The following is a 576,716-nucleotide window of genomic DNA, read 5'->3' on the forward strand; positions in this document are numbered from 1 at the left end:
CACTAGAATTACCAAAGCCTACAAGAAAACTCATAGATCCGTTAAATCCCTTCGCACCTCTCCGTCAGCATCTTTTGTCTGGTAAATGTGTCAATAAGTAGCAAGCAGCCTGCTATCACATCCCCCCAACGCCACACAAACTTTTCTCAGCTCAAGTCTGTTTACCTGCGTGTCAGTTGCTTAGAGTTGTTTAGACTAGAGTAAATACTATATCATTATTTGGAACACATACACTTCATGTGTGTTCCATGTCTACAACAATCTATGAAAAACACATAGTTAAAACAGAAACGTTTTTCATGTTTTAGTAATAATTGACAAAATGTAGACATGAAGTGTATAATGTATGAAGCCTGAAGTCCAAATATCAAATAAACACTTTCACAAAAGGTTCAAGTATAACAAAACAAGTGCTCTTTTATTCAAGAATATAACTGCAGAAAAAGAACCCGTGTTAGAGTGCAACATTGACACGTCCTGTGCGATGTGCATTCTTTCTCCGATGTAGAACCCTCATCATCATCTGAGTTCACCTCTGCTATAACGCGTCTTTATGTGAAAACAGCAGTGTCCAATTGGGGGGAGAGGGAACATAATTGGGAGAATAAATCTGAATTAAAAAAAAACAAAGCTAACCTTTACAAGTACCATACATTTACACCGGTTGTTACAGACTCAAATCAAATGTATGTTTTCACTCTAAAATAGTAAGAATAAGAGCAGTTCACTTCTCAAAACGGAGTCATACGGGATCGAACCCATGACCCTTAGATTACTAGTCAGCAGTTCTTACCGTTACACCACCAAAGCAGTCAGATTAAGGATGTCTCAATGTCGCACCCTAACGCAGGTTCTTTTTCTGCAGGTATATTCTTGAATAAAAGCGCACTTGTTTTGTTATACTTGTACATTTTATGAAAGTGTTTATTTGATATTTGGACTTCAGGCTTCACACATTATACGCTTCATGTCTACATTTTGTCAATTATTATTAAAACATGAAAAACGTTTCTGTTTTAACAATATATTTACATAGATTGTTGTAGACACAGAACACACGTGAAATGCATGTTTTCCAAATAACAACATAGTATTTACTCTAGTCTATACAACTCTAAACAACTGACACGCAGGTAAACAGGCTTGAGCTGAGAAAACTTTGTGCGGCAGTGGGGGGATGTGATAGTAGGCTGCTTGCTACTTATTGACATATTTACCAGACAAAAGACGCTGACGGAGAGGTGCGAAGAGATTTAAGGTGGAACTGATCTACGAGTTTTTTCGTAGGCTTTGGTAATTCTACTGTTAAAAAGGGTAAATGGGTACCTGCTAGAGACATCCAACAGATCAGCTTCTTACCCCCAGATGCTATAGGAAAGGGCAAATAAATAAAGACATTTCTTGACATTAAATACCATTAAGGAAAACAACATAAAACAGAAAGAACAAACAGGTGAAATTATAAATAATACAAGGTCTGTTTAATAAGCAAAATAAATGATATAACGATAACTCAAAGGAATTCAAAAAGTGTTTAGACTTTTTATAACATTTTTATAAAGACAAAGAGGTTCAAACAAGTGGCAATATCTGGTATTTAAATGAGTTTTCTTAGACATACACTTTTAATTCATAATGGTTTCTTTTCTCATCATAGCCTAGTTTCGGCCAAATACAGACAGGCACACAAAATGTAAGTGACCAGAAGACAAATGATTTCCTTGATGTCCCTTTTGGGTCTTGTTACTTGACACAGTTTGGTAAGCAGACAGACCAGGAACAAAGTTTGAATGAAACAGCCAAGTGCAGGAGTAACGTTTGGTGTTAGGCCGAGACCTTCCCTGTTTGTTTGAGACTGAAACCTCCACCTGCGAAACGTGGGGCGTCTGTCCGCTGTGGTTGAATCACAGGTTGACCCATCTGTGCCAAGTTTCTTTCTTTCTCCCTGCAGAAATACAATGAAAAGGAAAGAGCTTAGTGCCACTTTTCACACCCAGAATGAACACTGTGGTTGCTTGAATTCTAAATGAAAGATCTACATCAGGATAGTCATTGGTTACACTAATGTCCAGAGCGCTGGTTTTTGAAAGGATTGATTTGTTCATTTCAATAACATACAGTGCCATTGTGCTTCACAGTAATGTTGGTCTGTTGCTTTTTTGCCCCTTATCTTCTAGTAGTGTATCTAAAGCTCCAGAACTAATTACTGTATATTCTTAAGTTGAATTCTCACTGTCTGTCCAGATGGCACCAGTCTATACTAAATATAAAAACTGCAAAGCCTACAAATGACAAACTGGTTTTTATTTGGACATTTATGTTTTAAACATAAAATCCAATGACTGCTGCCTCAGACCATCAGAAACACTTATCTGTGCAGTGTTTGCAGGTTCTCTGCATAGGCTTCTATTTGCATCCCATTAGCATGTTAAGTTAAGTAACATTACATTTGAGATAAAGGGGATTATAAGAGAAGGACTCAAACAGAAAATATCACTATGGTACTATATATATCAGACCCACGAACATCTTTACCATTAGTCCTTCATGCAATAGCAGAATGTCAAAAGATATCTGGACTCAAAATCAATTTGAATAAAAGCTTTTTCCAGTGAACTCTCTGGCACAGAATACTAGACTGGACATCTATTCATTTATTTTATCACAACAGTTTAAAAATCTAGGAGTAAACATCACAAGTAAATATAAAGATCTTTTTCAACACAATTTTGCTATCAGCATGGAAAAAGTCAAAGAAGATGTGAACAGATGGTCTACTCTCCATCTCACATTAGCAGGGAGAATCAATATTGTCAAGATGGACATCCTTCCCAAGCTTCTATTTCTATTTTAGTGCATCTCAATTTACATTAGCAGATTATTCATTAAGAAACTAGACTCAAACTTTAAGAAACTGGACTCAAAAGCTTGGATAAGGAAACCCAACGTTAATAAAGAAAGTGAGGAGTTGGGAACATGTTGAGACACTGAACAATGACATGGCAGTACAAGAGACTCATGCAGGAGAATGTGGACAATTGTTTTTGAGAAGACTGATCCTCCTGATCACAAAGAAGGTGTAGCAAATGAATGCAGGCACACATTATTATAGGCCATACCTACAGTAGAGGACATTGACAGTCATCCTGTTGTCTATACTGTGGTTGGCTGGTGCCCTGCCCGGGATTTGTTCCTGCCTTGTGCCCTGTGTTGGCTGGGATTGGTTCAAGCAGACCCCCGTGACCCTGTGTTAGGATATAGTAGGTTGGATGATGACTGACTGACTGTTGTCTATATTTTGAGCTCACCTTTTCTTTATAATATCAACGTTGCCAAGGAAAACACAGGAATCAGTTCTGGATGGACAAGAGAGCTTAAAGTGCATCAGTATTGCCTGACTTGGACTTTGATGTGTGCAGCATTAATGCAACTCATTAAAGATATCTTGTGACTCTGTGATTACAAAATAAGGCTTCAGTGGAGAACACCACTGGACAAATAGTACACAATATCAAAATGTCCATGAAAAAAACCTCAGTTAACACAAGTTCCATAATCTATGTGACTGATATACAGTCATATGCTCACAATGCCCCAAACAAATGTATTTTTGCTAACATTCATTCATTGGCTACCATGATTCTTCACATCCTGTCAATGTTGTCAAGAGGGTCTGGGGGAGGTAAACAATTAGGAAACATCATCAGGTGAACTAAATGATTGGTGTATGTGGATGTCTGAACCCAAGTTCAGATTTGCTTCAACAAGCAGAAGGTTAGTTCAATGGTGCAGCTTCACAAATAGCCAATGAAAAACCCAGAAATATGGCATTGTGGCTTAATGACCAACAAATGAGAGGAGAGTTGGGTCATTAATTCACAAGACTTATCCTGTTTGAAGACTCTCCTCAGACATTCACGAAGGATGCATATCTGACATATGGATTATGAGGCAAGTAAGTTAAGATTTTTTTATGGATGTTTTGATATTCTTTGGTCCCTATAGAAGCCTCTTGTATCAGAAAGTTTTCATCTCCATTTTCATTAAAACGTAAGATAAAAAATTTTTCGTGGCCATCACTACAAAAAAAGGTCGTAAGAAACAGCGAAAAAGAGTTGTCATTATTGGGTGTAGTGCTCCTTTAATGATTTAATATAAGTTTCTCAAACCTACATAATTCAATTCTGGGTCATGGGAAGTTGGAGTCTATCTCAACACCAGTGGATGCAAAGGAGGAAGAACCAAGCCGGGAAAGGGCACCAGTCCATCACCACACCTAATTGTACTTGCACATATGATGCCAATTTATAATCACCAACTTGCCTAACCTGCACATCCATGGGATGAAGAAGAGTATTTGGTGGAAAACCAATGGAGACACGAGCAACATGCAGTTTTACTCAACAACCAGGCACAGGATTTAAACCCACAATGCTAGGTCATCTGTAAAACAGCAATATTATCCACCACACCACAGTACTAAATGAACAGTGAACTCCAAAACAGAGGAGAAATACAGTTTTCTTTAGACAGTAGTGCATTCTTGTTCACAAGACAGTTTTTTAACAATGTCTCACCTTTCCTGCTGTTCTTTGCGTTTTTGTGTGAGGTACTTCTTCTTGACATTTTGAAGTTCAAGAGCGAGTCTCTCAATCTCGTATTTGTAATCCTCTGTCTGAGACTCATACATGTTGAGCTCTGAAGATAAAGCCTAAGAAATCATTAATGCAAAATGCAGACTGTTACTATTCTTGCCTTATAGGTTTAAAGGGGTTTATGGGATGTAAGGGTGATACTTTAACCTTTTTAAATGGCAGATTTCAGGAACAGTAAGGGTGAATTAAGATATACATACAGAATATTTCTGTGGTTTTTACATGTGAGAAAGTGGATAACCTCCCAGCAGTAACAGGGACTACTAAGGAGGCATTTAATGATTTAGAAATTGTAAAGGGAGAAGTACGGCTTAGATTAAAAGGACAAAATCCAAGAAATCACCAGAACCAGATAACATTTATAACATTTAAGGAGAGTAGTAACATATAGTAGCATATACTGAATAAAGCCTTGAAACATATTTTTGAAAGTTACTGGAAATTCCAAAGGACTGGAAAATAAAATAAATATTATTCCAATGTATATAAAATGTGATCAGGCAGATCCAAGTAAATATCGCCTAGTAAGCTTAATGTTCATCACAGGTAAATTAATGGACACCAATATTAAGAACAAGATTGAGCAACACTTGGCAAGAACAACAGTTTTCGGGAACAGTCAGCATGGGTTCAGATGAGGAAGTTCATGTTTTACTAACTAATTCTATTAGGAGCCAACAAAAGGTCACACTCAGAGTGGTGCATTTGAAATTATTTATCTTGATTTTCAAAAAGCATATGATAAGGTCACACATGAAAAGTTGGGCATCGAACTAAAAAAGGCCGTAGTTCAGGGTGTTTTGTGTAAATGGCTGCAGAATTGGCTAAAACACAGGAAGCAGTTTTTGTCACCAGGCTACAAACAAGACATAACAGTGCTTATCCAGACAGGAGCAACTAGGCTGATTCCAGGACTGCATGGAATGAGTTATGTGGAAAGAATAAAGGAGTTGAACCTTTTCGGTTTAAGCAAAAGGAGATTAAGGTGTGACAGCACTGAAGTGTTTAAGATTATTAAAAAAGGAATTAGTACAGTGTATCTATCCTGTTATTTTAAAATAAGTTCATCAAGAACATGGGGGCAAGTAAGGCTAAATTTCACAAAAACATTAGGAAGATTTGTTTTTTTTTCACACAGTGAATCACAAACACTTAAAATAAATTATCAAGTAGTATGAAAGACAGTAGGAGTTTAGGGGCATTCACAACCTAACTTGATGTTATTTTGGAGGAATTACATGGATAGGATTGGAGAGCTTTGATGAGCTGAATGGCCAGTTTTTGTTAAATATTTTCTAATGTTCTAAAGTTCTAACAACACATAAAAGCATGGGATCACTATTGTCACATGTAAAGAGTACTCACATCAGCTTCAGTGTGTGCTAGATGTTATGAAGCAGCACTTGTGTATGACTTTTAGGTTCATGTTAGCAAAGCAAGAAGAAAACAGTTAAATCAAGTTGTTCAATCCCTCTGTCAATTCATTTTCGGAACCCTGTTATTTGCATTATACCAAGACAGCACTGCGCGCTGGACTGGATACAAATCCATTGTTGGGCACAGGCACATTCCCATGCAGGGTCAATTTAGAGATAACATAGTGCCCTGAGAAAACCCACACAGACAAGCGTCAAATGAATAGACTGAGCTGGGCATCCAACTGAGATCTCTGAAACTATAACACAGCACTAGTAACTACTGCACTGCCATGGCGTTTAAGACTTTCAAGTCTCTCCAGTCTTTTAAATGGTGAGGGTCAGGATCTACCACTTATTAAGATTATATTGGAGACTTTTGGACCACTTTGTTGTATATGGAAATCTGTATTTATTTTTAGCGTTCTTTAAGTTGTAGTTTGCTGATGTCATGAAATGTTACATTGCACTTCCATAAATATATATATATATATATATATATATATATATATATATATATATATATATATATATATATATATATATATATATATATATATGGTACAATTTTGCCCTCAAACCAAAATTTCACTGACTACTTGGTATACCAGTGCCAAGTCCCAAAAATGCTTTCTAGTAGGGCTTCAATAAATAAAGTTTTCCAAAGGGGTATCAGAGGGGTACAAAATTTCACATACTATGGTTCAATGGTGTGGATTTGCATACTGGACAAACACAGCAACACACATTCAGGTTTATGTATTAGATACAGATACACAATAAGAATAATAAGAGAAGATGCTGACCTTAAGCTGTTTAGTCTTTTCTCTCAGTGTTTGCTGATAAATCTGTAGTTGTTCTGCGGCTTCAGGGCCAGGCTGGCGAGCCAAAATATGTTTCAACTCAATATACAATTTCTCTTTTTCCTACAAAGACACAAACAAACTATTAATATTGTGCATAAAATCAAAGTACTTAGGCAGATCCTATCCATCCTTTTCAGTGTAGCTTTACAAGTGGCTTGCTGAGATATCATTGTCTAGAATTCTGCAGCTCTGCCCCACACAGTCCTTCTTAAAGGATCATTAACACGCTACAGAGTTCTTAAAGCATGTCACTGTCCAAAATGCTTTAAATAAAATAATGTCTGTCTATTTTAGATTAATTTCCCAGGAACATCTACCCTAAAGAATTACATAGGACATTTTTACACTTCAATACTTAGCCTATCTAAACATGTGGAAGAGCTCCTAAAACTCTACTTGTAAAAGTCAATATGAAGAAGCAATCTGAATGACATTTCAAGTCTGTATAACTTCTCAAGTGCTTTGTTTCCCTTTTTTCATATCATAACTCTTCATTACTTTATAACCATGAACACATTTTAGGATTGCCAATTCCACAGACTATCAATACATTTAGTAACAAATAAAAATATAAAAGTGTTTTGCAATGTTATTCACCTTGAAATGTGCCTTAAAACATACAATACTTTTGTTAGTAGTTAGTACTAAAATACATACAGTAAATACAATAAGCAACACAGAAAACTCACAACTCCTTCTATCAAGTGGCGCAGTGTATCAGCTCATGAGTTGATTTACCTGTAATAGAAGCTCTTTTTCCACCACTTCCTCGGTTTTTGCAATCAGTCTTTTCTGCAAGGTGTGAATCTTTTGAATCAGCTCAAAGGTACTTGGGTCACTGGCCTGTGGAATGAAAGTTCTTTAAGAGTGTTGTTAAAAATAAGCAATGGCAAAAGTATGATAGGATTCAAATAGTGATGTGCAAATGGTTTGTGGCCGGTGGCACTTCTGCGCCAATCAAACATTTATAAGGAAACACAATACAATATGTTGTAATCATATCTGTCTATATGCCTGCCTACATGAAGCAACTCATCTCTCAAGTCGACTGATTTGTTAAAATTTGGTGTACTTATTCTTGAAAGACATTTGTTAGGAAAGTTCAGGTTTCACTGAGATCTTGAGTAGTAGGGTGTTGAACCATGTTAACCATCATGGATGCAATGGGAAGTCAAGCAAAATGACCCCTTTTATTGGCTAACAGGTTTACAAACTTCCTAAAGAAGAAGAAAAGGACCACTGTAAGGTGTTCACCTATAGCCATAACCACATTCACTTCCCCCGGCATCACAGGGTTACAGTTATTATGGATCCTCAGCGATAATATGAGATTATAAAGATCCAAGTGAAAAATAAGAAGAAACGAAGACAAATATTTGAAAACAATTTAAGCAAAACATAGCATGAAATGTTCTCTGCTGGCTGAGGAACTTGACATTACATGCTCAAGAATCAATTCTTCCCAGATCACACACAGAGAGATTTTTAAGTATTTGAAAACGGCTCTTGGGAAGCAACTAGTAGAAATTAGCATACTCGCAGGTAGAAAACTGCACACACCTCTTAAAAGTGATCAGAATAAAATATGTGTTTTTGGTAATCTTAAAAAATGTACTACAATGAATTAGATAAGCGAGATAAACTCTGGATAGATAGATAGATAGATAGATAGATATGGACGGATATGTAGTATTTATAGCCTAGATAGGATGGATAGAAATGTTTCTATGAATAGAATGTGTACTGTACCTCTAGTTTTCTCCATCTGTGCACATTCATTGGATTTTCCAGCTCTTCTTCTAAAGCTCTGCACCTAGTTCGCTCCTTCAGTAGTTCCTTCTGCATGTGGTAGACTTCCCGCCTGATCAAACATACCAAGTATATGAACCAGTCATTCTAACAGTTTTAAGCAATCCAGGTCTACAGTATATCTAATGGAATATTGGCATGCTGACAGAACTGGCTCCAAATTTTCATGATTCTATGATAGTATGTTTTTAATTCCCTTTCATGTATTTCATTTCTTGTTTCACTTTTATCGCAGTGTTACTTTGATTTTTTGTTCTTCTCCATTTATTTTTCAGCAAGGACACTGCTAGGTTATTTGCAGTTGTCTTGGTCATTACCAGGTATGTGACTTGCTTATGCTATTTATGTCATTATCATGCCATGGCCAAAATACATGGTGGCACACAGCCATCAGCATCCTAACTTTAAATGAGAGAGAAATTACTTGCAATTTTGGGTGGGGCATTTTGGACTTTGACTTTTTGGCTTTTGTTTTGTTTTTGTCTCCCTGGTGATTAATTCCTGCAGTCCCAACAGCCTTTCTTTGATGTTTTCCCTGACCTCTTTTCATCTCATGGTTCTTTTAGGTTTTTGCCCTGTGAAGGACAAACCTTTTTTCCACGAAAGGCAAAATATTTGTGATTCTATATTGTAATCAGTGAATCCAGAATAAAAGGTTGCTGTTTACATTCCTTCATCGTTCTTTTCCTATCCTGCTTCTGTATCACAGTGTCTAATATATCTGCATTCATAAATTCTCCATCCTCTAGATCCATGTCAGGCTAATGACAAATTTCAAACATATGCATGTGGGGTACCATTTTAGACCATTTCAAGGTCAGTGATTATTAATATAATATTATTTTTGTATTTTGATCCTTTACTAGGGGCGGCACGGTGGCGCAGTGGGTAGCGCTGCTGCCTCGCAGTTAGGAGACCAGGGTTCGCTTCCCAGGTCCTCCCTGCGTGGAGTTTGCATGTTCTCCCCTTGTCTGCATGGGTTTCCTCTGGGTACTCCGGTTTCCTCCCACAGTCCAAAGACATGCAGGTTAGGTGCACTGGCGATTTTAAATTGTCCCAAGTGTGTGCTTGGTGTGTGTGCGTGCCCTGCAGTGGGCTGGCGCCCTACCCGGGGTTTGTTTCCTGCCTTGCGCCCTGTGCTGGCTGGGATTGACTCCAGCAGACCCCTGTGACCCTGCAGTTAGGATATAGCAGGTTGGATAATGGATGGATTCTTTACTAGTGATCTAGCCCTCTACAGGGTGAAACATATCCATTACAATCGAGAATATTTAGACTTTAAATATTTAAACTGAAACACATATTAAATATATATAATATTTAAGATATTTGACAGAATTATTCTTGTTTATTATGTACTTCTAACTCATTTAGTAAACCAATACATTTCTTATGAACACCCTGAGTTAGGACATTCATGCTAATTCAGACTTTTTCCCTCTAGGATGATCAAGCGTATTAATCTTTTTAAAAACAAATAAAAAATACTGTGTTGCTTCTTGAATGTCTGATTAATATGAACTGTTGCTGTATTCCTAATAGTACAGTTTCCTTTTTTACTTCTTGAATGTAGCTCATTCATTTTTTGTCCACTCCTTCACGCTATAATGTTTGATTTCCACCAGCTGTCCTACTTATCATGCTAACCAACTCCTGACCCTAAAATCTTTTCTTTCCAGCTGGTTTAAGTTCTGGCGTTTGTGTCTATCGGAGGACTCTAAAAGAATGCTTCATTTACAGCCTTTTTTTCATATGTTACTTATTCCATGTGATTTGTAGTGATAGCAAAAAAAAAGTTTAATTTCATGTTTTCATGGAGAATGGAGGTAGCAAACCTTCTGATAGAATTGCAGCCTATTAGGATGAATGCTGGACCATAGCAAAACAATACAAAAACTTCCATGAAAAAAAACTTTACATTATTCAGGTCATATAATCCACACTTCAAGTCATCTGATCGTATGCTCACAATGGACAAAATGGATGCATTTTTTGCTAAAATGTTGTAAAATAAATATTTTCAAATAATCAGACCAGTGCACGCAGAGGCAACATGTCCACATGGAAGCAAACATTTGAACTGAAAATCCACCTCTCCAACTCATTCATTGGCCAAGAATCCTTTCTTTCCTGATGTTGCATTTAGAACAAATCTCTCTATTATATAAAATAATCCTGGGAAGAGACAAGACTTTTTCAGTGAAATAATTTCATGTCCTGTGAGACGAGACTTTGTGCCAAGAGATTTAACCATGACCAGGCCAGAAATAAAAGACAAAGAGTGGATGACAAAGTAGAACGTCGTAAAGAGGTTCAAAAACGCTGGCACGATACACATGCAGAGCAGTTTAGAGATAATGAAAGTACTAATATTCGAAAGTCTCAAAAAATGAGAGTAAAGATCGCATTAGCGCAAACAAACAGAAATTATTACTCGGTGAAATTATGGAACAGCAAAAAAGAGATCGAATATATGGACATAAGTGATATGACAGAAGTATGCAGATATTTAAACTTTAAGTTGGAGACTTGTGGATTGTCTAATTCGTGTTGCCATCAGGGAAAAGTAGTGTTTCTTCCCAATGAAGAGGCGTATCCGTGAGAATTAAAAGATTTGTTGTTTGGTGAAAGTGAAATCCACATACGCGAGTGCCAGAGACGCGAAGTGGCTGGCGCATAGCAGAGGCTGTGATGTTGGCGAGCGAAGTGAGCAGAGGGCAAAGCCCCCTAGTTATAATAAGAATCAGGTTCACTCATACCCATAGCTGCAGACTTTGGGTTTGGGGTGGTGGTCAGGATTCATTCCCTCCCAAATATATTTAATGATAGTTCCAACTGATTGACCATTACATGGAATTATGATGTATTTACTTTTTCATCCTCCCCTCTGAAATAAATTTATTGTTATGCCCCTGCTCTTACCTCAGGTCTTCCACATTGGCCACTGTTTTAGTCAAGATTCCTTTCTCACGCCTCAACTTTTTGATCTCCAACTTGAGTAGACGGAGGTCTTCCACTCTTTGATTGTACTGAATCTCTCCCTTGTTGAGGAGGGACTGTTGAATCTTAATCTTTTCATATAGAAGAGCCAGCTCATCGTTGCGTCGCACTAGCTGGGTTCCAAGGATATCTCGCTCACCGATTACCTGCAATTAGAGAGGTTAGGAGCAGGCACTGATACAGCATGTTGCCACATCCACCAAGTGACAAACCACCTCAAAATCCCAGATTAGGACCCGAGTGTAGCCATGCAACAGATGACCTTCTTAACACCACACTAGTTCAGATGGAATGAAACAGTGTGAGGTTTTTTATGGTGGCTGGAGTGCCAATCCTGCCACCAACCCCCAGGTTTTTCCCTGCAGGTTGGACCTGCAGTGAGAATACATTTTATTCTTAAGAACATTAGTTAGATGGAGGAATTATTTATTATTAATCATAAAAAACATAACCAATTACATCAATAATTCAAGAGGTGCTTAATTACAAAAACAAAACAAGAACTAGTTAGATATAACCCTGTTGGATAATCTACAAGGTATTTGTAGGGGCCCTCTATCCTAGAGCATTGCAGTGGCTTTCATTCCGTTCTTAATATGTGCTTTTAACTGAAATTCATTTAATGAAATAATCTGTACCAGTATGTTTACAATATCAACTCTCCTTCCACAATATCAAAAATTACCAAGAGTTCTTTATTCAGTGGCATTCCTGTTTAACTACCAATTAACACTGAGGTTTTAATGAGAGGGAGGCTAGAATTGCCTGTAGGTACTAACTTAGGACCCATCCAGGTCTGTCCATCCAAGTTTTGAATTCACTTAGTTCAAGGCAGCTTTGTAAGGAGGACACTGTCCTGGCAGCACCTGGTTTAAGATAAGATCCTGTGCTAAAGGGAGTGCCTGGAATATATCATAAACAATTAATCATGTACAATGCTTGAGGATGCCACTGCATTTAAGACTAAAGGCAGGAAGAACTTATGCCGCAAGAATCTAAAACATACTAATGAGTAAAAGAGTTCAATGACTTCTATTTTAATATGTTTTTGTTTCATGATGCTGGAGAATGGTGATGTGTTGCCTGTTGGATGGACATGCAAGTAAGGATTTCACTGTACTCTGAGCACATGATACTACTACCACTAATACTACTGCTACTACTAATATTACTACTGCTTTAAATGAAGTATTGAAGTATAGTTCTATCAGTTTAACCAAATGAGCCCGACTGAGTGAATGACCTATTTATCAAATGCGTTATGTTTTTAGGCATATACCTACGGGGCCAATTTAGAGCTGCTCTATATACCTCTGAGATAGGAGAGGAAACCAGAATACAAGATACAAAACTGTGAACTTAAGAGAACAATGCAGCCTTCACATAAATGGTGACCAGACCAGAACTTTTTGTTTCAGCCAAGTTTAATCCAGATCAAGTTTGCATTGGTCAGATCCTAATCTAGTAGTAGGACTGGGGAAAAGGTACAAGACATTTCTGGGATACCAGTACAATATAGTGTAAGTCCTGCTATTTATCATTAATATCAGAACTCAGTTGAAGATTTTTCTCAGTATGAATGATTAAAATATGTTTAAGTGCATTTGTATTGTCTTCTTATTTTTGGAAAAAAACTGTGAAATGAGAAAGGAGGACAAATAGATTGCTAGATTTATTCTTTGCCGACTCTCTTTTAGTGAAAGTAAAAACCAATCTGTAATAGTGTGATGGAATTCAAAACCTTTAAGATTTTTAATTTTTAGGTGAACTATCTCAGAAAATACTTAAACATAAAACATGATAAAAGACAAACTGCACAGTAATCTGCACTAAAGTAGTTGAAATGGATTTGGCCCTGTGCTCCACACATTCAAACAGCAGAGAAAGTAGCGACAGATTATCTTAAAAAAACACATTACAAGACAAATGAGCTTTTAAGAGCGTTTAAATGCGCAATTGTGTGCATCTTACTTCTTTGGAATGGAATTTTTCATTACTTCCATCAATCACCCAAAGTTCGATTTAATATAATGTTTGTGTTTTTTCCAAGGAATAGTACCCAAGCAATTTAAACAACCTTTGATAAGAAGAACCAAGAAGCAATTCTAGAAGTCATACAGAACTTTAACTTCACAACATATTTTTTAAGGCTACATCCACTAATATCATTTCATTTTCTGGTTTAGATGGAGGGGGTGTCACATACACAGTACCTCTCAAGCTCTGCACATTTTTGGAACATGATATGCCCTTTAGCCACCTTCATAAGTAATTTGAATCTATTTATCATTGTCTTTGGCATAGCACACAATAAATCCAATTGTGCTCTAAATGCCCCTCATTTAACCCACCGACTACTACCATAAAATAAGTTCAGCATTTCATAACTGGTCCTTCTTTCTATTGTTTGCATTAAACCTTAAAATGTATTATCTTCTTAAATGAAATGCTACCATGGCTGTCCGTTTATCTGTCAAGGATTTTAAATCACCTGTAGCTCGCAAACTGTTTGACCTATTAACCTGAAATGTGGTACACATATACTACGTGATGTTTATTGTCTGCTTTTGGGGCGATGATTTTTATTACTCTTTTTATTTTTATTTTATTTTATTGTAGAATCAACTCTCGGCAGCAGACAGCAGGGAAGCCGTGCGGCGCATGCGTACTGGCGCCATTCTCATCCATACCACCTTCACCGTCACTTCCCCTACCTCTCCATATCTCAAATCATTCTTATGGCAGATTGAAGACTTAAATGCCAGCTTAAGTGAAAAATTAAGAAAAACGTACTAAGTAACTGACTTAATCAGTTTTAACTCAAAAAGATGCCGACAAAAGAAGAAGAAGCGGGCCGCTAGAGTGGAGAAAGCAAGAACTGCTCAGGAAGCAGCAAGCTCATCATCCTCTAAGCAAACGAATGCTAAACATACACAGAAAGAGGATGAAAACTATAAGTCAAGTGCATTCACTGCACGTTATTGTGCAGTCCACCGTTACTGGTACTATATAATATCAAAACAAAGGAGATGTTTGTGCTCCACTAATCAAAAGGCTCTTCACACATGGTTCATTTGTAAGTTTGTTTTTTTTGGTGTAAATGCTTCAACCAAGTACAATCCCTGTTAAACCTATTAAAATAAACATCTTGTTGATGTGTCATCAGTACATTTGGAAGGGAAAATTGTACCATTCATTTTTCATGGAGATGTATCAGACTTTTGTGGTTCCTAACTAATGAATTGAAAGAGTTTAAAAATCTTTTATGGTAAGATGATGTTCAAGTATACAGCGTCTCCATGGGGCTTCTACATGGTTTCTTTTGCTGCTGAATAGCTCATTCCGTATTGCCGGCTTGGGCTCAATCTGTCTTCTTTAGTGGGTCCTTATCAACAGACCAACAAAACTTTATAAAAAAATGTCTGTTACCCCGGCTCACTCTGCAGAAGCTATTCCCTCAACTCCAAGAAAATTTTAATTGCGTTATTTTGCAAAAGAGCTGTAGTAACTCAAACCATGATTGTAAAGTGATGCAGTACATCTATGAAATAACAAAGATATTGCTGTCTTGCCACCTCCATCATCATGCATGCACATGCTTTTGTGTTTTAGTGACAGCTAGTGAGACAGAGAGAGATTCAGCATGTTCATGGCATGCAGTCAAGAGTCAAACTGACATTATAGCATTATATTAGATTATTTAGTGCAGTGTTTCCCAAACTCAGTCCTGGGGACCCCCTGTGGCTGCAGGTTTTTGTTCCAAGCAGCTTCTGTTTTTAATTGAACTCCTGGGCTAATTAAGTGAACTGATATTTCCCAAGTTCTATGTTTAGGGAACAATATACAAATTAGAAAACTAAGTTTGCTAAAAAAAATATTAAAATGTACCAAGCAGTTATATAGGAATAATGTATTTTTTTCTTTTTAACAGTATTTTCATCTTGATTTTCATTCTATTTTTCTAGGTGTTCTAATTGTTTAATGAATCCATTATTTACTAATTAGTGGGTCTGACTCTAAAGTAGTTGCAGCCTTTGATTATTCAGTGTTGTTTGCCTGGGTGTCTGATTTGCTCATTTTAAATTGTCATTATTAAGATACAACGATGGGGGAAAAACTGCACAGAGAAAGGGCAAAGTATAATTAAATCAACAAAAGAGAGTTAAGCATTTAAATCTATAGTAAAAGTAGAAATATTTCTAAATGTCCTTTAAATATAAAAATCATGCTGCTGTGCTTTTCTGAATGTCGAATAAAAGAAAAATAATATCAGCTAATTAAATGAGCTCAGTGTTATCAGGTGTTATTACTGATTAGGAATGTGGTTGGAACAAAAACCTGCAGCCACAGTGGGCCCCCAGGACCAAGTTTGGGAAACACTGATTTAGTGCACTTGTTTCTAGCCTCACACCAGGGGCAAAGTGGTGTCTACTAGCCTGGTCAGGGTCTATATGGAGTTTGAATGCTCTCTCCTTGTGTGTTTAGGCTGACTGGTATGAGTAAAAGTGCATAATTGCAGAAGATTACCTGTTTAATGACTGAAAACTGGTAATGTATTATGAATCATTCTTAATTGGCAGTAAGTTTGCATCCCTATTATTTGCCCAGAGAGTTTGGAAACGTCATTGTTGTTATTGTTTACATCCCCCCTCGGGCAAACGTGGAGACAGCGAGTGACATCATCCATTCTGCTGTTGCTAAACTACAAATGCAGCACCCCGAGGCGCTTGTGCTAATCGCTGGTGACTTTAACCATGTGACGCTGGACAAAACATTACCTGCCTTCTCCTAGTATGTGGACTGTAACACCCGGGGAAATAGGACTATTGACTTACTGTATGCAAACATTAAAGACGCATACAGCGCCACCCCGCTGCCTACACTTGGGAAAGCAGATCATAACCTGGTTCTGCTTCAGCGTCACTACAAACAAAGAGTGAGGGAGCTACCTACAACCACACGCTCATTCAGGAAGTGGTCCCCTGAGGCAGAGCAGGCTTTGAGAGACTGCTTTGGAACTATGGACTGGGATATCCTGCAGGGAAAACATAGTGAGAACATTGAGGAGGTTGTTGACTGCACTACTGACTACATCAACTTCTGTATGGACATTGTAGGTCCAGGAAGAACAGTACGCTACTATGCTAACAACAAGCCATGGATTACAAGTGACATCAAGGGCCTTTTGAACCAGAAGAAAAGGGCTTTTAAAGGCGGTGATCAGCATGAGCTCAAGCGCGTGCAGAAGGAACTCCGAGTCCAGCTCAGGGCAGCGAAGGAGGAGTACAGGAGAAAGCTGGAGCAGAAGTTGCAGAATAACAGCATGAAGGAAGTGTGGGATGGGATGAAGATCATCACTGACTGCAGCTCAAAGCGGGGTGCCTCCATGAAGAGAGACGTGAAGAGAGCAAACCAGATGAACAACTTCTTTAACAGGTTTGACCACCCTAACCCACTCTCACCTTGGAGTACTACACCCTCCACCCATCCTTCTGCTAATACCAGCATAGGAGAGACATCCCCACCCCACAGCAGCGCAGGTGAGAAGAGAGCTGAGGAGACTTCGTGCCAGCAAAGCAGCGGGTCCAGATGGAGTATCGCCACAACTGCTGAAGGTCTGTGTGCTGGAGCTGGGGAGTCCTCTACAGCGCATCTTCAACCTGGGCTTGGAACAGGGGAGAGTCCAGAGGCTTTGGAAATCATCTTGTATCACCCCAGTCCCAAAGGTATCACGTCCTAGTGAGCTGAACGTCTTCCGGCCTATCGCTCTGACATCACATGTGATGAAGACCATGGAGCGGCTGCTGCTTCACCACCTGAGGCCACAGGTATGCCACGCCCTCGGCCCTCTGCAGTTCGCATACCAGGAGAAGGTGGGAGCAGAGGATGCCATCACCTATATGCTACACCCTCTGTCACTTGGACAGAGGCAGTGGTGCTGTAAGAATTATGTTTCTAGACTTCTCTAGCGCCTTCAACACCATCCAACCTCTGCTCCTTAGGGACAATCTGACAGAGATGGGAGTAGATTCATACCTAGTGGCATGGATCGTGGACTATCTTACAAACAGACCTCAGTAGGTGCGTCTCAGGAACTGCACGTCTGACATTGTGGTCAGCAACACAGGAGCGCTGCAGGGGACTGTACTTTCTCCGGTCCTGTTCAGCCTATATACATCGGACTTCCAATATAACTCGGAGTGCTGCCATGTGCAAAAGTTTGCTGACAACACTGCTATCGTGGGCTGCATCAGGAGTGGGCAGGAGGAGGAGTATAGGAACCTCATCAAGGACTTTGTTAAATGGTGTGACTCAAACCATCTACGTACACCTGAACACCAGCAAAACCAAGGAGCTGGTGGTGGATTTTAGGAGGCCCAGGCCCCTCCTGGACCCTGTGATCATCAGAGGTGACTGTGTGCAGAGGGTACAGACCTATAAATACCTGGGAGTGCAGCTGGATGATAAATTGGACTGGACTGCCAATACTGATTCTCTGTGCAAGAGAGGACAGAGCCGACTATACTTCCTTAGAAGAATGGCGTCCTTCAACATCTGCAATAAGATGCTGCAGATTTTCTATCAGACAGTTGTGGTGAGCGCACTCTTATATGCGGTGGTGTGCTGGGGAGGCAGTATTAAGAAGAAGGACGCCTCACGCCTGGACAAACTGGTGAGGAAAGCAAGCTCTATTGTAGGCATGGAGCTGGACAGTTTGACATCTGTGGCAGAGCAACGGGCACTCAGCAGGCTCCTATCAATTATGGAGAATCCACTGCATCCACTAAACAGTGTCATCTACAGACAGAGGAGCAGCCTCAGCGACAGAGTGCTGTCACTGTCCTGCTCCACTGACAGACTGAGGAAATCGTTCCTCTCCCAAACTATGCGACTCTTCAGTTCCACCCGGGGGGGTAAACCTTAACATTATTCAAAGTTATTGTCTGTTTTTACCTGCATTTTTATTATTCTTTAATTTAATATTGTTTTTTGTATCGGTATTCTGCTGCCGGAGTATGTGAATTTCCCTTTGGGATTAATAAAGTATCTATCTGTCTCTATCTATCTAATTACCAGCATACAACCATTCCTATATGTGGTTTGGAGTTACTGTATTAACATCCACCCAGTTTAGGGCCACAGGGATGTGATGATTCCAGGTACAAGCAGACAATACCTTTGCAAAATATCATACATTAATATTGATGTGAAATAACACAATCATATTTGTGAAATAATGCAATTATTACAAAATGACAGAATACTTTTGTAAAATAGTTTTGAGTGGCCAGAATAAACTACCTCATTATTCTGTATGTTAGATGAAAGCAGATTTAAAAAGTGAGCATTAAAAATATATAGTATACTAGCAAAATACCCACGCTTCGCAGCGGAGAAGTAGTGTGTTAAAGAAGTTATGAAAAAGAAAAGGAAACATTTTAAAAATAATGTAACATAATTGTCAATGAAATTGTCGTTGGCTTATTTTAGTTTTGAGAGTGAATTTAATGATTGTAAATGTTGTATATGAGAAATGCACATTTTTAGGATGTAAGGATCTCTTTGTAAACGACGTTTGCAGTTCTGCCCTCGGGTTGTAAAATGACCACGCTGTCTGCTGAACTTACTCTTGAGCATGCAACGTACAGTTGGCCATGTGAGAAGCAATCTTGTGTCAAGTCAATGGCGACCTTTTTTAGAGTCTGGTCCTGTGACTTATTTACTGTCATAGCGAAGCAGACTGTTACTGGAAATTGGAGGCTTTTGAATTGGAATCAGTATGGGTGAGTTTAGAGGTAGCTTGAAAGAAGAATGAGCAGTCCTTCTACCCTTGAAGCAGTGGAGTAAACCAGAAGGGAGCAGTGAGCACGACGAACAGTTGAGGAAAGTAAAGAAGCGAGTGAGGAGGCACATGAGCGCGGGATGTCGTTAATGTATATAGGCAGGGAGCCAACCGCGTGGTAGGTGCATGGACAGCGGCCGTGCGGAATAGGGAAGGGGGATCGGGGGCAGCCCTTGTGCGTCTCTGCCATGAAATAAATCCTCTGTTAACGGAAATAAGGAATGAAACTGCCAAAAGGAGAGGTCAGTTTCGGAAGTTCCTTCGGTATAATGGTGAGAACCGCCAAAAAGAAGACGTTATTTTTGAAAGTTCGTTACGGGGCACAGCGCGAAATGAAACATACTTAATGTTTGTAAGTACAATGTAAAGGATGAGCATATGAAATGTGGGCTTCCTACGTATATTAGAAGTTGCAGAAATAGTGAGGAAGGGTTTCCCTTATCTATATATACAGTTTAGGGGGTACACCCGTTCCCCCCCTTGGGTGTTGCAATAGGACATGAAACATACCTAACTTTTGTAAGTACACTTTAAGGAATGAGCACGTCAAATTTCAGCTTCCCACTTATATGGAAAGTGGGAGAATTAGTGGTGAGTCAGTGAGGGCTTTGCCTTTTATATGTATAGGTACATTTTCAGTGATAATTTGTTCAGATTACTACACAGCAAATCCTGTCGAAAAGTCTTCCCATTTACAAGTCACCATCAACATACACACACCTGAGAGTTTTCCTAGAATTAGGTGGGCACCTTGGAATGCACATACTACTGACCAATATATTAAATATGTATTTGATATAGCAAAAGCACCCACTGAGTTCATCACTAATGTTAACCTTCATTTCTCACCAATAAGTCAAAATATCTGCATGTTCACCTTTGCCACATTTCACTTAATATAGGACTTGTGAAACTATAATTCACATTCAATTACAAATTGTAATTCAGATTCACTTACAAATTGCAATGAAAAGGTATATAATTTTAGATTCAAACCATAAATTACATGGTACAAATTACAAAATCACTAAGTTTTCACACATCACAAAAAAATCTAATTCTACCTTTGATGATAAAATGAAAAAAAAGATGTCCTCGCATAAGGTAATCTTGCCCTAAGTACCATGCTCTTGAAAATGGAATACTCTACATCTTACCTGCTCCAGTTCCTTTCTCTGTTTGAGTCTTTCAGCATCAGCATCACTGATGATCTTTAACAGTTTTCTCTCTTCTGCTTCTTGATTATCAATATATTGCTTTGTCTCTTGAGCCTGCTGTTTCATCTTTTGAAGTTCGGCCTACAATGGAAATCTCAGAAGTTAAGATTTAAAATGTCTTAAAGGAGCTTGTGTGAAAATCAAAACTGAGAAAGAGCCTAACCAGACCCTTTTGCCTCTTGCAAGATGACTTTCTTGTGCTCCACGAGCAGAACAAACTCCAGGCTTAAATCTCAGAGGCGGGATACTTTATAGGAAAACAGCAGTAACATTGGTGGTAAATGCAGACAGATAAAAGTGAAGGGAGTCTGGTATACTGTAAAGTTGAAAACTTGCAAATGCTTCCTTTATTTAAAGTTTCTAGCAGCATTTACTCTCTAACACTAAATAGTCTGGTGGTAATTTAAAGAAAATAAGCAATCTGTTTTTGTCTTTTGTATCTTCTTTTGCTTCTTATTTAATAATTATATTTAATATCACCAGGGTACCTCTGCATAATCAAAATTTTACCTTAATATCTTCGTTTGTCTGTCCAGGATTTTAAATCACCTGTACCTTGCAAACCGTTTGAACTATTGACCTGACATTTGGTACTCATATACTACATGACATCTACTATCTGCTTTCAGGGTGATGATTGACCTCCAAGGTTATTCCTCTTTTTATTTTTATTTTATTTTATTGTAGAATCAGCTCTCAGCAGCGGGCAGCAGGGCGGCTGTGCAGCATATGCGTACGGGCGGCGTTCTCATTCCCTACCCCCTTCGCCATCACTTCCCCTACCTTTTCATATCTTAAATCATTCTTGAGGCAGATTGAAGACTTAAGTGCAAGCTTAAGTGAAAAATTAAAGAAAACATACTAAGTAATTGTAAATGCTGTTTAGAAAGCTTTTGCTCATAATGCTAAAGTGTATTAAACAACATGTAACAGTAAAAGTGACAGCTTTTCAAACAGTATCCATTTACGGTAGTGACCTTATCAATTGTTTTTAGCCATATCTGGCCCTTGTGTAAGTTTTCTCTGGCCCTGGCTAACACCTCCTGCAGTGGTATTCTATTGGGGTGTACCTCCAGAAGGATAATCTAAGGCGGGTGGGTGCAGTCGAATGAGGAGCCACCAGAAGGCACTATAGCCGGTTGGCACCAGCACTTCACAGATCAATTCCACAATACGGCAGCAGCTATGCCTAAGGTAAGGGTTAAAACTTACTCACTGTGTTTCAGTATGGAGTCAGGAGACGAGTTTGCTGAAGAATCCACATTATCCACAATCGAAGCTTTTGTAAAAAGAAACTCCAATTAGAAATTACCTTGAGTGCTTCTTTCTCCTTTTCAACCCGCTGATGTTCAGAAAGTTCTTTCATAAGAGCTGCCTCCTTTCCATTGATTTCCTCTTTCAACTGATCAATTTGGTGATTCATAATTTTTAATTTCCTTTTCATTTCTGTAATTTCATCCTTTTCAAAAAACACATGGACAAGATCTACATTTTACAATTACGAAATTGAAAGGCATTTTCAGTAAGTAGTATTTGTTATGAAGACCATAAATACAATATTTAATAATAAAATATTTCCACTTACATGGCACTTCTAGCAAGACAAAACTTTAGTATTATGAAGCAAACAAAGTATAAATAACCACAATAATAAAGCAGTACAGAATTATGTGAATTGACTTTGAAAAACATGAATGCACCTTTTTACGGAGCGAGGTGCTGTTTTGCTGCACTGCTCCTCTGCATTCTACCTAACATTATATTTGAGGCCCATTTTCCTATCTCGTTTATTTTAAAAGCCAGGACAGTGTTTTTATCTGTAATGCTTTTTGAACAGCAATAACTACCTAATTTTTACATCAAAAGTTCCCCACATATATTTTAATGGGATTAAAGATTTTCTTTAGTAAAAATTGTTTTGCAACATTTACCATTATATATACGAAGAACATTCAAAAGGTTTCCGCACTTTTTTTTTTAACTCTATTTTTTTAAGAATTTCAAAAACAAATGACATCACTTTTCTACATAGTCACCATCCATTGCGATTCAATTTTCCCAGCATCGTACCAACTTTTTAATGCCCAATTACTACTCCTCATGCCTTCATTGGTTCCAACGAAAATATAAAAGTGCAGAAACGTTTTGAACATCCCTCGTATATTCTGGATTAATGTAAATGTGATGTTTACAGTTATAACACCACATTTAAATAGAATTAAACAGTTTCAGAAGACAATCTTTATATTTTAATGTGTAACCATCTTGGATATAAAGCTAATTCAAATTTATAAAGCTAATTCAAATTTATATTTAGAATGTCACCCACCTTTGGGAAATGTTTGCTAACAGCAAAAATGTAAAGGCTTTTCTAGAGGTAAGCACATTAACTGGCTTTTTCATGAAATTTAAAATGTCTGTTGATATTCACTTTTATCACTGCCTTTTACAATGAATATGAATGAAGCGACATGGGAACTCCTTGCAAAAACTACCCATCAGGGTCTTGACTACCATACTAAGACCCACAGGTTTACAGAGTTGTACAGTTAATATCCATTATACAGAAGTGCTGTCAGATTCATGTTAAAAATGAATGCCATAGTGAAAAATGGAGTTACCTGTGCTTCAATAAGGTTCTTGCTATACAAATTCCTGTCTGATCTCACAGCCTCGTACAAGTTCTGCTGTTGTTTAAGCTTCGTCTCCACTTCGGCAATTTTCTTTTTGTAATCGAAGATCTGAATTTCACGTACTTTAATATCTTCCATGTGTTGAAGGACCTGTCAATACAGCATAAACCATCTGGATCTGTATTTTGTACCTAAATGTACACCTTCAATTTCCACATTGTCTTGAAAAGTTTCATTTTCTAGTCTTTAAGATATTAAGATTCTTTACCATGACTTCAGTCTTCACCCTACAACTGTGTTGAAAAAAACCTAAATACCTGAACATCACGGTTAGAGATTCAGCATTTTTAATTAAAGGGAAAATCAAGCCAGGATTTCTGGGAGACAGTAGACTATAATTCTATGAGTAGAGGAGTACTGATTAAGCATTTTTTTGGACATTAAGGGGGAGCTTTATTAAACTAAATGTGTATATGGAATATCACTATCTTGTGCGAAGTTGTTATCTCCCACCTGGTAATGTGAGATCCAACTAGGTTATTTAGCACTATTCTGCAGGTCCTCCAGTTGTAATACTGCAAAGGAGCCTAAAGTACAGCGTATAAAATTGTCTGCTTGAAGATCTACTGAATTCAAGCCATATGAAAAAACATTCAACCGTCATTAAATTTGTTTAATTCAGTTCAGAATTACAGAGGTCAGAGCATATCCTGGCTCCTGGACACCAGGGCTTCAATCCTGGCTCAGTCACTTTTCGAAGGATTTTCTTGTCATGTCTGTTTAGATTTTTCTCATAGTTAGTCTGGTTTTCCTCCCAAATCTAAAATCATCCACACAAGTCTGTTCTCTCGTTCCTCATGACATAAAATTATGTTTAAAAATAAGCTTAATAAAAAATAAATAAAACAAGCTTTACTACATTTACTTATTTGGCTAAGGCCTTTATCCATTTATAATACAATTAGTTACATTCCTTTTGATTTTCCAGTTGGAGCACAGGCAGCTCAAGTGGCGCACTCATTGCCATACAGTGTCAGTGGTGGGATTGGAAGGAACACCGAGCCTTAACCACTACACTACACTACAGATTTAAAAACATACAAAAAATCATAACATATAGGGATCTGACAAAGTAAAAGAGCCTTTTGTCTAAATAGGATTTTGGGCCACCAAAAGTCACCAGATTCAGTGCATCTTGACAGGCTTTACTAGCATCTGCAACAGAACCAGATGGCTGGGACATTCCATTATTTGTTGATTTTATTATTGTGGTGCAAAACCGTGACTGTGGGATTTTTATTATTTAACGGTTTCCAACTGATTACTTAAATTGGTCTACTTTTATGCCAAAGTATGTATGTATGTATGTATGTATGTATGTATGTTAGGGCCTTATTACTGGTCTAATGTATTTTCACATAAAATAACCATGCATTTTATGCAAAGAGGCACAATCCTGGGATCTGCCTTCCTTTGTGGGGGTTTCCCCTGCTCCCACCATGATCATATGTTTTTTTTTAGATTCTTTGCCCTTCCCAAAGACATTTTCATTAGGTACAAGAAGTAGCTGGATACTGCTAGTGAATTCAAGAAACTGATTACTCACAGCCTTGTAAAAGGCAGATTGATATAATGAGTAATATGATTTGTGTTTGTGTGTAATAAAGTGAACATAAATGAAAAGAAAAATACATCCTGCACCAATGTAATGTATGTCCCTGTCTGGCAATTGATGCTTCCAGGACTAGCTCCACAACAATGAACTGGACTCAACAAGCAGGAATTTGGATGAATGGAATATTTTTAATTTGCAATTTGTTACTTTAGGACTGCACAAAATTTTCAATGTTTTATTAGTTGCATAATATTCTAAATTCAATTCAACCCCCACCCATGAGAAAGAGAAGAAAATTTTAAGAGTAGAAAAGAGGGGAGAGAATCCTTTTACCCAATATAAATAAAGTACTTATTCTAAAATGTTATTGATTAGATCCTGCCAAGTTTTAAAAAAGTTTTGCACAGATCCTCTAAGTGAGAATTTGATTTTTTCCAATTTCTAATAGTATATAACATCAGTTACCCACAGACTTAAAAGAGGAGAGTTAGGATTCTTCCAGTTGAGCAAGACAAGTCTACGTGCCAATAGTGTAGTGAAGGCGATCACAGTTCGTTTGTCCTTCTCCACTATACGCCCATCTGGGAGCCCACCAAACACAGTTGTTAATGGATTAGGAGGGATTGTGACAACAAAACTGTCTGAAAGGCATTTAAAGATTTTGGTCCAGAATGATGTTAATTTGGTGCACGCCCAAAACATGTGACCCAGTGAGGCTGAACTTGACTGCAACTTTTGCAGGTTGGATCTTGCCCTGAAAACATTTTGAACAATTTTAAATGAGATAGATGAGCTAAATAATAGATTTTAAGTTGAATAATTGAATGTTAAACTAAACCTATTGAGAAGACACATTGTTATTGAGTTCTTCACATTAAATATATATAAAGTGCTTATTTATCCATCTTATTTTCTTTTTGATAATTTACACTTAACAAAATAAATTGTTCTCCTCTTGATTAGTGATGGTCGGCAGCTCAGCCCGGCCAGGATGCCCACAGAATGGAACAATGGGGGAAGGCAACCTCTTTGGGACACTACTTCCCCCAAGAAGCTAGATGGCAGCTTCCCTGCAGCATTGTGGTGCCCCGGATTCCCACAGGGCACCATGGGATCTGTAGTTTGACTTCACAGCCCTGCTTGGTATGGTGGGTGCTGCCAGGAGACGCTGCAGTAGGACCTGGGGACTCATACTTTTTACATAGCCCAGAAGTAATATTGAGTCAAAGGGACAGAAGCCTAGAAGTACTTCTGGGCTGACAGAAAACTCAAGTTCTCCATCTGACCCGGAAGTGCTGGAAAGTCATGTGGACGGAAGAACAGAAGCACTTCCAGGCCGGACACTATTGAAAGGGGAGGAAGTGGACAACGCTTTCTGGGAGGTGTGGAGGAGAGAGAATTGTGATTATTATTTTTGATTTACTTGTGTTTATTGTGGCTGTGATGCTTGGAGCCACTGAAAAGGAAGAAAAACGAATTAAAATACTTCTGAGTGCTTTTACCCTGTGTCCTGAGTGTCTGTCTGTTGGGCTTAAAGGGGCAACAGTGACCCCTAGCGTCTTACAGTACCTTAATACCTGTTATGCTAATAAAATGTGTTCATGCGGTGAATTCAGAAATATTTAAATGGCAATAACACAGGTAGAATAATTTCTAAGCTATACAAAGAAGTGACGACTCAAAAACTCTTTTAAAGGTCTACCCATGGGTAGAAATGACACAATCACCAACACACCATCAGGGAGAGCTTGTAGTCGTTATGCTCTGTTTATTTCTTAACACTAAATCTCCAAGTGAGGTCTGTTTTAGCATTTTATTTTGGCAATAACACGTCATTTGCTTTTACAGCAAACAAAGTTTCTGAGTTCCCATACTAATTATCTAAGGGTATAAAGAGCTTCAGTGGTAGAAGGTAATAGCAAAGCCTTTTAGTCCATATTTAAAGCAAAATGGTAAATATTTACTACCTTTTGTATGCATATAAAACTTTACATGGTGATAATCTGCCAAACGTGTGCTCACATTATCAGGGCAGTTTTTGAGCAATGTGTACGGTATTTCTGTTAAAGGAATGCATGCAGGTTTAGGTAAGCCACCAAGCCAACCCACTGAAGCCATAGACCAGGGGTGGGCAAACTACGGCCCGCGGGCCAAATCCAGCCCATTGGTCTTTTTAATCCGGCCCACCGAAGATTGGTACAAAATTGCCCAAATCAAATCATATCATAATTATGACTGCATTCATTTGACCTTTTCCTGTAATGCCTGGCGTTCCACCAGGTGGCACATTAGGCACAGTGATACATTGACTTGATTTTGCGGAGCCCGGGTTACTCTCTGTTATTACTCTGCTACTGCTCTGAACCCATCTGCAACAATGAGTGGGCCAAAGAAAAGAAAAGTAGACACTAAGTGCCGAGTGTTTAATAAGGAATGGACAACTAAATACTTTTTCACTGTAGTCCGGTCAAAGGCTGTATGTCTTATTTGCCAAGAAACTGTTGCGGTTTTAAAGGAATACAACATCAGCCGTCACTTTTCCGCCAAGCATGCTAATTACGCTAACAACCAGTCAACACAAGAACGGACCGCTACCGCTCAGAGGTTGGCAGCTAGTTTGCAGGCTCAGCAAAACACCTTTATCCGACAAACTGCCATCCAAGAATCAAGCACGAAGGCAAGTTATGTGCTGGCATTCAAATTAGCAAAGACCAGCAAGCCTTTCTCCAAAGGGGAGTTTCTCAAAGAGTGCATGGTAGAGACAGCAGGTATCTTGTGTCCTGAGAGCAAGAACAAATTTGAAAAAATTAGCTTATCATGCAGGACAGTGACTCGCCGTGTTGAGCTAATTGATGAACAATTAGCTAGCAAGTTAAACAAAAAAGCGGAGTCATTTACATTATGTTCCTTGGCACTGGATGAAAGTAATGACATAAAGGACACCGCTCAGCTTTTAATTTTTATCAGAGGGATTAATGACAATTTTGAGATAACAGAGGAGTTTTTGGCCATGGAATCCCTAAAGGGGAAAACGAGGGGAGAGGACTTGTATAACAGCGTGTCGGGGGTCATAAATAGGCACAAGCTACCTTGGAGTACGCTCGCCAACGTTACCACAGATGGATCGCCAAATCTGACTGGAAAAGACGTTGGGTTGCTCAAAAGAATCCAGGAAAGGGTGAAGGAGGACAACCCTGAGCAGGAGGTAATTTTCTTATACTGTCTAATCCACTAGGAAGCACTGTGTAAATCCGTATTGCAGCTTGACTACGTAGTGAATCCAGTTGTAAAACTCATTAACTTTATTCGAGTGAGGGGACTTCAGCATCGTCAGTTTATTAAGTTTCTTGAAGAAATTGACGCTGATCACCAGGACTTGCTTTACCACTCCAATGTCCGCTGGTTAAGTTTGGGGAAAGTATGTCGACGAGTGTGGGAGCTGAAACAGGAGATTATCTCATTTTTGGAGCTACTTGAGAAAGCTGACGATTTTCCTGAGCTGAGTGACACAGATTAGCTTTGTGATTTAGCTTTTACTGTGGACATACTGACACACATGAATGAGCTGAACGTGAAGCTACCAGGGAAATACCAGTTTGTGCATGAAATGTACGCAAACGTTAGAGCCTTCAAAACCAAGCTAGCTTTATTCTCACAGCAAATGTCAAACAACTCATTCGCTCATTTCCCCACACTGGCTACGCTGAAAGAGGCCCCTCGACCAATGTGACACCATCTTAAAGGAGAAGTTCAACTCTCTTAAACTGGATGAGTTTTATGCTTCATTAAGCGCAGCCAAATTTCCAAACATCCAGAAGATGGCACAGAGGATGCTGGTGTTGTTTGGCTCTACGTATGTGGGTGAACAGACTTTTAGTGTGATGAACACCAACAAAGCACCCCACAGATCCCAGTTGAGCGATGAACACCTCAGATCTGTTCTGAGAATTGCCACAACAAAATTAACACCACACTTCAATGCACTGGCAAAAAAGGGTGATCAACAACACTGTTCCCACTAAAAGTGAATGTAAATATTAACACTGTAAAGCCTTTTTTATGTTTATGTTTGATATGTATGCATCTAATGCTGGCCCAGCCCATCTGTCAAATTTTAAAAGTCAATGTGGCCCCTGAGCCAAAAAGTTTGCCCACCCCTGCCATAGACAGATGGCACCCCACCCCCAGGCCACCATATGGAGCCCTCCCTGTAGCATGGAGGTGCCCTGAATGCCAGCAGGGAATCATGGACAATGGAGTTTTCCTTCACAGCCCTGCTGGATACTGTGGGGGCCACCAGAGGACGCTGCAGGGAGGCTCAAGGACATGTATTATTCGTATAACCTGGAAGTACTTCCCTGTCACGAGGACAGAAGAAATAAAGTACTTCCGGGTTGAAGAAAATGAGGAGTTTTTACCTGACCCGGAAGTGCTGGATAATCACATGGACTGAGGGCTCAGAAGCACTTCCAGGTCATGAACTATAAAAGACTGTGAAAGATCCCAGATGGAGGAGCTGAGTCGGGAGTAAGGGTGGCAACGCGTCTGGGAGTGGAGGATTGATTATTGTAGTGATTATTAATTTGTATATGAGTATTGTGGAGTGGAGCGTGCTTGGTGCACATTATTGTCCTAATAAAATAAGTTATTGGACTTTTATCTGGTGTCTGGCATCTGATCAGAGTGTTCAAGGGAGCGATAGTGCCCCCTAACTGTCACACAGTTTTTAAGAAATAATGAAAAAGAATGAAATAAAAAATAAGAAAATTAAAAAATTAGAATCTATAAGAATATTAAATTCATCTAAATGACAGGTGAGTTTGGTTACATAAGGTAGGGAAAAATACTCCCCCACCTGGATATTTATTGAACATAATTATGAGATTTCAAGCAAGTGCTTTAGATGTAACATTAAGTGCATTTACTTCTGAACTACTATGAATCTGTTCAGAAGACACTGCTGCAATGTTGTGAATATATTGCCAAATCAATGCAGCGTTTTGTAATGTCCTTCTAAAGGTGTTTCACTTAAAAAGATATGTTAGTGCAAAAAGAATAAAAATTGTCTGTACGTGAAAATGTTGGCCAGGTGACTCCAATATAACTATTTACTTCTTTCACAAAAAAAAGAAAAAAAGAACTTTCAGTTACAAGAACGAGTAACAAAAGTATCCCCTACTAACTCAACTGGAGACGAAAAAAGAAAGCAAGAAAACTTATATTCAGGGTCTGAGTAAGACAAGGTAAGACAAGTTTTAATTTGAGAATGACAGATTTGAAATCATTTAAAACTGAAAAACGGGCAAAAAAACTTAATTGCACCAGAAATGCATGCAGCCAGATAATATAAACATAAGACGTTGCCTTACTTTCTGGGTAAGCTCACTGGCTTCATTGATGTAGCGGTCTCTCTCTTTCTCCAGCTGGTAAATGATCTTTCTTTGTTTCTGGGCTTCATCCTTATAATTTTGAATTTCCTGATCCAGATTTTTCTTTGCTTGTTCATGGAGTTTGACCAGATTTATTTGCTTCTGAGTAGCACTGACAGCCTTTATCTCACTCTGTAAAAAGTAACAAACAACATAGTTCACGAGGATGTTGGTATGTATAAGCTAAACATATATCAATGTTACCATCTTTAACAATAACCTTTGTTAAAATTCAGGATGAATATAAAATTTTTATCCTGAAAATCTTTCCAACAAGAAATTCCAAATCTGGTTTTTTATTACAAAAAAAAGCCAAATCTATTCATTTTAAAGGCAATAACTGGGTTTGTTAAGTGTTACCTGATATACAAGCCTTTCCCAATGAAAATGCCAAATCATTAAATGAAAACTCCATGTGTATTAGCAACATGGAAGTAAAAAAACATAAATTATGTTCTGGTTGTGTTATTACTCTGACTGCTGGTTGTCAGTTCTCATGTGTAATTGAAAAGAGGTTATCCTGCCTACTGCACTTATTCTATTCTTTACAGAACTTTCTGTGGGGTTGTCATGGTGGATGATCTTGTTCCATATCTTTCTATCCTCTACATCTTGCTCTGTTACACCATCACCCGCAAGTCCCCTCTCATCACATCCATAAACCTTCTCTTAGGCCTTCCTCTTTTCGTCTTGCCTGGCAGCTCTATTCTTATTATCCTTCTCCCAATATACCCAGCATCTCTCCTCTGCACATGTCCAAATTAGCGCAATCTCCCCTCTCTGACTTTGTCTCCAAACCATCCAACCTATGCTGACCCTCTAATGTGCTCGTTCCTAATCCTGTCCATCCTCGTCACACCCACTACAAATCTCAGAATCTTTAACTCTGCTACCTCCAGCTCTGTCTCCTGCTTTCTGGTCAGTGGCACCGTCTCCAACCCATATAACATAGCTGGTCTCACTACTGTCCTGTAGACCTTCCCTTTCACTCTTGCTGATACCCGTCTGTCACAAATTACTCCTGGCACTCTTCTCCACCCACTCCACCCTGCCTGCACTCTCTTTTTCACCTCTCTTCCACAATCCCCATTACTCTGTACTGTTGAGCCCAAGTATTTAAACTCATCCACCTTCGCCAACTCTACTCCCTGCATCCTCACCATTCCACTGACCTCCCTCTCATTTACACACATGCATTCTGTCTTGTTCCTACTGACCTTCATTCCTCTCCTCTCTACAGCATATCTCCACCTCTCCAGGGTCTCCTCAACCTACTCCCTACTCTCGCTACAGATCACAATGTCATTAGCCAACACCATAGTCCATCATAGGGACTCCTATCTAATCTTGTCTGTCAACCTGTCCAAACTTTTCAAAATTGAAACTTTAATTAAATTTATTTCTATATAGTGAATTCCCATTGACAAGTTTAGAACACTGCTCACATTATCACAGTTTAACTCTTCTTCATAGGACAAACCAGCTTGGGAGCAAACTGGAAATCAAAAGGAAAGGGGTTAGTGTAGAGAACTCCAGTTGCCTCATATACTGCTGTGTTTTATTTGCAGGTAGACAACAAAACTAGATCGGGGGGACACAACCAATAGGAATGACAGGCTGACTCAGGGAGAAGGTGCAAGGAGTTCAGAGGAAAAATGACAGTTGTATTCTGCTGCAGATTTTTATGAAGAAACTTTGTCAAAAGTTGTGCAATGTTTTTTAACCAAAAATTAAATCAATTTGTCATCAAGCCTAAAAGTAGTTTCAAAATCAAAGTAAAAAAAATAGTCTGACCCGGAAAATCAATAAAGAAAAATGAACCAGAGTTATAATCAAGGTTTCTATCCACAGACTTAGATAACCAAGAAGTTGTTAAAGTGATCTACAGTATGTATCCTCTAACTTGTGATATCATGGGTTGCAACATTCAGTTGCTCTGCATAGCAATGAGGCTAGCAACAGTACACCAACCAAGCCCAAAGAGGAGCACCCATGGAAAAACAAAATGCCATTGTTTAAAATGAGGTTAAAATATTTAACATCTTTGAATAAGAGTTTTTTCATAAAATTGTTATTACAATAAGCAAACTTCAAAACCTGTAAATGAATCAAAATGCCCAAGAGAAAATTGAAAAACAAATCTGCAATAAATTTATAACTAAAGCAAATCATGACAAGTTCAGTGATATGACACTAGAGTGGTATTTAAGAAGACCATAAAAAGTAAGTGCAGTTCACCTATAATAACTGCTCTGCCTGAGAGCCACTTCAGGTGAAATATTAATACTATAGAGGTCTGCAGAAAGGGAACTGGAAAATTGGAAAAAAAGTGCTCGGAAAACTCAAGGAATAAGAATATCTCCAATGTTTGTATTGAAACATAAACAACAGGGTATTGTGCCCTGGTTTTCTAAGAGTGTGCCCACCAAACCCCCTGACCCCGAGATCACAACATTTATAAAACCTCTGCAGGTTAATCCCCCCACACCTCTACCTGTTCTGAAGTGTATGCACAACACATTTCTTTTAACTTAAGTGACTAAGATGTTAACCTCATTAGGTCCATATTAAAAATATTGAAATACACAATTTGGAATATAGCATTCACCTTCTTTAAAATGTCCCTCTCCCTGATAAGATCTTCTACGGCTTTCTTATCAATTTCTGCTTGTTTCTTAAATACTTCCAACTCTAGAAAAAAACAACGCAATAGATTACTGTAAGTGTGTGCAACAATAGACATAATTTTTAAAAAGCCTAATAGTGAAAAAGGTGTTTAGCTTTGGCTTCAGATTCATCATAAGTATTTACTCAGAAATTATCTCGGTTAAAAATGACACATGCATCCTTTATGTTTAAAGTAAGATTCTGCTGACTTGGATTACATTGATAAAACATCTATTCTGTTAATATGAAGTCCTATTTTATTTTTTCCCATGGTGAAACTGAAAATTGCGATTGAGAAAACCAACTGCTTGTTTTTGTTTTGGGGGGGTTGGGGGTGGTGGTTTTACAATAGATTACCATGCTGATTGATGCATAAAAGAAGACAGAAACTCTGAGTGGGTGGTTTGGCATAGAGGGTGCCACTAGAGTTAAAGGTCTTAATTGGAAAGAAAGTCCCTGTGATTTTGGATGCAGTTGCTTCAGGGGTTCTTTGGGCAAGTTTATACTTCACGTTCAGAACGTGTATGCACACGCATCAAGGCTGCCACGTGTTCCTAGCATTCATTTGATGCGTCTTCTGAGCACGTCCTCAGAAATTAACATGATGTGTGTGCGAGTTGCAGTACCAGCAAAACACCAGGTGGCACACTGTGTTCAAGTTGGAACGTGACGTCAGAGTCTCTGTTTACTATCAACATGTGACAGCAATCCGTTTTGGAGAGCCTACAGGATCAATGTGCTTGCTTCGATGTTTGCTGAATGGTTTGATGTGGTGAAGCAAATCATCAAATTTAAATGTTGACATACAAATACACTCGTTGTAGGTTTCTTCATCAATACATTTTAAAAGTCTCACATACCGTCTTCTGTGCCATCTTATTTTTTTCTTTGCACCTTCACAACAGCATCAGAATGTACGGAAGCATGTTTGAGCCACAGAGAAAAAAATTAGGGACACAGTGAAGGAAAAACGTCTATTTCATGATTAAAGTGGAAATTTTGACTTTAATCTTGAAATTTCCACTTTAATCTTGTAGTTTATTTTGTCATTAAAGTAGAATGTCATAAATGTCATCTTATAACCAACCCACTTGTTAATCAGTGCGCACTTCTGGGCTTCTTTCATTGGCAGGCAGCAATTGCCACACACAACACATTAAATTTATTATATCACTTTCATCAGGAAATGTGTTAAAGCAAGTATGTTACATTTACAAATAAATCATTAACTTCATTTAAATAATGAATACTGTTAATAATTACACATGTGGGGGCGGCACAGTGGCGCTGCTGCCTCAAAGGAAGTCACGTCCCTGGTGTTCCCTACCTGGATTTTGCATGCTTTCCTGGTGGGTTTCCACAGTGTGTTCCTGTTTCCTTCCAAAGACATGAAGGTTTGGGTATTTGGTGATGCTAAAATGACGCTTGAGTATGTGTCTGTTTGTATTCACCTTGCAATGAGCTGATGCCCCGTCCAGGTATTTTTTCTGCCTTGTGCCCAATGCTTGCTGGAATAGGCGTGACCCTGGATTGATGGATGTAATCATTAAACATCCATCCTTTCCAGAGATATTGTGGCAAGGTCTCCTGAATTTAATAGATGTTTGGGCAATTCACAACACAGCGAAGCTGAACATTGTTTCCTCACTGTGAAGATATCTCGTACGGCCACCTGGTGGAATCCACCAGATTTTCATAAAGTAAGCGCGCGAGTATAAACAGTACACCACTCGCACAGAAGTAGTGTCTGCAGGTGCATGCGTCGCATCATGTTAAGTATAAACTCGGCCTTATGGTAAAATTAACCTCCAACTCAAATTTTTGGTTGTAGTGATAACTTGGGCCACAGAAAGATTGCATCATATTATAGTTCTTAAGTTTAGTTAGAGAAAAGCCAAGCAAAATGACACCTTTTATTGGCTAACTAAAAAGTTAGTTAGGAAACCTTCACCCCCATACATGTTGTGTGTAAGGAAGTTAAACTGTCTCCACTGAAAATACCAGTAAATAAGATCCTTGCCTCTCTCCAGTCCGGTTATCTGGTTTTTCAAAGTGTCCCTCTGTTGCTCAACTTCAGTCTTTTGGTCCTCCATCTGCCGTAACTTCTTCTGGATTCCTTCTCGCAATTTTGTTAATTTACTAATCTCTTGGCGCATGTGATTTACCTCATCTTCTTTCATCTTTAAACAAATACAGATATCAGATTATTTTTACAAGTAATTCATATGGAAAATATTGTGAAATGATATTAGTTTACCAAGAAAAACCCAAGAGTAACTGCAGTATATCTTGTGGAGGGCCTGGGACTTGGCTGGGACTGCAGCTATATACAGTACACTGTACAGAATGGGAATGGGCCATAACTCACCCTAGAAGAGGTCGTACTGGCGTAGTTTACCAGATCAACACCCTTGTTTACAGAGGAAGCCCTGGGTAACAGAAGGACAGTGGGGACTCTGTAAATTGAACAGTCCTTCAGAACAATAAGTGGCAGCAAGGAAAACACATTATGGCATATATGGGTGCCTGTTATCTGATAATGGGAAGGTGATATTGGGCTGCTTTGCCCTTGCAAAGACACCTGGGTCCTCTAGAAGGGGTCCTGGGAGGATAGTCCCAGGGTCCCAAGGCCTAACTGTAATCATGAAAGTCATTTCCCATGTAGTGCTAGAGGCCATTTCTAGCCAAGCCCTAAAAAAACCCTTCTGGCCAAGGTGCAAAATGCAGGGGGTTCTGGGAGAGTCTGAAATCAAAATGATAGAGAAATCCCTGAAAATGTTTAAAAATATGTTATGGTGTCATAAATCATTTAGCAGCCATTACAAGATGTATGAGAAATTGTGATAGCAGTGGGAAGAAAGCTCTTGACAGGCAGTGCAGAAGGAAAATGTCCATAGGCTCGGTGTGGCAGCAAGCTGAGAAGAAACATACGTTCTTTGACAGACCTCAAGGGGATTCGAGAAAGATGGAAGAGACTTTCAGGCTCACATGGACACTCATATTGAACACCAGAAGCTCCATACTCATCCCCTCAATGTAAAGTCTTCTTTCTTTCTTTCTTTCCTTCTTTTTTCTTTCTTTCTTTCTTTCTTTCTCTCTTTCTTTCTTTCTTTCTTTCTTTCACTTACCTTAAGCTCAAGGGACCGTTGCTGATTTTCTTGTGTTAGTTGTTCAACAGTCAGAACATTTTGTTCATTTTCTTGAGCAATTTTTGCATTTCGAACTTGTAACTGTTCATAATCTTTTGTAGCTCTTTCATTCAGAATCTGCAAGGTAAAAATAAAAATAGTGTCAAACTGAAAATTACAATGTTTACAAAAATAATTTCATTTTAATAAAGTAGATGCCTCTTCCTAATTCACAAGACATTCAAGGTCAAAATCAGATTTCAATTGTATGCAGTGTACTGAACGTCTTGTTCGCTGAATGAATGACATTTTTGTTTAAAATTCTTAAGCATTTGTCCGACCCACCTTCTGCTCTCGCAACTGCTGCTCCAGCTTTGCCAAGTCATCCTTACTCCTCTGGTTGTGTTGATTCAGCCCTTTGATCTCTGCCTGCTTGGCATCCAGTTCAACCTGCAGCTGCTTCATTTCTTTTTCCAGTTTCTCCTTTCTCCGTGTTTCCCGTGCACACTCATTTTGCCTCATTTGGATATCCTGTTGGAGCTAAGGGTGGAAAAAAGGTTTTCAAGTAACACATTTATGTTTAAATGAAGCCAACGACCTGAAGTAAATGTAATGTTGAAATATAAAAAACAGTCAGATGCAGAGATAAGAAATACTATTTATATAGCCCCTTTTAGGTTGGGTTACTGTCTAATTTGATACTGCTGATGATGAGCTTCATCCCCCCTACATCCCTAAATAATATTAAGCTGGTTAGATAATAGATATTGACAGGGAATTTACCTTTGGGTTATAAGGCAACAGTTCTTACCTCTACTCCATTCAAGAACATGTGTAAACTCCCTGTCGATTGACATTTGAGCTTGAGTTTTTAACTCATTGATAGCCACATGTAAATCAATTTTTTTTTCCTTTGCTTATATTCTTGAATAAAAGTGCAAGTGTTTATTTGATATTTGGACAAAAATCTTCACACATTATACACTTTTCGTCATTATTAGTATAACATGGAAAAAGTTTCTGCTTAGGGATGTGTTCAGCATTTCTTGCATTTCCTTTCATCCTACACTTATTAAGATCTTTGTAGACACGAAACACACATGAAATGCATGTATTCCAAATAACAATATACTGTATTATTTACCCTATACAACTCCAGGCACAACACATGCAGATAAGGAGCCTTGGCGTGAGCTGGGAGAACTTTTTGCCCACGAACTGAGCTCCGTCAAGGCGGGGGATGGGACAGCAGGCTGCTTGCTACTTGTGTTGATCGACACATTTACAAAACAAAAGACGCTAATGGTAGAGGTGTGAAGGGATTTAAGGGGGGCCAGGATTACGAGTTTTTTCGTAGGCTTCAGGAATTCTAGTGTTAATGAGAACAGCATGAACTGACTGAATCAGGAGATTAATGTGATAAGATTCCACCGTTTATAACTCCAAGATCTTGCTAAAGATGACACTGGATTAAAATGAAAATGTGTCTACCAAAACTATCTATTTTGTTTTGTTTTATATGTTAAGTTTTGTTTTTCAGTAAATAAAATGCATGCTCATAATTGCACTAAACAAAATAAATGTATATGGCAATGGTTGCATTTATCCAGCCTTGCCTTGCTTATGGTAATGGAGAAAGTGAGCTTCCATGTCTTTTGATCTAACTGGGAGCTTTTCACCCAGCATAACCCTCTGTACTGCCAGTGATGAACAAATAAGAGCAGAAATAATGGGAATGGAATGGACATGTATATGTACAAGGAAATCATCGTCCAAAATAAGCAGGCATCTAAGATACTGAAGCCCAAATATTAATCAATAGTCATAGTTGAAATAATAAGCAAGATTCTGACTCCTTAAAAAGATCAGCACTTAGTAAAAACAGAACAAAGATTTGTTTTTGAATCCAGAAACCTGGATGCTACAGTGCATTGTCATCTTAAAAAGGAAGTTGTCTGTGACATCACACACTTCTGGTCGTGTGTTAGCAACTGCCTAAGCAACTGTAATTATGTGGCTGAGGCCATGAAAAAACACAAAATACTAATAAAAATTTTGAAAAAACTAATAACATATTCACAGAAAATCATAAAATACATATAAAATAAAATTCTGTATATATAAAAACTTCTGAACGAAACACTGAAAAATAATTAAATAAAGAGTTTGTCGTGGAAATTGCAAGAGTAAGGGTAGATGTTTCTTTGGGTTTCTTGCAATTAATGGGAATGCTAGACTAGAATACATAAGATTTTCATTGAGAAGTGTTGCTACTGCCTGCTATTTATTAGGGCGGATGCTGACTGGATGTACTACAATGACTTGAAATGTACACTGAGCATTCTGTGAATCATGTCTGTGTAACCCTGTGTGTCACAGACGCTGCTAGTTTAAAAACTGGTTTGTAATTTCTCCCGGATCCTTGTGAATAATGTGATGATGTTTGGCTGGACCTGGTTTGATGAAGTCCAGGAACTGAACTATCACGTGAGCCAGGGCTCCACTCCTGAACTTTAACATTAACATCAAATTCGATGGACTGCTAAAAACTTACACTTTATTAATTAGTGAACTGCATAAATCATGGCTTTCTTTTAAATATGCCAAGGAAGTTTTTATATGTATTTTATGCTTGCTTGCTTCACTGAGAGCAGTTTGGGACATGGCAGTGTAGCAACTAACTAAATTTCACTTGCCTATTCGGATCTTTTCTTTTACAGTTACATAAAAACACACTTTAGGTTTGTGTTGAAAAAGTATTCCCATATTTCAGTTAATAACTTTATAATAGCCAGTATAATAAATGTGCAAAGCAAAACACAGTGAGATGAATGAAACAGTGCATGAAATATTCATAACAGAAGAAGCACTGTAGTCAGAAAACAGAACATTGTAACCTGTATTGTGTTATCACTACGGAATATTCCATAAAAAGAATATATTCAATGTAAATGTATAAAGCTATAACAATGTGTTTCAAATAACGGGTTTTGTATTTTTGGGACTTGGTGAAGAGAAAGGCAATATTTCAATTATCCAACACATTTTTAATATAAAGTTCTTTTTTATCTCCATATATTAATAGTTATTTTACCACTCAAACAATAGCTTTGCTTGGCATTTTGAATTTGTATATACTGTATATATATATATATATATATATATATATATATATATATACAGTAATCCCTCGCTACATCGCGCTTCGATTTTCGCGGCTTCACTCTATCGCGGATTTTATATGTAAGCATATCTAAATATATAACGCAGATTTTTCGCTGCTTCGCAGGTTTCTGCGGACAATGGGTCTTTTTACTTCTGGTACATGCTTCCTCAGTTGGTCTGCCCAGTTGATTTCATACAAGGGACGCTATTGGCGGATGACTGAGAAGCTACCTAATCAGAGCACACAGTTAAAGTTCCTGTGTGCTGATTGGCTCAGCGACGGAGTGCTGCATTAACCAGGAAGTCTCATCTCACTCATTCAGCATTAACGTGCTCCTGCTACTGCTTCAGGGGCCGTGTCCAAGCGCCAACAGAAGATGCAAATGATTGCAGAAAAGGTAAAAGTTTTGGATATGTTGAAGGATGGGAACAGCTATACCGCTGCAGGACACCATTACGGCATGAGTTCACGATTCTTTTTATTTAAAAAGGAGGAAAAGCATATAAGATCTACAGCCGCAGTGTACTTTAACCAGGGCGCAAAACGAGTTGCAAGTGGACGTGATAAGGCAGTAGTCTGGATGGAATCTGCTTTAGGGATTTGGATTGAAGACTGCCAGAAGAAGAACAACGGCAGTGCTACACAGTCGCCTGAAGAGGCTCCTTTAGAAGAGCTGTAACGCTCTCCTTTGTTGTGCAGTAAAATTAAACTCATCGTTATCGGACAAGTCGTCGTGTCATTGTTGGTGAGTAACCATAATTAATTATCTACGTACAGTACTTATTACATGTTCATAGTTTAGTGTCACTGTACACACATTTTACTGTATACAATTTTTCTTGCATTGTACGTATTTATTGCTGGTGGCCTGTCTGTCGTAATGGCTGTAACATATGTGATATCGGAGACGCTCGATATCTTTAAAATAATATTTAAGTTTTACTGTATATAAACTGTGTTTACATACATAATTTCAACGAATCTTACCTAATATCTAAGAGAATACAAAGGGTTTATGCTGTATAATTGTGCGGGAAATGTTTATAATAGTGTGGGAGAGTTTATAAGGGCTTAAAATATATAAAAAGAACCATATGAACATATGGTTTCTACTTCGCGGATTTTCACCTTTCGCGGGGGGTTCTGGTACGCAACCCCCAAGATGGAGGAGGGATTACTGTATATATATGATATATACACTGGATCTGGGGGAGCAGCCATGGGATGCACTCTACATCCCCCGGAACACGTGGTGGCAGCCCTCCTGAGTTACATCGGGGCCACAGATGTGGGACTTCAAGACTCAGACCTGTTGGGCTACGTGGCCACCACCCAGAGGAGCTGCTCAGCTTAACAAGCCTCTGTGGGCTGGAATGCAGCCCTCCCGGAAGTGCTCCAGGTGGTAATTGGCCTGATTAGGCTGCACTTCCGGGAGGGCTACAAAAAGAGCCTGCAGCCACTACTCTAGGGCCAGAGTCGGGAGGTGGCTGACGAAGCTAGACGGGAGGAGTGGTGGTGCCAGAAAGGTGTTTTGTGTTGCCTTAAAGTGCTTTTGGGACTGTGTATTGCCTGTGCGGTTCATGGGGAAGACATGCCCCACAGGTGAAGAAAAATAAAACTTCTTAGTGTTTTACACTTGCCTCAGTGTGAGTCTGTGTTGGGTCGGGTGCTATATAGCATCCATATCACATTATATATATATAGAAGCGAAGGTCTGTGATACAGTTTGCATATTTACAGCAAGAAATCCACAAAGGGAGAAAATGAGTCACGTATCTTAAAATAGTCTTTTATTCCTGAGCTTTCGACAACCTACCAGGTGTCATCATCAGAGGAAAATGATTAAACATTCACAAATTAAAGGCATTATATAGCAAATGAGAAAGGGGGGGGTGTAAGAGGGGTTGATTAGAAAGGTGGGGTTTGGAGGGTATTGATCTTAAAGTCTTTTTTTATTACTTGGATGTGCTTTTTTAATAAGCCTGCATATGCTGGATTCATGCCCAAGTGTCTGTTGATGGAGTTTTTGTTTGATAGCCATGACTCAGCCAGCTCTCTGGCACTCTTAGTATTTGCCTTGAAACTTACTTGCATCGTGTCCCAGTTAAATGTGTGTCCAGTTGAATTGGCATGCGCATATATCAGAAAACGTTAGTCCTTCTTTCTGACAGTATTGTGATGTTCTTTTATGTGTGTTGTGTGTGTCTTAGATGTTTGTCCCACGTATACAGCTGGGTATGCACTGAATAGTACGCTGTATACTGCGTTTCGTGTCTCAGACGCAGATTTCTTGCTTTTTTTGAGGCTTTCCCAGTTTATGCGCTACTTTAATGCCTGATCTGGCGAGGATACGCACTTTGGTTTCTGTTACGCCGCGGTGATAAGTAGAATGGGACATCGGGTTGGTGCCACTTGTTTGCTGAAGTTTGGTTTTTGGTTCTGTGTAACCATTGTTTGAATGATGTTTTGGAGTAGCCATTTAATGGAAACAGATGCAACAGATGTCTTTCATTCTTTTTTGATTTTTTTTGGACTCTTTTGATTTGAGACAGCTCGTTAATCAGCCAACACATAAAGCAGGTCATACGTTAGACTTAGTAATTACTAAAGGACTAAAAGTTGATATAAAGCATGTCATTGATACGGGTCTATCAGACCATTTTCTTCTACTTTTTAATATAGAAATAACGATAGAAAACACTCATGAGAAGCATATTGTTAAAAAACGCTTCTTTGACTCATCAGCAGCTTTAAAACTTACAAACATTCTAAGCAATCAGTCCGTTTATAGTGCCAACTATAATAGCGAGGATAATGTAAATAGTGAGGTGGAAATATTTAATACTTAGGTGAGAGCTGCTGTTGACATAGTTGCACCTGAAAAAATTCTCTAGCATTGTTATACCATGGAAGACCCAAAGAGTGTCTGATTTAAAGAGAACATGCCGTAGAGCTGGGCGTAAATGGAGGAAGACTAAACTAACTATCCACTATGAAATATTAAAAGTTAAAATAACAGAATACAATAACGTCTTGAGAGGCGCTGCTATTTCTCTAAGATTATAAATAACAATGCTAGTAATCCCAGAGTGTTATTTTCGACAATTGATCATCTGTTAAACCCAGGTAACTCAATGGAATGCCTCCTAAGTACTTCCAGTAAAACCTGTGAGGCTATCGCTGTATTTTTCAATCAAAAAATTAATGATATTAGAAATAACATAGTATATCTCCCCAACATTAAGGATCCTCCTAAACCCCAGTATTCCGTTATAAACAAATTAAACTCTTTCACTAGGATAGATTTACCTGATTTACATAAAATAATTTCTCAAATGAAACCCTCCACCTGTGCCCTTGACCCAATACCCAACAAATTTTTTCAAAGAAGTATCAGGCATGCTAATTGATAATGTTCTTGACATAGTAAATTCGTCATTAGATATGGGGATCTTCCCAGACTGTCTTAAGACTGCGGTAGTTAAACCCCTACTTAAGAAAAATAATCTTGACCCCTCTGCTCTTGAAAATTATAGACCCATCTCTAACCTGCCTTTCTTAAGTAAAATTCTAGAGAAGGCAGTCATTATGCAGTTAAATGAGCACCTCAATAAACATGCTATTCTTGATAAATTTCAGTCAGGTTTTAGAACAAATCACAGCACAGAAACTGCACTCGTTAAAGTAGTAAATGATTTGCGGGTAAATGCAGACAGAGGCCATTTATCTGTTCTCATCCTCTTAAATCTGAGTGCCACATTTGACACCATTGATCATAATATTCTTAGAAATCGCCTTAGTCAATGGGGGGGCCTCTCTGGCAGCATCTTAAATTGGTTTGAATCCTACCTGGCAGGGAGAAAATTCTTTGTTAGTTGTGGTAATTATAATTCAAAGACACGTGATATCCTATATGGTGTTCCACAAGGCTCTATCCTGGGTCTGCTGCTCTTCTCAATCTACATGCTTTCATTAGGTCAGATTATCTCAGGGCACAACGTGAGCTACCACAGCTATGCTGATGACACACAGCTGTATTTATCAATTGCACCTGATGACCCCGAATCTCTTGATTCACTAACACAATGTCTAACTTGTATCTCAGAATGGATGAATAGTAACTTTCTCAAATTAAATAAAGAGAAAACCAAAATCTTAGTGATTGGCAATAATGGATACAATGAGGCTATTAGAAATAAACTGGATGCATTAGGATTAAAAGTCAAAACGGAGGTAAAAAGCTTAGGGGTAACTGTTGACTGTAATCTAAATTTTAAATCGCATATTAATCAGATCACTAGGACAGCATTTTTTCACTTAAGAAACATAGCAAAAGTTATCATTGAAAGATGCAGAGAAATTAGTTCACGCGTTTGTTTTCAGTCGACTAGATAACTGTAACGCACTCCTCTCAGGACTACCCAAAAAAGACATAAATTGTTTGCAACTAGTGCAGAACGCAGCTGCTAGAATCCTAACCAGGAAAAGAAAATCCGAGCACATCTCTCCAGTTTTGATGTCACTACACTGGTTACCTGTGTCATTCAGGATTGACTTTAGAATTCTGCTTATGGTTTATAAAGCCTTAAATAATCTCACCCCATCTTATATATCGGAATGTCTGACACCTTATATTCCAAATCGCAACCTCAGATCCTCAACTGAGTGTCTCCTTAGAATTCCAAGAGCAAAACTTAAAAGAAGTGGTGAGGTGTTCTTCTGCTGTTATGCACCTAAAATCTGGAATAGCCTGCCAACAGGAATTCGCCAGGCTAATACAGTAGAGCACTTTAAAAAAACTGCTGAAAACACATTACTTTAACTTGGCCTTCTCATAACTTCACTGTAATTTAAATCCTGATACTCTGTATATCCAATTCATTATAATAAATATTCATGGTGGCTCTAAAATCTGTACTAACCCCTACTCTCTCTTCTGTTTCCTTTTCCGGTGTCCTTTTGGTGGTGGCGCATCTACTCAAAGCACCGTGATGTTCCAACAGTGATGGATGGATTAAAAGCCAGACGTCTGCATGACCATCAGCATCAAGTGACTCCGTGAGAACCCTAACTACAAAGAGGACTATTTCATTTATGGTAGGTAGAATGCCCAGAGGGGACTGGGCGGTCTCGTGGCCTGGAACCCCTACAGATTTTATTTTTTTCTCCAGCTTTCTGGAGTTTTTTTTTTGTTTTTTCTGTCCACCCTGGCCATCGAACCTTACTCCTTTTCTATGTTAACTAATGTTGTCTTATTTTAATTTCTTATTTTGTCTTTTATTTTTCTTTTCTTCATTATGTAAAGCACTTTTAGCTATTTTTTGTATGAAAATGTGCTATATAAATAAATGTTGTTGTTGTTTTAGTTTCCTTTCGTATTGCTTTGTGTGTATATCATTTTGAACATTGCATATATTTAAAAAATACCTCTATCCAAAGTTATTTTTAAGTTTATAAAACAATTCTTTCTCTAGGTTGATTTAGCACCCTACAATGAGTAAGTAATGGAACCAGACCTGCAACCTTGTGGTGTTTCAAGTGCGCTGATACTGTATAAGTATATTATATCAATGAGCTGTGAGAGGTTCCCTATGTGTCTCAAGTACACAGATAAACATATATGTGGTCGAAGGAGCAGGATAGTAGCTTCACCTATGTGTCATACTGAGTACAACATTTTGTAAGTCAGGGTTTGTAATGTGTAGAAACATATTGCTCCCGCTCACTAGATTTTGACCGTCTAAGTGACCATCTAGTTCACCTAAATAGTAGACAAGGCCCCGACACTGTAAATACACTTTTAGTCACATATTTTTACAATAATCTTTTTATTTTTACTATTAAAACAGTGGTGTACTTTCAGGAAAGTTCTACATGGCATAAACTGGATTTGAAAATAAGATTTCAGGTAAATTTAAATTATTATAAAAAGTGCAGTACCTGTGCTATGGTTTCATTGGCTTCATCTTTCTGTGCTTCAATTTGTTGCTGCTGCACTGCGCTTTTCGTTAAATTTTCCCGTAAACTCACAACTTCACTTAGCAGTTCATCTCTTTCTTTTGTGAGGTCTTCCTTGATCTTCAATAAATCATTTACACTTCAAAATGAAAAAGGAAATATTGTTGCTGCAATATTCACAAATTAATTTCAATTTTTTTTTATTCTCACTTATATTTATTATTTTTATACATATTTTTTGAATATGTGTACCATTTGTTAATAATACTTTCTGTGTTTTTGTCTATTCCAATTATTTATGCAACAGGCCAATTGTTTGAAAAGAAACAGTCTTGAATGCTTTTAAGTTATATTTAATCAAATAAAAATACAGTGAAAAATCAAAAAGTCTATATACCCATATCAAAATAATAACGTTTGTTGTTTGTTGAATCAAAGGCAAATCAAGTGATACCTTTTTTTACCCCCCAGTAAGATTCTTTAACTGATAAAATATACAGTACTAGCTGTGTAAGCCTGTGCTGTAAAAACCCCGGGGTCCTAGAAACTATTGAAATCGTCAGAAAAAAAAATTGAAATGTAGAGATGTCAGGTAATTGAAAGGAATTACTCTGGGCATCTCTCTCCTAGGAGGATTCGCTTTGCCGACATGCTCGCATCACTTCTGCATTAGCGGCAGGAGGAAAAGTATCAGCTAAGCGACTTTGTCTTTTTTTGGAGGTTTCATTTTGCAGACATGCTGGCCTTGCTTGTGTATCCTCGGAGGTGGACCCTTACCCTGACTCCACCTTTCACTTCCGAGCCGGACATACACACACACTTCCACGTGTAGACGTTTATATATAAGAAGTGTAAAAGGTAAATAAATCATTTTGGAAATAACGATTAAAATATTCTTTGCCTTATTGGCATAAGTGTGCATGTCCTTATGTAAGTAACTAATACTTGATGTAAAGACTTTGCTTTGCATCTCTGTTTGTTAGTCGTTTGTATAAAATTTAAAGTAATACAATATTTATAAACCGTTACAAATCCTCCTCTATTCTATTTCTTTTCTTAGTATCTTGATGTGGCACATGTGAAGACTTCAGAAAAATGCAAATTTAGAGCATTTCCTATTTCACTGTCTGTATTTTTTAATTCCCTTTACTATTCCTGATGTGCCTAACCTCCTCCTTGACTGCTCTTTCACTACTAAAATACTGAAAAAATCTCTTTGGGTCATCTTTCACTTCATCTGCTATATTCAGATAAGGGGAAACTTTTCACCTTAGTCAACTGTATAAATGTAACCTGGTAAGCCACAACTTCCATTTTATGTTCAAATTTCATTTGGAGAGAAGAGATACACATTGAATATTTTTAGTTTGTTCATTTTCTTTTGCAGACCAGCAACAGCAACAGCAGCAGCAACAGCAACCATGTGTTTTTCCAAAAACTCCAATTGAAAACCCATGTGAATGCACTAAACTGGGAAGGTGAAATATCACAACTGGTAGCTCTGCATAGCTGGATAGCATGAGAATGCAGCAGCAGAGTAAGTCAGAGACTTGAACTAAACCAGCAGCCTTGTGGTTTAAAAACTAGTAACTTTATTCTATTCTGAGAAATGTACTGTATGAGGTAACAGTAATTTCAAAATGTTCTATTTGTGTAAATCTAATGTGATCTGTTAGGTTATTGTATAAAGGTAAAGTAAGTGTGTGCTGGTTAACTTGGTTCTCTGTGCTGTGGGATATTCCAATAAAGAAGGGTGTCCTGTTTTGTATCCCATGTGACAGGCTGCATTATTGAACACAAATGTTACAACAGTACCATCCTCTTGCCAATTTTATGGTACCCATGACATAACACATGGCAGGAGTGAAAGCTACCTCCACCAGATGGTCAAGGAAATTTAATTTTGTCATACGTGTGCGCTTGGGAGGCAGTATAAGGGCTCTGGTGATGGTAGTTACCTGCCAAACCTGGGGTTGTCTACTTCTTGTTTGACACTGTATAAGAAAGCCCAATAAGGCTTCACAGTCTTGGTTTTAGCATTATTCTGAGTTTAAAGAGATGATTAATATTCTAGATTCACTATATAAACCTCCTCTACATTTTGCAATCATTCCCAAAATATTAATTATTAGATATTAAGCTCTGAAAGAAAACAATGAAATATTTGCTATTGTGGTGGACAGCCAGGATGCCCTTATAATGGAAGGTACGGGGGTGAGAGCCAGGGCCGGATTTTCCTATAGGCTAACTAGGCTTCAGCCTAGGGCCTCAAGATTAAGAGGGGCCTACATTCAAATTGTTAGCAAAATTAAAATTACACTATTCTAAAAACAGTGAACACTAAAACACTGAACCGAAAATAAGGAGAAATTCTACGCATATGACTAATAAACAAACATAAAAATGTATTGGTTAATCACAGTAATGATGTATTTTATTATCTCTCATGTAATTTACAAACTTAAAAATGGAAGGTGAAAGGACCTCATAAGTGGAATAGCCTAGGGCCTCTTTTCATATAAATCCGGCCCTGGTGAGAGCATATCCAGACCATTACTTCCCCTGGAGCAATGGAAGGCAACCTCCCTAGTGTACAGCAGTGCCACGAGTTTGAAGCATGGAAGCTCAATCCTGCTGGGGCCTGCGGCCACCTCCAGGGGGTGCCTAAAGAACTGCTGAGTCCTTGTTTGCAGCACTACACCCAGAAGTTCTGCCGGAAGTAGGTCAACGAGCACCTGGAGCACTTCCAGATGCCTTATAAAAGGAGCCAGCAGCCACTACTCCGGGAGCCAGAGTCAGGTGGGAGAAGACGAAGCTTGCCAGGAGGAGTGGAGAAAAACAGAGAAAGAAGAAGAAAAGTATTTGGTGCTGGACTGTGTTTCGTGTCTTTGTGACTGTGCTGTACCGGTGGGAAACAGGGGAAGGCATTTCCCACGGGAAAACAAAGACAAAATAAAAGCGTGTGTTTGCACTTGTGTCCTGCATATGTCTGTGTTGGGTTTAGGTGGCAGTGATAAATGAGATATACCTAATCTGGACATCTGACATTGCTCTCTGAAAACTATTAATCCATGTATCTGCCTTTGAAGTTTGTTCAGAACGTACAAAAGGTTAACATTTGTCATCTCTTTAATTGATTTATAAAGTCTGCTATTATAGTGTTCAATGTTTGAGGTGCTTTATAAAATGCCTCTTTGATGCCAGAATACACTTTGACTCCCACTACCTCCGAAATGAATAAGTGGATTATGAAAATGATTCAATAAAATCACTTAAAATGGCATCTAAATATATAATCTTTCCCCTTCAAGGTAAGACAGCAATGGCATCAGTTCACAAGAAACTCCTTGAAGGATCATACAAGAACAACACCAGACCAATACTGACCTGTGCTCTTGGCCTATGGATAAGCCAGTCCCCTGCTCGATTTGTTTAGACAGATTGGCAATCTCTTGTTTTAAGGTCTGGATGGTGTCTTTAGACTTCTGCTCTTTTTCATGAGCTGAATCAACCATTTTCCAAGCTTTTTCTATCTCCTATAGAAATTGATGCATATTAGATTGGATATCATCACTCTTTCAGTTTACATTTTAAGCACATATGTAACATTTAAGGCACATGGCAGGAAAGAATAAATAATATGCTTGTAACCTGAAACCTACTTCTCTCAGTCCATAGCCCCTTGCCGGATATCCCCATGGCCCCTGTTTCACATTGCTCTTAGTCGCTATACTGCTCTCTTTCATCCTTTCTTTTCCATGTCTTCTTTTCCACAAGCCCTTCTCCTCACTGTCTGGGCCAACTTTATGAGTATAAGGTACTCTTCAATATTTTCTATATTCTTCCACTGTTTATATGACATATTAATTTATCATCTGACTTTGCACTTGAGTCCCTCAAACTTGAGCCCCACCAGACTGCCGTGTTTTTCCCCTCTTAATGTGCTCTACTGTCACCACCAACTTAATGATCTTTTTCTTGGACTCCCTGTAACTAATTTAAGGCTTCTCTTATTAAACATATATTATGTCTTCCTGTCTTCTCATGTCCTGATGTCTGGAATGGCTGAACCCAAGAGTTGAATCTCTTTGACTTGCTTAATATTGTTTTGTTCACTATGAAATACTTTGAATCCAAATTATCACAAATGATTTTTTAATATAAATACAATGCAAATGAAATAAAAAATACCTTTTTAAGTGAAGCAATCGTGGTTTGATCTTCTTGGGATAACTTCATTGCTGTAGCTACTTTGGCAGAATTGGACACTATTTCGGCATTTAATTCCCTGCATTTTGCCATGAGCCTTTTTTCACTCTCATGGGACTTTTTTAGGGCCTTGTGAAGTTTCTCATATTCTGCCCTAAATTTCTCCAAATTCTTGTCTCCCACAAGTTCATTGAGAACCTCTTGAAATTCCCTTTCAAGGACATCATATGCATTTTCATCAGCTGCTGATTTCTCTGCTTTTTCCTATTAAAGGGAAAAAATATACAGAAATACACATTTGCAATGATAAATTTAGCAAAGTATATTAGATTTCAAAGAATTCTAATTGTAAACCCCTTAGTAAGATGGTCTACAAACTTCACACCGCGTTAGTTTTTGTACCAGACAATTAATTATTGCAAGACTCATAAAATCAATTGAGGAATTACTGTGGTTAATTAGACTCATTAGACCATAGCAACATAAGAACTTTGACAAATGAGAGAAGACCATTCTGTGTTTGCCCTGTAGAATTAGAAATAAACTTTAGTGGGCGATTTGCTTTCAGCTATCCCAGTGCTCGAAATTGTTTAAACAGGAAGGAGCCATGCATTGCTGTCAAAGCATTAGACTCATAGTACTAGTATAACTAGAAGTGTGTACCCTAAATGGCTTCTAATTATTTTAATACAAATAACAAGAAACAGTAGACACTGGTGCAAATGACAATATATTCTAATTCTGTGTGTCAAACAACTGCTTTTATGGTAGGAACTTATTCTTAAACTTGTTATCGGTAAACACTGCTCAAACATTAGGAAGTTTTTCTTTACACAGAGTACCACAGACACTTGGAATAAGCTACAAAGTAGTGTGGTAGACAGTAACACTTTAGGGACTTTCAAAACTCGACTTGATGTTTTTTTTAGAAGTGTTAAGTTGATAGGACTGGCGAGCTTTGTTGGGCTGAATGGCCTGTTCTTCTCTAGATTGTTCTAATGTTCTAATGGTCAGTCGACTCATGTATATCACTCTTTACTGACTAAAGGCTCAAAGCACTAACACATTTTACAAAAATGTTTGCTCTGAGGGTTTTGATGGAAAAGTATAGAGAAGACCAGAAGGAGTTGCACTGAATCTTTGAGGACCTGGACAAAGCATATGGCAGGGTACCTCGAGAGGAGTTGTGGTACTGTATGAGGAAATCGGGAGTGGCCGAGAAGTACAATAAGAGTTGTACAGGTTATGTACGAGGGACATAAGACAGTGGTGAGATCTGCGGTAGGAGTGACAAATGCAATCAACGTGGAGGTGGGATTACATCAGGGATCGGTTCTGAGCCTTTTCTTATTTGCAATGGTGATGGACAGGTTGACAGACGAGATTACACAGGAGTCCCCGTGGACTATGATGTTTGCTGATGAGATTGTGATCTGTAGCGATAGTAGGGAGCAGGTTGAGGAGACCCTGGAGAGGTGCAGATATGCTCTAGAGAGGAGAGGAATGAAGTTCAGTAGGAACAAGACAGAATACATGTGTGTAAATAAGAGGGAGGTCAGTGGACTGGTGAGGATGCAGGTAGTAGAGTTGGCAAAGGTGGACGAGTTTAAATACTTGGGTTCAACAGTACAGAGTAACAGGGATTGTGGAAGAGAGGTGAAAAAGAGAGTACAGGCAGGGTGGAGTGGGTGGAGAAGAGTGTCAGGAGTAATTTGTGACACACGGGTATCAGCAAGAGTGTAAGGGAAGGTCTATAGGATGGTAGTGAGACCAGCTATGTTATATGGGTTAGAGATGGTGGCACTGACCAAAAAACAGGAGACAGAGCTGGAGGTAGCAGAGTTAAAGATGCTAAGATTTGCATTGAGTGTGATGAGGATGGATAGGATTAGAAATGAGTACATTAGAGGGTCAGGTCATGTTGGACAGTTGGGAGACAAAGTCAGAGAGGCGAGATTGCGTTGGTTTGGACATGTGTAGAGGAGAGATGCTGGGTATATTCAGAGAAGGATGTTAAGGATAGAGCTGCCAGGGATGAGAAAAAGAGGAAGGCCTAAGCGAATGTTTATGGATGTGGTGAGAGAGGACATGCAGGTGATGGGTGTAATAGAACAAGATGTAGATGACAGGAAGATAAGGAACAAGATGATCTACTGTGCCAACCTGTAACGGGAGCAGCTGAAAGAAAAAGATGACCATAAGGCACAAAAACTTATAACATAGATCAACAACGTAAAAAAAACAGTAAAATAGAAAATAAGACTTAAAGTTTAAAAATAAACAAAACAATTTTAATGTGACTATTTGATATGGAAAGAATTAAAATATTACAATATTGAAAACAAAAGAATATAAAACGAAAATTCCAATGACAGCATTCCTGGAAAAAATAAAGTTCCTTGGGGATGAGGTGGTGTCTATGGTCATGTACAACAGGAATGTCAAAATTTGGATAACACAGGCTAACAATTCCTCACTATTAAATAATAAAATTGATATTAAAATGGATAATACAGTCGTAGCCAAATGTTTTGAGAATGACACAAGTATTGGTTTTCATAAAGGTTGCTATTTCAGTGTTTTTAGATCTTTTCGTCAGATGTTTCTATGGTATACTTAAGTATAATTACACGCATTTCATAAGTTTCAAAGGCTTTTATTGACATTCACATTAAGTTTATGCAAAGAGTCAATATTTGCAGTGTTGGCCCAGAAACTCCCCAGACCTTAATCCCATTGAGAACTTGTGGTCAGTCCTCAAGAGGCGGGTGGACAAACAAAAACTGACAAATTCTGACAAACTCCAAGCATTGATTATGCAAGAATGGACTGCCATCAGTCAGAATTTGGCCCAGCATGCTGGGAAGAATTGCAGAGGTCTTGAAAAAGAAGGGCCAACACTGCAAATATTGAGTCTTTGTATAAACGTAATGTAATTGTCAATGAAAGCCTTTGAAACATATGAAATGCTTGTAATTATACTTCAGTATACCAAAAAAACATCTGACAAAAAGATTTCAAAACACTGAAGCAGCAAACTTCGTGAAAACCAAAACTTGTGTCATTCTCCAAACTTTTGGCCACGACTGTACATATTACACAGTAAGAGCATGAAAAGAAAAAGGAGTGTGAATCTTAAGAAATAACATGAACTTCTGGATTCCGATCCTGCTGTTGGTCATCATCTACTTGTAATGTTCTTGCACTCCCTTTGTTCAGGTCAGTACTCTGCATGTTCCACAGTTTCTGTTCCACATCCCAAAGACAAACACCTTAGGTTATCAGGTAAGGCCACCCTGACCTGGTGTGAGCAAGTGAATGTATGTCTGTATGTGCATATGTGTGCCAGAGTTTGCTGGGATGGTCTGGCATCCTGTCTATGTGGTGGTGGTGTGCCTTCTCAGGATATGATCTTGCCCAAGAAACTCTTAATTAGGCCGATCAGGCAGTGAATGAATGCAAAAGATGCATCTTAAAGCTTAAGTGTTCCTTATCTGTTCCTGTGAGTAATGAGTACAAACATTTGCTAAAGTCCTTTGGGAAAATTGATCAAATTCTGTTTTGGCGTTTGTTCAGCCGAGAGTGAGAATGTGTTCACTTAGGTTAGAAGTCTAGTTACAAGCAGGATGAAACTTGTTCTCATGTAAACCAGTAACCATAGTGGCTGTCAGAACAAACATTGTCCCAATATACAGCAATTTTTAGTGCTTCATTGCTTTGCTTGTTTTGTTCACTTTGTCAAATTGTTCATGTTTTACTAATATTTTTCACTTTAAAAGGTACTGTGTAAAGAAAATTTGAATTTAGCAAATGATTAAAAAAGTTGTTTTATTTACTGCTTCGTCCAATTAATAGCCACAGGTTGCTGGAGCCTACTCTATATTGCAGAACTGTACACAAGTCAGGACCCAACATGGAAGGGCCATCAGCTCATTACATTGCCCACTCACATACCAGCAGCGACCCTTAGAGCCGGTTTAGACATGCCAATTAACCTAACCTGCATGCCTATGGGAAAGTGGAAAAACTCACTTTCACAAGCAGACACAGGAGCAACATGTCAACTCCACACAGACACTGTACGGGTGTGGGGTTCAATCTCAGAACAATGACCACTGTGTCACCTTGGTGAACAATAAGGTGGTCTTTCTTATTAATCAATAAAGTGCCTGCTCCAAAGTATAACGGCATTTCCTATTTGTTTTTAACCAGTATTTTGAATATTGTTTTGCATAATCTGACAAAACCTCATAAAACTGCATAGCCTGTAAGGTTCAGATAAACAAACTGTGGATCAATCATTTCACAGCACTGCCCTGTTAGTAGCAATGGTTTAGTACTACAACCCAAACTTGTCTTAAAATTCAATGCAAACACCAGGGAACAAATAACGGAAATAGATATACAGCATTATGGTATCCCTGTAAGAATATAAAAACACTATACAGTATTTCACTGCATAAACATTATGACTTTTTTAAAGATAATAACTCAGTATTAAGTCAGAATGTAGGTCTTTCATGTACACAATACTGTAAATAAAGATGCTTTAATACAGGGGTTTTCAAACTCAGTCCTGGGGACCCATTGTGGCAGAGGCCATTTGTTCCAAACAGATTCACAATCAGTGCTAATAATTGATCTCATTTAATTAGCTGGTCTTTTTTTCTCTTATTCTACATTTATAAAAGCAGAATAGTACAATTTTTCAATATCTTTAAATGTTTAACTTATTCTTTTCTATTATTGTGACTGTTTTCTGTGTAGCTTGTGTAGTCTTTTGTTGTATCCTAATAATGACAATTACAATGAAGCAGAACAAACACCTGGGAAGACAGCACTGAACAATGAAAAGCTGCAACCACTTTAGCATCACACCCACTAGTTAGTAAATAATGGATTAAATAACCAGAAAACCTGGAAAAGAATCATGAAAATCAGGATGAAAATATTGTTAAAAGTAAAAAAAAATACATTTCCCATATAACTGCTTAGTACATTTTAATAAAAAATTACCAGACGTAGTTGTGTAATTTTTACATTAAATCCAAAACACAGAAACTGGGTAGTAACTGATCTCCTTATTAGGCTAGCAGTCCAATTAGAAACAGAAGATGGTTGGAACAAAAGCCTGCCGCCACAGTGGGTCCCCAGGAACAAGACTGAGGACCACTGCTCTAATATAGCGTACAGTAACGGCCAGTGTATATATGAATAGGACCTGTCAGGGTGGAGCTTGAAAATGGCCGTCCAAAGCCTTGTCAGTACATTCCAGATCGTTCTTAAAGCTTTGTTAAAAGTCTTCACACGCACTACTAGATCGTCCAAATAGACAAGTCATTAAGGCATATGACCCAATACTCTGTCCATCAACCTTTCAAAAGTGTCTGTTGCTTTGCAGATTCTCAAGGGCATGACCTGGAAATACCACAAGTCCTTGTCAGTTGTAAAAGCTTTCTTCTCCCTTGTCTCGGATGCCAGTGCCACCATCCAGCATCCACTCTTTAAATCCAGGCAGAACCTGCTGAACTCAGATGGTTAAATAATACCTGCCTCTCGTATTTTCATTATGATGTTGTTTGCAGCCAAGACTGTTGTCGAATGGGGGTGTAGTGCACATATGTATCAGATGCTGCACTAAGTGCATGTGGCCAACTTCTTGTGCTGAAATAGCAAAATGGTCTCTGAATTCTTTCAGGAGCTCCTAAATTTCATGCTACTGAATAACAGTCAGTCCTTTATTCCTTTTCTACACTTTGTGAATGGCCTTCAGGTCTACACTTGCTCTGTCAATATGACTAGAAATGGATGTTGGGTTTGGCTACAACATCTGGGTAGTTGGTCACCACAGCTCAACGGCTTTAAAGTCATTCCATTCTGGAACATCAAAGTCCACTTTTGTAGGTCAAATTGGACTCCAGTCATCTCCATGAAGTCCAAAATCTGGATACAGGAGTCTATAATCCTGGCCACACAGAGTACAGCAAAGACCACCAACACAAATAGCTACATGGGTCCATCCCAGCATTCCAATAGTCTTGCCTGTGGCTGTTGTTAAAGCAACCCCATGCCCCCTTACTGTCTTTTTCCTGGCAGCCAGTCCAGTGTAACAATTATGGCAGTTGAACCTAAACCCCAAAACTACCCAGTAAGGCCCCATCCAGGAACTATCCAAAATGGGCAGCATCATTTCATCCATTTAGGTCCATAGACCAAAACCTGATGGCCCTTTTCGATCATAATGACTCTCCTGATGAGCCCCTGTTACATAGAAGTGATCCCTGGAGAAAGCGTGGGCAGCTTCCATGTTACTCTGCAATCTGCAGCATATTCAGGGCCTGACGCTTCAGTCTGTGTATCATAGGGTAGCCCAAATGCAAGTTTTGTGTGAATCCTTCATTCTCTTCCTAACATCACCAAGTAGTCTTACAACCTGCACGGTAGATCATCAAACTAATGGGAATTGTCGGCATTTCATTGGAGTTTACTGTAATTTTTCACAATAAAATGCTGTAATAATAAAATGTATTGTGTAATCATCGCAGGCTAAGCCATCTTCTGTGATAAGACAGCAAATCACTGTAAAACTGTGTTGGGACTGGTCGACTTTGCATTGAGGGACATTTTTAGTTTGTGCATTTTCATAGCATTTCACTTATTTGTGTGGTAAGAAGACAGTTACAAATGAAATCCTGCCTGCAGGGACACTGATGAGACTTGTATGATACCATACAAACATTACAAAGTTTTCATTCACACAGAGAACCAGTGACACAAGGAATAAGAGACCAAGTAATGAGGTGGACAGGAGAAAGAGTTTAGGAACTTTCAAAACTCTACTTGATGTAAATTTCGAGGAAAATAAGTGAATACAATGTAAAAAAAAATCCTGCAAGAATACATTACATTAAGTATGTATTTTTACAGTCCAAAATCTGCAATACTGTAATGTAAACAATTAAAACAATTATTTTAAATAATTAAATACACATGCTTAATTTTTAGCAGTGTTTATCAATTAATTATTTCATGGTGCAAGACTACTTTTATGAGTAACTGTATTGCTGTAAAGTCACGGAAAACTAAATTTGCATATTTACATAAGTAACGCCCCCATTGCAGCAACACTGTAAATTGTTCCAGATAATTCCCTCACCTTTGTACTGAGGAAAGAAAAACTTAAAGATGGCTAACAAACTTACTTCTCTGTGTGCTGAAGGATATTTTTGTGGATATAGAAGATGATTATTGGTGTTTTTTTTCTTTCATTTTTTATTTGATAATCCAGAGAACCTGCAGCATTCCCTCATCACAAAAGCAAGTGTTCCTTTTCCACCAGACACCAAGAAATAGTTTTAATAAATACTGATGTTGTATCAATTTATAAAATTGACAGTCTGTATGTCTAACAGCAACATGAGTGGTAACCTAATTGCTAATCATTTAACTATTACGTTACAGATTTTGCTGTCTTTTGACTAAAATTGATTTAGTAAACTTACAGTAAATTACTGGATACTAAATTGCAGAACTACTACAGTTAACATGTTTAAAAAACCAGGAAATTGCTGTAATTCAACAGCAGTACACTGCTACATTACATTAGGTCTGTGGTCCAGTGTAGGACATGTAGGGTTGAGGAGGCCAGACGAATCATGAACGATAATTGCAGTTATTTTTTAGACTCGCAGCTGTACTGCTACATATTTACATCATATCCTATATATATATATATATATATATATATATATATATATATATATATATATATATATATATATACACACAATATATATATATATATATACACACACATATTTATTTATTTATTGCATATTATATCACAGGGGTGAGTATGATGTGTGATTTTGCTCAGATTGCCACGCTGCAGTTTGTGCAGGAGACACATGCAGGCTTAAGTTCTGAGCACACACGCGTTACCCTTCCGCTCATGCTGATTACTGAGAATCTGTTTGACAACAAGAGTGGCTATCTGACGTGTAAAAAAGGAAAATATTGTATACAGTACAAAATATACAACCTGAAATAACCTCAAGCTAAATCTGAAACAGTGCACTAATGAAATTGTACAGGGTATTTCTGTGTTTTAACGATGGACCACATGCAAGAGAGAGCCCTCTAAACCCACTTAACCAGGTCAGGAGGCAGCTGCAGCCTACCCCAGTGAAGAACTGAAACAGGCAGGAACAACCTCAGCACACGCCATTCATCACAAGGAAAACACACACACGGCCCGATTTACTGTAGGTCTTTGGACTGTGGGGGAGCCTGGTGCAAACCCAGATGGGCCCACGTGCAATCACTCTGAAGACAGCACCCATTCTCGCAAAATAGTTTTCTGTGTTTTCATAATACAATACGACATAATAATGTATGTATAATTTGTGTGAACGCAGTGATTACAGCTGCTGCCTCACAGATCCTCCGTGGTGGGTTCGTATCACGGTCATATATATCTGAGTGGAGTTCACACGTTTTCCTCATTACTACGGGTGTTTTCCTCCTTTGCTCTGTCTGTAACAATACATGCCGAAAATTCCCGTTAGTTACGGCAGCTTTAAATAGCTACTTAATTGGAAGTCATAACTTTTTACTCGTCGATTTTCATTTTTTAAACTTTCTGTTCGGCTACGAAGTGAGGAGCTCATTTGACTCGTTTAAAATTAAAAATGCTGTTGTCAACGCAGCAGTTTGTGAAATTGTTATGAATTTGTCCATATGTAATGATTTTCTTTATTTATTAAAATAATTAAAAATGTAAGAACGAAATCTATTTGTGTTACAAAACCTAACAACCTGAATCGGTATTTTATGTGCATAGTTTTATCTTGAATTTTAGGAGATCTGTGAAAAGAGTTTCAACAATATTCCACCATCAAGAAAAGTACAATTAAATACAGGTATTAGTTAAATTCTGCAAATCTCACATTCCACAAACACATAAACGGGAAAGCATGGGCCCGTTGGAAACATACAGCGCCGCTTTGGCCATTCTAGAACTTACTTTTGACATTTTTAACAGATTTCGAATAGCTTACCTCTGTCATTTTGCCCCTTCTCTTTTTCTTAATTTACTTAAGAAACTCGAAAGACGCACTTTAATACGGAATTATAGTTGCCCCAGTCGGGCTCGCTGTTGCCTTGAGCTCCGGGAAACAAAAGGCGCGTCTTTCCGGTATCCTAGCGACCACGCACCTTCTCATTTTCCAGCTCGACGTCACGTGTCATTCGCCTGCGCAGATCTTCCAAGCGGTGCGCAGTTCCGTTTGCTCATTGGTCTGTTTCCAGAAAGAAGCCAATCACGTTTAAATGAGGACTGCGCGTCAAGAACGCTCCACAGATTCATGTTAAGCAAAGCGCACAAAGCAGCGATTAAAAATCTTGCAAGTGTATCTTTTCATATGCAGTCTAAATGTTTGCACAAATGTTATTCTCATTTTTAATATTTTCTTTTAAAGAATGCGACCTTCTTAGTACAGTCTTGTATAGTCGTTAGAGCCTTTTATTACATGACTTGTTATATTAAAGTAATTATTATTTTAATATGCTCATCAGGGATAAAAATGCATATGCCGATAAATTAAGAATTTGTCCGGTGTTTTTTGAACGCTGCACACGGTAATTACATCCTATCCTGGTAGAAAATAACTTCCTTAATCACTGCGCCACCACGTATCTCACGGGTGTAGTAAATCGCGCTGTTAATAACAGGCAGAATTGTGTAACAAGATGTAAACATGTTAATTTGTATAATGCTACTCACTAGGAATTATGTGGATGTGATAATGAGTAAGTTCATACTCTGCCTAGGGTCCTCATTTAAGATTAGCCTAGTAATCTATGTATAATTGTTATTTTATATGTAATGCATTAGAATAGTTGAAGATAAGAGAAATTTGTTGCAGGGTTTAAACTTTATTTCATTTTTCCAAATTACATGTTTTTCTTTATAAATATGGAAGGTATAATACAAACTCTTGCAAGTACCTTTTCCAGGGAATTTAGCCACAAACCAGCCCTGCAAACTAATCTATTTATGATAGAAATAATATTGCATATATCTGTAAAGAAGCACAGCACAAGTACCATTGTTAAGTTAACAACTGCTCTGATACCCGTCTAAGATGGATTTAAATCTAAGTAATCAATGTGGACCTTGGCACTAACATTTGCAGTGCACCATGCACAGATAGATAGATAGATAGATAGATAGATAGATAGATAGATAGATAGATAGATAGATAGATAGATAGATAGATAGATAGATAGATAGATAGATAGATAGATAGATAGATAGATAGATAGATAGATAGATAGATAGATAGATAGATACTTTATTAATCCCAATGGGAAATTCACAATTTTCACAACAGTGCCGGTGCCAGGTTATTTTGTGCCCTAGGCCAAGCTTATTAATGCACCAACTGACTGTTCGGCAGCTAATACATACAGCTGGGTTCCACCCCTTATGATCTGCGCCCTTGGTGAATACCTAATTCACCTCAATCATGATGCCGGCCCTGACCTTACAATGCATATGTCTCTGTTATATGTCATTTAGTATGGGATTCATAAAAGCCATGTTAATGTTTGTGATGTGCCATCTATTGGAATGACAAATGCAAAGCATTTAATTACTAAAAATGTTTGTGATACATCATCATTTGGAATGACAGAGACGTGGCCCCTGGATGGGCACATAGACACACAGACAGTTATTCGTTTATTAAGATGGATTATATTTAAGTCACTCTTAAAAGTGTATATGTGAAAACATTGTTTTTATATACCATATCTATCTATAGTGTACTGTGCACTCCAAATGGTAATTGAACCCTGGTGGTTTTGCTGTGAAGACATAAATAGCAAAGTGATGAGGACAGCATAGAAGTGGAAAAAAAAACAAATACCTTTGATTTCAGGTTCACCCCCAATTAAAGACCTGATGATGGTTTGGTTATCTGTTGTAGGCCTGAAGACCCTGCAGTCCTATAGCACTCATCCCAAAGAAACCCATAGGCTGACACCACTAACAATCTTCCACCCCATTCCACTGCTCTACCTAAATATCTGAAGCCAAAAAACTTACCATTATAGTCCGGATTAATGAAAAGAAGATTTACTCTTATTTACTTAAAAATATAAAACATTAAGATTGCAAAAGTGTACCTGTGAAATACGGTAGCAATACAGTACATTACCCAGACAACTACAAGTTCGCAGTCTTGCCACATAACGTGTCCAACAACTGATGGTAGATGTGGGGATCACTTTAATCCGACCACTGACCTGGCCATCTTGTTTTTCTTTTCTGTCTCCTCCCACCAAGGATGATCCGATCCCAGCCGCTGGACTGACCAATGAGGAGGACTATCTGCTCCTGAACTGAAGAAGGCAGCCCAGGCAGGACAAATGATAACATCACTGCTTGTTTGCTGTGTCTGTGTGTATTGAAGTGTTAGCTCCCGTTTCAATTAGTACCTTGACTGTTCCTGTTTAGAATAGAATAAAGCTGGTTTTCCTGAAGCCCTGGACTCAGCTTCATCATTTGGGTACAAGACAGTGACTCATGTGTCACAATAGGCTGTATATGTATGTATGTGTGTACAGTGTGTGTATATATATATATATATATATATATATATATATATATATATATATATATATATATATATATATATATATATATATATATATATATATATATATATATATGGTGAACCACCACGGGGCGCTCCAGCCACCCCGGCCCCAGCACAGGCAGACGTGAGGCACAAGTATACCACAACAAACAGTTTATTTACAAGTGGGGAATCGCTTTCCCTCGCTCTGCACAGCACCACAGTATAAAGCACCAATACAAATAAATACAGTCCCCCTCTTTTCTGCACTCCTCCACGAGCAAGCTTCAGCCCTCTTCCTCCCGACTCTGGCCTCGAATGAAGACGGCAAACATTCCTCAGGGATTTTGGTCCATATTGACATGATACCATCAAACAGTTGCTGCAGATTTGTCAGCTGCACATCCATGATGTGAATCTCCCATTCCACGACATCCCAAAGGTGCTCTGTTGGATTGAGATCTGGTGAATGTGGAGTCCATTTGAATACAGTGAACTCATTGTCATGTTCAGGGAACCAGTTGGAGATGATTTGAGCTTTGTGATATGGCATGTTATCCTGCTGGAAGCAGACATCAGAAGATGGGTACACAGTGGTCATAAAGGGATGGCCATGATAAGCCGGTCAGGCTGTGGCATTTAAACAATGCTCAGTTGGTACTAAGGGGACCAAAGTGTGCCAAGAAAATATCCCCCAAACCACTACACTACCACCAGCAGCTTAAACCATTGATACAAGGTTGGATGGAGCCATGCTTTCATGTTGTTGATACCAAATTTCTGACACAACATCTGAATGTCAAGGCAGAAATCAAGACTCCTCAGACAAGGCAACATTTTTCCATTCTTCTATTGTCCAAATTTTGGTGAGCCCCTTGTAAATTATAGACTCAGTTGCCTGTTCTTAGCTGACAGGAGTAGCACCCAGTGTGGTTTCCTGCTGCAGTACCCGATATACTTCAAGTTTCGCCATGTTGTGAGTTCAGAGATGCTCTTCTGCATACCTCAGTTGTAACAAGTGGTTATTTATGAATATCTGAAGCCAAAAAACTTACCGTTATAGCCCAGATTAATGAAAAGAAGATTTACTCTTATTTACTTAAAAATATGCGGTAACATTCTACAATGTTATTGACTGTTGTATCTGCCTCACTCTCTCCACCTTGCACTTTTTAACTTGCACTGTGTTTTTATCACTCTTTAATTAATATTGTTTTTATCAGTATGCTGCTGCTGAAGTATGTGAATTTCCCCTTGGGGATTAATAAAGTATCTATCTATCTATCTATCTATCTATCTATCTATCTATCTATCTATCTATCTATCTATCTATCTATCTATCTATCTATCTATCTATCTATCTATCTATCTATCTAATTGAGTTACTGTTGCCTTTCTGTCACTTCGAACCAGTCTGTCCATTCTCCTCTGACCTCTGGCATCAGCAAGGCACTTTCGCCCAGACAACTGCCACTCACTGGATCTTCTCCCTTTTTTGGACCATTCTCTGTAAACCCTAGTGATGGTTGTGTGTGAAAATCCCAGTAGATTAGCAGTTTCTGAAATACTCAGACCAGTCCATCTGGCACTAACAACCACACCAAGTTCTCAGTCACTTAAATCATCTTTCTTCCCCATTCTGATGCTCAGAAGTGTATAGGTGAGTTTAAGGTGAGTTTATATATATATATATATATTAAATATATTGGGCTGGGAATCCATTAAAAAATTAATTAATCGCATAATTGTATGGAATTAATCACCTCTAACATTAAAACATGCAATCATAAAATAAATACATAATTCATGAAGTAAATATACACTGAATCACAATATTAATGTAGAATCAACACAAAGGAATTTTTAAAAATTTAATTGCGCAGTTTTAACTTAAACAATGACCTGAACCCTGACCTTTCAACAAAATACTACTTGAGCAACTCCAACCTGAATCTGAATGCCTTCCTAATAGGCAAGTTGAAAAAAAGGCAATACGAAAACAAGGCCAATTTATTAATTCTCAAATTGGTATGGCATATGAGACACCGATGTGTCAAAGTAAAATTAAATGATCGAAATGACTGTAGACGACTTTGAATGCACTGCTAATGGCGGAATTAATTGAAATAATAAGCATCTCTTAAATAGGAATACATTAAAACTTGTGTTAAAACTCCAAAATGCCATCCTCAATTGTTCATTACCAATGTGTGCAATGAGAACTACCCAGGTGTGCTGTATAGGACCACCTGTATGAGCAGGCAAAGGACAGCTAGAAAATGTGTCCAAAGTGTTCACTAAGTCCTGTGTCTGCGAACGCCAACCTCCAAGATGCTGGCGTCTCTGATAGTTCTACCCCTTTGGATAGTTTAGCACGTGTATTGATTTAATGCTTTTGTGGCTGGTAGAATAGTGGTGTGCCTTGGTATTTTTTGGGTTACAAAAATGTGTCACCACAGAAAAAACTGTTGGAAACACTGCTCTACCTACACTTTTGCTCACTGGCACGCTAAAAAGAGACCTCTGTAGCTGCTATCATGCTTAAAAATTGACACCCTGCATTACTTGAATGGTTATGTTGCATTCTTTGGAGATACTGCAAACTGGAATAATGAGTAGAGATACTCATTACACTTCTGTTTCATAGACTTTTGTCATTATACAGGGTGGTACATAAAGATCTCCCACATTTCGAGGCTGTAGCAGGTGTAGAGAGGTGTGGGGTAGGTCTCATTCGGTAGATTAGGCTCTACTGTTTTCAGTACCCATCATGAGAGTCACCGGTGAACATCAGGGCTTTGTTCTTCAAGAGTATTATGAAAACAACTGTTCTGTGATAGAGATGCAGAGAGCATTCCGTACACACTTTGCACTCGGTCGAAGTGCATCTGCTACCAGATCGGAAAACGATTTTGCTATGGAGTCCACACTGAAAAGAAAAACACCTGGCAAAGGGGACCATTAGAACACCAGAAAATGTGGAAGCACTAAGAGCATCCATTCAGCAATCTCCAAGGTGGTCCGCTCGTAAGCATGCCATGGCACTGGGAATATCAAGTCAGAGTTTGAGGTGGATTTTGCATGCTGATTTAAAACTGCATCCTTACAAAATGATGTTGGCTCAAGGGTTAAGTGAGAGAGATCATGCCAACCGCAGAGCCCTAAGTGCAGAAATTCTTGAACAGGTTCCCGCTGCAGCTGTTCTTCTGAGTAGTGTTGAGGCTCACTTCCATATCAGTGGAGCCATAAACAAGCAGAATTTTCGCTACTGGGCTGAACATAATTCTCATGAACACAAACGACCGCTCCACTCTCCTTGTGTATCTGTTTGGTGTACAATTGCCGACTTTGGTGTGATCAGCCCTTACTTTTTGAGGAAGGTGGTGCAACAGTAACTGTGACCTTCGACCGGTACGTTGAAATGTGAAAACAGAACATGTGTGGTTTCAACAAGACGGGGCCACAGATCACATAGCACGACGTTTGCTCGGAGTGTTGAGGGAAATGTTTCCTGGGTATTTGTTCTCTTTAAGGGGAGAGGTGGGTTGGCCAGCACGGTCACCAGATTTAAGCTCATGTGACTTTTTCCTTTGGGGATACCTAAAAGAAAAGATTTTCAAACATCGTCGTCGACCACTTGAGGATTTGAAGAAAAAGATCAGACAGGAAATCTATGCCATTCCGCCTAAGATGACTGGGAGAGCAATGGAGAACTTCCAGGAATGTCCTCAGCAATTTATTGCCAACGACGGCCACCATTTGTCTGATATGATTTTTAAAACCTATTTAAACAAAACTGTTTTTTATGTACTTTTCAGAAATATATACAATTTTTGCACCTACAGTATGTCAGTGTACATCAGTGGTCTCAAACTCCGGTCCTGGAGGGCCACAGTGGCTGTACCTATTCACTCTAACCCTTTTATTAATTAATGACCTGTTTTTGCTGCTAATTAACATCTTTTGAATTAATTTTAATTGACTTGTTCTTGAAGACTCAGACCCCTTAATAATTTTGTTTCCTTAACTGGCTGCCATACAATAATGAGATACAAAATGAGCCAAAACACGAACAGCAAACTGTGCCCATCATAGAATACCTGAAAATAAAGAAAGATGAAGGTCTGAGGAATGTCAATCTGCTCAGGTCCACAAAACATTTGAATAGAGCTCTTAGAAAAGAGAAAATCAACAATTTCAGAAATGCATGCTAATGCACAATGAGAGCAGCAACAAGCCATGGAATTAAAGAATGGGTTTAATTAACAACAAGACTCGGCACCTAATTAAGCAACTGGTTGGAGTGAAATTGGTTGGAGTTTGAGACCCTGACTCAGTTGGTCTTCTGCTGGCTCACTCATTTCACGTTTCATTTCTGTTTGGGGGCCATTTAAGGAAAGAAATGAAGCAATTTAGAGGAGTGATGAAGAAATTCAGGGAAATAAATCTTAAAAAACAAGTCAATTAAAATGAAAGGAAAAGGAGTTAATTAGCAGCAAAACTGGTCACCAATTAAGAAAAGGGTTAGAATAAAATTCTGCAGCCACTGCAGCCCTCAAGGACTGGAGTTTGAGACCACAGGTATACATAAATCAAGGAAATGAATACCATTACCACGTACTGACATTGACATTGACATGGCATTGTAAAATGTCTCACTTTCAATATATGATATGTTTTCTAGGTTCTATTGTGAATAAAATTTGGGTTTATGAGATTTGCAAATCACTGCATTCTGTTTTTATTTACATTTTACACAGCATCAAAACGTTTTTGGAATTGGGGATGTAGAAAAGTGCAAAGTGTAACTTGCGGTCAAAACGAACATCGATTATAAATACAAGAAGAGAGACATTGTTATACAGGAAGCAACCTCTGAGAAGGTTTATGTTGACACCACATTTCCATCACTTAAGCAAAGTGCAGAAGTGGTTAAAAAGACAAATACAATGTTAGGTCATATTGTTAAAACTGTGGATTATAAATCAAGGAACATCAGATTATATAATGGACTAGGATCCATCTGGAGTGTTGTGTGCAACTCTAGTCACCACGCTACTAAAATGACATAGCAGCACTTGAAGCTGTGCACAGGAGAGCAATCAAGTGCATTGCAGGGATTAAGAACATGTCCTACTCCAAAAGACTCAGGGAATTCACCTGTTTAGTCTTGAGTAGATGAGACAGTCTTCTTCTTCTTTTTTCGGCTGCTCCCATTAGGGATCGCCACAGCAGATCATCTTTTTTCATATCTTTCTGTCCTCTACATCTTGCTCTGTTACACCCATCACCTGCATGTCCTCTCTCACCACATCCATAAACATTCTCTCAGGCCTTCCTCTTTTTCTCTTGCCTGGCAGCTCTATCTTTAACATCCTTCTCCCAATATACCCAGCATCTCTCCTCTGCACATGTCCAAACCAATGCAATCTCGCCTCTCTGACTTTGTCTCCCAACCGTTCAACCTGAACTGACCCTCTAAAGTACTTGTTCCTAATCCTGTCCATCCTCATCACACCCAATGCAAATCTTAGCATTTTTAACTCTGCCACCTCCAGCTCTGTCTCCTGCTTTCTGGTCAGTGCCACCGTCTCCAACCCATATAACATAGCTGGTCTCACTACCGTCCTGAAGACCTTCCCTTTCACTCTTGCTGATACCCGTCTGTCACAAATTACTCCTGACACTCTTCTCCACCCATTCCACCCTGCCTGCACTCTCTTTTTCACCTCTCTTCCACAATCCCCATTACTCTGTACTGTTGATCCCAAGTATTTAAACTCATCCACCTTCGCCAACTCTACTCCCTGCATCCTCACCAGTCCACTGACCTCCCTCTTATTTACACACATCTATTCTGTCTTGTTCCTACTGACCTTTATTCCTCTCCTCTCTAGAGCATATCTCCACCTCTCCAGGGTCTCCTCAACCTGCTCCCTACTATCGCTACAGATCACAATTTCATCAGCAAACATCATAGCCCATGTGGACTCCGGTCTAATCTCGTCTGTCAACCTGTCCATCACCATTGCAAATAAGAAAGGGCTCAGAGCCTGTCACAAATTACTCCTGACACTCTTCTCCACCCTCTCCACCCTGCCTGCACTTTATTTCTCACCTCTCTTCCACAATCTCTGTTACTCTGTACTATTAATTCCAAGTATTTAAACTCATCCACCTTCGCCAACTCTACTCCCTGCATCCTCACCATTCCACTGCAGTGTGGAGACCTAATCCAGATCATCAAATTTCTCAAACACCTGATAAAGTAAATCCAGCAATATTCATTCAACTTAATGATGAATCATGTACGCCAGTGGAATTTAAGGGGAAGTGCATTTAGCACTTCTTTTCACAAAGAGTGGTAGGACTTTGGAACAGACTACTGACACACAGAGTTGAAGCAGATACCTTAACAACCTGTAAGAAGGATCTGGATGATTTTTGGGAGAGCTCAGGTATTAGCTAAAAAAATGAGCCTAATGGACTGAATAGTCTCCTCTCATTTGTCAAATTTCTTATGTTCTTAAATTTCGGGGGCCAAACTGCTCCTTGTTGTCTCGTTGCCTGCTTTTGATGTGACACCATTATTGTCTCAAACTTCTATTGCTTTTCTTTCTCTGCTACTGTTTGTCTTTAAGTCATATTACACTTAATCTCTTGGTCAAGCTTAGTGGTATAACATTTCCTTTTTCATTATACCTTACAAATGAGTAGTGAGTACCGTGTACATCAGCCAGGAAACGGAGCAGATTTCATTGTGTTTCTACTGATGGATAAAACAGTTTGAACATTGTGTATTATTTCAATGCTTCCCAGCACGTCTTTATTTCAGAGTTCTGCCATGTCAGAAACATAGGTGTGTATGTAATAGGAAAACGTCTCAGCCCAACCAAAATTAAGGCCCATTCAAGTACATTTCATTTTGTTCTTACATGGCTTCCTCCTCAAAATGCTACACACATTGTCAAAGTTAACCAGTGTGCTCACTTTACTAAAATGGCTAGGTAATACCAAGGGAATAAATATTACAAAAAATGAAGAAATAAATTACCAGAAGTACAACTTTTGGAATAAAAAGCATAGATAACTAGACATACCTTGTATACTGTCTGCTGTATATACAACATCTAACTGCCATGGAAGAAGGACAGGCATCCTAGCCAGGATGGAGGTTGACTTCTTGCCCTGCCAGAAGTCCATAATGGAAATACGGTGGGAACAGAGACTTAATCCTGCTGGAATGCCTGACATCCTTCATTCCAAGTGGGACAGAAAATTAATAGATGGGCTGGGTGAACCTGGGTGCTGGGAGCAGTTCATTCCCCCACACGGCAGGAGACAGTGCTCCTCAGGGCTGAACCCAGTTAGGTCACCTGCAGGGTGGCCTAGGGATTGGAGTCCATAAATGCAACCCTGTTGGTGCCCTTGGATGCTGCCAGAGGACGCTGCCACAGGAGGACTGCCCTTGTTTCCATATGACCTGGAAGTGCTCCAGATGACCTTTGTCATGACACTTAAAGCAGTCCTAGGTCCCTGACAGGATGGAAGGAGGAAGAGAATCTTTTTTTATACTTGTGTGTTTGGACTGCTGCTTAATTGGAAAAGTGTTGGTTACAAATAAAAACCTTTTACTTGAACCCAGAATTGTGTTGGGTGACATTGTGTCTGTGGTTTGAGGCTCAGTGTTGCCCTCTTGTGGTTACAAAGGATAAGTCCATAATTACCCGCACTTTCGTGACTATTTTATTTGGGATGGCGGTACAGGTGTGTCTGTGTCACAATTGTAAAGTTCCTACTTTGATTCTCTTTGGTTTGTCAGAATCAGAATCAGAATCATGTTATGAACTTGATCAATTTTGTTGTTGGTAGTGGACATGGACAGGCATTCTGCTCCTTCTTTGTGCCTCACACTTGTCCAGCCATTTTTAAATTTCTCAATCCATTTGTAAAACACTCTGCTATGGTAAAACCCTGTCTCCGTACTGTACAGTAAGGCTTCAGCCCAGAAAAATAAGATCACTGCTCACTGCTCTTCTATGATGCCAAAGCAGATTGGAGTAATATGTAATTTACTTTTTAAGATTGAGAAACTCATTTTGAGATACCTTAAAATAATTTCCTTTACATTTTAAGATATCTGCTATTAATTTTGAGATATCTCAAATGCATTTCAAGTTTTTTTCAAATAGATTTTCAGTTATCTCAAAATAACTGCATGTATATTTCATGACATCTCAAATGAATTTCTAGATATTTTAAATTGATCCTGCATGCATTTCACAATATCTCATAATTACCTCCTGTAAAATTGCCTATTCTTTCAAAGGGACTTCCTGTTTGTTATAAGATATTTTGAAATGTGTTTGAGATATCTGAAAATACACAGGAAACTGTTTTGCGATATCTGGAAATGTATTTGAGATATCTTGAAATACTTTCTAAGATATCTCAAGTGAAGCAGAGACCTATTTTAAGATATCATGAAATTAATTTGAGATATCTAAAAATGAATTTTAAAATATCAATGCTTTTTAAGATATCTTAATTATATTTGGAGATATTGTATCTTAAAATAAGTCTCTACTCATTTTAAGATATCTCAAATTCATTTTCAGATATCTGAAATACATTTTCAAATATTTCAAAACAACTTCCTGCACATTTTAAGATATTCTGAATAACTTAAAAATAACTTTCTGCACATTTCAAAATATGTCAAATAGATTTTTTGTCCATTGAAAGAATAGGACATTTTACAGGAAGTGATTATGAGATATCGTGAAAGGTAGTTGAGGTACCTTGCAGGAAGTTATTTTAAGATATCTGAAAATGTATTTGAGATATCTTAAATTGCCAGGGGATGTATTTTAAGATATCTCAAAATGCACAGGAACAGATTTCAAGATATCTCCAATTTCTTTTAAGATCTCTCGAAATGCATTTCAAATATATCAAAATGTACAGCATATCATTTCAAGATATTTTGAAATCTATTTGAGATATCACAAAATTAATTTCCAGGTATCTTAAAATGTATATATATATATATGTCTAAATGTTAATTTGGCTTGCCATAGAACAGCCATGTTTACTCCTTAGAAAACAACAAGAGGAGCTGACTGATTAAGGTGGAAATGTCACCACTGTGATCACAGACACGCCGTGTTTCCTACCGTGAGAGGGAAAGCTGTTCAGCTAACAGAAAGAGAATTATCACCAAGGTGAGGATAATTACTAATTTACTCTCATAATGGCACATATTGATACTGTATATTTATACCTGTTACATTGTGTCAAAGATTAGAATTTAAAATAATTTAAAGAGTGAAAAATGTCTAAAGTGGGACGGGACTCGCCCTCATCCATCTGACCATCAGTCATGGTTTTCAGTTGTGTCCATTTTGAGAACAAAGTGTTGCAAATGGAGAGCAAAGTCAGCTATTTTGGTGTATTTTACTTGTGTTATTTATTTCAGTGCTACATATTGGAATAAATAACCTCCTGAAGGTGATGAATTTAAAAAGTAGAGGTGCAGATTTTTGAGAAAATTTACCTCCTGGAGCTCGTCCAACTGACCCCCGGCCCATCCTTAACTAAAAGGTATGATTTATACCATACATTATGGTGTATTAAAGTATCTATCTATCTATCTATCTATCTATCTATCTATCTATCTATCTATCTATCTATCTATCTATCTATCTATCTATCTATCTATCTATCTATCTATCTATCTATCTATCTATCTATTCAACATGTATATGACTTTGTTTAAGATTCTGTGTGGAAGTCATCTAAATAAACCTGAAAGACATTTGTTTAGCCTTGCGCCGTGTTGGCTGGGATTGGCTCCAGCAGACCCCCGCGACCCTGTAGTTAGGATATAGCGGGTTGGATAATGGATGGATGGAGACATTTGTTTAATATGCTTTTCAAAGAATAAAGAAACCAATTCTATGTTCTAATGTGTTTTGGATGTGCCGTCACTAGAGGGAGCCATAATGTCACCTAATGGAGTTGTTGGCTGCATTCACTTGCACAGAACCTTAAAGAATTTTAGGTGTGTATTTCAATGTAACATGTCATGGTAATTATTATATGTACGTTAGAATTTGTGTTACTCCTGGGTTCAAATGCCATATCTGGTCAATTTCTTTGTGGAGTCTGCATGCTCTCAAAATGTCTACAGTGCAGTGGTCCACTTCCAAAGGCTGGTTACAGCACCAATCAACCCCACCCCCTAAGGTTCTGGCCCTTATGCTCAGAGCTAAGCTCAACTAAATTATACTTTTTTGTTAAAGTGTTTTTGTTACTTTTGATAAGATTCAGTCAAAAAGCTTAATTTACTGTAAGTGTCCTTCTAAAACATTGCAAATATGTGAGGAAATTCATTGTCAGTGTTCTCTGTCCACATGTCTAAAAAAAGAGGATGCCCATCACCCTGTACATATGGATGTGATGAAATTACTTACTTACTCATTCATGCTGTCACAGTACCTCTCCGCAGCTATCAGAGGTGCCACTTCACAGATCCAACATGCTGGGTTGTAATTCCATTTCCAGCAGTTGTCTGTGTGGAGTTTACTCTGCTGCAAGAGCCCATACACGAACCAGCAACAGCGAGCACAAAGCACCCATCCTGTGCCGTGTTCACTGGTGCCCTGTGTCTTCTAGGGTTGAATATAAAATTCTACTAATAACCTACAAAACTTTAAATGGCCTTGTACCAGACTATGTCAGTGACCTTCTCCATCACTGTGCTCCTGTTTGCCTACTAAGGTCCTCTGATTCTGGCAATCTTGTGCCTCACATTAACCTACACTCTATGGGTGACATGGCCTTTAGCTGTATAGCACCCAGACTTTGGAACGACCTCCTTAAATTAATGAGATCAGCTGACTCAATTTATTCTTAAAAAAAAAACCAACTTAAAACTTTATCTATTCAGGAAGGCTTTTAACTTAACCTAACATTCTGCCCCCTCTTTCAGTTTACCTCTCAGTCCAGATGCTCAGGATAATTTGAGTGTGTGTTATATCATAAATTATGTTATTTGTTCAGGCTTTTCTTTTAGGATTGAATTTAGTATATTACTCTGGTTACTGTCTCCTTTATGGCGGCACGGTGGCGCAGTGGGTAGCGCTGCTGCCTCGCAGTTGGGAGACCTGAGGACCTGGGTTCGCTTCCTGGGTCCTCCCTGCGTGGAGTTTGCATGTTCTCCCCATGTCTGTGTGGGTTTCCTCCGGGCACTCCGGTTTCGTCCCACAGTCCAAAGACATGCGGATTGGCGATTCTAAATTGGCCCTAGTGTATGCTTGGTGTGTGAATGTGTTTGTGTGTGTCCTGCGGTTGGTTGGCACCCTTCCCGGGATTAGTTCCTGCCTTGTGCCCTGTGTTGGCTGGGATTGGCTCCAGCAGACCCCTGTGTTCGGATTCAGCGGGTTGGAAAATGGATGGATGGATGGATGGATGTCTCCTTTATTTAAGGAATTATTGTTCTATGCAGCAATATCTGTACCCAAAGTTACATATACCCTGCTGTTTAAATAAGGGCCTTGAGCGTGGGAAAGGTGCAATATAAATAAAATGAAAAAGGCGCAATATAAATAAAATGAATTATTATTATTATTATTATTATTATTATTATTATTATTATTATTATTATTATGTGGCTGCATGTACTTTCCTGCAGGTACTTCGCATTTCTTGCATGTTAGGTCAATGGGCCATTTCAAGCTGGCCCTGAATGTGAGTGTAGGGAGTGTGTGCATGGGCCCTGTCCAGGGATGGAGCCTGTCTTTTGCCCAATGTGGCCGCTGACCTGAATTAAACAAGGCTTGAGTTTGTCGTGTTACCTTACAGCATCCATGTTACTGCATTGTCCCTATGCACTGTTCATTTCATTAGTAATGAAGCCCAGAAAATGCCATCAGTGGAAGTTTTGTTTTGTTTGTTATTTCCAGTGGAAAGAGGGGACCTGGGAGGAGAAACAGTTTGTCAATTACCTAACACTGTGTTTAGAATAAACATATGGAGATCATACAAACTCCACAAAGCACTAGCTTCTGTGCCTACCTAAATTTTACAAAGCACTTTTATTATACATTGCAAAAAGATGCCTAACATCTCTCCTCATTTTAAAAAGTGAGGACATCTACTTAAATGCAAAATGATTAATGTGTATTGGGATTAACAAGATAATAATTACACAAACTATGACGTAGCTATAGTACCATTGACATTAGTCTACATATATGGTGAGTATACTGTAAAAACAAGCAGGCTTCACGACACATGTATACTAGCTGGTCCTGTATTCTAGTGCCACATGATGGCTCCCTCACTCTGTTCAGAGATTTTTGAGCACTCCATCTATTTGCAGTCCGTTTTAACCTCAGCCAGTCTCACTTCAACACATTAACTGTACAAATCTGCTCATAATTCTGTCATACTCCATATCACTGTTACTGTGTTTGTGTGTTACATCACATCCTCTCGTCTGTCTCCCTTCATTTCAGCATTCCATAGATGGACTTTGAAAGGGGCAACATAGCGTGTGTCAGTTAACAAGACAAGAATGCTGCACACACAATTGCAAATACAGAATGAAGGCTCGTAATCTAACATAAAATGACATGACCTGATATAACATGACATTCTCAAAGCAAGGGGGTAGCAGGGGGCTGAAGCCCATGCTGGTAGTTTCAGGTTGGAGTTCCCATCTATAGCGGGACCCACTCGCCATCACACAAACCAGGCCAATTTAGACTTAACAATTTGTTTAAAATGTAGGAGGAAAATCAAGGGGAATTCTAATAATTTCAGAATCACAATTCAAAAAAGGAAGGTGCACAAAACATTGTTTTACCCACAGTCTTGGGTAGGGAGAGTCCTGTCATGGTGGCATTTAAAGCGTTGTGTCAATGATGTCAGATGCCGTGATGTTTGAGATCACAACCCCTGGATACTGGGAGCAGTGTCCTGATGCCCATATAAAAAACAATATATTATCACAGTAGTGCTAAATAATAACAAAAATAAAACACACTTTGCCTCGGAGGAAGAAAAGGCTAAAGACACAGCCAGAAATACCCCTTGACTTTCAATACCCAGAAATTCACACATGGATTTCATACACATGAATGTATTAAACTTATAATTCAGTTTTAATTTTTTTAGACTCCTGACAGTGGAAAATGAAGATTAATACAAGAAGCTCAGCAATATGGCAGGACCTAGGAGTGGGTTCAAGGAGCTGCTCTGGTGGTCTGGGCATGCAGTGAGAATGGCCCATTTAGACACCTCCATTAGATATGCACAAAATGCAAGGAGATGATCTGGGAGAAGACCCAGGACACTGAAGGGATTAAATATCTCCTGTAAAACTTTCCTAGCTGCTAATGCAGCAGCAGTTCAAAAGAAAAGTCACCATTGTGTGGAGTAATACATGTGCTTTTATATTTGTATATGTGTTTTTCAGCTAATAGCCTTTGGAATAAAAAAGTATCTTTCTATCTACACGTATGAGTTTGGCATACAGATTAAGGGCTCTGGTGCTGGTAGTTACCTTCCAATCCAGGGTTTGGCACTGTGCTCTAATGCCTTCTCTCTTCATCTGTTTGCAGAACAAAAGATTGACAGCCATCCCACCTCTGATGTCGCTTCTGTTTTTCACCCTTCTGGACCCGCCCTTTCCTGCCTGGAACCCATATGACCAGTAGTTCAGCCATCTTTGAATCAGTTCCCTATTGGACTCTTGTCTAAAAAGATGTTGACACTCTCTTTATAAAAACTTTTTTTTTTTGTTTTTACATTTCCATTATATGGCTTTTTCTGTGTCTGCTTCTTGTTTTACACTGTGTAGGAAATCCCAATAAGGCTTCACAACCTTTGTTCTAGTAATATTCTAGTTTTAAAGAGATCACAGAAGGTGATTTTCTGACCACAAGAAGGTGATTTTCTGGTATAATCCATGATCAGTATTCTACACCCAGTATATAAACCCCCTGTACATTTTCATAATCATTACCAAAATATTAATCATTAGAAATTAGGATCCAAAAGAAATCAATGACATATTTGCTATAAACTATCATAAATGAGATTTACCTAATCTAGTCATGTGACACTGCTCTCTCAAAAACATTAATCCATGGATCTGTCTTTGAAGTTTATTCAGAACAAACAGCAGTTGAATCTGTTCTACATCAAACTCCCATTTGAAAAGACTTTAACCTTTTCTTTGTAAAAAGATTGTTCTTTTTTGTATTTTTAGTATATGGGGTCAGCTATCTATTATATATGGTCTTATCTATCTATCTATCTATCTATCTATCTATCTATCTATCTATCTATCTATCTATCTATCTATCTATCTATCTAGATTAAGAAACGGCCAGGAGCTGAACCTGGCCAGGATGCTCCGGATATGGAAGGATGGGGGGAAGGCAGCTTTGTTAGGGCACTGCCTCCCCCAAGACGCTAGAGGGCAGCTCCTTTAGTTTACAGCAGTACCCTGGATTTCCACAGGGCACCCTGGGACTTGGAGTTCTGTAGCTCAGCCCTGTTGGGTACCATTGATACCGCCAGGGGGTGCTGTGAAAATACAGGAGCCATGGGAGACAAGGTTTTTGCCCAACCCAGAAATGCTGGCAGGCCACGTGCAAGGAAGCCCAGAAGTACTTCCGGGTTGGCCAATATAAAAAGGACAATCTCAAACCTATACCTATAAAGGACTCTAAACATATACAAATCTTATTGTGTGATATCATCTACTGTTAAATTTTGCTCCATACTTCTAAAATTTTTATTTTTATACTGTATTGAGGATTTATTCTGTTCTGTGTATTGTATTGACCCCCTTCTTTTGACACCCACTGTACGCCCAACCTACCTGGAAAGGAGTCTCTCTTTGAACTGCCTTTCCTGAGGTTTCTTCCATTTTTTCCCTACAAGGGTTTTTTTGGTAGTTTTTCCTTGTCTTCATAGAGAGTCAAGGCTGGGGGGCTGTCAAGAGGCAGGGCCTGTTAAAGCCCATTGCGGCACTTCCTGTGTGATTTTGGGCTGTACAAAAATAAATTGTATTGTATTGTATTGTATTGTATTGTATTGTAAACCCAATCAATGAGCCAGAGTCGGGTGGAAGATGAACAAAGCTTGCTGGGAGGTGTGGAGGAGAAAAGAAAAGAAAGAACAAGAGAATAATTCTGGGCAGTGTTGCTTATTTATTGGTGGCTGTGTTGGTGGAGAGCACTGTAAAGAATTTAAAAAGAATAAAACAAGTCTTGGTGCTTTTAACTTGTGTCCTCAATGTCTGTCTGTTGGGTTTGAAGAGCAACGGTGCCCTCTAGTGTTCACACTATCTATCTCTATATATAATCTTCATTTGGATCTTGATCTTTGTTTCTCCGCGAATGAATTAGAAGAAGAAGCACTAGATGGCAGTAGAGAGACAGCTAAAACAGGTATTGCATTAAGAATCTCCTCCAGGCTTATAGTACTGAAGACTGTAGTACTCCAGTCACACCTCAAAACACAGACATTCAAATTAAACAAATTGTTGTGCTTTAAATGAACTAATCTTTATATATAATCTTCATTTGGAACTTGATCTTTGTTTGTCCGCGAATTCATGTTCCCCTGACACTGCCTTGGTTGTTACTTTTCTTTACAAACACTGTTGATACCACTCTTTGTGTTTAGATCTGCCGTTGACATCTTCTTCGTTGTCGAGACTGTGGTTTTTTGTGTTTCTATCGACCATCGTTGGCAGCACTTCGTCCAAATTGAATGTTCACCCACTTCTTGGAGTCGGCAGTCAGAGTATATAAGTCGGACACACTTCTGTGATTTTCCATCAGTCGGCGTTTGGAGTTCAAGAAAGAAGCATTGGTTGTTCCTTACTCTTTGGATTGCCACAAAGCAACCTGCGAGATTGAAGGAAGGTTGAGAAGAGATCGTGAGAGGAAACGACAGCGTCGTGTGAACGGAGAGAAGCAGAAATGCTCCTACACCACCACATAATTACTATTTGGACAGTGATTCTGAGTAGGCCGTTCCTATCAAATCAATGTCCAAGGGTTTTGTTTTGTAATTTTGTTTCCCTTATAAAAAATCATAATGCTGTGTGACGAAGGGCCCAGTTCACGACTGGCAGCCGCGTTTAAACAGGGAGCCCTTCACAGACAACTTTAACACGCGCAACGTAGTTGGGCGCACATGGCTAGTTTATTATATAGTGTTTTATCTATCATCTATTAAATAGTTCCTTATCTATCTATCTATCTATCTATCTATCTATCTATCTATCTATCTATCTATCTATCTATCTATCTATCTATCTATCAGGGCAGGGGCAGCTATAGCACTTAGAGAGTATGGCCTGCAGGGGGTGCATCAGCTCCCCAAACCCAACACAGAAAGACACAGGACACAAGTGCTACCCACCTGGTCAGCACAGTACAAAAGCACAATAAAATAGCACACAGTAATGCTATTTCGTCTTTATTCTTCTCTTTTTCTTTCATTCTCTCTCTGTTTCTTCCTCTCTCTCTCTTCCTTGTCCACTCCTTCTCCAGTGAGCTTCATCCTCCACCTCCTGAATCTGGCTCCTGGGGCACTGGTAGCAGGCTCCTTTAATCGTGCACCCAGGAGTACTTCTGATGGCCTAATAGTATGGTCCAGAAGCACTTCCAGGTAAGGTGGAAGCCTGAAAAAGTAGGGTTCTTCAGTCCCTGCTGCACCCACTGGTGGCACCCACAGAAACATGCAACCCAGCACTCCATGGGAGATAATGCCATGTGCAAGTCCCTTCCCCTGGTACTTGGCATTCTGGACAGGTAAAGGTCCTGGGCATCTGCCACAAGCATTAAACAGTTCTTAGTCTGAATGAAGGGTAGGTCGTGGAGTTGGGGGGGGGGGGGGGGGGGATATTGTTTTGAGGGAGTGGTGGACATGACTTAATTTTTACCCAATATGGATCTTTTTATTTGTCTCCAGTCTGGGAAGAGACAAGTTAACTTCCATAATGTTTATCATTAATGAGCTTTTGAGATTAAAGAACCTCACTAATAAACTGAAGAAATAATCTAAACAATCAAAAGCATAATAGATAGGATTATTAGGAAAACTCCCAGCTGTTTTTTGGTGGTCTCTTGGTTTGGTGCTGAGTTGTTTACATTCAATCAATATAGTGAGTTTTAAAATGGGAAATTAAATCTTATTGGAGGTAGGAATCCTAGTAAATGGCTGATGCTCTTTGAGTTTATAGCCGAGAAAGTCACCTCCTTACAGGAGACTCACAAACAGAAGATAAACTAGGGGGAGAGGGACAGGGACTCTTTCTGTGGTAATGGTACAAATGTCAGTGCTGAGATGGCGGCTTTGTTTTATAGTGCATTTCAAATGGAGGGTTACATATTCAAGAGCTAATGAAAGGGAGGCTGCTGAAAGTAAAGACAAAATATATGGATGTTAGTTCAATTGTATTAATGTACAGTATATAATGTAATGATGGGAAGGAGAAAGTTGATTTCTCATATAAATTATTGTGAGATGTTTTAATTCAGTATAACCCTGAGGAAATGGTGGTAGTGGGCGGTGATTTTACTTGTAGCCTTGGACAGAAATAACAGCCTGGGGTCGCACCCTCAGTCAGCATGGGAATGGGGAAGGTTAGTGGGCGAGATGGGGTTGGTGGATGTGTGGAGGAGTAAACATGGAGCCAGCTGGCAGTATACATGGGGAAAGATAAGTAGTGAGATTCTTTCACTGGCAAAACTTGATAGATTTTATACCTTTAAGTACTTCTTGGGCTTATTAAAAGAGTGCAGAATTGTTTCCACTGAGCTTTCAGCCTAGTGGTTTATACTCCTTTATTAAATACTTATGGACCACGTAGATGACTGGCATTTTAAGGTGCTCCTCCCAAAGGACCAGTGATTTAAAGAGATATTTACTTATTTTTGGAGAGGTTGGAGTTGTTCAAAGAAGAAGTTTACCAGATCCAAGTGTGGCATTTGGGGGTAGCAAGTGTGGACATAAGGTGGCCCTGCTTTTGAAATCTGTGTGTCACGTTCAAGCGGATTTGTCAAGTTATATTCTCCAGTATATATATATTTGAGATGCTTCTAAGAGGAACCCTTTCTAAAATCCCTCTTCAAGGTCAAATTCTGTACATGTACGTCTTTGAAAACATTCCATAGTCTGAATATTAATGCACAAAATCATGTATCGCTAATTATAACCGGCTGACATGACATCAACGTGAGTTATGACTATGACATCCTGCATATCGAGACTCAAGAGTATACTTGCAATTTGGGTGCTTTTCTAGAAGAGGCCCTGCTAATTTCCATATGACACCACATCGCAATTCGCACTGCTGTGGTATTGTCATGAATTATGAATTGCACTTTTTTAATAAATTATATTATTATATTTATATTAAAGTCTGCATGTTATCTTGCCAAAATTTAGCTGTGTGCAAGGTTATATAGTCTACACATACTAGTAACAGCATTTGATGTAACCTTCCCCGCATGGGGTTGGTCAGCCCTAGGCCCCGCACACCCCTAAGGCCACCTCTGACCAGATTACAACTGTAGTGGGAGATGGAGAAGAAGCACATCTGCTTGCTGTGTCAGCATTATACCAGAAATGTCACTAGGTTATTACATTTTGAAATGACCCAATTGGAAGGTGAAATGTCTCAGATAGAGCAGAGACTGTTTTAAAGGTACATAAATGGGGCCCTCATACTTACTAGAGGGAAAAACTCAATAAGCTATAATGAGGTCTTGGTTTCAGCAGTTAGCTCAAATGGATGTATCAACACAGCACATTTTCAGTCTTCAGAAAAAGAATTCTCAAGGTAAGATCTCACAATGTGTAAGGAAGAAGAGACACAGGAGCTGGACGATAATAAGAACAGGGGTCCGTGAGTTTAATGAAAATCTGTTTTCTACTGAAAGATGTAGGATTGATGATGGCCTACAGTCCTTTTAAAAGGACTTACCACAGCATTCTGAAGAAGATGCCACAGAGTCGAACAAAGAGTTTACTATATCAGAAATCACAAATGCAGTGACGGAGCTTAACAATGGAAAGGCTCATGGAGTTGATGACATTTCAAATGAATTTATTTGAATGAAAATAAAGGAGATCAAGGGGTAATTTTGTTATCTATGGGTAATACAGTTATGCTTCCCATATTAAAATATAGCATTTACCTTAGAAGTAGCATGAAGAGTTAAGCAAGCCAGGGTGTGTGAGCAACAAGGAGATAGAATGTTCTAGGTGATGATGAAAGAAAGTGGCAGCTGTAGGACTTGACAGTTGTCACGTACACAGTTTCCATCAAAGAATAAGAGCTGAACTTAAGAAGTATTGAGAAGGACAAAGAATGTAGTGGAATACCCACAGTTTCAGGAAAACAGCTCAACAAGATCTGTGTGAAAGTGAAACATCAAAGTCATCTGAGAGCATTGAAGGACAACACACCCTGGATGAAGAAGATTCTTCAATTACACCACCAACTTAGAGGGTGATATATAAACCACCATTGGCAGGTTGGGTGGGGAATCTGAAGTGGAGGATGTTGCATGGTATAGCGGTGGTTAACTCCTTCTTATCAATTATTTACTGTTTTATCTTTTGTGAAAGGCTCGGATCTTTTTTTAGGGTGATGCAAAGGCTGACTAAGGGCCTGGGGGAGGCTTATAATGGGATGGCATTTGTGTTTGGAGTAAAGAGCGTGAAAAGAACAAGCGTAAATCTGGTTAACTTTATTTTAGGACAGGCAAAACTGGGAATTTAGACAACCTGGAAAAGTAAAATTAAGTGATCAGGCACTACAGATTCCACTGCATTATTTAAAATGATATGTGAGAGTAAGATAGTAATGGATTTGAATTTTTATAAATCTACTGAATACATTGTACTGTTCCAGGATAAGTGATATGTAAATAATGTACTGTGTAAACCTGAAAATGATGAACTGCGATTTGCATTCTTATTTTGTCACTAGCAGGATATTAATGATCAGAAATAAACAGAGTATTGTATGGAATGAGTGACATTACAGTAAGTAAGAAGTGACTGAATGAGAGCGTTAAGAAGTCCTGACTGTGGAAGTGTTAATAATGTAAATATTTTTTTAAACTGTGCTTTGTCAACAGTTGGATTTTGTGGTTTTAATGAATTACATAATGAATTTAATAAAGTTTTTTTTAATCTATCTATCTATCTATCTATCTATCTATCTATCTATCTATCTATCTATCTATCTATCTATCTATCTATCTATCTATCTATCTCCTATCAATTATGGAGAATCCACTGCATCCACTTAAGTATCTATCTATCTATCTATCTATCTATCTATCTATCTATCTATCTATCTATCTATCTATCTATCTATCTATCTATCTATCTATCTATCTATCTATCTATCTATCTATCTCCTATCAATTATGGAGAATCCACTGCATCCACTTAAGTATCTATCTATCTATCTATCTATCTATCTATCTATCTATCTATCTATCTATCTATCTATCTATCTATCTGTCTATCTATCTATCTATCTATCTATCTATCTATCTATCTATCTATCTGTCTATCTATCTATTATATACTGTGTCACACAAGTGCACATGGGAGGCAGATAGAAGGACCAAAAGAAGGTAATTCCACAGCAGGCCAGGAGGGTGGCATGTAGCAGTATCCCTTTCTCTTTTATCCCTGCAGACCAAACACAGGACATTCGGGCCCGATGATGTCACTTCCAGTTCTGGACCCGATGACATCACTTCCCCTGCCTTGCCTTAAAACCCAGCCAACTTACTTCTGTGAATCAGTTCTGTTATGGACTCAAACTGTACACTGCTGTACCTTCAATTTTCACTTGTTGCTGCCTTTATTCAAGTATACGGATTGCTGCCCCAAACCTTTTTGACATGTCAAGACATATCATCTATTATATAGTGCCTTATCTATCTATCTATCTATCTATCTATCTATCTATCTATCTATCTATCTATCTATCTATCTATCTATCTATCTATCTATCTAGTTTCAGGAGTCTGGGTTTAAATCTCAGGCCAATCACTGCCTGCGTGGAGTCCATACAGTATGTCCCCCTGTGTCTCCAGATGCTTCAGTTTTCCTCCAGAATGCATGGATATTAGGCAGATTGGTGACTCTAAAATTTCCCTGGGTGTTCACAGTAGTGCATTGGTTATCTTTTCAGGTTTCTGCCTTACATGCCTGCCTGAGCCAATTTAAAATGAATGGATAGGTCATGATAGATAAAATAAATCTTCATTTGTACAGTCATTCTGGTGCAAGACTTCTAGTTTTAGTAAAATAGCATAAACAGATATAAGAGAAGATGTTGCAACAATGAAAGAGAGAGAAACTTAAATTCCAATTGATACTGAACCTGACAAAATTAAGCCATGGTGGTTAGTGATCCTGTGGAAAAAGTCATAGACTTTACTTGCTAGGGCCCACCATGCCAACTTTGATGGGTGAAATTGAAAATTTTCATTTTCATTGCATATTTCACGTTATGTGTAGTGTCACTGAAATAAATAAATGAAGGAATAATTACATATATACTTAAAGAAATAACCAATAAAACATATATTTTAGGAAACATTTAATTATTTATGCTCACTTACTATACTATACAATTTTCTAAGTCTGCTTAATCCTGAGCAACGTTGAAGGAAGCCGGTATTGTGTATTTACCGTATATACTCTGTTATAAGTTGGGTCTTGAAATCCAAAAAATCAATCATAAAATCAGACCCTGACTTATATGCCCGTTCAAAAATGCAACACTTAATTTTTTTTTTTACATCTTCTTGCCTCCTTCAATCTCTCATCAGTTTCTCATATGCATCGAATTTTGTTGCAGCAGCGCAGTTACCAATTTCTTTCGCTACTTCAACAAAGTTTAATTTAAAACCAGCTTCATATTTTCTTCTCATCAAACACTCCATCACAGATAAGGGATGCTCTTACGATAAAGGTGTATGAGGGTGTGAGATACAAAAAATACAAATCAGTGCAAACGTTGCTTTGGAATAGTTCAGGTATTACCGTGTGGTCACGTAGGCACAATACAGACAGAGAGAGGTTAGGAGCGCCCACTGATACACAGCGCATTGCCGCACCCACATAGAAAAAAAAGGCCGTGTGCTCCGTGGTTCCTCTCTCAGGTGGGTGTTAGCATATCATAAGCCCTCGTACCAATAGTGTGAGTTTTCTGCATTCGACTTATATGACCGACATTATAAAATACCAAAAATTATACTTTAAAATCAAGTCCCGACTTATCCACGGGAGAACTTATCCGCGAGTATATACAGTATTTATTTATTGTCACATTTCAGATGTTTTTAGATGTGTCCAAAATATTCCTCCATATTTATGCAGAGTCTTCTCATTATTTTCACAAAGTTCTGACACTACCTTTAACTGTATGGCCATTTTCTATTATTCTAATCTTACAATGTCACAGGTCACACAGCGCAGCCACATGGCATCAGAGTGACCAGACATACAAAATGCTGGTGCCTTTGAAGGCCAAAAACACAAAATGGCAGTGTGAATGCAATTAAATACATAAAATGCAAACACTCATGAAAAAGTAATCATACAAAATGGCGGAAGTGTAAAAGTTGAAAAAATGAATGAACAAATGAAAAATCATTTACATAGTGAAGTCCTGAGCTCTGTAAAGGACCTGTTGATGGCACACGCTGCTGACAACATTCTATAACGTAAATGATTAATTGATTGACTGACTGACTGACTGCCATTTAGAAATTCCGGTCACCGCTGTTATGGTCACGCCATGTCTTTAGTCACTAGACAGAAGCCCAATGACAGGATGAGTGTTTATCAGTCCATGTAACTGGATTAATTTATTAGAACTGATTCAGTGATTGATCCCAATGTTCATACTATTACAAGCAGTTTAGTGTATTAAAGTATAAATGGCAACACTTTAATTCTAAGTACTGCTATTTAAACAGCTTCTTCAATGAAACACACAACTTTATGGTGTAACCTTAACTACGTATGAAAATGCATCAAATTTAAGGAAATAAACAACAGACAGCAACATATTTTATTAAATAATTCATTTATGAGTGTAAGCCTATTCCAAAATAACACATATTCATCCTTAGACATTTTTCACCTAGAACTTCAGCATGTTCCTTAGCCTTGATACAAATGCACATGAGGGTTGCCATTGCTTATGAAATGGCTGGTAACACACCTACTGAAATCTGCATTACTTTATGTAGGTCAGTAAAAGTCCAGTCTTATGAAGTGATGAACATCAATAACTCCGTTTTGAATGGACTGGTAAAGTTACGATTTGTTTGATTCTTGGGGCTGTCAAACGGTAATGGACTGTGACATCAGCACAACCCTATGGAGGAATATTTCTGACAAAATCAAATGTATGTGCCACTTTACATTCATGATATGCTCTGTAAAGTAGGATGTTACACGATTTGGACGTTCTGTGAACACCGTTTTACATAGGCCTACAGTACTTAGCAAAGCTACATGGGATACTGTAGTGCGCCTGTTTTGACTAAAAACAGAGAGATAATGCTGCAACGCTCTAGAGATGCATGATACGTGAAATAGGGTGGTGCTGCATAGGAGTCAATGTATGTGCTGTTATACTGTAAACTTTTTATTTGTAAGTAGAAAATGTTCATATTAAAATAACGATGGGAATTACTGGGCAGCAAACATACAAGCCGTAAAAACCTGGACACAAATAAATGCACATACACAGGCTTGGTCCGCAATAGAAGTAAAATCCTGTAGTACTTCTTTATATTCCCTGCTCTGCTCTCCAATAAATGAAAGTTATCGCAAATATACTAATAACTCAATTGTGCTTTACTCACTCAGAATATGGAACCAAATTAGGAAGCATTTTAAGATGGAAAATCTTTTATCAGTGGCACCTCTGCAAGAGAACCACCTCTTTCAACCTTCGCAAGTATATCCAGTTTTTAATACCTGGAAAAGTTTTGGGATTAAAATGCTCAGAGATCTTTATATAGACAACATATTTACATCTTTTGAACAATTACGTTCAAAATTTAACCTCCCAGCTACACATTTCTTTTACTATCTTCAAATTAGAAATTTTGTTAAACAGAAATTGCCCGATTTCCCCCACCTTGCACCCTCCACAATGCTGGAAAAAATACTGCTCAATTCCGAGGAAACAAACACTATTTCCGCAATATATAAAATCTTATTAGAGTCCCTACCTTTCAAAGATCCAAGAGGACATTGGGAAGAAGATCTCTTAATCAATATATCAGAAAAGGAGTGGAAGGTAGCAAAGCAGAGAATTCACTCGAGTTCCATATGCGCAAAGCATAGAATTATTCAACTAAAAATTATATACCGAGCTCATCTGTCTCGCTTAAAACTGTCCAAAATGTTTCCAGGCCAGGATCCAACCTGCGAGCGCTGCAACCAAGCTCCTGCCTCACTGGGTCACATGTTCTGGGCCTGCACCAAACTAACATCATTTTAGACAAAAATTTTTAAGTGCCTCTCAGACAGCCTTAGTATCACAATCCCTCCTATCCCACTAACAGCTGTGTTTGGTGTCCTTCCAGATGGACTGGAATTGGAGAAGGACAAGCAAACGGTGATTGCATTCACTACACTCTTGGCACGCAGACTTATTTTGTTAAATTGGAAGAATCCTAATTCTCCTCTTATAAGTCAGTGGGAAACCGATGTTTTATATTATTTGAAATTGGAAAAAATCTAATTTTCAGTTAGAGGATCTGTACAACATTTTTTCAAAACATGGCAGGATTTAATCAATATTATTTTAGAATAAGAGAAATAACTATTATTGCATTTAACTCCCTTCTCCATCTCTTATTTACATAGATATTTACTTCTGCCTTTATTTTTTTTAATGTTGCCTTATTAAAAAGCCTAAAGCAATTTTCCTTTAGCTAAGCTCTCCTTCTCAGGGGTGGGGTTTGATTAGTCTTCAAATTTGTTGGGTTATAAATTGATCTGTTTGTATGGAATGATTACAATGAAAATTAATAAAATAAAAATATTAAATAAAAAAAAAAAAAAATAACGATGGGAAATACAGTGCAGTACTGGCAGCGCAATCACTTTCTATATGACAGACACGAGATCCACATGTTGGATATCAGAAATGTTTGCTTCATTTGGTTACATCTGTTATGTCCTGTGTTTCTAATTAGGATTTCTGAACTCTTTTATAATGTTACGGGACCATGAATGTACAGTATATGTGGTCTGACATTGCCCAAACAGATGTTATGCAGTCCATAGCTGTAAATAATTTTACAAATAAATAAATGTATTGTGATAGGGGACAGTAAATAAGTAACAAAATATGTGAGCATAAAGAGTTAAATGTTTCATGAAATATGTGTTTTTTTGCTTATTTCTTTATGTGTTTATTCAATTATTTATTTTATTTCAGCGATACCATATGTAACATGAAATATGCCTTGCAATGAAAACTGCAATTGCTCCTTCCTGGGTATGACATTAATCTGCATCCAGCCCTGCAAGTAGGCCCTTGAACCTGCAGGGATAAACTGGGGGTTGGTGGCAGAATTGGCACACCAGCCACCATAAAAAACCACAAACTGTTCCAGTCCATCTGAACTTGTGCGGTGCTGAGGTGTCACCCGTTGTATGGCTGCACTCGGGTCCTAATGTGGGATCCTAATAGAATAGAATAGAATGCCTTTTATCGTCACTATACTGAGTTGGTTTGTCATGTGGTGGGTGCGGCAATGCACTGTATCAGCGCCTGCTCTTAACCTCTCCCTCCATTAACCTCTCGCTGCCATTTGTGGATGTCTGGTATGCCATTGCTAGGCAAAGCCAACTAGAAGTGTGCCGCACATAACAGCAAAAAGTGGTCAAAAGTATAAAAGTTATGTCATACACTTTCTGGTTGTCCTTGATTGGATTCAACCTAAACCTTAAAAGTTTATTTGTTTTTTTGGAAATGTTTCCAGTTAATTCATTTTAGCTCTGCTCTTTGAGTAGGATTTACATTCTCTAATTAAGTGTGTGACTATTGCTTTTTGAATTTCTGTCCTTCCTTTTTGACTATGATTTCTGTCACATGTATTGAGCCTTGGTTATTTGCTGCAAGAATCTGCTTGTTGGTTTGCTTAAGATTCAGCTCATCATTTCTTTTCTAAGTTCTGCTGATCTATCTATCTATCTATCTATCTATCTATCTATCTATCTATCTATCTATCTATCTATCTATCTATCTATCTATCTATCTATCTATCTGTCCCAAACAAGTCCCAAAGTGCAGTCCAAGAGGAGATTATTTCATATCTTTCCCACAGAAATAAATTAGAAACCAAGAGGAGAATCTGAAACGAGCAAAGTAATCAGAAAAAAAAAACAAAGAAAAAACGATACTTACTATAAGAGTCCGACAACTTCAATAATCAATTACTGGGTCTCACTTCTGACTGCTAACAAATAGCCAGATGGTGGATTCAGCAGTCGTGACGTCAGGGTGGCCCCGGCTTTTGGGGCTCCATCCATAAAACACAAGAAATGGAGGTGCATATAAAGTGATAGAGTACAAATAACAAAGGATGAGCAAAACTAATAGAAATAACGTGAAAACACTAAAAATAATAAAGCAAAATTAAAATGTTAAATACACATAAACAAGCAAGGGAGGCCAAAGCAGAGGTGGATGGATAAAGTAAAAGAAGATCTGACAGAAAAGGGGTAGAGTGGCGAGGAGGTGGAGGACTGAGCTGCATGGAGAAGGTTAACTAAGCACATCGACCCCACATATAAGTGAGAAAATATAAAGCTAAAGATGTTGGTAAGCTTGAGAAGCTTGCTTTGCTTTTAACGTTCCTTTTTCTTTTCCTCTGATTTCCTAATCACATTTCAGGACAAGCGTCCATTTTTCATTGATAGGCACAACAGAACCCTTTAAAGATTAGTTTACCAGTTTCTATAATAAATTCCTAATAGTGTGGTGCTAGTATCTCTGAACTATTAAAGTTACTGCATTGTTTTAAACCCTGGTGTCATGATGGTGCCCTCATAGTTGAGTCTGATCATTAACAAGGTGGACTTTGCATGTTTCCTTTGTGCTCGTGTCAATTTTCTTTGGGTATTCTGGTTTCCACTCACATCATGTCCATGTCAGGTTAGCTGGCTAATCTATCATGGTCTGTTGTAACTGAATGTGGCCTGTGATGGCCTGCGTCCTGTTCGGGGTTGGTTTCTGCTGTGCTCTCAGTATTGCCAGTATTGGCCCTGGCTTCCTGTAAACCTAAAATGCATTAAGTGGGTTTGGAAAGTGAATGAACAAAGTAGCAGCCATACCGTCTGCACTTCAGAATAGGTAATCCACCTCAAGCAAAGCTTGTTTGGGTCTTGACAGTACTTGGAATGGAGACCAACTAGGAGATGCTTGAGTTGCCGCTGGAAGAGGTGTTGGTGAGACCAGCAGAGAGTGCTTATGCTGTGGTCTGTGTGTGGATTCCAATACCTCAGAGCAGTGACCCAACACTGTGCTATGAAAATTGGCACGTCGCCTCAGATGTGATGCGAAATTGAGGTCCTGACTCTCTGCGGTCATAAAACATCCCAAGCATCCTTTGAAAATAGTAGTGTATACCATTGTGTCCTGGCTAAATTGTTCATAATGGCCTCCTCCATTGTGACACAAAAATCATCAAATATTCCTTAATGGTTAAGTATCTCTCTTACCACTGTGCCGCCTAATCGCTAAAGTGTTGTGAGCATTCTGGTGGAAGAATGGCTGCTGTTGCGTTATCCTGGTGGATACTACACAGGAAAGTGCTATATAAATCTATCTATTGTGGCAGATGCCCCTTCACTGTATATTCAGGGGTAGCAGCCCTGGACGGTGCAATACCTCCCCATGGACGCTAGATGGCCGCCCCCCTGGGTTGGAGCAGTGCTCTGCCTCCCGCAGGGCTCCATGGGAATTGGAGTTGGGTGCAGTCCTGTTGGGTCCCGCAGGCACCACCAGGGGGTGCTGCAGCTGGGACTCCTGAGCCCGTATGGGCAGCATATTCACCACACCCAGAACTGCAGCCAGAACTCGGCAATCAACCACCTGGGGCACTTCCAGGTGGACTATAAGAGGGCCCAGCAACCACCACTCAATGGCCAGAGTCGGGAGGAGGAGGACGAAGCTTGGAGGAGGAGTGATAGAAGAAAAAGCAAGGAGAAGAGTGTGTTTTGGGTGCTTTATTTGTACTGGGGACTGTGTTGTGCCTGTGGGGATCACGGGGAAGTTTATTTATTTTAACGTGCCTCTGGTGTGAGTCTGTGTGGGGTCAGGCACCCATATAGTGTCTTTGTTACACTATCTATCTATCTATCTATCTATCTATCTATCTATCTATCTATCTATCTATATATCTATCTATCTATCTATCTATCTATCTGTCATCACGCATCAGCGCATGAGGATCCCACACCAGACTCTGCTAATGCTTGTAATACCATTCCCAGGTGAGAGGGGGCACTCATGCTTACTGTATCATCTCTTTCTACCTCTGCAATGCCAATAAACCACCCAGTGAGGGCAACTAAGTCCTGCCCAGAAACCCCGCCCCTTGCAGCCCCACCCTATAAGTATCAGCATCCCCAGAAGGAACAGATGGTGTCAGACTAGAAGCAGAGATCCTGCATGTTAAACACCCTCAAACTTACCTAATAGTGCCTCACAAACGGAGAAGCCGAATAGACTATTCAGGCAGTGTTTATGCCTGTTTTCTGTTCTTGCTCCACCGAGTGCCTATTTTAGTTCTTTTATTTGGACATTGACATTAAATGGGGTGTCCCAGTTGGCCCCCTCAACTTTTTCTGAGGACTCCTCCACTCTTTTGTCCCTTTGCACTATCTATCTGTCTAACAATGCACTTCAAAACAGGTCGTCTACCTGAAGCTAAGCATGTTGGGGCCCAGCCAGTACTTGAATGGGAGACCAACCAGGAAAAGCTTGGGTTGCTGCTGGAAGAAGGAATGGTGAAGCCAGAAGGGGGCCCTTACTTACTTAATGTGGATACCAGTGCCCCAGTGAAGTGATGGGGACACAGTGCTATAAAAATGGTGCAGTCCTTCTGATGAGAAGTAAAACCGAGGTCCTGTCTCTCTGTGAACATAAAAGATCCCCGTAAACAGTAGGGTGTATCCCAATGTCCAGCCTAAATCGTCAATCACTGCCTGGTCATTCTGGCCCCCTAATCATCCCTTGCCTCCAACTGGTAACTATTTCTCACCCCTTCACCACCTAACAGCTAATGTGTGGTGAGAATACTGGCACAAAAATGGCTGTCGTGGATGTTGCACATTAGTGATAATTGATGTGGCTCCCCACTCACTCAGTAAAATAGTGCTTTGAGTAGTGAGAAAAGTGCTATAAAAATGTAAAGAATTATCTATCTATCTATCTATCTATCTATCTATCTATCTATCTATCTATCTATCTATCTATCTATCTATCTATCTATCTATCTATCTATCTATCTAATAAAGTTAATATTGAGGAAACCATGAATTTAAAAACAAGTTAATAGGTCCTGGACATTATCCTAGAGTGTGGATCATCTCTTTTGGTGAAGATACACACCTAGAAGTTGTTGCTAGTGTATGAGTATTAGGAGTTGTTCTTAAGACTCACGACCCAGAGCATCATACTTTCAATGCCACCCTGTCAGCCCACCACTGTCTTATTTTCCTAAACTCATTGGGGCAGACACAATCTAAAAAGTGTCTTATTTTGCCTGAAACCTTGCTTAGGCTGGATTGCCACTTTAGTTCAAACAATACAACTTGGAGGTTTCTACCATTCTGTAAATAAAATCTTTCAGTGTGTTAATATTATGTTAGGTGCAGAGAGGAATGAAAAATGACACCATAATCTACAATAAAAAGCAATATAAATGTCATAATGAATAATGATAGCATTGTCGAATGGACTCTTAACCCTTTGCTTACGTTCAGTAATCACTGAATCATGAGGGAAGGCAGGTAGCGTCTGTTTCCCTAGCCTAGAGCTGATGCCATGGGTTAGAGGGTGCCGAAGCTTATGGAGTGCCCATCTGAATGATTATTGCAATGCAGCCACTCCTGATGGTGCCCATCATAAATTATGCTGGTGATTCGACACATTTTGGTGGCATTGCCTCACTTCTAGTCCATGTGACTCGGGCTGGGCTAAATAATTAACAGTCAGCTGTCTCCACAGCAACCAAAATTACTCGTGCAGGAGAGAGGGCCACGGAACAGGCAGCGTGGAGGAGAAATCTAATCTTTTAAATTGAAGCAGCCAGGATGCCATACAATAGGATAACAACAGCTGTTAAAAAACCCCGACGAGAGGCTTCAGCTTGCAGAGGCTCTTTGCTTTGCCATGCTGATTGGTTCACGTTGCCCTTTTTACAGTTTTCTTAAAATAACGCCTTCAGAAAGAGAACTGAGGAATAAAAACATTATTTTGCCTGCAGGTTTCTTGTCGCAAACGGATATGGAACACAAAACGCCGCAGACAGCAGAAGAAATCTGAAGTTTTGTTTTTTTTTCGAGAGTTCCAGGTTGTTGCTGCTGCTGCTGCTGCTCTCTGTGCGAAAGACCACCGCGCGCTTCTGTCCAGGTCTGCGCCGCAGAGGTCATGGGGAACAGCGTGTCAACAATTCCAACTTTACAAAGAGGACACCAGAGCAGATTTCATCGGCTTTCTAGTCAGCACAAAGGTCGGTGTGCTTTGGGGGTTTTGTACCATATGCGATGACTGATTAAATGTGCATAGATTTTTGTGGTTATATAAACTTGTAATAGAAAGTTAAAAAATTGCAAGCACCTCTGTTGTTTCCGCTGTATGAAAGTGCATTGCACGCGTTAAAGATGTTCAGCGGCGTTCTCTTAACGACGGCAGTAGCCTGCTAGCGCAGTAACACCTCCTTTTGGCAAGCTTAGTGAAGGGCAACTCAGCAACAGACAACTTGTTGTCTCATCCCCTTTAATCGATCCTGTCAGCCGCTCATTCAAGACGGGAGGTACAGCCTATTCCGGCAGCAGCAGGTACTAAACACGAATTAACGATGGACGGGACTCTTGACGCACGCACACACAGACATACACACACACATACACACGCACACACACACGCACGCACACACAGAGACACACGCACACGCACACATTAATTAAGGTGCTTTTCATGACGAACGTCTTCATTTAGGAATGAATGAATCCTAACATCTTGGCTGAACGCCATCTAATGCTTATAATGAAACTTTTTTATTATTATTTTGTTATTTTCAAGGTGTGCGCTAGCCAGAATTCTCGACTACCAATATTGTTTTAATAAATTTTTCTCATTTTATGGTGTACACAACAAGTGTGCAACGAATCGATCTTAATCTATTAAGCAATGTTTTTACTTATGTTATATTAAAAACTGTTAAGACAGAAATACAGTTTTTTTTAGTAATGTTTGTGAAGAAACAAACCGATTGTATTCTCTAGCTTGGCAGTTCTGCAGAGTCCTGACTTTTGCAGATGCTCCTGTGTTCGCGTGGTATTTCAGTGCCGGTTTCCTTCTTCATCTTAAGACGTTCATTTTCGGGTGAATGTTGTTTCCAAATATTGCAGATGGTGAGCCTTTTGTTAATGTCACCGGTGTTCTCGCTGGTGCCTCCCACATTTCTAGCGCAGTTCTGTATCGGCCCTGTTTGCAGGTGTATAATCAAATATGGAGTTTGGTGGGCTCGGCATCCCGTCCAGAGCTGGAGGCTAAGGATTGGGACCCATCTACTGTTTAGTGGAAAACCATTTAATATTGGAAAAACGGGGCCATCATGTCTAGTCCTGTGTGGAATTTTTGCCTTCAGGAATTTTTCTACTCGTTTATACCGTTATCTTCCATCCATCCATCCATCCATTTTCCAACCCGCTGAATCCAGACACAGGGTCACGGGGGTCTGCTGGAGCCAATCCCAGCCAACACAGGGCACAAGGCAGGAACCAATCCCAGGCAGGGTGCCAACCCACTGCAGGAAACACACAAACACACCCACACACCAAGCACACACTAGGGACAATTTAGAATCACCGATCAACCTAACCTGCATGTCTTTGGACTGTGGGAGGAAACCAGAGTAACCGGAGGAAACCCACGCAGACACGGGGAGAACATGCAAACTCCACGCAGGGTGGACTCGGGAAACGAACCTGGGTCCCGTTATCTTCCATTCCATTTTATTTGGCCGACACCTTTATCCAAGGTGACTTACACATCCGAAATATAACCGAATATTTATTTATTTTTTCAAATGGAGCACACACAGTTGAAGTGACTTGCTCATGGTCACACAGTGTCACAAGCCAGAGCTGAGTCCACAACCTGAAAGTTTGAGGTCCAAAGCCTTAACCACTATGCCAGATCTTTCCTTAACCGAAAGATGCCTTTAACGGTAATCGTCATTTCATTGACTAACCCGCTTAATTCATTCCAGGGTCGCCTTGTTTTGTTACTGGAGCCTATCCTATAGCCAGCACAGTGCACAAGGCAGAAACAAACCCCGGACAGGGCGCCAGTCCACCACATACGCACGCGCACACACACACCAAACACACACGTAAGCCAATGCACCTAACTTTGAACGGTGGGAGGAAACCGGAACACCAGGAGGAAACCAACGCAAATACGAGGAGAACATGCAGACTCCACGCAGGGGGCACCCGGGACGCGAATCCTGGACTCCTTACAACCACTGCACCACCGTGCCGCCCGTATTACGGTACGTGACAACAGTACTATTGAAAGAGCGTAGGTGTGCGAGTGAGAGACACTTGCCTGTAGAGTAGGATCCGATCCTCACGACCCTGAGCTGCATTAGGCGGGCTGAGTGATGAATGGCTGCACTGATGACTCAACCTGTCATTATCTCGAATAAAAAAAGGAAACGTTGTGCTGTACAATGTGCAAGTCGCTTTAGAGTCTGCTTTGCTACTCGGCTGTCATTTAGTGGCGGTGGTGCTGAAGGGACAGCGCCCTTTGAGTTGCAGCGGGTCACCTCTCGCTGTGTGTAGAGTTCACGCGTACAAAGCCGCTGCCATCAGTGTGTAAGAAAGTGGCGGCCGACTGCTGACAACACCGCTAACTTAAAATGGAGCCTGCAACTTGACTAACTGATTTCCTGTAAAAATAAACGTTGCTAGTTGAATCGGAGAAATTGTTTTCAACGAAAAGAAAGCGCAAAACATCATTCAGTACAGCTGGGACCGCTGGAATAAAACCGGAAGGGGACTCCGAGCTTCTTTAAAAGAATTTCATTCCGGCTAACTTTTTTAGCGTCAGGACTTTAAGTTAATTCCCTGCTTTGAGTACTAAGAAAAGCGCTATATAAATGTAATGAATTATTATTATTATTATTATTATTATTATTATTATTATTAATGTCTTTTCCTTGTTTTTTCTCTCAGATGTTGAGTTAAAAATAATTCTCTCTGAAGTATAGCTTAGTGTGCTCGGCAGCAGTCATTGTTTGATCCCTCTCTTTTTAAAAATTCTAATCGTATTTATAATTTAGAGATCTTTTAAATTGTCCCGGGGGTGAATGGCTTTGGAGCGACCCCCTGTGCAGGGCTCTCTAATATAAAGACGAATATATGTGATGTTTAAACAGAAAACATTAATAGAGAACTGCTTGAGTCAAATTAATTTTACTCCTGTAATGGTTTTTAATTCAATATAATGCCAGTGACTGCATAATACATGTCAAAATGTCGTACAAATTAATTAATGTAATAAAATATAAAATGGAACACAGATAGAAATCAGGAGGAGCTAATATGTCTACTAAAGTCTACAAGTGGCAAGAAAAGAAGCTTTACAGACCAACTCATCGTAAAAATTCAGAAAAGTGTCTGTGACAGATGTGAGACTTTTAGAAATAAAGAATGTCATAATAAACCTTCCAACAGGAAAGCCACAATTGTTCAGTAGCTGCTTGCATAACCCCAAAGTAACTCTTAATTATTATAAATTTCCTCAAAGTAACCTGAGAAGTAGCATTCCTAACTACAATCTTAAAAAAAATCAGGAGTGGTCTCCCCTAGACTTTCTCATATACTCAGATATGGGGATAGATATTTGAGGAGTAAACCGCAAAACAATGATTATATTTGTATATTATGTACATTAAAGAACCATCAACAACAAATCAAATTAATAATATATTGAACAATTTTTATAGAAGTAAAGTTGAATAAATTGGACTCTGCAGCTGCATGAATAAGAAAAGTACCACTTTCAGTTTAGCGGAAATAGCTCAAAAGTTGATAGAAATCTACGTTTTGTACCTAATACTTGTATGCAAACTTTGGTTGACCTAAGTTAAAGTGTTCTCAAGTTATCGTGTTGACATACACATACACATACACATACACACACAGAGACATAATTCCAAAAATGGTATTTTCAGACTAAGGGAGTTCTAAAACATCGAGATTTTGATAAATCTCGAATCGAATTTTTAGACAATTACAATACATTCCCTATACTTCGTATACGAGAAAGTAATAAAGATTCTTCAGAGCGATGATGTAGATGGACCAATTATGGTTCCCAAAGAACCGTCCACATGAAGGTTCCAGAGAGAACCTCTTTATTTAGATGTGTAACACATTCTGTAAATAACCATGAGCAGATGATAATGGATTTGTGAGATACCATTGAGTTCCTGATTGTTCAAAGACTGTCACCTCCAGGCTAAGCTCAGGTTTTCTTGATCTGTTAGAAAGTCACCTACTAAACGTTAAAGGTTTCTGTTTTGTCCACATATTAGCTCAAAGAGCCAACTTCACATGTAAAGAACTCTTCCCAGAATGAAGCAGTTCTTCATCAAGCAATGGTTTTATGAGAGACTACACAACACATTAAAGTGCCATTAAAGAACTATAATTGTTAAAAGTGTAGCCAATTCTCCTATTCCATGTTCACTCCATAGCATTACTCCATATACAGTTATAATTATTCATGCAGAAGAACCCTTTTGTAAACCAATTTAAATGCAAGCACTAAACTGTACTGTAGGTTATTCCATTCTTAAAGTATTAATCCATAGGCTGGTTTAGTTCCTCTTTAAACCCAGATGAAAAGCTTCATCACAAGATAAACCAGTGCTTTAAATAAACAAGTGACAGCTGTACACCCATTACTAAACACAAAAATGTAAGTTTAAATTGGACAATAGAATTAAGTCAAGAAACAGACCCCAGCAGCAAGCAGTTTTGGAGGCGTTAAACTTCAGAAGATAAACTTTGGCCTTTCGATTGTTTTCTGAAGCTGGGATTCTTGTTGAGCAGATTGTTTCAAGCATGTAATAGGTTGGCTGAGAAGCTGCAGGTGGCTGATTTTTAGTCCTGCCACCATGGCATCTATCCTGTACACTGCTGGCACAATAAGTACATCCACGGTTTGAAGAGACACAAGTCCACAGCCCACTGGAAGGAGGTATCCTGAGAATAGGAATACACTGGAACAGCACACTGTTACTCTGCAGACTACCAAGAGATAGAATTTGGCTTAAGGAGTTCAAAAGAAAGTCTGCAACTTGTAATATGAAAAGATGCTTTAATGAAAACTTTCATTACACCCTGAGCACTCCTCACATGAAAGTTTGTGATATTGCGACATTTGTCCACTCAGCCCTGTCGAGCTCTCTTTTGTTGACGGTTTTCCATTAGATGAGCCACAAGCTCTGCTCAAAAGTATAAAGCGCTGCTTGAATAACAACCAGAAGATCATGGGGTCAAATCTCAACATCGGCTCTAAGCATAGCTCACTTGTTAGTATTCTCGTTTAGAATTTATTTTTCCTGTAAATTTTACAGCACCATTTGTGTGAATGGTGTATGACATCCTGGCACAGTGGCTAATGCCCACATTTGTTTGCCCCATGTTTCTGTGTGTTTGTTACATCCTGTTACTTTGGAAACCACAATGTGATAAGTGACTCCAAATTTACAAGATGTGAGTAAACGTGTGTGTCGATGTACAAGTGTGCATCCCATCTACTGTTGGTTAATGCCTTGCCAAGTGCTGATGGGACAGGCCTCAAACAGAAATTTAGGAAACGGATGAATGGATGGATGGAGATTCATGTGAAGGTCTCCAAGCTGACATTTACCATTTGCTGTTATCTTAGCCATGCATTGCATTTGTTTACTTAGTAGAATTAAGCTTCTCACAATTCACATTCAGGATAAAAGCCTTTTAGGTACTGGAGTTCTGTTTCTTTAGCTTCCATCAGATGATCTGTTTATTCTGTATTTGTGGTGCTAAAAGATTAAAATATTTTTTTAAAAAGGCAACAAAACTTTGACAACATGATTTTAAATGTGGGATCTGTGCCATATTTAAACAAATAAGTGTTTTAGTGCCCCAGAAAATTCACAAAATAAAACTTAAAACCAAAAGAAGGTGTTATATAAATAAAATGCATTAACTCTGAATTTGCATTATATGTATTTATTTCATTTGTCTCCGTGGTCCACTTTATATTTTAAAATTTGCAATGAATTTCTTAAAATGTGCCACTTTTGTGTAAAGTTATGGGAGACTTTGAGCACTGCTTTCAAATTACTTATGAAATATGGCTTATTTGGAAAATAACATGTTTCCAATCCCTTTAGAATTCAGTCTCACTTGCTTAATCCAATACAGCTAGATAGATAGATAGATAGATAGATAGATAGATAGATAGATAGATAGATAGATAGATAGATAGATAGATAGATAGATAGATAGTAAAGAGGCCCTTTGGCTTAGCCCAGAGTGACATATGAGGAACTCCCCCAGACATTAATGCCTACTGATCCAGCAAGTTCAGTACTGGTAAGTCGTTTCTGGGTTTTTAACACTATTGCCAATCAATTTTGGCCATTTGAAGGTAAAAATCTTCCATCCACATTGAGGTTATTATCATTGAAGAGACTGATAAAGTGTTCTAATTGTTCATGCGGGTCCAACACATGGAGCTGGGGTAAGCTGCCTTCATGTGCTTTGTAATATTCCCCAGTCAACTTGCTGACCAATGGACGCCTGCTGCCTCCTGATCTGCCATCCTTTTACCCATTTTAAAGGAAGTTAGTCCTGTGTCTTGCTGTTCAGCCACAACAAGTTTATTTTTACATGTCCCAGCCCCTAGACAGCCAGGAATCCTGCTGACTATGCCAGTTGTGACCTCTATGGTGCACCACAGAGCCACAAACAGCTGACACAACTGCCACAGACACAAACCCAGGTTAAAGTCAAATGGATTTATTTTCTGAATTACAAATTCCAAGTAACCCTCTGGGTGCACAAATTGGGACCAAGCCAGAGGAGCACTGCCACCTCTCATGCTAGGGGATGAATTGCTCTTGATAGAGTGCCTCCCCCTGTCCATACACTATCTTTTCACCCCCGGCCGGGATAAGAATGACAAACCATACTAGTCGTGTTGTTCCTCCATCTGTATAGTCCTTCCATTGTGGCCTTTCCAGTTGGGATGCCAGTCCATCCTCCATGGCACTCAGATAGATAGATAGATAGATAGATAGATAGATAGATAGATAGATAGATAGATAGATATCATACTAGTCAGGCTTAAGTGTGTTTTCATTTTATTTAGTCTTTTTGCTGTTTTTAAATATTTTGTAAATATTGTTATTGATCATGATTTGTTTTCTTTTCTGTACATATTTTCTTAATGAGAATTTTGTTTAAATTACTGTCCATTTGGTGAATGTTTGGCTTATTAGTGTTATATTATTGTCTTATATTTAGAACATACAGATTTGTTCTTTTGGTTATATGCCCTGCTCTCTTCATATTGAGCCCAAGGGTGGGGGACCCCCTGACACTACAGCTGGGGGACCACCCCATCGAACTATTGAAGGGACTGGTTTGACACTGAGACACTGCCTCTTGCACATGTTTGTTTGGCTCTCCTTTGATTGTGTTTTATGGATTCTGTAAGCTCTGCTTTTTAATTTTCTGATTTTGGACTTTTGGATTGTGGATTGGTTTGGTTTTGCTTGGGTTTGCCTTTTAAGGCCTACCTTTATTCATTTTTTCCTGCTGTATTCCTGTTTTGCTTTTTGAATATGTTTGTTAATACATTTTTTAAAATATTAGGAATCATTGTTTTTTGATATTTGGGACCAGGGGTTTAGCAGATTCCATCTTCCTTTATTGTGATTGTCTTTTCACTCTGCTCCTTTTTTGACCATGAAGCCTGCCTCTTGAGTTTGGGTACAAGCTGACTTGATCTGGCAGGGAATACTCTGTGTGTTCAGATTTATGCAGATGTGAGTGTCACATTGAGGCCTACTGTCATTTTTTATTTGAGTTTGCAAATCAAAACAGTCAGTAACCAAAGAACTGGTTATTGACTTTTGCTGCACCAAAGAGCCTCTATGTGTGGTCACTATTCAGGGAGTGGATGCGGAGGTGGTGCACTCCTACAAGTATTCGGGCATCCACATCAATGGCAGGTTGGATTTGACTCGTAACTCAGTGGAACTACAGTATATAAGAAAGGGCAGAGCAGGCTCTTTTTCCTTAGGAGACTGTGTTCCTTTAATGTGGGTAGTGACATTCTTCACATCTTCTACAACTTTGTGATGACCATTATGGTTTCCTACACCATGGTGTGCAGGGCTTGTAACATCACTTTGAGAGAGGCCCACTGAATCAACAAACTCAGTAATGGGATGCACTCTGGGCCCTCTAGAGATACTGTAGTAACAAAGAAGAGAATTAAAACAAACTCAGTGTTATTATGAACAAAGCTGTGCATTGAGGACTTTTAGCCAATGAATTATTCAGCAAAAGTGCATCAAGAAACGCAACTGAGGATCCTTTATACCTGCGGCAATACACCTTCATAAAGCCAGAGTGGGATTGAGAATGCCAACTCAGAAGTTCTCTTTCTTTTTAGTCAATCTGGTGTTTAATTGAGAGGGTGTAAGGGAACAGAAAAAAGTGCTCAAAATCGCCTGCCTCTTAAGATAGGACATCTCAGTTATGTAAAGGTGAAAATTAAAATATATTCAAATGTGTTATGTAAATGAACCTAGCTGATTAAAGGAAGCTTTTCTGTTCATTCATCAGTCTGCATGATGCTTTAAAGAAGGCACATGGGGTCTCCACCTATAGGTGCCAATAAAGGACGACCATGTTTGAATTGCACATGTAACGATGGCTCAAGACTCTTCCCTATTGAGAATTTTCTGCAATACTTTGGTGCCAAAACCTAGCTTATTAGCTTGTCTTGCCACAATTTCTGTGTTGTCCCTGGTTTGGGGATTTTCTTCTTTGGTAAGCTTGATGGCCACAGACAACTTACTAGTTGACACTGACTCAGCTGACCAATGGAGGTTGTGCTGGATGGGTGAATAAAACAGGAACTATTGGTGAGGTGCTATTTATATTTTTATTTTGTGCTTTTGCGGATTTCACAGCTGCAGTCCATTATAATAAATAGGAATTAGAGAGGGAATCATGTTGGAGTTCAAGTTCTCAATGTCTTTCTCTGGGTAAGGGTAAAAGTTCCTACTCAATTGAGGAAAAAAAGAAGAGATAATATAAAACACAGTGTGAGACCTCTACCTAAAAGAGGAGATTGGAGATTGTGTAGTACAAATAATGCTGAGGTTCTTCCATCCTGCGTGGATTGACCTTGTGTGTGGGCCAAGTTCAGCTGTTGTCTTTATACCCCCCCCCCCCCCCCGAATCTGTTGCTTTTTTTGGGCTCAAGATCATTGTCCCCCCAGTCAGTGTGTGAATGGAATGTGAGGAGTTCACTTTCAGGAATTTGCCGGAGACGCCCATGGCAGGGGTACAGAAAGAGTTGCTGGTACTGAACCCAGGATCTCAATGGGTCAGTAGGCATTACTGCCTGGGGAGGTCCCCAGATTGGCTAGGCAAAGGGGCCTTGTATTATCGTGGGTTTTTATAGGACTTGCCAAGTTCATTACTAGGTTGGTCTACTCTCACACCTTAAGATTATCACACATACAGATACACATACACATAGGGATCCTGTAGAGAATGTCTAAGGTAAAAGCCTAATTGTCAGGCCCATGATGAGGCTGCCCCCCATGCAGATGTCTTAATTTTCAATTTATTATTTCAGTTACTCTAGATATAAAGACAAAGTATGGGAAGTTAAATGCAATTTGGTATTCATTAAAGAAAAATAATACCAGTAGAGAAAAATATAAAAGAATATTGAAAGCAAAGTCTGGATATATATAGTCTTTAGAAAAAGATTACGGAAAAGTGTCAAAGACGAACATCCTAGAGTGGTTTTTGACTTAGCAATAGATGCTATTCACGAGATCCTTTAGCTGACAATCAGATAAAAACAGTTGCACATCTCTCACCCACTCCTGACATCACTTCGCCCTCTCCTAACGTTGCTCCTTTTTCTTTTGTCCCACAGACAAGATTGGCTGGCCATCAATATGATAAATGACTTCACTTAAAGTTTTTGATCTTTTAAGTATTCCCGGCAATTCTTCCTTTCTCCAGCTGCAAACCAATTTGATAATTCCTAATCCCAGGGGTGCCCATCTGTTTGCAGGTTATAAAGTAATCAATAACAGCCTCGGGCATCCTCCTGGTCTTCTACTTTGTTTGCACAGATGTTTGAAAAGTGAGGTACAATTCCAGAGGAGGAGATGCTTTGATGTTAATTACCTCCTTGTAAAATTAAGTTAATCTTTGTTTGTGTGGGTATAAATTAAAATAAAATATAAAATTTAAAATCATGACACTACAGTCCTCTTCTTTATTTAGTATTTTCCACAACAGAGGGTTTGTTGGTTTTAATAATATAACAATATTTGTTTATTTATTTATTAAACTTCTGTAAAAAGTGAAATTTCCTCCTGAGGACAAATAAATTGCTCTTTATCTATCTATCTATCTATCTATCTATCTATCTATCTATTATAGAGTGCTTTTAATTTCTATCTATCTATCTATCTATCTATCTATCTATCTAGGAATTTAGAGATTTTGCTGCAAAATTTCCCCCGTTGTCTGTTACAGAGACACTGCTTTCAAATGATCCAACATATCTCTCTATTATAAAAAAAATCCTACAGAAAGACTAGGGATACGAGACCTGATCACGTGAAGATCACGGAAGACACCTACAGTTTTTAAAGAAGTTCTGAAATAAGAGTGAAACTAATGAAATAGCAACAATTCAAAGAAAAAAAAATCTTAGAAGTGTGTATCCGGAAAACCAAACACGGGGGTTGGCGAGCAAACCGAGCAGGGGGCGAAGCCCCCTAGTATATCTATATAGCTGTGTAAGACCGTGCTGTAAAAATCCCAGACTCCTAGAAACTATTGAAATCATCACAAAAAAATAGAAATGCAGTCAATGAAATTGAGTCTGTGGTGTCGTTTTGCGCATGTGTTCACCCTCCTTGTCTATTAGTGGCTAAGTGAGTTTGTCTCCGACTTGTTAACTTGGGGCCGCCTTACCAGCTCTTTGAGCTTCATGCTGTAGCCTCGCACTTCTGTATGTCTGTCCACTTTTCATGAGAGAACTACTTAAAAGATTTAGATCGGGTATTTTTTCTATAACTTGCTTGAACATTCCAGTTGATTTTGCGACTTCTCTCATCGCACTGAGTATCATAGTATCGTAGGTACTGATTTATTTGCGCAAATCCTAGAGAGAGGCTGCAGGCTGAGGGGAAGGTGACGGGGCCCTCCTCACTCATGCACCAGCCTCTGTTTGAGTTGCTCTGCGTCTCGCCACGTGTTGGAGTGCACTATGCCTCCGCTTAGCTAGCGATACCTGTTTGTTCAACAGACATTATCATCTACAGATTGTTAAGGAGTAACATTTGACGTTTTTGAGAGAGAGATCAGAGCTACGTGTGTTTTAGAGGGTAGCTGCTGATTGTCAGAGATATCACGGCCATGGTCAGATACAGTGCCAACATTTGACGTTGGAGCATATCTACCTTTTGCTTTGTCAGAATTACATTTTTTTATTGATTTTTAAAGTTTGTCCTGTTCCACTACTACGTGGGCAGAGCCACAGGAGACAACTAGTCCCATATATATAGCGCCCTCCACAATTATTGGCACCCCTGGTTAAGATGTGTTCTTAGGCTTCTAATAAATTGTTTTTTTCCCAAAAAATAAAGGCTCACAACAAAAAAGAGAAAAAAACAACCTTTAATTGAAGTACGTTTATTCATTAGGGAAAAAAAAATCCACATTAAGAAATACATTTTTTACATGAAATTATGTGTACCACAATTATTGGCACCCTTGCTGTTAATATTTTGTACAACCCCCTTTTGCCAACAAGACGGCACTTAATCTTCTCCTATAACATTTCACAAGGTTGGAGAATACAGAGATAGGGATTTTTGACCATTCCTCTTTGCACAGTCTTTCTAGATTATCCAGAGTCCGGTGTCCTTTATTATGCACTCTCCTCTTCAGCTCACCCCACAGGTTTTCAATGGGGTTGAGGTCTGGGGACTGAGATGGCCATGGAAGGAGCTTGATTTTGTGATTTCTGAGCCATTTTTGTGTAGATTTTGGTCATTATTCTGCTGGAAGACCCAGTGACAACCCATCTTCAGCTTTCTGACAGAGGCCACCAGATTTTGATTTAAAATGTCCTGGTATTTCAAGGAGTTCATGGTGCCATGCACCCTAACAAGGTTCCCAGGTCCTTTGGAAGAGAAACAGCCCCACAAAATCACAGATCCTCCACCATACTTTACAGTGGGCATGAGGTGCTTTTCTGCATACTCATTCTTGGATTCACGCCAGACCCACTTAGAATGTTTGTTGCCAAAAAGCTCAATTTTAGTCTCATCTGACCAAAGCACACGGTCCCAGTTGAAGCCCCAGTACCGCTTAGCAAACTCCAGTCATTTACGTTTGTGATTGGAGGTGAGAAAAGGCTTTTTCCTTGCATGTGTCCCAAACAGCTTGTTGGTATGGAGATAGTGTCTTATGGTTATCATAGAGACTTTGTGACCCCAAGACACCACTCTTTGGTGCAGTTCTCTAACAGTGAGCTTTGGAGAATGTTTTACTTCTCTTACCATCCTCCTCACAGTGCGTGGTGGCAAGATAAACTTGGGTCCTCGTCCAGCCTTGTTTGTCACTGTTCCCATTGTTTTACTCTTCTTTATTATTCCTCTGACTGTAGATACAGGCAGGTTTAGGCGAGTAGCTATTGTCTTGTAGCCATTACCTGGCTTATGAAGGTCGACACACATCTGCCTTACTTGAACGGCATGTTCTCTTGTCTTTCCCATGTTGAAGAGTGGCTAAGAGCAATAGGACTCTGTGTCACGTCATATTTATACCCCCGGGACACAGGGAGTCATTAATTACTAATTAAAAGTTCCAATTTAATCTGATCAACTTTAAAAACTAAACTAGAAATTACAAAAATGCTTCAATTACATTTATTTTATAGGAATTGTTAGGGGTGCCAATAATTGTGGCACACATGATTTCATGTAAAAAATGTATTTCTTAATGTGGGATTTTGTTCCTAAATGAATAAATGCTCTTCAATTAAAGGTTGGATTTTTCTTTTTTTTTGTGTTGTGAGCCTATATTTTTTGGGAAAAAAAATAATTTATTAGAAGCTTAAGAACACATCTTAACCAGGGGTGCCAATAATTGTGGAGTGCGCCTGAGCTAGAAATGGATGAATATAATTTACAATCCTAATCTGCACTATTCTCTCAAATAATCAGATTAGCTCCACCATGTGTTCGATTCCACTTCCACCTGAGCCTGTTTTAGCCCTTGACCCACATGTTTCTGGACGTTCATTTTTCTTTGTTGTTGGAAGCCCTTGGTGTCTGGTAGACCATCATCCTCCTGTCACCTCAACCATGTTACGCTCAAAGCTCAACCTAATGTCACCTTTATTACATTGCTAGCCTACTGCCTAATTTCACTCATGTCAAAAACCCCTGTCACTTTGTGTATTTGACAATAGCCTACAGATGTGTCTATTATCTAAATTAAAAAAAAAAAACATAAAATTAATTTAACTGAGGTTAGTGTAGCCTTCCTTGGACACGACTCTTCTTGTTCAACATCCCCAGGGTGTTTTAAGTGTGATACAGAAAATAATTATCTTTTGGGAACTTGTAAGAAATGCCTTACAGTATCAATACATTTGTAATCAGAACAGTAATTTGTACTTCCACGTATCATGTAACGCTTGAATTAAAAATGACATTAATTCAAAGCGTTCAAAGTTCAGAGTGAGAAAATGGCAAGGACATATCATTTTAATATGCCCTGTCATTTTCTAAGATGCCTAATCCAGACCAGTGTCTTGGTGGGGTTGGGGGCTGTAGCCTATCCTAGCTAGCACAGGGCACAGGAACAAACCCTGGACAAGGCGCCAGTCCATTGCAGGGTCAACACACACACTCACACACACACGCATACCCACCAAACACATGCTAGGGCCAATTTAGCATCACCAATTCACCCAACTTGCATGTCTTTGGACGGTGGGAGGAAACTGGACCACCGGTAGGAAACACACACAGACACGGAGAGAACATGCAAATTCTGCGCATGGGGTGTGACCCCTAGACTATTCCACAGTAAATTAACTGAGCACAGTGGGAGCAGTTCTTCTGCTACATCTCGAATTTAATTTAAGCAAACCCTTCACTTTTCTAGCTCCTGATGGTACGCCGAGTACTGCTTGCAGTTTTTTTTTTTTATTTATATACTTTATTAATCCCTGGGGGAAAATTATCTTTTCGCATGACCTTTGTGGGTCAGAGGACAGCATCAGCCATTGTACAGCATCCCTGGAACAATTTTTAGGGTTAGTGTCTTGCTCAAGGGCCCAGAGGAATAGGATTTCCTTTGGATTTGAAGTGGCTTTAATATTTCCACAAACTCCAGCGATCTCTTCTCCCATCTTCATTCCATACATCTTGCTATGAACACAGAAGATTCTGAAAGCCACAACAAAGACAACACCACACAGAGCAAGGCAATCATCTGGAATGCTGGATAAAAGAGTAGATTAGTTCAAAAATGATACCACTGGCTACTGGTACATAATGGAAAACTAGGAGGCAGCATAAGTAAATTGCCAAATTTGCTGATCTACAAGCCCAGTACTGAAGCTGTCAAGTGAATGAAGTGAATTTAATGTCTCCTGACAGAGCTGGTCAGCAAATGTTAGCATGAAATGAGATAAATATTGCCAAAGGATCAAAGTGCACAGAAAAGCCTTAGCAGTTCTCCATGAAAGAAAACAAAAAAATGTAACTTATATGAATCTAAGGGATGTTCTGTGCGCTTTTTGCAAAGATTTTGGCTGTTTCAGGTTTTTTTTTAGATGTTTCAGTTTCAAAAAAGTGGCAGGGGGCCATTTGTGTGCATAAATTGCAGTGTCCCATGGTTTCTGGTTTTGCACTTCAAACATTGGTCTGGGAAGAAGAGGACTATGGTATGTTCTGTGACCACTAGGGGGCATTGCAACACCCCAAACCCTAGACACAACCTCTCAGACACATGTCCCGGCTTTAAGTAGAAGGATTTATTAGAAATAATTACCTTTACAAAGGCTTCTTTATCATACTGGCACAAGCACAATACAAAATTTCTCTTTTCGTTTCCTTTTTCTCCACTTCTCCCAGGTGAGCTCTGTCCTCTTCCACCGACTCCAACTCACCTGGATGAGGTCAAGGAGTTTCTTTTATTTTATCTTAGACCTGGAAGTACTTCCAGTGGTAGAGTGTACCCTGTTGGGAACACTTCTGGACGAAGTGGAAGTCTCACAAAAGCAAGGATCTCAGATCCCATCAGCACCCTCTGGCGGCACCCACAAAACCCAACAAGGCTGCCCTATTGGACTACAATTCCCAGCATGCTGTGTGTGTGTCCATTTGGATATTGAGGGCCAGGGATGCTGCCACCTAAGATATGGTGTTCTCCCTGATCGCTCCATTAGGTTGTGCTCCCAACCAGCTAAGGGAGCTTTATCCACCCCTGCCAAGATGATGACACTCTCCACTAACTGCCAAAAACAGGATATCTCCTGCCTAGGCCAGGTCATGGAGTGGGACTCATAATGGCAGGGATGCAATCCATGCGTACCATCCATGATAGTTCATGTACAACTTGAACTTGCATATGGAGATGCCTGCATGGGTGCTAGCAGTGTCACAAGAAGGGTAAAGCTTTTTAAAAGCAGCAGCACATTCATGGCCAATTGGCCCTATGGAACTTGCCTGTGTATTGCCTCGATAACAAAACAATGATAAACAGTTCAGAGAAAATGAACGTGCGACAATCACAGAAATGACACCAGACGTTGGAACAGGAGATCATGAAATCGCATAAAACTCAATCACGGAACATTGTTGCATTGACTTGTCCTTTTCTGGCCTGTCTTCATTGAGAACTGTGACAATATGACTACGGTAGATACGTTGTTTTCATTCAGATCTGAAATAACAGATAAAATGCATTGTAGTATTGTTTAGTATTTCTTTAAAGTTTCTAAATGCTCACTGCCATTTTTGATGGCATTACAGGCCTCAGATCTTTTTCCTTCTTTGCTTTATAAATTTTCGCTTTGTAAGGAGGCGGGTGAAAGAATGTGTGTTTACTGGACAAAACGAATATCTTAAAATAACAAAAGCATAGAACAATTGCATTGTTTTAATGAGAAAAGTTGTTAATTAGATATGCTTTTAACATGTGTTTAAGCTGAAAATAGCTGAAAGTATTCTATACTGCACACAGAGGCTCAGAGTTACTGTTGTGGAAATCTTTAATTTCCAACACCTAAGAAGGATTACATTATATGGAAACTCTTCATTGTGTTCTTGACTGATACAGATTGGAAAATGTGTTCCATCTGCTTTCGTGTGTGTTTTTAATTAAACATATTATACTAAACTACACACAGACAGGCTCGCCTACTGTACATCCAACAGGGTGGTTCTCCTGTTTACCAAGGTGTCCATTACCTCTCAGCTCCTTTACTTTCCTGTATTGTAAGTGCTCTTGTTACAGGTCTCATTACTAGCATGGAGATCAAATCTCAAAATGGTCATCCATGACAATTAAAGAGAAATACTGGGATGTTTAGTTACAGTAGGTAAATAAAAAGTGCAATTCAATTTCATATAAAGCAACATACAAATGATGCATTTAATTTAGAACAAGTCAAGTCAATTTGGGGAGCATGCACTGGTACAGTGTGTTGCCGCACCCAATACACGACGAAACAACTTGGGAAATTACGCTCTATCTGCCGCAGCCAGGTGTTACATGGGCGACCCCTTGGCCTGGTCCAGCCACTCGGGTCCCCAGCAATGAAGATCTTACAAGCTGGATCACCCTCAGAGAAACGCGCCACATGGCTGTAGTGCCATAACTGACACTCCCTCACAATGCAGGTAATGTGCCTCATTCAGGACTCCACGAGCAACGGCTAATTCGACACAAAGTGAAACCAACGGTACCTAAGGATTTTCCGGAGAGACACAGTACCAAAGGAGTCCAGTCTTCGCCTGAGGTCACTGGATAGCATCCATGTCTCACAACCATATGCGTAGCAAGACAGGAACCACCAGGACTCTAAAGAATTGGACCTTCGTCCTTTTGCATAGACATCGGGTGCGCCACACACCCCTTTCCAGTGACCTCATGACCCCCCCATGCTCTCCCAATCTGTCTACTGACTTCATAGGAAGAGTCACCAGAGAAACAAATGTCACTGCCAAGGTAAGTAAACCTCTCGACAAGGTCAACACTCTCTCCAAAAAACAGACACACTGTTGATGGCTGTGCTCAAGAGGTCATTACATGCTTGGATCTTGGATTTTATCAGGACACTCACAAGCCCAGACACAGACTCCTCGCTCAGTCTCTCGAGCGCCCTGATCAGAGCCTCCATTGACTCCGCAAAGATCACAGCATCATCAGCAAAGTCAAGATCTGTGAATCTTTCTTCACCAACAGATGCTCTACAGCCGCTGGACCCCATGACCTTGCCCAACACCCAGTCCATACAAGCATTGAACAGAGTAAGAGCAAGAACACACCCCTGACGAACCCCAGAATCAACTGGAAAAAACACAGAGGTTCTACTTCCACTCTGCACACCACTCACAGTACCAGTGTACAGGCCGACCATGATATCCAGCAACCTTGAGGGGATCACACGAACACTCAGGATGTCCCACAGGGCAGCTTGATCAACTGAGTCAAATGCTTTACGAAAATCGACAAAGGCTGCAAAGAAGCTCTGCGCGTTTGCACTCCATGAGAACCCTCAGTGCCAGGATGTGGTCGATGGTAGACTTCTTAGGCATAAAACCAGACTGTTTCGGTCACTGGTGGGTGAGCAAGTGATCATGGATCCTATTGAGGATGACCCTAGCAAGGGCCTTACCCGGCACCAAGAGCAGTGTTATCCCCCTGTAGTTGCTGCAATCCAGGCGATCACCCTTCCCTTTCCAGATAGGGATGACAAGTCCCATTTTTGAATCCGTTGGGATGATGCCAGTCTCCCAAATGGAAGCAAAGATTGCTTGCAATGCCAGGGGGACAGCCTTAACACCAGCCAGGAGAAGTTCACCCCAGATACTACAGATTCCTGCAGCCTTTCCCCCCTTCAGTTGGTTCACCACCTGTGCAATCTCAGTGAGATTGGGTGGTTCACAGCTACGTGAACATTAAGAACATTAAATCAAAAGTGCAACAAAGCCATTTTAAGGTGGCAGAGCAAACACATCACCAATCACGCAATGAATCATAACACCATAAAGAAGGCATCACAACACAGACCACCCCAGTTATGCATTTTCTCATTATTTTACTATTGTAACCCTTTATGCTATCACAATCACTTGCTCACTTATATTTCCCCTTAAACAAAGTATAAAGATATTGTTAAAATTAATGAAAATTATATCAGAAAATAGAATATGTTTCATGAGTAAAAATATCACGATTTATTAATGTCAGTAGCTGTTTAACACAACTTCTTTCAGCTGAAATGGTCTGGAAATGTTCAAACTCTGGATGTGAGATTAAGGTGTAAAAGTAGAGTGTCCATAATTTTCCTTGGCTCCCTTTTCATCATCTTGATATTTTGAAGCAATGAGTGTGAGATGCTTTAGAGATGGGAGATATCTGTATTGAGAAGACCAATAAAAAACATATTCAGATGAAACCAGCCTACTTGGTCATTTGGCTTCAATTGCTTCTTTTAATTTAATTTCAGAAAATAGAAAAAAATACCCCTACAACTTCTAGATTGACAATGGCTGAAAAATGGTCCCAACAATGGGAAACAGCAGGGTTCCCATAGGCTCCATCCACAATGCTGCCAAGTTGAGTTGTTTGCTTCTAGTCCTTAGGGTTAGGATTAGCAGTAAGTTCCGCTCTCTACAACAGACACCCAACCTCAGCACCACTACTTGGGGGCCTCAACCAATTTTACTCCTGCCCGTTTCTTAATTAGAAGCCAATTCTTGTTGTTCATAAAATCTATTATTTAATTCCATGGTTTGTTGGTGTTCTCATTCTACCACAGCAGACATTTTCAAAACTGTTGATTTTCTCTTTTGTAAGAACAGCAACAAAATGTTTTGTGAATCTGGGCAGATCAGCATTACTGAGACCTTCACCTTTCTTTACTTTCAGATATTGTATTTGGACACAGGTTAGCTGATCACGTGTTGGTATCTGTGAGGAGAAAAAAGAAACAACTGAGGGTCCTGAATCTTAAGTAGCTATTAAGGCAAAAAAAGTTAATTAGCATCAAAAACTGTACTTAATCAACAACAACAACAACATTTATTTATATAGCATATTTTCCTATAAATGATGTAGCTCAAAGTGCTTTACAGGATGAAGAAACAGAAAAATGACAAAATATAAATAATAAAATTAGGCAATACTAATTAACATAGAATAAAAGTAAGGTCCAATGGCCAGGGAGGACAGAAAAAAACCAGGCAGCTGGAGAAGAAAACAAAATCTGCAGGGGGTCCGAGGCCACGAGACCACCCAGCCCCCTCTAGGCATTCTACCTAACATAAATGACCTCAATCAGTCCTCATGGTTTTCAGGGTTCACATGGAAGAACTTGATGATGATGGTCATATGGACCTTTGGCCTTCAATCCATCAATGTAGGGACAGCACTGTGCTTTGATCGGGTGCTTTGAAAGTAGGGGTTAGAATGGATTTTGGAACCACCATGAATGATAATGATAATTAAATGCATATACAGAACATCAGGGTTAAACTAAAATAAAGCTATAAGAAAGCCAAGTTAAAATAATGTGTTTTTAGCAGTTTTGTAAAATGCTCCACTGTATTAGCCTGGCAAATTCCTATTGGCAAGCTATTCCCGATTTTTGGTGCATAACAGCAGAAGGCTGTCTCACCACCTCTTTTAAGTTTAGCTCTTGGAATAATAAGCAGACACTCATTTGAAGATCTAAGGTTATGATTTGGAGTGTAAGGTGAGAGCCATTCCGAAATATAGGATGGAGAGAGATTATTTAAGGCTTTGTAAACCATAATCACTGTAGCCCTCCAGGATTGGAACTGGACACCCGGCATCCACATGTTACTTATTCAGTTGTTTACTCACAATAAAAACACATGCATTTCTGGATAAAATATAGTTAAATAAGTACTTCTGGAATATCTGAGCAGTGTACCCAGAAGAAACAGCTCAGCCGGGGATTGAAGACTGCACTCTTGACCAATCAATGACAGGAATTCAAAAGCTCAATCCTGTCTACACGTATTTCCTCTGAGTGCTCTGATTTTACAGAAGCATTTATTTAGCAATATTTTATTTTAAAAAAATGCAACACTTTACTCATGGTGAACATACAATTAGATGACTTGCCATGTGGATTATGTGACACAAGTGACATGAGATTTTTTAATGGATGTTTTTATATTGTTTTCTGTGGTCCAGTGATGGTCACCATATACATCCATTCTATTGAAACGTTTGTGGTAACACTTTAGTTTAGGTATGCAAAAATGCATTTATTACTCATTTACTCTTAATGTATGTAACAAGACCTTAACAAAGGCTTCTTTTGGCCTTCATAACACTTATAAAATATCAGTAGATCAGTTATTCATTTACATGTGGTGTGTCATATTGACATGATGGTAAAATGACTTGTTAATATGAAGGAGTTACAGATCTTATAGTAAATATGTAATATCAAGAGAAATGTGTCTCAGTGAAGTCACCTCAGACCACTCCAAAGTGATGCTTTATTAGCAGGTCTCATTTGCAGAGATGTATAAACACTTCATTGATGCCTTGAAAGTGTTATAAAGACTTAAAGAAATGTTTTATAAGGTCTTGTTACATATAATAAGTGAGTAATTGACGTATTTTTGCAGTACATAACTAAAGTTTTGCCAAGTTTGTTATCTCTGTTCGCCATTGAAACTTGAGATTAACGTTTTTTGGCCATTGCTAAGAACCACATGAGGTAAGTAACATATAATAAATATAATTTATGGGTTCAATATTTCTTTAAACTGGAGATAATATATGATGAAAACAGAACAGTAAACAAGAAGTAATTCTGACACAAAAATTAACAAATCCACCATTGTGTATTTTGTACTTATATTGCCTTCATTTCAGTTATGTCTCTGTACAGTACATGGCTTTCATGCGTATAAACTTCGAATTATTGACTGAATATCTTATATCTACAAGCTTTGACAGAGCAAATCATGTGCCTGTTACAGAGATTTGTGTTTTTCTCTATCACCCTCTTTCCCAGTTTACAGATTTGTAGAGTCGCACACGTTTCCACTGCTTAGACTACCATGCTTTCCCATTTCTTTGCTTCTGATTTGCATATCAATCTACAACAGGCTCTCATATTGGGTTCCTACTGTAGTCTTGGTGCTATAAATAGCCCTAATAGGTCCCAATGAGATTGTCTGATGAAAACAACCACCAACCTGAATATAATGAAAGCAGAAAAATGCATTTGCAATGGCTCAAGGGATACGGCTTTCACAAATGTCACATGGATATTTACGTTGCCACTCTGCCCTAGGTAACAAGGCCATGTCTGCGTTACAGAGCCTCAGTTTCTATGACACTGAATCTGCTTTCTCATTTCTGGGCGATGAATCATTGTTCAACTCCTCTGCAGATGCTTTGAGGGAAAAAAAAAAAAAAAATCAGCTTGATTTTTCTAATGAAATAAAAAGTATATGTAGTGAAGACATATACAATACAAAATTAATTTGACATATTATCAAAAATCGACACTTGCTATCCATATATATTCTGTAATAAAGACATAGGTTCAAGAATGGAATGTTGGGGTGGCAGCCGATAACCCTGTGTAATTCTGAGATAATAAATTCAACAAGCACATGAGGGTGCAAATGGTTCCAGCAAGTTGGCACAATGGATAAAAAAGAAGAAAAGAGAGAGGCTGGTGAGCAGGCTGGTCTCCTGGTTCAATGTGAACACCTCCTTCTGGGTGACGTGCTTCATTTATACTGTGATCCCGGAAAAGGCAGGGCTTTCAAGGAAGAAGCAGAAGTGACGTCATTGAGCTTCTGTAATGCGGACAAAGAAGAAGAGTATATTAACATTGGTGCCTCCCCCCTTGGCTCGGGGTGGAAGTGCTGACCTTTTCAGAGCCTTGAAGGTGAATCCTAAGCCTACACATATGTAAATGTATGGATACTAAAATGTGTCACAAATGATGGCGGTCATAAACAGAAAAATAATTATTCTCCAATAGAGGCTACAAGATAAGCCTTCAGTGCTTTTTGGTTGCAAAATAAACAGCAGTAAAGGCACACTAGAACCCAAAATGCATTTCATCGGTGGGGATCTTTCCTTACATTCCTTATGGATTTCATTCCACGCTGATGTTTCAAGTTTATTGAGCAGTAGTTCTGGTTTCTTCCACCAGTGTCCCATTATTGTTGAATTGGACTTAGCTCAGGTGACCTTATAGACATCTCCATAACCTTCATGTTTTGAGGCAACTTCCCCAGTGGTGGTAGTAAAGTATGGCTGTCATTGCCTGAAGTGGGCCAGTACTCATCAGTACGCAGTATCAACACCCTTCCCAATTTCTACCTAGAGTACCGGCACATTTTGTTTGCATACTGGACCCCCATCTATCCAGCCCATTCCTCAACTGAATTTTATTGTATCACGGTGCTTGAAGTTTCATGGGGGGAATACCCAAAACCGCCCACCAGCCCTCCAAGCTTTGATAAAATATTGAATCATGGTGTTTAAAGTTTCACAGTGAACCTAATTAGAGTACCGGCACTTTTTCTCAGCATAGCAGTGTATCGCACTGCCTAAAGCTCCACAACCCTTCTCCCCACTTTTTAATTTCATCCTAGTGTATCTCCATACACAAGGGGGAACCAATCCCACCCTGCTTTTCAACTGGATGCTTGTATATCGCCATATGTCACTTCAAGCACTGGTGGATGTGGAATTTGTGCAGGAAAGCTCCATTTTCAGGGGTGCCCATGAAGAAAATGACAACAGGATTGATGACTTTGTGGACATATTATTAACTTGTTGTTGTTACATTAGTAGTGGACCCTTATAACAGCCCACCATTCCTAGACTAACACCAGAAAGGAGATTAAAAGATAAATAAACAAAATAAACTACAGGGAGAGATGAACACAAGGAGATAATCAGCATACTAAACAAATAGGCCCAAACAATCAACCTGCAGCCCCGCTGGACTTACCTACACAGGCTATAGTCTTGTTTGGCCCATACAATGTCTTGGCCACTTGCCTACCTTAAAGACCACACAAAGCTCTCCCTTCTTTACCTCTCTATCTCCCTTATTTCTATGATCCTGTCTTATCTCTTCTGTGGCCCCATCTCATTTCCCGCCTGAAGACTTCATGATCCTGTGGGCTCAAGGCAGCTTTAAATCCCAGCCAGGTCACTTCCAACTGAGCTTTGGATGACTTCTACAGTCAATGACTGACACCAGGTTAGAGCTCCCTCTCGTGGATCCCAGGGTTCCTGCAGCCTGGAACCGTTAGTTACCTTAAGCAGGATAGGTCTCCGGAGTGGTCCTCTGACTGCCTGATTTGTGCTTTCCTGGGTGAGAGTGCTGCTCCGTGTGTGCCAGGTGGTCTCCTAAAGCCTGCTGAATCATCCAAGGCCTCAGTCTTCCTCTTCTATCAGAGGGTTGCCCTGGTTTGCCAATCCTATAGTATTATAATGCATTTGTCATATGTAAAACAGAAATCATTATTTTTTTTTTACTTTACATCATGGGGCTGTGATCACATTGGTTTGGTGGTCCTCTTATTTAAGAACAAACTGCATGAAGCCTCTCTTTCTTTTTGATTTTTGGTTTTGCCTCAGTTTTTCTTTTTCAGTCCTTCTATTTTAGTTGCCGATTTGGATGTTTGTGAATTACTTTGTCCAAACAATATGGAGTTGCCCACTTTTATGTCTAAAGCAGCCTCTACTCTGTGAGAATTTGTGTCTGTTCAGATAAAAGAGCATTTGTGAGGTCAGATACTGATGTTGGAAGAGAAGATCTGGCTAGCAATCAGCAACCAGTTTTATCCCTAAGGCGTTCAATGGGGTTGATGTCATGGCTCTGTGCAGGCCAATGAGTTCTTTCATGTATTTATGGACCTAGATTTCTGCATAGGGGCACAGCCAAGCCAGAATAGAAAGGGCCTTCCCCAAACTTTTGCCACAACGTTGGCACAATTTTCTAAAATGTCTTCATATGCTGTAGCATTGATGGTACCTTTCACTGGAAAAAGAGGCTAAGCCCAAACCTCAAAAATAGTCCCAGGCCTCCACCAAAATTTACAGAATACACAAGACAGTCCGCAAGGTGGTGTTCTCTTGCATTCAAATTTTTCCATCAGGCTGCCAGATAGTGAAGTGTGATTCATCACTCCAGACCATCACTGCTCCATTGCCACAGTCCACACCAGCCGATGCTTGGCATTGTGCATAGTGATCTTAGGCTTGTGTGCAGCCACTTGGCCATAGAAACCCATTTCACAAAGCTCTTGATGCACATTTCTTGTGCTGATGTTTCTTCCAAAGGCTTTTTGGAACTCTGTTGTGTGTCATGCCACAGAGGAGAGGCGATTTTTGTGTGCTTATTGCTTCAGTACTTGGTGGCCCCACACTGTACGTATGTGTGGTCTACCACTTTGTATTTGAGCTGTTATTACTCGCAGATGCTTCCACTTCACAGTAATAGCACTTTGAGTTGACCGGAGCAGAACAGGCAGAGCAGAAATTTCACAAACTGACCTGTAGCAAAGGTGGCATCCTATTACAGTGCCACATGTAACTGAGATCTCCCGTACGATACATTTCTATTTGCCAATGGCACTGTGCTTGATTTTATGCACCTGTTAACAATGGGTGGAGATGAAACACCTGAACTCAATAATTTGGAGGAGTGTCCACATACTTTTCACCATATAGTGCATATCACTGGTCTCTTTGTGTTCAGTCACTTTAGTTCTAATTGCATGGTTAATTTTTGCAACTGCATCACACACTTCCTTCTTTTGCATGTGTTAAGCTAAAATGTAATTAGCCTCTTTTCAAAGTTCATAGTGAGACTTACATGACTTAAGAATGAGTTGCTGTGCTTCCCTTATAGCCAATAAATTGAATTCAATTTGTAATGACAATTTTTATGAAGCTCAACCCTGGACAATCTTGTACACTCAGTTATTGAGACAGCAGTAATTTCATTCCATTTCCCTTCTAGCATATGAAATATAGGAGTTTATTTGCCCACTCAGGTATGCTTTACATGTTTCCTAAAGTGTTCCTGCAGATATCTATGAGGATCCATTAGACTCTATGAAAATATCAGTTTATGTATACCTGTACTTACTTTCATTAAATATTTGTCAGATAGTATTATTAGGCTGTCTTAACAATTATGAGTTGGACTGGGAGGAAAATAAATAAATAAAGTCCTACAGGGGTGCCACAAGTTGTGTTCCTTGTGTGGAAAGATCAGCCCAACCACAGATAGACAGACCATAGAAGTCCAAGTCCACACATGCTTATTTTGCTCTTCCTTCTTCACAGCACACAATGCACAATCCCAAACAAACCAATAAACTCAGTCCCATCTTTCTTTCTTTTCTCTCTTCACTCTTCTGCCTCCTCCACTCCTCTCCTCACAAGGTCTGTCCTCTGCCTCCCAACTCCGGCTCCTTGAATGGAGTGAGTCGGCCCCTTTTATAGTTCACCCAGATGTGCTCCAGGTGCTCCCTGATGCCAAAGTGTTTTTATTAAAATCCAACAAAGCAACTTTGTCCAAAACAGTACAGTGCTCCCAGTCAATAAATAAATAATCCATAAAAACAGGGTGAGGGTGAAGGTTAAAATACGATAAAATCGTTAGTTAAAACCAGAGACAATCGAAGAAAAAAATGAGCCACAATGCTTTCTTCTCAAATCTGGAGTCCTGCTGACAGGCCAGTCAACCTTGAATTCCCGGCTCAGGTCACCATTGCCTGGAATTCAGCAATCCTGGTGCATCACACATACGTCTCCTGCCTGCATTCATGGGAACACAGCATATCGGGCTGCTCCTACTCCTAGGCAAACACTCAGTAGGAGTGCCTCTTCCACAGCCTCCAGCTCCTACCACCACAAGACTCACACCTGACCACCTGCCTCACTCAGTTCAGCACAGGTGCTGTCTCTATCTATCTCTCTTTCTGTCTCTTTTTTCCTTCCTTCCACTTATTACTTTAACCTCCTTTGTATCTCTCCTCCCTTCTCTCTCACTGGCCAGATTGTTTTCTCCTTTTGTCCCTCTCATTTCTCATGCCAGCTCTCCCTGGGCGCAGCGCCTCAGTCACCCACCACAGAAAGCCGATGAAGCAAATGAGACAGACTGCACCCTCACATGCAGGGGTGTCTCGCCTCAATTACTTCACCAACCTCCCGCAGCTGCATGTGCATGCACACCCACGGAGATCAAGCCGGTCATTCATATATTTATTTATTTAAAAATGGGCCTGATTTTTTCTGAGCCACGATACCACTATACAACAGGCTGGGGTGGAACTCAGAACATGGTGTTAAGGTCTTTTTCACATTTCCCTGTGGCATTTTTGGGCCAATAGGGTGTTGAATAGCAGGAACCAACACCATTTTACATGGTGGCCTTTGACCCCTCCACCAATCCTGTCCAGGTCCTAACTTTCTTCTCAAATTTCCCATTAGTCAATGTTTTACCCATGACAACATTCTTATAAGTACGTACCTCATGCATTTACACTTTCATTCCACACTGATGTCAAACACCCCTCTTTACTGGTTCTAGCTGTACATTCAGCAAGCCAAGTAGCTCACTCAGCACATCTTATAAGAGAGTAACTGCTAAACAAAGTACAATCAACCCTAAACGTTTCTATGCTTTTCTAGTACACTATTGTTATGCATCTAATAAATACATGCTATACAAATCAATGCATGGATAAGATACAGGAAACACTTAACACATAATCATTCATAGTCCATCATAGTCCATCCCCCTAGTAGCTGGTCACAAGTACATGATGGAGCTGCTTTCACTTGCAGGTTGTGTATGTGTGTTTGATGTGATTCACCTGTTTAAGATATTCATAACATAATGCAGTGTTTCTTAAACCCAGTTCATGATGACCAATCTTCGGGGTTGGTCTGCCTTGGAGAATGACCACCAAAAGTCTTGCAAGGGGCCATCTTGGAGAATCGCTGCAGACAGTTATAGTGGAGCAATGTCGATTTCTTAAACTGCCTGCAACAAACAATCGTAACAGACTTCGCGAACCATACGCGACCCTTTCACATTGAATACAATGGTGAACCATAACCCTGCACAACCCAAAAGGAGGGAAACTATGCCTTATGGGCACAAATATGAGCACTAATAGGACCACCCAATTACCACAGGATATTTCAAACCCTACATATAACCCCTCACATGTAGCCCTGTTCTAGTCAAATAAAAAAAAAACCACTTTGACGTGATTGTGTGTTTTTTGAAGAATGGATGGATAACTGGATGATTTGGGAATTACTTCTGACTTCCATGTCATTTGTTTTGTACTCCAGTCTTCATGTAAATTAGACCACTTGTTTTGAATGCAATATTATTTGTTTTACCAAAGGTGTATTATAACACATTGATGAGAATAAATACCTCATTTTTTATTCTATATCTCAAATGATGAGCAAAATAATTTATGCAAAACTGAATTCACTGAAAAACTCAAGTGCTTGACATCGGAAAAAAAAATTCAAAATAAATTGCATTTCATTTCCAGGGAAATTTGTGCCATTCATACAAGAAGATAGGCATTTAGTTCCTCTGAAAGCATTTCCATGTGTTAGTTCTGCATGAGTCTACCTGGCATTTAGTATCTAAATAAAGATCTCCAGCAAAAAACACAATCCCTGGAAGTGTGCGTATCGTCAGCTAGGATCAGGTAAGTGATGATCAGAGGTGGCCTTAGGGGTGTGCGGGGCCTAGGGCTGACCAACCCCACACAGGGCCAGTTACGTCAAACGCTGTTACCGGTATGTGTGGACTGTATTAACTTGCATGCAAATTTAATAAAAATAATGTTAACATACACCGGATTTTCTCATTACAGTATTCAGCTACATTTTTCCAAGATAGCACGTGGACTTTATCAAAATATAACGATATAATCTATTTAAAAAGTGCAATTCATAATTCATGACAATACCACGACAGTGCGAAATGTGACGCGGTGTCATGCGGAAATTAGCAGGGCCTCTTCTAGAAAAGCACCCAAATTGCAAGTATACTCTGAGTCTCGATATGCAGGATGTCATAGTCATAACTCACGCTGATGTCATGTCAGCCGGTTATCATTAGCGATACATGTTTTTGTGCATTAATATTCGGACTATGGAATGTACGGAATTTGACCTTGAAGAGGGATTTTAAAAGGGTTCCTCTTAGAAGGATCTCAAATATATATATATATATATACTGGAGAATATAACTTGACAAATCCATTCGAACGGGATACGCGGACCTCAAAAGCGGGGCCCCTTTAGGCACGGGGCCTGGTGGTGGTTGCCCCACTTGCCACCCCCAAATGCCCCTCTTGGTGACGATATTCCATGTACTGAATTTTTTTGTTTGGAAAACAGACTAATGTACACAGTGGTGCTTTTTGGTGTGTCTTCATGTGGATAATATACAGCATGTAAAATTTGAGAAAAATATATTGTACTAATGGTGTACAATCATAAGTTCATTGATTTTTCCATTGTGGCATGGATTAGGCAGATGCAGAACACAACAGAGGTAATCATGGAAGTGTGAACAGGGCTTTAAGCTGCAGAATTTATTGTTTCACACCCAAAACAAAACCTTTACCCCAATCCCCCTTCAAAAAAGCCTTTAGTGAGTTTCACATCTTGCAATTAAGAAATCGGCTTTAAAACAAATGTTGGTGTCAGTTTCACAAAAATGTATGTGAATCCAAACTCGCCTGTTTCACTTGTCACTACTGTGTGTGTCTCCCATCTCACAAACACACAGTGGGCTCCACTCTCTTTAATAGCCTCAGCTCAAATCTTTTCATTTTTCTAATTTTATGGAGGACGCTAACTGTCAGTATTTTGTCAGACCTTTGAGTTAGATGTTATGCTATCCCGTGGTGAGAAACTGTGGTCAGATTTGTAAAACTGCTAGTTAAGATAGGCGTCTGTAGGTCTGATGGCCTAGTGGTTAATATGGGATGCTAAAAACCATATGGATGTGGGTTTCAATCCCTCTACACACTCACTGTATCTTCTGCCTGTAGTGAAACTGTGAAACATGGAGTCTGTGTTAATGTAAATTACCTCAAGGTGCTGTGAAAGCCTGTCCACCCATTCAAATTCTGTTTTTGCTTCGCCTATTTTGGGCAGCTTGAGCAAATTAGAACATCAGAATAGTGTAGGTGAGAACAGGCCATTCATCCCAACAAAGCTCACCATCCTATCCATTTACTTCTTCTAAAATAACATCTAGTCTAATTTTGAAAGTCCCTAAAGTCCTACTGTCTACCACACTACTTGGTCGCTTACTCCATGTGTCTGTGGTTCTCTGTGTAAAGAAAAGCTTCCTAATGTTTGTGCGGAATTTCCCCTTAACAAGTTTCCAACTGTATCCCCATGTTCTTGATGAACTCATTTTAAAATAACAGTCTCAATTCACTGGACTAATTCCCTTCATAATTTTAAACACTTCAGTCATGTCTCCTCTTAATCTTCTTCTGCTTAAACTGTATAGGCTCAGCTCTTTTAATCTTTCCACATAATCCATCCCCTGTAGCCCTGCAATCAGCCTAGTCGCTCTGCTCTGGACCTTTTCTAGTGCTGATATGTCTTTTCTGTAGCCTGGAGAAAAAAACTACACACAGTACTACAGATGAGTCCTCACCAGTGTGTTATAAAGATGGAGCAGAACCTCCTTGGACTTGTACTCCACACATCAGGGCGCTATATAACCTGACATTCTCGGCTTCTGAACACTGTCCAACTGAACACTAAACACCTTCTCATAAGGTGTAATTTCAATTTTCTGACCGCCCATTGTGTATTCAAACCTAACATTATTACTTCCTATGTGTAATACTTTACATTTATTGACATTAAAGTTCATCTGCCACAAATCTGCCCAAGCCTGTATGCTATCCAAGTCCTTCTGTAATGATATAACAAATTCGAGATTATCTTCCAATCCTCCTAGCGTGGTATCAACTGCACACTTAACCAGCGTGTTAGTTATACTCCTATCTAAATCATGTATATATATTAGAAACAGCAGTTGCCCTAGCACTGACCCCTGAGGGACACCACTCATAACATCACCCATTTCTAATAGGGTTCCTTGCACCATCATCATCTGCTTCCTGTTTCTGAGTCCCTTTTGCACCCATCTACAGTATAAAACTAGAACAGTTACCAGAATAGAACTTAATTAAATAAAGTTTTAAAATGTTAAGTTCAACTTCTTGAGATGGTATTGTCTGAAAGAGAGACTGGTTCATATACCTAGATTGTTAAAGTGTCTCCTTTGTGAGTCTTGAAGGAGATGCGGGGTAACTTGGTGGGTACCTTGGCACACCTATTATTTCTTGAAGCATGACAGAATGTTTGCTAGCTAGGGTGCCCCTGACACCTATAGTACCCTCATCTCTGTGTCCTGGAAGTTTTCCATTTTGTAAGCTCTACTCCCAGTTTCCTCCAGTGTCCTGTCTTGCTGATTTACTTTCTAAGGGCAGACTTTACACAAATGTTAGCAAATACAAAGAATTATTAAGACTTGTAGGCGGTTGAGTCACACAACGGCTACCTTTAAATTGTGACGCATTTACTGCATAAGGATAACAGAAACTGACAAGCTATGCACTGCCCTTGCCAGAACGCTTTCTTAGGCTTCAGGTATTTTTCAACAATTACACTGTTTATTCCTTCTTTATGATTCCCTGGAAAAGCATTTGCAATTGGGTTCACAATAAAAGACTTGTTATAATAAAGTGTGATTCATACACTGAATTCTATCTTTTTAGACATAACTGTACATGTATCATAGAGCTGTGTCTTCTGCATTATTCATGTTTCTCATTCATTACACCCATTCTGGTTGCACAGTGGTTAGTACTGATGCTTTGCAGCTCGAGAGGACTAGGGTTCAGTTCCTAGACCAGATACTGTCTGGATGGACTTTGCATGATCTTCCCGTGTACAACTGACTTTTTTTCGTCTTCCAACAACTAAAAGACTTTCGTGTTCAGGTTAATTGATGACTCTAAACTAGAATGCTATAAGTATGTTCTATGATGAAATAACAACACCATCTTGAGTTGCTGCACAACCCTCAATCAGATTAAATGTATTTGAAGAAGTCTGGTGTGGTTGAGTAAAGAACTGAAAGTTCCACAAAGAAATGTTGGGGCACCAATTTGGTCGTTCCTATTTAATCCAACCAAACAAAATAAACAACAATGGCTGCTGTATCCAGCAGGGGGCATTAGCTCCCTTGTTGGAATGAGTTCTTTTGTAATTATGGCGTGTTACATAACACAAATCTATATAGATATGATATTAAAAGGCGATTCTTCTCCCTTAGTGATACAGTGGTAAGAAATCACATAGGAGAAGTAACTTAGTTTTCTTTAATGACGGCTTATGCTGCATAACAGACGAAGGAAGTCAATGACAAAGAACCGAGTTCGGGAGTGGGGGCCCGATGTGTAGAGTCTGCCTTTTTCACCACTGCGTTGGAAGGATTTTCAGGATTGGATGATGGTATCTCCTATCTGTCTGTCGGCTTCAAAGGTGTGCCGGGCAATGTTCCAAGGCTTTATACTCTTTCTTCATGTGGAGGCCTACACTTAGGTGAATAATACAATTCCAAACAAGGCAAAGAGGATACAATTTCATGCTGACTCTGACAGATGAAAAATAGTGCACATTTCCCCAGATGTCTTTATCTGTCTTGTCTTATGTTTTGCCTAGTAGTTCTTAAATGGTGAACCCCTGTGCTAAATCTGGCTCTGTGAGTAGAAAAGGGCAGATTTATAAAATATGTTTGTGCAGAGCACAGTGACACTTATTACAGCTGCTATGGGCAAACAAAAATGGAAACAAAATGGAACAAAAAGGTCTCAAAAGTAAGAGATAAGCCATCGGGCTTGGCAGTTACCAGAGTGTTGATCACCGGTTAGGAACTCTGTCCTGCACTTCATTCTATTCAAAATGGAACACCTCCTTACAGTGCCTATGAGATTTATAGGTGTAGGGGTGTGGAGTCAATTGCCCCTCACTGTGTGTCTTCTCAGTACTGCGCAAAAGAGAACAAAGTTAGCATCAGCGTCCCTTCTCAACCTGAGGTGGTAGGACATAGATCAGATGAACCCATATATCTGATGATAGATAGACGTGCATGATGGACATGGCCCTCCCCCTGCCAAGGGAGTGAGTGGACCTTGTCGAGAGGCTGTTGGCGAGGGAAAGGGCATCGCCATTGGTGTGGAGGGCCTCCTTCTGGTGCCTGTGGAATTTATAGGTGGGGTACCAGAAAGCGCAGAGTCATTGGGTTCTTCTCAGCACTGCAGAGGAAACAGAAGTTAGCATCAGTGACCCTTCTCAACCTGGAGTGGTAGCACATACCTCAGATGATCCTGGAGAGTGATCCACATATGTGCATTCATGGCAATTGATACATGAATGGATATAAAACAAAGTACTTCTTGAGACATGTTCAGTAATTCTATCTGCTTGCTAAATCTGTAATATATTTGGCGATTCTTATTCCTTTTTAGGAACAGATGTGTTTAAAAAAATTGAGAAGTGGATGAAGACTTACAAGTATGAATTTCACTGTACTCTGTATGCATGAGAATAATGACCGATAAACAGAGAAGATGCCTGAGAAGCACAGTGGTTAGTGCTACTGCATCACGACTCCAGGAAGCTATATTTAATTCCTCTCCAGTTTGCCTGGTTTTTTAACTTCTTCATATGGCAAGCATGGGGGTGCACCAAGAATTATCACTGAGTCCTCATCTCTCTATCATACTGTCCCATGGTTTCTCTTATTAGTGCTATGCCTGTCGTGTCCTCCAGAGGACTCCACAGTATCAGTTAGAATCTCTGTATGTCTCACTAATATTGTAACCTACTGTAGATGAAGACGTACCCTCGACAGCTCAGCCTGGCCAAGATAAACCTTCCTGTTGTTCCTGCCCGTCCATCTTTTCAGCACTCCATTTCTGTTCAGCTCAGCTCATTTTTGCCAGCACTCATCAAGTCAGTTTGCAATTTTGGAATTACCTCCCCCAGAACACTAGATGGCAGCCCCCCTGGGTGGCAGCAGTGCCTCTGACTCCTGGGCAGACATGGGAGATGGAGATGGGAGATGGAGTTGGACACAGCCCTGTTGGGATCTGGGGGCGCTGCCAGGGGGACAGTGCAGCTGTTCCTGAGCCCATTTGGGAGGTTCTTCTGCCACACCCGGAAATGCTGCCAAAAGTGGAGTGACAAGCACCTAAAGCACTTCCAGGTGCCTTATATAAGGGGCCAGCGGACAGTACTTGGTGAACCAGAGTCAGGAGGAGGGAGACAAAGCTTGCTGAGTAGGAGAGAAGAAGAAAAGGAATAGAGAAGGAAAGTATTGTGCAGTGTTGTGCTTAGTGGGACTGTGTGTGCCTGTGGGAAATGGGGAAGGCATTGCCCACAGGTGAAGAAGGAATAAAAAAATGTGTGTGTTTTTATAAGTGTGCCTCCTGCGTCTGTCTGTGTCAGGTTGGGTGGCTGGCACGCCCCCTAGTGGTTGTGTCACACTATCTATCTATCTATCTATCTATCTATCTATCTATCTATCTATCTATCTATCTATCTATCTATTAAGGTAATTTTCTATTTTGTGTATTCACTTGTATTCCTTTCATAGATTCTCCATCCCCATGTTCCTATTTTCACTTTCCATCATACAGAGTGACTCGATCTCTGCTCTCACATCCAATTTGTAAATTGTAATATGCGGCCCATTTCTGTGAAAAGACGAAAGCCTTAAGACAAATGCTGTGCAGCAGGCTTCTTTAATCTTTTATTTGGTGTTCATTATCCTCCTTAGCAGACTGGAGGAGTCTAACCGGGCTAATGAATCAAATATCCTCTTGCGTGGCCTCATCCAACCCATCTTCCCAAACTACCGATGCCCTACTTCCTAGTAAAGTAGGACAGCCTGTCACATTTGATGGAGAAACATAAAGAGTCAGTGACCTGGCTAACTATCAAATTATGTTATTTGAACATCATGATATTAGGGCTCAGGAGAGTGCACCAATCCATTGGGGGTCTCAGTTTTCCCGCAGCAACTTTTTGCAAGTTTTATTAGGATTAAAAAAAAGAAGTACAGTTGGAGAGTGAAAGTGATATGGTACAGTGTCACAAAGAAGAGGGTCTTATGGCAGTGATACTCTTAAATGGAATAATGGCATTGAGGCCAAAACACATTCAAGAAGAGAATTTATGAAAGAAGGGACACAAGTGAGGAAAAAACAAATTAAGAAAGCTAAGAATGGAGGAAAGAGAAGTAAAACAACAAAGTCTGCTGCCCATCTTGGTCTGACGTCACAGGTTTTTGAAGTGTCTCTGCCAACAGTGTGGCTCACCCACATGCACACTGTCTTCTCTGACTCCTGCCAGCTGAGCTCTTGCCACGCTTGCTGTTGCATTCCAGACTCATTTATCCTCTGCCCCCAAAAGCTTCTTTAATCCCCATTCAGAGTTCACTTTCCAGATTTAGAAAAACAGAATATGTGCTCCAGAGACACCAAGTTGGAATTCCCTCTGTTGTTTTTGGGCAGCATGGCCTTTTTTTGGGTGTTGAAGGCTGCTCCACAGTGGCCAGTTCTGTTTGAGGGGCAACATGGTCTGATACATTTTCTTTTCAAGAATCATATACCTTGTAGTGGAAAGGAGATGGAAAGGATGATTTGACCCTCAGTTTGAATTTTCTATACAGTTTCTCAGACTCTAAACAAATCATTTATACATGAGTTTTATTTAGACATATGAATTAAATGGTCACATTTGTTTTTTGTTTAAACACGTCTTTGCTTATTTTAGTTATTTTTGTGCTATCCCATGGTGCCATCTCATTTTTTTCTATGGTCACCACCATTTTTGTTATGTAGTTGTTCGAGGTGACATTAGGGGTCACAAATGGTATGACATCATAGGTCAAGGGCTATAAAAGTCATCCCGTGGACGTCCTGTTTTGTCCAAGTTTTTGAATTCAACCTACAACTCTAACATCATTATTGTCTGTTAAAAGGCTCTCTGGTTACACTTTTGTTTGGGTCTGACTACAATTTTTGTCTTACGTCTTCGATCTGGTTATGTGAACATTCGGTTACTGATTCTCCTGACCGGTTTCTTGACCACGTTTATTGTTTCACATCCTGGGCCTTGTTTATTAGCTACTTTGACTCCTGATCACGACCTTGGTTTATTTTTTTCTGACCTCGTTCTGTTGCCCAATTATAATTCTTTAAATCAACTGCCATACTGTATAGTTAAGTACACTCTGGGTTTTTTGGTAAAGAATCAGAAGAAACAAGGGACAGGCATGATTTGTAAGCGGAGAGTTAGAAACACAATGCAGTCAGGTCTCTCATTATATACAAAAGGGTGACCGGGCAGATCCAAGCAACTATAGGCCATTAAACTTAACGTGCATCACACGATAATTAATGGAAGGAATTCTTAAGGGAAACATTGAATTGCATATGGCAAGAACAGGAGTTTTACTAAACAATCAGCATGGGTTCAGAAGTGGGAGGTCATGTTTTACTAACATGCTGGAATTCTATGAGGAAGCAACAAAAGGATATGATCACAGTGGTGCTTATAATATAATCTATTTGGACTTTCAGAAAGCATTTGATAGAGTGACATGAGAGGTTGGGTATCAAACTAAAAGAAATGGGACTTCAGGGTGATGTTTTTAGACACGTGCTCCAAGGGAAGTAAAAATGTTAGGTTTGAACACAGAATGGGAGGTCTGAAAATCGAAGTACACCTTATGAGAAAGATTAGAAGTCGTAGTGGACTCGAAACTATCAACTGCCTGGCAGTGTTCAGAAGCCATTAAGAAGGCCAACAGAATGTCAGGTTATATAACGCCCAGATGTATGGAGTACAAGTCCAAGGAGGTTATCCTGAAGCTTTTTAATGCATTGGTGAAGCCTTATCTGGAGTCCTGTGTACAGTTTTGGTTTCCAGGCTACAAAAAGGACATAGCAACGCTAGAAAACGTCCAGAGAAGAGCAACTAGGCTGATTCCAGGGCTACAGGGGATAAGTTATGAGGAAAGATTAAAAGAGCTGAGCCTTTTCAGTTTAAGCAAACAAAGATTAAGAGGAGACATAATTGAAATCTTTAAAATTATGAAAGGAATTAGTACAGTGGATCAAGACTGTTATTTTAAAATGAGTTCATCAAGAACACAGGGAAACAGTTGGAAACTTGTTAAGGGTAAATTTTGCACAAACATTAGGAAGTTTAACTTTACACAGAGAACCACAGACACTTGGAATAAGCTACCAAGCAGTGTGGTGGACATTAGGACTTTAGGGACTTTCAAAACTCGACTTGATGTTATTTTAGAAGAATTAAGTGGACAGGACTGGCAAGCTTAGTGTGACATCTCCAGGTCATAGGTGTAAAGGTCAGCATCATACACTTCCCAATTGTCCAAGTTTGTGGATACTCAAAGAAAAACTTTACCGTTCATTGATTTATCTTTCCTGATATTCCATTTTTGAATGCTGTTGCTTAAGAAGCATTTGAAGACTCTCTTGTTTGGAGAATTTCTGTCTAACTGGCAGTGGTTTTGTTAGGTTTTTGTAACCTAGGAAGTTCTTTAAATGCAAATGCAAATAAATCTTCAGTTTTCAACTAAGCTTTCATCTCACTTCGCAGTGAGTACACCTGACCATTACTGGGCACACTCACACATCTACCTTGTATGTCTTTGGGAAATGGGAGGAAAATGGAGTACCAGGTGAGCACGTCATGCAGACAGGGAAAGAACACACAGACTCCACCCAGGCAGTGACCACATGGGAATTCAAACCCAGGACTTTGGATGTGAGGCAACAGTGATATTCAGAGCACCATCCTTTCTCAACTTGATGGTTTGCTATTTAATGGCCACATAACACATGTTAGGAGCTGAAAAAGAGAATTGTGTATGAGAGGTAGCTTTGAAGGAAAATCATCACCAGCTCAACTTTCTCTCAATGGCTTATTGCCTTGTCCACATAAGTTGATGTCTCACTTTTTGCGCATGAGATAACAAGAACAACAACAACATCATTTATTTATATAGCATGTTTTCATACAAATGAAGTAGCTCAAAGTGCTTTACAAGATGAAGAAAGAATATAAAAAAATATAAAAATTAGGCAATACTAATGAACAAAGAAGAAAGTAAGGTCCAATGGCCAGGGAGGACAGAAAAAACAAAAAAAAATTCCAGAGGACTGGAGATAAAAACAAAATCTGCAGGGGGTCCAAGGCCACGAGACCACCCAGCCCCCACTCAGCATTCTACCTAACATCAATGATCTCAATCAGTCCTCATGGTTTTCAGGCTTCAAGTGGAAGAATTTGACAATGATGGTCATGTGAATATCTGGCCTTCATTCCATCAATGTAGGGACTGCATGGTGCCTTGATCAGGTGGTGGTGACGCAGATCACCACCACAGAAAACTGGAAAAAGAACAGCAGAGAAAGTAGGGGTTAGTACGGATTGCAGAGATGTGAAATGGTAATAACTTGTATGCTCTACACAGCAATTTGTGTGAATCAGATATGAGGGGACACCCAAAAATTCCCAGAATTGGTCATTAACACAGTACTGGTATGTAGTTATCGAAATAGTGTTAAGAATCGCATTCCTATAGTCTGGTTCATCAGTTCATCAGAGTTGATTGAGTGTGCTTTCCTGGGTGTTGTATTCTACAATCAAGCAGATAACATGGGTGATTTTATTTTCTCTAAGCCATTGTGAAAGATTTCAACAGAATATGATGATAACATTTTTTCAATATTGACAGACTTGTTCATAAAGGGTCAGTTCCCCGTGGACAGAGAGTTAATAATTGAACTGCTGAGCTATCTACAGAAAAGCATCAGATAAAAAAGTCGACAGAAGTGGTGCACCCAAAACAGCATTTCACAACATGACAGACAACACTCGTGCACACACCATTTTGTCAAACAAAGTGTTTTTGGCCAATAATAATATGATTGTTGTCACACACACCACCTTCACTCCCATAATCACTACATACTAGAGTCTGTACTAGACTAGCGCTGAATTTTGTTTCTGCACATGAATGATGGAATGACAATAAAGGATCCTTGATCCTTGAGATGTTGCGCACTGTGACTTCTTTTTGTACCCAAAATTAAAATTGAGACTGAGGGGAAGACGATTTGCTATCATGGATGAAATTCAGACAAAAAGACACGTGGTAACAAATGTTTCAAAGTATGGGAAAAGTGTTGCGACAAGTGTATTCCATCTCAAGGAGAATATTTTATAGTCCAGCTTGTTAACCTAACAAGTTAAAGCAGATTTTTCCCACTGGAAAGAGAGACTTTTTGGAGGTGATGTCTTGATCGCCATTAGTGTAGCCTACAAAGCCAGTCTTGTCATTGTACTAAAACAGGCCAGGCCACAGAATTGAGGCCCAAAACATTTACCTTCACTTGACTTCTCGGGTAAAACAATACATGCTGCCAGGATAGGCTCCATCACCACCGACAGGCCTGAATTGGATTCAGCAGGCTTCAGAATGTTAGGCCATTTCATTTTAGGAATAAATAAAGACGTTCTCACTTAAAAGCACCAGCAGCACTGTGTACATTTTCTATCACTTGTGTAGCCTTTTATTTAATAAGTGCTGAGTCTGTCAAACGTGTCTCGGGTCTTCTTTCTTCCTTTTTCGATCTCGAGCTGTTAAGCGTAATAAAATGGCATAAATGTTCGCAAGTCCAAAGCAAAACAAACTCATTTATTCAAGGCTAGGAGGGATGTATCCTTTCCAGCTGCGTATCCATAGCAACAGAGCATGAAATGTAAAAGGTTTCCATGGTAATTCTTTCTGACTGCTATCAGCACACGATGGGACAATAATAGGCAGAATGTGGATGTGTCAACAAGCAAATATCAAAAGGAAAAGAATTATGTTTTTAATTTCCTGCTGACTTTTTCTTAATAACTTGCCCCTGGTTTTGATTATTATATTTGTGTTTTTTTTTTTTTTGCTTTTAAGAAAGAATGACAGTATGTAATTCTAAAAAGCACTAAGCAATGTTAGCTGAAGTGATTCATTTATATTTAAATTAGGATTTTTACTGCCATCTGAAAATGGTGTTTGATTTACAGAAAAATGTGTTCTGGTGTGGGTACCCCTCCAAGATCACTCCCTGATTTGTGCTCACTGTTGCTTAACCTGGATTAAGTTAGTTTCATAACGGATGAATGAATAATGGAGCGTCTAAAAGTAGCAAGGAACGCTGCTGGAATTAAAGGTCAGGATGCAGACATTACCTTTCAAATATAAGGCTACCTGTGGACCAGTTGATTTACCAGGTATGGTCTTTAATTTCGTCTGTTGATTAGGCTATCCTGGCACTACGGGGCACTATGTGGTACTCAGTTGTGAAGAGCTCACCTGTTCATTGCAGGGCACACTGGCACTTACACACATACACAGGGTCAATGTGGTGGGGTGAAGCCAAGCCACAAAAAAGAGAGAGTGTAGTAAAGCTTGCCTAGCTGCCACCATGACAGGCACTGCAGAGTCAGTGACAATTTAGTGCCCAAAACAAGTCCAAAGCAAAACATTATTGCCACTAAAAGTTCAAAAGAGAAAATGCAAATGAAAAGGGTATGGGGTGACTTCTCGAATCGAGAAAGGCCCATCAGTATCCTTCAAGTTGCCCCCATACAGGTGAGGCTAGTGCAGGGTGGTCAAACTTTAAGCCCACAGGCTAGACCTGCCCATTGCACTATTTAAAGCAGTCCACTTCATATGGCCAGTAATGACTATTAGTTTTCTCAAGGACCCCTTTTTTAAGTGTGTTTAACTCTTTTAGGGCTAATTATTTGTTCTTCCTTTTGTCCCAGGGCGGAATATTTTTCCAGAAAACACAAAGCAATAGTGTCACACATAAATCAACATAAAATACTTATTTATGGCAAATGTCACTCTGTTTTATGTTCAAGGAGCCCCTGCAGTATACATATTCACATACTTATTACATACGTGTTTGTCCCATCACTCATACGCTGAAAGGCACTTTCTGGTAAAAAAAATGGTTTGAAGTAGTTGAGTGGCTGTTAATCCGTTGTGTCCACCAGCAGGCCACGTCTTTTGGTGAAGTCCAGTGGCTAGCTTGTCTCCCACAGATCAATGTCTGTGTAGTCCTCCCAGGGTGAGCATTTTTCACTGGTGCATCAGCTGCACAAGCGTCAATGCCATTCTAGAGGTTGCTTACTCTAAACTACTCATGCACATGCACAGTTTCATTGGCAAGTCAACGAGTCTAACAGTCCTTTGAGCAAAGAGGGTCTGCCTATAACATAATGGTGAGATTGATTAACATTTACAGCTTTCTTTCACCCACTGCCCCTGATATCCATCCTCAACCCCTTGTGTTGACAAAAGTTGAGATCCACCCTAAAAGAGTTGGTTTGCGAGTAATAATAAATTTTGACTTGATAAACGAGCGAGGTCTTGCAGCACGAGTAGTATGTATACTCTTTGTCTGCTGAGTGTCATGTGATCACAACTGAGCTGATGGTCCTTCTCTCTCTCGCTGCGGGATTGTGGGCAATCTTCTCCTATTCTCTGTCTGAGTCGGCGTGCCTCACTCATAGTAAACATCCGTACGAGCGTATACTGTTTACTACAGCATTAGCATTGTGACTGTGTGTGCGCGCACGCTTGTGTATGTGGGTGCTCGCTAGCTTGACCGCGTGTGTGTGTGTGTGTGTGTACTCGCTCGCACACGCGTGTGTGTGTGTGCATGTGTGTGTGCACGCGCGCGCTCGTGTGAGTGTGTGTGCTCACACGCGCGCACGTGTGCTGTGACGTGCGAGTCCCCGTCTTGCACACTAAAACACAAAGCTGAGTCTCAGTACTTTAGCAACACCAGCTCTATTCAGCATGAAACAGACACAGCAGTCTGGCGGGGCCCTGCACATTTATAATGTTCCTTGTTCCTTGTATCACTCATCGACGGCAGGCGCTTAAAGCATGTCCGCGATCTTTTCGGATTCACTTTTACGGCGAACTGCTACAGTGCTGGGAGACTGCGATTGCTTTGGGATGCTCTTCCACGTGTCGTCCCGTTGGGTGGAATTCCACAAGAGTTTAGAAAGTCACTCACACCAGCCATGATTCTTTTCAAAGGTAAAGTACAGGTTAATTTGTTTTATGTATTTTTACTTTATATTTTGTATTAATCATTTTTATATGAATAGTTTTGGGTTGTGGAACGAATCATCTGAGTTTCCATTATTTCTTATGGGGAAATTCACTTTGATATATGAGTGCTTTGGACTACGAGCACGTTTCCGGAATGAATTATGCTCGCAAACCGAGGTTCCACTGTGTATATATATATATATATATATATATATATATATATATATATATATATATATATATATATATACACATGTAGAATTTATCTGTTGTAAAAGAAGAGGACCAACACTGTTAACGCTTTGGGGCACATCTGTGACCCATTATAATATAAAATAGGAAGACAAAATGAATGGTCTTTTCTCAAAGACAAGGTACGTTTTTTTCTGACTTAAGTCCAGATCACAAACTGCCAACAATGGTGGGGTTTGAGGTCATGTTGGTTTCAGGCAGGAAGGAGAGAGTCCAGGAGAGTGGACAACGGAAGTGATGTCAGAGGTAGTCAGGTGGTTTACATGACTTACTCAGTGTCACACCATAAGTCAGGGGCAACGCTCGAGTCGGCAGCTTTTGGGTTTTAAAGTGCAGCACCTCAGCCACCCCTCTGCACTGCCTACACTTGCCAGGTGGAATAGCAGCATTGGCTTTAGGAGAGGTGGGTCAGCACCTTTATTGTGTTTTATCTCCTTGATTAACCAAAAGCAATATGTACTGTACTTGGTAGAGATGAGCAGAACGATTTGCCCAAAATGGTTTTTACAGAGAAAGTGATTTGCTTATCAAAAAAATTTAGGAAATAAAATGCGTTTTGCTTCCAGTGAAATATATGCAATTCACACAAGAGGAAAGCGGTTTAGTGCCCGTCTGGAAGTATTTTCATGCATTCATTTTGTGTGTGTCTGCCTGTCATTTTGATTTTACATGAATATTTCTAGTGGAAAAAATAAATCACCAGAAGTATGCATATTCTCAACTAGGATATGGCAATTGCTACACAACGGCGGCAGCATCTTTTTTCTTTCTCCCATATAAAGTAAAACGAAAGTATTGTAATCATTCAAAAATTCGATTTTGAGACTTTGATGAATCTCGATGTTTTAGACCTCCTTGAGTCCGAAAATAACATTTTTGGAATTATATTTGTGTGTCTGTCTGTGTGTGTGTGTGTGTGTGTGTAAACATGATAACTTGAGCACTCTTTCACTTAGGATAACCAAATTTTGCATACAAGTATTAGGTACAAAAGAATTGTATCAACTCAGCTCTTTCCGCTAACCAGAAGTGGCAGTTTTTTATTCATGCAGCTGCAGAGTCCAATTTTTCAACTTTACTTTTATAATAATTGTTCAGTATATTTGATTTGTTGTTGATGGTTCTTTAATGTACATAATATAAAAATACTACCTTTGTAAGCCCATGCTGTAAAAAGCCCGGGCTCCTAGAAACTATTCAAATCATCAGAAAAAAAATTGAAATGCAGAGTCAGGGTTTCGTTTTGCAGACGTGCGCACCCTCCTTGTCTATCATTGGCTAAGCGAGTTTCTTTCTCCTCTGAGGTTTCGTTTTGCAGACGTGCGCGCCCACCTTGTCTATCATTGGCTAAGCGAGTTTCTTTCTCCTCTGAGGTTTCATTTTGCAGACGTGCGCGCCCACCTTGTCTATCATTGGCTAAGCAAGTTTCTTTCTCCTCTGAGGTTTCGTTTTGCAGATATGCGCACCCACCTTGTCTATCATTGGCTAAGCGAGTTTCTTTCTCCTCTGAGGTTTCGTTTTGTGGATGTGCGCGCCCCCCTTGTCTATCATCGGCTAAGCGAGTTTCTTTCTCCTCTGAGGTTTCATTTTGCAGACGTGCGCGCCCACCTTGTCTATCATTGGCTAAGCAAGTTTCTTTCTCCTCTGAGGTTTCGTTTTGCAGACGTGTGCGCCCACCTTGTCTATCATTGGCTAAGCGAGTTTCTTTCTCCTCTGAGGTTTCGTTTTGTGGATGTGCACGCCCCCCTTGTCTATCATCGGCTAAGCGAGTTTCTCTCTCCTCAGAGGTTTTGTTTTGCTGATGTGCCCGCCTCGCTTGTGTATCAGCGGGTAAGCAAGTTTGTCTTTCTTTGGCGGTATCACTTTGGTGACAGAGTCACTTTCTTTCAGCTTCATGCTGTAGCCTCACACTTCTTTGTTCTTCCGACTCATTAACTTGGGACCACTCTGCTAGCTCTTTGAGCTTTATGCTGTAGTCTCACACTTCTGGGCCAGAGACGTTTATATATAAGATAATCATATTCTTGCAGTTAACTCCTCAAATGTCTATCCCCAAGTCTGAATATATGAGAAAGTCTAGGGGAGACCACTCCCGATTTTGAAGAAAACACAATAATCTCCATAATTGTTCTTGATTTTTATTTTTATTTTTGTTCTTTATTTCACCTTATACAATTTCTTGTATTAGGAATTTGTAGTTTTTGCATACCCCTTGGGGTCAGAGCACAGGGTTAGCCATTGTACAGCACCCCTGGAGCAATTGAAGTTTAAGGGCCTTGCTCAAGGGCCCAGCAGAGTAGGATCTCTTTTGGCAGTAGCGGGACTTCGAACCAGCAACCTTCCAGATACCAGTTGTGTGTTTTAGGTTATCTTCATTTGGAAAATATGTAACGTGTCACATTTAAAAAAAACATACTGCACTCCTCCACAGTGAAGTCATGAATGGGACAGATTTTACCAGTGTGGTATGGAGTACATGCTTTTATGCGGCTGCAGAAAAGAACACAGGGAAATACGAAAGTGGGAACAAGGCTTTAGAGAGTAGTATGCCTTGTTTTACACCCCAAAAATTGTTTAGTACCCTATGCAATTGAACAATCTCTTGCAAAACCGAGTTTAACAGCAGTTTCTCAAAACTGCATTTTCAGATCGAAATTTGCTCATTTCACTCATCACCAGGGCTTGGTGTGGACTGGAGTGCCACAATGCGTCCATATCACTGCAAATGTATCATATAGGGTGCTGGGATCTTTAACCCCTTTGTCTGCACCCAAGGCAGTCAAGCACTCCAACATGCTATGCAGATCTCACCTCCACTCACTTCACTCCATTCCACTCCAACTGCTGTGAATCAGTCTGCGTTCATAGGCATCTTCTTTAAACAATTCCAACTAATACTTGTTCCAGTAAATCATTACTTTCAACATGCAATTCTTCATACTTGGGTGACATCTTAAAAAAATCAAAACATTTCACAGCAGGCAATACACAGCACATCACCCAAGACGACCACACAGTGAGGTTTTTAAAATACAATGAAATGAGCTCTGACAGTATAGAGTCCATGGATGGCAGATTCAACTGGACCAGCCCCAGGACTGGGCCGCTTTCAATGCCTTAGCAGCAAGAACTTGGATTAGAAAAAATAACAATGTCCAACTTACCCCATTTTTGGCAAGTAAAATCAGCTTGGTAAGATAAATGTTTTGTTTAATGTAAAAACTGCAGAAAAGCAAGGGAAAAGACATGTTAAGTAAAACAGAGCACCATTGACTAACAGACACATCAGAGTGTCAACTATAAAAAGAACAGAAAGAACGTTTTGTTGAGAATGGGTCATTCAGCCTAAGCTAGCTCATCACTTCCTATTCAAAAGACCATCAAGCCGAGAGTTGAAAGACCCCCAAAATTCAACTCTCTGCTTTACTGCTTGGTAACTTAAATTAGCTGTGTCTGTTGTTCACTGTATGTGAAAAATGCAGGGCTGTGAGACTCAGCTCTTTCATTTTTGAGTTCTTGAGCATACAGTCAGGGGATTCAGAAAGTATTGAGACTCCTTCATTTTCTGTTCATGGTATTGTGTTGTAGATTTAGTTTTAAATGAATACATTTGCCATTTTTTGCCCATCAATCTACACTCAAAAACTCATAACAACAAAGTGAAAACGTGTTTTCAGAAAGGTCTTCAAATTTATTAAAACTCAAAAACTGAAATCTCTCATTCATTCAAGTTTTCAGACCCTTTGCTGTGGCACTTCAAATTATGGTCTTGTGTATCTTTGCCTCCTTCATTGGAGTTCTCCTGTGGCAAACTGAGTTGGTTGGGCATCATTTACAAAGACACACATTATTGTATATAAGATCCCATGATGCACTCTGCGCTATTCACAAATATTGTGAAATGGAAGACATTTGGGACCACCAGAGTTGTAAGTCTGGTCAAAATCACTAATTGAGCAAGAATGGTCTTGGTCAGAGAGGTGATCATGGACTTAATGGTCACTTTAACGAGACTTCTGAAATCCTCTGCTAAGATGGGAGAACCTGTTGGATGGATGGACAACCATCTCAGGAGCATTGCATCAATCAGGCGTTTATGGTAGAGGGGCTGACTCCTGCTTGGAGTTTGTCAGCCAACATTTAAAAGACTGAGAGCATGAGGGAGAAAAGAGTCTCTGGTCTGATAAGAGAAAAACTGAACTCTTTGGACAGAAGTCAAAGCACATTGTCTGATGAAGACCAGGCTCTGCTCATAGACTGTCTAATATAGTATCATCTCTACGGTGAAGCACAGTGATGGCAGTATCATACTATGGAGGTGCTTCTTAGTCAGGAGCAGGGAGACTGGTCAGAATTAAGGGAAGGATGAAACAAGCCAAATACAGAGAGGTCCTTGAATTAAACCTGCTCCAGTATACACACACCCTCAGACTGGGGTGACAATTCCCCTTTCAGCATGACAATGACCTGAAGCATACAGCTAACACAACACGGGAGTGGATTTGGGACAAGTCTCTGACTGCCCTTGAGTGACCCAGCCAATGCCCAGAGAACATCTGTGGAGAGACCTGAAGATGGCCGTGCAGATACTTCCTATCTCATCTATGGAGCTTGAGAGGATCTGCCAAAAATACTTAAGCTCTCAATTGCTGCCAAAGGAGATTCTACAAAGTACAATACAATACAATTTATTTTTGTGTAGCCCAAATTCACACAAGAAGTGCCGCAATGGGCTTTAACAGGCCCTGCTTCTTGACAGCCTCCCAGCCTTGACTCTCTAAGAAGACAAGGAAAAACTCCCAAAAAAACCCTTGTAGGGAAAAAAAATGAGAGAAGCCTTGGGAAAGTCAGTTTAAAGAGAGACCCCTTTCCAGGTAGGTTGGATGTGCAGTGGATATCAAAAAAGGGGGTCAATACAATACAATACACAGAACAGAACACAAGTAATCCTCAATACAATATAATAGTAAAATAAAAATATTACAAGTGCAGACTAGAATTGAACAGTAGATGATATCACATAATATGATTTGGATTTGTTTAGAGTCCTGCAGACCTCAGCCGACAAGCTGCCTCCCCCATTTGGCCATTCCACAGATGAGTCAGTGCTGGGCCAGCCAATCTGATGAAAGGACCCCAAACCTGATGATTCCTGCGATCCTCCATCAGGGATGACTTTACGTTAGGCAGGCAAAACAACTTGGCAGGTGGGCAGTGTCACCAAGTGCCACATTTGAGTACTGAGAAGAGAAACAGAATAGGTGAAGGTTAGTAATAAATTATAACTATTATATTACTTATGTTTTAGTGCTAATAACTAACAACAGAGATGTAGTCTGTACAGTTAATCAGCAGCTCTAGTCAGGGTATGTTAAACTGAAGTAGTGAGTCTTCAGCCAGGATTTGAAAGTACTGAATTAAGTGTCTGAATACTTACCCTTAATAATAACCATAAAGACAAAGCGAAAACATGTTTTCAGAAAGGTTTGCAAATTTATTAAAAATCTAAAACTCAAATCTCTCATTCATTCACGTATTCAGACCCTGACATTTCAAATTGTGGTCTTGTGTATCCTGTTTGTTTTCAGTCTCCTTGAAATGTGTCTAGAACTTAATTGAAGTCCCCCTGTAGCAAATTGAATGGACTGGATATCAGGAGTCCAAGAAACTCTCTGTAGACCTCCATAGTTAAACTGTGGGGAAGCACAGATCAGGGCAGGAGTGTCTAAAGCTTTGAGTGGTCCCAGGAACACATTGGCTTCAAAAACTGTAAAACAGAAGAAGTCTGGAACCACCAGGACTCATTGCCAAATGGAGTAACTGGGCAAAAAGGGCAGAGTCGGAGTGCTTTTCTCTCTCACTCTCATCTTGTCCAGCTCACCCATCTCCTAGGTATAGTCAGCTAGGTGGAGACCCCATCCAAAGAAGTACACAACTGATTTTCCATCCCAGCCACGACATGTGCCGAACCTGACTCTGTCTTCCTTATGCCTCTCTCCATGTCAGAAGGGGCCCCTAAGAGCCTTTGATCACTTCTGCTCTCGATTGTTCAGCAGGAATGTCCCGGTCAACACCTTGAGCGTCTCTCACCCTTTTCCTTTCTGGGGTTTCCTCGACTACTTCACACTTTTCTGCATTGTCTCCCCATCTGATTCTGTCCTCTCATTTTCCTACCACGCTCCCTTAATTTTTTCCTCTTTTAGTTTATTTCCTCATCTATCCTGCTCAGGCTCCTTTGTAATCATTGGGTTCAGGTGCTTTGCTTAATGACAGTGGAGTGTCAAAGAGGAAACTAGCTGAACTAACTGTGTATTTATGTGCAAATGTGATTAGCCAGTTTCCTCATTAAACACTCTGGGGCCACATGGCTACGCTACTACACCCACAGAGCCTGAGCCGCACTGCCTTATTTAATGAAACTGCACCACCATAGACCCCTAACGTGCTTCGCCACAAACCCCAGGTAAAATGCAAATACAAACTTTACAAATTTACATAATGTGTACTCATAAAGGCACAGAATTGTTTATACAGACAAGAGAACAAAGGGGTTTAAAACAGATCAACATAAATGGAGCCCAGCAATATCTCCACCTGCAATTGCTTCATCCGGGGTATGACGTTATTCTGCATCCAGCCCTGCAATCAGGTCCCCCAACATGCAGGGAAAACTCTGGGGTTGGTGGCAGGATTGGCACTCCAGCCACTGTAAACAAATCTCACACTGTCCCAGTCTGGTGCTGAGGTTGAACTATGGCCAGTTGACAATGGAGGGAAGGAAAAGAAACAACTTCAGTCAGCAACATCCGGAGAGAAAATAAACCTCTGGAGTGAGTTCAGACAATGGATGAATTAATAAGCCATCCATCCTTTTGTCCATCCGTTTTCTAACTCTTGTCCAGTTCAGTGTCATTGGGTGCTCTTTGTCACTAGAGGTGACAGCACTCGCTACTCATTTGAAAGGCTGTGTGATGAGCCAGCTTTGTTCAAGCTAAGGCAGTGTGGCCCAGTGCCCGACCCACTGGACTTCAAACCAAAAGGCTGCCGGTTTAGCTCCATACATCTATATAACCCTCAGCAAGCCACTTACCCCACCTGGCATACAACTATAAAAGATGTTATACCATAACTTGTAAAGTGGGGTGGTGGTTAGAAAGGCACTTTATAACTAGGTTTTTATTTCTTGTTGTGTGTAACAATGTTCTCACGTCCAAAATGTGTGGGCTTTGTCAAATTATAATCTGTGCCTTAAATAAAGCAAGTGAGTACATTTGCTTACTTGCAGAGGAATGCACTGTGCTGCCAGCAGATCTGAATATTGTGACATTGCTTGAGAAGAAGCTCCCCTTTTTTGTGTCTTTATATTTCATTTTTTCTTAAAGAATGGGTGCAGCTGTATGTTTATCAGGGATGTCTAAGTGAGGAGGTTTACAATCTTTCTGATAGGAGGAGGCACACAGTGCCTGAGAAGAGAACTCCTCCACTGGGAAATTGCATCACCGTTTAGCTGGAGTTGTTCTCATTCGCTGGCTCATCTGACCGCATTCTGCTTCATGAAACAAGAGGTGGAACGATGCCCAAAGGGAAGTGAAGTGTTACTTGTGGTTCATTGCTGTCAATAAGAGATCCAAGCAAAACAACTGTAATTCTGTAGAACTCTCATCTGATTTATTAATTTGTTATAATTTATTTCATTATTATGACAGTTTTGGGCACAGTGTTAAGTTTTGGGCAGAGAGCCGACACAGGGCCTTCTGAAACTGGATCATTAGCTTGTATGAAATGTTTGCCTGGCTGGAATTGAAGTGTGTGCTGTAAAGCATAGTAAACCTAAATTATCATTTGAATTCTCCAACAAAGTAAACGTGATCATCGGGATGACAGAATCAACTGGTCTGCCGCTTTCTAGTGGCTGATAAACTGTCATTGAAACATTCATTTAAAACAAGATGTGGGTCGATAAACTAAATGGTTATGGTCTATGATTGATGATTATGAAGTGTTCGGGATGAGGACCAGCACCTCCAAAGCTGAGGTCATTGTTCTCATCCAGAAAAGGGTAGAGTGCCCTCTCCAGGTTAGTAGAGGAGGTGCTGTCTCAAGCAGAGGGTTGCAGATATTCAGGAGGAGCTCAAAATAGAGCTTCTGCTCCTCTGCATTGAAAGGAGCCAGTCGAGGCGGGTCAGGCAACTGATTAGAATGCCTCCTAGACACAGCCCTGCAGAGGTGTTTCGGGCACATCCATCCTGGAGGAGATCTGAGGCAGACATAGGACATGCTGGAGATTATACTGTATCTCCATACTGACCTGGGAACACATTGGTATCTCCTGTAGAAAATGGAAGAAGAGGCAGGAAAAAGGGACATCTGGGCTTCTTTTCTAAGACTGCTGTTTCTGTGACCTGTTTAATCATGGTACTCAAGTACTCAATCATGGTTCAAGACTGATTCTTACTTCCTATAATTAGGGCTTAACCCTTTCCATCCTATTGAAAGTCATAGCAGTATTTATTTATTATCTGTGTGTGTGAGAAATTATTCTTTAATACAAATTAATAAAACTGTTCCACATCAGACACATGCCTCATGGCCAGATACCAATAAAATAAATATACGTATCATAATTCAGAATGGGATGCCTAAATATTAGAATGCTTGCCAAAAAATTAAAAAGAAGAGGTGATGGACCAAAAAAATAAATATATATTGTACTAGCTGTCCCCTACAGTTCCGCCAGCATAGTAGTGAAACAGGACAAACTTTAAAAATCAATCAACAAACAGGTATCACTAGCTAAGTGGAGGCAAGGTACGTTCCAAAGCATGGTGAGAGGTAGAACGACTCAAACGGAGGCTGGTGCGTGAGGAAGGCCCTGCCTGGATCCCCACCCCTGATGTCACACTTCCCCCTCCCCTCGACCCACAGCCTCTGTCTCAGATTAACGCAAATAAATCACTCCTGCAAGTGAATTATGTATGATACTTAGCACGATGAGAGAAGTCGCAAAATTAACTGGAATGTTCAAGCAAATTATAGAAAAAAAACAGATCTAAATTTTTTAAGCAGTTCTCTTGTGAAAAGCGGACAGACATACAGACAGGTAGATGTTGGATTTTATATAGAGAGAGAGAGATTATGAGGGCAAAACAAGAGAGGTCAGGCAGAGGTCAGACTATTATGATTTATCAAAGGAGTCAATCATTAAACCCCAATCTCAGACCCAAAAACTCGCACACAAGCAAGAAGATTCTGTCACTAACCTGTTATCATTTTCCTGACTATGGTACAAAAAGTCCAAAGCTTCAGATCATGTGACTAGCAATGGTCATTCTTGTTCTCACAGTAGGGTCACTCATATTCCAAAAGAAGCAAAAATGGCAGCACCCACAAGAAACACAAATGCAAAATGCCACTGCAATTATGTCAATTCAATAACAATTAACTAATACTAAAAATAACCCAAAGAATACAAAAAAACAACATAAAATGAATATGTAGGTGGAAAAATAAGATAATGATGTAGCAGTGAAAATGGCAAAAATGAAACAAACAGGTGTGGCATGGTTATCTATGGTTTTGTAGCCACCAGGACAAAAGGGAAAGCAACAGTTTTCAGTACAAAAACCTCTTACAAAGGACATACAAGCAAAGCTGACCTTACAGCTCTGAGTGAGTGCCTGCCTATACAAACTAGCTCAGAAATGCTGAAGAATAAAAAACACGTACTCAACATTTCAAAATTATAGTGTCGGGTTTGATAAGAAAATGGGAAAAGCTATCAGTTTTAGCAGATTTAAAATTTCTGCAGTACTGCACATGCATACACAAATGTGGCTGGTCATCCCAATGACATGATAGCTTCTAGTTGCAAAAACAAAAAAGAAAAACATGACAATGCACTAAATATTGCATAAATACATTTACAGTCCTGTCAATCCTGTCAAAGCTGATTTTCCCTACAATAGTGTCATTTTGGGTAAACCTGGAAAATGCACATTAAACCGGTGATGATTATGGTTGTCATCCCAGTTCATATTTTAACATTACAAAAATATTTGAAGAATCAAATGACAGTTATACAGAAACCAGACTTTATTCTAGTATAGGGTTGGTAATATTCCACAAAAAATGGGTGCCACTTTTTTCCATAAATGGTAATCCTTGTATATTACCTCTTGGCAATTTCTGAGTCAAGTTATTCAGTTCATTTTTTTTGTATAGCATTCCTCACTTAGTGCAGGTACAGAAAGTGATGACAACTTCTCCGGTATAAACTATATATATTATATACTAAATACTACTAAATACAGAATTAGAACACATAAAGACACACATTTGTTTAAACACACAGGGAACAATATAATTTGAAACTGGTTAACATAAATCAAAACCAACAATATTTGTCCGCTAATTAATTATTGAACAATGATTAAGGTTAGGTCATAAAATGCTGAAAAGCTTGAAGAGTCAGTAACATCTGAATAATAATTGCTGTAACCAGTAAACTAGTGGGTACCACAAGTCTGTACAACCGTTTTGGATTAGTTCAGGTTTTGCTCGTGTAAATGCTGAAATCAAAACAAATTATATTATACTTGAAGCTGTTTTAAACAGTAGTCAAAAACAAAGTGAACGTGGTGTAAGGCCTTCTAAATGTCACAAAACACAGGCCAGGACCTTTAGAGACTTAACTAGAAATAGTTTTATCTCTAACAGACAATCCCCAACTATACTCCCTGCAGGCTTCGGCCTACACAGGCCCAAAATTGGACATCTGGCTTTAAAAGTTCATAATGCAATAAAAGTCCCCAAATATACCAAAATACCCCACAAAGAGTAATCACAAATCCCTGGTTTGTAGAGACAGCCCAAACAAAGTATTGATATCCTTTACACTAAGTTTATTTATTGAAAAAAAAATATCCAAAAGGCAATAATAGGATATGAAAAGGATTATCAATCCAGTGTAAACAAATCGCAGTACACAATCCAGAAATTAGAATCTAGCAACAAATTCAAACAATTGGAAAAAAATCAAAAGAAAAGAAAATACTTATGAATAAAATTTATTATTATTATTATTATTATGAGACTTTAAACTATTGAGAGAAGCTATCTGATGCACCAGAACACAAGGAACAATAAACTTAAAGACACAGTATATATATACTGAAAATTATATAAACACATCAGAAATTATATGAAAACATGAAAAATAATAATTTATACTTAATTAACCTAACAACAATGCAAAAAGTACAGGTAAGCCAAGAATTACCCTGGCTGAAACATGACCACAGTGTTGAGAATTTTGTTCATTTACATTTTCCTTGTTCTTTTTGTGTTGTTTAGCACTCAAATGGAGGATTTTCTACCTCAAAGATTTTGGTGGTAATATTAGTTTCTCACATTAGGATTTTTTTTCATTATTTGTGCCCTTTTACCCACCATTTTAAATATTTAGTAGCAACATCACTTTGAGCTTCTGTTGTCAGGACAACCCCCACATTGTTGGGGGCGTGTCCTCTAAGGTTGTGAACTATCAGTCATGCCGTGTCAGTATAAAAGTTCACCTTCATGTTATTTTCTCATCCCAGTTCATGGATTCAAATCAAATTTTGACTTTGCTAAATCCTTTTACCTAATGACATTTTTGGTTTAGAACTTTTGCTCTCTTTTTTGATTTTTGTCTTGTGATTTTGTCTTGGTGGCTGTGCTTTCTGGTATTTGGCACATTTTTATTTTTTTCATCCAGTTACTTTTCAAATCCAATTTGCTCTCCTATTCCAGCACAGTAAACACCCTTTTCACCTTTAATAAGATTTTGTAACCAGCAATTTGGAAAGCAAACAGGTACTTTTTATGCAAAATAATAAAAAAGAAACTGTTCAGTGCACACTTACTTGGTATGAATGCACCTTTTTGCACAAGTGTTTACAATGGCAAAATCTAGTATTTCACTAAAAAATGTGTAGACTTTCCATATAAGACTTTCTTTAAATCATTACATAGTAGACTGCAGTTATCTGAATGAAATGTCACACCAAATTAAATAACTCTTTTCGAACCTACATCAAGGCAACATAAACCCTCCAATCAGTCTAACTGCAAATCTTTAGCAGTAAATGGAAAAAGAAGAACCAAAAATATTGATAAACAGAAAACATATTGTATGTTTGCACATGAAATAAAATTTTCTTGTCAACTTCATACAAAAAAGCAATAGCAAATAAAAGTAATTGGGTGTTGCTAATTAATAATACAATATGGTTATGTCAGTAGCTGCCATAGACAATGCCGCCCGACATACTAATGTGTGTAGCTTTGAGTCTCTTAGGCTTACATATCTGAGTCTCACTTTTTGCGTTTTCTTGATTTTCCCTTCTCCTCCTTCCTGGTTCTTCTCTTCACTTCTGAACTTTCACTTTAAGCTGATGACTTTTTAAAGTTTGTCAGGGTCAAGGTGAACACACTTAGTCCTTCTCTGTCCAATGTCATTTTGACAGACCATATCAACAGATGTTCTCGAGGTATGCATGCACAAATGTAGCCAATGGTTTGAGTGGAAAGTCCAGAAATTTGCCATTTTGCTGTTTAAAGGTATGACCATTAGATTAGAGAAAATTATGAGTAAAACTATTAAGATGTTTTTGGGTGTTCCACATTGTTTAAGTGGTGTGGCATTGTATGGGAAGAGGGTTTTGAAGTTGCCTTTGACTGCTCAAATGTAGGAATTCAAGCTAAGGTTGACTTAGAATTGACTATGTCTGGCACAAAGAAATCACTGGAGAAATCACCAGATATAGGGATACAAATAGGAAGGAAGTGGACCCTGCAGGAAAGAGAAACGCATGCTCAGAGAATTTAGGAACTTAGAGTTGGCCAAGTGCAAGTATGTGAAGTGGGGCTTGGCGCAAATGAATCATTGAAGTTCTGGGAGGAAGTTAACTTTCCCAAAAGGAGGAAGATGGTGGTTTGCTTCATTCATGAAAGGGACGAAGAGGTGAGTGATTGCAGGGTCCCAGAGGCAATGTTTAGGTTAGGAGGGTGTGGACAATTGAAAGGTTGGCTGGCATGATTTGTAGGCAGTGGGTGCCAGCCATATTAAATTCTTCATTGGAGCCACCTACAATGTCCTTTCTGCTTCACAAATTCTTAGTCGCTGGGTAGGCATTGAGTCCGATTGTAATTTTTGTGGTAGTTCAGCTTCAGTGAAACATAGTTTGTTGGGGTGTAAAGTGAGTTTGACTCAAGAGGATTATACATGGAGACAGAATGAAATGATATGATTACTGGCATGTGTAATGGAAACAAAGCATGTTGAGGTAAACTAATGTGATTTCCTTTGTGCAGGAGGGGGAAAAGTGTTACATACCAGGCATATAGTAGTCTCGCTGAAGCCAGGCGTATAATATATACTGTACATCTGGAGACAACTGAGTGAATTTTACTTAAATCTGGGTGGGAACAACTAGACATCTCACTGAGTGTCACATTCCTAAACGCCTCATGAAGACGACACTCAAACATCAGAGATGCTCTTGTTAAACTGGTCCAGCATTAAGCAAGCTTCTGATTATGATTAACAGTCAAAGTCTCCTTAACAAAACCCTGTTAGACATATAAATGTGTGTCACATGTGCTATTGCACATTCTGAAAATAAATATAACCTTTTGTAAAAGTTAACATAACCTGATGCAAGAGAAAAACCTTTTATTAGGATCAGATTATACATTGATATTCGACAGCATCAATGGACAATTGGTAAACGTGAATGATATTTTGTCACAGATGGTGTGTGTGCTCTCTGTTGTTCAGCGTTTTGATTATACAGTAGTTTAGGAGTCGATGTAAGAACTGGCAATTATGCTAATGGCAAAATATACATTTGAAGTAAACGGTGTGTCATGCTCCACCAAAAGCACTGCCATTACAAGAACAGATAGCAAAGAGTCAGAGAAGATGCAGATTTCAGTAGTCAAAATACCCGAATCAACAAATCTGCCTAACACCAGTAAAAGCATGGACAAGGCTGTGCAACATCCACCTTCTGACTGCATGTCTAAATGAGTAACTAAAGAAATTTAACTGTATGACTGGAAATTCAAACATGCCATGACAAAATAGCTGCAGCGTTTTAACACGTTGTGTATCCATAGACGACAAGGATAGAGCTGCAAGGCAAGAGGAAAAGAGGAAGGCCTAAGATGAGGTTTATGGATGTGGTGAGAGAGGGGACATGAAGGTGATGGGTGTGACAGAGCAAGATGAAGAGGACAGGAAGATACAGAACAAGATGATCTGCTGTTGCAACCCCTAACGGGAGCAATCGAAAGAAGAAGATATCTGTAGACCACAATGCTTATCTAAACTGTTTACTGTTGGTATGTCATATGGTGACATAACATAGGTTATATATACATATACATATGCAATAGTTAAATTGACCAAAAGATGACATGAAAAATGACAGACACTTCTCAAAAGTGTGGAGCCCAGTAGCTGCAGTTGGTACCCTTGTGTGTGTGTGTGTTGGTCTGTCTGCACTGTTGCAGCGCTCATTACAATGTGCAAATTAATTTTTTAGCTTCAGTTACCTTGTGCTACTGAGCTCCTGAATGGATAACAGCAGTTTTAGCTTTTTATTTTCTCTCAGTGTCATATCATTTGTTCAGTTTCTTTTGCTCTCTCCCTGATACCTCGGCAGCAGTTTAAAATGCACAGACTGGAGAAATTGTGGGCGGGTGTTTCAGGAAGAAGCCCTGTGGGTGGAGCCTTTGCAGCACAGGATTTAAGGCTATTTACTACACACTTTTTAACAGGTTGTCTCTAGATGTGTATTCTCGTTTGAGTATCGTGTCTGGATCTGCGAGAATAAGCACATAGAGGTAGCAGTCTAAATTTGAAATGGGGTAAAGCATACTGGAAGTTGTTAGTGGACTTGGGGAAACCGCTTCAAGTGTCTCAGTGCATCAGAACTATAGCACTGAGACCTGATGTAGCATTGTACTCAGAGAAGGCATGATTAATGTATTTAATTGAATTGACTGTACCTTTCAAAGACATAATAGAGGGTGCCTTTGAGAGTAAGGATTGATATATATTGAATTGATTGCTGAGATGAGAGAAACTGGGTGGCAGGCCTTTATTAGACTGGCAGTGTTAGGGGTAAAAGGACTTGTTACTAAATTGACCTGTTCTCTGAATTTGATATTAGGGGTCAGTTGTGGAAAATAGCACTAAAAACTTATCAGAGGCAGTAGAAAGAGCCAGCCAGTGGTTGTGGATTAGGGGGCAACAGAAAGTTTGGGGGAAGGAGGCCAAAACCTGGTGGTACTTAGTGTTACTGTGATCAGTATTATTAAATGGGGCCACTGTGACTTTGGACACTCTGAGCCACCAGAATGTCGCTGAGCTTGGAGGGAAGTGGGTCTGGGGTACCAGATCCTACTGTTGACACTCCTAGAGGGGTTGTGGGCTTAATTCAGTGTAACACTGACAGTGTTCACAGTAAAATGGAGGGAATTGTACCGAGCTACTGTAAAATAGAGGTTGACTAGATATGATGGTTAGATGTTAAAATTAATGTACATTTTTTGTTTTTTAGTTGGGCTCTTTTGGGACAGTCAGTGGTTTATGTACAGCCCCATGATATCAACACAATGGATGTAACATCTTACCCTGCATATTAATGTATCATTTTACTAGACTGCCCTTTTCACAGTGGCAGTTTCATTGTGGCTAGTTTGGCCTTCAGTCTACTGCCTCTACTAACACTTCCCCTTCTATGTGGTTAGCTAAACTGTTAGAGATCAAAAGGTCAAGTGCACAATACAATTAAATAACTTAGTTAAAAAGATATAGTGTTAATAACATAAAAAATGTATATAATCCTTCTTAACCCTATTAAGCACATGAATAAAATCACATTACACTACAATTACTACAGTCGGATATGAACAATAGATGGAAGACATGATTGTGACATTTACACAAGAGTAAAAAGTAAGAAGGGTTTATTACACTTAATAAAATGTCGGACCTCATAACCCAAGATGGCTATGGAAAGTCCAATTGTCCCATTACCAAAGCCGATTATTTCAGTTTTACAAGACACTCTGGCCTTGGCCAGGAACAGCACTGAGCACAATGCAGGAGCTAATGTGGGATGGGAATTCAGTCCGACACAGGCCTATTCTCACCCATATGAGGCGAAATTTAGAATCGCTCATTAGCTTGGAGGAAATGTGCAGAGCACCTGAAGAAAAATGTACATGGATGTGGACAAATATGTGGACAGCACATTGTCTAAGCCAGGCTTTCAGCATAGTCTCCTGGGGCTCGGAGGCAGGAGAAGCGACCACTTCATCAAAGTACAGAGAAAGATTCTAAAAAATAAAACAAATCTTCAACCATGGGTCACTCATTCAAGTCCACTACTAGTCCTGTGGAGTGATATGGGTTTTCATTATAAACGGAAATTAAAGCATTTAAAATTGAAGAGAAGAGGGGTCTTTTTAAACAAAATAGGTTTCTCTGAGCCAATAATTAAACTACGGGTAGTTTAAATGTTCAACAAGAAAACCACTAACAGTAGAATAAAAATACATTTTGGATTTATGAAATAATTCAAGTAGAAAATCAAGTAAGTTAAAGGTGTCCTTTCTCCTCCTAATTCTTTTGCTGAAGATCTGCATTACTAGAAAACTAAACAAACAGGATCCTCCTAAATGACACTCCAGCCTGTAAAACAATGGCAAGGTTTCAGATTTTTAAAAAATCATTAAGTTATACGGTACATAAAACACAAGGAATGTTCAAATAAAGGAATGCCAAAGTAAATGTTTTCTGCAGCTGTCCAAACAAAGTGTCAATCTGGAAAAACGGAGTGTCAGGAGGTGGCTGTGAAACGAGTGGCACGCATTTTAATTTGTCATGATTTTTAGTCTTTTTAATTTCATGTTTCTCTGTGATAACGTTATTTAGAAGCTCTATGCAATGCCATTGATGTGTACATTTATAAAATCATAAATGACATCATTCAGTACCCAGTGGCCATCTTTGGATTTAAAAATGTTATTAAAAAATTAGATTATGATTAACAGAGATGGGTGCAATTGGTCTAAAGTAAATTTTATTTTTTTAATATTTTTCTCTTTATAGAGTGTAAGGACAAAAGGGACAATACAGGGTGAAGTGTTGGGGGTCTCCAGAGAGGTCACATTTTAATTGAAATGCTGGTAATATTAAAAATAAAAAAAAAAGAATAAAAAAACAAGTGAAATACAAAGGAAAGAATGCTATCATTCAATAATCATTACTAACCACGGTTCAGGTTGCTCCTGCAGGCAGTCTGGCTCCAACAGTAGCAGTCTGTGTAATGACTGCCGCCTTCTGATTGTTTTGTTTCTTTTATAATCGGGTGACAAGAAAGGGCAGGACTTCTGGGGGTGGACAGAGTTGTCATCAGTCTTTGGAGGGTTCCTCCTCCACTCTAAAGCTGAAGAAGGAAGGAAGGTTAGTAGCTGCATCTCACTTAATATGTCTCCCAGTTGTACCTCATGAGCTGAGTCTCCCTCGCACTTCTGTAGTGTGTGTGTGTGTGTGATTTGAATTGCACTTTTAAAATCCTGGCTCAGAATACATTGCTAGCAAATAACTATTTTTGCTCTGTATTATAACTAATCACTAGACACTAAAGTGGTGCTTAAACTAAACATACAGTAGGTGAAACTCCTGTGAACCTTTGCTCCTGAAATTCCAGCTGCCAAAAATGTTGTGCTATGGTTTTCTTTTGCTCCTTTAGTTTTCATCCTTTTAAAGTTAACTTTACCGTGGAGAATATGTTTAAACTGACTTTGGATGAAATGACACAGAGCATTTCTGATTGGGTTTGGGGGGGAAGGTATCTTAAGCATCAAACCATTGCTACTCTTATCAATAATGTAACACTAATATTATATTGGTTTGTCTGAGTTACAACTAAAGACGTACAAAATATTTATCAACATACATACAAAATTTCACAACACAACAACAAGATAGGGTGATTTAAAGAGTAAGACAAATTTCTCTATAGACATTTATGAGGACATAATGTGTGGAGAAAGTAATCCCATAAAAACATTATTTGCTAAAACAAAGCTTTTAGCTCCTCTTAGAGGAGGCACTGCAAACCAAATGAAGCACGGCTGGTTAGAAGCGCAATATGCCCAAAGGTGAAATTTGAAATAGGATGAAATGGAAAAAGTCTGATAGAGGAAGAATCAGCAAATGTGCTATAATTATATGCATCATGTAAAATGCAATCAGTCATGAAGAGGGAATTGCTTGGGGGAATGGCGCTGCTCACTATCCATCCATCCTTCCTTTCATTTGTTTTTTCCCTTCCTTATCACAGATACAGTAAGTACATGTGAAGTTGATCATCCTGGCGGAGTGAGAGTGGGTGTGTGCATGAATTTGTCTTAGTCCAGGATTGCTGGGATACAAGCATTCAACCCTTGAAAGTTTTCACATTTTATTTTTATACAACATTGAATCGCAGTGGATTTCATTTGGCTTTTTTGACACAGATCGAAAGAAAAACAGTATTGTCAAAGAGAAAAGAGATTTCTGCAAAATAGTGTAAATTAATTATAAATATAAAACACAAAATAATTGGATTACATAAGTATTCACCTCCTTTTATATGACATACCTACATCATCCTGCGATGGAGTCCAGGGTTTGTTCCTGCCTTGCACCCTATGCTAGCTGGGATAGGCTCCAACAGACCCCCGCAACCCTGTTCAGGACTAAGTGGGTTAGTTAATGACTGACTGACCTAAATCATCACAGGTGCAGCCAATTGGTTTTAGAAGTCACAGGATTAGTTCAAATGGAGATTAACAGTCTGGGATTTTGATGGATTGTAGTATAAATGCACCTCTTCTAGAAAGTTAGTATGGTGGCCTAACTTCCACAAAGAAGACAAAAGAACACTCCAAGCAACTCCATGAAAATGAACACAAGAATGCATCCAAGTCTCTGAATGAATAGTCCTTGGAGTCCAGTGAAATACATCCATCCATTATCCAACCTGCTGAATCCGAACACAGGGTCACGGGGGTCTGCTGGAGCCAATCCCAGCCAACACAGGGCACAAGGCAGGAACCAATCCCGTGCAGGGTGCCAACCCACCGCAGGACACACACAAACACATCCACACACCAGGGCCAATTTAGAATTACCAATCCACCTGACCTGCATGTCTTTGGACTGTGGAAGGAAACCGGAGTGCCCGGAGGAAACCCACGCAAACACTGGGAGAACATGCAAACTCCACACAGGGAGGACCCGGGAAGCGAACCCGGGTCTCCTAACTGCGAGGCAGCAGCACTACCACTGCACCACCATGCCACCTCCAGTGAAATACACCCATGAAGAAATGAAAAGTGTATGGCACTGCTGTAAATCTGCTAGAGCAGGCCGTCCACAAACACTGAGTGATCATTCAAGAAGAGGACGAGTGAAGGAGAGCCCACCAAGAGATCCATGAGAACTCTAAAGGAGTTACAAGCTGCAGATGCTGAGATTGGAGAGACTGTGCTGACAATAACTGTACTACACCAGTCATAGCCTTATGGAGAGAGTAACAAAGGGACAACATTCTCAAGATATCTCGGCACACCAGAAAGTACACAGGAGACTCTGAAGTCAGATGGAAGAAGATTTATAGTTTGATGAGCCCACAAATGAGTAGACTAAATGCCATGTGTAAGCCAAACTGCACATTATCAAAAACACACCATCACCTCCGTAAAGCATGGTGGCAGCAGCATCAGGCTGTGGGGATGCTTCTCTGCAGCAGGCCCTGAAAGGCCTCAGTGGCTAAAATCACTACAACAAAATTCAAAGAAAGCTTGTTATTATGTCCTCATCATCTAATGGTTTCCAAATATCACTGAGTAGAAATTAGAAGGTTCTGCTTTCAACATACTGTACCACTAGTCACCTTATATTTACATTTAGATTAGTTGCTTCTGAGACATTTTATACTAAGCAGCTTATAAAAGAGGTCAACATAATCAGGTAAACATCAATCTGGAGGACTGTTTGGGGATAAGTGTCACAGGACAAGGTTACAAAATTGACCTCAAAAGAGTTCATAACAAACTACAAGTTAGTGACAATTCCTTTGTTACAAGAACCCATCAAAGACATTATCATCCATCCATCCATCCATCCATCCATTATCCAACCCGCTGAATCCGAACACAGGGTCACGGGGGTCTGCTGGAGCCAATCCCAGCCAACACAGGGCACAAGGCAGGAACCAATCCCGGGCAGGGTGCCAACCCACCGCAGGACACACACAAACACACCCACACACCAATCACACACTAGGGCCAATTTTGAATCAACAATCCACCTAACCTGCATGTCTTTGGACTGTGGGAGGAAACCGGAGTGCCCAGAGGAAACCCACACAGACACGGGGAGAACATGCAAACTCCACGCAGGGAGGACCCGGGAAGCGAACCCAGGTCCTCAGGTCTCCCAACTGCGAGGCAACAGCGCTACCCAAAGTTAGACCTAAATTCACACAACAAGACTGCTGTAGTAGTCCAACCGTGACAAGACTAACGCCTAGGCCAGAAATTGTACTGCATCAGATATGATCTGATCATGTGGATTTTGTTTATAGTGAATCTGCAAGACCGAGACATCATAGGAACATGGTCAGTGAAGGATAGTTGGTCCCTGATCACCGCGCCGAGGTCGCATACTGACTGCGCGGGTATTAGAGATAAGGAGCCAAGCCAAATAGGCATGAGGTACTGAATGTATTGTGAAAGCCCAGGACGCATACAGCTGACCTATCCCTGACACAAACAGGCAGGACACCAATTGCCACACAGTGAACAAATCATCACAGCCCAACACAGTCCCTTTTGCCCCCGGTCCTTCCACCTCCACTCCTCCTCAGGCTTTGTCCACTTCCTCCCAACTCTGGCCATTGAGTGGTGGTAACTGGCCCCTTTTCATAGGGCATTCGGAAGGACTCCAGGTGCCCAATGAGCTTCTTCCGGCAACATTTCCAGGTGCGGCCAAATAAGGCTCTGAAAACCTTCATGCACCCCCTGATGGTGGCCACAGGCCCTAGCAGTGTTGAACTCCTGCGTTCATGATCCTTGGCCCCACTGGGAACCAAGGGGGCTGCCCTCTGTCTTTCTGGGGGAGAAACTGTCCTGGAAATACTCTCTCCCCCGGTCTTTCCACAATTAGGGTGTCCCAGTATCTATAGTCTGTTGTTTTAAGAAGTATTATCTGCCATCCTGTCTTCAGTCCACTCATTTAACGTACCTGCACAATCTAGTTTTAGATGAAGTGGTAATCTGGAACTTAGTATCCAGTGCTGGTCCCACTCACACAGATCCACATGGGGACAATTTGCAGTCTTCAATTAACTCAACATGTAGGCCTTCGAGATATTTACATTAAATACAGCACAACTATTTACTATAGATAATAAGAGTGGAGATAACTGAACACAGTCTGCTGGAGCCAATCTCTGTGCCACCTTGTTTTCCCAGAACTTGTGTAAAATGTGCTTGTAACCAAATAACTGAGTTATCCAAGAGAAAACTCCTTTAGCTTGCGGAGCTGCAATTAGCCTTCTTCAGTGTGCCGTGCTGATGTTACTCCACCCTCATGATAACAGGCTCACTCCTTCACTTTGTCTTTTTAATTGCTTCAAAATGATGCCTGGAAGATGAGAAGGTCATCTCTGAACATAAAGCCCTAAATCCTTTTCAGAGTCTTCTCCTTCTAACTCAGCTGAACGCCTCCCGAAGGCTCTTTGACACCAGTGCTCCATTAGCACAGCACAATGCTTTTCTTTAACCTAGATGATGCACCAGAAGATTAAAGGAAAATGAAAACCTGACATCTCGTACTGTATCATCCCAATAGTTTAAAATGACAGCTGGGATAACTTTTTGGAGGATGTTTCAGCTTAAACCTTCAAGGGAAAAACTCCAGCCAGTGGCTGTCAGTTTCACTTCATGTCCAGCACGCATCAAAGAATCCTGTAATTACTTGTCAGTCACCTGACGACATCCTTGCTTTTTGTCTCTCTGTCTAATGATGTTTTCTGTTTGATTCCTTTAGTATAGTTAGACTCGGCGTGCAGGCTGGCTGAACTGTTTTATCTGGTGTTTAGATGCAGTGGTAACTCGTACTGCTTTGCAGGTTCTTTCTGTCCATTTTGTCCAAAGCTCCAGTTTTCTTCCCACATGCCAAAGTTGTGTAGGATGGTGGTCTGTTAAGAGTTGGAGTGTCCTGAGATAGAATGACCTTCCCCCCAGAGTTTACTTCTACCTTGTACCCGATCCTGCCCGAATAGACTTCATCTCCACACGACTCAGAATTGAGTATAAACGTATAAAGTAATAGAAATAGATGGATGGACAGTGTCTGATTGTCTTGCAGTGTACATTTTACTGAATCAGGTGGTGCATGACTGTCTCAACGGACCTTATATTAAAGGGCAAGAATGCCCACTGCCCCATATTTATTCATCCACTTTCTGCATCAGTTCAGGATCAGTTCTGGTACAGCACATTGTCACCCCCATCACATGATGAAACAGCTCGGAATCCTGGTTGGCTGGCACGCAGCCCAGTCCCACCCTATGGAAATGACCATCTATCTGCTGTAACCAGGGGCCTCATGCATAACGCCGTGCATAGAATTCGCACTATAACATGACATAAGCACAAAAGCCGAAATGTGCGTACGCACAGAAAAATCCAGATGCAGGAATCTGTGCGTTCGCCAACTTCTGCGTTCTTCAGCTACATAAATCCCGCTCAGCGTGCAAATAAACGCACATGCACGCGCCTGGTGTCCCGCCCCAACTCCTCCCAGAATTATGCCTCTTTGAATATGCAAATTAATATAAAGAGCCCAGCATTCTGTGAAAAGGCAATGGCAAAAGTACGAAGAAAAATAGAAGAATTTCAGCAAATACCAAATGGAGGCAAAGAAAAACGTACTATTTGTTGGTTTAAATAGTTATATAAGCAACAAAAGGAAGTTGATCGAGTGACATAGCGTGTCGGAGAAACTCGAAAGCTCAAGTTCACAAAGTCGCACAGTGCCCGAAATAAAAAAGTTGTCACATATCAAAGTCGGCGTGAAAAGGCGACTCGTAGCCCAACGTCATATGAAAGCTTATTAGGGTACAGTGGAAAAAAAAGCACACAGTGTGAAAAAAGCACGAAATGTCAACTTTAATCTCAAAATTTCCACTTTAATCACATAGTTTATTTTGTCATTAAAGTAGAACATCATAAACTTCATCTTAAAATCGTTTAATTTACTAGTTTCTCAAATCCCATTGTAACTAAAGTAGCACGTTAAATGCTTTGTTTTGTATTTGATCTTATATGTGCTCTATGTGCCTGAATCACTACGTGCTCTTCCTCCGACAGGACACAGAATCCATTAAATTCATAATATTACAGCTCTCTGAGTAATTAAAATACTGAGAACTATACGTGATATCATTTTCATGATGATATGAGTTAAAGCATGTTATTAAACATGGGAACACAGTGGTGCAGTGATTGTTCATGTCTTACAGCAAGATGCTTGCTGCGCCATGTGTGACCTTCAATGAAATGCTTTATTACAGAAGTACTGTCTTTTTCAAACGTACTAACCTCCAATTCCTGTCCTTACTTGTCTTTCTCCAAATACCCAATCGCCACACAATCAGCTCTGTAATAGACATTAAGCCATCTGTAAGCTTAGAACGCCAATTCTTCAAAACATTTAAGGAACATCGAAATATCTTCGTAATGTTTAATTATTCTATCCATCTATCCTTCCAGTGTCGCGCCAGCCACAGCATGAAAACCGCACAAGGCAGGAACAAACCGTGAACGAAGCTCAAGCTCGCTAGTGCTGCAGCACCGTGTAGTTAAAGTTAGTTTTATCTGTATAATATAATCAACATATTTTGCTGCATTTCATCTTAAAAATGATATCATCATCATACGGAAATACGCGCTTTATAAAGTGGCTCAGGATGTGCAATATTATAACTGTGTCATAAGTACAATTACCTGACGGTAACTTGCAAGTACAAACAGTTCTACAAGGAGCACTTGAGCCGCCGCCGTGGATGTGGATCTAAGAAAGGGTAACCACACAGGAACAGTAGCACTGCTTTGACGCTTGGTGCTGCTAGTCTGCAAAACCTAACGGAGAACTTGCGTACGACAGGGTATGAGGTACCGTGGAAAAGTGCGTGGCTTTACGCCAAGTGTAGGTTTTATACATCGCGATTTGAACATGTAAACGTTCTTACGCAACATTTCTGTGCGTACGCACAATTTATACATGAGGCCCCAAGTGTTACATGAACATCCCCTTAGCCTGGTCCAGTCACTCGGGTCCTCAATGAGGATCCTGCAAGCCGGATCATCCTTAGGGAATCACACCACATGGCCGACGCTCCCTCACAATGCAGGTAGTGTGCCTCATTCAGGACTCCGTGAGCAACCGCTCATTCAACACAGAGTCAAGCCAGCAGTACCCAAGGATTCTCCGAAGAACCACAGTACCAAGGGAGTCCAGTCTTCATCTCAGGTCACTGGATAGCGTCCATATCTCACAATCATATAGCAAAACAGAGAGCACCAGGACTCTAAAGACTTGGACCTATGTCCTTTTGCATAGATATTGGGAGTGCTATATACTGTACCTGCCAAGGTAAGCAAACTTTTCAACAAGTTTGACATTCTCTCCGCAGACGGACACACTGCTGATGGCTGCGCTCAAGAGGTCATTAAAGGCCTGGATGTTGGTTTTTATCCAGGACACTCACAAGCCCAGGCATTCAGACTCCTTCCTCAGTATCTTGAGAGACCCAATCAGAGCCTCCACTGACTGCATTTCCGTGTACACTTAATACAATGCAAGGCCGTGGGAAGCCAGGGTCTATCCCAGCTTTAGAGTGTGTGACTTGTAGGGGACCTCTTGAAGCCCATAAACCCTTAACACAACAAATATACTCAGTCCCAGGTCCAAATAAATGTTTTTACTTGAGAGAGTATCTTCACTGAGGGTGCATCTTCTTCAATCCGCAATATAATTCTTTTCTTATTTCTTTTCCTTTTCCTCCTCTGTTCTGCTCCATGCAAGCTTCATTATTCTCCACTCCTGACTCTGACTCACCTGGTAGAGGTGGAGGGTCATCTTATAAGCCGGACCTGAGAGAACTTCCAGTGCAAAGATATTGCCTTCTGAGTTACGTGGAACCTCTGTCTGTCGGCCTATTCTGGCAGCATTGGGCATAAGGCATGAGTCAGCCAAGAATGGGATGCAAATCTATGACTGGGCTCACTCGCACAGGGCCAGCTTCAAGTTGGCATTTACACCTAAAACGAACAACTTAGGGTGTGAGAGAAAAATGGAGTACCTTGCAACTGTGCAGACTGTGATTTGGCCCCAGCATCTTGGAAGTGTGAGTTATCAGTGCTAATAATTGTACCACCATGCTACTCTTGCAAGTTTCTGATAATAGTTTTTGAATAGTATATGAAATTTATAACATATTTACAGTAGCAAGAATAAGAAGAAATAACCATATTTATTTATAAATTTCTCTTACATTATGGTCTGATCTTCATCTAAGTTTCAATAACGAAGAAACACAGTTTGAGTTAACTTGCAAAGCACACATTATTGTGCTGTTCTTGTACATATTGAAACATCATTTAAATGTTCACAGTGTAGGTTGGAAAAGGCTGATGACTTCAAAAAAACCTAAATGGAGTCAGGAGTTAGTAAACTTAGAATCCAACCAATTAAACGAGTTTGGAGGTGTGGTTTAGCACTACTTTGACCAATTAAAAAGATTCAAACATTTTGAGTTTGCTATTCACAAGAAATATCTGCTGATATGAAGCAAGTCTCGCATTAAGGAGAACTCAGAAGACCTACAATCAAGAATGATTTGCATAAAGTTGGAATGGGCTACGGAGTCATATAAATGAGTTTAGATATTCCTCAGTCCACAGTTAGTCAAATTGTGTATAAATGGAGACCATTTAGGATTCTGGCTGCAGTTCCTTGTAGTGTATGGCCAGCCAAGATAACTCAAAAGGCACAATGCTGAATGATCAGTGAGGTAAAGTAGAATCCTAGAGTAACAGCTAAAGGCTTGAAGAAATCATTGAAACAGGTTAAAATCTCTGTTCACGAGTCTACCAAACACAAAACATCGAACAGGCATGGTGTCCATAGCAGGACACCCAAGAAGGAAGCCACTGCTCTCCACAAATGCTGTTGCATACCCGAAGCTTTCTAAAGATCACTTTGACACTCCACAATGCCACTGGGAAAAATCTTTGTGGACTGATGAAACTAAGGAAGAATTGTTCTGGAAAAGCACACAGCATTACACGCTGTATTAAAAGAGCACCACATACCAACATGAAAACATCATGCCAATGGTGAAACACAATGAACGATACAAGCATCATGATTTGGGGCTGCTTTGTTGACTTTGGGCCAGAGCTTGCTATCATCAAGGGGAAAATGAATTCTCAATTTTGACCAAGGTATCCTTCAGGATAATGTCAAAGTGACTGTCCACCAGCTGAATCCCTGTAGAAGTTGGTTATAGTAGCAGGACGAGAACTCTAAACATGGAAGTAACTCTACTACAGAACGTCTTCAGAAAAAAAAGAAAAAGAAATCCACTTCTGGATTGTCAGATATCAGAACTTAATACAACAGAGATGCAGTGGAATGACTTCATGGGAGTCGTTAACCCCAGAGGTATGGTGAGGATGCAGGGAGTAGAGTTGACGAAGGTGAATGAGTTTAAATACTTGGGATCAACGGTACAGAGTAATGGGGATTGTGGAAGAGAGGTGAAAAAGAGAGTGCAAGCAGGGTGGAGTGGGTGGAGAAGAGTGTCAGGAGTGATTTGCAACAGACGGGTATCAGCAACAGTGAAAGGGAAGGTCTACGGGACGGTAGTGAGACCAGCTATGTTATATGGGTTAGAGATGGTGGTACTGAACAGAAACCATGAGATTTGCATTGGGTGTGACAAGGATGGACAGGATTTGAAATGATTACATCAGAGGGTTGTCTTAGGTTGGACGGTTGGGAGACAAAGTCAGAGATGCGAGATTGCGTTGGTTTGGACTTATGCAGAGAAGAGATGCTGGGTATATTGGGAAAACGATATTAAAGATAGAGCTGCCAGGAAAGAGGAAGGCCTAAGAGAAGGTTTATGGATGTGGTGAAAGAGGACATGCAGGTGATGGGTGTAACAGAGCAAGATGGAGAGGACAGGAAGAGATGGAACAAGATGATCCGCTGTGGCAACCCCTAACAGGAGTAGCTGAAAGAAGAAGAAGAAGACACTGCTAATGTTTGATAGGTGTGTCCAATAAAGACATAAAAGATAACTGTGTGTATGTTATTAGAATATTGTGTTCGTCTATACTTGTGACTTAGATGAAGATCAGATCACTCTTTATGATACATAAGAACATAAGAAATTTGGCAAACAAGAGAAAAACAAATCAGTCCACTGATTTTCATTGTTTAGCTAATAGCAAAGCTGTCCCAGAATCTCATCCAGATACTTCTTAAAGGTTGTCAAGGTTTCTGCTTCAAGTACATATTTTGGTACTTTGTTTCAGATTTCCATAACTCTTTGCGTAAAGAAGTGTTTCCTCACTTCAGTCCTAAATACACTTCATCTTAATCTCCATCAGTGTCCTCAAGTATGTGATTCACCCGTAAGCTGAAAGAATTCTGCTGGATTGACTTCGTCAATGATCAGTGAATGAAGAAAACCAGATAATTCCAAAGGATTTGCATACTTTTTACTACTATCTAGTATAGTATTTGCTTTACTATTTTATATTTTGCAGTTACTTTGTAAGGTGTTCATCTTACAAAGGTGTTCTCTGTTTGAGGCACTATATAAAAAGGAGTGTATCATTTGTTAGGCTTTACACATTCCCTCGACTTTTAGAGTAACGACATGGGGGAAAGAAGGATACAAAATCTAAAAGTGACTGAAAGCTATAGATTGGTTTGAACAAAGACCCCACTGGTGACGCCACAAGTGACACATTTGCACTGATCCGGAGAATCTCAGCAGTCACACTGCATTTGGATCTTTGTCATCGTGGTGCAGTATTGCACAGAGTCCTCAGTCGAGCCGCCCTGATGTACAGTGCTCTCATTTATGATCGTTCACGTCCTCGGGCATTGCAGGTAGACGGCTGGCATTTTAAGGATAAAGCGGGCCTAACAAATGACTGCACAGATTTCATCACTGGCTCATTATTCTTACAGAGCACAAATTCATTCTTGCTTATCCGAGCATATCATCTCCTGAGAGCTGAAATCATCAGAACACGAAAACAAAGACCTTTGTCTGTTGAACTGGCTTATTTATGCTTTACCTTTTATAAGTTGAACTAATTTATTAAAAAGTCATGCCATTTTTTTGGCGAGCTTCTGCTCTCTGCTTTATGGTCTCTCATCTTCCAAAGATTAAGTTCATTCCAAACTTGGAACCCAAAGTTTTACAGGATATGGTCAGCCTTGCAGAGCAAATAAACTTCAAAGTCACAAAGTTTACTAAACACTGTTAAACCTCATTAGGATTTGGGAATTTGGGAGAAAAGACATGAAGGGTGGGTGGCTTAGTAGCTAAGGTGCAGGACCAAAAACCACCAGTGCCCAGCTCTAACTTGGGAGTCGCAGCATGTAACGCCTCGGCCTTACAGCTTCAGGCCTGTAGGTTTAAATGAAGACCCCGGCAGAGCCTTTGTGGAGTGTGTTTGTGTGGGCCTTCCTCCAAAATAGTAACTGTCCCCGGTAAAAGTGAGCACAGCAACTGGTGCCCAGTGCTATTCTCTGTGACCCTGAACTGGTTTAGTCGCTTAGGAAATAGGAGGATGTCGTTGCTTGTTTGCTTTTTGGAAAAATGTCAGCTGAATAAATGACCCTGTCAGTACAGTGCTTATTAATTCCCCCAAAACCCAACCAACCGTGCATTTCCTAAATCCCCCCACTCTACGTCAGGCTTGCATGTATCTGGTGTCATACTCTGTGATTCATGAAGTTACTTCAGAGAGTTTTTGGAGAGTACATTTAAAGGGAAAGTTATGAGTGGGAGTAAGACCGGTAGAGGTCGATAAGCAAATTAATTAAGGGGGAAAAAACAAGCCAACATTTATTTAGCTTTTTTTTGCTTCTTTTTCTGTTTGGATTGCTCAAGAGATTGATTTTTCTCATGAGGTCATTCCTTTATTTCCACTAAAAACTTGGACACAACTTAATATGCAGGCCTGGTTTAAATAACCGACTGTCATGACTGGCACGTGTTGCTAAGCACAGTTTACATACATCAGCATAACAGTCAAAATGTTGGAACAACAGACAAACAAATTAAAAAAATAAAAGAGTTGTTGGTTAATTCCTGACATCAGGTACCTGCAGACACCCCTGAGAGCCTCGGGTGAAATGTGAGATCCTCACCTTGATAGGACACAAGTCTATGACTGGAGACCCTCAAAAAACGACGCCACAGCAAGCCAGGTTTACAGTTTCCACTTACCTTAATAAACAGAGCAGTTGTCACAGACATGGGGATTGTGTGCACACTCCATTATTGGGATGGACATGTAGGTGGTGCACAAATCAGTCTGACCTTTGGTTTGTACAGTAACAGTCACTTCATACAACTACTTAATAAAAAAACAACTGTCTGCAACTCACCATCAGTAAAACTAAGGAACTGCTTGTTGACTTCCACCACACCAAAGAGCTTCAACGTCTGGTCGCCATTCAGGGAGTGGAAGCTGAGGTCGTACACTAGGGGGTCCACATTAAGGAAACATTGGGCTGGGCTGGTAACAAAGAGGAACTATGGAAGAAAAGACAGAGCAAACTTGTTTTCTTTAATGTGGATAGTGACATTATTCACATCTTCTACAGCTCTGTGATGGCCAGTGTGACTTGTTATGCTGTGCTGTGCTGGTAAGTTCACTTCAAGAGAGGCTCACTAAATCAACAAGCTAATTAAAAGGGAAGGCTCAGTTTTGGACCCTCTCGAGGTCATAGAAAAGAGGAACAATTAAAACAAAACTGAGTGCCATTCTGAACACTGCAGCACATCCTCTCTCAGACACCAACACTGAGGACTTTCAACCAATCAATCAATCATTTGGCAAAAGTGTGTCAGGAAACGTGACTGGAGCTCCTTTATACACCTGCATAATTCCTCACTGGGACTGCACTCTTATCAATAGGCGAGTTTTATTCTTTTTGTAACTCTCTTGTCTATTTGGGGGTGATTAGAACATAAGAACATTGAAATCTGACAGATGAGAGGAGACCATTCAGTTCATCAAGATTGTTTAGCTAATTGCTAAATTGTCCCAGTATATCATCCAGATTTTTCTTAACGTTTATCAGGGTTTCTGCTTCAACTACATGGCGTGGTACTTTCTTTCAGATTTCCATAACTCTTTGCGTAAAGAAGTGTTTCCTCACTTCAGTCCTAAGTGGACTTCATGTTAATCTCCACTGGTGTCCTTGAATACGTGATTCACCCTTAAGCTGAAAGAAGTGCTTCTTGGCTTCAGTCTTAAGTGTGGTTCCCATTAATCTCCTCTGTTCTTCACAAGTATGTGATTCATCGTTAAGTTGAAAGAATTCTGCTGGATCTACTTTATCAACACCTTTGAGGATATTGCAGACCTTCATTAGGCCCCCCCACTGTCTCCTCTGCCTGAGGTTTAATTCTGAGCCTGCCAGACATGTCCTGAGGTGCACCTGGTTGTTTTCCACCGTACAGTTTCAAGTGCTGCTATGTCTTTCTTGTACCGTGGTGACCAGAAATGCGGTCTCACTAGTGTGTTTATATAGTCTGAGCATACAACAGTTTTTAAAACACAGCAGAGCATTTTATTTGGCTTATCAACTGCTTCTCTGTATGGATTAGATGAAAACACTGTGTCAACATAAAACCCTGAATCCTCATCAGAGGTTGCTTCCTGCAGTGCAGTGTGTCCCATCATGTATTTGTGAAAAAAAAATCTTTCCTCTCTTTTCAAAGAAGTCATTCACGGAGACTAGATGAAAATGCAGAATGATTCTTTACAGGTACTGGTCATAAAATTAGAATTGATTTATTTCAGTAATTCCATTCAAAAAGTGAAACTTGTATATTAGATTCATTCATTACACACAGACTGATGTATTTCAAATGTTTATTTCTTTTAATGTTGATGATTATAACTGACAACTAATGAAAGTCCCAAATTCAGTATCTCGGAAAATTAGAATATCAATTAAGACCAATGCAAAAAAACGATTTTTAGAAATGTTGGCCAACTGAAAGGTATGAACATGAAAAGTATGAGCATGTACAGCACTCAATATTTAGTTGGGGTCCTTTGGCCTGGATTAGTGCAGCAATGCGGCGTGGCATGGAGTCGATCAGTCTGTGGCACTGCTCAGGTGTTATGAGAGCCCATGTTGCTCTGATAGTGGCCTTCAGCTCTTCTGAATTGTTGGGTCTGGCGTATTGCATCTTCCTCTTCACAATACCCCATAGATTTTCTATGGGGTTAAGGTCAGGCGAGTTTGCTGGCCAATCAAGAACAGGGATACCATGGTCCTTAAACCAGGTACTGGTAGCTTTGGCACTGTGTGCAGGTGCCAGGTCCTGTTGGAAAACGAAATCTGCATCTCCATAAAGTTCAGCAGCAGCAGGAAGCATGAAGTGCTCTAAAACTTCCTGGTAGACGGCTGCGTAGACTTTGGACCTCAGTAAACACAATGGACCAACACCAGCAGATGACATGTCACCCCAAACCATCACTGATTGTGGAAACTTTACACTGGACCTCACGCAACGTGGATTCTGTGCCTCTCCACTCTTCCTCCAGACTCTGGGACCTTGATTTCCAAAGGAAATGCAAAATTTACTTTCATCAGAGAACATAACTTTGGACCACTCAGCAGCTGTCCAAAGGCGAGATGCTTCTGACTCTGTCTCTTGTTCAAGAGTGGCTTGACACAAGGAATGCGACAGCTGAAACCCATGTCTTGCATACGTCTATGCGTGGTGGTTCTTAAAGCACTGACTCCAGCTGCAGTCCACTCTTTGTGAAAATCCCCCACATTTTTGAATGGGTTTTGTTTCACAATCCTCTCCAGGGTGCGGTTATCCCTATTGCTTGTACACTTTTTTCTACCACATCTTGTCCTTCCCTTCGTCTATCTATTAATGTGCTTGGACACAGAGCTCTGTGAACAGCCAGCCTCTTTAGCAATGACTTTTTGTGTCTTGCCCTCCTTGTGCAAGGTGTTCAATGGTCGTCTTTTGGACAACTGTCAAGTCAGCAGTCTTCCCCATGATTGTGTAGCCTACAGAACTAGACTGAGAGACCATTTAAAGGCTTTTGCAGGTGTTTTGAGTTAATTAGCTGATTAGAGTGTGGCACCAGGTGTCTTCAATATTGAACCTTTTCACAATATTCTAATTTTCAGAGATACTGAATTTGGGACTTTCATTAGTTGTCAGTTATAATCATCAACATTAAAAGAAATAAACATTTGAAATACATCAGTCTGTGTGTAATGAATGAATCTAATATACAAGTTTCACTTTTTGAATGGAATTACTGAAATAAATCAACTTTGTCATGATATTCTAATTTTATGACCAGCACCTGTATTTACACATAGGCACAAATGTTGCAGTCCATGGATGAGCAATCAATAATGCAATCCATTCCCTTTAATACTTTTCTATTACCATTTCCTTATCTAATACATCACATCATCTGACTCTTAATGTGCAGAATTCTATCATCTTAGCCAATTGACTACAGCCACCAGTAACTTCATATACATGTCGATTCTTCCATTATTCTAAACATCACTTCATTAACAGGAGTGTCCTATGGATTTTCCCATTGATCTTATCACTGCTTCATAATAGGAGTGTGTGGGCTTTCTCACTAGTTTGTTCTTGCTTTTTATTATTCATTTACTTTATTAAAACATTAGTCATTACCTTGATGGCTCCTCTTAAGAAGAGGCAAAAGCCTCACGTGCTCAAGCTTTAAGCCGGGTTTAGTTAACCTTTTAGTTACCTACAGTCCATTTCCTAATGTTTTAATAATCCATTGTTACAACTTCATTTAAGTTTATACTGTTATTAAATTATAAAAATTACCATGTATTGATTAGAATTCTATAGTATTTATACATTTACTTATTTGGCTGACATCTTTATCCAAGGCAATTTACAACATTTCAGATACATTTGGTTGCATTTTGTTTGGTTTTACAATTGAAGCACAAGCAGTTCAAGTGACTTCCTTGTTGTCACACAGTGTCATTAGCAGGATTTGAACCCACAACCGCAAGTTTTGAAGGCCAGAGTCTTAACTACAACACCAAATTGCCTGCATTTGTAATTGACATCCATTTTGCCCATCGTGTAGTACTTTGTTCACTATATTGCATTTTCCAAGTGTTTCCCCAGTTCTGAAACTTGTCGAGGTCTTTTTGAATTGTTTTTGCTGTCTCCTCAGTGTCTGCCATTCCTCCAGTTTTACTGTCATCTGAAAATTTCACAAGTTTTATTAACTATACTGAAATTAAAGTCATTAATGCAAATCAGCAAAAGGAATGGTCCAAAGACAGACCCCTGTTGGACTCCAATGATGACCTAACACCACTCCTCATATCTCTACTGTACTCTATGTGTCAACCTCAGACACAAACCATACCCCTCAAAGTTTTGGGTGGAATACTCCAGATATGAGATGTCAGTTGCAGTAAATAATTATCAGTAGAAAGGAGGCACAGTCAGTATATAGGAGCAGTCCTAAAGTTTAAAGGCTGGACAGCTCCCTCCTCTTGAAAGATGTTAGAATCAACAGGACAGAACAAAATGTGCCTCTGAGTATTGAGGGATTATGACAGAAATAAGCAAAGAAAACCACATGATGTCAAAAGCCCTGAAAGCCCCATATAACTCTGAGGGTCTGATGATTCAAGGCTACGTAAACAGCCTGCCTGAAATAAATGAGCTCCTAAAGAGCACAGAAAATGGCACAGAGTTGACATAAGCACTCAAACCGAACAAAGAAGAACATAAAAACAGAGACGTGCTCAAGTACAATGTGCCAGATGGACAGGCACCAAAGGAACAAGTGTTTCAAAAAATATAAGTAAATTGTACATCGAAAAGAGAGCAACTGATCTTTATAAGAAAAATTAAACAAGCTGAATTACAAGAAAGATAAGGTGAGTGGAAGATCTGCCAGACTTCTTTTTGTAAGGGATGGAGATAATGTTGTGACATTGATTGCACCCACAACATAGTCAAAATCTTGGATGATTGGAACAATTGCATGTTGCCAGAAAACTAATGCAAAGTGAACAACAAATAAAAAGATTAAACAGCACAAAACAGTATGGCTGCACAATTCAACAGCTGGAAAATGAAACACCTGTTCAGGTGTGGCAAATTTTCCTGGCTTTTGTATGACAAATTGAAATTATAAGAAAGTCAGATTGCCAGATAGATAGATAGTGCAGCTGATCATTATCACCATCCCAAATTTACAAACTGACTTGGCGGGTGCTGGCAAAAATGAGCCATACTGAACAGAGATGGAGCGCTGAATAGATGGACGAGCAGGAACAACAGGAAGGTTTATCCTGGCCAGGTTGAGCTCTTGAGGATACGTCTTCATCCAGTTTGCAATATCAGTAAGACATTCAGAGATTCTAACTGATACTGTGGAGTCCTCTGGAGGGAACGACAGGCACAGCACTAATAAGAGAAACCATGGGACAGTAGGATAGAGAGATGAGGTCCCAGTGACAATTCTTGGTGCACCCTCATGCTTGCCATATGCAGAAAGTACATCTCATTTTGTTCCTAATGGAAATGTGGCATTTTACAAAGCGCATTAAACAAATAAATGAACAAACATGGATACAGTGGTCTGAACACACAACAATATGACTAAAAAGAAAGAAAACGTCTCTGTTGGTAGTCAAAGTCCCAGTAAGCATTTTGCAGGCATACAGTATGGCTGTTGGTATAAAGGACCCGCCTTAGCGTTTCTTGAGACACTTCTGTTGATGATTCCTTGTTTGAAAGTCCTCAGTGTTAGTGTGCCAGAGAGAGGACATGCATAATGGTAATCAGTTTTGTCTTCATTCTTACCTCTTCTACTACCTCCGATGGGATCACATTGTTTCCATAAATTAACCTGCCTTTTTATTCAGCTTATTGATTTGGTGGGCCTCTCCTAAATTGATTTTACCTGCTTGGCACACTACAGCATAGAAAAACACACTTTACACCACAGAGTTACAGAAGATGTGAATGATGTTACTACTGTGATGGATGGCCGGCTACATATTCCGGCCCTCACCCCCAGGCCGCCAGGAGGAGCTCTCCCAACAGCATGGACGTGCCCCGAATTCCAGCAGGGCCTCATGGACTTTGTAGTTTTTATGCACAGCCCTGCTGGATACCTTGGGGACCACCGGGAGCCGCTGTAGGGAGTCTCGTGGACTCGTATGTGCCCTATAACCTGGAAGTACGTCCTGGTCACATGAACAGGAGAAATGATGTACTTCCAGGTTGAAGAAAAGGACTTTTTCCCTGACCTGGAAGTAATAAGGACTTGTGGACTGTTGGGCAGAAACACCTTCGGGTCAGGGGGTATAAAAGAACTCTGGGAAAGCCCAGACACTGAGCTGAGCTAGGAGGAAGGGTGGCTAAGTGTCTGGGAGCGGAGGAGAGAGAGAGTATTGTGATTGGTTTGTGGATTATATGAATAGTGTGGAGTGGAGGGTGCTTTGTGCACGTAATTATTGTGCAGTAAATAATAATTGCACTTTTACCTGGTGTTTGGAGTGGTACCTGAGGGTTCAAGAGGTAGAGAAATACCTCTACTGCTACACTACCTACATTAAAGGTTATGATTCCAGTCCAGCCTGTCATTGATATGGACCCCCAAATACTTACTGTATAGCAATGCGCCACCTCTATATCCACTTCCTGAACAGTGATTGGACATACTATAGAGGCTGTTTGATGCAGTGAAAGTTGTTTTGCTGATGTTAAGATGCAGACATTTCTCTTTGCACCAAGAAACAAAGTCCTCCATCTGACTCCTATACTCTGTCTCATCCCATTTATTAATATGCCGCATAAGTGCAGAATCATTTGAGAATTTCTGCAAGTCACATGACCTGATGTTGTATTTATAGTCAGTGATGTACAGAGTGAATAGTAAAGGAGACAGGACTGTTCCTTGTGGTGCTGCAGTGTTGCTCACATCCGTATCAGAATCACAGTAATTGAGTCTCATAAACTGCTGTTTCAGGACAGATAGTCCATTATCCAGGACATCATAGGCTCATCCACCTACATATCATTAAGTTTACCTCTTAACAAGGATGGCTGGATGGTATTGAAGGCACTTAAGAAATCAAAAAACGTAACCCTTACAGCGCTGTCAGCTTTATCCGTGTGAGAATAAGCCTTGTGGAGCAGATTGATCATTGCAACCTCTTCTCCAGTTCCATCTGATAGACAAACTGCAGTAGGTCAGGGGATGTATCACAAGAGGACTCATACAGTCAAGGAGCAGTCTGTCAAAGGTCTTCATGATGTGAAACGTCAGTGCCACTGGTGTGTAGTCATTAGGCGCCTACCTACTTTGGAACAAGAATAATGCAGGATGTTTTCCATGGCAGTGACATTTTCTAGAGCTTTAGAGAGAAACTTAGCAGGTGACAGAGGACACCACAAAGTTAGTCAGCACAGGACATAAGAATTCAAGGACTGACTCCATCTGATCCTGAGGCATTTCTTGTGTGTAGCTGATTCAGTTGTCTCCTCACTTGGTCTTCAGTTATGTACAGCCAATACTGTATGATCAGAGGTTGTCTCATTACTGTCCATTCCACCTGAAGTGGTAGGAGATGATGATGTAATATTGATGGTGTGTGGGACTAGTCATTGGAAGAAGGTGGCAGCGGGAAGTAAAATCTATTAAAAAATTGGTTTGGGGTGTTAGCTTTGTCCACATCACCTTCTAGAATCTGAGAGCTAGATTGCTTGAGTCCATTAATTACGCCCAGTCCATTCCAGATATCTCTCATGTGATTTTGAGTGAGTTTGTTTTCATTCTGGCTTTGTAAGCTTTGTGGAGCAACCAAAGCTTGTGTCTGTTAGTAACAGCACTGAGCTAATTACAAAATGCATGCTTTCTTTAAAGCCTGTAATCTGTATGAATGTCTAGTGTAACCGTCCAAACATATCAGAAGACAAGGGTGGCCTTATGGTACAGTAGCTCATGCTATAAAGTAGAGGTAAGAAGATACTTGTAATTATATTGAAAGTCCTAGCTCTGGTACTGTCTGGGACAATGCCAGGGGAGCATTAGGCCCAGCGTCTAATTAAAAGGCTGCAGCTACATGGGTGGACCAACCTGCCGCAAGCTCATCCAACAGCATAGATTAAAGAGCAGTTTGTAGGTCATCTGAGCTGGAATATTAAACCAGTAGGTGGTGTGCTGACCTCCTGCATTAGGAAGTAGCCCCAGAAACTAGGTGAGTGCTTTTGTTGCTGATTTACTGCAACTGACATCTCAAATCTGGAGTATTCCACCCAAATCTTTGAGGGGCATGGTATGTGTCTGAGGTCGACACATAGAGTAGAGTAGAGATATGAGGAGAATGCTCCACATGGTGTGAGGTCAAGTTCTTCACAGTGCAGATCAAACTGACATTGGGGACACATCGTAAGAATGAAATTCTAGGAGTCTGGTGAATAGAGCAAGCAAAAGGCTGTCTGACCTGTCCAAAGGTGATACTGCTGGAAAGCATTTTTATTTTTAATGTTTTTTTAGCCTTTCTGTTTTTAGTAATACTCCCTTAAATACAGGGCTGACGTCAGTATCTTTGCTGCCCAAATCGAAGCTGTAAATGGTGCCCCACCGACCCCTTTACTTTGAGTGGAATCAACACTGCCAGACCCCTACTCAGAACCACAGGAAAAGTGTTAATTAATATGAAAATAACAAAAGAGCAATTCTCTCCAATATTCACCTGCATATTTGAGATGTCTTTAGATTTGCAGCTGTCACAGACGGCCAAGGTCCTTGTCTGACCGGGGTGTCTCTTCACTCTATGGACTGGGGAAGCAAGCCTGGCCAGGACAGTACCTCCCCCAGAAAGCTAGATGGCAGCCCCCCTGGGTTGCAACGGTGCCTAGGACTCCTGCAGGGCTTCATGGGAGTAGGAGTTTGGTGTAGCCCTGTTGGGATCCATGAGCGCCGCCAGGGGGTGCTGTAGCTGCTGCTGAGCACTACAGGGCAGCTCTTCCACCACATCCTGAAGTGCTGCCAGAATTAGGTCTTCAAGCACCTGGAGCACTTCCAGGTGGGCTATAAAAGGAGCCAGCAGCCACCACTCCGGGAGCCAGAGTCAGGAGGAGGGAGATGAAGTTTACTGGGAGGAGTGGAGGAGAAGAGAAAGAGAAAGACAAGGGAAAGGATTTGTGTATTGTGCCGGTGCTATTTGGACTGTGTTGTGCCTGTGGGAAGGGAGAAGAAAACAAAATATCACGTGTGCTTTGAGAGCCAGTTGGGAGGAGAAGGAGGACTAAGCTTGCCGGAGAGGAGTATTGTGATTGGGATAGTGCTTATCGGGACTGTGTTGTGCCTGTGGGAATGGGAAAGGTGTTGCCTACAGGCGAAGAAAAAAGAAAATAAAACATTTATTTGTTTTCAGTGTGCCTCCTGCGTCTGTCTGTGTCAGGTTGAGCGCTGGTATAGCAGCTTTTCTTACACAGCAAATGCCCAGACTCTAGAAACAATATTATTGCATTAACAAAAACTACAACCAAAATATTAAATGACTTCAGACCGGTGGCCTTAACTTTTCATACCATGAAATCCTTTGAGAAGTTAATTAAGAGACAACCACGTAACAAAACCCAGGCCTATCTGGACCCCTTACCAATATGCATGCAGAGCATAAAGCAGGGTGGAGGACGCCTTCTGAATTTGTTGAATGAGAAGGATCAAAAACTACACAAGATTGCTGTTTTTAGATTTCTCATCAGCTTATAATACAATCTAGACCCATATTTTAGTTGACAAACTGATTGATCGCCTCTGTTTGGAGCACAGCTTGGTGGGGTGGATTCTGAACTTTTTAGCTTACAGAACACAAAGTGAGAGTCAATGGTTGCTTTTCTGATAGTCTTAACTCCTCCATGGGATCACCTATGGCTGCTGTCTGCATCCTGTTCTGTTTATCTTCTACACAAAAGGTTTCAGAAGTTCACACAGGGACAGACATATCCTGAAGTTTATAGAGGATTCTGTCATTCAGTATGTTTACTTGAGGTTTAATTGCCTGATTATTCACAGGAACCTGATTTCTAAAATGCCATGTAAACCTTTACTCCGATTAGAGAAATCAGGTTATTGGTCTCTAAGAGACCTGATTATCAGAGGTAGATTTCTCTGTGAACAACCCGATTATGTGGCCATGTAAACCCTTAACCAGGTTACTGTTAAAGATTTTGTAGTTTGCACATGTACGTTGCACTCTATCAGGCCATGCTTGTATTTTCTTCACACACACTTTTAGCAGCCATGGGTAGAAGCGTTTATAAAATACATTTCTAGAGGCAAATGTTAGGGCAATCCCATTATTCCTTCTCCTGGCTGAAACAATCTGTCTCAATATTTCAGAAATTGCTGCATTTATCTTGATGAGCTAAACGTGCAGCACTAAAAACTCAGCAACACAATCTCAAGAGCAGTCAGGTGACATGTTAAAAATAAAATGCATTATCCATCCATCCATTTTCCAACCCGCTGAATCCGAACACAGGGTCACGGGGGTCTGCTGGAGCCAATCCCAACCAACACAGGGCACAAGGCAGGAACCAATCCCGGGCAGGGTGCCAACCCACCGCAGGACACACACAAACACACCCACACACCAAGCACACACTAGGGCCAGTTAGGAGACCGGGGTTCGCTTCCCGGGTCCTCACTGCATGGAGTTTGCATGTTCTCCCCGTGTCTGCATGGTTTCCTCCGGGTGCTCCGGTTTCCTCCCACAGTCCAAAGACATGCAGGTTAGGTGCATTGGCGATCCTAAATTGTTCCTAGTGTGTGCTTGGTGTGAGTGTGTGTGTGCCCTGCGGTGGGCTGGCGCCCTGCCCAGGGTTTGTTTCCTGCTCCAGCAGACCCCCGTGACCCTGTAGTTAGGATATAGTGGGTTGGATAATGGATGGATGGCTATTCTGTTCTGTTCTTTTATTGATGTTGGAGTATTTTGACAAAGGAGAACTCCACAAGATTACTTGCTCGTGTAAATGCGGATTATTAAGAAACCAGGTTTCTGTTTTAACTGGGTTATTCTCTTTAACTTCACTAGGTGTGCATATGTTGTGACCAGTAGGGGGCTTTGCACCACCCCAAACCCCAGACAATTTCACAGACATAAGTCCCGGGTGCAAATACAAGGTTTATTAATAAGAATTACTTTTACAAGAGCTTCTTAATAAACACAATCACAATTCCAATCCCTTCTTCTAGTCCTCCACTCCTCCATCCAAGGCGAGGCTTGTCCTCTCCCACTCAACTCCAACTAATCTGGATGAGGTAGACTGGCTCCTTTTTTCCTAGACTCAGGAGTATTTCCGATGCTAGGGCATAGCCCAATGGAAGCACTTCTGACTGAAATGGAAGTTCCACAAAGTACGGATCACACATTCTTGCAGCACCCCATGGAAACCGACAAGGCTGCCCTACGGGACTCCAATTCCCAGCATGACTTGTGGGTGTCCCCACAGGTAGTGTCTCCCACAGAGGCTGCCACCTTAGCATGCTTAAGGAGTATGTAGCCCTGCCAGGTTGTCTCTCCCTGTACCCCCATCCTACTGGCCTCCCAGCCAGGTAAGAGATCAGAAACCATCAAAACAGGGACGCCAGTGCATGTGTACCATCCATCAAAATGTAAAAACCCTGACTCAAGATAAGGAGGACTGCTGCGGACTTACTGTTGACGTGTTTGTTCAATGGTGAGATCTTTCCTTTCAAAAGCTAAATATCTGTAAGACAAAGCATACGGCTGTGGATGTCAGGTGGTCACCACCTCTCTCTGTATCAACAGTAATAAGGGGGCAGACTGGGGGGAGCACTACAAATAGCCAGGGATAAACACTGATAACCGGCTAAGCTTTAATCTCCTCACAAAAACAAGTTTGGAAGGAGGGGTAGAAATCGCTCTTCTCTCTTAGGAAAATCATTTTTCTTCAACTGGACGTAAAACATAATGAGACTTTTATTGAATCTGTTGTTACATTTGCTTTAATATGTTGGTTTGACAACCTCAACTTTAAGAATATAAACTATCCTAACAACACTGTAAAAACTAGCAGTAATATTACTGGTTTGCAGCAGACCTCTTTCTCGCAAACAGGTTAGAAAGAAGGCCGACTCGATTCTGTCACACAGCAGCCATTGTCCTCAGTCTCCTAAATGTCACTTGTTATCAGGTTGTAGATTTCGGTTCCAGAGGGTAAAGCGCAACAGACTTAAGAACTCTTTCATTTCTAGAGCTTTAAAGCATATTGAATTCTGTACTTTCTCAGGATGCAGCCGAATTCTGATGTATTATATTGTCTATTGTCAAAGGTGATTATTCTTCTTTGCATTAATCTTGAGTGCGTGTGTACTTATGGTAGATAACACTAGTTTTCAGCTGCTGTACTTTTCATCATTTTCTTGTATCTGTTGTGAAAGCCAACCCTGACACAAACAGATGCAAGAGCCACAAGTCAAAGCACACGTGATATTTTGTTTTCTTCTCCCTTGTGGGAAACGTCTTCCCTGTTTCCCACAGGCACAACAATAGCACCAGCACAATACACAAATCCTTCCCCTTCTCTTTCTTTCTCTTCTCCTCCACTTCTCCCGGTCAAGCTTTGTCTCCCTGCTCCTGACTCTGGCTCCCTCGAGTGGTGGCTGCCGGCCCCTTTTATAAGGCACCCAGAAGTGCGCCAGGTGCTTGAAGACCTAATTCCGGCAGCACTTCCGGATGTGGTGGAAGTGCTGCTCTCCAGGGCTCAGCAGCAGCTACAGCACCCCCTGGTGGCGCTCACAGATCCCAACAGGGCTGCACCAAACTCCAACTCCCATGAAGTCCTGCACTGCTACAACCCAGGGGGGCTACCATCTAGCGCTATGGGGGAGGTAACACTCTGGTCGCGCTTGCTCCCCCGGTCTTTCTAGTGTGGAGGCGTCCTGGCCAGGCAAGGGTCCCGGCCATCTGCCACACTGTGTAACAATGTCTTGTATTTTGTACTTTCCTGCTATAAACAACATTCCTTCTGGGATAATAAAGTCTACTTAATGTGAAAAGCTAAAAACTTAAAACTGAAATACTATATTTTTTATGAATGTAAATCTTACACTATTGTTCTGTTTTAAATGCAGAATAAGACTAATTAAAAATTAGATCAAATAGAGAGAAAATGAGCTCCTCATTGGAAAACTGCATGGAACATAAAACTCCAGCCAGACTGGGACTGGGACTGGAAAGTGCTGGACTAAGCCATCAGTGACTCCACATGATGGACAGATTAGATTACATAAACTTTATTAATCCAAGGGGGACATTTCAATGCATACAGCAGCAGAGACATAAAAAAACAAAGATACAGATTCCCAGGATAGCCCATCAAAGAATCAATAAATCAATAAATTAATAACTGAAATTGCAAAATTAACTTAAATAGTATGTCAGAATCAAGCCTTGAATTGCCTATTAGCATCAGACAGAAAAGACCACCCAAGGCACTGCTTAGAACCCAGTGCCTCTGGCTAAGAGCGCTTCCTGGAGAGGATTTTCAATGATGGTATCCACTTTTGCTGCCACTGTCTTTTCCACCACACCTTCCAGTGTCTTCAGGGTTCACCCTGTGATAGAGCAGGCTTTCCTGATACGTTTGTTCAGTCCTTCTGCTTCTTTTGAGTTCAAGTTGCTTCCTCAGGGGACCACAGCATAGAACACCACACTGTTTACTATGGTCTGGTAGAACATTTCCAGCAGCTTGCTGCACACATCAAAGTCCTGAGTCTCCTTAGCAAGTTCAGTCTGCTCTAGCTCTTCTTGTCCAGCACCACTGTGTTGTCAGACCAGTCTAAATTGCTGGTTATGTGGACCCCCAGGTACTTGTAGCTCTGCACTACTTCCACATCCTCTTCTGAATGGTGACTGTTATGAGTCTCATTGACAGGCCGGAGGATAGATGGATGAATGGAAATTTCATTTTTTCACCACTAGATGGCATGCTGTTCACTGGACACTGGAATCCTGTCTTTGTGGGGTATCTCTCACATACAGTAGATGTACTTTAAGGTGGTCTTGAGCTGAGTCACCCCAGGGTTTATTTACCACACAACTATGAATTCAGCAATATGTCTCTGAGCCAAGCGACGTGAGCTCATTTGGAGAAGGCCGAGCAGCTCAATGCTCTGTAGTCTGATGGATTAACAATTCAGTTTAATTCAGCATTGCCACATTCAGCTAATCTAATCATCTTCTAAATCGCCAGCAGACATCCTTTAGGAATAAAAGCAAGAGAGTGCTATTTGCACCAGTGTCTGCTCAAATCATCCTTACGCTCATAAGCCCCTAGAGCCGTGTGAATGGACCACCTAACTGCTGTTATATTTTCTAATGATTTTTTTTCTACTGTTCTCTAAACTGTAACACTTACACTTCTAACAAACATTTACACTGAATCACGTACAGACCCATATGGTAACCATTCGCTCACAGCTTTCACATACACAATGAGCACACTAGTTTATTCTTTGTATGGTTTTTGTTTTGTTTTTTCAATTCTTTATATATTTTTGTTTGACTGCAATTAACGTGTAGCCATAGTCCCAAAGGAAATGCTGCATGCGCAGCTGCCTATTGTGCTTCGTGCCCACTCACACTTTTAGCATTCACTCCTTTTCAACAAAAGTCTTGTACTTCAGAGTGAAAAGGGGAATTACATTCAGTCACTGCTCCAAGTCTGCATGAGGGGGACACGAGCGCTCATTATACGCCCACAAAGGCTGCCGTGATTGCTGCTGGAACACAGTGGGGGCTCAGAACAAGTCAGGGGCTCAGAACACGTCTCTGCTCAGTGCCTAAAAGAGATGCCAACTGGGAGATGGAAACACCTGGCTGGAGCACGTCTCGGAGATTATACTCACGCTAGCGTTTTTCTTAAAATGCCAATTCAGAAGACAAAGGCTTATTATTATCATACTGAAAGATGCGACACTGCTCATTCTACTACTTGCTTTAACTGAAAATTAAGGTAAATCATTTCACACATGATACAAATTAACTTATCTACCATCTTCATGAAAGTTTAACATTTTTGGAGACAGACCTGATAGATAGATACTGTAGATAAGGCACTATAAGATAGATAGATAGATTGTACAGCTGATCATTATCACCATCCCAAAATTGCAAACTGAAAAGTACTTTATTGAACCAGAAAAATATAACAACAACAAACATCAATATATTAAAAGTACACATACAACAAAAAGTATTATAAATAACCTATACAAAGAAATGAAAAGTAGAAAAAAAAATCCAAATATTCTATCCCTATTAACCCCGTGTAACCCCACACCCAGTTATCAAACAGATATTTTATATTTTCTCATCCTCTCCCCAGTGCCCTCCTCATTTATGTTCATAATGAACAAAACTAAGGCCCAGTCAGCCCCGATTCCCAGTGTTGTTCACAAAGTATCACTTGCTACAAATAATTTTTACAATTTTCCAACAATGACTTATAAATTGATTTTCAGTTCTCCCTCCTCTATAGCACACAGTACCCTTTTCGTACATCACACATCCTCAAAAATGTCCATTTTGTGCATTAATTTATAGTAAGCAAATTCCAGTTTGATCCTCGAGTGAATGTTCAGCTTGAACAGTAAGTGGATGTCCACAGGTTCTTTCCCACGCTGTTTATTTTTTCTACTTTTTAAAATTGCTAGTTTTGCTTCACCCAACAAAAAGTTCATCAACTGTGTCCTGTGCCTGTTGTTCTTATTATATGCGGCACCATAAATAAACATCGCAATATTAAAATCTGATCTTAGTTTTCTACACAAATCAGTTAAAAACTTGAAAAAAACTCCCAATCTTACGCATGATGCAAACAGATGAAAAACGGTTTCCCTCTGCCCACAAAAATCACATCTGTCATCCTCTGTAAGTTTGATTCTTTTTAATAAGGAGTTTGTGGCTTTGATGCCGTGCCCAATCCTCCGTTGTAGGTCGGCTGTCCTTTTGTTGCTCAGAGGCTTGTACAGCTCCCTCCAGACTGGCACACTCCCACCTACTACACCTAAATGTTCCCTCCATTGCGAATCGAAGATTGTCTTCAGGGAAGAAAAATTAATCACTTTCACACAATATTGATAAAGTACTTTTTTCGATAGACACATAAATGACACCACATTTCCTTTCTCAAATGTGATAATCGAATTTTTGGGGATGGAGTTGACATCGACAGCAGGACAGACCTGTAGATCTGTGCTGGTGGTGCTGATGGAGTTTTCAAGTCTGTGATGTTCTTTGGCCACAGAAGAGAGAAAGCCCTTGATCATTCACACCTAACATTGAAGCCAAAACTGAAGGCTCCACAAATGTCTATTGCTCCTTATCATATATGTAGATAATTTTTAAAATCCCATTTTAAATCAATAAATCAGTAAAACTTTTACTCATCAGTTGAGAGCCTTTGAACAGCGAGTTAAAAATCAAAGTCTCATCGTGCAATCAACCTGATGTACTGAAATGTCTTTTAAAAACAAGATGCCAGGTCAATAAAGCACCCCTATAAAATTTGGGTAACACTGAAAGGTCCATTTCATTAATTTTCATTACCAAAAGCTGCTTGTCAAATCCATAATCCCCTACTTGACAAAAGAAAGAAGCCTGCGACCTTTGAAGGCACATCTATGAATCCCTGAACTCCTTGTTCCACTGGTAGAAACAGCACACACTGTCGCAGCCAATGCAGACCATCCCAAAAAAAATCAACCAATAATTTTTGGATCTTATGTAACATCCCTGGAGGAGGATCTCCACACATAAGGTTATGCCAAAGCATCGATGCAACTAAGTTGTTCACCACAAGTACTCTCCCTCTAAAAGACAGTTTGGCCACAATCCATCTCCATTTATTCAGCCAAGCACTGACTTGTTCCAAAATGCCCTCCTAATTACTCTCATCCAGTCTTTCACCTCCCTATACCACCCCTAGTTAATGATAACACTTCCTGTACCAGGACAGATTTGCAGGAAGCTTTGGCGGTGGACATTCATCCCAAGGGCCGAGTAAGACAGCATTGCTCTTAGCCCAGTTGACTTTAGCTGAGGAGATGCTTTCAAATGTTGTTTGGCACGAAACTACCACATTGGCATCATGGTGAAATTTGACAAATATGGACACATTGTTTGCATAGGCCAAACATTTGGCAGTGACCATTGGGCGAGAAGGGAGATCCACACCCTACAGTCTCTGAATAATCTGATAAAGGAATAGCTCAATCGACAAAGAGTACAACATCCCTGATGAGGCGCACCCCTGTCGAATCCCCCTCTTGACCAGGAAAGGGGCACTCAACATGCCATTAATCTTTAAAATACCAAAAACCTTAGTATACAAGAGTCTGATCATTTTGATAAAATTTTCTCCAAACCCAAAGCATTTCAAGGTGTTAAACAAATATCTGTGATCAACTCTATCAAAAGCCTTCTCCTGATCAATAGATAAAATTCCCAGATCGCTGCCATACATTTTTGATACTGCAATCACATCACGCATAAAGAAAACATTATCAAAAATTAAATGGTCAGGTACACAGTAAGCTTGACAAGAATTAACCACCAAACTCATTACAGTCCTCAGACTGTTTGCCAAAGTCTTGGAGAAAATCTTACAGTCTGTACAGAGCAGACTCACGGGACGCCAGTTCTTTATTTGGCATAGATCTCCCTTTTTCGGAAGCAGAGTAATCACCACTCTTCTGCAGCTCAAAGGTAACTCCCCATCTCTTAAGCTTTCCATGAATACTGCATGCACGTCAGCCCCCAGTAAAGGCCAGAACTGTCTGTAGAACTCGACGGGAAGGCTATCAATCCCTGGAGACTTTCCTGTGTTTAGATGGGACAGTGAATCTGACATTTCCTGAAAGGTTATGTCAGAGTCCAGTTTTAGCTTAAAATCATTTGGGATCCTAGGAAGTCCATTGAGAAAATCAGTCATTGCCAAATGATCAATAGAATCGTTCTTAAATAAATTTGTATAAAAAGAAACAGCAAAGTCTAGGATGTCTTCAGTGGTGCACAGTTCTCTCCCCTCTGTGTCATGCAGCATGTGAATCAGTTTGCTTTGGGCTTCTTTCTTCTCCAACCCAAAGAAAAATTTTGTAGGTACATCCAAATGATTTATATTTTGAAAACATGACCTCACCAGGACTCCTTGTGCACGTAAATCCAAAAGATCAGCAAGGGAACGCTTTTTAGATGTTAGAGCAGAAATAATCTCCTCATCAAATCCCTTTTGTAAAGCATCCTGCTGTTTCAAAATGTCTTCTTCTAAGGTTTCTATGTTCAGCAGGCACTTTCGAGTGACTTCCTGTGTGTATTGTTGACAAAAAGCCTTTATCTGAACTTTCGAAATGTCCCACCACTGCTTGAGTGAATCAAATTTAGATTTGGTAACAGTTCACTGCTCCAAAAAATTCAAAACATTTGACAAAATGGTTATCTTATAGTAGTGAAACATTGAAATTCCAAAAAGGTTTGAAAAAATGTTACTTTTTAGAGATGACAACTTTCAACCCCACCAAAGAATGGTCAGAAAAGCCAAGAGGAGAGATAGAGGAAGAAGTGACAGTATTCAGATTATGACTGGGACAGTAAAAGTGATCTAATCGAACCATAGAAATATTTCCATCCCATCCCTTCACCAAGGTGTACTGTCTGTCTGATGGGAATTTATGACGCCAGACATCCACGAGAACGGCCCGTTTTAAAAAGGCTGCTAGGACTTGATCAGAGCCAGGATGAGGTTCAACGCCATTGCGATCCAACATGTAATTAACTGTGCAATTAAAATCACCACCCACCAGCACCAACTCGCCATTAACAAAAGAATTGACCACCTTTCATAATGATTCAAAAAAACAAATCCTTTCTCTCCCGTTGGTAGGGGCATAGACATTAATGAACACCACATCCTGATGCCCGTCTTTGACCTGAACCACTAGCAATCGTCCAGCCACCACCTCACTGATGGCAGTGACCTGGAATTGTACAGATTTAGGAAACAATATAGCCACCCCAGCACTAAGACTTGAACCATGGCTAAGAAAAACCTGAACATCCTACCCCCCCCCATTTCTCGTAGCCAGTCTGGTTGATTCTGAAGGTCAGAATGGGTCTCCTGGAGCAGGCTGACATTCAAAGCTTTCTGTTCTAAGAATTTAAAAACCATAACCCTTTTTGTCCCTCCTCTACAGCCATTAACATTCAAACTCCCAATGTGAAGTGACTGCATGGAAAAAAAGCCAATGGGAGTCCACAGTAAAAGACACAACACCTTACAAATGAGTTGACTAAAGAGACAATCCATTATTTTGTGTTGAGTGACTAGCGCACTTTGCTGATAACATACTTTAATCTGGTTGCTTCTTTTTGCTCCATGCCTAACTGAACTACTTCACGCATAACTCTTTGTGCAGACATGAGAAATAACTGCAGATCTGGAAAATGATCTTCAACCTTCACTCCTTTTTTGCCATCAATAAACTCCAAAAAAGTCCTAATACTGGCAGTACTATAACTGCTTCTTAGCAGATACTGAGAGGTGTCAATGTCACTCTCACCCTCCATATTGTCCCTTAACTCGTTTGCGATGTCACACACTTACAATGTTCCTTAGATGACTGATTTGACACAAGAATTTTCTTTGCCTGTCCTCTATCCATTGATTGCTCCTTCCTTTTTCGAGTGGAAACTTTAACAGGCTCGTTGCTTGCACTCACTCCTTTACACATCGCTACACTGCTGCTTACCACAGCGGCCACTCCACCATCAGTCTCAGCTCTCTCACATCTCTGCCCCTTAGCAGCCCCCTTCAATGAGCTGTCCGGCAGGAGACTGTAATCAGAAGCGTTCACTTCTACACTCGTATCAGTGATCTGAGGCTCATTTACAGCTGGGACCAGTGGTGAAGCTTCTCCCGAGCAAACTGCTGCCGCAACCACCCCAGTGCTGTTGATCTCAGGCTATACGTCAACTTCAGTCGGTGAGCTCTCTGCCGGCTTGCGGAGCTCAGGACTGACTGATAGGCGATCAGCTGAACTGCCCGCCATGGCTGACATATCTGTAATACTTTGAAGCAGACTCTTCTCAGGAGCCACCTTCACCAAAGTACTAAGGGGATGATCACAAACAACACCCCCTGCAGCCATCGACTCCTTCATATCAGTTTCACACTCATCCATACTTTCAACCTCTTCGCCACTCTCAGATTCATGCTCACTATCTTCATTGTTCTCTTCAACTAAATTCTCCTCTGGGTGAGTAGGAGAACCCGCAAATAGCACTGATCCAGTTTTACACTGAGGACTTGTGCCCTGCTCTACTGTAAGTGAAACATTTCATGGATTCAGATGTGACAAAAACAACATAGTCACTGCCATCCACTTTAAATAGCCTACATTGATATCGTCATTCATGTTGTTTAGTATCATATATACTTGTCTATGAAACCAAACAACGTGTTTTAATTTGCATCCAAGAGGGATCATTGTTAATTCTGAAATGATCTGGCCATAATGCTTCAGTTCATTACTTTTTTTGCTGCTGTTGATAAAGGCAAAACAGGGACAAGCACTCCGCTTATAACTAACTCTTCCTCTACCAACTGATTCACTAGGGATTCCTCATTTACAAAAACCACCACTGATTTATTCATTCTTGATGCCGAGCGAACATTTTTATATCCAACTATTCTCCCAACTGCCTCCACACACATTTCAACAAAGACCATCTGATCCACCCAGATCTTAGAGCCATTGTGACGGGAGAGATTCTCATAAAACTTTGGCAATAAACTCGGCACTGACTCTTTGGATACGGCCATGGCCAAAAAACACACCAAGGCCGTGTCTTAACTAACAACAAACTTTACAACAGTAATATAGCTAAGAGAAAAGAAGAAAAAAATATAGAAAAATACAAATACTGTACTCACAGAGACCCTGCGTGAACGAAGCCGGCCAGCAACCCACAAGCACGCCCACCCAGACCAGAGCAGTCAACTGACAGAGAGATTCCACAGACAGAAAAGATAGATAGATAGATAAATAGATAAAGTCAAAGTAAAAAGTATGTGAACCCCTAGGAATTATCTACGGTATAATTATGTCTAATTCCCATATAAAACATGGTCGTATCTTCATGTCAGTCACAATAATGAACAAACACAGTCTCCTATAACTAAAGATACACAAATTTTCAGAGAATTTTTGACCATATTGAATAAATCATTCAAACTTTGAAACTGAAGGTTGGAAAAAGTAAGTGAACCCTAAGCTAATGACTTTTTAAAAAGCTCATTGCAGTCCAAATTTAGCACACCTGGAGTCCATTTAATGAAACGAGTTCAGAGGTGTGGCCCAGAATTACTTTGATAAATAACACTATAAAGTTTGAGCTCTTGACAAGAAGCATATCCAGATGGGAGTCATGCCTCACACAAAAGAGCTGTCTGAAGAGCTACGATAGAGAATTGTTAATCTACATAAGGCCGGAAAGGATTACAAAGTCATCTCAAAAAGTTTAGATCTTCATCAGTCTACTGTTAGGCAAGTTGTTTATAAATGGAGACAATTTGGTATTGTGGCTACTCTGCCTAGAAGTGGGCGCCCTGCCAAGATGACCCCAAGAGCACAACACAAAGTCAGCAATGAGGTAAAGGAGAACCCTAGAGTGACAGCAAAGGACTTGAAGAAGTCATTAGAACTGGCTAACATCTCTGTTCATGAGTCTACTATACGCAAAACATTGAACAAGAAAGGAGTCCGTGGCAGGGCACCAAGAAGGAAGCCACTGCTATCAAAAAAGAAAATTGCTGAATGCCTGAAGTTTGCGAAAGAGCACTTGGACACTCCACAACGGTACTGGGAAAATGTTTTGTGGAGTGATGAAACCAAAATTGAACTATTCGGGAGGAACAAGCAGAACTTCATTTGGCGTAAAAAGGGCACTGCATATCAACATCAAAACATCATCCCTACAATAAAGTATGGTGGAGGGAACATCATGATTTGGGCCTGCTTTGCTGTATCAGGGCCTGGACAGCTTGCCATCATTGGGGGGAAAATTAATTCACAAGTTTATCAACAAATTCTCCAGGATAATGTGAGGGTGTCTGTCTGTCAACTTAAGGTTAGAAGAGGCTGGGTAATGCAACAGGACAATGACCCCAAACATTGCAGCAAATCCACAGCACAATGGCTTCAGAAGAACAAACTCCTCCTTTTGGAGAGGTCCAGTCTGAGCCCAGATCTCAATCCTATTAAGATGCTGAAGAATGACTTGAAGAGAGCCATACACAGAAGACAACCAAAGAATATGGAAGAGTTAAGGAAGTTCTGCAGGGAAGAATGGGCTAAAATTCCCCCCGCATGATGTGCAGGTCTGATCTGCAGTTACAGGAAGCGCCTGGATGAGGTAATTGCTGCCAAAGGAGGATCAACCAGTTATTAAATCCCAAGGTTCACTTACTTTTTCCACTACCACTGTGAATGTTGAATGCGTTTATAAAATAAAGAGATGAAAGAGTAGGATGGAATAGAGTGTGTCATTGGCTTAAGCTCATTGTGACTTAGATGAAGATCAGATCACTTTTATGACCAATTCATGCAGTAAACCAGATAATTCCAAAGGGTTCACATACTTTTTACTTTGACTGTAGATAGATAGATAGATAGAACTTTATTTGTCCCCAGGAAGATATTTGGCTTTTTGTAGAAGCTCTTTATATAAATAAATACATAAATAGATAAATAATCACACACGCACACAATATGGACTGAACACACACCAGAATGACTAAAAAGAAAGAAAACTTCTGCCTTGGCAGTCCCAGTGAGTCATTTATGCAGGTGTATTGCTGTTCCGCCGCCCGCCACACCATGTAGTAATGCATTTTATTGTTACAAATGTTTGTGATGCACTGTCTGTTAGAATGATAAATGCAATGCATTTTATTTCTACATGCTTTTAAAAATACACATTCCAATAGATGGTGCACTGCAAACTTTAACACTTCGGTCTCTGTTGATTATTTAGATTTCAACCTGTCTTAGACAGGTACCATAGCTAGTATGCGCTTATAATACTAATTGTGGAAGTTCAGCCTGACTACAGACAGACACCAGGACACATGGAAGTCCAAACACACACTTTTATTTTTCTCCCTCTTTACAGCAACAGCCACAGTACAGCTCAATTCTTCTTTCTCCACTCCTCTCCTTGCAAGCTCTGTCCTCCACCTCCCGACTCCTGCTCCTCAAATGGAGTGAGGCAGTCCCGTTTATAGTTCATCTGGATGTGCTCCAGGTGCTCCCTGATGACCTTCCTGCAGCACTTCCTGGTGTGGCGGAAGTGCTGCAGTCCAGAGCTTAGCAAATGTCCAGGCACCCCCTAGCGGTGACCACGGGCCCCCACAGGGTTGAGCTTCCAAGCTCTGTTCCCGTGGCCCCAACACCCAACAGAGTGGCTGCCGTCTTATGTTCTAGGGGAGATACTACTCCTTGCCCGGTCCTTCCACTCTCTGGGTGTCCGCCACATAATATATTAAGCTAAAAATGTTTAGCGGGTTGGACAATGACTGACTGACTGTTTGTGTTCCAGTGTTTTCCACAGATTACCCATTTGTACACTAGAAGATCATAGACACTGTTTCATTTCAAAATTTTCCTCATTCTGTTATCGCATGTATGCTTTATTGGGGAAGTGCCCCAAGGAAGTATTTTTGGGACTTGGCACAGGTATGCAAAGTTGCTCCCCATAGTGGGTTGTCAGACGTCAGTGGAACACCTTCTGGGCTCATCAGAGATATGTCATACCACCCCAGGATGAGAGGGGGCGCTGTTGCTAACCATGTCATTTCCCTTTCCCTCCACATCTCCCAAAAAAAAAAACACCTCATGAGGGCAATGGACTCCCTCTTATCTGGTCAGAGCATTATAAAATTTGGACTCCCCAGAATGAGTGCGTCTATTGTTGGATTGAACTGTCCGCAGGACGGAGTTCCCTCCTGACCAAGACATACGCTTTTTTATTTTTCTCATTTAACTTACACTATTAGGATTGCACCATCACAAGCTGTTCTTGTTTTCATTGTGCTTAAATTAAACTGGACGACCCAGCTGGCATCCCAACTTTTTGCATCTCTGGGCTGTGTAATTCCCCTAACCCGATGTCAGGATTTACTTAGTGAAATTTTTGCCTCTGACAGCACCGGCTAGTAGAGCATACTGTACACACGTGTTTGTTTTGTCACAGCTGAGGCACAAATAACTTGGAGACACAGCACTTTGCAATCACCCTTTATTTCAGACTCAGCAAAGGAATTGAGAAGTTTTCAAAACAACTTAAAAGCATACAAAGCAGCTTGGTTACTCTTCTGGAGTGGCCTGATTCAGCTCCGGATTTGCCATGTTCAGTATTTGAAGATGGCGTTGTCAGAACTGCTCTTCTGCAGTCGGTCGGAGAGCATCCTCTGCAGCAGTCTAACAGACAGAATGCGCCAGCTGGGGGCAGAATTTGTGAATTACAGAAACAGGCACTTATGACGGCTTATATTAATATGAGAGATGAGTCTTGCAGCAGGGGCAACTGAATACCTTTTGAATTCTTGAGGACGTGTGATTTCCTGCAGGAAAAGCATTGTGGGGAGATGAAACCACCACTTCCCCATCTCAGTGCCTTCCAAATGTATTCAGAGCCCCTCTCTTTTCACACATTTTGTTATGCTGCAGCCTTGAGATAAATTGTTAAATTCAATTTTTCCCTGGGCCACTCAAGAACATTTACATGCTTGTCACTAAGCTGGTCCAGTGTTGCCTTTGCTTTGTGGTTAGGGTTATTGTCCTGTTGGAAGGTAAACCTTCAGCTGTGTCTATGATCTGGAGTGCTCTGGAGTATAAAGGATTTTTAGAACATTAGAACATTAAAACAATGTAGACGAGAACAAGCCATTCAGCTCAACAAAGCTTATTTCTTCCAAAAAAACATCAAGTCGAGTTTTGAAAGTCCCAAAAGTCTTACTGTCTACCACACTGCTTGGTCACTTATTCCAAGTGTATATTGTTCTTTGTGTAAAGAAAAACTTCCTAATGTTTGTGTGAAGTTTCCAACTGTGTCCCCGTGTTCTTGATGAACTCATTTTAAAATAGCAGTCTTGATCCACTGGACTAATTCCCTTTATAATTTTAAACACTTCAATTATGTCTCCACTTAATCTTCTTTTGCTTAAACTGTATAGGCTCACCTCTTTTAAATCTTTCCTCATAATTCAACCCCTGTAGCCCTGGACTCAGCCTAGTCACTCTTCTCTGGACCTTTTCTAGTGCTGCTATGTCCTTTTTGTAGCCTGGAGACCAAAACTGCACACAGTACTCAAGATGAATTCTCACCAGTGCATTATAAAGCTTGAGCATAACCTCCTTGGACTTGTACTCCACACATCACGATGCTATATAACTTAACATTCTGTTAGCCTTCTTAATGGCTTCTGAACACTGTTGGGAAGTCGATAGCTTAGAGTCCACTATGACTCCTAAATCCTTCTCATAAGGTGTACTCTCGATTTTCAGACCTCCCACTGTGTATTTAAACCTAACATTTTTACTTCCTATGTGTAATACTTTACATTTACTGACAATAAATTTCATCTGCCACAAGTCTGTCCAAGCCTGTATGTTGTCCAAGTCCTTCTGTAATGATATAACGGATTCCAAATTACCTGCTAATCCATCTATCTTGGTATCATCTGCAAACTTAACCAGCTTGTTACTTATATTGCTATCTAAATCAAATCTAAAGCTCCACTCAGCTAGTCTCTCAGCCCCTACTGCTGTAAAGCAACCCTTCAATATGATGCTGCCATCCCCATGTTTTGAGATTGAGCGGGTGTTGAGCATTGCCTGCTTTCCCCAGGTGTGATGCTTCGAACGGAGGCCAAATGGCTCAATGTTGCTTTCAATAGACCAGAGAATCCTGTTACTCGTAGTCTTGAGAGTCCCTTAGGTGCCTTTCTGTGTACTCTAAAGTAGACTTTCATTTGCCATCTCTTCACTCTAAAATAAACTTCAGTGTTGCGGTAGTGGTTGCCCATCTAAAACTTTCTCCCATCTCCACACAGGTTCTCTGGAGTTCAGCCAGAGTGACCACTGGGCTCTTTGCCTTACCTTAACCATTCTTCTCAAATTGCTTTGCTTAGGCAGGCAGTGCAGTGCAGTGTTTAAGGCTTTAGACTTCAAAACCTGAGGTGGGTGGCGGGTTCAAATCCTGACACTGTGTGACCATGAGCAAGTCACTTGACCTGCCTGTGCTGCAATTGGCAAACTAAAAGAAATGTAAACCAGTTGTAGCATAAATATTGTAAGACGCTTTGGATATACTGTAGGTGTCAGCCAAATCATTTTTGGGAGGGGGGGGGGGTCTTTTATTGAATTTATTAAAAGTATATAACATTCCATACAATCAAGTCAAACTTAAGAAAACTGAATTCAAATCAACCCTCACTCATGAGAAAGAGAGGAAGGCCAACAACCAGAGCAAAACTGTTAAGAGTAGTAAAGACAGAAAGGAGTCTTTTCCCCCAATATAAAAGCTTATTCTAAAATGTTATTTATTAGATCCTGCCAGGTTTTTAAAAAAGTTCTGCACAAATCCTCTAAGTGAGAATTTGATTTTTTCCAATTTCAAATAGTATATAACATCAGTTACCCACTGACTTAAAAGAGGTGAGTTAGGATTCTTCCAGTTGACCAAGATAAGTCTGTGTGCCAATAGTGAAGTAAAGACAATCACAGTTTGTTTGTCCTTCTCCACTTTAAGCCCCTTTTTGAGCCCACCAAACACAGTTGTTAATGGATTAAGAGGGATTGTGACTCCTAGGCTGTCTGACAGGCATTTCAAATTTTTTGTCCAGAATGATGATAATTTGGTGCACACCCAAAACATATGGCCTAGTGAAGCTGGAGCTTGATCGCAACGTTCGCAGGTTGGTTGTTGCCCTGGAAACATTTTGGACAATTTTAAATGAGAGACATGTTCTCGATAAAATATTTTATAGTTAAATAATTGAATGTTTTGTGCATATGGAGCTTGAATGAATTCTGTGCGTGGCTGCCTTCCACTTCTTTTCTGAAATGTTGAGTAAGAGATCTTTTTTCCACTGTACTCTGGGAACTTTAAAAGGAAGGGACTTTAAAATTTTTTTATATAATATAGAATATAATTAAACGTACAGTAAAATGCTTTGTGGGTTTTCCAAACTTTTTCCATTTAAGAATTATGGGGGCCACTGTGCTCTTTAGAACCTTCAATGTTGCGGGAATTTCTGCAGCCTTCCCCAGATTTTAGTTTGGAACCACCAGGACTCTTCCTAGAGTTGGCCGTTCTGCACAAATTGAGTAACCAGAAAGAAGGATCTTGGTCAAGGAGGTGACTATGAATGCAGTGGCCACTCTAGCAGAGCTTCAAAAGTCCTTTCCTGAGATGGGAGAACCTGTTGGAAGGACAGCCATCTCAGGAGTTCTCCATCAATCAGGTGTTTACGGTAGAGTGGCTAGACAGAAGACAGTTCTTGAGTGAAAGGCATATGACTGCCTGCTTGGACTCAGAGAGCTTTGAGGAAAAAAAGGTTCTCTGGTCCGATGGGACAAAATCAGAATGATTTGGCAGAACTCTAAGCGCTAGGTCTGGCAAAGATAGATAGATAGATAGATAGATAGATAGATAGATAGATAGATAGATAGATAGATAGATAGATAGATAGATAGATAGATAGATAGATAGATAGATAGATAGATAGATAGATACTTTATTAATCCCAATGAGACACCGCTCATCACCTGCCTAATACCTTCTTCATGGTGCAGCATGGTGGTGGCAGCCTCATGCTTATTGGGGTGCTTTTCAGCAGCGGGGACAGGGAGACTGGTTAGAATTGAGGGGATGATGAATGCAGCCCACTACAGAGAGGGCCTTGAAGAAAACCTGCTCCAGAAAGGCTCACCTTTCAGCACAAAAATGACCCAAACCATACACCCAAGACAACAATGACTGCCCTTGAGTGGTCCAGCCAAAGCTCCGACTTTTTTAAAGATGGCAACTTACAGATGCTTCCTATCCAACATAACAGAGCTTGTGGGGATCTGCCAGGAAGAATGGGATAACTACCCAAATCCAACTGTGCCAAGCTTGTAGAGACTTACCCAAGAAGACTGTAATGGCTAGTAAAGGTCTTCTACAAAGTGTTGAATTAAGGGTCTGAATACTGACATCAGAGAGGGATTTCAGGCTTTGATTTTTAATACATTTGCAAACCTTTATGAAAGCATTTTCCCATTTGTCATTAGACAAAAATCACAATAAAGTGTGCAGAAAGTGAAAGGGTCTGAAGACGTTCTGTATACTGCTGGGACTGGATAAGGAGACCAAAGGAAGGAATGTTAAGGAAATTGACACACCGTACAATAGTGCTCTCGGCACAAACAAGGTCAGCTCTCAACAGCCTGGCAAAACTTTTCAAATAGTGTTGCAACAATCCTTGATGAAGGCGACAGCCTTAAAAGGCGACACTTCCTGTTTTAATGGCATTTGGGGTGGAAGGTGCAGGGCTAAGTGTCCTCCTCCGCCGTCTTGTTGAACCCTCTTGTGCTTACCTCAACAGAGCCATTAAGGTGGTCCCCAGGCGCAGATGTGCGACACTGTACAGTATATATAGAATATGACTTCTTCTGTAAAAGCTAATGATCATCTTGGAGAGAATGGCATGGCTTGGGACTTCATATTTGCTTGTTATTCATAACTGCCCAGCTTTTTCTGCATTTATGCCCCCATCTGTAAAGGGTACACAGAGTTGAAAACAGTGCAGGGCAGAGCGATTATGCATGGCGGTGTTTTGACATTAGAATTGCCTCATTGATGAGATTTCTTGGTAAAACAAAAATGAACCCAATCATTACCATGCCTCCCAAAAAGTTTGAAAGTCTTCATTCAGCCATGAACATTTCACTTTGAGAACTTTTAATGGCATTTTCTGACAGATCCCCACTGATGTTAAGCAGCCAAAGGAGAGCAGAGTTAGGGGGCCGCTCGAATTCCATTACCCTGCTTCATCTATGCTGCCATTGTATAAACAGTGCTGTTCAGGCTTAAACACAGATAAATTAGTTACATCTTTATTTACAATAAATCAGCTCAAACGCTATCGTCGGCCCGCTTTGGGCCAGCAGATCTATATGCTCCACTGACGTTAACCACTAGATTGCTAATAACATTAAGTCCATATTTTCCAAAAATAATTACACAGCTAAGACCAGTGTTGGGTTGTTTTCTGTATATTTTTTTAGTACTCTCTAGAGCCCAACACATTTTTCACTATTTCTGTTTTACAGCTAGAAAAGTAAAATAGAAATAAAAAAACAAACATTGACGGAATGGGTAAACCTCATTAATGTGAGGCACTAAAGTACACTCTGGATATGAAAATGAAATCCTCTAAAAAGTAAATCCATCCACCACCTATTACTGAACATGCTCTGCCCGATTCAGGGTCATTGGGGGCCGTAATCTACCCTGGCAGCATTCAACAGAAGGAAGTCATCAACCCTGGACTGATGCCACTCCATAGCAAGGCACAGTTTTGCACACATTGGTCTAATTTACACTTCACATATTGAAGGGGAAACTGGAGAAAAACCCAAAAAGAAAGCAGGAGAACATCACACATACAGTGAGCAGACTGAGCAGGATTTGTACCCAGTCTCGTGGAGGTATGAGGCTGCAGCGCCAACCACTGTGCTTCTCGCTGAAGAAAACTACTGACTAACTACAAATTGTTTATGGTGCCTTGTAAGGCAGGCATCATCATCCTGCCCTGCAGTGTCATCTACTAGCATAGATTTGGCTCCTCGTCTCTGACCAGGAAGAACGGAATTGGAACATCAGAACATTCGAAGTCTGACAACTGAGGTGACGGCCAATCAGTCTAATAAGCACGTCTAGTTAGTTGATATCTCTTCCTGATACTTTTTAAAAGTTGTCACGATTTCTGCTTCAGCTGCCTGACTCAGTAGTTTGTTCAGACACTCATGACTATCTTTGTAATGACACAATGGAAGGTATGAATAAAAGACTGAGGAACAGTGGCAAGAACAGTCAGCATGAGTTCAAACGAGGGAGGTCGTGTTTTACCAACATGCTGAGATTCTATGAAGAAGCAACAAAAGGATGTGATCAATGTGGAGCATATGATATAATCTATCTGGACTTTTAGAAAACATTTGATAAGGTGCCACATGAGAGGTTGGGTATCAAACTAAAAGAAGTGGGAGTCCAGGGCGATGTTTGTAGATGGGTGCAGAATTGGCTCAGACACAGGAAGCAGAGGGTTATGGTGTGAGGAACCTCATCAGAATTGGGTGATGTTAAGAGTGGTGTTCCACAGGGGTCAGTGCTGGGGCCGCTGCTATTTTTAATATATATAAATGATTTGGATAGGAATATAAGTAACAAGCTGGTTAAGTTTGTAGATGATACCAAGACAGGTGGATTGGCAGATAATTTGGAATCTGTTAAATCATTACAGAAGGACTTGGACAGCATACAGGTTTGGGCAGATTTGTGGCAGATGAAACTTAATGTCAGAAAATGTAAAGTATTACACATAGGAAGTAAAAACGTTAGGTTTGAATACACAATGGGCGGTCAGAAAATCAAGAGTACACCTTATGAGAAGGATTTAGGAGTCATAGTGGACTCTACGCTATCAATTTCCCGACAGTATTCAGAAGCCTTTAAGAAGGCTAACAGAATGTTAAGTTATATAGCAAAGTGTGTGGAGTCCAAGGAGGTTCTGCTCCATCTTTATAACACACTGGCAAGGCCTCATCTGGAGTACTGTGTGCAGTTTTGGTCTTCAAGGCATAGCAGTCATAGAGAATTTCCAGAGGGGAGGACGGCACTCCTTGGTGCCCATAATGGATACTCAGCATTTGACTTTGATAACTGGAGGAGGGCCCCCCTCGGTATCAGAATACATGCCCCTACTGTTATATAAACTATGCCCCTCTGTGTACATAATGCAGAATTTACAGAGCGACTTTCTTGCTCATTGGTTTCTTCTTCGATCCAGAAGATTGAAACACCAGCCAAATGCCAGCTTTCATGGAGGCATCCGTATTTACTTTCCCACTTGAGTAGCGTAAACATGTGGAGGTCGCAAATGACGCAATTGCAACTTCCGACTTCTCAACTTTACCGTATGTAGAATGCAGAATTATTAGCAAAGGAATTGCTAGAATCACATAAAAGCAGTGTCTTAGGCTTCAGTGAGGGGGAGAAAATGAAGATTTCCTCTGTAACCATATTTGACTCTCTGAGCTTAAAGAGGTCTTTTGTTATCAAGCGTTTCAGCTAGTGGCTGTACAGTATAGAGCCTGATTAGTCTTTCCTTAGTTTGTATCTTGACTTTTCCTTGTTTTTTTGTTGATTAAAGTGTTGAAAATTCTAACTTTTGCCGTATTTTTAGTATAATTTTCACCATTATTCCTTTTTTATATATACAGTTTAGAGGTTTTTTGTCAGATTATTTGTATGTTTGACATGTTGGATTACCTATTTTTTTTCTGCACCCATATCAAGAACTTTCTTTTTCTTTCATCATATCTGTGGCTTTGGGTCTGTGACATCAACAGACAAATGCATTTTCTTTGTGACATCTTTGTAACATTTGTTTTTGTTTTTGTTTTTTTTTTCGGTATTATTGATCTGTTCAGAACACAGTGGTAAGAAACTCAAACCTGCGGTCTGCAACACTGCTCTCAGATTACAAGGACAGACCCATAAGGACATTCAGATTAGGCTCAGGGTTTTATTTATATATTACTAGCTGCTTGTGGACTCCCTAACAGTTTTACTATATTCATGAACTTGGAGAGGTATCAGCTAACTCTTAAGAATGACCCCGTGTAGAGGTTGTGGACCCACCTGTGCTTGCTGCCCATTGGCCTTCATAAGACACTGGTGATGCCATATCTTATCGCTGGCATTTGAATCCTATTAATCTTTTTCTGGAGAAAATACCTCCAGATAGACAATGTTATTAGTGAAAACTTCAGGCTTTGCCCTCCATTGCTGAGATGTTTCACTTGCATGTTGTTGAGCTGCGGCGTTTGCTTTGTTCCAACGTTGTGTCATTAGCATGGCGTTGTTGTTACGAGGCAGTGTTTGCTGCACACAGGTCTTTCATAGTGAGAAGTGAGGTGCATGAAAGTGGCAAAAAAAATTAAAAGTGCATGCATGCGTTTTTGGCTGTGATTGAGCGTGAGCAGAGCGCACTGCTCCATACACACACACACACACACACACAGGTCTTTCGTTTATATACTGTACAGTATGTCTAATTGGTGCCCTGGTTAACACAGCAAGTTATTACTAAGTGTTAACATTCGTTTTTCTTCCTCATGTGTTTATTCTGCACTAGTCTGTCGATTTCTTCAACTGTTCTGAAAATGAGGACACAGCAAACAATTCAATGCTTTCACCTGATGTACACTTTAAGTTTATTTTTTTTATTTATTAATTTATTATTTATCAACTGATTTATTGATTGGTTGAGTCTGTATTCTTGATTTTATTTTATGTTTCTGCTGCTGTATATATTTGAATTTCCCCATGGGATTAATAAAGCTTTATCACGTTTACCAAAATTAAAATACTATAACACTAGCTGCATGTGGTCTTCAGGACAAAAAACAATCCGAAGACTCCCTAACAGTTTTACTATATTCGTGAACTTGGAGAGGTGTCAGCTAACTCTTAAGAGTTACCAAGTGCAGAAGATGTGGATCCACCTGTAAAAAGACACTGGCGGTACCATATCTTAGCCATATCGTTGGCATATGAATCCTATTAATCTTTGTCTCAAAACAAAATCCTTCAAAAAGACAATGCCTTTAGGGAAAACTTTGCCCTCCATTGCTGAAGTGTTTCAGTTGCACTTTGATGAGCCGCAGCATTTGCTTTGTTCCGACATTGTGTCTCTTCATCTGTGTCATTAGCATGATGTTGTTGTTGCTGCACACAGGCCTTTCGTAGTGAGAAGTGAGGTGCATGCAAGCGCCGAAAAAATGTAAAAGTGTGTGCATGCGCCATCTAGTGGCTGTGGTTGAGCATAAGCAGAGCAGATTGCTCCATACAAACACAGGTCTTTCGTTTATATATGTCTAATATTAAACTACTGCACATCTCAGTAATCTGGACCAAACTGAAAAGTTTAATCCGTTTGTAAGAAGAGAATAACTGGACAAACAAAAGATATTCTAACCTACTGCAGAAGTTTTTGAAAAAGATGTGAATTTGTCATGAGCTCAGGAAAACAAACTCTCATTGTACACAAGTGTATTCCATTATATGTTAAGACAGTTGGTTTCACAAGAGATCATTCATGTATGTCTTTAGCCCGTGGGAATTGAAATCTCATTTTCCATTTCTGGGTGGCTTTGAACTGGAGCATCAAGAGCAAAGCAGTAGTCGACTCTTGATGGGACAGTGCACCATTGTTTGACCCTCTCACTCAATTTCGTATCAATTTACTGTCAACAAATAGCTTAGCCTGTACTGGTTTGGACTGTGGGAGCAAAAGAAGCCATTTGGAAATTGTGAGAATGTGCAAACTCCATGTCAACAGTGAGAAAATCCTAAATCATACATAGGGGTATAGCATAGCAGGCTAGCAATTGTGCTGCTTTGATATGAGGGAGCTTTTAATGTTGATGAAAAGTTACAAAAATTAATTCTGTAGGTCATGTCATTCCAGTTTGGGATGGGAAGACAAAGTTTCTTCTACAAAGGAAAACATTCATGGCCAACCCTAATTTTGTGCATGTCAGGCTGATATCGTCTCTATTTCCTAAGATTAAGTACTGAGTGCTGCTTTGAGCATTGCTGAAAGATGTTTAGAGGTCCGGCCTCTGGTGGATCAGCATTCACGTCACACTAGGGAGGAACTTCAGTTGGCATACAGGCCCCGTGTAAGTCTGTTAAATTTCACATCTGAGAATGCACTCAGAGATGAAGTCGAAATGAATTCATCTTCACTGAGGGCCTTGAAAAGTGACAGCTCCTTAGCTGAGAGTGACTAGGTGAAGGTCTTGGCCTATCAGCTGGCAAAAGTAGTCAAGATACTGCTTTATGGCTTTTTAATTTGTAGCCTTTAGATACAAAGAGTTAAACAACCTTGATTTACATTGATGGGCTGCACAAGTGTTCCTTCTCACTGTACCTTGTCATGAAACGGCACAGGAAAACGCTATATAAAATACAGTAATGTTGTAGATTGTATTGCAAGTCTGAGTCTAAGCAAGAAGACGTGTGTAATAGTTTTCACTGCACAGTTTGTGTTCGTAATTGTTAGATAGACTACTCAGTCTTTATATTCTTCTTAAAGACTTTATGAATGGAGGATGGACTGTAGAACGTTACCAAAAAATGACAATGAGGCTGCAAGCAGATACTGACAGTTGTGCATAGTACCCCCAATAACTTAGGAAATGGCTCAGAAGTGTGTCAGACAGGGACACTGATAATAAAAATCAGGAGTGGTCTCCCCTAGACTTTCTTGTATACTCAGATATGGTGATGGATATTTGAGGAGTAAACACCATGATAATGATTATATTTTTACCAGTAACGGCGCACTGCACGACTTGACTTGATCATTCCTAGTTTTCATCCTCTTTCTCTGTACATTTAGCATTTGTTTGCTCAGAGGTTGATGCGCTTGCTGCTTCCTGAGCAGCTCTTCTTTTCTTCACCCTAGCGGCTCGCTTCTTCTCTTCTTTCGTTGGCATCTTTTCGTGTTAAAACTGATTAAGTCAGTGTTTGTGTTGCAATTACTTAATACGTTTTCTTTAATTTTTCACTTAAGCTGGCACTTAAGTCTTCAATCTGCCTCAAGAATGATTTAAGATATGAAGAGGTAAGGGAAATGACAGCGAAGGTGGTAGGGAATGAGAATGGCGCCCATACACATGCGCCACAAGGCTGCCCTGCTGCCGAGAGTTGACTCTACAATAAAATAAAATAATAATAGAAAGGGGAATAACCTTGGAGGTCAATCATCACCCTGAAAGTGGATAGTAGATGTGACGTAGTACAGTGATCCCTCGCTATATCGCACTTCGACTTTCGCAGCTTCACTCTATCGCGGATTTTATATGTAAGCATATCTAAATATATGTCACGGATTTTTCGCTAGTTCGTGTATTTCTGTGGACAATGGGTCTTTTAATTTCTGGTACATGCTTCCTCAGTTGGTTTGCTCAGTTGATTTCATACAAGGGACGCTATTGGTGGATGGCTAAGAAGCTACCCAATCAGAGCACGTATTATGTATTAAATAAAACTCCTCAATGATATATGATGTGCTTCCCGCTCAATGCTTCGCGTACATAAAAGCCCGAATAGCACCTATTGATTTTTGATTGTTTGCTTTTTTCTCTCTCTCTCTGACATTCTCTGACATTCTCTGCACCTGACGGAGAGGGTATGAGCAGAGGGGCTGTTCGCACACTGGCCTAGAGGATATGGACACTCCTCTAAAAAATTCTGAAAGCCTACCTTCATATTGCTCCCTTTCTTACGGCTGCTTTGTCGGGCAGTGCTTTGCATACTTAAAAGCCAAACAGCACGTATTGATTTTTGATTGTTTGCTTTTCTCTCTCTGTCTCTCTGTCTCTCTGACAGTCACTGCTCCTGACGCGCACTCCTTTGAAGAGGAAGATATGTTTGCATTCTTTTAATTGTGAGACGGAACTGTCATCTCTGTCTTGTCATGTAGCACAGATTAAACTTTTGAAAAAGAGACAAATGTTTGTTTGCAGTGTTTAAAAGTCCCTGTCTCTACAAGGGTGTTATTTCATGTCTAGAGGGCTCTAATAATGTTAAAAAACATATTTAGAAGGTCGTAAACAGGTTTTCTATGTTCTAACTGTGAAAATATTTGATTTATAAATAAAGAATCCTACTTCGCGGAAATTCAATTATTGCGGTAGATTCTGGAACTGATTAACCGTGATAAACGAGGGTCAACTGTATATGTGTACCAAATTTCAGGTCAATCGGTCAAATGGTTTGTGAGCTAAAATCCTGGACAGACAAACGAACAGCCACGGTAGCGTATTATATAAGAAGATATTACGTACATTAAAGAACCATCAACAACAAATCAAATCAAATTAATAATATATTGAACAATTATTATAAAAGTAAAACTTAATAAATCAGACATCTCAACCTGTATGAATAAAAAACTACCACTTCCGGTTACCAGAAATAGCTCAAAAGTTGATAGAAATCTACATTTTGTACCTAATACTTGCATGCAAAATTTGGTTGACCTAACTGAAAGCGTTATCAGGTTAAATACACACACACACACAGACACACAGATATAATTCAAAAAATAGTATTTTCGGACTCAGGGAGGTCTAAAATGACGAAATTTATCAAAAATCTCGAGGTCGAATTTTTGGATGATTACAATACATTCCCCATACTTTAAAAGAAAGTAAAAAGTGGAACTGCCAGTAAAAAGCAATCAATAATCCTACTTAATGCCAACAGGGAGGCACTCAATATTATAATGCTATACTCACGAACATTGGGGGCTTCTGGAGTTCCACTTACGAATGCAGGAAGAACATTAATCGTGTTACTTCAGTCATTGAAAATGGATGAATAAAAAGCACATGATTCTTAGTCCAACCAGGTTCTTTAAACACTATTGTTTTTCTTGGTGTCCCATGAAAGCGAGAAAGGATGATTTGCCTAGATGTCTCACAAGGGGTGATGGAGGACTGCTGCAGAAAGAAGGACGCCTCTTGAGCAGCAGTGGCGATGGCAGAAAGGGTCTGTCGCAGACAAGGCATTATGCAACTGCTGGAGTTTCAGAACAACCCTTTAATTTTCAAGGATTGCTTTCAAAATTTCAATGAAAAGTGCAACAAATTATGCCTCAATATGCTCACCTTTAATAACCCACCTTAATTAGAGGATAAGTGTCTTTTATTGATAATTCTGTAAATCGTTAAGATTAAGGGACGATGATATTAGTGGATGCTCATGTCTAGCCAGCTATGTGTTGTCTTTGTGAATCCCGAGCCCGAGTTTTAATATTGTTTTGGTGTAGTTCTGATATTGGTCTGTGTGTCTACAGTATGTACTAGTGATGCTGATTGTGTATTGATGGTTGCTCACTTTGATGATTTGTGTCTGTTCTAATCTGGTCACATTAGAGACAACAGTGTCAATGGTTATATTAATATAAACTAATATAAACATATTAGTGTTTGAACAGAGTGCTGCACTTTCTTTTACAGTTACAGTTTCTACTTGTGTGTGCACAGCTTTTCATAAACTACCACAGCGTCTGCCTCGATCCATCCATTATCCAACCTGCTATATCCTAACACAGGGTCATGGGGGTGTCTGCCTAACAGTCCAAATTAATCCAAATTAGTATCTTTCACTTTAATTTTTTCGCACTAAGACTCTGTGTTTCTTCATAACAGATACATTGTACCCAAGCCAATTTAAGGTTATGGATGGTCTTGCTTAGCACTTTTTCTCGATGAGTTGAAGAAAAAAAAGCTGCATTGGTGAGTTGCTTACCTTCACTCCCTCCCTTCAACTAAAATGGCATTGTCGTTGGTATGAAGGAGTCCCAGCAGTGTTTCTTGACACACTTCTTTTGAAGAATTTATTGGCTGACAGTAGTCAGAGTTAGTGTGTCACAGAGAGGACATGCCACATTCTTCATAATGGCACTTAGTTTTGCCTTCTTCTCTTCTCCTGTTCTACCTCCTGGGGGTCAAATGTGTGCTACATATCTGAGCCTGCCTTCTTAATTCACTTGTTAATGTGGTGTGCCTCTCTAGAAGTGATGTTATTGGACTAGCATACCATAATGCAGAAAATCACATTGGCCATCACAGAGTTACAGAATATGTAATTGTCAGTACCCATATTAAAGGACTGCAGTTTCCCGAGTGCCCACTCAACTTGTCACTAATGTGGACCCACAAGTACTTGTAGAAGTGGACCACCCCCACTCCCTGAATAGTGTCTGGACATAGAGGGTCTTTGGTGTAATGGTAGTCAATAACCAGTTCCTTGGTTTTGCTGATGTTAAGGTGCAGACAATTCTCAAAGTTCTCCAGCTGACTCCTATACTCTGTCTCGTTCTTCTTATCAATGCACAAATCACCAGAGAAGGTGTGCAAGTCACCTGACTTGGTGTTATAGTTATAGCCTCAGGTGCACAAGGTGACAAATCTGACATTGTGCCACTGTCTTCTCTTCATAGATTTTTGTTTCTTTTGGCAGAGGCCATGGAGTTTGCGACACCCTTAATGCACTTTGAGTGTCAATACTTGCTAAAAGCGTCACCGCAGCCCGAGGGCTGACATGCAGACTTTAAGCTCTCTCTTCAGACACCCGATTGTCCACAGCTGTCAAACGCTCTTGGCTGCTCCATTCATGATTCTCAATTGAATGATCACGCTGCGCATGTCGATGAGCTTTTAGAATAATGAAGCGCCTCAGGGAAGTGTTTGATATCTCAATTTACACTCCTGGGAAACTCACAAAGTGAGCACCAATAGTGCTGAGCGGCATTGAGCTCTGCTTTACATTGCAAGGATTATTTGTATCCATAGAGGCATTTTCATAAAAATGTTAAAATCAGGTGATATTTAAGGTGATATTTATTTAATATTCTTTCCCTCATACTTGTGTATTTTAATAAGAGATTATTGAAAAATGTTGTGTCTTTGTTTTTTCATTTTGAATTAATATTAATTCATTATTAAAATGTACAAATAGTAGTGTGATTTGAAAAGAAATAAAAAGGGCATTTTAGTTTCTATACCTTTCATTTACAGAAAGTATGTAGTTACATTTGAATGCATATAAAAACAAGAGAATAATAACAGGTAGAAAAATAACTCACAGGTTACAAATGACTTATGGTCAAAAACAGAAGAGGAATAACTCATAGGTGGTGCGAAGTCAAAATAAAGGCTGAGCCTCCTTCATTGCTACCCAGTTCTGCTTCTACCTTCAGACATTTACTGCATTTATTTTTTAGGAAGGAGGAAGGTTACTGAACATTGCCAACTTTGAAAGAGTCCCACTGTTGATTAACGTCGTATTAATAAAATTAAAATGTAATGTTTGACATGTACATTTTATCTATCTATATATATTGTGATGTGCGAGTCCTTGTCTTACAGTCCAAAACACAAGGCTGAGTCTCAGTACTTTAGCAAAACCAACTTCATTTAGCTTGAAACAGGAACAGCACAGTTATTTACAAGGGGGCTCTGCCCCCTGCTCGCTTCGCTCGCCTACCCCCGGCGTTGGGTATCCTGAAATACATTAGTCGAGCTCGTTCGTTTTGGAGCCGTGCCCGCTTTGCCCGCGGCATTTCAGACGCATGTTGTAGGCGCCTGCGTTCATTGATCTTATCCAGGTGGGCTCGTGTTTGTATCGTTGAGCTGTATTGTGTTTGAATTTGGTGTAAAGCGTTCAGCGGTTTGTACAATCCCAAGCAGCACATTATTCCTAACTTCACTCGCAGTAGTGCCACTCACAATATGGCGGTGACGCCTGCGCCTTCAGTCCGCAGTAGTGCCACTCACAATATGGCAGTGACGCCTGCGCCTTTCGTACTATCTTTGTGGACCTGTGGGGCCTCCGTAGCCTCTCACGTTTGACTCTGGGGTGCAGCGCAGAATCCTCTTTTCTGTGTGGTTGTGTCGTTAGTGGTAGCTATGGGCGCGTTGTTGCTTCATTTCTCATTCACGTTAGTTGAGCTCTTTTGTTCTTGGGCCATGACTCCTTCGTTCGCGGTGGATACGACTTCGCTTGCGGTTTATGGAACACGCGCCTGCGCAGTACGTCTCATGGTCCCATCGCCGTGTACCTGCGTCTATATACGGTGTATTCTCGGTTAGTAATATGGATTGTAGCAGGATCTCCCACTCTCCTATACACAGACACAGCAGTCAGGCAGGGCCGTGGCCAAGTAATCCTGTTCCCTGCAGTTACAATGTTCCTTGCATCACCCATCGACAGCAGGTGACCACAATCTTTTCAGATTTCTTTTCGCAGCAAGCTGCCACAGAGGTGGGAGCCCGCAGTTGCCCTGGCAGTTGATAGGCTATCTTCCACAGACACGGCAATCGCACTTTGGGATGCTCTTCAGTATGTCATCCCATTGGGGGAAGCCCCAAAAAGTTTATAAACCTTACAATATGTATCAGCTGTGTTACCCATCTAAGAAGGGTTGAAATGTAAGGAATCAACGTAGACCTCACCATTAACATTTGCAGTGCACCATGCAATGCACATGTCTCTGTTATTTTTCAATTAGTATGGGATTCATAAAAGCTGTGTTAATGTTTGTGATGCACCACCTTTTGGAATGATAGAAACACAACAACCAGATGGACACAAAAATAGACACTTATTCTTTTATTAAGGTGGATATGTATTGCAAAGCTGAATGACTTCTTTACTCACTCATACCCTTCAGTAAAAACACTATATAGTCAAAAGGCCAAAATGTGGCAGAATGGTACATCTAGGCCACTAGGTATCCACTAGGAAAGGACAGTTTGGTATTGTAAGGTTTCTAAACTCTTTTGGGACGTCTCCCAACAGGATGACACGCCAAAGAGCGTCCCAAAGCACGATCGCCGTGTCTGTGGAAAATAGCATATTGGTTGCCGGGGCAACCAGCACTGTGACAGCTCACCACGAAAGCAAATCTGAAAAGATCGCGGTCACGCTATGAGCACCTACCATCAATGGGTGATGCAAGGAACATTATATCTGCAGGGAACAGGATTACTTGGCCACTAACCTGCCTGATTGCTATGTCTGTGTATAGGAGAGCGGTAGATCCCTCTACAATAAATAACCATGCTGTTCCTGTTTCAAGCTGAATAAAGTTGGTTTTGCTAAAGCACTGAGACTCAGCCTCGTGTTTTGGGGTGCAAGACAGGGACTCACACGTCACAATATATCAATATTTAGAAGTAACCCTCCACACCCCAACAGAAAAATTAAATACTACAAAATCTTAAAAACTGCTTGATTGAGTTGATTAAAATTTGGTGAAGTGTTAGAAAAAAAAATTAGCTGACCTGTGCTTTTTTTTTATTTGTTGATAGTTGTTGGTGATAATGCTATAGAGACAGATCTAGTCTTAGGCAACCACGTTGTTGTTTGGCTCAGCCGTGAATAGTGACTAAATGGAGAAATAGGGCTTGAAGTTCATGCAAATGGCCCACCATCTGTACAAGAGCACAACTAAATACCCTGTGGCTGTAATGACAGCTCTAAATGGGGCTTGTGCTGAGTGAAAAAGATGCAGTGTCCTGCACGGTCAAAGAGACTGGATGACAGAAAATGAGGTATGAAGTGGATGAAGGTAAATTAAGTGGAGATCAAATAAGATGTGCTTAGCAACTGCACTGAAATGCTCAACTGGGAGCCAACTGCTTCGGGTGTGCATGACCATAGGTGTTGCTCAGTTAACAGGAACCCCACAGCCTCAAGAGAGACACTCCATATACTGTAGTTCATGATATTATTTCTTTTTACATATTCTCTTCTGTTCAATTCTTAGTTCTCTTTTGTTTTGAGCCTCAATCCTTCATAAAAGAGTTCTTCCCTTGGCTGTCTACATTTGAGACTGCAGCATCTTATTTTACTTTGATACACTTACAGGGAGAAAGCCAAACACCCTATTGGCTCATTAGTTGCTCCCTAGGAGCATACAGATATGCTAGACTACTTTGGAACCCAAAATTTTAATCTAGCGTTTTATGTGGGTTTTTTTCCTGTGTGCTGCTTCTATATCTTGTAATATAAAAAGGAGAATCTTGTGCTTTTGCAGAGTGCTGTTGGGTGAGGCTCGATTGAGATTAGAGTCGCAGTTCAACACAAAGGAGAATTAAAGGGTTGTTGTTTAACTCCTGCTTTGTTGGCTTTTCTTTATAATTTAAGCACTTTGAACTGTCCACCGTGATCTACGAGGATGAGTCAGACATGACAGTGTTCATGGGTAAAAGCCCAGCAAGGAATTACCGCAATTGTAATTGTCGGCTCTGAAAAGAACGAATTCTCGACTCACAAGAGCAGAGACTTTGATAGAGAGGCAATGTGGATGATGGATGGGATAGCTAGCTGATGGATGGGATAGCTAGCAGTAACAACAGGGTCATCATTTAAAAACACATACGTTTTTGCTTTCCTTCCTTAACCCATTCTACAAGCATATGTGGGTAGCACTGGGTACTTTTGGCTAGTATAAGATATAAATAATACATCAAACAACAGACCCTCAAACACACACAAGAACGTCTGGCTTGGATACTGGAGAGCTTCTGCTGTTAATAACAGGCTTGTAGGTGTCAGTAAGATGGCCAGACCTGTCCAGATGTCCATTTCAAGGCATTAACATCTGAAAACAGCAGGTCCAGCTTGTTGTGTCCATAAAATGAACATGCTGTTACAAATCTGTTCAGAATGACTCACCATTATAGTCTTGAAGTCAGAGTCAGTCATTTTAATTGTCAAGTTTATAAAAAAACATTAAGCGGATGATGCAAACCCCCTCAGCATTTCAAAGTCTGGATCACACGTATTGGCTTTAATTTTAATAGACAGATAAATATCATTTTTTTGTCCTCAAGGGACAAATGTCAGGTCAGGTTGGGGAGCATGCACTAGTACAGCAGTTTGCCACACCCACCACACGATGAAACAGCTCAGGATCCCGGTTGGCAACAAACCCCCCCCCCGGCAGACACACGGTCCAGTTCCATCCCCCAGAAATGACCCTCTATCTGTCACAGCCAGGCTTTATGTGGGCATTCCCTTTGCCTGGTCCAGCTGCGTCGGTCAGCAAAAATGAGGATTCTGCAAGCCTGATCACCCTCTGGGAATCGCACCACATGGCCGTAGTGCTGTAACTGACACTCACCCACAATGCAGGTAATGTGCCTCATTCGGGACTCCATGAGCAACCACTCATTCAACACAAAGACAAACCAGTGGTACCCAAGGATTATCCGAAGAGACACAGTACCAAAGGAGTCCAGTCTTTGTTTTACGTCACTGGACAGCGTCCATGTCTCGCAACCGTCTACTGACTTCATAGGAAGAGTCACCAGAGACATGAATGTCACTGCTGAGGTAAGTAAACCTTTTGACAAGGTCGACACTCTCTCCGCAGACAGACACACTGCTGATGGCTGTGGCCAAGAGGTCATTAAAGGCTTTTATCTTGGTTTTAATCCAAGACACTTACAAGCCCAGACACTCAGACTCCTCGCTTAGTCTCTCGAGAGCCCCGATCAGAACCTCCATTGACTCCACAAAGATCACAGCTTCAACAGCAAAGTCAAAATAAGTGAATCTTTCTTCACCAACAGATGCCCTACAGCCGCTGAACCCCACGATCCCGCCCAACACCCAGTCCATGCAAGCATTAAACACAGTAGGAGCAAGAACACACCCCTGACAAACCCCAGTATCAACTGGGAAGAACAGAGAGGTTCTGCCTCCACTCTGCACAGCATTTACAGTATCAGTGTACAGGCAGGCCATGATATACAGTAACCATGAGGGGGATCCCACGAAGTCTCAGGATGTTCCACATGGCAGCTTTATCAACACTTTACGAAAATCGACAAAGGCTGCAAAGAAACTCTGACACCCTCAGTGCCAGAATGCGGTCAATGGTAGACTTCGTAGGCATTAAACCAGACTGCTCTGGTTGCTGGTAGGTGAGCAAGAGATCACAGATTCAATTGAGGATGACCCTAGCAAGGACCCTAGCAAAATCTTATTTTTCCTGTTCACATAGGTCTCCAGACCCTCTGCTGTTTTTTCCAGTGAGTCTGATTATATCAGATGAAACCCATTCAGCCTTAAATAGTATCTGAAATGGGAGGTTGGAGCCAGTCCGCCACAGTAACAAAAATGCCACAGTTACCTGAACTCACCATACCTCACCATGAGATGTGACAGTTCTTTCAAATTAAAAAGAGATCAAACACTCCTTGTTATGTTCAAGCTGGACAGTTTTGAATCCTTACCACCTTAATTTTATCGTCACTTTGGGTCTTTTCCCTTCCCATCCTCAGATGAGCTAATAAGTCGTGAGATAGCTCCGGTGGTGGTGGTGATCACAGTGCTACCAGCTGAGCACTGGAATAAGTAACATATCCCAGTTTACATTCCTCAGAGTCTCTTACCTACTCAGATGTTGTAGACATAAGGTACCCTTAGCTCCACCACACTTAGACGTCTCTCAAGTTTACATCTCATCTGAATAGGTAGTTGAGATGGGCCATTCATTTGAAAACATACAGTAACAAGTAACAAGCAACAAGCCAGAGGCTAAATCTTAACATTAACAATTAACAATATTCATTTATAACATTAACATTCATTAAAAAACAAAACGTTTATCAAAAGAAGGCTGCTAAATGCAGAGAGCTCGGGTGAACTAATAAAAAAATACAAACACTTCATACAGAAAAGTACTTACTGTAGTACTGTAACTGAGGCCCATTGTCTTAGAAAATTTCCCAGGCAAAGCCGGATAACACAGCAAGTTATTACTAAGTGTTAACATTCGTCTTTCTTCCTCATGTGTACATTCTGTACTAGTCTGTCGATTTCTGAAACTCTTCTGAAAATGAGGACACAGCAAAAATTCAATAGTCTTTAAGTGTATTTTTTTTTATTTATTTATTAATTTATTTATTTATCAACTGATTTATTGATTGGCTGTCTTATTTAACATGTGAGTCTGTATTCTTGGTTTTTTTTTATGTTTCTGCTGCTGTATGCGTTTGAATTTCCCCATGGAATTAATAAAGTCTTATCTAAGCTAAACAAGTTTATTAAAATTAAAATATTGTAACACTAGCTGCATGTGGTCTTCGGGACAAAAAACAACCTGAAGATTCCCTAACAGTTTTACTATATTCGTGAGCTTGGAAAGGTGTCAACTAACTCTTAAGAATGACCCCATGCAGAAGACATAGATGCACCGGTACTTGCTGCCCCACCGGCTTTCGTAAGAAGGCACTGGTGACACCATATATGATCACTGGCATATGAGTCCTATTAATCTTTGTCTTGAGAAAATACCTCCAGATAAACAATGTTTTTAGTGAAAATTTCAAGCTTTACCCTCCTTTGCTGAGATGTTTCACTTGCATGTTGTTGAGCCGTGGCGTTTGCTTCGTTTCGACGTTGTGTCATTAGCATGACATTGTTGTTGCTGCACACAGGCCTTTCGTAGTGGGAAGTGAGGTGCATGCAAGTGCCAAAAAATGTAAAAGTGCATGCATGTGCCATCTAGTGGCTGTGGTTGAGAGTGAGGCAAGGGCACTGCTCCATACACTCACACACACAGACACAGACACACACAGGTCTTTCGTTTTTATATGTCTAATTGGTGCCCGGGACTTGTGACAGAGGCAGAGAAAGAGAGTCGCATTGCAGACTTCTTGTTTCACGTGTTACTCACACTCTTTTGCAAGAAGCCATTGGTCGTGGTGTGTCGTTCCCAGACTGTCTACATCCTGGCATGGATTGGCTCAAAGAAGTAATAATAATAATAATAATACATTTTATTTATTTGTAGGTGCCTTTCTAAACACTCAAGGACACCGAGCAATAGATAAAACACACATTATGAACAAAACTAAAATACAAAATTTTAAATCAGACAGAGCAATTGTAGTCAAAGAGAAAAAGCAGTCTTAAACAAATGAGTTTTCAGTTTAGATTGGTAGTACTAGGGTGTTGTACCGTGTTAGCCATTATGGATGTAGAGAAAAGCCAAGCAAAATGACACCTTTTACATCTAACTGAAGAAGGGGCCTGAGTTGCCTTGAAAGCTTGCATATTGTAATCTTTTTAGTTAGCCAATAAAAGGTGTCATTTTGCTTGGCTTTTCTCTAAGTTTAGATTTGAAAAGTGAAAATGATTCAATATTTCTAAGCTCAGATGGTAGTGAGTTCCAGAGCTGGGGAGCAGAGTAACTGAATGCTCTGCTCCCCATGGTGGTAAGACGGACGAAGGGGACAGTCAAGTGGATGGAGGAAGAGGATCTAAGGGTGCGGGAGTTTAATGGCAACATGGAGGAGGTTGGACAGATATGGAGGGGCAAGGTTGTGGATAGCCTTAAAAGTTAACAGAAGAAGTCAGTGAAGCTGCTGCAAGACAGGAGTGACATGGTGAATAGAGGGAGTTCTAGTAATGATGTGGACAGCTGAATTCTGGACCAGTTGAAGCTTATAAAGAGATTTGCCGGAAAGGGAATTGTAATAATCCAGACGAGACAAGTGACTGTGACCCCAAACCCCACAGTGACAGATTGGCATGGGCAGTGGGCACAGAATAGAAGAATGAGGTGTGGTGAGGGAGACAGGAGTTGAGACTCACAGCTGAAACACAGCCTAGCATGGACACTCAGGTTTGTCTGCTGTATAACTGACGGACCTTCCCAGCCGTCGTGCTAAGAACTGCAGCACTCATCTATAACTACATTCATACAGAACTACTTCCATGCAGCAATTACAGAACTACGTGAGGTCATTTAAAGGCAGTCTTCACAATTGGAATGGATTTTGTCTTTCTTTTTAAGAACATCAACCTCATCAGTAGTGCTGCAGTACCCCAAGCTCAGTGTAGCAGACCCCCAGGGACCAAAAGCCCCAAATCTAAAAACAACTGAGTTAGACCTCAATACTGACTGACCAAAATTTTTCCTTCTCACTGCAGGAGCATTTATATTACAACCAGTTTAACAGATTAAGGGTCTCGCTGCACCAGTGATGATTTAGGTGTGTCATACTAATGGGGTGAACACTGATATGATTAATTATTTTGTGTTGTATATTTGTAATTAATTAAGACTACTTTGCAGAGATCAGTTTTCAGATTCATAATAAAGAGTCATTTTCATGTTGATCAATGTCAAAAAAGTCAAATTAAACCAGCTGTAACTCAATGTTGTATGAGAACAATATACAAAGACATCCAATGGGGTCAATACTTTTACAGATACTGTGGGCTAAATGAGTGTAAACAGATTTAGTCTTTGCTCTTTGAAGAGTTATATACAAAAACAATTTGAAAAGAACTGAGGCTCATGGATGCTTGCATGGATTCCCACACTCACAGATACTCACATTTATTTATTTTTCTAACCTTCTCGATTCAATTCAGGATTGCCAGTCTATCCCAAAGGTTTGGAACTCAGGAACATTGACAGTACTCACACTCATTAATTTGTTTGCATTTCACTGGGGGAATAGAGATTATCCCTGATAATATTCAGTCATGAATGGAACCGCATGTCCGTTACAGCACATCATTTATTTATATGGCACATTTTTATACATGCCATTAGTGCATTCACACAGCACAAGCTCCCTTTAATTTTATAGGATGATATTTTCAATTCAGAGTCACCTGGGCTGAAGCCAATGTTACAAGTACCCAAAATTGAACAATGCAATACAATACAATACAATACAACTGATTTTATATATAGTGCTCTTCACTGAGTGCAGGAACAGAGCACTGTGAACGATTCTTAGTTAAAATACAAGATTATACTAATTATTTAATACAGAACTGGTACACTGATAAGTGCAGATTTGTTAAAGCTAAGGTAAAAACTGATTAAACAAAAACAGAAACCATCAATATTTATCCAATAATTAATTAGTGAACTCTGGTCAGTTGACCAATGGAGGAGATTAAAATTGTAAAAGAGATAGTCAAAGACACAGTCACAGTCGTGGAGATTTCGGCCAACTGGCTGCCGACCTGCTCCTGGGTTTTCTGTAGTGGAGTCTGTGCTGGAGGTCCAATCTGATGAAAGAATCTTCCCATCTGATGATTCCAGTGCTCCTTTATCCGAGATGACTTTTCCATACACAGGAGAGCAGCCTGGCATTAAAGCAGTGGCACCAAACACCACATTCAGATACTGAGAATAGAAACAGAATAGAGGAGGGTTGATAATGGTGTAAAGATATTCTGATATTTATATTTCTGTACAAACGACTAACAAACAGAAATGCAGTATGCGGCAGCTCTAGTCAGGGTATCCTAAACTGGAGTGGTGAGTCTTCAGTTGGGCTTTAAAACCTGAGGCTCAAGGGGTATCTTTTATATTAGCAGGCCGATCATTTGGGAACCTGTTACTAAAAGTGTGACCTCCTACTGTCAATTTATTAATCCTTGAGTCTTCAGTAGGCCGGTATCTTGAGATGTTAATGTATTCTCTGGTTATTATGTAATGATAAGTTTAGATAAGTGGATGACTGTCCATTACGGAATACATCCACACAAACTCCTACTCACTCATGAACTTTCTTAACCTGATTCCAAATTATTATGAGTCTATACATGCAGTGTAGAAGCCATCTCTGTTGGGTGCCAGGTCACACTCACACACACACCTACACTTGCTGATTCTCACTCAAGCAGCATGGCACACATCAGATTAATGAATCCACTTTAAGATGTTGTTCTTAAAGGCTGTGGCTCCTCGATGTCTGAATGTCTGTGGAGCTTATTTACACTCTCGGGCTGAAAGGGCCATTTGCAGGGCTATCAAAGAGCGAAAGTGGGAGCCAAAGCACTGGCAAGTGAATGTGCATTAATATCCAACAATGGGCCAGATGAGGGAAATTTTGCTCTTTTAATTGCCCCATTATCTGAGCTGATATCTCGCCAGGCAGCCTCAGATTCACTCCTCCGCAGGGAAGTGCAACCACAGTGTGTGTGTGGGAGGAAGGTGACAGCTTCAGGGGGAGGCCATCACAGGGGCAACAAATGCTATACCACATCTCCAGTCGTTATAAATTATGGAATTGTGAAAGAAATCTACAAAAATAAAATTGCCCCGCATTCTAATGATTAAGAAGGTGAGCCAACTTACTGCCAGACAGGGGTTAAGACAGCTAGGTAAGCCATCAAATGACATAATGCAGATTTTCTCCCGTGCGTAGAAATGTGCTGCCTGCTCTTTCACAAATGATAATGTTGTTCTGTTATGTAATCAGCTTTGATGTGGAAAAGGCTTTTAAAGTGCCTACTGGATCTTCACCGCCTTCTGCCGTGTGCAATGCAAAATCCCAACAGTATGGTGCTGCGGCTGGAGCCCCTTATAGTGTGTGCTGGACTCACTCCAGATGCCAGCCTATTTCTTTATTTTATTTTCAATATTCTATACTAACAGGTGGAAACATTTTTCATTTGCTGTTTCAAGGAGAGGAAGACTCTCTGTGACATGGCAGTATAATCTAAATCTAAAATAGGGTGTAATACACTCTGTGGCGAGCTGCCAGGCAGCCAGTGAGCAACCATTTCTGGTTTGTTTCTGTATCTTTTAAGGTGAGTAGCGTGGTGGTGCTGTGGTTAAGACTGCTGACTGAGTGCTACACAAACACGGGTTCAATTCAAGACAGACAGATAACTAGGAATGGCACTATAAGGTAGATAGATAGTACTTTACTTGTCCCAAGGGAGAAATTTGCAAGAAAGTATTTGGACCCCTTCACTTTCTGCATACTTTATTGTGACATAGATTTAATTTTAAATTTATACATTTCTATATGCACTCAATATCCCATAATGACAATGTACAAACATGTTTTAAGAAAGGTTTACTGATTTATGAAAAAACTGACATCTCTCATTCGTGTAAGCATTCAGACCATTTGCTGCAGCACTCCAGACTGTGGTCAGATGCCTCCTGTTTGCTTTTATGAACTTGGAGATGTGTCTAGAACTTGACTGGAGTCCACCTGTGACAAACTGAAATGATAGGACAGTGTTTAGAAAGTCACACACCTGTGTGTTAGAAGGTCCCACAATTCACACTGTATGTCAGGACAAACACCAAGCCACAAAGTCCAAGAAGCTCCCTGTAGACCTCCACAATAAAACCGTGGTGAGGGATCAATCAGGGCAAAGGGTATAAAACCATTTCTAAAGTTATGGGTGTTTCCAGTAGCACAGTGGCCTCAATAATTTTGAAATGGAAGAAGTTTGGAACCATCAGGAATCCTCCTAGATTTGGTTGTTCAGCCAAACTGAGTAACCAGGCAAGCAGAGAGCTTCAGGAGATCTTTGCTGAGATGAAAGAACCTGTTGGAAGGACAACCATCTCAGGAGCACTCCATCAATCAGGTGTTTATAGTAGAATATATATATCCTTCTTACTAGGTTCTCTAGCTTTCTTCCCACATCCAAAAAATTGGCATAAAAAGTTAAGAGGTGTCCGCAAATTGGCTTGGCATGATAGTGCTTATGTGAGTGTGCTATACAGCAGACAACCACTGTTAGGATAGGTTCTAACCTCCAAAGCCCTGCTTGGAATGCACAGGTCTAAAAAATGAACAATAGATATTAGATGGGTGTGTATCATGAGTGGAGTAGCGATTATAGCAACACAAAATATTGACAGGGTGAGCAAATACCACCAGGAAAACCAGGAGTTCACTCAGTCCAAAATAGGCCTCACCTCAGCCAGATAGATAGATAGATAGATAGATAGATAGATAGATAGATAGATAGATAGATAGATAGATAGATAGATAGATAGATAGATAGATAGATAGATAGATAGATAGTTGGGACACCTGGAAGGACTGGGAGGCGGTTTATTTGTTCCCCGGGCCATGAGGGGCAACCGCCCTGGATAAAGAAGGGACCACGGGGACGGAGCCAGGAGTCTCAAACCCACTGGGGCCTGTGGCCACCACCAGGGGGCGCCCTGAGCATCACGGAGCCCGTGAAACCTTCACTTCCGCCACACCTGGGCAGGCGGAGGAAGAACCTTCTGGGGACACCTGGAGTGCTTCCGGATGCTCGTGCAGCACTTCCGCCACACCAGGAAATGCCGCCGGAAGGTCATCAACAAGCACCTGGAGCATGTCCAGGTGAACATAAAAGGGACCGCCTTCCTACAGTCTGGGAGCTAGAGTCAGGAGCGGGAGCAGGAGCAGGACGAAGCTCCCGTGAGGAGAGGAAAGGTGGTCCACATTGCAAAGAAGGCCAGTGTTAGAGGTGTTTGGTGTGGGAGAACTGTGTGCTGTGTGGGACTGTGATCCAATAAACGTGTTCTTTTATAAAGTGTTGGTGTCTGTCTGGTGGTGTTCGGGCAGCTTCTCACAATAGTTAGATAAATCATTATGTGACAGATAAGTAGATAGATAGATAAAGCATTATGTGATAGATAGACAGACAGACAGACAGACAGATACTTAATTTATGCAGGAAGGGAAATTTATCTTTTTACAGAAGCTTAAGAGAGAACACAGAGCTTGTGTAAAAGGTGATGTAAACCTTGAACAGTTTATTTAACCAGATTAAAGAAGTACAGAACACCGAAATACGACTAAAGGATTTGTTCAAAACGACAATCCAAGGCAGATGAGTCCAAAACACTAACCAAAGACTAAATTCAGAAACCAGAAGGAAAATTCAATATACCAGGAATATCCAAAGGAAACAACTCATACTGTATAATATGACATGACCTTCACCACAATCAATGAACCTATAAGGCTGAGGGTGGTCATTCAGCAGTGACATTACGGTGGCCCCTCCTCTTGGAGTTTTCACCCACAGAAAATGAGAAACAGCAAAAATAAATCTCTCTATTATATAAAACAAATCCTGGGACGAGATGAGACTTTTTCAGAGAGATACTTTCACGTCCTATGACACGAGACTTTGAGCCAAGAGATTTAACCACGCCCAGGGCCAGAAAAAAAAGACAAAGAGTAGATGACAAAGTAGAATGTCGTAAAGAGGTTAAAAAAAGTTGCCGTGATACACATGCAGAGCAGGTTAGAGATAACGGAAGTACAAAAATTCGAAAGTCTCAAAAAATTATAGTAAAGATCTCGGTGAAATAACGAAACAGCGAAAAGAGATCAAATGTTTGGATTTAAACAGCCTTCCGAAAGAGACATTTGCATCTATCCCATAGGCAACTCCTGTAAACAGATTTCCACGCTCAATATGAATTGCGATCCTATGGTTTACCCACTTTTATTCCCTTACGGAGACATTGGCTGGCACACAGATTTACAACATGTTCCTGATAAAAGAACCGCCAAGTGAATAAGGCTTACTCAATGCCAGTTTTACGCATACAGATTAGCAATGAGGAATACATTTAGTATTTTGCACTCCAGCGGCAAACTATTCCAACAGTACGTCATAGATGCGTATGTTAAAACAGAGGGCGCACGTCTCAACTATCTCAGATTACATCAACAAGATCTGTGCGTGGAACAATATAAAGGACTTTCAGACGCACTGCAAGCAAACGCTGAAAATAACGTACGTGTAGGCAAAATGATCATATTAACGTCCACATTTCCGGGAAGTCCAAGATACATGCAACAAAACTATCAGGATGCCATGGCCATAGTACGTAAATTCAGAAAGCCTGATTTATTTATCACTTTCACATGTAATCCTGCTTGGCCAAAAATTCTACATGCACACTGCATCTTTCAAGAAGTATTTATTTCTTCTTGATTTCTGAATTCTTTTCTCACCGTTTTCCATTTCTATTTCTATTTCATCGGCTATCTTATATATAAACTTCTATGCGTGGAAGTAAGTGTGTCTGTCTGTCCGGCTTGGAAGTGCGAGGCTACAGTATGAAGCTCAAAGAAATCAACTCTATCGCCAAAGTGAAACTGCCAAGAAGAGAGAAACTCGCTTAGCCACTAATACACAAGCGAGGCAAGCACATCAGCAAAATGAAACCTCCTAGGAGAGAGATGCCCAGAGTAGTTCCTTTCAATTACCTGACATTTCTACATTTCAATTTTTTTCTGATGATTTCAATAATTTCTAGGACCCTGGGTTTTTTACAGCACGGCTTACACAGCTAGGAAAGGGCAGTGTTGCCCTTAAAGGCTAAAACATTAAACTCTTAAGCATATGGCTGCAAGGTTATATCATCACTTTCATTGTTTAGCCTTCAATGACTTAGATGGCCCTCAAGTGCTCTGATTAAACAATATAAAACTGAAGAATATTTTAAATATAGGAATCAACTCTTTCAAAGAGACTAGCCCGAGTTGCATCAAGGAGTCTGATGATGAAAGAGTGTCATTTGTCTCTGCTGCTCCTCCATCTTTGTCTGCCCGTTAGTTAACCTGCTGTTAATTTTCATGCTAAAGGACAATGGACACTGGTGCTCTCTGTGCTTGTGACTGTGGGCCACTTTGTATGAAATCATCCACTTAATAAATACTAATAACAATGGCTGCACGGCTGGATATGTCAGGTGCTTAGCATGTGAGACTCATAATGCGGTCCAATGGGCTCCACAGGTCATCTCACCCAGCACAGCAGATGTCACTTCTGCATTTTCACAGATGACACTTTACCCTGCTGTTCCACTGATGCAATATAAGTGTATACATTTTAAAAATGTTTTTTACATAGGAGACTCTCTAATGTGGTGGCAATGTCTAACTGCACACAGTGTATTCCAGTAGTCTAATAATAAAGCCATTTGTGCTGACTAAGGGCTTGTGGCACCAGAACTGCAACTGGCCAATCTGAGTCATGGCTGCTACTGAAAACACCTTCATCTGAACGGGCCAAGGCCATGTCAGGCTGTGGTTCCGTGTCAATGCACACATCCAAAACACCTGCAGCTACCCTTGGGATAATCTGCATCACTAGCTGGGCTCCACGTGAGAAACGGATTAGGCACAGACTTGGGGAATTACAGAGTGACCTGCCATCTGGCAACCTTCATATTCATGGGGGAGAAGAGCTCATTCTGCATGAGCCAAGGAGTCCCTTTTTCCCGTAGATGAGCTGTGAGGGGATGACTGTGCTGCATCTGTGTGATGTAAGCGGGAAGATGTTGTGTAAGAGGACGACATTGTGCCTTCTCTTATTTATTTGTATATTTCAGGTTATAAACCTCTCATTCATCTGAGGTGACACTATACTCAGTCCTGATGTTTCGAAACTCCACAGTCTGCCGCCGGTCTAGAGTTTTGTGTGGTCACCTATTGTTGGATTATTCCTGCATCTCAAAGACATGCAGGTTAGGTTAACTGAAGAGCTGTGTCCTGACCTTGTTAGGTGTCAACCAAAGACGCAATAATACTGCAAGAAAGCCAGTGAATGCAACGCTAAACCATGAGGCACATCCATCAAGCAAGTCACATATCCCTCCAGATCTCCATCTCAGAAGAGTTATATAGAATTATAAAATACTTTGAATATAAGCATCAGCTTAAAAAAGTACACTTAGAAGAGAAAGATGTATCAGAGACTCAGAGAACGTGGGCCCAGAGTTTATGCCAGCATTATCATTAGTGTTTCAGCTCTGGCTTCACACAGGCTTGTATTGGAAAAGTGGAAAAATCAAGTTTAGAAAATAGTAAGATGATGATGATGATGATTGTGATGCTTACCATGGCATATTGTTATGGTAAACAGATACACTATTTTACCATTGGCTTGAGATGATGATGATGATGATGATGCTTACCATGGCATATTGTTATGGTAAACAGATACACTATTTTATCATTGGCTTGAGATGATGATGATGATGATGATGCTTACCATGGCATATTGTTATGGTAAACAGATACACTATTTTACCATTGGCTTGAGATGATGATGATGATGATGATGCTTACCATGGCATATTGTTATGGTAAACAGATACACTATTTTACCATTGGCTTTGTAGTTCCCCCCAACCCCCCTTGGAAACTTTCATGTTTTATTTCTAGACAACATTGAATCGCAGAGGATTTCATTTGGGTTTTGACAATGATCAACTAAAAAACACCCTGTAGTGTCAAGCTGTAAAACAGATGTCTGCAAAGTTGTCCAAATGAATTAGAAAAATACAACGCAAAATAACTGACTACATAAGTACTCACCCCTTTAATGTGACACACCTAAATCATTACTGGTGCACTCAGTTGGTTTAAGCAGTTCCAGAATGAGTTCAATGGATTTCACCTTTTTTGGGTTTGCAGTGGTTGTCGTATAAAAGCTTCTGCATGTGGAAGGTCGAACTTGTGATGAGTCAGTATGTTAGCCTAACCTCCTCAATGAAGACAAAAAGGACACTGCAAGCAACTCCATGGAAAGGTGATTGAAAAGCACAAGTCAGGGGATGGAGAAAAAAATATCCAAGTCACTGAATATCCCTTAGGGTCCAGTTAAATCAGCCATTAAGAAATGGAAAGAGTATGGCACAGCTGGAAATCTTCCTAAAGTAGGCTGTCTGCAAATGCTGAGTGATCATGCAAGAATTAGACAAGTGAGGGAAACCATCAAGAGACAAGCTGCAGTGACTCAGATTGGCAATAGTTTACAGACAATAACTTTATTAAGGAGTGTTGGAACCAAAATGTCTGATGAGACCAAAATGAAGCTGTTTGGCCATCAGACTAAACACCATAATTAAATACAGTACATCTTTGTTATGACTAGGAGTCCCAAAGCACCTATGTTTCAGAAGCACTTCCAAAAATGTACACTAGAGTGGGAAATCTTGTCAAAAACCGCTGCCAGATACAAAAATGGCCAAATCAAATCACTAAACATAAAACTAACTCTTCACAAAAAAATACTGTTCAAGAACAAGGAAGCTCAGTGGAGCACAAAGGCAATCGGATTTGCCCAAAACAATAAGACAATCCAACACAACCAAAGTCCCATTTCAGAAAGCCAAAACAAAGTCAAAAACAGAGCACAACAACAACATTTATTTATACAGTAATCCCTCCTCCATCGCGGGGGTTGCGTTCCAGAGCCACCCGCAAAATAAGAAAATCTGCGAAGTAGAAACCATATGTTTATATGGTTATTTTTATATTGTCATGCTTGGGTCACAGATTACAGCCCCCCTGCTAACACCCCCTACGTCAGGATCAGAGAAAGTGCAAGAGAGAGAAAGAGAAGAGTAAGTTGGGTAGCTTCTCAGCCATCTGCCAATAGCGTCCCTTGTATGAAATCAACTGGGCAAACCAACTGAGGAAGCATGTACCAGAAATTAAAAGACCCATTGTCCTCAGAAATCCGCGATATATATTTAAATATGCTTACATATAAAATCCGCGATAGAGTGAAGCCGCGAAAGGCGAAGCGTGATATAGCGAGGGATCACTGTATAGCACAAAGTGTTTTACAAGATGAAGAAAGGCAAGTTTATAAAAAATAAAAATAATATTAGGCAATGCTAAGTAACAAAGAAAAAGTTAAGGTGCGATACCCGGGAGGACAGAAAAAACAAAAATAAAAACTCCAGAGGGCTGGAGATAAAAAAAAACAAAATCTGCAGGGGTTCCAATGCCAAGAGACCACCAAGCCCCCTCTAGGCATTCTACCTAACATAAATGATCTCAATTAGTCCTCATGGTTTTCACGCTTCACATGAAAGAATTAGACGATGATGGTCATGTGGATATCCGGCCTTCAATCCATCCATGTAGGGACAACATGGTGCTTTGATCAGGTGGTGCAGATCACCACACAGAACACCAGAAAAAGAACAGCAGAAAAAGTAGGGGTTAGTATGGATTGGAGAGCCATGATAAAAATAGTAATGCATATATAGTTTAGCAGGGTTACACTAAAATGAAGCCATGAAAAAGCCATGTTAAAGTAATGGGTTTTTAGCAGTTTTTTTAAGGTGCTCCACCATATTAGCCTGACGAATTTCTATCGGTAAGCTATTCCAGATTTTAGGTGCATAACAGCAGAACGCTGCCTTACCATTTCTTTTAAGTTTAGCTCTTGGATTATTACAGTCTTATGAAAAAGTTTGGGAACCCCTCTTAACTCTTTGGATTTTTATTTCTCATTGGCTGAGCTTTCAAAGTAGCAACTTCCTTTTAATACAGTAATCCCTCCTCCATCACGGGGGTTGCGTTCCAGAGCCACCCGCGAAATAAGAAAATCCACGAAGTAGAAACCATATGTTTATATGGTTATTTTTATATTGTCATGCTTGGGTCACAGATTTGCGCAGAAACACAGGAGGTTGTAGAGAGACAGGAACGTTATTCAAACACTGCAAACAAACATTTGTCTCTTTTTCAAAAGTTTAAACTGTGCTCCATGACAAGACAGAGATGACAGTTCTGTCTCACAATTAAAAGAATGCAAACATATCTTCCTCTTCAAAGGAGTGTGCGTCATGAGCAGAGTCTGTCATAAAGACAGAGGCAAGCAAACAAATCAATAGGGCTGTTTGGCTTTTAAGTATGCGAAGCACCGCCGGTACAAAGCTGTTGAAGGCGGCAGCTCACACCCCCTCCGTCAGGAGCAGGGAGAGAGAGAGAGAGAGAGAGAGCCAGAGAAAAACAAACATGCAAAAATCAATACGTGCCCTTCAAGCTTTTAAGTATGCGAAGCACCGTGCAGCATGTCGCTTCAGGAAGCAGCTGCACAAAAGATAGCAACGTGAAGATAATCTTTCAGCATTTTTAGACGAGCATCCGTATCGTCTAGGTGTGCGAACAGCCCCCCTGCTCACACCCCCTATGTCAGGATCAGAGAAAGTCAGCGCAAGAGAAAGAGAAAAGTACGTTGGGTAGCTTCTCAGCCATCTGCCAATAGCGTCCCTTGTATGAAATCAACTGGGCAAACCAACTGAGGAAGCATGTACCAGAAATTAAAAGACCCATTGTCCTCAGAAATCCGCTAACCAGCAAAAAATCCGCGATATATATTTAAATATGCTTACATATAAAATCCGCGATAGAGTGAAGCCGCGAAAGGCAAAGCGCGATATAGCGAGGGATCACTGTATATGACATGCCTTATGGAAACAGTAGGATTTCAGCAGTGACATTAAGTTTATTGGATTAATAGAGAATATGCAATATGCATCATAACAAAAATTAGATAGGTGCATAAATTTGGGCACCCCAATAGAGATATTATATCAATACTTAGTTGGGCCTCCTTTTGCAAATATAACAGCCTCTAGACGCCTCCTATAGCCTTTGATGAGTGTCTGGATTCTGGATGGAGGTATTTAGATCATTCTACCATACAAAATCTCTCCAGTTCAGTTAAATTTGATGGCTGCCGAGCATGGACAGCCTGCTTCAAATCATCCCATAGATTTTCGATGATATTCAAGTCAGGGGACTGTGACGGCCATTCCAGAACATTGTACTTCTTCCTCTGCTTGAATGCCTTTGTAGATTTCAAACTGTGTTTTGGGTCATTGTCTTGTTGGAATATCCAACCCCAGTGTAACTTCAACTTTGTGTCTAATGCTTGAAAATTATCCTGAAGAATTTGTTGATATTGGGTTGAAGTCATCTGACCCTCGACTTTAACAAGGGCCCCAGTCCCTGAACTAGCCACATAGTCCCAAAGCATGATGGAATCTCCACCAAATTTGACAGTAGGTAGCAGGTGTTTTTCTTGGAATGCGGTGTTCTTCCGCCATGCAAAGCGCTTTTTGTTATGACCAAAAACCTCAAATTTTGTCTCATCAGTCCAAAGCACTTTGTTCCAAAATGACTTTTCAAAATGAGCATTTGCATACAGAAAGTGACTCTGTTTGTGGCGTGAGTGCAGAAAGGGCTTCTTTCTCATCACCCTGCCATTCAGATGTTCTTTGCGCTGAATTGTAGAACGATGTACAGATACACCATCTGCAGCAAGATGTTCTTGCAGGTCTTTGGAGGTGATCTGTGGGTTGTCTGTAACCATTCTCACAATCCTGTCCATATGCCGCTCCTGTATTTTTCTTGGCTTGCAGACCTGCTGGGTTTAACAGCAACTGTGCCTGTGGCCTTCCATTTCCTGATTCCATTCCGTACAGTTGAAACTGACAGTTTAAACCTCTGAGACAGCTTTGTGTAGCCTTCCCCTAAACCATGATACTGAACAATCTTTGTTTTCAGATCTTTTGAGAGTTGCTTTGAGGATCCCATGCTGTCACTCTTCAGAGGAGAGTCAAGGGAAGCACAACTTGCAATTGACCACCTTAAATACCTTCTCTCATGATTGGACACACCTGTCTATGAAGTTCAAGGCTTAATGAGCTAATCAACCAATTTGGTGTTGCAAGTAATCAGCATTGAGCAGTGACATGCATTCAATTCAGCAAAATTTTTGCACAGCCAGTTTTTCACATTTGATTTCATACAACTAAATACTGCTTCACTAAAAATCTTTATTCGGAAAACACCCCAGTACTCAGATGTTCCTAGGAAATGAAAGACATACCACTGTTATCTTTTTTGTTGAAAGTAAAGTATTATGCAGGCTGAGAGGGGTTCACAAACTTTTTCATATGACTGTATAAGCAGACACTCATTCAAAGATCTAAGGTTAAAATTTGGAGTTTAAAGGGACAGGCATTCTTAAATATAGGGTGGAGTGAGATTATTTAAGGCTTTGTAAACCACAAGCAACACGAAGTCAAAATCCAAAAATCACATTAAATGTATTGTAGAATAAATGTAGAAGATCACAGTAACTCACCACTCCCTAGTGTTTTTAAGTAAGCCACCAAGAACTGTGGGAGACCCTCTGGCTTTATAAGGCGGAGGGCAGTTCCTGGTGGTGATTGGCAGGTGACCCCGCCTCTTGTGGGACCACCCACAAAACACATGACAAAGACAATACAGCAGATAATTAAAGTAACATAACATAAATAAATGGCTCAACAAAGAACACAAAAGACATGAAACAAGGATTTCAACCCCAGCCAGGGGAGGAACCTTGGCTGAGATACAACAATCATCAAAAACAGTGTGAGGCATGGCGGTGACAGTATAATATTGCAGGAATTGCAAGCTTGTTGGGGTAGAGGGTAAAATGAATACAGCAAAATATGGAAAATCCTCACGGAAAACCTGATGCAGTCTGCAAGAAACCTGCACCTTGGGAGAAGACAACGACCCCAAGCATAAAGCCAAACCAACACAGGAATGGCTTCAAAACAGCAATGTGAATGTCCTGGAATGGTCCAGTTAGAGTTCAGATGCCAATCCAGCTGAGACTTTGTGACTGGACGTCACACAGGCTGTTCTCTCACAATCTCCATGGAGCTTTACAGAGCTTGGGCAGCCGTGCAAAGAAAAAGTGGGGAGAAATGGTAGATGCGCAACACTGAGAGGGACAGACCTGAGCACACAGACTCAAGGATGTCATGGCTGCCGAAGGTGACACTAAAGAGGTGAAGACTTATGCAATCAATTATTTTATGTTTCATATTTGTAATTAATTTAGATCACGTTACAGGGAACTGTTTTCACCTTTTGTGTCAAAAAAGCCAAATTTAAACACACTGTAGTTCAATGTTGCATAATAATAAAATGTGAAAACGTCTATCGGAGTGAATACTTTTATAGGCTCTCTATGCTGGCCTGCTTTCACCAAACAAAAATAACACGCCCTGATGTTCTCGATTCAATTCAGGGTCTTGGGGGCCAGAAGTTCATTATTGAAGCTGCTGTTGGAGAAAGAGGTTCAGAAAAAAGAAGAATGTGGATTATTATAACATGACAAACATGAACCTTCTTATTCCAATTCAGGGTCACAGGTGGACTTGGTTTATTCTGACCTTCTTTTATTATTACTTAGCTGGCACCTAATCTGACTTTTAACATTTGAGATGCAATTGGTTGCATGGAGTGCAGGCAGGTGAAGTGACTTGCTCACAGCCACACAGTCAGCAGTGGGATTTGAACCCTCATCCTCAGGGTCTGAAGTCCAATGCCTTCATCACTATGCCGCGCTGCCTTCAGTGTTTTTTATATTCCACAGTATAACTTGCCAATCCCCACTTTATCCATTTCAGGTTAGAAACACGTCTCCCACATGTGCCGCCCAGAGCGGTCATATCACATGGCGTCGTTTAGAGCTGTTCCACTTGGCACCATACTGAGTTTTTGTACTATTTTTATGGACTGAAACATTTAAAATCAAATGGGTTACAGATAAACATGAACAAAACACATTTGGTGTATTTTTCTCCTTTTTTTTTGTTTCCCCTTTCCTGGTTTGCTCTTCTGCCAGCTGGATCTGCATGGACATTTTCAGCTTGGCTGGAACAGCAGTTGTCTGTTAAAAGAATGAGCGTCCTGGACTGGTGTATTTCACCACAAGCACTTTGTGTGCTTGGACTCTGGCGTATGCAGAATTGGGGCTTAATTAGCATGTGATGAAAGGAATTATGGGTAACTAATGAGAACTGCTCACTTGGCTGCTATTGACTGGGTCACCAGAAGGACGCTGGCTTGTCTCCCTCCAGGGCGTCTGCTGGTGTCCAGTGTTGTCTTTGTTTTAAATACCACCCTTCACAGACACATTAGCAAACGGAACTTTACAAAGCAAACCAGAGTACAGACAGTACAATGAAAGATAGAACATGGAGGTAGAGATATCAAACACTTTTAACTGAAGATGGACTGTGTTTATTTATACATTTTTGTGCAAGGCTTTGTATTCGGCCTTTGTACACAGATTTCAATATTCCCCGCAAGTGGTTTCTGATGGGCCTCACTGCTGATCTTTTCTGTCAATTATGTTCCCTTGGTTTACCCAGCTTGTTTCCCCACATGTTCTGGCAGTCTCCCCCTGTCTTTTCTTTTTAGACACACATGTCACCTACCATCTTCATTTTTTTCTTGCAGTGTCCCTCGGTTGCCTCAAATCTTTCTTCTTTAAGACATTTCTAGGTTTCCGCTCAAATTCCCTGAACACAAGTTATGCTGTCTGGGTACCTTGGCAGCCAAAACTAGTTATTGCCTCCCGCTGGAAGACACCTGAATGTGTCATTGTCGACAACTGGCAGTCCTCCTCCTACAATTTAATACATTTGGAGTTGTCTGCAGTGCGGATTAATGGCGCTTCCAGTAATGAAATTGAATCCTGGTCTGCTATGGCTCAATTGTTTAAATCTCTCCCTTGGCTCAGGCTGGGTAGGACAGGGTGGTAGTGGGCGGGTTGGGTTACTCTGTATGTTATGTCCTTTTATTCCTGTCTCAATTTGTTTATGTTCAATAAAAAGTTGATCACAAAAAAAAAATTATTTCGTGTGGCTCTGTGGTTCACATCAGTAACGAGGACTCTGACAGTGCTGGTCAGATTTGACCCCAAAGGTAGATGAGAGACCAGGAGGCTATGAATATGCAGCAAAACGAAGGACAGGGAATTTGCAGATGTTCTTTGTGCTGCAAACAGAAAGACTTGTATAAGGCATACAATGGAGGAGTCTGACATGAACGTTTGAAGTGAGGGTATGGACAGTGGTGCAGTCAAAAGGGCTGGAAAATACTTTAAAGGGCTTGAAATGGATGACGGAGTGGGGAAAAGTATGTGTGAGGGAGAGCATGTACAGATAAGGTTTGACACAGACAAGGACGTGTCCGTGTGCACACTGTTCCCAGGATAGACAATTAGGCACATGTTTTATGAGTGCAATTGGACACAAGAGGCGTGGGTGAATGTGGAAGGATTGTTGAAAATGCTGAAAGATTCAGTGGTTTTGTTATATGGTTTAATTTTGAAAGGAGAGGGTCTAGCTGGAAATGGCAGAAGATCAAAAAGTTCAGGCTATGATTATTAGCCTGGCAAAGAAGTGCATTCTGATAAAAGAGATTTGTAACCACAGATGTGCAGTGGGAAAAAAAAAAGATTCTGGAAACAGAGCTAGAAATGAAAATTAAGAGAGGTGTTGAGAAGTTGGGTTTCACAGAAGCTAAGGAAAGGGGAATGGGGAATAGGGCTTTAATGGGAATTGATTTTAAATCCGAAAGATAAGTGTCCTCCCTGTGTGGAGAGAGCTTTGAGTAATGAGAAAAGCGCTATATAAATGTAAAGAATTATTATTATTAGTATGGATGTTTGGTCCAATGTGTTGGAAAGATGATAGTCTTTGGTTGAAAGATGAAAATGGGACTGATTGATCCTTAGCAAAACTGATTTGGTTGTGGGGTGTAATGGAAATGTTGTGGATTGTATTTTATAATGTGTAAAGAAACTTACTTTTACAAAAAAAAAAAAAGACCTGACATGAGTAGCAGACGGGAGTGGCTTCACCGTGTTGTCCACCTTTCTCCTTATAACTTCTACATTAATGTCAGTGTGTGAATGCAAGGTGCCGCCATCCAAAATTCATTTTAAAGTTGATGATGTGCTGTGTAGCTGGCACTTCTATGTCAGTCTACCAAACAATGAAACTTCATTTGTAAGGTGAATACTCTACGGAGAGTCCCCCCGTTGTTGTTAACAAGAGAGGTAATGTGACCTTAGTCACGTAAAGATGTTTATTGCGCCAAGTCAAATGTATTTACGCAGGTTTTATATTTTCCTTTTTTACGTTCATACTCTGGTGCATTTCATTTGGTGTGAGGTGCAGGTATTTGGTAAATATCATTTCATTTACAACTTTAAGGAAACATAAGAGGCAGCAAACAATGCTTGTGTAATCAATGGCGAGCAAAATGAGTTGTGTGAAAGAAAGAAAGAAAGAAAGAAAGAAAGAAAGAAAGAAAGAAAGAAAGAAAGAAAGGTTTAATTCCTGTCTGGAAGAATTTTCATGCTTTAATTCCATGTTCATCTGACTATAATTTAATATTTAGATAAGCATACTCTAGTGAAAAAAATCAACGGACACTTCACTGAACCGTTAGCTGTCTTGTGGTCTTTCTGATAGAACCTCCTGTGATGATAACTTATGTAGAAAATCTTGGCAGTTGTAATCCTAAAGATGCAGAGGAAACAGAAATGAAAGTTGGAGCTCAATGGTGCAAACTGCATGTCCATATTCTTAACCAGTATGAAGCAGTTGGGTATTTTACAAAAATAAATAAATAAAGGAGTGCTCACGCTTATGTGGGGTGCAAGTCTGTATGTGGCAGTGCAGCAGACTGACGCCGGGGTGTGAATTGGGGTGATCGGCATTCACGTGCAGATGCACACAGTCCAGTCGATTGCCTTATTAGCACTCTGGGGTTCGTATTTATTGCCAGTACAACTGCATCCCGAGAATGAGAGGATCCTGAGCAGACAGAAAGTGGAGGACAGAATAGAATGGAGGTTAAAATGAAGAGAAAATGGAAAGAAAGGAGAGGTGGGATTGTGGTGGAGCAGGTGTCGTAGAGGGAAGGCAGGCGGTCGGGAATGGAATGCTCTTGAGAAGAGTGTGAGTATGGTGGTTATGGTGGTTGAGGAGTAGGGTCACTCCCTGCTGAGCAATGCAGAGGAGCAGCAGAAACAAGACACTCAAAGAGGTCCAGCAGAGGCCTATGGATAATAATAATAATAATAATAATAATAATAATAATAATAATAATAATTCTCTACAGTTATATAAATATGCAGCATGTCACATTTTTACAAAACATTCCACACTCTCCCGCGCGGGGCCGTCTTACCGTATAGGCACAATGGGACCTGGCTGAGGGCTCCAGGGGCATAGGGGCCCATGATGTTTCTGATGCCTATGTACAATATGTTTCTGTTTTACTGTCAAAACAGGGGTCCCAGCGCACTACTTTGCCCAGGGGCCTGTGATGCTGTTCAGACGGCTCTGTGTCTGCGATGATGTAAATGAAATGCAGAAATAGAATTGAATTGATTTTTCTGGTGTAGGACAGATTCCATGTGTAAAAAAAAAAGTCTTTAGTAGCAACATTCCTTTTTTTCCACCAAAAATCTTTAAGACCTCAAAAATCTCCTTTTAGTGAGTTTCACATCTCATAATTGCCAAATCTCTTGCTAAACAAATTTTTGTGAAACTGTTTGCAAAATCAAAAGTTATCTATTTCACATATCACTAATAATCAATATATTAAATGTGAAGAAAATGAAAGACAATGAAAGGACAGAGACCACTTTTACTTAAATACTTATTACTTATTATAATAAGTCATTTCAGATCAAGAATGAAGACCGCATGTTACTTTTGAACAGAGTTGTCTCCCGCTGTCAGTTCTCCATTTTCAGAAATGTAACGGGGTTCTCTTTCTTGTGGTCCTGCTCCTCCAATATGTCATCCCCTGTAAACCAGCTGAGGTCCACACCCCCCACAGAGTGTAGTAAGTAACGGGCTTGACCGGTTGAGCCAGTTCAGCTCAAGTGACTGTGGGGGTGTCTCTTCTTTATGGTGGGCTTGCTGCACTTGCACCCCTGCTGCAGAAACACAGGCCTGAGATGAACGTTAACCTAAATGAGAGCTGTTGGGGCTGATCAGACTCATGAAGGCATTGATCAAGTCTTTAATGATTCATCATCCAACCACAATAAACAATAAAAATAAATAATATAATAATAAATAAATAGTAATACAAGAATAAACTCTGTGTTTCACATACTCATAACTGTAAACCTACTTTTTCCCACCCCTGTATATAACAATAAATATATACAGTATATATCTACATTTTACCTAGGCATATGTACACTGCAACCCATTAAGTAAAAACAGTTGGATGTTATTAAAGTTAATGAAAAGATACAAAAGCAAATAAAACCGGCCATAGCGGTTTCCGTTGATTTAGGACATAGAAGAAGTTCTTGAGTGTGATTGTCTGACCAGCTGACATGGAGAAGAGGAAAACAACAAAACTCCAACGATGGGCCATAGGAGAAAAAGAAACCTCTGGAGGGCCACAGGCGCAACACAGAAACGAGCAAATCAAATTCTTCTCTCATATCAGTTCCATCTGTGTCAACGCAATCAACTCTTGACACAAACCATTCAGGCTGGGAGCAGCCGTATAAACTCTTTATGGGTTTAATAAAATGTTTGACCTAGTCCACACTTACATGGATAAATCTGAAAATGTCGGTTTCATTTCAAAGGTTTTCTATCCACACTAGATCTGAATTTCACTAAAAGTTTGTCACACCCAAAACACATGCACAGTTGGGTCAGCCAAGAGTGATGTTTATTTATGGAGCAAATGCAAACTAAATAAAATGGCAAAAGTACAGGATAAACAAAGATCACCTGAAGGAAACACCAAACCAGACTTCTTTGTTTCCGCAAACAATGAAGTACAACTGCTTTTAAAGGTTACTGGGAGTCCTGCCAAAAAAGAAAATACGGCAAAATAATTAAGTATTTCAAGGCACAGCAGATTCCGAGAGTTACAGTATCCATTCAGTAAAGATGAGATCACAAAGGAAATTATCATAAAACTGATGTCAGTGTCTAGTCACACATGCACCCCGATCCACATGGCCATTTAAAACTGGATGCACTTCAGAGAGTGTTTCCAAAAAAGATTTGTGTAGTTAATGTTGTGACCACAGGGGGGTGGCAGAGAGCCCCCCCTCAAAGATACAGTATAACCCCAGACATCATATAAATAAAATAAAAAGTATTTATTCACACCAAGCACCTTTCCAATGATCACCAATCCAAATTTAGCCACAATGACAAAACAAACAATTCCTCCTCCTTCCATCTTCTGCTGAATTTAGCTACACATGGATGAGTCAAAGTCAGGAGGCAGCGGGTTCCTTTTCAGGCCAAAACTGGGAATACTTCTGTTGCCATGCCATGGCTTCCTGGAAGCACTTCCAGGTCATGGAGTAGGCAGGGAGGTCCTCCACCTACAGCACCCTCTCTCGATCCCCAGGGACTCCAACAGGGCTGCCCTTCTGTTCTCCATCTCCCAAGCACCCCTGTGAGTGTCCCAAATCATGTTCCCATTCGAGGACCACTGCCACCTGGCGTATGGGGGAATGGAACCACTCCAAATCCTCAGCTTTTCTCAGTCCATCTGTTATAGTATACCGACTGGTATTTATTTACTAAATTAATTTCCTTGTCCTTCCAGTCAGTTTGCTTGCATCATTGCACTGGCATCCTGTCCAGGTAATGGGATATCCTCCAATCCAGCTGGGATGCCAGTTTTCCTCCTACAATGTAAAATACTGTTTCATTATAGATGGAAGGCTAAAATTAATTTATTGTTTTAGAATTACTTAAACAATGTTTTTCTGTGGCCCCTGAGGCCATTGCAATCCTAAGCTCTAACTTGTTGTTCAAAGGCTATTTCCTCATTGTAGGTCTCAGGCTGGCAGAACTATGTAAATTATGAACAACTGATTTATGAAAATTCACGAATACAAATAAAGTCATTTAATACCCCTTGTCATCTTACCAACCACAGTGAAGCCTGTCAAACGTGCACCACCAGTGCTAACACCAGATCATCCTTGCATTCATTACAAGTACAGTGAGGCAGGATGTTGTTACGAATTGGTTTCTATTTTTTACCTTTTAGTGTGTTTTCTGGACCAATTTCTGAGATCTCACTCTTTTTTTGGTGACCGTAGAATATGATTCTCTTGTTTATTTGTAAATTCTCCGCTTACTTTAAATTTTGTTAATTATTTTAATTTGGTCGCCATTTTGTTTTTGGCAATCATTGCTATTGGGGCAGCTGTCCACATTGTTGGGGGAATGTCTTTGGAGGCTGTGACCTTTGAGTAGCAACACAGTGGGTTAAAGGGACAGCCAAGAGTTCACATCATTATCTGAGCTGCAGATAACGACTCAATTTCAAAACATTTTCTGCGATCTTCAAATGATTTAAAATGTTCTCCTGGATGTGACTTTCCCTCCTGCTGTTTTTTACTTCCATTTTTGTTTCTCGTGTTGGATTTGATACATGTATTTTGGATCTCAAAGTTTTGACCCTTTTTGTGTCTTTAACATCTCTATCCTGGCTGCCCTCCCAAATCCTCGTCAGTTCATTGACATTGTAAATGTTTGGGGCGTGGCTGGATTTTGGCAGTGTCCAATCACAGTCTCAGTCAGATGTTGCATTCATCTGCTATCGTTCAACACTAACGTTTATTTCTATAGCATATTTTCATACAGAGGATGTACTGCAGCTCAGTGTGTTTTACAAGATATTAAAGAAACAGTTACAAGCAAAGAAAAACATATAAAAATTAGGTAAGAATAATCATGAACTAATAGCATACAAAAAAATAATATAATTAATAGAATAGTAGAGTCCTTATATATAGAACTAGCTATGCCCCGCGATTCTGCCTGCATAGAAGTGAAACAGACAGCAAGGAGGGCCCTGCCCGGCTCCCTACTCCTGACGTAACACTTCCCCCTCCCTGCGTCTCTCTTGGATTAGCGCAAATATATCGCCTCCTGAAAGTGAACTATGATTCTTAGCACGATTGAGAGAAGTCGCAAAATCAACCAGAATGTTCAAGCAAATTCTAGGAAAAAGCTCAATCTAAATCTGTTAAGTAGTTCTCTCGTTCGCTAGCTAAGCGGATGAAAGATACGACCCGAGGCTGACATGTGAGTGAGGAGGGCCCCGATCCCATCACCTCAGCCCACTGCGTCTCTTTCAGATTCGCGCAAATAAAGCGGTACTGTAAGCAAACTATGATTCTATGAGAAAGGTCACAAAATCAACCGGAATGTTCAAGTAAATTATAGATAAAAACCATATCTAAATCCGTTAAGTAGATCTCTCGTGAAAAGCGGGCAGACATACAGACAGACAGACAGACAGACATTGGATTTTATATATACAGAGACTGATTTTTAAGTCTCTAAAGATGAATCCAATGATAAGGTCACCATGGATGACATAAAAAAATTTAAAAACTGCAGACACGAGATGCTGGAGAAAAAAAACAAAAACTGCAGGGGATCCAAGAACAATCGACCACCCAGTCCCCACTGAGCACTCTGCCTAACATGAATGTTCTTAAGTGGCTCCTTATTGTTTCTTAGGCTTTGTGTTAGAAGATTCTGCATTAGAAGAACACAGAGGGTTTTGTAAAATGTTGGGGTATCCACTTTCACATCATAGGGGCCTGCACACAGTCAGCTTGACACATGCAGTTCAGTCAGCTTATCTTGAACATCTTGGCTTCAAAAACGGATCACAAAATAGTTGTAAAAGTTAAATAGGAATCAAACAAGTAAGAAAATGTACATATGGCATAACATTCAGGTGAGCGCAGGAACTCAACTGATATGAAAGTTGCCGTATTTTACATTTTTTAGTTATAGTACTCTATCAGAGAGAGAGAAACAAAAAGTAATCCTATTATTGTTTAATAAATATTTTTGTAACAATATGTTATGCTCAAAAATAACAGTGATAATAAAATATAATTACATGTGTTAGTACAGTAGATTAAATACATGCTTTTTAAAAGCTCTTTAAAATGTCATGTCATTAAAAAACGGAGCACAAATTGGCTGTGATGACTCGAGCTTTCACGCACAACAGATTCAAGTGATGTGAAAATGGCATTGATTGATGTGCAGTTAATAGCTGTGGTAGGTCTGTAAGTAATTGTTGTTTTTTACAATAATAAAAAAGAGATAAAAAAAAAGATAAAAACTCCAATAACCTCTCAACTATTTAGTGCAGTAAACACGAAGCCCTCGTTCTCAACCTTAGTAATAATACCACACCACTCAGTTAAATAAACTAAAGGGCAGCTCAAAGTGAAATTATTAGAAAAGAAATTACTGTACTTTAAAAAGAAAATGGACAATCTATACATATATATATATATACAGTATATCAAATCCAATGTCTGTCTGTCTATCTGTCTGTATGTCTGTCCGCTTTTCACGAGAGAACTACTTAACGGATTTAGATCGGGTTTTTTTCTGTAACTTGCTCAAACATTCCGGCTGACTTTGCGACTTCTTTCATCGTGTTAAGCATCACGGTTTGCTTGCAGTACCGATTTATTTGCGCAAATCTGAGAGAGGAGCAGCGGGCCAAGGAATGGGGTCGGGACGCTCCTCACTCATGCACTAGCCTCCATTCGAGTTGCTCTATCTCTCATCACATGTTGCAGCATAACTTGCCTCCGCTTAGCTAGCGATACCTGTTTGTTCAACAGACATTATCATCTACAGATTGTTAAGGAGTAACGTTTGACGTTTTTGAGAGAGAGATCAGAGCTCCATGTGTTTTAGAGGGTAGCTGCTGATTGCAAAACATATCACGGCCATGTGCTCTTCTCCCCATGCAGCTCTCAAGTCAGAGCTAAACACAATCAGATACAGGCCAACATTTCACGTTGGAGTGTACCTACCTTCCGCTTGGCCAGAATTACATTTTTTTTTTTTATTGATTTTTAACGTTTGTCCTGTTTCACTACTATGGCTAGCAGCTAGCTAGTAGGACAGCTAGTAATACCATAAAATCAAAATCAGTATTACACCATAAAAGAAGGAAAGAACTTGAAATAAGTTACCAGTCTAAGTATTAAAATTTGTTAAAACACGGTCATTTATCAATACTATGTGAATATCTAAGAACTCAGAAAGGAAACCGATTTATACTATAACAGGAGTACCAAAGGTGACACTTATCTTAAAGATTTTAATTTTAGCCTCAAAGTACACAGAAGGACAATTGTCTCTTCAGGCCGTAACCCCAACTCTTTGTCAAATATTAGTCCTCTAAGCAGCACTGCACAAGCTGGAGGTCTGTTCAGTCCTTGTTATTTGCACTTTGATAAACCCAGCAAAGTCCTTGCTGTACGCCCCTCAGCTTTGAACTTCTGTCTATGCATGATGCCATTTTTATATAAGTTATGGGAGTTTAAACACTTTTTAGCTTGATTTGGTTGATAACACCCATTCTTTACAATAATATTGTAGAGGTCATGCGGCTGTGAGGTAGTCTGTACTGTAGTGGAAATATGGTTAGTTCAATTTATGCTTATTAAGCAATGCAGAATTTCTTTAATCTCCAATTCATTTCCAGATAGGTGACGTTTTAGTGTGTGTGTTGCTGTGCGCTCCGCCCACAGAGTTTTGACTTACTTGTTTCAGGGATCCAAGCAGCTATCGGAGTAAAGGAGTAAAATATACAAAATATACAAGTTGGAGTAACCACTTTGATGGTGAATTTGAAATGGTAAAATAAAACAAAGCTGAAGTTGCAAAGAATTTTTCTCCATTTTGTAAATTCACCAATGTTCTTCAATGGAAAATTGTGAAATTTCAAAACTTTATACAGCACGACCTGTTCGAGATATGTCAACAAAAATTGAACTGAATTGAAGCTTCCTGGAAGACTAAGAGTGCCACATCTCAACAAAATTGGTCCCCTGGGGCTTAGTTATATCAAGCAGGCAGAAAGACAGACATGGCTATTGCAGTAGGTGCTTTGTGCATTATATGTGAGCGAACCTAAAAGCCATTTAATTGAACGTGAAACTGTGATAAAGTGTAGCTAAACAGTACGTACGCTATTAAGCTGTATTATTAAGGGTAGCTTTGATGACTAATGTTATTATTGACCTAACCGTGTCCATTTTTATTTTTCTCATGTTATTTGAGTAAACTGGAACCTGTTTTCTATTTAAATGAATGGTGATTATGGGTTTGTGTCATGAAAATTCACCTTACAGAGGGGATGGTTATCTTTGCAAAGCTGGGGAAACCTGTACTGGGCAGTAGAACCCCACCAATCCCACCCAAATGCCTGCCCTCCCTGACCTGTTTCTCTGTCTCTTGTTGAGGTGCTCCTAGAGAGTTCATCTCATGGTCACCTTTATTCAGAGACGGTGGACTGTCCCCCCAGTGGCTGCTGTTTCACCCTCTGCCATACAGAGCCGTTACGCTCTCTGTTATAAATTTCAACTTATTTTTCCTTGAAATATTAATTCTACCATTCTGTCATGTGCGTTTTACTGATGCTTTTGTTATTTTTGCACTTTCAAAGACCAATATAATTAATGGATCTAATGACAAGTCATGAATTAGCTGATATCAGGACTTGGCTTTTTATTTTTTTGTTCTCAATACTCAATTATTGGCCTTTGTGCACACCAGCTGCTTCACTCCGATGTCGTCGCTGGGTTATTCCTGTCCTGAGGAGTGAGCATCACCAGATGATTTATGACATGCATGTGATTCGATTCTCTTGACACACACAATTACGTTCCACCCTTAAGTGCGTCTGGCTTCACAAATACAGAGCCACCACGTATTGTCACGTTTTCCATTTGATGGCTCTGCAGCAGACTGACCACTTGAGTCATAGCCGAGCTCCTCGGTTCCCGTCTTTGTCTTTAGAAAGGTGCCGGAGTCTACACTCGACTTTCTGCATTAGACCAACACAATTATCAACTCACATTTTCTAGCAAATGATTCCAGATGGCTTGGCCTATTTTTTTTTTTTTGATTCAGTCTCATGATGTGATTGTGGCCTGCCAAGAGACTGCACTTTGCCAACAGAGCAAAAAATGAAATAATGAAATAATCCAGAGAGCCTGACACCTACGTTCAGTAGGGGGGACTCGTAGTCTTTGCTGGAATGATGTCAGATGAGTAATGAGAGAGCCCCTTTATCCGCTGAACCCACAAATATGGGGTGGCTGACAAAGCACAAGGTAGGAAGCAACCCTGGATGGGATGCCCAACCATCACACGTTATGCTCACTGCTGCCAGCACCGCTTAACTTAATGTGCACCAGGGTACCCGAAGAAAATCTAAAACAGGCCAGCTACACACACACACACACAAGAACAGAACTCCCTAACTGCCCCACCATCAGTCTCCACATTAGTTTTCTGTCTTCATACAATCTTGCAGTTTTTTGAAGTTGCTACATTTGTAAAATATTATAATCATCAGAAGAACAAACTTACTTTCCTAAATGAATGCTTCCCCAAGGCTCTTCTCCCGTTCACTCCTCTCCATCCTACAAGTGACAGCATTTTGGTTTTATTGCAGCCCTACATTTAAAGGAGGCATTGTGTGTTCTGCTTAAACTCTATTTCTACATTTATTTAATTTGAGGTGGTCCAGTGGTTAGTGCTGAACTTCAGTGGCTCCAGGGATCTCAGTTTAGTCTGAGAGTGCTCATCCTACAGACACGCAAGAAAGGTTAATTATGAGCCAGTATCAGAATGTCCTGAGATGGACTGCCACCCCATCCAGGATGAATTAGGCATAGTGGCACACTCAAGAATGCAGTCCCACACATTTATATGGGGCCAGGTTAAAGTTGACATTTAACATAACCCATACATCTTTGGGATATGGACACAGGGAGAAGATGTTAACACCATCTTACTTTCAGATAACAAAACATAAAATCCTAAAACTCAACCAAACAATCTCAGATCCACTTTGACAGGGAGCCAGAGTCTATCCCAGTAGAACTGGGCACAAAAGAGGACCCGGCACTGGACAGTGAGCCAGGCCATTGCAGGCACCACTTCATTCACAAAATGCTTCATTCTTGTTCTTATTCTTATTATTTAAGGAAAACATGAAAACTACACACAGACAAAACCAGGGCACTGGATCTGTGAGTAAACAGTGTGTGACAGATAGAGGCTTTGTCCACCTCTTGAACCCTCAGGTACCACTCTGATGACCAGGTGAAAATATAAATATTCTTTATTTTATAAGAATACCGTGCACAAAGCACTCTCCACACCCCACTCATAAACACTACAATTCTCTATACAATAAACCAATACCTCCTCGCCCAGACACTTTGCCACCCTACCTCCCAGCTCAGCTCAGTGTACTGGGCTTCCCACAGTCCTTTTATAGCCCCTGACCCGGAAATGGTTCCTGGCAAAACCCACAATTCCATTTCCTTCCGGGTCAGGGTAAACAGTCCTCTTCTTCACCCCGGGAGTACGTCGTTTCTTCCGGTCACGTGACTGTGACGCACTCCCGGGTTATAGGGCACGCAAGAGCCCACTAGCCCCCCTACAGCGACTCCCGGTGGCCCCCAAGGTATCCAGCAGGGCTGTGTATATAAACTACAAAGTCCATGAGGCCCTGCTGGCATTCAGGGCACCATCATGCTGTCCGGAGGGCTCCTCCTAGCGGCCTGGGGGTGGTGACCGGAGTCCATAGCCGGTCGTCCATCACAAGTGCTATCCACTGTGCCACTATGCTGCAACAATTATTATTATTATCATTACTATTATTATTGTTATTATTATTATTACTATTATTATTAGCATTATTATTATTATTATTATGATTCTCAAAAACATGAAAACTGCACACAGACAAAACCAGGGCACTGGATCTGTGAGTATGCAGCGCTATCCACTGTGCCACTATGCTTCCACTATTATTATAATTACTATTATTATTATTATTATTATTGTTATTATTAATATTATTATCATTACTATTATTATTATTATTATTATCATAATTACTATTATTATCCATCCATCTATTATTCAACCCGCTATATCCTAACTACAGGGTCACAGGGGTCTGCTGGAGCCAAGCCCAGCCAACACAGGGCCCAAGGCAGGAAACAAACCCCGGGTAGGGTGCCAGCCCACCGCAGGGCACACACGCACACACGCACACACACACACACACCAAGCACACAGTAGGTACAATTTAGAATCGCCAATGTACCTAACCTGCATGTCTTTGGACTGTGGGAGGAAACCGGAGCACCCAGAGGAAACCCACGCAAACACGGGAAGAACATGCAAACTCCACGCAGACCTGAGCAAACCCAGGTCTCCTTACTGTGAGGCAGCAGCATTACCATTGTGCTACCGTGCCGCCCACTATTATTATTATTATTATTATTATTGTCATTCTTAAAAACATGAAAACTGCACACAGACAAAACCAGGGCCCTGGATCTGTGAGTAAGCAGCACTATCCACTGTGCCACTATGTTGCCACTATTATTATAATTACTATTATTATTATTATTATTATCGTTATTATTAATATTATTATTGACATTCTCAGACCCATGTAATTCAGTTCGGTGTGAAAGGGGGTTAAAGCCTATCAAAACAGTACTGGGCGCAAGGTAAAAAACAACTCTGCAAATCACCAGGCCCACTTGCACACCCACACTCACGCTCACACAGGCCAGTTCAGACTTGCTCACTCATCTGTCCTGTTTGGTGGAGGTGTGGACATATCCAAAATAAAACCCACACAAACATGGGGAAAACGTGCAAACTGCACCCAGTAAACAACCGGAACACTGCATCTGTGAGTAAAGTGGTGTGAACCTAACCACTACACCACCATGCAGTGTAATAATAATATTGTTATTATTATTATAGTGAAATCTTTTTCTAAATTTCGATATCTCTTTAGTTCATCATTCCAATTATTGTTCTCATTATTAGTAGAGTAAAATCTCGTCTATATTTCCCCAGATTGAGCAGCAGCAGGCGAGGTGACTCTCTTGGGTCGGCCGCTGAGCTGGCCCTCTTACTTTGCACTTCTCATTTCATGACTTCAGCCATTGGGACGCACTCTTTGTACACACTGAAGGACCTGCCCTGGAGCTCACAGCTAAAAGCCATGTGTTACCAAGGCTGAACAAAACAGATGCGGGATTCGGGTCCAACTATGTCCTCCTTCAGTTGTAAGTTGTAGCAAAAAGAAAGCAATGTAGTAAGATGACTCCCCTGTAATCCCCCATGTCAGAGTGTCCACATCTTGGATGCAAGGATGAACGTGTTGTTGCTCCATATCTGAAGATTCTGCAAGTGCTTCACGACTGCAGGCTTTACACTAAAGAAGCTTTGTCGTCCCAGCACTATGTTAATCAGCTCACCCTCATGACTACTCTAAAGCAGCAATTTGATTAATTAAACTCAATGGATCAGCTTTCAGCCCTAACCGGGACCACCATCCCTGACGCTGCCACGCCCCACTGATCAGATTACCCAGCAAGCTGGATGCCTCTAAACCCTGAGGTGATGCAAACCACTTTGAACCGGTTTTCCCAGCAATGTGTACCTGTGCCAATCCCGACTGAGGTCTTCAGGCAGGTCAGCCGCAGGAATCAAACTGCTTGTGTCCTTTTAGTCGCCCAGCAACCACAGGATTTATCTGTGCTTATAACAATTAGATGACATGCCGCTCTATTTCATCTTCTGATTTTAATTTCTCTACTGCATGTATCATCCTTAAAAAAAATTAAACAAATCCACTCTGGCCATCCATCATGAAATTTATTTTATTTTACCGGTGTTCAGATACTGAACTTTATTGAGCTGATATGCTGCACATTACTCACTGAAATGAGCATGACATAATCACTTTGTGAAAAAAATGAAGAATTATTATATAAACATTAATGATATGAAACAAAAGCTGTGTATGTTGTAAATCTGTGAATTGTTCTACCAGGAAGACTTCATTGATGTCTAAATGTGAAATATCCATTTTCTAACCTGCTTATCTGGTTTAGCTTTGTGGACAGCCAGTGCCTGTCCTGGAGGCCAGGGGTACGGCTTTGGATGGGACACCATTAATCGGACACATTTATACACACAGTGGACCCATTTTCCTCTGGAAACCTTCCGTTGTGCAAGGAGTTCAAAAGAGGGGAGGCCCATGACAAGTGCTGATGACCCTGGCAGTCTGGTTTTCAAACAGAATCTGTGCCACCTCCAGAATGCAAAGGGTCTCATCCCAGGTACACAAGTTGCATATCTTCTTCAGATCATCTGTGGATGAGCCCTGCTTTCTTCTTCTTTCAGTTGCTCCTGTTAGGGGTTGCACAGCGGATCATCTTCTTCCATATCGTCCTGTCCTCTTCATCTTGTTCTGTCACCCCCATCACCTGCATGTCCTCTCTCACCACATCCATAAACCTTCTCTTAGGCCTTCCTCTTTTCCTCTTGCATGTCAGCTCTATCCTTAACATCCTTCTCCCAATATACCCAGCATCTCTCCTCTGCACATGTCCAAACCAAAGCAATCTCCCCTCTCTGACTTTGTTTCCCAGCCGTCCAGCTTGAACTGACCCTCTAATGTCCTCATTTCTAATCCTTGTCACACCCAAGGTGACTAACAACATGTATGATACAATTGGTTCCATTTCTTTTGGTTTGACAGTTGGGAGTACAGGCAGGTCAGGTAACTTGCTCATGGTCACACGGTGTCAATAGTGGGATTTGAATCCCAGGCTTTGAAGTCCAAAGCCGTAACTACTACACCACACTTCGTGCTTTGCCATGGGACCCTAGTGTTTAAATCTCATACAGCTCTGCCCAAATAGGTGGGATGGAGTTTCTTACAAAGACTTACTGTTGGTTATAAATTTGCTTTCATTCAAATGTAACTGGCTAAACAAATGGGGTGTCTGTGCTGACACCGCAGCTGTTGGCATGACCAGTCTGGGCTTTAGGTATCTTACTGTATATTCATTCTATTTTGTTTTTGAACTCTTTTTTATACATTGTTGCACTTTTTAACCATTTTTATCATTATATATTTGTGTCATTGTATCTGTTGTTTCTCATGGGTGAGATCCCCAAACAGGCCTGTCAAGCTGTGACAACTCTAGAGGGTGTAGCAGCCACTCAGCCTGACACAGACAGATGCTAGAGGCACACTTACAAAAGTCCATGCTCTTTACTTTCTTTTCAGCACAGCACACAGTGCACAAAGCTCCACAACCAGCTCACAATTACTCAGTCCTTTTTCCTTTCCTTCATCACTGCCACCTCCACTTCTCTCTCGCCAGCTCTGTCCTCTGCCACCTGACTCCGCCTCTCTGAATGGAGTGAGGCGGCCCCTTTTATAGTTCACCTGGATGTGCTCCAGGTGCTCCCCGATGACCTTCCTGCAGCACTTCCTGGTTTGGCAGAAGTGCTGCATGGGCACCCGGAACCATCCAGGTTTCCCCTGGCAGTGGCCACAGACCTCCACAGGGGTTGAGCATCCACGATCCGTGGCCCCCATGCAATCCAGTGGGGCTGTCCTCTTGCGTCCCAGGGAAGGAATTGGCCCTCTCCCGGTCCCCTGCTTCTCCAGGCCTCCAGGCAGGGCAATGGCCCCGGCTGTCTACCACACAGGTCCAGACCCAGGGGCCCAAAGATCAGGGTGACCCTTCATGGGAATGAAATCAACTGAGTCTCAGTAGGTGAACTGAGGTGCAGTTCATTTGAAATCGCACTCTGATATGGCCGCTGAGAGTGAACTGACTAATAACTTGAACTTTGATTATATTGTTAATGAAGCTGTGGGAATAAAAGTAAAACAGAAGGAGGCAGGACAATTGGTTTATTAATTATTATTCTGTAATCATTTTTTGAGTTACAAATATTGATGAGCAAAATAGGCAGGTTTAAATTTGCATGCCGTTTCACAAAACGGACAGTAAAATTTTGTTTGGCAAGAAACTCACTGAAGAAGTTTTTTTGGGGTATAAGGTTTTTTTAGATAAAAAATACTTTATTTGTCCCCAAGGGGAAATTAAAACTTTAGAGAAGCGGAAAATAAGAAATATTGCTCCTTAAGGGCTCACTTTCCCTTCCGTGTTCACCTGTGTAAAGCATGTAAAGTGTAGCACAATGGTAAAATCAGTTCTATTTATTCTTTTCATTCACATCACCACAGAGGAGTGCAGTGCATTTTTAAAATCCCTGACAACACAGTGGCGCTGCAGAAGAAAGCCCAGAGCAGAATATACCTTCTGAGGAGACTCGTATGGATTGGAAATCTTCCACCAATCCGTCTCGCTATGGGGAAGCAAGCTGAGTTCAAAAGATGCTTATGGAAAAAAGAACAGAGGCAAAATTGGATACCATCATGAACGATTCCCTCCATCCCCTCCAAGAGGCGCTGTCTTGGAGCACTTTTAGCCACAGGCTCATTCCTTCACAGCCTCCTAAGAAGTGCCTCTGGGGGTCTTTTCTTCTGGCTGCAATCAGGCAATTCAATGCTTCCTTCCGAAGTCCAAAACTAAATGCTTGTACTCTTTAAGTTCATTTTGCCCTTCCTTTCAAAGATCCCAGGGCACAATGGGGAAAGGATCCTTCACTTAATGTTTCAGTAAAGGACTGGAAGGCAGCCACACCCAGAATACACTCCAACTCCATATGCACAAAGCACATAATTATTCAACTTAAAATTTTCTATCAAGCGCATTTATCTCGATTAAAACTATCCAAACTGTTTCCAGGGTAAGATTTAACCTGTGAACATTGCAATTGCGTTCCAGCTTTACTGAACCACATGTTTTGAGTGAGCAGCAAATTAAGATCATTTTGGACAAAAATCTTCCAATGCTTTTCAGACAGCTTTGGTGTCACAATCACTCCTAACCCGTTCACAGCTGTGTTTGGTGGTCTCCCAGATGGACTTAAATTTGGAGAAGGACAAACAAACTTTAATTCCCTTTACTACACTATTGGCATGTAGACTTATCTTTCTCAATTGGAAGAATCCCAACCCACCAATTTTAAGTCAGTGGGTAACTGATGTTATATACTATCTGAAATTGGAAAAAATCAAATTCTCACTCAGATGATCTGTTCAAAACTCTTTTACAATATGGCAGGATCTAATCAATAAAATTTTAGAATAATCTCCTTTAAGATTTGCTTTGTTGGCTGGCTCTCCTCTCTTTCTTTCTTTTGGGTGGGAGTTGAATTTTGGTTTTGTTAAGTTTGATTGGATTATATGGATTGTTATTTGCTTTTAATTAAAATTAATAAAAGTTCATTTTGCCAAGTCTGCACAATACATATTTATTGAAAGATTGTATTATTGTATTTGTTTTTTATGTTTCTGCCGCTGTATTAATCTAAACTCCCCTTGGGTTTAATAAAGTGTATCTAATGTAATCTAACGTAATATTTTCACATGAACATACACTAAACTAAAACATATCATTGTGCCCCTCACTGTAACCACCTTATCCTAGTTGAGGATATGCACACTTCTAGCAATTTTGGGTTTTTTTTCAACAGTGATCTTTATGTAGATTGAATGTGTCATTATTTCCTATATAAGATGGAGGCACACAGCTTCTGGCATTCATGTATCGGATCTCTTCATAATTGATCTATTTCTTTCTCTCTAGCTGTAGTGAAAGCTAAAATGTACTTCTGATAAGATTCTAGTGTTAGGTTTTGTTTTGACAAAATGTGTTTAAATATAAATTCTGGTTTGTGCCTTCGGGTTTGTTTACTCAGTTCTTGTTTGCTTCTCTTCGTGAGTCAGTGTATTCAACTAGCTCAAAGAGAGACTGTCTAATTTTTATGAAAAGGACCAGGTCATATGCAAGGCGTGATTAAACTAGCTTAGGTCAAAACCGAGAGTCTGCAGTTCTATCAAAAAAGCCAAAATGAGAACAAAATCAAAGGTCAGGCACAAAAGTAAAGATTAGAGAACTGGGAAGTAAGAAAAAAAGTCTTGAAAGTCTCAAAAGAAGTTAGGCCTTTTAACCTTTCACCAATTGAGCCACTCAAGCTCATGACCCTAGAGGTCACACCTGTAGCAAACAGGATCCACATTATGCTACATTATGATGACAAATCCAAAATATGGCAACGCCCAAGGAAAAAAACAAGATGGCATTGCAGCAGATAAACTGTAAGTTCCTCAAACAAGCATTTAACCTCAAATCTGCCTTCAGAATCAGAATCCCTGAGACATACAATTAGCCAGAGTTCATTCAGGACAAAGAATAAAAAAGTTGATTGAAAAATACCAATCATAACGTGGTCTCCAAGCAGCTCTAAAGAAAATCTTGTGAAGAGCAACTAGGATTATCCCAGGACTGAGAGGTAGGAGCTGGGAGGAGAGACTGAAGGAGTTGAACTTTGTCAGTTGAGACATGATTGTTTAGTGTTTTAAAATTATGAAAGGAATTACTACAGTGGATCCCAGATGTTACTTTAAAATAAGCACATAGGGACACAGTTAAGGATATTTGTTAAGGTTAAATTCTGCACAAACGTTAGGAAGTTTTGCTTCACATAGAGAACCAGAGACCAAGGAATAAGTGACCATGTAATGTCGTAGAAAGTAGGATTGTGAAGACTTGATGTTAGTAATGGAGAAATCAGGTGGATAAGACTGCCATTAGTTGTGCTGAATGGCCTGTTCTCATTGAAGTGTTTCTAATGTTCTATTCTGCCCCCATGCCTGTTAATAGATTCTGATTTCAGCCATACCCTCTGTTATTTCATTTCCTTGTTACAACCTTCCTTTTGCTTCTGTCTGATCTCATTCTTGCCCCAAGGTGTCTTCTCAGGTTCATTCCGGTCATGAAGGCTTGTCCAAAGCAGTGCAAAGTGGTATGGTGTCTTGATGTAACCTTTGAAATGAAAACTGTCAACATTATCATCACAATTAAGCTTATAAGCCGTTCTGAAGCCCTGTGAGATCAAGCTGAAGCCACCTACATTTACATTTACGTAAGTCACACTGAAGCAGCCAAGCCAGTCAGCTCTTCAGCCACTTCACTTCCAGTACATGAGGCCACTTTGGTAGTTGACCCGTAAGTAATTATGTGGTTTCATCTGCCTGTCCCTGTCCCAGTCCTTGTTCTGGAGGATTACTTTACACGGTAGACTCTACACTGACCAGTCCCTCTCAGTCCACACTGGCATGCGGAGGACTTTTTTTATTTAAACTGTGAGCGTAACTTGCTGTGTCAGGTCCCTGCTGACCTTCCTCTTGTACTCTAATACCCAAATTCCATCATTAACCCGACCATTCCTAAACAATTTTGACACAGAGTTATTATAAAAATAAATACCGTAGAAATGTCATTAAAATAAGAGGCATTTATTTATTTGGCAGAGATTGAGATCCCTAACTTCTACTCACTGCAATCCTGAGCATTATTCACTTACTAAGAGACTTTCTGGACCAGTTCATAATTGTACTTATTATGTAAGTGTTTATAATTACAAACATAAATATTATTTATTTGGCAGATGCCAAGATACTGCACTGTTAGACACTGTCGTGCTTCGTGTTACTCATTGACAGAGGGCCCTTCTGGCTCTCTTTCCTTCCCAAATGAGCTGAAAGTACTCGTCTAAGAGTTTTTAATGAAGCCGTATCTCTGCACGTTTATTTTGTCAGCCTGTTCTCGCCGCTCTCATTTGGCTGGGAGGCTATATTGATATTTAACTGTCTTTCTCTGTCTTGTATCATATGATGTTCTTATGTTACTTTGTAATAATTTGCACATGTCTCCAGGGCTGCGATCCAGCACCGTCATGAATGGAGTTTTTGTTCGCCATGGGTCCTTCATGCAGACACACGATTCTGTTAAACAATGCCGTCAAGACGTTCACAAGAATTCATGGCCAATACCCCCAAGATCCCGCTCAACCACCCCACCAGGCCCCAGACTTAATTTCACACATAATCAAGGAAAAGAGGTGGCAAGTTTCCTGCCAGACTCTCCCACACTGCTTTAAAATTCAGGGTGTGGGTTTTCTTTCCTGCCTGCCATGTCTGTGATTGATTTTTCTCTCAAGGTGTGCGAATCAAAAATAAACATACAGTACACTGTTTTAACAAAGAAAAAAATCGAGGGGTAGTTCACTCATAAACCATTTCTGAATCCTGGGTTCAAATCCTGCCCCAGGTCCACTTTGTGTGGGCTTTCTCTTATTAACGTAAAGCAGTCTGGAAAGGAATTGTGTAAATAAAATGCGTTAGTAATATAAAGTGCTTTGAGCATGGGAAAGGTGCTGTATAAATAAAATGTATTATTAATATAAAGTGCTTTGAGCATGGGAAACGTGCTATATACAGTAAATAAAATGTATGATTAATATAACTTGCTTAGAGTATGGGAAAGAGGGTAATCGTACAAAAATATTTTTTTATTCTCTGGGCTCATCAGCTTCCTCCCACATCAAAAGATCTACGTCATGAATTTTGATTGAATTGACACTTCCCTCCACGTTAATTTTATGAGGTCAGTCCTAATGGATGTTTAGCAGTTCCCTAAAAAAGAAGCAAATCAGCTCGAAATGAGCCACAGTCAGCTTGTTCGGACAGTTCACTTTATAAGTGTCCCAGTACAGCTGGAAGTGTATAGGTATGAGATCTCTTCAACAGACTGGTGTCCATTCTGGGGTTTTGTTCCCACATTATTCCCTGTACTGTATGGGTTGACTTCATAAATTGAGTAAGCAGGTTCATAAGAGGACAGGATGGCTGGAAACAACTGAGCTACCCCTCTGCGCCTGTTATGGTACAGAGGCTTGGGGTGGTGTTCATTATGGAAATGCACTATAAAACAATGGTCATTTGTATCTCAGAGTCTTTCACACACCCAGAATGACCCCCTCAAACACATCACCTATAAGGTGACAAATTCATTTGGACCCCCGGTGGACACTGCTACTCACCTGCAGGGTGGTACCTAGGATTCTTTACAATTCTTTGGTGGAAGCCACAGATTTTGGTGATTTGGCTCAGCCCTACATTGGATTCCCTTTAAGAACAGTCCAAGTTTACATCTCCTCCTAAGCCAAGCTAACCAAGCACATAAAAGGACCTCTTTGACTGGAATCAGGCATGTAGCTTGCAGTCTTGTGCATGGACTAGTTCAAAAGAGAGTGTCCATTGAACAAGTTCGTTTTTCTAAGAACTTTAAACTTAACGTAACATGTTTGCAAGCGAAGAACTTGAACGTAAGTTAGTTCAGTTTTAAGGGACATTCTGGATCTGGATTAGGTCCAGATTAAACGTTTTGCCTTACCCTGTAATGTAGGAGTGGAGCCGAATCCAAATACGGTATTCAGATAAGCACAAATAGTGGATTTTTACGAATATTTATTTCATATGAATTTTGGCCATGTATTTGTATTCGGAAAAAATAATGTAAAATCAAATAGGCACTGTGTGTGTCTGCCTGCTTGTTCTTAAGCTGCACCCCCGCTGACAGGAGCACGTGGTGAAGATCCGCTTTCACCTTTATGAAAACGTTGTACTTCGCAAAGCCACTTTATATTTTTCCCTGTTGGACATGCAATATGTGACGCAAATTTTGACCGGCAGCGTAATAGGTTAGTTCACCTACATGCTGGTTCCACAGTCACCAGTCTTTTTTGACCAGGAGGATATTAGCATATACAGTTGTACGTGTTTGTTGCTGGGTATAACTCAATGAAGTGTATTTAAATAAAAAAGTCTTCATAATTATTGTATTTTATTCAAGAACACTGCAATCTTTATATACAATATGCTACTGTGGCTATTCGTTTGTCTGTCCAGGATTTAAAATCACCAGTAGCTCGCAAACTGTTTGACCTATTGACCTGAAATTTCGTACAAATTTACTACGTGATGTCTACTATCCGCTTTCGAGGTGATGATTGATCTCTGAGGTTATTCCCCTTTTTATTTTTTTTTTATTTTTTTGTCGAATTAACTCTTGATAGTGGCCAGCAGGGCAGCCATGTGGCACATGTGTACGGGCGCCGTTCTCATCCCTAACATCTTCGCCGTCATTCCCCTACCTCTTCATATCTTAAATCATTCTTGAGGCAGATTGAAGATTGAAGTGCCAGCTTAAGTGAAAAATTAAGGAAAAACGTAATTGCAAGATGCCGACGAAAGAAGAGAAGAAGCGGGCCACTAGAATGGAGAAAAGATGAGCTGCTCAGGAAGCAGCAAGTGCATCAACCTCTGAGCAAAGGAATGCTAAATGTACAGAGAAAGAGAATGAAAACTATGAATGCTCAGGTCAAGTGTATTCACTGCACATTCTCATGCAATGTGCTATTACTGGTAGCCTAATATAAGGCATGCAAAATTGAAAAAAGTAAACTCATGGGTCATTTATTCTCACTCCTTAAAAAATACAAAATGAACTGAACATGAACTAGTTGAAATGGGGAACTATGAACATGAATGTATTCATTTTAATCTCTGTGAACTGAACTTTGAGCTAGTTCTTGTGAGGTGTGAACTTGCACAACACTGGCAGCTTGAGATGCAGGTGAAGTTAAGTTTCTGTTTGTTTCTCTCAATATGGTTGTCATTTTTACAGAATATAGTGAAATCCTAACAAGAATGTATTAAAATACGTAACCATTTACATGACAAATCAACACCTTTGAGCAAACGTGTTTTTGGAAGCATAAGTTTCACCCTTCTAGCCAATTTGTGAACACATTAGGTGTTTTCACCCACAGCAGGAACTTTGTTTTTAGCTCTTGTATAATGTAGGCTCTGGGCCACTTTTGTGTGGGGCAAAATAAGGGCAGCAGAGACTTGCGTAAAAAGGCAATCCAATGCAAACAACTCCAAATCTACAATCCAATTGAAAAGCCCATATCCCAGGACCAAAATCCCACAAACTAGAAAAATCTGAAGAACACAACTTTCACAAGAAAGATCTCTACTTTGCAACCTTCAACAGCATGCTCCTGGGACCTCAACATAAAGGCTAAGGGTGGTCTCACACTTAGGGCTTGTGCTAGGCTAAGGCCGAATAGGCACCGGCCTATGGGCACCATGACTTGTGGGGAGCCAAGGCATATCCAAGATCAAGGCACTTCAATCAAATATCAGTGTATTAAATCCTGCAACTTTAAAAACACATACAAATATGAGCATGCTCTGATGTGGCCTCCATGGGGACCACACCCAACTCTACGATCTCACAATACAAATATATATCAGATGTGTATGTGGCCTGACTTCAACAGGGGAACTCATTGCTCTTCAATGTCAAGTAATACAAATATCAGTGCCATGGAGTACTACAAACATCAGAGCTGGCTCTGCCAACAGTACTGATGTCATGGTGGCCCTGCCTCTTAGGGCTCCACCCACAAAACACAAGGTATAATTCCAAATTTAAATACATAACACATAAATAATAAATAAATATAACAATATTAACAAAAACTTATATTAACAGTGTGAACACACACACACACATACACACACACACGCACATAACGACTGCTCACACTAGGACCAATTTAGCATCGCCAATCCACCTAACCTACATGTCTTTGGACTGTGGGAGGAAACCCACAAGAACACATGCAAACTCAGGACCCGGATGTAAACCTTGGCTTCCTTGTTGTGAGGCAGCAGCATTACCGCTGCACCGCTATTCAGCCCAGAAACAAAAACGTGAAAAGTAATCATTCATAAACTACAAAAACAACAATAAAACAGAATATAAACTTAAGTAAGGGAATAAAATCAATCAGGGACATGACAGGCCTTTATTTTTTTGTTTTTATCACAGCAACCATGCAGTAGTAATGAGTGCTGAAGTGTACCGCATGTTCTCCTGTTTTGTGTTTGGCACAAAATAACTAAGCTGTAAAAAGATGCCTCGCATGAGTTCCTCTACCCAAGTTATGTTATGTATTTAGTTCTTTTCCTAATTTTATTTTTTCTTTGGTTAACACATTTTCTGTATATGCTGACATGATGAAGCAGTTAGATTTGCACTGCTCTTCAACTTGTTTTTGTTTTGCATGACTTTATTTTTAGGCATCGCTCTCATGCACATTGCCAGTCATGATGTCACCTTATTTCTGGTATTAAATATGGAGATGACTGGTGTGTCGACATCCTTCATTAGCAGTAGTTTGTTTCCTAATGAAGTAGGCTTAGTTTCAGGTTCCTTTAGTTTTGACCCTTTTGAACCTTCTTTGATTTTTGTGTTGCTTTACCCTTTAACGTTTTGACGCATTGATCCTTTTTTGACTTTCTGGCATTCTGCCCTGGCATTGCACTGATTTCGCTGCTCCTCATATGCAATTATCTCCAAGTCATTCTTTTCCAAGACCCTTACAATAATCCTAAAAGGCTATATGCCCTGCCCATAACTACCCCATTGCTGTTGTCAGTGTTTTGTATGTGGTACCTACTGTATATACCAGTATACTTCAAACCAGTGACGTTTAGTGTTTACTGTTAGGCCATCATTGTGTTCAACGCCTCAGATCAGCTTTTTCTGAATGAGAGATAAAGCAAAAGTGATAGAGGCCCATCAACAAGGGTGACCAAAGGAACCAGGAGAATACCAGTATAGAATGAAAGCCTCGGTTTCAAAGGTGTCTTCATTTGAATGTATATGGTGGTCACTGTGTTCTTAAAAGGAGTCCTCAGAGGAGCTGACTGTGGATCTGTCTTGGGTTATGTATGTGCATTTGGTTCCACTTTTGTTTTTTTCCCTGGTTTTTCCTTGGTATGGGAGTTGTATTGGACTGAACTCATAGAACTTTGTGTAATCTAATAGTCCAGTGTAGAACATGGACCTCATCATCATAACCAGGTTAAACAAGGCAGGTGTCAAAATGGCTGAGTATGACCCAAAATGAGAACAAGCTGTACTAGTCCCACCTAGGAGCCTTTCCATGGCTAACCAAGTCTAAAGGATATCCCTGGTCACATACTAAAACTGGAAGTTAGGTAGTGCCATTCAATTCCACGTTTAGGTTTTTGCAGAGTCATCATTTTAATAGGTACCCTGTTTGCATTCTAGAAGAAAGAAATTACAATTGAATCAAACTTTTAAAGAAATAATTTAATATACTTATAAGGATATTCTGAAAGAAAAATAAGAGTGTTTGAAAGATATTCATTTTAAATATACTAATTCTGCCTGATAAAGAGAGGTTGAGTGATAACCAATTATCAACATCTTGTTTGATCCTTTTTAGCATATTATAGAATTTACAATAAATCTGAATAGATCAATATCAGTTGTAAGCATAACTCCCAGGTATTTACACTGTTCTAAGACAGTCAACTGAAAGTGAAATAATCCAGGGCAGCTCACTAGGAAAATTACATTGTTGTTGAAAGGTAATATGAGAGTTTGATTTCATAAAGGAGAATGCCTTGTCATCAGCACTGAGAGGTACTTTTTGTTCAAGTCCTACCTTTATGATCCTTTTAATTTATAACTGTTTCTGGAGAGGTTCAGGAGCAATTGTCTGTTTCTGTATGATAATATTAAATTGTCAAAATTTGCATTGATTACACAAACAGTGGCTTCAAGGATAGAATATTGCAATTGAATTTGTATAGAAGAGTAAAAAAGTGTTCCCTTTCAACTCTATCAAGAGCTTTTTTTGCTTATAAGAATAACAAAACCTCTTAAACCTCAGATATTGTAGAGTTTGTATTAATCCATTATCAAAGGTTTGGCAGTAGATGTCTGCCTTTAATAAATGCAGTTTGACCTTGTAATATTCTAGTGGGGAGCTCTTTTCCTATTCTTTTAGCAAAAACCATTGCAAGGATCTTAAACTTGGTATTTAGCAGTAAGATTGGTCTGTAGCATTGTTTAATCATCTTTTTTTTACTACATTCTAATCTTACCATTCCTAATGTCTATGAAACCCAGTCAGTAATGACTCTCAGATTATTGGGGGCGTTTGAGGCACCCACTTGAAGAAACTGTAAGAGACCCCTTCCCATTCAAAACAATAGTGTGTCACAACCGTTTAAGAATCTAAGGCCATTAGGATATGCACACTCATGGGGTCCTCATTCATTCTTATATAGAAAGACAGTAATGGATACCTGGCACAGTGATTTTTGTAAAATGTTACTTACTTTAGCATCCTTAAGCTTACCTTAAATTAAAGCAACTAATTTAACAATCAGTTTTCTATAAAAAAGTTGTCTGGATAGCCACATGGAACTGCAGTTTGTGTGTTTTGTAAATAATTTAACATCTTAGATTTCAAAGAGCCTTGGCGTTCTGCTCATCTTCTCTAAGAGTATCAGTCTGCAGGAATTCTGAATCAAGCAATTGATTAGCATGAGCGTTATGTTGTAGTGTATATTTTATTTTTGAAGCTTTAAAATTGAATAATACATCTTTTCGTTAGTTTTCTGAACCACAGAATCAGTTTGTGACATGTTTTTCATTTAGAAAAGTTATTTAACAATTTATAATTTTTTAATATTATTTTCAATGCAATTTTTTTCCAATGGGCAACAACATTTTGATGGTTTTGCAACACTTGTTACCATGGTAACATATCGCACAATGCATTGAGATTGTGTGATGGTATCATCATCAGTGTGACTATATAAAAGTCACCTCTTGCAGCACAAGTTCATCCAAGATTGAATTTATTTGCAAACTATGTGTTTACTATTGTGAGATTTTGGGATTAGACTTTTGTTCTGGGGGGTATTTTCCGTACGTCGCTTAAATCATCCGAGATCAGATGCCTCATCTTGGATGAGTTAATGCCAGTGAAACTCATCCGGGATAAATTGGTTTTTCAGACGCAGCCGCTTAGTAGATTAGTTTAGCTGGATCTAATCATCTGAAATGAATGCGCGCGCCCGCGCTGAGTGAAAAGCCCATATATATTGAGTCTAGAAAACATGATCAGCAAGTCTTTGATAGGCTGTAACAAAATGACAAAAGAACGGGCACATTTTTTTTCACACAAGTGGAGCAAGACCTTTTATTCAAAGGACATGAAGAATTTCAAGATTTAATATGCACAAGGGTTAACACTGCAAAAGCAGCCCAAACCAGAAAAGACGGCTGGCAAAAAGTGGCCGACAAATTAAACGCGTGTGCATTGTACTTACTGAATGCAGCGTTTCATTTCCTATGTGTCAGATTAATTACTATTTAATATGTTATAATTCCAGATCAAACGTGAGCACAAGGAGAACATGGGAACAGGTTAAAGTGAAGTACAAGAACATACTTCAAACTGGTAAATATTGGTATATAACTATTTAAAGAATTGTTGACATAAAGAATCATATATAATGTAAAGAACATTAATTTTAAAGCTAATAAGAAGGTAGACAAGCAAAAAACAGGTGGAGGTCCACGCGGTCCAGACCTAACCCCTGCAGAAGAGTTGGCTCTACAGCAAAATGCCCATCTCCCTGTTTCTGAGGGCATTCCAGGGGGAAGTTCCTCCTCAGAACCAGTGGCAGGATGCAGTGGTCACTTCATTTCAGTAAAGGATGGTCATTGCATATATTTGTAATTGATGTGTGCCATAGGTATGTTCCATATAGCCCTCTTTTTTTGTTGGGTCAGTTGCAGGGAATGTCATATCCATAAAACTTGTGTCTGACTAACGAGCTATTGACGAAGGTCGAATATTTGATGAAGACACTGTGTCTGATTATTCATCAGGAGGAGAGGTACATTTTCCAAATAATGTTTGATCAAACTCCACTGTGATCAGTCCCATGTGCCCCAATCACATTTGGAAATCCTGGGTAATGAGAATGTTAGGCAGATTGTGAGATTCTTTATTGAACTGTGGGTGTTTTTGCCTGTGTGTTGCCTACCTGCAATGGCATGAAATGCCTTTTTTGTCCACACACGCAGGTGTCCAGGAAACACTATGAAAACCCAAGGGAAATATTTCAGAGCCAAACAGACTTTACGAATTGCCTGGCAAACTGCACTTTTAGATAGATTTTCCGCATCGCCTACAGTATATAAAAAAGTGCTGCTTGCAAAAAACCTCAAAGCAATGCATACTGTCTGTGTGGTTGTGAGAGCCCGACTTCGCCAAGTTTGACTTCGAATATAAGGTCCTAATAAATTTTTGAGGTACAATATTCCCCCTCAGCTAAAGCGGTGTCTTTCGAAAAGAATTTCCTCCGGGAGCAATAAAGGATCTTGCCGATTGCGCAAAACCCTCTCTATATGAAATTCTCTAGTTATAATTTGCATACCGATATCAATTGGTCGCTCATTCATGAACGGCGAAGTCATGACTGAATGAATTTCATCCACGGACACTGATTAAGTGTGTCAGCTAATCCTTGTTTACATCGAACAAACCTGCCCACGAGCAGGTTTGAGGATTAGGATGTGTTGCTATGACAACACATCCAGCAAGAGTTTCGAAAAACCGACAGATCCAGGATCAGGTCAAATCGTCAACAATTACATCCGGCTAAACGAATAATCCACGTATGAAAAATACCCCCCTGTTCTTTGACTTTGATTTGGGGTTAGCATTACTGGGGGGTATTTTTTGTACATGGATTAGCCGTTTAGCTGGATATAATTGTTGACGATTTGGCCTGATCCTGGATCTGTCGGTTTTTCGAAACTCTTGCTGGAAGTGTTGTCATAGCAACACATCCTAATCCGCAAACCTGCTTGGAGGATTGGTTTACACACGTGATCAGTGACGGTGCGTGGAAGTCATCCAGTCATGGCTTCGCCGTTCATGAATGAGCGACCAATTGATATCGGTGCGCAAATTATAAGAAGAGAATTTCATATTGAGAGGGTTTTGCGCGATCGGCAAGATCCTTTATTGCTCCCAGAGGAAATTCTTTTCGAAATATACCGCTTTAGCCGAGGGGGAATATTGTACCTCAAAGATTTATTAGCACCTTATATTCGAAGTCAAACTAGGCAAAGTCGGGCTCTCACAACCACACAGACAGTATGCATTGCTTTCAGGTGTTTTACAAGCGGCACTTTTTTATATACTGTAGGCGATGCAGAAAATCTACCTAAAAGTGTAGTTTGCCAGACAATTCGTAAAGTCTGTTTGGCTCTGAAATATTTCCTTCGGGTTTTCATAGTGTTTCCTGGACACCTGCGAGTGCAGACAATAAAAGAGGCAATAAAAACACCCACAGTTCCATGAAGAATCTCACAATCAGCCTAACATTCTCATTACCCAGTATTTCCAAATGTGATTGGGGCACATGGGACTGATCAAAGTGGAGTTTGATCAAATATTATTTGGAAAATGTACCTCTCCTACTGATGAATAATCAGACACAGTGTTTTCATCAAGTATTTGACCTTCGTCAATATCTCGTAGGTCAGACACAAGTTCTAGGGATGTGACATTCCCTGCAACTGACCCAACAAAAAAAAAGAGGACTATATGGAACATACCTGTGGCACACATGGAGGACAAATATATGCAATGACCATCCTTTACCTGAAATGAAGTGACCACTGCATCCTGCCCCTGGTTCTGGGTAAGAGCTTCCCCGTGGAATGCCCTCAGAAACAGGGTGATGGGCATTTTGCTGGTTAGCCAACTCTTCTGCAGGGGTTAGGTCTGGACCGCGTGGACCTCCATCTGTTTTTTGCTTGTCTGCCTTCTTATTAGCTTCAAAAATTAGTGTTTTTATATTATATATGATTATTTATGTCAACAATTCTTTAAATAGTTATATACCAATATTTACACAGTTTGAAGAGTATTCTTGTACTTCACTTTAACCTGTTCCCATGTTCTCCTTGTGCTCACGTTTGATCTGGAATTATGACATATTAAATAATAATTAATCTGACACATAGGAAATGAAACGCTGCATTCAGTAAGTTCAATGCACACGCGTTTAATTTGTCGGCCACATTTTGCCAGCCATCTTTCTGGTTTGGGCTGCTTTTGCTGTGTTACCCATTGTGCATATTAAATCTTGAAATTCTTCATGTCCTTCGAATAAAAGGTCTTGCTCCGCTGTGTTAAAAAAAAATGCACCCGTTCTTTTGTCATTTTGTTACAGCCTATCAAAGACTTGCTGATCATGTTTTCTAGACTCAATATATATGGGCTTTTCAATCAGCGCGGGTGCGCGCATTCATCTAGGATGATTAGATCCAGCTAGACTAATCTACTACACGACTGCGTTTGAAAAACCGACTTATCGCGGATGAGTTTCACCGGCATTAACTCATCCAAGATGAGGCACCTGATCTTGGATGATTTAAGCGACGTACGGAAAATACCCCCCAGGTTTTGTTATTTCTGTTTGATTTATGATATTGACCTTTGCTTTTTTAATTTGTCTCTTTTCCTTCTCCTTTCCCATAAAAGTTTTTGTCTTTTGTTTCAAAGTCAGAACAACTTATCTTTTTGTTACGCACTGATGTGAACTAAGACTTATAATATTCCATGTCTTTTTGAGTGCTAGAGTACTGGGACTCTGAAGAGTCGGATCTTAGTCTTGTTTGGGGAGGCAATTTATTGATTGTTTTACTGGCTGCAAAGACTGACAATGACCAATATAAAAAAGATTATAAATTAAAATTTAAAACCTTTCACTATTTTTATCCATTATCTGAAAATTGTTGTAGAAGGCACAGACACTATAATTCTGATCAGTCAATAAACTTTGTAACCTGGAATGTTAATGGTCTAAATCACGACCAATCATTTAAAAAAAAAACTTCACCATATTAGATCCTTAAGGGCTAAGCTAGTATTTTTACAGGTCACCCACTTAATAAGTACTCTTTATTGGTTTTGGCTGGGTTAGTATAACTATGAAAATAAATCCAGGGGTGTGGGAATTTTAATTCACAAAACAATTCCATTTGTAGCCACTGTCTCAGAAGGGCATAACAATTATTATTATGATGGTAGGGAATCAATACAAATCTAAATTAATTCTGGCAAATATGTACACACTGAATATGGATAACAGAGAATTCATGCTTAAGTTACTTGTATTCATTTCTTGTATGAGCTTTAATGGAAGGAGACTTTAATTGTATATGAAATCCAGACTTAGGTCCTCAGCAACTACAACCACAGTATAACATCTAAAACTGCTGTGATAATTACACGTTATTAATGATCACAACATCTCTTTAACTCATAGATTTCTATATCCAAAACAGAGAAATAAATTCTTTCTCTTTATCGGTACTTCATAGGTTCTCAAGAAATTATTATTTTTTCATTGACAATAATTTACTACTCTATATTAAATGTTGCAAATCTAAAACAATTATTATCTCTGGCCATACATCTCTAATTTTGTAGCTCAAATCATTATGGCCTAAAATTCCAACATAGACCAGGGGCTTCATGTATAAACGGTATGTACGCACAAAAATGTTGCATACTCCCATTTCCACGCTCAAATCGCGATATATAAAACCTAAACTTGGCGTAAAGCCACGCACATTTTCATGCTAGCTCAAACCCTGGCGTACGCAAGTTTTCTGCTTGGTTTTGCAGACTGGCAGCACCCAGTGTCAAAGCAGTGCTTTTGTTCCAGTGTGGTTTGCCTTTCTTTTTTAAATTCACATCCCTGACGTGGCTTTATCATATACACTGAAATTAACCGCATATTGTTTATTAGTTTACGGCATATGATTGTAATTAACCCGTAACAATATAATGGTCCACTAAATGGCCAAATTATTCCAAATACCACAGCTGCTTTAGCGTTATTCTCACTACACTTTCAGCTGCTCCCGTTAGGGGTCGCCACAGCAGACCATCTTTTTCCATATTACTCTCACTGCACCACTCGGAGTATTTATATCACTGTATCAGAGTGTGGAATCACAGCAGCAGCTGATCAGAAAGAGGATTATCGGTATACAGCATCTAGCACATGCTGCCTATTTGAACTTCTTCCATACAGCAAACGCTTCAGAGCCTTTCCTGTACTGACCTCGTGGTTCAGAAGCAGTTTCATTTCAAGAACTATAAATGCAATCAATCAGTCCATCAAGTGCTCCTTGTAGAACTGTTTGTACTTATAAGTACAATTACTTCACTGCAAACTTGCAATACAGTTATAATATTGCACAACCTGAGCCACTTTAGCGCATATTTACATATGATGACGATATCATTTTAAGATGAAATGCAGCAAAATATGTTTATTAAATTATGCAGATAAAATGTTAACATCATTTAAATAATGTATATTGTTAATAATTAAACATGTGAGGACACGGTGTCACAGCACTAGCGATGAGCTGGGGCCCATTCAGGGATTGTTCCTGCCTCGCACTGTATGCTTGCTGGGGCTGGTACGACACTGGAAGGATAGATGGATAGAATAATTAAACATGTACTATGAAGATATTTCAGTGTTCCTTAAAAGTTTTGAAGAATCTGCATTCAAAGCTTACAGATGGCTTAACATCTGTTAAAGAGATGATTGTGTGGCGATTGGGTACTTGGAGAAAGAAAAGGAAGGACAAGAATAAGAGGTTAGTATGTTTGAAAGAGACAGTACTGCTGCAATAAATTATTTCATCGAAGGTTGCACACGGCGCAGCAAGCAACTTGCGTGAGGCAGGAACAATCTCTGGATGGGGCGCCAGTTCGTCACTATCACCGTGTTCCCATGTTTAATACATGCTTTAATTCCAATCATCATGAAAATGATATGAAGTATACATCTCAGTATTTAAATTATTCAAAGAGCTGTAATATCATGAATGTATTGGATTCTGTGTCCTTTCGGAGAAAGAGAAAGCCCGTTTAAGAACCCTAATTCACACACATAGAGCACATAGAAGAACAAATACAAAACAAAGCATTTAATGTACTACTTTAGTTATGATGGTATTTGAGAAACTAGCAAATTAATAATTCTTTGCATTTATATAGCGCTTTTCTCACTACTCAAAGCGCTCAGCAATTGCAGGTTAAGGACCTTGCTGAAGGGCCCAACACAGCAGAGTCCCTATTGGCATTTACGGGATTCGAACCGGCAACCTTCCGATTGCCAGTGCAGATCCCTAGCCTCAGAGCCACCACTCCGCCTAGTAAATTAAACAATTTTAAGATGGAAGTTTATGGTGTTCTACTTTAATGACAAAACTGCATGATTAAAGTGGAAATTTCGAGATTAAAGTTGACATTTCAAGCTTTTTTCCCACTGTGTCCCTATTTTTTTTCTTTTCTCTGTACCCTAATAAGCCTTCATATGACACTCAGACGGTGGGCTACGACTCACCTTTTCACAGCGACTTTGATATCTTACAACTTCTTTTCTATTTCAGGGACTGTGCGATTTTGTGAACTTGAGCTTTCGAGTTTCTCCAACACTCTGTCACTCAATCAACTTCCTTTTGTTGTTTATACCACTGTTTAAACCAATAAATAGTACGTTTTTCCTTGCCTCCACTTGGTATTCTCTGAAATTCTTCTATTTTCCCCACATACTTTTGCCATTGCCTTTTCACAGAACTTTGAGTTTAAGGGCTATTTATATTGATTTGCACATTCAAAGAGGCGTAATTCTAGGAGGAGTTTGGGAGTGGCAGCAGGCACATGAATGTGCGTTACTGTTCATGCTGACTGGGATTTATGTAGTGGAAGAATGTGGAAGTTGGCGAACGCACAGATTTGTGCATGTGGATTTTTTCGTGCATTCGAACATTTCTGCTTTTGTCCATACACCATGTTTTAGTGTGAATTCTACGCACAGCATTATGCATGAGGCCCCAGGTCTGTATCCTAAGGTTAGGCCTCATCCCAGGCAGCTTAACCCCGTACTCAAATAGCAGGCTATCTATGCCTGATAATTGTGCTTGGGCTTATAATAATAATAATAATTAATAATTCATTACATTTATATAGCACTTTTCTCAGTACTCAAAGTGCTATCCACACAGGGAGGAACTGGGAAGTGAATCCACAATCTTCCACAGTCTCCTTACTGCAAAGCAGCAACACTACCACTGCGCCACCTATGAGGACATATATAATGGACAGAAAAATATCCAAATGCCCACAGTATAAAAAAAATTAGTATGGAATGGTCCCTAGAGTACTTCCATCTATATTGTACTTTATCTCAAACGTTTGTCTCATTTGTGTTGCAAATGTGTCAATCAGCACCGGCAGCAACAGCCTGCTATCCCATCCCCCATCAACACAACTTTAGTTGTACACAAAGTTGTCCCAGCTCAAGTCTGTTTATCTGGGTGTTAGGTATCTTGCATTGTATAGGGTAAATAGAGATCTTCTTGGAGATCTTCTGCCATTCTTCTCTGCATATCCGCTCAAGCTTTGTCAGGTTGGAAGGAGACCACCGATGGACAGCTATTTTGAGATCATTCCAGAAATGTTCAAATTAGGTTCAAGTGTATCAAGTGTAGGAACTTCTGGCTGTAGCACTAACGGATATTCACAGAGTTGTCCACAAATCTTTGCTTTTGTGCTTTGGGTCATTGTCCTTTTGGAAGGTGACTCTTCACCCCAAGCTGATTTCCAGAGCACTCTGGAACAGATTTTCATGAAGGATTTTGCTATACTTTACTTAGCTCAGCTTTACCTCAACTCTGACTAGTCTCCCAGTCCCTAACCCTGAAAAACAACTCCACAGCAAGACTCTGCCATCACCATACGTCACTGTTTGAATGGTATTACACAGGTGACAAGCGGTGCCTGGTTTCCTCAAGATATGACACTTAGAAATGAAGCCAAACAGTTTAGTCTTGGTTTCATCAGGCCAGAGAATCTCACTTTCTCATAGTCTGAAAGTCTTTTAGGTATCTTTTTACAAACTCCAAGCAGGCTTTCATGTGTCATCTAGTCATTCTTCCATAAAGCTCAGATTAGTAGAGTGTTGTGGTGGTTTACCTTTTAGATGTTTCTCCCAAATGAGTTTCAACAGATTACACTTAAAGGAAAACAACAAAAAACAACAATAAAATGCATGAGCACACATTAATCAATGACATCACCAATTTTTCAAGCTTCCCACATAATTTACGTACAGCTTCAGCTCAAACACTAAGGCTATCATTTTTGTGTAAAACCTGAAAATGACTGATATAATTATTACATATTAGAAGTAAATTATCACTATGTTCGGATGAAGCTAAATGTAAATGATTTGGATAAGAATAACAATAAAAGGCTGCTTAAGTTTGCAGTTGATGCCAAGCAAGGTGAATTTCCAGATAATCTAGACTCCATTGAGTCATTATAGATGGAAATCGTACAGGTTTAAGCAGATTTGTGGAAGATGAAATTTAATGTAAGAAAGTGTAAAGTATTACACTTAGGAAGTGAAAATGTTAGGTTTGAATACACAATGGGAGGTCAGAAAATCGAGAGAACACCTTATGAGAAAGACTTAGGAGTTGCAGTGAACTTGACAGTGTCAACTGTCAGACAGTGTTCTGAAGCCATTAAGAAGGCTAACAGAATATTAAGTTATATAGATAGCATGATGTGTAGAGTACAAGTCCAAGGAAGTTCTGCTCAATCTTTACAATGCACTAGTGAGGCCTCATCTGGAGTACTGTGTGCAGTTTTGGTCTCCAGGCTACAAAAAGGACATAGCAGGACTAGAAAAGGTCCAGAGAAGAGCGAATAGGATCATACCAGAGCTATAGGGGATGAGTTAGAGGAAAGATTAAAAGAGCTGAGGCTTTTCTGTTTAAACAAAAGAAGATTAAAAGGAGACATGACTGAAGTGTTTAAAATTATGAAGGGAATTAGTCTAGTGGATCAAGGCTGTGACTTTAAAATGAGTTCATCAAGAACAAGAGGACACAGTACTTGGTAAGGGTTAATTTCACACATACTTTAGGAAGTCTTTCTTTACACAGGGAGCAATAGATGCAAGGAATAAATTACTACGTAGTGTGATAGACAGTAGGATTTTAGGGACCTTCAAAACTAGACTTGATGTTGTTTTGGTAGAATTAAGTGGATAGGATTGGCAAACGTTGTTGGGCTGAATGGTCTGTTGTCTTCTACATCTTTCTAACATTCTAATGTTGAGATTATTTTCTTTTGGACTCATAAATTCACTAATTGATCCATTTATCTTTTCCATATCCACTTATTAAATATAAGGTTTTTCCGGGAAACAGGAGCACCCAAAGGAAAATCGGTGCAGACAAAGGAAGAATCTACAACTCCCAGTCAGACAGTGAGAGGGCTGGGATTTCAATCCAGGAACAGTGAAGCAGCAGTGCTGTACTCGCCGACATACTGAATGGATTGCCAATTCTTCTCCTAATCAAAACTAAAAAAAAAAAGCTAAATATATTTGAACTTTTGAGTTCAAACCCTAACCCTAACCCTAATGAAGAGCTAATGTAATCTTTTTTTAGAACAACTTGCAATAATCAATACACTTTTTTTATTCATTGTAATAAACTGACTTTTTTTAGTGTGAGTAAGGGAAGAATTTACACAAGATTGAATAACTTTTCTGAAAGGTTTTATTTTCATTTGTTACATACAAATCTGTAAATATTTTTACAAATTTCTGTAATTTTTGTATAACGTCAACGTTCCAATAACTCGTTCTCAACATGTGGTAATAATAACAACCATGTGCAGTACGTAATCAATATTTTCAAGTCCTTCAGAGGCCAAAATATTGTACCTTTTAAAATTTGCTGTTAATTAAAAAAAATCTGCTGTTGGTAAACACTCCTTTGATTAAGCAGGTATGAGTTCACTTTGGTCCAATTAGAGAAAAATGTTGGAGAAACCCTTGGAGGAAAATCTTGGCCCATGCAGGTCGGGAGCCGTCCTGAAACAACAGCCTAAACATGGAGTCTGAGCCAATTTATTTTGATTTTGAGGGCAGTAGGAAACAAAATATAATAAATCAAGATCATTATTGAAATGTACTTTGACCGATGACTTCTGGAAATAATTTGTTTTGTATTTTTAATTCACCCTCTTCATTTGAGGTCAGGCATTGTGGCATTACCAAATGACATTCTGTTTAAAATTACTGCCAGTAAAGCAATACAAATACATTGTGGAATTCCCGAATGGACTACCTTCAGCAGCTGTTACTGTATGTTGAAAATGCAAATTTTAACAATAAATGTAATGGGTTTGTATTCAGGAAGCCCACACTGTGTGAGAATATTGGCTTGTGTACTACAGTACAATTATTTTTTCAGCACATCTAACAAGGCTATTTTACAAAAAAAACTGTTTTACATTTCAGAATAATGATACAAAATAGCATTCACAAATCCGCTTCATCCAGTTCAGGGTTGCAGTGGGCTGGAGCCTAACCTGTAAACACAGGGCACAACAGCCCAGTCCATTGCCAGGTTCACGCAGGGTTGCCATTTAATGGACGTCTTTGGAAATGGGGAAGGAAAACATAGTGGGAGGGGGCATATCAACTCCAGAAGGAGAGTAACTAGGTACAAGATTTGACCCCTGGGCACTTGAGCTATTAGGCAACAGTGCTAAGTACCTGTACACCTACTTCAGAATAATTAAAAATAACCCAAAAAGTGAATGAAACTTTAGGTGACAGACTAGAGTTATTAACTAAGAAAATTATTGACAAACTTCTGGTGCCCTTAGCAATTAGCTTAGATGTATTGCTTTAACAAAACACTCTGTGACCACATAAGGGTGCTTCACCAACCCATGCATCCATCTCTGTAAATAAGAGACAATATTGTGAAGGTAATTACTTTTCACTAGGGCTAACAGAGTCCTGGGCTCCTATCATTCCTCCTCCAATACTGAGCTGTTGTTACTCCTGATTGGGTAACATCTAGCAGAGCAGAAATTTCACGTACTAACTTGTGGCAAAGGTGGCATCTTATGACAGTGCCATGTTTAAAGTCACTGAGCTCTTCAGTATGCCCCATTCTATTTGTCAATTTGGTTGGTCATAAGACCCTCATAACAAGGTTAAATCACTCTGTCACTATCACTGGTTCAGCCTTGGCTTAGTTTACCTCGTATTTATCTGATAGGAATTTCTACATCTGTGTAAGCGAGTATACTTTTCTGCCTCTTTGATTTGTAGGCTGCCCCAAGAATCTGTCCTCTGAACTGTCTTGTTTTCATTGTATATGTTTCCTTTTGCTCAGATGATCTACACCAGGGTTGTCCAACTCCGGTCCTGGTGGGCCGTAGTGGCTGCAGGTTTTCATTCTAACCCTTTTCCTAATCAGCGAGCAGTTTTCACTGCTAATTAACTCCTTTTCCATTCATTTTAAGAGCCCTGTTTTTAAGGATTCAGTCCTCTGAATTGATTTGTTTCTTCATTAAATGGCAGCCAAACAGAAATTAGATGTGAAACGAGCCAACAGATGACCCGCTAAATTGGAATGTCAAACTCCAGCCAATTTCACTCCAACCAGTTTCTTAATGAGAAGCCAATTCTTGCTGTTAATTAAAGCAGTTATTGAATATCATGACTTGTTGCTGACCTCATTCTGCCACAGCAGACTGTTGATTTTCTAATTTTTCTAAGACCACCATCAAGATGTTTTGGTGACCTGAGCAGAACAATATGACCGAGACGTTCACCTTTCTCTATTTTCAGGATAGCGGGTCATGTGGTAGCCTGTTTTGTGTCTCATTATTGTTTGGCTGCTCATTAAGGATAAAGAAATAACTAAGAGGGTCTGAGTTACGTCAATTAAAACTAAGGCAGCATGAGTTAATCAGCAGCAAAAACAGCTCACTAATTATGAAGATGGTTAGAATGAAAAACCTGCAGCTACTGCAGCCTACCAGGACCAGAGTTGGACATCCCTGATCTACAGTATTCTTTTAATGGTACCTCCTACCCTTTCTACGCTGACAATATTCGGCTCTGTTGTTTGTTTAAGCTGAAACAACTACAAAAGTTGTCTTCTTTGATTGACTGTCTGAAGGTGGTCAATAATTGGCTATAAAAGTGCTCAGAATGCTCAGAAAACTGAGGTTTTAATTTTTGTCCACACTACGATCTGCACACGGCAGTTACTCAAAAACTTTCTTCTGTCTCTACGTCTTCTCTACGTAATTTAGGTGTAATATTTGATCAATCTAATCTCCGAGTTTTGATGCTCATGTTAGGTGTCCTGGTCACTCTTGTTTTGTTTTTTCTTTTCTTCATTTAAGAAACTTTTCCAGTCTGAGATTTGATGGAAATGCTTATCCATGCTTTCATCTCATCACGTCTGGATTATTGCAATTCCCTCTTTACTTGACTGAGTAAAGCTGGTCTGTCTCATCGCCATACTGTTCAAAATGCAGCTGCCAGACTTTTAACACATTCACATAAATGAACCCATATCGCCCTAATTTTATACTCGCTACATTGGATCCCAGTGAAATTTAGGATCCAATGTAGGATTCAGAGCTCCACATGGTCAGCCTCCTTCAACACTACACCTCAGGTTGTTCTTGGACATCTGCTCAGCTCGATCTCCTTTCAGTTCCTTGTACCAGACTAAAGACACATGGGGGTCACACATTCCAGTCCATTGCTCCAAGGTTATGGAACTCTTCCACTGACGTTGAGATCAGCAGAATCTCCTGAATTGTTCAGACAGGTGTTTGGGTAGCGCTGCCGTCTGTGGGGGACTTTTATTTTGTCCTTGTGTTATTTGATGTTTTCATATTTAATTTTATTCTTTGTTTTATTGTTTAGCATTTTGTGACTTTTGTCTGTGATAGATGCTTTATAAATATATTTTTACTTGCTTACTTACTTTACTTTTCAATGAAGATTGCATGACCATGTGCTGGATTTTATGCACCTGGGGCCTCATGCATAACGCCATGCGTAGAATTCGCACTATAACATGACGTAAGCACAAAAGCCGAAATGTGCTTACGCATAGAAAAATCCAGATGCAGGAATCTGTGCGTTCGCCAACTTCCGCATTCATCCGCTACATAAATCCCGCTCAGCATGGAAATAAACGCACGTGCACGCACCTGCTGTCCCACCCCAACTCCTCCCAGAATTACGCCTCTTTGAATATGCAAATCAATATAAATAGCCCTTAAGCCCAGCGTTCTGTGAAAAGGCAATGGCAAAAGTACGAGGAAAAATAGAAGAATTTCAGCGAATACCAAATGGAGGCAATGGAAAATGTACTATTTGTTGGTTTAAACAATTATATAAGCAACAAAAGGAAGTTGATCGAATGACATAGCGTGTCGGAGAAACTCGAAAGCTCAAGTTCACAAAGTCTCACAGTACCCGAAATAAAAAAGTTGTCACATATCAAAGTCGACGTGAAAAGGCGACTCGTAGCCCACCGTCTGAGTGTCATATGAAAGCTTATTAGGGTACAGTGAAAAAAAAGGCACACAGTGTAAAAAAAGCACGAAATGTCAACTTTAATCTCGAAATTTCCACTTTAATCACGTAATTTATTTTGTCATTAAAGTAGAACATCATAAACTTCATCTTAAAATCGTTTAATTTACTAGTTTCTCAAATTCCATTGTAACTAAAGTAGCACGTTAAATGCTTTGTTTTGTATTTGATCTTATATGTGCTCTATGTGCCCAAATCACTACGTGCTCTTCCTCCGACAGGACACAAAATCCATTACGTTTTTAATATTACAGCTCTCTGAGTAATTAAAATACTGAGAAGTATACGTGATATCATTTTCATGATGATATGAGTTAAAGCATGTTATTAAACATGGGAACACAGTGGCGCAGTGATTGTTCATGTCTTACAGCAAGATGCTTGCTGCGCCATGCGCAACCTTCAATGAAATGCTTTATTGCAGCAGTACTGTATTTTTCAAACGTACTAACCCCCAATTCCTGTCCTTACTTTTCTTTCTCCAAATACCCAATCGCCACACAATCAGCTCTATAATAGACGTTAAGTCATTTGTAAGCTTAGAGCGCCGATTCTTCAAAACTTTTAAGGAACATCGAAATATCTTCGTAATGTTTAATTATCTGCAGTGGGTTGGCACCCTGCCCAGGATTGGTTCCCTGCCTTGTGCCCTGTGTTGGCTGGGATTGGCTCCAGCAGACCCCCGTGACCCTGTGTTTGGACTCAGCGGGTTGGAAAATGGATGGATGTTTAATCATTATATCTATCTATCCTTCCAGTGTCGCGCCAGCCACAGCATGAATACAGCGCGAGGCAGGAACAAACTGTGAACGAAGCTCAAGCTTGCTAGCACTGCGGCACCGTGTAGTTAAAGTTAAAGTTTTATCTGTATAATATAATCAACATATTTTGCTGCATTTCATCTTAAAAATGATATCGTCATCATATGTAAATACGCGCTTTATAAAGTGGCTCAGGTTGTGCAATATTATAACTGTATCATAAGTACAATTACCTCACTGTAACTTGCAAGTACAAACAGTTCTACAAGGAGCACTTGATGAACTGATTGAGTGCATTTAGAGTTCTTGGGATGAAATTGTTTGTGAACCGCGAAGTCCGAACAGGAAAGGCTGTGAAGCGTTGGTCTGATGAGAGCAGTTCAAATAGCGAATGGCTAAGGCAGTTAGTGCTTCATGCTGTATACCGATAATTCTCTTTCCGATCGCTGTAGATCTGTGATTGACACTCAGGTACATTGATATAAATACTCCGAGTGGTGCAGTGAGAGTAATATGGAAAAAGATGATCCGCTGTGTCAACCCCTAACGGGAGCAGCTGACAGAAGAAGAAGGTGCAGTAAGAGTAACAACGCTAAAGCAGTTATGGTATTTAGAATAGTTTGACCATTCTGTGGACCATTATATTGTTACAGGTTAATTACAATCAGATGCATTAAATTTATGAACGATATGCGGTTAATTTCAGTGTATTTGATAAAGCCGCCGTTGTGGATGTGGATCTAAGAAAGGGTAACCACACAGAAACAGTAGCACTGCTTTGACGCTGGGTGCCGCCAGTCTGCAAAACCGAGCGGAGAACTTGCGTACGACAGGGTATGAGGTACTGTGGAAAAGTGCGTGGCTTTACACCAAGTGTAGGTTTTATACATCGCGATTTGAGCTTGGAAACGTTCTTATGCAACATTTCTGTGCGTACGCACCGTTTATACATGAGGCCCCTGGTAACAAAGGGGTTGGCTGAAACCCCTGACCTCCATCATTTGGAGGGGTCTCCACATACAGTATGTATGGCGATATAATGAAACAGGATAATAACCTGATAAAACTACAATGTTGTTCAAATGAAATTATAAACACTAAACAAGTACAGAAGCAAATTCATGTCAGACCCCTTAGAAAAACAAGAAATATAACAAATATAGGCAAAAAGTAGAGGAAAAATTAAAAAAACAAAAAAATCTTAATAACACAGTTCATTTGTGTGAACCATCAGCACATGCAGAAATTCATATTTAATTAGGGGAAACAGCAAATCAAATTCACAGTATATGGAGCCTAGCCATTGTAGGAGTTTTGATGATTAATAATCAATAAGACGCCCTTACTAATAGGATCTGAAAAAAAAAATTTTACATTTGTTAATTAATTGTCACTTTTGCCTTCAGCAATACCAATAGTAATTATTCCAATAATCTGGCAAGGCTCCTGCTTTATTTACCTTACCTTTCAATTTTGTAGTAGGGGGTCTCCGGACTTTAGACATATATATTAAGGTAACTGAGGCACACTCGTTTTGAGGAACAAAATAAAACAATTTATTAATAAACACAATGATAATAGAAGTATGATAAATGCGTAGATATATTGACATGTAAGTCTGGACGCAGATAGACTAGACAGACAAACATACAACATACAGGCTGGCTGTTAACTGGTATTTTGAGTTCTACTTTATCTTATAATGCCAAGTCATTATGGATGATGTCCGATGTTGTGTGGATTTGTTGTTTTGTTGTTGCTCCAGTATCATGTGGAGGACTCTTCATGCACTGGTCTACACTTGTTCTCTTTGTTGCATGACCCTTGCTAGTGCTGTGCTGCTGATTCCTCAGCTTGCCTTTTGCTGTTAGGGCCTTTGCTGTGCCCTCTGCATCTTAGGGTAAAGCAGTACTCCTCCTGGCACAAGGGTGTAAATGCTGAAGTTCCCTTCTTGAAGTGATGGCTGCTTCTTAGTCTTCAGACTGGCTTAACATTTAGCTGGCAAACTGGATATCAGTTCTCAGCTTCACAAAGAGAAGAGTTTGTCAGATTCAGCTCTCCACAGAAGAGCAGCTCGTAACTTTTTAGGTTTCAGAGACCAGGTTTCAGAAGGTCATTTTGCATCTTTCCTCTTCCCTGACAGAATCCCTGAACTTCTCTTAACTTGCCATTCTCTCCCTCTCTTGAAAGATGGGGTGCATGCAGTTTTAAAGGAAGACTGGACCTTCTCCTGACTGGATTAAAGTCACTTGCAGGTATAAAATCAGTGTCATCTAATAGGTGGGTACTTCCGTCTGTCTTAGTTGTCATCCCTTGCTTGAGTCCATTTTGTGCCTTCTGGCTCAAGAGGTCTGCAGAGGGGTCCCTGGAGAGATGTCAGATCATGTCTGATTTACAGAGTTGTTATCAGATGAAGCCCAGGCAGATCCTGGTACAAGCTGGAGTTCAGTCACTTACTTTGGAATGCAAGTGGGGGTTTAATGCAGCTGGGTGCCTGCGTCCCTGTTAAATTTGCTTTCTTAACAGGGCTGGTGTGCCACAAAAGCCTAGCAGAATGGGCAGTGCCCACTTTGTCCAACACCACAATTTTTTTAAGGCTACACTTGCCTCCCTCCAGCCAGTTTTCACAATACTTATAACCCTGGAGGTCTGCCCCAGTTCTTTAGTTTGTCCTGTTCCAAATGAAAAGCAAACAGGCTGCTTTTAAAACAACATTAGCATTCTGGCACATTGCATTCTCTTCTCTAAATGAAATTCTCTTAATTCCATACAGTGGATTTGAACACGTTGCTCCTCTGTGGCAGAGCAACTGACTCAAGTTGCCTCAAATCATAAAAGCCTTTCAACGGCCCACACGTTGGCAGCCAGAGCCGAGCGTCTCTGTGCCCACGCACACTTTCTGCATCTCACAAATAGAGTTCTAGAGAAGAGCTGCACAGCAAAAAATGGTGTATTTGATAACTTTTTTTTAATTAGCTAGGCTGTTAGCATCATTAAGTAAATTAATAGCACTGAAGCTCCAAACAGTTTCAATTTTAGACTGTTTAGCTGGTTGTGCATCAGTGAGCTTGCTGCGCATTGTCAGTAGCTTCAATCAGTTGGTTGTCATGGAGTCTTTTACACTCTGCTCCTTGGAGTGCTTCGACTCCCTCAAGCACAAAACAGTAGCCAACAAAGCCTCATTTGCCACCATAGCGACCGGTCATCTGCGCCGCCACATGTAGCAACCTGTGCTCTGCTTCTGTGCTTTCACATTGATGAGCTGCAGCTCCTGGATGCCTCACTCTCTCTCAACTAGGAGACATAAAATGGGGTGTGAGACTCTCTCGCACTGAGGAGTCATTTACTTTGACGACAGTTCAGAGATTCTCAGCACCGTACCTTGAGGGCATTAGCCATTCCCGCTTTTGATCACAGCTTCTGCACTCAATTACATTTAACTGGCACCATTACTTGTTCATTTGAATTAGGCTACATTATCATCAACAGTTAATTATTTTAACTTACTCCTAACTTAGGTTGGACTTTGTGCTCTTTGCAATTAGTGTAATGAGCAGAGATTCGTAAAGAAGCTGAAAACATAATAGGCATCTGATGATAAAAAGCCTGGATGGTCTTTTCCCACCTTCAGGACAAATTAACAAGGGTCAGTTTATGGAGTTGGATTCACGGGAAAGATAATTTCCTCTACGAGTTCGTCTCTGATGCAAAACTGCATGCAAGTACTTCACCAAGAAAGGGCAGGCAAGTGACGTGACCCTAATATTCACTCTGCTAGCAGTGCAAACTAAAGGCCATGCCATGTCACATTACAGGACCTTTTCATCGATTTTCATTCATTTACACAGTCCTAGGGAATCAGAGGCAGTCAGCCGCACACTTCCATCAAGGCCAGTCTTGTACTGTGATATACCCCACGCCTCACTCCAACTAGTCCGCAACTCACCCTGACAAAATCAAACAGGTTTCATTATTTAAAAAATTTTCTAACCAACTAAACATTCCACATTTTGGGCCTGCACAGGTGAGTTACATCATATTGAGCTACCTTACCTGTCATAGTTTAGTGACAAGACAAATGCCTTTGTTAAGAAGCAGTTGAGTTTTGCCCGGCCCAACGTAGGTATGTGGTTCAAACCGATGAAGTATTAAAACTCCAAAATCTAATGTATGGGATTTACTGTGATGTTTAATGGGCACTGTAAAGGGTTAAATCACGTCGGGCTACAGATTCCTTTGTTAAACTGAAGTCGAGTTTAACATTTTGGATCTGTGCAGGTCCAAAATGTGGACTATTTAGCTTTTCACACAATGGATCAGTTTGAAATGATGCCGATTTATGTACACATTACAAAATATTTTGCATTGTTGTTAACAAAGAATAAGGAACTGGTTTGTAAAACCTGTATGAATACATAGCTAAATGCAAGAGAATTTGTAACTTCGACCTTGTGTTCATTTCAGACTTAAGGGAAAATACTGTTAAAAATAATTACTACCAAGTCCCCTCACAAATGTATCATGTGGAAAAGTACATGTTGATCTGTTTTATTGAATAAGTTCTCACTGCTCCTCTTCGCATAGTTGAAACGACTCCACTTGCCCTTGAGTTTCTTTCTCTTGTCCCACCCCTTTCTGCTGAAGATCACATGAACAACCAATAACATTCAAGCACTGAACCAATAGAGCCATACAAAGGTGTGACTGTGTGCATATGTATAACCAGTATGTTTCATACGTGGAACTGATATAGTACACATATCAAATGTTATACAGTTTACAGTACACATAAACCAATACAATTCCCATATGTAATCGAGTTAGTGCATACTACAGGTGCTGGTCATAAAATTAGAATATCATGACAAAGTTGATTTATTTCAGTAATTCCATTCAAAAAGTGAAACTTGTATATTAGATTCATTCATTACAAACAGACTGATGTATTTTAAATGTTTATTTCTTTTAATGTTGATGATTATAACTGACAACTAATGAAAGTCCCAAATTCAGTATCTCGGAAAATTAGAATATTGTGAAAAGGTTCAATATTGAAGACACCTGGTGCCACACTCTAATCAGCTAATTAACTCAAAACACCTGCAAAAGCCTTTAAATGGCCTCTCAGTGTAGTTCTGTAGGCTACACAATCACGGGGAAGACTGCTGACTTGACAGTTGTCCAAAAGACGACCATTGACACCTTGCACAAGGAGGGCAAGACACAAAAGGTCATTGCTAAAGAGGCTGGCTGTTCACAGAGCTCTGTGTCCAAGCACATTAATAGATAGGTGAAGGGAAGGACAAGATGTGGTAGAAAAAAGTGTACAAGCAATAGGGATAACCGCACCCTGGAGAGGATTGTGAAACAAAACCCATTCAAAAATGTGGGGGAGATTCACAAAGAGTGGACTGCAGCTGGAGTCAGTGCTTCAAGAACCACCAGCACAGACGTATGTCAGACATGGGTTTCAGCTGTCGCATTTCTTGTGTCACGCCACTCTTGAACAAGAGACAGCGTCAGAAGCGTCTCGCCTTTGGACTGCTGCTGAGTGGTCCAAAGTTATGTTCTCTGATGAAAGTAAATTTAGCATTTCCTTTGGAAATCAAGGTCCCAGAGTCTGGAGGAAGAGAGGAGAGGCACAGAATCCACGTTGCGTGAGGTCCAGTGTAAAGTTTCCACAGTCAGTGATGGTTTGGGGTGTCATGTCATCTGCTGGTGTTGGTCAATTGTGTTTTCTGAGGTCCAAGGTCAACGCAGCCGTCTACCAGGAAGTTTTAGAGCACTTCATGCTTCCTGCTTCTGACGAACTTTATGGAGATGCAAATTTCATTTTCCAACAGGACCTGGCACCTGCACACAGTGCCAAAGCTACCAGTACCTGGTTTAAGGACCATGGTATCCCTGTTCTTTATTGCCCAGCAAACTCGCCTGACCTTAACCCCATAGAAAATCTATGTGGTATTGTGAAGAGGAAGATGCAATACGCCAGACCCAACAATTCAGAAGAGCTGAAGGCCACTATCAGAGCAACATGGGCTCTCATAACACCTGAGCAGTGCCACAGACTGATCGGCTCCATGCCACGCCACATTGCTGCAGTAATCCAGGCCAAAGGAGCCCCAACTAAATATTGAGTGCTGTACATGCTCATACTTTTCATGTTCATACCTTTCAGTTGACCAACATTTCTAAAAATCCTTTTTTTGCATTGGTCTTAATTGATATTCTAATTTTCCGAGATACTGAATTTGGAACTTTCATTAGTTGTCAGTTATAATCATCAACATTAAAAGAAATAAACATTTGAAATACATCAGTCTGTGTGTAATGAATGAATCTAATATACAAGTTTCACTTTTTGAATGGAATTACTGAAATAAATCAACTTTGTCATGATATTCTAATTTTATGACCAGCACCTGTATACATAAAGCCAACAGAGTTCATTCATGAAACCAATATAGTATCACATGAAACCAGCACGAGATGTCCATGAAACCAATATGGTGCTAGACCAGTAGTATATGAATGTAAGCCAATAGAGGTGACACCAGCTTGCAGGAATCTCATTGTTGAGGACCCGAGCAGCTGGACCAGGCCAAGGGGACACCCACGTAACATCTGGCTACAGCAGATAGAGGGTCATTTCCAGAGGGTGGGACTGGACCGTGTGTCTGCCTGGGGGATCCCAAGCTGTTTTGTCATGTGGTGGGTGCGACAACATGCTGTACCAATGCATGCTCCCCAATCTGACCTGACCTGACCTTGAGGTCAGAGCACAGGGTCAGCTATTGTACAGTTCCCCTGGGGTAATTACAGGTTAAGGGCCTTGCTCAAGGGCCCAATAGAATAGGATCCCTTTTGACTGTAAGGGGATTCAAACCAGCAACCTTCCAGGTACCAGCGCAGATCCTTAGCCCCCAGAGCCTTGCCTTCTGCTTCTTGGTCCTATGACCTGCTGACATTAAGGACAAGATTGTTGTCCTGGCTCATCTCTGTAAGCTGTCCACTAAATGCTGGTCATTAAGCTTATAATGCTGATGCCATGAGTAAATATAATGAAGGGAATAGGGATGTGTCTGTTCACACAGATAAAGGTTTAAAGGTAATTGAGCAGGGGGCTCGACACAAGTAGTAAAGCAGGGGGCTCGACACAAGTAGTAAAGCAGGGGGCTCGACACAAGTAGTAAAGCAGGGGGCTCGACACAAGTAGTAAAGCAGGGGGCTCGGCACAAGTAGTAGAGCAGGGGGTTCAGCCAGTAGCATAACTAGGGTCAGGCAGATAGGGTGGTCCACCCCGGGCAGCACAGTTTTGGGGGTGGCATTAATGGCTAGAAGGCTCAGTACAATTCGTGTGTAAGCAGCAGGGTTAGGAAAAATATCACTCATGAATGAAAAAAGTAAAATTCTCTGATTTTTATCCACAAATGCTTCAAAAATAATTTTCAGACTGTCCTTCTGTGATGGTATCAGTCATAGTAGTTGAAATTCATGAGGCAATAACAAAAATAAACATAAACATTACACCGATAATAATTTCTAGGAACATAAAGAACTACTTCACAATTTATAATTTTGATTTGTTATCAATCCGAATGCATTCTTGCTCTGCGCAGAAAATATCCCCACCTATCACATGTACACTACACTGTTTCAAAGCATAATTACATTAAAACTAATAATTAGAACATTAGAATGTGAAAAATTATTGCTGTTTCTCTATATATGAATAAATCAATGCAAAATTTATCTTAATTTTTCTCTATACATCATTTTAATTTTCTATTTAAATAGGTTAACATATTAAGATATGTTGGAGGGCAGCAAATTGAATCTCCGCCCCGCCCCGAGTGGCACGAACTCGAGTTATGCCACTGGGTTCAGCACAAGTAGTAGAGCAGGGGGCTCGGCACACTGCCCTGTAGAGTGCCTGTACTGAAGAATCCGTGTGGAGGAAAGAAAGCTATCAATCTACAAATGTTGGGGTCTCCTGTTTTCTTGGTCCCAGATCCACTTGCAGAGGGTGGCACTTAATCCAAGTCTCAGATTTTGTTGTTCAGCTTTGATGGTCTAACAGTGTTAAATACTGAGCAGGACTCTGGCATATGGACTTTTATTATCCGGCCATACCAGGAGGGTATGAATTATAAGGTACATGGTATCCTCTGAGTGCTGGTTGTGACCATTTGCATGATGGAGGTGGCTCAAACTCTCTGGAACATTCTTTGTCCCAGGACCATCCTCTTGCAGCATTGCATCTTGTTTTGCATGAGTGCCACTACCCTGTTGTCATTGAGAGGGTCCTCTTTGTTTTATTTGGCACTGGGATAAATGTTTTCTCCTTAAACCACAGATTCTCCCAGCGAGGCATTAAAAAATGAAAAATGTGAAAATAAATAATGTGTTCTAACAATAGGAAGGAAGGAGTTAGGAAGTCACTGCGCACAGGAGAGATTCTGAAGGACTGGAAAATGGCAAATATCATTCCATTATATAAAAAGGGTGACAGGGCAGATCCAAGCAACTATAGGCCAGTAAGCTTAACATGCATCACAGGAAAATTAATGGAACGAATTATTAAGGATAAGATTGAGCAACACATGGCAAGGACAGGAGTTATTCTGAACAGTCAGCATGGGGTCAGAAGAAGGAGGTCGTGTTTCACTAACATGCTGGTATTCTAGGAGGAGGCAACAAAAGGATACGATCAAAGTGGAGCACATGATATTATTTATCTGGACTTTCAGAAAGCATTTGATAAGATGCCACATGAGAGGCTGGGCATCAAATTAAAAGAAGTGGAAGTTCAGGGTGATGTTTTTAGATGGGTGCAGAATTGGCTCAGACACAACAAGCAGAGGGTTATGGTGCGAGGAATCTCATCAGAACTGGCCGATGTTAAGAGTGGTGTTCCACAGGGGTCAGTGCTTGGGCCACTGCTATTTTTAATATATATAAATGATTTAGATAGGAATATAAGTAACAAGCTGGTTAAGTTTGCAGATGATACCAAGATAGGTGGATTAGCAGATAATTTGGAATCCGTTATATCATAACAGAAGGACTTGGATAGCATACAGGCTTGGGCAGATTTGTGGCAGATGAAATTTAATGTCAGTAAATGTAAAGTATTACACATAGGAAGTAAAAATGTTAGGTTTGAATACACAATGGGTGGTTGGAAAATCGAGAGTACACCTTATGAGAAGGATTTAGGAGTCGTAGTGGACTCTAAGCTATCGACTTCCCGACAGTGTTCAGAAGCCATGAAGAAGGCAAACAGAATGTTAGGATATATAGCACGATGTGTGGAGTACAAGTTATGCTCAACCTTTATAATGCACTGGTGAGGCCTCATCTGGAGTACTGTGTGCAGTTTTGGTCTCCAGGCTACAAAAAGGACATAGCAGCGCTAGAAAAGGTCCAGAGAAGAGCAATTAGGCTGAGTCCAGGGCTACAGGGGATGAATTATGAGGAAAGATTAAAAGAGTTGAGCCTGTACAGTTTAAGCAAAAGAAGATTAAGAGGAGACATAATTGAAGTGTTTAAAATTATGAAGGGAATTAGTACAGTGGATCGAGATTGTCATTTTAAAATGAGTTCATCAAGAACAAGGGGACACAGTTGGAAACTTGTTAAGGGTAAATTTCGCACAAACATTAGGAAGTTTTTCTGTACACAAAGAAAGACAGACACTTGGAATAATCTACCAAGTAGTGTGGTAGACAGTAAGAAGTTGTGGACTTTCAAAACTCGACTTGATGTTTTTTTGGAAGAAATAAGTGGATAGGACTGGCAATATTTGTTGGGCTGAATGGCCTGTTCTCGTCTAGAGTGTTCTAATGTTCTAATATTGGGGCACAAGAACCTGAGAATAATGATATGTAGACATCAAAATCATCCCTCATTCTTGAGAAATCCCAGATGCCAGCATCTGACCTTATCACCACTACTCAGGGGTGATAAAATGTACCACCAGATTCTAAAGTGAAGCAGAGGGTGCCACCAGGATGCATGAACCCATGTCTAAAATCAAGGAAGCTAATGGCTAAATCCTCAGGCAGGATTTGGGCTGAAACCGTGTTGTATAGTTGGTGGACGGCTAACAAGAACCTTAATTATTGGAGCTAAATAAACATTCCTTGAACCCTGGTGGTTGTTTAACCCTTTTGACTTTTGATTGTTAACACTAACATGCAGAACTGAGGAACTGAAGAGTACCCTCACCCTCAAAACACAGAGCTAACTCCAGAGACACCAGTGTTTTCAGTGAGGGTAATGAGACATACCAATGCATTTCATATAAGCAGATTTGAAAATCACAGACCACCAAAAGTCAACTATCAAAAATTAGCCAGCATATACAGTATTAGATAGATAGATAGATAGATACTTTATTAATCCCAAGGGGAAATTCACATACTCCAGCAGCAGCTTACTGATACAAAAAACAATATTAAATTAAAGAGTAATAAAAATGCAGGTAAAAAACAGACAATAACTTTGAATAATGTTAACGTTTACCCCCCTGGGTGGAATTGAAGAGTCGCATAGTTTGGGGGAGGAACGATCTTCTCAGTCTGTCAGTGGAGCAGGACAGTGACAGCAGTCTGTCGCTGAAGCTGCTCTTCTGTCTGTAGATGACATTGTTTAGTGGATGCAGTGGATTCTCCATTATTGATAGGAGCCTGCTGAGCACCCGTCGCTCCGCCACAGATGTCAAGCTGTCCAGCTCCATGCCAACATTATGGAAAAGAAAATATAAAAATAATAATAATATTATTTATCTGGACTTTATAAAATATAATAATAATAAATATTTAATAATATAACTTTATAAAGTATAATAATAATAATCATAATCTTCTATTATCCTACATTATCAATTCTGTAAGATAATTAAACAGGCTTAACCTCTGCTTCTCCCACCGATTTATTCTCTTTTGATATTCTCTTTTGATAGACATTTATTACAGGAGGGTCTTGTATATTTAATTCCCAGAAGCTTATGAAATTGAAAAGCAATGAAATGAATTTTCCTTGAGTTTTAATGCAGGCACACTGCACCACAAACCAGACTTGACCTTGACACTTGGGCTGCTTTCCTGACGGTTCTGCTAGGAGATATTTACTCTTTGATGAGGATGTCAAAACATGGCCTTTTGCATCACACATCATCAGATCGAGTGGCATGCCAATATCAGCCTTGGGCACTGGAGAGCCGTTCATGTGTTTCGCTGCGGGACAACAACCTGCTAAACTTGGCATACATTTCTTTGCAATTGAATCAAAAGGAAATCACACTTGTGTCCAAATAAAATGGAACTACTAGCAAGTGTAGTGCCATGTGGACATGTTCAGTATGAAGGGCCATAATGTTGATTTTATCTATATGAGTATATTTAATGGCCATAATTTCAGAAGTTCTAAATATTTCCGGACGCCTGTTTGATATAATGAATTCAACAGTCGTTTCCCAGAATAATGTATGGTTAGTGCTGCTTCCTGACACTCCGCCAGTTTAATTCTCAGCCTGGTCACGTAGCGGCCACTCGTCTGTTTGCATTTTTTATGACTTCATTAACTCTGGAGGTGTGCATTTTGCTGATTGGTGACTCTAAATTAGTGTGGGTGTGGCCTGTGATGGACTGACACTTCTTTATTCCTGCTTCTCATTTCTGCTGCTAAGACAATCTCCAGCTTCCCACACCCAAAAAGTGATGGGTGGATGATTTTCATAATAGCTAGGGGACACAAGCAACCATAGATACGTCCCCTCTACTGTAGCTTAGTAATAATTCATTTATTAACTGTTCATTTCAATAACATAACATTCTAAAACTTGATAAATTCATTTCAGAGGTTCAGGTGATCAGAGCCTATGCTGGAAATACTAAGCATATGGATAGAACTTAATCAGGATGGGGTGCCACTTCATTCACACACAAACCCAGCAGGGCCAGTTATCCTAACACTCACATTTTTGACATGTGAGAGAAAACCCCAAGCACCTTTAGAACATTACAGCAGTTGTGACAAGATGCCATTCAGCCCAACAAGCTCATCCATCCTGTTCAACAAAACAACAACAAGTCAAGATCTGAAGGTCCCTCTCCTCCAAACTACTTGGTAAGTTATTCCCTGTGTCTGTGTTTCTTTGCATTAAGAAATAGTTCTAACATTTGTGTGAACTCCCCCTTAAACAAGTTTCCAGCTATGTCACCTTGTTCTTGTCGAATAATTCCCTTCATAATTTTAAACACTTCAATCGTGTCACCTCTTAATCTCCATTTGATTGAACGAAAAGGTTCAACTTCTTCAACATCTCCTCATAGCTCAAAACTCTTAGTCTTGAAATCAGCCTAGCTGCTGTACTCTGGACTTTTTCTGGAGCTGTTATGTCTTTTTTGTAATATGGAGACCAAATAATTTTAAATACTTCAATCATGTCTCCTCTTAATCTTCTTTTGCTTAAACTGAAAAGGCTCTGGTCTTTTAATCTTTCCTCATAATTCATCCCCTGTAGTCCTGGAATCAGCCTAGTCGCTCTTCTGCTATGTGCTGCTATGTCCTTTTTGTAGCTTGGAGACCAAAACTGCACACAGTACTCCAGATGAGGCCTCACCAGTGTGTTATAAAGCTGCAGCAGAACCTCCTTGGACTTGTACTCCACACATCAAGGCGCAATATAACTTAACATTCCTATTTAATGGCTTCAGAACACCATCTGGTAGTTGATACTGTAGAGTCCATTACGTCTCCTAAATCCTTCTCATAAGCTGTTCTTTCAATTTCCAGCCCTCCCACTGAGCATTCAAACCTAACATTTTTATTTCCTGCTTATGTGTAATTTGCCCTTTACCACCCACTCAGTAATTTGGCGGGGTATCCACATACTTTTGACCATATAGTGTATACATGTTAAATTTGCATTCACCAGTATTAGGGAATCTTCCATTTCTATCTTTTGTTTAACTTCAAATTAATCCGTTCCCACTTAATCTTCATAAAAATAAGTAGTGTAAGGTTACGTTTATTAATTAAAACTTATAATGACAGCTAAATATTTAACACAGCTGCCTTTCTTTTTCTTGTTTCCCTTACATCACTGGTCTCAAACTCCAGTCCTGGAGGGCCGCAGTGACTGCAGGTTTTCATTCTAACCCTTTTCTTAATGAGTGACCTGTTTTTGCTGCTTATTAATTTCTTTTGAATTAATTTTAATTGACTTGTTCTTGAAGACTAAGACCCCTCAACTGTTTCTTTTTCCTTAATTAGCAGTCAGACAATAATGAGATATAAAATGAGCAAAACATGACCAGCAAACTGTGTCATCATAGAATATCTGAAAATACAGAAAGGTGAAGGTCTCAGGGATGCTGATCTACTCAGGTCACCAAAACATTTGAACAGAGCTCTTAGAAAAGAGAAAATCAACAATTTCAGAAATAGCTATTGCACAATGAGGGTAGCAACAAGCCATGGAATTAAAGAACGGGTTTAATTAACAACAAGACTCGGCACCTAATTAAGTAACTGGTTGGAGTGAAATTGGTTGGAGTTTCAAGCTCTGACTTAGTTGATCTTCTGTTGGCTCACTCACTTCACATTTCATTTCTGTTTGGGTGCCATTTAAAGAAAGAAATGAAGCAACTGAGAGGATTGATGAAGAAATTTAGGAGAACAAATCTTAAAAAACAAATCAATTACATGAAAGGAAAAGGAGTTAATTAGCAGCAAAAACTGGTCACCAATTAAGAAAAGGGTTAGAATGGAAATCTGCAGACACTACAGTCTGCACTACTGCAGACACCAGGACCGATGTTTGAGACCACTGCCTTTCTGGGGGCTTCCACTGATTTTTACCTCTCAAATGTTTCACCTGCCACATCCACACATTGGATGTCTTTGCTTTAACCTATCTGTGAGGACTTGACAGTTGAAAATCCAGCCATTCTCCTTGTTCAAAGTACCAATTTATAAGAAACTGGCAGATAAATTGTGGCCTCCTGTATCCCCCAACCCCCAAAACACAAACCCAGGTGTGAATAATTGTGTTGACTTAATCAGAATCAGGATCTGCGTCACATTGCTAATATGGCTTTCCTTCATCCTCCTCACTTTCACTGCTCATCTGTAGGATGAAATCCACACTGGGAAGGTTTTCATCACAAGCCCATTATGTGTAATTTGCCCTTATTAAGCTGTAATGTTTCACACATGGACAAGATCCTTTTTCAATAGGCTATTGTTTTTCAATACTTATTTCCTCATACAGGCCTTTTACTGTATATGACCTTCAGCACACTGAGCAGCCCTGCTGTCAGTTTGCCGCTCTGTGGCTCCTATGCATTTACCAAACTTCTCCCAGAAATTCTCTCTCTTGCCTCAAAAGCTAAGCATTGTCTGTGATATGAGAGAGATGATAGTGCTGGAAGTCTAAAACCTGAGTGGATTCATTAAAAAAATGGATGTTCTGAGTGTTGTCATAAAGTGTAATGCTGAGCGCTCCTGACACTGAAACCTAGATGGAGAACAATAGCATCTGAAACCTGTTTTTCATATGGTAGGTCTTAATCTATATATACTTAGAGTGCTCCTTGCATTAAACTGTGTGGATTATCATTACTTCTTGAACAGGTGTGCTCATCCCCCTTTTAAATTTCATTTTTAATCCAATTTATTTATTCAGTCCAGGCCTAGTTCCTATTTGCACTTGACACTGGCCACATCTAACCTGAATGAAATCTTCTTTTGTGACTTGTGTACATGTATGAACTTTATGAACAGGGAGCGATGTCTCCGCCACCCTCCATTCATCTATCCATCTGGTCATGCACCAGGGGAGAATCAAAGTCCATCCCTACTGTACAGCATGAGCCCCGCACTGCAGGATAAACTCACACATGGCAGGCCAGGACACAGAAGATTCAGAAGGGATTCGGACCCCTTCACTTATATCAAATTCCCGTTATGTTGCAGCTTTGTGCTAAAACCATTTTTTTATTGTTTCCCTCATTCAGCAGCACTCAATAATACTTCAGAATGACAAATCAAAATCATGACTTTTTATTTGAAAAACCTGAAATATCTCATTGACACAAGTATTCCGTTACTCGGCAATTAGTCGAATCCCCTTTAGCAGTAACTTCAGCCTGGACTCCTCTTAGATATGACATGATAGTCTTCATATACCTGTATTTAGGGATTTTCTGCCATTTTTCTCTGCAGATCCTCTTAAGCTTTGTCAGGTTGGATGGAGACCATCAGTGGACAGCTCTTTTCAGGTCTCCCCAGAGATGTTTAATTGAGTCCAAGTCTGGGCTTTGGCTGGGCCACTCAAGAACATTGCTTTGCGCTTTAGGACCATCGTGCTGTTGGAAGGTAAACCTACAACCCATTCTGAGGTCCAGGGCATTCTGAAGCAGGTTTTCATTCAGAATATCTCTGTATTTTGCTCTGTTCAACTTTTCCCTTAACCTTGTCTAACCTAACAGTCCCTGCCACTGAAACACAACCCTACGTCATGATGCTGCCACCGCCATGCTTCACTCTATGGAATGGTATTGCATTGGTGATGACTGATGAGTAGTGCCTGGGTTCCTCCAGACATGATGCTAAACTTGGTTTCATTAGACCGCAGAATCTTATTTCTCACAATCTGAAAGTTATTTAGCTGTCTTTTTGTAATCCTTATTTGGGAAACAATATTTCTTGTAACTTGGAATTACTATTTGTCCACTCTGCCATAAAGCCAAGATCGGTAAAGTACTGCAGTGATGGTTATTCATTTGAAAGTTTCTCCCATCTCCACACAGGTTCTCTGGAGCTCAGCCAGAGTGACCATCAGGTTCTTGGGCACCTCTCTTACTAAGACCCTTCTCCCAAGATTGCTCAGTTCCACCAAGTGGCCAGCTCTAACAGGAGTCTAAACTTCTTCCTTTTCAGAATTATGGAGGTCACTGTGCTCTCTGGAACCTTCAATGCTGTAGGCGTTGTTTTGTTGCCTTCCCCTGATCCCCTGTGTCCCAACACATTCCTGTCTTTGTGCTCTGGCAGCAGTTCCTTCCTCTCATGGCTTGGGTGTTGCTCTTCTACATGTTCTTAACAGCGGGACCTTCTATTGACAGATGTGTGCCTTTTTTAAGTATGTCCAATTAATTGAGTCAACCACAAGTGAACTCCAAACAAGGTGTAGAAACATTTCAACAATGAGCAGTAGAATGGGATGCATCTGAGCTAAATGTCAACTGTCATACAGTAGCAAAAGCTCTGAATACTTGTGTCATTGGGATATTTCAGCTTTTATTTTTAATAAATTTGCAAAAATTTCTAAAATCCTGTCTTCACTTTGCCTGGGGTATTGAGTGTTGCTGGATGTGGGAATAAAATGAATTTAAATGATTTTAGCACAAGACTGTTAAGCAACAAAATGTGAGAAAAGTGAAGGTGCTTGAATACTTTGTAAATCCCCTGTACATAGAGACACTGGTGAACTTCACAAGTGCGTCATTGTGTCCTATATTCCTTCACATCAGAATAAGAAGGAAGGAGGGAAATGGAGGATAAAAGGGAGGAGAGTTCTGTGTGTTACTCTTGGTAGACTGATATTCAGCCAGGAGCTGCTCATGTTTATTCACGTTTTTTGGATTCCTGCTGACTCACACACATCACTGTAGAAAGCGTATTCTGTCACTGCACTTTGTGATTACTACAAGTCTTCTCTTCAAGCCATTTAATCTTCTGGTTCTCTCACTATGCTCTGTCAGCTGCCATTTCAATCTCCCTGACTTCAAGCCCTCAATTTAAATCATGATCTTTTCAGTAACGCATTAATTCCGCTTGTGTCTGATGATTATTTAGTACTAGCCATCCCCCACTGCTCCGCACACATAGTAGTGAAACAGGACAGTGAGAAGGGCCCTGCCCGGCTCCCCACTCCTGACGTCATGCTTCCCCCTCCCCTTGGCCTACAGCCTCTGTCTTGGATTAGATAGATAGATAGATAGATAGATAGATAGATAGATAGATAGATAGATAGATAGATAGATAGATAGATAGATAGATAGATAGATAGATAGATAGATAGATAGATAGATAGATAGATACTTTATTAATCCCAATGGGAAATTCACATTATCCAGCAGCAGCATACTGATACAATAAATAATATTAAATTAAAGATTGATAATAATAATAATGCAGGTGAAAAACAGACAATAACTTTTTATAATGTTAAATGTTAATGTTTATCCTGGGTGGAATTGAAGAGTCGCATAGTTTGGGGGAGGAACGATCTTCTCAATCTGTCAGTGGAGCAGGACAGTGACAGCAGTCTGTCGCTGAAGCTGCTCTTCTGTCTGGAGATGATACTATTTAGTGGATGCAGTGGATTCTCCATGATTGACAGGAGCCTGCTGAGCGCCCTTTGCTCTGCCACAGATGTTAAACTGTCTAGCTCCATGCCAACAATAGAGCCTGCCTTCCTCACCAGTTTGTCCAGATGTGAGGCGTCTTTCTTCTTAATGCTGCCTCCCCAGCACACCAGCGCGTAGAAGAGGGCGCTTGCCACAACTGTCTGATAGAACATCTGCAGCATCTTATTGCAGATGTTGAAGGACGCCAGCCTTCTAAGGAAGTATAGTCGGCTCTGTCCTTTCTTGCACAGCGCATCAGTATTGGCAGTCCAGTCTAATTTATCATCCAGCTGCACTCCCAGATAATTATAGGTCTGCACCATCTGTACACAGTCACCTTTGATGATCAAGGGGTCCATGAGGGGTCTGGGCCTCCTAAAATCCACCACCAGCTCCTTGGTTTTGCTGGTGTTCAGGTGTAGGTGGTTTGAGTTGCACCATTTAACAAAGTCATTGATTAGGTCCCTATACTCCTCCTCCTGCCCACTCCTGATGCAGCCCACGATAGCAGTGTCATCAGTGAACTTTTGCACGTGGCAGGACTCCGACTTGTATTGGAAGTCCAATGTATATAGGCTGAACAGGACCGGAGAAAGTACAGTCCCCTGTGGCGCACCTGTGTTGCTGACCACAATGTCAGACATGCAGTTCCCAAGACTCACATACTGAGGTCTGTCTTTAAGATAGTCCACGATCCATGCCACCGTCCCCCACCATAACCAACCATCTATGGGGAAGGAGTGAAAGCTTTAGATTCATCAAAAATTTTGATCTCAGGGTCTCCTGATACCGAAAACTTTGATATCTCAATGATGGGTGTGTGTCTGTGTGACACAGTTTCTAGAGGGCGGTCTAGAGCTAAAACAGCTGGACGAAAAAATACCAAACTCAACAATTAAGGCTGCTATGAGATAACGATGTGCTGATTAGTTTTTGAGCCAAATCGTGCAAGAGAAAGAGGCACTCTAGAGGAACCCTCAAATACCGCAATTCTGCAATTAATTATGAATTCTTCTCGTCAATTGCTATCGTAATGAGCTATTTTAAGATCAGAAAAATCAGAGTGGTAAATAATTTCTGAAATGTTATAGAATAGTTCAGGTAACTTGGTTCCTAGGGTGCCAAGCCTACTTGATGCTCACATCTGAATTTGTTCTTGAGTAAATGACATGCTGGAAATTAAACACAATTTATCCTGCTGATTTTTTCGCAGAATAAAACACAGTTTTGCAGTGAGCCATTTAAACATTACTAATGGTGAGAACTAAACTGATGAAGAACCACAACCTCATTGTGGAAATGAATGTCTTGTGCTTCAACTATTGGGTATAAATGAGGTCTTTTTGAAATTTCTGGGGTTTATGTCTACAAAATCCATCTAAAAACACCAAGATTACTCACTGATTAAATGCCAGTATAAATAAATATGAGAATAAGGGCTCCGTGATGAAGGTGACTCAGCCAGTTCCTTAAGGTTTTAGAGGAATTCACTCCAAGCAATAAGCTGCCTATTTTTAAATATAATTAATGTTGGGAGTGCCAATGCCAATAAAATAAAGACAATCTGTTCTTACATTGACATTAGGGAGTATAGTTTAAAATGTTCACACAGCAGCCTTCACTGATGATATCCATCATCAATCTGTCAATCCATCCATCCATCCTCTGGTCCCACTTTTTTCAGTGGTTGAGGACAGGCTAGCCGATCCTGCTAATAACAGGTTGACATCAGGGACTAGCTCTGGACAGGACATTTTATGTAATATCTAGCCAAATCAGTTTGTTGCCACTATAATTTTCTTTTTTTCCAAGTAGGCAAGAAACATGTCAGAGTGAGGCTTTGTTCTAGGAGACTCTGTCCAGCTCTAAAGCAGCACTGAAAAGATCCTGATTTAAATTGAGGGCTTGAAGTCAGGGAAATTGAAATGGCAGCAGGCACAGTGTAGTGAGAGAACCAGAGGATTAAATGGCTTGACAAGAAGACTCGTAGTAATCACAAAGCGCAGTGACAGAATTAGCGTTCTACTATGATGTGTGAGTCAGCAGGAAAACTTGAATAAACATGAGCAGCTCCTGGCTGAATATCAGTCTACAAAGTGTAACACACAGATCCAACACCACCACTTCTTCCTTCTTATTCTTTGTTCACTCAATGTGAAGGAAATTGGGACACAATGACATGCATGTGAAGTTAACGGGTGTCAACATGGAAGGGTGAGTGAGGCTTTAAGGAGAAATATTCCTTCTTTTCCAGCAAAACGAAAACCCCAAAACTCTTTAGTGAGTTTTGCATTTCACAATTTGCGAAATCATCCTGCGAAACGATTATTAGTGTTAGTTTCACAAAACTGTATGCAAACCGAAAACTTCCTCTTTCACGCATCACTACTTATCTCTTTGCTTCTCTTCACATTCCTTCCCCTACAGTGCACCGGTATAGGGGGGGCTTTGGGGAGGATCTCTTTATCCTTTCAGGACCTTTGAAATGCATTTAAAAGTACTCAGAAAACCTTTGAAGGAATCTTAAAGTAATGTACCGTCTGTTGTCACTTAACTTAGGTATATTTTTATATTTTCTTAGTTAAGTAACTCATTTTTAGCATTTGAGAAATCATTGAAAATAAAATCAGTTCAGGAGATCCTATGTCTGATTTTCTTACTTCCATTCCCCACATTTTCCTGCTTCTAGACTTTTCCTCACCTCGTGTATTTGTTATCCAGCAGAGATCTGGGTTAGGAACAATTGCTAAAATTGTCCTGGCCTCTTACTGGAAATCTCCTGATTCTTTTTCTCTTTCTGTCTGGAAGTCTTCCATTATTAATCTGATCATTTTGGAGTTGTCACCGGCGAGGATCAATGGGGTATCCATCCATTTTCCAACCCGCTGAAGCCGAACACAGGGTCACGGGGGGTCTGCTGGAGCCAATCCCAGCCAACACAGGGCACAAGGCAGGAACCAATCCTGGGCAGGGTGCCAACCCACCGCAGTCAATGGGGTATCTGGTTCTTATATTGATAAATGAACTGATGCACTACAGCTGGTAAGGGCATGGATGTTCCTTAAGTCTTGTTCTTCTTCTTCTTCTTCTTTATAGGTTTGGCGCTGTGCTGTCCTCTCACTTGCTGGGCTCCTTTATCCTCTTGTTGTCGCAGTCAGTTTTAAGGTAGCCTGGTTAGGTTGGGTTGTATTAGGGGGTGATGAGGTGGGTGGACCCTGAGCATTTGGTGATAACTTATTGTAATTCTTGTCAGAATGGCTTATGTTCCTCTTTAAAGTGTGTTGACTTTGTATTTAAAAAAAAATTCATCCCCCTTACAAAAAAAAAAACGAGGAGATCCAGAAGTACACTTCTTTCTAATTGTCCATGACATTATTCTGATATTTCTCAAAATGAGTTGTAGACAAGCGCTGCTGCCTCGCAGTTAGGAGACCTGGGTTCGCTTCCTGGGTCCTCCCTGCATGGAGTTTGTATGTTCTCACCGTGTCTGCGTGAGTTTCCTCTGGGTACCTCGGTTTCCTTCCACAGTCCAAAGACATGCAGGTTAGGTGCATTGGTGATTCTAAATTGTCCCTAGTGTGTGCTTGGTGTGTGGGTATGTGTGTGCGAGCCCTGCGGTGGGCTGGCGCCTTGCCCGGGGTTTGTTTCCTGCCTTGCACTCTGTGCTGGCTGGGATTGGCTCCAGCAGACCCCCGTGACCCTGTAGTTAGGATATAGCAGGTTGGATAATGGATAGGTGGATGAAGTTGCAGACATCTTAAATTGGAAATATTAATTCAGTATAACTTCCTCCCAGTTCTTCGTCTACAGAACTCACTTAAGCCAATTTCAGAGTCTATCCTGGCAATATGAGTCACATGGCAGGAATTAATCTCCAATGGGATCCCAGCCCACCAAAAGACAGACTCACCTTTACACCTGCACAAAGGCTGGTCCAGACGCCTTTTTAAGAGTACCTGCAGAAAATCTATACAGGCAAAGAGAGAGAGTATGCAAACTCCACACGCACTTTAACCAGACCAGTTTTTAACACCCAGATATAAGGGTTATAACATAATATTCTGAAGACCACTTCATCCAGGTCAGGGTAGTCAGGGGCTGGAGTGTATCCTGGAAGCATCAGCAACAAGGCATGAACTAATTGTGAGCATCTGCTAAGTTTATTTAAGGTAAAAAAGACGAGACCTTTGAGGTGAAGTTGGTATAGTGAGTGGCAAGGGGTTGCATGTTGATTAGCACATGCAAGAAGGAATTTCCCTGTACTCTGTACATGAGATTATAGTGTTCCAATAAACCTAAGCCTGTAAACCCATGGATCTAAAATGGACTCCGCCAGGCCACTAAAGACACTGTCAATTTAGCAGAAATTTAGGAAATCCAAAAAGAGCTTGGCTGTTAATGTTTCCACCTCACAGCTCTGGTGCCCTAATACCAGCCTAGCCGCTGTGTTTAGAGTTCCACCCACATCTGCTTGATTTGTATCTTCAGGTATTCTGATTTTACAGTATACACACATTTTATGTTAAATAAATGGACAACTCAAAATTGGTCTCTAGTGGGAGTGGGCACAAATATGCTCTCAGTTGTGTGGCTGGCAGGTCCATTACAGGTTTGGTCCTGTCTGTGCTTTAAATTGCCTCAGAAGGATACAGGAGCCACAACCCTAAAGAGAGTTTAGTGGATGGATGGATAGATAGTCCATCGTGGTCAATGGCTCCTAAGTGAAGACTTTCAACAGAACAGTGTAATCCTGGCCCACAGCTACATAGAAATAAAGAACTGATCTACAATTATATTACTTTTACAGTGCCTATTAAATGTATTCATGCCTTTGAAAGATTTCTCATTTTATTGTTACACAACATTGAATCACAATGGGTTTAATTTTTGACACTTATCAATAGAAATCTCAAAGTGAAAAACAGATCTCTGCAAAATCATCTAAATTAATTACAAATATTAAAACACAAAATAGTATTGACCACATTTGATGCAATACATCTAAATTATGACAGGTCAGTTAATTGGCTTTAGAGGTTACATGATTAGTTCAGTGGGGATCACATGTTCTCACTTTAAATCGATTGTAATACAAATCCCCTGTATCAGCATCAGAATATTTTTCTTGCTAGCATGTGAAACACCAGAATTGACTTTGGTTGGGTGTAAAAACATGAAATACAAAACATTACCAACTCAAGATGACGCAATTTCAACCCACCGTAGCCTGACACTGTACGAACCACTATATAAATACAACAATTTTTTGAACCAAAACATTTACAAACTTCAGTAGTACCCTCCAGAAAAATAGAAAAACTATACAAAATAATATAGATATCAAATAGTACAAGTATGAAGAATTTACAAATAGACCAACAGCACATTTACCAGCTATATGTTGCAAAAACAGGAGTAACCCTATGTAAGTTTATTAAGGATCTGAATAATTTGAGAAAAGAAGCAGCAGAGGTGGCCTGCAGTTCAGGTTAGACCTGCACCTTCTCTGTGATGGCAAGTTAATGAACAGATGGCTGCTGGGGTGGGTGGAGTCAGCTGCAATCTTTCCTGCTCCCTTATTCGCTCTGGTGATGAACAGATCTTTCAATGTTGGGAGACAATAGCCAATGATTTTCTCAGCTGAACAAATCACCACCTGTAACCGAGTCTGAGAAAGAGAGGAGGCGGAAGGAAACCAAACCGTGATGGAGGAAGTCACAATGCTCTCAATGATGGCTGAGTAAAAATTTAACAATATTGTATATGTCTTGATATGCCAAGCTTCTTAAGCTGGTGAAGGAAGAACAATCTCTGCCTGGCTTTCTTGATGTTGAAGTTGATGTGCTTGCCCCATTTTAATGTATTAGTGAAAGTAGTCCCAAGGAATTTAAACGACTGAACCACAGGCATAGTCTGGCCGTTAATTTGCAGAAGCGGACAGTTAATGACTTATCGGCAGAAACCAATCCTCATTTTAATAGCATTGAGCTCCAAGTTGTTACAAGAACGCCATTCTATAAGACGGCCCACCTCTCTTTCATAGGAAGACACATTGTTATTGGAAATGAGGCCCACTACAGTTGTGCCATCTGCAAACTTTAGGATTTTTACAGATTTGTCCATGGATCTACAGTGATTTGTATAAAGTGAAAACAGAAGGGGTGAAAGAACACAGCCTTTTGGGGAGATTATGCTAACTGACATTGGATCTGACATTTAAGGGCCCAGGCTCACATACTGCTTTGTACCTGTCAAGAAACTCATAACCCACTGGCAGACACCATAGGGGGAACCTAATTGGATTAGTCTATTCTGAAGCAACTCTGGAACAATGACATTGAAGGCTGAGAAGAAATCCACAAACAAGAACATTACATAGGTGTTAGGCAAGACCAGGTGCTGAAGAATATAGTGGAGGTGTAAATTAATTGGCCATTGTGTGAACTGAAGTAGATCAAGGAGAGGGTCAGTGATGGACTTTAGGAAGGAAAGCATGAGATGTTCAAATATTTTCATAACCACTGAGGTCAAAGCAATTGGATTATAATCATTAAGTTCAGAGATTTTATTCTTCTTGGGGACTTGAATGATAGTGGCCACTTTATAGCAGTCCGGAACTTCGCCCAGCTGCAGGGAAGTATTAAATATGTCAGTAAAGACAGGTGCTAACTGTATGTAGAATGGCCAGTGTTAAGTGTTAAGTCAGTATGGTGGACTCATCGGCACAACGAAGACAAAAGAACACTGTGAGCATCTCTGTGAAGAGCACAAGTCAGGGAATGGAGACAAGAAAATGTCCAAGTCACTGAATATCCCTTAGAGTTGAATTAAATCAAGCATTAGGAAATGGAAAGAGAGAAGAGGATGTGGTCATGCAAGAAGAAGACTAGTGAAGGTGACCGCCAAGAGACCTATGCGAACTCTAAAGGAGTGACATTCTACAGTGGTTAGGATTGGAGAGACTGTGCAGACAAGAACTGTTTCCTGGGTGCTTCACAGGTCACAGCTTTATGGGAAAGTGGCATAGAGAAAGCCACTACTACAAAAAAATGCATGCAGTATCTCACTTAGAGTTTGCCAGACATATGATACTCTTTTATGTTATCTGGAAGAAGGTTTTATAGTTTGATGAGGACAAAATTGAGCTTTTGGTCATCAAAGTAAACATGTGTGATGCCACCAGGGGGCATACAGCCACCCTAACCTGGACACAGACAGGCAGGACACAGGTTCAACTCAACCCCCGTATTTATTTACAGCAAAAGTGGACAAATTACCAACCCCGCAAAGCACATCTATATACAGTTCCTTCTTGCCACCAGTCCATCCGCCTCCACTCCTCCTCAGGCTTTGTCTTCTTCCTGGCCATTCAATGGAGTGAGGCGCCTCCTCATATTCAGGTCCCGGGAGTGTTCCAAGTGGCTCATCAATATTACCTGGAATCACTCCCAGGTGTGCTGGCGGCCCTCTACAGCAGGGGTCCTCAACCACCGGTCCGCGACCCACTACCGGGCCGCAGCCGTCTGACAGCCGGGCCGCGAGAGAACTGCCGGCAACGGAGACTCACTCAGACTTTTCAGAACGCTTGGCGGGCGGGGCTTTGCAGCGGCGCAGAGAGAGGAGAGAAACCGAGGTGAGAGAGCATTACAACAAAGTATTGTTACGGTCCCGACAGTTTCCCCATATGACACGAGTCTATAGAAATCGCGTTACTACGAAGTACATTCAGCAGATGCTTTCATTACAACGAAGTGACCTTGAAATGCCTGAATGAATCATCCACAGAGCAGTTAGATCTGTGGTCGCAGCTCAGATGTGCACGTTTGCACAACGATCCCCAAACAGAAACATTGTAAAAAAAATTCTTTCTTCGAACTTTCCTCGTACTGTTTTTTTTTTTTTTTTTTACTGTTTTTGTTTTCTGTGGTTTTCAGTGATACCTTTTGCTTATTGCTTGTCAACATTTGAAAAACATCCATTGGAATTTAACTCATTGTCACCCTCCTATAGAAACGACAGACACGAAAAAAACGATAACAGTGTTAATGTTTGTGATGTGCAATCTTTTGGAATGGCAAATGCAAAGCATATGTCTTTGTTATATGCAAAAAAAGAAGAAAAATCTCAGGTTGCAAACGTATGCGAACTGCTTAATAACTTAATAATAATAGAAATGTTATGTAAATTGTGTATAAAACTGCCCCCCCTCCCACTCCCCCCGACCAGTCCGTGGAAAAATTTGCATCTAATAAAGTGGTCCTTGCTGTCAAAAAGGTTGGGGACCACTGCTCTACAGAACCCAACAGGGCATCACCAAACTCCAGCTCCCGACATGCCCTGCGGGAATCCGTGGTGCCACAGCTGCCCAGGAGGGCTGCCCTCTTGTGTCCCAGGGAAGGTATTGCCTCATCAATGCCCTCTGCCCTGGCCCTTCCACTCTGTAGGCGTCCCAGCCAGGCAGTGGCCATGGCCGCCCATCACACATGTTTGAACATTACACATTAGTAAGAACACACCGTCCCCACCATGAAGTGTGGTTGTAGAAACATTGTGCAGTGGGGATGCTAATATGCAGCAGGCCATGTAAGGCTTCGGAGGGAAGAGGGTAAAATACAGCAGCAAAATACAGATAAATCCAGGAGGAAAGCCTGTATCTTGGTAAAACTTGGGCAGGGCTATCTTAATGCATGGGCACAATGGGCACTGGCTAGGGACCTCAGGAGCATAGTGGCCCACGGTGTTTCTGATGCCTATGTATGTTTCTGTTTTGCTATCAAAACAGGGACACCAGCACACTACTTTGCCCAGGGGGCCTATGATGCTGTTAAGATGGCCCTGTGTAGAAGACTTGTTTCCCAGCAAGACAAGGACCCTAAGCTGAAAGACAAAGCTACACAGGAATGGCTTAAAAGCAACAATGTTAATGTCCTGCAGTGACTGAGTGAGAGTCCAAATCTGAACTTGACAAAGGATGCTCCCTCATGATCAACACACACGCTGACAGAGTTTAAGCAGTTTTCCAAAGATGAAGGAGGAAAACTGGCAGTGTGCAGATGTGCAAAGCTGACAGAAAGAAAAGACCTGTGCTCACAGACTCAAGGCTGTCATGGCTGCCAATGGTGCATTTACTAAATACTTGTGCAAAATATTGTTTTGTGGGTTATATTTGTAATTACTTTAGACCACCATTTTCATGAATCATTAAAAGTGTTTTTCTGTTGATCAAAGTAAGAAATCCTAATTAAGTCCACTGTGATTCAATGTTGTATAATAGTAAACTGTGAAAACCTCAAAGAGGTAAAGACTTTTTATCGGCATTGTATATCACTATGGATTGTGTAGAGGAACAGCATAAAGATTGGCATGCAACATCTGAACAGGTATGGAGTAGATACTAAATCTGAAATGATTGCTGAATAAGTATCTCCTTTAAAATCTCCTTTAAGAAATATAATATTGAGTTAAGCAATAAGATGGAGAATAATTGTCAGGAGTAAAGTCTGTAACATATGGGCAGTTACAGGGTGGATGGTGACTCTCAAAAAAATGCTGAGTAGTTGGCTCAATTTCAATAAAATTAACATCTCAAAAACAAAGGTCAGCATGTAAATAGTAAACAAATGTCTAACAAAATAGAATTACAAAGGCATGTTGGAACATTGAAGTCTGTAAACTGTCTGACCCCCCAGGACAAATGCAGATGCCATCTCAGTTGATTTCTTTCCAGTTTAGACAGAAAGTGTAAATGTGACCGCGCTGCCGGAGGTTACGACTCTCTCCTCATGCTGGTGGCAGTTCTCCATTCTTCAGCAAAATTGCTCCACAGTCTCCGCTGTCAGAAGGCATCAGCTTTATTCATGGATATTTATGAGTACAGCCCAGTCAAAATGTGTGCACCATGTGTGTCAAGCCAGCTCTCCAAACTAACCTTTGTCCAGCGTTTGGAGTTAGTTTTGATCAAAGTCACTCTGAATTACAGGATTTTTTAAATGAAACACTTGCTAATGCTGATGGCGGATGAAATGGTACAATGGGCGATGTGCAGCTCTTGTGACGATGATCACAAACGGCTTACTGTAAAAAGCTGTCAGCCTTTGTAGTGGATGTCCATCCAGCACTTCCTTGGTTCATCTGAAGGAGGACTTACAGGAATTTACATTTTTTACAGACATGTGTATCCATTATGCCCTTATTATGAAATAAACTCATTACCTTATGTTTGATCATGTACAGTAGTCACCCTGCCTTCCTTTTTACAGTATTGTCAGTTTTCAGTATGAAATGTTTTTATGATCTGTTTCAGTGTATCCTTTCTAATGTCTACTCAATTTTAACTCCTTTAAAGCCGGGACATGGACTTTATTTTCAGCTAGCCAAAGAACCAGGTTTTGCCTGGGTATAAATAAATGGAAATTCAACATGGCTGAACATAACCCACAATGAGACAAAAAGATAAAAGTAATCCTGCAAGTGCACAAATTGACAAACTTGGATGATAATGAATCCAGTGCATCAGTCTTTATAGCGTCATGCCAGTGAAATCAACTGTGTACCTTCTAGAACCACATTTCATAGCAGCCAATGTCATACTATGATGACAGTGACTTAAAATGGTGGCGCCCCTGAAAAAGCAACAGTTGACGGAAATGATCCAAAACTATTTTTAATAACTGAAAAAACAATTACAAACATAAAAATAAATGCAAAAATATTACACAAATAAAAGATAATGGGAAATAACATTTAGGTAAAGAACTTGAAACAAACATTCAAAGATCAAAGCCTTCATAACAGTCTGAAGTTTGAGTTTAAAGACACCAGAGGCCGCACTAATGATCTGTAGTTTTCCTGCATTGTGAATTTGTTGGAAATACAAGAGACCAACATGATTTTGTTGGATAAAACTCCCGTCAATCAGATAGTAGAAGACATAATGCGGTGTCATTACCTCAAAGCCAACTGCATGTTCTAAGTGCAGCTACGCTATATGATCAAAATTTTGTGGACACATGAACATCACATCTACATGAGCTTGTTGGACATCCCATTCCAGAAACATTGAGGATTAATATGGAGTTGGCCCCCTATTTGCAGTTATAACACCCTCCACTTTTCAAAGAAGGCTTTTCATAAGATTTTGGAGTCTGTTTCTGGGAATTTGTACCCATTCAACCAAAAGATTATTTGTGAGGTCAGGTATTGATGTTGGACAAGTAGACCTGGCCTGTAATCAGCATTCTAATTCATCCCAAAGTTCAGTAGGTTTCAGGTCAGGGCTCCATGCAGGCCACTCAAATTCCTCCATGTCTTAACGGACCTGGCTTTATGAACAGGGACGCGGTCATGCGGGAACAGAAAAGGGCCTTCCCCACACTGTTACCACAAAGTTGGAAATGCACAATTGCCTAATACAGACTATGCAGTGCAGAAGGTGGTGTTCTCCTTGCATCTGCCAAACCCGGACTTGTTCATCTCAACTACCAGATAGTGAAGCCTGATTCATCACCCCAGAGTCCAATGACGATGTGCTTTACAAAACTGCAACCGATGTTTTGCGTTGTAGATAGTAATCTTGTTGCAGCTGCTTGGCAATAGAAACCCATTTCAAGAATCTCCCAGTTGTTCTACTGATGTTGCTTCCAGAGGCAGTTTAGAACCCTGTTATGAGTGCTGCAACAGATTACAAGTAATTTTTATGCACTATGTGGTTTGGCAGTCTGAGACCTCATTCTGTGCGTTAGTGTGGTCTACCACTTCGTAGCTGAGCTGTTGATGATTCCACTTCACAATAATAGCACTTACAGTTGACCGGGGCAAAGCTCTAGCAGAGCAGAATCATGCACTCTCTTGTGGTAAAGGTGGCATCCTAAGAAAGTCAGTCAGTCAGTCATCATCCAACCCGCTATATCCTAACACAGGGTCACGGGGGTCTGCTGGAGCCAATTCCCACCAACACAGGGCACAAGGCACACACGCACACACACACCAAGCACACACTAGGGACAATTTAGGATCGTCAAGGCACCTAACCCGCATGGAATTGTGATTGTGTTTATTAAGAAGCTCTTGTAAAAGTAATTCTTTTTAATAAACCTTGTATTTGCACCCGGGACTTATGTCTGTGAACTTGTCTGGGGTTTGGGGTGGTGCAATGCCCCCTACTGATCACAACATATGCACACCTAGTGAAGTTAAAGAGAATAACCCAGTTAAAGCAGAAATCTGGTTCTTAATAATCCGCATTTACACGAGCAAGTAATCTTGTGGAGTTCTCCTTTGTCAAAACACTCCAACATCATTAATAGAACAGAACAGAATAGCCATCCTGGTAAAGGTGGCATCCTAAGAAAGTCAGTCAGTCAGTCATCATCCAACCCGCTATATCCTAACTACAGGGTCATGGGGGTCTGTTGGAGCTAATCCCAGCCAACACAGAGCACAAGGCAGGAAACAAACCCCGGGCAGGGCGCCAGCCCACCGCAGGACACACACAAACACACCCACACACCAAGCACACACTAGGGCCAATTTAGAATCGCCAATCCACCTAACCTGCATGTCTTTGGACTGTGGGAGGAAACCCACGCAGACACGGGGAGAACATGCAAACTCCACGCAGGGAGGACCCAGGAAACGAACCCAGTTCTCCTAACTGCAAGGCAGCAGAGCTACCACTGCACCACCATGCTGCCTCCTAAGAAAGTTTCATGTTTAAAGTCGCTAATCCATTCTGTCTGTCAAAGTGGAGTTTGTATGGCTTTGTGTTTGATTTTATACACCTGTTAACAATGTGTGGGGCTAAAACACCTGAACTCAATCATTTGAAAGAGTATCCACATACTTTTGGCCATTTTGTATATTTCTAGACTAATTAACAATAATGTATAATTATAACATACACTTTTTTTAAATTGTTATGGCTGTCTATCAATCTAATGATGGTACTGTCCATCCATTTGTCCATCTCTGTCACTACTCCTGTGTGTGTCTTAATATACAATAATTTAAAATGAACTCATTACACAGCCCTCTTTGCTCACAGCCAACTTGATATTCTGTAATACCAAATCAAATATTTACAATAATATTAAACAAACAATTAACATTGTAATCGGAGTACATTGTATTCACCACAAAGTTTATCTGTGGCAACTATACAGTGTAAGGGACAGCTGGCAGCCTTACCCGACCGGGACGTCCATGAGATGGAAGGATAAGGGGAGAGAGCGTGGACAGAGCATTAACTCCAATGGAGATCTAGATGGCAGCCCCCCTGAGTTGCAGTCGTCCCTCAGATTCCCACAGGGCAGGATGGGACACGGAGCTCTTCAATTCAGCCCTGTTGGGTTCCGTGGGTGCCTTCAGGGGATGCTGCAGAGACTAGGATGCCCTACTCCATGAGGTTTAAAGGTAGCTGCCTGCCTAAGATAGATGAGCCGGAGTTGGGTGGAAGGTGGACAAGGCTTGCAAGGAGGAGTGGAGGAGGCACTGACAGAGCAGAAGAAGATGAAAAGTTGCTATATTGTACTTACCTTATTGTACTTGTGGTGGTAGTGGTGGTGGGAAACGCTTATTGAGAAGAGTTTTCCAACAAAAAAGGACTCTTTTTGCTTTTACCTTGTGTCTGTGACTGTTTGTGTTCAGTGTTTGGGGAGCTGGAGTGCTCCCTAGTGTCCACAACAGCTTTATAAAACTATTTACATATCAATTATTAAATGCTTAAACACAGTTACAAGTAACAGTTATGTAATTTATACAACAAAAAAGAAACAATATAACAGAACATCAGACTGCATGTTTCCCATTTGCAGTTTTTCTGGATTCATAGCACATCAATGTATGGAGGGTTTTACTCACAAAGTGCCATTATTATCCTGTAGAGCCTACTTGTAGTATCCCAAACATCTGCTTCCTATCTTGCCAGGGGCCTGTCACCCACTTCATCTTGACTATTTGTCAGAAAGCTCCGGCAGGGGGATGCCCACTATAAACCCCACCTAGCTGTCAGTTTTGTGGGTCTGTAAAGTGAGCAAAGTTCCACCAGGGCATATGGTTGTCAGGTGGCCCCAGAAACCACTGCACTTCTGATACCCAATCTCTAGTTAAATTTGTGAATGCACTTTTGGGCCACGTTTCCCCTGTATGGGACAGCAGGATTCTGCTTGTGCCTTTTGGTGATTCTTTGCTACCACTTATCAGTTTGGGTTCTTGCTTATCTGTTGTAGCTTCTCACCCATCTCTATGATCTCGATGAATTCCTTTCTGAAACCGTCTTTAGTTTTTCCAAGACATTCTGCTCCCGTGTAAATCCCCCCAAATCTTGCTGGCTTTCCGAGCAGCACTCACATTGTTAGTATGAGTTTCTACCTCACCGTTATGCCTTTTCCTTATCCTGTGATACCATCACACCTTTCTGTCCCAGCAACTCTTAACCCTCCAATCAATCTATTTGTCATAATGCTCCCCTCTCATGGTTTGAATGTTTGTAAACTGCGCTCAACTCTATAAAAGCTTTTTTGAGCATTCTTATGCACTCCATATTTTGCTTTATTTTTAACCTAAAAAAAACATTATAGTTGTCCATCATTTCTGAATCGACTTTTTGCAATTCTTAGCTTATTCAAACCATAAACCTGCAGCAAATAATCAAATGGCCAACTCAAGTACAACACAACACTACTAATAGTGCAACTGACACCCTTTGTATGGACATCTGGAGGCCAATCACCAGCTGGCTTTAACAGAACCAGAACTGCTGGCATGTGACTTTGAGAGTTTGGCAGGAGGTCATAGCCCTGGGTGCTTGTGTGTTTCAGTATTCACCCTCAAGGTTCCAGCTGCTACCAAGGGGCATCAAAAAGGTTATGTTTTTCTCTGCGAATGAGGCTGACGAGTGTGAAAGCTGAATGACGTGGATTTAAGTCCTGAAAGGCCTTCTGCATTTCTGTTTTCTGTTCAGGCTTTAGTACTATATAGTGGGGAAGCAAGAGCTATGGCCACAGTGAACACTCAGACATTCAAGAAGTCTGAAGAAGCTGTAGGGAAAGACTGTTTCTTTGGCTTAGAGGAGGTGTTGGTTACTAGTGAGTACATAAAGGTGGGAGGAGTAAGAGAAATCTGATGACACTTTGACACACTAAATTTCAGGGACACTTTGAGAGTCTTCTTGTTTTGGGCACCATCAGCATCGGTTGCAAAACAAGACCTGATCCTGGACGGGCCATTAGTTGTTTGCAGGGCCTACTCAAGTTCACACCTACCCTCGCACTCACACTTTTAAATTGGCAGTTAAACTAATCAAAATGCCTTTGGGTGGTGCGGGTGGAAAGAGATACCTTAGATTTGATTAGATAAACTATTAATTGCATGGGGAAGTTCAGATGTATACAGCAGCAGAAGCATAAAAAGCAAGGATTCAGACTCACAGGACAAATAATACAACCAATCAATCAATAAATCAATTAATGTATATTGTTGAGAAATTTCATAATGAACTTAAAGAGTACATTCTGAGGAAGCATTGCAGAGAAGACCCCCAGAGACACTTCTTAGCACACCATGGTGGAATGAGTCTGTGGCTAAAAGTGCTCAAAGACAGCGGCTCCTGGTGGAAATGGAGGGGATTTTTCATGATGGTATCCACTTTTACCACAACAGCTTCCAGTGTGTCCAGGGTTCACTTCCTGAAGGTGCAGGCTTTCCTGATAAGTTTGTTCAGGACTTCTGCTTCTTTTGAGCTCAGGTTGCTTCCCCCGGAGACCACAGCATAGAACACTATACTGGCTACTATGGACTGGTAGAACATTTCCAGCAGCTTCCTGCACACATCAAGAGACGTGTGAAACTTGAACAGTCTCGTGATCCCAGAAGTTACCTTTAAAAAAACATTAGCCAAAATCTAAAACCATAAAATAACATATAAACTCCACTAGGAAGGGAAGTGAACTCAGGATACAACAGCTGGGAGAAACAACTGTGTCCCCCAACATTAATAAGACATCTTTGAAGTGGTCTTGTTTTCAGGATCTCAAAAGTATCAGGTGCTTCCAGGCCATCTGAGAAATTGAATTCCTCCAGTATGGCCTACTTTAGTTACTGTTGTAAAAGAACCAGGCAAAGAGCACGAAAAAGATTTGGGAATGACCACCCTGTATACTGAAAAAAATAATGCAGGCAAATGAAAAACGTCCTTACAAATCGGAGTCCAAAACAGAACTGACTAACAGAGATTGAATGGTGTCTTAAATATGGCTGAAAGAGGAAGGGGCGCATCAGGGCAGCTGGAAGAGGAAATGAGGTTTTCAGTAGGTGGGATCTGGAATGGAAAGGACGTCATCAGTGATAGCCGGAAGTGATGTCATCGGTGGGAGGGGTTGGTGGTGACATCACTCGGAGGTACGTTCTTCAGTGGGTCTACAGAAGGACAAAAGGAGAAAGGATCAGATGACAGTGCCAACCCCTGGTCCGACTGAGTAATAACACCATTTGAGCCCATCACCCGTCTCCCATGTGCACATGTGTGGCACAGTGTATGCTGCCAGCAGGCAGTCTGTATTACAAATCCCATTGGAGGCATCCAGCAGAACTTGCTTACTGAAGATCCAAAACGTTTCATCATAGGGGTTGGAAAGACTAACTTTATCTTCCATTTGTGGTTTGGGGGAGTGAACTCATTGAATGTTATTAAGCGCCTGCATCCTCCCGTGCTAATTATCATTGGCTTCAGGCAAAATCTGACATACAGTGTATCTCCTGTAGGAAAAGCAATGGAAATTTTGGGACTCAAAGCTTTACTTCAACAAAATCTGAGTTTTGGATTTTTTTGTGGCTTTGGGAAGTCCCTCTGTAATGATTTCAAATAGCAGGTTTCTAAGATTATCTTGGCAAAGAGCAGACAAGGAGAACAAGGATAATTCTGTAAATTGAAGATTACTATAATAGCTTTTATTACTGTATTATTATCATTTCGAAAAGGAATTTTAAAATGTCAGAAATGATTTAACATTCTCAGTGTGTAATGCTAGTTAATGCTTTTTTCTGTTTCACATCTCCCAATCCTCTCAGTGTGACATGCTTTAAATTGAACTTCTAAAAATGATCTGACATCACTATCTACTGCAGTCATTCAGCCATGACGTTCGTACCGCTAAAGGCAGAAAGGAGGAAATGAGGTCTTCTAAACACTATCTTTGTATGAACGATGTTTATGAATTCCAGATCATCTGAATGCATTAAGCAGCAATCACCAAATAATGCAGGAGAATCTGACAAGGTCTGAATTTGACAGATGCTAGTTTTAAAGCAGATGTTGCTGAAACTAAAGAAAAAAGCTTTGCTTGAGGCTTCTGTCTTGTTGAGTTAAAAGTAATGTGTTTTGTAATAGTTTAGACGCTGATGAAGAAATCAGATCTACCACAGTGTCACTGTTAAATACTAAAATAGTACTCTGCATTCTGTGCACCCAGTTTTTAAATATTGTTCTAAGTTGGATGATTTCTGTGTTGCTCCTCAAGGTTTACTTTTTTCAGGGTGGTGGGGAGGCCATTTCACCAGATGAGGGCAGATGCCCACCCTGAGCCCACCCTAGAGGGGACACAAGTGCATAACAAACAGCCACACAGTCAGTCATCTCATACCAGTTTAGAGTTGCTGATTTGTTGCAGTAGGGTCCTAGGGTGGCTCACATTCCCCCTTTATACTCTTTGTTATATAGTTCTTAACAGAATGCCCCTAAATCCCATCCTCGTCACCAAGTAAATTGCTGTGGACTGATAACTCAAAGCATCTCAGTTTGAAGGTCTGTGCTGTGGTAACTGCCAGTGGCTAACTGTGTACACAGAACATCTGGTTCTGAAGCGATCTTCTTGCAGCGTGAGTTAAATGGAGAGCTCCTTTAGTCAGCCTCACAGAGATCTCTTCTGAACACCGCGAGTGGTTTGTTTCCTGACGACGTCAGCTGATATCTCTATCTCTTTTTTACACAGATCCTCCACTACACTTCACCCGTCCACAGTGTAAATCCCATCCTCATCGCCAAGTGTGTTGCCGTAGACCCATACCATGAAACATCTAACTTTGAATGTTTGCAGTGTGGCAACTGCTGGTGGCCAACCACGAAGGATAAAACATCTGGCTCAGTAGCTCTCCATGTAGCTTACGCTGCAAGGACATTGCTTCTGATCCAGATGTTATGGGTCCGCGACTGGCCACTAGCAGTTATCACAGTGAAAAATTCAGTTGCTAATGAACTTTAGTAGCAGTAGTAATACTTGTATATTTTCTGGAAATGAGAGGCAACCTTAGAGGGACACTGGAAGAAAGTGCAGATTCCTCACAGGAAAATAATTGAACAAAGGTCCCAACACCTCAAAGGCATCTGCCTCAGCACACCACTATACTAGCTTCCATAAAATATTTGTCATTGACATTCATTTTAGATTTTTCTGCTTAGCAATCATTTTTCCCTCCTAACTCATGGTTGTTATATTTTTAGCTTTATGCATAAAGACAAATGTCAGCAGGAAGGATCATCTCTTTTTTCGCAGCATTGATTTATCCATTTCTACACACAGTATGAAAGTAACAAAACATGACAGAAAGCGAACGCTGCTGCCTGATTAGAGCACTCACATTAAATGTGATCCTAACAGACAACGCGCTGAAAGCCCAGACTGCTTTTATAAAATGGATTCACTTTGGCGAGTTTAGTGTAGCCAAGCAGGTAGGAATTTGGCCCGGGAAGCACATGCTAGAGAGTTCAGGGCTGACTACTAACTCTTAGCAAGTCCCTTATAGACATTTCTGCTTACATTCAGTGTGTTAAAGACAGTGGGCTTTATACCTCAAGGCTGCTGGTTCTATTTTCACCTTGGACTGAGCAAGTCACACAGCCTACCTGTGGTCCAACTGCAAAAAACACAAACAAGCAATGGAACTGTAAGCACATAAGTATCCCTGGTTTAAGGTATTAGCTAAATATAAAGTATAATACATTTTAAAAGTGCTATTAAAAAGAACAATTCATTTTACATCCAATTTAGTAAAAACGTACAGAAGCAGCTGGCATAGTGACTAATGTGTTTGGCTGTCAATATTATCCAGAATCACTTCACCTCCTGCACTGAGTTACTAGCGAAATATGGAGCCAGCTTCTGTTGTGCTCTGATTGGTAGACAGAAAAGTTAAGAACTCGGAACAGGAGATTTAGGTGTGGTGAAGATTACAGACAAGTCGAACAGGCAAGGGTCATACTTGTAGAGACCTGAGACCAAAGCGAAAGGGCATGAAACCTACACAACACAAAAACTTTAATTTAATCAAGAAAACAAACTTTCTTTCCTGGCTGAGTCAATATTTTATTCTCACACAAAGTTAACATATTAGTAGAGTTGCTGTGTGGTCTTTTAAAAAGAAAGAAAAGAAAACTTCTGCCTTGGCAGTCCCACTCACAGTGAGGGATTATGCAGGCGTATTGCTGTCGGTATAAAGGAGCTCCAGTAGTTTCTTGACACACTTCTGCCGAATTATTCTTTGGCTGAAAGTCCTCAGTGTTAGTGTGTCAGAGAGATGATGTGCAGCTTTGTTCATAATGGCACTCGGCTTTGTTTTATTTCTCTCCTTCACTACAACCTCCAGAGTGCGTCCCATAACTGAGCCTGCTCTTTTAATTAGCCTGTTGATTCAGTGAGCCTCTCTTGAAGTGATGTTACCAGCCCAGCATACCACAGCATAGAAAATCACGCTGGCCATCACAGAGTTGTAGAATATGTGAAGAATGTCACTACCCACATTAAAGGAACACCGTCTCCTAAGAAAAAAGATCCTGCACTGCCTTTTCTTATATAGCTCTTGAGACCAATCCAGGTTGTCATTGATGTGGACCCCCAAGTACTTGTAGGAGTGTACTTTAATATATATGCTCTTTGAATAGTTACTGGACATAGATGCTGTTTATATACAGTAAGATATAAGATATTCATGAATACACATGCCTTGCAAATGAAGATATGTTATGATTCTGGGTAATTTAAAAAAATTCCTGTGTGCTTGTTTCAGCTTCTCCTTCTTCATATCTGTCCTGTTATGGGTTTTCAGAAGTGCATTTTTGAACAAATTTTTTATTATTTTCAGTTATTAAAAAAAATAATTAAGCCATTGTTTTTACAGGCCCCAGTATTTTGAGTCACTTTTATTATGACACCATTTGTCATGTATAACCAGTGTCTTGAACGTGACGATTTAAAAAGCAGCACATCAGACACGTCATTATCCGAGTTTGCGGATATCACATAAAAACAACCTTTTGTGCATGCACGTGTATTGTATGCACTTCAGTATCATCGGTTCTTGGATCTTTGCTTTTCTTTCTTTATAATTATTCTTTCATTAGCGTTTTGAGTGCGACAAACAAATAGGACAGAGTTCTGGTTTTGATTTTGGCTTTGGTTGGTCATCCTCATTTCTCAAGCAGCCTTTCCTTTTGCAAAGGATATTAGCTAGTTGTTAATATCTTTGTTCTTTTTCTCTCATTTTTTGTATCCTTTTTTGTGGAGTTTTGATTTATTTAGGATTCTGCTTATAGGAGAACTCAAATATAATGTTTTAATTTGCCTTTAGGAGTATTTTTCTAGCTGTTGAAATTATTCTAAAGTCTTATTGCACTGCTATTATTGTATTATATGGAGCTTTAGTGTTACTATGCATGGAGAACAGGAGGCACGTGGCGGGTGACATCACCAACACCTCGGTGTAAAGGTCTGAGACTGTGGATTCAAGACTAAGCATGTGTGTTATATGTAAAAGATCTTCAGACTAACAACCTTTTGCTTTTGACTTTGACGTGCATCTAGTTGTGTGTTTTGGATTCTTGCCTTCCTTGTTTCGAACACTGACAAAGGTTTTCAACAACATTTCATCTACCGGTTCCTTAAAACAATAAATCTGCCTTAATCTTTTCATGGCATAATTCTAGTGAAGAGCGCCATCCTAGCAACAAACGTTATCGTGCTATTTTATTTTGCAATCTGCTTTGGATAGCAACAATGTTATAGCTTCCATATGATTATTTAAAGAATGTAAAGCGGTGGGTTTCTGTGTCTTTTATAAGTGACGACTTCCATTACAACTGTGGCATATTGTGAGTTGACTGTCAGCTCAGAATTGGAGTTGTGTGAGTATGTAGGGGAGCCCTACGATGGGCTGCTGAGCCATACAGAGTTTAGATCTGCTTCTTCCTGCAGTGCTGCTACTAAATGAATGGTTGGATTACATTTCTGCTTTGTCACAGGTTATGTTCATTTTTACATCTCGTTAAAGAGATGCATTAAAAAGCAAATCAATGTCCCTTTGAAACAGATGATCTCCTTAAGTCTTATTCTACTATAGTTTTTCTACCCCATTAAATTAGCCAATGATTGCTTTCAAGGCTTTTCATTTAAGGACAGTTGAAGGCTGAGCTCCGGGCAGTTGATTCACTATGTCATTTATTTACTTTTGCTTAAATTCCATCCATCCTTTCAGCCACCCATCCATTTGTAACTCCCTTATCCAATTCAGACTGTTTGGAATTGGTGCCTATCCTGGCAGCACAGAATGAAAAATGTTCCATAATGTGTGTCCTTGTAAAGCTTTTTGGGAGATGACTCTTCATGACAGATTCAATGTCACTAAACCTTTCAGTGGTCTTTATCTGTACGCCATTGCCCATTTCTTCTGAAATATTGATTAAATAAATCAAATGCATCTACTTCAAGGTCCTGAAGTCTGCTACTACAAATTACAGTGAAGAAGAAACAAACTTTGAATCTATCCAAAAGAGTGTGCAACCAAGACCATGGTGTTGATGCAACAAAAACAGCGATGACAGTACAGAGTTTTAAAAAGTGGAATTCACACATTTTGGCAGTAAGGCAATCCAATGCAATTTCACTTTAAGAACTAACTTATCATTTACAAGATCTGTGTACAGTATAATTTAAAACACAAAATAACATTCAAAAAACCTCAATGAAATGAAACACATTATGTGGAAAATGCCCTCTCTGCCCTTGCTGGGTCCACTTGACCCTGACTCAACAGAACTGTCTTTACACATTTATTTCAAAATGCGTCATCTCATTTCCTCAAGATAGGGTTCTGGTAGTAATGGACTGTGATGGTTCAACTTTCCTAACCCCAGTAAGTCTTCTACATCTCCCAGGGAATTCCTTTATGCTCTTGGTCCAGCTTCTGGTTTTTCTCCAAGAGGTTTTGCTCAAAACAACCCAGGAGGCATCTTCAAACATTTTCTAAACCTCTTGGTCTAGAGGATCAGGGCAGAGTCTAGCAAACTGTGGAGAAACATCATTTTGTTATCTTGCATGTTATGGCCACCAGGGGGCACACCAGATCCCCCAAAGCCAACACAAGCAGACACAAACACAAGTCACTGCAACACACACATTTTTTTTTGGCTGTGAGAAACGCTTTCAATTGTTTCCCACCTGCAGTGCACAATACAACAGCAGAGTATAAGCACAAAGCTCACTTCTTTTCATTTCTTCGTTTTCTCAGTCTTTCTCAGGCCACCTTCACTACTCCTCTGCCAAGTGTCACCCTGTCCTTCCCATCTCTGGCTCCCAGAATGAAGGGAGGCAGCTCCTTTTATGTTGCACCTGGGATTTCTCCTGGTGGCTCCTTAGCAAGGTGCAGAATCAACTCCCAGTTGAAGCAGAAGCCCAACAAAGTAGGGCTCTGCAGCTCCCCCTGGTGCCCCTATGGAACCCACCAGGACTATGCCAAACTCCAACTCCCATGGAGCTCTGAGGGAATCTGAGGCACTGCTGCAACCCAGGGTGGGGGAGTTGCTGCCATTTAGCACTTTGGGGGAGGCAGTGCACTCTGCACATCTGCCAGGTAAGGGTTCTGGCCATCCATCACAATGTGTAACCTCAATCTTTCCACCATTACCCAAAGTGCATGACCATGGGTGAGGACAGCCATGTACTTTAACCAGTAAGTCAAACGCTTTGTCCAAGCACTTAGCTCCTGCTTCACTACCACCTGCTATAATGGTGCCACTACGCTGATCTCTCTGGGTCATTTGTCAAGACCCTCCTCAAGGGGTGACCATCTTTTCAAGGTACCACTCCAGAATATTTCATATGTAAGGAAGCCCACATTAGAGTAATGTCCAGATTCCAGAAGTTTTGTTTTATTACGTTTTTGTGTATACAATTGATCTTCTTGGTAATGTCATGATTGTCTCCACTTTATAGCGTTGGTTCCTGTTTTTTTTTTTTTTTTGATGAAGTAAACAAAACGTTTTAAATGCTGCAACTTTCAAAACAATTATTCCAATCCAAAAGATGTCACAACCTACAGACTTTTTCTAAGTTGTTTAAAAAATAAGAAAGTACTCATTTTGCCACAGACACAATAAGTAGACAAATAAATAAAGAAATAATATATTCTGCCATTTTAAATATCATTAATGGTACTTATTTACGTTTTTGTAATTTTATAGTTTTATACATTGTAAGTGTCATGGAGGAAGAAGGACAGGCACCCTAGCTGGCATGGAGGATGACTTCTTGCCTGGCCAGGAGGCAATGATGAATGGACTGTGCGATGGACTGTGCGAACATGGGTGCCAGGAGCAGTTCATTCCCCCACACAACAGGTGCAAATGTTCCACAGACTGAACCCAGTCAGGACACCCGCAAGGTGGCATAGAAATTAGAGTCTGGAAACGCAGCACTGTCGGGGTCTTTGGGTGCCTCAAAAGGCTCAATGCCCAAGGAAGACTGTCCTGGTTTCCATATGACCCGGAAGTGCTCCTGGGTGTTACAATGGAAGTATTTTCTGGGAGGTTCTAGTTCCAAAGGAAGCCTGCAGCCTCGCTTGAGGGAGTCAGAGTTGGGAGGCAGAGGGCAACACTCTACTAGAGGACAAAGGAAAATCTTTGGTATTTTTGTATCGTGGCTGCTGCCATTGAGGAAAACATATTGGTGATGAATAAATACCTTTTATTTTAACCCAGAATTGTATTGGGTGATATTGTATCTGCAGTTTGGGGCTCAGTGGCATCCTCTTGTAGTTTCAACATATAATGTAAGGCTATACGTATTGTAACTTTATATCATGAACATCGTGACCAGTGTCGCCGCTGGTTACTTGCCATAATGGCAATTATCATTGCTCATGTGCAGTTCAACAGTTCCCCTGCTTTGTTTTTCCTCTGACATAGCGCCACCAAGTGGCATGCTCTTATGCTCTTATAGTCATGGCCGAAATTATCAGCACCCCTGGATTTTTCCCAGAAAATGCACCATTTCTCCCAGAAAATTGTTGCAATTACAAATGTTTAGGTATACACATGTTTATTTCCTTTATGTTTATTGGAACAACACAAAAAAACAGAGAAAAAAAGGCAAATCTGACATCATGTCACACAAAACTCTCTAAACCTATGGCAAAGAAACACAGCTACCCATCTGAACCTCCCTCTTAAACAGTATTTCAGTGAGAAACACACACACTCTTACCCGTCCCCTTTGTGGGATCAGCTGCAGGCTTGCAGGCTTACTGCATAACATGCTTCTTGGATGAGGTTTGCAACATTTAAAAGACCTAGCCCCAGCCAGCTTAATGGCTCACTCTACTCTCCTCTCTCCCTCAGACTACGTCTGCTCCAGTCGCTATTTCCGAGCCGTTGAACCCACTTGATGAGGAGGACTTTGTGTTCTTTTGACCTGGAGAAGGGAGCTGGACTGCCACATTTGACAGTTGCAACCTGTGTGCTTTTCTGCTGCTGACAAACCTATTCTGAATAAGGTCTTGTGTTTGTGCCTGTCAGTTCAACAATAAAGATTTTGTACCTTGGAAACCTGATCTCTTTTCCATCTCTGTGCAACTCTGTGACCCAGGCTTGACAACATGTTTGACTTTGGGGTTTGATGTAAATATGTAGCGATATGGTTCTGACTCAGAAATGAAAATGCAATTATCATCTGGCTCTCCAGCCTAAATGTCAATCTCTCAGTATACCTAAAGTAAATTTATCTTTTATAGTCAGTGTAAAACAACAGTTAAATCATCTTATTGTTGGGGCTATTCATGCCTGGAATGACACCAAGGAGGTATTTCTTTGGCACATTTTACATTGCATATCTCCATCATGTTATATATTCATCAGCATTACCAGTTTGATGGCCACTGGGTTTACTCATAAAATGTTTTCCTCCACTTTCTGTGCTTCTGGATATCTTTTAGGGTGTTTTCATATCATCTGGGACCACCTCCAACCAGCCACTATGGCCTCATTCCCCCAGCTTCACCTTGGTGCACCTCTTCACTCAGTCGTCTTCCATTTCACAGACCCAAATCACCTGCCTCACCATATAGTGTATTTGTAATAAATTGTTAAAGTTATTCTATTCAATTTTGGGTACCCTGTAGGAGGGAAAATCATTTATTTTCACTCACAGGTTTATTTTTTCTTCTCTTCATTTGCAATATCATTCCTGTATACCTTAAACTAGATCTTCATGCCTTTTTCACAGCTTATATGCACATATTGTCTCTCACTACTTTCATCAAGAGAAAGTAAGCATAAAGGCAAGAGAATAAGGGTTCAGTGCACACTTTGGAGAAGCTGCTCATGCACAGAAATGTTTGCTTTAGGTTCCTTAGGTTTCCATGTCTGGTACTCCAGGTCAGATCCTTCATTTCTACACATCTCTGGACATTGTTAACGTTAAACATGCCGTCTCTCTTAATCAAGCTTTATTCTGTTTAGAATGGTTTATGCATGTTTGCCAGGGAAATTTCCGTGGAATCTATCCAAAAAAACACCTTAGCAATTTGGGCTGTGTTTGTACAGGGGGGAGTGGTGGCTCTTAGGCTAAGGATTTGTGCTGGTATCCAAAAGGTTGCCAGTTCGAATCCCCGTCACTCCCAAAAAAGAGATCCTACTATGCTGGGCCCTTGAGTAAGGCCCTTAACCTGTAATTGATCCAGGGACGCTATACAATGGCTGACCCTGCGCTCTGACCCCAAAGGGTATGCGAATACAAACAAATTCCTAATACAAGAAATTGTATAAGGTCAAAAAAAAACCATTTGTTTTTCATTCACATCTTCATCTTGCCATAACTTCAAACATATTAAAAGTTTTATTTGTCTTACATGCCACCTGAGACTTAAATGCAAAAAATCCAAAAGGTGGTTGGTACTATTTAGAGCCAGACCAGGTAGGACAACCTAAAGCCCCCTCGGAGTTTCCAGCACCCTGATACATATCATTTGCTTCCTTTATATGTGGTGCTGAGATGTCACCTGCTGCACTCGGGTCCCAAACCAGGTGGTCTGTTATGTGGTGGGCATGCTCATGCACATGCTCCCAACCTCCTCCTCCTCCCTATCTATCTATCTATCTATCTATCTATCTATCTATCTATCTATCTATCTATCTATCTATCTATCTATCTATCTATCTATCTATCTATCTATCTATCTATCTATCTATCTATCTATCTATCTATCTAGTATTGAATAGTGGGGCAAGTATTCCTCTTGGAATTTTGATAATGATGATATGGGAATCAGAGAATTGGGGCCCCTAGAAGGTGTCATTACACAATCATTTACTGCCAGTATGCCACTGTGAAAACTGGAAATGAGCCGGAAACAGCCCACCTCAAGCCAAGAACCTCATCTCTCTTAAATAGACTAAGGGGTGAGAGATGTGGAGGCATAGGTGACCTTATGTTCCTTAAGGTTCAGCCTGCTGTTCTAAACTACTGGGTCCTAGCACCTGGTGCTGGGGCTTTAACAGATTTGTTTTAAATGTTGTAGGTCCTAAGCCCCCATAGTCCTATAATTTACATCCATAACCAGACTTAGCTCTTTAAAGCAGCCCCTAGGTTGACACGATCTTGTTTTTCTTTTCCTTCACCTTTTCCCACTTCTATGTTGGGGTCGATGTGTTTGATCAACCTTCTGCACACAGCTTGGACCTGCACCTCCTCCCCAGTCAGACTCTTTTCCTTAAATTGTTTTTTTTAATTAAGGTTTTTTTTTTAAATTTTGCAGCTGGATGCCCTTTCTGACACTAACCCTCTCTATTTATCCAGGCTTGGGACTAGCACCAATTTGGCTAGATTAAACTAGGGGCATAGCCAGGAATAGATTATAGGGTAGGCCTGTATAAAAATGGGTGTTGTAGTTTTTAGTAGGATATATAAGGGCACTTTTCCAAAAAATACATCTATTCATACTATGCTACATTCACATAACGGAATTATTAGGACCAAAACTTGAGCAAAAATTATCAGAGCAATCAAATATTGTTGTGCCACACACAAAAAATCAGTCTCTACCTGGCCTGTAAAGTTTTATGCCAAACTCAGATGTCTGAGCTTTAGATTGACCTGGTCAATAATTTCTTCACTATCTAGATTTTCAGTAAGATTGTGTTCAAATGATAAGATAGTCAAGTTGCTGAGATGAACTGATGACTTTGGTGATCTCAAACACATCACTATCAATCAGGTTACACATACGCCATAATGCGCCTGATTTCTTTCTTTCTTTATTTATTGAGAATTCAGTAAACTAATGGGATTTGACATACCACTTCAAAGAAAAGATAAAAAAACAAATAACCAATCAATTAAACAATGACTATAAAGTGCTTGAACTTGAATCACAAAATTTAAAGTTGTCTTATTTATATACACACAAAACACAACAGAAAGATTCTTCTTCTTTCGGCTGCTCCCGTTAAGGGGTTGCCACAGCAGATCATCTTCTTCCAAATCTTTCTGTCCTCATACCCATCACCTGCATGTCCTCTCTCACCACATCCATAAACCTTCGCTTAGGCCTTCCTCTTTTCCTCTTCCCTGGCAGCTCTATCCTTAGCATCCTTCTCCCAATATACCCAGCATCTCTCCTCTGCACATGTCCAAACCAACGCAATCTCGCCTCTCTGACTTTGTCTCCCAACTGTCCAACTTGAGCTGACCCTCTAATGTCCTCATTTCTAATCCTGACCATCCTCGTCACACCCAATGCAAATCTTAGCATCTTTAACTCTGCCACCTCGAGCTCTGTCTCCTGCTTTCTGGTCAGTGCCACCGTCTCCAACCCATATAACATAGCTGGTCTCACTACCGTCCTGTAGACCTTCCCTTTCACTCTTGCTGATACCTGTCTGTCACAAATTACTCCTGGCACTCTTCTCCACCCATTCCACCCTGCCTGCACTCTCTTTTTCACCTCTCTTCCACAATCCCCATTACTCTGTACTGTTGATCCCAAGTATTTAAACTCATCCACCTTTGCCAACTCTACTCCTTGCATCCTCACCATTCCACTGACCTCCCACTCATTTACACACATATATTCTGTCTTGTTCCTACTGACCTTCATTCCGCATTTCTCTAGAGCATATCTCCACCTCTCCAGGGTCTCCTCCACCTGCTCCCTGCTATCGCTACAGATCACAATGTCATCAGCAAACATCATAGTCCACAGGGACGCCTGTCTAATCTCGTCTGTCAACCTGTCCATTACCATTGCAAATAAGAAAGGGTTCAGAGCCGATCCCTGATGTAATCCCACCTCCAACTTGAATGCATCCATCACTCCTACCGCAGACCTCACCACTGTCACACTTCCCTCGTACATATCCTGTACAACTCTTACATACTTCTTTGCCACTCCCGACTTCCTCATACAATACCATAGCTCCTCTTGAGGCACCCTGTCATATGCTTTCTCCAGGTCCACAAACACGCAATGCAACTCCTTCTGGCCTTCTCTAAACTTCTCCATCAACATCCTCAGAGCAAACATCACATCTGTGGTGCTCTTTCTTAGCAGGAAACCATACTGCTGCTCACTAATCATCACCTCCCTTCTTAATCTAGCTTCCACTACTCTTTCCCATAACTTCATGCTGTAGCTCATCAATTTTATCCCCCTGTAGTTTCTACAGTCCTGCACATCCCCCTTATTCTTAAATATTGGCACCAGTACACTTCTTCTCCACTCCTCAGGCATCCTCTCATTTTCCAAGATTCCATTAAACAATCTGGTTAAAAACTGCACTGCCATCTCTTCTAAACACCACCATGCTTCCATAGGTATGTCATCTGGATCAACAGCCTTTGTATTTTTCATCCTCTTCATAGCTGTCCTTACTTCCTCCTTGCTAATCCGTTGCACTTCCTGATTCACTATCTCCATATCATCCAACCTCTTCTCTCTCTTGTTCTCTTCATTCATCAGCCTCTCAAAGTACTCTTTCCATCTGCTCAACACACTCTCCTCGCTTGTGAGTATGTTTCCATCTTTATCCTTTATCACCCTAACCTACTGCACATCTTTCTCAGCTGTCCCTCTGTCTATCCAATCGGTACAGGTCCTTTTCTTCCTCCTTAGTGTCCAACAGCTTATACAACTCATCATAAGCTCTTTCTTTAGCCTTCGCCACCTCTCTCTTCACCTTGCGCCTCATCTCCTTGTACTCTTGTCTACTTTCTGCATCTCTCTAACTATCCCACTTCTTCTTTGCCATCCTCTTCTCTGTATACTCTCCTGTATTTCCTCATTACACCACCAGGTTTCCTTTTCCTCCTTCATCTTTTCAGATGTCACACCAAGCACCCTTCTTTCTGTCACCCTTACTACATCTGCTGTAGTTTCCCAGCTGTCTGGTAACTCTTCACTGCCACCCAGTGCCTGTCTCACCTCTTCCCTAAACTCAACCTTGCAGTCTTCCTTTTTCAACTTCCACCATTTGATCCTTGGCTCTGCCGTCACTTTCTTCCTCTTCTTGATCTCCAACGTCATCCTACAGACCACCATCTTATGCTGCTTAACTATACTTTCCCCTGCCACCACTTTGCAGTCTTCAATCTCCTTCAGATCATCTCTTCTGCATAGGATGTAATCTACCTGTGTGCATTATCCTCCACTCTTGTACGTCACCCTATGTTCCTCCCTCTACTTAAAATATGTATTCACCACAACCATGTCCATCCTTTTGGCAAAATCCACTATCCTCTGACCTTCTTCATTCCTCTCCTTGACACCATACCTACCCATCACCTCCTCATCTCCACTGTTCCCTTCACCAACATGCCCATTGAAATCCGCTCCAATCACCACTTTCTGTACCTTGGGTACACTGTTCATCACTTCATCTAACTCACTCCAAAATTCTTCTTTCTCACCCATTGTACACCCAACTTGCAGTGCATATGCACTAACAACATTCATCATCACACCTCCAATTTCCAGATTCATAATCATTACTCTGCCTGACACTTTTTTCACCTCCACAACACTCTTGACATACTGTTCCTTCAGAATAACTCCTACCCCATTTCTCCTCCCATCCACAGCATGATAGAACAATTTGAATCCACCTCCAATCCACCTGGCCTTACTCCCCTTCCATTTAGTCTCTTGCACACACAATATATCAACCCTCCTTCTCTCCATCATATCTGCTAACTCTTTCCCCTTACCAGTCATACTGCCAACATTCAAAGTTCCTACCCTCAGTTCCACTCTCTTTACTTTCCTCCTCTCCTCCTGCCTCTGGACACGTCTCCCCCCTCTTCTTCTCCTTCTTCTTCTTTGGCCAACAGTAGCCCAATTTCCGCCAGCACCCTGTTGGCTAACAGTACTGGTGGTGGTCGTTGTTAACCCAGGGCTCGACCGATCCAGTATGAAAGTTTGTATTGTTGTCCGCATATTGATTTGGCAAAATTTTACACCGGATGCCCTTCCTGACGTGGCCCTCCCCATTTATCCAGGCTTGGGACCACCACGAAGAAACACACTGGTTTGTGCATTCCCTGTGGTTGGGTTAAAACACAACAGAAAGATAAAAGTTTAAATGCAGATGGCATCTAATATAGTATTTTAGCTTGTTGCCAGTTTTAACTATTAGTTTTGGTGATGCTGCTAAAGTAAACGTAGTAAAGAAAATAACTGTCTTAAAGTAACTCAGCAGTAATGACACTGTGATGGGCCAGCACCCTGTGCAGGTATTGTTCCTGCCTTGCGCCCGATGCTTGCTAATTTAGGCTCCATCTTCCCTGCAATCCTGCTCTGGATAAGCAGATTTAGAAAATGGATGGATGACACAGACTCAGACCTCCCTTTATGTCTTCACGGTGAGGTACCTGACTAAGTTAAATCTTACTGAGATTATATTTAGTAGGTTCTAACAAAAGCGTTCAGGAACTCACACTTGTGTTAAAACCCACTACTTGTGTATACATGTTATTGTTTTTCATGCCTTTACTGCCCTTTGTACTAAAAAGTACATTCTGTTCCAAAAGGACATATCATTATGGTATACATTTCTTTGCCAAATTATCATTTCACTGTTTCTAATGCTGTTTTTACTTACAGTTATCAAAAACATTCAGGCTTGCTATTATCTTAAAAAGCATATCCATGTTTTAACACTCATTTAACACTTTCAGCACATGATACCTAAATATGAAAAGATATTGGTTCAGAAGTTCATTTTTAACTGCAGCACCCATAAGAGGACCTGTTTTCTTGTTGTTATAACTGAACATCTTATCCTCCTGTTCAGCCCATTACCACATTTTTAAATTATTCACCTTGAAGGTGTGCTTTTGCTTTCCAGTTTTAATTTTTAGATATCTGAGTACCTTCAGCACATTTCTGCCTCCAACCGACTCTTAAACTGAACTTCCACTCATGGACCTGGGTGGTTTGTTTTCTTAAAGGGAATTTTTGATTATTAAGAAACGGGTAGGACATTAAACTTTCCATGGTGTATAGCATCTAGTGTTTATTTGAAACTTAAAAAATAATTTTTCTTACCATTTACATTTCCCACCTATAACTTCCAAAAGTTAAAATTCAGTTATCTTTTTTACAAAATGTGCAGAACATCTGAAGTCATAACTTTGATAAGCTTCATAAAAAGTGGTGTTGCAAAATCTTACATCTGACTTTTCTTTCTTTAATAATCACAGAGCACAGTAGGGGAAAAAGTTTATATAGTGCCTTTCATATTCATCTTTTGATCTAGCTATTTGTATTTTTATTTTGTGTATTTCAATACTATAGTATCTATTGTGGAAGCACTCTGGAGTCAGGATCAAGAGTCAAAAATAATAATGGATTTATTAAGTAATTAATGTATTCTTTTATTAATTATTATCCTTAATATATATTAATACATGATTTACTGTTATTTCAAAACTAAATATGTAAAACAAGGGTATAAGAAAGCTAAAATTAATAAAAACAACAAAGCAAAAGCCTTTAATTTACCCTGAGCTCTCTTAATGAAGGGCCCATGTCCCTAACTATCATTGGAGTGGCTTGTCTACTTGGCCATATCTCAATATTGTGCCCAAGTAATGTAACACTGCCTTTAACATCCCACCTCTCCTGAGTTTACTCTAACTTCTCTTTCTCCTGTAAGAAGAGCACATTGTCCTTCCAATCCTATCGACTACACACACACACGGCATGACACACATTTTTCTGACTAACTGAAAAATTAAAATACCTTACTGGGGTCACTTCCAGCTCAACTGCAAAATCGACTTCAGGGGTAAAGGAGAAGCTCTACAACTGCTTTGGAGACACCAGGAAACAATTCGCTTTATAACCTCCTGTGGTGTTTGTCATGCCATAAAGGCTCAGAGCCATTTTCTGTTAGAGGGCTAGGAAGCTAGTCCAAGGTTGGGATCTATCTATCTATCTATCTATCTATCTATCTATCTATCTATCTATCTATCTATCTATCTATCTATCTATCTATCTATCTATCTATCTATCTATCTATCTATCTATCTACAGTGCATCCGGAAAGTATTCACAGCACATCACTTTTTCCATATTTTGTTATGTTACAGCCTTATTCCAAAATGGATTAAATTCATTTTTTTCCTCAGAATTCTACATACAACACCCCATAATGAGAACGTGAAAAAAGTTTACTTGAGGTTTTTGCAAATTTATTAAAAATAAAAAAACTGAGAGATAACATGTACATAAGTATTCACAGCCTTTGCTCATGAAGCTCAAAATTGAGCTCAGGTGCATCCTATTTCCCCTAATCATCCTTGAGATGTTTCTGCAGCTTAATTGGAGTCCACCGATGGTAAATTCAGTTGATTGGACATGATTTGGAAAGGCACACACCTGCCTATATAAGGTCCAACAGTTGACCGTTCATGTCAGAGCACAAACCAAGCATGAAGTCAAAGGAATTGTCTGTAGACCTCTGAGACAGGATTGTCTCGAGGCACAAATCTGGGGAAGGTTACAGAAAAATTGCTGCTGCTTTGAAGGTCCCAATGAGCACAGTGGCCTCCAACATCCATAAGTGGAAGAAGTTCGAAACCACCAGGACTCTTCCTAGAGCTGGCCAGCTATCTAAGCTAAGCGATCGGGGGAGAAGGGCCTTAGTCAGAGAGATGACCAAGAACCCGATGGTCACTTTGTCAGAGCTCCAGAAGTCCTCTGTGGAGAGAGGAGAACCTTCTAGAAGGACATCCATCTCTGCAGCTAACCACCAATCAGGCCTGTATGGTAGAGTGGCCAGACGGAAGCCACTCCTTAGTAAAAGGCACATGGCAGCCCGCCTGGAGTTTGCCAAAAGGCACCTGAAGGACTCTCAGACCATGAGAAACAAAATTCTCTGGTCTGATGAGACAAAGATTGAACTCTTTGGTGTGAATGCCAGGCGTCACGTTTGGAGGAAACCTGGCACCATCCCTACAGTGAAGCATGGTGGTGGCAGCATCATGCTGTGGGGATGTTTTTCAGCGGCAGGAACTGGGAGATTAGTCAGGATAAAGGGAAAGATGACTGCAGCAATGTACAGAGACATCCTGGATGAAAACCTGCTCCAGAGCGCTCTTGACCTCAGACTGGGGCAACGGTTCATCTTTCAGCAGGACAACGACCCTAAGCACACAGCCAAGAGTGGCTTCAGGACAACTCTGTGAATGTCCTTGAGTGGCCCAGCCAGAGCCCAGACTTGAATCCGATTGAACATCTCTGGAGAGATCTTAACATGGCTGTGCACCGACGCTTCCCATCCAACCTGATGGAGCTTGAGAGGTGCTGCAAAGAGGAATGGGCGAAACTGTCCAAGGATAGGTGTGCCAAGCTTGTGGCATCATATTCAAAAAGACTTGAGGCTGTAATTGCTGCCAAAGGTGCATCGACAAAGTATTGAGCAAAGGCTGTGAATACTTATGTACATGTGATTTCTCAGTTTTTTTATTTTTAATAAATTTGCAAAAACCTCAAATAAACTTTTTTCACATTGTCATTATGGGGTGTTGTGTGCAGAATTCTGAGGAAAAAAATTAATTTAATCCATTTTGGAATAAGGCTGTAACATAACAAAAGGTGGAAAAAGTGATGCACTGTGAAAACTTTCCGGATGCACTGTATTTATCTATCGTTAATTCTTGTGGCTCTGTGAAACTACAAAGACTTTGAACTGGACACCTTTGACTGCCTGTGCTCTTACACTTCATTTCAAGCTCAAGTCAGGGACGGGACAAGCAGGGAAATATTCATTGTTCAGATTTAGGACAGCAGTGCAACAGAACTTAAAAATCATGAAGGGCCCTCAGGTAGGGATTATGTTGACATGCTGAGTCCTCAGACAAAAAGAAAAATCTACTAAGACAAGGCCTCTTCTTGAATACAACAAATGGCTAAATTTATGACAGAGGGAACATCTTTTTAAAGTTTAACTATTTGCATGAGACTGATGATGTGGGGACTGGACATTTCCAGTTTGTTATTCCTACAGTTCCTTTCATCAGACGTTTCTGGTGGCTTCTCCTTCATGTGAGGCTGAGAGCTGCCCAACTGTATTATCCTGAAGCTATGCAAGCTGAACCACTAAGGCCAGCGGCTGAAGGGTGCACGCTGCACTGCTTAGCCTCCAGACAGGCAACTGCTGTTTTGTTTGCTTGTGTATGTAACAACAAAGAAACTTTCTGAATGCTTAATCAGATTGCAGGTTGCCATAGTGTAATGGCTGTCACCTGTTTTCTCTCTGAGGCACATGCCAGTAGCAGAGCACATCTCCTGTCACTTATACAATGGCTCTCACATCCCTCTTAGGACACTTGCTAGCTTGTTATTCACCTGCTTTCCATTGCTTATTAAGGATGATGTTTAAAGGAAGTAATTCTGGAATCTCATTGCATATTTTCACCAAATGTTGGGTACACAGTTACTTCTTCCATTTCTTGGGTCTTGCCTTCTTTTTGATAACTCTGTAGTTGCCCTTGTATTTTACTTATTTTGTACACCAACCTATTCCACAATTGCCTCATTTTTGATTTTGTCCACTATCCTGACTTTTGATTTGCATGCAGCCTTAAATGGATGCCACACCTCAGTTTCTGGATGTAGTTTTCACTGAAAAAGTCACAATGGCCACACTATTCCAGCAGCCCAACCAAATGTATCATTTGGTTGTCACTCCAGATGTCATTAATGTTGGACACACATGTCACTACTATTTCTTGTACACTTTGACTGTTTGTGGTAATTTAAAGCCTTCACACAATGATGGGCATGCCTGCACATTCTGCTTACGTTGCATGGGAATCCCACACAGGCACACAGGGGTAACTCTGATTCTTATCTTGATTTAACGTAGCAGAAACTTACCTGCCATGTCTAAATTTGGGAAATGCCTGAACCCAACACACTGCTTGATTTTATTTTATCCTTGTAAATAATTTAATTACTTTGCAACCAAACTGCAGCCCATAACATTTTGAACCATCTCATAAACAGTGTAAAGCCAAATGTGATTTTATCAGGATCACAATAAATACAAAACCAAAATTAAGCATGGATCTCAATGGATTGACAGTAATTGTTGATGCTACTGCCCTACCTTGTGGAGTCTGCGCTTTTTCTTCCACATGACGAGCATTTCCCTGCTGGGCCAATTGTCAACTCCAAACCGGCCCAGTATGGCAAAGTGAGGGTATGGCACACCACCAAGAGCCGAATCCGGCCTTGAGCTCACTACTTCCAAACATAGGCACCAGCCCTTTGTCGTTATACAATTGAATTAACTGGACGCATTTGTAAACGGGCAGGGGGTGACCCCTGTGGCCTCTGGTTATTACTCAAATCAATGTATGAATCAGATGCCAACTTTCAACGTTAATACACATAATCTTTGAATAACTCACTTGACCGTTCATCTGTGACAAGTTACATTTTTGAGAGAATACACCAGTTTTTTAAAGCAGAGTGCATTGCTATACCTTAATCCTCATCTTTCTAATCTCATTCTTATTTCTTATATTTTATTAAAACAAGTTCTATATTTATGACCTCATATGGTGCTCTGTGCACTGTCCTTTGTTTTTTGCATGCCACTGTTAATTGGCTGCTGGGCAAGGCAGAAGAGAAGCAATTATAAATTAAGAATTTTAATAAGCAACTTAACTAAAAATGAAGGCAGAAGACTCTTAAAAGCCTTTCACAGAAAGAATGGCTTTGCTTTTCTGTCTCTTTTCAATTTATCTTCAGCACCAAACGACTCATTTGTAACTTGCTGACATCCACAATTTGCAGCTGTCAAACATCATCTTGTTTATGTTTGATAAATTTGAAAGATAATCTGTGGGTCACATGCAAGTAAGAATTTCATTGTAATATGAACACAATACCCTTGAACTTCAGTATTCAAAAATGTCCACCTTTGAGGATCTGTAGAGCTATTTTTGCTTTGGCACTGAAAGCAAACCTCTCCATTCAAAGCATGGTAGATCTAGGCCATCCCATTGTGAGCAGGAAAGATGGCATAGTGGCAGTGGATCTAGACTGCCAACCACAAGGGTATCAGTTCAGTTCTCACCAACACTACACAAGGCTGACATTCCCTTTACAGACAGACACACTGCTGATGGCTGTGCCCAAGAGGTCATTAAAGGCCTGGATCTTGGTTTTTATCCAGGACACTTGCAGGCCCAGACACTCAGACTCCTCGCTCAGTCTCTCGAGCGCCCCGATCAGAGTCTCCATTGACTCCATTGAGTAAATCTTTCTTTACCAACATAAAACAAATAAATTATAAATTGATCAGTTGAACAATATCTGATTAACCTATTGGTCTTTTGCTTGTACATATAACATAACATTTTTAAACCCTATTAATCAGCACTTCACAGTGATAAGGGGTCAGAGCCTTTAGCAGTAGCACTGCACTAAGAAACCAAGCCAAGGCCATTGTAGTGGCCACTCATGCTTACACATGGGGCCAATTTAGAATCAGCAATGAAGATTAAACACACATTTGGAGGAAGTCAGGTGTCCCTAGAGAAAACCCCAGACAGACAGAGGGATAATGTGCAAACACAGACAGCGGCCAGTTACAGGGCTCAAACACAGAATTATGGATACTAGAATTATGGAGGCAGCAGTGCTCACCATTATGCCACTCTACCGTCCATTTAAGAGCAACGACTTTTCAAACAGACAAACTTGTTGCAAAGCACTAAATGAATGTTAAGAAACAGGTAATTGGAAGTCAGTTTAAATTTTAGAAAAATAAAAATTGAAAATGTAAAATGAAAGTTGGAAATGTAAGTCATGTATATAATTTGTTGATACTGAAATTTCTGAAATAATCAGGGAATTTTCTGACACCGTTTGGTTCCAACTCCATTGCTGCCTGGACATAACAATATAATTCAGCAGTTCTTAAGTTCAGTCCTGGGGGGGCCTCTTGTGAATGCAGTTATTTGTTCCCACTTTTTGCTTTTCTAAATTGGATTCCTACCTTCATTTTAAGCAAGCTCTTATTTTCCAGTTTCTGTTTTTTGTATCCATGTGGAAATTACAAACTGGCTATCCTATATTTTTACTGAATTAATCAGGAATATGTGTGTTAGATGGGCAAGAAATCATTCCTTTTCCTGTATTTTTGTTATTTTGTAATGTTAGTTAGAAAATTACTAACAAATATACGGTCGGTAACCCTGAAATAACTGCTTCCTTTAGCATTCAGAGTTATTTGTGCTGGTGTCTGTTCTGCTTGTCATTAAATGTCAACATTCATTTATAGTTAAGAATTCAAAACCCAAACAAAACGTTAATTAAAAAAATGACAAAGCAAAGATAAGCATTTAAAGATAAGGAAAAAAATACAAATATGTCTTCATTTTTTAAAACTGTAAACTTGACACTACTGAATCCTTTGTACATGGAATAAAGGCCCGTTAATTAAACAATGACATTAATTAAAGGTAAAAACTGGTCACCAATTATGAAATTAGGGGTGGCCTGTAGTGAACTTGAGACCCACTGCTATAACAGATTCAGAAAAAGGATGAATAAAAAAACGAAAGTAACAAATCAGAAAAGCAAGGGTCAGCAATCTGTTTTTCCCATCAATTAATTTTATTTCAGGGTTACACACATCTAGAGTCTACCTTAATAGCAGTGGAGGCATGGCAGAAACCAGCCCTGGATGGAATACCAGTCCATTGCAGGATGCACTCTGCCACATAACCCACACATTGATTTTATTATTTTTTGTACTAGCTGTGCTAGCTGTCCAAGATAACTTGGAATCTAAGTGATCAATGCAGAATTCAACGTTAATGTTTGCAGTGCACCATGCAATGCGTATGTCTCTGTTATATGCCATTAGGTATGAGATTCGTAAAAGCCATGTTAATGTTTGTGATGTGCCATCTGTTGGAATGACAAATGCAATGCATTTTATTACTAAAAATATTTGTGATGCGCCATCTTTTGGAATGACAGAGATACAGCAGTTGGACGTGCGCAGACACACAGACGCTTATCCTTTTATTAAGGTGGATTTTATTTTTATCAGATTTTCTGAGGAGACATTCAAGTAAGAGTTCCATTGTACTATGTTTGCTATATACACAACAGGCAATAAACTTGACTTAACTTGACTCATACTGGGCTGGCTCAGTGTCATCAAGTCATATAACGTTAATGTTTTTGAGTTAATAAAGGGGCACATGTATAGGAGGAAGAAGCGGAGCTGTACTTCAGCCTTAGCAGGAGAAAGCATGTCAACCTTTAGCAAAGCTAACAGAAAGGCTTGAGTTCTCAACATGATGTTCAATTTTATGTCTGAGGAAGCCTGTCCATATTTTTTTTGATATGGTGATCTGTTAAGCATTTTTAGGAATGAAAGTTTAACACTGATGTGACTTATTGTTTAAATACTGTGCTACACTTTCCCCGTCAGTGACCTTTACTTTCTGAGCAAATGTATACAGTATTTTGATAGTCTTGATCGTATAGATTAAGCTGTCTTTGGGAAGTGACAGGCATAATAGGCAGATACGGGGCCAAATACAACCCACCAGGAGTCTGGAGATGGGTGGCGGCATGGCTAACCACTATGCCACCTGCAGTCAATGCATTGAAACCAGTCAGTGCATCCATCGAAAAATTAACAACATAATCTAAGGCCTCACAAAATCTACATACGGGCTGATTAGCACTTCTAATCTGGGCCAATGTAAGTGACTGTTCCCTCCAGCGTTAATTCCTACCTACTATGTCTCAGCAACATTTTAATATGGAAAGATTTTTTTCTTTCTTTTCATACATAAAACATCTACAAAAGAGTAGCAAATACTCTAAAGATTACATTTAATTTTTAATGTTCTTTTTACGTTCGGATTATTTTTTTTTTATTCACAATAAAGAAATAAAATATTTCAGTAAAAGGAGCACGGGCACGTGCACGGCGGACGCAGTATCGATGGAGTTAATCCAAGCGGCTGGCCACTCCCCGTGTCCCGCCTTTTATGCAAATAAGGCGAGCGCTCGTGGAAGGAGCGCCGCAGACGGCCGCGGGCTGGGCAAGGGACTGAATGAGACCGGCTGCCTTTGAGCTCGCTCTTGGGCTGTGCGTGCGCGCGCGCGCGCGCCTGTGGTTCTGTGCCCGTGTGTGAGTGTGTGTACTGTATGTGTCCGTTTTGTTTATGCTAGCAATGCTAAAGACCGAGTGTAGAATGTCACCGTGAGAAAGGACAATCACCCTGAGCCATACCATGGGAGGGCAGATCACCAGGAATACCTTGTACGGTAAGACAAATTTCATTCCAGGCGTTTGTAGCACAATAAGAGCAAATAAATGAACGCGTTCCTCGTTTATCGGTGGGCTTTGTTGCAAGGAAGCAAACCTAAACTGCGTGTATCAGTGGCAGAGGAGCATGTCCATTGTCGGATTCGTGTGGGCATTTAAAGGTGGCTGCGCCCGTATTTCCACGCGGGTGGTAGCCGTGTGGCATTTCTGTCGTTCACAAACGCCGGGTACTGCTGCAGCGTGTAAGAAATGGAATTGAATTGAACAAAACGAGGTGCTATTTGATGCGCATTCATAGAAAGGGAGCATCCAGAAGCTCATGCTGCCTGTGGACAGTCGCGCCTTTAATCCGCGTCGCGCACCTGCGCTCGTACTTCGCGAGCCGCTTGTTGGTGAGTTATTCAAAAAGAGAAACAAAATGACCAGCACATTACTTTTCTTTTGCTTTCCATTCTCACATCCAGTGTGGGGTCGGGCATGAAATTACTCCGTCCAGTCCGATGTGCCAACAGACCCAGTGCTGGTGACATTTGAAAATGACAGCCGACGGCACCTTCAGTGTAAGAGATGGGGGGCAGACTCAGGGGAGAATCACGCGTGCAGGGACTTAGAGAATATGAGCTCGACGTACAGTTTCAGCATTGCAATGATCGATTATTCAACACCAATCATTATCAGCAGGACTTTAATGAAGCTGTCAGTATAATATTTCCAACAAATTCTTCGCTTTGGTGGGTCGTGTATTTTTACCGGTTGGCAGAAACAATTTCATTCATTAGTTTTATATCTATGTAGTGACGTTCTCCGTAGACAGAGTTAAATGGCACAGAGATCGACGTTTAATAAAGAATAAGACAGTAAAGAAAACCATCACGAGTAAGCAGGTTGACATGTTTATATGTTAACAAACCATGAATTGCTGGGATGCACTAGGCGTTCAGTCTCTGGCCAACTAATGTTGGCACTGGTAATAATAAATAATTTATTTCTCTGTAGTTTGCTTTAACTAAAGCAGGAGAAGCACGTTTATTTATAGCACCTTTCATTGGAAAATTTACACAAGGGTGCTCAAACCAATTACTTCCTTGCTCTCTGAGTCACTTCAGTTTCTCATTTGTCTGATTAACTGGACAACAGTAGGCACACGCAGTATAGCATCTTTCGGTAATGATCGTAGACAGGGCCATCCAAACCATTGGCTGGAAAGTTGTCCATTTTCTTTTGCCAGGAATTTTACTGGTTCTCCCCATTTTTCCTACCAGTTTGACCACAAGAGAAAATATTGTACAGCAGCGATGACGCCTGATAAAAGTCCTTAAAAAGGCTGTGAGAGAAGACTGGGTGAAGACCAAATAAAATTTAATTAAACCTATTAAGGTTCACTGAGATGTTTGCTTCAAATATAAAAAGGCTGCAGATGAATATACATGTATGTGTGTCCCATTTGCTTGTATTAAAAAAAAGAACTGATATGAATCAGTGTTTTCATTATTAGGTACTTCCCTAAATACTAAAATCACTACGGAGAACACAATAAACTCTTGTTTAGTCATGCAATGTATGATATGCTGTATCTATGCATTTAATTATACCACCATTGCACTATGGACATTTTAAAATTAACTTTATTTTTCTTGGCATATTGATTGCCATAGAATTATGTAGTATTTTTATTTCTTCTTATTATCTGCCTTGGTATAAAAACATTATGCTTTCAGTGATGTGCTTACTGTTCACAGTATTCCAGCATTTGTCAGAGGGATGGTTTAGACCACTATAGGGCAACATTTCTATGCAAAAGACATGAATGTGTTTTTGAACCATTACTGTATGTAGCTGTAGGGAGTTTTAAGTTTTCTTGAGACTAAGAGCGGGAACCATTCCTGGATGTGATTCCATTCTATCACAGGGTTAACTTGCATACACTACCACCTTAAACTAATTCTTGGCCAGTTAATGCCAGTGAATTTAACCAGCACTTTTTGGAATGAGTGAGAAATATTGGAGTACCTGGAGAAAACTCACAGTAATGCAAGAAAATGTGAATGTGCCACACAATGTTTGGGCTGTGAATTGAACATAGGTCTCCAAATATGTAAATCTTCAATACCAAGCACTATGCCAACCTTGCTGTTGTTAGATAGATTCAGTATGAGGGATTTCCTTCTAGACCCCATCTTTTTTTTTAATTTGTGTGATGGCACATTACATGTAATCCTCTAATCTCTCTTGCCTGGCTTAGTGGTTGATAACTAGTACAGTGCTGAGCCCAACATAAACAACCAGAAAAAAGACAAAATATTATTTAAAAATTGCTGAACATTTGTTTTGGGAAGAGTGACATTTATGATTTAGGACCTTTAATGATGGGACATGGTCTTTAACATATCTATAAATATTTCACATATAAAAATAGAGAGCTTGTTGCCAAATAAATTTACTATTTTAATTATCAGTTACAATTGATTATTATTCTGTTAACATTTTTAAAGTAATGTCATTTATTTGCTTGTTACACTAATTTTCAGTTTTTTTTCTCTTAATTACATCAGAGTGACAGTAAATACATCAGAGTAACATTTAACACTGGATATTATGCATTTCTAAATACAATGTGTGCTGGTATACGGTATTCTGAAAGATTACTTCCTATGTTTTTACTGTATGATTTTTGGCATATGTCTTATTTCATTTGGCATACTGTATATACATACAGAATATGTGACAGAGATTGTGTATGTTTGTGTGTTTGTGTGTATATACAGTATGTACATATATATATATACTGTATATATATATATATATTTAGATTGATGGCATTAGGTAGAGAGATGGCATTAACTGGCCATCAACTGTATCACAAATTATATATAATTATAGTAATATAATTTATGATACAGTTGATACAGCGTTTAGGGCTAGTGGAGCTTGCTGCTGCCTTACAGATTGCGTGTCCTGGGTTCATTGTCTGTGTGCATTTTGCTGTCAGGATTGTCTCTGGCTCCATATGTACATGAAATGAAATTGGGAATGTTTTAAAATAATGAGTAAATGCACAAAGTAGTTAAAAACAAATATACAATACATATTATTTATTTTATTTTATTAGGGACAGACCCATTAATCAGTTGTGGGTGGTCATCCTAACCCTTCATATTATGGCAATGTACTTTTAATGAGACATTACCTGGACTGTTGCTTGGAGGAAAACTGTCAAGCCTATCCAGAAATACATTTTTGCTTTCAGTATTTTTGTCTGTCTTCCTCTCACTCTCTGTCTGTCTCTGCTGGAGACTGCTTGTAGGATTACTTGCTGCCCGGTGCTGTCCTCATGGTGTTGTAGTTCCTGGCCACCCCAAACAAATAACAGTGCATTATCTACACACAGCTGCCAAAGAGTTAAACTTCAAGTTAGATGTCATGACACACCATGTGTATATATGCTGTATACTGCATTGCAAGGAAAAAAAATATAGCTAGTTCCCTGCTAAAGAATAAAATCAGGGATACATAATTAGAATGTACTTTTGAGATCTCTTCTGGAATGTTACGTGTATAGTAATTCTGAAAAAATCTATATTACATGTCTATAAGTATTGCAACTAAGATGCATTAGTGTACCACTGGACAAGTTAAGGGAACAGAACACTGGGGCAAATGATAAAATCAACTTTAAGTTAATAAGTAAATCCCATACTCAAGGGCAACGGTGAAAATTAAGAGGAAGTGTATTTAAGATGGAAATTGGGAAGCTTGTCTATACATGAATGGACAAGGAAATCTGCAGCAAAATACTAAGTCACATGATTAAAACAAAGATCCTATCAGTTTTTAAAACAATGTCAGAATCAGATTTTGGGACAGATTAGTAGAAGCCAACAAGCCCGATAAACTGAACACTCTCCTTTATTTGTAAAATTTCTTCCATGTAATTTTTAGAATTGGAAATACATTACAGTTACTTGAGGTAATTTATGTAATGTAGGCAAACAGGGTCTGCTTTGGCTGTAGTTTTATATTTATTCCATCCATCCATCCATCCATCCAAGCCTACCAATCCACTCTAAAATCCAGAGCAGGGTGGCAGGGAAGCTGGTGCTTATCCCAGCAAAGAGCTGGCAGAAGGCAGAAATAATCCCTGGACAGGGTGTTTATTTCAACTATTTTTTTCAGATTTTGTCAACATGTGATGTGATTTGAACATCTTATTCCTCTAGGTGATTACCCTAAAATTTAACAATTTATCAGCAGTATAAGATTTATATAATATGGAAGTTTTAATAGCTTACTTTTTATTTTTTTGCTTTTTTTTAGTTCTAGTTAACTAGTTTCTTAAAATTCTCATTGGTTTGTGAATTTTGTTTTTCTTAATCAGTAACAATTTTAGGATTTTATATATATAGAGTAGATTTTATTTTTGTCTGTGGTGTAATATTTCTTGGGTATCTTAGACTATAAGCAGAGCAACATCCATCCATCATCTATATTAGCTTTATTAATTTTATAGTTGGGGGAACAGAGCCTATAATGACAGCAGCAAAGAAACAGAAGTCTGAATTGGTGTAAGTCGCCCTAATTTGTGGTTTTTATAAGAAATGTAATAATTTACTTCATGAGGTACAAGTACATAATAAACAAGACCAGTTGCATCAAATATTCAAAATATTAAAATATGTGCTACAATGTAGGTGTTTAATGTCTAAATGTTCTCAATTATATTAAAAATTTGTCATTTTCACCCTTAAATAGAGGTCCATATGGGGATAAATTCTTAATAAAGGAGCCAAAATCAAAAAGAACATAATATTCATAATCACTAAGCTTGAAATATTTTAAAACAATACCCCACATGCTTATATTTGAAATTTTGTCAATTTTAATCTTCTGGGAGTGGCTGCTGGATGGCTAGGACCACCGGTAAAGAATCAGGTATCAAAAATATATTCATGATCAGTCACCACGAAATATCATTAAATGACACTCCACGCACCTATATTATCGATCACCCATTTTTTTCAGAGTTTTGTGAAAAGGAGTATCTCTGACCCCCTTATATCATTTTAGGGACTGAATCTCTGGGGTCAGTTGAGGTAGTATGCAGACCTTCTAGTCCTTCTGATCATTTTTCCTGAAGACATCAATTGGTTTACTCTTTATGATAAGGGTGTAATTTCCTGACAAAATATGGACTAAAATGGCCTAAAAATAGTTATTTGGGTCTAGAGGGCCAAAAATAGGGAGAAACTCCAAAAACCTGTACATCTTGCATAATTAGACATCAAGGCAAGTTGAATGGTGTATCATATATGTCTGTTTTCTTGTACCAGTGAGTTAGGAGGCACCGGACTAAAAAAAAGTTATTTTAAAGCATTCCCAATTTCTTATGAATACAATATTGTAAATACTGCAGAAAGTATGTCTAGTGAAACATATATGGATATGAATGATAACCATTATTTTTATACTTAGTTTATTTTCTGTATAAACCAATATCTTTCCACACTGAAAATAAAGTTAAGGACACAGATTGCTCAAGAATGGTGTGTTAAATTTGAACAATATAATTGCTACTGAGGAGGCAAATCTGACAGGTGAACTTAAAGCTTTACTGGAAACAAGATACTAGTTAAAGAAATAGGTCACTCCTTGAGGCCTTCCTACACATATATTGTTTCATAGGTTTCTTAAGTAGCAGCTCGCTCAATTCCTAAAATCTCAACCGCACCAAAACAATCTCCTTTCTCATCCCATGTTTACTCTTTCTTGTTCAGTCTTTCTCTTACCTATGAACCAACTCTTCCTCTGACTGCTGACTCAGTTCTTCTTTGGTTTCAAGTGGATTTTGAATCACTTTATAGATAGATAGATAGATAGATATTGATAATTTTAGGTAACTTTTAAAGGTCTGAATCTCCAGTGCAACTTGTGTGCTGCCTGATCACTGTTTTCCCACCAGCTGAGAACTTTGTGCTGACATTTGCTGTCCCAAAAGGTTTACTTTGAGGTACTCATGTCTTTTGATGTCTTCTGGTGCTACAAAGTGTACTTGTCTTCCACTCTGACGTTCAGGGTTGCTACAAATGATTAGCTGGTAGCTGTTTTTTTATAAGGGGGTTGTTTGTATTTTGGGATTATTCCTAGTCCAGGGTTGCCTTGGTGGATCCTTTTTTCTGGCAGCCCCTTTCTAACTAGGCAGTTAGTGCATACCCTCCATTCATGAAGCTTAAGTAATGTTAATTTAATGGAATCTAGGCATCTGTCAATTTTCAGAGCAAGTCTTTTACATTTTAGGATTGTGGGGAGTGCTGACTATCCTAGTGTTATCGGAAGCAGGAAAAGGACCCAGCGCTTGAATGAATAGGATGGTAGTCTTTCACAATATGTAATCTAACAAACACATCTGTCTAGTGTGGGAGAAAACTCGAGTACGTGAAGAAAGCCCACGTGTATATATTATTATTACTGTATTATTATTAAATAGCATTTTTGACCCGGAAATGATCCACTTGCTTTGAATTTTTGTCACAACAATACCAATATCTACTGCACTGTGAGGTTCTTATCCTGACTTGCTTTTTCAGTCGAATGAATATGAAAGTGCAACATTAACTAAACAAAGAATTTCAACAGTGCAGAGTCACACAACACAATGTACCATACGATATGCAGAATAGAAAAAGAATAAAATGGCATCCAGCAATGTGCAGTAGGCAGCTGGCATATCATGATGAGCATCTCAGCATGACTGCCTGCCATCTTCACATACAGGCTCTGTTTGCACGGTGGTTGCCAAGTTAATGATTGACATGGAGTTTTTCTGCTTAACTGTTGGCGTTTAGGGTTGGTAAGATCCGCTACAGTGAACTTGCAGCAGAACACAAATAAGACCAACAGTGGTGCTTGTTTACAGCTCTGTGAATTGAGTGAATTAAATTGGTCTGTGTAGATGAGTTTGACCCCTAAATCACAAAATCCTAAAGTTCATTTTCACATGTGAAAATAAGGATATGCTGCAGTATGAATAGCTTTAAGGTACCTTGTACGGTGATCATGAATTTCTGTGTTAGATGAACATTAAGATTTTGAAGATACGAGTTCATCTCGCTTTACAGAAACAGTCTTTCTTCTACAATATACACAATGCCCTTTGCATAGTATTTCATCTTTGAAAGCATTAAGCTAGACTTTATAGTTAGTAACAAGGCTTGTTGTTATGCACTTTTTTGGCCAATGTCATTTTAGAGCATAATTGTAATAGTGTATTGTTATGAAGGGGAGAATTGCACAATTAGCAAAGCTTTTTTATTTTTAAAAATATAATACTTGCACTATTGTACAAATACTTCATTTTTAAAAACCCTGATTATGTGAATAGTTAAAATAATAATCAGACAGCTAATCGATTAACAAAATAGTTTTTGGTGGTATGTCTAAAGAGCCCTATATCTTGGGATATGGATATGGCAGTCTCAGGTAAGAACAATTGACCAAAATTTTATTTTTTTTTTGTTTTTTGAAGCTCATCTTAGAAATTGTATTGTTAATTTTGTGGTATCTAATTGGCTCATTGGTTATTGTTGATTTCTTTTTCATTGATGGAAGCAGATTTTATGATTATTTTTTTAAGATAATCTACTTTGTTTTAGTAGCTGAAGAACTTTGCAAAACAACATTCAGTATTATAATCATGCATTTTTTTCCCCCTAGTATGGTACAAGGCTGCATGGGGCTGTTTCTCCAGAGTAATGTTGCTGTGCTCTCATGCTCAGCAGGAGTAACCCCCAGCCACCCCCCTTTAGCGCCGACCACTTGATCCTCTTCCGGGACTCACAATCCCGTCCACCTGCTTCCTTTCCTTTCCCACCGGCTCTCGCTCACTCCTGCCCTTCTCTTCAAACCTTTAACCTCCTCTTTCTCAAATCTTTATTTTCATCTGTCTTTCTCCCGTCCCGTACAGGCTTCTGTTATATTAACTTGATTGGCCTGATTTGTGGCAGGGGTGAACCTCTGTACACATTGAGGCTTGAGTGTGGCACCTGACTGAGCCACTCTCTGTTACATGTGCTATCAGCCAAGCTACACAACCAACCCTTAAGTGGTGCCGCGTCACGTTCCCATGCCCTTTCCAAGCCTGGACTTTACGGGGTACGATTATGTATTTAAAAAGTTGCTCTGTTCCACGGACCACTCATCACACTGCCTAATCACTGTTTTTAGGAACAGAGTCCTACCTGCCTTAGTTGAGAGTTTTATGCTCACATCTGCTATCCCAAAAGTTTTACTTGGAGGTCCTCATGTCTGTTGATATCTTCTTCTGCTACCAAGTGCCCTGTCTTCTACTCTGATGTTCAGAGTTGCTCTGAAATGATTAGCAGATAGCTGTTTTTTATAGGGGAATTCTTTCTTGGGATTTCTAGCCAGGTAGTTATTGCATTCCTTCCATTCTTGGAGCTCAAGTAATGTTAATTTTGTGGAATGAACATATCCATTTATATTCATAACATTTTAGGATTATGGGAAGTGATGACTATCCTAGTGTTACCATAATGCATCTTCGTACGGAACAAGGCTTCATGGGGCTAGTTTTATTAAAAAGTTGTGCTATGAAGGTTTATTCTTGCTCCTGCACACTTAAACAGCCCACTTCACTCTTACACAAACTGGTCTGCAGTAGGCACTAAACTCAAGTCCTTTACTACAAAATATCAATTTGGGTCCCACTAATCCTACAGAACTTCCATTTGAATGCATGTCACGTCAATAAATTATTGCATATATTTAATGGGGCCTTTTCCCCCAAACAGCATGTTGTAAGATCAAGAATCCTGACTCAAAATTTTGGTGTTTTTAATTTTCAGTTACACTTGTTCTAAACACTAGTTTTATTTGGACCAAGCAGGGTTCAGAATGTTATGTATGTTTTTAATGATAAGTGATAAATGGGTTGTAGCACTCCTCAAAGACCAGTTGTATACCTTTTAGCTTTTCCTTTGGGGTATATTGCGAGTGCATTTAATATTTAATATAATATGACTTTACATTTTTAAAAACACAAATTTCTGCCAAAATGTTTGCCAGAATAGGTAATGGTATAGTGTAGACATACAACTCTCTGAGGGACTGTGTCTGTTTAACATATACAGTATGTTAAATGAGATTATAATTGCATAAAAAAAGGTTTTCTATATTTATACACAGGTCCTCACAGATGGTGCAGTGATAATGTTGCTGCTTTGCAGTAAGGAGACTGTGGGTTCACTTCCCGGTTCCTCCCTTTGTGGATAGTGCTTTGAGTACTGAGAAGAGCGCTATATAAATGTAATGAATTATTGTGAATTTCCCCTTGGGATTAATAAAGTATCTGTCTATCTATACCAATTGTGTATTGACAATGGGTATCTATTGTCATGTAGGTTTTATGCATGAAAACATGTATGGATGCTTTGTATTTAATGAGTATGTTATTATTGCCACACATTTTCTAAATGTTCTCATGATTTAGTTTAAACTTTAAATATATGTGCATAAATAATTCTACATAATATAATGAAAAATTAATAACTCACTTTGCTCAGAAAGGAAGCTGATACATTTAGCAATATTACAGGGGGATTCCGGTTGAGATAAAACTGCAGCTTTGTCACACTTTGTGAAATGTACGGTCAACATCTGAAAAGCACAAACATTTTACATTGATAAACAATAATCGGATACACGTAAAAAAAAAAAGTAAATATCTGACAGAAAATCTGCAATGACTGTAGGATTTTGTTAGTGATTTATTGTAAGTATAGAAAATTGTTGCACTCTTTATTTATTTTTTTTTGTTATTATAAACATTCCATAGTTAATAGTGTATGTCAAAAATAAAATATTTCTATTATTGATTTATTAAAAATATATTATTAAAAATGCAATAAAATGACATCTTCTTTGAGACAGGGTTAACAGGGTTAATTTGCCTATTGGCTTGAAAGCACAAAACAGCAATGTAAGCAAAACTGAAATAAGAGATTTGGACTGATTTACTTGCTTAAAACCTAAAATATGTTTAGGAATGTCATAGTTAATAAAACCTGCACTGTAGTTCATTAATGAGGCTGCAAAGACAGGACCGATCGCTTGTGACAAAAACCATCCACCATTTCCAACCTCTGCAATCTGTTTTAAACATGGTTTTTATGTAATAAGCATTCATTTTCCTTATTAGACATTTGCCATTAAACACAGTTGCTCTTTAAATTTGTATCTGATATTCTTCCAGTTTTCTTTTTGGAAATGGGCATCATCTGATGATAATATCACAGTAATATCAGAACACCTTTTCTATACTCCAGTAAACAGTAAAGTAATCCAAACAATGCAATCAATTAGTCGTACTTTTAGGTTAATTTTTTTTATACCATCCACTTGTGTATTTTATGCCAGCCAAGAATTATTATTCAGTCCTGGGACATTTGATAGGCTGAAGGTCAACGTTTTCTGAAACACTAAATACGAAAATACTCATAGTACCTTTTTTTGTATGCATATGCTCACTGACTGCTTCTGAAATGAATCTGACAGGTATATTATGCTTGGATTCTACATAGTAATATTTATGCTGTGATTAAAGTTTATTGTGTATTTCCTGCACACATAGAGTTGATTATTTGTACTGAGACATATTTTTTATTTTTGACATTGGTGTTAGTAAACAAAGTAATTAAGCTGTTACTTCTTCAAATAGGTGCATACAAATATACAAATGCTGGTATGTGTACACTGAAAAAAGAATAACCTCCATTCAACTTAAAATAATTAAGGTAATGATTCACACTTAATATTTTCAATCTGATCCAATATAATTCTTTTTATCTTATTGAACCCACAATTTTTAAGTTGAGGCAAATCATTTAGAGTGATTGAGTGCAATTCACGTGTTTTATATTGAAGTAAATCTATTTTTTAAGTTAAGGCAAATCATTTAGAGTGATTGGGTGTAATTCACTTGTTTTATACTGAAGTAAATCTATTTTTTAAGTTGTTACAATTTAAAATGGTTTGTTGGTCGTAACCTGTTTTTATGCTGTTAGAAATATTATGAACATAACACATGCTGTACTTTTTACATTTATTTAAAAATCTAGTGCAAATACATAAGCATTTTGCAGTGTAAATCTTAAATATAAACGTTTCTACAGCTTTCTTGAAAGTATGTTTTATTATGAGTTCTTATACTTAAAATTAACAGTTGAGAAACAGGGTTAGTTACCAGAAATCCTCTGTTATAAAAGTCTGCTGCTGAAAATGACAAGACCTGTATAGCCACGTCCACTCCACTCTGGAAAGTGTTCTTCTTTTTTGGCAGTTGGAAAGCCAGCACGCTGGAAAGTTCGACAGGAAGAATATACAAACGGCCCCTCCCACACAGCACACGAACAACCTAAAATATTAGGTTAACTGAAATAGGATTTTTATGTTTATTCCCTCCACCATAACTTACTTTGGTACAAACAATTTTTTTTACTTTGATTGAGATCTGAAACCAAATATTTCAAGCTACAACACTAAATGACTAATCTTAAGTTGCTTGAAAAAGAACATTTACGTTGAATGAACAACATCAATGTTATAGTTTTTTCAGTGTAGTACTTAAAGCTAAATGACTTTTGTTTCCTAGAAACGTATAGGCCTGCCATTTTGTTTTACTATAAGGAACAGATGTGCTCTTGCTACAGCCAGCAAAGATGGTCTTAAAAAGTCAAGGTTATCAAGAACAAAAAAAAGGTTAATTAATCAGCAGAAAGCTATAATGGCCATAGAAGAAGTTCTTTAAAATGCAGATGCTTCCTATCTTAACTCTATATTCCTGTGTACAAAATGAAGAAATTAATGTAAGCATTTTTATTTCAGGTAGAGTTTATTAAGAAGTGTAACAAATCATTTCAGAGTTACCTACTTATGTGTGAATGGGGTGTGCCTTAATTTGTACCACTGCCCAATCCTTTTAGGAACCCATATTTGATTTCCAGGGCTGCTACTTTCCACATCAATTCTTCATATTCTTCCCATGTCCACGTGGTAGTGCAAGGTGTACTTGGGTTTTCTACCCACATTAAAAAAATGCTGTAGGATGAACAACAATGGAGAATTGCTTATTCTTACCCTATCAGGCAATAACAAAAAAATGAAGTTTACCACTAAGTACTACATTAATGTGTTCTGGATGGATGGATGGATGGATGGATGGATGGATGGATGGATGGATGGATGGATGGATAGACAGACAGATAGATAGAGCAAACTTTATTTGTCCTCAGTAAAGCAAAAAAAATAGAAAGAAAGAAAACCTTTGGCTTTCCAATCCCAGTCGAAGTAGGATGCTATACATATGTTTTGCTGTTGGTATAAAGGAGCCCCTGATGCATTTCTTCACACACTTCTACAGAATAATTAATTGGCTGAAAGTCCTCAGTGTTAGTGTTTCTGAGAGAGAATGTGCAGTATTGTTCATAATGGCACTCAGTTTTGTTTTAATTCTTTCTTTTGCTACAGCCTCCAGGGTGTCCAGAGTGCATCCTATAACTGAACTTGCACTTAAAATTAGCTTGTTGATTCGGTGAACTTCTCCTGAAGTGATGTTTACCAGCCCAGCACACTACAGTGTTAGAAAATTGTACTTCAGTTTTTAAATACCATTTTTAACTTTAGTAAAGGAAAAATATGGAAATGAATACAATTTAGGTTTGAAGGTTAGACAAGGAACTTTTTTTTCTTCTGCCTGAACTTCAACAAATTAGTAAAAAAAAAAAAAGGTTGCTCCAAATGTATATTGTACAGGCCAGGTACAGTAAATTACCTGCCAAGCTAGGAACAAACATTTTTGATGACCAAGTACCCATGGTGCCTCACAGTTTCAGTAGAAAAATATACTTTGGATTTGTTCTAAAATATGTTTACGACTTTGGCTCCTGCATTGACTAGTTATTTAATCAAGCGTGTACAGTAATTATCCTCTGTTGGCTTGCTTCTTCTACGTTGAATGCCACCTGTATGTGTTTATTCTTTTATTTCTGCTGCACAAATATGCTTGGAGGGCAATGGTTTTCAAGTAAATATAGCATTGTAACTAATGATTTCTTGTATTTTGGTTAAAGTGCACAAAAGTGCATATTAAGAAAATGTTATAACTTTAGTAAACTGCTTGTGCCAAAAACTGCAAAAGCTACTGACAAAACGGTAATCTGCTCTTTGAATGTGTTCACCTGATAACATCAATATAATAAAAACAGTCCTTTTTGTATTAAGACATGTACAGTAAAGCACTGCTGACACTGAGTGATGCACTTCGTCTGTCCATGGAGTTTGTTATTTCTGTTTATGTCTACATAGAGTACATGCAAATTGGTTCACATTAATAACTGTGTAGTTTAGGTACATGCATGTGCTTTAAAATAATGTAGCAAAGTAACTCACAAGCATACAATAAAATTTGAATATTGATACAATAATAAAAGAAATATAAAAGCCAAAAAAAACTTCCATTCTGAGACAGCAAAGAAAAATCAAAAAAGGAAGCAGATATGGAATGTATGGGAGAATAAGCTCTTGAATGAAGACCTCTGAAGCAAATTTCCAGCAGGAGGCTAACAGTTCAATGGCCATAAGGTGGCATTTCCATGCGGTTGGGTAGAACCTGCAGACAAAGTTGGCAACATTCTTTCCCATATTTCTCAGAGCAGATAATTAACCTCAAAAAGAAATTTCATGGATAGCATCTTCATTGTGTTGTACATTTGAATTGCAGTTTAACATCAGTATAATCCATCCATCCATCCATTTTCCAACCCGCTGAATCCGAACACAGGGTCACGGGGGTCTGCTGGAGCCAATCCCAGCCAACACAGGGCACAAGGCAGGAAACCAATCCTGGGCAGGGTGCCAACCCACCGCAGACATCAGTATAATAATAAATAATAATAATAAATTTTATTTATATAGCGCCTTTCCCATGCTCAAGGCACTTACAGAATATAATAAAGAACGGCAGAATATACAGTATATAGCATTGTACAAACCAGATAAATAAATAAAGAAGATTAAGACAGTAAATTCTGAAAAAAAAAACAGACAACATAATTGACGGTCTAGCACACACATACAGGTTACATGAGCATCTGGACAGAGAAGTAAACTGAGAGAAAGGTAATAAAGTCAAGTAGAGCTAAAAGCCTTCCTGAACAGATGAGTTTTGAGTTGTTTTTTAAAACATTCATGGAGTCAGCTGACCTGATTAATTTCGGTAGGTCATTCCAGAGTCTGGGCGCTATACAGCTGAAGGCCCTGTCACCCATGGAGTGTAGATTAGTGAGGGGCACAACAAGATTAACAGAATCAGAGGACCTTAGTGGGCGGGCAGGCACATAGTGATGGAGAAGGTCACTGATGTAGTTTGGTGCGAGGTTATTTAAAGCTTTGTAGGTTATTAGTAGGATTTTATATTCGATTCTGTAGGACACAGGGAGCCAGTGAAGACGGAGCAGGATGGGTGTGATGTGCTCGCTGCTGCTGGTTCGAGTAAGGACTCTTGCAGCTGAGTTTTGAATAAGCTGGAGCTGTGATATAAGATTAGAAGGGGCACCTGCCAGTAGGGAATTACAATAATCGATGCGGGATGTGATAAAAGCATGGACAAGTTTCTCAGCATTAGAGAAGGAGAGGAAGGCCCTTAACCTGCATTTACATCATCCTGGTTGTGACGTTAATCTGCATTCAGCACTACAAGCAGGTCCTCCAAGTTACAGGGAAAACTTGGGGGTTGGTGGCAAGATTGGCACTCCAGCCATCGTAAAAAAAACCTCATACTGTTCCAGTGTAGTGCTGAGGTGTCACCCGCTGCACTCTGGTCCTTTTTCAGGTAATTCGTCATGTGTGGCAACGCATTTTAATCAGTGCATGCTTCCAACCTCTCTCCTCTCTTTTATACACACATGCACAGATTAATGTGATATACTTTATGCATACCATTGTAGGATTTCACATGTTTATGTTAAGAAAACGTTTGCCTTTGAATGTGTGCATGTATGTAAGTATACATATAATATTTGAGATTAAGCAGTGTTAGCAACTTGCATGCAAATATTACATTATTTTCTATTGTATAGTTTACAGTATTTTTATGCTATATTACCATATTTGTAGTGTTTTTATCAATTATTCATGGAAAGCCAAGTTTTAATAAATCAAGCTTTCCAGTAATAAATTATGACTGTTCAAATTTTAACATGCTTGAAACTGAGATTATGGAAACGATTACTTTGCAAACCATGGACTGAAACACAAAAAAAAACATTGCATCTGTTTTTGGGGTCATTATTATGGTCACTGGAATCTCGTCTAATCCACTTTTCACAAGGGGATATTGCTGAATCTAGGTTGGATATTATACTTCTACCACAGAGTTAATTTAAAAATATATCCATCCATCCATCCATTTTCCAACCCGCTGAATCCGAACACAGGGTCACGGGGGTCTGCTGGAGCCAATCCCAGCCAACACAGGGCACAAGGCAGGAACCAATCCCGGGCAGGGTGCCAACCCACCGCAGTAAAAATATATTCATTTAGATTATGAGGAAATTGATAATGTCTTATATGCAACATACTCAAGTTTAGCTGACACCATTTCTCAGTGGTTAGTGATGTTGTTTAGATAGATAGATAGATACTTTATTAATCCCAAGGGGAAATTCACATACTCCAGCAGCAGCATACTGATACAAAAACAATATTAAAAAGTAATAAAAATGCAGGTAAAAAGAGACAATAACTTTGAATAATGTTAACGTTTACCCCCCCGGGTGGAATTGAAGAGTCGCATAGTTTTGGGGAGGAACGATCTCCTCAGTCTGTCAGTGGAGCAGGACAGTGACAGCAGTCTGTCGCTGAAGCTGCTCCTCTGTCTGGAGATGACACTGTTTAGTGGATGCAGTGGATTCTCCATAATTGATAGGAGCCTGCTGAGCTCCCGTTGCTCTGCCACGGATGTCAAACTGTCCAGCTCCATGCCTACAATAGAGCCTGCCTTCCTCACCAGATTGTCCAGGCGTGAGGCGTCCTTCTTCTTAATGCTGCCTCCCTAGCACACCACCGCGTAGAAGAGGGCACTCGCCATAACCATCTGATAGAACATCTGCAGCATCTTATTGCAGATGTTGAAGGACGCCAGTCTTCTAAGGAAGTACAGCCGGCTCTGTCCTCTCTTGCATAGAGCATCAGTATTGGCAGTCCAGTCCAATTTATCATCCAGCTGCACTCCCAGGTATTTATAGGTCTGCACCCTCTGCACACAGTCTCCTCTGATAATCACGGAGTCCAGGAGGGGCCTGGGTCTCCTAAAATCCACCACCAGTTCCTTGGTGTTGCTGGTGTTCAGGTGTAAGTGGTTTGAGTCGCACCATTTAACAAAGTCCTTGATGAGGTTTCTATACTCCTCCTCCTGCCCACTCCTGATGCAGCCCACGATAGCAGTGTCGTCAGCGAACTTTTGCACGTGGCAGGACTCCGAGTTGTATTGGAAGTCCGATGCATATAGGCTGAACAGGACTGGAGAAAGTACAGTCCCCTGCGGCGCTCCTGTGTTGCTGACCACAATGTCAGACGTGCAATTCCCAAGATGCACATACTGAGGTCTGTTTGTAAGATAGTCCACGATCCATGCCACCAGGTATGAACCTACTCCCATCTCTGTCAGCTTGTCCCTAAGGAGCAGAGTTTCAATGGTGTTGAAGGCGCTAGAGAAGTCTAGAAACATAATTCTTACAGCACCACTGCCTCTGTCCAAGTGGGAAATTTAAAGTTTAAATTTAAGTTTCCAAGTTTAAATCCAGGGCTAGACTGGTGCTTACACATACTCCACATGTTTTCCTTATACTCTGGTATTCCACCCATATTCAAATAACATGCATATTTGATGGCTATTAATTGGCTTTTTGTGGCTAAATGAATGTGTACTATGGTATAGACTGGACATTTGTCAGTGTTAGTTTTGTCCTTTTGTGTCTGATACTGCTGGTATTGTTTTGCGAATTGGATAAATTAGTAACGGAAATGGATGGACGTGTAAGCCGCAGTATTCTGAAAAAAAAAAGTTCAACCCTATTATTTTCATCACACAACCCTTTACCCTGACACATTAACATTTAATTTGAAAGTAACAAAATGAAATACTGTGATCTTAACATTCAGTACTGCTGCCAGATGTATAAAAGCAGGGGTGCTGTTAAATCTTCTCATTAGAACATTGTTCTTAATGGCCTTTATTTGCAGAATGCAATTTAAAAATCTTAAAAATTCAGTTCAGAATAGTTTTCCGGTAATGAAAAACATTCTAACATTGAAGTGCTTATAGTTTGAGTGATGTCATTATCTATAAAGATATGGAATTATGGCTTCAGCAGCAATCAGAATCCCTAGTGTAAGCCTCCTGGGAAGATTACATTCTTTAATTTGACTCGGCCTGAGGCCTTTTCAAAGTGCATTTAGTGAAGGTCACATATGCTGATGTCTGCACTAAAGCATGAACCTTCTATTTCAAAGCTCTTGATCCTCTCAGCCCTAACAGCTGAAGGTGCTCGTGTAAGCATCAGCCTGTAGCCTCCATGGCACTATCAGATTTTTGTTTATCCCTGCAGAGTCATTGGGCATGATGCTGTAACTACTTGCTATCATCCTTTTCTACTCAAAATGCAATTTCTTTAAAAGGTAAAGAAAATTTGAAGGTGTGATTTATTTTTTAGTAAACCTGAGCTTAAAGCTTGCTTGTCCTGCTTCATTTATCAAAATATTGACTTTATCAAACAATAGATGTTATTCTGCAATTTAACATTTCTTACAGTTGATTATACAAGAAAGATCTAATCAATTTGAGCATGTCTGGACATTGACCAAAGTTGTTGTGGAAATAGTTGTCAGTATAAATAAGGAAACGGTACTTTTGGATTATTCTTAAAAGCTAAGCCTGCACAGGACGTTTAATATAGTGTGATGTCTGCTAAGTGCAAAACCCAATTTACTTTGTGTAATCTACAGTATGTGATCAATATCTGTCCACTGCTTTACTTATGGCTGTTTGCGGTAGCAAATTGGAGAATGCAGATTAGGCAGACACAATGCAACAACAGTTAGAAATGTTTGTAAGAGTTTTAAAAGGACACCTGGTCACCTTGTCAAAAACATAGAAGTGCTCACTAAGTGTTGCCACTTATCATGTTGTTTTCTGCTATTTAAGATATTTAACATAAAAACAATGTCCCATAATGTCTAGTATATGCCTACTTTCTTCACTGTTTGTTTAGATTTATTTCCATGTAACAACAGTTCTTTCTTCAAGGTTCTTCCTCTTCAAAAGTATAGAGAGTGTGCAAAAAAGACTTGATTTCAACATAAGGTGATTTAATAAAAGAATTGCTTCTTTTCTTATTACAAATTGACCCTGGTGCCTTGCTTTAAATACAAAGTAGCCATTAAAAGATTAAAATTAGTTTCACAGAACACTACAGCTAGTGCCAAGAAAATGAATCTGTTTGTTGTAGCTCAGTGATTTATGGTGTCATTGAAAGGTCCTGCATATTGTTCCTATCTGATAATGGCTGTCACGCCATTCATTATTTTAATTATTGCTGTATGGACCTGAGAGACTGCCATGCACCATCTTTACAAGGGCATATCAGGGATAGCAGACAGCTCCGTGAATATGCAGTTGTGTGTCCCTTCTGTAAAGTGGCTACAGGGCTGAGTAAGGGACCAGCTAAGGCACGCCCAACACCGAAACACTGCTTTTTGGGTTTACCCTGTATGATACTGTAAAAGCAGGGCGTCACAGTAGCAGCTGTTTCTGTGTGCGTACCTAAGATGGATTGTGAAGACAGTTTCTATAGTAAGCCATACACTTGATTCTATAATTAGATTCAGACAGTAAATTTGTGTACATAAAAGCAGAAATATGGAATAGTAAATTAAACCTAAAAACAAGCGTGTAGCTTTATTCTTACATACTTCTTCTTTTTAAGCTTGTATTTGATGAGTTCATGTTAGTGTCTTCCCACAGTCCAAAGACATGCAGGTTAGGTCGACTGGCGATTCTAAATTGGCCGTAGTGTGTGCTTGGTGTGTGGGTGTGTGTTTGTGTCCTGCGGTGGGTTGGCGCTCTGCCTGGGATTGGTTCCCTGCCTTGCGCCCTGTGTTGGCTGGGATTGGCTCCAGCAGACCCCCGTGACCCTGTGTTCGGATTCAGCGGGTTAGAAAATGGATGGATGGATGAATGGATGGATGTTAGTGTCTGTTAGTGCTGTTTTCATTTGATAGCCACAATTCAGCCAGCTCTCTGGCACTCTTAATTATTTGCTTTGAGTCTCGCGGCAGTCATAGTGGACAAAGAGCAATATGCAACTACAATACAGGAAATGTCTACCTGTCCAAGGCAAGGCAGACAGGTGGCATAACTTTAAATTTAATATACTTTGAAGGAAGACTCCACCACTCCCACCAAAATCATTTACTCCAGAATCATTTACATGCACATTTGCTTACTTTGATTTGAATGAGTATGCCTGCCCACTCCAAAATTCTTTACATATACATTTGTATCTGCAGACTTTAAAGAGGGATCCCCAGTTGTTTAAGAAGCTTGCAAAATATAGTACCGGTAGTTATTTTCTTTTACTCTACTTCACATACAGATACGCACGGTTCATCCTGTTTCTACATTAATGCTCTGTGGTCTGTAATCAAGGCAACTACACCCACGAGGATGAAAGGAACCTATGCAAGACACTTGAGAGGAAACAGAAAAAAAGACAGAAAGAAAGAAAAGACACAGGTTTAAAGTGATGGAAGAGTCAAGATCGAGGGAAAGCAACTGTGGGTGTGTAGAGGCAGCTGGTTGGAAGATGGCCCTGGACAGGAGTGAGTGGATGGCGCTCGAGGGGCGTCTTAGGAGCATCCATGTGCCGAACTTTATGCATGCCTAGTGTAAAATCGTTGCCAGTCTGCTTCACTCGTGTGTGATTTCATGACTTGATCAGTACTCTACCAAAATTTCCATCCCACTTGTTTTTAAAAAACAAACAAAATTGCAGTATTTTCATTTGAGGGCTATATAATGAGTACTGCCACCACCTACATTATACTGATGGCCGATGCGGCACCACATGGCTAATTTTAATTCATAAATAGCTATGTGCCCAGCTACATCTTCAAACAAGCTGTAAAGGAGCCTCACCCCCATCAAAATTAGAATGAGGTCTGTAAAATAATAATAATAACTAAAGATTACTATTTAAGATGCATTTTGTTTCTTTTTGATGGAAGAAAAAAGTATGAAGCATCTGCACAGACAGAGCAGAGAAAAAAAAGATGTTCTAGCTATGCCTGGAGCAACGATTTCAAACAACAACACCACCCCTTCGTGACACGGCCAGAGTGTGCCACAAGATTATAACTTTGTGAGTGCAATGATCCATATTTTATTTACGTATTGCTAGTTTGTGGCCATATGTTATATTTTGTTTGTGGTATTCCTTCTGTTTGCATCTTTTTTTTTTTGTTTGAGACAATGTAGTACAATGGTTAGCACTGCTACATCACAGCTCAGGTGACACTTTTGGCCATGATAATCAGTTCAGCATAGTTGGCAGACACTTTCCTAGCCCTTAGAGGCACTTAAAATTAAAAGACAGTGGCACCCACTGGGGAAGCTCTTATTTCCTCTTTGATTTCAATGCATTTTGTGGAGCTTGGCTGAGTTTCCAAACATTTCTGTGATTCTGTGAACTCTGTGGGATTCGTTCATCACTATTTATGAACAACAAATTGAATCAGAAAATACACATACTGTAAGAAAGTAATAATCCTCTCATTTGTTACATCTTTTCTTTTTTATTATACCTGGAAGTCACAGTTAACTATTTTTATTGAAAGGTATATGCAGTATTATCAATTTATTTCATTTCCATTTGTATTTAGAAAATTTTTACTTTTACTTTACATTCTGCAACTTTGGTAAACTAACCAGTAAATAAATCAAGCACAAAGAACAAGTTAGATTTTTACCCCCAATATCACATGAAAAGACACACTTTGATATATTTGAGTTAAGTATTTCAAACTAAAGGTGTATAACATAAAATCACATAAAAGTTATCACATAATCACATAAAAATTAAAATTTCTCCATTCTTATTTCCTAAATGTCGAGCATGTAAAACTAGGTTACACAGCCATACTTGTTGAAGGTGTGTTTCCTTTCCATTCATTTAGCTACAAACAACTGCATTCTGTTTCTTGGTTATGCCTGGCAAAGAGAGCTTCTCTGTATTTTCATAAATCTTTTTCATTCAGGGAATTTTAGATATGTGTGTAAATTGAAAGAACAACTGTCCCTGATCTGTATGACTGTATTCATATTTATTAAAAAGAGATAAAACTATGTTGGGAGAACTTATGGGAATTATATGTCGTAAAAATGGAGGACAGTTTATCTTTATTGTGTAAAATCTAATTCAATGATCTGAAAAAGAGTCATAAAATGCAATAAAGAATCAAACGCTGCCAAAGTCTGGCAAAGGTAAATGAGGGCCTATATAGCCCTTAAGAAAGTGAAATGTACTTTACATTCTGGAATTTATGAATCTTTGCACAACAGGACAAAGAAATTAAACCGCCTACAGTACATGTACCCCTGAACTTCGAAAGCAAACAACTTATTGCCCTGTCCCGCATGTGAATGATTAATTTTCACTTTATAACAGCAGCAGCAGCATCAAAAATAAAATTGTTTGGAAAAAAATTTGACAAGTGCGTCCAAAAAATATTTGCAGTGACATCATCAGGAGTCACTAATTGCCATCAGCATTCGGTAAAATCATTTGGTTTTAGGAGCATTTTCCATCCAGTTGTTGTTGTGGGAACACTGAGGTTTAATTTTGTAACTTTCATTAAATTTCATTCCTTCTTTTGTTGATTTTGTTATGGCTATGCCAATTACACTAGTAGTAAATATGCCATTTCATTTCCAGTTTTACTGTTCTCTGCTCTGCTGTGTTGGCCTGTTATAAAGCAGCACTATGTACTTGATGCCATGTATCTAGAAACTTTCCTTCATCCTATTCCTTTCACATTGATTGAAGAATTATTCCATGTATTAATCAGTTGCTTTATTTTTATCTGGATGATGGGAAATCACAGAAAATCTGTATATTAAAAAAGTAAAACAGGGTATTTTCTTTTTGTGATTGTAGTCCTTCACCACACCAAAATGTTCCAAGATCTGTTCGGAAAATTCTTAAACAGTGATATGGATGACCATCTAAGGCAGAATATTTGCAATCATTATTGATTTATTTGGTTAAAGTTGTATTGGCATATTTTCATTTAAACCCAAGCAAAAGGAGATTCCATGGTTAGAGGAAAAATTAGCTTTTTTACCTCAGTGTTATTTGCAGTGCTTGTTGCGATTTTGCAAAGACAAATTAACAAAAACTGCAATGCCAAGAGTGGAATAGAGAATCCTAAAAAAATTTTGGGGTTCCAGCCTGTCACCCTGTTTAATTGTGTCTCGACTTAATATAAAGAAAAGGTAATAAAAGAAACAGATGCATGGTGGTGTTTTAACATAAACCAGGGGCTTAAGCAGCGTTCCTTTCTTGTTGGAGCTAACTAAGTACTTCATCCTGCTGAAAATTCAGGTTGCAAGTGAGGTGCCTCCTTCTGGGAAGGGGCTGTTTTATATGCTTCATGGGAGTGACTACTGGTAAGTCTGTCTTTTGGGCTGTGTTCTCTGGATTGCGGAGGGAAGAGACAAGATAGTTAGAAACTGCACCCTCACTCGCTCCGGGGTGGTACCACATACATGTGGTCCTGTACCACATACATGTGGTCCTCAGATGCAGATGTGTGACATAAGATAAGAAAAGCTGATAGTGATTTTTACCATGCCTAGAATTTCTATCAAATATATGTCAAAGTTATTGTATGTAAAGTTTTTTTGTCTTGGTCAATAGTAAAACAGACAAAAAGAGTTAAATATGGCTATGATTTTTATCAGTTTAAGTGTTCATGAAAAAAGATAACCACTGTATAACTTGTTTGGCTAAAGTTGTTTCAGTGTTCTTTCATTTAAATAAGGTGCACTTTAACACAAATATTGATGCATCCATTTTCCAAGCTTGCTTATTTCAGTACAGAGTTGCATGGAACCTGATCTCAGCAGCATTTGGTGCAAGGTGAGAGTCAAATCTGAACGGGACACCTGTTCATTAAAGGGTATAATAACACACACTTGCTCATACTGCTCCAGTTTAGATTTCCTAATATATCTTACATTATGTCAAGGAATGACATGCAGGCTCCACACATGACAGTCACTTGAATCTAGTAATACGGAGGCAAATAGTCTTTATTATATTTACGTAAGTATTCTTTAGTTTACATTAATCAGTGCTGTTTCACCTTTCTGGTCTAAGGTTATGTCTTCTGAAACATGCAGTAACTCTACATTTATGATTACAGATTCTGATGAGCTCTTGTTAGAGATAAAAATGCAGTTGTTTCATAAAAGACATGCAGCCTTCTAACTAAGCACTAACAAAGTGAACAATGGGGAAACAAACTAACTCCCCACTTCTGATACAGGCAACAGCAGGGCTTCTTTAGAATCCTCAAAGCCCAAACTCTCAAACTGAGTGACAGAGAGGACCCCATTAGATAAGGAGTACATGCTTATAAATGATGAAATGAGAAATTAGCTAGCAGTGCTGATGCTTGTGTTCACAACATATTTTGTTAATTTGTGTATTTGTTTATTTACTTTTAAGATCTAATTTTGGGGACACTTTAGTTTAGGGGCTGCAAAAACACATCTATTACTCATTTACTCTTACATAAAAACTTTAAAAAAGGCTTCTTTTGGTCTTCCTAGCACTTATAAAACATTAGTAGATAGGTTATTCACTTACGTGCAGCATATTGACATGATGGTAAAATGACTTGTTAATATGAAGAATTCACAGGTTTTATACTAAATATGTAATATTTAAGAGACGTGTCTCAGTTAGGCCACCTCGGACTACACCAAAACAAAGTTTTGTTAGTAGGTCACATTGCAGAGATTTTAATGAACACTTTACAGATCCTATGAAAGTGTTATGAAGACCCAAGGAAGCGTTGTTAAAGTCTTGTTTTATAGGAGTAAATGAGTAATAGATGCACTTTTGCAGTACTTAAACTAAAATATTACACTGATTTTAAATGACAGAATGATTTCCTTAATCTCCAGATTAATACAGTTCACATTTCTGACACTGTCTATTACCTAGCTACAACCATCAGTTCTTTATTTCACAAAGTGCATGAGATTTTTAAAAACATAATTGTGCAGTTAGGAACAACCACATATCATTTTGTTATGTTTTATTTATATTCTCAGTTTCTTGGGACTGTATAAACTGACCATCTTGTTGCAGACTGGTATATTTCATAAGAAATGGTTTTCCTTGTGGTTGTATCTTTATCAGAAAAGAAGGTATGTGGTATTTGTGAAATCCTTACTAGAGGTATGTCAACATAATTCCTCAGGTAGGTTTTTATCAAAAGGGTCATGGTGTCTGCCCAATGTATAACATTCCCTTCATTTAGTGGTATAACTGAAGAGCATGAGCCATAGTGTTATCATTGATCTATTAATTTATGTTATTACTGTTACTGAGAACATACTTTTGTGTTGTTGTATATTTTATTTGGTAATGGTTGGCAGTAAAGTGATGATGACAGTTAAAATGACAATTGAAATTTTCGTAAAGGGCATTTGTTGGATTAGATTAGATAAACTTTATTATTCCCAAGGGGAAATTTAGTTGTATACAGCAGCAGAAAATTTAACAAAAAGTAGAAAAACAAAGATTCAGACTCACAGGACAAATAATAACTTCAATCATTAGTTAGATAGATAAATGAATGAATAAAATGGCAAAATAAATTTAAAGAGTATAAGTATTCTGGGATGTATGAAGCGAGCTTTGTATTGCTTGATAGCAGGACCCAGAAAAGACCACCAGAGGCACTTTTTAGCACACAGTGGTGGAATGAGCCTGTGGCTAAAAGCGCTCCAAGAGAGTGCATCATGGAGTTGATGGAGGGGATTTACCATGATGGCATCCGGTTTTCCCACCTTCCCCTTTTCACAGCAGTTTCCAATGTGTCCTGGTTCACCCTATGATGGAGCAAGGTTTCCTGATAAATTTGTTTAGGCATTGTGCATCCTTTGAGCACAAGTTGCTTCTTCTGCAGACCACAGGACAGAACACCACACTGGCTACAACAGACTAGTAGAACATTTCCAGAAGCTTGCTGCACACATCAAATGCTTTGAGTCTCCTTAGGAAGTTCAGTCTGCCCTGACCGTTTTTGTACCGCATTACTGTGTTGTCAGACCAGTCCAGTTTGCTGTCTGTGTGAACCCCCGGGTACTTGTTGCTCTGCACCACTTTCATGTCATTCCCTTGAATGGTGACTGGTGTCAGAGGGTCTTTGCCATGCTGGAAGTCCACCACCAACTCTTTTGTCTTGCTGATATTGAGTTGCAGGTTGTTGTCCTTGTGGCACAAGACAAATTCCTCCACAACTTTCTTCTGTTCTGACTCGTCTCCAGTATCAGTGCAGCCTATGATGGAGGAGTTACCTAAAAATTTCCGTAGATGGCAAATGGTGGTATTATACTAAAAGAATGCTGTGTTAGTGATGAACAGGAACTGACACAGGACAGTTCTCTGAGGTGACAAGGGGGCTCCGCCCCCTGCTCGCTTCGCTCGCCTACCCCCGGGGTTGGGTAACCCGAAATACATTGATGAATGTATGAGATATATGGGAGTGTAAAGGTGTAGATGACGAACAAAGGAAGTAAAGAACCCATAGCATGGCACATTAGAAGGATCTATTGGAATACTTCTTTATATACAACATTTGTAGTAAAATCGTTGATAGATTGTGTCATCTGGATCTAACACGCAGCTCTGTGCATATTTGCGTTCGTGATTTGGCTCAGGGTGCGCTGTTCCAATCTGATGTAATATTTTTCCACATACGCGAAAGCAGTATGGGCCATTGCCAGCTGGTGGCCTGATATTTACCCCGGTAGATGCAAAAGCAAATGAACTATTGTAGGATCTAATGCAGTCCATAATGTTTTTACTTTCGGCTACATTGTTAGTTAGAAACATCCGTATATATTCAGGATATTCATCTAAAGGAGGCAGTCTAACCTGACCCCTTTGACAACAATGTGTAAACTCATTAGTTGTATTGCCAGTTGTTTCTTCAGGGAAGTTAAGTAAATGACAATGACAGCAAATGATATTCATTAATCCTAATGAATGTTCATTAATAGTGGACGCATTACAGAATGTGTTGTCAGCTAATTTGCGGAATTGTTTAGCGGCTGTTTGTTGTTCCTTTCTTTCGTTAGTTGAAAAGTTTCGTTTTGGAGCCGGAGCCGTGACCGTGACTCCATTAGTTATCCGTTGTCTACCGTTAGTAATATGGATAATTGCACTTACAGTTAATACGGAGCGTTTTCTGTGGTTGTACTGTTAATAATGCATCACTGTAATGTGATTCACATATGCTATATGGTTTGGATGTGTGAGGATGCCGTACGTTTAATACGGAGAGTTCGTTTATTCTCATTACCCGGACCATGCTGTGTAGTGTGGACGTTCGGTTCAGAAGCGCGTTGTAGGCGCATGCGCCTTTCGTACTTTCACGCGCCTTCCGTACTATCTTTGTGGACCTGTGGGGCCTCCGTAGCCTCTTCCGTTCGACTCTGGGGTGCAGCGCAGAATCCTCTTTTTTGTGTAGCTGTGTCGTTAGTCGTCAGCTATGGGCGCGTTGTTGCTTCATTTCTCATTCTCGTTTTTGGGCCATGACTCCTTCGTTTGTGGTGGATCAGACTTCGCTTGTGGTTTATGAGACGCGCGCTGTAGGCACCTGCGCACTATGTCTCATGGTCCCATCGCCGTGTACCTGCGTCCATGCCTTCCGGTTTACCATTCTCGGTTAGTAATATGGATAACAAACCGTCATTTCTGATACACAGTCCTTGAGCCTCATAAACTGTTCTATGTTGGCCAGATAGTCCATGATCCAGGTGATGGTGGGGACATCAAGATCCATAGCCTTGAGCTGTTTCCCTAGTTGATGAAGCAGAATGGTGTTAAAGACACTGGAAAAATCAAAGAACATTATCCTGACTGTGGTTGTGGCTTTGTCCAAGTTGGAATAGGCTCTGTGGAGCATGTATATCAGAGCATCCTCTGCATCTATATGTGTCTGATAGGCAAACTTCAGATGATCCAGATGTTCTGAAACCAGGGGTTGATTCAGTTTCAGGATCAGCCTTTCAAAGATCTTCATGATGTATGAAGCAAGAGTCATTGCTATGACTGGAATGCCTTTTCTTTGTCACAGGGACCACACTGGATGTTTTCCACAGCTGAGGAACATTATATATGTATTGTATATATTAGTTTCCTTCTATATTCCCTATACATGTGGGTTACATTCATTGGTGACTGCATACTGGCTTGTTAATAATAAGGTATTTTTCTTCCAGTATACTGTACTTGTGGGTTTGCTCTGAAAAGTGTCTATTTCCTGCCACATTTAAGTAATACCCAGATTTTTAGTTAATTAATTCTCAATGTGTTCTTCTGAAAAAATGTAGAAAATTGTAAAAAAATATATATATTTGAAGGCTAATTTTTCTATCTTTCTGTTTCTTGAGCTTTTTAATTTAAGATTTTGTAGCCTATTATAACAACAGTGGGTGCTATGCAGGAGCCATTTAAGGGCCAGCTCACTCAAACAGGGCCAATACAAAATAACCAAATTAACTGTTATGCATGTTTTCAGGACATAGAGGAAAACCACAAAGGAGCATCCATGTTTCCTGGAGTTGTGATGTACCAGCATTAATCAATGTACTACAATGCCATCTATTAATATAATAAATACATATGCATTTTGGAGAAACTGATTTTTTTTCCCTTATTTGTTTTAACTAGATTCTCTCAGTGGACCTTTTCCTGCCAGTTCACACCGATGCCACCACAAATCCAAGAGATGTTTGCCCATCCAGCAGTGTGGGGGGCACCCAATCAGTCCCCTGCTGTTTCACCCAAGTGCCAAGGGTTCACAGATCATCATGGACCTTTCCCAGAAGTCAGTCAAGAGGCAGGCAAGCTTCTGTAATGCAATTACTTTCAGCAATAGACCTGTTGTCCTGTACGAGCAGGTCAGATTAAAGGTAATCCAGACTGGTTTTATTTCTAAATTTCATTTTGTGTCTCAAAATAGCCGGCTCATTCAGATATACAAATATATTTTTACATGACTACATTTATTCAGTTAACAAGTAATGTTTGGTTTCCCTGTTAGTAATCCATGACTGTCTGAACTGTTTAGCATCTCATGCCCTTGGGAAGCTGACAATATCAGAGGCAGTAAATCTTTCTTGGGCTGAGTTAACAGAATACTAGACATTTTTCAGAAAAGCAAAAATCATTTTAACATAGATTTGCTAAAAGCAGATAACACTACTAAATATCATGACTGAACAATTTTCTAAATTAAATCAAGAGGTTATCAATGCTATGATATATTTAAAAACCTATGGTGTAACTAAAATGTATCCGGCATTTTTCCTTCTTTTCATCTTATAATTAGCAGCTGGCTTTTCAGATCTTGACTGCTAACTGTCCAGACATTTAACCCTTACACCGTTTCAAAATATTTAATACCAAAAACCACAAAAGCAAACATAGCACTTATTTTGACACTAGAATAAAATACTTGCAATCTAATTTACATAAGAATAATTACAAAATATTCAGCTCAGAAAACAGCCAGTCAATAAAAACACTATTGTGCCTACCACATCTCAATTGAATTTGTGAGGTTAGTTGATTCTTAGAAAAAATTGTTTACCCCAGTGTATGATACAGCTATGATTACTTTATTGTGTTTTACAATCCTCTGTATATAAGGATATTGTAGTAGAATGTTATTGTTGTGTATATGAGATCAAAGGAATTTTCATAATTTCAAAGGCATTACTGTCAAAGATTTCTATTTGCATGATAGTAGATTAAATTAAATTAATATTGCACACTATGTTATGCATGTTTATCTACTGGCTACAATAGATGATTATTTTACTGTATGAAGTTTTATTATATTTAAGTTTGTGTTCCATTGATAACAAAAGGAAATAATTTAAGAAATAAATCCTTATCTATCTATTTAGTATATAATAAAACACTAAGGTCTGTGTGCCCGGTTCCTCTGAGAAGTCTGATTGGTCAGTTTTTGTGACACAGCCAAACACTAAATGTGAGCATGCAAAACACAAGGAGGAGTAAAAGTGCATGCTGAGAGAGTCGCTGTCAAAGACGGATATAATAAAACTGGACAGTAGTGAAGAAACTAATGACCGTCTGAGATGCAGGCTTTACGGGAACATGGTAAAGAAAGGAATTGCTGATGAGGAGATGTTCAGACAAGATAATACAGAGGAAACACATTGAAAGTACATGCATGGCAAGAGATAGGAAATATTTTTAATTTTTTCCATTACCTGCCTTTGACTGGTAGCATGGCTAGCAAATTATAAATACTAAAATGATTAACTCTTTAATTATCTGCCCCTTGTACTGTGAAAAATAGTTTGCCAGATTTTCTCTGGTGAAATCATTTTAGACGTTACATTAGTTAAATTAATTTATGGTGTAATATATGAAATCAGTTACCAGTTGGCTAATACAGCTGCTAACAAAAACAATATAATGCAGACACAAACACTCATAGTAAAGTAGAGGTTTTACCACCATGGGATCAGTAAAGTTTATCTAATCTAATCTAATCTAACCACCAACTGACTTTGAGACAGGTGGATTTGAAAGAGCTTGAAAATCCTGCAAAGCACAATGAAGTACACTACAAAGAAATGAAGAAAATACAAGACAAGTGTAATCTAAATTTAAGTCATAGTCAGATAGGCAACCCAAGAAGAATTGGAGTCTTCTACGTCTTAGTTGTCAAACTGTATGTATTCAGCCAACAGCATTTTCACACAGACTCAATCTAAATATCAAAAATCCCAACTAAAAGAGTATTGCATGATCTGAAGAATTAAAACCGATCTTATAATGGTTTAATAATAATTCTTTACATTTATATAGCGCTTTTCTCACTACTCAAAGCACTCTCCACACAGGGAGGACCCGGGAAGCGATCCCACAATCTCCTTACTGCAAAGCAGCAGCACTACCACTGCACCACCTGTGAGGATAAAACCAATCTTATGTGTTATGTGCTGTGCTTGGCACAATGATAAAGCCACACATCATATTGAGAGCAGCAAAAGCATGCAAGGGAGAACATAATGCTATGGAAAGGCTTCTTTACTTCAGGGTCTAAATGAGTTTCTACGATAGAAGGCAAATTGAGTATAATAAAATACATAAACATACTGGAGGAAAACCTGCTGAGATGTGCAAGAGACCTAAAGATGGGGCTTCCAGCAGACCATTGACCCAAACATAGAACCAAAGACACAACACCATGTCTGCAAATCAATAAATTTACTATTGTTGAGTCTGGATTTGCCCAGCCAAACCTTGGACCACAGTTCATTTAAAAATAAATGGCAGAATTGAAAATTGTGGTATACTAACTGCTCTATTCAAAGTTAATGGATTTTGAGTAATTCTTGCAAAGACAGACAAAAACTGCAATATTTAGAAAACTTTGATAAATATTAAAATATGCTGGAAGTTTCTATCAAAGGTACAGGGTATACATACTAAAAATTATTTGCAGGAGAAAAATGCTTTTTATATTTAATTATTTTTATATTTTAGAATTTATAATAATTAATTGAGTTTTGTCTTCACTGTAACTTTTATTTTTTGTGTTTTAGTCAGTAAAAGTCCAGTTAAATATATTACTTTTAAGATTCATTATCATAATGCAATAAGATATTAAAAGATGAATTATGCTTGAACACATTTTATAGCCAGTGTATAACTTTATGCACAATGCACAAAGAGACAGAGATTTAATATTCGTATTAAGTGAATTAGTCTCTTAGAGCTGCAGGGCTTGCGGATACATTTATCCAAGTGTGACCATTAAAAGAGCCAGTCACAATACATTAAGGACACTAATAAGCTTTGCATTTAAGCAGACAATTAGTGATTTTCATGTATTAAACTTGGCCTTATAATGATGTAGTCTGAATATATTAAATGTGTCCTTGGTTATTTTAATACTATAATGACAAAACAGATTTTGGAAACCTATATACTTGTATATTTCTTTTTTTTATTCTTGTCAAAAAGGTAATGAATAAAAATTATATAAAGATTTTAAGTTTAGTATGGAATTATATATCATTTTATATACAAGTATATACTGCATATATAGTTATTTTTAGGTTAGCTACAATAAAAAGTGAGAATAATGTTTCATACTGTGCAGCAAAGATGACACATCTCATATGGACACAATATCTTGGAAGATGTCTAAAATTTTACCAAATAAGATTCTCAAGATAATTTTAAAGAAGTTGAATAGTGAGTGTTGGTGAAATAGGCAAAGGACACTGTGAACAGAGATCAAGATTTGTGAGAATCAGAGGTAACGCTTTATTTTAGGTACTACAAGAATGCACCTATTACTTATTTAGTGTTATGTAGCAGTACCATAACAAAGGCTTCTCTTGGTCTTCATGACCCTTATAAAACATCAGTAGATCAGTTATTCTTCTCTGTGCAGTGTGGCGTATTGGCATGATGGTAAAATGACTTGTTAATATGAAGGAATTTTCCAGTCCTATACTAAATTTTCAATATGATATGTTTCTCAGGTAAGCCACCTCAGACCACTCCAAAGTGAAGTTTTGTTAGTCAGTCTCATTGCAGAGATGAATAAACACTTTACGTATACAAGGTGTATCAGTCTGTGACTGCAGACATTGCTGTTTAAAGAAGATAGGTATAAACTGTTTGTATGTACAGTATGTGAGCTTTTGTGAAAATAAAAGGAGGAAATGGGCATGATAGTGAGTGAGAGACACACTTGTGTGTCACAAGTATATGGAGAATGGGTCACCACCTAAAATGATCTAATTAAGGGTAATCCTGATTAATGACAAGGGCTAGTGGAATCTGGCATGATTTGTGCAGAGTAACACATAATTGACTAGAGCCTTAGAGATGACTAATACAGTGATGGTGAAAGATGCATATCAGGGTAAACATATTGTTTGAAATTTGATTTAGATTGGTGACCTAATAAGTTCCATTGTACTACCCTATAAACAAATAGTGGTGGCTTCTGTGGGCTAAAGAACAGAAGTACTAGACATGGGTGGATTGGAAAAAGATCAAGTCAGATTATAAGTAAGAATTTTACAGAGTTAGACACAAAATATTTATGCTTATCTAATATGCAGGAATACCTTACCTGAACTACTTTGAAAGCTTACATATTGTAATCTACTCAGTTAGCCAGTAAGTGGTGTCATTTTGCTTCACTTCTCCTTTCATCCCTAAATAACTAACACAGTACATCACTCGCATAATCTGTACCAACAAGTTGTCTTTCATCATGCTTGTGCTTTGATTTTTTTCCACTATGAGATGACACACTGGTGATTTTCTTTTAAAATGTATTTTTCCAATTGGTAAACAACTCTGTGTAAGTTGTATGTGACAAATAAAAATTGATTTTAACAGACTGGTTATATTTTTCCTCTTCATTTTTTTCCCCAGATAACAAAGAAGCAATGCTGCTGGAGTGGAGCATTACGGTTGGGGTTCACCACTAAAGACCCTTCTCGAATTAATCCTGACAGTCTCCCAAAGTATGCCTGCCCAGACTTAGTTTCCCAGAGTGGGTTCTGGGCTAAGGCTCTTCCTGAAGAGTTTGCTAATGAGAGTAACATTATTGCATTTTGGGTTGACAAGAAAGGAAGAGTTTTCTACCGAGTTAATAACTCTAACCCCATGCTTTTCTTCAGTGGGGTCAGAACATCAGAACCACTTTGGGCACTTATAGATGTGTATGGATTAACCCGAGGTGTGCAGCTTCTTGGTAAGACTGATTTTTAACATTTTTTAACATTGCAAAATTATGAACAGATTGTATGCTAAAGTACAGGATACTAAGTTATTCTTATTGGGCTGAGAAAGTAAATGCATAGAAAGAATACACTTTGTATATATGCAGAATGAACATTCAATGCATTATTTTGTGTTCATTACTGTGTTTAGATATATTGTTTTCTTGATAAGGATTCTGGTAACCATTTTGCTTTGATTTTCATTCAGCAAATAACACTGAATTTATATATATATATATATATATATATATACACTAGACAAAGAGCCCATTTCGACAACGTAAGATGAAACGAGCACGAGTTTGTGTCAGCAGTGTATGAAGAACAAATGATAAGTAACGAAGCAGTTGTATTGTAATGATTGTAGTCCGCTTTACTCATTACTGTACAGGCTTGTACTGTTAGATGATTAATTTTCCAGGCCTATAGTATAATATTGAATGATGAATGTTCTAGTACAATATGGAATAGTAATAAGTACAAGGGGGCTCCGCCCCCTGCTCGCTTCGCTCGCCTACCCCCGGCGTTTTGAACCCGTGCCCGCTGGGCAGGCACATGTGAGGATGACACACGTTTAATACAGAGCGTTCGCCCGTGTCACTCTGGGGCCCCCCACTGTTAATACGGAGCTCCGTCCGTACTATTATGCGGTGCATTGTGGACTACTGAGGACCCCGTAGTGTTTCCCGTTTCAGTTTGTATCTCGGTCAGTCGAGCTTTTGTTTTTGAAGCTTTTGAATTCCTGTCTTTATTATCTGTAACATGCTGTCCATGTGTTTGGCCCCCTCGTTTAACCTGTTTATGACGTTTTACTTTGCTTTCTACTCTGTCTTTCATTTCTGATCTCGCTTTATTCTGCTTTTGTTTCAATGACACCTGGTCCGTGGTGAATATATGTTCCCTTTTTCGAGTAATAATTTTCATTTGTTTGCGATACTGTGATGTTTATCGTACTGTTAATACTGTAATGTGATTCACCTATGCTATATAGTTTGGACGTGTGAGGATGACGTATGTTTAATACGGAGCGTTCGCCCGTGTCACTCTGGGTCTCCTCACTGTTACTACGAAGCTCTTTCAGAACTATTATGCGGTGCATTGTGGAGCACTGCGGACTCTGTAGTGCTTCCCATTTCACTTCGTATCTCGTTTAGTCGAGCTCTTTCTTTTTGGAGCAGTGCCTGCCTGGTCTGCGGCATTTCAGACGCACGTTGTAGGCGCCTGCGTTCATTAATTATATCCAGGCAGGCGCGTGTTTGTATCTCGGCGACTCGAGCTGTGTCGTGTTGAATCCGTGCCTGCTTTGCCTACGCAGTTTGAGACACGCGTTGTAGGCGTCCACGTTCATTAGATCTGTCCACGTGGGCTCGGTGTCGAAGCTGTGTTAGTTGTTGAGCTGTTTGGTTTTGGAGCCGAGACAGTTTTGCTTCCGCGGTTTCAGACGCGTGTCCATACCATCTCGGGTTTGATGTATGAACCTTTGTGGACTCCGTAGTGTGTCCCGTTTCACTCTGGGGCGGGTCGTTGGCTCCTCTTGTTTTACTATGTCTCCTCCTGCGCCTTCACCACGCATTAGTGCCACTCACAATATGGCGGCGACGCCTGCGCCTTCCGTATTATGTCGGTTTTTACCATGTTGTGTAGGCGCCTTTGCCTTTTGTACTTTACTGCGCCTTTCGACGCACGATGTAGGCGCTTGCACCTTCCGGGTCCGCCTCCGCTGTGTGGTGTGGATGTTTAACTGTTGTTGTTTCTGCCTTTATATTCTGTATCTCGGTGTGCATGTGTTTCGTGCCTAGGTTTTTTTGAAGCTGTTGCATTCCAGTTTTCATCATCTGTAACCCGCTCTCCATGTGTTCGTCCCCGTTCTTTAATCCCTTTATAAAGTTTTACTTTGTTTCCTACTCTGTGTTTTATTTCTGACCTCGCTTTATCCTGTTTGTGGCATGTCAGACGGTTCGTAGTCTCTCTCGTTTTACTCTGGGGAGGGGGGCTTTGTTCTGTAACCTGCTCTCCATGTGTTTGTCCCTGTTCTTTAACCTCTTTATGACGTTTTACTTTGTTTCCTACTCTGACGGTTCGTAGTCTCTCCCGTTTTGCTCTGGTGCGGGTTGGGGGGCTTTGTGTGGCGCCTGCGCACGTGCGTAGTCTCTCCCGTTTCACTCTGGGGGGGGCTTTGTGTGGCACTTGCGCACTATGTCTTTTGCGTCCACGGGCAGGTCCCTGCATCCATATCCGGTTTACCATTCTCGTTTAGTAATATGGATAAGCACCACAAACCTGATATAGGTGTATTGAATGAATGCATAATTGAATCAGAATGCGTAATTAGGCCTCGAGCTGTAGTCGAAATCGCCTTTCAGGCCTCTAGAGCTTTAATCGAAGTCGCCTTTCTCTTTGAATTTTTGTGGCCGTAAATCCGCCGCCTGCCGCCATGTTGGGGTTGGATGTCGGTCTTGTAAGGTTTTTCGGGCAGCTGCGCAGAAGGCGACTGCGCATTCGGCTTCGGACATGCGCAGAAGGCGACTGCGCATTCGACTTTGGACGGACGTTAGTGAGTGAGTGAGGAGGCAGGCGAATTATGTATTAAGATATATATATATATATGTACATATATATATAAATATATGTTTCTCCTACATGTTTTCATATAGACATAATTGGTCTCAATGGAATTTATTTCTGAAAGTAGCTCTATTGTTGTTAACCAAAGGATTAATTCATGACCAGAAGGCATCTATCCATGACGAAACATCAAACTCATAGTTAAACCTTTCTCTGTTGATATACAACATCTACACAGAAAGCAGATTCTGGGACAAATGATGATCCAGCAGACCTCTGCTTAAAGGATAAATGAGAAATCATAATTCCAAGTACCTGGTGGGTGACCTGAAATTCTCAGCAGAATGGATCTTATTAATTTATTTGTGAAAAATTCTTTATTTTTTAAGTAAAGTATAATACAGACGTAAGTTTTAGCATAACCCTAGGTTGTTAAATGGGACACGTCCCATATGTTACCAATTGATGCATGTATGCTGAAATGCAGCAATAAGAAAGCATTCTCGAATACAAAAATGGTGTAAAACACATGTAACTGTAACTAAATCTGCCCTCACCAAAGACATACAGTATTATGTCTTTATTACTGATATATTTTTCCATATTCATTGCAGTTGGTTACTCAGCAGTCAGTTAGGGAGTACAGTGCATTCTAGTTCATGTTATTTGATAGATAGATAGATAGATAGATAGATAGATAGATAGATAGATAGATAGATAGATAGATAGATAGATAGATAGATAGATAGATAGATAGATAGATAGATAGATACTTTATTAATCCAAAGGAGAAATTCACATATTGGTTTCTTTTTACAGTTTGTTTCACAATCTTTACTATGAACCTTTTCCCTTTTGCCAATGTTTCTTTACTCTTCATCTGTCAATATTATTCTTGACACTGCATTTAAACATCACCACTGGTAAATCTTTTCTCCAAGTCCATGAACGAATCCTCCATGATCTGATTTAGTTAGCCCTTTTTGGCCAACTCAATAAGAGGAAGTGAGAGCCTGGTGCTAGCTGCTGACAGCTTGCATCCTTTTGAAAGTACTGTTGTGCAGAATCTTCTTGTACAGAAGCTTGTCTAAAGAAATTTGCTTTGCAGTAGGAATGTGCGATATTTATCGTCTACGATAATATCTTAATTGTTGTTTTAACGATGTGCGTCCTGAATTTATCAAGTATGTCACTCAGTTTGCAAAAAACAATCAAAAACAGGCCTCTTTGTCTGTGTTATGTTACATCATTGTTGTGAGCCTTTCCCAGTGTTCATTGTGTTAACTGTAAGAGGAGGAATTATACCGGCAGAGTTTGAGCACTCTGTTATTTTCTGTTTTAACATTTCAATCTGTTAATAATAAACATTAACAGATAAAGGAGTTTGGTGTGGTTTCATTACCCCTTCATGGTGGCTCACATGAAGCGGCACATCGTGAGTCACAACGCAAAGGCTTCAGAAGTTAACCGTATTCAAAGCCAGAGCAGAGCAGTACAATGCATGCAGTAAACACCAGTTAAAATAGGATAACTTAAAGTCACATGCAATTGCATTTGCTTTCTTTCCACCCTCATTTTCGTGTTGAGATCAACCTGCCTTGTTTCCAGTAATTGTGAGACAAATGTAAATGAACGTAGTTGAAACGGCTGCAGGTAATAAACTGAGATCGAGATTTAGAATCACACTATACAGAGCTGGCATGTCAAAAACTGTTGTTCCTCTGTAAAATACAATTTAAGTAAAATTCATCTAGTATGAAGCCTCGTACGTGTCACACACACACACAAAAAAAAATTGTTTGGACGGATTATTTTTAATTCTGTAAGAAATATATGCATACAACCTCGGATAAGCAGGAGACAATGGATGGATGGATGGATGGATGGGTGTGTTTTATTTTGCAAACAGTCTTGGTTGGGTGGTCCTTGATTCCAAAGGACATTTTTTTTCTTTCGTTATTTAAAACACTCTCCACAGATCCCTGCCTCCTCACCCTTCTCCATCCTGTCCCTATGGCTACAAAGGTTGGAGCAGGTGATGACACAAGGGAGGGAGCAAAAAAGAAAAAAAAAAGTCTTTTATCAGCTATTTCAAAAAAACACAGGAATTCAGAGTTTCTGCACACTGCCATTGAAAAAGAGATCAAGAGCTACTTGATGATACCTGAGGTAGATAGTCATGTAAATCCACTTGAGTGTTAGAAAACACATGAAGTACATTTCCCCAAATTGGGGAAATGTACAAAAAAGTACCTGTGTATCCTCAAGCAGCCCTTCTGAGAGGGCTGTCAGCACAGAGGAAATGTAACATGTAACCGGGCTGCTCTAAAGCCAGATGCTGAGGACATAGTGGTGTTTCTGTCACACAGTAGAATTTTCCTCAGTAGAATTTTACAATTGTCTTATTTTTTTCTGATATCTTTGTGCAATATTGGAGAGAACCTGAAGTTAGTAATTTGTTTAAAAATGTTATAGGTTTGCTTTTTTTTTGTATCTTTGTGCAGTATATGACAGAACTTGTTTACAAATACTATAGTTTTTTTTGCAGGGCAGCATTTGACAGAACTTTAACATACTGTAAAATAATGTAAAAATCCAGATTTTTGTACTTGCTTGTATGCTGCACAATTCATCTTACAGCAGAGCAGTTTATGTTTATCCAAACTGAAATGTTCATGCCCTGTATTTCAATTATTGATTTGTATTTTATTCTCTTTGGATTCATATATTGTTTACATTAAGGGTAAGTGTATAAGTGTTTAAAAAGCTCTATTTATAGTAGTATTGTTGGTCTTTTGTGTAAATCCTGTAGGCCTCTTTGAAATGGTTTACTTATACTTCTACTGTTTGATCTCAGTAATACTTTAACTGGTGATTTTAATTTTTCTGTGTTGTTTTACTTCACTTTTAAATAAAGATATAAGACCCGCTTTCCTTAACTGTTGCTTCCATTAATCTCATTAATAAGCTACAATTAATATACTATTAACAAGACGAAGCTTGATCAATAAGGATTTTACAAACACGTTTTTAAAGGATGCAAAATATGAAAGTCCCAGAAAATATGAAGAATTTTTTTTGACAATATTACACACCCTTACTTTGATGTAAGGTTTGTATTGGCATCATTTTGATTTTCATTTTTGCTTTATACATTTTGGTTTTTAATTTTTGAGACTTATTACATTTTGCTAATCATGTAATGCTATTTGAAAGTCCACATGTGCTGTATAGGCTATGCCTGAGAGCATGGTGATTAAGAAGTTGGAGTATAAAATACATGGCTATAGGTTCAGTCTTCACTCCTGGCAGTGTTTTCTTATGAATATCACTTCAGCTGCCTGTTGTGGCCATATAGTGGCACTACGGTTATTATAAGGTGTTGGAGGATGATTATCCATATCAAAAATGTAACTTGACATTTTAAAATTGCAAATAGATAAGCTCAAGCAGACTTGGTTGTATAGTAAAAATGTTTTAAACACAATTAAAATTATTTAAAACATGATGTAAATTATTTGATTGTGTTACAGACAACCTGTTCTTTATTCTTGTCTGTTTTATTTTATTTTCTGTACATCCATATGAAATATTGCCTTTATGTATGATGTTACAATGGAACCAAAAGATTATGGAAGCAGAATGTGGGCAGCATTTTGCATGCTTAACTGCTAATATGAGCCAAACGCTCACAATAACAAATTAGATACATTTTTAACATTGAATTGAAAGGTTTCACATTGTCATTGAGTAATACAGAAATAAGAAAATACCAAGAAATTACCACTGCCTTACATATTTCATTTTCAGTCTATACATCCAACCGATACTGTGTATGAACATACAGATACATTTCATATGTGCTATTAAGCACAAAAAAATGTTTGTTTGGTTTACCTGCATATCCTCCTGAGGCTTTCAATCCAAAAATTATTTTTTCACCTATTTATTACTGTGCACTTGGATGTGTATTTTTTTCTATGAAAAAGATGACTATTATTGGTTTCTGAAATAATCAAGGCTATTAACGCTTTGTAAGCAAACAATCAAGCAAACTGAATTTTTATCACATTTAAAAACAACATTGTGTTGGCCAAAGTGATGTAAACACTAGCAATAAAAAGAGGGAGAAAAGACTCACAAGTCTTATGTTCATCAGCTTGTGGCGGACGGCTGGGGGCTGTGCCCAGCCGGGACACCCAGAAGGGCTGAGAGAGGGACTATGCCTCCCCTGGACCACGAGTGGGCAGCCACCCTGGTTTGTATGGCAGCCACGGGAATGGAGCATGGAAGCTCAACCCTATAGGGGCCTGTGGCCACTGACAGGGGACACCCAGACGAGTAAGGAGCTCTGGACGTCAGTATTTCCACCACACCCGGAGGTGCTGGTGGAAGAAATACCAGGGACACCCGGAGTGCTTCTGGGTGCTCATGCAGCACTTCTGCTACACCAAGAGCACGTCCGGGTGGGAATAAAAGGGCCCGCCTCCCTCCAGTCGTCAGCCGGAGTCAGGTGGAAGTGGACGAAGCATGGAAGAGAGGAGTGGAGGTGGTGAAGGAAGGCTGGACATTGGAGATGCCCGGACTAGGGTGATTGGTGAAGGAACACTGGGTTGTGTGTGGATCTTTATTTTTTTATAAATAGTGTGTAAATAAATGTATGTGCTTGAACCATTGGTGTCTGCCAGTCTGTGCCAGGGCTGGTCTTCCACAAGCTCAAAGGTATTAAAATATAAACCAATAGAGCAAGTACATGAATATAAATCTGGACGGTCCCAAAAGCTAATGGGAAAAAGTGTGTTATAAGTCTGGATTTAATGATAGCAGTGGAAGAAACAGCCCTAACATTGATGGGGTGGAGTGTTTCACAATCTCAGAGGAGCAAATGTGAAAGGACAGTCACCTTTTAACTGGGATCAAAGCAAATCTGGAAAAAAGCTGATGTAAAGATCTTAGCATATTTATCATTGATTGGGACAAAGTAAATAATAAAAAAACACTGAACAAAGTAATTTTACATCTGTTGAAGTTAAAAAGTAATGCTTTAAAATTGAATCCAAAGATTAACTGGAAGCCAATGGAGCAATGCTAAAACTAGAGCAATGGGATCATTGATCTTAGTATCAGTTAATAGTCAGACTGCAACATTTTGTTCCAACTGCAAGCATGACAAAGAAGACAAACATTTGCAATAATCTCAAGGGGATGAGATAATTGCATGGATCACTTTCTTAAGGCCATGCATGTAATGATAAAAATCTTAGGGCCGGTTTATACTTCATGCTCAGAATGTGTACGCGCATGCATCATGGCTGTCATGCATTCCCAGTGTTCATTTGACGCATCCTCTGAGCACGTTCTCAGAAATTAACGCAACGTGTGCATGACTGGCAGTACCAGTCGCAGTGTCACAGTGTCACGTCAAGTCAAAATGTGACATCAGAGTCTCTGTTTACTATCGACATGTGAAAGAAAACTACTTTGCATATCCTAAAGGATCGATGCTCGTCCCTCAATGTTTGATGAACGGTTCAATGTGGTGAGGCCAAATGCCAACATACAAATGCATTTGTATACATGTTAAAAAGATCTCACATACCATCACAGTGAAAAGGTTTATTTTGTGATTATAGTGGAAATTTCAGCTTTAATCTCGAAATTTCCAATTTAATCTCGTAGTTTATTTTATCATTAAAGTAGACCATCATCTTAAAACTGACCCAGTTGTTAATCGTTGGGGCTTCCTCCTGAACTGACAGCAAAGCAGCAATAGCCACACAGAACACATTAAATTTATGATATTCCAGCCCTCTGCACATTTTGAATCCTTAGATTTATAATTGATAATCACCTTCATGATGAAATGTGTTGAAGCATGTATGTTACATTTTACAGATAAGTCATTAACTTCACTTAAACAGTGAATACTGTTAATCATTACTCATGTGTGGGCAGCACAGTTGCGAAGCAGTAGCATGGCTGCCTCGCAGGGAGTCACATCCGTGGTGTTCCCTGTCTGGAAATTGCATGTTTTCATAGTGGGTTTCCACAGTGTGCTCCAGTTTCGTTCCAAAGACATGAAGGTATAGGGATTTAGTGATGCTAAAATGACGCTAGTGTGTGTGTGTGTGCTTGTATTCACCTTGCAATGAGCTGAGGCCCGTCCAGGGATTGTTTCTGCCTCGTGCTTGGGGCTTTCTGGAATGGGCGAATCCTTGGATTGATAGATGTAATCATTAAACATAATGGATGTTTCAGGCAGTTTACAACACAGGGAAGCCTAACGCTTTCTCACTGTGATGATATCTTGCACTGCCACCTGGTGGAATCTTCCAGATTTACTTAAAGTATGAATGCAAGTATAAATAGTACATCATTTGCGTAGCAGTAGCGTCTGCTGGAGCATGCATTGCGTCTCGTGAAGTATAAACCCAGCCTTAGAGTTGAAAGAAGCTATCCTTGATGACCAAATTGATTTTTTTGTTAAGTGCCAGGTCAGGATTGAAAATCACACCCAGATTTTACACATGGGATTGCATCTTTTGTGACAGTTGCTATAGGTTTTCAGCGAGCCTGGCAATACTTTTAATGGAAGAAAACAAGATAACCTTAGATCTACTTTTGTTAAGTTTGAGGAAATTATTTCCCATCCAATCAGTCAATAAGGGTCTTCAAAGAAAAGGTATTAGAAGTTTTCAAAGAAAAATAAAGCTGAATCTTATTAGAATAAAAGTGAAATGAAAAATATTTTCAAACAATCCGTCTCAAAAAAGAACATGCACTAAAATAGACCCCTTAAGGGACTTCACAGGAGACAGCTGCTGCAGAAGAAGAGAATTCATTTGTTATACTGACAGAAAAGGTTTGTTAATGTAAGAAACAAACCGTTCCGGCATTGTTCCCCAAATTCCAACTTAGTGTTCAAGGTGCTCAGTGAGTACATTATAGTAAAATGGTGCAATCAACCGAATCAGCAGCAAGTAACAAGTCATTGATGAGATTCAGAAGAGTACTATGAAGAATTGTGAAGCCACACTTAAATGACTCCAGAAAGACAGAAGCTGAAATAAGTCAACCTTTTTCGTTATTTTAGGGGGAAATGACTATGCAGTAATTACTAAGAGGACAGGAGTCCAGTCCATATTTTTTAAAGCAGTGACCAGACCATTGCATTCTTAAATGATGCTGGTACAATACCAGTGGCACGGGTCCAGTCCATATTTTTTAAGCAGTAACCAGACCACTGCATTCTTAAGGATGCTGGTACAATACCAGTGGCAGGACACATGTTAATAATGAGATGAAAACTAGGTCTAATAAAATCAAGTCTTTTTAAAGAGATGAGTTTGATTTACATTTGTCAACAGGCAGTGAAGGAGTGTAGACTTCATACTATTGTAGGTGTGGGTTTTACAAGGGAAAAAAGACAAAAAGAATCAGTCTGACTAAAAACAGGCCGAGAGGTCTATTTACAAGAAAGGAATTGAAACTGATGGTGAGGTAGAAGATTTAATTATACTAATGAAATTTTAAGAACTCATCATACATTTCAGTGCCTACAGCAAAGAGTAGAGTGGAGAAAAGGTTAAGTACAGAATGTATTGTTTTGAACAAAACTTTAGATTTCTGATAATTTTTAGAAGTAATGTCAAAACAGTATTTACCCTAGCTGATTTAACAGACTGCTGGAATTCTGCCAGACAAGTTTCCATGGTGTCATTGATACAATGGCATAGAAACGTTTAGGTCCCCTTGCTTAAAATATCTGTTACTGTGAATAGTTAAGTGAGTAGAAGATGAACTGATAACCAAAAGGCATAAAGTTAAAGGTGTCACATTTCTTTTCAGTATTTTATGTAAGATTAGTTAATTTTTTTGTTTTCCACAATTATACAATGAAAAAGGGAAAGGAGTACCATGCAAAAGTTTGGGCACCCCAAGATATTTAAGGTCTCAGACCTTAATTAGCTCGTTAGGGCTATGGCATGTTCACAGTCCTCGTTAGGAAATCCTCTGACTCATCAAACCTGGTCTCAACAAACAGCAGCCATGGGCTCCTCTAAGCAACTGTGTAGCACTCTGAAAAGTAAAATAATTGATACTCACAATGCAGGAGAAGGCTACAAGAAGATAGCAGAGCATTTTCATGTAGCTGTTTTCTCCAACTATGAATTATGGCGGTGGATCAATCAGGCTTTGGGCTTGGGTGTTTAGTGCTGAATACAAGTGCAGTTTGCCTAGGATGCCATTGTTTGCAAGTTTCCCTCATTTGGAGGATTGTTGAACATTCTAATTGAAAATTCAGGCATTCACTTATTGCATTTTTTTGGTTTCCATATTTTACCAGCAATATTTACATTATAAGAATACTGGTCTTAAACTATTCCTGCATAAACTCTGCTTCTGCATATCTATTAAAATCATTTGTTTTAATAAATTATAGATTGTTTTGAATTATTAAAATGTAAACTGCTTTACAAAACATTTCAAAGTAAAGCTATCTCTATTTTGACAAATTACTCTAACTATGGTTGCAATTGTCGTTGGTCCAACACAAGTTACATTTTCTAATATTTACATTATAAAATTTAGTAAGAAAAATATACCAATGCATAACTCACAATGTTGATAGTTTAAGTGGAGATTATAAGACTGTCTAGTTTTATTTTAGTATACTGTCTGCCTTGAAGAACAATTAATTAAAAAAATAAAAATGGTTTTCTTGACTTTCTGTGAGCATAAGGTGGTAAAAATGCATTGGGAATTTTATATATATATATATATATATATATATATATATATATATATATATATATATATATATATATATATATATAATAATAATAATAATAATAATAATAATAATACATTTTATTTATATAGCGCCTTTCCCATGCTCAAGGCACTTACAGAATATAATAAAGAACGGCACAATATACAGTATATAGCATTGTACAAACCAGATAAATAAATAAAGAAGATTAAGACAGTAAATTCTGAAAAAAAAAACAGACAACATAATTGATGGTCTAGCACACACATACAGGTTACATTGGCATCTTGACAGAGAAGTAAACTGAGAGAAGGGTAATAAAGTCAAGTAGAGCTAAAAGCCTTCCTGAACAGATGAGTTTTGAGTTGTTTTTTAAAAGAATTCATGGAGTCAGCTGACCTGATTAATTTTGGTAGGTCATTCCAGAGTCTGGGCGCTATACAGCTGAAGGCCCTGTCACCCATAGAGTGTAGATTAGTGAGGGGCACAACAAGATTACCAGAATCAGAGGACCTTAGTGGGCGGGCAGGCACATAGTGATGGAGGAGGTCACTGATGTAGTTTGGCGCGAGGTTATTTAAAGCTTTGTAGGTTATTAGTAGGATTTTATATTCGATTCTGTAGGACACAGGGAGCCAGTGAAGACGGAGCAGGATGGGTGTGATGTTCTCGCTGCTGCTGGTTCGAGTAAGGACTCTTGCAGCTGAGTTTTGAATAAGCTGGAGCTGTGATATAAGATTAGAAGGGGCACCTGCCAGTAGGGAATTACAATAATCGATGCGGGATGTGATAAAAGCATGGACAAGTTTCTCAGCATTAGAGAAGGAGAGGAAGGAGCGAACACGGGATATGTTACGGAGGTGAAAGTAAGAAACAGTTCACAAGTAAAAATATAATTTACAAAATCATATGACAGCACTAAATATGAAGCAATGTAAATTAATGAGATTGTGAGCACATGTTAGGTCACTTTGAAGAACCTAAACAAGAGATAAAAAGGGATACTGTTACAAGCAACAATAAGCCCACATGACAAAAAGTAGAAATTTCACTCAGAAGCTTATAACACCAGCTCACGTCACTTTTTTTAACTTTTCATTCTTTTTTCTTTTGTCTCACTGTTTCAAGTTTTATTTTATATTCTCTTTGAGATGCAAAACTTAACCTGATGCATGAGCTTATTTGATTTTTCTGGACTAGCAGCTATATTGTTATCTCATCATGTAAATATAAAGTACAATGACAGTTTGTCTGGATTTTTTTCATTATATTATCATTTTTCAGATCTGCAAATGTCCAGTTTTTTCAGCATATATAGATAACATGATTTCTACATGATTATTCAGATTTTATTAAAATTTTAAGATAAAACAAACAACAAAAATATAAAAACATTTCTTAAAAGTACTTGATATTTTGAAAACATAGGAGTGTTGTTGGGGTTTTTTGGATGGCAAAAGGATGCCAGGGACAGAAATGGCTGCAGAATAGCACTGGAGGGGCAGAGTGATATGCTGTAAAGATCCTTTCTACATGCCATTGAAGACAGATATCACCGGGAGGTAATAGAGTCCTTCATTATTTGGTGTGGTCTATCACAGAAAATACCACTCACTGACAGGAATCTTACAATATTCTCCCTTTGATGGGAGAAGACCACGGAGGACTATATAATATAGTATATATGGGTTTAATGGACCAATACGTGGGTGCCCATGGGTCTTGCTTAACATAGTTGGAGCCCTGGTACATTCAACAAAGAGCAGAAAACCACAAGGCTGCCTTTCAGGCTTTTGTTTATGTAAATAATATAAAGGAGTATTAACAATCCAAATGTTAGCAACAGCACAGAACACAAATAAAAATGAAGAATGAGTAGACTTAGTAATGATAATCACATGAAAATTGCATCATTTTTAGAAGGTAATATGAACAGGCTCAACAGCATCTTTAAAAAGTATATACTGTGCTACAGTATTAGGTGTTGTTTGAAGTCTCTTGAGGCTGTTGGGCATTCTCTAGTAATGGTAGTTCATTAACATTAAGTTTAAGGACTATAAAGCTAAGAGTCCCCCTGCAGTGATTATATTTGTTAAAGAAAGGTAGGTCTTTACCTTGAGAAGGGAGGTCTGTACTGAATGTTGACCAGGGACTTGATCAGCCATGCATACATTTTAGAGGAGAAAGTTACATTGGATATATCAATTTGCTGATTGTAGAGAGAATCAGCATTGATTTCTAGAACCTCATGTTGAACTTATCCAGACTCAGAAAATTCTTTTCTGTTGTTTTGCTTTTGAACTTGACTTTTTTGGCTGGTAGACCGCACAACTTCAGTAACAGAATATAATGAAGACCTCCGTTAGCTGCATAATGTGAACCCATAGATGGACATACAGTACATTTTGGTTTAGTTTTAATAGTCCTCCAGTAACTTTTATCTACTGAGTTTGAAGGCAATATTCCAAAACAAGAGTAAAATAAAGAAGAGAAAAGTGAAAAGAATCTTTAAACCATTATGTACTGTATATTGTGAAACACCATGAGAATATTATTCTGATCAGTATCTCTGTTAGATAAACCACTGATAAAGTACTTACTCGTCCTACGCATTCCTGCTTTGATGTTCAGTTTCAGAAGGGGAAAAGAAAACCAATTTGAAGAAGATTCAAAAAGGTCTAGGTGATGCTAAGAAAGTTGATACTAGGAAATGTGATGACATTCTAAGGCAATTTACTGATTTCATTGACAGCATCTTAACAGAGTCACACTCTGAATTTAACAATGTTTAGTTAAGAAACGGAGTCTATGCACTTTTACATGATTGAATAGCCAGTAATGTCACCTGTTTTGATATGTGACCATTATGGCATGTTTTTCTTTATTGCTTCACTCACATGACTAAGCAAGTATGGAAGAAGACATTTCTGTTAATACAGAGGTAGAGGCTGAGGACTTGCATGGCAAGTGCATTATTCTTAGATCAAATTCACTCAGTCATTAGGGTGCTAAATGTGGAAATCACCATTTAACTCCAGTATTTTACCTCTGGAACAAGGCAGTGCTACTTGGTCCAAATAGAAGAGGAGAAAATTAAAAACAATTAGTCTCAAAGATGCAATGAATCAGAAGTGAAGGCATAATTGATGGGGCCTCTTACATTGGTAAACAAAGTCTAACAGTATAAACAGGACTGTGAAAAAGATGTGTAGTCAACTTGCTGTCATTCAACAGAAAATAGAGGGATGTTTGAAGAGTGACAGTTACTCAGATGTGATGTAATTAATTTAGCAGTTGTTGATTTGTTGTACGAAATGCTTTGGCTTATAGTCCATATTAGCTTGTCAGCAGTTCTGTCAGCTATTAGTGGACACCTAATGGTTCCTGAATAAACTCATACCATGGTCTGTAGGCTAATTAATGTAAAACAAAGTTTAATGGCATGTGGCTGATTAGCAGATATTCTGAGTTGCATGTTTTAGTTTCAGGATTTAAAGCAATAGAAAAAGTATTAACAGAGATGCAGTGGATATATATACAGCACTGCATTGATTAGTTTTGAGAAGATAAGATGTATAAGGTCTCATGTTATTGTGTGTTTTATAAACCAGTTTGAAAACCAATAAAACATTTACAAGAAAATCAGTTCACATATACAGTATTTATGAAATATGTTTTTCACTGACAAACACAAGAACTACGAAAATAAAGGAAATTTCCATCCAGTTCTAACTAGAGTTTCCAATGAAAAAACTAAATTAGACTTTAAAATATTAGCATATTTTAAGGGAGTCTTTTTGATAAACTATTTGGAATAAAGGAAATAGGTGTATGTTGTACCAACATGAATTGATAACTGTTTTATAGCAATATCACACTGTGTGGAAGTTTGTTATGCAGCAAATTATGTATATATATGTAGTTATGCTTTACTTGTGGAAATAATTGTTACTGTTTTCAAAAAAAGCAGGGATCAGTAGACATCTTAAATTTATACCCGTGTTCCTTTAATGTAATATTTAAAAGCTTATTTTTTAAAACTATACACTCACTAAGTGCTTTCGTGATTGCAATCCTCAGTGAGAATACTCCTGATGCTGATCTCAGCATTTAACTTTTAATAGTGTATCATTAAGTCTTCAAAATTATTTGTACATCCCAAAAGTTTCAAGTAGTATTGCTGTTTCATTCATTTTGTAGCATAAAACTAAATGTTCATCCATGTGATCCTTTTTTTCTGTTCAAAATTTTAAAATCTTTGAATTCATGACACATTTCCTGAGTACTTCACTATTTTTCCAAACCCATTTGGAACAGACAACATAAGGATATCATAGTTTAGCCAAATCATACCTTAGGGGACACAATAATAATAATCATAATCATATTCAGAATTTTCATAGTGTAAATCTGTACCTGCACAATTTCAAATACCACTTCATTCATTGCATTGTCACAGGGAGGAACAGCTAATCTCAGCAGAACTGGACAACCAATGTTGGATGGGAAACCATTACATCATGCTGCATTCTCACTCATATTGGTCACCAGTAGCCTTGGTTGTCAAAATTGACCAAATTTTTTCTTTCTGCAAATTTGCTGGGTTCATGATTGACATTGTTTGCCAGATTTTAATCTTGAAAAATTACTGTACAGCAGGCTTAGACATACTTTTTTCCCAGGGCCCCATGATGCTTTGTGATGTCAGTGTGGCATCACAGAACTGTAGCAGCCAATGTTGGATGAGGGTGCACTACCTGGCATGGTGCATGTGCAGAACTTTCACACACGCATACTCAACCTCACACTTTAGAGCGCTACCCAGTTTGCTTTATGAGTGCGTGAATAATTTATGACATTTACACAAATGGGTGATGTCACTACCTGATTGGTACCAAAATTAGAATTTAATGAAAATTCTTCATTGTTATGCATGGTTTCATTGTATATTGTGTGCTGCTGGACTGATCATGTTGTGCTCCTTGCTATGTAGTGCAAATCAAGTAATGATAACCCCCTATTATATAACATTGATGTCTTTCATCACAGGCTCTGTGTGTGTTAATCGTTGTGATAGGAGCTCAGGAAACGCAGAGACATATAAAGGACTCGAAGTATTGTTGACTTGAAGTATTATTTTATCTCAGGAAGACAGAGTGGTGGAGTGGTTAACACTGCTGCCTCACAGCTCAGGTCATATTTGTGGCCACAATAATTGGTCCTGCAGAGTTGGCAGAACGTGTGACAGTTGCTGTAGCCTCCAGGAACAACTTGTACTATTATAAGCCACTCAAAACTAATTTAATTTCTTCTTCCCCGTTAACTTCAATGCATTTCACTGAGTTCGCCGGAATCCCTGAACAATTATGCATTTTTGCAAAACTCAAGGCAAGCAAATTCAGTGGGGTTTGCTCATCACTAATCATCAGTTAACCTAATATGTACATCTTTAGGATATAACAAGAAACCAGATTATCCACAGAAAACATATGAGGCCAGTAGGAGTATATGCATGCTATGTACAAAGAATAGTAATGCTGGGACCCCAAAACCCAGGTCTATGAACCATTGATGCAACATTGGTAATTACTGCACTAGAATGTTGCTTCCTCAGAAATTGGCCATGTTAAATTAAGATGTAGATTAACACACTTACATGCATATTTAGCACAGGTACTTCTGATGGTCAACTTTTCATAAAATGTACTCGAAATATTGTAAAGTTGATTTGCTATACAGTGTTAACTTTCATTCATGCTGTACTCAACATTTTGTGTCACTGAACTATAAAGTATTACTCCTTCCTGTTATCAAATTTCATCAGACTATGTGATTCCTCTGTAACAGATCACCTTTTTTTATTTCTGTTATTTATTTTTTGCAATTTCCTCTTTGTGTGGATTAAGCTAACCTTTTTGTTGTAATATCCTCTTTCAAGCAAATCTCATTATATTAAAAGCTACTATTAGGTAAAGGTCACACAGTTGTACAGCGTTGATTAATCTGGTCCCAAGACTGGCAAGGGATAGTCCGATAGCCGTGCTTTTATTATATAAAAGGATTTCAAAATGATTATGAGTTAGATTAAACTGGCCTGCAGGCATAGAATGCAGCAGCACAATTTAATAAACAAGAGAGCCCATTCCTTATATCTGCAACTTGTTTTTTTTTAACTATATGTGATTCAGTCATGCATAGTTGTTCTAACAAATCTTCTATGTAACGCGTAGCACTTTTAGCACAGTGTGATTTAAATGTCATATCTGAGTAGAGTTTCTAAAAATCCAGCCACAGGGAATGCACAAACCAGTGTTTCTTTGTGCCGGTCCCAAGCCCGGATAAATGAGGAGGGTTACGTCAGGAAGGGCATCCGGCGTAAAATTTTGCCAAATCAATATGCGGACAACAATACAAATTTCCATACCGGATCGGTCGAGCCCCGGGTTAACAACGATCGCCACCAGTACTGTTAGTCAACAGGGTGCTGGTGGAAATTGGGCTACTGTTGGCCAAAGAAAAAGAAGGAGAAGAAGAGGGGGGAGACGTGTCCGGAGGCAGAAGGAGAGGAGGAAAGTAAGGAGAATGGAAATGAGGGTAGGAACTTTGAATGTGTGCAATATGACTTGTAAGGGGAGAGAGTTAGCCAATATGATGGAGAGAAGGAAGGTTGATATATTGTGTGTGTAAGAGACTAAATGGAAGGGGAGTAAGGCCAGGTGGATCGGAGATGGATTCAAATTGTTCTATCATGGTGTGGGTGGGAGGAGAAATGGGGTAAGAGTTATTCTGAAGGAACAGTATGTCAAGAGTGTTTTGGAGGTGAAAAGAATGTCAGGCAGAGTAATGATTATGAAACTGGAAATTGGAGGTGTGATGATGAATGTTGTTAGTGCATATGCCCCGCAAGTTGGGTGTGCAATGGGTGAGAAAGAAGATATTTGGAGTGAGTTGGATGAAGTGATGAACAGTGTACCCAAGGGACAGAAAGTGGTGATCGTAGCGGATTTCAATGGACATGTTGGTGAAGGGAACAGAGGAGACGAGGAGGTGATGGGTAGGTATAGTGTCAAGGAGAGGGATGAAGAAGGTCAGAGGATAGTGGATTTTGCCCAAAGGATGGACATGGCTGTGGTGAATACGTATTTTAAGAAGAGTGAGGAACATAGGGTGACGTACAAGAGTGGAGGAAGATGCACACAGATAGATTACATCCTATGCAGAAGAGTCAATCTGAAGGAGATTGAAGATTGCAAAGTGGTGGCAGGGGAAAGTGTAGTTAAGCAGCATAGGATGATGGTCTGTAGGACGATGTTGAAGATCAAGAATAGGAAGAGAGTGAGGGCAGAGCCAAGGATCAAATGGTGGGCACTGGGTGGCAGTGAAGAGTTACCAGACAGCTGGGAAACTACAGCAGATGTAGTAAGGGTGACAGCAAGAAGGGTGATTGGCGTGACATCTGGAAAGAGGGAGGAGGAAAAGGAAACCTGGTGGTGGAATGAGGAAATACAGGTGAATTTAACAGAGGAAGAGGATGGCAAAGAAGAAGTGGGATAGTCAGAGAGATGCAGAAAGTAGACAAGAGTACAAAGAGGTAAGGTGCAAGGTGAAGAGAGAGGTTGGTGAAAGCTAAAGAAAAGGCATATGATGAGTTGTATGAGAGGTTGGACACTAAGGAGGGAGAAAAGGACTTGTACCAATTGGCTAGACAGAGGGACCAATCTAGGAAAGATGTGCAGCAGGTTAGGGTGATAAAGGATAAAGGTGGAAACATACTCACAAATGAGGAGAGTATGTTGAGTAGATGGAAAGAGTACTTTGAGGGGCTGATGAATGAAGAGAGCGAGAGAGAGAAGAGGTTGGAGGATGTGGAGATAGTGAATCAGGAAGTGCAACGGATTAGCAAGGAGGAAGTAAGGACAGCTATGAAGAGGATGAAAAATGGAAAGGCCGTTGGCCCAGATGACATACCTATGGAAGCATGGAGATGTTTAGGAGAGATGGCAGTGGAGTTTTTAACCAGATCGTTTAATGGAATCTTGAAAAGTGAGAGGATGTCTGAGGAGTGGAGAAGTGTACTGGTGCAGATATTTAAGAATAAGGGGGATGTGCAGGACTGCAGTAACTACATGGGAATAAAATTGATGAGCCACAGCATGAAGTTATGGGAAAGAGTAGTGGAAGCTAGGTTAAGAAGTGAGGTGATGATTAGTGAGCAACAGTATGATTTCATACCAAGAAAGAGCACCACAGATGCAATGTTTGCTTTGAGGATGTTGATGGAGAAGTTTAGAGAAGGCCAGAAGGAGTTGCATTGCGTCTTTGTGGATCTGGAGAAAGCATATGACAGGGTGCCTCAAGAGGAGCTGTGGTATTGTATGAGGAAGTCGGGAGTGGCAGAGAAGTACGTAAGAGTTGTACAGGATATGTACGAGGGAAGTGTGACAGTGGTGAGGTCTGTGGTAGGAGCGACGGATGTATTCAAGTTGGAGGTGGGATTACATCAGCGATCGGCTCTGAGCCCTTTCTTATTTGCAATGGTGATGGACAGGCTGACAGATGAGATTAGACAGGAGTCCCCGTGGACTATGATGTTTGATGATGACATTGTGATCTGTAGCGATAGTAGGGAGCAGGTTGAGGAGACCCTGGAGAGGTGGAGATGTGCTCTAGAGAGGAGAGGAATGAAGGTCAGTAGGAACAAGACAGAATATATGTGTGTAAATGAGAGGGAGGTCAGTGGAATGGTGAGGATGCAGGGAGTACAGTTGGCGAAGGTGGATGAGTTTAAATACTTGGGATCAACCGTACAGAGTAAGGGGGATTGTGGAAGAGAGGTGAAGAAGAGAGTGCAGGCAGGGTGGAATGGGTGGAGAAGAGTGACAGGAGTAATTTGTGACAGACGGGTATCATGAAGAGTGAAAGGGAAGGTCTACAGGATGGTAGTGAGACCAGCTATGTTATATGGGTTGGAGATGGTGGCACTGACCAGAAAGCAGGAGACAGAACTTGAGGTGGCAGAGGTAAGGATGTTAAGATTTTCATTGGGTGTGACGAGGATGGATAGGATTAGAAATGAGTACATTAGTGGGTCAGCTCAAGTTGGATGGTTGGGAGACAAAGTCAGAGAGGAGAGATTGCGTTGGTTTGAACATGTGCAGAGGAGAGATGCTGGGTATATTGGGAGAAGGATGCTAAGGATAGAGCTGCCAGGGAAGAGGAAAAGAGGAAGGCCTAAGCGAAGGTTTATGGATGTGGTGAGAGAGGACATGCAGGTGATGGGTGTAACAGAACAAGATGCAGAGGACAGAAAGATATGGAAGAAGATGATCCGCTGTGGCAACCCCTAACGGGAGCAGCCGAAGGAAGAAGTCATATGACTTAAGTAACATAACATAACATAAGTGACTGTTATTATTTTGATTGCATTTCATATTCTTTAGCCGAAATGTTATATTTCACAGAAAAATATTTAATTTATGTATTATATGTGAAAGATTTGTTTAAATGAAGACATACAATGTACCATACACTAAATGTCACAAACTGTACCGTTACTTTATTGAAAAGGCTTATATACATCTGTCTTTAGGGATAACAGACTACAGGCCTGTTAACTCTAAGTGAAGGAGCTGAAAAGAGCCAAACTCATAGGACTGATGCTTTGGGCATACTCAGATAGCCAGTTGCCATAGCTAGGCACATGTTAAATTTGACATTGACTATAAATTGCAGTGTATGAAGGAAACATGATACTGAGGCCTGTTTTTTGGGGGTAGGTAATTTAGCATCCACAGTGTTTTATAAGTTGTCATAATAGTGCATATCCACTTTACCTGTCATTCAGTTGTGAGTATTGGCTTTCAGCTGTTGCATTTTCTCAGTAAAATGATTTTTAGTATTACAGTAATCCCTCCTCCATCGCGGGGGTTGCGTTCCAGAGCCACCCGCGAAATAAGAAAATCTGCGAAGTAGAAACCATATGTTTATATGGTTATTTTTATATTGTCATGCTTGGGTCACAGATTTGCGCAGAAACACAGGAGGTTGTAGAGAGACAGGAACGTTATTCAAACACTGCAAACAAACATTTGTCTCTTTTTCAAAAGTTTAAACTGTGCTCCATGACCAGACAGAGATGACAGTTCTGTCTCACAATTAAAAGAATGCAAACATATCTTCCTCTTCAAAGGAGTGCGCGTCAGGAGCAGAGTCTGTCAGAAAGACAGAGAAAAGCAAACAAATCAATAGGGCTGTTTGGCTTTTAAGTATGCAAAGCACCGCCGGTACAAAGCTGTTGAAGGCGGCAGCTCACACCCCCTCCGTTAGGAGCAGGGAGAGAGAGAGAGAGAGAGAGAGCCAGAGAAAAACAAACATCAAAAATCAATACGTGCCCTTCAAGCTTTTAAGTATGCGAAGCACCGTGCAGCATGTCGCTTCAGGAAGCAGCTGCACAGAAGATAGCAACGTGAAGATAATCTTTCAGCGTCCGTATAGTCTAGGTGTGCGAACAGCCCCCCTGCTCACACCCCCTACGTCAGGATCAGAGAAAGTCAGCGCAAGAGAGAGAGAAAAATACATTTTGTAGCTTCTCAGCCATCTGCCAATAGCGTCCCTTGTATGAAATCAACTGGGCAAACCAACTGAGGAAGCATGTACCAGAAATTAAAAGACCCATTGTCCTCAGAAATCCGCGAACCAGCAAAAAAATCTGCGATATATATTTAAATATGCTTACATATAAAATCCGCGATAGAGTGAAGCCGCGAAAGGCGAAGTGCGATATAGTAAGGGATCACTGTACTGGTATATACAACAAAGTTGCATTGCCTTTTTTACTTTGGTATCGTACATAAGAGTTAATCTAAATTGGAGCTGTAGCCCCCTTTACTGACACTTAACATCAAATCTCCACTTAAGAATGTGAGGTTCTCTGTTAAACTACTAAATTGAGCTCTGTTTGGTATGTGTTATCTGGAACTTCCATCTGATAAGGTAATATCATTGTGTGTTCAATAACGGTTGTACTGGTATATGCAGACACAGAGACATCTCAGTCTTATGCTGCCTGTTGCCTTGGACAGTAAGAAAAAAGTTCCATAACAGTTGATGACAGACTGTAACAGAGGTAGACAGAGGAACTGCATTGAGTTGGATCGTGCTGAAGGACCCTAAAGACCTATATAAAAGCAATATATTGCACAACAAAATAGCTGAATAAACAGTAAATTTCAGTGGATTCTGGACAAAGACACCACTATGTGAAAGCTCAACAACTATATCTGCGGTATACAGTTATCCATCGCAGGGTCTGACCAGAACTACAAAGCGCACTCACCCTACCCTTCCATCTGCACCAGTGAAAATGTCTCTTTGGGTCCTGAAGAGTGAAGACTTCAGAATAAAATCATCTCTGTCCTGCGAGACGACAGGAGTACTTGAGTATCACTGCTTTATTCTTTTTAGCTAGCTTAAAGCCAGAAAATGTATTAGCATATATATTTATGGTTCTTGGCATTTGTTGAGTTTAAAGTAGTGATCTGTGTGATGGGTAATTCTGTAGCCTTTATAGCTTTTTTTTGCTACATTCCGCAAGATAACTAAATACACAAGCCACTTACATTAGATAACAGCAGCTGCAATCACACAGTCAAGCAGCATCTTCAAACATTTTGTGACTAACACAAACCCACACACACACACACATGAACACACAGACTCTCTTCACAGAGGAGTTGTTTGGAAAGGAAATGCAGATAAGCTGTAAAGTTAAACAATGCTTGTTATCAAAGCACATAGACACTGTGAAACTTAAAAACTACAAAAAAGGCTTATCAAGTCAAGCAATATGTTAAGCCAGAAATCTTACAAAAGCAAAATAAATAATTTATCAAGTGAACCATGTTTCCACAGGTAATTCTTTAGAGAACAATTAAGAATGGGAAATATAATTCATAAGTGTCTGCCCCTTCATTAGCAAAAGAAAAGATAAAGCCAAGTTAAATTTATGTTATTTGTTATTTCTGTCTTGTGTCTTCATATACTTTTTATATATACTCATCTTCTAGGAGAGGGAGGTATAGCTGAAAATCCACATCACAGTAGAATTAAAAATTTTGAAGGAGTTGTTAGATAACCAATATACAGTAATGTATTTGCATGTACTTTTCTGACAGAAATTTAATTTTTAGCAAATGTATTACTGACTAATTATGCACAATGGTGCAGCTCTTACCTGTTGAAATGCTTGTTAAAGCTCGACTACACAAGGAGATTCTCCTCTCTTAACACTAAAATCTCTGAAGCCTACGAAAATCAGTGTCTTTGTTTTGCAAATGTGTCAGTCAGCACAGACAGCATTCAGCCTGCTCACTCATCCTCCACTGAGGTAACTGAAGTCAAGTCAGGTGCAATATTATCAGCGCTGATATCTGTGTATCTGAGAGTTAGATGTCTGGAATTGTATGGGGTAAATAATGTATTGTTATTTGGAATACATAAATTTCATGTATGCTCTGTGTCCACAACGATCTGTGTAAATGCAGGATGACAGGAAATGCAAGGCAAGAAATATTGAACACATAACTAAAACAGAAATGTTTTTCATGTTACAGCAATAATGACAAAATGCTGACTCTGAAACTGTGGTCATAAAGCTTATGGAGCCGTTAACCTTAACAGGTTCCAACAGACAACTTTTCCACATTGCTTTCGCTGGCTAATAGACTGCTCCACTGCAGCACAACTCTGCTTGGCACCATAAATAAAGCATGATGGGAACTTCCACCTGCAGTTAAAGTCACTTCAGTTCTCGACGCTGGTGTTTAGATCTGGCATACCATATTGACGATGTATACACCCAAAAATTAGAAGTCTGTCTGCATTCTTGGTACCATGCACCATAACATGGTGATTAGGCAAAATTGGAAAAAAAAACATGTTCAAATAACAACTCATGTTCAAATGACATAGTATTTTCAAATAATGATGTTTTCATGCATGGATGTGTGTGTGCATGTGTGAAAGAGAGTGAAAGAGGCAGAGACAGATTTACTGGAATATAAAATAAACACTTTTGCAAAGGTATAACAAAACAAATGTGCTTTTATTCAAGAATAAACTAGATACCAAGAAGACATGATTCACCAACGTTTGTGTGTCTGCTTATACTCCTTCAGCGATATCTTTTACAAGTAGCAAAAATTTATACTGGGTGTTACAGGCACAAATCAAATGTTTTTTATTATATAAAGGTAATAATAATAGCAGCTCACTACTTAAAACTGTAAAGGTGGGGAGGACCTGGGATTGAACCCACAACCTCTTGATTATGAGGCAGTAGTCCTTACCGCTGTACCAGCCATATCTAGTTTGTGTCAATTGATATTTGGGCTTCGGTTTTTACTCATTGACAGCAACATGTAAATTGAATGTTTTCTTTTTCTTTGGTCATATTCTTGAATAAAAGTGCACTTGTTTTGTTGTACCTTTTGTGAAAGTGTTTATTTCATATTTGGACTTCAATCTTCATTCATTATATACTTCACATCAGCATTTTGTCATAATTACTATAACATGAAAAAAAATTATGTTTTAGTTATGTGTTTAACATTTCTTGCCTCGCATTTTCTGTCATCCTACATTTACACAGATCGTTGTAGACGTGGAGCACACATGAAATGTATGCATTCCAAATAGTTATATTATTTACCCTATACAATTCCTGACATCTTGCTCCCAGAATCACAGATTTCAGCTCTTGAGTATTTTGTAACTAACTTGACTTCAGCTGCCTCAGTGATGAGTGAGCAGGCTGACGCATTTGTAAAACAGATGCTGATGAGGAGGTGGAAGGGAATTTAAGGCATTACAAATATTTTCAGGGATTCTAATGTTAAACCAAAAAGTAAATTTTTTTTCCTGATGCGTTTACTTTCTTACTGCCACTACTACCAAATAAGAGCAACACTAAAATGTGGATTCTTCACTCTTTCCTGCACAGCACTCTGGGCAGTACTATTAAAGCAGTGGGTTCAAATATTACACACAGTTCCCATGCATGTCTATACAAAAAGACATATTACATGTAAAACATGAATACACAAACACATTTACTTTTTCTTTCTCTGTGTGCGTTTTCTGTTAAAATTTGTTTACAAGTTTTCTTCCAATTTATAAAATACCAGTAAAACAGTCATATTAAATCCATACTGGAAGAAAAATGTAATCTTGTATGCTGTTATTGTTATGTTATAAATATAGTAATTATTTGGTTATTACAGCAAGTATGTTTGGAACATTTATTGAACATTTATTTGTCTTTTGTCAAGTCTGCACCACAAAAAGATGAAGGTGAAGGGTGATTTATGTGCACCTTTGCCAATTTATGAACTTTGATAACTTAAATTCAAATATTTTCAAAGCTCTGGCATCCCTCGTAAATAGGTAACAGAGATAAATTGAAGGTGCTAGATGGAATTTGGTACTTTGGCTCATTATACACACTTGGCTCATTATTCGCACTGATTAAAACCATGAGGACTGATTGAGATTATTTATGTTAGGTAGAATGCCTAGAGGGGGCTGGGTGGTCTTGTGGCCTGGAACTCCTGCAGATTTTGTTTTTTTGCTCCAACCGCCTGGAGTTTTTTTTTTTTGTTGTTTTTTTCTGTCCTCCCTGGCCTGTCCCTGTCCTCACCTTATGTTTTATTCTATGTTAATTAGTATTGCCTAATTTTAGTTTTTAGTTTTTGAGCTACATCATTTGTATGAAAATGTGCTATATAAATAAATGTTGGTGTTGTTTTATTTCTTCAGAGTGCTGGCCATTAAGCTTTGCTTTCTAATATTGGTAATATGGTAGGTGCTGCAGGTCAACATCACAAATGTCATGCTTTGTTTGTGGCAGTGCATCTCCGTTGTGCTGCTTATGTACAGCACAGTATCACACAGTTTGCAGTAATCTTTGCCACCCTTTTTTTGCTTGAAGTGCTCCCAAACTGAGCAGTGTTTAAGACACTTCATTTTAGAAGAAGGCTTTTATTCTGTTCCATGTTTTAAACAACCTGATGTGTAGCTTAAATACTGCCCTCATATGTCTACTTAAATTAACAACGTGGTGCCAAGCAAGTCTTTTATAAAGAACTACAGTACAGCAAGGTAATTCAGTTTCACAAAGCAAATTTAAATTAAATGTATAATCGATTATTAGTTCAAGAAATAATGGTTACATATTAACTATCATGTAGATGGAGGAGAAATTTCTGTTTACTTACTGTTTCATGCTAGTCTTGTAGTACTCTTTGTAGTAAGTATTATTAGAAAGCTAAAAATGGTTTAGTGCATGTGCACTTGGAAATTTCCAAGATGTGCTGGATGGAGAAATGAAGCATGCTTTTAAAATACAAAAATAATTCATGATAAACTGCATGAGACTGAAGACATTATTTAATAATGAATTTGCATGTAACTATTCTGTTTATTGTAGCAGGCAAACAGAAGATTTTCAGATGTTTTTGATGTAATTTCTTTTTATGTGAAAGCACTGAAAGTTTTCTTTTATTGCTGTGTTAAGAGTACAGTATGTGGTTGGATATTTTGTTTGTAAAGTAATATAGTTTAATGTTTTTCTGACTATATGTGAGAAATCTACTAAATTTTCTTCACTAGACACATGGATAACAAACAATATGATTAGGTTCATTCTGGTATAACATTTTTAAAGGATAATCCTTTAAAAGCAAGTGCAAGCAATAACTAAATCCAGTTTTATAATTTAAACTTTTACTGATGTAGATTGCAGGGTTCATTATAATGTGACTGGGCTTAATTGCCTATAGTTTGCAATCCTTGGGTGCCTTTTACAGTTTCATCATTAGTCTTACTAACACTTTTTTAAAAATGTATCAACAATTTCAGCTGTATGAAATATGTGACAAGAGATAAACAGATATTCTGTTTTGTTTTGGGTGATGAAAACAAGGTCATGGCCATGAAAATACTAAAATGCTGTTATGTCTGCAGTGTAAGACATCAATGCATTACTCATAAAATTAATCTGACAGTTGCATTTCTGAAAAAATATGAACTAGTAATGAACTCTAAAATCAACAAATAACAACTTGTTGATCTGATAATTTAAAAGTATGTAAGAAAGCCAACTTCTTTTGCAACAACTCTTTTCTGTCATGTTAAATTACCACTCAGTTGCTAGATTGCCATTTGTACTGCCATATGTCACACTGGGAAGTGGCTAGGAAACCTCCTCAGTATTAGAGAGCACAGTAAAGAAATGTATCTCGTGATGTCATAATAAATCAGCTTTTTCATTTTTTATTATTTTTCATTAACCGTCATTTTCATCTCACACTGTCTCAGAAGCAAAAGGTGCAGAGCAGGAAGTCATACTTAAAGGATGGTATTTGGTATTTTTCAAGTCAAAGCTATTTCTTCACATATTAGTTTACAGCATGAAATTGCGTTCTAAAGTAAAGTATATTTTATAAATTAAAAAAAATAACTCGCCCGCTCTTGTGTTTGATAATGGAGCTTATGGGTTCCAGGGTACCATTATAAAGAAAAGCTTTAAAACATATTGAAAATGCCCATTATGCAAGCCAAAAATGTTATTGAGTATTGAGACGCATCTTGAGATTATACACTAAATGCAAAACTGCACATTCATGTTGTTTTAAGAAGGTAAAAGAGCAGAAAGCAAACCTTTGTTGTGAGAATCAGGCATTTTAAAAGGAGACTGTGTGTGCAATTCATGTCCTCAGGTACTCCGTTTGTCTTTCTCCATGGCACAGGGACGCTGTCTCCGCTATAACCTGCAGTGCAGGGTGGGGAGTAGGGGAAGTGGGGGGTGGGTATGTAACCCCAGAGGCGTGAATTCACCTTGGAAAGTCATCACCAAGTGCCATTATTGGAATTACTAAATGTACATGCTCAGTTGTGAATTGCTGTTTCTGTTCTGTAGACGACTAGACAGTAATAACTGAAAGGGGCACACTTATGATCGCTTATATTCTTTCAATATGTGAAGCTTAATTCTTTTGCAAAGATACCATCTACTGCTTATGAATTGCTAATGAATGCACTTGCTTCATTGAAAGAGTGCACTCAATCTTGTGATAAGAACTGAACAGTCATTATAGGCGTCCTTTCATCTAACCCACTTATCCTGAGCTGGGTCAGGGGGAAGCCAGTGAGCATCAGGCACAAGGCAGGAACAACACCTGGATGGGGTGTCCTCATACATGTGCACACACAAATCTGCATAATCCAGTTCAGAGTTTTAAGGAACTTTTAACTGCAAAGTTCAACAAGCTGCTGAATGATATATGTGAAATGTGGGCTAAAATTGTTCTCTTTACCACCTAAATGTATTTAATCTGTAAAGTTTTGGAAAATGTTGTTTAACTAAAATTTGTCTTTGTAACATTGCTGTTTATGGCTTGGACACCTAACCTGCCTGTGCTCCATCTTTAAATATAAATATAAATAGATATCCTTGTAAAGTATCATAAGGTAGTGTTTTCAGAGTGAAATATTCTATATACATTAAGGATTAATAGTAGTTATAGTTTTATTCAAGGGCAGGGCATATATCAAATCTTCAGTATGAGGTGAGTGTGGTATACTCCATTTTATTCTAAACAAATTATGTTGAAGACAATTAAATGTAATTATAAGGATTGTGATAAGATCTACATTTGCAGCCACTGACATTGAATGGCACACTTGCTTTTTGGCCTTGAAGATTATTTACATAAAACTTTCAACAAAATGAAATAGTACTTTAAAGAATGGTTGTACTTAAGTGATTTAATTAATGTGTTAGGCACATGCCATGTGTAGTTTTATCCTCCATGTTATGAGAAGAACATAGCAACTTTACAAAATACCTAGAGAAAAAAAAGACTAACTTCAGGACTGTGAAATACAAGTTGGCAGGAAAGACTGAAAATACTGAACCATTACAGTCTAAGCAAATAGAGATTAAGAGTTAGTACTACAGACGTAAAATTATGAAGCAAATCAGAAAGATACTGTGGGTGTTAAAGCTGTTCAAAACCTCCTTGTTTTGAGAACAGTAAAATAAGTTCTTATACAAAGAGACAGGGGTACAAAGCTGGCTTGAGAGTAATTTTCACACACATGCTATAAAATATTTCTTCACATGGGATACGTAGATTCAGTGCACTGAAAAAAATATTGAATAGCCACAACAGTTATCAGTAAAAGTGGCACCATAAGGACCACATGTATTTAATTGAAGAGGAACTGAGACCTTAAGATGAAACCAGCAACCTGCTCTTAATAATTTTTTGCGAGCAAGTGTCTGTTTTGTTTTATCGACTGAAAACCTTGAGATTAAAGCAGCGTTGTCATTTTAATATACCTATAACCATTTACTCCTGATAAGGATATACAGTATGGGAACATTTCTGTGGTTATTCCTGGCTTGAAATGCTCATAGTTCTACTGTAAATGTAATCTGTAAAGCAAGTCCTTTCCTCTGCAGATAATTTTGAAAACAGCAATTCTCATGGGCAGTATGCCATCTGCCACTCACACAGCGCTAACTAGGAACTGATAATACCTTTTGCCTGCAAAAGTCAAATAACTTTTTTTTATTGTATATATATATATATATGTTACTGACTTGAAACAAATTCTCTTGCTATCTTAGAGTTTTGGAGAAGTAGGATGGAGAAGTAGGATTGAAGACCTAACTAATACGTTTCAGCTTGGCGTATCACAGGTACTAATGTACTGTCCAAGATTTCTTTGCTAAAAATTTTATCAACCCACCTTCAAGCAGGAGTACACACTTGTGATTGCTTTTTATAATTTCTTAGAAGTATTGAATTTTCTGGCATGATGACATATACATAAAATTCTACGCTTGTCATGAAAATCTCTGTGTGTACACCATTGGGGCGGAGTGGTGGCTCTGAGGCTAAAGGATCTGCGCTGGTATCCCAAAGGTTGCCAGTTCGAATCCCCGTCACAGAGATCCTACTCTGCTGAGCCCTTGAGCAAGGCCCTTAACCTTCAATTGCTCCAGGGGTGCTGTACAATGGCTGACCCTGCGCTCTGACCCCAAGGGGTATGCGAAAACTAATAAATTCCTAATACAAGAAGTTATGTAAGGTGAAATAAAAGAACAAAAACACTGATTACAGTAAAACTTCCATTAGAGCTCTGTATGTTTATTTACATAACAGAAACACTTCTCAGCTTGTATTAGTCTGGATGAAAAAAATACAGAAGCATGTTATCTAAAACAGAAGTCAGTTAAAATTTATTTATTCTGACTGCAAGCTTTCATGCAAGTGTTAGTTAGCTACATTAAAAAGTTAAAATGTCTATGGTTAAAGGTAACAAACCATGTTGGTAGTTCACATGAAGAAAAGGAAAATTAATTGCATCCACATTTAGATATGCTTATCAGGAGTGTATTCACGAGTACAGATTTATACCAGTGATAATAAAGCAGGCTGTGGTCCACTTTAGTTTGAGAATTTATTGTTATTTTAATAGCATTCACATTTTTTTCAGTTTGCAAATAAAACTTTGTGTTAAAATATTAAACTTTATTATATCAAGTCATTGTTCAGTTGTTACAATACAAAACTCTTCTGAAATTTTTGGGATCTATTTATATAAAGGTTTGAGAATATTGTATTATTAACAATTTAGCTCTGTAAATATTCATATTTGTATTACACTCAAAAATTGTATCTTTTTTGTGCTAGTAACATTATATTGCTGTAGAATCTCCTTGTTTGATATTAGAATTTGAAGTAGTTGCTAGTGGCCAGATCAGCTCAGGATAAATGGGAAACTTCCAAGGATACGGGAACCAAAACCAAATAATATTACACTTAAATAGTACTTAGTCGCTAACCTTAATTAACTAGGGAATCCGAAGGCAATCACTCTGATCACTTATTTATTATGAGAGCAGTGGGTTTATTGTTGCTCTTGAATGTCCATTCTTTAATATTCAATGTATGATGTTAATATCCAAACTGAAATAATATACAGATAATAAGTTTTTGCACAGCTGTGCGTATTGCAGTGGATTTTTTAACATCTGTTGGGTGTAGAGTAGTGGTGGGCCATCTGTTCACATACATAGTGCCAAGCATTCACATTACTGTGATTACTGCATATCCATTTTCACAAAAGAGAAATTTCTTTTTTTTTCTTGTTTATTTAAAAGATGGTAGAAAGAAGCATGAATTTTCCGTATGTGGCGGAAATAGAGTGAAATAGGCTGTGCTGCCATATGTTTAGTAGCCCATTGCAAATATAATAGGACAGTATCTGAAAATGATGTAGGACAAACACAGCATGTGCTTGTTCAGTTTGGTCACAACTAGCATATCAACCTTCTTGTGGTTCATGTTGTGTTCAGCAAAGTATAATGCTTAATCCAATGAGGAAAATGCACTATACTGTACAAACATCACTTTTATTGTTTTGTTCATGTGAGAGCAAAACACCAAAGGAATAAAAATAAAACCACCACAGGTTCAACTAATACCCCGAGATGTATTCATTTTGTGAAAGCTGCTTTGATTGTTACTATAGCTAGCCATATGCATAAAGAGGAAATGAAAAAAGAAGAAAAGTAAATTTGAAGATCACTGGTGTTGTTTGATATCTGCAGTGGAAACCTCATTGATTAATAATAAAATGGTACGTCAATAAGTGGGTTTGAGATGAGCTTGCAACATATTTGCAGCAGCTTTACTTTTTTTCTGATACATTTACCATTTTACACCTAAATGAGAGCTCTGTGTTTGTATAAACTGGCCATCAAAAGTTAAGACTAACTTGCTACTGAATCTGCTGTTCATCAAGCTTGTGAAGCCTGCATGTGGGAATATTTTTATGGTATGAAAGTGTCAGTACACCATAAGCAGATGATTTTGGTCTGTTTTTTTTGAGTGTCTAAAAGTGGTTTACTCTTCAGTGTAATCTCCTTTTCCCTGCATCATCATCATCGTCAGTAGCTTTTTTCCCTCACTTTTGCTTATGCAAAGCCTCTCTTGCTGAGCCTCAAGATACGTCGTTGCTCCCTGAGATGCAGTTTATACACACAACTTGCTCTCCAAAACATAATTCACTATGCTTGTTTTCTTTTTGAATATCTTGTGCAATATTATTCAGCCTGCCCAGGATTTGTTCCTGCATTGCGCCCTGTGTTGGCTGGGATTGGCTCCAGCAGATCCCCGTGACCCTGTGTTAGGATATAGCAGTTTGGATAATGGATGGATGGATGAATATTATTCAGTTCACCATCTGTTATATGCCATCTTTGCAATAGCAACCATACAGCATATTCTTTGTTGTTTAGAGTAGTGGGAGTTTAATTTCCGCAGAATGTTAAGTTGCAATTGTTTCAGACTCCAGAGAATTGCTGTTCAGTGTGGGCATATTATTCCTGGAATCCCACTTTTTAGAACTTGGCACTAAAATGTTTTTCTTCTAATTATTGTGGACACCTTTTAATCATCTATGTTTAAGCATGCATTTGATTTGCAAGAGCTGTTCTTTCTCCAGAGAGCAGACATAAATTAATTTGTATTCTCATGTTACTACCACAGTACTCATAATTAACAAGAAGAATACACCCATTTTTTACCACAAACAATATTTTCTAAATATTTAGAAGGGTATCAGGACTGTGAGTTGTTATAGTAGTGCATTAGCACCGTGGCATCACAGCTCTGGAAGCCTGGGTTCAAATCCTAGCCCAGTCATCTGTGTATAATATGTTTATTCTTAGTATTTCTGTGTGTTTTTCCTGGTTGCTCCAGCTTTGTTCCATCATACCAGAAATGTGTAATGTTAAGCATAAATTCTAAATTAGAAGAAAATTTCTGATTTGGCAGCCACAAAATGCCAGTGTGTACGAGTTGTCCTGCCATGGAATGCCATTCTGTCCTGGTGCACTCCTAATACTGCCAGGAAAGGCTTGAGCTCCTTCACCTTGAAAGCTCACAGAAACGAAATGCAGCATGCAGCAGAGCTGAGGAAAAATTGGTACAGTAGAGTAATCCTTACGATTCATCTTGCAAGAACTCACTAGTAAGTAAGGAGAGACAGTGTGCCAGTGTTTGTTGTATACCATGACTCAGTATTTACAAATTTATCTTGGAGACTGCAGAGGTATTTGAAAAAATGTCCATAATTAGGTGTACTTGATTGACACATTTTTCATGTAGAGGTATGATTTCAGCTTTAATTTTCTTAAAAAGAAAAGTGAATGATACATTTTACTATACTGCAAATTTAAATTACAGTATTCAATTTGTTGCAAACCATTACAAAATGGACACTTATTTCTTTATGAATAAATGGTCCTGATGATATTACTTCCACCTCAGCGTGTGCCACCATAAGGCAGTTATTTGTTTTACAAGTAAATATTCAGATTACCTACATATGTAAAATGAAAAAATGATAACATACTCTTGCAACTTTCAGATTTTCCTGATGCATTTTTCCCTTAATAAAATAAACTATGAAACACATCTGTGACATTTCCCGTCATTGCACCTGAAAAAATGTTTCAGTTGAATAGTACACCAAAAAGTTTAAATTGTTTCCATATTAAAAATACATTTTCTTTAACTATCCATTACAGAAAAGTAATGTTTACAAATTAGCATTAAAGTACTTCTGCTAAAATACCCAATGTGCTGATTTGTTAAAGAAAAAAAGTTCTGATAGGGATGACATATTAACACAACACATAGCACTGCCTCACAGAACTTTATCCTGGTATACTTAATAATAATAATAATGATAATAATACTTCTTTACATTTATATAGAGCCTTTCTCACTACTCAAAGCACTTTGCACTCCATTCAGGGAGGACCCAGGGCGCAAACCCATGATCTCCTTTCTGCAAGACAGCAACACTACCATTGCGCCACCTGGTGTCACACAGTGCCTCCTCTAATGTGTTTGCATATACTCTCAGTGTTTGTGAGGTCCTTCTTTTTCTCCTGGTAATTGAATTTCCTTTTTTTATTTAAAGCTGAGTTTCCCAACCTTTGTGGTATCATGACCTACATTTTCACATGCCCCAATGTGAGACGACATTTCTATGATTTTTGCTCAATCATCTGAACAGGATGGCGTGAACTGTACTCGGTCATCAAATTTGGTGGGGTTGTCCCACATCATCACCAGAGCAGCAGAGTGTTAGATGATTTAAGTGTGATCGTCAATGCTTTTCCTGTTTTGTGAATCAAGCATGATTGTCAGTGTGAGGGTTGGAGAGGCTGTCCAGGAGCAGCAGCAATCCATCTGCAATGCTGCTGCTGTGAATCAAGCGTGATTTGGTGAATGAAAATTGGTCCTATTCATTCTTCATCTTATATTCCTTATATTCTGCTGGAACAGAATGGGTGTCTTTGAACAGCAAAATACCTGCACAAAATTCACCAATAGTGTCCATTACCTTTCCATAACTTCTTGGTAGCCAAGTGAGTGGGGTTGCCTTCATCACTAATGCTGTAAAAAAAGCACAAGTTTTAGTGATTGTTATGGTTTAAAGTCATTTTATGGAAGAAATAAATTAAGGCTTGAAAAGAAGAAAGGACTGAAAGAATGTCTTTAAAACATAGAAAACAGTCAGACACCAAAGAAATAATTGCTGAAAATATTTTAAACAGCAAAATGTTCACTATGCCGTAGATGCCTACTGCTCAGTGAATTGGGGTTGTATAAGCAGAGTAGTGCAGATGCTTGCTGCACATGTGTGTCACTGGATAAAAACAGCAAGGTATGCATTTTTTGAGATTAATTTTCCAATAAGGGCTATCAAGCTATTTAACCTGCATAGTATCATTGGGCACAATAAAGAAACTAACCTTGGACAGGAAGCCAGTTCATTGCACGGTGCACATATGAATGTACCCTTACTTCTCACACTGTTCTTATTTGATCAATAATGTTCTTCCACTCAGCAACACAGAGCAACAAACATGTACCTAAGACTTGAGTTTTGAGACCTGAGAGATATCCTCCAGAAGTAGACTACACAATCCATTAGCCATTTATTGAGCTTGCTTATTCCAGTACAGTTGTCCTGGAGATCCAATGCTGGAAGTGTGTGACTAAGACAGGAACCAAACTTGGAGGTTGTAGTTAGTTTGTCATAGACCACACACTCCCACATTTAGTCATACTGCTCCAGGCACTTATTATTATTATAGATGGTCCATAAATATTTGGACAGAGACAACTTTTTTCCTAATTTTGGTTCTGTACATTACCACAATTAATTTTAAATGAAACAACTCAGATGCAGTTGAAGTCCAGACTTTCAGCTTTAATTCAGTGGGGTGAACAAAACGATTGCATAAAAATGTGAGGCAACTAAAGCATTTTTTTAACATAATCCCTTCATTTCAGGGGCTCAAAAGTAATTGGATAATTGACTCAAAGGCTATTTCATGGGCAGGTGTGGGCAAGTCCGTCATTATGTCATTATCAGTTAAGCAGATAAAAGGCCTGGAGTTGATTTGAGGTGTGGTGCTTGCATGTGGAAGATTTTGCTGTGAACAGACAACATGCAGTCAAAGGAGCTCTCCATGCAGGTGAAAGAAGCTATCTTTAAGCTGCGAAAACAGAAAAAACCCATCCGAGAAATTGCTACAATATTACGAGTGGCAAAATCTACAGTTGGGTACATCCTGAGAAAGAAAGCAAGCACTGGTGAACACCAAAGGAATAAAAATAAAACCACTAATGCAAAAAGACTTGGACGTCCACGGAAGACAACAGTGGTGTATGATTTCAGAATCATTTCCATGGTGAAGAGAAACCCCTTCACAACAGCCAACCAAGTGAACAACACTCTCCAGGGGGTAGGCGTATCGATATCCAAGTCTACCATAAAGAGAAGACTGCATGAAAGTAAATACAGAGGGTGCACTGCAAGGTGCAAGCCACTCATAAGCCTCAAGAATAGAAAGGCTAGATTGGACTTTGCTAAAGAACATCTAAAAAAGCCAGCACAGTTCTGGAAAAACATTCTTTGAACAGATGAAACCAAGATCAACCTCTACCAGAATGATGGCAAGAAAAAAGTATGGAGAAGGCATGGAACAACTCATTATCCAAAGCATACCACATCATCTGTAAAACACGGTGGAGGCAGTGTGATGGCTTGGGCGTGCATGGCTGCCAGTGGCACTGGGACAGTAGTGTTTATTGATGATGTGACACAGGACAGAAGCAGCCGAATGAATTCTGAGGTGTTCAGAGACATACTGTCTGCTCAAATCCAGCTAAATGCAGTCAAACTGATTGGGTGGCGTTTCATGACACAGATGGAAAATGACCTAAAACATACAGCCAAAGCAACCCAGGAGTTTATTAAAGCAAAGAAGTGGAAAATTCTTGAATGGCCAAGTTAGTCACCTGATCTTAACCCAATTGAGCATGCATTTCACTTGTTGAAGACTAAACTTCAGACAGAAAGGCCCACAAACAAACAGCAACTGAAAACCGCTGCAGTAAAGGCCTAGCAGAGCATTAAAAAGGAGGAAACCCAGCATCTGGTGATGTCCATGAGTTCAAGACTTCAGGCTGTCATTGCCAGCAAAGGGTTTTCAACCAAGTATTAGAAATGAACATTTTATTTCCAGTTATTTCATTTGTCCAATTACTTTTGAGCCCCTGAAATGAAGGGATTGTGTTAAAAAAATGCTTTAGTTGCCTCACATTTTTATGCAATCGTTTTGTTCACCCCACTGAATTAAAGTTGAAAGTCTGCACTTCAACTGCATCTGAGTTGTTTCATTTAAAATTCACTGTGGTAATGTACAGAACCAAAATTAGGAAAAAAGTTGTCTCTGTCCAAATATTTATGGACCTAACTGTACATACTGAGGACATTATTAGCATACTTCTATTACAACTGCCCCTTAACTTTCATAAATGGTGGCCCTCAGAAGATGGTGTCCTAGGAAGTTGCCTCTGTCACCTAATCGATTGACCAGCTCTGAAGCAGATTGAAACAGGGTCTCAAATGTTGTGCTAACTACATCACTGTGCTGTTCTTGTTTACAACACTTAAATACATTATTTTTGGCTCATCCATAGTAGTGTTACTCAGAGACTTATTTGCAGCTTTACTATGCTTCTTTGTGAAGGTCAATAGCTCACCAACTGAGGAAGAAATCTGCAGCTGGTTAATTTAAAATGGTTATAAGCAATAAATAAGTACAGAAGGAGCATTGTTCCCCTGTGATTGTTTGCTGTATACTGCTACTTTAGAACTTCATATCACCAGAATGAAAAAGATGAAGTGTCGTAGAGTTGGAGTCATGAAGTTCATGAAATGTAAATTGCAATATAATTTGTTAAAATTTCCAGTGTCACATATAGTAATTCAATTAAACTATTTTTCTTCTATACTTTTGATAAAATTACAGATTAGTTTTTAATTTAGAAAATTTAATCTTATGTTTAATATTACTCCGTTTGTAAGCCACAGCAACATTGTTACAGCCTTTAAACCCAAATAACACGTTTGAGTGCTAAAAAGAAACCTGATGATCACACTGGCACTGGTGAAGTGCCTTGTATCTTGCATTTTATGTGCTTTCAATCATCATAGTAAATATATTAGTCAAATTATAAATAGAGGAGTCAGAGTCAGAGTTACAAGAGAGTGAGAAATCGGAGTTGAAGGTTTTGTATACTAACTTTACAGCCCTGAGTAGAGCTAACCAGTTCCTGCAGGTATTTCTATTTTAAATTTTTTAATATGTCAACAGATGCTTACTGTACATGCAGTTAAAAATTATTTTTCATTTGCTTTGTGCAGAAAAATCCATACCACTGACAGCTACTGTGGGAATGAGAAATGCAATTACAGTAAAAGCTTGTAATTCTCAGGATTTGGGACTTTCATTAATTTGCAAAAAAAAAAAAAAGAATAATTAATGAGGATCATTTTATTACATGCACATTATTTGGAGTGCAAATCCTTGCCTATATATAAATCTTTTTTTTTTTTTTGTAATATCAAGTGCACGAGCAGTAAAGAATCTCTGCTCACACTAAGAACAGGAAATGGGCTAACCAAATATCCTAGGATTACTGGGTGAAACACGCCTGATCTCATTCCTGGACTCTAAAAAACCCATGATGAGCCTGTACTTATCTAAAATAGACAGAGTCATAGCAAAGTGCTTTAGCATTTGTGTGTCGATTGTGGCATATGTCTGCCGAGAGTACATTTTGAAACATTTTACCGTGTTAGCACAGCTTCCAAGGTAAATGGAGCATCCTTCTGGTATTAAGTTAGCTGCTCTTAATTGCAAATAAATTTTGACATCATGATTGGCAGCTTACCAGTCCACAGAAAATCCAAGGCCAGGGGGATCCAGAGTCTGTCCTGGCAATTATGTGTGCATGGTAGGAGCCAACCCTGAATGGTAGCAACAGTTCATCACAGAGAATGTTCAATCATAAGAGGGAAATTTAAAGTTGGTAATCAGCCTAACACACAAATGGACAAACATCTTTTGTTATGGGAAGAACACCAGAGCACCCAAACAAAAAGGCATGTACAGTAGACAAAGGAGAAAGCTTACAAAGTACACACAGATGCTGTGCAGGTTGGGATCTGAACACAATGTTTCTGTTCCATATATAGATAACAATACACTGAATACAGAACACAAATGTGTAAGTTTCTGTACTTTTACCAATTTTTAACATTGTGTGTATAGTTGGTAGAAAAGTGTTTTTAATTGCCAATGAATTAATATAACTGACACCAGCACATTTAATTGATTAACAAAACAATGCTTGTGTAATGCTATTCTCATCTAATGTGATTGCAGTAATTCAGTGATATCTTACAGAAACACAATTATATAATCATTTAAATAATTAAAACATCTCTCAGCCAGGAGTTGGAGAGTTCCAGTTATAATTTATGGGCTTAGCACTGAAAGAAGGTAATTGTTTTCACATGGGGAATGTATGCAGCATTGCTTGAAAACTGAACATTGTAACATTCAGCACAGAACTCCATTTGGATAAGAAGGTTTTGGTCCTGTGTTTATCACACTCTTAGTCCTTCAAAGCCCTGACTAGGAACATTCTGTATGGTTAGTGTGCTTGTTGCTTTAGTGTTAATTGTTGATCACCTCAATGACTGTTCATTATGTAGCAGAAATTACAAATAGTACTGGTCTATCATTTTAGTGGAAACTCCTATTTTTCTACCTCATCAGTGACAGAAAAAGTTGCCACTAATACACCTGATTGCCATTGGGTACAAATTAATTTTAAACAAACTTAGAAGTCTTTATGACCATGTCATTTTCTGTTTCTTACAATATCGGTGAAAGGAGAAAAATATGAATGCTGACAATACTGATTTTTCTGTGGTTGTGAGCTTATAGATATTTTACACCAGCTGCTGCTGGCTGATGATTGACGCCCACTTAGTCTCAAACAGGATTGCTGGTTCAATCCCCTAATCAATTTGTGGTCTGATTGTTAAAAGAACAAAAGTAAACATTATATTATACTTTATATTTTAAGTTCTTTGGTGTGGTGTTCACCATTTAAAATTAAATTAAATTTGTTCTTTTGTACTGTTCATTGTCTTATCTGTTTTGGGGTCAAAGGGACCATCTGTCTAGTTTTGGTATCGGCAGTGAACCAGTCCTGGATGAATTGCCAGTTGTTCTCACAAAGCTATCAACATGGACAATCTAACAGCTAAACATTTAAGTTTTTAAAGTTCACCTGACAGTGTCTATGAACTGTGGCAGGATGCTTGAATCCATGTAGGGAACCCACTTAAGTAGTGGGAGACATATAATCTCTAGAGAAGGGAAGAAAGATGGCTTGTTGCAACCTGATGCACCTGTTTTATATGCACATGATATACATTCAGTAAGTGTGAGTGTGTGTATATGTGTCTTCAACAAGAGTGCTAGAAAGGTGGTCTGCCACCCTGTAAATGAATATACAGATCCAGAAAATGAGCCACTAAACAGATAACTGGATGTTTTATAAGGTAGTTCTCCTTCTCCATTTACTTCATAAATATTTATATTTTGTTATTTAACCCACTTGTTTATCTTCTGCAATCCACAAATAACAAATACATACAATTGTTTCCATATTTCTGTAATTTGACTACTGATGATTAATTGATGTGCTGCACACTGAGTCAGTGATGGATGCTTTATTGGAGGTCTCATAGTTTACAATCCAATGTCTTTGTCATGAGTTTAGTTTATCTAACTTTTTGTGAATACTCCTGTTGAGCATTTCTGAAATTGTTTTATTTCTAACCACATAGACCATCTTTAGTGCCATATCAGCAAAAGTAGTTAGAATAGGTTTCATTTGTAATGGAAGGTTTTTATGGTATTTCACATATCAAAATGCTCAGAAGAAGCAGAACTATTAAGCAGTTGAAACATAAAGTTTGAGCACAGAACTACAATGAAGGTGCACATGCATAGTATGCAGACCATAGCAGGAGATTATGCCCAACATAACTCATTACTACAAAGCAGAAGCTGCATATTGAAGCAAGTTACCTAAAAATGGCACAAAGCCTTATGTTAAGTGACTTTTCAAAGTTACATTGTATGTCATTGGTGGAGACTGAACAGACAACATAGTGCTTAAAGATCAACAAGAAAGTCACTGGGCCAGAAATGATCATCTAGAAAGGGTTTCACTGAAAAAAACACATCTTGCTGAGGACTAAAAATACATCTGGAGTTGGTTCCTACCCAGGACCAAGTATGACCTGAATTGGAATAAACATGCTCAGAAACTAAATTAATGAAAACACAACAGACTATAAATATTTGAAGAAACTACAAAGGACATCAAACTAGTAAATAATAACAACCTGAAGCTCTTCATATTTTCAAGCATAGTTAAGAAATCAAATTGATAAAGGCACTTTATAATTTTACATTTACAATTACTTGCATTCATACCTGCAAAACTGTTCACTCAATCTTACAGAAAGACTTCCACCATATACTGTACATACATTAGGGCTAGAAAAGTTCACAGTGCTAGAAAAGTTCACAGTGAATGTAACCAGCCAGGTATTTATCCTAGGTTCTCTGCAATGAACTGGTGCTACCATGCAGTTTTAATTATATTTTTGATACAATCTACGCACTTATACTGTAGTACATTGAGACATAGTTTATACAGACATGCTATATTACAAGGCAGTAGTGCCATAATATCCATAATTATAAATACAATATATAAGTGTGTAGAGGCACATGTCAAAGCCAAGACACCTCTTGTCATGTTTCACTGATAAATCTCTGAATTAAAAGAAATTAACACATTCCCTGTGGGGCATTACTGTATGAATGGCATATTTTTTACATATTTAATGTGCAATTATTATCTCTCTATTATAAAAAAAATCCTGGGAGGGAAAGACTAGGGAGACGAGATGTGATCTTCACGTGAAGATCATGGAACACACTTAAAAGACCTGTGAGACGAAAGAGATTGTCTTACGGGGACCATAAACGTGAGACTTTGTGCCAAGAGATTGACCCAGGACCGTCTCGCAGGGACATAGAACATGAGATTCTTGCAAGACACACCCTACTTACAACCAATATCAAATAAGATGGGCAGCAAAGCACTAAAGGCTTTGAGCACACACAGATCCAGGGCTCTCAGCGCATATAAAGTGTATAAGGACAATATGTTATAGATGAAACTTCGATGACTAAGTGAAGAAGAAAGAGCAGCACGGAGAAACGAATGCAAAAAAGAAAAAGAATAATCAAGGTGCAAATTCAGAAAATAAGGAAAGTAATAATCACCCCAGAGCAATATGAATTGAAAAAAAAGCACGTCCAATCGGGCTCAGAATTAAAAGACAAAGAGTAAAAGACAAAGTAGAATTTCATAAAGACATTCAAAAATGTTGACGCTATACACATGCAGAGCAGGTTAGATATTATGAAAGCAGTGTAATTCGAAAGGCTCGAAAGAACATTGGCGCTATACAAATGCCTAACTTGCTCCCAGCTCTTGAAACAATGACAAGTGACAAGCAAAACATGCAGCTCGCCAGCAGCAGAAACCCAGCAGATGATCTGACCACTTCTCCTTGCATGTGTTCAGTCACCCTAACCCTCCTGCCCCCCTTCACACCGCGATCGGAAGAGATGTGAAGTGGCAAAAGGACAGGTGCTGTACAGGCTTTAAAATGATCGATGGGCAGCGCAACAGCAGCAGAAGGTCCGACGGCTTCTCCTTAGCATGCGTTCAGCTGCACCCCCCCCTTGACAATGCAAGCAGCATTATACATCCTGTGAGAAAGAGATTTAACCACGCCCGGGGCCGGAAATAAAGCATAAGTATTGTTTTTACAACATCACGTGAGACAAGGCAGTGAGACATCATTTAAAACAAGTCCACGGACATCTAACCTAGCAGTTGTTGCATTGCTGTTGGCAGACACGCTTCATGTACTCCCAGCTCTTAAAACAATGAAGCAGAAAGCCAGCAGATGATCCGACCACTTCTCCTTAACGTACGTTCATCTGCACCCCCTTCATAACACAAGCAGCGTTATACGTCCTGTGAGAAAGAGATGTAACCACGCCCAGGGCCGGAAATAAAGGACAAGTAGTGTTTTTACAAAAGTGAAAGTAATATATATGTAACAATTTCCATGAAACTAACAATCTCTTTAAATTATATATCCGGTAAACCAAACCCAGGGGTGGGCAAGCGAAGCAAGCAGGGGGCAGAGCCCCCTAGTTTTCTAAAATGAATAGTATGAAAAAATGAAATCATGAATGTGACATATTTTATGTATTGTAAATGTTTGGGCACATTGTCCATCAGTAAACCCTCCTTTTACAGACATCACAGCTTCCAAGCATTTCTTACAGCTTCCATCCTCTTCTGCTTATCCGTTCTTACAGCTTTATTTCTTTAAATATTTTGGCAGGTTTTTTCCCCAAATGTACTCATTGTGATTGTGACCAGAAAGTTTCATCATTGCACGATGAGTCCACAGTACTTTTGTTCCAGAATGTTTCTATCTTAGCAAAGTGTTACTTTGCAAACTTCGTATGTTGACTTTGTGATGAGGGTCTTCCTTCCGAAAAATATTCCATGCAAATTTTTTGTGAACAGTTTATATTTGTTACTGCAATGATGTACTGCAAGCCTGTGAAACAACACTCCTGTGTTCTAATTTGTGTATCTGATCATTTTGGAAGTATTTCTTTTCAAACATTTTCTGGATCTCCCTGATCCTCTTTTGACTCAGTTTTCATTTTTAATGATGTTCCCCACAATGGAAATGCTAATGTTAAAGTATCTATGTACCTTCACCTGCTTTGTGATAAGATAACCTTATATTCAAGGATGTAGTCAGATGCGTAGATTAGCCTGTATTTGTTGGGAGTTAGAACAATATTCTAAGAAGTTAGAAGGACCGGAGTAATTGTTCATTTCTAAACAGTCTCCATCTGTCTTAAATGAAAGGATAATTATGTCTGTGAAGATACTGCATGCTTTAAAAAACAAAAACAGGTAGAAAACACATGCAGGCATTGGTAGAAAACTTCATATAGTCTGGGTCTCAAAAGTGTAAGGCAACAGCATTAACCACATCGTACAGCCTTGTTATCATACATTATTAAAGAAAATTATTCATTAGCTTTATGGACACACTCCATTAAAGGGAAAATACCTCTCCAAGAAGCACACGATACAAGATGGGAACCATCTCAAGATAAGGCTTCAGTCTGCTCTCACGCATGCACTGTCTGACTCTGGGCCAATTTGTAGTTGCTGATCAGTCTAGTAGAGGTTTGGGGTAGGAGGAAACACTGCCCAAAAAAACCCTACATTGGCATGAAAACACTACAGATGTACTGCTTGGGCTTCCATTTGAACCCAGGCAGTGTCTCTGTGGTGAGGCAGGAGTGCAAAGCATAATATTATCATTTAATATATCATGATCACCGTTATATCTGTTGGTAGATTCTTTCAAAATTAATATCCATGTTTAATTGATTGATATGGGTGGCACGGTGGTGCAGTGGGTAGCGCTGCTGCCTCGCAGTTGAGAGACCTGGGTTCGCTTCCTGGGTCCTCCCTGCGTGGAGTTTGCATGTTCTCCCCGTGTCTGTGTGGGTTTCCTCCGGGCGCTCCGGTTTCCTCCCACAGTCCAAAAGACATGCAGGTTAGGTGGATTGGCGATTCTAAATTGGCCCTAGTGGGTGTGTTTGTGTGTGTCCTGCGGTGGGTTGGCACCCTGCCTGGGATTGGTTCCTGCCTTGTGCCCTGTGTTGGCTGGGATTGGCTCCAGCAGACCCCCATGACCCTGTGTTCGGATTCAGCGGGTTGGACAATGGATGCCACTGGCATTGAAGATCTAGATACAGAATATTACAATTAGAAGGCCAGGTATGCTGTGACATGAATACACTGGTAACACTTTAGTTTAAGAACTGCAAAAATGCATCTATTACTCATTTACCCTTATATAAGAAGACTGTAACAAAGGCTTCTTTTGGTCTTCATAACAATTCTAAAATATCAGTAGATTGTTCATTCATCTCTGTGCAGTGTGGCATCTTGACACGATGGTAAAATTTCTTGTTAACATGAAGGATTCATAAGTCTTACACTAAATATGTAATCTCAAGATAAATGTGTCTCAGTGAAGTCATTTTAGACCACTCCAAAGTGAAGTTTTATTAGCAGGTCACATTGCAGAGGTGAATAAGCACTTTACTGATGCTCTGTAAGTGTCATGAAGACCCAAAGAAGCCTTTGTTATGGAGTTGTGGTAAATGAACAATAGATACATATTTTGTACTACATAAACTAAAGTGTTACCAGTACACTTCCTACTCTAGAGACTGTTTGTATTTTTGAGCAGATGTTGTGTTCTGTTGAGTCTAACATTTAAACTACTCTATATTGTAATTTTTATTATTCACTGTTTTGTGTTTTCACCAGTCCAAAAATCTTTATACAGTATGTTGTGAGGGGGACCCACATTCCAGTTACTTAAATATAAAGTAAAGGCTGCATACTTAGCCTACAGCTTCGTCTTAAGGTCACCCATGCCTTCTTTGGAAGGATTGATCTTACCATAAGGTTATAGAATATTGTCTTTTGCATCCTAGTTGATTTACCAAGTTTGGTCCCCTCCACTCATTCAGTCATCTTCTAGCTGTAACAGTAGAATGCCATTTGCTCACCTTAGTCCTAGTCCGTCTTAACAAAAATGAGCTCTGATTGATTACTGGATTGTTTGCTTTCTTCAGTGGATCATTGGATAGCACCATAACATGAAGTGTCTTTAATATGTCAACCAATACAGACAACATCTCTGCACAACTTTTAATGATATCTCACATCACATTAGTCATTTTCCTTTGAAGGCATATTTTTGCTTCTATTGAAAATCTAGACATGCATTATTAAACTTGTTTGAATTTTTTCCAAGTCTGCATTCATCCCTAGATGCTCCAATCTTTTCTTGGTTTGCTGTTTTGTGCCATCAACCTTATAAAACTTTAACAAGGCCTGTCTTACAATATGTCTAAATATGACACATTTTGAATTTTTACCTTTTTTGATAGACACACTGCACTGAATTTTCATCTATTTCTTTAACAACTGCTGAGTAATTTAGGCACAAGAACACTGTTCATCCCATACAAAGTCACTCCAGGATTTGTTGGTTTTTTTCCTTTCGCTTAGTGTGTTTCAGTCACCATAATAACAAAAGTAAAGCAAACAAAAGCCCCTGAAAATATAAAGAAAATAGTGCCAATAAAAAACAAATAAGTTTACATTTGTGAAAATCATTTCTTCTTCTCATTTGTTTAGTTTAAACGTGTTTCAGATTTACAAGAACTTAATGAAAGAAGAAAAAATGTTCTGCAAGTGAGTCTGTGACGTCTACTGCATGGGGAGAGTAAGGACATGTAGGTGTTTGCAGATGCTGGGTTTCTGTTTTACTTGTATTAGTGGGTGCACGATAGCACTGCTGCTTTGCAATGAGACCAGAGTTCATGTCCTGGGTCCTCCCTGCATGGAGTTGGACTTAACACAAGGGCTAATGTGAATATATCATCCTCTCCTGCTTGCCATCTGGTGTTATAGATATAAAAGAAAGGAGAAATCATTTATAGTCACAGCAGCAGGCTACTCTGAGGGTGACCTTACCTGGAGTTGAAGACTGAAGCTGCATCATTTTGACAGGCTGGTAAGTGTAAACATTCAGGGCTATAGAGAGGATTTCGGATCCTCTGTGAGAGACTGTTCAGGTCTCTAAGTAATAAAGAGTCTGAAAGTGAAAATGGGTCATCCTAAGACCCTTCCACAATAAAACAATAATGTATAGAGTACTATTCCATAGTGAACACCTCCCTGGGTACTTTTCTCAGTGTTTACATACAATTGTTCCTATAGGCCGGGGAACTTAACACTAAAACCAGCATGCATGTTTTCAGTACTATAACTGCTAATACTACATCAAGTGGCATTTGAATTCTTTTGTTCTCACTAATGGCCCATCAGTTTGGCATCCTGATAATGCACCCCTACTGCCCCACCCCCAAAAGCCACAGATAGCCTAATACGGCTTGAGTGAACGTAAAAATAGCTAATTTCTTGGCACACAGCATGCATTGTTTGCATATATTTCACTTTAAATTCTTATTTTAAAGTTTTCTATAAAAAAAAAGAAAAAATCCAGAGCTGCTCAGCTGTAAGACAGTATTTATTCGTGAAAAGCAAAACAGCACATTTCAGTTAATTAGAGGTACATTACAGAGTTTTTATTTATTGTGTGTGCATTCTCCAATTTTGAAATGCTTTGTTCTACTAGGAGCAAGAACAACTCAAAAGTGACACAAACAAGCTTCCAAAGTTGTTCTCCAACTAACCATAAAACCACCTCAGTACATAACCAGTCTGCTCTCATTTTAGCTTTTCCCTTTGTTTTTTTGCTGTATATGTCTTCTCTCACAGCCTCTATACTTGTCAGTGTCTGTCTCCTTGACCATTTTCTGTGTCCTTTCACTGAGGGCTGACGGCTCCCGTCTCATTTTAATTCAGTATGTAGAAGGCTTATATTTTGGGCAGGTGGCTTCTTAGCCATGCAAAGTGATTTGAAAATATTGTCAGTTTTAGCAGATTTTAGAGATTTAATGAAACACAAATAAAGAAAAATGTGAAATTGGATTTGGATTTCTTAGTGTATCTTTATTGTAGCTATAGATAACGACAGAATTGTGGCTATAGATATAGCCATTAAATATTGCCGGTTAAACCTTGCACTGTGGTAATACTGTGTGAGCTACTGTGGTGCATGCTTGGCTAGCCAAAATGCCTGGCAGGTTGCTGCCGTGATTCATCAGCTATTTATAGTATGATTGTTTTATTTAATTTCTTTATTGTTCATGTTTAAATCTATGTAATCTGGAATTTAACAACTATGTGTTCTCTTGCTGTTCTTTGTTTTTTAACCTGCATGTTCTGACTACATTAAGTTTATATTTGCTATTCAGTGTATAAATATCCTATGGTGATTGGGGAGTCCTGTCGGCTGAATATTGAAATTTTACTGTGATACTACCGACTACACGACAAATTTGATGTGGAGAATGCGATCCATTGGATATGCATGTATTAAGTAGAAGAATCACATTATATGTGCATATGTAGTCTCCAAACAAAAACCATGCCATCATCACATGGAAAAGTCATTTTCCGTGACAAATATGCATATAGATGATATCTTTCAAAGAGCACTGCGTGTCTTCTCCCATCAGTTCCCTCTGAATATTAATCCCCTTTTAAAGTGTGTGCTGATCCTCTGCACACTCTTGCTGACTGCTGAAAATCAATATCCTCTTGGTAGCACTGCCACAGGTTTATCTAAATAATGGGCTTGTTTATTGAACAATATATAACAACACTGCACTTTAAGAGCCAAATGATTGCACTTTTCCATTTTTATGTGTCATAGGAATTGCTTCCAAAACTGATACGTACTGGAAACAAAGCGTAGCTGGATTACACTGTTGCCAAATAAAAAGCAATGTTCAATATCACAGAATCAGCTGTTATTTTTACAATCTTCATCATCAGTGAGATGATGCCCCATACAGACAAGCACTAATGCCTGCATGGGGTTCTGATTTGTTAATTTCCTAACCAAGTCCCCTTCCTCTTTCTTGAGTCTTCCTGATTTAAGGGATGCACTTTCCTACCTTATCAGCAGGCTGCTGCCCTCCATTCCTGCCCATAAAGAGCCCTCTGCGTTCTGATACAGTCTTTTCAAGCCCAATAGTGGACAATGAGGTATTTATTACACTTCAACAGGCTTTTAAACTGTTTTTCTTGGTCCCACAGCCCCAGATTTACTTCAGGAGGGCCCGTGGAGTAGATTAATCTCACCCCCCCGGTCCTCTGTATTTTGCAACTTGGTACTATTATGTTTTCAAATTGATGTTCATTCACTAAGTAAAAAGTCTTTGTACAAAGCCTTTCACTGTGAGAAAGCCATGTATACTTTAATTTAATATCCATCAACTATTTTCTGCCTATTGCAATTAGCCTTTTTTATTTATTTAATAGAAAATGACATATTCCAAACATCTTCCCCGGTCATAACCACCTACCATTGCAGATTAATCTTATAGCTATGTTGGTTGGTTGGAATTGTAATCGCCTTGCTGAACGACTGTTTTCCGCAACTAACAATATTATTCATCTTTTGAGAGGGTCAACATACCTTTATAAATTTTTATGACTTGGAGAAAAAATATTATTCAGTGACACAAAGATTCAACTCCTTTAATATGAAATACCTTGATATGCAGAACTCCATCTTTCTGACATCACATAAATGGGAAAATGTATTATTATTATTGTTATTGTTATTAAACCTTACTTTTGTATTTTCCCTAAATTAGAATATACATATTAGCATATACAATTTTTAAACTATGACACATGTGTTTGAAGCCATTTACAAATCAAGTCGTGACTATTTCCATCTTTCGATAAGTGGAGGAGTGGCAGGTTAAATAACTCACTTACACACACATAGTGAGTCAGCAGCTTTATAGACAATTTCCTTAGCAACTTAATAGTCCAAAATGCTTACTTAGTTAGTAAGTATATTCAAATTGCAGCAAAACAAAATGGTGTAAAGAACCTCAGTATAACTGAGATTGCATAGCCAGCTGCAGCTTCATCTCCTGTTATACTCACAACTTTAAATCCTGTTGGAGAAGTCATTTATACAGCACAGGTGATGGAAGCAGGCATGTCTCATATACAGCATGACGTCAGATGCCATGGTGTGTCAGTATTGGCAGAAGACATTCTTTTTTTCTCAAAAAATTGTTTGTCTGCTGGAGTCCTGCCACATAAAATCTTGTAATCATAATTACTGGTTCATGCAAAGCTAAATAAATGTGTCTGTTTGAATTAATGGGTTGCAGGCTACATTATGAAAGAAAAATGTTGCTGAAAATTTCATTTAGACTGCCCAGAGCCAGCTTGCATTAGATGTTGCCATGGGTGCCCACACATGACAACACAGGCAAACTATGAATAGACAGGACTAAAGTGTGTTTGCTGCCCTTAAGCACAAGTTGAAAAGCTGACAGCTCCCTGATGCTTCATTGAAGCAGGTGCAGAACTGATGCCGTTTTTTCAAATGGGATCTGGCATTAATGAGCCTGCAGCACAGCCATGTTTTTAACTGTCCTCTTTTATTCTGGTACCATTAGTGCCAAAAGTAAAGTAAAATACCAATCACAAAAAGATTCAAAGTAAGATCTAGCACAATACTACAGTTAAGCTGGCCTATGAAACAGGTTTTTCTTAGTATGTTCCATCATCCAGACATCTGTCTTATGAACTTACCTAATAAAGTACATGATTGTGACCTGTCAGCAAGGAAGTGGAAATTTCAGTTCAAGACATGTAACTTGTATGCACATGTTCATGCATAATGGACCACTTCCCAGTCCTATTTTATCCTAGAAAAAAGTAAAACATTCAAACTCCACATAGAAGGTGGCAGAGCAAGAAATTAACTGCAAGTCCCTGAGGCCATGAGCTGTAGCCCTAAATGAACCATCATGCCACCTTGTTCTATTTATTGGTTTGTTCTTACTTAATTTGTAAGAACCTGTGTTAATTTGTGCCTCCTGCATAGTCTGTTAGTTTGTCTTTTGGTCTGTTTGTTTGCTCAGCTGACTGTGAGAACATTTAACATGTTAAATGAGCCTTCAGTTTGTATATTAATTCAACATTAATTGAATGTGTCAGTAGTCCATGATCTGATAAACCATCTCCAGTGTATTTATAGATTGAAATTAAGTGAAATTAAGTGAAATTAACCTCAAAAAACCGAAAAGGGAAAAACCCTTACATTTTTATTATTCACTCTATCCAGTTCTAACACAATGTACCAAATCTGGCAACAACATATCTGATGTAGAAAGTGTTATAATCTAAAAGGCCTGTGCTCACAACTACACTACAAATACACTGTCAGCAATTGATCTGGCAGCTGGGACCTTCCGTGAAATGTCCACATACATGGGGCGAGCATTTCAATTTCCCATAAATGGCACGATTAGGGACATATTTGAGGTCAAGAAAACAGCATTAGTAGTCAATAGGGTTCTGAAGATATTTCTTTTAACAGTCCAGGAATCAGATTACAATTTCTATCTTGTTCAGGTCAAGAACCTGTCAAAAACCTGCTACAACTTAGAAATACATATCAAAGCTGAATAGCAGTTGTCACCTCAGAAGTGATGAAAGCAAGTATCTATTCATCCATTTTCCTGAACCTACTTCAGGAAACTGCATGAAAACAATGTCATAAACTGTGCTCCATTTTCTGAATTTCTCCTGTACATATTAGCTAATTCTCTGTTTTATAGTTCACTTGTGAAAACTGAATAATAAAGAATCTATAAAATGTCTAGTAGTGGGAACAAAAAAATTAAATTTAATAATCCATTCGAATTTTATCATCAAACAGTCTGGTGTGTTCTTTCCATGTTTACTTGCTCTTCTTCCCAAAGTGCAAAATAAAAGCCGTTGGTTGAATTACTAGCTGTAAATATCCACTGTTTCTGTGTCTAGCAGAGCTTTAATAGGACCGAGTTGTTCATTTCCACCTGTAGTTGCAGTCTATCCTTTAGCAACATGACAAATTGGACAGAGAGCCGTATGCTTCTTTTTATTTCTACAATGTATTTTAATGCTCACTTTGAAATGCCTTGACCTTTTAGAAGAATACCTTTAAAAGGCGACTTTATGCACAGCAGACTGAAATGGGAATTATTTGGTACTTAAGGCGACCCATGGTGCAACTCAGAGCTATTATGATTTTTTTTCCTCTCAGAATATAAAGAACTAACATAAACTAGGGCAGTGTTAACTGAGCAAGAGGGACCAGCCTAAGAACAAGACTGCACCTGTCCATGTGGGAGGCAGTTGAGCTGTGAGCAATTAAACTGTGCCGTCACGCCTCGAGAAGTTCCTCAAGTCTGTCACTGCTCAAGGCTGACAGAAAATGACTTTTTTTCTTTATGATGTACCATTGTGCTTATTAAGGCTCTGCAGCTGTGAATGTAATACATTTATGAACTGTACTTTGTACACAAAAAAATCCTGGGTTAGTGTTCTCAAGTACAAACTTATTTGTTTTACTACTTCATTACTTATGCATTATAAACCAAACAGATCCTGCTTAGCTAAAATCTTCCTACATCAACATTATTATAACATGTTAAATGTACTCACAGTCAGCTGAGCAAACAAACAGACTAAAAGACAAACTAACAGACTATGCAGGAGGCACAAAATGGAGAAATATGTTAAACATTCCCAAAAATATAAATATACAAAATGGCACACAATAGCCACCATGTATATATACTGTATAGACATGCTTATTAACCTAAAAACAAGGATTGTTTAACATTCAAACAAAACAGGGACAGCAAGACAGTGTTTAGAGAGGGAATATGGAAATAATCTTTGAGTGCGTACAATCTTTTTCGTAAGTAGTTATTATAAACTAGCAATCAATTGGTCCCAGATTATGTTGAACGTTGGCTTTTCATTCATGTTGTTATTTTAATGTTTCTAGGTGTAACCTTTAGTTTAAGTGATGAGAATTGTGTGGGGATTTTGAATTAATGGATTCAATTGACAAACAGGCTGAGAGATGGCGATAAATGGAGAACAGTTTGTAAATGACTGCCTGCCAGATCCAGATGGCACAAGGAGATGGTTTTCAGCCGCATTATCTGTTCAGTGTGGATAGGTGTCTGAGCTTTCTGTGCCCATGTTTTATGTCTTTTACTGAGTGAATTTAACACTCTAAAGTAATGTGCACTTAAAAAGTTGTAAATTTGCATTTTAGTCATTGAGATATTATTTGTGCAAATCAAGATGCAGGAGTAATGGCTATGGCTGATTGGTACATTTTTTCCATTTTTTCACTGGAGGAAATATTGCCAAATCAACAGAGTATAGTTTCTTATGTAATTTATATATCACTTTTTGGTAGTTATCTATTTGCTCAATTAATATGGATGGTTGTGGAGTATTTTGTTTTATGTTATTTAATCACTGATTTTAGCGGAAGGCACTAGAAGTATTGTTCTTTACCAATATAATACTTCTGGGCCAAACCTCCAAACACTATAAAGTTATTACTTTCAAAGATATGTTCAAGATGTGCAGTCTGTCTTTGTTGCCATTTGTTAAAAAATAATTATTTTGTTGAATTGAAAATACAGATTACTCCAAATGTGAGTGTATTTAAATGCACTAAGAAAAGATTTTGTAATTGTGTGTATTTTTTACCAACTTTGTCAAGTTGCTGCAGTAACAGTATTTTAAGTTGTTTTTATTAAAGGTATTAATTTTGAAAAAGCAAATCTGAAGTAGTAATTTTAATACTTTATGCATGTTCTGTTTCGATAAACAATTGTTTTGTTGGTTTGGATTAAATCATTTAGTAACAAGTACTGTGATAGTTGGTTTGCAATGTAGAAATTATAGAAAGTAGGGACTTGTAATCTTCCTTGTGATGTTTATTTTGATAAGGTAGTTGATTTTATTCTGCCTTTTCCCAGTAAAGAGTCAAGTGAATTAAGCCAGTTAGCAGTAGTCTGTGTGGAATTCATTCTGAAAATATAACAGCAATTGCTAGTGAATTAATAATTTTAGGTAGAATTATTGTTTTAACAGTCAATACTTGTCCAAGTGAGGAAAAGGATATATTAAGTTAATGGAGTGTCATCTTGTATTGCTTATAGCAGTAGATCAAAATTTAAGTGACTTAAGCCTGATAGCTTTGAGAAATATTGATAGATACTACAGTATGTGTAATATTGCTAATCCGAAGGTAGTTTGTAAAATTGTAGCAATCCAGCTATCACCAAATAATGCTGTCATTGTGCATAAACTCCAGTCAGTGGGGAGAGTAGATATTTCAGAAAAGAAACTGATAAGTTTGACTCGTTACAGGGATTTAGATGAGTTTTCTAAATATATAAGACAGCACCCTCAGTGGAAGGTTCAAAAAGAGAAGGTCTGGTCCCTGTGAGTAGGCTACTTACACCCAATGACTGCTGGGATTGGCCCGAGCTGCCCTTCAACACTGCCCTAGATAAGCAAGTTAAGAAATTGGATGGGTGGACAGAATGTTAGCCAACAGCAAAAAGGCTGTAAAATATAAAGTGAACATTATTGAAGTCAGTGCAGCAAATCATTAGGATAGTATTGAACATAAGACATTGGCAATACTTTTATTGCTATAGATTTGAATTTAAGACTTGTCAGTTTTAAACAACTTTTGATCAAAGCCATTTTAATGTCTGAAGTGAAGGATGTTCATGGAAAAACAGTAGTTGTATTTATTAAGAGTAGTTTAAGAATTTCTCAATATAATAAGACATAGCCAAAATCAAACACTTAAAATTTCAGTTGTCGGTATGATCCTATAGCGAATCATCGGATTTGTATGTATTAAGGGCTGTTGTATTGTTTTAGTCCAAATCCTGCCTGGTCATCCTTATCATCACCAGCTACTCAAAAAATTCTTTCTAAATAGCAGATGGTGAGCATTTATTTCAGTTCACCAAAAGTTTCAGAACACCAAATCAGTTGACCAAAAAATGTTTTAACATAATATAAAGTTAAGGTGACATGGTGTATTATAGTTTACCATTTGAGAAATTTTGGAATGAAAGTGTTGCATGGATCTAGGTGCATAGTGGCTCAAGGTACATGTTTGACTAATGTCAATATTTCACCGTATATATGGTTTTCTGTATATAAAACTAAGGATAACAAACTAAAGACTCAAGACTCTGGTAAAGTTGGTGGTAGTAATAACTAAAGTTTCATTTTAGAACATACGATTATAAAAGGTTTGACTAAGCAAAGAGGTCATACAAGCCTCTGAGTTTGTGTGGTTAGCCTATTTTATCAGAGGCAGGACCTCAACTCCCCATTTACAATGTCTGTAATGCAGTTTCCTGTCTCAAAACACAGACTTGAGTTTAAACTGTTGAGTGAAAAGGATAAGAACAGGAGAGTAAGGTAGTATTTTGTGATGCTAATATCAGCAAACCAGGGACTTTCTAAATGGTGTAACCTGCTGCTTTTCCTGAGCAACTCCTAACCCAGAATGATGCCCAGGCACACAAAGTTCAACCAAAAATAGGTGTTTATTAGCAGATGTCAAGGGTTCCAGGGAGGCATAATGGAAATAAAAGATATGCAGACAATAAACATCATAACTCTGCCCCCCTTGGGCTTACCTATACTTCCAGTCTCTGGCTCACTCTAGACCTCTGGTCACTCCTTCTTCCTTATTGCCTGGTGAGCCATTTTCTGTTCTTCCATCCCAACTAAGACGTCTTTTTAAAGAATGATCCTGGAAGACTTCTGGGACACTGGAGGTACTTCTTGGTTACTATAAAAAGCCCTTGGAAGGCATGCCCATAATAGTGTTTGGAGTACAACAGCAACCTATAGCTGCTTCTAACGAGCATGGAGGGCTAAGTTTGCAACCTCTTCCAGTAACATTCAATGTCTAATTCAGGGTGTGGCTTCCTGCAATCTGTGGACGACTCCTTGACATCCTGACTGGGCAATGGTCTAGACCAGTGGTTCTTTAACTGTTGTTTCTCATGACCCAGTTTTGCCTTTAACATGTTTTTAAGACCCTCAATTGCTGTGGTGCATCATCCAAATGATCCCTCCCCCTTGTGGAACTGCTGCCAATCATCATGGGTTCCCCGTTGCATAATTCCTGCCAAACGTTGCCTTTTGGAGTGGGGGTAGTGTGCGTTTGGGCCACCTTGGAGGTTTGCCATCAATCACGGCCCTGTCTCATTCACTACTTTTGTAATTAACGACTTGGCATGACCCAAGTCCAGACTTCACATGATCCATAGTGTAACAGATGTTGGTCTTGACCACTTTTGGCATTTTGTCCAGGCAGTGGTCCAGATCAACCCCTGGATGGGAGGAAAGAACCCTTGCAGTGTGGCTCACCACCCTACTGTCACTCAAATTATTCTCATCATTCTTTTTCCATAAACTTTTAAAAGAGAAATGTTGTGCCTTTAAAGATTTTCAGGGATTTATTGTGTGGAGGGTGTTATGGGGGTAGTTGACATTTACAGAAGATGTGAAACAATAAAAAATGAGTACAGTTGACCATTTAACATGCTGGGATGGATTGCTGAGGAATAACCATAGTTGAGAACTGTAACAGACAGTCCCTTTGTGAAATAGCAAATCAATCTTCCATCCTTCAACTGATTTTCTTAGCTTTTTTATGTTTATGCGTATAGATTTAACAAAGCATGGAGCCTCTGCAATTGTAATTTGATTGTTTTTGGCTTGAAACAAAGCAAATCTGATCCCTGTTTAGGAACAAAATGCTTGTAAAGATTGCGACAACTCTTGTGCTAGGAGTACCAGACAGCCAGGCATTACAGCCAGAAGCCACATACCACACAACTAATCACTCCAGAGGGTAGTACCTATTTTGGGCCTCCTCTTTGGCAAGTAATTTTCAGTTTGTAATGATTATTTCTTTATTTTGACAAAATTGCAATATTGCTTACACTTTTGGAAGACATCCGGACAACTTTTTTTTTTAGCTCCATAGTTTTTAAATTAGCATGATGGCTCAGTGGTTACAGCCGCAGCCTCACTAATTCAGGGCACTAGTCACATAGTGTAGATTACTGAGGCCGAGTACAGGTAACCTGCTAATGCATGATGTATAGTGTGTGTAATTCAGACCACATGCTGTATAAGGAAGAAAGATGGAAAAACACTTTTAATTCTATTTGAAATATACCCAAGGAAATTTGAGTATAATATACTGTACATGTTAAGTTGAAAACATGCCACTTGTTTATACAGTGCTGTATCTGAAAAAAACAACAATTAGAATTGGTACTGTGGCTCCTTGGTTAGCGCTTCTGTTTCCAGACCAGGGGCCTGATTTGGATTGCTGACCCATTTAATGTGTCAGTAAAGTTTCATTGTCTCTGTTTATCCACCTGATATTCCAGGATAATTGGAAAGTCCTAATTGGTTATGGGTGGGTGTTGATAACTAAGTAAGGCAGGCCCCACGATGCTGTGGTATCCCACTCACGTTTGGTATCATCATAGCTCTTTCTGGATTTGTGCACAAAAGGGGGGGATGAAAAATAATGAAATAGTTTACATGGATTCAGTCTTCCATATTGTACTCCAAAAATCACATATTAACACAGTTTATACAGTTGTTTTCATTTTTATGATGCCCGTTTCCCTTACAATTTTTCCTACAAACATTTTAGCCTTCCATTGTTTTCATCATTGACGCAACGCACAATTTGAGCACAAACCTTGCCTTTGATTATATCTCAGGCAACTGCTTTGTCAACTTTTCTCTGTTTCATGAACAACTCACACGTATACCATAAGCGGGTTGTATTTTCAGGTGTCACTTCCCAGTCAGCATTCTTCAACGAATACGAAAGGAATGGTGTTTCTAAAGCACTTATTTTCAAACTCAGTCTTTTTTATAATAAGCTGAACAAATTAATTGGGATCAATTATAAGATGATCTTGTTTTTATATATCTCTATAAAAATATGCTGCACTCATTGGAGCCATTCTTGAATATCTTCTAGATTTAATAACTAATAAAATATCAAAAATGTCCGAATTTATTTTATGAGCTTCTCCTACAATGTATGCCTGCTAGCCTGTTACTGCTAAGCACTGTGCAGTTTTATCTTTCTTCCTGTTTGCCCAGCATAGAGAGGATCGTAAAGCTAGCGGTTAGTAGATAAGTGACATTTATGGCGCTGTAGATCTTAGATAAAGGTGTACTGACAGAATCAGTAATAATACTGCTGAATTCACACTTGCATTCAGACACCAAAGGTTTCACTGTTTTACTCTACCAGTACATCTCATCCTTTAGCATTTTGGAAAAAATATCTTTTACTTTTCTGTCAGATCCCAGTGCTTTACTACTGTTTTAGTGTATCGATTTCAGTCACTTTCTGCAGGACACTACAGCATGACGCAAAAGTACTTTTCTGCTCTACCTAACTTATGAAGGAAGACCTGTTAAGCTTTCTACTGAACTACTGGTTGAATATGATGGTCTGGTGCCCAGTTCTGCTACAATGTGCAAAACAGAAATTTTGATTGATTCCAGCTGTTAAGATTAATTATAATTGGAGAGTATGGCCCATCTCTCACTCTGAAGCAGACACACATTGCCTCTCAGACATATGTTGCAGAAACTACAGAATACTAATTTTATTTGTAAAGGCAGGAAAGGTTTAAGCGAAATGTTGCAAGCATGGATAGTTCAGTCATTCCTTGGACACACCAGTTTGACTTTTAACATCATATAAGTGCCATAAAAAGAACTCTTAGAACACAAACAAAGGATATATAAGTACGGCAAGTGGGATGAGTCTAAAAAAGTATTAGACTGAACTCCACTATATTCCAGTTTATACAGTATATACTGTATGTAATTTTACTGTGTATATATATTTTCAAGATATAGGTTCAATCCCCATAACTGATGGCACTCTTCTACTGTGCGTGAAAGGCTTATCCTAGCCAGGCTTACATATTGTCAGTATGAATTGCTTTAAACAGGGTGCTGTAAAATGTTTGGGGGCAGATTTCATAATGAAAAATTGTTGCGTCTGTCCCAAATAAATGTAGTTTTTCTCTGCACATCGTGAGTCTCCTTTCTTTAAAATGATGGACATGTGGTAGCAGCACTATCTTCTTATATAATATGCTACTGTGGCTGTCAGTTTGTCTGTCCAGGACTTTAAATTGCCCATAGCTCGCAAACCGTTTGACCTATTGGCCTGAAATTTGGTACACATATACTCCGTGACATCTACTATCCGCTTTCAGGGTGATGATTGACCTCCAAGGTTATTCCTCTTATTATTTTTATTTTATTTTATTGCAGAATCAACTCTTGGAAGCGGACAGCAGGGCAGCCGTGTGGTGCATGCGTATGGGTGCCGTTCTCATCCCTACCACTTTCGCCATCACTTCCCCTACCTCTTCATATCTTAAATCATTCTTGAGGCAGATTCAGGACTTAAGTGCCAGCTTAACTGAAAAATTAAAGAAAATGTATTAAGTAATTGCACCACAAACACTGACGTAATCAGTTTTAACACGAAAAGATGCTGAAGAAGCAGGCCGCTAGGGTGGAGAAAAGAAGAGCTGCTCAGGAAGCAGCAAGCGCATCAACCTCTGAGCAAATGAATGCTAAACGTACAGAGAAACAGTATGAAAGCTATGAATGCTCGAGTCAAGTGTATTCACTGCACATTATCATGCAGTGCACCGTTACTGGTGTATAACACAATGCAACTACAGATGAGGAGCTTTGGTTAATGTTTACAAACACCAGAATCGGGGGAAAAAACATGATGTTAGTGATTTCAATGATTGTTGATGCCAGATGGACTGCTTTAAGTATTTCTGGAACTGCTGCTCTCTTGGGAACTTCACACACAACAGTCGCCAGAATTTACTCAGAATCGTGCAAGAAATGAAAAAACATCCAGGGAGTGGCAGTTTTGCTGACAGAAATGCCTTTTAATGTGAGAGGGCAGAAAAGAATGGTCAGACTGGGTTGAGCTGATGGAAAAGCAATGGTGACTCAGATAACCACTCTGTACAAACATAGTGAACAGGAAAACATCTCAGAATGCACAAACCACCGAATCCTGAGGTGGATGGTCTACAACAGCAGAAGACTACATCAGGTTCCAGCCAAGAACAGAAAGTTGAGACTGCAGTGGGCACCAAAACTGGACAATTGAAGACTAGCAAAACTTGGTCTGATGAATCTTGATTTCTGCTGAGGCACAGAGATGGTACGGTCAGATTGTGGCGCCAGCAGCATGAATCCATGTAATTAATCTGCTGTGTGTGAACAGTCCAGACTACTTGGTGATGGTGTAATGGTGTTGGGATGTTTTCTTGGCACACTTTGGGCCTGTTAATACCAATCAATCATTGTTTGAATACCACAACCTATCAGAGTACTGTTGCTGACCATGTGAATCCCCTCATGGCAACAATTTACCTATCTTCTAATGTCTAAAGAAGCAAAAGTCATCTAAAAACTGATTTCATAACAAGTCAATGACTTCCTTGGCTTTCCCAGTCACTGGATCTAAATCCAACAGAACACATTTGCGATATGGTAGAACAGGAGATTCATAGCATTAATGTGCAGCTGACAAATCTGCAGAAATTGTGTGATGCAGAAACGCAAACATGGACCAGAATCTCAAAGGAATATTTCCAACATCTAGTGGAATCCAGGCCATGATAAACGGAGGCGTTTTGAGAGAAAATAGAGGCATTACCCCGTATTAACATAGTGGATAAGGACTTGCTCAGTGAATATGTATGTATATATACTAGCTGTGTTACTTGTGTAAGGCAGGTTGAAATGTAAGTAGTCAATATAGACCTCAGCGTATTCAGTGTTAACGTCTGTAGTGCACCATCAAATGGAATGTATTTTGTAATACATGTAGTAATAAAATGCATTGCATTTTTCCTTACAACAGATTTTGCATTATAAACATTCACACTGCTTTTTGAATCCAATCCCAAATGGTGTATAACATGGACGAAGCAACTGCATGGGAATACATATACACAGTCACACACACACATATATAAATATATATATATCTTTACACACACTTATTTTTTTTTACCTTTCCCAGACTGAACAGCAGTCATTGAGTACTCTGAAGTCCATCCATCCATCCATTCTCTTCCGCTTATCCGAGGTCGGGTCGCGGGGGCAGCAGCTTGAGCAGAGATGCCCAGACTTCCCTCTGCCCGGCCACTTCTTCTAGCTCTTCCGGGAGAATCCCGAGGCGTTCCCAGGCCAGCCGGGAGACATAGTCCCTCCAGCGTGTCCTGGGTCTTCCCCGGGGCCTCCTCCCGGTTGGACGTGCCCGGAACACCTCACCAGGGAGGCGTCCAGGAGGCATCCTGATCAGATGCCCGAGCCACCTCATCTGACTCCTCTCGATGCGGAGGAGCAGCGGCTCTACTCTGAGCCCCTCCCGGATGACTGAGCTTCTCACCCTATCTTTAAGGGAGAGCCCAGACACCCTGCGGAGGAAACTCATTTCAGCCGCTTGTATTCGCGATCTCATTCTTTCGGTCAATACCCATAGCTCATGACCATAGGTGAGGGTAGGAACATAGATCGACTGGTAAATTGAGAGCTCAGCTCCTTTTTCACCACGACAGACCGATGCAGAGCCCGCATCACTGCGGACGCTGCACCGATCCACCTGTTGATCTCACGCTCCATTCTTCCCTCACTCGTGAACAAGACCCAGAGATACTTGAACTCCTCCACTTGAGGCAGGATCTCGCTCCCAATCCTGAGCGGGCACTCCACCCTTTTCCGGCTGAGGACCATGGTCTCGGATTTGGAGGTGCTGATTCCCATCCCAGCCGCTTCACGCTCAGCTGCGAACCGATCCAGAGAGAGCTGAAGATCACGGCCTGATGAAGCAAACAGGACAACATCATCTGCACAAAGCAGTGACCCAATCCTGAGTCCACCAAACCGGACCCCCTCAACACCCTGGCTGCGCCTAGAAATTCTATCCATAAAAGTTATGAACAGAATCAGTGACAAAGGGCAGCCCTGGTGGAGTCCAACTCTCACTGGAAACGGTTTCGACTTACTGCCGGCAATGCGGACCAAGCTCTGACACCATTTGTACAGGGACTGAACAGCCCTTATCAGGAGGTCCAGTACCCCATACTCCTGGAGCACCCCCCACAGGATTCCCCGAGGGACACGGTCAAACGCCTTTTCCAAGTCCACAAAACACATGTAGACTGGTTGGGCGAACTCCCTTGCACCCTCGAGGACTCTGCTAAGGGTGTAGAGCTGGTCCACTGTTCCGCGACCAGGACGAAAACCACACTGTTCCTCCTGAATCCAAGGTTTGACTATCCGATGGACCCTCCTCTCCAGAACCCCCGAATAGACTTTTCCAGGGAGGCTCAGTAGTTGGAACACACCCTCCGGTCCCCCTTCTTAAAGAGGGGGACTACCATTCCGGTCTGCCAATCCAGAGGCACTGTCCCTGATGTCCATGTGATGTTGCAGAGACGTGTCAACCAAGACAGCCCTACAACATCCACAGCCTTGAGGAACTCTGGGCATATCTCATCCCCCCCCCGGGGCCCTGTCACCAAAGAGTTTTTTGACCACCTCGGTGACCTCAGTCCCAGAGATGGGGGAGCCCAGCTCCGAGTCCCCAGGCTCTGATTCCTCATTGGAAGGCATGTTAGTGGGATTGAGGAGGTCTTCGAAGTACTCCCCCCACCGACCAACAACGTCCCGAGTTGAGGTCAGCAGCGCACCATCCCCACCATATACAGTGTTGACACTGCACTGCTTCCCCCTCTTGAGACGCCAGACGGTGGACCAGAATCTCCTCGAAGCCGTCCGAAAGTCGTTCTCCATGGCCTCTGCAAACTCCTCCCATGCCAGAGTTTTTGCCTCAGCAACCACCGAAGCCGCATTCCGCTTGGCCTGCCGGTACCTATTAGCTGCCTCCAGAGTCCCACAGGACAAAAGAGACCGGTAGGACTCCTTCTTCAGCTTGACAGCATCCCTCACTGCCGGTGTCCACCAACGGGTTTGGGGATTGCTGCCACGACAGGCACTGACCACCTTACGGCCACAGCTCCGGTCAGCCACCTCAACAATAGAGGCACGGAACATGGCCCATTCGAACTCAATGTCCCCCACCTCCCTCGGGACATGGTCGAAGTTCTGCCGGAGGTGGAAGTTGAAGCTACTTCTGACACGGGGCTCTGCCAGATGTTCCCAGCAGACCCTCACAACACGTTTGGGCATCCCAGGCCTGACCGGCATCCTCCCCCAACATCGAAGCCAACTCACCACCAGGTGGTGATCAGTTGACAGCTCTGCCCCTCTCTTCACTCTAGTGTCCAAGACATGTGGCCGCAAGTCCGACGACACGACCACAAAGTCGATCATTGAACTGAGGCCTAGGGTGTCTTGGTGTCAAGTGCACATATGAACACCCCTATGCTTGAACATGGTGTTTGTTATGGACAATCCGTGACGAGCACAGAAGTCCAATACACCACTCAGGTTCAGATCGGGGGGGCCATTCCTCCCAAACCAGGTCTCACTGTCATTGCCCACGTGAGCATTGAAGTCTCCCAGCAGTACGAGGGAGTACCCAGAAGGTATGCCCTCTAGCACCCCCTCCAGGGACTCCAAAAAGGGTGGGTACTCCGAACTGCTGTTCGGTGCATACGCACAAACAACAGTTAGGACCCGTCCCCCCACCCGAAGGCGGAAGGAGGCTACCCTCTCGTCCACCGGGGTAAACCCCAATGTACAGGCTCCAAGTCGGGGGGCAATAAGTATGCCCACACCTGCTCGGTGCCTGTCACCGGGGGCAACACCAGAGTGGTACAGAGTCCAGCCCCTCTCAAGGAGATTGGTTCCAGAGTCCAAGCTGTGCGTCGAGGTGAGCCCGACTATATCTAGCTGGAACCTCTCAACCTCGCGCACAAGTTCAGGCTCCTTCACCTTCAGAGAGGTGACATTCCACGTCCCAAGAGCCAGCTTCTGTAGCCGAGGATCAGACCGCCAAGGTCTCCGCCTTCGGCCACCACCCAACTCACACTGCACCCGACCTCCTTGGCCCCTCCCATAGGTGGTGAGCCCATGGGAAGGGGGACCCACGTTGCCTCTTCGGGCTGTGCCCGGCCGAGCCCCATGGGTGTAAACCCGGCCACCAGGCGCTCGCCATCGAGCCCCACCTCCAGGCCTGGCTCCAGAGGGGGGCCCCGGTGACCCGCGTCCAAGCGAGGGAAAACGCCGTTCAAATTTTTTATTCATCATTGGAGGTTGTGTTGAACCGCACTTTGTCTCATCCCTCACCTAGGACCAGTTTGCCTTGGGTGGCCCTGCCAGGGGCATAAAGCCCCGGACAACACAGAGCTCCTAGGATCATTGGGACACAAAAACCCCTCCACCACGATAAGGTGGCGGTTCGAGGAGGGGTGACTCTGAAGTGAATGGGCTATACTGTATGTTCACATGATATCTATCCATCAATATTCCCATTACCCGCATTGGCTCTTCCGTCATTTGCAGGGCTCTAAGGTTTCATTCTTCACATGAAAACTTTCACTTAGGCTAATTTTAGACCATAACAGAAGCTAGAAACGGAGGCAGATTTTTTGTTAAATCCTCTAAAATCAGAAAACAGAAATGTATCATTTTTATCATGAATTATTTAATAATAAGACTTTTCATGGAGTGCACTGTTACATATATTTTCCTACCATCTTTACTTCCCCTTGCTATTTACTCCATCCAGTACAGTTGTTTTGCTCTATTTTTAGGCAAGTTAAAAACCAGCACTTGGAAAGAAGATACAGTACTACAGTATGTCACTCTGGGATTATTACACTCTACACTCCTCCTGAGCTATATTTACACTTCATCAAAAAGCATGCAACACATTTCTGCTTTTCAAATGCAGCTCACTGTGGACTATAAGTCAATGGCCACGCTGTCAGTCAGTGACAACTAGCCTCTGTATTGTTATTTTTTGTACTGAAACATGTACATTGAGATATGTCAAAGTAAAAATTAATATTATTATGTATACAATATGGTATATTTTACTGTATATCATGCAGTGTTCACTAAGCACCTTCATATACCATGAATAAATCAATCTTTATTTTGCAGAGCAGAGTGAAGTGCACACAAATTAGTGACATTTTTTAGCTCTCAGATTTACAGTATTTTTTTAAAATTGGCTACTCAGCTTTCATGGTATTGCTAATCTACGTGTGACAGCAATAGATATATGAGGCAATTTAATTTGCCTTGCATCCTATATGTCACTTTTCACAGAGAAATGTTTGTTAACTTTATTCACTTTCAGCATAGCAGACATTATATATACGTTGATGAGCAGTTTTGTACCTAAATAGTACCTAAAATATTGAGCACCTGTGGTGGGCAGGCGCCGTGCCCGGGGTTTGTTTCCTGCCTTGCGCCCTGTGTTGGCTTGGATTGGCTCCAGCAGACCCCCATGACCCTGTAGTTAGGATATAGCGGGTTGGAAAATGGATGGATGAATGTTCATATAAATTCAATCTTTACAGTTGCCCCCTTCATAGTCTCCATTATGCTTACGAAGTAATTGTGTATATTCCGCCTCAGCATCACAGTGTTGATTATGGGAGAGTTCAATGTTGAACCCATAAAAGCTCAGTTGCAAGAACGTCACAAGCCAGTGAAGGACATCAATGGTGACATCTCTACACCAAGAATGACTCACTTAGCTCAGCTTATTTGCATGTTTTTCTACTGCTCCACTCCTTAGGGTGTCAGAATGAGACGTTGTAGGTTCCAGTAATTGGGGTTTGTGGGACAAGTGGTGTCTCCTGGTTTAGACAAGAGTAATCCTTTTATGATATTCCTCAGTCAATTAATTTCTGTCTTATTCCTACTCTTTTAAAAGTCAGCAGTATGACCATAAAGCTTTATAACTCTTTAAATTGATAGAGAATTTCTGATTTTTATTATACATCACAACTTTACTGATCCCCCTACTAGGATTGAGACCTTGGCATGGGAGTTGGGGGATGGGTATTGGGGGAGAGGGTCAGGGCTTATGTACCTCAGTGATCCTTTGAGCCATGTTGTGTAGAGATGTGTGCTCCTGTTAGGGTTATCTATGGCAAATAATGAATGTAACCCACCAAGAACAATCTATAGCCGACTGTCATGAATGTTGTAATGAAATTGTAGAGACTCTCTCCTTGAACAAACATAATTGGACCCAGTTCTGGAGCCAGGCCTTGGAGTGTAGAGGCTGGAAAGAGTCTGCTGGCTGGGTGTCCCAAATTACCTGGTTAGAACCTGTAGTTCTGTTGGAGCAATTGTGTGCTCGATTGAGGAATGACAGAGATATTTGGATAGCTGTGTTGAGAAAGAGCAGACTTCTGATCTGAATCCAAGTAGTGTTGTTGACGGGATTCTCAGTTACATGTGGACTTTTCATAAAGAACACCATTTTTGAACACATGGTTGCTCATAAGTGTTCCTGGTGCCACAGTATCTTGGGATAAAAGTCAGTGATTGACTTGTTTGTCTTGTCATCTGATCTGAGGCCTAAGTTCTAGACAGTTGGGTAAAGAGAGGTGTAGAGCTGTCAACTAATCACCACTTGATTTTGAGTTCGTTCAGACCTATGGTGTGTCTGCTAAACATGTTGAAAAGATTGAGAGTGGCAGAGAGCTGTGCTAGGAACCACTAGTGGATACGTTTTTTCAGAATAAGGTCAATGTCCACTTTCACAAAGTGCTTGTGCTACGAAAGAGCCTAAATAGCTCACACTGAAGACATCAATGGTGGAGGCAGCTGCATGACCAAAGGCTTCTTGTTTCTGTTGTTGCTGCAACCCAGGGGCAACAACAATAAGGAAGCTGTTAAGCTGTAGAAGGAGGGATGTCTTGCTGTTTTACTGGGAGAGTCCTTTGATTTGCTTGACCAAAGCAAATGAGTGAGATTTTTGGAGACAGCCCTAAGTGAGAGTTTTTGAATAGCCTTAAAGAGGTTCCAGCAAACTATACAGTCATTCAAAGACTCTTCTCAGAAAGGGTAGACAAACATTGACATCAATTAAGGATATTACTTACATGTGGAAAGGATGGTTTGAGGAACTTGTAAACCCAGTTAAAAAGGCCCTCCTCAGATAAAGCAGTGGCAAAAGCATTGATTGGGGTTGAGTCATTTTCTGTGGCGGAGGTTGCTCTGATGATTAATAAGTTCCATAGTGACAAGACAACAGGGATGGATGAGATATGACCAGAAATATCCAGTACTGGATATTGTTGGGTGATTTGGTTAAAGAGCTCCTTAAATGTTCTTTATATCCTTGCATGGTGGGGCAGGAATATTGCCTCAGGAATGGTTTTTTTTTTGCCCTTTCTTAAAAAGGAAAACAAAAATTAATGTTATGTCCATTTAGCAAGATATCATGCTCTTCTGGGAAAGTCTGTGCCAAGGTACTGGAACAGAGACTTCGCTTGGTATTTGATCCTCAGTTTCAGGAAGAGCAATGTAGATTCTGCTCTGTCTGTGGAACAGCAGAGCAACTCTTGATTCTTGCACAGAAGCTTGATTTGTTATAAGAATTTAACAGTCCTGTCTATATGTGCTTAACACACCTAGAAGACAGCTTATGACTTTATACCTCTCTGTGTATTGTGGAAGATGCTACAAGAGTGTGAGGTTCAGGGGTGGCTGCTGCATGCCATTCAGTTTGTGTATTTGTGAGGTACATGTTGTTTTTGCATAATTGGTGTTATATTGAAACCATTTGGTATGGCCTTTGAACTCCACCAAGTCCATTATCTTCAATTCATTACTTCAATGAGCACAACTGGTCTCTGCTGTATCTCTGCTGTTTGCAGGTGATGGTGTCTTCTGGACCTCATCAGATTGTTTTCTACAGTGAGCAATAGTGTTTTGTGGCCAAATGTAATGTGGTTTAGATAAGAAAGTGTGAAGGTGGGGCTTATTGTGAGAATGGTCAATGTGTCAGTGCTTTGGCAGCAATTAAATTAATGTTTTGGATTGTGGTGGTGAATGTCCACTGAGGAAACGGTTGATTTTCAGTCACTCTGTATCCTCTCAACATGTATGGTCACGGGCTGTGGGTAATGACTGATAGAAAGAGTTCATGAGTATACAGGTGCTGGTCATAAAATTAGAATATCATGACAAAGTTGATTTATTTCAGTAATTCCATTCAAAAAGTGAAACTTGTATATTAGATTCATTCATTACACACAAATTGATGTATTTCAAATGTTTATTTCTTTTAATGTTGATGATTATAACTGACAACTAATGAAAGTCCCAAATTCAGTATCTCTGAAAATTAGAATATTGTGAAAAGGTTCAATATTGAAGACACCTGGTGCCACACTCTAATCAGCTAATTAACTCAAAGCACCTGCAAAAGCCTTTAAATGGTCTCTCAGTCTAGTTCTGTAGGCTACACAATCATGGGGAAGACTGCTGACTTGACAGTTGTCCAAAAGACGACCATTGACACCTTGCACAAGGAGGGCAAGACACAAAAGGTCATTGCTAAAGAGGCTGGCTGTTCACAGAGCTCTGTGTCCAAGCACATTAATAGAGAGGCGAAGGGAAGGACAAGATGTGGTAGAAAAAAGTGTACAAGCAATAGGGATAACCGCACCCTGGAGAGGATTATGAAACAAAACCCATTCAAAAATGTGGGGGAGATTCACAAAGAGTGGACTGCAGCTGGAGTCAGTGCTTCAAGAACCACCAGCACAGACGTATGTAAGACATGGGTTTCAGCTGTCACATTCCTTGTGTCAAGCCACTCTTGAACAAGAGACAGCGTCAGAAGCATCTCGCCTGCTGTCCAAAGTTATGTTCTCTTATGAAAGTAAATTTTGCATTTCCTTTGGAAATCAAGGTCCCAGAGTCTGGAGGAAGAGAGGTGAGGCACAGAATCCACGTTGCATGAGGTCCAGTGTAAAGTTTCCACAGTCAGTGATGGTTTGGGTGCCATGTCATCTGCTGGTGTTGGTCCATTGTGTTCTCTGAGGTCCAAGGTCAACGCAGCCGTCTACCAGGAAGTTTTAGAGCACTTCATGCTTCCTGCTGCTGACGAACTTTATGGAGATGTAGATTTCATTTTCCAACAGGCCCTGGCACCTGCACACAGTGCCAAAACTACCAGGACCTGGTTTAAGGACCGTGGTATCCCTGTTCTTGATTGGGCAGCAAACTCGCCTGACCTTAACCCCATAGAAAATCTATGGGGTATTGTGAAAAGGAAGATGCAATACGCCAGACCCAACAATTCAGAAGAGCTGAAGGCCACTATCAGAGCAACATGGGCTCTCATAACACCTGAGCAGTGCCACAGACTGATCGACTCCATGCCACGCTGAATTGCTGCAGTAATCCAGGCCAAAGGAGCCCCAACTAAATAGTGAGTGCTGTACATGCTCATACTTTTCATGTTCATACCTTTCAGTTGGCCAACATTTCTAAAAATCCTTTTTTTGCATTGGTCTTAATTGATATTCTAATTTTCCGAGATACTGAATTTGGGACTTTCATTAGTTGTCAGTTATAATCATCAACATTAAAAGAAATAAACATTTGAAATACATCAGTCTGTGTGTAATGATTGAATCTAATATTCAAGTTTCACTTTTTGAATGGAATTACTGAAATAAATCAACTTTGTCATGATATTCTAATTTTATGACCAGCACCTGTATGTGACCAGAATAAGGTTCAAGTGGAGGGTTGCTGGGCTTACTTTCCATGATGGAATGAGGAACTTGGGAATAAAGGAGGACCTCAGAGTTGAACCGTTGATTCTCTGCACAAAGAGGAGCCAGTTGAAGTGGCCTTCCTCATGAGATGTATAAGGCACAAAATACTGGGTGAAGGCCTATGGCAGACCCATGACCTGACCCAGCTGCCATGGAGGTGTCTGGGTACGTCCCAAGAGTGGATGGCAGAAATTGATGAGCTAGTTTGCCTTGGTGATCCCAACTGAACATATTGTTACTGTGATGTTTACCAAGAAAAACAGAATAAAAAAGATGTTGATAAGCTGTACTAATGGGTATTATGTACACAAAATAGTTAACTTGGCGTTGTTTTGATTGTTGTAGCATTTGCTGTATACATTGATTGTTGCCTTGTATGATATCTGAACTAATTAACAATGTGTACCAAAAGCAATTTACTTCAATACATCTATTTAGATGACTTTTATCCAACACAAATGACAAGTGTCAGTACAGTGGTTTTCATATCTACAGTATGAGATAGGTCAGTGAATGGGCCAGAGTGACAGTGAGTTAGTCGTAGACAGTGACCTGGCAGTCTTGTGGTTTAGAATCCAACAAATCAACCACTGAGCCACTCTGCCTGGTGTGTTATTCTGCTTAAGCTACTTAACGGCTAAGGCAGTGGACTTCAGGCCACAAACATTATTGCCTCTGTCTCAATATACCACCCTGAGTAAGTTACTTGACTGGCCTGTGAACTTCATAATTACAGTGTGCACATAACTAAAGGTTAACTTTGTGTGCATTTTGCTTTGTATGATGCTTTTTCTTTGCTGGCTGCATGCACAGACTTACATTACACTTTGAGTCCTTTTTCAATCGTTAATGGCTGATCGATTTTTTTTTTGTAATGCTGGCTACAAATATAAGTCAACTGTAATGCCTCCAACTATCTTTATGTTTGTTTCCACAGACAGTGAGATTGTGCCGCCAGACTGCATACGCCCCCGGTCCTTCACAGCTGTCCGAAGACCATCACTGAGAAGAGAAACTGATGATACTCGCCTCTCAGTCAGCCTCTGTGACCTTAATCTCCAAGAGGAGAACCTTCAGCTGACCTCTGCAGCCTGCCCCATCCCTCAGAACTCGCTTAATGCCCAGCAGTCACACTTGTTACCCTTGCACCTGGACAGCGACCTCCATTTCCACCAGCTCCGTGGCGCACACATCAAGACACTGGATGAGCAGACGGTAGCTCGGTCTGAACATGCTCGCGAGGAAAGAACTTTGGTGTTCACAAATAGGCCACTCCGCATTGGAGAGACAATTTTTATCAAGGTCAATAAGTCTAGTACAGCCCGCTCTGGATCCCTGTCTTATGGGGTGACCTCTTGTGATCCTAGCGTGCTCCGGCCTAGCGACTTGCCGTACAACCCAGAATCACTTGTGGATCGCAAGGAATTTTGGGCAGTGTGTCGTGTGCCCACCCCTCTGCAGAGTGGGGACATCCTTGGCTTTTTAGTGAACCAAGAAGGGGAGCTACTTTTAAGCCACAATGGCATGAATGCTGGGATGCAAGTGTGTGTGGATAATTCCCGTCCCCTCTGGATGTTCTTCGGATTACACGGAGCAGTAGCACAGCTAAGAATTTTGGGTAAGTTTCATTATGATCAATGTCTGACCAAGCTAAATGCGTAACTGTCAAATCAACAGAAACGCAAATACTAATTTGTAAAACGTTTCAGACAGTTTTTGAATGTATCTGCCTTTTTCTATTGTCACTTTTATAGTAAATGTAATGAGTAAAAATGTCTTTACTCCGTCTGTCTCTATCACTTTATTAGTTCCTTTAAGACGAACATATGCTAAAGTAAATCCTAATAAAAAGCTTAAGAGTATGGCTGCCAGCTACTATTATTGGCTGACACAGCCTCCAGCTATTCCCCTAATGCATGTTGAGTAATTACAGCTTACATACATGCAAAATACAAAAAACATGGCTGCTGTGATTCATGAAAGTAGACAGTTTGACATGTTTTTGTTTAGTTACTTGCAGAGTTTGTGAATATGCAACTTACTAATGCTTGGATTAACATGGAAATTCATCCGCTTTTAATTATGTTACATTATTACTGACTTTGCTGAACTCACCAGTTTATTCTTCAAGTCAAACACTTGGTGTCTGCTGCTGAAAGTAAGCCTCTTTTCTCCTTAAAAATGGTTTTTGAAAGGTATCACTTTCAGTTATGTCAGTTTACCCTAATGCATCAGCAAATCCGAGTAAATAAGGCAAAGGAACATTTTCAAACAGACACATTATTTTTGTGCTTAAGTAAGAATTACCGCATTTGAATATAAGAAATGCAGGCAAGAAGAGTTTAATTTTGAATATTTTTTTTACCTTCTTTCCTATCTAAATAAAAGGAGACAGTTTGAGTAGCGGTGCAGTGATTGACTGGCCATTGATTGAAATCAATTGACTTTCTTACCTGATCTGGCAAGAGGTGTTCGGTTTAACATTTGCATTTGAGTTTTTATAAGGAACTGTTGCATGGCCTTCTTTTACATCATCCACTCTTTTTAAACTGTCATTTAATAAGTCAATCAAATAAATATTGCGCTACTGTCATCGATACTTCAAATAAACTGGTCACTTATTAATTCTGATTGACGTCTGTCTTCTTGGTGACAAAAAGCCTTATTAATATGTGACGTAAATTTAACACATAAACAGATGTAATGCATAGATGTTGACAAATTTGTTATTACCCTTATAGCTCCTAGAAAAAGTCCTCTATGCTTTCTACAGAGTGATTAAATGAAAAGTGATTGTTCCCATGCCTTTGACATGCCATCGAGTAAATAAAGCAAGGCAAGTGTGAAAAGAGATCAAGTGTTGCTTGTTCCACAAAGATACTCTTAAAATGTCTGGACACCTTTGGTGGTATCCTTAGAAAACATCATAAATAATTGGATTAGAGGGATTTTTCAAAGTAGCTGTTTTCTTTAATTCTTTTAGGGAAGATTATTTTTTTTTCCCTGTTGTCCCAGGGTTGAATATTTTTCCAACAAACTTTGGTTTCTGAAAACCACACAAAGCAATAGTTTTTCACGTAAATCAACATGAAATGTCTGTTGCTGTGTGCAGTGCTCTGTAGCTGCATGTTAGCCTCCTCTGGCTGCGTGGGCCGGGGGCGACAGATGAGCCAATTCCAGTACATCACTTTCAGTACATCGGAGTACGACAAGTCAGAGTCCAGTTTTGCTTTGCGTATTCACTTCGTTCTCTCACCCAATGTTGCTGCCATTCTAGATGTTGTACATTTACGCTGCTCACACACACATAGGGATTCAACGTCAAGTCAATGAGTCTAACAGACCACCTAGCAGAGAAGATCTACCTATTAAATAACAGTGTGTTTTGTCAACGTTTACAGCTGATTGTCACCCTCTACCCATGGATGTCGCAACCCTGACACACGTGTCTGTAATTGTGCAATTAGCCATTCAGCATGTTTAAATGGAGAAAAGTAGTCCCTCTGTTGTTTGGTTACATTGTGTGTCCCACACTGAACATGAACCAGAGGAAGCAAAGGAGAGAGTTGTCTGAGAAGATCAGAAAGAAAATTATAGGCAAGCATGTTAAAGGCAAGCCCATCTCCAAGCAGCTTGATGTTCCTGTGAAGAAACTTGCAAATGTTATTAAGAAGTTTAATGTCCATGGGACTGTAGCCAACCTTCCTGGATGCAGCCTCAAGAGGAAAATCGAACCAAGAATGGACAGAAGCATAGTGAAAATGGTATACGAAAAGCCAGGGGCAACTTCCAAAGAGATGCAAGCTGAACTCCAAGGTCAAGGTTCACCGATGTCTGTTCACACCATCCGTCCCTTTTTGAGTGACAGCAGGCTCAATGGAAGAAGGCGCAGGAGGACTCAACTGTTGAAAGAAAAACATAAAAAAACCAGACTGGAATTTGCTAAAATGCATATTGACATGCCACAATGCTTCTGTAAGAATGTCCTTTGCACAGATGTGACAAAACTGGAGTTTTTTGGCAAATCACGTCAGTTCTATGTCCACAGAAGAAAAAAATGAAGCTTTCAAAGAAAAGAACACTATATCTACTGTGAAGCCTGAAGGAGGTCTCGCTTATGTTTTGGGGCAGCTTTCAGCTTCTGGAACAGGGTGCCTTGAGTCTATGCAGACAACAATGAAATATTAAGACTACTAACACATTCTGGAGCACAGTGTACTGCCCAGTGTGAGAAAGTTCAGTCTCAGTCGTAGGTCATGGGTCCTCCAACAGGATAATGAGCCAAAACACTCAGCTAAAAGTATACAGGAATGGCTAAGAACAAAACATTGGACTTTCCAATATAACGCTACACCCATGTATAATATACTGCCTTAGCCTGTCGCCTATGTGTCTGAGTGTGAACTCTGTCCAGTTTCTTCTACCACAAGTAAGCCCGCGATTCGCTAGCGAATCGGAAATCCTAGAATGGCAATCAGTTTCTGTTCCGTCCGATACCCCACAGCGCAATATGCGCCTCGGTGGGAAGCCGCTGTGTGAAGACATATCATGGAGGGTATATGCGGTGGTGTGGGTGGTCGCGTCCGGGTGGCTGTACAACCTGGCGTGCACGCTTTACCTCATGTGTAGTTCACAGGTCGTAGTCTCGTTTCTGTGTTTTCTTTGGTTTGAGCCGTGACTCCTTTCGCAAGCGCGTCGTAGGCGCGCGTTGTCACAGCATGGACCTTTGGGGATTCCGTACGTCCGGTTCAAATATAACGCTACACCCATGTATAATATACTTCCTTAGCCTGTCGCCTATGTGTCTGAGTCTGAACTCTGTCCAGTTTCTTCTACCATAACTCTCGTGACTTTAGTATATCCACCAATTGGCCAAGTTTAGTGTCATTTGCAAAATTAGCCAACTTGTTTTATTTGTATATAGATCTGTTATAAATTGAAGAGCAATCTAGAACTAATCCTTAATATTTCTTTTTTTTAATGGTGGCAGGGTAACAGTGCCTTTAAAATAACAAATTAAAATGACAAGGCAGTGTTCATCCTCCTCGGGCTTTAAAAGTAACCCTGTCATATTCTTGTCTTACTACGGTCGCCTGTTTTTATAAAGTATCAGCCTCCCCTCTACAGACATGCAAGCAAATCAAAGATCTTTAAAGTTGGCAGATCATACTATTAACGTCACTTGCATTCAAATGACACCACATTCTCATTCCAGATATCATCAATATACTCAGCAGTAATTATAGTGCTGACAAAGCCATGATTATCCTCGGTGGCAAGTAAAGTAAAACAAAGAACACTAAAAATATCTGCTTTGTTTAGAAAAACGTACATTTTGTAGGCAAGATCTATTCCCTTGGTGAAATTGTTTATTGATTTTTAACTTTTCCCTTTTTTCCTCTAACATGGACAAACATCTGTTTCTTCTTTGCTTTATGTAGTGGGTTGCTGTGTCCCACACTAGCCTTGAAATGGATTGTTGTCTTTCATCTCGTTCAATCCTGCGGCTTAGGGTGAACAAGTTTTCTGTATTGGTAAATCCCTTGTTGCTGCCAGGACTGATTTGATTTTACACTTTCCAAGTGGCACTAAGTACCTTTTAAAGCCCTGCTTTAATTTTCTTATGAAAAAACAGGAGATGAGTCAATTTTGTGTCTCATTTATTTACAGAGGTTTGCTTTCTGTTAACCAGAAAAGGTTGAAATATAAAAAAAAAAAAAATTCTGGAATGTAGGAATGAATGTCTTTATTCTAAACAAATGCAAATATGTTCTGCAGTAGTAAGATGAATTATTCATTATTTTATGAAAATAACATTTGAATCAAGTTCTTAGTAATGACTAGGTTTCACTGTAAGGCCAACCTCTTAACCCAGTGTTACTTGTGCTAAAACTGTAAAATGTATTCGAAGCAGGGCTCCTCATTTACATCCTGGTTAGCTGCGGGTTTTTGCTTTAACCAAATTTGTAATTAGAATGCGTTTATTTACTACTACGCAATCTGTTGTTTTGGGGCTTAGTTTCAGTTGACTCGTTTGTTACTATTCACAATCCTTCATGGACTATTTTAGTTTTACACTGCTGTATTTAGGTTTTAATTGCAGTCAGTTTTCTTAACTAACCAATGAGAAGCAACGCCAAAGGATCCTCCAGCTCTCCAGCTAACGTGCTTCTATTTATACTGGTGTTCATGCATCACGGAGTCTCCAAGTAAATAGAATGACAGGAAGAACCAAGAGATACAAATCTGTTCTGAACCATAAAACATACGGTATTGTCCATCGAGAAAATGAAAAATCTGTACGGTGATTAAGATTTGTCTTGGAAAAATAAAAGGACTAATATACCAAATTCCATTATCTGCTAGTCTTGGCTACTAATTACTACACTGATTGGAATGAAAACTCCTCCAGGGCTGTAATTGAGGACCCCCTTCTTTATTGTATACTTTTTATTGTATGTAGGCCTATGTTAACATTTATTGAAGGTGCTTATGTATACATTCATTCATTTTTTAAACCTACTTAGTCCTTGGTCACAGGAGCCCGGAGCCCATCCTGGCAGCGCATGGAGAAAATGCATGCAGACATTGAATGAACAGAAGCGTAATATACAGGGGGCTAAAGTGCAGGCACCCATGGAGTCATTCCCCTTTCACCCCATTAATCAAATTGGAAATATACTTTTAAGTTGTGTTTTGTGTCATATTACATTTCTTGGCCCAAGCACATGTTTTTATAAAATGCAGCAAAGCTGCACATATGGTACAGTTTTTGTGTGTTTTTGTAGTTGCATGTGTCCCAGTGGCTAATAGATAAGCACCCTGACTATCAGTAAGACCCTGGACTTTTAGATTTTAGCATTTTGTGGAGTGAAGTGTAGTATATGGAAATTGGTGGTCTGTTGCATATCAGCACTTTAAATTGTGGGTCTGTTGATAGCATGAAAACTCTGTGGCACACTTTCTACACAGTACTTTATATTCCATCTGTCAGGGTGGGGTTTGTGGGGTATTCCTGAAGATCAGTGAAGCAAGGACCAGAGCCCAGGATATGTTTTTTAGGAGTTCTCACGGTGTGAGTGAGTTGTTTTGATTTGTTTTTTGCAAAATATATTATGAAATCACCAGTGGGGTATTCTGTTTTGCTCTTCAGGGTTTAAGTTATATTTATGATATGCCCAAAGTGGAAACCATGATTATTAAGTTTATATATGCTTAACTTCATCTGTCCTTCTTTCCTTTCACATTGCTTTCACTCTTCATTTTGTAAATCATACTGCAGGTACTAAAATAAATGCCATTGGACTGCCAGCATACTTTAAGAGTATAATTTGCAATTATTTTTTTATTGATTTTTTTTTGAAGAAAATAACATTCCACATGATTAAGTCTAATGTATACAACAAAGAAAGTTACATTAATTACAATCAAGTCATACTTAATAAACCAGAATTCTATCCCCACCAGAGTGAAAGAGAGGAGAGCCAACAGCAGGAGCAAATCTTTAAACACAACAAAGAAAGGAGAATGTTCTTTTCTCCTATATAAATGCTTATTCTAAAAAAAATTGAATTAGTTCTTGACATATTTAAAAAAAATTTTGAACAGATCCTCTAAGTGAAAATTTGATTTTTTCCAATTTCAAATAGTATAGAACATCAGTTACCTACTGACAGGTGGGCTGGGATTCTTCCAGTTGTGTAAGATAAGTCTACATGCTAGTAGTGTGATAAAGCAATTCCAATCAATTTGTCCTTCTCCACTTTAAGCCATTCTGGGAGTCCACCATACACAACTGTTAATGGTTAGGAGGGATTGTGACACCAAGGCTGTCTAATAACAACAACAACAACATTTATTTATATAGCACATTTTCATACAAAAAAGTAGCTCAAATTGCTTTACATAATGAAGAAGAGAAAAATAAAAGACAAAATAAGAAATTAAAATAAGACAACATTAGTTAACATAGAAAAAGAGTAATGTCTGATGGGCAGGGTGGACAGAAAAAACAAAAAAAAACTCCACACGGCTGGAGAAAAAAATAAAATCTGCAGGGGTTCCAGGCCACGAGACCGCCTAGTCCGCTCTAGGCATTCTACCTAACATAAATGAAATAGTCCTCTTTGTATTTAGGGTTCTCACGGAAGGACTTGATGATGATGGTCATGCAGACTTCTGGCTTTTAATCTAAATAGGCATTAGAAGGATATTAATTTGGTGCACACCCAAAACGTGTGGCCCAGTAAGACTGGAGCTCGATTGCTGGAAACATTTTGGACAATTTTAAATGAGATAAATGTGCTCCATAAAGATTTCAAGTTGAATGACTGACTGCTTGGCACGTATGGAACTGGAGTGTATTCTGTGCATGGCTGCCTTCCACTCCTTTTCTGAATAATATTAAGAGAAAGATCCTTTCCCCACCCTACTCTGGGATCTTTGAAAGGAAGGGACTTTAAAATGTTTTTATATATTATTGAGATATTGTGTCAGTCTTCAAGAGTGATCAATGTTTCTTCTGGAGTAGAAATGGGTGGGAGGTGAGAAAAATTGGGTGGGATCATTTTAGCAAAATTTCTCATTTGAAACTATCTGAAAAATTGTGTTGATGGGAAGTTACATTTGAAGGTTAATTGTTCAAAAGAGGCAAAGACATTATCTGTACAGTGATCCCTCGCTATATCGCGCTTCGCTTCACTCCATCGCGGATTTTATATGTAAGCATATTTAAATATATATCGCAGATTTTTTGCTGGTTCGCGGATTTCTGCGGACAATGGGTCTTTTAATTTCTGGTACATGCTTCCTCAGTTGGTTTGCCCAGTTGATTTCATACAAGGGACGCTATTGGCAGATGGCTGAGAAGCTAGATTGCTTACTTTTCTCTCTATCTTGCGCTGACTTTCTCTGATCCTGACGTATGGGGATTGAGCAGGGGGGCTGTTCGCACACCTAGACGATACGAACGCTCGTCTAAAAATGCTGAAAGATTATCTTCACGTTGCTATCTTTTGTGCAGCTGCTTCCTGAAACGACATGCTGAACGGTGCTTCGCATACTTAAAAGCTCGAAGGGCACGTATTGATTTTTGACTGAAAAACAAACTCTGTCTCTCTCTCTCTCTCTCTCTCTCTCTTTGTCTGCTCCTGACGGAGGGAGTGTGGGCTGCCGCCTTCAACAGCTTTGTGCCGAGGTGCTTCGCATACTTAAAAGCCAAACAGCCCTATTGATTTGTTTGCTAGAGATTGTTTTCTCTATCTATGTGACATTCTGTGCTCCTGACACACACTCCTTTGAAGAGGAAGATATGTTTGCATTCTTTTAATTGTGAGACAGAACTGTCATCTCTGTCTTGTCATGGAGCACAGTTTAAACTTTTGAAAAAGAGACAAATGTTTGTTTGCAGTGTTTGAATAACATTCCTGTCTCTCTACAACCTCCTGTGTTTCTGCGCAAATCTGTGACCCAAGCATGACAATATAAAAATAACCATATAAACATATGGTTTCTACTTCGCAGATTTTCTTATTTCGCGGGTGGCTCTGGAACGCAACCCCTGCGATGGAGGAGGGATTACTGTATATAAAAATCTCTTAAGTGTTTTAATCTCGGACAGTTTCCAAACATTAAATGCTGTGTAGGTTTGAGAGGGTAGAAAAAGGTGATTATCATGTAGAGGTGCAACAGATTAAAGCTTCTCTGCCTTAAAATGCTTCCTGCATTGGTTTTCCATATTCTTGAGTGATTGATGGACAATTAGTTTATTAGTGTTTTGATGATAATTTATGTTTGTTGGGGGAAAAAGCAGGGCATATAAAAAAGTACAGCAAGATTTTATTTCTATTGCAGTTCAGGATTGTGTATATTCATCATTTGTGTCAATTTGCTGGTCTTTATAGCTTGTTTATTTGCTGCACAGTAATAAAGTCGACAGTTAGGTAGTACCATGCCACTTTCTGCCTTAGGTCTTTGTACAGTCACCATTTGAATGCATGGATGTCTTAAATTCCAAATAAATGGGGTTATAATTGAGTCTAATTTCTTAAAGTTCAGTTTATTAATGAATATGGGGATACTCTGAAATAGAAAAAGAAGCTTGAAGAGTTTAATTTGCAATTATGTTTTAGCCAAACTCAACTGGAGGTAGCAGTTGGTGTGCCATGTAACTAATAGATTGAAACAGACTGGTGGCATCTGCATGAGAAGAATGCAGTCTCTATTTCTGGACTGTTTTTCCTTTATAAAATGTAATATACTATTATGCTGCATCTGATGCATATTCCAGATTGTCACATCCTTAAAAAAGAAATGGTGGTGGTGACAGTTGTCACATTTGTCATGATACACATCTCAAAAAAAGGCTAAAAGCCTGCATAAAAAACTCACGAAACTCTGATTACATTGTAGCTCTTTCTCTATCAATTTTAATCTTTTATTGATCGGCGTGCACATTTTACCATAAAAAGTGTAGCACTGCAGTACGTGCTACGTGACACATTTCGTATGGGGGATATATACACATAGGTTACAGAAGTGTTTGAATTTAGCCTGAAATATGCCTGAAATTTCTTAACTTTTACAGAACCTCAAGGAATCTCACCAACACGCTCCTACTGTATGTGTAGTGCCGGACAGTTACACTTTCTTTAGAAATCATTTTAAACCAGTGAGATTTGCATTTTCTGTTCCACAAATAAAACTCATTAGCCATTTTGCACTTTTTAAATAACACCTCATCAGGGTGACATGATCTCTGACCTCACCGTAGGGCAATTTTCACACGAACAAACATGAGAAGTAGAGGGTTTTAGGAAAGATATCGAGAGGAAAAGTAATCTTCATGAAAAGAAAATGATGAGAACTGAATGTGACATGAAAACAACCGACTAAAAACGAGTCTGTTTTCATGTACTAATTTGTCATTTCTTTAATTTAATTTTATGAAATATTCATTTGTGTGTCTCTATATTTATGTGATGACATGAATTAGGTGAATGCAAAGCATTCAACAGTGTTTATAACTTGTCAACATGAATGCCTCTAAGGGGTCACTGCACCCTGGCATAAAGTCCCAACAAGAGTCCAAAATATCCATTTCTTTCATTATTGTTGTAAACAAACACTGATGTAGCAAATACAGGGAAATGAAAGTATCATAGTAAACTAGCAAAAAGCAGAACTCTTTCAGGCCTGCTAGGGCTTCCTATACAGGTTATTAGTCTCAGTTTATCAAATGGTTGGACTTCTGTATTTTCCCAAACTCTGTTGCCAACAACACCCTAGACGATGAAATGTAAAATTTACTACCAAAGAAAAAAAATCAAAAACTTCAGCTTGCATACTGTACTGACTGCCAAGATGTTAGAATATTAAGAAAATTATTGTAAACTGGGTTACCTGGGAAGTAAGTGTTATTTGCTCTTGAAAATCTTTATATATAATTTTCATTTGGATCTTGATCTTTGTTTGTCCGCGAATTCATTTTCCCCTGACCACCAGGGGGTGTCCAAGAGCCTTGAACACCATACACAACTCAGCCAAATGCAATTTTAGGTAAAATGCAAGGTTGTTTAATCTTTATATATAATCTTCATTTGGATCTTGATCTTTGTTTGTCCGCGAATTCATGTTCCCCTGACACTGCCTTGGATGTTACTTTTGTTTACAAACACTGTCGATACCACTCTTTGTGTTTAGATCTGGCGTCGACACCTGCTTCGTTGTCGAGACTGTGTTTTTTTGTGTTTCTATCGACCGTCGTTGGCAGCACTTCGTCCAAATCGAATGTTCACCCACTTCTTGGAGTCGGCAGTCAGAGTATATAAGTCGGACACACTTCTGTGATTTTCCATCAGTCGGCGTTTGGAGTTCAAGAAAGAAGCATTGGTTCTTCCTTACTCTTTGGATTGCCGCAAAGCAACCTGCGAGATTGGAGAACGGTTGAGAAGAGATCGTGAGAGGAAACGACAGCGTTGTGAAAACGAGACGGACTGTGAACGGAGAGAAGCAGAAATGCTCCTCCACCACCACATAATTACTATTCGGACAGTGATTCCGAGTAGGCCGTTCCTATCGAATCCATGTCCAAGGGTTTTGTTTTGTAATTTTGTTTCCCATTTAAAAAAAATTCATAATGCTGTGCGACGAAGGGCCCAGTTCACGACTGGCAGCCGCGTTTAAACAGGGAGCCCTTCACAGACAGCTTTAACATGAGCTTTAACACGCGCAACGTAGTTGGGCGCACATGGCTAGTACTATAATATAACAGAATAGATACTAATAAATATGAATAAAATACAAGATTATTGTGTTTTCTAGTTGTTTAATGATACAGTACCTTGTGAAATGGCTTGTACGACAAAGTGTTGATTCCCAAACCTCTCATTCTGGCACCTTCCCACTAGGCCAGGGTAAAAATATTGAATTTCCGATTATTCATTATTTGTCTTTTAAACAATTCAATATTGATTCTCAAAGTTTCAAGATCGATCTTGTGAATCTCTATCCTGCTCAATTATTATATGTAGATTTTTGCTTATCTTTGGTTTTGGCGTGTGATCCAGTAGATGTTGCTAATGTGCCTGTTACGGCTTTCTACAGCAAAAGCTCTTTATTATCTAATCTGTGCCTTCTGCACTTGAATCAGAAGTGTGGACTTCCTACGGATTCAAACAGTGCGTCAGTAAAGAGCAACTGAATAAAAGCAAAGTCATATCTCAGCTGTGCAGCTCAGATGTTAAGTATTGTTGCAACACAACAAATTTGAGAAGTCATTTATCCCGACATCACCAATAACCGTAATCTCAGTTGACATCCAAGCAAGTAGAGCCTAAACAATCCATACTGGAGATGGCGGGTAGCTCCACACTTCCATTTAATTTGCCTCATGGCCAAAAAAATAACAGAATCTATATCAGTATTCATCTGTAAAGATATGAGACCCTGTATCATTGTTGAAAATGAAGGCTTTCCAGAAATGATACAGGTTTTTGAACTGCAGTATGCTATACCAACCAGAAAGCAAGCGAGTGAAGTTATTGTACCTAGGCTTTATGAAGATCTTGAGCAAAGTATTGCCACGTCTCTCTCAGGTCAGTGGCGAGAGTAGCCCTAACTTACCACAGCCAAACATCCAGGGCAGAAGATTCCTATGTGACAATCACATGTCTCTAAAAACTATTGTGTTGTAGACAGCTCTTGCAAGCCAGTCAGTGTTGGCGGCTGTTCCAAAAAAATTTCTAACATTTCCAATTAATATTTCATTGTGTGGCCATGTCAATCACAATCTTGTGTGTTGGTAAGTCCAATAAATGTGGCTTCTCAATGCACCTCACCCAGCCAAGCAAGCAGACTATTGTTGGAATTTTCAGAGCAAGCTGCGATACCAGAGTGAGCTTGTGCACAAAGCAGCCGACGTAAATATCCCCAGAAGATGCACAGTACGGATCATATTAGTAGTGCTGTTAGTCGTGATGGCCGATTCTTTTTCTTTTATGTTCCATTCATCCAGTGCAGCTGTCACCAAGCATCAGCTCTAGATCCTCATTTTAAAATGCTTCCTTTTTGTCTGAGAAGGAAGTGTAAAGACACATTTTTGAGACTGATTAACGTGACTGATACGCGTGAGCAACTGAAGATATGTGTAACTTGTAGACACGAGTCATCTCGCTGTGTCTTTAATTTCGACTAATTCAAGATTATTTTAAATGTCCAATAGGGGAATAAATTTGGCTAACAGTTTAGTTGAAGGGTGCCTACATGGAGATTTATAACACATGAATAGGTTATTGAATAACATACTTATTATTTAAGAAGCAATATTTGATTATATTATAATAATATTGTTTGCAAGATGATATAGATATTTTATAAAGTAAATGCCATTGCATTGTATTAAAACAAGGAGCCCCCATAATATGTGTGGACTCTGATATGGTGATACATGTTACTTAAATTAGGGTGATTTTTAAATGAGTTCAGTGCTGTGAACATTTTTTTTTTTAAACAGCAGTGATATTTCTTCCAAATACCGATGTTAACTGTTCATTACTAATGAAATATTTCTTCTTAAATGTCATTCCATGCTTATGCATATGTTATGAAGTTACTATGTAAACACCCTTCAAATAAAGTGTTACTGAAATGTGTTGCATTATCATTATTATTATTATTATTTGTAACTCATCAGTGCCAATACCCAGCCCTACTCGCCACCATTCCATGTGTTTGATAAACTCCACTAACAGCACCTCTAATTCAAACTGATGAAGTGACATCTAGTTAAACCAGGTATCCAGTGGTACAGCTTAACAAATCAACAAGTGTATTAGATAGTAACCACAGATCCTGTGGTATCTAGAGGTTTTGAAATGACTGCACTAATACTGTTTGACAGACATGAAGTAGTGAGCTGTAGTCAGCAAGTCATGGCACACTAAGCTACTTGTTAAAGGTGTGGTGTTCAAGCTGTTATGAAGAAATTTTAAGAAACTGGATGAGTTAAAGAAGGAGTGTGCGATAGACCGGTTGATTCTACTTCCCGTATGGATTTCATAAAACAAAGATTTGTCCTAAAAATGATTTGAAAATTTTCAAATACATTTAAATGTACAACAACTCAAAATACTCACAGAAAAGAGTATTGTATTAGTTTCTTAAAGGAAATGTCTTTGTGCATGAACTTGTATTTGAACAGTGTGCAATGAGTGAGCTGTCCCTTTTAAGAATAATACCCAGACTGCTCTGTGGATCAAAATGGTTGGTGAGTCAATAGAAACAAGAAGGTAGGACAGGAAGAAGTCGCGTCTTGAGGTGTGTTTGCTTGGGAGTGTGAATAAATGAGCGAAGAAGTCACTTTTTATCACATAGAGAAGTGAATCCCAACTGTAGAATCTATGTGAGCAAAATAACAACCGAGATAACATGTGCACAATTAATCAGTAGTACCATATGTTATTTATTCAGTCTTAAAAGTTGAAGAAGTTGAAGACAGAAAATACAGGTGGAGAGCCATCTGATGAACATTACTTAAGTTCACTTCTTTAATAAAGTGTTTTCTCTGTATCTGATGTCAAAGCAAACTCTTTAATCATACAAATAAGATTTAAAACAAATTAGATTAGCTAAACTTTATTATTCCTAAGGGGAAATTTACATCTTGTAGGGCATGTTGTACCCACACACATATGAAAGAACATAAAGCAAGGAGTGGTGGGAAGTCTTAGGAATAATGGGCCCCTATTTAACCCTTTCTGTTCCATAAAGATGCCAATACATGAGGGGAAAGTTGGTGAGAAGTACATTGATGTTCTGTCTGCATCCTTCGGGAACTAAAGCTTGGCTTGGTAAAGAAACAGAAATACAGCGGAAAAACATACCTTCAACATACTTTTTAAAATTTACACTACTAGTCAAAAATTTTAGAAAACCTCAGTTTTTCAAGTTTTTCTTCAAATTTAATCAGTTGAAACACAATGAATGACCTAAAATGGTGAAAAGGTAAGCAGTAAACTGCCAGAGGTTTAAATTTAAAGTTTAGGTTCGCAAAAACTGTAAAAAGGAAATATCAGAAAATTACAAATGGACCTTCATAAGGGAACAATTAATAGGTTACAACACATTGATGTTCTGCATCAGTTAAAGTAAATTAAGCTTCGCATGTTGAAGCAAACATTCTGTTGATTACTTAAAAACCCTCTGTCTGTCTTAAAGGAGAGATGGAACAGACTGCGTTACTACACGCTCTACACCCAAGAATGTTGTAAATTCCAGTGATACTGGCAAGAAAGTAGCAATTAACCAATTAAATGAGACAGTGCAGTATTACTCTTAGTAGTGTAGGCCTTTAATTTATCCATCCATCCATCCATTATCCAACCCGCTATATCCTAACTACAGGGTCATGGGGGTCTGCTGGAGCCAGTCCTAGCCAACACAGGGTGCAAACCAGGAAACAAACCCCGGGCAGGGTGCAAGCCCACCGCAGGGCACACACACACCCACACACCAAACACACAGTAGGGACAATTTAGAATCGCCAATGCACCTAACCTGCATGTCTTTGGACTGTGGGAGGAAACTGGAGTACCCGGAGGAAACCCATGCAGACACGGGGAGAACATGCAAACTCCACGCAGGGAGGACCTGGGAAACGAACCCGAGTCTCCTAACTGCGAGGCAGCAGCGCTACCACTGAGCCTTTAATTTAGAGAAATTGAAATAAAAAAAATCAAAGTGTCAGTGAGTACAGTGGTTTCCTACACAATCCAAAGGCAACTGGAAACTGGGAGAAACTCTGATAGGAAGAGATCAGGCAGACCCAAAGACACAAACCAATCAGATGACAAGTTTCTGAGCACCACCAGCTTGTGTAACAGGCACCTCACAGCACAACAGCTTCAAGAACAACTTAAGCAGTGGTTGAAAAAAGCAAGTCTCAGTTTCTACTGTAAAGAGGAGACTTAGTTTTGCAGGTCTGACAGGGCGAGTGCGAGTGTCCTTCTTAAAGGACAAAATAGGGCCTATTACAGACTGGAAGACCAAAGTTTTCTGGACAGACGAATCAAATTTTGAAATCATCGTGCAGGGTGTTTGTATAGCGTTGAGTTGGTGAAAGGCTGGTTCCTCGGTGTGTGATACCAACTGTCAAACAAGGAGGAGGAAATGTGATGGTCTGGGGTTCTTTTGCTGGAGGCAGAGTTGGTGACTTGCACAGAGTGACTGGCATTCTGAATTAAAAGCATCAACACAGTTTGGATGTTATATCAGCAAAAAGTGGATACTTTGATGAATGCAAAATTTGAATAAATTTGGTACACTTAATGATTCCCTGACTTATTTTTTTATTTGTCATTGTTTAATTTTTCTATGCATTGATTTCATGAAGCATTAAGACATTAAACTCTGCATTTTCATTACAACTGAATAAACTGAGGTGTTGTAAAACTTTTGACTGGTTGTGTACATAGTAGTGTACCAAGGGAAATTGCTTCAGTGTTGCAGTTGTTCAGAGGTCACATCAAATACTTGTTTTAAAAATTCTTGTTGCTTTTGGTTATCTTAGTATTATTTGTGTTTAAATATTATATTCTAATGTTGTATTGTGGTTTCACTAGCAAATTACCACTTAGTGCTGGCTTTAAAAAGAATTAACTTGGATAGCATACGACATTTGCAGAGTACTATACTATATACAGTATACTGTTGAAGGTCTACCAATAAAGGAATGAGACCAACTGACGTGAATAAGAATATCCAAAGAGGAGCAACATAAGTACTGATGGACCTCAACAAAGAGAATTTTCAAGAATGTGTCCATGCTGTTATAATGTCTCTGTGTTTCTGGCACACTGTCACCTGGAATCCAACATCTGCCTTTTCCCCAAAACTCCATAGCAGGCTTTGGTCTACACAAACTATCAAGAAGCAAAGGCCCACTAATATTGAAAATAATCAGTAACAACATTGAAATGTCCAGAGACTGAAGATGTGGTGGAGGAACTGTCAAAATCCTCTTGCCCAATCTAACAAAAAAAAACAAAAAAACATTCATTATATTTGAAAAGTTTATAACAAAAATATAAAAAAGCAAAACAAAAAGGACTTTAAAAGAGTTTCTCTAAAATAGCAATCCAAAGCAAATAATTTAGTCCACAATCCAGACATCGAAGTCCTCAAAAATTAGAACCAAATAATTCAAAAACCAGAAAAACCACACAATACTTACAGTAAACACTATCCATGGAAAAGACAAAGTCAGTATGAGGAAACTGAGCCACTAGGCCCAATGTAAAGGCTAAGGGGGTCTCTCAGCTACTGCGTCAAGGGGTCCCATCCCCTGAGGCTCCACAAGGGGAAAGGGCCGATAAGAAAAACCACTAATAACCAGATCATGAACATAATATAGCATGGTAGAGTAAGCAATAAACCAAACAACATTCAATAATAAATAAAATACTATAAAGAAAACAGAAATTACAAAATTAAACTCAAAAGTTGACAGTATTAATACATAAGTCGAAAAAAAATGATAGGATAGGACCTGACTATTTCCTAAAACATTGTAAGAACATGCAGTAGCTTTTTTTCTAACAGAATTCTCTTCAGTTTCAGACAAATTCATTTTATGACAGGCAGACTTGGTATTTTTAAGGTTGCTTGATTTGATCCTATTGGTGATTCCAAGTTTTTGTTTTCTGTATAAAATCTTGTTTTTGTGCCAACCTCCTTTGTTCAGTTTAATTACTGATACGTAGTTTCAATGTTATACAGTGAACTCTCGTTTATCACGGCTAATCCTTTCCAGACTCTACCGCGATAAATGAATTTTCGTGAAGTAGGATTCTTTATTTATAAATTGAATATTTTCGCAGTTAGAGTATAGAAAACCTGTTTACGACCTTCTAAATACGCTTTTTAACATTATTAGAGCCCTCTAGACATGAAATAACACCAATTAGTCACCATTACACTCGTATTACCCAATATATTAGACAAAATAAGAGAAAATAAGACATATTAGATGTTACAAATATATTATTATTATTGTACTGTACATTTAATTACACACACACACACAATTCTTACACACAACCACTAACCTATGAAGGCACAACCTCAGTAGGAGAGTCTTCAGGTGGTGCAGTATCTTCAGCAGGTGCGTCGTTGTCTTCTTCCGCTGAAGGAGTACTAGGAGTAGGCAGTGGGTGTCTGGGTGCGCGGCTGCAGAACATCTTGATAGGCAGTTGCTGGTGCTGTCTTTTCATATGCATGAGGAGGCTTTTGTAGGGTATTGCCATCTTTGATCATATCCAAGAGTTTCACCTTCTCCTGGATGGTAAGCATCTTCCTCCGGCGCTTAGTTTTATTGTTAGAAGGCTTAGAAAAAGCAGCACGTTTAGGAGCCATCGTGAGGCTTAGATAAAAGTACTCACAAAGCGCATGCGTAGTGACATAAGAGTGTATGAGAAAAAATCGCGTTAGAGTGAAGCCGCGAAAGTCGAAGCGTGATATAGCGAGGGATCACTGTAGATGTTCTTTTTGGAGATCTCCTCTCCTGTGTTCACTCAAAAGACTCGTTGATAAGAATGCCAAGTTAAATGACGGGCGCACAGGAATCATCTCCATGACACATCACTCATTTACTTATAATTCATACCCATTTATTCCAGTACGGGGTTACTGGTGGTATTCTTGTAGCATTGAATGCCAGGCAGGATCTAATTCTGTACCAGGACCTGGACCATGCTCACTCACACACACACTAATGGCAGGCACATTTAGAGTTATCAGTCCACCTTTAGCGTGTAGGAATAAACTAGAGCACCTGAGATGGACATGGGGAGAGTAAACAGAATTGTCACAGAAGGTGAGTGTGCCATTGATGGATTTAGTATCATCCTCCATGCCTTACAGCATTCTAGAGGCTTTGTGTGTAAAGTGAAGCTCACACATATTGTTGTTACGAGTTGAGCAGTGGTGCAGGCAAGTGATGTGTTAGGTTTGAGTCCATCCATCCATCCATCCATTTTCTAACCCGCTGAATCCGAATACAGGGTCACGGGGTTCTGCTGGAGCCAATCCCAGCCAACACAGGGCACAAGGCAGGAAACAATCCCGGGCAGGGTGCCAACCCACCGCAGGACACACACAAACACACCCACACACCAAGCACACACTAGGGCCAATTTAGAATCGCCAATCCACCTAACCAGCATGTCTTTGGATTGTGGGAGGAAACCGGAGCGCCCGGAGGAAACCCACGCAGACACGGGGAGAACATGCAAACTCCACGCAGGGTGGACCCGGGAAGCGAACCCGGGTCTCCTAACTGCGAGGCAGCAGCGCTACCACTGCGCCACCGTGCCGCCCAGGTTTGAGTCCATTTTTTATTATTTTGGCCATAGAATCCAAGTGTCCCCTGGGTGAAATAAATGTGCCCATAAAGCACAAATAAAATAAAAAGGCCCTCAAGTTGATAATGCTGCGGGTTATATTAGACATTAGCCATGTTTATTATGATTTCTGAAGGTGCAGATCTTGTGCCTTCCTTCTCCTTGGTCTTGTCTGAATTCTACTCTAAGCTTGGATGGACTAAAAAAGTGACAGCTACAGGGATACATTAAAATAAAGATATAAAAGGCAGATTTGTACTCGGGGAATACGTGTCAAATGATCTAGGAACAGGGCTATCTTGCCATTGCAGCAGGTTTTTTTCCAGTTTTTTTCTGCTGTGGTGTCGTTATTTTTTATAGTGGCATTTTTGCTTCAGCAGTTGTGATTTTATGTATCACCTTTTTAGTGCTTATCAGTTAAACTGCCAGTCTAACAAGTAGTACAACTTTTTAAAAGGTTCCCGTGTTTTCCCTTGTCACTGATTGGTGGAATTTCAGATCTCGAAGGTTTTTTGTTTTTTTTTGGTTAAAAGCAAAGCAGGTATGTTTTCATCTGTCTGGTCTTGTCACTATGGTGCAGCAGGGCCTCAGTGAGTCAGGTGCTCCAAGTGAAGGATACTGGGAGAGTTCCCTCTGTTTCTGACTAACCTGTGCACAGTATTACCCATAATCTGTACATTTCCTTGTTTATTTATTGTATCTTTTTAGCAGGTTATTTGAATTAATTGGGTGACACAATGGTCGGTCATAAATCAACAACCTCACTATTGAAGGTCTATGGATGGTGTTAACCACCATATAATATCGTCCTGAAATTATTGTTTTTATATCCATGCATTTTCTGAATCAGTTTAACCCAAATTAATCACGGCCTGGAACCAGAATCTGTCAGAGGATTATTTCATTACTCACTTGGACTCTGACAAGGCATATTTTGTTTTGGTAATTAAATAACCAGCAGCCATTTAAGATGGGAGTGAAAAAGTGGAATAACTGAAAAAGAAATCCAAGGACACAAGAAGAACATGCAAATACCACATGAAAAATACCTTGGCCGGGATTTGTATCCTGTCTGCCAAAGAAAAAACTTGAAGTACTACAGAAACCACATTACCTGAAATTGTTCATTTTTGTATTTTTATCTTAGTTAATTTATTTTTTATTATGCAACTACAAGTACTCTGCCAAAAAATGTTACCTGCCTTGCGCCACTGCTGCTAGGATAGACTGTGAATTGTATGGATTTTGTATTCCATGTATAGTATGTCATTTTAAAATATGGCTCATTAGACGTGTCATTTCAATGGGTCATTTATCTTTTTAAAATTGCAGTTTTTAGATAATAATAACAACTTAATTAGAAAGTTCTAATGCTTAAAGTGTGTTTTCTGCAAAAAAAAAAAAACAGCCATTGCTGTCTCTTCCATTGTCTTTTACTTTAATAATAGCTATTGATTAGCAGCAGCTTCCTTATCTCTTTTGACATGTTTATGCTTGAAAAAGGAGAAAAACATTTCTGATCCAGAGGAAATGAATTATCCAGTGCAGTGACATTTACTAATAAATCTATCCATCCGTTCACATAGCGTACTTAGTGTCTCCAGGGTTATCGGCAGCTGAAGTCTCTCCAGGGACTGCTCAGGTTTGACATCTCTCTTTGCGCAGTCTATTGCAGGCATGTTGGGTTTTCTTTAACTGAATGTCATTGCATGCTATAATCCTCCATGACTGACACATAGCAATACTCGCTCCATCTCCTCTCAGAACAACAGCGAGTGCTTGAATCTGTATGAGGTTGTCACATTAAGAATGAGTATAAGGTGCATTGTTTTCTCATCCATGTGTATTCCCCATTTTCTCTGTTTTTGGATGCTTTCAGTGTTAGTGACTTCCAACCGTATTTCTGAAGCATAAGTCAGGCGATCTTGTGTCTCCACTTACCAGCCTATTTCACGTCAAATCAGAGCTGATCTGAGCCTTAGTCACTTATGTTTAACACTAGAATTACTAGAGCCTACGAAAAAACTCGTAAATCCGGCCCAACTTAAATCATTTCTCACCTCTCTGTCAGCATCTTTTGTCCTGTAAATGTGTCGACAAGCAGCCTGGTGTCCCATCCCCTCCGCCCACAGTTCAATTCGCAAAGAAGTTTCTCAGTGCTCAGTGTTTATCTTCGAGTGAAGTGCTGGAGCTTTATAAGGTAAAAAAGTACATCGTCATTTGGAATACATACATTTCATGTGTGTTCCGTGTCAACAACAATCTCTGTAAAAACATTAACACAGAAATGTTTTTCATGTTTTAGTAATAACTGACAAAATGTAGACATGAAATGTATAATGTGTGAAATACAAATATGGAATAAACACTTTTCACAAAAGGTACAAGTATAACAAAACCAGTGTATTTTTATTCAAGAATTTAACCGAAGGAAGAAGATAGCAGGTTACGGTAGGCGGTTGATACGACAGCTTGCATGGTTCAATGCTAAGAACTGCTGACTCCCAATCAAGAGCTTCTGGGTTCAATGCTGGCAGCTTCTCAAGTTTACCGTTTTGAGTAGAGGAGATTTGGGCTACCAGGCTGCTTGCTGCTTATCGACACATTTACAGGACAAAAGACGCTGAAGGAGAGGTGAGAAAGGCTTTAAGGTGGGACGGATTTACGAGTTTTTTCGTAGGCTCTGGTAATTGTAGTGTTAAGCACAAGTCCTAGAGCTCACTGGGTATCAGGGGTTCATCTGATGTAAGCCTGTTGACGCCATGGTTATAAACTACAAGTGAAGTGTGAATTGTAAGTGTCACCTCTATTAACAATAGTAACAGAAGAAGCTGGAAACAGTTGTTACTTCAGACTCGTTTGCTTTAATTCTGACCAGTTTATTGTCCATTTTTTTGAGTTTTATTTCTGGCCACAGTATTGAATTTGAATGAATGAAATTATAGAAAAACAAAAAATATTAAAATAAAAATTGCTGTTAGTCCAATCCATTATTCCTTTTTCTAGATCCTCTGAGCCCCCCTGCATGTGTCTTTACATACCAACAGACATCACACCACGCCTCACTCCTCAGTGATCTACACATCTTTGAGGAGTGAGAGAAAAACTGGAGCAACCAGGCCTGGATCTGATCTTCTTTGAGTCCTATCATAGCTATAAAACCATCTCAGTAAAGTGTAAAAAATGACAAATAGTTTCACGACCTAACCAAAATATGCCCACTTATAGGCCATTAGGGCACAGAGTATTGGTGTTTTTAATTTATTTCACTTGACAAATGAACAAGTGAATCTGTGAGTATTTTCTGCACTTGATCCAAATAAAGATTAAAATGTCTGTGTTGTATTTATGATGTCTGCTCATAAACGTAAACATATGCCGCTTGCTTCAGGCTAATTTAGAGTCCCTGTTGGACTTTCAATACCCTGAAACATACTTAGTGACTGTATTTGCCCAGAAAGGTGACATGCAGTGTATATGGTGGCGATTGGCCCACCCAGGACCAGTTTCTTTTTTGGTTTAGCTGCTGCTCAACCTCAGAAAAGAGATGAATGGATGCAGACAGCTATGCCAATGATAAAGTAAACGTATCTTGATGGCTCACAATTGTAACATTAATGATCAGCCTGAGCCTCTCCTGATGTACATGAGCACAGTATACAGGGGGCTGGGGGGTTAAAGCTTTTTACAAAGAACAGCTTTATTGGAGCTAAAATCAAATTTGGAATCGACATTATTGTAAAATTTAGCAACACACAATGAAGACACATGAAGTGTTTATATTTTATGTTTTCTACAGAGATACTGGAACACAATAACATAAAACACAACTATTAAATGTTTATCCATTTAAAACAGCAAAGAGCTAGATTAGCATGGCCAGTCTTTGCATGCCACTACCATCGCTAACTGACACTGAGGAGGGACAGATGATTTTTAAGCCCACCAGTATTTTGCTTTCACTTTGAAACTGCACCTAACTTTTCACTTCAGCCTACATGATTTGTTGCTACTGACTGCATTTGTGCGCCACTTCTCAATGCTGCCACCCCTCATCTCTTGCGAGTTTCACCGTTCAATGCTATCAGCTCCCTGGATTTTGCATGTATGACTTAATACTTAATACAGCAACTCTCAGTGCTCATGTGTGCTTCTGCATAGTGCTGTGGCCTCTCTTACTTTAACTGCACCTTGTCATTTGTTGACACTTTGTATGTTGAGATCACTGTAGTTTGTAAATAATAGAAACAGACAATGGTGAGACAAGCTTTAAAGGGCCCAAACAAGAAAAGTATTCTTCAGTCAGAGAACTGCTTGAAGAAAAGCAAAGAGTCAGTGCAGTCTTGTAGGGCCTGAGCAAAGAACTCTGTTTCAAATGAAAGTGTGGGCTTCAGTTGTGCACAAGCATACCTTACACATCAAGCCCGACTACTAGTGACTTGGCGTCTTTTATCATTCATACAGTATACTGCACAACTGTGCAATCTAACCTGGTGCTGTTCTTTGGGTAGGGGTGGTAGATTTCTATTTCAGTACTCAATAATGGACTGCTTAGGACTTACAGAGTATCACTGATATAACATGGATGAAAGATTGATGAATTTTCCATTATACGCTAGGGTGTTTCATTTTCTAAGGCAAAAAATAAAATGTAATATTTTTGCAGGCTTTGCTTACGTCCCGAGTCTCAGTGATATAAAAGATATACATGCTAAATTTCAAGAAGATTGGATAATATTTAGAGGTTGCACACTTTGACCAGTTTTGTAAAAGTAGGCAAAAAGTACGATTTTTCAATGTTAATTACTTTTATTGGGAAAACTAGAAATCACAAACTTAAAATAATATTAAAACTAGACACTAAGATTAATAGGTAGTATGCAAAACATGTGTTATATTAATCAACTTTGAACGATGCAATCCCTTCTTTTGTTCACTTGGTGACGACTTTTCTGTGATGCTTGACTACCCTCAACAAGAATTGTTTTTGTTGTTCGTCCCTGACCGATTCGTTAAACTGTTTTATCAGAGTAATTCCTCTTTCTGCGGTATCTCATTGACGAACTCATACGATCTTTTCTTTGTGACCTAAGAAATTCTTTATCTTCTTGTGATATGCTAGTCATGTCCATCACATTTTGCCGGGAAATGTCAAATAACTCGACGAGATCGCCTTTCCAAATCTGCCGTTTCACATTTGCTTTTTCCGTGTTTCTCGATTTCTCTTTACCCAGATTTTGGTATTCTTTGTACAACTTCTGTATACCAGCACGGATATTCTCCTCCGTCTTAACAGGGATATTTGCTTTCCTCCACACATCTTGTAGTTTAGTACTGGTAGATGTAGCAGCATTCGAAAGTGTTTCTTTCATTTCCTTGTGATGGTAAATAAAAACTAAAAGTACTTGTTCCTTTGAAGGGAGCCGAGCTCCTAAAAACTCACCACTAGGCACCTTTTCTAGCAGCCAAATTCCTCTTTTGGTTTCCATTTTAAAGTTCAGTTACCTGCAACAGATGAAAGAAATACATGAGAAGCCCATTAGTACAAAGCACTTCAATATTAGAAATTTCACTAGTTTGAAATAAAAGTGATCAATGTGTGCAACCCCTAAATATTATCCAATCTTCTTGAAATTTGGCATATATATCTTTTACATCACTGAGACTCGGGGCGTAAGCAAAGTCATATGAAAATCACATCTTTGGAAAAATGAAACACCCTACTTACATTTTGCTGCTAATTCAGTAGTGCTACGTAGTTTTTACAAACACACGGTGTGAGACTCACACATAACATCTCTAGATTTTAACAGTGTGATCAGTCAACACATTCTTCAGCATCTTTGCTACTAGTCGATTTTTCAGTATCATTTTACTTTTAAGAAAGATAGAGGGTGATAGGTTTGAATGGTGATCGCCACAGTCAGCAATAAGTCTCTGTTTGTTTCTGAAATAACTGTCCAACCATGACAGTACATTCACGATTTGGCCTGATTTTTTAAACTATTAGGATGAATTGCAGCTTCAGCTGGCAAGTGTATTTAAGTCTCCCGTACGATGGACTGGCATTCTGTTCAGGCTTCATTCCTACTTGCACCCAATGCTCACGACTTATATTGGAAAACTCTGGTTTAGAATATATATATATATATATATATAAACTAGCTGTGTAAGCCTGTGCTGTAAAAAGCCCAGGGTCCTGGAAACTATTGAAATCATCAGAAAAAAAAATTAAAAGAACTACTCTGGGCATCTCTCTCCTAGGAGGATCCGTTTTGCTGACGTGCTCGCATTGCTTATGTATTAGCGGCAGGAGGAAAAGTAAAAGGTTTTGCCGATGTGCTCGCCTCGCTTCTGTGTTAGCGACTAAGTGACTTTGTCTTTCTTCAGAGGTTTCGTTCTGTTGACGTGCTGGCATCTCTTGTGCATCCTCACAGGTGAAGCCCTCACTTCCAGGCGGACAGACACACACATTTCCACGCATAGATGTTTATATATAAGATAATCATTTTATTATTTTCTCCACTCAGCTGACGGTGACTGAGGATCACAACTGGTGTGTAAGCCATGTAGTAGTCATGCAAGACCCATGGACTTCAGCAGATGTGTGAACAAAGACATGTTGGTCTGATTCCTTTTACTGGCAGCAATCAGTGGTCCAGTACGTGAAAGCCATTTACAGATCACAGTGAGGTTAGCGGTCAAGTAGACATGAGTACCTCCCTCAATGAGGGAGATTGGGTATATGATCTTCAAAATCCAGCTGTTTTGTCACATTACCACACCTGCACAATGGTAGAAGTTATGAAAATTAATAATTGTGGAAGAACTTTAGAAGAAGATGTTGCAATGTGAGCTCTTTTGAGGTCACCTTTGGGACAGGTAGACATCAGGATAATGGTAATTGTCCTTGGTTTTCTTGGTTGTCCTTGTATTGTGTTGTGCTAAATGTGACCTTGAAATAAAGTACAGCATCTATTTATATAAAAGCTCTATTGAAAACACCCAGCCATTAGTCTAATCAGCAGCTCATTTTTTTGTGATTTCTTCCATACGATCAATTTTCAGTCTGCACACATTATTTCCAAAAGGCAATTTCTGAAAAGTACTGTGTTCTCCCCTGGGTTTTGTTGTGCAGAACCCTTGATTAGAACCCAGCAATGTCAGCAAGTTGCTAACAGCCAAAGCTTTGATTCCTGGCAAAGAAATGTTATGTTTAATACTGGAGTGATGAAGGCAGTCAAGCCCATACATATTTGTAAATATTTAAACATATCTGTTAAAGGAACACGGACAGACTTCTCAATCATTAAGATGGAGTGTGACCAAGACCAACTTTAGGAGGGGCAGAGAGGGGGTTTTAAATGCATTCTGTTTTTTAGCTACTTCTGCAGCAGAGTGGCAAACTCGCAAGAAAATCATTGACCTTGTTGACTGTAAATTAAATACCAGAGAGAAAATCAACAGCGTGGGAAATAGATGAAAGCCTGCCATTCAGACAGAGCAGAAGTAAGTCGGCCATCTTCAAATGTGTCTCAGCTTTCATGGCCACCTCTGATAATTTAAACCTTTGAGCTAATGTCAAAGCTTCAGATTTTATATCAGAGATCTTGTGTGACCCCAAATATAGTGGCAAAGCTGCCAATGGGAATCGGTCCTGATCATTAATCTGTAACAGGAAAGAATTACGTGTACCCTGCAGACAAAAGCCACCCTAAAACACTGTACCATTCACACCTAGCCAGGTTTCTGATTAGTCTGCACCCAATTCTGAGAAACAAAGAAAACAATTAACTTGTCTTTGAAAAATCAACTCCCTAGAAACTGATTTTACACTTTACAAACCATTACGTTTTCAAGGTGTCGAAATAAGGGCGCTGAAGGCATTGGTGGCAGTTTTGGCATACATTAATGAAGTCCTTTGAGTTGTGTGTGTGCATATCCATATGTCGGTTTACAGTGATCCCTCGCTATATCGCGCTTCGCCTTTCGCGGCTTCACTCCATCGCGGATTTTATATGTAAGCATATTTAAATATATATTGCAGATTTTTTGCTGGTTCGCAGATTTCTGCGGACAATGGGTCTTTTAATTTCTGGTACATGCTTCCTCAGTTGGTTTGCCCAGTTGATTTCATACAAGGGACGCTATTGGCAGATGGCTGAGAAGCTAGATTGCTTACTTTTCTCTGTCTCTCTTGCGCTGACTTTCTCTGATCCTGACTTATGGGGATTGAGCAGGGGGGCTGTTCGCACACCTAGACGATACGGACGCTCGTCTAAAAATGCTGAAAGATTATCTTCACGTTGCTCCCTTCTGTGCAGCTGCTTCGTGAGACGATATGCTGCACCGGTGCTTCGCATACTTAAAAACTCTGCTCCTGACGGAGGGGGTGTGAGCTGCCGCCTTCAACAGCTTTGTGCCGCGGTGCTTCGCATACTTAAAAGCCAAACAGCACCACTGATTTGTTTGCTAGAGATTGTTTTCTCTATCTATGTGACATTCTGTGCTCCTGACACGCACTCCTTTGAAGAGGAAGATATGTTTGCATTCTTTTAATTGTGAGACAGAACTGTCATCTCTGTCTTGTCATGGAGCACAGTTTAAACTTTTGAAAAAGAGACAAATGTTTGTTTGCAGTGTTTGAATAACGTTCCTGTCTCTCTACAACCTCTTGTGTTTCTGCGCAAATCTGTGACCCAAGCATGACAATATAAAAATAACCATATAAACATAAGGTTTCTACTTCGCGGATTTTCTTATTTCGCAGGTGGCTCTGGAACGCAACCCCCGCGATGGAGGAGGGATTACTGTATTGTGTTGTGCTTAGGCCTTATCACAGCATTTCACGTAATCAACCAGTTGGGACCACCGCTGAAAATGTTCTGAGACTATCATCATGAGAAATGGAATGGTTTGCTCCTTTTGCCTTGAAAATGTCTCAGTTTGCTATCATTTTATCTCTTTTTGGAAACAAAATGTTGAAGCGTTTGAACATATCAACACAGTTGTTGTACAAGATGTTTTATATATATATATATATATATATAAAACACCCTGCTCTCCACTCGTTTCGTGTTGAAACATGGGATGGTGTTGACAGTTTATTTCTTTATTAGTAGCAGGTCCTGCTTAAAGCATCATACCTTTGTTGCTGCCAAAGTGTGGTTAACTTTTAATTTCATGCCAGACTACGCACCACAATGCAAGCAGCAAAACTGGTGCTACTCCTTGTATCGTGGTTGGTACACATTACTTCTTAATCCTGTCACCGCTCCACTTTTTCATGTGCCACTTGTCGATTGTACATGTGCCAATGAACAGACCTTCACCTTATTGTATTTTGTGCCACTTGCACACTAGAAACTGTGTGCTTCTACAGTGAAGGAAAACTGCAAAAATCTCAAATACAATAATCAAACTACAATGAGTGCAGTATTTACTTCTGTACAGTTTCTTATTAAATGAAAGTCACACCAGCAGACACATTGATTCAGTTATGAGAGTGGAGGGAGGGAACTGCAGCAGACAGCATATCTCGTGCATACAGACTTACATCTCCAAAGGTTTTTGTTTTGTACCATGACTGTTTTCTGTCAAAGACGGACTTTCCTAAGATGTGCGCTGCACTTTTATTTGCACGTTTCCTGCTTTATTTTATGCTTTACATTCTTGCCCAAGGAATGCTCATTTTTCTGATGAACACTCCTACCTAAACATTCCCTCTTGCTGTTACGCCTCTTTTGCCATAAAAATGTGGCTACTCCCTCCCGGATGTCAGTGATAACAGGTACGGACTCCTTTGATAAAAGGAGAAGTAAAGCACTAAACAAAGCCAAGGCCGGTATTCTTGCCAGCGCTTTTTCACATCTGGTATCGATGACAAGATTTCATCTTAATGTGACTGTTTTTAATAAAGATGTTTTCATTCCATATAATGCTTACTTTGACACAACATATGGTACAAATATGCTTTTTAATGCCATTCCAATAGATAGATAGATAGATAGATACTTTATTAATCCCAAGGGGAAATTCACATACTCCAACAGCAGCATACTGATAAAGAAAATATTAAACTAAAGAGCGATAACAATGCAGGTATACAGACAGACAATAACTTTGAATAATGTTAAATGTTAACGTTTACCCCCTCTGGTGGAATTGAAGAGTCGCATAGTTTGGGGGAGGAACGATCTCCTCAGTCTGTCAGTGTAGCAGGACATTGACAGCAGTCTGTTGCTGAAGCTGCTCCTCTGTCTGGAGATGACACTGTTTAGTGGATGCAGTGGATTCTCCATGATTGACAGCCTGCTCAGTGCCCATCACTCTGCCACAGATGTCCAGCTGTCCAGCTCCGTGCCTACAATAGAGCCTGCCTTCCTCACCAGTTTGTCCAGGCGTGAGGCGTCTTTCTTCTTAATGCTGCCTCCCCAGCACACCACCGCGTAGAAGAGGGCACTCATCACAACCATCAGATAGAACATCTGCAGCATCTTATTGCAGATGTTGAAGGATGCCAGCCTTCTAAGGAAGTACAGCCGGCTCTGTCCTCTCTTGCATAGAGCATCAGTATTGGCAGTCCAGTCCAATTTATCATCCAGCTGCACTCCCAGGTATTTATAGGTCTGCACCCTCTGCACACAGTCATCTCTGATGATCACAGGGTCCATGAGGGGCCTGGGCCTCCTAAAATCCACCACCTGCTCCATGGTTTTGCTGGTGTTCAAGTGTAGGTGGTTTGAGTCGCATCATTTAACAAAGTCGTTAATTAGGTTCCTATACTCCTCCTCCTCCTGCCCACTCCTGATGCAGCCCACGATAGCAGTGTCGTTAGAGAACTTTTGCACGTGGCAGGACTCCGAGTTGTATTGGAAGTCCGATGTATATAGGCTGAACAGGACCGGAGAAAGTACGGTCCCCTGTGGCGCTCCTGTGTTGCTGACCACAATGTCAGACCTGCAGTTCCCAAGACACACATACTGAGGTCTGTCTCTAAGATAGTCCACGATCCATACCACCAGGTATGAATCTACTCCCATCTCTGTCAGCTTGTCCCTATGGAGCAGAGGTTGGATGGTGTTGAAGGCACTAGAGAAGTCCAGAAACATAATTCTTACTCTGTCCAAGTGGGAGAGGGATCGGTGTAGCATGTAGATGATGGCATCCTCCGCTCCCACCTTCTCCTGGTATGCGAACTGCAGAGGGTCGAGGGCGTAGCGGACCTGTGGCCTCAGGTGGTGAAGCAGCAGCCGCTTCATGGTCTTCATCACATGTGATGTCAGAGCAACAGGCCAGAAGTCATTCAGCTCACTAGGATGTGATACCTTTGGGACTGGGGTGATGCAAGATGTTTTCCAAAGCCTCGGGACTCTCCCCTGTTCCAGGCTCAGGTTGAAGATACGCAGTAGAGGACTCCCCAGCTCCGATGCATAGACCTTCAGCAGTCGTGGCGATACTCCATCTGGACCCGCTGCATTGCTGGCCCGAAGTCTCCTCAACTCTCTGCTTACCTGGGCTGTTGTAATTATGGGTGGGGGAAAACTCTCTCCTATGCTGGTATCAGCAGAAGGATGGGTGGAGGGTGCAGTACTCTGAGGTGAGAGTGGGTTAGGGTGGTCAAACCTGTTAAAGAAGTTGTTCATTTGGTTTGCTCTTTTCACGTCTCTCTCAATGGTGGCACCCCGCTTCGAGCTGCAGCCAGTGATGATCTTCATCCCGTCCCACACTTCCTTCATGCTGTTATTCTGCAACTTCTGCTCCAGCTTTCTCCTGTACTGCTCCTTCGCTGGACTCGGAGTTCCTTCTGCACATGCTTGAGCTCATGCTGATCACCGCTTTTAAAAGCCCTTTTCTTCTGGTTCAAAAGGCCCTTGATGTCACTTGTAATCCATGGCTTGTTGTTAGCATAGCAGCGTACAGTTCTTACTGGAACTACAATGTCCATACAGAAGTTGATGTAGTCAGTAGTGCAGTTAACAACTTCCTCAATGTTCTCACTATGTGACCCGTGCAGGATATCCCAGTCTGTAGTTCCAAAGCAGTTTCTCAGAGCCTGCTCTACCTCAGGGGACCACTTCCTGAATGAGCGTGTGGTTGTAGGTAGGACCCTCACTTTTGGTTTGTAGTGAGGCTGAAGCAGAACCAGGTTATGATCTGCTTTCCCAAGCGCAGGCAGCAGGGTGGCGCTGTATGCGTCTTTAACGGTTGCATACAGAAGGTCAATAATCCTATTTCCCCGGGTGTTACAGTCCACATACTAGGAGAAGGCAGGTAATGTTTTGTCCAGCGTCACATGGTTAAAGTCTCCAGCGATTAGCACAAGCGCCTCAGGGTGCTGCATTTGCAGTTTAGCAACAGCTGAGTGGATGATATCACTCGCTGTCTCCACATAGGCCCGAGGAGGGATGTATACAATAACAACAATGACGTGTCCAAACTCTCTGGGCAAGTAATAGGGACGCAAACTTACGGCAACTGGAGATTTTTATGTTTACATGTCCAGAGTTGCACCACCTTGTGTTCACATAGAGAGCAAGTCCTCCTCCTTTGTGCTTCCCGCAGGTATTTGCGTCTCTGTCCGCTCTAACTGTGCTAAACCCGGGTAGCTCCACGTTAGCATCTGGGATGTTAGTTGTTAGCCACGTTTCACAAAAACACAACAAACTGCATTCTCTGTAGGTCCTGACATTTTTCACCAGTGCAGCCAGTTTGTCGATCTTATTTGGTAGTGAGTTCACATTTCCCAGGATCACAGAAGGCACCGAAGGCTTATATCGCCACTTTCTCGCTAGCTGCTTAGCACCGGCTCTGCTGCCACGATACCACCTTCTTACCTCGTCAGGTAAATAGGGAACCACACTGGCACGGGCATTTGATTTCAGCGCTTGAAGTTGACTACCTGAGTAGACGAGTCTCGGCGTGTAAAAATCCATGTCCAAGTAGTAGAAAGTGTCCAGGGAACGAGTCCACATAAAAGAAAGTGGTAGGAGTGATCAGTTAAATAGATCGGTTAAATAGATAAAATAGATAAAAAGATAGAAAGATAAAGTCGTACACGGAGCTGCTGGAAAGGCCTCCACTCGTGGCGACGCCTAAGTCAATGGAACAGAAGACAAGCAAGAATAGTGATTTTCATTTTAATTCTTTAAAAAAAATTTTGATGAAATAAAAGTACATAGATGGTCTCCTGTGTCAAATAACTGAGTCAGACTCGCGTTTACAGACTTAAACCTGCTTCATCGTAGGCTTTACACACATTAGTGTCGGAGTAAGCTATGGCACTTCAGTAGCATACAAATTACTGAAGCATTCATCTATCATCCAACCCTCTATATCCTAACTACAGGGTCATGGGGGTCTGCTGGAGCCACCCCAGCCAGCACAGGGCGCAAGGCGGGAACAGACCCCGGGCAGGGTGCCAGTCCACCGCAGGGCACACACACACACACCAAGCACACACTAGAGACAATTTTAGCATCACCAATGCACCTAACCTGCATGTCTTTGGACTGTGGGAGGAAACCCACGCGGACACGGGGAGAACATGCAAACTCCACGGAGGGAGGACCCGAGGAGCGAACCCAGGTCTCTTAACTGCGAGGCAGCAGCGTTACCACTGCACCACCGTGCCGCCCACTGACGCATTCTGTTTACTAAAATTTAAAATGGAATTACAGATTAGAAACAATAGAATAAGAAACTGTATGTAATCTTCTATATCAAGATCATTTTAGGTCTATTTTTTTTTTTAAATTGTATTTTTTTCTATACCTGTCATTTCATTTTCAATTTAGTTTCATGAACTGTTGACCATTCCTACATTAGTTTTTATTTTTGGTGACTTAACTCAGTTAGATTTTATTTTGGGAGAATCATTCCAGTTCAGATTTCTTGTTCAGTTTAGGAAATGTCCATTGGATGAAGATCAAGAAAAGCACACTGTGCCAACCTGAACCAGCTGAGGGGAAGGAAGGCTGTACACTGTGCCCACAGTACAAAGCATAGTAAAGGGGCTGCATAGACTTGCAGATCTGCCCATAAAAGACTCCATGAGGCTCGTTTTGTTCCAGCCATCCATACAGAGAGTTGTCTTCTGCACGTTATACAGTTTGTCAGACTGGGCGTCGTGGCAGTGTATTTCTGTTTGACTCTGGCTTAAACTGCCTACTTCTGTTTGCTTTGACAGCACTAGGCACTTTAAGTTTTGCATCAGGTACCTTTTGAAAGCAGGTAATTCACACAAAACTCCTGGTGAATAGCTGTGTCAGCGCACTTTCTCCCATTTTGAGTTTGATCAGCTGAGGTGGCGAAACAGCAGCTTTGTGTTTGGTGACCAACATAATCTGCCATTTTTTCAGCATGTCGTGGTCCTTAACCTCTTTGTAGACTTCTTCTTATGAGTGTATCTCATCATCTCTTAACATTCTCCCCGTTGTTACTGTCAGTGTCACAATCGAAGTTCCCCCAGACAGCACTGTCCCATGTATGACCAGTTCTTTGCTGTTGGTCCATGGACTCTCTAGGCACCTGACAGTCGTCATGATGAGTAGACTACCTAGTCTAACACTGCACAGCCACTTAGTGCAAGGGGGGGCAGTCAACAGCAATGCCATCTTTAAGGCCTGGGCTGGTGTGGCAACAGCTGTTCTTTGTGAGCAAAAATGTTGAGTTCCATTATTATATGAGCACTAATTGCTACTGCGCCATTTAATTAACAATCCAACTTCTTTGTATTACAGCACTTGCTTTAAAATGTTTTTGTTACAGTGCTGTGTTTAAACTATTTAGGAGCAAACATTTCATCCATTCATTAGTTCATCAAACTGAACAGATGTCATGTCTGTTACTGTTGACCTTAGTGTATGACATACAACAAGATTATTAAAAATCATTGAAACGTGATTTAAAACTACTACAAAACACAACTCTGTGTTTGTGTCAGAGTCACATTCTGGATTTGCTCATTTTTTTCCACTTGCTACGCTTCGTAAAAGAAGCCCCGGACACAGACAGACACTGAGACACACGATGTCCAAATGCACACTACAGTATATTTATTATTTTCTCACTACACAGTCCTTTGCACCTCACACAGTGCACAACCCACCAACACTATTGCTCACAGTCTTTTCTTTCCTTCTTCTCTGCTGCCCTCACTCCTCCACTCGCAAGCTTCATCCTCTTCCACCCGACTCTGGCTCTCTGAATGGAGTGAGGCGGCCCCTTTTATAGCGCACCTGGATGGAGAGGCAGGGTAGCTAAAGATTAATATAGCGACAGGTATTTGGCCAAGTTACCCTTACACAGATGCCTGGTGGCAGAAATCACAGGGAGTTGCTAGTTTGCAGCACAGCTCGGCGAGTAAAAGTGACTTTTCTCTGTCTTAATAAGCTACTAGATTTTGTTTGTAGGTATATGTAGCAGGGCTCAGAATACAGACTGTGGGAACTGGGTTGGGGGATGTGGGGGTTACCCAGTGAAGTACAATTTGTTTTTCTATAATGCAACCTGAGTTTTCCCCTCGGAGAGTCGCAGTCCGGGCGGCTGATGGAATGGTCCTTACGGATGACACTGCAGTTGTGACAAGCTGGGCTGGCTACTTTGAGCAGCTGTTCAAAGCTGATCCTCCGGCTGGGATGTTGGATATCTCTGGGTCCACGGCCTTGAGGCTGATCCTCCAATGAGCTGTGAACCACCCAATCACAGGTGGTGAACCAGCTGAGGGGAGGGAAGGCTGCAGGGATCTGTGGTATCTGGGGGGAACTTCTCCAGGCTGGTGGTAAGGCTGTCCTCCTGGCATTGCAAGCAATCTTTGCTTCCATTTGGGAGACTGGCATCATCCCAACTGACTGGAAAACAAGACTCGTCATCCCTATCTGGAAAGGGAAGGGTGATCGCCTGGATTGCAGCAACTACAGAGGGATAACACTGCTCTCCAAGTAAGGTCCTTACTAGAGACAAGATGAGATTATTGCCAAGAGATTTTTTCAAGTCCTGCCCTCCTCTCAGTGGCCCATGCCCATGGTCCTCTCACCTCTCATTCATGTGAATGTTTTTATCAGACACAGTTCCCAAAAAAGAATTTATTATGTCCAAATCTTATTGAAGAATTTCATCCCGAAGGGTTATTCAACAGAAGAAATGAAACAAAACCAAATGAATTAACGTGAAAATTGTCGATTGGTTACACAGCAAATTGGTTAAATATGTATCAATAGACTGTGCTGAAACAGCATACAAGAAAGGTAATGTAGTACATCCTCCGTGGATAACATTAGACACCAAAGGAGATCTTGATATGCCATTCATATTAAAACGTTAACAGTTTCCCGTTAGAATAGCTTTTACTATGACAACAAATCACAGGGACAAACATTCGAAAAAGTCGGTTTATTTATTAGAGAGAAAGAAACGCTATTCACTCACGGGCAGTTATGCGTTGTGTTGTCACAATGAAAGTCCAAACACAGAATCAAAATTCAATGCGATATTGACAAAAAGTTAATTCAAAAATTCAAAAAACACAACAAATACCTCTAACGCAACATGAAACATAATTTTATTTCAACTTATTATGTTTTATTGTTTTTTAATATGGTTAATTAATCGCTATAATGTAAAATAGTTAAGTCTATTCTGCATATATAACAATTTCCATGAAAATAACAATCTGTTTAAATTGTACATCCACTTCCCCATACGCGAGTGGCAGAGCCGTGAAGTGAGTAGCGCGTAGCACCCACCCAGGGGTTGCCAAGTGAAGTGAGCAGGGGGCAGAGCCCCTAGTATTATATATATATGTATATACTGTATATGCACATACACACAATCATATACAGTATGTATTAGTAAGCTTTATATGTTTAAAACCACTGGTATGTTACCATATTTGAATTCTTATGATTGAGTTCAGTAACCTCAAGTCTCTGAATTTCCTGCTGTGAGTCAATGGCCTGAATTGTTTGCCAGAAGAGAGCAGTATGAGAAGTCTGTGCAGGACAGCTGAGGTCTTTAATTATCCTGTTTGCTTTTCTAAGGCAAGTGTGTCAAGATTCTTGTAAAGAAATTAAAAATGACAGACGTCACAGTTTGAGTTATAATCCTGCTTATTAAAACACCCGAGACTCCACATGTTTGATTTCTAGGAGTGCCAAGGAGTCCATGTCCTTTTGGTTGTCTTTTCATTCTATATTGCCAGTCATCAGAGTTGACATTGTTGACAGCTCATCTTAGTTTTGTCAGTGCCATGCTGCAGCTCTCACTCCTGGTCTTAAGTCAAGTCCTTTCTTTCCAGTTTTCTTTGGGATGATGAAAGACCCTAATAACTGACCCCCTACATGATCTGTGAGAGGTCAGCAGGGGTGTGTGGCTGGTGATGCACCCTTCCTCTGATTTAGAGCTCATTGGATCCTGCACCTCTCAACATGCAATCCTGGATCACCATTGAGCTCAGTTTGCCAACCCCCCAGCTTGCCTTCCATTCTTTCCTTTACATCCATGAAATTAGCTTTACATTCCCTAAGGTTTAGACCCTTGATGGAAGTGGAATGTCTCATAGGGTTCAGAAGTGTTTTGCCTCCTTTTCAGATTGCTGTTCCAATGCTTCTGTGTTCCACAATAAGACTGTATGAAATGGGGGCAGCTCTCTCTGTTTTTCCTAGATAGATAGATAGATAGATAGATAGATAGATAGATAGATAGATAGATAGATAGATAGATAGATAGATAGATAGATAGATAGATACTTTATTAATCCCAAGGGGAAATTCACATCCCTATCTGTGCATGTTAAGATATTATAATGTTTGATGATGTCCAGGGTTCCCGTTCTCTCCTCCTTGTTTCAGTGTTAATGGTGTCTCTTTATCCCCTTTGTTTTCTTTCCACAATGGTTGAAAATGTCATACCTGCTGTCTTCCAGCCAGTGGCAGCTCTGGGTAAAGCGTCCTGCAGGCTGTTACATTTACACTGAGTCAGGAGGAGGCATGACTCAGACGCTTTAATGGAAAACTACTTTTGAAAACATTACCTTTTTCTTCTAAAAATCAGAGTCAATAACATAGGATCTTTACATTTGTGCTCTGTCTTTATCTCACGCCAAGCCTTGTGATCCCCTCCGCCATATCTTTGCACATTTTGGGCTTGTCCCTCATCTCTACTTTTTGCTTTTGCATATCTGACTGTTCAGCTTCAATTCTCTCTACTGATACTCCTTTTCAGCCTCATAGCTCTGTCCTCCTTGAACTCCCAATTCTTCCTTTTACTTCAACACTATGTTTTCATTGGACATGATTGCTGCCAAATTAGCTGTGCCCGTTCCCTAAAAGTCTTTAGATTCTTTTTCTTTAACTTCTGGAAAATATCATTCTTTAATTTGGTTTTGCTTGAACGTTCTGTGGCACAGAATATTAGGTCACTTAACTCCAATATTAAGAGATGGCAGTCTGGTTCAGAGGTGGATGGCTGATGTCGGCCTAACTCTGTGACTTGTCCTTTTGTTTTTCTTTCTTATTCTCCTTCCATGCCTGCCATGAGATTTGTGCCGTTTCCTGTGGCCTTGTAAGTAGCTTTGGTTTGGGCTGAAAGCTGCATGAGAGCGACAAGTGGAGAGTTATCCTAATTTAGATTTTTGATTCAAAACTTGATGAAATTGTTCTCTTTGTTTGTTTTAATAGCATTTATACTGATATTCTAGAATGCTGGCTTATTGATTCAGTCAATCAATCACTGTTTTATACAGTATAGCACATTTCTCAGTTACCACAAAGTAGTTTGTAACACAAGTCAGCTTACCTAACATATGCAGACAGTATATTGTGGGAATAGTAAAAGAAAACAAACAGTACATCGTCAGAAGAAGGAAAAAGCGTCCCTGCTCAAGACAACAATGCTGCTTTCAGAATTTACAGTTTCTCATTTCTTGCTACGTTAGCCTGTTAATTATAAGTAAGCACCTGTACCTTGACAGATCACATTTTAATTATTAACTCTCCAGAGAGTGAATGAGGGAAGTAAACATCACAGGCTTATCAAGGAGAGGCCAACAAGTGTATTGGGCCAACCTGTCTGTTGACTTTTCTCAGAACATTTTCAGTGTTTGAGCAAAGGTTCCTCTGGTCACTGGAATTGACCGTCTCGGGGGCTTCCGCAGATTCTCATGGATTAGCGTTAGCTAGAACAACTGCGTTCTGAGCAGCAGCTGTCATCCTGTCCAACTTGTAATTGTATTATTGGTACGGCTTTTCAGCAATTAATTATGAATGTGCATACTAGGATGTTGACCGTGGGCGTATTTCTCTTGCTGTCTTCTTTTATTTTGCGGGACGTACTGCATGTGTTAAATGCACGTGAAAGGAAGAGAGCAGTTTGGAAGTGACCTGCTGGATTTACCCTCTAACTGTTCTTTCTAAAGGTTGGGCAGGTATAGATGTCTAGTGGCTACGACATCCAAGTTTAAATAACCAGGGGCCTCATATAAAACTTACTTAAACATAGATACACACACAAGACATTTAAACATAGATACACACACAAGACATTTCTTATGCAAAAGTCAGGATTTATAAAAGACGGACTTGCCGTGGAAATGTTGCTCAAAGTTACATGAAGTTTTGATCCTCTGTAAGTTCTATGCAAACGTTTTGGTGTTGACGTGTTAGCTACTCCAGACAGCAGGACAATGGAGTGAATTTAAAATCTCGTTTCATTGCCTATTTCAGTGACGCTTCACTAACATTCTGATGTCCAGTCATCCATCCATTTTCTGAACCCAGTTCTTCTAGGCCTGTAATGGTATAAGGACTGAATGGTGTTTGACATGTAGGCTGCAACTCGGCTCAAATCTCCCAGAGGACGGCTGTTATAACTCGGTCGTCATCACTAAAAGGGACACAAATACCATTAATGATATTTAGATGACAGAAAATGTGGTGTTCTTAAGTTTGTTTGTCTGGGTGTTTTCATTGTGGCAAATAGTACTTACAGTGTGACGTAGTTAACTGATTTGAAAGTTGTAATGTTTTCTCTTATTTATTTGCTTAATCAAAGAGACAGATACAATTTTTTGTTTTTTTAAAGATTTTGCAATGTGTTGTGTATGATGAAGATTTGTTTAGACCGCCATGCCGCTGTTTTAACAAGCAGGTATAAGCACTGGCATGTGTGCACAGCCATTTCAATCGCTCGAACCGACTGCTGATGGTCTGTGTGCCAAATGGAGAGGAACATACTGTTTACAACATATAAAAGTAACATCTCCTAAGCTAAATCTGAAACGATGAGCTACCCTGTAATTGAAATCGTACAAAGTATGTGTTTAAGGACTCGGCAGCATGCAAGTGAGAGTTGGTGTCAGCGTTGGTCCTCCTTCCTCTAAACCCACATTTCAAGGGCAGGGGACAGCTGGAGCCTGCGTGCAAGCAAAAGGTTCAGGCAGGAACAACCCGTGGACAGGGTGCCAACCCGACGCTGGGTGAACACACACACAAACATCAGGGGAAGATCTTAGCACTGCCAATTCACCGGAGCGAATGTACATGGACCCTCATGCAAAGTCCGTGCAGGAAGTACCTCGAATATAACCCCCAAATTCCTTACTGCCACTGCGTCAACTGTGTGTCTGATCCATTGATTGACATATTTACTGTAAATTTGGAATTAATAACTGAGGAAAAAATATCCTTTATTTAAGACTTATTTTAATAACATAGTGCATCATCCATTTCACCAGGTGTCAGCAATACCTCAAAGTCAACTTTAACTGAAGTTTCATTTCTTCTGTTCTCCCCTGGTTTGATGATAAAGTTTTTCTTTTTTTTATTGATCACTCCTAATTTAATATTGTTTTTTTGTATCAGTATGCTGCTGCTGGAGTATGTGAATTTCCCCTTGGGATTAATAAAGTATCTATCTATCTATCTATCTATCTATCTATCTATCTATCTATCTATCTATCTATCGATGCCATTCAGGAATCTGACCAAATTTAGATGGTGATTAGGGCCGGAATATTCAGAAATGATGAGTTTGTAAGCCATACGTGGTTACTGGAGGGGTGATGTTGAGGGGCTAAAAGTGTGTGTGTGTGTTGATTTGAGATTTATACAAGAACTTGGGGTGGGAGCAGGTGTACCTACAGTTTTATAAATCTTGTTTTTTGTGAGTGTGTGTGCTGTTTTTGTCTTTTTATTGTAAGTATAATTTTATTATGGAATCTAAGCATTAATGTTTTCTACATGAGACCCTAGAATGCCAGGTCAGTCCCTACTACTAACTGCGTGACCCTGCTTGACCTGCCAGAACTCACTCTTTTGGAGTATCGACACCATTTTACTTTTCACTTACTTGTGAGTATTTTCTAATAAAAGGCATCAGCTGGGTTTATAAACATTTTTTATTCAGAGCTTTTCCCGGTGAGCATTGATGTAGCAGCAGCGAGTATGGCACTGTATGTGGAGCTGAGGTGTGAACCACAGGACCACCATTTCAACCGTCCATCCCCACTGACTCACTGCCACACTATGCCGTTGCTTCCCTGACTGTACTGGACACATTGTGGCCAATTATGGAAACATGTTAGATGAGTTGGCCAATTCGGTATGTGTGAGTGTGCCCTCCATCTCGCCCACAGTTGGCTCTTATTTCGTGTCAGATACATATAACTTTTCTCTGGGTAAAAAGTGAGGTGTGCAGACTGGCGCAACATCCAGGGCCCCGTGAGCCTGTTTAGAAAATGGCTGATGGATATTCCTGTAAAGTGTGTTATGTGTTTTTATAAGTCTTATACTTCTAGCTGTTATCGTTAAATGTAATAGTCTCAATTAATGTGCTTAAAAAATGATTGTTTATGGGAAAATTAATACTTGTGTATATGTAGATCATAAAGTAAATAAATTAAGGTGCATCTGCAAAGGAAAAAGAGGGCTAAAGATTTATTCCACAATGAAAAAAGAGAAAAAAGGTAAGAGACCAAAGGTTTCAGCTGCAAGCCTTCATCGGGTGTTCAACTGAAAATGAAAGAGCAATCATAGGAGAGGAAAGAGTGAGCAGAGAGAAGGCTGCCATTAGAGAAGGTGAATGTTAGCCGGTCATTAAGACCCGCATTTAAGAACTCGGTTTCTCTTAACTATACGCCTGTCTTATGTAAGTGTGCATTATCTATTTTTGAATACTATTTATCCATTGTTTTTCTTAGCTAATTTGTTTTTCTTTGCATGTAACTACATCTTTGACATGTTGTAAAGCACTTGGAGCTACATCGTTTGTATGAAAAAATGCTATAGACATAAATGTTGTTCTTGTTGGAGAAGCGTATGCTGCCAGGTTGCGATTGAACGTAACTTTACATACCTTAACAAAGTGAAGTACGGTGTAAAGTGAAAGGGAGGAGACGGTGGGTAAAGCAGGTGACACTTTAGGGAAGCGAGGTATACAGACGACATGCAGAGACACATGTCACCTCTCAGCAGTCAGCTGAAGTATAACAATCTGAAATGTTCTTCAAAGTTGTTTCCTCAGACCGCAACTAAATCTCTTAGCTGTTCCCCGCCTCTGTCATCCTGACTTCTGCCACATGTGCCAGCATGGCTTTGCTTCCCTCTTAGACGTGTGTAGAAAGGGCAACTCAGTAGAAATGGCTTCTGCCACCAAGCCTCTGACTGAGCTCAGCTTCCAAAGTCAAGCGCTGGCCTCCAGCAACTCAAAACACAGCACCACAGCACCACCCTGTGGCAAAGCGAGGCAAAACGGAAAATTCAGCTCTAAATGTCTGGAGAAGAATTTGTAAGTTAACAACAGTGTTGTGCTCCTCCTGAAAAATAAATTTAAACAAGACTAAAGACAAAGTGTAACAACATGGCAAAGACAGCAGTGTGCAGAAGCATAAAAAAGGAAATGGTGTGTAATTAGTTTTTTGGTTGCTGTTGTTTAGGTAGCCAAGAGCATCAGGCATTTTTCGTTTTCCTATGTTGCTTATCAGATGTAACACATTACTGCCCAGCATAACAAATATAACTAATAAATCAATATAAATAAGACTTATGGTAGTAATTACAAAAAACTGAGGGTGCCCATCGGAGGCGTAACTAGGGTTTTCAGCGCCCGGGGACAACTGAAGATTTTGTGCCCCCTCCTGTTTGCCAAAATGCAATGGGGAACATCAATTCGGTGCCCCCTGGATGCTGCGCCCAGGGACAGATGTCCCCCCTTGCCCCCCCCAGCTATGCCACTGGTGCGCATGACTGTGTTCCAAGTCTCATTTCTCCAGTCTCTTCTTAACTTTGTTAGTGGACTTCTATTTTATCAGTAGGTACCCGGTTTGCTCACCTCCTCACTAACGTACAGAGAGTGTATTTCTGACTCCAACTGCATGAAAAACAAACTGCAGAACTCGGCTGTGGTTCTCAGCAGGTTTTCTGGTTTTCTCTCCCGTCCCAATGATGTGCAGGCCAGCTGATGAGTCTTAAGTCGATTCATTTTGGGTAGTGCATTCCCTGATGGACCCCTGTCCGCCCCTCATGTCTAACATTGATAGCAGTAGGTTTCAACTCCATGCATCCCAGGAATAGAAAAAGTGGAATGAAAAAATGGACAGATGAATGAAGAGCATATCAGCAGAAGTAAATGTGCCCGCTTTACTTCTGTCTTTGAAGTCGGATGCATTGTTTTGAATACTCAGTTGTTATAATTGTATTCTTATTATCTGGATTGTGAAGCACCTTATATTATTGTAGACTGTGAAAGGAAATGCTGTGTATAAAATAAGTTTAGTAGATAATATGTATTAATTGGAAGAGTACGGTGGTCCGCTCATCTCATCATGGGTACAGAAAGGCACACATACTAGACTTGGTCATACTGTTGATGGCTTTGTACTTAGAAGCTCACACTTGCCTTCTGACTAAATACGGCAAATCAGCTGCTTGGCTTGTTTTCCAAAAAGGCGCCTTCTGGCCTCCTCGCTGCAGCCAGCGATTGGTTACAGACACCGACAGCTGCTAGAGGAGACTTAGATGACCAGACTTAAGCAATTTAAATAAAGAGTCTACAGGCAGATGAACATCATCTGGACTTGCACTGTGGCTTGAGAAACTCAGTTCTACCAAACCTGTCTGCTGAACATTACTACATCTATTCATTTACTGTATCTATTATCTGTTATTACTGGATCTATTACTACATCTATTCATTTACTGTATCTATTACTACATATATTCATTTACTGTATCTATTATCTGTTATTACTGGATCTATTACTACATCTATTCATTTACTGTATCTATTATCTGTTATTACTGGATCTATTACTACATCTATTCATTTACTGTATCTATTACTACATATATTCATTTATTGTATCTATTATCTGTTATTACTGGATCTATTACTACATCTATTCATTTACTGTATCTATTATCTGTTATTACTGGATCTATTACTACATCTATTCATTTACTGTATCTATTATCTGTTATTACTGGATCTATTACTACATCTATTCATTTACTGTATCTATTACTACATATATTCATTTACTGTATCTATTATCTGTTATTACTGGATCTATTACTACATCTATTCATTTACTGTATCTATTATCTGTTATTACTGGATCTATTACTACATCTATTCATTTACTGTATCTATTACTACATATATTCATTTACTGTATCTATTATCTGTTATTACTGGATCTATTACTACATCTATTCATTTACTGTATCTATTATCTGTTATTACTGGATCTATTACTACATCTATTCATTTACTGTATCTATTACTACATATATTCATTTACTGTATCTATTATCTGTTATTACTGGATCTATTACTACATCTATTCATTTACTGTATCTATTATCTGTTATTACTGGATCTATTACTACATCTATTCATTTACTGTATTTATTACTACATCTATTCATTTACTGTATCCGAGTACAAGTTAAGAAACAAGCCAGGGCTAATCAGCAAACGGGTGTACGGCTGTGTGGCCCAGTGACTACTCCACTGGACTTTAAACCGTAATTTGGTCAGTCTACCCCTGAGCATTCATTTGACCTGCCTGCATTTGAAATAAGGAAAAAAGAATCATAAAATAAGGCAAACAGTTGCACTGTAGCCAATGGCGGCACACTAGTCTCAGATTCCCAGGTACTGAGTAGCCTTAACTGCCCTGGTGTAACACTGTTTTAAATTTCTGAGTACATGGAGCCAGTCCTCAAGCGCCACCTCATACACTGGATGATGTCTTGGACTGCAGTGCACTTGTAGTCACCCCCAATTACTAAAATGTTATTGTATAAAAAAGAATAAATATCTAATGTTTTTAAAAAGTTCTTTAGAGCTAGTTTAGGTTCTTCACTTTTCATCATCAGCCACCAACTCCTGGAATAAAAAGATACAATCAGAAAAAAGACAGACCCCTTAGTCACACGAGTAACATTTTAGCCAGTATGGGGGGAAAAAACACCCTGCAGGTCCACATCTTACACTAGCAGGAAAGAAGACGGCTTGAATGGCAACAACACACACACACACACACTGGAACACTGCCGTCCCCACATCTTTACATGGCTTGGCCTCAATGGCAGCACACCACATGTTTCTCCTGGACTGGCACCTGGCACCTCCCTTGTGAGTCCACTGTGTGTGTTGTACACTCGGTCGAGTGCGTCTGCCTGCGACACCAGCACTTCAGTCCACACACGCTCCAGCACCCAGAGTCATCTCTAAAAAGTAAAAGTGCTAGCAATCAATGATGAAGCTTTACAAATCAGTAACATGGGCAGTAGGCACAGTCATTAAGGTCCGCTCAGAACAGGAGATAAGAATTGAGAGTTTTCACTTGTAAACGCCAGCTGGTCCGGTGACTTCTCCATCTTGTCTGCACTGACATGGAGACGAGGCAACAACAGGCATTCGCTGCCAGCAGGATGTGAAGCATCCCATTATCTGTATTTATATATTTTGGATTTGTTTTTGCTGTAATCATTACTATTAAATACATACCTTGTCATCATTAGTGTATTCTATAATTGTTTGATTTTATTTATTTTTTTTGTGTGTATTTATGCAAGTACTGTAGTTGTTATTATACATTAAATTGATTGCATGTAACCATTTGAAGCTTTTTAAAAACCTATCATATCTAAACTGTAATTATTTCAAACTGCTCATCTACTGTATATAGTCTTTATTATGTATTTCTTTTGTACTCCCATTTTCTGAAATTAATTATTGGTATTGAGTTTTTATAATTCATGTTAATAACTTGGTTAGAAAATGGCAGGCTGGATGGGCTGGAGTTAGTTAGTTAGTTAGTCTGTCAGAGAGACGCTACTGTATGTCACATCATTACATACTGTATCTGTAGTTATTATTTCTTTTTTTTCCATTTCTGTCTTTTTTCCAATCTTTCTTAATTCACAGAAGCCATTAATTTTCTTATGCGCCAGAGATATTTGTGTTTTTGCCTTTTCTTTTTCCTGTGACATGTGGGACTGCGGCCCCTGTAGCTCTCCTTTGCTACCACATGTGACATTCCTCTCCAGCATGGCACCTGCTGTACCCACTCTTGCCCTTTTTTTTGCTGGGCACTCCGCCAAGGATTAGTATCAGCCTGGAGCTCCATTTTTTCGGCCATGGTCTTTTAGCTCTATTAACTGTCATTTTTCCATGCTAATCATTTAATTGAGACTGCCAGCTCCAGGAAAGACGCAGCGTTGCAGTGACATCAGTCCACATGTCAGTAGCAGGTGAGAAGACAGATGATCAGACTTGGCGTCTGCTAATTATTTGTGCCCGCTCTTCTGAAGCAGTGAACCGTCACTTTCTGTCAGGCTTCAGCACTTTTGTTGTATTTGCTTTCTGTTTGTTTTTGTGTCTGTGAGAGCAGCCAAAGGAGCCAAAGTGTCTCTGCATCTTTCTACCATTGAGCAGCTGAGAATTTTCAAGAAGGGATAATGAACTCAATTAAAAGCGGGCAGGAGCACGCCGACTCAATGCCGTTACCACAGTGAGCGAGTGGGCATGCATGGCTTTTAAAAAGAGTCGGCTATTTACTTATTTTTTTGTCATAGCATTACTCCCACCCTTTGTACGTCACACTCAGGACTTGAGTCCTGTTTATCACCCCAGTTGAAGGTACACAGACGCCAGGTTGATTGGTGGCACTAAACTGGCCCAGGGGGGCTGAGCGGGGATGGCTTCTGCCTTGTGCCCATAACTGACATTACAGATTCTGCCTCTCCACCTGAAACACATTTACATGTCTTACACGTGTCTTCATGTACAGTAAGTATGCAGCAGCTCTGGAGGGGGCGCACTAGAACTGTAATTTGTACTCACTGAGGTGGGCTTCAATAAAATAACAAAAATATTTTGAAAAACCCAGATTGTACATCTTACTAATCTGTTTCACTTTTTCAAAAAATTTGACCAAACTAAAATCAATTTAGGTAGTCAGATGTCAGAGTGGTCTCCAAGTGCAAGTGTGGCCCTTTGATTGTCGTTTGCGTGTTTTCCACGGGGTCGCCTGGACCAGGGCGGCAGCTGACTTGCTGCAGGGTTTGCAGCTGCTTCTTGGCGAGGATTTGGCTCTTGAGCTTTACAAACGGCAGCTGTAGTCCACTTGTTTGTTCTAAATAAGATAATGGAGGTCCTGTCCAAGTAGGGTTCGGTCCTTTTTGTCTTGTATAGTAATATTTTATACACTGGAAATCCATTCATCCATTTTCCAACCTGCTGAATCCGAACACAGGGTCATGGGGGTCTGCTGGAGCCAATCCCAGCCAACACAGGGCACAAGGCAGGAACCAATCCTGGGCAGGGTGCCAACCCACCGCAACACTGGAAATGTTTTCATTTATTTATTTTACTCCCGTAGTGATTATTTTTTATCTCTCTGGTTTTCATACAATGTGAGCACTGACAGATGTTGCGACTTGTTCAGATTCACTCATTGAGTCAGTGAAGGGGTCTGCGGGCCTTGTGCCTTTAGGCTCTGGTGGGCAACCCAGCTGTCCCGCTGAAATGCACCCAAAGTATATGAAGACAACGTCAAGAGGAGCACTGAACCAACCCTCCTGTGACACATTTGGCACATGCAGATTCATATTTTTATTTATTTTTTCCCCCAAATGTCATGCAGATGGAGCTCAAGCTGAAGAAGTGATTTGATCAGGTCACCTGAAGAGACTTGCCTTGTACTAACAGACCACTGGACTTGTAAATTGTCCTGAAAATTACTGATAAGAAGTGCCTCTTGCCAGATTTGGATGAATCCCTTTAATGTGGGTTTTCATACGGGGTCCTACCTACATGGAGTTAGCAAAGCGCTTTGAATAGTGAGAAAAGCGCTACATAAATGTAAAGAATTATTATTATTAGTAATAATTAGCTTTGTATCTGCATACATACTGTAAAAGCAGAAAGGACAGAGGGGAGCTCATGGCACCTTGTGAATGGCTGCATGTGTCACCTGGAGTAGACCGCTCCAGCAGGCTCCAGTGTGGCCCACCTTTATGAAACAGTAGGCACATCTGATATAGGACGGAGTCGTGAAGGGCACATACAAATATATATCTAGTGGCAAGTATGACAAGAAGGAGACGGGCACAGTGGGCCATCACCGAGTATGGTTTGGTTTTGTTTTACAGTTTCTTGTAGGAGTAAGTTATTGGTTTTGGTTTACTCTTTGACATTTTGACAGTTTTACTGGACTCTTTTGTTTATTATTATACTTTTGCTCATATCTTTTTTTAACACATCCCAAGACTTCCGTCATTTGTCTGAGTTTGGTGTGTGGTGTTTCAGTCAACTGTGAGCAGACCCAAGCAATTATTTTCATCCGCTGAGGTGTGAGGAGTTGTCCCAATCACGTATGGCATAAGTGCCATTGTCTGGTGGCGTCAGTTACTTGACTTGTGGTAACTGATCAAATAATCTGTTCTGTTGGGCATGCCAAAGATCTTCTCACTGCTGGTATAAAAGCGAGTGTAAGAGTTGACGTACACCGAGCTACAAACATTTTCTAGCCCTTTAACTTAGTTCGGGGTCACAGGGTATAATAAACCTACAAAGGTGAGGCAGCTCAGGTTATGCACATGGAGAATTACAACTTCACAATAAATGAGCCTCCACTTTAGCTTGTTAACTGTTAGTGCAGGGCCGCATCAGCTGGCATCTGCCAAGGAAACAAACGGTAAAGGGTATTTCCACACTGAAAAGGTTAAAACAACAGCAACATTTATTTCTAAAGCACACTTTCACACAAAGGATACAGCTCAAGGTGCTTTACAAGATGACAAAGAAAAAATAGTAAGAAAAGAAAAACAAATTAGAAACAGTCAAAAGAATGAATAAAGGACATGCCAACCGTGATGTCATGTCACTCACCCGCTTAATGAACACCAGAGGTCTGGAGCACATGGCAGGAACAAACCCCAGACAGGGCGCCAGTCCATTACAGGGCAAACACACAATGGCCAACTTGGCATCGTCCATTCATCCAACCTGCATGTCTTTAGAAGGGAAACCAGAGCACCCAGAGGGAGACCATGCAGACTCCACGCAGGGAGATGAACCCGGGTCTCCTTACTGTGTGGCAGCAGCGCTACCACTGTGCCACCCTGTACCAAAAGTAATCGATAAGAATAAATCCGCACACACTTACATAACATAGAGATACAGGTGATAAAAAGCAGAGTCCTTATATATAGATCTGTTTTTGAATCTCTAAAGACACAACGTTCTGGCTGTGTAGCCGTCATGAGGTGTGCAACTGAAAATGAAAGAGCAGGTAGAAGGTGTAGGAGGGACAAAGGCAAAGCAGACGAGGAAAAGCTGCCGTCAGGGAAGATGAAGGGAAAGTTAGTGGAGGGAACTTAGAAACTGCACGTTTTGTGTTAAGTTCTGTCTTACGTGTAAAATTTCAGTTAGCTAATAATTTATATTTATACTGTATATACTTTTGGAGTAGGATCTCTTCTAACAATAACAGGATTTGAGCCAGCAGCCTTCCAGATACCAGCGTAAGTCCTTAGCCTCAGAGTCACTGCTTATTAATTCATTATTAAATGCACATTAAGAATATGTATTTATAGGTTGACATTTTTGGTGCTGCAGGTACATTTGCGTATTAGATATATTACACCAGCAAGGAGGCCATTAATGTTATGTTTATTTTTTAAACTTTAATATCACTTGGTGCTACTGGCATGCAAAACTTGTAGAATGTTGTTCACAAACAATGTGGAAATAAATCTGAAAACGAAATGTAAAAATTTTGGAGAAAAAAAATGTTCCCCTTTTTCTTAAGGGTGTGTGTGGCGTGTCCGCAGTGCCCTGATGATTAAGAGGTACGTGTAAAAACAAGTGACACTGACATTTGAAAGCCCCCACCAGGCGAGTGTTGGATTGCTCAGGGTGACAGAACCCCACTTCTTGTTAAGAGGGATGCAAATCAAGCAAACCTGCCTGAAAGCAGCATTTCTGAAGATGTTCTCAGACCGATTAGGCCGCGTTATTATTATTCCGTTTCTCTTGCTTCCAGCTATACTTTGTGTCATTGCCCGTGTCTTTCATGTGAAGCGAGACTGTGATTCTTTACGTGTTTTACAAAGGAAACAACTGAATGGACTAAATGTTCAGTTTTAATCAGCAGCAAGCAATTTTCAGATCCCAATTATTAATTATTTACTAAATTCCATTATTTAAAGCAACAATCATAAAGTAAATGTCACTATTCATGGAGTGAATTTGAATGTTTATCAGGAAACTACAAAGTGATGCAAAGCTCAATGTTAAATTAGATCACCAAAGTTTACTGCTGCAGTTGGCTGCACTGCTGGAAGAACAGCAGAAGTCCAGGAGAACTTGAGTGGGGACTCTGTGGATAGGATGAGGTGGACCCCACGTAGTACTCAGGGTTTCTTTCTTTTACCCGAATCACTCCTCACCATTATACACAATGAGCGTCAACCCAGCGGTCACTTAAGACACCGGCAGCCGGAAATTACTCCAGTCACACAGGACCCATCATTAGCTATGAAGTTGGCTCAGATGGGCTCTTACAAATGACAACTTGAGAGACACTGACAAGGTAAAAGCAACATCAGTCATAATCGTAGCTATTTTCCATTTCATTGATGAGAAAAGAAATTGTGATGTGCTTCCTATGATGAATGTGTGAAAGTTCCAGAATATAACAGCAGTAAGTCAGGCACCAAATGCTGGGCAGCAGACAGGAACTGAAGGAGAATCAGAGGTTGATGGAGAGTTTTGAAGAAAATGTCTCCGGAACCTTCTAGAGAGTATAACTGCAGATCCAGTAGGAGAGCAGTGCAACAGAAAAATGGAAAACACATTGTTAAAGGGGCCTGTTTTCAAGAAGCAGGGGGTCTCAAGCAGATGATAAGCCTTTACTCCAATCTTTAATTTGTGTGCAGTTTTTAAACATTCGCCTTCTTTGTTTGCACTGCCTTTGTCTTGTGCAACACCCACTTTTTATATAAAATGGACTAACAAATGTACAGTGCTGGCAGCGTGGAAAGATCAGTAAGGAGATCCAACTTCCTTGGCGTTAGCCCCGAGTGTGAATTCTGTGTAGTTAGGGTTATTCCAGAGTCAGACTCGGGGTGACGTGTAGTGATCCGCTTGACAGTGTTTGCCTGAATAACTCTAGAGTAGACTGAATAACAACATGCTGCAAAATAATCAGGAATATTTCTATGCGTTTTTGCCACTCTAAGGTGTAAGTCATCAATATTAATGAGGGAGGTGGAGCCTTCAACCAAAACACAATGGCATGTAAACAAGAAGCTGTAGGAAAACCATGAGTTGAATCAAGCGCTAGAGATGACAGTGTGAACTGATTGACATTGACACGGATAGTGAAACTGAAGCATACAGCACTGTATGTCCGGAACTGCTGTGTTATGGCTGGTAATTTTGGTCACCTGAAGATTCACCATTGGTGTAAGCACAGTAGGTGTGGAGCAAAAAGGCAAAATGACTGCGATCAAGTGGAAGGAGAAGAAAGACATTAGCACCCCGAAGCAGTGTTCACAATGCAGTAACTGTCATTCATCACTAAGACACTAAGCCTTACACTGTGGCAGCCTACAATAACACAATGAGCGCGTCGATCTTAGGATCAGGCACCGACATCCTACCATCTCATGTGCCATCAACAGAAAACTATTATAACAAGGGTGCACAGAGAAACGTCCTGAGTGTAACATCGGGCTGTGCATTGGTGACTGTCTCAGATAAATATGTCTCATAACAGCAGTGGATACTAGACATGTTTTTCCTGCTGTATTATTGTTAACATTTTGGTATTTACAGTACATGTTTCTGTTACATGTAATAACATTTTTATTGTTGAACAAATTCAGCGTTTTGGACTCGTTTCTCTAGGGACGCCAACACTAAGGAGGCCGCACTAGAGGATTAAAAAGCATCAAGAACAGCCAGAAGGCCAACAGCTGTGTGTCCGTTTCAAACACCTAGAACTGCACCATTTGGGTACCTGGTAGTTGGCGCTTGTTGTAATCGGGTATGAGATTGATCGACAGCTACGATCTTGTGTTGTGACAGGGACGGTGAATGCACAATATCAGGAGGTTGTCGTCAGTCCTGGACTGGTTTCAGCCTTTCACCTGCTGCTATTGGGATTGGCGACACTGGAGCTGGAAGACAAGGGGTGGTTTTCACTGACCACTGACAAGTTTTAATTGTTAAGTCGCCAGGTGGCAGTGATTCCTAAATGCTCACCCAAATGTCTTAACTCAGGCAAGGTGTTTGGTTTTTGGTTTGTGAATGACATGTCGCTGTGCATTACTTGAAATTTACCCACAGTTGTACTGAAAATGTTGTTTGTTTTTCTGAGCAGGTTCGACTCACTTGTCTGGACCCAGAGGCCCCTCCATCTCCAGTTCTCCAGTTTCTACCCCCAACACTCCCACAGGACTCTGCAATGGAAGCTCGGATCCCTCTCTCAATGCCAGTGGCTGTGGTGCCCTCTGTAGCTCCACAAGTGGTAATGACCCACATTTTTAATTTTAATTTTTGACTTTTAACCAAAAATTGTATTTTTTAAAATGTAGTTTGCAGTGGAAAAAATTAATGCCATGTTTTCCTGGAGAATGGACAGAATACAGTTTATGATAGAACAAAAGACTACTGTGACCATTGGTGGAACACAGCAAATATAAAAAATGTTCATGAAAGAAATCTCCCGTTACTCGTGTTGCATAATTTAGATGTCAGCAAATCACCCAGCTGTATGCTCACAACATGCAAAATGCACATATTTTTTGCTGAAATACTAGCAAGTGAATGCCTGTGGAAAATGAAAGTAGACCACAAACAGGAAGCATTACGCCGGCCCGACGCCGATTCATTGGTTAAGAGGCCTGTCCTCCATTCCAAAGTGGTGCCCTTACTTATAACACATGATGCCATTCTGCACAAAGTGTATGGCAAGTAAACAAAATACAGAATTGGCATCAGTGAGACATCGGGCAAGGAGAACACATGAGATGGCAGACTGCAGACAGAGCCAGGCGTGAGTGAGCAGCACAGGCCCGACAGTCAGTGTATGCAAATGCTAGAAAAAGCCGTCAAACAACCGTATGGGACTTCTGCTTGTGTGTGTAGCTGCGCCAGCATTTCAGTGCAGCTCTTCTAAAGTCTACTCCAAAAAGGCGCCTCATTCACGACCAAGTAACTTGTTACATCAGTCTTTCCATCTTTACAAAGTAACTAAAGGAAATTACAAAAACAAGGCCAAAAATTGCAAAAGGAATTTGCGGGATTACTTTTCATGCATACGCCTAACAATCACAGCTTGAGCATATTCAACACACAGTTGTCATCAGTCCAGATGCCGGACACCAACATTTCTAATGCAGTCCCATTAACATCCAATGGCAAGGCTGGAAAATTTGTTAGGCTGGCAGCTACACAGCCTGGCATTACCAGCCTTATAAACTAAATGCAATTCATTTTAAACATTCATTTTACACCTAAATACAAATTATGAATCAGCCGAGGTTTTGTGTCTGTAGACTGCTATGTGAAAATGAATGTTTCTGCTGTCAGGAGACCACAACTGTTAGCACAGTTGACATGAGCGCCATGTACTGTGCGGGCTGCTCTCTGGGCAGAAATGAAATGAAACGCCATCAGACAGAACATCTTGATAATGTGAAGTGTGAAAGCTGCAGAACTTTTGTGATACGTTCCTCCAGATATGTGGTTTGTGATGTCACAAAACTATGAGAGAAAAACGACTTAGAAATTATGAAATGAGTTTATTCACCTTGTGGCGTCAGGAATTAACTTGTTGTTTGTCTTCTTCTTTCCCTTCTTCTCTTGCAGGCACGACTCCTAATTCTCCCATAAGTCTGCCCGAGTCCCCCCTCTTTCCTTCCATCTCTGGCACCTGGAGTGATGAATGCACCATCTGCTACGAGAACGTGGTGGACACTGTCATCTATGCTTGTGGGCACATGTGTCTTTGCTACACATGTGGGCTGAAGCTCAAGAAAATGGCAAACGCCTGCTGCCCAATATGCAGGAGAGCAATTAAAGACATTATCAAAACGTACCGCAGCACATAAGTGCTATGAAATGCATTCAAAACTAAAAGACGGGAACCTTCAAGCATCTCTGTATGATAGCCCACCTCCAAAGGGGCAGGTAAAATTATCCTTACGGTCTGCTGTTTTGACTTAAGAGATTTATTCTCTAAAATCTTAACAGCGAACATTTCAGGAGGACTCACTAAGTTTTGTTTTTGTTTTTTTTATGTGTTGATTTTCTCTTGTGTTTGCTAGAAGTTATGAAGCATTTTTGTGTTATCTTAATAGCCATGAAATGGGGGTTTTACCACATTTCTGAGTGGACAGCTACAGTATCGAGTGGGGGCACGGTCTGCGACACAAATCAGTGACGTGTAACCCAAAAGGTTCATCGTACACAACTCTGTAGATAGAACTGGAGTGACCTTAAAGTAGAAGCCATGAAGTGAAAGCCAGGAGAATTCTGGGCCGCTGTTTCAGGCACTGGGGGCCGTCGCAGTGGCCCAACAGTAAGAGCTGAGCTACAGTGCATGTTAAATAAGGGCATCTACACGATGACCACATTCAGGGAGCTGTCACTATGGCGGAGAGATGTCTTCTAAATCACCACGAGGTTTTAGACGTGTTTTATGGAGCGACAGAGAGCACATTTAAAGAGGTCCATTACAAATCAAATCTTGTGCTCACTAATATTGCACTGGCCGAGGCATACAGTACATTTCCTCTCTTTTTTTTGTTTGTAGATTGCCCAGAAATCTAATCCAGTTGCTCCTTTATTTGCACTACGTTCAGACGCCACATTACAGGACCAGATGTAGACATGCTGAGGACTTGAGCTGTTAACAGAGAATACGGAAACAAGTGAACCTGCCAAGATGGATGGCAGCCCGTGCAGGGACTGAGGAGGGTTTGCTCCATTAGAAGTTTAAAAACATGCAAGTAAAAGTAACGGATTGTGAGAGAATCCTTCAGACTGTGACCCCCTAAGCTGTAGCTTGTTTTATTTATGCCTAAATCTGGTCCTGGGGCTGGGTTTAAAGAGCCAGCCGCCATGACATCACATGTCATATATAGCGCCTGAGCCGTTTAGTGTCATGCAGCATCCGAGCATCAAAAAGGCTGTAAAAAAATAAAAATGAATAGCAAAGAAAATCCATCCATTATCTAACCCGCTATATCCTAACTACAGGGTCACGGGGGTCTGCTGGAGCCAATCCCAGCCAACACAGGGCGCAAGGCAGGAAACAAACCCCTGGCAGGGCGCCAGCCCACCGCAGGGCACACACACCAAGCACACACTTGGGACAATTTAGGATCACCAGTGCACCTAACCTGCATGTCTTTGGACTGTGGGAGGAAACCCACGCAGACACGGGGAGAACCCGGGAAGCGAACAACACGACACAGTCACAAAGTACAGGGGTGAGTCAAAATTATGTTAACATTTGAATGGCAGAAACATTTTATTCACAAAAAATACTTCATATGTGTAAGCTGATTTAGAGGAATGTCTCGCCATCATGTTCAACACATGCCCCATATGTGGCCCATAAATGATATATAATTAAGTACTCGCCCTGTATAATTGGAACTGCCCACTGCAGTGAAAGCACGAGAGGCTTTTGGTTTCTGAAAAGCAATTCAGTTGTGCGTGTAAGAAAAGAACAAATGTAAACGTATGTGAGGCCAACAAATACTCCGCTGGAGCAAAGTCAGGACATCTTCACTTCATATAGCGCCTTTGACATCTCTTGATAATGCAAACAGGATCATTTAACTTGAAACGGCGAGTCTGATGTTTAAACGTGGCGGGCGCTGAGTGTAGGTCCTGGGGGGCAGCGAGAGGAGAGCGCCATCGGATTTGATTTCAAGCAGTTGGGCGTCCAGGTGACCGGCCATGTATCCCATTACTAGCACAGACACAGATACAGTACGTACAGTATATTTATTATCTATGTGGTTATTTATATAATTGCAGTCATGTCCTGTATTGATTATTTAATATATTTAGATAAGAAATTAAGACAGTTCTGTGGAGGCGGAAAAAAAAGATAACTTGAATACTGCAAATCTGTACCAGAAAGGCCTTTTTGAGCAGATCTGATGGAATGAGCAACTACAGAGAACAGAGTGAGTGTGTGTGAGTGTGAGTGTGTGAGTGTGAGTGAGTGTGTCAGGTGATGACTTTACCACAAATTCAGGTGGTTTTTTGAACTTCTTTTAGAAAATTTCTAAACGAAATGCAACTTCTTCATTTTGCAGCCTCCGTCTCCTCAAGCATTTTATTAATGGTGGGGCGGGAAGAGAGGGGAGGCAGCAAACTATTGAGCGTCTGTGAGGATAAGTAGGCCCACGTGTGTGAGACTGGTGAACAGCCTGGGCATACACTTCTCAGGGGGCACGTACCATCCTGCCATTAAGGGTCTTGAAGAGCCTTTCAGTTTTGAGCTTCTCCTGACTGATGCCCGACTTCTCTGTGTTATTTAAAGCCGTGTTACACTCTGAAACTGTTCAAATGTTGTTCAGTGCCCCGCTGGGTGTCCACAGAGAAATGGAATCGGTTTGAAATGGCGGAGCTCAGGGAACCGTAAAGGAAAACAAGCAGAACAGGTGAACAGTTTTATCCATTCATTTGTGCACTACATCCTGAATAAACTCAAAACATTTTAACGTTTCTGGTACCTATAAAATTAAATTTGAATCCTGATCATAACCTGCACCCTTAAGCTATACAACATACTCCATTTACTTAACGTCAAAGAAAACATGCAACTTTGCAAAAAAACTGAATGAATTAGCGACTGGCGAAATACTTCAGAATGGTGGATAAAAGCTTGGCTTGGAAGGCCCTTTTGCATCAAAGATGATGGCAAGTCGGTAAATCTGTCAAAGTCAGGTTTGTTTGGGCTGTGGCGCGTGTCACCGGTCGCACATGGAGACGGCCGCCCATCAAGACACTGACGTGGCCGTGAAGCTGTTGAACACAATAATCCAAACATATTTCGCTGTCGAGGTCCCTAGGAGTACACTGAGCTACGTCAGGCGTAGTCTTCGTCGCGTACACTCGAGCCTTTTAGAGAGGACCTCTTCTGCACATCCTCTTAGTGACCGAGACAGGGACATTTGGGGACCAGAGAGAATGCAAGGTGACTAAAATCTGCAGGCCATCAGCTTTTATGAGCCGTCCTGAGAAATTTCCTCTTGAAATAGAAGATTTGTAAGGAGCACAGAAATGTGTCGCTTCATTTCCAGATGTTTTGGTGAGAATGTTCTGTAAATTCATTTGTTTTCCTGTCTCTGTAAAATGTCTGGAGTTTTCATTCTGCGCTGAATGCTCTCGGATTACAAGAGGATCTCAGTGGTGTCCTCTGAAGGAACATTCAGATTTATTTTGTGATGGGCAGATATGAATGTACGGTGATTGTTTCTGTCACTTTAGGAGTAGAATATCGACAACTCTCTGTCTGTCTGCCTGCCTAGTTTCAAACAGTCCCGATTCCAAGTACTTTTCAAGTCTTCTTGAACTGGTCTCATTTAGAGTATTTTCATGTTCTTTTGTGACAGTGATGCTTTTTTATTGTGGTTATTATGACGATTACTTTTGTACTTGCAGTAGGTTTGCACAATTTCTGATTAATAGGAGGGCAGGCCATTCCAACCGAGGGGAGACTCGACTTAAAGCCCACTTTGTGTTTGAGCTCCGTGTATATCAGGAGAAGCAGCCCCACCATGACAAAGCAGAGGAGGACCCTCCTGACAAGACTCTGCCCATACCACATACAGTTTGTAGGTCTCAGAGTGGGATCTGACAGAGCCAGACCCCTTTAGGGAGTCCATTCGCCTCATTATGTGTGGTGGTTCATTTGTCAGTTGTGGATTAAAGACACCCGACGCCATTTTATAGACTGCTGGCTGAATGTAAATAAATTAATGTCACCTCTCATGAAAATCTTTTGCTAATCTTTGCTTTTAAGTAAGTTACGGCAACACGCAAGTTCAGCCTTTAGACTCCAGACTGCCAGGGCCTGTGCCGGCGACAACCCAAACCCTTTTTATTATTTACACAAATTATTTTTCCTTGAAATTGCTCATTGGCAAAGGGTCTTAAAATATATTAAAAATCTTACGGGTTTAATGTGCGCTCAAAAGTGTTAATGTCACCTTTCCAAATAGTGTTTAATTAAAGTAAATTGTTAAAAAAAAAAAAAGGTCCACAGGCTATCAGACCTCCTTTAGCTGTCCTCGTTCCCATTTGTTGGATATTAGGGTCGTGCTGAGGTGGGCTTACGGACGAGCAGAACTTCCACATATCGAGCATCTTCCCCCTCAAATAGAGTCTGCATGTTGCCCCCCGTGACTGCTCGCGTTTCGCCTCCCGGCCCCACAAATTGGCCAGGTGTGAGTGTGGGGGACCCCTTCCTTGTAAGCCCAGTGCTGCTGGGGTTGGCATTGACTCACACATATCGGAGAAGCTTGGTTTTGCTACATTTGAAAATGTTGACAGTAGATGTGGTTGAGACAGCCACAGGAAGGAGAAGCTTTTGGAAACTGGGCGAGTGTCTGTGAGGGGGCACAAGTTCAGCCACAGACTTGGAAAGTTTGATAAAAATGCTGCTGAAATATCAGAGTGCCGTCAAGGTGTTGAAATCGCCTTTGACTTCATTTTGCCTTTGTGTGATACTTCTCTTGTGGCATTCGAGAGGTTAACGGCGACCGCTTCACTTTACCATTGACAGCAGTCCAGTTACTCTCACAGGTGTCCTTGTAATAAGGCCGTGTTGCACTCACTTCTCAGTAGCAAGAGCAAGTGAAAACATAAAATATGAGCAGCAGCCACAGTGTGCATCGAGTACGGCCGCCTGGTGTTAACGTTGGACTAGATCTTCATAGGCAGTAGATGAGTTTATTAAAGACCAACAAAATGGCGGGTCAGCCTTTCATTTAATAATAATAATAATAATTCTTTGCATTTATATAGCGCTTTTCTCACTACTCAAAGCGCTCAGCAATTGCAGGTTAAGGGCCTTGCTGAAGGGCCCAACAGAGCAGAGTCTCCTCTGGCATTTACGGGATTCGAACCGGCAACCTTCCGATTGTCAGTGCAGATCCCTAACCTCAGAGCCACCACTCCGCCATTTTTCCCAAGGCAGTGCCTGCTGACAGAAGAGGTGACTCCTGCGGAATAAGAAACGTGTCTATGGCTGTAGGGCTCTGCTTTCTGTCCACACCATTCAGGGCCAAGTGTGAAGAGCTGATTGTGCCCACCTTTTCATTGGACTCCCCACTCTTAATGTATTAAATGAAAAAAACGCCTGACCCATTTGACAGCACTTGTCTATTCTATAAACTGACTGGTCCGGGGCAAAGAACGCCAGAGCCTAGTGTTCCACCCGAGAGCGCCAACAACACTTCACTGTCTTCATTGTGAGAGGAACTGAGGAAGCAACAGGCCCCCGAAATAAACCCAAACCACAAAGCAAGTGGCCACCATGGGTGTAAAAGCAGCCAGACTTAGAAGGGAGGGCACAGAGTGGTGCCAAGGAGCTGAAGCAAGTGGTAAACGATTTAGGAATTCCCCCCCCTTGTGTCACTTGGAGTGGCTTGGAGGCTGAGAGGTTTGTACAAGTCCAAGAAATTGGCACTGACTCCCCAAATGAAATTCAACACCATATGTAGAATGTCCATTAATAGAGGCTCTGAATTTCAGAAGATATTTCTAGAATGAACCTTACAACCAACACAAGATTTATCTGGCAGTAGCAATTATTACACAGAAAAGTCGTTAAGAGTTGTCAGCAGTAACAAAACAAAACAAAGGTTTTTATCTTTGTGATATTTGCAGCGCCAGTAGGAGGCAGTGTTTGTTGTGCCAGCTGGGACACTTAAAGGAGTAGAGTCCACAGAAGAGGGGGCCGTGGAACCAAGAGCACCGTCTTCAGTGGCCCTTTTGTTATCTGCTGCTTTATCAGACCTGTGTAAGTTACAGTTGCTCTTCAGTACCTCCAATAAGTGAGGTGTTTTTACTCATCCAGATTTTATACGGCACCTTTCACTGTGCTCCATATCGATATCCTGCTTTGCCCCTTTAGGTGCCTGCCTCTGCCACCCTTGGCTTGCTGCTTTTCTTTTTCGCTAACCTAATTTTTTACCAATGCCCCCCGACGTCCTCACTTCCTCATCCGACTCTGAGACTAGAGCTGAACTCCCTGACTGCCACGCCATGTCACATCATCTTTGTCACCCCGATGGCATGTCGCCCCCTCCACCCTCAGCACATTTGCTAATTGCGGTTCACCACATCTCGCATGTTTGTATTTGGAGATTTTTCAGCTACGGCACTTCCGTTAACAAATCATGGCAGTGGAGAGTGGTGACATGTTGTATGTCGATCAGCACATGCAAGTGAAAATTTCACTGGACTCTTCACACGTGACATTAAGAACCCTATATAAACTAAACGCTGTTCTGTCGCACTGTCGGCAGGATTTGTAAGTTTTCGTCCATTTTATACTGTTTTTTTGCCTGCCCTGGCCGTGTACACATTCCTGTTGCTAGTAAGATGGCACTTCAATCACGTTTCTGTCCGATCTGTTTGTGTGTATCGAATCTGACAATAATGTACGGAGGCTTTAAGGAGCATCTGCACCCTACTGTGAGCGTGACAATCGGCGAGTGGCGCATGCCACTGTAGAGCGCTGCCCTTCGTTTTAATCACAAGTAGTAAGGAGAACACGGGACCAATATAGGATAAAGCCAGTCTGCACTGGAGCGTATATTTATATATTTTAGGCAGAGTTTTAGATTTTTATTTTTAAGTAAAAAGCTTTCCAATCAGGGAAAAAGAGAAACAGTGACATTTTCTCTGATGTGTCAAACTTCAAGATATTGTTTGTGGATCTTATTAAGTTATTTTATGTTTGCAGTGCTGTATGTAAATTCTATTAAAAGTGCGAGTCAAACGATTGTGACTGTCAATAAAGTTTTTGGATGTATTTCAGCTAATGCAGCAGCTCATTATTGTCATTATTTGAACTTGAAACGTGAACAGTGAAGGTGACGATTTACAGACACGGTCAGTGTCATCGGCGAGGTAAGCCGCACTCCTGAAGGCCAGCAGAATTGTCATTTGAATTGCCGGAGGGTCCAAATTATTGGCGATCAGGAGATGACGCCCACCTACGACGCCCTGCTTTACTGTCGTCCGCCAGGCAGTAAGTGTTGTAGAAAGACGCACTGCTTTCCCAGTGTAGTCCTGGTGGGCCGAGAGGCAGCTGCCACAGACTGGCACCGATGTTGTCTTGGTTCACCACTCACTTCTGGGCCAGTCATTGGGCAAATCTCAGCATGTGCCCCGTCATCTTCTCCAGTGCCATAAGTGGAGTGCTGTGAAGAGGTGAGCAGTAGCAGACCACCAGTGGCCAACAGGACAATAAAGCCCATATTCTGGTAAGAGAAATGCAAACTCTGTTGAAAAACGGTAACTTCCTCAGTTAGGTGTGCACCGCAGCATTCTTAGGCATACGCCCAAAAAGAAGAAAACCTGGTGACCACAATCAAAGACTTTTGGAGCTCCTGCTGCAGGAGTTTAGTAAAAGGCAACTTTACATGAAGTCTCATAAATTGATCAAAATTTGAAGCTCAAGAGGTGGTCAGCTCAACCAGGATAAATAAAAAAAATGAGTGGATGGTTTTACTGTAAACTGCCTGCCAAAAGCACGTTCTGTTGAGCCACAGTGACACGTGGCGCGCTCATTTCAAACATCTGCCACCATATGTGTGCCCCTGCTGGCCAAAGTGTGCGACCCCAACAATGAAATGTTGTGGCCTTGCTGTACTTTACTGGCTTGTGCCCCTAGAGGGCAGTGTTGTATCTTAAGGCGCTCACTTCCTCCAAGTGCTGCTCTATAGGAATAGCAACAAAAACGAAATTAGGAGTCAAAAAAGATCAGCTGGGCCCCTCTGGCCTGCGCAGTGACGTTTCTGCCAGCGCTTCTCAGTTCTGGTCCTGGGGCCCCCATTGGCTGCATGTTTTTGTTCCAACCGATTCCATAATCATAAACTGATCTCATTGTTTAGTTAGTTGTGTTTTTTATTTCTTCTCATATTTTGCATGCAGTAAGGAGCAGTACAGTGAGATTTATACTCACAAGAAATTGGTATCTTTTTTTTTTTGGCTATTCTTCAAATTCTTCTCTGTTTTGTCGTTTTCCTTTATTTCACACTTATTCTGTGCAGTTCGCTTGCACAGTTGTATATGAAGGGCGACAGAGCAGAGCAGGCACACCATTGAAACCAAATGCAAAAGGACAGCAGCTACTTCAGTGGTGGCCATTTGTGTGCTTATTAACATATTAACAATGCCTTATAAAAACAGAACATTAAGTGTCACAAAATATTAAAAAGCAGAAAGATCGAATTCTTACCCATCTGACACACGCACACACACACAGCCTTGCTTCATACAGCAAGCGCTTACAGTATACAGTCTGGAATCCTAATTCTGGGTTGATATAAAACAGAGACTGGGAGTCACACTTGGTCCAATTAAAAGAAGAAACTGGTTAGGATGACGGGGCCTCCAGGACTGAACATGAGAAATGCTGATTTATGGCACTAATAGAGTGCAGCGTATTAAACCTCAATATTTTATTTTGTTCAGCTACTCTGTGAAATAAATCAGGTAACTCACAGAAGACAAAACTGAAAGAAGAATGAAATGAAAAACAAAGGAAAGCCAAAGCCCTGGCTGAGCATCGATCTCCATTTAGGGTGCATGTGAACGGCGCAGCACAGGAGGATTTGTGCCCTCGTCGTAGGCACCCGGTCTGCTACTTTTACCTTTCCTGTCTGACCCAAGGCCACCATCGTCAGAGTCATCGTAAACGCTTTCAGGGCCCTTTTCACTAAACAAGTAATAATTATGAAGATAATGATTAATTTTAGATTTAGCCTCTGGCTTGGTACTATACAATTCTGAAGGAATTTTTAAATTAAACTGAAGAGATGATGCTGTCAATGCAGACCTGTGTACCGAATCATCTCAACTGCCTTACAGGTTAGAACATTAGAAGAATCTGGACGAGAACAGGCCATTCAGCCCTACAAAGCGCGCCAGTCCTGTCCTACTGATTTCTCTAAAATAACATAAAGTCGAGTTTTGAATGTCCCGAAAATCTTACTGTCTACCACACTACTTTGTAGCTTAGTCCTAGTGTCTGTGGTTCTCTGTGAAGAAAAACTTCCAAATGTTTGTGCAAAATTTACCTTTAACAAGTTTCCAACTGTGTGCCTGTGTTATTGATGAACTCATTTTAAAATAACTATAAATAAAATAATAAGTCTCGATCCACTTCCCATCATAAATACTTCAATCATGCCTCCTCTTAATCTTCTTTTGCTTAAACTGTACAGGCTCAGCTCTTTTAATCTTTCCTCGTAATTCATCCCCTGTAGCCCTGGAATCAGCCTAGTCGCTCTTCTCTGGACCTTTTCTAGCGCTGCTGTGTCCTTTTTGTAGCCTGGAGACCAAAACTGCACACAGTACTCCAGATGAGGCCTCACCAGTGTGTTATAAAGATGGAGCAGAACCTCCTGTGACTTGTACTCCACACATCAGGGCGCTATATAACCTAACATTCTGCTAGCCTTCTTAATGGCTTCTGAACACTGTCGGGAAGTCGACAGATTAGAGTCCACTACGACTCCTAAGTCCTTCTCATAAGGTGTATTCTTAATTTTCAGACCTCCCATTGTGTATTCAAACCTAATATTTTTACTTCCTATGTGTAATACTTTACATTTACTGACATTAAATTTCATCTGCCACAAATCTGCCCAAGCTTGTATGTTGTCCAAGTCCCTCTGTAATGATTCAACGAACTCTTGAATATCTGCCAATCCACCGGTCTTGGTATCGTCTGCATTCTTAACCAGCTTGTTACTTATATTCCTATTTAAATCATTTATATATATTAAAGATAGCAGTGGCCCTAACAATGACCCCTGTGGAACACCACTCTTAACATCAGCCAGTTCTGATGAGGTTCCTCACACCATCATCCTCTGCTTCTGTGTCTGAGCCAATTCTGCACCCATCTACAAACATCACCCTGAACTCCCACTTCTTTTAATTTGATGCCCAACCTCTCATGTGGCACCTTATCAAATGCTTTCTGAAAGTCAAGATTGATAATATCATCTGCTCCACTTTGATCGTATCCTTTTGTTGCTTCCTCATAGAAGTCCAGCATTTTGGTAAAACATGACCTCCCTCTTCTGAGCCCATGCTGATTACTCAGTAAAACTCCTGTACTTGCCATGTGCTGCTCAATGTTGTCCTCAATAATTCCTTCCATTAATTATCCTGTGATGCGCGTTAAGCTATAAGCCTATAGTTGCTTGGATTGCCCGGTCACCCTTTTTATATAATGGCATGTTATTTGCCATTTTCCAGTCCTTTGGAATTTCCTCAGTGTGCTGTCACAAATACACATCCTGGGTCTGTGCCCACTAACCTCCTTGAGAACTTGAGGGTACACATTATCTGCTCCTGGTGATTTGTTTGATTTCAACCTAGATAAGCTGTGAACTTGAGAAACGTCACAGAGTGATTATAAAAGATCTGATGGCTACCTACGTCTAGAAGAGGGTTCTCAACCTCCGGTCCTGCAGGGCTGCAAGTCTTCATTCTAACCCTTTTATTAATTAGTGACCTGTTTTTGCTGCTAATTAACTTCTTTTGAATTAATTTTCATTTACGTATTTTTTAAGATTTGTTCCCCTGAATGTCTTCATCGTTCTTCTCAATTACTTCATTTCCTTCCTTAAATGGCACCCAAACAGAAATGAAATGTGAAGTGAGTGAGCCAACAGAAGACCACCTAAGTCAGAGCTTGAAACTCCAACCAGTTGCTTATTTAGGCTCCGAGTCTTGTTATTAATTAAACTCATTCTTTAATTCCATGGCTTGTTGCTGCTCTCGTGACAGACATTTCCGAAATTGTTGCTTTTCTCTTTTCTAAGAGCTCTGATAAAATGTTTTGATGACCTGAGCAGATCAGCATTCCTGAGACCTTCATCTTTCTTTATTTTCAGATATCGTATGATGGACACCAGTTGTTTTGGCTCATTTTGTATCTCATTATTGTTTGGCAGTTAATTAAGGAAAAAGAAACAATTAAGGGGTCTGAGTCTTCAAGAGCAAATCAATGACAATGAATTCAAAAGAACTTAATTAGCAGCAGAAACAGGTCACTAATTAGGAAAAGAGAATAAAATCCTGGAGCCATTATGGCCCTCCAGGACCGGAGTTTGAGAATGCTATTCTAGAACATACGAGAATATAAGAGACTCAAGTATATAATAACTATTCCCTTATTCACATGGCAGCACTGCAGTGCTGCTGTCTAAAGAGCTCCGTTTCATCCTACCTGATGAGCTGCTCGTTCAAAGATAGAAAGCGCGACAATCCAGGACCAGGATTAAAGCTACAAGCTTGCCCGAGGACAGAAGAGATGAAGATCCGGAGAAAGGATAAATGTAAGGTGGAAAGGAATTAGACCTGGCCTGACGTCGTACAATGAGAAACGTTTGACTGCTTTTATATAAGTTGTATGTCTCATTACACCTCATAGTGAATTTCCCATTGGGATTAATAAAGTATCTATCTATCTATCTATCTATCTATCTATCTATCTATCTAGTCAGTTTCAGCGAGTTCAGGCACTGTGGACAACGGTGGCTAACTGGCGTAAACCTCAGATTTCAGATGCTGCTTTAAAGTTGGATAGTTCATCAGACTGAGTGGAAAAAGCAGGAGGGGGAGTGGAGATTTATGTGAATGAGCAATGGTGGAAAAGGAAGCACAATTAAAACTAAATGTGTGACCACGACATTGAAATACAGGCTGAACAAGTCGCTTCTGTCCAAGGAGCAACAGAAATGATTCACTCCGTTACAAATATCATAATGATGAATCATTCTGAGTGCTGGTGACTCCAAGCAAGAAAACAAATGTCTATCAGCATGTTCCACTAGCGGACACTTGGTTAGCTAAACAGGAACAACATTAAATCTAAAAATGTGGTACAATATGAGCAGTTCTGACCTCATCTTACTGCCGCCTTGTGACAGCCGCAGCTCGCAGTTATCCACGACAGAAGGTCTTATGTGTGTTTGGGTTATATTTTAATATTTATAAATGTATATGTATTTGACTATCTGTAAACTATTCACTTCCCCTTTGGGCCAAATAAATGATACTATAATCTCTAATCTAATGATCGTGGAAAAATCCAGTGCATACGCAGAACTGAGTGAACATGAACTGCTGTTTAATGTGGAAAACAAGAACGATGGAGTTGACTTGCAGCAGAATCTGGGCCAACACACACGTCGAGGGGTAAGTCAATAAAATTTGAGTTATAAAAACATAACAATAATCCTGATAAAATGAAAAAGATGTCTTACTGTTATTGTTCCCATTTTTCTCATTGTACGGCTAACATTTCACCTGGTGACTCATTATGGTCACAAGTGTTTTTTTGTAAATCATTGTTTTCATCGTCAGCCTCAGTACAACAAACACAACAACACAACATGGACATCGTCTTCTGTGTTTGATCACTCAAAGCAGAATCACATGAATGTTGAAGAACATTTTTTGCCTGCCACATCTCAAACACGCTGACCGCCTCAAGATGGTCTACCCAGCATGCACTGCCCACAGTCATCACATACACTCTGTTTGCACAAATAAAATCAGAATACCAGGAGAAAACCCATGCAGGCACATGGTGATTGTGCCAAATCTGTGAGGCAGCACCGATACCCAGGGAGGTAACCAGGATCTGAATATGAATAACTGCCAGGAGCAGGTCACTGCTACATGTCAGAGAGGAGTTTGTTGCACTTCGAATGACTTTTGTGTGATATGAACTTTACACATTTAGAAGTACATTTAGTTCAGTACACTTCAGAATGTAACTGCGCAGTCCTTAAAATGGAGGCCAAGTTATTTAAGGTCTCTCTAGCATGCTACTGAGCACATGAAAGTTTGAACATGGAAGGCGATTTTGTCCACTGTCAGAGAGGGACCCTCAAGACCGCACTCCAGCAGCAGCACTGCTGAAACTTAAATTTTGTGAGATATTTTGCAATCCAGCTCTTCTATGGGCATTTCTGAAAGCATGTGGTACTCTTCATCCACAAAACAAAGGGAATGAAAAGAATAAAACAAGAGAAAAGACAAAGCCAGTGAACAGAACAACACATTAACAAGAAGTCAACTTCAATTGTTAAACTTCTACTTTACAAGCCACTATGGGGTTAAAACGTTCTCTCTCTGCACACTGAACATTCTGTAAACGTTTATCCAAGGGTCTCTGCATCCTATGATGGTCTTCTTTCATGCCCAGGGCGCATTCAGATTGTGTGCTTGAGAAAAGCTCTCCCGCTCACAGTGATGTCTGATGGCGTGGTGTTGCAAAGAATAAGCCAGCAGGTCAAAAGAGACTGGGCGGAGGGTGGACCACTGATAACTCAGTCATGACCAGCACACACAATAAACACTGGCAGAACTAATAGAGTATAAATCAAGGTGTGGATACAGGGGGTCCAAGAAGGTGTAATTAACCTTTTTTATATATAGCGCCTCCTGACTCATAGATACAAGAAAAACGCTACATATAAAATACCATTTGACTCATCTTGATATTTAGGTATGCAAGACATTGAGCCTTTTGTGGTCCGTCTACACCTGAAGATCCCTCATTTGTAGATCATTTTTAGGCTGTGTTTGGTGGAGAAAATGACGCCATTAGATAAAGAGCAAAGCAATTGGTGTCTTCAGCAAATATGATCAGAAGCACTTGACGTTGTGCATGCCACATCAGCTGATTCCAGGGATTCACCCCCTAACGTGGTACAAGTGGTCAAAGTTACTCCTTTCACAAAACTTTGAGAAGACGGGGCTCAGTTTCAAGGCTGCTGATCAGCATATGACAATATTTTTGATGTTTGTTTCTCTACTGGTGGCCCCAGCCCTCTAAGTGCTACTCCCAGGTGGATATAAATGACAAATTTTAAACATAAGCATGTGGGGTATCGTTTTAGACTATTTCAAGGTCGTTGATTATGTATATGATTTTATTTTGAATCCTTTACTAGGCATCTAGCCTTCTATGGACCTCTATGAGAGGGTGAAATATGACACATTTCTATTACAATCGAGAATACTTAAACTTTAAACATTTACATTGTGGCACATATTTTAATATTTCAAATATCTGATACAAGTATTCTTGTTTATTGTGTACATCCCACTTGGACAGAGGCAGTAGTGCTGTAAGAATTATGTTTCTAGACTTCTCTAGCGCCTTCAACACAATCCAACCTCTGCTCCTTAGGGACAAGCTGACAGAGATGGGAGTAGATTCATACCTGGTGGCATGGATTGTGGACTATCTTAAAGACAGACCTCAGTATGTGCGTCTCAGGAACTGTAGGTCTGACATTGTGGTCAGCAGCACAGGAGCGCCACAGGGGACTGTATCATAATGATGGGACATACTGCAGGGGACTGAAGCTCTCTGTTGTGATACTAATAACCTGCAACACTTTTGTTTCTTGCTGCCTCCTACATCGATCAACTAACTGCTGCAAAGAGGATGTTAACTCTACTGCTTTCTTGCTGACCTCCCCCAATTGGTCTTTCAATTCTCCTACAGCTTTTCACATCAGCCTCAATTCTCTAATCACACATTTCAACACAGGGTCTCTCATATTTTTATCAGTCCACAATCCTGTTATCCGCAATGAAATTACTAATACAAAAAAACATATGTAGAAATATTGCTGAAGCTTAGAACTCTCAAATGATCTGTGACAGGGGAATAGAAGAAAGTTTTTGGGGAAAAAAAAAAAAAACTTCTTACAAAGTGACCCAATTCAAAACACACACTGCCAGAGTAAGATTTCATATTCAAACAAAAAGTGTGCACTAATGGGATCCCACCTTCCAGCTAACCACAAACTGGGCTGCTGAGTTGTTAAAGAGTGTCGCAGTGTCATGGATAAAAAACAGGAGCTGCGATATCATACATCATGGAGGTCTTATATGTCTGCTTTACTCTCCCTTCTCTACATGAACAAAAAAAGACTAGCTGCTATATAAAAATAAAAAGAGGAGAAGAGCACCATATAACTTAAAAACAAGGAATGTAAACAGACTGTAAACAAGAGCATCAAAAAAGGGCATACAAAAGATTTCTACGTATGAAACGCACTGACTGACAAAGTGCTTAATGGGTAGTAGCTAACACTAATATATACAGGTGCTGGTCATAAAATTAGAATATCATGACAAAGTTGATTTATTTCAGTAATTCCATTCAAAAAGTGAAACTTGTATATTAGATTCATTCATTACACACAGACTGATGTATTTCAAATGTTTATTTCTTTTAATGTTGATGATTTTAACTGACAACTAATGAAAGTCCCAAATTCAGTATCTCGGAAAATTAGAATATTGTGAAAAGGTTCAATATTGAAGACACCTGGTGCCACACTCTAATCAGCTAATTAACTCAAAACACCTGCAAAAGCCTTTAAATGGTCTCTCAGTCTAGTTCTGTAGGCTACACAATCATGGGGAAGACTGCTGACTTGACAGTTGTCCAAAAGACAACCATTGACACCTTGCACAAGGAGGGCAAGACATAAAAGGTCATTGCTAAAGAGGGTGGCTGTTCACAGAGCTCTGTGTCCAAGCACATTAATAGAGAGGCGAAGGGAAGGACAAGATGTGGTAGAAAAAAGTGTACAAGCAATAGGGATAACCGCACCCTGGAGAGGATTGTGAAACAAAACCCATTCAAAAATGTGGGGGAGATTCACAAAGAGTGGACTGCAGCTGGAGTCAGTGCTTCAAGAACCACCACGCACAGACGTATGCAAGACATGTGTCAAGTGTCAAGCCACTCTTGAACAAGAGACAGCGTCAGAAGCATCTCGCCTTTGGACTGCTGCTGAGTGGTCCAAAGTTATGTTCTCTGATGAAAGTAAATTTTGCATTTCCTTTGGAAATCAAGGTCCCAGAGTCTGGAGGAAGAGAGGAGAGGCACAGAATCCACGTTGCGTGAGGTCCAGTGTAAAGTTTCCACAGTCAGTGATGGTTTGGGGTGCCATGTCATCTGCTGGTGTTGGTCCATTGTGTTTTCTGAGGTCCAAGGTCAACGCAGCCGTCTACCAGGAAGTTTTAGAGCACTTCATGCTTCCTGCTGCTGATGAACTTTATGGAGATGCAGATTTCATTTTCCAACAGGACCTGGCACCTGCACACAGTGCCAAAGCTACCAGTACCTGGTTTAAGGACCATGGTATCCCTGTTCTTGATTGGCCAGCAAACTCGCCTGACCTTAACCCCATAGAAAATCTATGGGGTATTGTGAAGAGGAAGATGCAATACGCCAGACCCAACAATTCAGAAGAGCTGAAGGCCACTATCAGAGCAACATGGGCTCTCATAACACCTGAGCAGTGCCACAGACTGATCGACTCCATGCCACGCTGCATTGCTGCAGTAATCCAGGCCAAAGGAGCCCCAACTAAATATTGAGTGCTGTACATGCTCATACTTTTCATGTTCATACCTTTCAGTTGGCCAACATTTCTAAAAATCCTTTTTTTGCATTGGTCTTAATTGATATTCTAATTTTCCGAGATACTGAATTTGGGACTTTCATTAGTTGTCAGTTATAATCATCAACATTAAAAGAAATAAACATTTGAAATACATCAGTCTGTGTGTAATGAATGAATCTAATATACAAGTTTCACTTTTTGAATGGAATTACTGAAATAAATCAACTTTGTCATGATATTCTAATTTTATGACCAGCACCTGTATATAGAATACACACACACACACACAATTTTAGTAAAAATCTAACTGAGGATAAACCTTGTCCAAATACAGTGGTGTGAAAAACTATTTGCCCCTTTCCTGATTTCTTATTCTTTTGCATGTTTGTCACACAAAATGTTTCTGATCATCAAACACATTTAACCATTAGTCAAATATAACACAAGTAAACACAAAATGCAGTTTGTAAATGGTGGTTTTTATTATTTAGGGAGAAAAAAAAATCCAAACCTACATGGCCCTGTGTGAAAAAGTAATTGCCCCCTGAACCTAATAACTGGTTGGGCCACCCTTAGCAGCAATAACTGCAATCAAGCGTTTGTGATAACTTGCAATGAGTCTTTTACAGCACTCTGGAGGAATTTTGGCCCACTCATCTTTGCAAAATTGTTGTAATTCAGCTTTATTTGAGGGTTTTCTAGCATGAACCGCCTTTTTAAGGTCATGCCATAGCATCTCAATTGGATTCAGGTCAGGACTTTGACTAGGCCACTCCAAAGTCTTCATTTTGTTTTTCTTCAGCCATTCAGAGGTGGATTTGCTGGTGTGTTTTGGGTCATTGTCCTGTTGCAGCACCCAAGATCGCTTCAGCTTGAGTTGACGAACAGATGGCCGGACATTCTCCTTCAGGATTTTTTGGTAGACAGTAGAATTCATGGTTCCATCTATCACAGCAAGCCTTCCAGGTCCTGAAGCAGCAAAACAACCCCAGACCATCACACTACCACCACCATATTTTACTGTTGGTATGATGTTCTTTTTCTGAAATGCTGTGTTCCTTTTACGCCAGATGTAACGGGACATTTGCCTTCCAAAAAGTTCAACTTTTGACTCATCAGTCCACAAGGTATTTTCCCAAAAGTCTTGGCAATCATTGAGATGTTTCTTAGCAAAATTGAGACGAGCCCTAATTTTCTTTTTGCTTAACAGTGGTTTGCGTCTTGGAAATCTGCCATGCAGGCCGTTTTTGCCCAGTCTCTTTCTTATGGTGGAGTCGTGAACACTGACCTTAATTGAGGCAAGTGAGGCCTGCAGTTCTTTACACGTTGTCCTGGGGTCTTTTGTGACCTCTCGGATGAGTCGTCTCTGCGCTCTTGGGGTAATTTTGGTCGGCCGGCCACTCCTGGGAAGGTTCACCACTGTTCCATGTTTTTGCCATTTGTGGATAATGGCTCTCACTGTGGTTCGCTGGAGTCCCAAAGCTTTAGAAATGGCTTTATAACCTTTACCAGACTGATAGATCTCAATTACTTCTGTTCTCATTTGTTCCTGAATTTCTTTGGATCTTGGCATGATGTCTAGCTTTTGAGGTGCTTTTGGTCTACTTCTCTGTGTCAGGCAGCTCCTATTTAAGTGATTTCTTGATTGAAACAGGTGTGGCAGTAATCAGGCCTGGGGGTGGCTACGGAAATTGAACTCAGGTGTGATACACCACAGTTAGGTTATTTTTTAACAAGGGGGCAATTACTTTTTCACACAGGGACATGTAGGTTTGGATTTTTTTTCTCCCTAAATAATAAAAACCATCATTTAAAAACTGCATTTTGTGTTTACTTGTGTTATATTTGACTAATGGTTAAATGTGTTTGATGATCAGAAACATTTTGTGTGACAAACATGCAAAAGAATAAGAAATCAGGAAGGGGGCAAATAGTTTTTCACACCACTGTATGGTGAGTCTTTTACTTTGTCTTATACTGTCATACATAATCACAAAATATTTTCATTTTGCTGACTGGTAGAACAGAAATAGTTCAGTTTCAGTTATTACACTGTAACTGCCAATAAATAAGTGCTTTAGTCATTTCAGTTTCTATCACTCACGGTTTTCTTCAGGTTACTTACAGCATTGACACACAGTGTGGCATAGTGGCTGGGGTGTTGGTCCTTAAAGCAAAGGTTTCTGGTTCCACCTCCGACTCTGATGCAGATACCTAAACTGCCTGCTTCTCCTGTACAAAACACATAGTAAAGATAGGCAACTGCAATGTATCCTGATCTTGGTAAAGCTACCTGCCAAAAATACAATAATACATTTAAATATAAACAGTTTGCTTAGATCTTTAATAACTATTTTGAAAAGAACCTTTACATTCTTCTGTTTCAACTGTTATTTTCAGCTCTGCAGAGTTCATGAAATGAAAGGATTATGAATCAGGCGACCCCGACTGCAGTGCTAAGTACCAAGATACAGAAAAGAAAAAAGGCCAAGAATACAAGACACTAGAAAGATCATAGGTTTATTGTGTTTTCTTAGAGCAATGCAGATACAATGTGAACATGAAATTATTCAAAACAAAACAAAACAAAAATTAATCAAAGTTTTACAAAGTAATTTTAAAAGATAGTTTCCCATTTTCAGATGGACTATGCAAACGAGAGGGGGAAGACACCCTGTTCACACCTCACTTTGAATCTGAGAATTAGCACTTTATTTTTTTATAGGTAGAGAGCAGTTCTCTTAAATGCCCAACACCAATCATCATTATTGTTCGGATGTGCTGCCACCATTTGAAAAATGAGCTTTTATTGTACTACTCATTGCCCTCTTTCACTTTTTACTTGAAATCAGCAAATATATAAATTTTTTTCTTTCTTCTGCTTTGGTGAAATTAGACACATCCTTACAAATAAAACACAGTTTTCTGTGGCGTGATCTCTACCGCAAGGATGAACATTCATTTGAGTTCAGATAATTCTATTAGCACCATGGTTGTTCACATTATTTACAAGGCAGACAGTAAGAACAAGAAAACTGTAAAAAAACAAGAGTACAAATCTGAACTATGCAATAAAACTTTCATCAGGCAGATGAGTGGTGTGTTGGGGTTTCTCTTATCTGTTCACTTTTGCAATAAAAGGCACAGTGACGCCATTGAAATTATAATATTACTGCACACATCTGTAATTAAAGAAATCTTCTCAAAACTTTCCCTTGACTATGTTAGTGCTACATAAAAGCAACAATTTTCTAATTAGCTTGCACTAAAACATAAACTTGACAGTTTTATGTGAGCATAATACTCACTCATAAGCAGTAAAAAATTGTGCCTCTTACTAAATGCTTTTGGAAGTTTAATAATTTCAGTTTTCCTCAGTAATGAACATTTCCATAACTCTCATGAGCCTCACAAGAAAACCACAGCTTGTCACACTAATAGTACTTCATCCTCCTTGTATTATGCTTCTACTCTAATTAGACCATCATCATTATAAACCTTCCTCACTTTCGTTCTATTTCATTAGCCTTCAACAAATATAAGACCTGCTTGAGCTCCTGCCAGGACTGGACTGCACACACACACATGCGCTCGCTCACACTAACATACTGTTGTTTCTCAACTGCCTTTTTCAGAACAAACAAAAGGACACACAGACACAGCTAAACATAAGGTAACACAACAACCCAAAACTGATGTTCCCCTCTCAGGGCTCGCTGGCACCACATCAACACTGTGAATCCCTGTAAGGCAGAGAAATAGCCATGCTTTTAAAAACTACAATTCATACAATACACCTTCTTCTTCAACCCACTCACACACCTTCATATCACACTCTCGGACCTTCATCGCTTTCCCAGTACCGACTGTCTTGTCTGACTGCTAAACAATATCAACATGCTGGGTTGTCTGATATCATGAATGGAGGCTTGTAAAGGCATATGAAGGTCAGTTTCACTAATACAGAAAGGAATAGTTTGTTGAAACAGAAAATACATCAAAAAGCATATAATGTAAATAACAGGGCCTCTAAAATAATTAAAGGAATAGTTTAAATATGCAGATAAGTACTGATGAGACTCACCATAAGCAAAGGATCTCAAAGCACAAATTAAACAGTATTGATCCACATTTAAATAAATGTTAACTACAGGAGAAGCACTTGTCCTGCTCTACTGTCTATTAATGAACATTACAAAGATTCAGACAAGGGCCACATCACTGTCCACCTACAGGGGGCTAAAGGTTAAATGCACATTAAAAAAATGGTAACTTGAGAAATAACACACTTGTGAACAGTCATTTCATTTCATTCATTTTCCTACCATGCTTTACCTTCACCTGCTTTTCTTACATCACATTATATTTGAAAGTTGCCAAACTGTTAACAGGATGACCTGCAGCCTTTGTGTTTATGTACAGTAGGTATACTAGAAGTGAACCTTTAGTTGCAGGACTTTCATTTCATGCTCACTGTAATTCTGGATTTCAAACTTCAAGTGCAAGCTAAGCTTGAGCAACTATCAGCAGACTGCCACTGATAGCACAGGCTTCTCCTGTTACCACTTGTCTAATTGTGAATGCACATGATTGATATACGCTAGGACGTCTTCCCGTAAAGAAGGAGGAAATACATTACATACATACATTACAACACCCACATTTGTTGCTGCACAAGAGGCTAAGCCTGCTCCACCGCACAATGGTACCTCACCCCCACAAGGACAGAACTGATGCAGAACAAAATTAAAATGCATAGAAGAAAAAACAAGTCTGGTTGGTTTTTTTATTTATGATTTTCTTTCTTTGGAATTGTATATTTGTATTTAGATGAACACTTTCTTTTTTTTAAATGATGGCCATTGAACCGTTTAGATAGCAGCCTGCTATGCTACCCTATTAGCTGAAAGTACTCAAAATAACAGAAATGTCTTGTTAGTTGGTAGTTTCATATTATCATTCATTTTATTTTGCAGAGTCTTGAATACTGAAATGTGTCAAAATAAAGATCTTATGTTTAATTTACATTAATAAGAAGAGTGAATCAAAAATCTCCAGGCCATTTGAATATTCATGATTACTGTTTTCAGCATTTAAGTGCATAACCTCTACTTGCAATGATACACATATCTAAACATTTTATTGGTTTTTATTGAGGGAACTAATGTTGGATCAGTACAAAAATTTTTACTTTGGTATTGATATCAGCTCTCGAACCCCAGTACCGGTACTGAAACTATTTGAAAGAAAACACTGGATAACTACAAAAGCTCCCTGTCTTACTCTAGCCTCACTGAGGCACAAGTGCTGCTTCCCTCTTGTAGCAAGAAAAGGTAGGTGGGTGCATGTCAAAGGGGACTGGAAGAGTAAAAAAGTAATGTTTACTAAAAATACTGAACCGCTGCTACTGTACCATTTTTAAAACTGGGTTTTTCGTTTCTTTTCCAGTACCAGAACACCGCACAACCTTAGCTGGAACTGTGGAAGGATTTAATGATTCAGAGCTTAATGAGACCTTAAGTCAATAGTTGTCATAACACGCATCAGTGGTCAGAGCATCACAGACAACTGTAGCCAAGGAATGACTTTACAAGAATGTATCACAATCACATCAACATTCAGATGAATAGGGCACTGTCTGCAAACCAAAACGAGCCTACCTTCTGAATTTAAAAACCATGGCACCTTCACCTACACCAGGTTTCCTACTATTTGGAGAAGCCAGACGTAGTTTGACTTGCTCGATAAATAAAGAGTAAAGCGGTCTGATTTTAAAATCTATGTTCCTTTTTTTAAGGTCTAAAACTAACTTTTTTTTCTTCAGAGGATATATTTGATAAATAATGAAAATATTTTGCTGAAAACACACGTAAAAAGATTTTCATATAAACACTGAGGTTTTTGATTTTTTTAAAACATAGAAGTGCTGACCATGCAAATTAGTGTCAAAAACAGCCCATATTTTCTTGATATATACAAAATAAAATATATTTTAGGTAGTTCATGACCTTTTCAGCTCCACTAAATTACAATGGTCCATTTCTACAAAAAAAACAAGTGCTGCCATATGGAGACCCATGTGCTATTTACCATGTTGTGGGTGAATTAAGCAGAACACAGAAAAGAAAATAAAATACAAGATAAACAACTGTAATAAAAGAGGGAACACAATGATGAAACTGCTACTCAGAAACACTTTAAATACTAAAACTATAGTATAACTAGCTTTATGACAAAGTTTAGTATGCGTAGTGAGATTACAAATTCCCTTGGTTTCATAAAGAGGCAAACAAGCAGTGTAAATTCTATTTATTACAAAAGCAATGTAATTACCAATAATATGTGCAGTACTAAAATAGAGTGATTAAACATTTGATATATAATGCCTTCGTCAAAATTCAAGGGGTAGTTCATGGTGTGGGTGGGGAGACTTTTGTTTGATTTATATCTAAAAAGTTATTTAAAAAAATCTTCACAAATCCATGTGCCCTGTACACATTGAGAAATGAATCTGGGTGGCAACACAGGACTGTACACATAGAAAATCACAGGTTTGTTGTTTTTCACAGCTCAACAGTTTCTTGATTTGCTGAGATCTAACAACTGACAGATTACAGCAAGCTTCAAAGTGTGCTGGCTCAATTATTTGGACAGAAATATTTTCCGAGATTATTTCCCAAATCTTTTTATAAATTCAAGATACTGTATGACCCGTATTATTATATGTTTACATACAGTTAAATGGGCTGGCACCCCGCCCGGGGTTTGTTCCCTGCCTTGCGCCCTGTGTTAGCTGGGATTGGCTCCAGCAGACCCCCGTGACCCTGTAGTTAGGATATAGCGGGTTGGATAATGGATGGATAAAGGATGGATGGATACAGTTAAATGATATTACTTGATCATTGATAATATACAGTGTACTGTATATGGAGACCCTATGATTTTATGCTTCTTCTCAACCACTTAGATCTGATGATGTCAACTTTGTGTGGTATCATATCTCAGTTCAGACTGTTTTCAAGTGTAGGTCCTAGGTGGTAGAAAGAGCTGCCCACTTCCATTCCAAATTCTAACTTCCTCAATGTGTTTAGAAAGTATTTGAAGACTCTCTTGTTCAGTATATTTCTGTCTCACTGATAAGGTCTTGAAACTAGTTTGTATTTTGTTCTTAGCTCTTTGCTCAATTTTGTAACATTATTGTGTAACACATTCCCAAACAGCCTCCAAATGCAGAACACTGCAACTGATTTGAATATAGGGCAGTGCGCAATGACATAGTAAAAATGAGTTAGTTGCTGGGTTTAACAGTCAATGTGAGGGGCTGTCAGAATGCCCTCTCACGTATTTTAATTCTTATCCTGGTGCTGCAAACCACAGTACATTTGATTGGATCCCAATTAACTCCTTCTCATGCTCACCCAAACCATCTCTTGGCCTCAGTTGCATGAAAACGGTGATGTTCCACATAAAGATATTTTACATTCTTATTTGATAACATTTCAATATATGGGACAACGGTAATTTGTCAGCACATACTCACTTTGAGTAAATATTGTAATCTGTCAGCAACTGAAAGCTGTGAAACAACAAACAGAAAAAAAACTACTGAAATGTCAAAGAATAAACAGAAAAGAAAATCAGGCATTATATAGATTGCAATAACGACATAGGAAGTGCCCATTATTGTTAAAGTTGCAGTATACAGCATTGGAACAGTAATTTCACAAAAAGAGGTTGCCTAATTTATGTAAAAGTGAATAACACATCATTTGCATTGCCTTTTGGAAACCATTCAATTTATTTACATGTATTTTTGTTTTGTTTTGTTTTTGTTTCAATTTTTAAAAAAAGCAGTGATTAAAGCTGCAGTAACAGCTGCCTATCACTAGAGGTCTCACTGTGCAAAGAAATGACTGTCAGAAGTGGAGGCTAAAAAAACGCACACGTAAAAACAAGCAACGTGTTTAGAGAGCAGTCCAAATAGACATAAATTTTCTATCGGTACACCACCTTTGCAACTGAAAGAGAATGTTGCAAAACAGGTAAATCAAAATACGCACATTTAAATAATTATAAATAATTTTTACTTAAAAAAAATAAATAATGTCCTGGATTCTCAAAATATTATACTGCATCTTTAAGTAATGCACCCAGTTTTTCTTTGTGTAAAGTGCATTAATTCACAAATAATGAACCACTTCATCCATCATTATTGGCAATGTTGTAATCACACTACAAACTACTTTCTGCCAATATAATATTACTGCAATCTAGCAGATTATCCTATCTATTGTTTAATACTGTCCAGCAGAAAATAAACAAAAATGGCGTTGAGCCCAGAACGTAACTCCATGCTTTTCTTTAGAAAAATATTTCAGCAGTCTTGAACGTCAGCCTTTGCACATAAGAAGCAGTTTTCTGTACCTCTGAGTGACGCACCCTGGGGGGCTGTGGCATTTCCCACTGATCCAGGTACGACTCCAGTGGGTGCCCGTGGAAATCCAGTTCATGACACAGATCTGTTCCTCTACTGATTCTTCCTTTCACACTTAAAGGATTTTCAATTATCAGTGACATAATCCTATAATTTTCAAAAATATTTAAAGATACTGGGCCTCAAGAAAACTGATTCTCATTAACCTACACTGAGAAACAATATAACCAATTATACTAATTTGGTTTTAGGTCTCATAAAATGTCAAATGAGTACTCCCTTACATGGGCATATTAGGTCTGATCACATTTTGGGACACTATAACTTCAGATCCCTGGGTTTGGATGGCTATTTCCAAGCCTGTTTTCCAGTAATATCTCCTGTTTCTGTTGGAAACAGACAAGCAGGAAAGAAAAAATAATTCCACAATCCTTCACAAGTGAAAAGGACAAAAAGCAGCAATATATACAAAGTATATTTTCTGGATTACCTGGTATAAAAATAAAGTTTTCAATTTATATTTTTGTAAACAAAATTCAAATGTTAAGAAAGGTCACTGAAAATCAGAAGTCTAGCAAAACTAAACTCTTGGGGAGGAACTGTGCAATTTATTCTTTTTTTAATTATAATTTAAAATTTTAAGGAGTTCAAGTGAAAAAATATATAATTAAAGTTGAAACTGGAAGACAGATTTAAGGTAATAAAACAAGAACCTGAATACCCTGCAGGAAAACGCTTAACAGTCTAATTTAAGCACAAAAGTTAGTTTTGACTGTGTAAAAGCCAGGCTGATAGTGTCACAAGACCAGGTCAGAAATAAATCTCTATAAGAAAGTCATGAAAATAGAAAAAACACTTTAAAACTGTAAAAACAAACAAACACATAAACATAAAGTAGTTTTTTGTAATTGCTTTTTTAAAAGCTGCCATTATGATCAAAAAAAGGTAATGAACATATCACTGCCTTTTTTGCATTCATCCTATGGCTTTCATGGCGCCTGTTTTGGTTTTCCATTCTTTTCATTAATTCAAATCCTGCAGATCTTTGTGATTATGTTTGAATTTTCACTTTAGTTCCACAACTCCATTCCAACAGCTCCTTCCGGATGTAGCGCTTAAAGGAAATTAAAACGTCTTGATCTTCAAAGAGCTGCGATCATTTTGCATGATCATCCAAGTACCACACAAAGATCTGTCAGCCTTTTATTTATTTGGTCTATAATTAAGTGAAAAGTAAAAAAGGCACCTCTTTGGATATCCAGAACAATTTAATGAGTTCCTAATTTCAGCAAGATTGCAAATTTCATTCCAATTATCACCCATTGTTTCCTTTCTTCCTTTAAGAAAAATCTTACCAGTTTCAGATTTTCTTAGAGCCATTTGAGACAGCAGGGTGGCCACTCCCTCAGCATGTCTCATTTTTAATTCATGATCATGAAACATCATATTTTACATTTACACTGGTAAACGAACACTCAAAACGTTTCCTAAAGTACATTGTACTATTCAGTATCTGTAAAACTGTGCATGTTATTAAAAAAAGAAAACCACACACATATGAAAAAAAATACACAATCAATAAGTTAGTTTTTTTTCTCTAAATAATTTGAAGGTACCCAACCTTTCTGGGGGCGTAAACTATCTAAAATCTGGCAGTACCACCATCCATTTGGGTTTCGTTCGAGGACTTCCAAACTTGTTCCTTCTGTGAATCCCATCGTCTCTTCATCCCCACGGTAATCAGCTATGGAAACATAAAGCTCTTTGGGATTGCTCTGGATGAGAGGAGACCTGTCCACAAGCTTTGGTTTGACAGTGGACACAGGAATGCCATTCCTTGGAGATGTTTTTGATAAAACATCTGTGCAGCCCATAGCTTTTTTTTCGGGGTTTTTTTGTTTGGCATCATCTGCCTGGCTTCTCACAGCATTGAAAGAAGAATTTCGTCTTACTGACACACCAGACCTTAAGTGGTCAGTAGAATTCAGGGATTCATTTCTGCGTAGGGACCCCGAGTAAAGGTTGGTATCTTTCGAAGGTGCAGAAACAAAGACAGATTGTGGTCTTACAGCTAACTGTCGCACTCCATTTCTCATTTTCACTGAGCCATTGACCATTCCAGTAGGTTTTGAAAAGCCACCTGGAGGTTTTGAAGGAATGGGTGGTGTTGCCCTCATATTTTGATTGATGTTATTTAATGCCTGAACCCTTTTCTCATTTTTTTCCAGACTATTGGACTTGCTTCTGCTTCCCTGTTTCGTTGGAGTGTCCTCAGACTCTGACCCTACAGTGTCTATTGTCTTGCTACTCAAGGATTCCAAGAAATATGCAGGAGCCCAACCTTCATCATCACCATATCTGATGTACCACCATCCACTCTCCTGCTTGTCAACCACCTCAACTTCAACTCCAGCTGGAAAGCTGATTTCAGTTTCTTGTACTTTTTCATAGTTGTCAATGGTTCTATATATCATTTCATATTCTGAATCACCCCTGCTTCCTTTAGAGTATATGCTTGAGAGATCTGACAGACTTTTGGAAGAAGCAGAGTCTTCAGAAGAGATGACAGAAGCTGTTTCGGAATCCTCTCCTAATGATGCTTTTAAATTATGTTTAAGTTGTCCAGTTGGCCGCAGATGTCTCCTTAGACTAGTAATATCCATTTTTTCTGAACTTTGGCCTTCTTGTTTGGAGATAAGAGGTTTGGGCCTGACTCGAGGCTTTGGTTTGGTAGATGGGCTCTGCCCTATCCTTTCCTCAACATCAATCCTTGGTGGCGCCTTCGCTGTACTTCGACTGCTTACATCAGAAGCTGATCGTGGTTTAGTATCGTCACTCTTGCTAAGTGACTGGTTTTTGGCAGAATCAACTTGAGCCTTAACAGCACTTTTTACAAAATCAACAGATGTTCTTGAGGATGATGCTCTAATAATGCTAGACTGGGTACTGGGTTTCTGAGGCTCAGAATCACCACTGGATTCTTTGCTGGAGGCAGTATCATCACAGCAAGTCCTAAAACCATCATTCTCATAGATAGTCTTATCATCCTCAGCTACATCCTCTGATGATTCCCCAACTTTAAATTTTGCTCTCTGGAGTGAAGACAAAGGTTGATATGGTTTGGAAGACTGGAGAGCCGCAATCTCAGATGTCACAGCTTCACATAGTGACACTTTTAGGATATCCTGATGTTCAAAATCAAGTTCAGATTCTAAATCAAAACCAATGGCAGGGACATCATACTCTGGTTCCTCATACATGAACTTGTGTGGAGACTCTGGAGTCTCTCCTTTTAAATTCTTGCTAGATGAAGAAAGCTCCTCTGACTCTTGTTTTTTGATTGGGGGTGCTGGAGGGGGGATTTTAGGTCTGGTTAAGGTGCTGGTTCTTCTGTTAAGGTTAGGTTTCTTCCTTTTGTCAATGTAAGAACATGGAGCCCAGCCTTCCCTATCACCAATTTGAACATACCACCATCCACCAGAGTTCTTTTCAATAACCTTAAAAATTAAAGAAGAACAGTGGTTATTACCTGCAATTTATTTTAATGACATCATTTAACACCTATTTATACTAAATAAAATCTAACTAGGGAAAAGTCAAATGTTTGCAGATATCACTGCAAGCAATCAAATTTGAATTCAAATCACAAACATCACCAAATGTAATTCATATCCTTAGGACTTAATAATAATGAATAATAGATATTTACAGTTTAATTTTTGACTAAACAGCAAGCAAATAACTCAACCATTTACTTTGAACTGAATATATAAAAGCAAACAAAAAAGTTCAAAATAAGAAAATGGATAAAGTAGTGGATTGAATCTCATTCCTCAAACATCAGAAAAACACATACTTCAGCCTTTTGTCCTCCACGGAAGCTGATTCCATCAGATATACAAGACTGAAACTCTGCAATGGTATAGTACTCAACTTCAACTGTAGGGGGTTCCGGCGGCTTTGGTAACTGAAATCCCTGAAAATGTAAGTTGCTGAGGGTTACCCACATGTTGCATTTATAATTTTAACAGAAATTCAAGAAAGTCTCCTAACATAATGATCAAAGCTAGAAATTCAAGATAAAAACAAAATTAACAAATTCAAATACAATATTTTTCTCCTGTATAATCACTGCAAAATCTTCATAGTCATATGCATATATCTAATAATAATGCACTTATTTTTCTGTTAGACAAGATTATAACATTTCATCTGCTTAAATAACCTTTTCTTTAATTACCTTTTCAAATATGTCCTGATCACAAATGATTGTACACATCTTGGTACAGACTGCGTTTTAAAATCAAATTCGGAAAAGAGCAAATATAAGGAAATAATAAAAAAAAAAGAAATACACTGCTTGCATAAGAATTCCGATACCACAAACTTAATTTAGGTTAAGCCATTTTTGCTACACTCTTTAGGTGGTGTGGAACTACAGGGTTTGAAACTCCAAATGATTATTGTCCATTCCTACAGGCAGAACTGGTCAAGCTCATTTCACTCTCTAAAAAGGTTCTTGAGAACTTTAATTATCAACCTGTGTCACAGATATCAGCAGCATATCCAAAGCATACTGACAAAGCCTGGCTTAATCCTTGAGTTGACATGTTGATCATATTTCTATTCTTAAACTGAAAATCTAAAGCAGACACTCAAAACGTCTGTCTGTAACCATTATGCCGGTAGTACCGGTAATATGCAAGTACTGCTCCATCACAACTGAAGAGTTAAACAGACTCTTAGTAGGAGGGTACTGTGGCTCAGTGCCACTAATGAATTGAGCCTGTTGGTTCTCTGTGTGTACACATTCTTCTTGCATTTGTGTGTGTTTTTTTAATGGTACTTTGGTTTTCAAGCACTTTCCAAAGATTTGCATATTACTTTAACTGTCAAAATGACCCAGTATGAGTGAGTGTTCTCAATGACAGACTAATGCACCAATTACGCATTCTTGCCTTGTATCCAATACTGCTGGGACAGGCACCAGCTCCATCTCATCCCTGATCAGGATAAGACAGCTAAAAATGAATGAATGGATGGATGGATCCCTGCTCCATTTTTTCTGTGTGGGGCTACAATGAAAAAGGCTGTGTGGCTCACAAATAAAATTTCCCTTGAGGCTTTTAAATTTGACAAAAAGGGTACTGAATACTTTCTGAAAACATCATTAGAAATACATACAAATCAAACATAAGAGACTGACCAAACTAGTTTCTCTTCTGGGAGGAGGTTTCTGTCTTAGGTTTGGAGAACCTATGCAAAAGGAAAAAAAAGTGTGATATACAAAACACAAAATTTGAAAATCTCTTACAAAGAGCCAACCACTTATACTCTTCCCAGTTTTATAAAATAAAAAAAATATGCTAAATATGTATTATACAAACAACTATGTACACATATAGAAATTGCATTTATTTTCTTAGGACATTTATGAAAAAAATTGATAGTAAGCCAGAATAGTTGTTAACAAGATAATGGTAAAGTGACATGTAAAATGGACAGCTGATAGATAGTGGGTGTTGGTAGGAGTGTGTCAGTCGGCCCCTTATATTATTCAAATGACTAACAAAAAAAGAAGACAGAAGGCCAATGGTATTTTTAAAAACTCAGCATTTTTTTTTTATTTAAACAGTACAAATCACTTAACAATCAACAGACAGTAGCTTATGGTATATATATATAAACTACTTTGTGTGTGTGTGGATCTGAAGCATTTAGGTGGTTGTGTTATTAACATGTCTGCATATTATCTGCATTTGAAAATTTAACAACTATATTTCTGAAGCAATGCTTGGCAAATAGCCTAAGTTTTTACTCTCCTTTATCGCTTCCTGTGAAACCAAAATTAGTCCGAACTAAAGAAGTTATGTTTGGATTTGAAATATTATGCATCTTCATAGTCACTTCTTTCATTGTTTTTACCCAAGATCTCTAACACAGCAGTATCTTTTTCGCTACAAGACAGTTGTGCCAGAAACACTAAATATAACTGAGGACAGAAAATGTCCAGTCATCATTTAGAAGAAAATTATCCAGTTACATTAAATGTCAGAGAATTCTGAACTTTGCAGGGCACTGGCAAAAGTTCACAGGTCTGATTGGTCAATCCAGGTAACGCTGGTGATCCCAATGGGTTATTTTGAACTTGTAGTGTAATTTATACCCCTGCACATTTTTAAAATTAACATTTTAAACTCTACTGCTTGATTATGTTTTATTATGACCTGATTCATTGTTTAAATATTGCCTTAATAAAGGCCTAGTTTTAGATCGATAAACAATTCACAGATGCAGTCAGCTGCAATTTTTGTCATAACTCTTGGACGTTCGATTTGTAAAGTACCTTATGAATTAGCATCTTATCCCCATTTAGCTTTTGCCTAGTACCTGATGTTGCTTAGACTATGGAAATATAAGATCATTATAAGCTGTGGGATTATTATTATTGTGAATTTCCCACTGGGATTAATAAAGTATCTATCTATCATAACAACCTTATCTTAAAACGTTTGTCTTCTTTATGTGAAAAGTCATAAACCTAACTCTTATGATTTGTATTTTTTTCTTTTAGCCCATTTTACTAAGACAAGGTTTTATGGCTTAATATTTAGTTAATCATCAGAATTGTTGGCATCCCAAAAGTTCAAAAATGAATAGAGGAATCTCATGAATAAATAAAAAGGTCAAATCATGTTTTGTTGTTTTTATAAATCATTAGTGACCTACAGAAGCACCAACATTTTTGTGTCCAACTAGGTTTAAACACCAGCTGTATTGCATTCATGTATATTACATACTTTCTTAAAAAAATATTGTACAGTTATTTCTTACAATGTTTTTAGTATTCCACATAAGTGTGTTTTGTTTTACTTTAAGAAAAAAATAAATCTCTGTGTATAGCCTGGTTATATAATATATATATTTTTAAAACACTGAATGTTGGCCACATATGACTTTGTCCTTTGCTATTGAGTACCTAACACTGGTGAATATACTTCCCAAAAAACCTCTGCACAGTGCTAGCACAGAGCATTTATTAAGAGCCTGCAGGAAGAAAGTGGGACATCCTGTTGCAAAGAGAAGAGCTAAAAAGAAAAGCAAGATTTATGCAAATTTCAACAGGGGCACAAACGGCTTTACATTTACAGCCATTAATCTGGAAACTTAATTCACACAGTTCTTCAATAATTTCTACATAAATATACTTGTGCAAGGAGTACACACTTCATTTTAAAATGGTCTGAAGGTGACCTGCAAAAGTGGGGTCAGGGTGTTGTCTTCACACCCAGGGGTACCCAAGGGAAAACGGTCTCCACTGGCAAAAAGGAAGCCATTAATAGGCACACTAGTAAGCTACAAAAGCAGTACTCCAATAATTACCAATTTGTGCATGCACAATAACTTTATGGGGCTACCAAGATGTCCTGGGAATGTGACTTGGTAAGAACTCTAGCACCTTTGGAAATTTGTTAAACACTCTTAAGGCAGAATGCTTAAAGGTTTTTTTCCAACAGAAAATGAACCAAAAGTGACCACTGGAAAGCAGTATAAATGGCTGAATCAGAGAGGATGAAAATGATGTCTCACTGTGTGCAGGTGGTATGGAGATTCTTTTTTAAAGATTATTATCTCATACATCTCTCCATTTACCTTCTGTGATACCCTTATATAAAGAGTATTAAGAATCACAAGCATTGGCAACACTGCTTGCATGCCTCTTCGCCTGGCACACTGGCAGTTTTACTGACCAATTCAAGGTCACACTGTGAATCACTGGTGACAGCTGAACTTTTAAGTTTGAGATTGTCAGTTCACTGACTTAACAGCTAATGCATATTGAGCAACAGAGAAACAGATTCATGTGATTTGGTTAAAAAGATACAGTACTGAATATGCTTTTGTTGTTTTTACAGTATATGGCCTTTATCTTTACCCTTTGCAAGCATGTCCTGGTGTATGAGTGATATTAGCTCACAGCTGTAAAAAAATAGTATCACAGCCCCTCCTTGAACCGCCACCTTATCGTGGTGGAGAGATTTGCGTGTCCCAATGATCCTAGGAGCTCTGTTGTCCAGGGCTTTATGCCCCTGGTAGGGCCACCCAAGGCAAACTGGTCCTAGGTGAGGGATGAGACAAAGAGCGGTTCAACAAACCTTCTATGATGAATGAAAACTTTGGACAGCGTTTTCCCTTGCCTGGACGCAGGTCACCGGGGCCCCCTCTGGAGCCAGGCCTGGAGGTGGGGCTCGATGGCGAGTGCCTGGTGGCCGGGCCTGCACCCATGGGGCTCAGTCGGGCACAACCCGAACAGACAACGTAGGTCCCCCTTCCCATGGGTTCAGCACCTATGGGAGGGGCCAAGGAGGTTGGGTGCAGTGTGAGTTGGGTGGTGGCCGAAGGCGGGGACCTTGGCGGTCCGATCCTCGGCTACAGAAGCTGGCTCTTGGGACATGGAATGTCACCTCTCTGAAGGGGAAGGAGCCTGAGCTAGTGCGCAATGTCGAGAGGTTCCGGCTAGATATAGTTGGACTCACCCTGACGCACAGCTTGGACTCTGGAACCAATCTCCTTGAGAGGGGCTGGACTCTGTACCACTCTGGAGTTGCCCCCGGTGAGAGGCGCCGAGCGGGTGTGGGCATACTTATTGCCCCCCGACTTGGAGCCTGTTCATTGGGGTTTACCCCGGTGGACAACAGGGTAGCCTCCTTCCGCCTTCGGGTGGGGGGACGGGTCCTAACTGTTGTTTGCGCGTATGCACCGAACAATACTTTGGAGTACCCACACTTTTTGGAGTCCCTGGAGGGGGTGCTAGAGGGCATACCTTCTGGGGACTCCCTCGTTCTGCTGGGAGACGTCAATGCGTGTTTTGTTATTGGACTTCTGTGCTCGTCACGGATTGTCCATAACGAACACCATGTTCAAGCATGACACCCTAGGCCTCAGTTCAATGATGGACTTTGTGGTCGTGTCGTCAGACCTGTGGCCACATGTCTTGGACACTCGGGTGAAGAGAGGGGCGGAGTTGTGAACTGATCACCACTTGGTGGTGAGTAGGCTTCGATGGTGGGGGAGGATGCCGGTCAGGCCTGGTAGGCCTACACGTGTTGTCAGGGTCTGCTGGGAACATCTGGCAGAGTCCCCTGTCAGAAGCAGCTTCAACTCCCACCTGCAGCAGAACTTTCATCACATCCCAAGGGAGGTGGGGGACATTGAGTCCAAATGGGCCATGTTCCGTGCCTCTATTGTTGAGTCAGCTGACCGGAGCTGTGGCCGTAAGGTGGTTGGTGCCTGTTGTGGCGGCAATCCCCGAACTCGTTGGTGGACACCGGCGGTGAGGGATGCCGTCAAGCTGAAGAAGAAGTGCCTACCCTTTTGTCCTGTGGGACTCCGGAGGCAGCTGATAGGTACCAGCAGCCCAAGAGGTATGCGGCTTTGGTGGTTGCTGAGGCAAAACCTTGGGCGTGGGAGGAGTTTGGGGAGGCCATGGAGAACGACTTTCGGACAGCTTCGAGGAGATTCTGGTCCACCATCCGGTGTCTCAGGAGGGGGAAGCAGTGCAGTGTCAACCCTGTATATGGTGGGAATGGTGCGCTGCTGACCTCAACTCGGGACATTGTGGGTCGGTGGGGGAGTACTTCGAAGACCTCCTCAAACCCATTAACATGCCTTCCAATGAGGTAGCAGAGCCTGGGGACCATGAGATGGGCACCCCCATCTCTGGGACTGAGGTCACCGAGGTGGTCAAAAAACTCCTTGGTGGCAGGGCCCCGGGGGTGGATGAGATACGCCCGGAGTTCCTCAAGGCTCTGGATTGGGTCACTGCTTTTTGCAGATGATGTTGTACTGTTTGCTTAATCAGGCCATGATCTTCAGCTCTCTCTGGATCAGTTCGCAGCTGAGAGTGAAGCGGCTGGGATGGGAATCAGCACCTCCAAATCCGAGATCATGGTCCTCAGCTGGAAAAAGATGGAGTGCCCTCTCAACGTTGGGAGCAAGATCCTGCCCCAAATGGAGCAGTTCAAGTATCTCGGGATCTTGTTCACTAGTGAGAGAAGAATGGAATGTGAGATCAACAGGCGGATCATTGTGGCATCTGCAGTGATGCGGGCTCTGCATCAGTCTGTCATGGTGAAAAAGGATCTGCGCCAAAAGGCAAAGCTCTCAATTTACCAGTCAATCTATGTTCCTAACCTCACCTATGGTCATGAGCTATGGGTAGTGACCGAAAGAATGAGATCGCAAATACAAGCGGCTGTAATGGGTTTCCTTCGCAGGGTGTCTGGGCTCTCCCTTAAAGATAGGGTGAGAAGCTCAGTCATCCGGGAGGGGCTCAGAATAGAGCCGCTACTCCTCCGCATCGAGAGGAGTCAGATGAGGTGGCTCAGGCATCTGATCAGGATGCCTCCTGGACGCCTCCCAGGTGAGGGGTTCCGGGCACGTCTAACCGGGAGGAGGCCCCGGGGAAGACCCAGGACACGCTGGAGGGACTATGTCTCTCAGCTGGCCTGGGAATGCCTTGGAATTCCCCCTGGAAGAGCTAGAAGAAGTGGCTGGGGAGAGGAAAGTCTGGGTACCTCTGCTCAAGCTGCTGCCCCCGCGACGTGATCTCGGATAAGCGTAAGAGGATGGATGGATGTAAAAAAAATAGTAATAGAATAAAAATAAAATATAAATAAAAATATTAATAGTAATAAAACAAAACAGGGAATGTGGCCATTTGTTACAAACTATATTCTGAATGGAGTTAAGTGTAAGAAAATTAGAGAAAACACCTTTGTTAATTTCCAGAAACTTTTAAAGTCTGTTTCAGTTATACTTGCTGTTTATTAGAAGCAAACTGATCAGCACCTGACAGAAATACAATGCCTTGCAAAACCATTCATCCCCCTCATTGTTTGTCCTGTTTTGCCACATTACATCTTGGAAGTAATATGGATTTTTGGAGTGTTGGCACCATTTGATTACAAAACAAGCCTACTATTGTGAAGGTGCAAAATATTTTTTATTGTGACACAAACAACAATTAAGTGAGAAAAAAAAAAAAACAGAAATCATGAGTATGCTTAAGTATTCACCCCTCAACTTTGTAGTGCCACCTATTACTGCAATTTTAGCTGCAAGTCTCTTGTGGGATGTCTCTATTAGCTTACCACATATAGCCACTGGGATTTTCACCCAATTTTTTAAGGCAAAACAGCTCACCTCCATTAAGTTTGATGGGCAGAATTGGTATATACAGTGTAGTGTGCGACCGGGGCTCTTGCCCGGCTGGGATGCCTCCACGCTGGGAGGACCGGGAGAGAAAGCATGGCCAGAGCGTGACCTCCCCAGGGGCGCTAGATGGCAACCCTCCTGGTTTGCAGCAGTGCCTTGGACTCCCGCAGGGTTTCATGGGAGTTGGAGTGTGGTGCATCCCTGTGGGGATCCGCAGGCACCGCCAGGGGGTGCTGCAGCAGGAGTTGCTGAGCCCTTATGGGCAGTTCTTCCACCACACCCGGAAGTGTTTCGAGTAATCAAGCACCTGGAGCACTTACGGGTGCATTATAAAAGAAGCCAGCGGCCACTACTTGGGGAGCCAGAGTCGGGAGGAGGAGCGACGAAGCTTGACTCTAGGAGTGAAGGAGGAGAAGGAAAAGAGAAAAACAGCAAAAGAAAGGATTAATCGTTTGTGCTGTGCTTTGTGCTTGGACTGTGTCATACTTGTGGGGAATGGAGAAGGCGTTTCCCACAAGGGGAAAAGAAAAAATAAACCGAGTATGCATTGAACTTGTGTCCCACACATGTGTGCGTTCAGCTGGCTATGCCAGCCTGGTGGGCCACAACAGTTGCAATCTTCCAGTCACTCCACAGAATCTCAGTTGGACTGTGGTCTGGGCTTTGACTAGGCCATTCAAAGACATTTAAATGTTTTCCTTTAAACCACTCCAGTACAGCGTTAGCAGTATGTTTAGGGTTATTATTCTGTTGCCTGGTGAACCTTTGTCTCAGTCTCAAATCTCTGGCAGACTGAAACAGGTTTTACTCCAGAATTGCCCTATATTTAGTGCCATCTATCTTTCCATCAATCATGACTAGTTTTCCTGCCTCTGTGATGAAAAACATCCCCACAGCACAAAGCTGCCACCATCATGCTTCACTGTGTGAATGGTGTTCTCAGGGTGATGGGAAGTGTTGGGTTTGCTCCACACATGGCATTTCTCATGATGGTCAAAAAGTTCAATTTTAGACTCATTTGTCCAGAGAACTTTCTTTCAAGTAGTCAAGGAGCCTGCCACATGCTGTTGGACAAACTCCAAATGTGTTTTCATATTTCATTCTAAGTAATGGACAGATACTCCCATGTATCTGACCTGTTTGGAGTGCTCCTTGGTCTTCATGTCGCTTGCTTAGTGATGTTGCAGAGTGAGGGGCCTTCAGAAAAGGTCTATTTGTACAAACGTCATGTGACACTTTGATTGCACACAGATGAACCCTAATCAACTAATTATGTGACTTTTGAAGTTAGTTGGTTGGACCAGATCTTATTTAGGGGTTTCATTGCAAAGGGGATGAATACTTAAGCACTCACAACCTTTCAGTCTTTACTTGTTTTGTTTTTTTACATATATACACAAGATATCTTACTTTCACTCCACAATAATTTGGACTATGCTGTTAAGTCAATTACATAAAATCCAAAAGGAAATCCATTTTAATTCCAGATTGCAATTCGACAAAACAGGACAAACACTGAAAAGGTTTGCAAGGCACTTTAACTGTTATGTACTTACTGTGTTCAGCTCTCTGAGGGGCGATACGTGCAACAGCTGGCGAACCTTGAGCCACCTTGTTTGTTTGTTTCTCCTGCAGCACTGTGCTACTGCCAAATGTATCTTCACATGGAATAGGAAGACTGATTTCTTTTTTGGAAATTGGGGTTTCATTTGGATCATTGTCTGTTTGAACATCCTTTTCACTCATCTGCTTTTTGTTCAGGAGATTACTAATTTCCATGATGTTTCCAATGATCTCAACAGGACCCGTCAATGTCTTCTTACGAGGTGAAAAATCATCTTTGATCTTTTTTAAGTAAGATGCTGGAGCCCATCCTTCTTTGCCTAAGTATCTGCAAACAAAAAAAGAAAGAAATGCAATAGGTGAGTAAGATAAAGTACTGTATATTAAAAGAACAGACCAAAAAAGGCACTAAAGGAAGCTTTAAGGGAAGAGGTGTTTAAAAAAACATTTGAACATTTTACTGATGCAGGATACAAATAATGTATATTTCTGACTACAGTATGTATATTATATGCAATGAAAACATTTCAATCTAATATCTGTTTTGAACAAAATGGTAAGTACCACTGGATCTCAGCAAAAGAAACAACACATTTTCTGTATTTCAGTGAGCTAATGGCAGACTATTGAACTTGCTTAGCCATACGAAAGGGAAAATTTTTAGTATGAGGTAATAGCCAAAGTAAAATAGTTACTAAACTAAATGCAATCTAGAGTGACCAGGTAGCTTAGGTTGCAGCTGTTTCCAAGTGTCTAGTATACTGTGGCTGATGTGCCTCCTGGGTGCCAGGCCAGCATATACAAAAGGCAGCTGGCCAGACTCAGGGAACTTCAAGCTGCCATGATGCACTTTGGAAAAAATTACTTCGTGAAATGTAGCCTGGAGTTTCTGCAAAAAAGATATGTAAAGAGTGTAGGAAACTTTCAAGCATCATTGTGCTCAAACCCCCCCTTTGGAGAACCACCAAAGCCACAGTTTAAAAAAAAAATAGTAAAGCACATTTCAAACACTGTGTTTTGGGCACATTTGGATTATTACTTGCAGGATACTTTACAGAAGTCTACTGTAATGCACAAAACTAGAAAAGCAAATGAGATGGAGGTTTTAGTTTAGATTTGAAGCAAGCAAACATTCTACATAGATTTCTATTAGCTATGAGTAACATAATGTTATATAAGGAGTATACCATGCATAAACAGTAATTTAAAGAAAACTGGTATGCTATTTGTCTGATATACCTACTGTACAGGTAAATGAAATCCTACATTAAACATATATGAAAGTAATTGTTGTACAGCATAAATAGAATGTATTTTTGTACCAGTTTTATTTAGACCCCTCTCTCTATAATACATATATACACACACACAACCACACACACACATATACATATATATATATACAACCTAATTTGATGATATTAATTCTCATAGCCTTCTATTTTCTGTAATTTTCTCTGTCATATTACCAAAGCTATATGTAAATAATTAATTTGTTGTTCAGGTTGTTTTCTACAATTCAGCCAGCAAAGGCTCTAACCTTGTGCAATTTTAAATTGTTTTAAACAATTTGAGAATGTTAAATTATTTATAACATTAATTATTTGAGATTTTACGGCTTGCCATATTGCTTAAGGATTACTAATGTGCAGGGCACTGTTGCAAATAATTCTGATTCAGTCATTCTTAGGTTAATTTAGGCTATTTAGTGTAAAATGCTTAACATAAACTTCAATGTATTTTGCTTCCACAAGGTAAAACTAATCCTTTGCACCAGTTTGGATTGAGCAAGGAATGGATTGTGTACAGTTTATAAAGGCAGAGTTCTGTTGGAACTAGTACCTTATCAATTCTGAACTATGTCATTTTCTTTGTGCATTTATTAATTCTGGCAGAGCTGTGGTGGATTTTTTGTACACCTGCATTAGTAGCTCACCTCTCAGTACATAACATTTATATTTTCCTCTGTTTAAACATTACAACTTTATTTTCATTTGGCTTTCTTTGATGTTTCCTATTTTTAAGGAAATTAACTATGTAAATACAATACAATTTTTGTCTGTCTTCCACAACAGAGATTCTTAATCTATAGACAATTGCCCACTTCACCAATATCCAAAATATTGAAGTATCTTGGCTGGGATGTGGCAACTGGGAGGCACCTGGATATAGAGAGGGAGGCAGTGGGCTCCTCCGTAGGCAACATGTCATGTAAAACAGTAAAATATGCAAAAGACTGACACTGAAAGGAAAAATGGGTGACAGCTTGATTGGTTGAAATAAAATGAAATAGTGGCAAGGGGGCTTCCTTTTATTATTTTTCAAAATCATGTGCATTTACTGTCTTGGAACCCTGTAGCAAAGAAAATGGTTCTGTAAGTGTTTATTATGATCATAACTCTTTTCTGGAAATGTTGTACTCACTGTGTTTTCCATATTGTAATGTTCTGGACTGAACTGCCCTGATACATTCATCAGTAAAACACCTAAAAATAATGCTGAATAAGGTTGTAATGCACACAAGTCTAAAGTCAGAGGAAAGTGAGAACAATAGGTTACTTATGGAAGAAACAAAGCCAGGGTCTCGGGAGAATATAAACAGCTGGAGTTAGACAACTGACCAAGACCGAGCCTCTAAGCAGACAGGGTAATTCAGTAAAGTCACCTCCAGAAATGGAGATCTTTTGTTTGAGTTCTGTTGTTTTGTATTCCTACATACATCACTCTGTAAACCTTTGGTGTGTATTATTAAATATTAAAACACATGCCTTTATGATATACCTTGTTATTTGCATGAATCTGGGACTGAAGAGAAATCAGTGGAGTGATCTTCCTTTTATTATTACAGCCATAAAGCTAAATGTGATTGTCAAGCATCAGAAAATCTCTACTGGTTAAAAGGTTTTTTATAATTTAAGCAGGATAGATGAGAATGTGAAATAGCTATAATACTCTCATATGGCTTACAATCCATGGTATGTCATAATGTTCAAGTTCAACTTTATTGACATGTAAAATGCAATTCTTACATGTCTCAAAATAGTCACAGTAATATAATAAAAAAACTATAAGATTATAATGTATTCCAGTGTTTTAATTTATTTTTGCAGTAACTGAATATCTTCAACTTTTTAACCATAACTAACACTGCATTTCCTTTCTCTTTTGTTCAACAAGGATGCTATTTGCTATGCTAATAAGTAACTAGCGAACATACTAAATCATTTTATTGGTTATTAAAGATAAATATAATGTACATTAACCTTGGTGAATGTTATTTTTAAATAATGCCTGCCTTTTTCTTCCTAATACAGTAGGGGAATTCTGTAGTTAACACAGCTGGAGAAAAGTCCGGGTTTAACGATCTCTTTAAAGCAACTTTTCTCGTTGCCAAAGATTAAAAACATACAGATACAAAGAGTTAATCCTCTTCATTTAATTATCAACACATGACTTTGGTAAAACATCTGCTTTCCAACTTACATACAATGGCTAATCTCCTGGGAATGCAAAAAAGTTAGCTAGGAAAAAAACAGTGTGTTTGTGTTAGAGAAAGAGAGAGAGAAGGAAATGACGTATGCTTTATACAAGGGGTGTTGACGGATTACTTAAGGAAGAACCCAAAAAAAGAGGATATAGGCTAAATTTAAGGTGGGGTTTTGTTGCAATTTTAATAAAGTGATGAACATTGTGTAGCTTACTAAATTGGCTATGCATGAAGGAGCTTACTTACACTTGGTTATGAAGAAATCATTTTCAAATTATGGAGAAAAAAAATAAAATGACTATAAATACTCTGTTGTTATGGGCCTCACTGGCAATACTAAACTGTAAGCAAGGGATTTTGCTAAAAAGGGTCACTGAAGAGATGACATGTTAAACTGTTGATAGATTTTCCATGTGTGTCTCACATACAAAAGGAAGGAAAAAAAATAAGTCAAAAATAAATAAATAATAGTGATGTGGGGTGTTTGCCACTCTTTTAAGCTTGCAGCAATACAAATCCAACTACCATGTAACAGATTCATGCTTTTAACTCGCTTGGGTATAAAGTTAATACAGTTGCTCTTTTATTGCCCTTTTCCTCTATTAAGTGAATATGTGAACAGTCCCACTACTGAATACAACAACATATTACCTTCTACAAGGTAAAAAGGAGTTGAACTATAAATGTCTTTATAAGCTATGAAAAAATGAAAATCAGTACCAAGTTAACTGTTATTGAATTAGGGTTAAGAAAGAGAGCAATACGATTATAAAGTGGAACCTCGGTTTCCGAGTAACTTGGTTTACGAGTGTTTTGCAAGACGAGCTAAAATTTTAAATAAATTTTGACTTGATAAACGAGCGAGGTCTTGCAGTACAAGTAGTATGTATACGCTTTGTCTGCTGAGCATCATGTGATCACAACTGAGCTGATGGTTCTCTCTCTCTCTTGCTGCGGGATTGTGGGCAATCGTCTCCTATTCTCTGTCTGAGTTGGTGTGCCTCACTCATATAGTCAACATCCGTACGAGCGTATACGGTTTACTACAGCATTGTGACTCTGGGTGTGTGTGTGTGTGTGCGTGTGTGCTGTGACGTACGAGTCCCTGTCATGCGCCCACAAAACACGAGGCTGAGTCTCAGTACTTTAGTGACACCAGCTTTATTCAGCTTGAAACAGCAACAGTGTGGTTATTTATTGTAGCGGGATCTGCCACTCTCCTATACACAGACACAGCAGTCAGGCAGGATCGTGGCCAAGTAGTACTGTGCCCTGTGCATTTATAATGTTCCTTGTTCTTTGTATCACCCATCGATGGCAGGCGCTTATAGCATGTCCGCGATCTTTTTGGATTCGCTTTTACGGCGAACTGCTACAGTGCTGGGAGACTGCGATTGCTTCGGGACACTCTTCCGTGTGTTGTCCCGTTGGGTGGAATCCCACAAGAGTTTAGAAACTCACTCACACCAGCCATGATTCTTTTCAAAGATAAAGTGCAGGTTAATTTGTTTTATGTATTTTTACTTTATATTTTGTATTAATCATTTTTATATGAATAGTTTTGGGTTGTGGAACGAATCATCTGAGTTTCCATTATTTCTTATGGGGAAATTCACTTTGATATACGAGTGCTTTGGATTGCGAGCACGTTTCCTTAACGAATTATACTCGCAAACCGAGGTTCCACTGTATATTGATTGTGGTTAACTTTTTTTCATTCTTTTGTCACATTTAAAGCCTACAAACAATGAGGAATGACTTAAGAACATTTCTGTTAGGTAGAATACCCAATGGAGGCTGATAAGTCTTTTAGCCTTGAAACCCTGACAGATTGTGTTTTTTCCTCTGTCTTATCTAGAGTTTTTTTTTTGGTCCTCCTGTTCATCTGACCTTCTCATTGGACTCATCTTTAGACTTATAGTACAATATCTTATATATAAACGTCTATGCGTGGAAGTCGGGCTAAGGGCTCCACCTCTGAGGAAACAGAAAACTAAATGTCTATGTGTGGAAGTGTGTATGTCTGTTTGTCAGGCTTGGAAGTACAAGGCTACTACAGCATGAAGCTTAGAAAGCCAGAAAAGTGGCCCCAAGTTGATGAGTCGGAAGAAGAAAGCGACTCTGTTGCCAAAGTAAAACCGCCGAGAAAAGTGAGAAACTCTTCCAAATGTGAGACAAGCACATCGGCAAAATGGTATCCCTTTTACTTTTCCTCCCACCGCTAATACACAAATGATGCGAGCACGTCAGCACAACGAAACCTAGGAGAGAGACACCCAGTGTAGTTCCTTTCAATTACCTGACATCTCTACATTTCAATTTTTTTCTGACGATTTCAATAGTTTCTAGGACCCCAGGCGTTTTGCAGCACGGGCTTGCACAGCTAGCTATATATAAAGAGACTACTTTCTGCTAATTACATGTTTATGCTCTGTAAGCCCATATTGATTTATTTTTTATTTATTCATTATTATTCTTATGTAACTTTTCTTGTTCTTTTCTTGTAACTATTTCTTTGACATTTTGTAAAGAAACTTTTGCTATTGTACATCCTGTGTACAGAAATAATTATGAATTAAATGTTGCTGTTGTTTAAAAGCTATCATTATCTGTATAGTAAAACCTACTGTATATCCTTCAAGTTCACTTGTTAAGTAGAGCCAGTAGTTAACTATTAATCCATAAAATTAATTATATACTGTCCATATGTTTTCTTGCAATTGCTGGAGAAATATATGGTTTTACACTACAGACTAAACCCATGACACAAAATAGTGCTTTTCTACAAAACACTGATGATCATGGACATGGCAGATTTATTACAAAAATACAGATCTTTTCAATTTTAAAAAAATACATGTGAGATCATAGGTCTTTCCTCTGGCTATGGGAATTCAGCTATGTGACATAAAATTAGTGATTACCAATGACCATCTCAGTTCTTACCTTATTAAAAAAAAAGGTCACACAGGCTGATCTTATTCCAAACAAGTTCATGGAGAATGTATTTTATGGTGTTATTGTCATTGTAAGTGAGCAAGCTTAATCATATGAATATTTTTTTCTCATGAAAATTCACAGTGGTTGTACCCAATAAAATTATTTTTACTGATTAAGCTGGAGATAACATTCCAAATCAATACTGCACAGTGGCTATCAAAGCAAGCTACATGGCAAAATGGCTTGTGAGAAAAACTGATACCAAGAATTGCCATTACAATGAAAAATGGACAAAAAGTATGGTTTTATAATGCCATTAGATTAATGCCATTCACTAACTGAATCAACAACCTCCAGGCTGCGAGGGTTATAGCTAAGCACAATAATAATATGAAATATTAACTAAGGAAACAATTTTTTTCTTTTCATAATGAAACAATTTCATGAATAACTGTTCCTCATAGAAACAGCTCAAATAACATTTTTGTTTTATATCTCCTCCACTTATTTGTATGCCTCCATTGTATGCATTGCTTGTCTTGCTGCGGTGTCAGTTAGTCAGTAAACATGTCCCTCTCTCTCTGACTGTTTTATATAAGGAAAGAGAACACTCTTAATTAATTACTGTGCTAATCACTGATCATAATACATGTACAGTGCATCTGGAAAGTATTCAGAGCGCATCACTTTTTCCACATTTTGTTATGTTACAGCCTTATTCCAAAATGGATTAAATTCATTTTTTTCCTCAGAATTCCACACACAACACCCCATAATGACAACATGAAAAAGGTTTACTTGAGGTTTTTGCAAATTTATTAAAAATAAAAAAACTGTGAAATCACAAGTACATAAGTATTCACAGCCTTTACTCAATACTTAGTGGATGCACCTTTGGCAGCAATTACAGCCTCAAGTCTTTTTGAATATGATGCCACAAGCTTGGCACACCTATCCTTGGCCAGTTTTGCCCATTCCTCTTTGCAGCACCTCTCAAGCTCTCTTCTATATTCAAGCATCGCATATTCCCCAATATAATGACACAATACGTTTTAAAAGTCTCACATACCATCTTCTGTTCTCTTTTTTTTTTTGCACCTTCACAACAGCGTCAGAATGTATAGCAGTGTATTTGAGCCACTGAGAAAAAATTAAGGACACAGTGAAAAGGTCTTCCTCTGATTAAAGTGGAAATTTCAGCTTGAATTTCGAAACATCCACTTTAACCTTGTTGTTTATCATTAAAGTAGACCATCGTAAACGTCATCTTAAAAACGACCCAGTTGTTAATCGCTACGTGCTTCTGGGGCTTCCTCCTGAAGCGACAGCAGCGGTAAGAAGCAATAGATCGCCACACAGAACACATTAAATTTATGATATTCCAGCTCTCTGCACATTTAGAATCCTTAGATTTATACTTGATTTCACTTTCATGATGAAAAGCATTACAGTATGTATGCTACATTTTAAAGATAAATCATTAACTTCATTTAAATAATGAATACTGTTAATAATTACGCATGTGGGGGCAGCACGGTGGCAGAGTGGTAGCACTGATGCCTTGCAGGGAGTCACGTTCCTGGTGTTCACTGCCTGGAGTTTGCACGTTTTCCAGATGGGTTTCAAGTGTGCTGCAGTTTCCTTCCAAAGATATGAAGGTTTGGGGATTTGGTGACGGTAAAATGACGCTAGTGTAAGTGTATGCTTGTGTTGACCTTGTGATGACCTATTTTTAAAGACCAATTTTTAAAATTATACTGGATTACAGGTATTATGTATTAAAGAGTTGAGTTTAATAAAAAAAAGAAAAATCCAAGGAAGAAATGAAGTTGACAGGGTAATTCCTTAAGACTGGATGGAGAGCATTAAAGACCATTATAGGAATTTATTGCCATAGCACAAATGGTTGCTTCTGCACATGAACTGTGCATTTCAGTTATTTGGGTTCAAAACCCAGTCGTTAGCCCAAAACATTGGTATTCCATTCTACTGTATTATATCAAGGCAGTTCAGGAAATACTTCATACAAAAAAAAAGTTGAAATAAATATCTGAATTGAATGCAGCACAATGATTACTGCTCCAGGCTCACAGCTCCAGATCCAAGGTTCAAGTTTTGGCCCTAGCACTATCACATTCTTCCACTGTCCAAGTGTGTTTTTTTTTCTGGTTTCCTGTGACATCCCAAAGATATATGAGTGAGGTTATTGGTGACAATTGCTCTTCCAAAAGTAATTGTGTACTACCGTGGACTGATGCCACATCCAGAATTGTTTTTTTTTGTTGTGTGTCTGCTGGCAAGAAAGTATCAAATTACTATAACACTGTATTGGAATCAGTGGTTTGTGAAAATGAATGAATGAATGAATTAATATTATACAACACAGCACTGGAAAGAGCATAGTCACAGTTAGAATATACTTTACATAAACAGATTTGTTTTTCTTTAATGTAACAATGACCCTGTCAAGCTGACCAGAAACAAAACAATTGATAGTTTGATGAATACAAAAAAGAAAGAAACTGACGTAAGGGCTAAAAACAAACACTCGCAAGTATAAATGTCAGAGCTATTTTTTAACATTTTCAAGCTAAAATATAAAAAGGAAATAGGCATGTATATTTCTTGAACAGTTTTGCCCTTTACAGATAACCTAAAATAACCACTGGCAGTAATTATGACCTCGAGAACTACCTAAAAATAACAATTTGTGTAGCAAAAGAACATGTAGAAACACAGGACATAGTAATCAATGCTGGATTTAGAAAAGAAGCTATGCATAGCCAATGAGAACCATAAGATGTTCTTAATGCACTATAAATCTAAAAGGACATGTAAAATGGATAAAACTGAAATCAAAATATAAAAGAAAAACAGTTTAACTTCAAAGACTAAGCCTGTATATTAAAAATAATTATTAGATTATATGTTTCAGATGTAAACTATAAACTTTAAAAGTGAATTTTCAAAAAAATTCCAATTTCAAAAATTGTACCAGTAGAAATAAAGAGAGATTGCATTTAAGGATAGGAAGTGCAAAATGAGAATGGAGTCAAATGTGCTTTCTGAAAAACATTAAGAATTAGTTTTAATTTGGCAATCTTCCTCTCTGGTTTAAGAAAACAAAATCTGGATAAAATATGGAGCTGCTAATGTGAGGTAATAATATGTTGTGTCTTGTGATGTAGTGAGACCATTTGCCACCCTTCAGACATGAACTAGTGGGTTAACAATATCAGTTAAAACACAGCAGGAATAAAACAGAATGCAATGAAAATTAAGGAATATCAGTGCCTTCCAGATTATCTTCTCCTTCTGCATACAACATTTAAAAAGGAAATTTATTTCCAAGTTTTCCATATTGAACACACTCTAGCGAAAGACATCAGAAAATCTAATCAACAAAACAAATTTTTAAATTCTCTAAGACTATGCAAATAATGGCAAAACAGGTGTTTCCAAAATTACTAAATAAAATTTGTGATAGTTAAAGTGATAATTGCTCTCTTTTAGACTTTATTACAGATTTGCTTTTTCAAATTTTAAAAATCACACCTCACTCCACATCTATCATCTCCACTTTTAATTCCTTTTAATGCTAAAGAATACTGTAAATGCTTTAACACTCAAGACACAGAAGCAAAATGTTGTGTGTCTTTGGACTTCCCATCATCCAATTGACAAAAACTCTTGCTTAGACACACCCTTACAATCTCCAAACACCACAGTACAAGTTATTGAGTGCTTATTGAGTGCTACATTCTATTAGGAATAAAAGAGTTCAAGAACCTGCTGCACATAAATATGAATGTTTATCAGCTCACTACCTCTGTTTTAACATACTGGTTGTAGGCTACACAAGATGGAGTGGCTGAAGCCAAAGTCTTACTTAAGTCAATGGAGATGATGTGGAGATGGTCAATAGCTTTTGGATTCTTGCTTTAATCATTGCTATTGCTTTAACATGGGCCATCGAAACAGATTAATTAATTAGGAAGGCACAACTGCACATCCATTTCTTTGGGCGATGAATGCACTTTGGTATTGCTTCATATGTACTTTGTAGGACAAAGTGAGCATTACTCATTCTATAAGGCTTTCATGGCACTCAAAGTCTTAAGAAAGCAGATTTAACAGGGATGTAGGCATCCAGCTTCACAAAACCCCCACTTGTATTCCAAAATAATGGACTGAACTACAATTTGCATCAGGATCTGCCTGGACTTCATCTGATAACAAAAGTGTAAATCAGAGTTGCACTGACATCTTTCCAAAGGCCTCTCTGCAGACCTCTTGAGCCAGAAGGCACAAAATGGACTCATGCAACATAAACACCTATAATTCAAAGGATGACAACTAAGATGAACAAAAGAACACACTTGTCTTCCTTTAAAACACTGCACCATCCTGAAGAAACTCTCTAGGATATTCACTGGACAATCACTGACTGTCTTTCTCAAGACACGCACTCAGGGATTCTCTCAGGGAGGAGGAACTCTCCAAAATGACTAAAAACTTGTGAATCTGGATCTCTGAACCTAAAAGTTATGAGCTGCCCTTTTCCTTGAGGAGCAGAAAAGGTGAAACTCACTTCTCTTTGTGTACCTGAGTCCTGCGATCCACTCTTCAAAGCTAAGCAATAAGCCATGTCTTAGGAGCAGCCATTACCTCAAGTGAAGAGTTTAGCATCTAAAGTCTTGTGCCAGAAAGACTAATGCCTTTTCCCTATGAAATGGCAAAAGACAGCAGAAGGCAAGCTGAGGAAGCAGCACAGCACAAGAAACATGCAGCAAAGAGAAAGAGTGCACCCCAATACATAAAAAATCTTCCATGTGAACCTGGAGAAACAACAAAGCATCAAACAAACAAACAATTCCACACAACATCAGATATTATCGATAAGGACTTGGTATTGTAAAACTATTTACCTGTGCCAAAATAAAGTAGATCTCTAAATAACCTACTGTATAAACAGCCAGCCCATGTTACATGTTGTCTATGTATCCTATTTTCGTCCAGTCTTATGTGTCACTATATATATGTTTTTATTACACTTCTATAATCCTTGTGTTTAACAATAAAATTGTATTATTCTGTTTCTTAAAACGAATGTGTTTCAGTTACCTTGATATAAGTCTAAAGGCCAGAGACCCGCCTCCTACAAAAGAGAAAGGTAAGGTAAATAAAGTAGGAGCCTTGTCGAGTAATTGGATTCATTACTGGTATTGCCGAAGGTAAAGCTGATACTTAATTAACCATTTCTATTTCATATCCCACATTAAAATGGCATCCTCTGGGGTGGAAGATTTATTGATTACTAATCATCAAAAATTCCTACAACTTGCATATACAAAAGAATGTTTAAACACTACACTTTTACATATTACAGTTTTGCATGACAACTGCACAAAATCTTCTTTGAAGATATTACTATTATAATACACTTCCAAATGTTGTGCAAGCAGCATCCTTTTACAGAAGCTCCAAATGGTCACTTTTCCTTTTTTGTTTCTGAACTTGTTTTATTTTTACACTAGTTATTAGCCTTGATCAAGATTAGATTTGATCTGGTTTCTGGCTTGTCACAGATAGTAGTAGCCTTCTACAACTCTGTGATAGCCAATGTGATTGTCTAAACTGTGGTGTGCAATACTGGTGACTTCACTTCAAGGTAGGTGCACTGAATCATTAAGCTAATTAAAAGGGCAGGCTTAGTTATGGAACACACCTTGGATACCCTGGGGGTAGTAGCAAAGGACAATATAAAACAAAATTGAGTGCCATTATGAACAATGCTGTACATCCTCTCTTTAACATAACACTGGGGACTTTCAGTCAATGAATCATTCAGCAGAAGTATGTCAAGAAATGCTACTAGGACTCCTTTATACAAAAAGCATGCCACACTTGACTGACAAGTCAAAAGTTTTCTTTCCTGTTGGATTTAAACTAACATCAATATAATACCATGACTGACCATTTCATGTTAATTTAAATAAAATATTTGGAAAAGAAAAGGCAGTACTTCATTGCTCTAGCTAATGACAAAGTTCAGAGTTCAAAATTTGCCTGACACCCCTGTTAAAAAACCCTGTGTAATGCCATTTTTTCATAATCAACACATATACAAATTTATGAATAGAAGCGAAGGTCTGTGATATATGGTTTGCATATTTATAGCTAGAAATCCACAAAGGAAGAAAATTAATCACATATCTTAAAATAGTCTTATATTACTGAGCTTTCGACACCTATCAGGTACTATCATCAGAGGAAAATGATTAGACATTCACAAACCAAAAGCAATATATAGCAAATGAGGAAAGGGGTGAGGGTAGGTGGGTGTAAGAGGGGTGTATAAGTAAGGTGGGGTTCGGTAGGTGTTGGTCATAAGGTCTTTTTATTATTTGGATGTTTTTCTTGTTAAGCTTAAGTGTTCATGTCCATGTGTCTGTTTATCACATTTTCATTTTATAGCCTTGATTCAGCCAGCTCTCTGGAACTTTTCATATTTACACTGAATATTACTTGCACCATGTCCCAGTTAAACATGTGTCCGGTTGAACTGATATGTGCTTATATCAGAGACCGTGGGTCCTTCCTTCTTGCGATGTTCTTGTGTATGTGTTGGAAATGTTTTAAATGTTTGTCCCACTTATAAAGCTGGGCATGCACTGAATGGTATGCTATATACTGTTTCGTGTCTCTGCTGCAGATTTCTTGCTTTTGGCATTAAAACAAACTGTTTCCAGTCCGTTTCATGGTTTATGTGCTACTTTAATGCCTGATCTGGAGAGGATGCACGCTTTGGTTTCTGATACACCACAGTAATAAAAAAGACTGTGCTCAGTAGAAAGGGAGACTGGGTTGATGCCAATTGTGAGGTCTCGGGCGTCTCCTATGTAAGAATTGTTTGATAAATGTTTTGGAGTAGCCATCTGATGTAAACAGATGGAACAAATAATGACTTTCATTTTTTTTTGTTTCCTTTGTTTTACAGTGTGTGTATATCCTTTTGAACAATGTATTAACACTAATCTGTTTATGCAATAAGGGGTGATTGCTCCTAAAGTGTAATATTTTGTCCACATAACATCCATCCATCCATCCATTTTCCAACCCGCTGAATCCGAACACAGGGTCACGGGGGTCTGCTGGAGCCAATCCCAGCCAACACAGGGCACAAGGCAGGGAACCAATCCTGGGCAGGGTGCCAACCCACCGCAGGACACACACAAACACACCCACACACCAAGCACACACTAGGGCCAATTTAGAATCACCAATCCACCTAACCTGCATGTCTTTGGACTGTGGGAGGAAACCGGAGCGCCCGGAGGAAACCCACGCAGACACGGGGAGAACATGCAAACTCCACGCAGGGAGGACCCGGGAAGCGAACCCGGGTCCCCAGATCTCCCAACTGCGAGGCAGCAGCGCTACCCACTGCGCCACCGTGCCGCCCCCACATAACATTCTTTGAGATAAAACACTTGTAAGCAAAGTGGCGTCGTTACCTCTTTCACTGGAGATGTCCAGGAAATTGATGTGTCCAATCATTTCTGTTTCCATGGTGAACTGAAGATGGCATTTATCATTCAACAATTCACAAGATGCATTCTATATGAACTTAATGCCGAAATACACCGCAAGCTAACCATATACAAATCAAAAATGACGAGGCAACCATCCAGGTTTTTTGCAACATGTAGAGCAATGGTTACAGATAAATGGACCAAACACATCCATAATACAGCTTCCAAAAGCAATCTAAGTGGGATACACTCAACAAAAATGGAACACACTCACAGGGAGTATACCTACTAAGGAACCAAAATCTGGAATATACAACCTCTCCAAAAGACAGCTCTTAACCATAGATCAAAATGTTCTTGCCAGGGGTTTAAAGTTCAACCATAAAGACGCCTCCGATGTGAACTTCCCAGGCACCCAGGAACAAATTATACTAACTGAAAAGACACCAGAAGACAATCCACAAGAAATACGGCGTGGCATGGCAGGCTAGTTACATACAAGATATCCAACAGTATTCATCTCTAAAAAAGAACAGAAGGCATAAAGATTGCTACGCAGTGATGAAAGCATCTTTAGAGGAAATACTCTCTGACACTACTACTTACAAGCAACTAGCAATAGTGACCCAAAAAAAACACCTTGAACATAATTAACATAAGCTCCACAACAACAACCGTTTAAACATGTAAGATTATTATAAAATGAAATCCAATGATATGAACTGCCCAGAATTCAACACTCTTCCAAAAATCCATAAAACCCCCTTGAAATTCAGACCTTTGGTCAGCCTAACAAGTGGGCTAACATTTTTCAAATGCTGAAACATTTAACATAGAGATTTGGATTATTCAGTTAACAGCGACAAGATGGCATTACAGTGCCTGAAACACATATCCATCGATGATGATGAATACATGGTCTAATTTGATGTTGTGTCGCTATACACCATGATCCAATTCATATGGCCACAGAGACCTTACTCTCTAAACTAAATAACGACACTATAATAACAGCACGAACGAGGCTGACCACAAAGGATATATTACTTTTAACATTACTTTGCCAGAAAACTCACTTTGACTTTAATAGGCAAGCTAATGGGATCACTGCTATCAGGACTGGTAGCCAAACTGGTTATGCAGCAATTTTAAAGTGTGACTCTAACTTTGGTTATGCTATGTAAGTGATAGATTTGGCATATTAAAAAGTGACCAGCTAAATGAATTCCACAGCCACTTCAACTCAGTATTTCCTGCAATCCAGTTCAACCATGGAAAGAGAAATGAATGGACGCATCAACTTTCTGAAAATCTCGATTGAAACAGGTAACAATCCCACTTTGATTACAAGTGTTTATCGCAAAGAATGTTATGGTCCAAGCCCCACCTTACTAATCCACCCCTCTTACACTCACATACCCCCACTTTATTTGTTATATGGACACCTGAGAGGTGTCGAAAGCTCAGGAATAAAAGACTATTTTAAGATACATGATTCATTTTCTCCCTTTATGGATTTCTAGCTGTATATATAAATATATTTATATATATTTACACACACACAGACACACGCATACATACATAAATATGTATATACTGTATAAGCTTGCTGCATCAACTGTAAATTTGTGAGTCATAAGAAACTTGGTCCTTCATAAGAAAGTTTAACCAGAGTTAGGCAGTTTTAGAAGAAACATTGATCTATGTTAATAAATTTAATATATACAGTAGTTCTAATAAAGCTACATCATTCTATGATGACAAAATCAGACATTAAAATGAACAAAAATTAACTACAGTTGGCTAATAATTATCTCAAAGATAATAAAGCAACATCTTCAAGTAAACCACTGCACAATTATACTACAGTGACAACTTAGCATTTCCAACTGACATGCAAACAAAATAATCTAGGTAAGAAAACAAAAGTTTGAATTAAAATTTTCAGTGAAATCGATTCGTGCATTCTCATCTTACTACCAGGAATTGACAGCAATTAGTCGATATGACTGACATGCTTTAACTGACGATCATGGTGAACAGGACTACAAATACAATTGAGAACTGCAGTACACAAATGCTATAATGTCAAACATGAGAGTATATGATCCAAATTTACAAGGGGGAAAATTAGGTAATGGAAATTTGACATGGTCTCCACACAAAGATAGCACAACATCTTCTTTACCAACCAAGATTATCAGTAGTTGAAAAATTAATTGCAGATCCCTACATACACTTGATAATGTTTTAGGTGGGGAACAGGCATTCTCCAATTTGTATGTTTTTATGTTTCCTGGATTGAAAGAGATAAATGGGATTCATCAACTGTAAAATGAATTCTCTCTTACCTGATATACCACCATCCTTCTAGGTTCTTCTGGATGACCTCCACGGTAACCCCTTTCTCAAAGCCAATCTCATCCTTGCTTTGGCTGACATAAGGCTGAACAGTGACATATTTCTCCTCTAGTATGCAAAAAAGAGACTTATTTATAATTTCCAATTTCCTATACACATTCGCTAGATAACTTTATATTATGTATTGTTCAACACAATATCTATGAATAGCAAATTTAATTGTTCTCCTAATCAGAATGATATGAAGACCAGAAAGCTCTGCAGTTTTCCAACAAATATACCAGAACAAATTACTTTTCAATTTTTCTGGAGAAAAAAAGTAATTAAATAAGGCACATACTAAATTTAACACAAGAGCTATCAAAAGCTTTTTTAGATAGTATACATATATATAAATTTACACAGACAATACATAAGGGTGCATATATTTCAGAAGCCGTTAGGATGAAACATCAGTCCTGAGACTGTAGAGACTGCTTCTCTGCAAACGTTCACCAAATCTGAGGGTAAACCGGGGAAAAGATTCCCCTAAAAGAGAGACTGTTTGGTCAAAGTAGGAAAACAGTGATTTTTGTCAAGTTTGCAGGTGGGAAAATTGGCAATCACAGGCAAAATTGTTTCCTTTGCATTTAAATATTTAATTAACTTTATGAGTTTGTTTTTGTTTTGTTTTTTTTTAAACAAACATCTAAAAGAGACTGGGAAGCATACTACATGCCCCAGCAAAATATATACTGTGTGTGTATATATAATTGCATATTACATAAATAATGATTACATTATATAAATAATGCTATTCTATTAATTCTGGCCTGTTTCAAAGATACAAACATATAATTTCAGAGTGATGCATATATTTACCAACAGACTAGAAAACAAAATAACATTAAATAAAATATTAGTTCAGGCAGTAAAGGGCACAAACACAATGCTCAAAAACTTAGGCAATATTTAATTACAAATGTTTTCAAATCTGGCTTTACACAGCACTGTATTATAGCGGGCACTTCATTAGGTAAATCTACCTAACATTGAGTTGTCTACTCATCTGTTTTTTTGTTCAAAAAAATTGAACAATCCTACTCATGTAGAGAGCTCGTTGGCTATAAAAGAGAAGCCTTTGTAGCATGAAAGACTATCTTGCTGAAACAGCCCATTTACAGATGAGTACACTGCTCTCTGGAAGAGATACACCTGACTCCTGGTAATGCTCACATAGTCTGTGGCATTCAAAAACTATTTTACTAGATTTAAGAGACACAAAATGTTCCACAGAAACAAATCAGCTACCATTACAATATCACTATCAGTTTGTAGTCATGACATCTTTCAGATAGTATCCATGGACTTGTGAGACTCTCATCATGTAACTGCTCTCCCATCAGTGTGAAACAGCAGGGGCACAGTTTCATTATAGCAGGCATTTTGAACTTCAGCCCTCCACTAATGTTTATTATTCTGTTAATGCCCACTGTATTTGCACCTTCTTGTTTTATTGCTAAGAGGAATAACATTTTATTAGGTCTTAGTCTGTCATAACCCATTAGTAAGAAGGTTCAAACTGTATTCAAATGTGCTTTTTTAGCATAGCAGTTTTACTCAGCTGTTACAGCTGACTGACTGTAGTCATCCGTTACTCTGCACAACTCATGTCAGCCTCACCTAGCTTTTTTCATCAGCAGTTTGTTTCCAACCGCAGGACTAGAATTACCTACGTATTTTTTTGGGTGGCAACTCAAACTTAATATACAGTTGACGCTGTCATTTGTATTAACCACAGTAGGGGTGTTATTCCTGATATGTCCATGTTAACTCTATCACATCACAGTCTAAACTCTTGAGATTTTTAGTCTACTGTACTATGTTTTCAGTTTGCATTACATAAAATTCCACTGCTGTGTCTTATCTGGGGCGGTACGGTGGCGTAGTGGTTCGCTTCCTGGGTCCTCCCTGCGTGTAGTCTGCATGTTTTCCCCGTGTCTGTGTGGGTTTCCTTTCATAGTCCAAAGACATGCAGGTTAGGTGTATTGCCTAAAGTGTGTACTTGGTGTGTGTGTGTGTGTGTGCGCCCTGCGGTGGGCTGGCGCCCTGCCCGGGGTTTGTTTCCTGCCTTGCACCTTGTGTTGGCTGGGTTTGGCTCCAGCAGATCTCCATGACCCTGAATTTAGGATATAGCAGGTTGGATAATGGATTGATGGATGTGTCTTATCCACATTAAATCATATTGACAGCACCCCTGGTGTTGTCATTGATTAAAGAGTCAATTACAAATAAAGGATAGGTGTATTTAATAAAATGTATTACATAAATCACTAATTTATAATTATTCAAAGTGAGTTACTTTGAATAAATCAAATAACACAAACAAAAAAAAGAAAACCGATCACCAGGGGATCAACACTGCTAAGTGAAGAAATTTAAAGATCCATACTTTAAATATTGAACCCCAGTAATGACCAGAATTCTCCTAATGAAATTTAATCTGTACATACATACAACACTAACAGGGTCTCATCATGTTGGATACATTTGTACTGATGATACAGTATGCCGACTATACCTCAATGACTGTATCTGCACTGGTGTCAGGCCAGACCAGTCTAGAAAGCAGTCCGGTCACAATCAGCAATGACTTATACTTCTCCCATGGGCCTGACGCAGAGACAATTTAAGCAACATTCAATGAAAGCAAACAACATGAATAGTAGTAGTTGTTATGCAGAGCAGATAAAGGGTCAGCTTCATCACACAAAAATATGTGGAAGAGACTTTTAATACAAAACTACAAATGGCTGCCATCACACAAAAATCTCATTGTTTTATGTCAGCACTGTTCCCAGACCAGTCTAAAATAGAGCATGTAAGGAGCATTTTGGGATAACAGCCAAAACCCATTACATATCTTATGTGGCCAACAGCCTCCCTATATAAGCCCTTACAATGCTACTTAAGTAGTACTTTAAGTGGCAACTAGGAAGCATTGAAGTGGCAGTTCCAGGAGAATGGCCCTTGTGATTCCAGGAGGCATTGCTGATCCCAGAAGTTAATGTTGGTATATTCTCAAAAGAAGTATCTGTGTGGGGCTTACAAACAACAGCTAGTGTTGAATGGTTCAAGCGACAAAACAAAGAGAGAATATATGATCAACGAGAGCTACAGTTCTAGGGTCTCATATTTAAACCTTGCTTATGTTCAGAAATATGCGCAAGACATTTCTTAGGCAAAAGTCAGGATTTATAAAACACAAACCTGGCATGAAAGTTGGCTGCAGGTTACATCAAATTTTGAACATATGTATGTCCTATGCAGATATATTTTTGGGCAGGACAATGAAGTGAATAGAAAATCAAATTATAGTAAATCACAGTTACAGTAACACAAACATCATGGCCCTGAAGTCTGCTTCTCACACTACTACTTTACAAAATAAAGAAATAGAGATTCAGCTAGGTCACCTCACAACAATGTTAGTTCTGCATTTGAACATTACATATTACTTGTATATTAATTGAATGCAAATTACTTTCTGTTTACAAATTCCAAATTCCTTCTGTGATGTTGCCTGAATCACAACATGTGTGCAGTCAATTGCATTATATTAGAAAAATCAATAATCTCTGCAAATTGCCTTTTCTTCTTGGCTTGCACACCATGACCATAAGGAAATTGGACTGGGTAGCATTTTAATTATACTATTCCATACAGATGGCATAACACAGCTCAAGGATCATTGTGAGTCTCCTGACTAGTCAGCCAGTTCATGCTGAAAAGTGCCCTTTGCCAAATACCCTATCGTTGTTAAAACCTCTGACAGAACAGGGGCCACTTACTTTCTGTAATGTTGGCTTCAGTTCAAAAGACAATTTTAACAGGAAAGCCATTGGGAAGTCGAAATCATCATATAAACCAGCCATCATCATGAGCCAAAAAATCATCACGATCCTGTAAAACTTGCTCTTTGCATAGTCCCATACTGTTGCACAGCCCTGTAAAAGGTTTGCTGCATTTTGATGGCATGTGTAGTACAGCATAACATAGAACAGAAACACGGACTGTTTCTCCCACCTGAGCTAGGTCAAGATAAGCACATGGATGACCCTCAGGACATCAATGCAAAGGCAATTAAAAAGACATCTGGATGTTGCATGTCAAATATAAAGCCACTTGTGTGTTGTACAACACTGACATTTACTTGAAAAAAAATATTTTGGTTTATTTTCCCCTCTTCCTTCAGCTGCTCTCACTTGCACCCACTTTTACTTTTTTTTTTAAACTTTACTTGTGACTTCAGTCAGTAATACCTCAAGTTCACATTCAGTAAAATCCATTTTTTGTGTTCTCCTGTAGTTTTTAGTAAAGACATTGCTCATCAAAATGGCCAAAATTATAAGGTGATAAGATGATAAATATTCAAAGCAGGCTTTTTTAAAGCCTTACATGGTTATTAGAGGGAGTTGACGGTGAGTGGCTAAAAGTGTGTGCATTACCTCGTAGTAAGATGATCTGAAATTTATAAAGGAACCTGGTATGTGGTACACAGTTTTACAAATCCAATTTTTTGTGTGCACTCTGATTTTGCCTTTTGAAAGGATTGTAAGGAAAATTTCAGTATGAAATCTAAGCAAAGGTTTATACATAAGGCCCTTAGTTTTTATAGGTGGGTAACTGCATAAGATAAACAGACAGAGGTGTAAATCCTGTATTAGCTAGGCCTGTTGAGGTGACCAATGTTTTATCTTTGTATTTTGCAACTTAATTCTTCCTTCTGTTTACCTCCTTACTTGTGTTATTATTTTATTAATAAAACATACTTTTTGAGAACTTTGGTCTCCTTGGCATTCATCGTACAATGAACAACTGATCATGGGTTTGGCGTGCAAAAACTGTACATTTTGTGAAAGAATGGTATCTAGAATGATCTTAGAAGAATATATGATTCAGTGAAACTTCAGTTCTCTCAATGAAGTTCATGCTGTATTTTAAGTTTATTACTTAGCTGAAGTCTGTCTTGTAAAAAACATATAGTACAAGGCCACTGCGAGGCCACATGTGTTAGAAAACTGTAGTAACATGGCTGACATTTTGTACCATCTATGTTTGTTGCTAAAATGAACAGTTAAAACTTTTAAGCACCGATTCATATAATGTTGTAACTTTTTTGGAACCCAATGAAATACAATAAAACAAAACTGTATAGTTTTGATAAAATGTAAATAATACTTTGCTTGTTCATTGCCAAGGAGCAGGCAAGTGTTTCCAACATTTAATTTCCATTTGACAACGTTTCATTTCACAAAATGTTCTATGAGAATTGGAAAAAGTTTCACTGACAGAGAAGAAATCACAAACCTCTGTCAGTATACAAGTTAATAAACAAGAGTTTCTCTAATATGACAGCAAAGAAAAAAATGTTCTGGGAGATTTGATCCAATTTGGAAATTTGTATTCTGCAGAACTAATAACCTTAACCAAATACCACACTAAACCTGCTATCCGTCAGACTTGTCACATATTTCCAGAGTGCTGTATTTGAAGCTAAAAAAGGGAAATAATGAGTAGTTTTGTGTTAAACAAAACAGGCTTGGCAAACAGAGCACATATGCATCTTCCAAACTATAAAAAAGCGAATTAAAAAAATTAGAAATAATTTTCCAACAGTCAGCAGTATTTTCAAGGATGGAGTATTTTCTACAACGGAAAATGTTTCTCGAGTCCAGAAGACATTAGCTTTCATACTATGTGGTCAGAGCTGCCAGCAGCATTAACGTCGGACCTTGGCCATATTCCATCACAATACTAAGTATTTCTCAGCAGTCTCACTAAAGCAAATGGCACTTTACAGCTTTGAAGCTGAATAAAAACCAGGGAATTCAAATAACTAAATATTTGACTAAACTAATTGAATTAAGGCAAAGTGCTTATCAAATCTGATGCCAGTATGAAGAAAGTGCTATAAACCCATTTTTTAATAATACAATTCCATGACCAATTCATAACTAGAACTAAACATTTAAGGTCACTGTATAACATTAAACCACTGTTTTCCAAAAGCTTATTATTACTTACTAATTACACTTTTTACAGTCCTGTTGTTGTAGTTTATTTTATTTGGTGTATTGACAAGTATGGGGTGTACAAAATATTACTTTCTATGTAAAACTCAGAGTCCTTTTTACACTAAGCACACACAATTTTAGTCCAAATTCTCTAGGAGCCTGACATTTATGTGTTTATTACACATAATGTAATTTCTTTTAAAAATATAATGAGAACTGCATGTCTGTTCAAAATTTTTTGAAATAGTGAAGTACTGAAAAAGGTACACTTCCTTCCTTAAACTTTAAATAAACATATATAAATCACTCACTGAATGATTTATGTTTAAAATATCTCATTCATTACAAATTTTTATAATACATAGTTTTATAACATCTAAATATTTTATTTTTCACATCTAATTAACAGCACTTTACAAAAGCATAACTGTAATATAATTTACAATAGCCGGGGCGGAGTGGTGGCTCTGAGGCTGGTATCCAGAAGGTTGCCGATTCGAATCCCCGTTACTGCCAAAAGAGATCCTACTCTGCTGGGCCCTTGAGCAAGACCCTTAACCTGTAATTGCTCCAGGGGCACTGTACAATGGCTGACCCTGTGCACTGACCCCAAGGGGTATGCGAAAACGAACAAATTCCTAATACAAGAAATTGTATAAGACGAAATAAAGAACAAAAAAAAAACAAAAAACAATGACATACTGTATATCACACTTTTGCAAAATGTATGCAAAGAAATTCAAATTACTTCTATCAAGTTAAAAAAGTCTTTGATGACTCTGAAGAAATAGCTGAGAAATGCCAAGTTAGATCTGAGACCAGTGTAGATGCCATGCTAATCAAAGCAAACATACATTAGATAGGGTTCCAGAAAAAATTAGACTTTTTGTTTGTTAGCCACACGCACACATCCAGAGTGTAAGACAAAAATAATGTTTCCCACTTTTCTCACTACACTACAGCCTACACACAACACCCATTGATTGGTCTGTAATGTACAGTATTCTTCTGTGATGCCCAATTCATCGAAATACTGCTATATTTGTATTGGTGTATATAGGCATTATTCCCAAAGTCACATTACTTAATTGTCTTGCTCTGTTTGTAATCAGCACAACTATGCAACAATCTTCAACAATAACTTTAGACTCCTTTGGGTGCCCTCTTTTTTTATTTTGGTTCACCTCGACTTTGCTGTCGGTTCACAATTCCGCCCAGCGTCCATCGCCGGTCCAAGCGCTTCAGGTGAGCCTTTCGTCGCTTAGTAACTGGTGAGCATGAATGAACATGGAAAAATTAAATAAAGAAAGAAGATTAATAAATTAAAAATATGATAAAAATATTAGCTATACCATAAAATGAAAATGTTAGACAATAATAATGTACAACATAGGAAGAACAATGTTTTATAGAAACATAGGACAATGTGCAAACCCTTTGAAAACTTACTTTTAACTTAACATCTCTTATAAGTAGAGGCCAGGGAAATTTTTTCATAAATGTGCTTTTTTGCACAGCAACTAAACATTGGAATCTTTTACAGGTATAGATTCCTAGCATGCAAATCACATTGATAATAGTTTTAGCTGTTCAGTGAACTGTAATGTACCATGTACATATTGTAAGCTGCTGCCCAGTGCACAAGGGATTGACAGGCAATATGGGCTTGCACAGATAAGGAATGTGGCCCAGCATGGCATAATATGACAAAAAAAATCCTACACATATTCTGAATGCCAAAGAAGGGCAGTAGGGACAGACACCAAGACATGTGAGAGAGCAAAGCAGCCCGGGAGAAGCATGCAATGGACACCCAGGATGCTAGAGGAATAAGATGAATAAAGGAATGTCACACATAGTAACACTTCCTGGCCTTTTAAAGGGCACAAAACTTGAGATAGGCATTTTCAGGACTGTGTGATAATGTTTTCCGAATAGGTAGGAAGCTGGAACCATGCCTATTATAGCAGGACCACCATGAATTCATTATAGGGAACTTTGGTTGGGCAGAATTTGGGCAGCTCCTGACCCAATTCCTGAAGCTAAAACTGAAACGCATGTAAAACCTCTTTACAGTCAGTGACCCTTTATATAATAAGATGATAAAATGAGACAAGTGCTAAAAACCAAAAGATGATGCGCCATGGCTGAGAAACAGTGAATGACACAAAGATTTTTTTTTAAATCAAAAACTCTACACGTGTGGATAAGCCATCCAACTTAACACCTGTAACAGTGGGCCCAGAGGAGCAGTAAATTAATCATTTTCTTTGTCTGATTTCTACTTTATTTACTTCTTGTGTTCAATTTTGCCTACTGTAATAGGAGAACAACTGAATGACATAGAAAAAGAGAGCTAAACCACAAACTGGTGTCTTACTTCTGTTTGTCTTCTCTCCTCATCTTTATGGCCATCACCAATACCTTGGAGAATTCAAGCAAGACAGGTGCAAAAGCATGAGAGAGAAAGAGAAGGAACAAGGAATGTGACAGAAAGGACCACTTTCCTTAAAACCTGCTGTCTTTCAAAGGGAGCACCCAGCGATAGAAGTATGGTCGGTAAAGTGTCTCTCACTGTAACCCTCTTCATTCACCAATTATCTGACTGCCTCTGATTGTGTTCTTACCCCAACATGCTTAATATTCATTTATTTATCTAAAAATGTTAGGATTATTTGCATGAAGCGGGTCTTAATTTTCTAGATGAAAGAAATATGATACTTAATGATGTACTTAATCTAAAAGTAGCCGCAATATTTTTTAGCAACGGTATTCCAAAAATCTCAAGACGTGAGCTTGCGTAGGTACATGGGAAAACCATCTTATCACTAGGGCACTTAGTTGTAGTTTTAAGAAGTATGGAGCAAAACCTGGTTTCAATTATGAACACCAAAAAGTCAATAAAAACAGCCAAATAAACTGTTTTAAAACTTTCTATCCACGATGATGAGAAACAGGTAGTAGTATCCCTAAGCTTTCTCTATTCTTACACAGAGGCATAACAAAGCTGTTTTAATTGGTTTTACATATTTTAACCGGCCAACAACCTAAAAGGTAACTTTCTTAATACAAAAATAATGATGTATGATGCTATCGTTTTATAAAGGTTTTCAAAGGGTGCACATCATATGTTAAATATATGAATGTTAATTATTATTTAATTAAAAATGCTGAAAATGTGTAAATGTAATTCATTTAGTTTCTATGGTTAAGATATGAACAGGCAGATATTTCTTTCTTATAACATGCAAAGTATTATTTGAATTGATTTCTAAAATTACTTCATGTATTTCTGATAATGAGCCCACTTATTTTGTGAAATAACATAATAAATAAAAATATATTTAGTTATTAATACATCCTATATTATACATGAATTACTACTGCATGCACACCAAAACAGAAATTTAAAAATGATTCCTTTTGCACCCCTGTAATTTTCCAAATTCATGGCTACCTGGTAATACCAGTGGCGGGCCGTCAGGGCCTGCAAGGCCTTCTCTGCTGGCCTAAAAAAATATCTGAATCACAAACTGATGTTAATTATATTTTGTCCATGAATACTTATTAAATAATTCCAAATAGTCTGTCCACTTCCTTTCATAGCTTTTCCGATGGTTGTGCTGCACCTGCTTCCAGACATGTATTTTCGTATTAAAGCATTTAACCAATCACATTTCAGCCATCATTTGTTGCCAGGCAGGGTCAAAGTCAAAGAAGTCTGCCCGGAGGCCTTCACAATCCGTTCTGCAGACCCTCTAACACAAAATAAATGTCGATTAAACTGTTGCTTCAACCAATCAGATTTTGAGTTGGTTTCACTAGGGCCCTCTAGCAGGCGTATGGCAACGTCACCGTATTCAGACCCGTTGATTGGACAGGATGATCTAATAGAAAAATCTGAATGAGAGCATCATGGGGCAGCTGTACACATTGGTATGTTTGGCGGTGACCATTCCCGTGTCCACTGCTTCTGTCAAGCGGACATTTTCAGCCCTAAAGCGAATTAAAACTTAAGCCAGAAATACAACAGGGCAGGTTCGACTTTCAGCATTAGCTTCGATGGCGATAGAAAGGGACTTCGTGATGGAACTGAAGCGCACGGATAATCTGTACGACAGAGTAATTGAACTGTTTTTGAGGAAAGAGAGGAGGATGGATTTTGTTTACAAATAATCTGAATTTTTGGTGAGTAAAATGTTGCGATTTTCCTAAATAATATTGCAAGTTTATGAGTTATTATTGATGTTTTTTATGTGTGTCGCAGGCTGTAGCTGCAGTAGAAAGGAACTTGTTCACCCCTGGTTTGTCTATTCAATACGGGGCATTTATTGTGGCTACAGGAGTTATCTATCTGCGATGCAATGGCTCTTTATACTGTATTTCTGCATATTAAGATGGTTTTTATAACCATAAATTAGTTTTTGAGGGGCGGGTTGATTCAGACGGATCACTACTGAAGGCCTAGGTGTGAAATGCACGGTCCGCCACTGGGTAATACCAAATTGAACTGAAAAGAACAAAGTTAGTCTTGGACACTAAAAAAAAAAGAATAGGATTGTAAATTATTGCAATTCCATTGCTATATTGCTTCAATGAGTAAATATAAACATATTTTAGTCATAAGCTACACCTTTTACCTGAAGTCATATTTAAAAGTAATTTAGTTAACAGTTCACTTATCTGCTAAACTCGCACTGCAAAACTTTATTGTTATGACCCCCAAAGTAAAGTACCGTTTAAATATTTCATTGCCTTTCATGATTTTGTGATACACACAATGTATGTATTCAATTATCTTTTCCTCATGAACCATTTCCATTCTTTGTGTCCTTCAGGTATCATCTTTTCCAATATCCATCACAAAACCATGTCTTAAAAAGTATATTTCCTAATATTAAAATAATTATGCTACAATAATTCAATGTGTAAGTTTTAATTTAGCTAAATGTAGTTTAAAAAAAGTACAAAATGCACAAGTGATGCAGATCGTGAAGTAAAAAAATACTTAAACATGGTCTTGTTAAAACAACATTTTTGTGGATAAAAGATTATTCCCATATGCTCAACTATACCCTGCGAGATGGAAAACTGAATGATGTCAGACACAAAAATATGAATGCATGAGGAATATATAATTAACTCTTAGAATGCAAAACAGAATTACCTGGTTATGTTGCATTTTTAATTTTAGTCTGATGCCAAAAATCAGACAAGAAACAGTCATCCAGAAAAAAAGGGTTTATGAAAAAGTGAAACTTCCCTATTGGGTTCCCATATAACAGTTTATTTCAGAGGTCTGCACTGTACATAAATAGCATCTTTTAGAAAGTTGAAGAGTGGACTGAAACTCTGTTTGGTTTCCCCAGCTGAGTGAAAATATATACAGTACACTAGAACTCTAGTAGCCACTTTTTATGTTGTTGGCTGTTAATAACTGCTAAAAGAATATTGCAGAGAAATTTGCAGGAATCAAGGAAAATGTGCAGTAGGAAATATATTAAATTAAAATTAACAGCAAAGGCCTTTTCTATTCAAGATGCACTAAAATGGACTTCTATAGAAAAAGATGTTTAAAAGAAGAAATCAAACAACATTTTTAAGAATAGTTTCAAGAGTGGGGGGTGTAATGCTGGTAAATGTCTTTAGCACCATATTTTTGAGAAAAAATGTTAGGCTATGGATTTTCATCATGCAAACATAAGTCTTAACCTTAGAAATGGTATGATGGCATAGTGGTTAGCTTTGCTGCTTGACAGATCCAGTATCCTAGGCATAAATCTCTGGCACAGTTGGTGCCTGGATAAAGTTTGTAATTTTTCTCCATATCTTAGTGAGTTTTCTGTGAGTTTTCCTCCTACATCCCCAAGACATGCATTTAAGGTTAATAGGCAATCCTAAACTGGCTTATGAAAATCTAAAAGTGAAGGAAATGTGAAAATTAAAGAAAGCTTTTCTTACATGTTTATGACTATCTTTGGATAACAATTGTTTTAAATATCCTTTGTAAAAACTCTGCATTCATTGGACTATAGGCTGAAGATATATTAATCAGGTACACTTCAATGAATGCTTTAGCATTATAAAATCATTATAAATCATACTGAAATCAATATATACTATTTAAAATTTGGCCAAGCTTCTAATGAAAACAAAAGTAAAATCACCAGACAAGGATTAGAATCTTCATCTATATTATCCTACCCTTCTGCAAAAATTTCAGCTAAACGCTGCATTTTTAATTTGCAGGTTTCATTTTGACTGACGCTTATGGTGAAGCCATAATTAGAATTTAGAAAAATGGCACTGTTTTCAGCACCACAATACATTTTTTCTTTTATTCTATAGGGGAGAAGATGAGTTATGAAACTCTCGTAAGAAAATTATACAGTTGTTAAGACAGTTTGGTTTTAAAAATTCAAATGTTCTTGATGAAAACTCAAGCCATGCTGACTTTCTAGGAACTGGGTGGGGGAGTGAAGCTAAGACAATGTATTATTAAGCAGCATAATTTTGCTTTCCCTGTTATGTAATAGCACAAACATGTGAGCATGCTTTCAAACACTTTCCCTATCTGCAGTTTATATTTTCCAAAACAGCCCAATATTTTTGTTGGCTCACCAATTAATATTTCCTTAAAAATCCATAGCTTTGCCATGTTTTCTTCTGTAAGATTGCAACTGTCCTATAGTAACCTCTAACTTTACTTTGAATTACTTGCAGAAAACAAGATGAGCAGCATCCAAAATGTTGGGAAATCACTACCTGTTTTTGTTTCAAAATGTTTTACAGATTGCAATCTTGTGCAATATATTAGTGGAAAACCAGAAAAACTATGAATAATCAAATTAAAATAGTAAGAAAGAAAATATAATAAATTATTTCTGCACTGATGTATACATTGCCATTTCACCTTTAAAATACATAAAAATGGAAAACAAAATGAGAAATTGCTCTTTACTAAGGGAAGGCACTCTCATGCTGCTGCCTTGCTGCTCTAGGAAACTAGAGTCAAATTCATCCATCCATCCATCCATTTTCCAACCCGCTGAATCCGAACAGGGTCACGGGGGTCTGCTGGAGCCAATCCCAGCCAACACAGGGCACAAGGCAGGAAACAATCCTGGGCAGGGTGCCAACCCACCGCAGGACACACACAAACACACCCACACACCAAGCACACACTAGGGCCAATTTAGAATTGCCAATCCACCTAACCTGCATGTCTTTGGACTGTGGGAGGAAACTGGAGCCCCCGGAGGAAACCCACGCAGACACGGGGAGAACATGCAAACTCCACGCAGGGAGGACCCGGGAATCGAACCCAGGTCCCCAGATCTCCCAACTGCGAGGCAGCAGCGCTACCCACTGCGCCACCGTGCCGCCCTAGAGTCAAATTCCTTCCCAGAAACTGTCCATGTGGTGTTATTCATTGTTCCTTATCTCTGATGTTTTTTTTTCTAGGTAGTCTACTTTTTCTACATCCCACAGAGGTACATGTTATGTTAAAAACTATAAATGAGAGACTGTGTGTATATATACCCTCTGCTCAAGATGATCCTGGGATAAGATCCAGCTCCCCTGTAATCCTAAACCTGTACGAAGGTTGTTTTCAAAACTAATGGTCTTTTAAGATACTTTTGCTATGCTGTACTTTACCAGTAGATATGACATGGTTCTGCTCCACTGAATTAGTGTGAAATGTACAACACATGACTAAAAAAAAGAAAAAAGAAAAAGAGTTTGTTTACAGTAAACAACAGACATGCAAGTAGTGTATCTATTCAGTGTTATGTCGAGACTTCTAAATAAGATGGGAATTGGTTTTGGTGTCAGTCTAATTTGTACAACAGCACAAGGAATTTTGTTTATCATTGATAAAACAGATGACACTGTTATTTGGCATATACTTTTAGCGGAGCTGCCAAATGAGGACCTGCAAGATGTCTCTCTCTTAAACTACAGACTTTATTGTACTTAGCCTCTTGTGTAATTGTGCATCTGGGCCATCTAGTTTGCACTCTTCTGTCAATATAGTATTGGAATATGTCAGTTTCTTGGTAATCTGTCACAGGGAATAGCCTTCACTTCACAAAACTACAATTATTTTGAGCATTTATAAACCTGGACTTGAACTTCAAGGAAGCCAATTCCTTGCAACCCACCAAAGACAATTGACTTGCTTAATTGAAGAGAATATCTAGTTTAAGTTGTGCTAACACAAATGTTTCTCTAATAACTAATTAGCATTTTAAAATGATAACTTAATCATGAGTAACAGAGTCTACCATTAGGACACTGAGGTAATATCTATTGAAAATGGGACCATGCAGTTATGTTAATAATAAATTATAAATCAATGATTTCAAGCACTAATAGCCATTTTTTATATCAGCAATGTCTTGGCTCTATTTTTAAAATCAATTTTATGGTACTTGTAAAAAAATGTATCAGTTTTAATGTAAAACAATGATTTTTGAGTGATTCCAACACACACCCACATACATGCATACACATAACATACACACATACACGCACACACGCACAAACACACACACACACACATATATAGAAGAAGCTAGTCAAAGTGAACATCAAAATAAATTTGCATAAGTGTGCCATACGAAGGTTTCCTATCCAGGGATTGGTTTCTGCATCTGCATCTCTGTTGTTAGTCTGCATCTCTGTTGTTAGTCATTAGCACTAAAACATAAGTAACATGATAGTTATAATTGGATACTAACCCTCACCTATTCTGTTTCTCTTCTCGGTACTCAAATGTGGCACTTGGTGCCACGGCCCACCTGTCAAGTTGTTCTGCCTGCCCAAGGTAAAGTCATCCCTGATTGAGGATCGCAGGAATCATGGGAAGGAGGGGTCCTTTCATCGGATTGGCTGGCCCAGCGCTGTTTCAGCCATGGAATGGCCAAATGGGGGAGGCAGCTTGATGGATGAGGTCTCCAGGACTCTAAATATATTCAAATCTTCTTATGTGATATCATTTACTGTTAAATTCTGCTCCGTACTTCTAAAATTTTTATTTTTATACTGTATTGAGGATTTGTTCTTTTCTGTGTATTATATTGTATTGTATTGTCCCCCTTTTTTTTGACACCCACTGCACGCCCAACCTACCTGGAAAGGGGTCTCTCTTTGAAATGCCTTTCCCAAGGTTTCTCCCATTTTTCCCTACAAGGTTTTTTTTGGGAGTTTTTCCCTGACTTCTTAGAGAGTCAAGGCTGGGGGGCTGTCAAGAGGCAGGGCCTGTTAAAGCCCATTGCGGCACTTCTTGTGTGATTTTGGGCTATACAAAAATAAATTGTATTGTATTGTTTCCTGTTTCTCTTGCTGATACAGGATTAGGCTTTAGCTACCTACAACCCTGTACAGGAAAAATAGTTTTGAATATTGATGGATGGATGTTATCAATCCAAATACATCACACTTACAAAATTCCAGTTCTGCATTACATTTAAATTATGGCATACCTAATAAGAAATCAATCAAGATAATAGTTGTTTAAATAAATAGGGAGGCACAGCAGTAGCTCTGCTGCATTGCAACAAGGAGATCAGGAGTCACATCCTGTGTTTGGCCCATGTGAAGTCAGCATGTTCTTCTCATGCTTTCCTCCAGGTGTTTTGGTTTGCTTTAATAGTTCCAAGATATGTAAGTTAGGTTAATTGGCAATGCTGAATTGGCCCTATTGTGTGTGTGTGTATGATCACCTTCAGATGGACTGGTACCTTGTCCAGGGATTGTTTCTGTCTCACGCAATCACCAATTCACCAATGCATGCTAGGACAGACTCTAGCTTCTTTGCAACCATGCTCTGGATATGTAGTTTAGGAAAGTGATGAATGAACGGACATTAATAACAAATGTAACAAAAGTAAGCATCTTCTTAAATATTCTCACATATACATTTAAGGAAATTTACTGGTGTTATATTGCTCAGTTAAGAGAAATAATTTCACATAAGAAAAACTAATGAACAATGATTATTTCTTATCTACCTTCTCCACTTCTTGATGTGCTGAGCTCAAGGTCATCACGGGTTCCACTTTGGGAATCTAGGTATGTGGCTGGTACCCAACCTTGCTCCTCTGCTGTGCTGACAAACCACCAGCCTGTATGTACAAAACAGATCAATAGTAAACAGACATTTCTGCTGTTAAGTCTTTAAATGTAATCATTTTTACATGAACCCATTTCAAATATACTCAAATGTTTTCTAAACAAAAACTTTCTTCATTCACCTCAGCTAGAAGCCAGAAAATTTAGGACATCCTAAATAAGGGACTTATGCTATATCTAATTTTTACCTGCTAGACTGTTTTCCAGTCTGTAAAAATGTGCCCTTCGCGTTTTAAAGGTTATTAAGAGTGAGCATTCACAATCCCTAAAACAGCCTCTTGATTTGAGCATTCACGCAGTATATACCTAAAGGTACTAAAAACTCATAAATCATTTTTTCAAAACTCTTTAATAAACATAAAATGAGATATTTTTGAGATATGACTAGTAACTAATTTGATAGCATAATTTTTAAACAATTTAAAAATACATTTTATTTTTTCAGATATATCTATAGCATATTATAAACTCTGATGCTGTTCCTTATTAAAATGGAATGTGACATTATAGTAACCCCAATCCCCACCCTTGGAAGTTCATCCTCCAAGAATGACCACCCAATTGTAAAATGTCAATGAAAGAAACAGATTCTGACTGGACTGCTCAGATCAGCACTTGAAACCTGTGTACATTCATTGTCACAAATGCACAATTTCAGAATAAAAATCAACCCTTAGCTGATCTGCACTTGTGTGGCTTAGTATTCTTGTTACAAACAACTTGATCTTCTTGCAGTAGGATACAGAAATACTGTACAGTTTTCAAACATCCAGTATACTTAGAAGCCCCATTGAGGGTCTCACTCTTCTAAGGTTTTTTTTTTTTTTACTGTTTTAAACAGGAAAAAATCTTAACTGCCTACATCCAATAAGCAAGTCTAAGTGATATCATGCAGATTCGATGATTTAGGCTGTTTAGATCTTATTACCAGAACAGCAACAATTTCAGTCATGCATGCATAAAAACACAGCACTAGAAGTCCAAAAGACAGAGAGAAGCAACTTGTTTTTTTAGACAACCATTAAGAGCCAGTGTAAATGTTTGATGCATGGTGGAGAAAGTCAAATAAGACACAAGAAAAGATGTATAATAATGAAGTAAACAGACACCTTGCAAGAACAGGCAGAAGAGTCAGAACACGGATAAGCGGAATTTTGTGATGATGGGAAAAAGAAATTCATAGTTACTAAAACAGTAAACCTTTAAAAGGTTCCATTAAGCAGTACAATAAAGTTAAAAGTGTCTTACAATTCCCTCACTTCTCTCTCTCAGCGGCTATTCTCTCTTGGCACAACTGCCTCATAATCAGCAGTGTTTAAAATGCTTTTCGATGCTAACTTTGAAAGCAAACCACAATAAACAATGAAATGAAACTGAAAATAAAAACACACCAGAAAGTGTTGAAATATGTTACTAGCAATATGGCAAATGTTTGACATATGCTGACACCAAAAAACAATCAACATGAATTTTACTATAGTCACCATGCACGAAACTGGTCTATCCCATTTGTCTGCTTTGGTTTCTGCTGGCAAATGTATTCCACAGACTGAGGAATCTGACTTTACTATTCTCACTACTTCTAAGAAAATCTAAATCTTCTTTACTTTGCAAAAGGTGTACAACAAATTTTTCACTCACATTTCTCAGTATCTAACAATTGTTTGACTCACTCCATTTTGGTTTTCCCAATAGCACTGAATCTATGCTTGTTCACAATGTGAATGACATCCTCCTTACTGCTGATACTAGCACCTTGATACAAATACTGCCTTCAACAGTATTTACAGTACCTGAAAACCTTCCTTTAAAGCCTAAAGAGCTACCTTAAGCTTAATCAAGCTTATTGTGAATATGCTCCTACAGTACTTCTCTGGTTGCATGATAAATCCACCCTCATGGTGGCTCTGTCATTTTTTCCTCAAAGGCTACGAGCTAGGTCCATTTACAGTATACTCACCAAGTACATGGCATGCCACTGGGAAACTTGTCAGAGAAAAGTTTTGATCCCCATGTATGCTAATAATGCACACACTGGTCATACACAAACTCACAGCTCTCCATCTTTGCAGGTATGTACATTACTGCAGCTGAAGACTAATACAATTTTTTGTTCCTGCTAAATCTGCTCATTAACCTCCATCAAGCTTGAGGTTTTCCCTAAATATGTCTAAATTCTGACCATCACATCTCAGCTACAGTCAAATATATTTTCATTGCCTATAATAGATTGCAAAATCCTGACATGTTTTTTTTTCTCTAATCTGGAAAATACTTTGTGTGTTAATTAGCTCTCCAATGGAGTCTCTTCAAAATAATCTCCCAGTTGTTGTTGCTGTTTTAAATTTAACAGACTACAACAGGTTTAAAATGTTTCTGATTTGTACCAAACACTCCTCATTTGTCTCAGTTACACTGGTTTACTGTAGAATATCAAATTATCTTCAGAACAATGCTACAGATTTACAAACATTTGTATTCCAAGACATCTGGATCATTATAAATTCTTAAAACAAGACTTTTTTCCTATTCAATTTTAATCAGTCTGAAACATTTCTGGTAAAAAAAAAGAGGATAGTAAAACCACAGTTCCAACAAATCAATGTTGTTCAAAATTAATCAAGTTCTGCCATTTCAGGATTCAAGAGTGCCAAGTATGGTGGTTTTTGGATGCTCCTTTCACAAGCTATACATTCCACACACAAAAAATAGGTATACAAATGCACACAAAAAGTGACATGTTCAAGGATGTCAAAAATGATTAATTCTGGGAAAACCTTACAGTTTTATGACATTACTTTATTTATTATTATTTTCACTTTTTTCACTTGTAGAATAATGAAGAAAGTATTTTTTCTAATTGCAGAGTTTTTATTTTTTTTATTAATAAACATAACTTTACATTTCATTTTACAAAATAAAACCCATTCTCAAGTTACACTTGACAAGAGTTTTAGCCCAAAAAAATAGTAATCGGTTTCAAAGAGTCCATCTTGCTGTTAATTTCAAAGTAGTATTGACTTTATTCAAGAAAACTACAAGTTAAGTTAATGATCTCTCAGCTATAGATCAGATTTTTTTTCTTACTATTATTTTTGTTATAGTTGTGGTTGTTTCTGTTCTAGGAAAAATGAAGTACTACTAATACAAATTTTAAGGAAATCATATATATCAATCTTATTGTTCCAAATAGCATGACTATGTGCTTTGAATGCATTGCTAATTACTGATTTAACTGAAAATCAAAACATAGGCATTTCTAAAATGGCCTACCATGAAAACATGCTTTAAAGCTTGTCAAATGTCATTCTCCATTGTTCACTACCATTCGTGATAAATGTAACTGCAGAATCGGCTTAATTATGAGTTTGGCAAAATCAACGTGAGTTTGAATACTTCACGAAATTCAGCGAAATGTGCTAAAGTCAATAGGGAAAGAGGAACTAAAATAAGTATAATGATGAACTTGTCTTTTAATTGTCAGAAAATTTGACCTGAGCTGTGAGGCAGCAATGCTAATCACTGCACCATCGTGCCTCAAACAACAAAAGGCACAGATGGAACGATAACCACAAACAAAATACATACAATTAAATACATCAAATAGCCATAAACAATAAGTTAAAAAAAAAATGCCCTCACAAAGTTATAATCCTCATGGCACACGCTGGCTGACCACGAAATTGTGATTCTGGGGTCCCAAAAGCATAGAAATCCCAAAATACTTTAAAAAATTGCCCTCTTGGTGGGGGGATTACTGTCCAAACCTGGATTATAAGATAATAGGCCCAGAATCTTTATAAATTAAAGGTTTATTTTAACAAAAGGCTATGCAATCCATGAAGCTTCTAAGAGCACAAAAGGATTTGCCTAGGAAGGCAAGGCAATGCACAACAAAGTCCCAATATAGAATCCTAACGCAAAGTCAAAAACAGAGCACAGGTTCAAAAAATCTAGGAAATCACAAAGGCAAAAAATAGCACAGTACCCACAAGTTAACACTGCAGTCCCCAGCACGTTTGATATGAACCGCCAGAAACTAGGGAAAGCCCTCCAATATACAGGGTGGAGGGTAGTTTCTTGCAGTGATTGGCAGGTTGACCACACTCTTTGGGGGACGCTCGTCTTAAGCCAGCCGCACAGTGAATTTCAGAAAAATCTTTGGCAAACAAAGTCACAGGCAAACACAGTTAATATGCTGTTGAATTTTGCTTATCAACACCAACTACAATCTATAAACAGATGGGTTATCTTTTAATTGACAAACACTCTGACATCATATATCAAGTGAAATGGGATATTGCATACACTATATATGCTGGTACAGATACAGTAAATAGCGTCATATTCAGTATTTAAAAAGTATTATACTTTATTATTGATAATTATAGCTCAATTGCATCAGATTTTGTGATTATATTGGGCTAGTTCAGGGATCTAAATTAAATGTGTACTTATGGTTTATGGTCTGTTAGGATGACAGGTAAAGCACAGATACTCCACTGTAGCTGGCCTGTAGCAACATATAGATTCAAACCCATCTTGTATGGACTTATAAACTCAATTTTACCAGTGTGACACCTCTCTAGCATCATTCTGATTTGCAGAAGCAATTGACCTATTGCCTCCCAATGGGCAGCATTTATGTCTATGTATCAAAACTGAAGAAGAATGTGAAGCAATTATTGTGTTCTTTAACCTCCTGAGGCTCTCCTTATGCATGAAGTGCACAAAATAGGTTCTGAAAAACTGTTGGATGCAAATACAAAATGCAAAACTAAACATAGCAGATGCCTTAATAAACAGCCATCAACTGCTTCACGTTTTTCTCTATCTGACATAACAAAGAATGTATTAAATATTAAATACTTTTACAATATCTTTCAAATATTTGATAATAGGTTGAAGTGAACCAGTGAACACTGTGGCAAATACATTTTTAATACAGTAAGCTTAATGTTCAGCCACAGTAACAAACTCAGATATATCAATATATATATCATTCTGCAGAAATAACGTAACTGCTCTTGAAAATCAAAATTCAATCTGAGTAGCTGGTCTCACTACAGAGAGATAGTGTCAAGTGGGCTCTACATGGAAATTGGCTTAAAACTAGATTTTGTAGTTAATTTGGTGAGTGTAACCACAGGCAGAAAATAATAAATTGAATGTGACTACTTGCTTTACATTTTTTATATTCAAGACTGTCTTTAAAGAGAGGGGTTATAATGGTTTTGTTAAAGGGATGACAGCATTGTTTACCCAGGAAAAAACAAGCCAAAAAAATTGATTTTTTTTCAACAGATTTTTTTACAGGTAACAGAAACATGTAAATACCAACATCTACATAAATATAATAGGAAAGGTATATCTAGTATATACTGTTGTACTGATGCATATTTAGTACACATTCTTTCTGTTATATGTTTTTAAAAAAGTTGACAATGCACAGCCCAATGCTGCAATTGAGAAAGCTGAAGTGTGCTTTTTGTGCACTTTTCTTAACAATATTTTTTTCTGTTGCTTGCTCATGAGAGGATAGAATGTCAGTGCCTGATCCACAGGATTAACACACTTACTGTAAGCTACCACAACACAAGGCTTAGTGACTTCCACATTAACCCTGACTTGAACATGGACAGTTGCCGTATTGATAGATTAGATAGTATACATGTACATAGTTCTCCCTAAGGTCTGAACACATAGCACAATGAATAAAAAGGAAGAAAATTAGAAAGAAAGACAAACTTCAGATGTGGCACTCACAGTCACAGTGAGGCATTATACAGGCATATTGCTGCTGGTATAAACAGTTGTAAACAGCTGTGTTGTGAACTGTGATTAGGGGACTAATTATTTTTTTGTTCTTACACTTATCGCAACCATTTTGCCTTTTTGCCATGGAGCTGTTGCAACATACTGAAGATTCATGTGACCTAAGTCACCAGGCATATTATCAGTGGTTCGTACAATGCTGTATACATCAGTTTCACTATCTGTGTCAGCATCTATTGACCAGTTCATATCATCATTATTATCGCTCAATTCAAGCAGTTGTTCAGTTTCAGTTTGGTCTAAAATTGGCTTCACGGCTTCTCGTTTGCTGTGTGGTAGAGCACTTAGAAATATTGATTTTTTTGCAGCATAATGTTATTTCATCCACTAGATGGCAGGAGAATATTGTCCCAAGAGTTATCAGAGTTAACACTGTAAAGTGGATCATTACAGACACTGGCTCTTGCTCAGGGTTAACGCCAAGAAGGTTAAACTTGTTACACTTAAGACACCACAAAAAGATTTAATAGACAATAACGTGAATAGTTTGGCACATCTTTTAAAGCCAGGTTGCCTAAATTGTGGCCTATAGGACAAAGATGGCCCATTGAGACCTTCTGCTTGGCCCATAAAGCAAATTCAAAGAAATGACACGTTGTAGATTATTTTTAATGACATTAGCATAAGCCATTTTTTCAGAAATACTTTTAACGTTCACTAGGTGTAAACATTCATGATCTGATTCCCTAAGAATTCATAAAGCAATTCATCTATATCTGGCAAACAAAAATATTTCTTTAACTATGTAAAAGGCTATAATTTTACTAATTTTCAAACAATATGCAAATGTTTTAAATTAGTATGACAGTTGAAGGTAGTTTACAAAACTTAATTAGTATTTCAAAGACACAAGGTAATTCAGGAATGATAAACGCTAACAAACTAAAAGAGGGGGGAAGAGACAACCCATAATGGGTCTGTGGCAATTAAAAAACTGACCTCTGAAACCAAAAATGTGGTTAACTTAAACAGTTTAATCTCATGATTTTATTCAGAAAGGAGGTAAGAAAGTTTATAATTCAATAGTCATGGCAGGTGGCCAATAAAGAACAGCAGCACACTATATCAAAATGTCCATTAAAAAAATCTCACTTTACTTGACTCGTATAATCCACATGCAAAGTCATCCATTCATTTGCTTATAATGTCCCAAACATGTGGTTTTACTAAAATTAAATTAGGCACTTCTGGAAAAATACTCTTGTGAACAAAGAAGGAATACACAAGTGCTTGTTCGCACACACACACACACGAACAAGCGACTGAATTGAAGAACTGCCTCTCTCCTCATTCACTGGTCAAAAGACCCGTCTTCAATTCATAAGCACAGAACTGTGGTAATGCATTGCACTGTTTACAAAGCATGCTGCTTTTTATAGAGGTACTGTAAATGCTAATAATATTGTAGCAAAAAATAATTTTTACCTCATTGATATTTTTCACGTCAATGTTGTTGTCCAGCATTGGAGACTATTAGGTTCCATTATATGACTATTTCCTCTCATTTTCCATGAAAAGAGGAGATTAAAATTTTTTCTCAGCCATCACAATAAAGCACAAGGGGTAAATAACGTTAAAATAAATAGCATTTACAGGAAACAACATGTCACATGAGGTGTCAAATCAAATACAGTATCAGAGTCTCAAAACAAATTTTCTTTTATTAGCTTAGTCAAAGTAAACCCATCAGGACAGAAGAAGCAGTATTCTCAAGACAACCACTACATGAGCAAATGCAATATTTTCATTACCTCTCATGGGACCATTACTCCAGTGTCTAGATTGTACTAGAGAAACAAAAACTCTTTTAGAAGGATCCCTGCACTTTAGGGCTTAACAATACACAATGCATATGCAGGAAGGAAAAAGAAAGCATGCCATGATTAAATAAGCAATTCTGCATCACTCATCCCATCTAGTAATGCTTTAGATGGGTCAGGTTGGAAGTCCCAGGGAACCAAAGTATTTTGCTAGAAGCACAGACTGGAAAGGTCTTTTTTGTTTGTGAGTAAACTCTAACTCAGTGGAGTCTAGGAATCATAATCTAGGGAGTCTAGAGTTGTGTATTTTAATAAATTGTGTATGATGGAGTTCAAGTGACAAAATGCTGTACTCTGGCTGGTCAAGCAAATATGAATTTTATTGTACCTATACATGTAACAAAATGACCACAAATACTATTATTATTTACTATGGCATCACACTTTCACTTCTAACACTTAATAACGGCACTTTCGATAAAAACACTGGCAACAGAAACTGTTGATAATCACCAGAAAAATGAGGCCTTTAGCTTTTCCTTTCATGTACCTGGACTGTGGATTTTTTTAAAGGTACTAAAAAAAAATTGTGATCATCTAACAACATGAATGTGATGGCATAAAACACACTACAACATGAAGCAACTCAGAAATAAAACAGCACTGCAAAGAGCAATATCAAAAGATTTTTTTCTTTGTAACATAAAAACATAATTAAAAGATCTGTATTCATGTACGCTGAAGACTTAAAATTGAGCTACAATACCTGACTATGAATAAAGAACCTTGTTAAGTAAATCTATAACAGCTTACAACATTCCATTGAAGTTTTGCAGTAAGTTTTGTTTAAAGATGATAAAGAAATCTTATCCTGAGTCACATTACTGAGCAAAAAATAAGCACAGGCAGAAATATAAAAGGCAAAGTAAGGGACAAAAATTAAATTACATTCCCATTTTGAATATCAACATTAAAAATAATTTTACAATTATATTACTTAAACACAAATGTTACAGCCTTCATACATTCCAACTTGTGCCTAAAGACATACAGATACAACCTATTCAGGTTTTGTCCTACAGTGCTATAGCCATTGACTGTGCTTTTAACAGCCTATTCTCTTTAATAAAACCCATGTGTGCGTCCAGTGTCCGTGTGTGTGTGTCTTTTGGTGAAGTGCGCATGTGCGGGGCACGGTGCGATGCTACAAAGGACATGCTTCAAAGGTCGCCTGACGTGTCACACAAGACAGAGAGGGCGGGACCTATAAAATATTGTGCAGCCGATCCAATCGGATTTTGGTAAATGAGGTAAGACCTAAAACATAAAACACGAAAAATCCAACCGGGTACAGAGACGCGGAGACCAGCTTCCCCATTGTTGTGCAAGAGTGTAAAACACGAAAAATCCAATCAGGTACTGAGACGCGGAGACCAGCTTCCCCATTGTTGTGCAAGTGTTCACTCTGAGGATGTCAGATTTGCGATTAAGAAGCTTGGCCCGGTAAAGTGTAAAGTGAAAGTCATTGCAGGGGTTTTCCTAAATACAGTATACGAATTTTCATGATATTACAATACAATGACTTTTAAAAGTAGATTTATTTTCGCGCACATTAAATCAGTTGCTGGGGAGAATCTGCTGATTGCCCACTGTTGTGAAAGAAAATTAAACGCATGTTACGGACAGCAAAGCCAGTATTACTGTCAGAGAAAATTACAGGCATTTTACGGAAAAAATTTAATGCGGTAAAAGGTCCCTTGCCATTTAATATGGACTGTTCCTACTAATGTTTATGGACTACTGTTCTAGCGCCCATTATTGTAACGGGCTTAATGTCTAGTTTTTAATAAAATCATCTGTCTGATAGCAATCTTAGTCATACTTCCTACGCAGCACTTCATAGCTACCATATTTATTCTGAGTTCTGTTTACAAACACTTAAGCATGCTCTTTCTTCCCCTTAACAATGATTTGGATTCTGAGCTAAACCATTTTTCTAACCAAGAGCTTTTTGCATCATTTACATGTTGTGAACTTTTTACCTTGATCTCTTGCTAATGTTTCTGAACAAGCCTTGCTTTACCTGCAAGTTCTGTCCTTGACTACATCCTCAGCAACTCCTTCCTGCTCACTTTTTTGCATTACTTATGATCTAACTTTGCCTAATGACAATTTCTCTTTGTCTTATCCCTTAAACCATAGTTAGCCAATCTATGGCATACATGTTACAGTTATTCCACCCACTATAAAATAAAAACCATCTTAAAAAAGTCTTGGTAGCCACCAGATAGCTAAGGATTTCCCATCCTTAGTTAGGAAAAATTGTTCTAGTTACAATTATTATAATGTATGAGATTTAGAGAATTTTCAGGATTAACTACCAAGAAGGAGACCGTCTTCTAAAATAAAATTGCAAATGCAATACGTTGCCATGTATCTTTTATCTGTACTTTTAATTAAAGGAACCAAAAAGGTATTGCATTTATTTATATTATTTGTATTAATCTGATATTCAGCCCTATGATGGACTGGTGTCCTGACATAGGCTGTTTCCTGCCTTATGCCCAGTGTTTTATAAATAAAGTAAATCAGACATTGTTATACTCCATCTTTACTGCATTATTTGTTTAAATAAGATTTTAAAACGTTTTGTTTGAACATGCCATTTAAAACAAATTACATCTAAATCTTCTACTTGCCTTCTTCATGTGGCTTCTATTACATAAGCTTTGAATCTGTTCCATCTGAACGACTCAGTTCAGCTGACCTCAAGTTTTTATATTTGATCCCTGATCTGAAAAGTACACACTTGGTCCATGTGCTCAGTGTTATTATACTGGTTTATAGGGTCATTATCATCACATGTACTGTACACTGAAAATTATTACTTGCATATACTAATCAGTATGTAGCCTATCACTGCTCTCCAGATTAATGAATAGCAAGTATAACTGCCTTAACTCAAAACTTCTGTCTTCCATTGTTATTGCCTCATTTCAATCTTTCACTGTATAACAAAAACTCCTAAAATTCTGTAGTATCTCGAGTAATAAATATGACACCTGTCCAGGCTTTAAACTGCAGTGAAACTACAACAGTACTTCTGTTTTAGGTATATAGTCTCTGCTTGCTATCATGAACTTTACTAGAGGTTATGAAACTGTTCTTCTAAATGCTCTTCTAAACCACTGGAATCACACAGTAGATCTAAATGCAATGTGTTATTTTTAGACCTCTTTCAACATATTAGGCTACTTTCACAATACCTCTTAGTGACAAAGACGTGATATAATTTTTGAGAAGGGTGCCTATTTTTCAAGAAAACAAAAAGAGCTTTGGCTAACTGCCATGTTTTCCTATTACCTTATCCAGACATTTCTTAAAATCCTTCAGGCTCTCCATGACTCTGTAAGTCTGTGTGAAATTTCCACATCTTTGTTTTTAAAAAAAGTGCTGCCTAACTTATATCCTGAAGTCACTTTCCCTTTATTTAAAATGGTTTTCTTAAGAGTATGATTCAGTATTTGACTAAAAGAAATATGATCAGTGCCTTAGAGAATTTTGAAGATCTGGACTAAAATAAGTTCAGCTGCCTGAGCCTGTCAGACAAGGTCATTAGTCCAGAGATGCCCTAGGTTACTCCTCTAGGATTATTTATCATAGTTTTTAGGATTAAATCATCATGATTATGATTTTCATCCTGTTTTTCCAGGCATTCTGGCTATATAATCTGGTTATTTACTAATGAACACATTAATGGGTCTGACACTCATGTAGCTGCAGCCTTACAGCATTCAGCCTTGCTGTCTAATTCGTTTGCTGTTATATGTCATTGGTAGAAACTAAGGGAGTGAACCCCACAGAAAAAAAAATCAATAAGAAAATGACAAAACAATTAACTTTAAACTATGACAAAACATGAATATACCAAAATTTCTTGTGAATATAAACCTCACAGTAGTTCTCTTATTTTACATTTAGAAAAGAGAAAAATGACTAGCTAATTAATCACTGAAATCAATTTGCAGTAAAATGACTTATTGATTGGCAAACTGGTTGGAACAAAAAACCTGCAGAGACAAGGGTCTCCCAGGAGTGGGATTGGAATCCACTGGTATATAGAAAGTAGAAGTGAAAATACAGGTAGAGCCCTGTTTCTGGTAAAACAGTTAAGAGCGCCAAGGGACACATTCTTAAATTTGTTTGAAAAACTTCTTTGATCCACTCTGTAATCTTTTTTACCAATGTAGGCTATAATATTTCCTCTTCTACTTGGATTTGATTTGTACTTTTCATTTAATCAAAAACAAATATACTGTGTGCATGTGTGTACTGTATATTAGACATATATAAACGAACGTCCTGTGTGTGGGTGTGTGTGTATGGAGCAGTCCACTCTGCTCCTGCTCAAGCACAGCCACTAGATGGCACATGCATGCACTTTTAAATTTTTTCGGCACTTGTGTCCACCTCAGTTCTCACTACAAAAGATGCGCGCACAGGCGCACGCGTGTGTGTGTATGGAGCAATCTGCCCTGCTCACACTCAATTACAGCAATGGGAGTTGGTGTGATTTCTACGGAAGATGTAGAAGCTTATACAAGTGTGACTTGCACTTGGTGAGATAGCGCATGTATGCACTTTTACATTTTTTTGGCACTTGCATGCACCTCACTTCTCATTCAGCCCAAGCAAACTCAGCTTTGTGGTACATGCACATTGTATGCTCACGCAATAAGCTACCATACATTTGCCTGAGACTGGTTCCAGCCTATTCCACTCAATTTGTGCCACAGCTGCAGTTGACTACATGTCAGTCTCATGACCAGATACAACTTCTTCCTGCCTACTTAGCTGACCCCTCTGCAAGTTTACCAATATAGTAAAACTACTAGGGAGTCTTCGAGTTGTTTTTTGTCCCAAAGTCTACACGCAGCTATTATATACAGTATAAGGATTCTACCTTTTCTATTACCTACTATAAACACATGTCATATATTAATCATTTATTCACTTTTATTTTCATCATTTTTTCTTTTCTGGTTATTTGTCTTTGTCATCTTGTAAAGCACTTTGAACCACATTCATTCTCTGAAAATGGGCTATAGACATAAATGCTGTTGTTACTGTAAACAATATCTGTACTTGCATTAACTACAGTATATTCAATTACTACCTAATTCACATGTATTTACTATGTTTAGCACTATTTTTTTACACATTAATTCTTCTGATAATGCCTGCTACAACATACTATATTACATTTAATAAAACAGCTGGTAACCTGGTCTACCAAACAAAAACTCAGTATGTCTCTTCCCACACATTAGTGAGATATGCCTGTAACACATATGGCAAAATACAGTCCCCTCCCAAGTGGCAAGAAAATCACTTTTTGAATAATTAAAGGGTCAAAGGTACACAATAATAAAAATACTGCATCCAACATGCTCTTACTCTTGCCAAACACCAAAGCAACAGCAACATCCCACACTGATTTATGATCCTTGGCTGACTCTTTATCAGTTCCATCACCTTAATGGTTGCTCACAACCACACCTTCTGTTTCCCTATAAGGGTCAGTCACTTCATTTAATCATCTCATCTGCTTTTCATCTTAGGGAAAAATGCACACAAGCCCAAAAAAGCTTACTGCCCTATTACAGATAGACATGCCTTTCACACATGACAATTTACAAAACTAATAAACAAACAGGGTGAAATGGAACACTGAAGCAAAGGCTATTTCAGGAGCATAAATCATCTAATGAATAACTACTGAACCTGAAAAGTTCAGCTTGTATTCCATTTGTTGTCAGCAATACTTCTGTTTTCATTTAATATGAATATATTTATATACTGTTTGCCATTGTGTCTGTGCATTTTCCCAATCTTTAAAGTGTGCTTGTCTACAGTAATACATAGTCTTTAAGCACAAAATTAACCAAAAACCATGCTGGTACTCTGCAAAACTTTCAATGTCTATGGAATTCAATTTTAAAGGACTTAAGAAAATTAATATTGCACAAACTATAGACTTGGGTAGATATGTGGCAGATGATATTTAATTTAAGCAAGTTTAAAAGTATTGCATATATGAAGTAAAAATGTTACATATGAATACACAATGGAAGGTCTGAAACTTGTAAATACCTCTAAAGCAGACAGGGCTACTTACAAGTTACACTATCTACTTCTTGACAGTGTATCTAGTTATTCAGTAGGCTAACGGAATGTCAGATGGAATAGCATGATTGTAACGATGCAGGTCCGGCTCCAAGCTCCCTCTTCCTGTTTTGGGAGCGTTTTGAACCCGACACCGTCGATAACATAGCCGAATGAGCTGGCAGATGGGGACAAAACACATGCTAAGCAACAGGATGGTGCAAAGTGCTTTTATTAACAAAAAAAAAACCACAAACACAAATAGTGTCCACAGTGCAGTGCTCAAAGTTATTAAGTAAATAATCCATAAAAACAATGAAAATCCAAGTGTTTAAAACCAGGCAAAAAAACCAAGAATAAAAAACCACCACACAATGGGTCAAACAAGCCGAGCCCAACTCCTTCCAAGTCTTCCAGTTCTAGGGTTACCAGACTTACGGCAAAAGGAGGACTTGTCCTCCTTTTCAGTGTTGTGTCCTCCATCCTACAGGCATTTCCTAAAAAGGGGAAAATGTCTGGCTTTCATCAATCACTGACTCGACCGTATTATTGTCTAAAATTGCACGCTATCATTTCTATGTTTTACATAAATAATCTGTTTTATCGAAAACAAAACACAGCTATGTGCTACTCAGCCTATTTCCAGCAATTGAGAGGCTGTTGCAGTTATTCCCAGCACTGAAAGCATACTTTCAGAGCATAATTCAGCCACCGGTACTGAACAAGAATTTTTTGTGAAAATAACGGGGCGCATTCTTCTTTGTCCTCCTTTAGGTTCGGAGGTATCTGGTAACCCAATCCAGCTCACCCATTGCTCGTTCAGCTGGGGAGACTTCAGCAGCCGCAGTCCTCTCAATCCCAACCCCCATCTTGACTGCCTCCGTCGGCACCTGCCAGAACGATCGGGGTTAGCTGTCCTGTCGTCATCCTTAACGCTCACGCAGTTGTCCCTTGGATCCCTGGAGAGGATGCCACCTCGATCACTCCCACTTCTCAGCACAATCAGTGGGTATGATCCACCTCTAGAGCGCCGATCCCTCGATATGTCACGGGACCCCTGATCGTGATGCCTTTTCTCTCTAGCCGGCAGGCTCATTCTCTTTCTCTACCCCAATGCCATACTCTCGCTCTGCAAGCCTAAGCCTTAGCCTTAGCCGTAACCTTAGCCTTAACCTTAGCCTGAGCTTTTCCCTTCTTTTTTTTCCCCTCCCTTGTTCCTGTGCTGGCCCGTACTTGTATGGCTCTGTGGGCACAGTGTCTCAATCACGCACCGCAGGAAGCCGGTGAAACAATTGAGAACGATGCATCTCGCCCCAATTACCTCATCAATACCGCGCGGTTTCGAGAGTACGCCCACGGAGACTGACACGGCTAAACTGATTATTTATTAAAAACTGGCCATTCATTCAGAGCTGTACACCTGCTATATCACAATGATGTGTGGAGTACAAGTTAAAAAAGCAAACTGTTAAGCTATATAACACAAAAAGAAATTGTAGCACTAGTAAAAAAAAATCCAGAAGAGTAACTAGGCTGATTCCAGCAATGCAAAATATGAGTTATTGAGGAGAGACTGAAGGAGTTAATTCTTTTCAGTGTAAGCAAAATGAAGCTTTATTTTTTAAATTATGAGACATTAGTACAGTGGAACCAATTGTTACTTTAAAATGGGTTTCTCAAAAAGAAAATAAAGACACAGACGGAAACTCAATGAGGGTAAATTTTGCACAAATGTTAGAAAGTTTTTCTTCACACAGAGAACCACAAACAGATTGAATAAACTACCAAGTAGTGTGAACACAGTAGGACTTTAGAAAGCTTCAAAACTGGACTTGATGTTATTTTGGAGAAATTAAATGGACAGGATGACCTTGGTTGGGCTTAATGGCTTATTCTTATGAATCTTTTTCTAATTGTGATAGCAATTTAATTCAAAGATGTGGGGGGCATATAAAATAAAGCACATAAAAAGATCAACTGATTTAACTAAAAAATATAAACACAATGTCAGTCAGTCATTGTGCAACCCGCTATATCCTAACACAGGGTCACGGGGGTCTGCTGGAGCCAATCCCAGCCAGCACAGGGTGCCATCCCACCACAGGGCACACACACCAAGCACACAGTAGGGATAATTTCAGATCGCCAATGCACCTAATCTGCATGTCTTTGGACTGTGGGAGGAAACTGGAGCACCCGGAGGAAACCCACGCAGACAACATGCATACTCCATGCAGGGTGGACCCGGGAATTGAACCCAGGTCTCCTTACTGCAAGGCAGCAGCGCTACCACTGCTCCACCGTATAAATACAATGTTTAAATTAAATATTAAAAAACATGCAGGAAAAATCACAAAAAATGCTTTAGTTTTATGCTCATTAAAAAGAAAGGTTCATAAAATGTAAATCATTATATGCAGCATATAGCATAAGATATTGTTTTGAACAGCTTTAGAAAATGATGTTCAAAACAATATCTTAGGCAGAATGTAATAAAAATATTTTTTTAAGATTTAAGAACATTAAAACTGTAATTAACCAACTACTGAATATCACTTATATTTTGCTGTTCATTGCAGCCAATATCCAACTGTGACTGAATGTTAACTTGGGGGCAAAAGGCTAATTTATTTAGACTTGGCATTTCAGTTACCCTCTGGAATGAATTCAAGGTTCTAATAAATCTTGTAGTTTAGGTAGATTTGGAGGTAAGCCACTAAAGAAAGGTACATTTTCAGTAAGAATCTGGCAACTGTGTTGAAAAGTCTGTTAGTTTTTTTCCACAGGGATATATAAGGCTGGCTATAGTAAGGTAACGTCAAGAGACTAAGAACAAACATTTATTCATTTATTAAACTGAATTTTGCCAAATCATGTACTGCAACATTTCAAAAAGCAAAATCTATCTTGCTCTTTTCAAAAATCAACTTGCATGATATTGTATATTTTCCTTAAAGAATTTCTGTATCTACAGTAAACCTGGTCAAATTAAATTAGCCACATTTAGAAAAATGTATTAATTACTTTTGGCTTGCAAAGACGTAGAGCACAAATAAAAGCAATTTCTACTTACATACATAATATGTCTTGAAAAGTGTTTATAAGTTGTATTCGGCACCATTAGTAACACGGCTTATGAACTTTATTTCTTTGTTCATAAAGCACACTTAATGAAAATAAACAATTTCTACTTCCATTTGTATGTGGCATGGCTTGGTTTCAGGATGGTTAGAGCTGCTGCCTCATACCTCCATACTCCAAGAGTTGACACCTTTGAATTAAAGAAGCATGACAAAATTTGCTGGAATAAAACTTGTGCAACATGAGAAGAACAAGCAAACCCCAGGTAGGTAGTGTTTGTGTTGGGTCTCACCATACCGCTGTCTTGCATATCAACTTGAAAAGGCTGACTATCACTAAATGTTGTCTTATAAAATCATTTATCAGAAGAAAATGATCAGAAACACAGTCGGTTTGCAGCTGTTTATTTTCTGAAAGAGAGGAAAACAGAGGATTCAGATCCCCCTTAATTTAGTATTAGACCACTTACAATATTTAAATAGGTCAGCTGGGAGTTTTATTTGCAATGCTCTGCAAGGAGAATAATTAAAATGAAGATGATGAACATTTGTTTATATTAGATTCCTTTCTGGACCAAATAATACTGATAGAGTCACGTAAGGGATATTAATACCTTCCTTTTCTTCTTAGGAACATCTTTGACAAATGTCATTCTGGCCATAATCTTGCCTTTGTACTTTCAACTGTCAAAAATGAACATTCCTAAGAAATAAAGTAGTTCAACGAAACAGACTACTCCCATCTACTAAGATGTTCAGTTTAAATCTTCCACTTACTAGCCAATACTTCTATAACATCAAATAATTACTTTTGTTGTCTTCACATACAACAGATCAGTCTTGTGGTTTGAAGATCTGTCAGAAATTTTGCGTGGAGCACCTGGTCGTGGGCCTTAGATACACAGCTTTTTACCTTATGTTTCTTTAACTCCATTAGTTTTTCCATCACATCAGTTTCTAGAACACGATGTGAGATTACTTTCCTGTCAATTCTAAGCACGTTTCTCTTTCTAATTCAAACCTCTTTTGTAGTAGCTTTGCTTTTTATACTATATAGGTCCTTATTCTATTCCTTTTATCTATATTTTATATGTAGCAGATCCCTGTTTAATCATCAACTTACTTACAACTTTACCATTAATTATAATTCTTTTTATGAACAGTACATACTGTATATCTTGCTTTGTTTGAGTTAAGATTAGTACAGTCTGCTTCTCATCATCTGTCACTGATTTTTTTTTCAGCTTGTTTAGTAAGCACTACTTCCTTCTGCCTCTTTTACTTTCCTCTTCATTAACCATAGTTTCCTTGATCTCATTTCTTACTTACACATTCCATTACTCTTTCTACCTTTGTATCTCTTAGCTTTCCATTTTCTGTATCATTTCTAAATTTGCTCTTTTCTAAGCCAAGAAGTCATGTTTTCCCAAAAGTCTTCTACTTTTTCTTTAAAGCTCTTTAAAACCTTATTTTCTTTGCTTCTCCTGATTTCCACCATATTTTAAGTACCTTTTAAAAGTATTTCAGCACATGAAAATTTATTTTATCCAAGTAAATCTCTACCAGCACTTCACTGAGAGATGTATAACCTAATATTAGCTGTATAACGTCTGGCTTATATTAAAAAGAACATTACATGATGTTCTATACAAAGAAGGTAAATCTCTTCTTGCAGCAAATTCTGGTTTAAGACATTAAAGCAACCATGTTTGAAAAGAAAAAATGACTAACAGAAAGAAAGGTTGCGTTTCAGAAATTAATGGTGTCGTTCAAAAATATATACTTTCTGAAAATGAACAAGTGATTGAAATTTTTTTTCTTTTTGGGGCAAAACTCTTTGGGCTATGGCTTTGATCACCTGTCTGATGTCACTTTAGTCACGTGTTTTGCAAATGAGCAGATATGATCTGAGGCTGAACTTCTCTCCACAGTGCACAGTCTTGATTGTTAACATTCTAGACTGGGTTGTTATACTAGGTCCAACAAGAATTCTGTGATTTCTGATTACAATCTTTTATTACCTAACACTCAAGCATAATCCTCATCATCGGGGCTCACCATACGTTATCTCTGCAAAAGAAAGTATCCTTCAAGAATGATTTCATCATAAATACTCCTAAGATTAGTTGGTCATAGCCAAATAAAACAGACTTTGCAGAGCTGTATGTCCATTATTGCTATTTATTACAAGAAATATTGCACAAAGAAAAATAGAAACAAGCATAAAAACAGCAGCACCCTAAGTACCATGAAGATCTCACTTGTTATGTCGGATCAACATAAAACACATCGCTACTTTCCATCGCTATGATCAGCAAGGATTATGTATAGTGGGAAAGCAGCTATAAGAAATAACAAATGTAATAATTTTTGTCTAATTATCTAAAGGTTAAAATAAAGGTTAGTAAAGTATTTCCTATTGGCTCTTTTATTTCCTTTTATTGTCACAAGACATACCATAATGTCAACTGGAAAATGAATGTAAATTGTTCCAGCATGTACATTAGTGTGCCTTCAAAATAACTGGGTTCCATTAGTGTATAAGCCTTGGCTTGTGCCAGCTGTGGCCAGAATATGCTAAAAACCTAAAGATGAAAAGGCAGTCAGCAAAACAAAAGAATAGGTTCTATTTATTTATTAAAGTTGTGATAATTGTGATACTAGTGAGAAGTCAAGCAAAATGACACTTTTTATTTTGCCTGAAGAAGGGGGCCCGAGTTGCCTCGAAAGCTCGCATATTGTAATCTTTTTAGTTAGCCAATAAAAGGTGTCATTTTGCTTGACTTCACACTACTTTCATGAAGGCTAACACGGTACAACACCCTAGTACTACATAATTGTGATGAAAGTGCAGTGTGAATTTTGCTTCAGAATACAGTTCATGTTCTAAAAGCTTAGTTGGTCTGGGAAAAAGATTTCAAACAAAGAAAGAATTCTAATTACACATTTTAGGACCCAACTGTGTCATAATTCAGAGCACGTAAATAATGGCTCTCAATTGTTTTTATACTTACATGTAATTAGGGAACCATCCCATGAATGTACATGATGCTTAAATGGTACTGTGGTATTTTTTCTTTTCCCATTAATTACACAGAGGCACTTCTAAATCTCCAGTTAATTTCCACCATGATTGACTATTAAAAAGAGGAATAATCAGTGTTCAAAGGCTACTGGATTTGGTCCTTTTTATTTATGGAAAACTGTGTCTAATTTAGTGTGAAGTATGAAGTGTGTTTGACACACTTAGATAAACTAAAAATGTGAAAGAATCAATTTTTTTAAGTCTATTGTGGCAGATGGCTGGGGTCCATGCCCGGCCCAGGACCCCCCTTCTGTATATGGTCCGGGAGAACAGACAAGGGCTGCACAATATCTACCCTAGGTCGCTGGATGGCAGCCCTCCTGGGTTGCAGCGGTGCCTCGGACTCCTGCAGGGCTTCACAGGAGTTGGAGTTGGTTACAGCCCTATTGGGGTCCGAGGGTGCAGCCAAGGGGTGCTGCAACAGCTGCTGATCCTTCTTGGGCAGGTTTTCTGCCACACCGGGAAGTGCTGCCGGAAGTAGGTCAATGAGCACCTGGAGCACTTCCAGGGGTGTTATAAAAGGAGCCAGCAGTCATTACTCCGGGAGCCAGAGTCGGGAGGAGGGAGACAAAGTGGCCGGGAGGAGTAGAGGAAAGAAGATTTGATTTGTGTTTATTTGTACTTTTGTGTTGTGCTTGTGGGGACTGTGTTGTGTCTGTGGGTACGGGGAAGACATAGCCCACAGACGAAGAAAATAAAAGTTTATTTGTTTTGTTAAGTGTGCCTCCAGTGTCAGTCTGTGTCAGGTCCGGCGCCAATATAGTGCCTTTGTCACACTATGAAATATCGCAAACAGCACATATTATATCACACAATATATAAAAATGCATATATTTTTGTATCCTGCACCTGTACTGACCCATTTGTCACAGTTTACTGATGCTTCTAGCAATGTTTCATTTAAAAAGACTGTCAGTCCTGAAACAGCATGGTACCAAAAACTTGAATGCCTGTAAAGAGTTTCTTTAACATTTTAACTGATTTCATAAAGTTAATGAGCTTCTGTTTGTAGGTAACTTCTTTAACAATTATACCTCATATTTAAATTTCTAATGTACATATTGATTTATGACACGGCAACATGCTAATTTGTCAGTTTCCTGAGCTAAGCTATTTGTCCATTATTTAAAAATTGGTTGTACATTTCTCAAAATCTATAAGGGTAGCACTAGGGCAAAAGGCAGCAGTTAAAAAAGCAAGCTATTTGAATGTTGCCCAGTACATTTTATTAAACTATGCACTCCATTTAATATTCAAACAGAGGATCATCTTCAATAGTAAATATCTACAGCTATATAAAACTAAAATCAAATCTTTTTTTTTGCACATTAAGTACCATAGTTACACTTCATATGTCAGTTCTTCTTGTTACAAGAGTTGAAATATAAGAGTAAAAATGTTATTCTTATAACTAATGGAAAGAATTGCATTACATTTGTAAGATCTTAAAAGCAACTGAAACCAGTCAATGCCTAAACTGTAATTACATGAATTCTAATAGAAATTACTATGCTTGAAATTAAAATATAACTAAATTATTGATAAGAAATGAACTGTTGCATACACGGATCATCACAACATTAAAAATCACCTTCTTAATATTGTATAGGCCCCCCCGTGCCACCAAAACAGCTCTCTGATCTATTAAGGCATGGATTCCACAAGAACTCTGAAGGTGTCCTGACGTATCTGGTACCAAGATGCTAGAAGCAGATCCTTCGATTCCTTTAAGTTGTGAGTTGGGGCCTCCATGGATTGAACTTGTTTTTCCAGCATACCCCCAAAAATGCTCGATTGGATTGAGATCTGGGGGATTTGGAGGCCAAATCAGCACCTTGAACTCTATGTCATGGTCACTGCAATCAGGGAATACCATTGCTATGAAAGGGTGTACATGGTCTGCAACAATCTTTAGATAGGTTTCACTTGCCAAAGTAACATCCACATCAATGCCAGGACTTCCCAGCAGAACATTGCCTAGAGCATCAAACTGCCTCTGCCAACTTGCCTTCTTGCCCCATGGTCCAGTTTTGACGCTCGCAAGCCCTCTGTAAGCTCTTTAGACGATGGACAAGGGTTAGCATGGGTACTCTGACCAGTCGGTGACTACATAGCCCTACACACAGAAAACTGCAATGTAGTGTGTGTTCTGACACCTTTCTCTCCTAGCCAGCATTAAGTTTGTCAGCAATTCAGACTATAACAGGCTAGACTTCATACCCCACGAACATCCATATGCCTTGGGCACCCATGACCCTGTCATTGGTTAACCAGTTGTCCTTCCTTTGTCCACTTTTGGTAGGTAATAACCACTGCATTCCAGGAATTCCCCCAATCATGTTTCTATCGCAATTCGGCCCTTGTCAAAGTCACTCCGATCCCTATACTTTCCCATTTTTTCCTGCTTTCAAAACATCTCCTTCAAGAACTGACTATTCACTTGCTTACAAATATATCCTACCTCTTGACAGGTGCCACTGTAACAAGATAATCAATGTCATTCATTTCACCTGTCAGTGGTTTTAATGTTGCGGCTAATCTGTGTAAATTTGCTATTAACTCCAGATTATTTTTAACAAACAGAACTTTGAGCACTTAGGATCAACAGACAGACAAACAAACAGGAGATAACTCTAAAGAAGGTGCTAGTCTATCATGGAACATTCAACTACACACACTCATACTGTGGCAAATTTAACATACCCTCATGTTCCTTGAGCTATAATAGGAAAGAAGAGTGTCCTAATTAAACCCAAAACGTTTTAAATAAACCACAGACTGAAAGACCCTGTCAGCTGTAATCGTAGCTTGTGTCCAGACTGAAAGTCCTGATTCTCCACCTTTAAGGATAACCTTAAAGGCAGTTTAAACAGGAAAACAAAGTACAAGGGTTTAATTCAAAGATTTACTAATCTTCAATATTTCAATTCTATATTTATACTTTTTTATATTTCCTGTAAAACCTACAGTCTATAATTTAAAAATAAAACTATTACCAAATATCATTTTAATTAAACAAGGAATGTGCTTTTAGAAACAATAATAATAATAATAATAATAATACATTTTATTTATATAGCGCCTTTCCCATGCTCAAGGCACTTACAGAATATAATAAAGAACGGCAGAATATACAGTATATAGCATTGTACAAACCAGATAAATAAATAAAGAAGATTAAGACAGTAAATTCTGAAAAAAACAGACAACATAATTGATGGTCTAGCACACACATACAGGTTACATTGGCATCTTGACAGAGAAGTAAACTGAGAGAAAGGTAATAAAGTCAAGTAGAGCTAAAAGCCTTCCTGAACAGATGAGTTTTGAGTGGTTTTTTAAAAGAATTCATGGAGTCAGCTGACCTGATTAATTTTGGTAGGTCATTCCAGAGTCCGGGCGCTATACAGCTGAAGGCCCTGTCACCCATGGAGTGTAGATTAGTGAGGGGCACAACAAGATTACCAGAATCAGAGGACCTTAGTGGGCGGGCAGGCACATAGTGATGGAGGAGGTCACTGATGTAGTTTGGTGCGAGGTTATTTAAAGCTTTGTAGGTTATTAGTAGGATTTTATATTCGATTCTGTAGGACACAGGGAGCCAGTGAAGACGGAGCAGGATGGGTGTGATGTTCTCGCTGCTGCTGGTTCGAGTAAGGACTCTTGCAGCTGAGTTTTGAATAAGCTGGAGCTGTGATATAAGATTAGAAGGGGCACCTGCCAGTAGGGAATTACAATAATCGATGCAGGATGTGATAAAAGCATGAACAAGTTTCTCAGCATTAGAGAAGGAGAGGAAGGAGCGAACACGGGATATGTTACGGAGGTGAAAGTAAGAAAGTTTCTTAATGTGACTTATGTGGGTGGAACAACTGCACATCTTCAGTGTTAAAGGAACATGCAGTAAATTACTAGAGATGCCTATTTTACTGTCCATCCCTAACATAAAATTTATATAGATATATACCCTCTTTCTCTCACTTTATCAAAAGTGGTGTTAAAAAACCTGTTAAGATGTTTTTAAATGTTGCTGGAGTACAAATGATCCTTACATGTCTTGTACCAATAAGCATAAAAATAAAAATCATTTATGGGTGAGAATCCAAAAATTCAGATGTGATTTTTGCCGATTCTTGCTTATGTACTTCAGGTCTAACATATTAAAGCTAACTCTGTAGTGCAACATACGTATATATTATCAGAGCATATGTCCAGTACTGGGTGAACCTGATATAATATACAGCCTTTGATTGTACATTTAAGTTCCACATCCTAAACACTGTCAGCGAGAAAGTAAAAAAAAAAACAAAAACTAAAGTTAAGTCAAACTTATTTTCATTACAACTTACAGTTTAATGAAAAGCATAGGTGGCTAAATAACATAAAGTGCAAAGACACTGTATTCAGTTGCCTGTAACATGTCCCATAAACTCCTTGAAAGCCAACATAGTGCTAGTCTTGACATGATAAACATTCAAAAATCATTAACCCAGCTTCTGTTAAAATACATTTAACTCCACAACTTTGTGACAAAAAAAAAAATCTTGCTATAACTTTTAAGTTTCTCCTTTGACAAATTGGTATTCTGTCCAGTGCTTGGTTTCGGTGTAGCAGCCTGATGGGACAGGTTCAAATTCCTGTGAAACTGAATGGGATTAAGATGAACTGATAAGTGAGGGAAGGATGGAAGAATACATGTTTTATTGTAATGAATATCAATAAAGTAGAATAAAATAACCAGACTTATCACACAAAAAAGCAGCCCAGTTATTTTACGATACCTTTTTAAGGACAGCTCAAGAGGAATAACAATCTTGCTCTGCTATTTAAAACTTTCAAAATCTTCTCCAGTTCCTAATGTACTTCCTCCAAGTCTTTCTCTACCTTCATTCATACATGAGTGGTGGCCCCTAGAGAAAAGTCTGACTGACTTGGTCAACAGCCAGATTTATTCACTCAGCCAAATGGGGGGTTTCTACCACAATTAAAGCACCCTGTCTGCATTCAATGCCATTTTAATGAATTTAGGTTT

At 39.5% G+C, this 576,716-nt stretch overlaps 3 protein-coding genes across 7 annotated transcripts in view; 1 reads left to right on the forward strand and 2 right to left on the reverse strand.

Annotated features, from left to right (window-relative positions):
* Positions 1 to 1,454: 1,454 nt before the first annotated feature.
* cfap58 (cilia and flagella associated protein 58) lies at positions 1,455 to 58,813 on the reverse strand. Its single transcript, XM_028795860.2, has 18 exons — positions 58,670 to 58,813; positions 49,593 to 49,874; positions 48,789 to 48,937; positions 45,384 to 45,540; positions 36,623 to 36,817; positions 36,278 to 36,415; positions 35,170 to 35,329; positions 33,091 to 33,173; positions 30,423 to 30,614; positions 23,427 to 23,588; positions 22,118 to 22,264; positions 20,746 to 20,886; positions 11,668 to 11,891; positions 8,686 to 8,797; positions 7,675 to 7,779; positions 6,877 to 6,996; positions 4,578 to 4,711; positions 1,455 to 1,945 (listed from the first exon to the last, which is right to left on the reverse strand). The coding sequence occupies exons 1-18, from the start codon at positions 58,676 to 58,678 to the stop codon at positions 1,825 to 1,827; spliced, it is 2,631 nt and encodes an 876-aa protein (XP_028651693.1). The 5' UTR covers positions 58,679 to 58,813; the 3' UTR covers positions 1,455 to 1,824.
* Positions 58,814 to 91,590: 32,777 nt separating this feature from the next.
* Positions 91,591 to 482,279, forward strand: neurl1aa (neuralized E3 ubiquitin protein ligase 1Aa). Of its 3 annotated transcripts, none has more exons than XM_028795861.2 (6): positions 91,591 to 92,091; positions 352,333 to 352,574; positions 357,103 to 357,424; positions 427,839 to 428,519; positions 479,693 to 479,839; positions 481,183 to 482,279. In XM_028795861.2, the coding sequence occupies exons 1-6, from the start codon at positions 92,010 to 92,012 to the stop codon at positions 481,422 to 481,424; spliced, it is 1,716 nt and encodes a 571-aa protein (XP_028651694.1). In that variant the 5' UTR covers positions 91,591 to 92,009; the 3' UTR covers positions 481,425 to 482,279. The 3 variants fall into 3 exon arrangements, with proteins under 3 accessions (XP_028651694.1, XP_028651695.1, XP_051778139.1); XM_028795862.2 differs by lacking the exon at positions 91,591 to 92,091 and adding an exon at positions 324,006 to 324,234; XM_051922179.1 differs by lacking the exon at positions 91,591 to 92,091 and adding an exon at positions 324,471 to 324,627.
* Positions 482,280 to 500,530: 18,251 nt separating this feature from the next.
* The window catches only part of sh3pxd2aa (SH3 and PX domains 2Aa), a 370,390-nt gene continuing 294,204 nt past the window's right edge, over positions 500,531 to 576,716 (reverse strand). For 2 of the 3 annotated variants that reach the window (XM_028795863.2, XM_028795864.2), the window contains 7 exons: positions 551,639 to 551,752; positions 542,807 to 542,890; positions 535,557 to 535,674; positions 519,237 to 519,571; positions 511,670 to 511,719; positions 510,320 to 510,439; positions 500,531 to 509,960 (listed from right to left, as the gene is read on the reverse strand). In XM_028795863.2, the coding sequence (XP_028651696.1) occupies positions 508,047 to 509,960; positions 510,320 to 510,439; positions 511,670 to 511,719; positions 519,237 to 519,571; positions 535,557 to 535,674; positions 542,807 to 542,890; positions 551,639 to 551,752 (2,735 nt within the window). In that variant the 3' untranslated portion in view covers positions 500,531 to 508,046. The remainder of the gene's footprint in view (positions 509,961 to 510,319; positions 510,440 to 511,669; positions 511,720 to 519,236; positions 519,572 to 535,556; positions 535,675 to 542,806; positions 542,891 to 551,638; positions 551,753 to 576,716) is intronic. The other variant, XM_051922164.1, reaches the window with a different exon arrangement.

The sequence above is a fragment of the Erpetoichthys calabaricus genome, chromosome 2 (assembly GCF_900747795.2).
Source record: "Erpetoichthys calabaricus chromosome 2, fErpCal1.3, whole genome shotgun sequence".
Lineage (NCBI taxonomy): Eukaryota > Metazoa > Chordata > Cladistia > Polypteriformes > Polypteridae > Erpetoichthys > Erpetoichthys calabaricus.

Bases quoted from the DNA above. Each gene is read 5' to 3' on its own strand.
- cfap58 (XM_028795860.2), bottom strand. The intron at 45,541-48,788 runs GTCAGTATTGGT...TTCATTTTGAAG, and splicing joins TCCATAGGCCAAGAGCACAG to TGTAAATGATTTATTGAAGA. The intron at 20,887-22,117 runs GTAATTTCTAAT...TTTCCATTGTAG, and splicing joins AGGAGAAAGAAGCACTCAAG to GCCGAACTTCAAAAGATGAA.
- neurl1aa (XM_028795861.2), top strand. From the start codon at position 92,010: ATGGGGAACAGCGTGTCAACAATTCCAACTTTACAAAGAGGACACCAG. The intron at 92,092-352,332 runs GTCGGTGTGCTT...TGTTTTAACTAG, and splicing joins GCTTTCTAGTCAGCACAAAG to ATTCTCTCAGTGGACCTTTT. The intron at 428,520-479,692 runs GTAAGTTTCATT...TTTTCTGAGCAG, and splicing joins AGCACAGCTAAGAATTTTGG to GTTCGACTCACTTGTCTGGA.